This window comes from Candoia aspera, chromosome 2, assembly GCF_035149785.1.
Source record: "Candoia aspera isolate rCanAsp1 chromosome 2, rCanAsp1.hap2, whole genome shotgun sequence".
Classification (NCBI taxonomy): domain Eukaryota; kingdom Metazoa; phylum Chordata; class Lepidosauria; order Squamata; family Boidae; genus Candoia; species Candoia aspera.
Genome location: NC_086154.1, coordinates 47,142,952 through 47,717,244, shown reverse-complemented (window position 1 = coordinate 47,717,244; position 574,293 = coordinate 47,142,952). Strand labels below are relative to the sequence as shown.

Genomic DNA, 574,293 nt, shown 5'->3' with positions numbered 1-574,293 from the left:
CAACTAGTCACTAATTCATCAGAGTACCACCCCTGCTATCCCATGACTGCTCAGCTTACTCAAGAGTCTTTGATAAGGTACTTTGTTAAAAGTATAGCATCCATGGGGTCCCCTTCATCCACAGGCTTGTTAACATTTTTAAAGAACTCAAGCAAGTTAGTGAGGCAGCATCCTTACCCTGCCAAAGCTGCATTCATTGCTTCTCCCTCAGCAAGTCATACGTCTTTATATGCTTCACATTTTTATTTCTGATTATGTTTTCTGCCATTTTGCTCAGAAAAGATTAAGCTAACTTAGCTGTAGTTTCTAGGATCCCCTTGGATTCCTTTTTATAAATTAGAGTTACACTGGCTACCTTCTAATCCTGAAAAACAATGTAAGACTTTAAGAATGTATTTTTATGTATTTTTGCCAATAGATCTTCAACACCATTTTTTTAGTTCCTTAAGGACTCTTGGAAGGATGCTATCTGGGTCTTATGAATATCTTTGTTTTGAATTTTTCAATATGTTCTAGAAAGCCTTGTCTCGTTACACCTACAGTATTTACCTCAACTGCCCAGACTTACTACCTGAAAACACTGGTTCAGATATTGGCACTGCCTTTGTCCTCCATGGGGAAGGCAGATGCAAAGAACTAATTCATTTTCTCCACTATATCCACATCCTCTTTGAATTTCTCTTTCACCCCCTTACCATCTAATGGTCCAACAACTTTTCTGATCAGTTTCCTGCTTCTATCATAATTATGTTTCTAGCAGAGTACTCCTCAAACTCTTCATCAGCCTCCCTTATTAATTCCTTGCATTTCCTTTGCCAGTGCTTATTTTCACTTTTTGCCTCCTCAGTTTGGGAAGACTTTAGTTTCTTGAAGAAAATTTTCTTATGTCTTGTAGCTTCTTTGACTGTAGTTGTCAGCCACATGGGCATCCTCATGGATGTTCTTCCCTTTTCTATGTCAAGGTACACAGTACATTCTGCGTGGGTCTCCAGTGTTATTTTAAATGGCTTCCCTGCATTTTGAACCTTGTCAACGTTCCCCTTCAGCTTCCTTTTTATCATTGTCCTCAGCTGGGAAAAGTCTAGGATTTCAGTGGTGGACTTCCTTGGCAATATTACATTTGCATATAGTTTAAATCTAATTGCTCGGTAGTTGCTATTTCCTACAGGGTCTACCACTCACAAGACCACCACAAATCCAGAGTCATCTATCCTCTGTTTAGTTCCATGACCAACTGTTCCAAGGTGCAGTTACTTAAGGTAGCCAGGGATTTGGTTTCTTCTTGTGAGTGGAATAGGAGTGAATTCAGTTTATTTGTGGATAACTGAAGTTGCCACATTATAACAGTATTTCTTTTCTTATTGCTTCCCAGATTTTTCTCTATAGCTTTAAGATTCTTGGCAGCTGAACTGTCAGATGGGCAATAGCATGTTCCCATTGTTAAATTTGATTTAAGCCTGGTATAACCACTCAAAGTGATTCTCTGGAGGAGTCCTATACTCCCATACTGCCCATTTGGATGAACTCTTCCTTAACAAAAAGTGTTATTCCTTCCTTGTACGCCCATGCTGACCTTTCTTCTTTCCTGGTTTTCTTCATTCTACCAAGTTTCTATTATTTCTATTATGCCTACTGTATATTGTCCACCCCTACCAAATATTCCAGTTCCCCAACTTTGGCTGGGAGACATCTGGCACTGGCAAGTAGATATCTATATACTGCTTTCTTCCAGTTCATTTTGTGAATATCATTTATTGTTCTCTTTATCTGATCAGTTCAACAATAAGAATCCCTAATAAAAAGGTATATATTCTAAGCACATGGCATTTGCTAATAAATATGTAATTAGAAACTATTAATGGTATCCACAGTTTCCAAATATATGGCAGTGAATAGCAAAACCAAATTCTGTATTTTATGAAAAAACTTGCCCTGCTGTAGGCTGCTGAAGTTGAAATGCATCAAGTGAATGAACTAAGTATACTGGCCTTAGAAAGTATAATTTACCATATTACATAAAACTAGATTACAGCACATTAAAAAAAAAATTTTTAACTTAAAAATGGACCTTAATTTGTTAATAGGCATTTATGCTAGAAGGCGTTTTAGCTGTTGTTTTGAGGATACCAGCACAGCTTTGATGTTACTGATGAAATATACTAATGAAGCAACACTAATGTTTCTTATATTAAATATTAAAATATTAGTTAATAAACCATTTTGTAATGCAACTATTTCTAGAAACAGATATTTTTCAATGAATGCTTATGAAAAATTGGAACACAACAAAAGATTTATTTTATAATTACAGAAAACAATCACAATGTTGAGTCAACTCCAAAGGGAATGATATCTGAACAATTCATGGCATTTCTCCATATATGGACTATAGTAGACTTAACATATATTGTTCCTATTTCTTCAAATTACACTGTAAGCAGATTAATGATATTCTAGCTATAGGAGGAAAGCTACATTTAATTGGATAATATGTTCAGAAGATCAGTTCCTTCAACATTTTTCAACCAAGCTTCAGTAAAGTATGTATCTGGTTTCTGATGCACATAGATAGGTCTTCACACTTATACCACATGATGACTTGTGAACAATTATGTTATGAAAAAGCACTAGTGACATGAGTTGACTTCTCACACCCAGATTTCAGAAGTAGATTATAGCAAGAAAGGAATGATATATATGTGCTTATCATACCCATAAACTATATAGAATAAATTGTCTGCACAAACAGTACTATAAGTGCAATGAGAAATTTCATGTTTATAATTTTAAAAGTGTTTATATGGAAGATGATTACATACATCACAATAGAGCGACAATTTATTTATTTAAAATAACTTAGTTCATCCTTGATTAAAAGGGAATTGGAGAAAGAAGCAGATGTGAATACCTTACCATCAAGCCAAAATATATTTATTTTAATAATATGTTTATTCCTATGCAATTACCACCCACCTTAAACTTAGGGATACTTTATCAAAACTTATTAAATTACAGCTTACGAAGTACTGACTCCTTTCCATGTCCTCTTCTCACCTCATTAGCAACAGAGACTTTTATAAAGGCAAATGATGGATTATGATGTGCATATACCGATGTACTAATCCTTGGGAGCGTAGGAAGCTCCTGTTTTCAGATGAATCATAATTAGTGAAAGAGGCTGAAACTGTTTTTAATCACTCAGATGAGGATGAAATAGCCCAGATACACACAGCAGAATGTGGAATCTAAAGAGGCCATAGAAGGAAATGTATATGCCAAATAGATTAGGAACAGGATGCACCAAGGTAGGTGAGCTAAGAGTGCTTAATTTTAAAGGAAAACATAGGTAGGGAATTATAAATACAGACTATTTAGACCAGTGTTTCTCAACCTTGGCAACTTTGAGATGTGTGGACTTCAAAAAATAGAAAAAGAAGGCTTGTTGGGAACAAGGTATATGTCAAAGGTAACATAACTTCAAAAGCCAGAAGATTCCAATGAGGGAGTGTCATGCGCTGCCTACTACTGAGTAAAACACAGACACTAATTCAGGGAAGATCAGGTTCTGGTTTATTTCAGCATAGTGCATAGCTAGAAAAAGCTGAGAGTGAAGGGAGCGCGCCGGTGCGGGGTTTAAATAGCCCGTGCCGGTCAGCGCCCCCCCACCTTGGGTTGTGTCATCCCCCCAAGTCCTGTATGCTTCGCTGCCGGTAGGTGAGGGGTTGCGGGGCCCCTGCTGGTGCCCCGGGCTTCGCTCATAATCGTTTTCTTCCTCCGGCCGGTGATTGTCGTCAGCTGGGCGATATCCGTTGCGTCCCTGCTGACAGCTTCAGGTGTGCCTCGTGATCCGCCCTGTCTTTGTCGCTCTTTCTTCCCCCTTTGTGTTCTAATGACTGGTTCTTCCACCCGGGTTCGTTCCCTTCTCCTCGGGGTCTGTGTCTGTTGTTGTGCGTGCTTTGCTTATCTTTAAATCCCTTACTCTTGTTTCCGAGGTATTGTCATGTGTGCCGTTGTGCTGATGCATTCAGCTCAATGGTGCTCATGACAGGGAGTTATCTCCACAGAGTCCCTGCTGAAGACACTACCTAGCTCCCAAAGTAACCTTAATACTAGAAACATGGTACTGCATTGCACACCCCAGACAAAAATGTTCAGGTCAATCATGATGGAGAATACTACTAGAAAAACATCCAGAGGTGTCAGTATGGCAGCAAAGCACGGGGACTTTCAAACTGTGGGTCAGAGCCTCTGGGGACTTGTGAGCAAATCTGAGAGCCATCACACATTTTGGGGTTTGACCGTACAAAGCTGGATTGCTGTGAGAACCTGGTTCTGCTCTGCCCAGACAAGCTATGTTCTTAAGTACATATCATACATGCTTATAATACAACAAAAAATTAAGATAATCCATTTCACTTAAATTTCTATCTTAAACCAAAATAAAGCAGTGAAGAAAATATGTTTACCTTAATTGTCACATGACTAAACAATAACAGAAAAGCAAAGATCTTTTATTATCAATTAATCAGAAGTAGATAATGATAGGAAAGTCATGTGTATAATCAACAAAATTAAAAAGCTAAAAATAGGTTACATGGCTTATCTGTTGAAGTAATTACTAATCTTTTTACAAAATCAGTAATCTTCACAATGTAATTTAGAACTCAGACATTCATACCAGACACTCTGGGAATGTTCCATTATTAATATATCTGCTATTGTTTAATTAGTTTCTTTAATAATTATTAAATTAGTTTTCAGAATTGTAATACATAATGGTTTGGGGGATATTTTTACTGTTGTTGTAAGCCACCCAAGGTTATGGCACATAAGATGGGATTCCATATAAGTAAGCAAACAAACAAACAAGATAGAGAGTGTGTAAGCTTCAGAAATAATTTACTTACATTTCAAGCTTCTGCCACAGACTATGTCCTTAGATAATGTGAATAATGATCCAAGTTAATCAGAAAAATGCCATATGCTTAACATCCAACTACTCCTTATTTTAATTCATAAACCTTTATGCATTATTTCAGTGAGAGAACACTGAAGTCTATCCGTCCTTCAAATATAATTTTGAAGAAGTGCTTTGGAATATGCAGGAACCGGAGCACAGGATCTCTTTAAAGTTGCATCATTAAAGCAGCTGCATCTTTTTTTAGGTTAACGCAGAAGCCGAAAAAGATACGACTCTTTTAAAGAGGTGTTGTGCTCCCACATCTTCAAAGAAATTCTGAATAATTTTCAAAGCCTACACAACTTTAAAAATTCATCAGGTTTACAGACAGACATAAATGCTAACGTTTTATTTTAAATCACATACTAAACAGTTTGATCATATTTATTTCTTGATCAAGTGGTATTATTTATTTGTTTATTAAATTTATATTACCGCCCATCTCCCCCGATGGGGGACTCTGGGCGGTTTACAATAAAAGCAATAATAAAATAATAAACTCTGAGACTTATATTAACTCTGAGGCTTATACTTGGTCATTAATATAGCCATGACTAGTATGTATTTAATACATGTTCTGGGCCTATGTAGAACAGGTCAGCAAGTATGAAACTGCTTCGCTATCAGAGGTTGAAGTTATTAAGGCAGCAAGTGCAATTCAAGGTGGAGGTTACCACCTATAAAGGCCTACCATGGGGCCAGGGAAGGACCACCTTACTTCCATTGCAACTACCATTAGGTGGGTAGAAGTGGCATTTTCCTGGGTCTCCACCAATCAGGGATTGTCATCTAGTGGGATCCAGGAAGTGTGCCTGTTTCGTAGCTACACTAGCCCCTGGAATGTTATACAGCTTGAGGTTCGGCTGGCCTTGACTCTGTTCGCTTTTCAGAAAGCCTGAAGACTTGTCGCTTTTCCAGACATAGAGGCCAGGAGAGTAACTCAGCCCACACTGCTGGTGAGTGATATTCTTAGGAGCCGCTTTGTGTTAGTTGGCTGGGAAATGTAGCTACCAGTCCTGGGTATTTAAGAATGGGAGGGGAAAAAGAGCAGGATTTAATCCTGCATTATGCCTGTCCATATACGCCTGGACTCTTTAGCTTGACAAAAGTTGTTCTTTGTCTCATTTAGGTTGCTGTGTCTGTAATAAAGGAATGTTATACATTCAAGTTGAAACCTGTGACTGCACTGAGTTCCTAGCAAAATTATTGCAGGCATCTGATGGCAACCTTTACATTCATTTTCTCATTTAGCAATTAGACAAGAGAGAGCATTAAAAATACACTGGATTAAAAAAACAGTACTACAAATACAATACAATACAATACATTCAGTCAATGACCAGCAAAATTTAAAAGGACAAAAACAAACTAAAACAAAGAAATACAATAATATACTACCAAGTAATAAAATATATCACTATTACTATATTAATACATTTGTTACCTAGGTAGTTTGAACCTAAAACATTGGTAGGTAGGTGTGTGTGTGTGTGTGTATTTATGTATGTATGTGTGTGTTTGTGTGTGTATGTGTATGTGTATATATATGTGTGTATATGTGTGTATGTATGTACATGTATGTATGTATGTGTATATATATATACACACACACACACACCCTAACAATTTATTAATTAAGATATTTCAATTTAAAAGTAATATGTAAAACAAGGGAATTACTTCTTTAGCTGGTTTTGTCTTCTTTTCATTGAGGCAACACAAAATTTGGCTACTGCACATGTGATGTATGGTTTTAGATACTGAAGAAGATGGTTCACATAAAAATTATCTGAATTCCCAGGGAATTTACTTACTAGGGGCAAAATGTAGATTGATCTAATGTCCCTATAAAATTTACAATGTAACAGTACATGTGAGATGGTTTCAACTTCCTCTTCACCACATGGGCAGATACACTCAGCTATAGGGATTTTATTACACCTGCCTTGAAAAAGTGCTGATGGAAGAATATTGAATCTAGCTTTAAAGAATGAAATTCTCAGCTTAGGGAAAGTTAGATTTAGCAAATAACTTGCTGGTTCCCATACGTCCCTGTTTATCCAAATTCTATTGTGTTGGGGCAGCCTGTTAACTTCATCCTGGAACTCCATGTCCCTTATTCTTGGAATGATTAGATGCTTAGCTTGGTCATACCCTAACGATATTAAGTATAGCGGAGAGAGCCCATATGAAGCCAGCTTATATTCTACCACCTGCTTCTAGCCCTACAACAGTTGGCCTACAGATTTAGGACCAAGAGAAGGAGGCTCAGCCAGCTGATCAACATCAGTTGTCTCTCCTCTAGAATCTAGAACATCTTCATGGGCTCCATCTGCTGCCTTCCCTTCCTCTTTGGAGGTGGGGTCTCAGTAAAATTATAACACTCTGCCTAACATGCAAGCATGAAGCCTAGATGCTCGGCATCAGACCATCCTCACTACAATTCATGTGCTTGAAATCCAAGATCTGTTTCAAGAAGGTAATATGTAATTAGTTCAGTCTAACTGACTTTATTTGGAATTCTGTGTGCAATATGTTTTTCTTGCTCTTTTATTCCCTTTTTGAATAAACTTCTTTTTATATCTAGAGAGTTGACTATATTGTTTCAAAAATAGATTTATTAAAACCCAACTCACATGCAAAATTGCGTAATTGCAGTTGCTTAACTCTTGTGTTTCCAGGAGTGCAATAGGCTTATTAAATTCTATTATTCTAGCAATTAAGAAGGAAGATCCAAAGCGCTCCCTTGTCTATTTTTTCAAGAACTGGGCTGAAGTCTTTTGTAGAAAAGTATGAACTCCCCTGCTCAGGAGTCTAGCATATCAAAAGAATCAGCTACTCTGATGGCAGCCCATTATAACTGCTGTTGCTTTTTTCAAATTAGGGAACTCTTGACTAACCAGTAGATAAAAATCATCCACCTTCCCAGTCTCAGTGGCTATTCACTGCATCCTGTGAATTTGAATTGTAATCTTTTCCAGAAGAGGTGCTCCAGTCCACTGAATTTCTTTTTAACTTTTCTGAATCTTTTCCAGCTCAAACTATATTTTTCTGAAGGTACCACGAACAGAACGGTGAATACCAATGATTTGTTTAATGGCATTACAATATTGGTTATTCTACTTTCAATCACTTAACTAATTACTCCCTACTACTGCAACTACTAATTATTATTAATATTATCAACAAATATCACACTGGCTTGATCTCAAAATCCCTTTCCTTATCAATCCTCACCAGCTCAAACTCTATCACTATATATGTTACACTAAACATTTTTTGCCCTACTGTACATTATTTAATTTCCTTACCAGTTTGCACTTGCCATTTTAATACACATGCAGGAAGACCTCACTTAACGCCCATTCGTTCAGCGACCATTCAAAGTTATGATGGTGCTGAAAAACTGGACTTATGACTGGTCCTCAAACTTATGACCATTGCAGCACCCCTGCCACACACAGGGGAGGTGCCGTGGAAACATCCTACAGGTCAGCAGGTGAGAGCTTCGGGTGGGGGATGGGTGCTGCAGGTGGGCGCTAGGGAGCACGGGCAGGTGGGTGTATGCCTCTGCCCTGCTGGGAAGGGAAGGGGCTGGGGTCTTGCCTGTCAGGACTATCCTTCATGCTGCGCCTCACCATGCACCACTGCCAGCTGAGATGATCCTTCGCCATGGTGCTGAGGCTTGACACACTGGGGTATATTTTTTTCTGTACCCCCATCCTAACTGCGCGCCAGTGACATCAAGCCAGGGTTTGAAGGCTGCTCTAGGAGGCAGAGCCACAACTGGGGGATGGGGCAAGCAGGGCATGTGCCCGGACACCTTGCTGGGGGGGTGCCAAAATGAGTGCTGGGGAACAGCAAATTGAGCGCTGGGGGCACCAAAATGAGCACGGGGGGGCACCAAAATGAGCACGGAATCCATGTTTGTCCCAGGTGACACAGACCCTAGTTGCGGGCCTGCTAGGAGGTGTGGCTATTGGAAGACTGCTCTTGTAGTGGCAGAGTCATGAGCAAGATGGGCCCAGGCAAGTGATGTGGGGCACTTCTCACTTGCGTAGGTTGCTGATGGGGCATGGGAGGAGGTGAGCTCCTAGGCAGGCCCTTCTTGCTGCTGCAGCTCTGGGGCTTTGTGTTGCTTGCCATGCTATGGGGCTTGAGATGGCATTCCTCGGTGAGCCCAGAGGAGGGGAGGAAGAACACAATGATTGCTCTGAGGAGGACAGGGAGGAAGGTCCGCAGGGGGGGGGGTGGCAGAGGCATACAGCGGCCTCTTCATCAGCCATGGTGTGCAGGGTGGCCAAAAGGGCAGAGATGGGGGGAGATAGGTGGGTAAGGGGAGTTGAAGGGGAAGCAGTCCCTTGTCTTGGAAGAACTGAGGCTCTGGGCTGGGAGGGACCAAGCTGGGAATGGCATGGATCAGGGTGGGTCCTCGCCTAACTACCATGTGGAATTCACTTAACGACAGCAACAGGGACTGCTGGAACTGCAATCGCTAAGTGGGGCGCTCACACAATCTTTCGCTTAATGTCCGCTTTGCTTAGTGACAGAGTTACCAATCCCAATTAGGGTCATTAAGTGAGGACTACCTGTAATTAACTTTGGATAGATCCTTATGAGACTTTTCGCAATCCATTTTTTCTTTTTACCACCTTGAATAGTTTGCATGCACTTAACAGCTCATCCCTAATTCCTGATAACTTATGAATCTTAGGAGACGTGATTTCTTCCAACCTTCAATTATGACAACTATTCATTTATTTCCATACTCTGATTTCTATCTTAAAACAAATTATTCTTCCAGATTGTTATAAAGATTGAAAGGGGAATGGAATAAATATACACAATCTTGCTTTCTGTTTTAGCATTTCAGCTAAAGTATCAAAAGAAGACATACTCTTCTGATATATAAGAGAGAGAGAACAATATTGTCAAAATAGATTGTCTTCAGACAGGATTACAAATAGATTAGACACATTGATTTTATTATACATTCTGAACCCAGATTAACATTGGTCTGCTCTGTTGGAACTAGACAGGTATGCATAATTCATGAACATAGAGAGCTACAGCTTGAGGTCTGCATCCTTTCTACCCATACTGGGTATCAACATTAAATTAAAATCAAATAATAAAAGCAGCAACAATATATTTTTCATTATCTCAAGTCCAGTAATCAGAGCTGTAGTTAATCCCTTTTTATCTTCTGAATAAAGCTTCCTAGAATTTGGCAATTAAGTTTTATTAGCTTTAATTAGATCAAAAGTCAGCAAAATTGACTTTCTCATAGCCTCTTCCAAATTCAGGTTTAGTCTTTAACTATCATAATCCATGCAGAATCCATGCTTTCAAACAGTCCTGATGAAATGTATGTGATCCAGAATAATTCCATACACAGAGTTCATAACCCAAAACTAATAACATTTCTAATTAGACTAATACTGCTACACCGGGTCATAATAAAACATTAAGAGTATTCATTGATCAGTGTCTGATACAACAGGCATTTATGATATACTCTCAAGACTTGTGCTGCCAGAAATACACATTTAGAATGGCATTCCTCATCTTATATTGCAGACTACCACATTACATACCCACTGAAGAGAAATATATTCTTTTTAAATGTTTTAACCATAACGTGTGTTAATAAAATCACTCTGGTTAATAGAACAAATGATAAAATTTGCCACCATGTTTTCTGTGCTTATGATTGATACATAAAAAATAGAGTAAATACCATGTGTTCATTTTCAAGCCAGATACAACAGAAATGAATTGTATTGAATTCTATTTTTAGCATGTTAAATTAAATAGACAATTAATTTGTACAGGTTTCTAACTCAATCTCCACTGACATCTAAATGGGAGCAACACAAAAGAACATCAATAACAATCTAATGGGCTAAAAGGGATATGTTACTGAACACCACCAGCTGATGAGCACAACTAGGAAGACTATTGACTATACAGGTAGTCCTTGCTTAGACCATTCATTTAGTGACTGTTCAAAGTTATGACGGTGCTGAAAAAAGTGACTTACAACTGGTCCTCACACTTATGACAGTTGCAGCGTCCCCGCAGTCACATGATCGGAATTCGGGCACTTGGCAACCATCATGCAATTACATCAGTCACAGCATCCTGTGGTCATGTGATCACCACTTGCGATCTTCCCAGCCAGTTTCCAACAAGCAAAGTCAGTGGGGAAGCTGGCAAGAAGTAAACAAATCATGGTCACATCTTGCTTAATGATCATGGGAGATTCGCTTAACAACTGCAACCGGGACTGCTGGAACTGTCATCTCTAAGCAGGACAATCACATGATGTTTCACTTAATGACCACTTCGCTTAGTAATGGAGTTGCCAGTCCCAATTAGGGTCATTAAGCAAGGACAACCTGTATGTCCCATTTCTAGTCTTTCCAAGGAAGACAACAAGCATTATTAAGATACTTCTTACATGACTAGATTATTGAAGTACAGACATACACAATAAGAAAAATAAACAAAGTCATGGCAGCTCCAATTACAAAAAAGACAAACTCACAGTGATGGGCCCACCTAACCTTCAGACCTCATGCCCAAATGAATACCTAAGTCAAGTTTTTGCTTTAAAAAATGGCAGTTACACATTTTCTCTTTCACCTGAAGAGATTCAGGGTAGGAATGGTACTGGTTTGTCCCAGAGGCCTCTCACTCCCATCCCCACCTTTAAAATGCCTCCCCAACAAAAAGGGAGAAAATAACACACTGCTGCCCATTCTTACATGTCACTAAGTGGTCCTCTGATAGTCCTGCAGTCCTTTAAAAAACTGGGAAATTGGACTAAGACCCCTGATCCCTCAGACGTTTCCCACTGCCACCTTACGTGATACCCCTTTTCTCTTATTTTAGTTTTATTCAGGACTAGTAACGTCTACAGTAACTCTTGTTCCTATACCTGTAAATATTAAAAGTGTTCAATATTATCTGTCTCATATTTGATCGCTGTTTTAGCCTTAGTGTACGCTTATGTGAGGATTCTTCCATGCTGAATAGCAATATTTTCTAATCACTGCAGTACAGATTAGGAAAAGACACTGCCGTTTTTATTGATGTAAACTGAATGGTGTTACTGAATGGTGGTAAACAGAATGCAAAAAGTAAAGAGGGATATACATGATGTATTCATGAATTATGCATGTGGGCCTTTAATTTGTAACACAGCAGGACAGAATTCATCTGGATTCAGAGTTTATAATCAAGTCAGTCTAGCTAATCTGCTTTAATCCATGCCAAGTAAACAAGCATAATATTAAGGCAACATGCATCCTTTCATCAAACCAAGCAACCTCCACATACACTGAACCACCATTTCTGCAATTCCTAATCAAGAGAGCTCTAAGGGCAGCAGGCTGAGTCTTCAAACATCTTAAATTATTTAAACCTGCATTTAAAGGAACAAGGAACTTTTAAAATCTGATATTTATGGTCTTAATGTTCATTATGACATTTATATATTGGTTTAATAACGATGTGATGTATTATTAATATATACTTTTACATTTTAAATGTAAAAATTTTCTCACAGAGAAAAATCAAGAAAAAACAGTAAGTAAAACAAAATGAAATTAAAACATTAGGTATTTACCTATGTAATATTTCCATTGGTTAGACATATGGAATGTTGCATGGTTCAGTATATTTATTTGGAAAATTATATAACTGCTGTATATAAGATTATGCAATAGATTTCTCAGACCAACACAATATAATACAGTACAGGTATTTGGGGAACTATTGTCTAAGAATAGCAGCTAACAACTTCATGGGCAGAGCACTCCCGTTATACTCCATACAGGAACAGAAATATTCCTTTCTAGAATATAAAATAATGAAACTTAATCTATGTTTTGCACTAAAACTTTAGGGAAAGGCAACTGTGAGACACTGTTGGTGGAAGAGAGTGCAAGAAAGACAGAGCAAGATATAGGCTTTGCATAAGAATCCATCCTTAATGAACTGTTGGCATCTAGAAAAATAACACTGTAACATAGAGCATAACATCCATGTAAATATGGAGGGAGTGAGCAAAATTTATCCCGTGGACAGAATAATCATAGAAGAAATTGATGAGTAAATGAAAGACCCCACAGGGTTTCCCAACACTTCAGGAACTAGTGGGCTAACTTACTGTACATCAACTCAGATTTCAGAAGGCTACAATTTTAATACCATAAATGGAAAATGGTTGCAAATACTGACCATGAACCAAGCCCCCCCCCCCAAAAAAAACAAAATTCAGAGCAATTTCAGGGGAAGCATATGGGACTCACTGCTTCCAAGACTGGATTTATATCCTTCAGACATTTCATTTCCTTTCAAAATGCAAAGACTACAATTTCTTATCAAATTACATTTAGCAACAGACTAGAAAACTCTTTGTTGGATTGTATCTGCAAGAACAAATATGTTATATACACATGTCAATCACATGAAGGAATGTCTATGGTAAGATTTTTTGAAAATACACATTTCCCAAACAGGAATGCAGAACAAGAAGCATATATTTTAAATACTGCTGTCCAAAGCAGTACTAACAATATGACTGATCTTTTTTTTGGAAATGAGTACCTGAAAAAAAAATGAAGATGTCTTGAGAAATCAGTTTAGTCAGCCTTCAAATTAAAACAAGAGTGGGCAGCTTCTGCTGATTCAAGGGCCACTACAGACTTAATGCTTCAGGTTAAGGGCCTGGAGAAGAGTTTAAGGAGTGACATGGATGCCTTAATTGTTGCAGGGCATAACAAATCCTTTTTGCCCCTTAACCCATCCAAATTCCAAGAAATGCTCCCCACAAAGGTTGGAAATGTTGCCCCTACCCAATTTGGGGAGGGCAATCAGAGAACTGCAAAAGGATGCTGTCTGACTACACATTTTTGCATCCCTGAATTGAGACAATACATTAATATATTTAATGAAAACCAAAATATTCTAAACATTTTTAATATTCTCCTTTATCAGCCTATTTAAACATTTCCACTCACAGTCTGTCAAAATCCTCCTCCAATACTTTCCTTAAACCATCTTTTATAGCTGAACTGTTCAAAATCTTGAGAGATGATGCTGTTAAGGAGGTGCATGCTGTATGCCAGCAAATTTGGAAAACACAAGAATGGCCATCAGACTGGAAAAAATCAACTTATATCCCCACACCAAAAAAGGGAAACACTAAAGAATGTTCAAACTATCGAACAGTGGCACTCATTTCACATGCCAGTAAGCTAATGCCCAAGATCCTGCAAGGTAGACTTCAGCAATTCATGGAGCGAGAATTGCCAGATGCACAAGCTGGGTTTAGAAAAGGCAGAGGAACTAGGGACCGAATTGTCAATATCTGCTGGATAATGGAAAAAGCCAGGGAGTTTCAGAAAAACATCTATTTCTGTTTTATTGACTATTCTAAAGCCTTGACTGTGTGGACCATAACAAATTGTGGCAAGTTCTTAGCAGTATGGAGATACCAAGTCATCTTGTTTGCCTCCTGAGGAATCTGTATAACAGCCAAGTAGCAACGGTAAGAACAGACCACGGAACAATGGACTGGTTTAAGATTGGGAAAGGAGTACGGCAGGGCTGTATACTCTCACCCTACCTATTCAACTTGTACACAGAACACATCATGTGACATGCTGGGATTGATGAGTCCAAGGCTGGGATTAAAACTGCTGGAAGAAACATTAACAATCTCAGATATGCAGATGATACCACTTTGATGGCTGAAAGCAAAGAGGAACTGAGGAGCCTTATGATGAAGGTGAAAGAAGGAAGTACAAAAGCTGGGTTGCAGTTAAATCTCAAAAAAAACAAGATTATGGCAACCAGCTTGATTGATAACTGGCAAATAGAGGGAGAAAACGTAGAAGCAGTGAAAGATTTTGTATTTCTAGGTGCGAAGATTACTGCAGATGCTGACTACAGCCAGGAAATCAGAAGACGTTTAATGCTTGGGAGAAGAGCAGTGACAAATCTCAATAAAATAGTCAAGAGCAGAGACATCACACTGACAACAAAGGTCCACATAGTTAAAGCAATGGTGTTCCCAGTAGTAACATATGGCTGCGAGAGCTGGACCATAAGGAAGGCTGAGAGAAGGAAGATCGATGCTTTTGAACTGTGGTGCTGGAGGAAAATTCTGAGAGTGCCTTGGACTGCAAGAAGATCAAACCAGTCCATCCTCCAGGAAATAAAGCCAAACTGCTCACTTGAGGGAATGATATTAAAGGCAAAACTGAAATACTTTGGCCATATAATGAGAAGACAGGAGACCCTGGAGAAGATGCTGATGCTAGGGAGAGTGGAAGGCAAAAGGAAGAGGGGCTGACCAAGGGCAAGATGGATGGATGATATTCTAGAAGTGACAGATTCATCCTTAGGGAAGCTGGGGGTGTTGACGACCGACAGGAAGCTCTGACATGGGATGGTCCATGAGGTCACGAAGTGTCAGAGGCGACTGAATGAATAAACAACAAATGTCTTTTCCAACGCTCATCAATGCTTTGTTGATCCTTTTCTCATCAATATAAACAGAGCACAAAATAATTCCCTCAATGAACAAAGCTTTTGAGACTTTTTAAAAAAAAATTGTTCTTATTTCTAGACAAATTTAATTAAAAGCTATCTTTGATTATGAGGTAGTAGTGTACTACTTATAAAACTCAACAAAAATACAATTCAAGGTTGTACATAAAGAGTATAATGCAAACTAAATGTAAATTACTTACACATGCATTTGCTACTTATAGGCCATCTACTAAAAAAGATGGTAAACACCAACTAGTAAATTGTATCTTTGCACTATTTATTTAACCAATTTGCAATATTATGCAGCAGCAGGTCTCAGAGATAAAATCTCTCTTAAATAAAATGAAGCAGTGGGTACCTCTATCCAATTTATCAGAGATATCAGTTCAGACCTCCTCATTCAATCTAGCCGTATGTGCATATTTCAATTTTCACTTCCTTGTCACTTCTCTTACTTTCAGTAGGTTATATTTTTGCTTATTTTTAGTCTACAGTATCAGGTATAACTCTTGCCATCTTTCAAGTGGGTACAGTTAAATCCTGAATGAAAGTTGTCCATAGAGGGTTTTTTTAATATAAAATTATTAAATCTTTTTTTAGAAATCTGATATAGAATAAGAAAAATGGGAATTGTATATGGCAGCTATACCCCCTACAAAGTTAGAGTTTTGTTAGTTAAAGATTTTTACACAAAATCTTCTGAACACCTTACAAATTGATTGTATGTACTGGTTAATTGTGCTTCGAACTATCAACTTAGACAGACTGGAGTATTTGGATTTAAGCCAAAGAAGTGCCCTGAAAAGCACAAAGAATCAATTTTACTTGACTACATTATAGTTTCCCATCTCAAAACTCTTATTTTCCAGGATCTGAGGGTTTCATGATTCAGTCTGCCTGTACACACCATGCCACAATTTAATACATTATGAAAAAGCTTCATGCTCACGCCACTTCCTCCTTTATAATTTAGCAGAAAGTAATAGTCTGCACTTCAGCAAAGGAACGTTGCCTTGTCATGGTGCTGGAGCTCGGGCACCTCAATGATGCCATGAGCTAAACCGTGAAGGGCCACCCAAGACGGGAAGGTCATGACAGAGTGGTCAGACTAAATGCGATCCCTGGGGAAGGTAATGGCAACCCACCCCAGTATTCTTGCCGTGAAAACTAAATGGATCAGTACAACCAGAGATATGCAGGTATACCATCGGAAGATGAGACCCCCAGGTCGGAAGATGGTCAAAATGCTACTGGGGAGGAACAGAGGATGAGGTCAACTAGCCCCAGACGTGATGACGCAGCTAGCTCAAAGCCGAAAGGACGGCTAACGGCCGACGGTGCTGGTGGTGAACAGCGAATCCGATGTTCTAAGGATCAACACATCATCGGAACCTGGAATGTAAGATCTATGAGCCAGGGCAAATTGGATGTGGTTATTGGTGAGATGTCAAGATTAAAGATAGACATTCTGGGCGTCAGTGAACTGAAATGGACTGGAATGGGCCACTTCACATCAAATGACCACCAGATCTACTACTGTGGACAAGAGGACCACAGAAGAAATGGAGTAGCCTTCATAATGAATAGTAAAGTGGCTAAAGCAGTGCTTGGATACAATCCAAAAAACCATAGAATGATCTCAATTCGAATTCAGGGCAAGCCATCTAACATCACAGTGATCCAAATATACGCCCCAACCACAGATGCTGAAAAAGCTGAAGTAGAGCAGTTCTGTGAGGATCTGCAGCACCTACTGGACAACACGCCTAAAAGAGAGGTTATTTTCATCACAGGAGACTGGAATGCTAAGGTGGGCAGTCAAATGACACCTGGAATTACAGGTAAGCATGGCCTGGGAGAACAAGACGAAGCAGGACATAGGCTGATAGAATTTTGCCAACACAACTCAATGTGCATAACAAACACTCTCTTCCAGCAACCTAAGAGACGGCTTTATACATGGACTTCACCAGATGGACAACACCAAAATCAGATTGACTACATCCTTTGCAGCCAAAGGTGGTGGACATCTATACAGTCAGTAAAAACAAGACCTGGAGCTGACTGTAGTTCAGATCACAAACTTCTTATTGCACAATTTAGGATCAGACTAAAGAGATTAGGGAAGACCCACAGATCAGCTAGATATGAGCTCACTAATATCCCTAAGGAATATGCAGTGGAGGTGAAGAATAGATTTAAGGGACTGGACTTAGTAGATAGGGTCCCAGAAGAACTATGGACAGAAGTCCGCAACATTGTTCAAGAGGCGGCAACAAAATACATCCCAAAGAAAGAGAAAACCAAGAAGGCAAAGTGGCTGTCTGCTGAGACACTAGAAGTAGCCCAAGAAAGAAGGAAAGCAAAAGGCAACAGTGATAGGGGGAGATATGCCCAATTAAATGCAAAATTCCAGAGGTTCGCCAGAAGAGATAAGGAATTATTTTTAAACAAGCAATGCGTGGAAGTGGAAGAAGACAATAGAATAGGAAGGACAAGAGACCTCTTCCAGAAAATTAGAAACATCGGAGGTAAATTCCAGGCAAAAATGGGTATGATCAAAAACAAAGATGGCAAGGACCTAACAGAAGAAGAAGAGATCAAGAAAAGGTGGCAACAATATACGGAAGACCTGTATAGGAAGGATAACAATATCGGGGATAGCTTTGACGGTGTGGTCAGTGAGCTAGAGCCAGACATCCTGAAGAGTGAGGTTGAAAGGGCCTTAAGAAGCATTGCTAAGAACAAGGCAGTAGGAGACGATGGCATCCCAGCTGAACTGTTCAAAATCTTGAGAGATGATGCTGTCAAGATTTCGTTGTTTATTCGTTTAGTCGCTTCCGATTCTTCGTGACTTCATGGACCAGCCCACGCCAGAGCTTCCTGTCGGTCGTCAAGCTGTCAAGGTAATGCATGCTATATGCCAGGAAATTTGGAAAACACAAGAATGGCCATCAGACTGGAAAAAATCAACTTATATCCCCATACCAAAAAGAGGGAAACACTAAAGAATGTTCAAACTATCGAACAGTGGCACTCATTTCACATGCCAGTAAGCTAATGCTCAAGATCCTGCAAGGTAGACTTCAGCAATTCATGGAGCGAGAATTGCCAGATGTACAAGCTGGGTTTAGAAAAGGCAGAGGAACTAGGGACCGAATTGTCAATATCCGCTGGATAATGGAAAAAGCCAGGGAGTTTCAGAAAAACATCTATTTCTGTTTTATTGACTATTCTAAAGCCTTGACTGGGTGGACCATAACAAATTGTGGCAAGTTCTTAGCAGTATGGAGATACCAAGTCATCTTGTTTGCCTCCTGAGGAATCTGTATAACAGCCAAGTAGCAACGGTAAGAACAGACCACGGAACGACAGACTGGTTTAAGATTGGGAAAGGAGTATGGCAGGGCTGTATACTCTCACCCTACCTATTCAACTTGTACACAGAACACATCATGTGACATGCTGGGCTTGATGAGTCCAAGGCTGGGATTAAAACTGCTGGAAGAAACATTAACAATCTCAGATATGCGGATGGTACCACTTTGATGGCTGAAAGCAAGGAGGAACTGAGGAGCCTTATGATGAAGGTGAATGAAGGAAGTACAAAAGCTGGGTTGCAGTTAAATCTCAAAAAAACCAAGATTATGGCAACCAGCTTGATTGATAACTGGCAAATAGAGGGAGAAAACGTAGAAGCAGTGAAAGATTTTGTATTTCTAGATGCGAAGATTACTGCAGATGCTGACTACAGCCAGGAAATCAGAAGACGTTTAATGCTTGGGAGAAGAGCAGTGACAAATCTCGATAAAATAGTTAAGAGCAGAGACACTGACAACAAAGGTCCGCATAGTTAAAGCAATGGTGTTCCCAGTAGTAACATATGGCTGCGAGAGCTGGACCATAAGGAAGGCTGAGAGAAGGAAGATCGATGCTTTTGAACTGTGGTGTTGGAGGAAAATTCTGAGAGTGCCTTGGACTGCAAGAAGATCAAACCAGACCATACTCCAGGAAATAAAGCCAGACTGCTCACTTGAGGGAATGGTATTAAAGGCAAAACTGAAATACTTTGGCCACATAATGAGAAGACAGGACACCCTGGAGAAGATGCTGATGCTAGGGAGAGTGGAGGGCAAAAGGAAGAGGGGCCGACCAAGGGCAAGGTGGATGGATGATATTCTAGAGGTGACGGACTCGTCCCTGGGGGAGCTGGGGGTGTTGACGACCGACAGGAAGCTCTGGCGTGGGCTGGTCCATGAAGTCACGAGTCGGAAGCGACTAAACGAATAACAACAACAATAGTCTGCAATTACATACAACCCTTAGTTTATTTGATTAAACTGCTAAGGCAAACTTACTACAGACTGTAGTAAATTAGAAGTAAGAGGCAGAAATTGCTCATTGAGAAGAAAGGAGGACAGCAGGAAAGGAGGACAACACTGGGCTTACTTAGGTACAAGAAAATATACTTATCACCTAAATTCTCTGCACTCCTGGAAAGTTTAAATCTAATCTGTTTCTCAGATTAGATAATGGCTTCCAAAAGCAAACTGGTAGACAAAGAAATTTGCTAATTCATCTCCTGTCTAGAAACAAATTGCTTCTTACTGATATTTTGATCAATACTGGAGTAGAAAGTGTGGATGTATATGTTTGTGTAGTTCATTTACAAGCAATAAATTGATTTTTAAATTAAGTTGTTCGGTTGTTGTTGTTGTTATTATATAATTAGCAATTAATTTATAAAAAAACAAGTTCATTCTCACGTTCCATTAAACCATGAAACTTGCTTGGCATGAATGTGCTCATTTGCAGCTGCTGTTCCTCACCTCAAGTGGCATGTTTAGTGAACCAGCCATCTATAACTGATTTTGAATTCAATTCTGAATTCCTCTGAAGGCAGGATGCAGTTTATTTCTGGCCATTCCAAGTTAGGAAAACATAGTGATAAAGAGACCTAAAACAAGACATGTTTACTAGTTCTGGTTTAATATAGCCTTTATCCTCCACTCTTAGATATGCTTAGCTTGAACGAATTACAGGTTGGTGATGTGTTAGCCATTCCACTCAGTGCAATTTGCCAAGAATTGAGATCACCTTAACAAAGCATTATTAGTCAGTATGATGCACACTGGGACACTGTTTCTTATACATAGTTAACATGTCAACAACTTAACTTGCTTTCAGGGATCGTCTTCCTTCTTTTTAGGTTTCCTTGCTTTGAGCAGCTTCCTCTCCTTCAGACTCTACAAAGCAGCCTATCCTGACCTGAGTGCCATCCAGATATGTGGAACCCATCTGTTACAATTACCGTCTGTGGTTATGCTGAGGAATTTGGAGAGCCCATACCTCTGGAGGCTGGGAAAATTGTAAGAATGTCATGCAATGTCATGCAAACCACAGGCATAATATAAACAAAGAATCAATTTATTCCCAACCATATAATGTTAGCCTTACAGGCTTGCATCCTTCATGTTTGCAATAACATATCATCACGGAGCTTCTGTGCTGGTTTCAAGCAGGACCATGCAAATAGGGCACCCAAACAAAACTTGACTTTGCTACTTTCATTGTTCGTCACTGTTCTTTCATTCTTCCACATTTTACCAGCAGATACTACATGTAAGTGAATACTATTATCAACAAGCTTCAAAGTAATTTAATTACAAAATGTAATGCAGTTGTACCTGGCATGGTTTGATGTTTTGATTTTTCTATTATGTAACATCACATACCACAATAAAGTTCTGCGGTTTGGGATCAGTACCAGTACAGTAAAAATAATAATTTACAAAGCACAGCTTACCTATTAAACCATATTTGTAAATTACTTAAAATATGCTATGATAGCAAAGGCCATTAAATAACAAAACATTATAATATTTTTCAGTAATTTTTATTTCTGGAAAACCTTTTATGAATCACACATCACACCTGCCTTCCAGGAATTACTTGTGCTTTCATATTATGCAACACCAAATGCTTGTCAGTATAAACCAGTGCAGAAAACTGAAAATATTATTGAGCAACAATAATTGCTTATCAGCGGCATAAAAATAGATAATTGACAATTCTTTTCACAAACACATAAATGAAATATTTACTAGCTCTGCCTTATACATGATGAGGAACCCAACAGAAAATGTCATCTATATGCACTATCTAATTCTCCATCTTTATATAATTTATCATTGAGGTAGTTATATAATAGGCATAAACAGTTTTGTACTGAGATGGCTAGCAATACACTATTTTAACAAAACAAACTGGACAAGTTCCATTAAACAATTCCATGTTCCAAATACTTACACTTGAATCAAAGCTACACACACTGATTGCATCTTCATCCTGGGTACTCTGCTTGCGTTTCTTCTATAAAATTAGAATAAAAAAGGTCAATAGCGGAAGACAGAGAAGCATAATACTGTATAATAATATAAATCATTTTTTTCAATTAAAGAATATGGTTCTTATCTACAACTGCTCACAAACTGTGCATGCTCTCAAATTTCTTACTTAGTAAAGCCTTTCAAGAAATATCTACACACACACACACACCCAATTACTCCTGAAAGAGTTTGGAACAAGAACATGTAAAAGAGGATGTTATAATTAAATAACATGTGTTAACTTTTTCATGAGATGGGTGGCCATATAAATTTGACGAATGAATGAATGAATACTTATAACCATTTTGTAACATTCTCCATTCCAAAGCAAATTCCACTAATATTTTAAAACTACACATAACTGATTGCAAAATTTGAAGCGCAGAAGGTCAGCATTAAATCAAAATTGACTAATTACTTATATAGAAAACCCACAGATGTGTAAACACTATAGGGCTTCTGGTGGGAACATGGCCAAGTGCTTCCAGTGGGAACATGGCTGACTGAACAGCTCTACTCGCTAGTGCTGCAGGCAGACCTGGCAGCGTGGGGGTTTTTGGGGGCTGCAGGCAGGCTTTTCCTGGTGCCCTAGAGCGTTTTCATGGACAGAAAACACTCAGAATCATCCCATTTGTACTCTGGAATGTCACCTCATAGCCTGAGGACCACAATCAGCATTGCATCAATCTGGTAAGAGGAGATGGGAGTCGGAGACACCATCATTTTCCAGACCATGCTGCAGCCTAATGGGACACTAAGTCAAGACTTTCCCATTTCTAAATCACCCAATGTATTTATTTTAAGTTTTTCTGCCCTAAGAGAGGCTTTCTACAGCAAGAAGAAACAAACTCCCTTGGTGCTCATTGTTATTTTCTGGATTAACCTTAAAACTTTCTTTTAACTGCTGGCTTACTTCCCATTTAAATTTTAAGGAGGACCATTACTATTTTTGTAATTGATTTGAAGGACTTAACATTTGCCTACACATTGATTTTGCTGTTTTTGAGATTTTAGTTTTTCTATCCACTTTCTTTGGGTTGCTTTTTACTAACTCACTAGCTCCTATCTGTGCTAGACAAGTATTCAGAGGGCACCAAAACTTACTGCCTGAAAAATGGAAGACCGTAAAGAAATACTCTCAGAGCTTCATTCTGAATATTGTTGTGAGTTCAAACAGCTTCTCCATGATACCTGCCAAACTATTCTGCAAAATATTCCGGGTACTACAGAAAATATCAGTTTTAAAATGTGTCAACTGGTTGAGGATGCCTTGGAGGAAGAAGAGTTCAATCAAGAGCAAGATGCTTTTACTGACAGTGAGATTAGAGGCTTCGAGGTGTGAGGTTTGAGCCTGCTTCTGACTCTGAAAACAAAACTTATTCAGAGTCAGAAGGGGAAAACGAAATCTATCAGGAAGGACTTGGAGAATCAGAACCGGGAAGTGACTCAGCAGAGCGGGAGAAATCGCAGATCCTGACTGGACAAACTCTAGAGGGAGATCTGAAGCCTCCAATCAATGCTTGAGAGAGGAGAGCAGAGAAGCGCACGAAGGAAAAAGAAACCCAATTGGCTGCTAGAGGAAAACGCCACAAAAAGGAGTGGATAAACAGGCAGTTGTGCCAAGAGCAAGCTGACGGAGACAACCGATCCTTCGAGCTCACATCACCTGTGGAAGAGTCCTTACCAGCGTCAGGAGCCTTGCCTGTAGCCCACGTGGAACCAGCGCCAGTGCCTTCTGCCTTCGCAGACCTGCTTCCTGCACAGGTTGCTCCAGTCAAGCCTCACCTCACCGTCCCTGCTGAGCACAGCCTCTTGTCCAGCTCCAAGGCTCACCAAGTCGCTCCGTTGCGATCCAAGTCTGCCTCCAGATCTCAGCCTTGCCTAGACGCCCCAGTCCAGTCCAGCCTTGCCTCCGCATCTCAGTCTTGCCTAGATGCTTCAGTCCAGTCCAGCCTTGCCTCCAGATCTCAGTCTTGCCTAGATACTTCAGTCCAGCCTAGCCCAGTCTTCAGATTCAAGCCTTGCCTAGACGCTCCAGTCTAGTCCAGTCTTGTCTCCAGACCCGAGCCTCACCAATACATTCCTGCCCTGTCCAGTCTTGTTTTCAGGTCCAAGTCTCACCTAGATGTTCCAGCCAAGTCCAGTCTTGCCTTCAGAACCAAGACTTGCCTAGATGCTCCAGCCAAGTCCAACCTTGTCTCCAAAACCAAGCCCTGCCAAGATACACATCAAGCCTTGTCACCTCAGTGTGCCAGCCTCATCCAGCCTCTGTGCCAGGGTGCCAATCTGAGTGTTCAGCCTCTCCTTTGCCACACACTCTAGCTTCTTCCAGCCTCGCTGCTTCAATCAGAGGATTGGCCAAGCTCCGCCTTGCTGACTTGCCACAGTGTGACCCTGCAGTGTTGCCCGCATGTCCTTTGCCACCTGGTTGGACTTGATTTGAATTACACATTCTAATCTGTTGAAGAACTTTCACTATTGTAAATAGTTTATTCAATAAAGAATTTTATTAGTACCCTGCCTGGCCGTCTCATAGTCTGAACAGGACACAAGGAAATGCCAGGAGGCAAATATACTTTGGTGTGGAAGGAGTTAAGACAGCTCGACTTGCAAGATACTGTTGGTTTTGTTTTCCTGAAAGATTGTTTTGAGAACGAAGCAGTTCCTTTTTGTGGGAGGTTTCCAGCTGGAGAATTTGATTTTGTAAGAAGGGCAGTTGGATTGTTTGATTTCTATATAAAAATTGCCTTATGTGTAATAGGGAGACAAGTAAAGGTTCTGGTTTATTTTGAGGTGGGATAAGAAATGAAGAATATGCATGTGGATTGATAGTAAGGCTTGTATGATTCTATTTTTCTTTAATGATTTGGATTAAGATGTACCCTATTGTTTTTAAAGTTTATTTGATTTCTTAAGATTTATTTTGGTTACAGGGTAAATAGGGTTAAGATTGTTATAGTATTATTATTAAGTATAAAAATATTATCAAGTATAAAATTTAATTATAATTTGATTTTTATTACAGTGGCTAGAAATATGGATATAGAATAGTGGTAGGAAGGAAATATTAAATAAATGGGTTCTTTTTTTATGGGGGAAATGGACTTGGAGATTTATATATTTATCTCTTTTTATATATATATATGAGGGGAAAGAGCAATTGTTTTTTAGTTTTACAATATGTTAACGGATTGACTTATAGAAATACTGTGATTTTGGTTAGATATAGAGTAAGGGATTAATTATGGAAATTGCTGTATATTCTTGTTGTTGAAAGTCAGAAGTCACCCTGGTATGTAATATTTCAAAATGTCTCTGCTCTTAACTATTTTATCAAGATTTGTCACTGATCTTCTCCCAAGCAATAAATGTCTTCTGATTTCCTGGCTGCAGTTAGCATCTGCAGTAATCTTCGCACCTAGAAATACAAAGTCTTTCACTGCTTCTACATTTTCTCCCTCTATTTGCCAGTTACCAATCAAGCTGGTTGCCATAATCTTGGTGTTTTTTTGAGGTTTAGCTGCAAGCCAGCTTTTGCACTTTCTTCTTTCACCTTCATCATAAGGCTCCTCAGTTCCTCTTCGCTTTCAGCCATCAAAGTGGTATCATCTGCATATCTGAGATTGTTAATGTTTCTTCCAGCGATTTTAACTCCAGCCTTGGATTCCTCAAGCCCAGCATGTCGCATGATGTGTTCTGCGTACAAGTTGAATAGGTAGGGTGAGAGTATACAGCCCTGCCGTACTCCTTTCCCAATCTTAAACCAGTCCATTGTTCCATGGTCTGTTCTTACTGTTGCTACTTGGTTGTTATACAGATTCTTCAGGAGGCATACAAGATGGCTTGGTATCCCCATACCTCTAAGGACTTGCCACAATTTGTTATGGTCCACACAGTCAAAGGCTTTAGAATAGTCAAGAAAACAGAAATAGATGTTTTTCTGAAACTCCCTGGCTTTTTCCATTATCCAGCGGATATTGGCAATTTGGTCTCTAGTTCCTCTGCCTTTTCTAAATCCAGCTTGTACATCCGGCAATTCTCGCTCCATGAATTGCTGAAGTCTACCTTGCAGGAACTTGAGCGTTACCTTACTGGCATGTGAAATGAGTGCCACTGTTCAATAATTTGAACATTCTTTAGTGTTTCCCTTTTTTGGTATGGGGATGTAAGTTGATTTTTTCCAATCTGATGGCCATTCGTGTGTTTTCCAAATTTGCTGGCATATGGCATGCATTACCTTTACAATATCATCTTGCAAGATTTTGAACAATTCAGCTGGGATACCGTCGTCTCCTGCTGCCTTGTTATTAGCAATGCTTCTCAAGGCCCATTCAACCTCACTCTTCAGGATGTCTAACTCACTGACCACACTGTCAAAGCTATCCCCGATATTGTTATCCTTCCTATACAGGTCTTCCGTATATTCTTGCCACCTTTTCTTGATCTCTTCTTTTTCTGTTAGGTCCTTGCCATCTTTGTTTTTGATCATACCCATTTTGGCCTGGAATTTACCTCCAAGGTTTCTAATTTTCTGGAAGAGGTCTCTTGTCCTTCCTATTCTATTGTCTTCTTCCACTTCCACGCATTGCTTGTTTAAAAATAATTCCTTATCTCTTCTGGCTAACCTCTGGAATTTTGCATTTAATTGGGCATATCTCCCCCTATCGCTGTTGCCTTTTGCTTTCCTTCTTTCTTGGGCTACTTCTAGTGTCTCAGCAGACAGCCATTTTGCCTTCTTGGTTTTCTCTTTCTTTGGGATCTATTTTGTTGCCGCCTCCTGAACAATGTTGCGAACTTCTGTCCATAGTTCTTCCAGGACCCTATCTACTAAGTCCAGTCCCTTAAGTCTATTCTTCACCTCCACTGCATATTCCTTAGGAATATTAGTGAGCTCACATCTAACTGATCTGTGGGTCTTCCCTAATCTCTTTAGTCTGGCCAGTAAATTTACTTTTTATTTATTAGATTTCTATAGTTATAATATAAACAAAAAATAAAACTTCTGCAGTAAAAGTACTGAAATATCCATGGTACAGAACCAGGAACAAACAACTACAAACAAACAACATCCACTGAAATAATCAGAACAACATACAAGTTCAGCCAACCAATGGTGTTATCCTCTGAACTAAGCTAAAAGGCTATCTGGAAGAACTCTGTAGTAACCATTTTCCAGAAGGCGACAACATAAAGTTCTCAACTCCAAGGGCCATACAAAGGGTTTCTGCCTTCTGGGCTCAGCTCCCCTAATCTCATGGAAGTGGGGAACCATTTTCTCCAAGATATATGTAATGAATGATCAATTCTGGGAGAGGGCAGTTCTGCAAGTTCTTCAGCACCAAGACAGCTAGGGCTTTATATGTCAAAAACAAGAGTTTACATCATCTCTAAAATTTATTGGTAACCAATGCAAGGCCCAGAGGAGAAGGGTAATTTGTTCCTGGCAGAGGCTGTTGCATTTTTCACCAACTGTATTTTCTGAATGGTATTAAAGGCAGTCGCATATAATGCACATTGCATGAGTCCAACCACATGGTGATAAAAACATTAGTTACCATTACAAGATCCTCCAACAATAGCCAGAGCTGGGCAAAGGCTCTCCTGATTATGGCCTCCATCTCCACCAATAATCCAGAAGGGGCATGGATCCAGCTCATGGAGGACAGAAAACCTCCTATCTACTCCACTGGAATCTACAGGCCAGTCTATATTGTCTTTGGACTCTTCAATGTAAATCCTATAGAAATTTGACATTTTAAATCAAAGTATTCATCATACTGAACATACTTCCATATTGCCTCTGTATCACACCTATCTTGGAAGTCAACAGCAATATAGATGACTCAACCTTCAGAATGACAACTTCATAATATTTGCTTATTCAACAGTGACCAAATAACTCATATTTTATATTCACAAGCACCTTGACCTGTTTTAGTGGCAGCTATTGCTATCAAGACTAAGCATAAAGTTAACTCACAAACAATTATTAATACAAAAACCTCAACATTATTTACAAACAGGAAGAAATAGTTCAACTAAAAGTGAAAACTATTTGCATAGTTGCAGAATCACTGTAGCTCCAGTTAAAATTGATTGCAGAGGCAGTGCTTGACTCAACAAAGCACATATTAATTTTAAAACAGTTAAAAGGTAATCTTATCATTAAATAACTTTATATTTTATGCCTTTATACATGGATTTCAGTGACACCATCCAAGACCTACCTCACCCAAAAAATTCAAATATGATGGTCCATGGGGAAAAAAATACAAAATTCATAGTTCGATGATACTATTATTAAAAGGTGTAAGTTAAAGATTATAAGAAATCCAAATGCAAAAGGCAAAATATGAGTTGGAGCATGCATGAACATACTACCTGTGGGAAACTTCTTAAACTAAACACATCTTTTCCCAGGGCCTTGGGTCAGTTGTGGAGATTAGCAAGGCGAGTCCAGGAAGAGAGGCAACTACTTTAACATTCTCCAATCAGGTGCTATGTGAGTGCCCACATGTAGTCCAACTCACATTTTGTTCTCCAACCTGGATCTCTGTCAACCCTAATAATGATGCTCTCACATTAAGCTTGACTCCTGGTGACTGTTTCAATGCCACTGTCTTTTGGGAAGTTTTTCCAAGTACACAAAATAACACAAGTGTTTAGTTCTTCAGAACTCTTCTTCAGACAAGTGACTACAAAATATGGGATGGGGAAGTAACAGCAAAATTAAAAATCAAGCAGATGTTTAAGCATGAGTTCTGCAGCTGTTTGAAGTCAGTCCAAAACTAAGCTTTGTGAATTGAGTGCAAACTCATTGCTAGTTTGTTACTGGTATAAGATTACACACAATATTGAGGGATGCAGTAAATGGTTGCTAAGGCCCCTGGGTGTGTTGCTCTGGCAAGACATCAACTGGAAACCACAGTTGTGTTTTCAGAGCTGGGAAAGGACCATTTCTTAAGTGTGAAATGTGAAAGTATATTGCAGTACTCTACCAAGCAATGATAACAGTACAGTCAGAAGTTAATTCTGTTTTAATCACAAGTAAAAAATGGCTAATCTTTATTAATAACACCTAAAAATCTAAATCTAAGACCACTAGCTTCTTGAAGCCCTCTGTGTCTCTTTAACATTATTAATATAGAAACGTAAAAGAAGCAACCAATTATAAAGCTAGAAAGAGCCTCTAAATCCAACACCCTGCTCAATACAAGAATCCAAACCAAAATATCCCTGACAGATAACTCTTCAGCTTCTGCTTGAACGCAGCGGAGCTGATCAACTCCATGGATAACTGGTCCCATCATTAAAGTACTTTTGCAGTTAGGGATTTTTTTCCCTTAACATTCAGTTGGAATCCGATTTCTGTAACTTAAATCTATTGTTCTGTATACTGCTCTATGGAATGAGAGATCCTTTCAGATATTTGAAATGTATTATCACATCCTCATCTTATTCTTCTCAGCTCCTACAATCTCTTTTCTGGGGACTTACAGTTCCTGCATCATCCCCATTGCCCTTTTCTGAATAAGTCATCTGAATCCTTTTTAAAGGATTTTGCTCAAAATTGGATACAATATTCAATGTGGAACTTGACAAAAGTAGAATAATTATTTCCCATCACTTGAGAACTATTATTTCTCTTGATATAAATTAAGAATTATATTTGGCTTCTTTGTAGCAAAATCATACTGCTGGCTCATGTTCAGTTTCAAAGCAACTATTCTTCCAAGATTATTTTCATATCTAGCCAGCTATCCCATCCTATACCTCTGCATTTTTGTGTTCTAAGTGAAGTGTTTTGTCTTTTTGTTCTTCCAACCCTTTCCTAACTACAAAAACATTAGCTATCCAAAACAATTTTGTGACATCTGCTAATCTGATTAACATTCACTCCACCTCTTCAACCAAATCGCTAATGTAAATATTGTAGGAGATACTTGATATTTCTCTCCAGTTTGATGAGGATTCACAAATGAGCATACCTTAAGCACAATTTTTGATCTAGCTATGTATTCACTTAACTGTCATGCCATACACTCTAATTGTCTGATCAAGATGCCATAAGGTACTGAAGTCAAGATGTATTATGTCTATAGCAGTCCCACAATTTATTACAGAAGTTGCCAATCAAAATGGAATAAGATTAATCAAGCAAGTTTTATTCCTGGCAGAGCCATGTCAAGTTCTGGTAATTAACACGTTACTTTCAATGTGCTCTGTGTTTGATCTTCTATAGAATCTTCCCAGGTATTGATTGACTGATCTGTGGTTTGCTGGATTTTCCTTTCCCTTTTCTTGAAGACAGAAACAACACTTCTCTCCTCCAGGTAACTGACTTTTACCACTTCTCTAGAATTTCTCAAACAGAATGCGTAAGGGTTTGCCAGAACATCAGATAATTCCTTCACCACTCTAGAATGCAACTAAGCTGGTCCTCAAGTTTTAATTTTTAAGTTTACTTAGGCTTACATACCATTTCAATTCTAGCCAACTCTAAGTAGCTTAAACTTCAAGATGCATTCTCCATGTTTTTTTTCTATCAATCTCAAACTTCTATTTTGCCCCCTCATCCAATTCTTCACAATTTTCTGGTGGAATACATCATTTTCTGTGGGAAGACTAAATGAAAATAGTAGCTGAGTAGTTCTGCCTTTTGTTACCTCTTCTCATTTTGCCTTCTTTATACTGATTTTTTAAAAATTCTAGAATATTTCTTGAATAGCTTTTACCTCTAATAAAAATTCTAATCTCAACCCTCACCACAATGTAAACCAAGAGTCACAATTTAATTGCCAAACTGAAGGGAATCAATTTGTCACCAACACATATATGTAGAACACAATTCTAAGCATGGTCAGTTAGAAAATGTATTATCACTATTGACAAAAAAATTAGTTTTAGCATCAGATTTACCCAGAAACATCCAAAATTTGAATAAAAATTTGATTTTGTACCACAGCATTTCCATTTCTATCTTGGAAATTAAATTAATTATTTAACTGAATTAGTTTAATTAATTAATTAAATTAATTCCATTTCTAGCTTGGGTTTTTTTTTAAATTACTCCCCAGGATTTGATTGTGAAAATATATTCTATTGATTAATTTGGATTTAGTCTTTGTTTTTGCTCAAGCACTTCAGGAGAAATTTATTTCTTTCAGGAAGGCTCCAGAAAGGACATACTTATTAAAATCTATTCTTAGAAAAAATACATCACAAAAATGAGGTCTCAAAACCTTTAATTTATCTGATGTTGGATAAAAAAAGCAACATCACCCCATGAGGTATTGCATATATACATTCTACAGCTATCTGTAGAATCTGTGCACCAAATTCCTACACTTCCCTTTCAGTTTCTTTCTGAAGCCACGTAGCATGACAGGAAGTTAAAGTGAGCCATCTGTTAGAAGTGAAAGACTGTGCAATTCGTATCATCACAGACTTTGCTTTTCTCTTTTCTGATATTCACTGCAGAAAAACAGTAATTAATTACATGCTGACGAGAAAGTGATCTGCATCTTAAAAATAAAAAGTTGTGATTATTTTACTCTTGACATTGCTTGAGAGTCTAAGTGGTGCCTTCCAACTCCATGATTCCACATCAGTTTATCTACCTTTTGTACCAAACATCTGGATACAAGCATCATCCCTCTATACCCTTTGATATTGCTTCTTGAAGGGAAACGTTAACTGATTAAATCCAAATTCAGAGAAGAGAACTATATTTTGTTCAAATTAACAGTGATGTTTATTTCAAGGCTTACTCTAACTTTTAGGCTACAATATTATTGCAACTCATTTATTCACATTAAAAAAAACTTAGTCATATAAGTGATAAGTGTATTGGTGGAAGAAACTCATCAAGATTGCAGTACTTATTGTTAGGTTAGACTACCCATGTGAACAGTTACTTGTGAAGAAAAGGCAACTGTAGAAGAATGTGTACTATCTCCAAGATAATTTTCTAAACGATTTCTCTCCAAGAGGTTTACCACCCTATCTAAATGTCAAACTAGATGTTAAATGCAGTTTGATGTCTAACAAGTAGCCTTTTAACAATTTAGATTAGAATGCAAACAAAAGCAACTGTTTCTCTTTTCTTCCCTTTTCATAATCCTTCCTCTTAAGCTGATGTTTACCTTTAATGGGAACACTATTGGCATTAGCTCGAGTAGGTAGATTCTCAAGGAAAAGATTAAATTCACACTTCACACTTGCTTTGTCCTTGTCAATTATTCATCTATTTCTATGCTGATGCAGTTTCCATTAAAACATAACAAACTTGAGTGTTAGATGCAAAGATACAAGTAATGGCATTGTTTGCCTCCAAGCTGCAACTCTTCTGCAATTAGTATAGCAGAAAATGTCTTACAAATTTCATATTTAATGCTTTCTTGAAGGTCTGTGCTCCAATCTGAGGCAAAACCAAATCCATGATGAATTGGTGTGTGTGGGGGTATTTGGGATAGATTTTTATTCACCTAAAGCAGCACAGGTGGTTCTTTGGGCAGCAAGGTTCTTGACCAGAGAAACTGACAACAGGCAGCCCTAGTCAAATTGTTAGCATGAAGGATTTCTGCAGAAGCCCTCTGAAGAAGCAGTCTAAGTCCTAGGCAATATGAGATGGCTACGAGGAATTAGGCTGAATTCAGGCCATTGTGCTCAAGCATGAGAAATTAGATGGTCCTTTGGGAGGACGGTCTCTGCTCTGTCTTCTCTTTCACAAATGGCCAGCAATAGAATATTCCATCTCATTTTAAAGACTTGGAATAATTCCTGCACCATCATATGGCAAAGGCAACTGTTCCATCTTGGGCTAAGTCTGAGAAATTCTGAACAGGGGGGAAGGACATGGAAAGAGACCTGGCTATATTTATTTATTATTCAAATTTCTATTACCACCCATCTCCCCCCCAAAGAGGGGGACTCTGGGCGGTTTACACTAAAATTGTATATCATGGTGGCTGAGTTCTCCCCACTTTTTAAGTAAAGAATAGAGGAAAGGAACATGTGGCGAACATGGGGTTCTGTTTTTCCAAATCGAGTCTAGAACCTGATTCAAGTAAGGATGGATTACCAATCCAAGAGGACTATCCCAGGATAATCTGATCTGATCTTAAGGCAGATCAATTTTTTTAAAAATTCTTTTTTAAAAAAATAATAAAAAATAAAATTTGTACCACTCAGATACACCCATGCAGAAACAGCAGTATCTGATTTGGTATGACTTTATTCAAAGGTGTTGCTTTCTCATTTTAATTTATATAAGTCATGAAGGGAAAAAACCAGGCATCTCATTTTAGTTAAGCAGCATCTGTCAAAATGATCATGGTGGGTCAGACATTATTCCCTCCATGTGGTAATTACAGAACTGATACTGTGACATTTGCAACCATTTACATAATGTGTGTCTATACGTAATGATATAAATGGATGCAAATGACATGAAAATGTCAATTACTTAATGCTAGAAATGATGGAAATTATGCTACATGTCCTGTTTCATTCAACAACAGATTTCGTTCATTGTTTGGGGGTCAAGTCTGAAGTTGCATCTGAAGTCCACTGAATAAACAAGATTTAGTTTAGAGATGGGACAGCAGGATGACAATTGCTCCTGAGACTTCTTAGATGATCACAGACTAGTCCTTATCTTTTAGCCTATCTTACCTGGCAAGGCTGCTATGAAAATATAGCAGTATTGGAGAAAGAACCACACACACCATCATGGAATGTGGAATGTAAAAGTTAAAACTGATAAAATCATCAATAAGTGCCATGAAGATATAATGGACAAAATTTACCCACAAGATCCAAAGCTCCAAGATAGCAATATAGTGACTTGCACTCTGTCAGTGATGAACAGTCTGAAACCATTTAAAAAAAAACCCTGAGCCTAAATTGTGCCCTGAACACAAACATCTAACTAGATAAGTTCTGCAGCACCTACCATTGAATCAGAATGATCTGAACCACTGGTGTCCCCCAAATGACAAAGAAGAAGAAGGAGGAGGGGAAATAGAAAACAAACTGCCCAGTTCTCAAAGGGAATGGAAGCGAAGAGGTCAAGTTCAGATGTTGCTCACAAAAAACTGGCAACACGACGACCCAGCAACACCCTGTTCCAAACTATAATTAACAATGGGAAATCTGAAATGTAACAGCATAGCATTTAGTTTCTGGGGCAAGGTAAGAACAATTGAATTTTTCTCTTATATCAGATGGTCTTTTAAATGTTATATTTAGCTCATGGTATCTCTGATGTACTGAAAAGCAAGGAAGTGACAGGTTTCTAGTAAAAATTGACTTTTTTTTTACTTTTAACAATAAGCCACACTTACAATGATACTGAAGTCTAGTCAATGTATCTTAAAAGCATCTAGTAAGCAGTGGAGAGGTTATTGTTCATTTTCAGTCATTTAATCTTATCTCTCAAGGTTCAACTGCTCAGTCTGCTTAGCAGCAATAAGTTATAACAACATTTACAACACATTAACCACCAGTAGAACTCTAAATATTAAAGTTCCCACAAATATAAAATAGAGCTTCTCTTTATCCTAAATGCAGTTTTTATTTTAAATTAAGCTGGATAAAAATACAGATTAGCAGAATTGCAGAATTCAATTGCTCCTCAGTGCTCACTTTCCAGGCACTGCTCTTATTTTGCAGATGGGATGCTAAAACTGAAATAGAACGGCTGCCCAAGTAAGCATATGGCTCTGAGATCTGAATGAAAATATTTATCTTACGATTTACACTGCCACTACCATACAGCTAAATCAGTGCACTGAAGGGAGAAAATAACTCTGAAAAGAGAAACAGAAGGCAATACCTAGCCAGATTCCCTTCTATGTTAAAAAAAAATCCCTACAAATTATTCTAAATTCAAAATCCATTAATCACAGAACTTCTGCCAATAGATAGCACCTTCAGTTAAGGCTGCTATAAACTGTGTTCATGAGTTTTAAAATGTAATAATTGGAAATGTGATTCAAACCTAGTTAATTTTTAAATGTTGAGACTATGTTTACCGAGAATTCTGTGAAGCCCTCAGCATCAAATTATTTAATTAGGAATCTCAACTTGGGAACTTTTAAGATGAATCATCCTATTTACATTTATTCATGCTGCCAGCTAGTATAAACAGCAAGTTTGCACTTGTCAATGTTTTCTACTTCTGCTTTCACATTTATACAAAAGAGAGAGAAGCAATTGTATCGTAACAATGTGGCACAGGAAACCCCAAGAGAAACATCACCATTTTCCTGTGTAGGTTACATCCAGTAAGCTGCCTACAATGCAATCCAATAAAGAACCAGCACGGAATGATTCACTGTAGACATTGGATGGCTGCTTGATGAAAAGGGATCCAAGCTAAAGAAAACAAAGAAAACCAGCTGGTACACATCAATCTGAAAGTGTGTGTTTGGGGCTAACTATTATCATCATCTTCAAATATTGTCATAAATAAAAATATAACTTGGGAAATGAAAGTCTTTAAAGCCACAGGATACTACTTACGGTGAAGCTGGTCTGATAATTTGTGCACAAATTCCATATTTGAACTGTTTAATTAGATAGTTTTCTCACAGAGCATGGTTAAATGACTCACTCATTTTGCAATACAGCCTGTTTGCTACTAATTAGATGAATTAACTTGTCTTAACTAAGGTGGCCATGATTAATCAAGCATCAAACTGTCTAAAGCCGTCTGAATATTTTTAATTGTATTAAAAAGTGGTCAGTTCCATTTTAGAACAGGCATTCCATCTTCCTCATATATCACAAACAATTTCTCTAGATTTGTGTCTGCGGAGATGCACACATAAAAGATTATGTTTTAGTCAGAACTGTTGTTTGTTGGTTCAGTTGTACAGTTTCTTCAGTTGTAAACAAAACCCTCCAAATTATTATGATCAATCAGCTAAGTCTCTGACACAATCCTCAGGCCCTATGTTGTACTTAAGCCTAAGAATGTGCAAATGAAATCATGTCACATTTTTTCTGCCCTATTATCAGTATCAGACTTTGAAGGCTTTTGGTTTTGAGAGAGAAAAGGAGAAACATATACGCAAAATCTTCCTAAAGTTCTTTTGAAACTTATCCTCAAAAACACTTACGTACTTACCAACCTGGAAGGGTTTATAACACGCAATACTAAAATTTTCCTTAGATTAACAGTAACTATATATTATATTATATTATATTATATTATATTATATTATATTATATTATATTATATTATATTATATTATATTATATTATATTATATTATATTATATTATATTATATTATATTATATTATATTATATTATATTATATTATATTATATTATATTATTATAGGATCCAGATTAATGACATTTTAAAATTTTATTTGAAATAGGCTGCAGGCATCTCTTAAACAAATATCACACAATGAACTGCTGATAAGATCTCTTCCTTCTTGCCAAAATAAGCTCTCTTGTTCCAGCAGAAATAAACCTTTTGACTGTACTTAACAATAGGTCTAATGGCCCATTCATATAAATAAAATCAATAATGAATAATACCCACAGAATAAATGCAGCCAGCACCAAGAAGAGTAATAATAAGGCAATGAGTGCTCTGGGAAATCACCCACAAAGTGCAAACAAGCTGAAAACACTCCCTGAAAATAACCATTTGCAATCCTATACTCCAGATGTGCTATCAGGGGTGTGTGTGTATTAAGACATTTTATTTTTGTTTACATACTTGGTTTGATTTTTAAGATTTATAATCTGCATTATTCTAAAAGCCCTAGATAATATGGCACAATAATTATAAAATAAAATGCAAATTACCCTAAAACAATAACAATATAGTATCACCAGTGGCATAGACTATACTATAGCTGCACTATAGCCATTGACCTCCAAAGGCCTTCTGGGAATAGCCAGATCTTAAATGTTCTCCAGAAGGTCATCAGAGTGGGGACCCATTGTAGCCTTATGGGATCAGTTTCTCCACAGGAGGGGAGCAGCTATCAAGAACACCTCCCTTCATGCTGGTGTACTTCCTAATACTAACTCTAATGATAAAAAAGATCCACCAACACTGCCACAGGTGTCTGACTGCTTGCTGACTCTTCAGGCTGATGGTCTAAGTATGGACTTCCGCTTCAACCTCTGACTCAGAGGATTCAGACAAGACCATAACATCATCCAGCTTGGAGCAAATATCCAATTTAATCTACAGAATGACCAGCCAGACACTTTGCACTAGATCGGTCCTTCCCTAATTGTGAGCTATATCTTCTATCATTAAGGACAGATTAGCATATTTTACACTGCAGAGATGCACTGCCCAAGGTCCATTGGATTCAATGCCCAGAGCTCTTTCAAAAGTTGAGGTAAACTGTAATTTTTAACATGAGAGAAGGAAATTATTAAATGTAGCACTAGAGAGTAGCCTTATTAAATTAATTAAATGAAATTAAACCAAATTTGATTTTTATCCTGGGCTAAGCCATTTTATGGAGTATGGCTTCTGCATGCCACTCAAAGTGTAGCTCTCAGCCTGGACAAAGGTATACCCTTCTATTACACATCCTCAGGTCCTGCTCCTCTCTTATTAATACAATTCCTCTTTCCTTCACTAATTGCAGAGAAAGAATTGAACTAGACTAGACTGGTTTACCATATGGGCCTAGCACTCCCCATCCAGGAAGTGGCACAAGTGATACAGCAGATGGAGCTGTGCAAAGGCTATCTTAGCCACAGCTTCCACCTGTTCTTCAAGTAGGTGCTGTGAGTTCAAGAGGACCTTCAGATTGCACACCACTCTTGAATGGGGAAGTCATAACCTTCTTGTTTATTTTAAAAGAAGTGAACTCTTCAGGTGGAAACAGTCAATCTTCCAGCATATCAGTTCAAATAAAATATATATTTTGCTTCACTACATGTGCTTGGAAGCCCTCAGATCTACAGTGTTTCAAAATAACATCTGGATAAGGCTAGTTATGGATATCCTCAAGAGTTTTTGATTACATTAAAAGATATCTACCTGGATAAAAACAATCTCTTATGAATCAGGCTGAATATCTGTATTAATTTGGCTCCCAGAAAGAAGTACAAACTAAGTGACTGTTTTGAAGTTAAATCCTGTAGAATTGCCTCATCTTACTTTAGGTTACATTGCAATGCTCTGGTGGATGGAAATAAGATCACTAGGAAGAAAAATACACTAATCTTTAAAATAAAAGCACTTACCCCTCTAAAATTCCAGCCTTTTGTGGAAGGAAACAAGAAAAAGTTGTGCTGTTGCTGTTTAGGCCTGTAAGATGGAAAGAAGAGCATAATTCTTTATCATTTTGTTTCTCCTATCATCAGTTCTTGATGGTCCTTGTGGATTTATATACATTATACCAATAACCTAAGACAATAGGTAAATTAACTTCCTCAAACTGTAGAGACATTTATTTAATCAACAGCTTTTAAACATCCCAAGAGGTTTAAAGGCAATAATGTAATAAACGTTTGTACTCAGGTGTAGGGCATCCATATAGAGCAGTAAAAACCTGCAAGAAGGCGGGGGGGGGCACAGCTTCATAATCCAAGCCCTGCCCCTTTCATATGCGTCTTGAGGATTATGACCATTCTCTGTGGATATCACTGCTCAGATGGACTCACAAATAAAAGGACTGTGAATAGGCAACAAAAAGTCCTATTGTTCTAGGGAAGGGTATAGCAGTTGTCTTACTATCATTTTGAACATGAAAAGCAACAGGAACAAGAAAAAAATGATATGCATTTCCCAGTGAAGAGAAATAACAATTGGGAAATTAAGACAAGAGAAAGAAACAAGGTGTTGACTTCCTTCCTTCGTGTCATAGTCTATTTGGCCTAGTCTTTGGTGGTATATTCTGCTCTATGTATTTGCACCCACCCTCCTTTTCTTCTAGTTTAATACCTTCCTGATGAGATGGGCAAAGTGTTGGACTTTAATTCCTCTCCACTCCAGCCAGTAATGATTATTGACTAGGGATTACGGTAGCTGAATGCAACATAGCTGGAGAAACACCAGCTTCAATCAGATTTAAGGGTGTATCTCTACTTGGCATCATCTAGATAAACAGTTGAGTTTTCAGTGGAAAATATCATTATGACAGAACTTGTTAGCACCTCCATGGAACTAAATCATCATTACTAGAAGCTGCAAATTCCAAGATCTTAGATTAGAATAATTATATCCTGTATCAACTGGCCTGAGTATGGATCCAGGGGGTCTTTCTGTTTAATAGAAATTCTCCCATATGTCCTTCAATGATTTATAAGTTATTATTTTAAGTCATAGTGACCCAGTTAATTGAACATAAAAGAGTTAACTGTGCTTTTTTGTGCTGCGGTAGTTCTGTCAAAAATATTCTTATAGGAAATAGAAATAATCTAACCACCAAATTCATACCCCACACCTCACTATTAACAACTAATGAAGTAAAGAAAAAAAAGGGGGGGGATGACTAACTTCTTGAGATAGAGGTATGCCTGAGAAAGAAATACTTTAAATTTGTTCTTGATATTTTCCTAGCTTGATCCATTTCTTGTTATCATTATCAAACAGGAGACTATAAGAATGAATTTGTACACTTTCCACCTATAGGTTTTTTGCTTTGTTTCTCTGCTTCTTTACCATACCATTTCTACATCTCTTTGCTCCCATCTAGGGGTCATCCAGACTTTTGCAGCCCAGATAGAGTAGCCCTATATAATCAGTCCCCAAGAGAGGTCCTAACACTTTCACAATACAAAATTAACCACAACAATTCTTCAAGCATTTGTTCATTTTACCAAATCTACCAAACGGAATTAGAACACTTACTATTAGAGTGGCAGGATTAGGAATAGATATTTACTGCCAGGAAAGGCAAAGATTAGCAAACTACAGATACTTGGTATAATATAAACTAATAACTGACATATACAGGTAGTCCTTGTTTAGCGACTGCCTTGGATAGCAACCATTCGCAGTTATGACAGTGATGAAAGAATAACTTTGTGACCAATGCCTGCATTTACAACCTTTGCAGCATCTCTCTCTCAAGTCATGTGTTTGCCATTACAGTCAACAAGTTACATAATAACATTAATGCAATTCTTTGTTCAAATGTCTTTTAATAAGCAACTGTATTTGTGTGGGTGTGGGTAGGTGGGTGGGTGGGTAACATGTGTCTTCTATTTATTCTGCTCACCCTAGCAGAGTTGGCATTTTCTGGATCCCTCGCATTAAGCAATACAGTATACTCTGATGGTACCCAGTAGTGTGACTTCTCTGCCACCATTCATGCCCTGTAGAACAGCTCACCCCCTGAAATTCAGAGATTGATACTGTTGGTCTTCTGAAAGGCACTGAAGACCTGGCTGTTTCCACAGGCTTCCACCTAATGAAGAAGGTCCTCCTATAGTGCCAGAAATCACTTATTTTTGCCATTTTTGACACAATTGCTCTAAATTCCCTGAACAATTTCAGACAGTAGTACTTCACAATTACAATCTGTCATTTTTTGTCCTGTACAGTTTGCTGTTTTCTTAATCCATCTCTTTCACAAAAATATAAGAAATTATACATACTTTTAGTCAGGGTGTAAGAAGGTAGGGGAAGAAGAAGCCTAGTGGAAACCAAGAGTATTCATATTGTTCAAATAAATGTCCATATTGACACAGCCAGGGACCACTTTGGGAATCATGACACTGGAATGGCAGACCTGCTATAGGAATGGATTTCTTGCAGGAACAGTTCTTTCTAACAGTGTAGTTTATATCCCTTAAAATACATGGCAATAACATCCAGGAAAGGAATAGAGCTGATTCTTGTCCATTTTAAAAGCTAATTATCGTTTAATGCATCCATGAATTCTTCATAGTTGATACTGTACATGTTTGTGAGAAGTATGATTCATAGTATTCAGAATGCCTGGAAACCAGAGGGACTTATTACTGATTTATATTAAGCATCTGACTTGACTTAGGGATAACATTTTTAGAGCTATAGTGTGAAGATTTTTGTTTTTGTTTGTTCTCAACTGACATTCTCAGTGAGGTGTTACTCATGTATATTAAATACATTTTTGTAGAAGTTACTATGACAACAGTGATGCAAGACGTATTCCTAGAAGATCTAGCCTTGTCAGCCAAACATTTGGAAACATTTTTATGTTGCTGAATTTTACATTGGCTCAATAAAGTGACCCTGCAGATATTATTGAATAAATATGCAAAGTTTTACCAGGAAATATGAATATGAATGTAAGACACTTCAAAGTATGTAGTATTAGCTTGCAGCGTATTTTCTTAAAAGCTCTAGGAGTGAAATTAAGCCTCAGCTGTTGTGTCAGATTTTATAGAGAGGATATTTTAATCAAAGGAGTAGTCAAAAACCACAGCAGCTAGGTATTCATTATACCTCTGTTGGTCCCTCTCTAGGCTAGGATGCTACATCTGTATTCAAGCATGAAAGGCTACCTTACAATCGTCCAATTTCCCTTAAATAGCCTTTACAGTTTGGTGTATCTGCATATAAATTTTTATAAACACAGGTGATACAGGTCAGGATGAAAATCTAACTTTCAGAAAAATATACCAACTAGAACAAGTAAAAGGGGGATGCGGTGGCACTGCGGGTTAAACCGCTGAGCTGCTGAGCTTGCCGATCGGAAGGTCGGCAGTTCAAATCTGCGTGACGGGGTGAGTCCCAGCTCCTGCCAACCTAGCAGTTTGAAAACATGCAAATGTAAGTAGATTAATAGGTACCGCTTCGGTGGGCAGGTAACGGCATTCCGTTTAGTCATGCCGGCCACATGACCACGGAAGTGTCTACGGACAAACGCCGGCCCTTCGGCTTTGAAACGGAGATGAGCACCGCCCCCTAGAGTTGGACACGGCTGGACTTAATGTCAAGGGAAACCTTTACCTTTACTAGAACAAGTAAGGATGAGGCACAAGTTACATCATGTGCCAACAGAAATCTAGATACAGTATGCCGGCTGAAACAACTAGCTGACCAGAGAAGTATCTACAAACAGGAAAAAAAAAAGATAGGAAAGTGGCAAAAAAGAGATTTAAGTTTTCATAACAAAACTTCACCCAGATTAGGGACATGCCTATAACACTGCCACAATGTAGGCAGAGGGTAGCCCTAATTTCCTACATAATGACTCTAGTGAGAGGTCAGAAACGAAAAACAACCCACCTACTGGCTGGGAGGGGCTTGAATGTAGCACAGATTTAGCAACCAAAGTGTCATGAGTACTGATGGCGAGCAGGAGGGGGCCTCTATCCAGGGGGGAAACACATGCGTAGTACTGAGGAATTAAGCAGCCATTCAAAGAGACACAGATCAGACCCGCCTTAACTTTTGGGGTTTATCTGTCTGGGTTTTCCCACGCTTCTTCAGTTTGTTAGGATTCTGTCTTATGTAGCAGTAATAAACACTAGAGACCTACTCCTCGTCTCAGTGTGATTCCTGTTAGGACATCAATCCTAACAAACTCCTACTCCAAACTCCTCAGCGTGATTCCTGTTAGGACATCAATCCTAACAAACTCCTACTCCCATTGAAAGAGGGAGGAACAAAGAAAAATAAAGGAGAGACATTTGGAAAATGTCTTTGGAAAACCAGGAAATTCGGCAAGCCATCCAACAACTCGCAGCAGCCCTGCAACAACACCAACAAGTAGATCTCCAGATCAACACATTACAAGCAGCCATGCTACAGCAGTTACAACAACCAGCTCCGATTAACCCACAACTGGTGCCAGCAGCAGCAGCAGCTCCACCAGTAGTCTTGAGATCCCAGGGCAGTCTACCAGAGAAGTTTGGAGGAGAGGCAGGACAGTTGAGAACCTTTCCCACACAGTGCACAATACTTTTCAACAGCAGACCGGCAGAGTTTCCCACAGACAGAACCAGAGTCACCTTCATTCTAAGTCTGCTAAAGGGACCAGCAGCCAAGTGGTCTATTCCCATGGTGGAGAACAACGACCCAATTCTCAACGACTACCAGAATTTTCTGGCAGGGTTCCGAGCACACTTTGATGACCCGATCAGAGAGGTCACTGCCAGCTGGGAAATTCAGAAGCTCAAGCAAGGCAACAAGAGAGTGGGAATCTACGTTGCTGATTTCAAGCTGTTAGCAGGAGATCTGGACTGGAATGAGAGTGCCTTGAAAGACCAATTCAAACAGGGGCTGGATGAAGAAATTAAGAATGAATTAGTGTGCCAGGGAACACCAGCTACCCTAGAAGCTTTATATCAGTTGTCTGTGGTAATAGATGCCAGGCTAGAAGAGCTCAGACAGATGCAGCCAGGGAGAGGCAGGGGCCTCAGGACGCTTCCAGGATTTCCAGCTTTCTCCACAGCACTTCCTTACTCAGGACCAGAGGAGCCGATGCAGATCGGGGCGAGCAGGAGGCTTACTTCCGAGGCTGAGAGACAGAGAAGGAGAGAGAGAGCCCTCTGTTTCTACTGTGGAGTCCAGGGGCACATGGTGAGAGCTTGCCCAGCGAAAGGCCAAGCAACTCCAGTAAGAGCCCCAGGGCAAGCAGCTGAAACAAGAGCCACCTCCGCCTCTACTTCCAACCAGGGAAACTCCGTCGGTCTCCCTCCACAGAGCTCAGCAGGGAGACCATCAATCAATTAAGAAGGGCTCATTCCTAGGATTCCAGGCAATCCTTTTACTACTTACCAGTAATAATGCATATAAATCCAGAGCACCAGGTCAAGCTAGAGGCCCTCGTGGATTCTGGAGCTTCCACCAATTTTATTGATGTACAGACCGTACAAGACTTCAACATCCCGACCATAGAATTGCCACATCCCATAGAAGTGGAGACCATTGACGGCCAGCCCCTCAAGGCAGGGCCGATTAGAAGGTTCACAGAACCTTTGCAACTAACAATGGGAGACCACACTGAGTGGATCCAACTTTATGTTATGGCATCACTTAATGTGCCTATAGTCCTGGGCACACCTTGGCTGAAGATCCACAACCCATTGTTGGACGGGACTACAGGAGCAATCTCCTTCCCAGCTAAGGAATGCCAGCACCACAAGATTCAAGCCACTCTCCTCTCTCCAGCAACCAACTCAGTCACGGAAGCAGGGGGGGTCCAGTTGCCAGCCAAGTATGCAGATTTTGCAGACGTTTTCAGCAAACAAGAGGCGACAGCACTATCCCCCCATAGGGACTGTGATTGCACCATTGAGTTGATACCAGGAGCCAAGATTCCAGCAAGGAAACAATATCCCATGTCCCCCAAGGAACTAGCCACCTTAAAGGATTACTTGGATTCTAATCTCCAAAAGGGTTTCATCTGACCATCTACTTCCCCAGCGTCTGCTCCTACCTTCTTCGTACCAAAGAAGCCTGACTCGTTGGCACCGGCAAACCAGGAGGCACCCATGGGAGTGGTCCACGATTTCAGTTCCCTCAATAAACTCACAAAAAAAGAAAATTATCCCATGCCGATAATATCTGATCTGCTGGATCGCTTACAGAAAGCACACATTTTTACTAGGTTGGACCTCAGGAATGCGTACAATCTGATCCGGATGAAAGAGGGGCATGAATATCTGACTGCCTTCGACACCAGGTTTGGTAAATTTGAGTACCTTGTTTTGCCCTTTGGCTTGTCTAATGCAGGACCCATATTTTCCCGATTTATGAATCAATTTTTTTCTGATTTACTAGATAAGTATCTGGTCATTTATCTAGATGACATATTAATTTTCTCTGAGGAAGCTATAACTCATGTAACCCATGTATGTAATGTCTTACAAAGACTGAGAGAGAACAAGCTGTTCACCAAGCTAGAGAAATGTGCCTTCGATTTAACTGAATTACATTTCCTGGGCTATAAAGTATCAACAGAAGGCATATCCATGGATCCTTCAAAGGTCCAGGCAATTCTCTCTTGGCAACCCCCCCGAAATGTGAAAGATGTACAAAGGTTCCTGGGGTTCTGCAATTTTTACAGGACGTTCATAAAAACTTTTAGTGACAGGGCTAAACCCCTCACACAGCTTTTGAAGAAAGGATCAAAATTCATTTGGTGGGAGAGGGAGCAAACAGCCTTCCAAGAATTTAAGCAACTCTTTGCATCCCATCCACTGTTAAAGCACCCTGATCCCACGAAGCAATTCATAATGCATTCAGATGCTTCCGATATTGCCATTGGGGCAGTGTTATTGCAATATACAAACAAAACCGAGAATACATTGCTTCCTTATGCCTTTTTTTCACGCATGCTCTCACCAGCAGAGAGAAACTATGATGTTTTTAACAAGGAGTTGCTAGCAATTAAAGCAGCATTCCAAGAGTGGAGGCACTGGCTAGAAGGTGCAACCTTTCCTGTGAAAGTTTGCACCAATCACAAGAATTTACAGCTTCTACAAAACGCCAGGTCCCTCACTCCACGCCAAATCAGATGGAGCCAGTTTTTCTCCCGTTTCAATTTTGCTATTTCTTATGTTCCTGGGGCGCAGAACCATTTGGCAGGTGCCCTGTCTCAATCCATTCAGGCAACCCCCGCTACTCACCAGGAGGTACAGGCTACTATATTACAACCTCACAACTTTGATCAGTCTATGAGGGGGAACCAGACAGAGATTTTAGCAGCAGGCAGACAAGCAGAGGACCTATTTACAAGAGTCAGAGCTCAGCAGCAACAGGACCCATATGCCAGGGCCAGGATGGATGACCTCCAGAGGGGCCTGCAAGACACTGCCTCGCCATTCAATGTGGAGGCAGGAATCCTCTGGCATAATGGGCGATTATGCATTCCCCCCTCATTGAGGGAAGAAGTACTGAGATTTTGCCATGACCATCAAACGGCAGGCCAAGGAGGTGTTTTCAAAACTCTCCATAGAGCTCTGAGAGACTACTGGTGGCCTAAGATGACTGCAAACATAAAGGGCTACGTGGCTTCTTGTCACACCTGTAGACGAGCCAAGCCTCTCCCAGGGAAGCCCACAGGACTCTTGCAACTCCTACCCACCCCCAGTCAGCCTTGGGATACAATCTCCATGGATTTCATCACTGATTTACCCCCAGTCCAGGGGTTGACTTCTATACTAGTGGTGGTGGACCTTTTCACTAAAATGGCGCATTTTATTCCTTGCAAGGGCCTTCCATCTGCGCAAGCCACAGCGCAGTTGTTCATGGACCATGTTTTTAGGTATAGAGGCATGGTAAATCACTTGGTGAGTGACAGAGGCCCTCAGTTCAGTTCTAGGTTCTGGAGGGCCCTTTTCCAGTCATTAGGGGTCCAGATCCACCTATCATCATCGCATCATCCGGCTAGTAACAGGCAAGCTGAGAAAATTAACCAATGGTTACAGCAGTATCTCAGGTGTTACACCACTTATCAGCAAGACAATTGGCTAGCCCTGGTCCCCATGGCAGAATTTACATATAATAACTCTGTGCAATCCTCTACCATGATGTCTCCTTTCCAAGCACTCTACGGGGTTAACCCTCAGGTGTTGCCCTCCTCCCAGCAGGGAGCTGTTCCAGCCGCGGCTGATTTCCTTAAAGAGCAACAAGCCGCACAGGAGTTGTTAAAGGAGCAGCTGAATAGGGCAAAGAGTGCTTAGAAGAGAGCTGCAGATGCTCACAGACAAGAGGGGCCAGCGACTGTGGTAGGAGACAAAGTGTGGCTCTCTACCAAGTTTTTGACCTCTACCAGACCCTCCAAGAAGTTGGACTCTAAGTTGGTGGGCCCTTTCACTGTGGTACAACAGATAAATCCAGTGGCTTATCGCTTAAAGCTGCCAGCATCCATGAAAATCCATCCAGTCTTTCACAGAGCCTTGCTAGCCAAAGACCCTCCCCCAAGTACCTTGCGATTGCAAATGCCCCCCCCTCCAGTAATTGTGGAGGGGGAGGAGGAATATGAAGTCGAGGAAATTCTGGACTCTAGGAGGAGGGGAAGGGGCATCCAATATTTCATACACTGGAAAGGGTACCCTGAGGAAGAGCGCACGTGGGAGAATGCCAGAGATGTGCATGCACCAACGCTGGTTCATCGATTCCATCAGCTTTTCCCTCACAAACCCAAGCCTCGCACTCTACCAGAGATTCCTCACTTGGCTGAGCAAGCAGAGGAATCCCAAGCAGAGGAGTTCGTAAGTTTGCAGTTTCCACCCCCACCTGAAGCCTTGACACCAGTAACAGAGGAGGGGGGGGGAACCGCAGCCCTCCACCTCAGGCTGGCATTTCCCAGGGGGGAGGGGGGACGACTCTTCTAATTATCTAGCTATTTTCCAGCAGCAGCCACCTGGGCCAGAAGAGTTACCAGGCCTGGGGAGCAGCACTGATTCATCCTTGGAGGAGTTTTCCTTTGAAGACTTTCCATCATTGCCCAGTTCCCATGGGAGCTTAGAAGGAGACATAGACTCTTATCAAACCTCTGGAAGGGAGGGGGCTGAAATGGAATGTGAATCTGGAGGGGAGGGTGATGTCATGAGTACTGATGGTGAGCAGGAGGGGGCCTCTATCCAGGGTGGAAAACGCATGCGTAGTACTGAGGAATTAAGCAGCCATTCAAAGAGACACAGATCAGACCCGCCTTAACTTTTGGGGTTTATCTGTCTGGGTTTTCCCACGCTTCTTCAGTTTGTTAGGATTTTCTGTCTAATGTAGTAGTAATAAACACTAGAGACCTACTCCTCGTCTCAGCGTGATTCCTGACTGTTAGGACACAAAGTGCCAATTTAGCTTGGCATTGGCCTTTTCATTTATTTAGGTTTGCACTAATTGGCATAAAAACTTAGTTACATTGTTTTGGTAAAGTAGCAGCTTAAGTTTCTACCAAATCCCAATAAGACACTGACATGTGGAAATTATTTGCATCAGATTCCATCAAGGTTGGTCGTTTCATATTTTTCATTCATGTTTTCACTAATCTTACTACTCATTGTGTTTGGGCCCATTTTTAATTCTAGAATAAGAATATTTTATTTTTTAGAACTAATTTGTGTTATCTTAAAATGAAAAAAGAATTGAAACACTTTGTGGGGGAGGACATCCACTTTGAGAAGATACATCTTTCATGCATCTTTAAGCAAGTTGTCCCTTTTTCAATAACTATCATGAACTTGAACATGCAAGGATGTGTTTTCACTTACTTCTTAAAATTTGAGTCACGATGTACAAGAAAAGTAAAGAAGAAATATAAATTTAAGTGTGAGTGATGGAAAAAATGGAAAATAATTTAATTAATACAGTTCATCTATAGAGATGCTCATAATAGTTACTATTAACAAGAGCTAATTAAATGGCAGGAGTAGAAACTGGTATACATATTATGAAACAGCTTTGGTTCTGGTTATCTTAAAAACAGAGTATTGAAAAAGTTCTTTGTTTTATTATAAACACACAAATACAGTGAACTTCTAGAATTTCTCTTCCACAAGAAATTTTATTTAACATAATTTCTTTATCTTAGCTTTGTTATGAATTAATTACATTGCACCATCAAGTGTCATCTAGTCACTATATTTTATCTACACTCAAAATCCTCTTTGATAAATAATTGCAAAATAGTGCACTGAGGCTGTAATCCTAAATACAGAAAGTACTTGGAGGAAATTCAGAAGTTTTACATTTAAATAAATGTGTTGAAAATCAGGAATACAACATGAGAATATTCCCTGCAAACTGTTATTGTCAAGAAACCAAGTATTTCTTTATGGGAAATTTATGCCAAAATCATGATAGATTCAGTTTCATAGAATGTCATAATAGATCACACAAATGGGCATTTTTATGAGCTTCTCTTACTATTATTACCAAAGTATATGAACATCAAGATTCAGTGTCTATAACTATTCAAGGGAATAGCATAGCTAAAATATACATAATTTCTCTATATTTCCCAGGAGATAATATATAGGAAACAAATTACTAAAGCTCAAAAACAAATTTCATTAGAATATAGTATCTTAGAAAAATGCTGTAAACAAGGGAAATATATACACATATATTCACTTAAACAGGTATACAGCATAGCTACACTCTGAAAGATCAGAAAAGCATTTTTTATTTTTTACATTATCCCAAGACCTTAGACATAGTCACCCCTTAATTTCAACTTCATAATAATTTCATTAAGTAGGATAGGTTGAGTGACAATGAGTCATCTAATATTATACAAGCTTCAGAGGTGTTTCCCATAATTTTAATCCAACACTCTAATTACTGTATAAATAGATCACTGAACATCTACTGTAATGCCTAGATCATAAGGAGAAGATAGAAAATAATTTGACGGAAGAAATAATATTCAGTTTAGGAAAGGATAGCATTCCAGCAACACAAATATCAGATACCGATGACTGTTTGCAAAGAAATGTCTTGTCATATATGAACAAAAAGCTACCCAGAGTTCTATGCCTGGAGTGGCATACAAATAATGTAAAATAAATAAAACAAACAATATCTTGTCCTTAGAGATCAGCTGCTCTGAGCCTATGGTGATGTCCCAGTGACTACTTATGGACAATTTAAGATTTAATCATTTATACATGGCAAGATCAGAAAGCCCATTATATGCTGTCAATCTGACCTAAGAAACATTATAATGGGTATTATCCTGCCATGTGCTCAGGAGGATTTTACCCCAATACTTCCATTTCACAATAAGGCATTGCTTCTTCCTGTTACCCTTGGCCTGTGCAAAAGAGAAAGCTGTATATCCTATAGACAGGGTTCACATACTGTATTGTGCTAAGCCATGGGTTGTTTAATCAAGGGTTAAGTTATAAACCAATGTTAGTTGGTTCACACAAACCATAATGGCTGATTCACAGAACATGCTATGCCTAAATCAAATTATAGCTGCCCATGATTTATGGAGTGCCATATTAGGGTTAATAGGGCATCCTGTAAACATTTTGCATAGATTCTTTCATAGATATAAAATGTTTATTGAAGTGTAAGAGCCATGACATTTCGTGGCTCTTATAGCCTGTATAGCCTAAGACATACCTGCATGAAGTTCTTCTTTATGAAAACACACACACACACAATTTGTTTTGCCACAGAGATACACTATTGAAAATGACAAAAAGTGTATGTAGGTCTATGGCAAAACAAAACTTTCAATATTTTTAATATAGAATTTGTACACTGATTCATAAAAGGATTCTTTTACCATATCCACTCCTATGTACAAAGACACACACACACAAATAATAGCCTGATTCACACAACAAATTAAATCATAATGCAATCTGCTTGTTTTGGTTTACTATGTTATGTGAATTACATCTCTATGGTATGTATATAAATACAGATCGTAGTTTAGCATGAAGTGTATATGTTGCAGAAAGTTTCCATTTAAGCTACACAACAATTCTGTACTAACAACAAAGTAAGAATTATAGAAGGTCAAAGAAAACAGGATAGCTTCACCACAAACACATTAGAAACAACTGTACCTTTACTGTTAAAACCAAATGATTATATAAAAAGAACCTTAAGGGACTCAAGTCACTAAGCATTAAGAACTCTAACGCTTAGTGACTAAGCTGTAAGTTGTTCCATAGAGATATACAGACTAGCAAAAAAACATAATAAGAGGGAGATTATTCAAAAATTCCCTTAACTCAAATACACAGTTTTTGGGCATTTCAGCAAAATGTGTAATGCGTTAGATGACTCACCACAAGTATGATGGCTAAAATGACTTATGCAAGCTAAAAGAGATTTCCATCTGCACAAGACAGGCCTGCTGAACTCTTCCAGCTTCCCCACTGCAACCCCTCCAAGCTCCCCAGTGGGGCTACTGAAAAGGAGTTGATGTACTGCTGGACAAGAAAAGCATCCTGCGCAAATTGACAGAAATGCTTCAGACCCCCCTCTTTTAAAATCAAGCATATACAGTTCATAACTGACGGAACATGACATCTTCTTTATGAAAATTATGAACTTATTTACCCAAAAAGAAGATGATTCTGAACTTAAAATGATCCTCCCAAAGAAAATTATGCAGGAAAACTTTTTCCATCTCTATACCTTTTCCTCAGCAAATCTTAGGTGAGATATCCATTTTAAAGTTAATTATTAGGGCAAAAACCTGGTCTTTCTTCCAGGCAAACACAGCGCTGTACACAGAAAATGAATATACAGTATATAAAAACCTATTCTTGGTAAATACCACCCCCTGCTGCTCAAACTGGCTAAGTCTTCACTTTCACAAAGGATAGTCTCCTGAGAGAAAAAGAATGGTTTAAAACGCCTTTTTAAAAATGCTTCTTGGTTGTTTTATTATGAAGTATGCACTTCGCTGCATCTGTTTCAAATTCTCTATTTGTAATGTTGGCCAAGATTCATTAATTCTGAAACACACATGTGTCTTTAAAAGCTGCCTGCATTTTTATGGCTGGTGACAAATGCAGAATACACAAGGAATTTCCTTTTTCTGAAACAAGAAAGGGCATCCCCATATATGTATGTATGTATGTATGTATGTATGTATGTATGTATGTATGTTTGATGCAAGTGGGAACAATATTCTTTTTCAGAATATATTCATTTTTTCGGGATCAATATATTTTGGTCTCAGGTATTCTCTGCAGCATCTTTGTTTCCAAGATAGCTTAACATGGCTCCTTTGTATCTTCCACATTATAAAAAATGACTTTTGTTCTAATTTGCTATTAAATTTAAGATATTAAAACTAGATGCAAATATCTGTTAAGAATTGAAATACGCTGATATGTTGAACAGTACACACTGCATTTTAACATTAAATTACAACAGGAGTAAGTATGACTACAATTATCTCAAGGAAGCAACATACCTACTGTATATCTTAAAGATAATAGAAGTTACTTAGCAGGCAAAGAGTAACTTTAATGTTGTCCACCTCTCAGGGGAAGACCCTATTGATGCTCATTCTATAACCCCTATCTTAAGTTAGGGGTTAAGACTCGGTAATCTTTGCAACTTGATAATTATTTCAGAAATGACTGATATGTCCACCCCATATGACATAGCTCTAGGGAATCTCTCAGAGATATACAGGTAGTCCTCATTTAGCAACTACAATTGGGACCAGCAATTGGTGTTAACCAAAGCAATCACAAAGTGAAACCACAACTGTATTTATGATCTTACTTCAGCTTTCCTTTGCTTTACAGACCTACGAAGATTGTAAATGCAAGGATTGGTCATAAAGTTACTTTTTCATCACTGTCGTAACTGCGAAGTCACTAAATCAGGCTGTCACTAAACGAGGACTATCTGCAGTTAACTATGTAAAATATGCACACTCTTCATGAAGGAGGGGACAGAGAATAGAGGAAGTGATTTATGCACTGGTATGCTTTTACATACACCTTCTGCACTGTGACTTCTGCCAAATACACTCTGAATGCTGGAAAATACTGTTTCTCTGGCACCTCCCCAAATCTGTGGCAATTATTGATGGAGCTGCTGACTCTTTTATATTAAAACTTGATGCAGTATTTGGGACTTCACTTAAGTTAAGCCTCACAAACCAGAACAGAAATTAAACTGTAAATATTCCACATTTAGATACTTTGGGGAAGAATTACCACTTATGGATATATCTCAGTCTAGCCAGAAACCTTGAAACTGTTTTTTTTAATGTCAAACAAAAGTAAATTTACAGCAGCACTTTGTTCAATGACAGAGTATTAAGCATATATTAAAGCAAATACTATATAAGGCTATCGCTTCAAGTGTCTTCTTGTTCCCATTCCGCAGTGTGTTTTAAACACATGCAAAATCACAACTTGATCAATATTTCATGACAATAACTCTATTAAGCACAAAGCAGAACTGTGCCAAGCACACTTTTAAAACCCACAACATGCTATGCCTGTGCAAATCCTTTGAAAGAAGTACTTTGGTATGCACAGGAACATACATAATGCCCTTCTTTCCAGACTTTTTTTTTTGTCTCCAGGTTTGCATGGCTGTTTCAGAAGCTGCTTTCACTGCTGCCACACTTGATGCAGCACTGCTTTGAAGGATCTGCACAGCCCTAAGAAACACAACCCAGAATGCTATTTGGAAAGCCGTTTGCTATTTCCCTCAACTGCTATTAATTAATCTTCCAAAGAAACAGGCCCATTTCTCTATAATAAGCAAATTACACATTTACACCTGGGCATATAAACTGAAATTAGAAAATACAGAGTCTCTAAAATAAATTCCCACGCTAGATAGAAGGCCAGAATGTTTTATTCCCAACAGGCACTATGCAATCAGGTAAAAGTCATTCCAGAAGTCAGCATCTCCACACTCAGGTGATTAATCTCATATTCAAAGAGAGATATTTTTAATAACTTAACACTTATATGAGGATGTCTACCACAGCTACTGCTTAATTTGATGTTATTAATGAGGGCTGATTTGGTGCTAATTGGAAGGGCTGAATGAGATTGCCTTGCTTTATTAAAAATGGTGAGAATGGGAAGAGGGTAGGAGAGGCGTGGACAGAATCTAAAGAGCTACTTCATGTGCATGAGTTACTCCACATACACCCAAGCCCTTGGTGATGCACAGTAAAAATTGTGAATATTTTTTTCTCTGAATGGAAAACCTTCATGCTAATTCACAAACTGCTTTCAGAAATTTTAAGAAGTCATCAATAGAGTATGCAGGAACATTGTCTGAGACATACTGTTATGGTTGATGCTTCTAACCAAGCTTAGTAGTTTCCCTCTGAAAGGAGAGAAAACTCAGGTAATAGTCACAACAGTCAGGTGCTTTCTTCTGCTGAGCAGAATTGGCTGGTATGCTCATGCCCCAAGGGAGAAAACAGTTGGAACACAGGTAGAGAAAAACTCATTACAAGTCCAAATTGGCATGACCATCACCCAGTTAAAAGACATATTCTTTGGCAATTTTTATCTCCTCCACTATCTCATCCTATTAGATATATTGACCACCAGGAGGCACTATGTGACCCATTTTGAGATGTTATTCCACTGGGAATTGAACTCATGGACTTTTGCACTTCAGAGGACTATATACAATGCCTTAGCTTTACAAGCTATCCAGATTCTGACACTCAGTGTGATATATAGAATCTATCAGAATGGTGTATACAGCCCGCCTTCCCTTAAATGCTCAGAGCAAAGAGATATGGATGTTACATTATGTCATGTCCCCACCAGGGATACAAGTCCCAAATAGGATGAAACTGATCATATAATAGGATGAAACTGATCGTATAAGCGTAGTCTGGGGAGATGCCAGGGGAATGTGTTCTTGTTTATTCATTTACTCGCTTCCGACTCTTCGTGACTTCATGGACCAGCCCACGCCAGAGCTTCCTGTCGGTCGTCAACACCCCCAGCTCCCCCAGGGACAAGTCCGTCACCTCTAGAATATCCATCCACCTTGCCCTTGGTTGGCCCCTCTTCCTTTTGCCCTCCACTCTCCCTAGCATCAGCATCTTCTCCAGGGTCTCCTGTCTTCTCATTATGTGGCCACAGTATTTCCGTTTTGCCTTTAATATCATTCCCTCAAGTGAGCAGTCTGGCTTTATTTCCTGGAGGATGGACTGGTTTGATCTTCTGGCAGTCTTCTTCCTTCTCTCAGCCTTCCTTACGGTCCAGCTCTCGCAGCCATATGTTACTACGGGGAACACCATTGCTTTAACTATGCGGACCTTTGTTGTCAGTGTGATGTCTCTGCTCTTAACTATTTTATCGAGATTTGTCATTGCTCTTCTCCCAAGGATTAAGCATCTCCTGATTTCCTGACTGCAGTCAGCATCTGCAGTAATCTTTGCACCTAGAAATACAAAGTCTTTCACTGCCTCTACATTTTCTCCCTCTATTTGCCAGTTATCAATCAAGCTGCTTGCCATAATCTTGGTTTTGTTGAGGTTTAGCTGCAAGCCAGCTTTTGCACTTTCTTCTTTCACCTTCATCATAAGGCTCCTCAGTTCCTCTTTGCTTTCAGCCATCCAAGTGGTATCATCTGCATATCTGAGATCGTTAATGTTTCTTCCAGTGATTTTAACTCCAGCCTTGGATTCCTCAAGCCCAGCATGTCGCATGATGTGTTCTGCGTACGAGTTGAATAGGTAGGGTGAGAGTATACAGCCCTGCCGTACTCCTTTCCCAATCTTAAACCAGTCCGTTGTTCCGTGGTCTGTTCTTACTGTTGCTACTTGGTTGTTATACAGATTCCTCAGGAGGCAGACAAGATGACTTGGTATCCCCATACCACTAAGAACTTGCCACAATTTGTTATGGTCCACACAGTCAAAGGCTTTAGAATAGTCAATGAAACAGAAATAGATGTTTTTCTGAAACTCCCTGGCTTTTTCCATTATCCAGCGGATATTGGCAATTTGGTCCCTAGTTCCTCTGCCTTTTCTAAACCCAGCTTGTACATCTGGCAATTCTCGCTCCATGAATTGCTGAAGTCTACCTTGCAGGATCTTGAGCATTACCTTACTGGCATGTGAAATGAGTGCCACTGTTCGATAGTTTGAACATCCTTTAGTGTTTCCCTTTTTTGGTATGGGGATGTAAATTGATTTTTTCCAATCTGATGGCCATTCTTGTGTTTTCCAAATTTGCTGGCATATAGCATGCATTACCTTGACAGCATCATCTTGCAAGATTTTGAACAGTTCAGCTGGGATGCCGTCGTCTCCTGCTGCCTTGTTATTAGCAATGCTTCTTAAGGCCCATTCAACCTCACTCTTCAGGATGTCTGGCTCTAGCTCACTGACCACACTGTCAAAGCTATCCCCGATATTGTTATCCTTGTATACAGGTCTTCTGTATATTCTTGCCACCTTTTCTTGATCTCTTCTTCTTCTGTTAGGTCCTTGCCACCTTTGTTTTTGATCATACCCATTTTTGCCTGGAATTTACCTCCAATGTTTCTAATTTTCTGGAAGAGGTCTCTTGTCCTTCCTATTCTATTGTCTTCTTCCACTTCCGCACATTGCTTGTTTAAAAATAATTCCTTATCTCTTCTGGCTAACCTCTGGAATTTTGCATTTAATTGGGCATATCTCCCCCTATCACTGTTGCCTTTTGCTTTCCTTCTTTCTTGGGCTACTTCTAGTGTCTCAGCAGACAGCCATTTTGCCTTCTCAGTTTTCTCTTTCTTTGGGATGTATTTTGTTGCCGCCTCCTGAACAATGCTGCGAACTTCTGTCCATAGTTCTTCCGGAACCCTATCTACTAAGTCCAGTCCCTTAAATCGATTCTTCACCTCCACTGCATGTTCCTTAGGGATATTAGTGAGCTCATATCTAGCTGATTTGTGGGTCTTCCCTAATCTCTTTAGTCTGATCCTAAATTGTGCAGTAAGAAGTTCATGATTGGAACTACAGTCAGCTCCAGGTCTTGTTTTTACCGACTGTATAGATGTCCACCACCTTTGGCTGCAAAGGATGTAGTCAATCTGATTTCGGTGTTCATCTGGTGAAGTCCACGTATAAAGCCGTCTCTTAGGTTGTTGGAAGAGAGTGTTTGTTATGCAGAGTGAGTTGTCTTGGCAAAATTCTATCAGCCTATGTCCTGCTTCGTTTTGTTCTCCCAGGCCATGCTTACCTGTAATTCCAGGTGTCATTTGACTGCCCACCTTAGCATTCCAGTCTCCCGTGATGAAAATAACATCTCTTTTAGGCATGTTGTCCAGTAGGTGCTGCAGATCCTCATAGAACCGCTCTACTTCAGCTTCTTCAGCATCTGTGGTTGGGGCGTATATTTGGATCACTGTGATATTAGATGGCTTGCCCTGAATTCGAATTGATATCATTCTATCATTGTTTGGATTGTATCCAAGCACTGCTTTAGCCACTTTACTATTAATTATGAAGGCTACTCCTTCATATTAATTATGAAGGCTACTCCTTCCTTTATGAAGGAGAATGTACTTACCCTGTTATCTGGGAACGGTTTGATCCTGTTGGGCCTGAGGAAGTGGACAGGATTCTCTGGACTGTGAATGCAACCACATGTCAGCTTGACCCATGCCCTTCCTGGCTGATAAAACCAGCCTGGGAAGTGACTTGTGGTTGGGTCCAGGCGATGGTTAATGCATCCCTGAGGGAGGGGGTGTTTCTGGCTGCCTTTAAGGAGGCGCTGGTATACCCACTCCTCAAGAAGCCATCCTTGGACCCTACTATACTGGGCAATTTTCTCCCTGTCTCCCACCTTCCCTTTTTGGGAAAGGTGGTTGAGAAAGTGGTTGCGTTGCAGCTCCAGAGAATTTTGGAGGAAACGGATTATCTGGACCCCTTTCAGTCAGGTTTCAGGCCAGGATATGGGACGGAGACTGCATTGGTCATACTTATGGATGATCTCTGGCGGGAGCGGGATGGAAGGAGTGCATCCATCCTGGCTCTCTTGGACCTCTCAGCAGCTTTCGATACCGTCGACCATGGTATCCTTCTGGGGCGGCTCAGGGGGTTTGGGGTGGGCAGGGTAGTTTTGCGCTGGTTCACCTCCTTCCTCCAGGGCCGTTCCCAATCGGTGGTGATAGGAGAGGAGAGATCTGGCCCTCGACCCCTCCTTTGTGGGGTGCCACAGGGTTCGGTACTCTCTCCTCTCCTATTTAACATCTACATGAAACCGCTGGGTGAGATCATCCGTAACCATGGGATGAAGTATCATCAATATGCTGATGATACCCAGTTATATATCTCCATCCCGGGTGAAGTAAGTGATGCGGTCTCCACCCTTTCCAGGTTCCTGGGGGCTGTGGGGGCCTGGATGGGGAACAACAGGCTTCAACTGAATCCTGGTAAGACCGAGTGGCTATGGATTGATGGCTCCTTGGGTTCCAGGAAGTTGTCATCTTTGGTTCTGGATGGGGTGGCACTGCCCCGTTCGGAACCAGTGCGGAACCTGGGGATCCTCCTGGACTCGCGACTCCTGCTCAAAGAGCAGGTGGCAGTCGCGGCCAGGAGGGCCTTTGCACATCTTCAGGTGGTGCGTCAGCTACGCCCATTCCTGGACTGAGATGCCCTCCGAACAGTCACTCATGCCCTTGTCATCTCCCATATAGACTACTGCAATGCGCTCTACATGGGGCTACCCTTGAAAAGTATTCGGAAGCTTCAGCTGGTCCAGAATGTGGCTGTGCGGACAGTTATTGGGGCTGTAAAATCAGCCCATGTGACACCACTGTTACGCGAGCTGCATTGGGTACCAGTTTGCTTCCGGGTCCAATTCAAGGTGTTGGTTATCACCTTTAAAGCCCTACATGGCATGGGACCAGGGTACCTGAGGGACCGTCTCGTCCCCATAACATCGACCCGTCCCACCCGGTCAGGCAGGGAGGGCATGCTGCGGACCCCATCAGCAAAGGAATTTCATCTAGCGGGGTCCAGGAGGCGAGCCTTCTCTGCAGTGGCGCCCGCCCTTTGGAACATCTTGCCCCCGGAGTTGAGACAGATTTCCTCACTCTCGGACTTCCGGAAGAAACTTAAGACCTGGTTCTGCTGCCTTGCCTGGGACGGGGAGAGAGACAGCTCCACCTGGGGATGGCTGGCGCCACAGCACCCCTTAGTGATCCATCTCCACTTGGATTTCATGTTTGCTTTTATGTATATTTTAATGTAATTTTTATCTGGCTATGTTTTAATGCTGTTTATTGTAAACCGCCCAGAGTCCCCCATTGGGGGAGATGGGCGGTGACATAAATTTAATAAATAAATAAATAAATAAATAATGCCTATCTCCTGGTGATCAGTGTAACTAGACGGGATATGCACTGTGTAAAAATAGAGACATTCCCTCCCCCTCAAGATGGGCGGTGGTGGTGGTGGAAGCCTTGTAAAATCCCGTACATGTGGGAATGACGTAATGTCATGGGATCATGCAATGCCATGATAAGATACAGTTTCTCTCAAGGAAGTCAACAGCAGCTAAACTAAACAAAATACTTTCTATGAATCTTATTTCAACAATTTTCCCAGTCAAAGATGAGTATTCTTTTTACTTAAGTCTTAGATTTATTTCAGTTTCCATTTGCCTTTGGGACCTTACGTTTTCACACAAAGCCTGTTTTTCCAAGCATGTATATGAGTCTGAGATCACCTTTGGACTGTCACCATTGTGTTACCAATAGAACACAATGTTTTGTATTCATTTCTGGGTGTGCACTACAAAAACTGCTATGCTGTGTGACTCATCATCTCCATGCGAAACCTCCAGTCCACAGAATCTTTGCCCATTTTCATTATGCAACTTAGGGTTTCAGTATCTAAGGCAACTGGCTCCATTATAATAGATCAAATCTATTCCTTCCAGGGATACAACGTAAGGAGTAATATATTAAATAATAAGTGAAGTTATCCTTCCAGAACAGAAGCTTTTTATATAATGTGACAATTATCGCTCTACTGCACTTTCCATAGCATGAAGAGGATGCCCTGTTAGTATATTTTCTTGTAAACTTTTGGAATTACATTCACAAGTAAATCTAAATATTGGAGTTTAACCTGGAACTTTTAAAGCTGTAGCTCCAGATTTGGATTACTAGAAAAAAATGTATTTAGAGAGTATAGACTGAGTTGCTTTCAAGTGGGACACTATAAGGCCCTGCCAATAAAGGAAAAGTTGAGGGAGTAAAAAGTATTACATATATTTTGTGGCAAGATAATAAATGGCTGCCAAAGAGAGGATGGAACAGGTCTGTACCGCAAGAAAAAAAACGAAAACAAAAACCTGTCTGTCTGTTGCAAAAAAAAAGAGGGCAATGCTTTTTGACCAAGATACAAGTCAGGCATTCTCCACAAACCTGGATTAAATCTTGTTGGATTGTTAAAAGAAAAATTATTAATAAAATATACTTATAACTTATAAAACACCTGTGGTTTTCTGCGTCTGTAAACTCCATTTTGAAAGCCTTCCCACAGACTTGCAGTCTATAAATAAGAAAAAAGACTACACAAAACATAGCACTACTTAGTAGGTTCTATATGTACTAAGTATGTATATGAACTCTGTAGAAAAAGTAAACTGTCATTGGCAACTCACTCCTCTAGTCAACTCCCTGTGACTCTTAGCATCTTCTTATGGAACCACCAGTAGGCTCACAGATAGACCACACTCATAAAGAGATACCATTTGTGACAACCTAAAATGTATCAACCGGACTACTGTATCTACAGCAAGAAAGGGCAAGATATGGCCTTCTAGAGAGTCCAACTTCATACTTCACTAAACAGCAAGGCTAGCAGTGATAGATTATGGGAACAGTAATCCAGTAACTTCTAGAGAACCATATGGGATCACCATAGTATTTTTCAAGTGCTGCAGATGCAACACCTGTGTGACTTTACACAACTCCCCTGCTTGTATACATGGCCCATCCACAAATCTGATTCCATTCCCACATATTATCAACATAATTTCATAGGAGCCAGAAGGGAAAAAAGGCATACTAGGAACAAACATTGTCACTCTGCAAGGAAGTAAATAACATCCTACTCTCAATCTTAATAAAGCTATTGTGGGGAAGTAAATATTAAATGGGTTTTTAACCCACCAGAAAAAAAATATTAAACTTGCCATTGGATGGTCCAAGTAGCTATCTATAAGATTATGCAAAAAGAAAAGTGTGCTTTTATTAAATCATTCATACTTCCTGGACCTAGAAGCCACTCTTCTCGCCATTCTTGTTTAGTGTTAATGCTCAAGAATATTCAAAACCATGCAAAAAGCCCAGCTAGCTAGCACAAGGCTTAATTGCCTTTGCAATCCTCTTGTCTAAAAGCTCAGATGCATAACAGATGTTTCAGTGCCTTACATTCCACATCTCTGGGGCTGAGGGAACCCATACACAATCTTGCTAAATACCCATGACAAATAATTATATTTTCTTCTAATAATTCAAATAATTGCAGAGAAACCACCTCAGGAATTTGTTTGAATTAATCCTCCTTCACACCTGCTTCTTCACAGTCTAAGCTTCTCTCTTACAGAACACCCTAGTAATGCCTTCTTAATTATCTGCTTTCCAAGGTTACTGAGATAGCATTCAGGCAGCTGGCGCAGTTTCTCTTTCACAATTCTGATACTCACAAGATGGAAAATTGTATTCTTCTGGGACTGAAACAATGTGTCAAGACAGTATCTCATCCACATTTGCTCTTTGTTAGGATGGATAGCTTGGGCTTGTCTGGGCTTAATCCAGGGTTGTCAATATCATACTGAATTGAAGAGCAGCTGGTAGGATTTGTGGATTCTGTGAAAATACTGGGGCACTTTTAAATGTTCCTCTATGAGAGGACATACACCTAATTGGTAGAGATAGGAGGACATTTGAAAGAGTTGCATCTAGTCCACAAAACTGGTAACTTCCTCATGTATTATTTGTACAGAAGACAATCATGACCAAATTAACTGTAATTGTATGGATTACAATTGTTGCTTAAGCTTGGATGTATAAGAGTAGCTGTTCAGGTTTAAACAAAACTTGGATAGAAAAAAACATTACGTGAGATGAATTACTTTATAATGTACATTTATGTATTTTCACATTAAAATGTTCACAGGAAAGATGCATATTCAGGAAGAGACAAATTTGCCTTTAATAGAATTATGACAAAAATCACTTCTGTGTATTATGAGATTATTTCATGTATTATGAGATTCAGAAGCACATATATTTTAGCTACAAGCAGTGATATTCCTTGTCAATATCAGTCTGCTTAATATTCCATACTCTTTCTAGAAAGAGTATGAAATATTAAGCAGATTGATATTGACAAGGAGTATCACTGCTTGTAGCTAAAATATATGTGCTTCTGAATCTCATAATCTTTTGAGCACGCTACCAACTGAACAAACAGAAATAGATTGATAAAGCAGAGAGGCATCCAGATTTTTGCTTCAAAGTTGCCCTGCTAATTCAAAGGAGAGAGAGAGAGAGTGTGTGCATTAACTTCCAGTTCCAGTTTTTCCTGATGTGCAAGGTTAGATTTTACTAATATGAACTAAGCATAACTATTATTCCTAATCCCCAATGTCAGCAGAAAACAAAGAGGAAATGAATGGACAAGATGTGATTAACATGATTTGAAATAACAGATGATATGGACACCTTTCAGCTCATTCTCATCTATATAGAAAATCTGTACTAAGGTTCATAGCTATATAAAACTTTCTTCAATATTGGAACTGTTAAAGACAGCATAAACAATCTATAGTTAGGTCAGGTTTCTATAGGTATTACATTCACTTCTAAACTGGGTGTAGATTTATACAAAGGGACTCTCTGGTAAAAGGCCAGTACTAGTTAAGGTATGTGGAGTCCTTGGTGCTCTCTGAGCTTGGTTGTTTGTTTGCAGACGTTTCATTATCCAACTAGGTAACATCATCAGTGCACAATGAGGTGGCTGAGTTACTATTCTAAATCAAACAACAGAAATAAGAATAGTAAGCAAGAGGAATTAAAAGCATGAGTTAAAAGAATAGAATGGGAAAGACAGCTAAAACTAGTTTACACCAACACTATTCACTACATCTCTCCACACCTTTCTATACTTGCAAGCAACCTTTGTTTCCACTACATCCATACACCATTTCATACATCTTGTTTTTGTTCTCACCTCTGTCTTCTGAAGGTCTCATCAACTCTATCCAACCACAACTTTCTCAGTTTTGTTCTTCATCTCAGCCTATTTATTCTTCCTTCATAATTGGTTTTGGATTCAGTCCTCATCCATTTTATGTGACCAAACCACTTCCATGTACTCTTCTGTACTAGTCAGTCCTTGTTGTATTTGAACCACATTCATTCATCACTCATTTATGCCTCCTTTACATTTCATTGTTTTAATACCCATCATAAAAGGAGGGGGGGGACAAGAAAAATAAAAAGAACAAAATTAAGCAGGGGGAAAAATAAAATAAAAACATATTACATATGGAAAGTTATTCAACCTAATCTTTAAACATCTCATTAAGCCCTGATATAATTATAACCATATAATACACCATTGACCAATCTTTTCAGTACATCCATATTTCATAAACAAAAAAACACATGATCAGTGATCAACTATTGTAAATCCGGGATTGCACCGTCTTTTCAACATGGAAGAGTAATCTTTTTTTATGTATGGCTCTATTACTCAATAAATCTTAAATCTTCTTATAGTAATAAGCCCCACAGTACACAGTCACATCTTTAAGCCATACTGATGTTTGTAGCAACATATTAACAGTCTTATGGATATTAAATTAAAATAGAAGATTTAAGATCCTTAGCCACTGATTTGTTAATATGGGATACTCCAGACTTTTCATATAACTAATAAATAATATTCATGTTAGTCATACTCTTTGTTGATTAAAAAAAAACAACTTCCAGTTAACACTGGGATTAGTTGAATTTACAGTCAGTTTTCTTACTGGTTAAAGGGCTATCTCCTCTTTTTTTCACAGCTTTATAAAACTGCTTTTATCTTTCTTAGTTTAAATTACTGATTTGTAGTGATAAATTATTGGTCTAAAATTGAGAAGACAAAGAAAATAAGGAGTTCCTCTCTTCTTCTGCAGCAGAAAAGCTTCTCAAGGGAGCTGAAAGACAGCTGAGCTGATTCAAAAGCAAAAGTAACCGAGAAAGCTGTATGATGTTTATCACTTTAAAAGCTCTTTTTCATGATTTACAGAATTTTGGAATGAACCAATTAATGTGAATAAAAACTTCATGAATGATGTGAATCAGAGCATGTTGAAGCTGAAGCAGACATTTTATGCTTTAAATTAGAAAAAGGCAAAGTTAAAACCTTAATTATTTATTTGCACAAAACATGAATTACTCAGATTTAAAATAAACAGCATGCCATGGATGTTGAAGCAATGTTGAAATTAAATAAAGATGTTCAAAATGAAGGATCTATTACATAGAAATAATTTATGATTTTTAAATATTCCATTTAATGCTGAGCAAGATCAGTTTGTAGCAATCTTTACAGAGACATATACTGAGGAAGGGGGTATATTGCAGCTGGAATACAAGCTTGAAGTTGAAACAAATTATTATGTGGGTTTCCATTTCTGTTCAATACAAAATCCCAGTCCTATTGTGAGATTTTTATGATCTACAGTGTAGATCATTTCCTGAATTTATCTCAGCAACATGGACTTTTAGAATGGAATGCAAAGAACTCTTTTTTCCCAGATCCGCCTCCTCTCCAGTTCAGAAGCAGAGGTTATTCAAGGAAAGTTTGTTTGGCAACCACATAAAAGAGGGGTTTTCCTTCTTCTAGCATTGTTTTGTTTATCCCTGGATATTAGTGTGGATATGGTTTTTTGTTAATTCAGAGACCACTGAAAAAATTATTGTTCTGAGGTCATCTGAAGCAAATAAGTACCATTCTTTAAATATATATATATATATATATTTGTATTTTTATAGGTATTTGGGCCACAATGGCTTGGTGGGGTTGGGGGGAGTCCTGTATTGTATTTTCAGAACATGCTATGTAGACGTCCCAGTGCTATTATTCAGTCACGTTCATTTTAACCAATAAAATTCTATGCGGCTTGGCTCCTAGTTATCTACAAGACTGTTTTCTCCAAGCTGAATCTGCCCATCCTGTTCACTTGAACTGTGAACAGATGTTAGTTGTAAGAGGCTTGGCAGATGTTCCTGAGGCAGACCTTTTCAATGCTGGCTCCTACCCTCTGAAATAGTCTCCACCAAGGCTCTAGGTAGCACCCAGTGCTATCTTTCCAGTGAAAGAATTGTTTCTCAGGGCTTTGGGTGTATCATGCCAGGGGACTGAGGGGGGCAGGATTGGGTTGGGTTTATGCATTTAATCAATTTTGGAAAATCTTGAGAGTTTTTGTTGTCTTATTATTTATAAACCAAAGGCAGTCAAATGTATGGGGTAGTATACGAAAGGTTTAAATAAATAAATAAATAAACATTGTTTGAAGGTTATACTTATGCTTTTTTGAATAAAAGTTTTCCAACTTCCTTTAATGAGGTTTACTGTATATTACTGTGATTTGAATGCTGGCAAAGATTTGGATTATGAAAGCTATCACAATTTCCTTTTTCAGTGTTGATGCTAAAATGTTGACAGCAACCATGTCACAGACTACAGGTGATATTACTTTAAGTGTCCATCCTATGCAATCTGGTTTCATTCTCCTGCTCTTTTCCCTGGCTATTATTCATATATAGTCCTCACTGGTTAATTTGTTCATATGTATTTAATTTGTAGTTATAACTTTGATGGCTGTATTGTAATATTACAATATTACAGTAATAGTACAATATTACTATTATATTATTCCTATCATTTACAGTCCCTGAACAAGAGATTTTCCTTTAAAACTTGTTGGGATCTAAATTTGGAATAAAATATATGCATACCTTATTTCCTTCTTTTCCAATAATCTACAAGCATCAACAAACATGCCATCTAACCTTTATTAAAAGGGTAACTAGTTTAATAGATAAGGGGAATGCCATGTTCATAGTGGACCATGATCTCAGCAAAGTATTAATACTATGGGAAAATATGGGCTAAATGGATTCAACTGTTAGATGGCACAATGAATGGGCAACCTTCTCAGAGACTGGAGATATGGGGAAGTGCTGAATCAGAGCCAAGAACACTTTCGGAGATCAGAGAAAAGTCTTGTTTTGCTGGGGTAGAAGGGAGGCAGAAACTCTAGATAAACAGTAAGTTTCCTGGGGCTCAAGATAAGAGCAAAACTAAGTGTCTTTGGGTTGACAGTGAGATAAAGTGCTGATCCTTGGTCCAGAAATCAATAGATACTAAGCAAAAGTGCTCCTAAAATTTTGAAGGTTGCACTTTATAGGGGTCCAACATTACTCAGAACCTAGCTGAGAAAAATGACAGTTTCAATCAGATTCCTTTAAGATATTCTAGTCTGCTTTATGGATTCTGATATTTTGAGTGTGTCTACTAATTGTTTCAAGAAATTTGCCTCTGATTCTTTTATCAGAAGTTTATTCTCCTTGTGCAAATACCATGCTTATATGTTTTGCTCCATCTATGCTATCTGAACCTCAGATATTGCTCATTCAGTCTCCCCAGAGCATTCAGTGGGAGACTGATGTCTGATGTGCCATTTGTTATCTTATTGGTGCTAAATGCTTCTTCCACTCACTTGTAATGACTACCTGAGACCAGAATATTTACTTTTACAACTTTTAATAAAACTAATTCTTAAATAATATTGGTGCTTGTTTCAACTTGTCAAAAGGATACAGGGCTATTGTTCTCTGGCCACTCAAAGCTCCTAGGGCCAGGAAGTGAGTTTAGTTGTCCTTGTTTATCATTATCATCACTATGAAAACTATCATGCGTAGATTACTTGCAAGTAAGTTGCTTGGGTGTAAGACCTTCATCTCTCATGCAAACCAGTGTTACAAGGAGGAGACAAGGCAAGGCTTTTCCTTCCTCCTGGAAGTGGGTGCTGGCAGCAGGAAGTACTATATAGCCAATAAGCAGAAACTGTGCCAAGGCCTGCATGAGTGGGGTCCAGATCCTGAACAGAGCAAAAGTTAGATTAAGATGATTGACCTTCTAACTCTACAATTCTATGATTCTGCAATTTAAAAGTCACCATATATTCACCAAATTAAACCCTAACACATAAACCTGTAATACTTCCAGTATATCAGAATCAGATTCAGGTCAGTCATATTTTGGTTTAATAAAAGATCTAAAACTTTATGAAGTTTCTAACCATAATTATGTGATCCACAGCCAAAATAAAGTTGTTCATTACATTTATGCAAAATATCTAGAAAAATTATTAGTACGACATAATAATTATAATAATAGCTCATTTATTAGTACTGTTAATCTCACTTGTATTAAAAAAATCATTTTCAATAACTTATTTATTGTTATACCACAAATTCTGACCACTTGTTAATCAAAATTATTGCATATCTAATGGATTATGAATTTCTGCTTAAATATACTTGACTAACAAGTGATTTTTCTCTTGTATATGAATATGAGTTTCTGTTTAAAAGAAAGTGACTTAACATTTTAAATTACCCCATTTGGTAGGTATCTGCCTTCTCTTTGAGGATGAATTCTTGGCTTCCTCTTTCTCTTCATTTCACACATACTGTATGTATTTTTCTAGTTTCATTCAATAATTCATGCTCTATACTATTTAGTCCTCTTACATTCCAACTTGTAATCTTGCATATCCTATGGTTTTCCCCATATGGAACCACAGAAACTGAATTCCATTGCTCATCATGGCTTTGATCAATCAAAATCTTTACACAATTTTAACACCAAAATAAAAACTGCCTGTTTTTAATCTAATTTAGAGTTGCACTTCATTTTTCTCATTCTTCTCTTTATTTTAACACTTAGTAAAAATTAAAAACTAAAATACTGTCTTACCATGTTGTGTTTTCCTCCATTCCTCTTTTGGCACAGAGGCTTATTACTCTAGGACTGTTTATAAAGTTTGTGGGTCTACTTGCATTCATTGCCCTTAAAGAAAACAAAAGTCTCTGTTGAGCATTTACAGGAAAAAAAAACTGACAAACAAACTTCAAATATACAAACAGAAATGGCACAAGGAATTTCCCCAAAAGTATACTGTATTTGAAAACAATTCAAAATTTACTGGAGTGTACTGATAAAAAATACCAATACACTCACTATAAAAGATGAAAACTACTTGATGAGTATATTCACACTTAGCAGTTGGTTTGGCATACAGGTACTCCTCACTTAACAACCATTTATTTAGTGACGGTTCAGACTTACAATGGTGCTGAAGAAACTGACTTATAACCGGTCCTCACACTTACAACCGTTGCAGCATCCCTGCAGTCATATGATCACAATTTGGGCACTTGGCAACTGGTTCGTATTTATGACTGTCACAGTGTCACATGGTCACGATTGCCATTTTTGACCTTCCTAGCTGGCTTCTGGCAAGCAAAATCAATGGGGAACTGTGTGATTTGCTTAACAACCACGTGGTTCACTTAACAACCACTGCAAAAAAGGACATAAAATCTGGTTGGATTCACTTAATGACCACTTCACTTAGCAACCAAAATTCTGGTCCCAATTGTGGTCGTTAATCAAGGACTACCTGTATTGTTTCTAAAGCCTGTCAAATACATTTTTAGGTGTATCTATAGAAATGAAAGATTATAATTGCTATGTGGCCAGGAAAAAATCTTGCACTGGTGAAAATGAAAATCCTCTGCTTTATGACCAATATAAATAATTATCCTCAATATTAGCAAGAGCTTTATTTATTTAAAAAAATTATATAGCCACCCATCTTATGCAGCATAAACCTGGGCAGCTTACAAACAACATGGTGTGTGATTTCCATTTGCTATGCTACTTAACAATACAGTATTTCCTCAAATTTCAGTATCCATCTCTGTATTGATTTTTTTACTTATTTATAAAACGTATAGGCTGCCTCAATCAATCATGATTCTTAGCTTACAAAATAAAGCACGAAGTATGAAAGCACAAAGGTACCAAACCTAAGAAGAAGAGTCTGGAGAAACAATGACAACTTTAAAACACACACATACACACAGGGGGGTACATCACACACTCTAACCCAAGGGCTGGGGAAACAGCCAGGTCTTGAGGACTCGTTTAAAGAAGGTCAGGAGGGTGCCACATGAATCTCAGGGGAAATGCTGTTCCAGAGGGCAGGTGCTGATATACCAGGAACAGGGCTTAAGTAACTCTGACCGGCAATCTGTCTTGGAGTTGGGAACACCAGGAGTATTTTCTAGTTTTCCTACCTTCCTGATTGAATTAGCTGCCCAGAAAGTAACTTGGCAAGCAATTTGCACATGCAGGTACCTTTCTGGATGCAACTAATCAGTGCAGGAAGCAGTTACAGCATACTGCTTAATCAGTAGAAAAGGTACATAAACAAATAGCTTCTATGCTCTGCATTGCTTTGGGAAGCAATTCTGATTCCTAGCAGACTCACAAGCATCTGGCTTTGCTGATCTTAATGAAACAAAAATGGATACTTGAGCCAAAATGTTAGGATAAACATCAAAGAAAAACTCCAAGACACAGGTAAATGTAAAAAGAGAACCAGCATATCTGGTCACCTCTGGAATACCCTTGCATATATGGATGGACTTTAATAGGATTTATTCCTAAATGCAAATGGATCTGGATAATAAAATACTTAACATATGAAACAATTAACTAACAAAAAACAACAAGACAGTATTCTCCCATGTTTGGATGTTTTTGCTTGCTTCATTTGCCAGTAGCCTTGCATGCAGCAGAGTTACTGTAATTACAAAGGAAGGGGAGGAGAATGAAATTCATAAGCTTCCAGATTATGAACATTAACTTTGGAAAATTTCAGAACCAAAGAACAAGTCTGAAGACATGTCCTTTACATTCAAAATGAATATGTTAATTGTCAAATATTGTGGAATCATGCTTAACAATTCCACCAGGACAAAAGGAAAAAAAGCGTTTTGTTCCAAACAACTGTCATGAAGCCTTTGTAGAAGTTTTTGAGCTCTGCCACACCGTCAGTCTTTCTGTTTCTAATATCCAATGCATTTTAAAAACCAACCTGCAATTTCTACATATTGTCTTCACCACCTGAAAATCTCTGCTGTTTTCAGACTGATGATTACAGGTAGCCCTTGACTTACAACCACAATAGGGACGAGAAAGTTTGTCGTTAAGTGGTGTGGTCATTAAGTGAGGTGTCACGTGACCATACCTGATTTTATGACTTTTTGCCACGGTCATTAAGTGAATCACACAACCGTTAAGTGAATCATGCAGTTCCCCATTGATTTTGCTTGTCAGAAGCCAGCTGGGAAGGTTGCAAATGGTGATCACATGACCTCGGGATGCTGCAACCATCGTAAATATATGCCAGTTGCCAAGTGCCCAAATTTTGATCATGTGACTACAGGGACGCTGCAACAGTCATAAGTGTGAGGACCAGTCATAAGCCACTTTTTTCAATGTTGTAACTTTGAATGGTCACTAAACAAATGGTCGTAAGTGTAAGGACTACCTGTATATGCTTGTGGGGCTGCAGCTTGCAGAGATTTTCTTTAGCCAATTGTTGCACTGTTCAAGCTAGCCAACAGCTGATCACAAATAATTGCTCGACCAATCAATGTTCACTTTTGTTTCAAACTGGTCAACTGCTGAGTATACTGCCTTCAGAGCTTATAGCGTATCATGAATTAACAGCACTTCCCTCTTCTTAAAAAGAGAAGCAAGTAAGTTTCTAGTATCTACATAGAGAATCTCTATTTCTGTTCACCTGTAGTTGTAAATATCAGCCTGATGCTTTGCAAAATATTTCTCCCAATAGGCTGCTGTGTAGCAGTTGTAGGAGAAAATTGGCTTTTTAAACTGTTAACTATTAACTGAAAAGCTTCAAAAATCCTTCTGGTTTTCTGCCAGATTAGTGCTGCAAAAAGCATTTTAGCAAGCCCTGTAAGGGTGTCGCTTGGTAGCAAATCCTGTGAGAGTACCATGCCAGCAGAACTGTATCTGCTGACTTTTCTCTTAGTTGGGCAGCATAAATGCTACATAGGCACCATGAAAAATGGGACTTGGCAGGCAGTGTCTCCAATGGGAAATAAAACTACTCACTGATGTAAGATGAACTTGCTGAAATGTGAGTTTCATCCCCCTCTCTTTGAAGCAAAGGAGAGAAATGCAAGTGGGTTTTCCAGGGTGGCAAAGGGTTGAAGCTTTGAGAAATGTGCATTTCATCAGCACTGTGCAGGCAATGGGGGCCTATGCAGTTCAAGAGGGAGTAAAAAAACAAAGTATGAAAGCTTAACAAGTTGAAGTGCAGTATGTTCCTGATGAATGTTAAAGGCGAAGAGAGAAAAAAGAATCTTGCTTGCATGACAAATGAATGCACTGAAAAAATAAGCACTGTTCTATCGATTAATCTTCCCCAAAGCCAACACCAATTGCCTTCGTTTGCATTTCTGAATGCGTGCCAGGACGGTTGGTGTTGCCACATTATGCCCCAAAGCTGCGCAAAGTAGAAAGAACTAGACTCAAAAGCAGCATCCAGAACTTACAGTAACTTCACAATATTATACAATATGCTATTAAACTTTAACTTTATAATAATATACACTATTAACCTTTAAAATTGTAAAGGTTAAATCAGCAATATTCAGCTTCATTTCTAGCTCTTTTAAACAATACTGTGAGAATTTTTGTAACATACCAATTTTTCTAAAAGGACTACAGTGAGTCTAGACTAGTGTTTCTTAGCATGCTGGCTGGTGAATTCTGGGACTTGACACCCACACATCTTAAAGTTGCCCAGGGTGAGAAACTCTGGTCTAGAAAGTATTTCTGTATTTATGACTACTACTGCAGGATCAATAAAAAAAGTCTCCTACTTCTCAAACTATACGACCTCCAATGCGAATTGTTAGCTGCTGTCAAAAGAGTAATAGTTTGATACCGAAGAAAACCCTTTTCTGTTGCAGCACCTGCCCTCTGGAAGTCACAGCCCAAGATTCATGTTGGTTGGACAAGTTGAAATAAACTGCTGCACTTGATGACGACTGGAAGAGGACAAGGCAGTTCAAATAAGCTTTTCAGTTCAGCAAAGTAATCCTTTTAAGCATACAAAACAGGAAGTAGATGATCCAGAAAGTATTTCTAGCAGGAAAAGACTGATATCCACCTGCTACATTTTTGAGCTATTTCAAAAGGCTACCTGCCAGGGATGGTTTACTTCAGAAGAGCATCTTGCTCCAGTGGCTGCCTAGAGGTGCATGAGGATCTGCTGAGTCCACAGTGGACTCTCAATCTGAAGACAAGGCTTTGCCATTTCTTTTATTTCATTTCATTCCCGGACCACATTAGTAGAAATTGTTTTCAGCATTTTTGTTGTGGCTTATTAAAACAAAGCCAGGAACAGGTAACATGGTGCTCAGGCATTCCACTGAGGACCACTGTGTTCACAAGCCCTCTCCCTTTGTCTATAAAGTGCCTGATGAGACTTTTATTTATTTATTTAAATTTATTGGCCACCCAACTCCAGGAGACTCTGGGTGGCATTCAAAACTAGGAAAAAAATAAAAACAGCTAAAAACATTGAATCACACAGGCAGCCCAGGCTAAAATAATCTAAAAGATGACAAAAACAAGAACACAAAATGGGCAGTTGAACAAATAATAAACATCAGCCCCAGGCCTGGGACCAAAGCCAGATTTTCAAGGCTTCCTGGAACTCCAGGAGAGAGGGTGCCACCCTTATTTCCGGGGGATGCTATTCCAGAGGGAAGGAGCCGCAACAGTTTCTTCCTCAGTCCCACAATATGGCAGTGTTTAATGGAGGGGACCTGGAGAGCACTTGCTCTGCTGGATCATACTGGGCAGCAGAAACAATTGGAGATAAGCAGTCCCTCAGATATCCAGGCCCTCTGCCATACAGGCATTTTGTTTGTTTGTTTGTTTGTCCAATTTGTCCCCGCCCATCTCCTCCCATCGGGGGACTCTGGGCGGTTTACAACCATCGATTAAAAACAACCATAAAATACACAGTATAAAAATACAATAATAATATAAATAAAGGTAAAAATAAAGAATCCAGGTGGCGAAAGAATCTAAAACAGTCCAAGTGTGGGAGGAGTGGTCTATAGCAGCCATCCCCATGTAGATCTATTCCCCTCTCCACCCCAAGCGAGGCGGCAGAACCAGGACTTCAGACTCCTCCGAAAGGCCAGGAGCGATGGGGCCAATCTCACCTCCGGGGGCAGCATGTTCCACAGGGCGGGAGCTACTGCAGAGAAGGCCTGCTTCCTGGACCCCGCCACATGAAGTTGTCTTAAAGACGGGGTCTGCAGCATGCCCTCTCTGCACGATCGGGTGGGACGGGTTGATGCAATGGGGAAGAGGCGGTCCCTCAGGTAACCTGGCCCCATGCCATGTAGGGCTTTAAAGGTAATAACCAGTTCTTGAACTGCACTCGGAAGCCAACTGGCAGCCAATGCAGTCGCATAGCAGTAGTGACACATGAGCACACTGAGAGGCACCCATTAAGGCTCGCGTCACTGTATTCTGGACCAATTGTAGCTTTTGAGTGGTCTTCAAGGGCAGCCCCATGTACAGCACATTGCAATAATCCAATTGTGTGGTGACCAGGGAACGAGTGACTGTCTGAAGAGCCTCCTGATCAAGGAAATGGCACAACTGGTGCACAAGATGAACTTGTGCAGAGGCCCTCCTGGCCGCAGCTGCTTCCTGCTCTTTGAGCAGTAGCTGTGAATCCAGAAAGGCCTCCAAGTTGCAGTGTGGTGGCTGAGAAGGGCCCCCAAGATGTCAGTATGGTAGCTGAGGGTACTGCCTCCAAATATCTGTCAGCTCCTACCATTTGCACTGAATAACTATATTCTGACCTGAATGACCCTTAGATACAGTACATATTCCCTACTGCTGGTGTTTGTTGCTCAAGGCCCGTACTTCATGTTTGTATGTGTATGGATATGGGTGTGGAGAAAGAGGCAGATCTTCAGCCATTTTATCCTGCCTATTCTACTAACCCTAAACGCCTAACCAGTGTTTTCAGAAGAAATGATACCCATCCAACACAAGTTGAGCCATGATTCCCAATTCAGCTCTAATGACCCAGAGTCCTTCTCTCTCATCAGAATATTTCTAAACAATGGTGCTGGACCTCCACAGGCTTCTTGGGATTGGTCATGCTGAACCCCAGCACCATGATAAATTCTCTCATTAGTTTCATATTGATATTAAGGAGTATGGAGGATAATTTAGAAATGATTAAACCTCATAGGTCAATAGCCAAAAGGTAGAACAAGCATCCCCAGAACCATCCTCTGAAACCAGCCCTCCACAAAGAATTAATCACAATAAGTGAAGTGTGAATTACTCCCATCCCTACAAATCAATCCAGAATAATACCCAAGGCTGATGACCCTTGTTGAACAGTCCAGCTAACAGGAGCAGAGCTGCCTTATCCATTTCTCATCACATCATCCCCTAAGGCAACTGAGGCTATCTTCTTCCCAACACCAGGTCTAATAGCTGACTGAAATGGATCTAAGTAAGTTATTTAATCTAGAAAACCCTGGTTACCACATGCTTGAGAACCTTGTCCAAAAATGATACATTTAGACTTTAATACAAGCCCATTATCTGTAGGTTTATAAATAGAAAAGGGCTGCTTAATGTATTCTAGCAGTAGAATATGTCAGACAATTCAAAGGAGTGAAGGAAAAAGGAAAACATTTAGCTGTTTTGAAAACTAATAAATATAATATGGAAGCATCTATAATCATGTTTAAAAGTTAAGTAAATCCCATGTAAAGTTTTATTCATTTTTAACATACAGTATGTGGACGTATCAATATTTTATCTTCATTCAGTATATAAAGGTGATGTGATTGAGCAAAAAATCTATGAAAAATTGACTTTGCAATCATTTATTCAACAAAAAATTATCAGATATGCCATTTCCTTCTGTTGAAAAAGTAAGCACACCCTTGGCTCTAATACCTGGTATTGCCCCCTTTGGCAGATCTCAAGGTCTAATTTGTGCAGCTTCTTTCTAATGGTAGTCTCATGCATTTTGACCTCAGTTGTGGCAAGAGCTACCTGTAGGTCACATGATGGAATTCAGACTTCTTTCAGCATCTTGTGTTCTGCTCTCTGGCTGAACTTGCTGTGATGGCCTGGCCTGGGCAAGTTGGCAGTTGTTTGAAATCTTCTCCACTTGTAGATGATCTTCCAGACAGTGGAATAATTTATGTCCAGTTGTTTAGCAATCTTTTAAAATCCCTTCCCAGACTCATAGGCATCTATAACCTTCTTTCAATCTAGGCCTGGTAATACTGCATACTTTAACAACAAAGATCAAGTCAAACTAAATGTCTGAGATTTCAGTAAGACAGGTTCATCCCAGATCGTCTCTAACAATGTTATAATAATCTGCCCCTGATCTGGTACACCTGATTCTAATTTTAGCTATTTGAGATAATGATAAATGTAGGGATGTTCTTACTTTTTCCACACTTGAACTTTGCATTTATTTTTATTTAAATTACAGAATGGACTACAAAATGTAAATGGTGCACGATATTTGTTATATTGTATCGCCTTGATCTATCAATAGAGTTGAAATAAAGATCAAATATCTGTATGTTGAACTATGTTGAAATAGTCAAAAATATGAATGGGGCTCACTTACTTTTTCACATGACTGTATATTCCCTTAAGTAGGAGGACTAGTTGAATTGTAATCCCAAACTAAAGTTTGAAATATAGTTAAATATGTTTGTTACATCTGTCCTTGACTCAGTTTCTAGCACAACCAACACAAAAAAAAGATATTCCTTTTTATTCTTTCTGGTGTCTAAAGAAATAATTATAGAAAAAACATTGATTTACTGTTTTCAGAAGAATTAATACATAAGCAATGTCAGAAGGAATCAAAGCAGATGATTTTTTAAAGGATATAAAAATATCAGTTTGATTATAGATACAAAAAATATAAAGAAATGCATTCATTTTTCATCCAGAATTCTAACCTTATATTTCCAAATTCATAGCAGCTGGCAAAATTCAGCTAACCTTAACTTATCTTAAAAAACTAAGCAGGTCAGACCTCATTAGAATTTGGATTGGAGACTACTAGGAAATCCCAAGGCTGTAACTAGACTGGGAAGCTGAGAAAAACATGTCAGAATAAGGCAATGGCAAACCACTTCCATATCTTTGCCAAGAAAACAACATGGGCTGTGTAGTCGCCAGGAGTCAAGCTCAGCTTAGCTCAAAGGGGACTTACCTCTTTATTGCCAATAAAATACTGTGTTGAAAAAAGTACTCATTGGGGAGCTGAATTATGAAGTTTCACTATACAATCATGAAGCCTTGCTGGCTTTAAAACCCATTTCTGATTACTTCCAGATGATCAACTCCTGACCTAGTGTTGCCTTCAAAAGACATTTTGCAGAAAAGGCACTCCGCAGCACCAAGTTGAGTCCTGCGCGTTCCAGAGACATACTTAAGCCTACCATTACCATCATCGTTACTTGTGGGAAAGGTGAGCAGATTAGCAAAGAACTGAACAGCATCTGAGCCTCTAGGTTTTGCACACTAAGATCTCACCAATAGAGATATTCTTACATGGTTGATCTTCTTCAGTGGCCAGTAACCTCTATATTAACCCTGCCCTGTGGTATGAAACAAAGATTTACTATTTCTTGCTACCAGAAAAGAATTCTGAATTTTTCAGTATAGTCCTTATTACTGAAAACACTGAGAAACTTCAGTAGCCAGCATTATACCAAATGAAATGAACATGTGAATTTTGTTAATCAAATGCAACATACATACTTGTATCTATATGTTTATATTTAATTTTTGTTAGATTTACAGTATATTCCACCTTTTTCCAGGAATTTAAGGTGCTTCTTTCCTCCAATTTTTCCCAACAGCCCTGTGAGGTAAGTTGGGCTGAGAGATACTCTGACCAAAGTCACCCAGTCAGCTCCATGCCTGAGAAAGGACTACACCTTTGAAATCCTCAGTCTTGGTCCAGTACTTTATCCAGTTAGGGGGAAAAATCAGTCAAGAGTTCACTGATCAGAAAACACATTAAAGCCTGAGATTCATACGTGTATGTGAGTCTCTCTATATATACATAGACAAAGAAGGAAGGAAGGAAGGAAGGAAGGAAGGACGGACTAATTTCATGTATGTCTTTTTGACTATTACCTTCTAAATTAAGGCAGTAGAAAAAGATTTAGAGTGCAATTTATACCTGGTCTCTTTTAAGTCTGGGGCGCCATTTTTTCAAATGCAGTTGTTGCTTGATTGGAACTATTTTTATAATGTGATCAAGTGTATACTCCAGTGCAAAGTCTTATCATTGCAGAAGAAACTGAAGGATTTTGAAGGATCATGTGTTTTATTATCTGAGCTTGCAGGGACAGAATATGCTACAGGGTACTGCAATTTGGGAAAAGTTGAAGGTCACACAGGCTGCTTTAGGTTTCTTTTTTTTAAAAATGGTGAAAGCATACATATGAGAGTAGGCAGATTTTTAAAAAGATTGCATGGTTATTAATTACATGTATGATGAAAATTAAGATTGAAGAAAAGTAATGGCTGACCATCAAGCTCCTACACAAACTTCTGTCTACAAATGTCATCCTCAGACAAAAGGTGAACATGGGAAGAAAATGTTACAGAACCAGTTCTGCTACTCTAAAGATACTTCCACTGATATGAATTACAATACCACTTAATTAGAACATGCATTATTCAACAGTTCATGGAAGCTGCAATCAACAACAATAACACTCCTATGATCACAGTCAGAGGGGGGAAAACGATATATGCATTAACTGCAAATATTTTCAAAGCACTTTTCTACCAAAAGACACATAAAGTGGGTGAGAGAAATAGCATCAGGGAGAGGGATTGGGAAATTCATCATGAGACACAAGTGAATCAAATGTTGTTTATATATTTAAAAAGTCCTAGGCAGGTTGTCCCTAATAAAGCTGATGCTTTCTCTGTTCTTACAAGTTGGATCCGCAATCAAATATTGTAGTATATTTTCAACTCCTAGAGAAAATTGTCTTGTTCACTGAAATAGCCAACCGTGCCCTACTGCACGGTATAAGTTCCCAGAGATGGAGAAATTTCTAGCTTGCCAAATATTTACATCAGGCCCACAATCTCTGTCTTTGCACTCTTCCTTCAGAACAATTAGATTTACAAATACCTGCTGAATGGGAAAGCGAATGGGAGGGAAAGGACTGGGGAGCAGAAGGGCAAAAGGGCTCTACCACTGTCTACTTTGGACTTCTGTTCACGTAACTACTCTTTTCCACTCTGGGTATGTAGCTTCTAGAAACTTCTTCAAAAGAAAGGTAATTTGACATTAAAAGGTTCCCCACTCCTGTTCTAAAGAGCTTGAGTGTTTTCCCATCCTGTTTTCCCTCATTTCTTTCAAGTAACATTCAACATGGCTCCAAGAAGCAACTGTATATATTTAATTCTCAGTGGAGAGGAGTCCTCTGCATTTTTTTTAAACTGACATACTCCATATTTCTCAGTGTCTTGGAATTCACCATCTATTTCGCTTCAATCTTGTCAGCGCTCAATTATAATTTGCAGATAACAACTTGGAATGCTGATAAATTTGTATTTGCATATCTTTTTGCTAGGAAGATAGAAATATGGTTTAAATAAGAGGACAGGCAAGAAGATTAACTCTCTCAGTACCTATGCTATTATTAGCAAATCCTAAAATAAAATGGGGAACCTGTAGGCCTCCAGCGATGTCCTATGGTCAAACTCTGCTAATGAGCAAGTGGACACAGTCATGAGGTTTCCATGACAACAGTGTGAAATGGTTACCTTTTTCCAGGACTTTCAACTTTCTAGGATATCTTATTGCTCTGAAAATTTCAGGAGGGTTTTATCCAAGCATTAACCAGGTTTGACCCTGCATAGTTCTCGACCCCAGACAAGCTTAGCCAAGTGCTGCCACCTGCTGAGACATTCCAGATGCTACTCGACTACAGTATTTCAACTCTAACTATGGTGGCTGCAGCTGCTGGGACTTACAATTCATGTATGGGTTCCCAATCCCATGCAAGAGTAAGATAACCTAGAAGGGCTATAGAGTCTTTTGTGGATAAAAGCTATTTAAAAACACACACACAACAAACTAATATTTTGGCCATGAAAAAATGCAGAGGAATGGCAATGAGTTCTCTGAATATGGGCCAGAATTTGAGACCTTTTCCTCCAGTTTTGGTGGTTGAAAATTTAGCAGAATAGATACACTATTGGAAGCTTCATATATCTACTTATTCTTTAAAAAATAGAAAATTGCACCACCTTCTTTCAGTGATTTATCACCAAATTTCAGAAGCCTTGGGAGATTGTGTAGATTGAAAAAAAGCCATTGGTGCCCATGCCTGATTTAGACCCTACTTTGGCTATTTTAATATATTAACAAAAGCAACCTTTTGCACAGGCCAAGGCATTCACTTCTTTCTTCATTTTGAAAACCTTAAACTATGACATATTACAGATCTATTTATCAGACTAGAAGACACTCATCAGCACAATATCACAGAAAGTGTATGTTTGTCACACTTGTTACAGCTTAGTCATTATGATGATAAACCTTATCAGTTGAAATAGTGAGGTCCATCTTCAATCTGTTCCCAAATAAACTATCTTGAGGGAAGAGGCATCTCAGTGTCCAAATGTTGATTATTGTTCTTCCATTTCATAAGAAGGAAAGTAATTCGATTTTATGTACTGATTTTTTTTTAATTTTTAAAATATTTGCAAAGCTGCTTAAGAATAAGTACTCCTAGTGATAAAATAATCATATATATTTCCTTGGGAGATTTTATTTTATATTGTTTCCAAGACCAATGCATGCCATGCATTGTTACAATGATGTGAACAGAGTCTGTGTACTAATATAAACAATAGGTTTAATTATATGTTTTGGTAACCAAACTATGATTGAGATTTGTATTATTATTGATCACAAGACTGTGTTACACAAGTTGTCAAGTTAACCAGGGCTATTTTATCCTGTTACTATACTAAGCGCTCTACAGAACGATCACATACATAGTTTCCTGCAGAATGGGGCACAAATTTTGGCACTTTTATTAAGTTTAAAATGCAAACATCTCAATGTTTAAAAAAAATGTTCTGAATGCTACTTTCAGTTCTTTGGAAATATTATTATAGATCAGATGTGGACAAGATTTGTTGCCTGGAGTCTACATTTTAACGTTTGGGGGAGGCTGATAGCTAGACTGGGTGCGGTTGTGATACAAGATGAATGGACCTGCATCACACACTTTGCTAGAGGCACGATTTTTCTGAGTTGGAATTTACTCTTTTTAAGACTGTATTATCTTGCAAGATGACGCTGTCAAGGTGATGCATGCTATATGCCAGCAAATTTGGAAAACACACGAATGGCCATCAGACTGGAAAAAATCAACTTATTCCCCATACCAAAAAAGGGAAACACTAAAGAATGTTCAAACTATCGAATAGTGGCACTCATTTCACATGCCAGTAAGGTAATGCTCAAGATCCTGCAAGGTAGACTTCAGCAATTCATGGAGCGAGAATTGCCAGACGTACAAGCTGGGTTTAGAAAAGGCAGAGGAACTAGGGACCAAATTGCCAATATCCGCTGGATAATGGAAAAAGCCAGGGAGTTTCAGAAAAACATCTATTTCTGTTTTATTGACTATTCTAAAGCCTTTGACTGTGTGGACCATAACAAATTGTGGCACGTTCTTAGCGGTATGGGGATACCAAGTCATCTTGTTTGCCTCCTGAAGAATCTGTATAACGACCAAGTAGCAACAGTAAGAACAGACCACGGAACAATGGACTGGTTTAAGATTGGGAAAGGAGTACGGCAGGGCTGTATACTCTCACCCTACCTATTCAACTTGTACGCAGAACACATCATGAGACATGCTGGGCTTGAGGAATCCAAGGCTGGAGTTAAAATTGCTGGAAGAAACATTAACAATCTCAGATATGCAGATGATACCATTTTGATGGCTGAAAGCGAAGAGGAACTGAGGAGCCTTATGATGAAGGTGAAAGAAGAAAGTGCAAAAGCTGGCTTGCAGCTAAACCTCAGAAAAACCAAGATTATGGCAACCAGCTTGATTGATAACTGGCAAATAGAGGGAGAAAACATAGAGGCAGTGAAAGACTTTGTATTCCTAGGTGCAAAGATTACTGCAGATGCTGACTGCAGTCAGGAAATCAGAAGACGCTTAATCCTTGGGAGAAGAGCAATGACAAATCTCGATAAAATAGTTAAGAGCAGAGACATCACACTGACAACAAAGTTCCGCATAGTTAAAGCAATGGTGTTCCCTGTAGTAACATATGGCTGCGAGAGCTGGACCATAAGGAAGGCTGAGAGAAGGAAGATAGATGCTTTTGAACTGTGGTGCTGGAGGAAAATTCTGAGAGTGCCTTGAACTGCAAGAAGATCAAACCAATCCATCCTCCAGGAAATCAAGCCAGACTGCTCACTTGAAGGAATGATATTAAAGGCAAAACTGAAATACTGTGGCCACATAATGAGAAGACAGGACACCCTGGAGAAGATGCTGATGCTAGGGAGAGTGGAGGGCAAAAGGAAGAGGGGCCGACCAAGGGCAAGATGGATGGATGATATTCTAGAGGTGACGGACTCGTCCCTGGGGGAGTTGGGGGTGTTGACGACCGACAGGAAGCTCTGGCATGGGCTGGTCCATGAAGTCACGAAGAGTCGGAAGCGACTAAACGAATAAACAACAAACTGTATTGTACCCTAAAACAAAAGGATGATGTGTCCTGCTCTAAAGGTTTCTTAAGCAAGCCAATAGTTTTTCCTGGACACTTTCGTTCTTTTCAAAGGAAAGCTGCAAGAATAAACAAGATAAGTCGGTAGGAGTGTCTGTGCACCTTGAAATTTTCTGTGAGGGCCTTCCTAGGCAGTGGCAACTTTTATCAGTTGCATGAAAATACTTTTTTTTAAATCGCTGTACAAAGATAACTCTCCTAACGTTTACTGGTTCACTGTCCCAGTGATTTTTATTGTAGTAAGCAAGCGGAAGACGCCCGGGATTATCCACTTCGAGGCCGGTTAAGGATTGGACACAGGAGCGTGTGAGCGTCTCTCGGAGGCACATACTGTACAGAGTAAGAAGCAGCACAACGGACGATTTCTGCGGCACAACAAATGCAAGAGGGGGACCACCATCAACCCTCCCGCTTCCCTTTTACAAAGAAAGCGCCTCGCCTGAGCTGATGGGAATTTTTAAAACTTTCCAAGCTCGGCACATGATTGGGGGGGATTCTGAAACCACAATGTGGCCTCTGTAGGGACACAAACGATTCGGGTTTCGAAACGGGGGCTTTTCAGTCGCCAGGAACTCATTTGCGCTGGGGCTAGAATTTCCTTTGACAGGCGGGAGCTGAGTCCCCGCCCCGGCCCCAAGCGAAACTCGCCTCTCCCTCCCAATCTCTGCACGGCCCCCAGCGACCCTCCCTGCGGGGAAACCTCACCTGGTGCTTTCGGGCTCTTCCTCGTCCCCCTGCATGGGAGCCTCCGAGCTGCGAGGTAAAGACGGCAGGGCTCCTCCTGGCCGAACCCGCTCCCACAGCGACCTGGCAGCGAGACGCGGGGAGCGACGGCGGCTGCTGCCCGTGGGTCCACTCTCCCCCAAAGAGAACTTAGCGAGCGGCGCGGAGGTTTGGCGAGAGGCGGCGGCGCTGGCTTTACCCCAAACCGGGCTCCAGCCCGGCATCAGCGCACCCGCACCCGCACCCGCACAACCCCCCAGTGCGAGAATAACAGCAACAGTAGTCTTCCCCCGCCACTAGTCCTGCGGTTGGGATTCTGTCCCCGCCCCTTGGCTCGGCTTCTCTGCAGCACCCGCCTCACACTTTTGAAAGAGCGAGAGCGGCTGAAGGGCGCCCCGTTAGGGGAAACGGCTTATATTTATCGCAGCCCCGTGAACCCGTTTGGTGCGGGGAGGCGCAACTCCTGAGACCCGACTTCCCGGGCAAATCCGTTCACAGCTGGGCGGCCGGAGTCGTCTGCGAGAGCGCTTTGCCCGCGCCCGTGCTCCTCTTTAGCCCAATATTTTCTTCCTACTTTTCGCTTCTCCGCTGTGATTTCGTTTTGGCTCGTCCTCCCTTTATTTCGTTTCTTTATTTAGGGAGTATTCAAAAGAAGGAGTTCCCTCTTGAAATATCCGTTGTTACTACGTGTCGAGATTTAATTGCTGAAAAGGGGAGGTTCCCGGCCCGGTTGCTACTAATGGCGGAAATCCCGACGTTGACTCTCGGGGACCGTCTTCCTGTCTCAGAATGTAAAGACTCCTTAATTCAGCAGCAAAGAAAAATAATTTTGCATTACTCTTGCTAATTAAGGACTACTGAAAGGCCTTACTATAAGATGTGTTAGATCTCATTCAAAAAAAAAAGCCCATTCTCCTCTCCAGTCGCTTATCCCACTGAGTCTACAGGTTGCACCATGCATTGTTTTAAACGTGTTTTCTTGAATAAGCCACAATGGCTAGGATTACTCTTCAAGCCAGGTCAAAACTAAGCAAAGTACATTATGGCCTATCATTATTTATGAACCCAACCAACATGCTATGTTATCCTCATATAATGCAGTACTGTACGTGTATAGCAGAGACTAATTTCCTGGCTCATAGACTTAGCACCTATGCTTGGAATAGGCAACATGGGATCTAGCAACACTTCTGCTTATGTCTAAGTACACTGCAGATTTACTTTTTTCTCTTATTTTTTCCCTCTGGCAGGCAGGTGTGCTTCAAAGCAAGTGCTGGCCTCCAGCCACTGATATTCTTACTTCATAAATGCCTCAGGAATCCTATCAGATAAGCAAAGACAAAAAGTCTGATTGGACTGTGCAGACCTCTTTAACCGAAGTCTTAGGCGCTCTGTGTCCTTCGCATCTAGAGCACCTGCCATTCTGTGTCATGCTATAATTTACGACCAAGGCTTTGGGTTACAAATCTCAATTTCTGCAAGAACTTAAGTGCTGACTGGTTGGGAAAGTAAGCCTAAGAAATTGACTTGGCTCCAGGGAGTCAGATGGAGGCATATTCACACACTCTAGGCCAATGTTTTTCAACCTTGGCAACTTTAAGATGTGTGGACTTCAACTCCCAGAATTCCTCAGCCAGCATGGCCAGCCAGAATTCTGGGAGTTGAAGTCCACACATCTTAAAGTTGCCAAGGTTGAGAAACACTGCTGTAGGCAGATCAGGCAGGCACAGCCAGCCTTAAGAGACACCTGGAGAATCATCCCTTGCTTTGGATCCTTCTAGGTGGTTGGCTTAAACAAAAGGGAGGACAGGAGAGACAGCACTACAACTCGAGGATGGCAGTGAAGAGAAAGCAGAGTGACCAGTGGGGAGACCAGAACTGGCACCAAGCCCTGACGTGATCTGAGATAAGGCAGAATGAAGCAGAAACAGTAGAATGGCAAGGATGGCAAACAGGTACATTGGAGGGATTAGAAAGGCCAAGAGCAGAACCTTCTGCTGTTTGTTATGTGATGTGGGTAAGGTCAAAGGAGCAGATTTCTGCTCTGGAGTTCTGGAGTTCTAGCCCAGAGTTCATCATTCTGTATGCAGGTTCTTCTCCTTTAGCCTCCTCAGTTACAGTTTGTCTGCGAAATGGAAGTTTTGTAACTACCTGCACACCCCACAGCAATCATTTTGTGAATGAGCTCCTGGATTTTAGCCATTTTGTCACAGGACCTAACATTTCAGACCTGCTCTCTGGCTGCCAAAGGCTGAAGACTTTCTGACCTGAGGCCAGTTGTTTTCACTTCTAAAAAGGGCCATCACTGGGAAGGCATTGAGGAAAAGGTTGCCAGTGGAAAGTCACAAGGAGGAACATTCAAGAATCCATAAACAAAAGCAGTTGTGTTTACAAAGAAATGATAAAATTAGATATTTTAATATAGAGTGAAATTAGCCTAGACAAGTTAGTTAGAACTACAGTACAACAGAACTATCTGTAAGTACAGATGCATACAATTGATTAACTTAGAACAGGGTAAAATAAGTTAAATTGCAGAGGCAATGGCAAGGAGACAAGGGAGGGTAGGAAAACAAATTATTCATAATCACAAAGACATTAAAAAATCCAGAAGTGGCATTTTTCTAAATTTCATTGCACAGGCTATCTCCAAATAATGGTTGGACCATTAAGCAAAACTCAAAACTTGATAGGAAGATGCTGTATAATATGTTTTCAGACCGACAGATGATTTTGTGATTGCTGATCCTGTTTTAAAATTTCAGCCACTTTCTTCTAACCAAAAAGCAGGAGATAAATATTCAGTATTTTTATACCCCACATCTAATTGCCGTGTATCATATAACTATATTGCTCAGATATAATAGTTACAACACTTTAATAAAATGGTCAGCACCAACGCGACTCAATGGCAAATGAATTTACACACGCAAAGTCTGCCAGAATAAGAATGCCTTTGGGCAAAAGGAGAATGGAAAGAGCTAGCCAGTTTGTCCTCCCTTGACAAGAAATTCCAAAATCTCAGGCCAAGCATCAAGAGGCCCTTCTTATGTGTTCCCATCAAATGTGCTCTGAAAGAAGCTGAACAGCTTCTCCAGCTGAGTGAATGAACAGACTATATTATTCCAAAGAGCCAGATGCTGAAATATTGCATTGTTTTACAGTCAGAAAGTACATTTTCAATATTGTTGTGGTTAAAAACAGGAGGAGGAAGCACTGTGTATGCCACCTCAAGCTCCTGAATAAAAGGCATGATATAAACCTAATAAATAAAATTTACCGTCACATAAATGTATCTGCATAAAAATACCATGTGAATACATCAATCCATACATAATTACTATGTGCTGTAAAAGTGTTATCCTGAAATATACTGTGGCTTCCTCTTAATCTTAATTCTCACTCAACATTTTGGCATGTTTGCAAAAATTATAATGAAGGGTAGCTACCTTTTTTTATGACTCATGCAGAATGTTTACTGAAACATTCACAAGCTCTCAACAGATTATTAAAGTGCAGTCCTAAATTTACTTTTTTGGAAGTATAACCACATTTAGTGGTTTACTTTTACATTATGTGTGGGAACTAGCTTTACACTACTTTAAAATATTCTTTTCTGTTTTGCTGCAGTAAGTACTTCAAAAGTAGATTTTTTAAAAACTACTTGTAAGAGTTAAGAAACATTATTGAAAAAGTTTCAGCCCAATCTTCATATGTCCATTAGTATTTAAGAAGGCACTAAATTATGATGGTGGGTTTGTAATAAAAAAAGATATCTAATGAGTTCTGATTTGGTTTGGTGTAGTGGTTAAAGGCACTGGACTAGAAACCAGAAGACCTGGATCTAATCCTGCCTTAGGCATGAATCTAGCTGGGCTTCTGCCTCTCAGCCCTTGGAACAAGGCAGTGGCAAACCACTTCTGAAAATCTTGCCAAGACATGTTAATGTAGTTGCCAGGAGTTAAGATTGATTGAATTGAATCAAAGCAGACACGGGCCAAAATATAAAGCAACTGAAACAAGCTGTACAAGATCGGAAATCATGGAGAGAGCTGGCTTATGGAATCGCCAAGGGTCGGATACAACTGAATGGATAATTCGATTCGAAGATTGATTGTAAGTATGAATAAAAATGGGCTTAATGCTAACTTCAACGTATTTTCATTCAATACTGCAAAATTTCAACCTGAATACTACTATAGAAATGGAATAGAAAGATGTGTATAGAAAATATATTATATAGAAAAATAGAAAATGGCGTGTGTGTGTATGTGTGTGTATTTCAAATGTATCCACTTAATAAATCACATCACAACTCCATCCCAAATCTCTCCTTTAGCAAACTGACATACTCAGCAGCACACTGCTTCCTGTTTTGGGTGGTGTGTTGGTCCCCAAAGTTTCCTTGGTTTCCTGATAACTGCCACTCAACTGACAATCAAATCTTCCTTATACACAACACAACTGCCACCAGCAGCCCTAAAATATCCATGCTTGGGATTCCTGATAAAAAGAGTGTCCCTTTGATACCACTGATCATGATATCCTTCTGGACTAGCTACAGTATAAGGATGAGGAATGGAGACACTGTTTTGCTGTGGTTTCCCTCCTTCTTGAATGGCTGGTGCCACTCAGTGTGGGGGAGAGAGGTTGAGCCCTCAGATGCTCCAATACAGGGTGCTGCAAGGCTTGGCTGTTTTTTCCTAGCTATTCAACTTCCACATAAAGCTACTAGGTGAGGGTTTTTTTTTAATCGTATGGCATAGCAGTTTGGTGTTCATGCTGCTTTTTCTTGCTGGGAAATCCTTGTGAGGTCCAGCAGCCAGATGTGTAGACTATTTAGCCATGACAAGTCATGTTGCCCGGGGTGCACCACAGGGAGGCTAGTCTACATTGCACCGAGTTGCGCTGAGAGAAAGTGACTGGCCCAAGGTCACCCAGCCGGCTTTCATGCCTAAGGTGGGACTAGAACTCACAGACTCCTGGTTTCTAGCCCAGAATCTTAACCACTAGACCAAACTGGCTGTCACTAGGTGAGGTCATTTGTTGACATGGGTGAGGTGTCATCAATATATTGGTGATACCCAGCTTGACATCTCTGCTGTAGACCAAGCAGGTGAGGTGATGAAGGCCCTGACCCAGTGCCTTGAGGCCATGAGGATCTGGATAGGGAAGAACAGACCTCGTCTGAATCCTAAAATGAAGAGACCATTCATTCATTCATAAGACCTATATGGTTGCCCATACAATCAGCCATAATTCTGAGTGGCTCACAGCAACAGTGGCAAGAACAGAAAAACCAATAAAAAATGGCATCCAACCCCCCAACTCCCAGTGCCCTAAACCAACACTCCCCAATACATAAAAATCACAATCACTGGGCTCCAGCCTCACCCTATCCCAACAACAGTTGATTTATAGATTTTGAATCCAGATGTTTCTTCTATAGCTCTGAATGATCATGCTCCTCCAAATGGAGCTGGTTCACAATTTGGTGTTCTGCTGCTTAAACAACAGATGGAGGCTGTGGTCAGTAGTGCCATTGCACAACCACATCTAGCTGTATCCTTTCCTGGAACAAGAGGCATTGCACATAGTCACTCATACTCTTGTCACCTTGTGGTTAGACTATTGTAACTCTTTCTACATGGGGCTGCCCTTGAAGACCATTTGGAAGCTTAGACTGGTATAGCACATGGCTGCCCGGGTAGTTATGGGTGTATCTAAATTCATCCATGTAACACTTTTTGTAAGGGTTGTCTATTCTGACAGACTCAGTCTCACAAGCAGGTGCTTAAGGAAAACTGATTTATTGAAAGAATAGTGTGCAAATACAAAGAAAGCTGAGAATGAGCAAAAGCGCGCCAAATACAAACTAAAAACCCCTCGCTTCAAACCCGATCCCGCCCTTGCTCCCGCTTAGCAACCACCCCCTCCCAGGTGTTGGCAACCGTCACACACATCGGCCTGAGAAAGTAACCTTGAACACAGGCAATAACCCAAACATACATTCCACAGTCACAGTAAGGAGATTGCAGCCTGGCACGGCTGGAAATCTCCACTCAGCAAACGTGAAACACAGATCAGGAAAGTGACATGCGAAACGTTACAATGTATTCAGTACATTGGAACGATGAACATGACATACCGCCCCCCTTAACAAACTAAACTAAGGAGCAGGCTTGGTAGGGTAGGCAGCATGAAAACGGGCGACCAAAATAGGGGAGTGAACATTGCGGGCAGCAACCCACTCAGGGTGAGGGAAATGTTTCCACCGGACAAGGTATTGTAGGGTAGAACGAAGGCGTCAAGAATCAAGAATCTCCTGGACTTCGAAATGTTGCTGCCCATCAATCATAATGGGAGCAGGCGGCGATGGCTGTGGGTGCCAGCGATCCGATTGGTGGAAAGGTTTGAGCAAGCTGCAATGAAAAACAGGATGCAAACGTTTAAGATTATGAGGCAAATCCAACTTAAAAGTAACAGGATTAATTTGGGCCACAATAGGGAAGGGGCCCACGAACTTGGGTGCCAATTTCTTAGAGGGTTGTGGAGATTTAATAAACTTTGTGGAGAGATTTATCTCTTTATCTCCAACTTTGAAAGGTGGTTGAGGTGCGCGTTTGGTGTCAGCATGGCATTTGTAAGCAGCCTGGGCATCGCGAAGAGCTTGTTGGATTTTAGGCCAGGAATCGCCCAGATGCGCTGCCCAGTCTGCAGGGGACGAAGGAGGAGAGGTTGGTTGAGGCAGTTCAGGAATGGGTACAAAATCCCGTCCAAAGACAGTACGAAACGGCACCTGCCCAGTGCTCTGATGCACTGCATTGTTGTAGGCAACTTCAGCAAAGGGCAGTAGATCGACCCAATTATCTTGCTGATAGTTAAAAGCACGCAAATATTGCTCCAGTGTGGAATTAAGCGCCTCTGTAGATCCGTCAGTCTCAGAATGCGATGCAGTGGATAGCACTTGCTTAGTGCCCACCAATTTCATAAAAGCCCGCCAAAATTGGGAAGTAAATTGTGTGCCTCTGTCAGTCACCAAACGGGAGGGGCTCCCATGGAGTCTGTACACGTGTACAAAGAAGAGGCAGGCTAGCTGCTGTGCTGAGGGAATGGAAGCGCATGGGATGAAATGGGCTTGTTTTGAGAAAAAGTCTTTGACAACCCAAATCACAGTCTTTCTCTGGCTTGGAGGTAAATCCATGATAAAATCCATAGAGATCTCCTCCCAGGGGTGAGAGGGACTGGCCACTGGTTGGAGCAACCCTTGGGGCTTACCAGCCTTGTGTTTGGAGCCAGCACACACAGGGCAGGATGCAACATAGTCTTTAACATCACGCTGCAGTGTTGGCCACCAGAATTGGCGTCGCACCAAATGGAGTGTTTTCACAAACCCAAAATGTCCAGCTAGTTTGTCATCATGGGAACGGAGCAAAATGTCTTTGCGCAAAGCATCAGGCACATAGAGACGATCGTGCTTCCAAGCGAAATCGCGGTCAAAAGTAACATTGTGTAAATTTGCTTGCAACCAAGTGTCAGATTTCAATTGGGAAAGAAACTGTTGTTGCAAGTCTGAGGGAATTGGCAAGCGTCCCGGATGGGGTGAAAGTGAAGCGTCAGTTTGCTGTGCGCGAGTCTGGCTGCGAGTCACCGCTGCCAGACTCAATTGCAGCTCCGTCCACAGTGTGCCTACTACATCAGGCACAGTGCTGGAATCTTGGGGTCTGCGGGAAAGTGCATCAGCCAGAAAGTTTTTCTTTCCCGGAATAAATTTTAATTTGAAATCAAAACGGCTGAAGAATTGAGCCCATCTGATTTGCTTTGGGTTGAGCTTCTGAGGTGCACTGAGCGCTTCGAGGTTTTTGTGATCAGTCCAAACCTCGAAAGGGTGGGTAGCCCCCTCCAACAAGTGGCGCCAAGTGTCCAAAGCAGCTTTAACAGCAAAAGCCTCTTTCTCCCAAACATGCCACCGCCTTTCTGTTTCAGAGAATTTGCGGGATAGGTAAGCACAAGGCTTCAAGCATCCTGACTCATCTGCTTGTAGCAGGAGCGCTCCAATGGAGAAATCAGAGGCATCCACTTGCACCACAAATGGTTTGTTAGGATCGGGATACATAAAGCCTTCTCACTCATGCCCCTCCCTTCTATTGAACTGCTTGCCCTCACCCACTTGGACCACCCTCTCCCTGATGATTCTGGCAGAGCATTTGGGGACATGATTTGATCCTAGTGGATGGCACTCATTGCTTGGCCTGGTTAGTTAGTTAGTTAGTTAGTTATTTGTTTGTTTGATTTCTATAGCCCTTCTCAGAGTGGTTAGCTCTTGGGTGGGAGAGCACTAGAGAATACCTGGACTGAAAACTACACTGAGAAGCAGGAAAACATAGTAGAGAAGAAGAAGAAGAAGAGGAAGAAGAAGAGGGGGAGGAGGCAATAGCAAACTACTTGTGTACTGTTCCCAAGAGTAGTCACCAGGAACTGGGTACGTCTTTACCTTTAACTAATCCACACAATGCCAGGCAAATACTCTCAGGAAAATATTCCACACTGGCTCTCATAAAGCAGCTCCTTTCTCTTATCACTCAGGACACAGCTTTTTTTAATTACTCAGGTAATTATGGATTCCTGCTCTGTCCACAGCATGTTATTTTCTTAAGAAAAAGCTAACACTTTAAAAATCACCTATAGAGAGTCAAAGAGAAATAGGTGCTTTTCCAGCTTAAGTCATGGGTTTTTGGACCGTGAGCTGTAACACAATGGTTGGGGGGGAGGGGGACAAGTAAATTTGATGGGAGCTGCAAAAGCCAGACCCCATCAGGTGGTGCTCTGAGCCTTCCTCTTCGCTTTGCTTGGACAAGGCAACAGCTGATTTGTCCAGGTGGAGTGGGAAGGGAAGCCTAGAACATGCGGACAAGCACATTCTGAGCATATATAGGAGAAATAAAGATGAGGGCCATCCTGGGTGCATAAAAGTCCATTCTAGTCAGGCAGTCACTTTAAGTATTTCTCTGCATGCACAAGCCTTCCAAATCTGGCAGATGTATATTTTTAATCTCCACAGCCATTAAATAGGTGCATGTGCATGTGCAAACACACACAGATGTAGTCTCTTAATAATTAAGTATACTGGCGGTTCTGGTTTGGAAATCATGGCATCTGAATAAGTTATCATGAAGAAGGGACAAGTGAGACGTGGTATCCCTGGCTGTGGTTTTTTATCCATATTGCAACACATGCACATGTGGGACTCCCAGCTGGGCTAAGTATTAGCTAAGCAAACAGTAAATCCATCCACTCTGCTTCACTATCATATTGCTTAATTTGGTCAGCAGTAGCCAGGTCTACCACTGATTGTCCAGTTTGGCTTTATGTTAAAACTGAACATCTTTAACCATGCAATAAAGAGACAAGCTGCGAAGTCCCACCTAACTGATATATATTCAGTAATAAGTAATCTACCAAAATATAAGATTAATCTCTAATTTATTCCATATACTTGCTATGATCACTGTAAACTAAAGTACCTTGCATTATGCTTTGTTAGGCAGTTAGTAGTGGGAGAACAGCTTCTGGATACTGAACTGTTAGTCATGTGCTGTTTTATTTCAAACAGTTTCAATTTATTAGCAATTACCCTTTGGAATAACAGCTGTAAAAGCTTGAAGGACATGAGTTAAGATTCAGGTGGCACTCCTATTTATGGTATGATAAAGTTAAAGTTAACAAGGACTTCAGAAATCATTTTGTTAGGAGTGCCATACTTAGAATCTGGAACAAATATAAGGTAAGATTGTCTCCAAATGTACCATTATGGTTGTCACCTCAAGAAGCATTTGTTAGAAAACATGGAGGAATAAGCTGGTTAAAATACAAAGATTTGTTAAATTTTAAGGAGGGTGAACCAAAAATTAAAACAAGGGAAATGTTAGAGTTCGAAGGTTTTACATGCCATTAGTTCACCTATGTATAACTGGTAGAACATTTTAAAGTAGATAGAAAGAACTATAAATTTGTTAATGAAATAACTCAGTTTGAAATGGATCTTTGTATAAATGATGATCATGTTATCACTAAGATACATAAGATATGGTTACAGATGAATATGGAAGATGAATACGTCAAGGATTGTATGATCAAACGGGCTAAGAATTTTGGATATAATATCATGCTGGACCAATGGGAAAATATGTGGACTAAACGTTTGAAATTTACTGAATTATAACCTGAAAGAAAATTGTTATAAGATGATGTACCGTTGGTATTTAACTCCTGATAAGTTGTCAAAAATGTATAATGGTGTAACTAACGTTTGTTGGAAGTGTTTATAGGGTGAAGGAACCTTTTATCATCTTTGGTGCACTTGTGAGAAGGCTAAAACGTTCTGGGACCAAATATGTATTACTATTCAAAAGATTCTTAAAGTAAATATACAAAAAAAACCCAGAACTGTTTCTTCTGGGGTTGATGGAAAAGGAGTTAGAAAAGCAATGTGGAGTTTTGCTGTTACACATGATTACACCTGCAAGACTTCTATATGCACAATGATGGAAAGATCCACAAATACCTACGGTTGAAGATTTGATTGTTAAATTAATTGGCTTGGCACAAATGGCTAAATTAACAGCACTAATAAGAAAACACTGTTTCTGGATTTATATCTGCTTCACAACCACTTTTATAATACTTGCTTGTAATAGAAAAAATGAAGTTTTGACTTTGGGTTTTAGTGATTAAATGGTTTGTTTTAATAGAAATTATGTTAAGATAGTTTAATTAATGGTAAGAGACTAGACTTGTAAATTTATTTATATCTGTATTGGAGAAAGTCAGAAGTCACCTTCCGTTTCTGTTTTCTCTCTATTGACATTTTAATAGTTTTTTTCTTTTTTCTTTAGTTCTGTTTTCTATCTATTCTATACTTTCTTTTGTATCTTAATTATACTTTTTAAAAAAATTAAAAGAAAATAAAAAGAAAATTTAAAAAAAGGAGTAACAGCTGTAAAGAGATTTTAGCCCAAGTAGGTCTTAACAATGGAATAAAGAAGTACACAGATTTTTATTTTTGCTCTTGTTGTGTAGCTAATGTTTGAAGAAATACATGCATACAAAAGCAATCCAGTATAAAAAGAACAAGCAATTCAAAATGAAGTTTTATGACCTTTTATTCTGACGTTAATTTCTAAATTATGGCAACATAAAAACTAAATTCATCCCAATATCAGCTATTATCAAGAGCTTATATTCTTGTACATAAACATGAAAACTGCTACATTTACTTAAGTATTGACTCATGTTGATGTATCTTACATATTTCAGTTTAATTCACACAAGAATTACAAGCATTTAAAAATTATCTCCACATGTGTATAATCTAAAAAAAAAATACACAATGAATTATGTTAACATGTTAAATTTGTCTGGTGTCTAAAACAATACTAAAATAGTCATAATCTAACCTCTAAAATGTATATTAACATTTTTGGCTTTCAAGAGGTTTTCCTGCTGTCCTGATGGAGAACAGAAGTACTGAATTACAGTGGTTTGAATCCAGAGCTCCATTGGAACCCTGCTCACAGGATGGTCCATTTTCTCCTGCAACCTTTTGGTAAGCTGCACAGGCACTGCCTGGTCTACTAAGCAAATAGTGTAGGAGGATGCGGAACAAAAGGAAGCCAACAAAAATTACTTCACCCTCTCCTTTCAATGGAACTGGATTTAAATTCCTTCATGAATGGAAGGGGCCCTTCTATTTGCACAAGGATATTGGATTACCCCAATTTTCTCAAGATCCTAATATCTAAAAGACACATTCCAGACAGATTTTAGACACACTCAAGTGTAATTTCAGTGTAAGTCCATTGAATATGAGTCGAAGTTATCCAGTGTTTTCTAGGCTGCATAGACTGAGACATAATTCATATTTCAATGCATTTCTCACTGGAATTAATGAGATAGTCGAAGGAGCACATATTCCAATCATGTTTATACAGAATTTGTTCCTGGCAAATTCTGTCCTCGCTCAAAAACTCACCCTGGTGATTGAGCCTTTGGTATACCTTCAACACTGAAGAGGAAAAACAGCAACTCACTCTAAAAGCATATAGAAATACTTTGTAGAACAATTTCATCTTAAGTTAAAAGTAACCTGGGATTTGTCATGTCTTTTAGGGAAAAAAGTAATAGCCAGTTTCAGTGGGGATTGCTTAGTCCAAACAAATCCAAGCAAACCATCCCATAATGGTACTACCTAAAAACTAGTTTCTTCTCATGGGCAAGCTAGTATATATGGAAAAATAGGTCAAGTAGATACCTAGTGTGTGAACACAATTGATCTGCAACTGTACTTTTACTGCATTGCCTCTTGCTTTGAGCCTAGGTCTATTTTCTGTCCCCTGTAGATCTTTACTCGTTACCACTATTCCAAACTGAATGAATCACATTTAACTCTGCATAAGGTTATGGTCAGTTTATAAGTAGCAATGAAGGGAAGGGAACAGAAAGTCCCATTAAATCTCCAGGCAGTTTAACAGCCTAAGCGTTTTCATTTAGATTAAATTCTTATTGGACTTTAAGAATTTAAAGTTCAGTAAGAATTTAATCTAATGGAATACAACATCAGAAGTGAACACAACAGAACTGATTCCCCCTTGGAAAAAGGAAATACCTTCTTGCTTCAATTCAGGTTCTTTTAAATTCTTCACAAAAGAAATATGAAGGAACAGTATGCTTTTCTAATGCTCAAGTAAGCTGAAAACATTTCATCCTACCTGCTATTCTTAAAAAGTTTAAGGAATTGGACAGTTTGAATTAGCATTTTATCTACTAGATGATAAGAACTCACTAGCATTCTCCTTAATGCTTGGTTTACTGATTTGTCCTGTAAGGCCTTCTGAGTCTTACTCAGATTTATGAAGCACACCGAGTTCAATAAGCAGACAATGTAAAGAGAAGCAGTGATTTGTCTTCCATTCATTTTCCCTGGGTCAGGCCACACCGTTGGGGAAGGAACTGGCTGTTTCACAGTCACCCACTAACGGGTTCATGTCCATTCAAAGTCCTATTTCAAGGGGCCTGTTTTATCGTCACTGAGGATGAAATGTCATTATTTTAAAATGCCACTTCAGAATAAACATAAAAAAGGAAGCCGATGAATGGAAAAATAAAATGCTCCCAATGTTCATGGTTAGGTAACTTTACTAGAGCCAACTAAAATGACACAAAATAGAATGTGTGGGCTTTCAGAACTGTGTTTTCTCAAGAGCTAGTTCAAGTGCCTTGTTTTATATATGCCTTGGAAAAATTGCATTTAATTACTCTGGACTTAATCTACAACCATGAGAAAAGATATTCTACCACTTGAAGAGGGGGCGTAGCATTTTGAAAGTTCTTCCAACCACTAGGAAACAAGATACAATTTGGCTTTAGCTGATTTGTCCCCAGCGTGCTCCCCATTACTTCTGCTCCATGCCTACCTAGGGACCTAGGGCAGCCAAAGGCAAAAGCAAATCTGATTAACAGCTTTTATGTTTTCAGAATTCAACCATTCCATTTCGGTCTCGGAATTTTACATATGGTCAGATACCTGGACTACACTTGGCTACAACTTATTAAAACAGCCTGCAATCTTTATCTCAGGACTGCATCTGTACTATCAATTATGTGTACCTACTCTCTGGCCTATTTTTCCAAGTTTCTTGTGTCCCCTCCCCCCCTTTTTTGAAACAGCTAATTTATGAGAGACTTCAAAAGCTTGTATTCTATTTTTGTAATACGTTGGTTAGACTTACAGAATGGAGAAAGACTAACTCCTATGTGCTCCCCAGAAGAGATTCTGGATGCATGCTTTCCAGGAAAACTAAAGACTTGTATTTTTTGGTGTTGTAGGGATGGGGGAGGGAAGAGGAATAACAATGTAAAAGCAGTTGATCAGGAAACAGGACTCTATTCCCCTGCGGGTATTAAAAAGGAATACCACTTTTATCCCTTAACTTTAGAGCCGTGGAGGGAGGATGAAGAGTTCTTTATTATTTATAATAAATAATATACCACTAGAGGTCTATTAATTTCTATGGCTATTAGTTATCTCCAGACAGAAAGTTATCAATGGTGGGTTTATAATTGATAATTAACCCAAGATTGTTAAAAGTAAAAGAAAGGAATATAAAGTTGGGTTATTTGATCAAGGTTAAAATAGATGAGTTGTTATCTCTGGTAATTCTTAATGGACTTTTGCTGATCAGGACTGAAATGAGGTTTTAGGGATTTGTTTATAGATAAGAGATGGGATATGGAAAGAAGAGATCATTTGTTGTATATTAAGAGAAGGTGATAAGTTACTAAAATTGTTTATACTTGCTATGATGGAGGAAGTCATTTCTTTATATATTTCTTTTATTTTTCTTTACTATATTTTTTTTCTTTCTTTTCTATTTTTCTTTCTATTTTTTCTTTTCTGAACTTTCTATTTTTTCTTTTTATTCTTTTCTCTTTTAGTTTGTATTAGTTTTATCTTTTTAATTGTAATGCTTAATAAAATTATATAATTGATAATTAAACCAGTAAGGAAGTAATTAGTAACTAGTTTTCAATCAACAGTGTTCGAGCAAAAGGAATCACAAGCTGGCTGTAACAACCGTTTTTTTCATTCTCTTGAGTTGGTAAAATGATTTTGAAAAGGAAAAGAGAGCTCTGAAGCTAGCAGAAAGAAAAATACAGTGGCACACACTATTGAGGCATTTCTTGACCTGCATGACTACTTAAAACATGCAAGTGGAACATACAAACGCACAATTAATTTCCAAAAATATCCCTGAGAAGTGTTGCAAACATGACAGCAATAAAGGAAACTGTTACCTGATCTGAGGAAGAGAGGGCCTAGAGTAAGTGGGAGGAAGTGCTGATTTAGAAAAGTGGTAATTTCATCACCTAATTACCACATTATGTTAGCTGGTTAAGTCACTGATAGGATTTTAGGATTGCTAAAGTTGCTAGAGTTTTATCTATCAAAACATATTACAAATAGGACTTTGATATAGCAGAAATTCTATCACTCTAACTGACCACATTCCATCTGTCCTTCCTTTAAACTTTTCAGTGTGTATTTTGCTACTTAAGGAGTTTATCACGTAAGTTCTTGATTTTTAAAAACATTAACTTAATTTTAAGGAAATCCTGCAAAATTGCTGTATTGGCGTTCAAGTAATCAAGATACACAGGCAACTTTTTCAAGTGGTCAGCAAATATACAGAAGGGACAGTGCAAGGTTTAAAAATAACTTGTATTATCATAATGTGTATACTTATTTATGGAAATGATTCTTCCACAAAATTATTTCCTAATGTTAAGCTATTTAAAAAAGTTTAAATTCCTTTCTGGAATAATCTTGACTTTTTTAAAGAACAAAGTTTAAAACATTTAGTAAAATTGCTGCTATTAAAAATGACTTCACTTAAGCTAAAAAAATTAGAACAAATTGGGGAAAGATATTAAGCTTTATCTAAAAGACTTGTCCCTTAATAATGTTATATAATGGCTCAAAACCCTTCGTATTATCTACATACAAATTTCTACTTGCTGATGTTGAGGCACGATTTAAAAAAAAACAAAAATAAATGTATCTGTACTTAATATATATGTATCTTTTAAAATTATTAAATAACCTGGAAAATGTCAGTGTAAGATATCTGAGTTAACAGCATCCTTAACAAATCCAGGACAACAGTTCAAAGTAAATGCAACTCTGGTCACAACTTGATTTAGATTTTCAGAGGTGGGCTCTGGGGAAGGATTGGTATGATCCTAAGAACACTTTATCATTCATATAAACAAATGCTCAGCTATATAACTATATTCTTGTCTTAAAATTTAATTGTTCAATTTAACTTTAATATTTTAGCTTCTAAAGTTAAAAACATTTAGAGAGATGCTTAAACAATGAAATATTAACACTAGCATGAATGTTAACAGAGAACTAGTAAACATAACTTAAACTATTTTCAACTTGAAAATCTTTCAATTAGAAATCAATATAAGTATGCCCACAGGTAACATAAGACACAAAAACATGACATTTTTTACTTTCTGCTTAAATATATTGGGCTGGGTAAGCAGAATTCAACAACAACAAAGATTTCCATTTTAATAAAGCCTATTTTTATAGGTCTTGTCTTTGGTATTGTAACACTGTGAATCCTGCTTTCCTGTCTCCAACTACTACTGAACATTATTATATTTTTGAAGTCCAGTTACTTCAGCATTTACAACCAGGAACTTTACATAATGCACAGAACATCAGAGGGTCAAACATTACTGGTTTTCTGCAGGAAAATAGGCTTTAACATTAAATTGTGGTTAGTTTCATATTAAACCATTTTCAGACCATAATTTTATGACAATTAAAGTGTTAACCAGAATATCCAGTTTGGATGGAAGGGGAAGCATAGACAAAGTAAAACCAAAAGCTCCCAGTGTCCTTCTTCTTGCATATAATAGGAGATGGAAGGATGGAAAAGGATATGTGTGTAAAGAGTCTAGGCTCACTCTTGTAGCTTTAAATCATAGTTCATCATGGAGGTCAATGATCTCGTAATTTTAAAAAATTGTATTTCATAGTAGAAAGTAGATGGATTTTAACTCTTATTAATACAACTTCTCCCTAAAATCCAAACTGATAGTAATATCTGTTTTTCTAATCTTGAAAGTTTTGTTATCAAAGCAGAAAACTATTTATATAAGAACTAAGTATAAAAAAATATACTGGCCATGAACTCCCCTAGGAAGCAAAAGATGTAAATCCTCTGGGAAAGTATATTTTCCTTCAAGTAAGTCAAATGACCGTAATGATGGGAGAGACTGATGTATAAACAGATGCTGTTGATAAAGTGGCAATGCGTAACAATCTTTCAATCCATTATAAAGGTGCAATTGCCTGCAGTTCTTCCGTGCTGATACGGCAATGAAGTTCTGCTTTACATATTCCAGGCACTAGGGATTTGGTGGCAGCAAGCAAAGGCGGTTCGTCTTCTCCTAGGAGGAAAAATGTTGGAAATGTCTTATTAGTTAGTTAATCTCCAGATCAATTATTTATTTATTCACATTCTGGCATTTCCATGCCATTCTACTCTCAACAGCTGAGTTATACCACGTATAATATGCTCAATACGCACTACCATTTATTTTGTTACATGTAAAACAAACTTTAAAACAATACAATAAAAATAGCAGCTTCATGCAAAGCTTATAGCAAAGTTCTACTTGTGCAACAGGATTTCTCTTCCAGCCACCATGAGATTTCAAATTCAGTACTACATGGTATTTTCCAACCCCACAGCATAGATTTTGGGAACACCTGATGAACTGTGGATGGGAGATAGGTTCTGTTCTGTACTTATTAAGTTAGACTAAAGCTTGATCAGATCACAGATACTAGAACAAAACTAAGGGAGAATATTCTTGATGGCATGGATTTTGAGAAGCACAAGCTTCCACTTACTGAAAAGCTTCACCCACAGGTCATGGAATCATGTTGGGTGACGCTGTAGGGATGCCCTGAAGCTGTTGATGCAAGACAGAATTATCAAAACAGGGAGAAGCACTTTTCAGATCCAGGCTGTACGTCTGCCTCGTAATTTAAAATGTTATCTAGTCATCTCTACTTTTTAAAAGGAGTATTTTCAGCTCTCCTATACAACAAGAGTTTGGAAATATTTGCAGATATAAGGGAAAGCTCAGTTATAAGATTTTGCATACTGTATAGCATTCTATTGTCCTCTCTTACAACTATTTCACTAACTATAGATCTAACTTAAGCTGACTCAATGCAGTGTTTCATGAGAACATAGCTTCCACTTCCCTGTGATCAAGTTAATACTATATTGGTAGTGTTCACTACCATCAGAATCAAATGCAATGATGGTTTGTCAAAATCTACATGAGTTTGATATTATGCAAGTGTTAACATACAGACTGTAAAATCCATCAACTTTATTATGCTGTAAAATCTAAAATCTTAAGGTGCAATTCTAAAGTGCAACTCTCTCTCTACCACATCTTACCCAGTCCTGATGAGGAAGAGACACTCTCTGTAATGGAAGAAGTTTCAGTTTGATCTGTTAGGAGTCCATCCATTAAAGGTAATGACAGTTCAGAAGAAGGCACAGAAGAATCATAGATTCCAGAATCTCGGGGCATGTCTGGTAGATTGGCAGCTTTTACAACATGTAGCAATGGCTGAAGAATGGAACTACTATTTTGAATGTCCTGAGATTCTCTATCCACATCAAGATTCAAATGCTGCATCGCACAAAGAGAGTCTGAATTTAAAGGTGGAACATTTGCATCTACCTTTAGATAGAAATCTCCATCAGTCACTTGTTTATTGACTAAGTCATTTAATACCAAGCCAGAGTCAAAGGTTTCTATCACTGGATCTTGAAAATGTAAAGGTGTTGGGAAGAAAGAAACAAACTGCTTCTCAAACCAGTCAGGCTCCTGGTCAATATACTGATGCATGTTGCAAATGGCTACATATAGAGATTGTCCAGACTTACTCCTGAAATAATTTCTTTTGCTAATATGTACAGGATATAATTCTGAATCACGAAGGCCAAGGTCTCTGGACTGTAAATGAGCATAAAGCTGAGGCAGGTTGTCCATAAGCTTGTATTTTGTGGTTAAATCTAGTATTCCAGGAATGTCACCTTCACAGGAATAATCAAAGTAAACAGCAATGAACTTGCACAGGTCATGTGAATTCTGCTTTGCATGACGTAGTTTCTCCGCTATGGTAGCTATGGCAACCAGAAAGAGTTCTCCTTTCCCAGTATCCTTTTCCCTGGATCTCTTGTGCTTCCAGCTCTTTTTCTCCACAAAATATTTCATTCCTTTTGAACATACAACAATGATATACTGGGATTCATTGATTTTCTGATGAAGCCACTCTTTCTGACCTTCTTTACAGTTTTTCAGATCTTCCCATAAATCTAAAGAAACCTAGAAAAAAAATGATTATAATCCTTGTATAATGGTCTGACTTTCAACACTCAACCTATCTTCATTAATGTGCATTTATGGCCTGGCATTATAGGTTTGCTTAAGTCAACACCTGCTTGGAGATTTTTTTAAAAAGACAGTATGTGTGTGTATGTGCGTAATACACATATCTATATATGTACGTGCATATTACATACACACATACATAGAAAGAGAAGAGTTAGAATTACAAATCAAGGTAACATCCACATAATAGCTGATGCGGAATTATCATAAGGCCATAAGTCATGTTGTGGACTTTGCCCTGGGCCAGCCAGAATAATGTAGCAGTCAAGAACTGGAGAGACCCTGGGTCAAGACTTCACTCAACCGTGGAGTTCACTGGGAGCTTTGAGGCCAGTCTCACTCTCTCTCTCTCTCTCACACACACACACACACTCTCTCTCAGAACTCACAAGACTGTTGTTCTGGGGTTAAAATAAGGGGACACCTTTACATACCCTGTGCTCCCAGAGAAACTCAAGATATTAATAAAAATAACAGTAATCCATATGATGTATGCCAAATATTTATTGAAGCTATTATATATGTTATGGGATCTATAGTATGAAGGAAGTCATGGTAGAATAAGGAACTATTCTGTTAAAAATCACAGAATTGTAAGGTTATCTATATATGAATAGTAAGATTACCTATATATTAATACAGTAGTAAGTAAAGGATATATCAAATTAATAGAGATTGTAAAGTAGACAAAACCAGTTCTTAAACATAATTTAGATGAAATACTTGGCAAGACAACTGCCTATTATTCACCCTAAAATAATGTAGTTATAGGGTTTGTGTTTTGTTCTTTGATCAATTCTATATGGAATTTCCTACTATCTTCTATAAAGCAGTACTTAGATGGGAGATATAAATGCAAGAAACTTTGATTACACAGCCAAAAGATGCAAAAAGTAATTTTTGAATCTTCAGGATTGTTTTTGGAGTGTGTGTATGTATGTGAGAGAGGGAGGGAGGGAGGGACTATGAAAATGCTTCCTTGAAGTATATTATTCAGTCCAATGAACAAATATGATCCTGTAAGAGGAGGATGAAGAGAATTCATTGAGCAAGCTGGCATAAATAATTCAGTCCAAGGGAATTTTTTAAAATCTATCCATCTGTAACAATAATTCCAGAAGTGAACAAAATATTACATCTATAATTGGCTCTGACACTAGAACATTTTCCTCCAATTTAGAACACTCTAGGTATACTGATCTTCAGCACTGTAATTCCCAGCCAGCACAACCAAAGAATTTGTGGAGTTAAAGTCCAACATATCTGGAGTGCATCCCATAAGGAAAGAGTGGACTAGGATATTTTGTATGAAATACCGTAGTAGTTTTATAACTGATGACATGAGCAACAGATAAATGTAATCAGGGAAGTAATGTTGGTTACATATTCAGTAACTCTTGGGCTAAATCTCCAAATAATGTACTAAATACAAAGAGCTCTAACAATGAGGTCTTTCATATTATGCCCATTTCTAATGTGTTACTAATTTATGAGGTACTTTATCAGCAAAAACATGGTTCACATATGCACAAAACCTCTGATACATAAATGGATGTCCATGAGGTCAAGTGTTTCCCATTTTCTTCCGTGTCAAGGATGGCTGGGTGGAGCTGTCCCCCATACTGAAATGAACATTTAAAGGAAGTTCTATATTTGCAAGCATTCATTTGCCAACAATGAACTGGCAGAAAGAGGTATGTGTTAAATCTACAGTTCCAAGAACAGAACATTTTGAAAAACTCAGCTCAGCTTTTCCTCTAGGCCCCACTGAATCAGCCAGTATGAGGGTGATCCAGTAGTTTTCTTGTTGTTGATCCTCCAAAGTAGAAGCTTTGATCCAATTGTGCTGACTTGGATGTTCTAGGGGTGGTCCGGCAATTTTATAGAAGTTTTTCCAGATAATTGCACACCCATAATGACCACATCTGGTGGTCTGGAGGGGGTCTAAAATGTTCTCAATTTTCTCTGGAACATTCTGCTCCTGGAAGGGTAGGTATTGCATATCCTTCCTCTAGTTGCAAACATCTATCTGAAAAGTAACTAATCAAAGCAAAATAAGCAGGGATTACTTATAACCAAAGTTACCACTAGAGGTCAGACATGCTATAAAAATCATCAGACAAAAATAAAAAAAGTAAATCCAAGGTTAAGATTTGTATAAATTTCAATTCAATTAATGCCTTAAAGAAACAGGATTAACACAGCACAAAGATGACTTCAAGTAAATCCTACAGCCTAGGATGGTCTGGATCATAATATTTTAAGAGAGCATTAGGATTCCACGCTTTTATGTAATGAATATTTAATTTTTCAAAAAACACCTGCATGTCTTTTGTGAGTGCATAACTTTCAATGGACATTCCTAAAACCAACTGACAGAAGGTTGTAGGTATATGTCTGCAAGTACACATTCATGTTTGCACAAGAAAATGCAGGCAGGGCCAATCACTGCAAAAATTTACCTCACAACCACAAAAGTCCTGAAGGAAAAAGGCAAAACACTGGATGACATTAATGTGCTTCTGGCAATCTTTATTGGAATAGCAGATGAAGACTTTGGGCCGAGGCTGTTGCCTTTCCACATGGAGAGATGCAGTGTAGGTAGAAGATTCAGAACTCTCCTCATCTAAATGGGAATAGACATTTTCTAAATTGAAACAAAAAAATTGACAGTGAAGCACTTTACTATCTGCATTACTTTCCCTTTCAGCTTGCAAGATTCAAGGTGAGTCTATTTTCTCCTAATTCCAAAAACAGCCTGGTTTCCTCATTCTGTGTACCTTGAGGGTTGAGGCAATTTTTGATCCAGGTCAGGCTACACACTAGATCCTGGACTAACCCTGCCAAATATGGACAATGATGTCCTCTATAGCTGCATCCACTCAAGAATACAACAGCCCTACTCAGTGCAAGCGCAGAGGCTCCTTCAAAACGTTAAAATAGGACCATCAGGGTGCAAGGCCCTAGAACTCACTTATCTGCAAGCACAATTCTGCAATGCCAAAGCAATTCTAGCTTCTTTCAGGACCCATCAGGACTTAAGCCTGCAAACACCTCAATCATTTAGACCTCAAGAGAGCAGATCACCCAGCACAGCAAACAACCAATGCACTAGGATATATTAGACTAATTCTAACAGCCAGAGGACAAGGTAAATTGCAGGCCCCTAGCTGATCACAGCAGTGCCACTGCTTGCTTGCTGCATAACAATATTCTGATCTCAAGATATGGCTGCAGCTTGCTAAACAGAAGCACATTAACTTCAGTACCAAGTTCCAGCCTGGATGGAAATTCCAGCACAAACTTGGTTGGAGAAGATGACTTCTAACAATGGCATCCAACTTTTGAACAAATTAATTTCCACATGACTAGTCTTGTTAGGGACTTCCCCCATCAGGTCATTCAGAAGCAGAATGCCTACCTTGTTGCTTTTTGCGACACATCACTGTAAAAAGTGTTGCAAATGCTGAGATGACAACCAATGGCACAGTAATGGCTATTGCTCTTATTGGGCCTGCCCATGGGGAGTGCACTTGAAAAAAGCAGGGAAAAAGACCTAAATTAGTTTCTGTTAAACTGAGGTATTTTAACCACTGCATCTTCCTACTGTTGAAACATGCAAGGCAAACTTCTTTGAATCAAATTACGTTTTGTGATACTACTCCACTAAATAGCATGCTGTGAGGTCTTCTGAGATGACCTTCCAACAGCCACAGGGCTTTGGCTGAAGCCTTAACTACAGTCCACCACAGATCTCTGGAAGTTACTCCCTCTTGAGGGGACAAACAACTCTGTTGGCTGTAAAAAAGCCATGATCCATTATTTTGCAGAAAGGCTTTTAATTTTGGATTGTCTTAATTTTTACTTATAAATTATGTTCTTAACCCTGGTGTTATACTTTCATTTAAAAATAAAGTGCCGAGAGCCTATGGTACATGGTATAAAGTACTGAGTATGAAGAAGTCAAATAAATATACAATTACATAAAATACCAGAGATTCTCCCATTTCTGTATAACTTGAATGCCAGGGAGCCTGTCGCACATGTTCTGCACCCTGGATCGCTAACTCTATCCATCTTCCCATCATTTATTATAAATCAAAATGACCAAATTCAGCCTAAGGAAACTAACACGCATCACTCATCCAGCTTCAGAAGTGATTAGCACTGCTGGGCAGTGCAGAGCATTCATTATAAGGGGAAGAATCAGTAATAAGAGCTGAAAGAATGACCAGATGAAGTTTGAGCAAGTCCTCTCGTCTCTACTCTTATGGATTCAGTCAGTTTCAAGGCATAGGCTTGGAGCAGAAGTGTCCACTAAAGTTATTTTTATATGCATATATTCAACTTATAGCTGTTTTAGGAAACGTTAAGAAGCCAATTTAAAGTAAAAGCATTATTAAAGATTTTTATACCTGGCTTTAATGCATAGTGCATTGTTTTTCTTGTTGTGTTGGTATCGTCAACAAGCTTAAGGGCAGAACAAAACAAAAGTAAGTTATATGGCAGTATTTATTTTAGAAACATGACAAAGCACTGTTTAATACTTAACTTTCAAGGAAAAAGTGGAATTTTCACTAAGAGAGATTAATTTGCATATGAATTGTCCTGTAATAACTGGTCCCTGTTTTTTCATAAGATTGATTTAATACTGTGGCATTGATTAAACAAAAAACAATCAAGTCCACTATGCATGTAGGAACTTGTTCAGATTCGTTCCAGAAAAAACAGTTTTAAAATATCCATATACTTGGCATTCTCAAGTTTTCTTCTTTTTCTAAGAAGGAAAAAAGGAAAGGTTGGGGACAGGATGATAATTGTCCAAAATCATTGGGTCTAGGGCAGCCTCTTCTTTCCCCCCTTTTTTATTATTAATTGTTCAAGATATAATTAAGAGGAGACGTGCCATTACATTACAAAGCTAAGGGCATCAGCCCCTCTCTCAAAGAAGCCAATACCACTGCATGAACCCAACTGCAGGTCACCTTCTGAGCAGCCTTAACAGCCCTAGATCTAATAAAGAGATAGCCTAACACACAGTTTGGAGAATCCTACCCACTTCACTGGAAGTCATGGACTCAAACTCAGCCCAGGTAATCCACAAGGCTAAACCTCAGGCACTGGGCAACCAGACTTGCCCAGTTGGAGTCCAACTCCTCACAGATCTGAACTGAATGTAACTGTCTACCCATCTGAACAGCCAATCAAGTTTCTAATTTTCCAGCTATGTCATGTCTTGTACAAAACACCATGTAAACAAGGATTCAATTAATTTTTTACATCAGTTCTAAAGGAGGATCAAGAATGGCTGATTTTGCAATTTCATTTTTATGATGCTGGTGTTTCTTATAAACAACTTACCCTATATACCAAGAGTTGGCAAGGGTTTCTCTTGCCTCTAGAAACAAGTGTCTACAATTCACCAAAGCTGAATTAAAATAAAATTATAAATCTTAAATGTGTATAAATAGTCACAATTATGTGAGATTGTCAGTCTTGTGCAAGAATGCTGAAATCTCACAAGATCACCTGATCAGAGCAGGAATACTGTGTGAAAGGTGAAAGGTCCCCTGTGCAAGCACCAAGTCATGTCTGACCCTTTGGGGGGACACCGCTTTCGCGACGTGTTCTTGGCAGACTATAGAGCGGGGTGGTTTGCCATTGCCTTCCCCAGTCGTCACCTTCCCCAGAAAGCTGGGTACTCCTTTTACCGACCTGGGAAGGGTGGAAGGCTGAGTCGACCTGAGCCAGCTACCCGAGACTCCAGCTTCTGCTGGGATCGAACTCAGGTCGTGGGGAGAGTTTTCAGCTGCAATACTGCCGCCTACCACTGCGCCACACGAGGCCATGAAATTTAGCACTCTTATGAGATTTCAGGTGATTTTTTTAAGACGCCTGGGCCAACACATGAGATCAGACTATTAGTGCCAAAGTCTTGAAATGATCTTACAGAGAACATTCTACCATGATGTCATGCAAAACAAAAATACAGTACTATGCTCCCAGTTTCAAAGGAAATACAGAATGTTGGCTGCTTTACAATATCTATTACTCTCATGTTCTACTACAAATAATTTGTTACCTCAATGATATAATCTCCAGGTGAGACATTCTGAAGAATACAACTTGTTACATCTGTATTCTTTTCCTATGAGAAAACCATAACAATTATATCTTCTTTGCATTCATAAACTCTTTTCCATGTTAGGAGAAACTACACTTTCATTAGGTTACCATTTTTGAAAGTCATACCAATTCCCAAGCAATTAAAAATACAGATTCATAAATGAAGTACATAAACCACTAAGCCAAAAGCCTTTGGAGTCCTTGCTTTAATGAAAGTCTCTCACTAGTCATAAAACAGTTAAGAATTCAGAACCTATACTAAAGACAGAGGACAAGGTTTTTCTTTCTCATATCCTTTCCTGGATTACAGCCAATTGTATCAGATAACCAAAAGAGCAGTTTCCCCAGATGAATGCCTATCACTGAATCCAATCAGCATTTAACCAAATAGAGAGAGAGAGAAGGAGAAAACTGCAGTGTTTCTTGAACTATATTTTGCCAAAAACCACATTAACTCCAAACTACCCTTAGCCAAAGTACATTGTTCATTACTGAAATTTGAATTGAAATAAATACAAATTTAATAAAGGTTGAAATAAATAAAAATTTAATAAAGAGCACTTGCAAAAACTATAATTGCAACTTTTATCTACATGTGATAAACTAATCTTGATCAAAAGAGTACTATGCACACTTTCAGGTGCTCTAACCTAATGTTTATATATTGCATTATCTTCCACCTACAATCGGCTAATGTGAAATGATCATCTCTACAGGTAGTCCTCGACTTATGTGTCCTGTTCAGACTACACAGCCAGGCAGGGTCTTATAAAACACACTTTATTAAATAACTATTTACAATAATTAAGTCCTTGAATACGAAGACTCAAATCAAGACACCCAACTGGGCACAACAGGCAGCGAAACAGGACTCTCACTGGACAGGTAGACTGGATGCAACTGGAATGCAGTGTGCTGGAAGCAACAGATCTCGAACTGGAACGGTGTGCTGGAGCTGTTCTGATGCTGGATCACTGGCAATCTGGAACTGGGTTGGGTCTGGACACGGCAACTGGAGCTTGGAAGCAGGACTCAGAACAAGGCTAGACTGGGCTGGAAGACCCGGACTAGGTGGAATTCTCAGGACTGGAGACCTGGAGCAAGACTCGGAACTCGGAACAAGGCTGGACTCGACTGCATGCCCTGGACTAGGCTGAATCCTCTGGACTAGGAACTTGGAGCAAGGCTGGAAACTGGAAGCAAGGCTGGACTCAGCTAGAAGCCCCAGACTAGGATGAATTCTCTGGACTGGGAACTTGAGGCAAGGCCTGGAACTTGGATCAAGGCAGGACTCGGCTGAAGACCCTGAACTGGACTGGATTAGCTGGGCAGGAGACTGGGAGCAAGGCTTGGAACTCGGAACAAGGCTGGACTCGACTGCATGCCCCAGACTAGGATGAATTCTCTGGACTGGGAACTTGAGGCAAGGCCTGGAACTTGGATCAAGGCAGGACTCGGCTGAAGACCCTGAACTGGACTGGATTAGCTGGGCAGGAGACTGGGAGCAAGGCTTGGAACTCGGAACAAGGCTGGACTCGACTGGAAGCCCCGGACTAGACTGGATTCTCTGGGCTGAGGGCTTAGAGCAAGATTTGGAGCTTGAAGCAAGGCTGGACTTGGCTGGAGACCTTAGATTGGACTGGCAACCAGATCCTGAACAAGATAGATGTGAAATTCCTGGGCCCGACTGAGTGGACGAAGCACTGTTGCTCCGGACCAAGAACGAACAGTGACACTGGAGTTTCAAAGCATGACTGCGCTGCTGAGGAGATTGTGGAGTTTCAAGGCTGGAAGCAAAGTGGAGGCTGCTGGGCGCGGCTGACGCTGATTCCTTGGTTGCAGCAGACACAAGATTCAATCCCTCCTCGTAGTGGAGCGATGGCGCTGGTTCCTCTTTGGCAACAGACGCTGTCTCCGACATCAGCAGGGACTCTTCTTCCGAAGCTGCAGGCCTGGAGGATCGGTTGTCTCCGGCAGCTCGCTCTTCATGCGGCCGCCTTTTATTCCGTTCTTTGGCATGCTTGGAGTCTCCTGTAGCCAATCGGGCTGCTTTCTCCTTCACATGCTTTTCAGCCTGTCGTTGGCATGCGCTGATTGGAGGATTCAAATCCTCCCCTGAATCTTGCCCAATCAGTGCCATGGTTTCTTCCCATGCTGCTGACTCATCCTGGAGTTTCGTTTTCCTGATTTCAGCCCAGTAAGTTTCCAATTCCTCCTCTGGCTCAGAAAGAGTTTCACTTTCCGAGTCAGAGGCAGGCGAGGCAGGCTTGGTTCTGACATTAGCACCACAACTGGGACTGGAATTTCCACTGTAAGTTGTTGCAGTCATAAGTTGAGTCACTACGAAACCGGACCCAATTTTACGACCATTTTTAGGGCAGTTGTTAAGCCAATCACAGGTAATTAGGCGAATCACCAAGGTCATTAAGCGAATCCACCTTCCTCAATGGGTGTTTTTTGCTGGAAAACGGCAAAAAAGTCACAAATTGCAGTCACGTGACTGCAGGACACTGCAACTGGTCGTAAATGCAAGCCAGTTGCCAAGCGCCCAAAATGTGATCATGTGACCGCAGGGGGATGCAACATTTTGCATTGCTCAGAAGTGGTTTACAGGCCATAAAGCACCAGTTCTGAGGCCGTTGTAACTTCGGACCGTCGTTAAATGACTAGTCATAAGTTGAGGACTACCGGTACAGCATTACTTCATATGTAGAATATCCACCACTTTAAATACATGCTCAACTCAAACAGAAAACATTGGAGAGAAAAAAAGACAACTAGACCATAGAGTTCTAGGAAACATAACCGGCCCCACGGAATATAATAGGGCTGGACCTTTTTTCATGCTAAATCTGGAGCTAATGTAAGGTTCTGTCATAAACTGAATGTGCATCTAGGGAATGAGGGGGATCAGCATTTAGCAGGAGGTTACACCTCCTCTATGCCATCCTGAACTTGCCCACATCTTACCCCATTTCAATTACTCTATCAGAATTCTTCCCAACTTCTTCATGGTATTACTGTATGACACCCCACTACCAGAGCTGAATCTTTCATCAAATCCTATTATTCCCAACTGACCTAACTTGGTATTAAGAGTGGTCTCTAAGTGTCCTAGAAATGAGGTTTACTGCCACATAGCAATAAACATATAACCTTTTCGTAGATGCAGAATTGTAAACCATAACGAACAAACCTGTTTACAAATCTTCTGTTTGAACTGTCCATCAGTTTTGAGTTTGTAGTGCAGGTAATAATATCTGAATCCAAAGTTATGTGGTGCATGGTCAAAAGATACATGCATATTAAAACCTTGCTGGGTAACATTCAAGCTCCTTGGCTTCCAAACTATCAAGGAAGAAAGATTTAGATAATGATCAGTTATTGCTTCAAGAACATTGTTTTTATATAACTTGATATAATCTTGGTAGAGACAATGTTAAAATTGCAGTTCTACTTACAAGGTTTGCAGACCAGGTTTTCTGGTTGCAGCAGCAATTCACAAGCTATTTAAAGAAAACATACAGACAAAACCAAAACTGTTGAAATTCCAGGCCTTCCGAAAAGCTGACTTCACAAAATAAGGTTTGCGTTCAGACAGGAAAAGGGCTTTGCCTTTCATTTTGTAAAATCTTTCAGAGTCATCCTGTATATCAGCCAGAAAGGGCTGGAAGTTAGTTGTAGTTCTGGAAAGCCCACCCTTGCCAGACACCTTGTGCTTATTTTACATGAACAGCTTGTTCAGACTAATAGGTACCTGTCCATATTTGCTAGAAAAAGACAGATTAGGTCCTCCAGGAGATAAACCCAGCATATATATAGGATGATCCCATGACTTGATGGTGCACCATACAAACAGCACGTGCATGCTTACATTGATCAGAAAAGCAGCGATGGAGGGTTAGGTCTGTTCCTTTCTACTAACCTTTACATGTAGAAAGCAGCTAGTGGTCACTCTGGATTAGGACTGTACAAATACCTCAAAAGCAATACTTAAGAATGCATGAGAGCATGGACAAAGCATCTCTTTTCACACTGTCAGAGCAGCAGCAGCAGCACTTTTTTTCCAGACTCACACAGCTGTCTCTACATGTAAGTGTAGGCGTTATCCACTTTGTCTTGCCAATTGGAAAAAAACTTATGCCCACAGGAGGCAACTTCCTCTGGCATATTCTGGGAGCAAGCTGCCCAACCAAGTTTAGAACGATAAATTCCCATACAGATAGATGCTGCTTATGCATATGCACATGCTCTCTCTCTCTGTAAATATGAGCTATAAGCATACACCTAGTTTAAATTTTTTGCAGAAATGTCTTACTAAAATCAGCTCAGTGTATCAAAACCTTCCTAAATATGTTCCCATATTATAGATTCTGATGACCATCCACATTTTCTCCCCAAGGCCTCCAAAGCCATTTCACTTACAGTATGCTTTGATGTGAATTTTAACTAGAAAGCATGCAATTTCAGCTGTTATCAGCTTTCATTAAGATTCAGGACACAAAGATCTGTAAGGCAGAAAGGAATAATTGCTGTTGTACTTACCCCGAGTTCTGAAGAAAAAAGGATGGTAGTTACTTTCATTCTTAATGGATGGAAAAGGAATAATCTTTACAAAGTAATCAGTTTCAAATTTCAAATTTAGGAAGGGCTGAGATTCCACTCTCTGAAAGGGAAGAAATGTAAGCCAATTAGTAACCTATTTTAACATGGCTTGGATGACTATGCAGTGTGAGGACATGTATTTTCCTAACAAAATTCCATATTTCCCATTTATAGGAATCAAAGTTATATTGCCACCAGAAGAGGCCCAGCTTCCTTATCTTTTATGACAATCCAATTAGTTAAGGTATTAAGAAGTGTTTATAGAGTCCAGCGGGGCATGATCAATATAATAAAGGGAAAGGTAGAAGATGTAGTCCACAATCTGTTTCCTCATAATCCGATATTTATTTTTCATACAAATGCAAGCTGTGAAACTAAAGATATTCAGATGCTGCTAAATTACAACTTCCTTCTGCCCTATTAAGCTTGAACCTGAAAAAAGATGCCATACCTTTAAGGAATCCACATATTAAAATTATGGCAATTTGTAGAGCAGCAGAATCTTTTTTCAGGCTTATGTGAAAACCTTTAATGAAAAAGCAGAGAGGGCTGTGCTTGTACTTCTGAACTTTTTTGAAGTGTGCACAGCCCTAGTGAGGAGTCCCCAGACTCTGACATTCCAGGCAAACATTTGTGATAAAAAAAAAATCTTTTAGTAAAATGTCCCATCAATTTCAGTAAGGTTTCTTATAAGAGTACAGCTATGAGATTTCCACCCTATGATTTTCAGCACCAAGACTTACAGTCCACTTATAACTTGAGTTCAGCTGCTTTGGGTCTTTTAAAAGCAGCTGCTGACATTGTCTTCCCTCTGATTTTAACTCTTCAAGTATAACTCGAAATCCTTTCAGAAATTCAATACCTGCATACATTTAAACAAAAATCAGATCAGTAAATATGCTTACTGATGGATATGTTTTCCTTAGATTTATATGGCCATCCTATTTGCAGAAAGTGACTCTGAGACACTTTGTAACAACATAAAAATATGAAACAATGAAATACAATATATATCCAGGACAGAAAAGAGAACAAAGATAAAAACAAAAACAACAGGATGTGTATCATGAGACTTTACCTTCTGTTTAAGCTCCAGTCTTCCATCATTTATGGAGCATTAATTGTATAGATCAGGTCTCAACATGACCATTGTTGAGAATTTGGGGAGTTAAAGTCTATACATATGGAGGACACAGATATGATAGTGCTAACCTTGGCACTATACAAATTGAGCAAGCACATAGTTTAGGGAAACCTGGCAATTAAGCAATTAAGTCTGCACTGTATGGCACCCTTAAACAAGCACATTCTAAATAAAATATTCTAAGTAGACCAGTTTAACTGCAACTGTCTGCAATTTAGAAAAAAATGGGGAAATTTTCCCATGCTCCTACCCTAAACTAAACACTAAACTATGTATGTATGTATGTATGTATTCATCCATCCATCCATCCATTCATTGTGATTGAATTTGGTATTTGATAGATGTACACTTGTACAAATATCTTATTTCCCAGCTTTAAACAATCTTGCAACAAGGAAGGCAAGTCAGCTACCTACTGTGTCCTTAATATTTAAAGGAAGAAAGTGATATTTGTGCTAATATACAGACAATGAATAAGAAAAGTTAACCAGATCCCTGATACCTGAGAGCCTTCAACTTCAGTCCTTTCTTGATGTTTTGAAAAGGATTAACCTCGGATCATTACAAGAGAAAATACCAAGCTCTGTAGGCCTTGGAGATTTAATGCATCCAAGTCTGCAGCTGCAAATTAGCAATTCAGTAACACTGTGCTCTTAGAAGCATTGGATATCACTTCCACATTCTTTTTAATAGCTACTCATTATTTTCTACTCAGATTAACAGCACTCTAAATATAATGAAATACATTGTGAGTTACAAAGATTTAACCATTCCTTTTTCTGGTCCCCAAAATATATTTATAAATTCTTTTGCAAATGTGTTTCTATCATCAGTTCTCTATTATGGCCCTTTCAAAAGGCTGACGAAGTTTCAATGGAGCCAGTACAAATTTGAACATAATAAAACGTTTTACACAGGAACACATTATTCTGGAATTCAGTACATCTCTACATTACTTTATGTTTGTGACTTCTTCCTTTCTTTTAGGAATTACAATCCCAAGATCTGATATAAAGGATAAGTGTACAAATTATAGACACAGTTGACCTGGATGTAAGTACTACTAATTTCTCTAACATTTATGTCCAATCAAGTTTGGGAGGAACTTTCAGGAAGAGTTAAAGTACCATGGAAGGAATAAGCTAAGCTTAGCATCATCAGTCTGAATGGCAAACACTTAAGGGCCCTCCTATCTACTGAAGATGAAGATGATTTTAGAATCATTTGATTTTCATCAAAGAAAATGCAATTTTGAAGAAAGCCAAAACATCTTTAAACAGAAGGGGGAAATTCTCCTTTACATTTGGGAACTTAGCCTGGCTAGAATGGACTGTCTTCAATTCTTTCAGAGCAAACTTCAGTGTTAAGAATGTTAGGCCAAGTTTCTTGCCCAAAGTTTTAGACTGCTTAATTCCAAGAAATGTAAAGCTTGGAATCTATGAACTGTGTTGGAAGTTTAGCTGGAATGGAAAAAAGGAAACATTTCCAATGGCTTGGCATCTATTTGAAATTCACTTTTTTCTCTACTTACCAGTGGGATTGGCTGTCCACAATACAGCCACTGCAACTTGGTCAGAGCACGCATACTGACTGATAGTGATGTTCTGTACATCTCCAATCACATGTTTTCCCACTGAATTCAAATAAGGAGTACAGTCTGGGGAAAAAACAAGTTACAGTAGTTAAATACTTTTTAAAAATAAAATATGTTCTATATAATTAGAGAACATCCAATCAGAGGATGTTCCTTATATCAGTCCAATGACACCATCCCAGTTTTAATCAATTATTCTGTGCCCACTCACATGGCATTGTTATAAATTAGTGAAGATTCTCATTATCCATTTATTGCAGGAAGAGTGGCTATCCTGTCTTAGCTTGCTCAGTTCTTTGTTATATTACAATGGTGTTCCTGGAATCTATCACTTCTTATTTAGTTGTTCCATGGATACATTATATTTTTTCCTAAAAGGAAATAGCTAAAAGTGGATTTCTCAGAATTAGTGGAATTCAAGTGTATGACAGCAAAAGTTTCATATAGAAAAACAACCATCTGTTTAGGAAATTTGAAACAAGAGCTTCCAGCAACATCTGGATCCAATTAATAGCTAGCTTTGCATTTTGTTGGTAAAAAGTTTGTGTTCCAGTATGTGTCACATTCACTGATTCAATGTAGTTTATACATCGTAACGTTTCATATGCCATGGCTCTGACGCGCGTTTCTGGTTGGGAGGGAGCTGCTGTGAGACCTTGTACCAAGCTCTGTATGTGAAACCAGTACAATGGAATGCGTTTGGGTTATCTTCTCTGCTCAAGGACTTTTCCTGCAGACCATCAGAAACCGTTAGGAGCACCTGGGATTGTGAACTTGAGAAGATTCTCCGGGGGGAGGGATTTCATTTGCACCGAGGGTTTTTAGTTTGAATTTGGCGCGCCTTCATCATTCTCAGCTTTCTCTGTGATCCTGCATACTATTCTTTAATAAATCAGATATCTTTGAATCCCTACTCATGAGTCTGATGGTGTTTTAGAATAGGCAACCATTACAGTATGACTATTTGCCAAAAATCTAGGAAAACACTGTAAACTCTCATAGTTTTCAACATAGCTGAAAAAAACCTTACTTTCCAGTTTCATTTTTATTTATTGCTAGCCTGTCTATTCTTCAGCAAATGTGTATAAGTAAAATATGCATTTCAACCACTTTATATTATACTAAAACTTTAAAATTAAACAGTAAGTGTATCCTTGTTTATTGTGATAACAATTCTGTTTAGCAAAGGAACTTAACAGATGATGTCCTTCAGAAATTCCATCTTTTCCTGTGATGAAGGAATCTATCTGTGTAAGATAGTGATCTTGACAGGATTGCCTATTCGTCAAATAACAGAGATCCTGGAGATCATGGATGAACACAAACAGGTTTTCTAGAGCAAAGCTGGGCTAGTAAATTCTACATTTGAAATGATAAATTAGCATAAGCAAATTTGCTCTTTTAAAGGGTATGCCTGGCTAGGCTAAGGGTATGCCTGGCTAAATTGCCAGACAAAATTGTTTCAAATAAATCGTATCTTCAGGTTTGGGGCTATAAATTAGAAGTTCTAAGCTTCTCTTGCCATGCAGCCTTGACTTTCCCTTTGGAGAAGGAAGGAAGACCGGCAAGAATAATAAATTCGTATAATTCAAACAGCATTGTGCAGTATTTAAACTCAAGGCAATCATTTCTATATTCCTTGTAAAACTATATTAAGCTTCAGTCTGTATTTTCTTTAATCTTGTTTTTAGTTTCTGTTTCTTACTGTTTGCTGATTTTTGCCTGTATCTTTTTATATGCCACGGTACAATGCTTTTTAGAGATTCAAGCTTGCTAAAAAATAAACCTTTTTGCCTGAAAGGTTCATGGTATTTCCTATGTTCAACGTCCTACAAAAAGTTGCTAGATACAACATAATTGTTAGCTACATGTTTTCTTATGGAGATTATCACATGATAATAAGTCAATATTTCTACCACTTGAGAGAGAGAATGGGTTATTAATCAGCGCTACGTGAAAGAGTGAAAGAATTAAATCCTTTTGTTTGTTTGCAGCTACAAATGTTAGAAATATACAGAAATGGCCCAATTCCAACATTGTGCCACCTTTCTTTCATAGATTCATCAAAGTATAATTTGTTTTACTTGATCTTATTGGGACAAAATTTGGATAAAGATGCCATGGCTTGACAAACAGAGTGGTTTTAATCTACCTTGTAAGTTTTTAATAGTCAAGACATTTTCCTCTGTTTCAAACTGTCGCTATATAAGATGGGTGGTGAAGAAATTTGATAAATAAATAAAATAAACTGTCACCTTGATTAAAAATCTAAATAAATGATTAAATAAGAGTAACAAATTCAGTGCTTTATCTTTTTTTCAATGCCCTTGTTTAATGTGGCATTTATAATGTATTCAATATTTTGTCTAATGTTGTTTTTGAGAGATCAAGGTGCAGAAGGATAACTTACTGTCATACTTAAAGGTAATGTTAAGCAGCCCAATATTCTTTCCGGTTGGAGAGAAGCCCTATAGAAACACAAGAGAGACAACAGCGTAAGCCAGGTGCTGAGACAGTAAGTGGAACCTAGCTGATAAATGAATTCATTTGACTACATCAGGCTGATGCAATACAGATGAATATTAGAATTCCATCCAGTGAAATACACTACGTTCGGCATTCCAGTTTCAATGAAACTCAGGAAGAATTCTTAAATGTGTACAAAGTATGAAATCTGCATGATTTACTTACTGATGAACACAGTGCTGTAAACAGGCTCTAAGGTCTTATTTAAAAATTACTCTATTAAATTAGTGTAAATTACAATGCTTTATACGAGCCCTACCATTTTTAAGCTTCCCTTGCACACCACAAAGAGATACAAATCATCTTTATCTAATTCAGCCTTCCCCAACCTTTTTATCTGTGAAGAATTACAACTGTAATCCTCACTAGCCATGAGCTTGCTAGAAGTCAAAAGCTGGCTAAATTGTATGCAAGAAGTGTTAACCTCTCTTGAAAAAAATTCAGTCACTGCTATAAATGTCAAAATACTTCTGGACTCATATGGAATCCCGGGAAGAAATACAAAACAGAAAGATGTTGAATATATATGAAGAAGCCCACTGAGTATATAGCAGCTACATGCAGCTAAATCATTATTAAATGTCATCAAAATTTAAGAGATACACTGTATCAATGAAAAACTTTCAGAAAAGCTGTTACCCAAATATGTCAAACATATAATTGCAGTCTCATGAAATTCCCAGGAAGGGAATTTTAAAATTTGCCCAGTCTTAGTGGACAGTGACCAATATGGCAGTACTCAAAACAAGATCACAGGCGTTAAAGAAAAGTGTCTTTATTTAGTAGATGACATACAGAATAAATTCAGTTTTGTCATGTGTATTTTTCCTTGCCTGCTACTTAGGATTTTTAAAAGGACTGAACCAGCACTTTAAATGCAACCAAGTAACAATCATTGCAAATCAAACAAGATTTGTATCATATGAGCAGAAGACTACATACATAATACATCTACTTCCTAGAATAAACTGTGTTCAGTCTCCCTCTATAGCTTTGCTGACACAAAGGCCCCTTTAAGGTCAGTGGTGTTACTTAAGTAAGATAAAACAGGCTAAATATGAAAGCATTTGGAAGCTTTCTTGATCTAGCAAAAGACACTGAAATTGTATGTATTAAGGACTACACTTTTTTGATATATTTTTAGTTCAAAATGCCTTTTAATGAAGGCCAAACAGCATAAAATAGTCCTCAAGCATGCTGCAAATCTATTATTATTATTATTTATTAAATTTATATCACCGCCCATCTCCCCCATAAAAGAAAGAAAAACAGAAGTGGTAACAAAATTCAGTTTCTTAAGAAACCCAACTTTCATTTACACAACAGAAACAACATCTTAAAGTACTTCTAATTCAGTGCTGATTTGGTCCAAATCTTCCCAACTGGTTTTTTTTTTCTAAGTGGAACAGAGCAGGGATGATTTGGTGACTTTCATCACCCACAGGTGGAAGGGATGCTCTCCTCATCCTTCAGCAGGATTATTGAGCTGAAGGGGGAATAGCATAACTCTGCCCAAGATGCCTAGAGACTAAACATGAGATGGGTCACCATTTCCTGGGCAGCAAGTGGGTGGACAGATGCCCCCTCCCCATTGTGGGATGCCATTTCCTAGTGTAATGGTCCTACCAGCACCAGTTCCCGCTGCTTGGCTTGCCCCACCCCTGCCCAGGAACCAGCTATTGTCTAATGTAGGTAAAATGCTTGTTCTGATTGTTTACAGCATGTTTTACAATACCTAGACAGTACGCACTAAGATCTCAAAAACTGAATAAATAATGGCTGGGAAGATGGCTTCCTAGAACTTTCGGTTTCTTCATTACTAGCAAACCCAGGAAAAGTTACGTAAGAGTCTATGCAATTTTTGAAGTTGCAGAATTCACACTTCTATTCCACAATTTGACAGCCTAGGAATAATTTTATAACATTCTTCTTAGAGCGTAAGTACTGAGTGTGGTGATTGCTAATGATTTCCTAGCTGGATAAATCAGTCAGTTCTATCAATGATAGCTAGTTGATGAATAACATATGCTAGCACACCATGTAGATGGAAGATCTGCAATTACCGTTGAAACCTAAAAGACAGATAAAAGTAACTAAACAACAACCATCATCTATGTCTAGCTTTTGGAACCTTTAATTGGCCACACAACAGAAGGTTTGGAGACCTTTCACCTGCCTCTAGACTAGCCAACCAGATTCTCAAAATATTGCTGTGGAAGACTGCTGCTTCATTGACTGGTTTAACGGAGTACATTTTTCTTAATTTCTCCCCTAAGGCTTGTTGCTCATCTACAAGATATTACTGTACAGTGGTGACATTGTGGATCAATTTGGTTAATGTTTCTTCACCTTAATAAATTTATTTATTTATTTATTGAACTTCTCAACCGCTCAACTCATATACAATGACTCTGGGCGGTTTACAATAATAAAAATAATATATCATTAAAAATACAATGTACATATAAATATAAACATATATAAATATAAAAATACAAATATAAAATATAAATACAAGATGGCAAATCAATGGTTGTACAGTAACTGCACACAATGAAAAAATATACAGTACATTCTATCAATGTGTCAAAAAGATGACATTTCAAGATATAATTAGAGAGATACTGAAAAATACAGAATATTAATGTGTTTGAAAATCGACAAAGGAAAAAGTGTTTCAAACCTTCTACATAAAATCTACACAGAATATTTTCCTTGTTCCAATGCTGTCCTTCCACCTCTTGTAAGATCACAAAAACAGATACTCAAGAATAAACAAAGAGAGAATAATTATATTATCTAGCAACAATTGATTCTTTTTTTTCCCCACAAAGCTTTAGCAAAACCTGCCTGGATAGGTTCTTCAAATCACCCCTCAGCACTTTCTTGGCTTCCATTATGTTGGCAGAAAAAAAAGAAGCATTGTTTTCTCTCAGAACAATCAATGGATTAAATCAATTCCTTGCTTCCTACAGAGTTGCAACACAAAAAATTCAGGTTGGGACCCCAGGGCAAAAGTTTGTTTTTCACTTACAGTGAGGTTTTTGTTTTTTGTTTTAATCCTGTGGGAATTTACTGGTGAACTGTTTTGCTAGCAAGAGGAATAATCTTACATGGGGTGACATTCTTGCTGTTTATGCTGTTGTTTTAAAATTCCAGATGCATCTCTGAGGAAAACTGTGCTCCTCTATTGTTATGATTCTGAATTAAAAGCATTCAAGCCAGGACATATATCATACTGAAACAATGGAATCTATGCAAGATTCTGGCAGTTAAACCTACTACTAAATTATAATTGTACTTATAAAATTTGCAATAGAATCCCAATGATATCGCTCAAAGACACTGTTCTTACTTGGAAACCAGGCAGTCACAAACTTCCCCCAAATAGGTTTATACTGTAAGATAAATAAGAGTGGGTTTCTAGGTATGAGTATTGTTTATTTCCCCATAACTCATTCTAACATACAGATTAAAAAGATGGGAGGGAGAGTGGAAACATTCCATAAATAAAATACAGGATATATGCTATGTCCTTCTCTAAAACGCATGCAAAAACTATGATAGTTGACATTTATAAGGCCAGCTTAAAATCAGAGCTTAGTTAAAAATCCACAAACAACACATATAAACCAATTGTATACCTATAACAAACCAGGAGGCTGTGAGTTCTAGTCCCGCCTTAGGCATGAAAGCCGGCTGGGTGATCTTGGGCCAGTCCCTCTCTCTCAGCCCAACTCACAGGGTTGTTGTTGTGGAGAAAATAGGAGGAGGAAGGAGTATTAGGTACGTTTGCCGCCTTGAGTTATTTATAAAAATAATAAAGTTGGGATTAAAAAAAATATTTTAAAAAAAGGTAAGCAAGCTATAGCCAATGCATGGGTGCTTTTTATTTAGCTCTTAGACCTTCTCTTTCATTGCCCTTTTTAGTGACAGTCTCCTCCCTAGTTGTCTTCCTATCCCCTGAACCCACTAGTTCAAGTCAAAGGAAACAACAATGTCTTGTTTGGGGGGCCAATCATGTATCCAGAATAAGCAGGAGATTGGGGATGGTAGCGCCAACTGATACTGCCGAGTGTATTGCAGCTAGTGGTATTACTTTGGGCTTTCTTCAAATGAATGCTATTATCATCTGCTGTCCTATCTGGCCACTAAGAAATGTCTTCCTCATAAAATGGCTGAGCTAAATACCAGGGAGATTCTTAAGCCAAAATGTTTGCTGGCCTTTGGTCTGTCAGGGTTTCACACTATGGATCGTGTCTTGAAATCCTTCAATCTTGAAAACCTTCAAATAGCATTCCTACTAATCCGAAACCCTTTTAAATAGAAAAGTTGGGAACTGAATGTAAGATGAAAAGCATGTAGCCACCACCCAGTTCTGGCCCCTCACCAGAATCCCCTCAGTGGGATTTCAGGAACTGAACAAAATCTTACCGTACCAAATTCAAGTTTAGGCATATTTGCTGGATGCCAAAATTGGTAACAAAACTCTGCTAAACAAAAGGATTCTGTATCATAGAGAACATGTAAAAACTTGCAACTGTATAAACTCACTAACCTTAGAAGTCAAAGACAGGTGTCAGGAAGGAAAAACAAGGCATCTGAGGGTAATTAGCATCTGAGTTAAACCTCTTTTCAGGAGATGTAAACCGCTGCTTAAGGGATCAAAACAGATACTATTTAGTGATTTCAGAATGCACCTTGTAATCTGGGGAGCCTGTCTAGCTTCCGTTTCATTTGCTTATCTTATCTTTAAGCTTTAAGCATATCAAGTTTAAAGAGGTTTCCTGAAACAGGAAGGAGACAAAATTACTCCCACTAGTCTCATCTGTTGTTACTCATTCATGCCTTGTTAGAAGCAGATGAAAAGCCCTTCAGTCATTTACTAGAAAACAAAAACACAGGCCAACCAGAAAAAGTGGAAACATGGTTGTCCTATAATTGTGGCCTTTTTCCTCTCCTTTTTTGAGGTTTACAAACCCATGCATTTCATGTTGCAGATGCTCTATGGCCTACATAAATTAAAAAATGGGCAGTTTGTTCAAATTATAAGCACCATATAATGGATGCAATCAGCATCAGTTGCTTTGATGGTAAATCCAAACTTATTAGGCAGGCATGCTGCTGGGGAAGGAGAAAGAAAATCCATCTGTTCTGAAGTCAGACTTCAGGGCAGCTGCTAGGAAAGAAGGTTGGCATATTGTGGCTTTTCCAAAAAGCTGTATTTACAGAGGAACTGCAAGATTTAGCTCTTTTTCAACACAAGAGGAAAGGAATATTCTAGCAATTCTCTTTGCACTGATGGTCACAAGTTATGCTAAGCTACAGCTGCTTATAAGTATGATTTGTTGGTCTAGCTCATACATACTGCTAAGCTAAAAGCTGTAGTTTCCCAATCACGATGGCTGTTGGAAACAATCATACGTCATCACATGAAGCTCAAATCAGCTCATGATGCAACTGTAAACCTGGCTAATGTGTGGTTGACTGATACTACCAGTTCCTATGGAATATCAACTCCATACATGCAGTTTAGTAAAAATAGGGCCACCAGAACTGGGCTACAAATTTTATATGGTTACTAAAGAACTGCATGAAGTTGCAGAAAACTCCAATGCTTTGCTGCCATTAAAGCTGCCAAATCACCTGAATGCAGCCCACATCAGCTAGGCCTAGCAAAAATTAGCTTGTTCTTAAGTTGGTACCATATAGTGGTTAAGGAACTGCATTGGGACTAGTCACCTATTCTTAAATGGAAGAAAACAGCACTCCAAAAGACAACCCAAAAATTAACTAAGTTGCTTACTGTTTGTCCATTTTTAAAAAACGAAGATCAACAACATGGTTCCCCAAATTGTGTAGTGTTAGAAACTGAAGCCTAGATCAGTAAGGCAACCTCTCTCATAACACTGTGTCTCATCTCCACCTTCCAAGAATTCCCAGAGCTGGGTTGGATCTAAAATTTTGTTTTGTTCAGCTCCTTACAGCCTCAGCTCACATGGTCAGTGCTATTAGAATTCAGCTGTATCTGAAAATGTTAATTATAAATGTGTTTGTTTTAGCCATTTTAACCTCACAACTGTAAAAGACATCAGACTGAAAAGAGTCTCGTGCTGAGTTATCCAGGGAGATTTATGGCTGTTTTGCAGACACATGAAATTCATTGTAGCATTTAGAGGTGCACGATATACAGATCTGAAGTGTCCTTCAGCTCCAACATGAGAACCCTCTCCTTACTTGTCAGCAGCAAATGAAAGGAGGTGTACCTATTCCTGGCCCCCATGGCAGTGATGCTACTCAAGAAGTCATCCAGTTTGAGTTCATGAGGCAATGCAATCCCAGGAAAGATGCAGCTGGGTACCTACACTGGATCCAAAGCATCTTTGCTCACTTTGGATCCAACTACTGCATATCTCTAGTCATGTTCTTTACAGAGTATTTATCTCACTTTCTGGCTACGCTCACACAACATGGCAAGCCTGACTCCTGGGTGAACCTCTACTTGCACAATATATTGAATCATAAAGGGCTAGATTTGTGCATCATCATAATGTAATTTGTAAGTTGTAGTGTCCAGAAAGAGTCAAACTGAATGTTCCATCAAGCAGAGTTTTTGGAATCTATCAGTTTCCATAGAAGTCTCCACCAATAATTATATACTCTGATTTTTGAGTGAGTATGGGATACTCTACTCAACTCTAACTGTAGCAGCTGGAGTTCTTTTATCCACACCCAGTATACTCCTCAAATGATATTATATTTGGTCTAAGAATAATACATGGTTTAAACCCCATACTTCAGCCCCATGTAAGAGCATGGGTGTAACTTTAGGTTTGTACACTTTGATAACTGGGGCTAAAGACTCTGGTTAGTGGTGATTCACTAATTGTAACAGCAAATTCATACATGCTGTCAATCTAAGTGAGCTCCAGGGATAAAGAGGGAGCCATGACCCTGTCAGAAAAAACTACGCCTAAATAAGGAAAGGTATTGACTTGCTCTATTAACTCACCACCCAAAAGACATATATATGCCTGTGGTATCTTTTTTCAAAGACCACAACCTTTGATTTTTTGATTATGTGCCATCAGGTTGGTGTCAACTCTTAGCAACCATATAGATGTCAACTCTTAGCAACCACACAGATATATTTTCTCCGTGATCTGTCCTTAACTTGGTCTTTCATGTCTTCCAATGATGCACTCATCACTGCAGTAACTGAGTCCATCCACCTTGCTGTTGGTTGTCCTCTTCTTCACTTTCCACCTTTCCCAGCATTAGAGCCTTCTCCAGAGAGCTGGGTCTTTGCATAATGTGTCCAAAGTAGGAGAATTTGAATCTGGTCATTTATGCCTCAAGTGAGAACTCTGAGTTGATTTGTTCAATGATCTATTGGTTTGTTTTCTTGGCTGTCCATGGTATTCTCAGGAGTCTTCTCCAATACCAAAGTTCAAAAGCTTCAACACGTTTGGATTAATAACCAGGCTGTTATTGTAACAATCGAAGCCAAATCTGCTTATCAGCCTGCACAGTCCAACTTGCAAATATGTAAGATCATGTCATCAGCATAAAGCACAGTATAAAAGTTTGTGTTGATACTTTAGGCATATGTACTTCAGGGTTATTCATCATCCCTGGAATGTCATTGATATGTAGGCTAAATAGTATCAGTGCAAGTATACACCCCTGCCTTACTCCTTTGTGTTAATTCTTCTTGTCATGGCTCCATTGATCCCAAACTGCATTTTCAGGCAGGTGTTTCTCTGGAGGGTTTGATCAGTTCAATTAATCTGGGATCCATATTGAGGGTGATCAGTTTCCTCCACAAAATTTCTCTACTGACTGTATCGAACACTCCACTAAGAGCTCTAGAAGCAGCAAACAACTGTCGCTCATTGCTAACATATTTAGTAATTAGATGGTTTAGGTAGGAGAGTAAGTGACCTTGACAGAAATATGCAGGAACCATTATCTAGGCAGAAGGAGCTGAAACATTTTTGAAGTCAGGAACAATGAGATAACATCTGGAAGCAGCTCAGGTGGAATCCTCCCTAATTCACTTGAGTAAAAGGAGGAGGAGGAAGTATCGCACAATGAGACTTGCAAGATTCTTTTATTATAGCCAATCTCAATAACAGTAGCTTTAGCCTTTCTGTACAGTTGATTTCCTGGCCTGGTTTACCTAGTGGGACTGACATGTAAAACAAAACAATTGTCAATGGCAGAATGACCCTGCTTGAACCTAGCTTGTTTTTCTACTAGAATGCACGTTTCAGTTACCCAGCTATCAATTCTGCACATATACAGTATATTGGCATATATTTTGGCCCCAATATCTACTAGGATAAAAGGCCTACAGATGCTGGAAACTTTTTTGTTCCCTTTTTCTCTGTAGATACTACAACTGACAACAGCCTCGTGTGGCGCAGAGTAGTAGGCGGTATTGCAACTGAAATTCTCCCCATGACCCAAGTTCAATCCCAGCAGAAGCTGGATTCACAAAAGCTGGCTCAGGTCAACTCAGCTTCCATCCTTCCGAGGTTGGGAAAACGAGTACCCAGCTTGCTGGGGAAGGTGACGACTGGGGAAGGCAATGGCAAACCACCCCGCTATGGTCTGCCAAGGAAACTTCATGAAAGCGGCATCCCCCCAAAGGGTCAGACATGACTTGGTGCTTGCACAGGGAACCTTTCACCTTTCACTACAATTGCCATCTTCCACCCAACTGGGATGCAGCAGGTCTTATTTATATGTGTAAGCAGCCACATCAAAAGAGGGCCCCACTAGTCAGGTGGTGATAACAGTCCTCACCAGGGGTTTTATCACACTTCAAACCTTTTATGATAGATTTAATCTCAAATTCTGGTTGCCACTAGAGTATAACTTCTGTAATTGGTAAGTCACTATTGGATAGTTATTTCTCAGCAGATTCCACACGGGCAACCAAATTATGATAATAATTTTCCCAATCTTCAACTGAGATTGGAATGTTGAATGCAAATCTCTGTTCTTTCAGGACTCTAGGTACAACATGCCAAAATATAGCTGAATTATAACTTCTTGCTATCTTAAATGCAGTTCATGTTTTGACTTCCTGAGAGCATAACGCAGCCTTCCATTAAATAATCTTCCCTGCAGCAGCTCCTGCCTTTTGGAACATTCTTCCCCCAGAAGTAAGGCAAGCCCCTCTCTCCTGACCTTCCATAAAAAGCTGAACACCTGGCTCTGCCATCTTGTTTGGGGCGGGAAAGGGAATAGTCATTCTTGGGGATGGCTGGCGCCCTAAAATGGCCCTCATATACACACGAACTGAACTAGAACCTTCATTGTCATCTGGATTTTATTTTATATTTATATTTATATCTTGTATTTATATTTAATGTATTGTTTATGGTTTTATAGTATTTTAAATCTTTTACCTTTATTGAAAACTGGCCAGAGTCCCTCCTCTGGGAGGAGATGGGTGGTGGCAAAATTTGATTAAATAAATAAATAAATAAATAAATAAATAAATAAATCTTCCTGTTGACCTGATCAGTTAATTGGACATAGACTTCTGTAGGAGCGGCAAATGATGAAACACACCTAACAGTCAGGAAACCACGCTGAGACAAGGAATAGGTCTCTAGTGTTTTATTACTGCTACATTAGACAGAAAATCCTAACAAACTGAAGAAGCGTGGGAAAAACCCAGACAGATAAACCCCAAAAGTCAAGGCAGGTCTGATCTGTGTCTCTTTGAATGGCTGCTCAACTCCTCACTACTACGCATGCGTTTTCCCCCCTGGATAGGGGCCCCCTCCTGCTCACCATCAGTGCTCATGACAGTTGTACTGCAAACCCCTTAAGTTATGTATTTGTGTCTGATGCCTTGACACAAATATGAAAGGCTAGGATTTGCATCTTGATATCACAACACACATTTAGTCATTCATCATAACTCAGTTTGTACCAGACAGCCATATCAATGGATACTTACTTTTTGCATCTGCAGATACTACCCATTTGTGTAAGTTCAAATTCTTTTTGAGATTTCAAAATCTGAGTCATTAGAATTCAATATACATTATTTAACATAGTTAGATGAGTAAATGAGGAGCTGACTGAGATTTTAATGTAACAAACTTGTTTGGATAATGAAGATTGGGCTAAGATTCTTCTTGATTAGGTTGAACATTTTGAAATGCTGTTAACAGCAGTGATAGCAGAGTGTTTTCAGAAAATATGAACAAATGATCTCCTATTTGATCAAAGAAATAGGATGATTCATTCATATTTTCTGAATGATAGCCCTTCTATCACTACTGGTGACAACATTTCAAAACATGCTAATGAGAATGCTCTTAATTTTGGGGAAGCCAAAGAGTAAAAATAAGAGGCCGAGACCCAAGCAGTCCCTCAATTTTAAAAACAGAAACAACCAATTAATTAACCCTATATCACCCTGATGGCCCATGTTCAAATTCTAAAAATATCTTCTTTCTGTACAAAAAGGTATTATGTAATAAAAAAATAAAATTATGTGCTGAACATTATTACTTTACATCCAAAGTATTAATGCAGCTTTTAGGTCTGTAATGAAGAAGCAGAAAAAGCAGCAACAAAATATAAACCATTTCAGCATGTGTGTAAATATTTCTAATCTCAGGGGATGACTTTCAGTATCTGTTCATTAGGAAACTCTAGACATAAAAATAACTACTATAAAGGAGCTTCCCCCAATAAGATTAAGCTGGCTAAGAATCCTGGATATTAGGCTAGGAATGGTTGAGTGCAAAGGTTCAAAGATCCTTTACCCTACTACCACAGCAGTTTCAGGAAGATACAAGAGCATGACAGAGTGGCAACTATTCCCAACTGTGTTCTATAGGAAGTATAATTTTCAACACTTCTAATACACAGGAGAGGTAATTCAGATTCCTTTCTGAAGTAAGAACCAAGAAAAGTATATTCCAGGATGATTTGAGACATATAACAAGAACAACTTTGGGGAAAGGACCACAAAACTATTGCATCTGTCTGTTTGCAAGAAAACAGACTGTATCTTCTAGAAGCTATGAGTATGCGTCATACATATGGCTAATATATGGCCGAAGTGTGCTCCACTTATAATTGTATAAAATTGATTAAGTATAAATCTAGTTGTATCACATAGTACCTACTGGGAAACTGTACTATTTTATATTTCATTAAACCCTTGGGCCAATTCTTATACCCTACATGACTTTCCATACTTTTAGAAAGATGAAATATACATCTACATTTAATATTCTGTCAGAAATGTTTGGAGAGGACCTCATGGAAAATTGGGGGAAAAAATGGAACAAAATGTCCCACATGAAATCCAGCTGGTGTTGAAATGACATATTGATGTGAAAGTCTCATACCAGTAACCAGTTTTGTACACCAGTGTCTACTTCCATTAACTCCATATGTTCCTTCAGAAAATGAAAAACATGCATTTATTTCTGCAAGTTTAAAAAATTGCCTTGAGTTTAACATCACTATTTCCAATTAAAATGGGAAAATTCTCCTAAAAGCCAGAATTTTATTAGCTGTGGCTTCTTGAACAAGCCATAGTGACTTAGTTCATATACATTATCCTAAGCCATCACAGTGGGATGTAATTAATTCAAAAACTAAGATTGTGAGCTGTGAGTGGCTAACAATCAAAATACTAAATCAAAGCTTAGCTGTAAGAAATGACTGCTTCCTGTGACTTGGAAGCCTCAGGTCACTTGCTTCTCCTCCTCTTCATTCAGAGTGACCACCAGGAGGAAGTGAAAGCTTCCTTTTCGATTTCTGATTAAGTGTGTCTTTTTGTGTTGTCCAAATAATAGTTAAACTTAAGTATGATTAACTACAGTTTGTTAGACCTGAATGACATCAGGCACAGCTAATCAAACACTGAAGCAAAAACTTTCAAAATTCTCATTGTGCTAATTCTGAAAGAACCAGGCAAAGTGTACAAGCTCTAAGGCTCACCTTGGCAATTTCTCAAAATGTTAAACCATGCTTTAGATGTATGAATCAGCTCTATGCCTGATTTTTTTAATAGCTGTGTGATGGTGCAAAGGACTCTTCCACCTGCTTAAACAAGCCAGACTTGAATTCCTTTCGTTGAGTTCAACAAAAAATTATTAAGATTACTTTTTCATTTAATTGATTGTGTGCCATCAAGTTGGTGTGACTTAGTGACCATATACATTTCTCTAACATGGTCTTTCAGGTCTTCCAATGGTATATCCATTGCCACTGTAACTGAGTCCATCCATCTTGCTGCTAGTCATCTTCTTCTTCTCTTTCCTTCCACATTTCCCAGCATTAGAGACTTCTCCAGGGAGCTAGGTCTTCACATAATGTGTCTGAAGTAGGATAATTTGATCCTGATCATTTATGCCAGAAGCAAGAACTCTGGGTTGATTTGTTCTATGATCTATGTATTTTCTTGTCTGTCCAAGGTATTCTCAGAAGTCTTCTCCAACACCAATGTTCAAAAGTGTCAATATTCTTCCTATCCTGCTTCTTCAAAGGCCAACTTTCGCTTCCATAGAGTGTCACAGGGAGTACCATTGCCTGCATGATTCTGACCTTCGTAGGTATAAACGTATCATGGCATTTGAATATTTTTTCCAAGGCCTTAATGGCTGCTCTACCAAGTGCTGATCTGTGGCATATTTTTAAATTTCTTTTAATAAGCACTGTAAGATTAGTAAACGATCATCACGTTACATTTTCTTTAAACCTTGGTTTTCCTTTTTGCTGTGCTTCTGGGGTAGGATTAAGTGCAAGGAGGTTTTCAGCTGAGTGAGGAGATAACAGAAGTTTCCTAGCAGGCCTAACCATAAACAATCCTATCTTTGGAGCATTACCATCCGGACCTGCCTCACAGTGACTGAGGACTAAACAATTCTCAAAGCACCAAGTACTGCCCATAACAGAAGGCTTACTTGTCATAAATAACACATGCTCTACAGCCTTCTGTCAAGCTCAGGAATTTAGGGCAGTTATGCATGCCAAAGAAAAGATCCCAACCTTGTTTTTTCCCAAGGCTTTTGCAAGCACAGGCCCCAACCTGCCACATTTAAGTGCTGTACAAATTGCTTTAGTGGAGACATCCAAGCTGGCATGTCATTTTAAAGCAAACAGGTATCAAAAAAACCCAGCTGGGTGAGGGAACACTCAGCATTTACATTCCAACTGCCTGTATATGCATTGGGTTTGGGGGGTCAGGGGAAGGTTAATATAACTTTTTTTTAAAAATCAGTGGTATACTATATATATTTTTTTGGTCCAAGAGCATATAGTATTCCACAAAATACAGTGTGGAATCTTGTCAAAAACTAAAATGTAATGTAATGTAATGTAATGTAATGTAATGTAATGTGATCTAATCTAATCTAATCTAATCTAATCTAATCTAATCTAATCTAATCTGATCTGATCTGATCTGATCTAATCTAATCTAATCTAATCTAATCTAATCTAACCTAATCTAACCTAATCTAATCTAAATGCAATTAAGATTTATCCCCTGAATACTTCAGGATAGCACAGTTGATGCAGTCATACCAGTTGGCTTCAAGAAACACTTACCACCCTCTTCTCCAGATATGTAATGACTACACTCCAATCCAATCCTACTCAGAAACAAACCACCCTGAATTCAGAGGGACCTACTCCTATCAAGGCCACTGCAGTCTAAAACCACAGTGCTATCAATTGTTTCAAGGAAAAGATGTTTCCATGTTGGCAGCACCATTCATTTAGGAAGGCCGAGGAACACAGAAAGTACAAAGTACAGCCCGTCACTAAAATTTGAGCAAGCTCCTGCAAATTGTGTTCTCTAACAAATGGGAGAAAATAAAGTATGGGCATTTTAAAAGGGTAGAGAAAAAAAATGTAAATTTCATGGTTTGTTTCCTTAATACTCACACCATACAAAGTACTGTAGTTCACACAGATTTCAAGGGAATGAAATGTGAAGGATCACAAAGAATGGCATATTCCAGCCCTGTGCTTGGTAATTTAAAATCCATCCTCAAGAATATAATAAAACATCATTTATTCCAGTCCACTGACAGAGAAATAGGCTCATTGCTATAAATTAAGTCTTCTTTAACTTTAAGTAAAGGTAAAGGTTTCCCTCGACGTAAAGTCCAGTCGTGTCAGACTCTAGGGGGCGGTGCTCATCTCCGTTTCTAAGCCTTGGAGCCGGCGTTGTCATAGACACTTCCGGGTCATGTGGCCAGCATGACGACTCGGAACGCCGTTACCTTCCCGCCGAAGCGGTACCTATTGATCTACTCACATTTGCATGTTTTCGAACTGCTAGGTGAGCAGGAGCTGGGACGAGCAACGGGAGCTCACCCCGCCGCGTGGTTTCGAACCGCCGACCTTCCGATCGGCAGCTCAGCGGTTTAACCCGCAGCGCCACCGCGTCCCGTTCTTTAACTTTAAAAAGAACAAAAACCCAGAAACAGCTGAGAGGTCTACAGGTGCAAAGGCAGTCTCTCTGCAGTATAGCCTAGCTCCCTTCAGTTAAAATCAGAACAGAAATTAAATTTCAAGTTTCTCTGGTGGACAATTTAGACTGAATATCTGAAGACAAAAAGGGCATTTTTAAAACTGTAAGAATCTAGTTTAGCCTTCTTGAGCTACTTTCAGATGTGCTGGCCTACAAGCACCACTATCCCAGACAGGTATGTTAACTGGGAATGATTAGAGGTTGCAGTCTCAAACATTTGAAAGATACCAGGCTGGGGAAGGTTGATCTGGTTTAAGTAATGTTACTGTGCTTAGTAGCATCTGATTGGGAAAGAAATGCATTAAATGCCATTAATCAATTTATTGCAAGGAAACTTGCTTAAAATAGCAAATTCACTTACCTTGCGTATTTATTTATGGAATTTATACCCTACCTTTCTTGTCAGCTCTGCCTTTAAAAAAAACATGATTAAAAAACAGCCACTCAAAACTGTGAAGTGCTTTGTTATATTTACAAAACAGCTTATTCTTAATCTCTTAGGAATTCCCAGTGGTTTAGTTAAAAATCAGTACTATTCCTTCAGCCAATGAAGAACAATGGATTTCCATGAATTCAGCAGGGAGAGCGCACATGCGTAAAGGTTCATGTGTGCTGAACAGCACAAAAAGAGGAAGGCCACTGAATGCCTTCAGAAATTTTGAACTACAACCCTGATAATCCCGTGCCATTAGCTTTGTTGGTTGGGACCAAAGCAAGTAGAAATCCAACACAGCTAGAGGGCACCCAATTAACTACCACTGGCACTGAACAAAACTGAAAAAACCTTAGTGATAACGTGTATTTAATCAGCTAAAATACCTTCATTACACAGTACTTAGTTACTTTGCTGGAATTGGACACTTCTGCCCTAGACCATAAAAGACTGCAGTGATCTGATGGAAATATTTTCTATCCGCTCACTGCCAATTTTGTTCCCAGAGTGATATAACAGATGACATCCAGTACAATAAATTCTTTTATTAACCATACATTTGAAACTGCTTTAGGGATTTAGAGTGTTCAGTTTCATGCTGAAAAAAATGTAATATTATCCTTACACTGTCAATGTTTGTAACCAAAACAGAGCCACAGGTTACACTGCTTTTATCAACAGGAGGGGAAGGGAATGCAAAAGATGCTTTTTGAATGCAAAAACAGTCTGACAAGTTTAATTAAAAAATTAATTGTAAAATTTCTGCACTGAACTATTTGTCAGTGAAACAAACGCTTTGAACAACCTTTTTAAAAAATTGGGTGGAAAGTGAATTTCAGTCTAACAATAATTACTGAAAATGTACAAATATTAATGGTTTCCCTTTTTAAATAAATTAAAGCTGTTTTGCTTATCAATATTTGACATCCTTTTAGCAGAAGTGAGTTTTAGCCACTGAATGTACAAATTTAGCAGATAAATAATTATTACAGAAAACTATAAACCTCTAGCCACTAAACCAGGGTTTCTCAACCAGGGTTCCATGGAACCCAAGGGTTCTGCAAGAGGTCACTAGGGGTTCCCTGGGAGATCATGATTTATTTTTAAAAATTATTTCAAATTCGGGCAATTTCACATTAAAGAGGTAAGTTTCATTCTTTACTTTTAGTTTAAGAACACTGTTAATGCATATAGAGGGCATGCTGCGGACCCCATCTCTAAGACAACTTCGTTTGGCAGGGTCCAGGAAGCAGGCCTTCTCTGCAGTAGCTCCCGCCCTGTGGAACATGCTGCCCCCGGAGGTGAGATTGGCCCCATTGCTCCTGGCCCTTCGGAGGAGTCTGAAGACCTGGTTCTGCCGCCTCGCTTGGGGTGGAGAGGAGAATAGATCTACATGGGGATTGTCCTAACAGTCAGGGATGGTTGCTATAGACCACTCCTCCCACACTTGGACTGTTTTAGATTCTTTCACCACTTGGACTTTTTATCTTTACTCTTATTTATATTATTTATTATTGTAATTTTATACTGTATATTTTATGATTGTTTTAATTGATTATTGTAAACTGCCCAGAGTCTCCCGATGGGAGGAGATGGGCGGGGACAACTTGGATAAAATAAATAAATAAATAATACACACACACACACACACACACACACACACAGAGGCCTACACATGAGACCAACAGAATAATGTTATAACTTCTGACCTATATTTGAGCCAGAATGTGCAGGGGTTCCCGAAGGCCTGAAAAATATTTCAAGGGTTCCTCCAGGGTCAGAAGGTTGAGAAAGGCTGCACTGAACAATTCTGTAAGTTTGCTATACATATTACTGTTTGCAGGTACCAAATTAAAAATTAAGAGCAGTGAGAAAAGAAGTAAGTAGAGAGACTAGAATTCATAATGTTTTATGAGATGAACTACCTCAGCTTAGTGGTACTGTATCACCCCTCAAAAACATGAGGTTTCAAGGTTCAACCGTACTTTCACCAAATGGCTGCTATAGCTGGCACAGCCAGCTGGGAAATGTGTGTTTATCAGAAGCAAATGGGTGAAGTTGCTCACTCCAGTTCCTTTCAGCCCCCCAAAATGCCCTCTAGCACTCCAGGGTCTTTTCCTTGGGGCAAGTGGGCAGATTTGCAAACAAAACACTAAGCTTCTGACATCCAACATTTTTATTTTCTAAGAATGCTATGGATCTTTCATAGCTACAAACATTCTTATAAATAAGGAAGCTGCTGGAGACTGGCCTTAGCAAGTTAGTGTTCCAATTTTTTTTTAATTAAAAGAATCTTTAAAAAATTAAAATCTGGGGAAGAAAACATGGTAGCACTCTTATCACCCTCGGTTAGAGCAACTAACTGAGCATTCCTTGAAAAACTGGTCCTAAAAAGATTCCCCACTCTTAATCTAAAAGAATGTATGCTTGTGGTAATAAAGTTCTGGCATGAACTCCTACTGTAGAAGTAAATGGTAGCTATTATCCCCAATATGATAGCTGAAACAAAGCTATTCTTGCAGCCTTATCTGAGAAACCACACACATTCCATTTTCAAGAGAAAGCAACAGCCTAAGTACTTAAAACGCTGCAGATCTTATTAACTGCTACTAAAAGGTAAAGGAAAATCCACAACTGTCTTCAGTACAGATGGACAGCAGCATTTACAGAGTAAACCAAAATATGGATATACATTAGTTTTCATAACAGAAACCATATACTATCAAGTAAGAAAAAGCACACAGAACAGCAAATCACTTCTTTACTGTATATTAGAAGAAATTCTCACAAGATACCTTGTATGCAGCAATGCATGGATAACAAATGGAAAAAGCCTTCCCCACCTAAAGCTAAAACTCTTAAAACTTTTGGATAATATGAGGATTTTAGCCACTCGTTCAGACTATGGGTTTGATTTGTGCATTTACTGATTAACTAAAGAGAAAGTTCTGTCTTGGCAGCTCATTCTTTTGCAAACTGAATGTTCTATTTAAAATCTCCATGTGATTTCACAGCTAGTGGTCCTTTTTGAAAAAGCTGCATGATTAGAGTATTAATCTTAGAAATGCAACTATTTGGGGATATATAAGCCGTGCTCTCTGTTATTGTCCTAAATTTATGAATAAAAGATGGAAGTATTTTTTGTTTGTTTGTTTCAATCGCATTCTGGAACAGCACATAATAAAAAGCTCTTGTCACCTGTTGAGAGCCAAACCTTACCAATATTAGCACCTCTACTCTGTTACTTACAGCAGTTATTTTGATCAAGGAATGAAGTGTAACTACAGGCAGGTATTTGCAGAAGTTTAAGTCTTTTTAGATATAGGTTTTGGAAACAAGGGAGGGAGTTATTGATGATATATAAACAAATCAAAGATGTTTGTCATCTAAAGAAGTCCTAAACTTCCCATCAATAACATTCCAGACACTGGAATGCAAAACAAAGATTCTTACTTTGAACAATGATCCAAAGATTTTTTTCTTGTGCTTTTTGCATCTTTAGTAGACCCTGCTGAAATTTCAATTGCCAAATGCATTTGGTGTCTAATCAAATTTCCATTTGGTTCATGGAGTGTGGGTGTGTTAGTGTTTTGAGTCAGATCAGTAATACATTTACTACCAGAATGCATTCTTAGCATCACATTTGCAACTGCTGTATGTAATAAATGGTAAATAATACTGCTGAACATAAAAAAAACTTGGCTCATAATTTGAACATTGTCAAGGGAGGTCACCCAAGATATTATAGTGAAGAGAATCAGCTTTAATATGACTGTTGAGACTTACATGTATACATCAGCCCAAAATCAGCTGAAACACAATACTCATGCAAGATTGTATTATCACGGATTTCATGATCTAAACCAGCAGAATGTTAAACTGTGATGCCATGCCTTCTATTGGGCTGTCTGTGATTGTGCACTTTTGCTCATATGGATTTGAAAAGGGATGGAGCGATACTTCTGCTTCAAGACAGGCACAAGTCTGTCCTTGTACCTATCTCTCCCTGTTCCAAAGCCAAAACACTTTAAAAGGTGGGGGCGGGAGGACTAAGCAGCAAGGTGTTTCCCATAACATCAATATGGCCCAAGTGAGCAGCAAATGAAAAATCTATTCCCACCAGCAATAATCAGGGAAGCAAGAAGGATAGCGGCAGCAAATCTTGGTATTTTCTATGCATATCTCTTACCTGAAGAGTCTCTCAAGTCCATTTAATACTTTAAGTTACTTCCCTAGATAGTAGTTTAAGATTACAGTATAGAAATATGCAGATAATTATGTGGCAGTTTCCACTTGCAAACAGATACCTCCCATGGCTTTTCTATTCATATTTAGAACAGATGGATTAATTCTGATGAGAACACCACAAACTGGAAATAAAGCAGGCTGTTTTGCAAAAGGGGCAAAGAAACATTACAGGATGCTGAATATGAGACAGTTAATAGGTAAGTATCATAAAGCTTTAATGCTTCTGCACTGTTCATTCCTTTATAGCAGGGGTCAGCAATCTTCTTCCGCATAGGGCCGGAGGCCATGTCTGTGAGTGGATGGTGGGCCACGTTCATCTATACCTAATAAATGAAGGTAATAATAACAATCATAAGGCCACGCACAGGTCTTAGCCATTACCACTCCTTCCACCCCTCTCTCTGCCTCCTTCCAGCTGCCCCAAGCTCCCACAGCAGCTTCCTTTTCCATTTTCCAGGCAGGCTCAATGCCCTGGGCTCACCGGTGTGCCTCACTCACCGCAGAGGAGGGAAATGGGGGCATGCCGAGACTGTGAGGGAGGAAACCAAGGATTTCACTGCCTCACACTTGGCCTCACTGCCTTAGCCAAGACGTGCACTTAAGAGGGGCCGCCCCCATTTCTTCCTCCTTCTCTGGGCCTGCTCTCACTTCAGCCAATGCCAGGTGGGGACTTGTGGCTCCACCCCTGCAGAAGTGGCTGGTGAACCTATTGCCCGAATGGCCACCCTTCTTTTTTAGAACCACTGTGGGCCATGCGGATATATTTCTTTTGGAGACTATAGGCCAAAGGCTTCTTGATGGTGGGCCAGATCTAGCCCGTGGGTCATAGGTTGCCAGCCCCTGCTTTCCAGCCTTGGTTGCAAAATATGTCAAAAGAACAACACTGCTTCTTCACTCTCATGGTATTGAGATCCAAAACTGTATCTGCCACACCAAATGAAATCCTCAATAGTTCCCAGGGTCCATAAAAAAAGGAGCATCTAGCTGTGAGGGCTTTCTAATTAAATTTCAGCAAAACATTACACAATAACCAACAGTCCACAGGAAATAAAAGAAATGTAGAATATCTTTCTAAAAAAACACTATCTGTTCTATAAAAAGGAAAATGAGCTGGGGTAATGGTGACATTGTTTCACAATATAATGATTTAATATAGCTAAAGACAGCTGAATAAAATTTTGACAGGGAATCAAATCAAAACCACATGTATTGCAAGGTGTCTAGAAGAATATAAAATTAATCTGTCGAATCTGAAGCCCAATTTAAATATGGTATCAGAAATGTTTAAATATACTCACTTATCTGGAATCCCATGCACTTGGTATCACACTTTGCCATGCTTAACACTCAGGGGATATAAAGCCCAGATAGCAATAGTTTATCAGCACTGTGCCTATCAGCCCAAAAGCAGCAACCTGGTTTAGAGAAGATGCAGAACCACGGGACTTTGCCGTTTATATACAGTTTAAAGTTTATATGCCAACCTGGAATCATTAGGCACAAATCTAGAAACTCTGCAAGGACAACTATCAACAAAGGTTACTATTTTTAAGCATCCATGCCAATTCAACCTATATTGCTGATTACAGAAAGTCTAAGAAATTCTTAAGCACTCAACTCTCCCTGCCAACCAGCGAACAAGGCCAGTTTCCCCATACATACCTAGATTGTCATCTCTTTCCTTGGCCTATTTGCCCATCTATGCCTCATATCATACTTTTCATTGTATTTTAAAAGATGAGAGTATTCCACAATGCTGAATTGAATGATAGGATTCAGTCCAACTTGCAAATTTTGAAAGGGGAAAACAAATGATGCTGTCTCCACAGCCACCATATGAATCATGCCTCACAGGATCTTTTCAGTTAGGTTGGCCAGATCAGTGTTTCTCAACCTTGGCAACTTTAAGATGTGTGGACTTGTTGGCTGGGGAATTCTGGGAACTGAAGTCCACATATCTTCAAGTCCACATATATTAAACACTGGGCTAGATTCTGTAGGCAGAGAACAAGAGGTAGCCTGTTTGTCTGGCCTCCCACCTTCCAATGGTACATTCTCTTTTAAAGCCATCAGCACACAGCTCAGCCTGTTGGGTCACAGAATGACTGTTTTCAAGCTTAGCAAATTCAGCTGAAATCCAATGCCCAGGATTAGAGCATAACTCTGATATCTAGGATTTCCTGACCTACTCCCGATTCCTTCTTCTCCTACCACCTGACAGCAAAGAAGTAAGCTGGGTACCAATTTAAATTTCTTTTTTCTTCCTGAGATACATGCTAAAGTTTCACTGGCACCATACAAGATAAAATTAGTATCCTGGCCCATTCAGCTTGTTATTGTTTAAACTGACTAGCAGTGGTTCTCTGAACATCTGGGAATTTTTATTTTATTTATTACAGTTGCTTTTATGCCATTTCTAGCATCCAGGCTCTAAACAGCTCACAGCAACAACATAATATATATAACAATAATCAGATCAAGTGTATTGTGTAATAATTACATAATTAAATAGTCATAATACTGTAATCATAAAACTACTGCAGCATGTATTATAAGAACCAAGAACTCCTCACATACCAAGGGACTTCTACCTATTCATACCCCAATGTTCTTTGAAAGAATGAGGTCTTCTATAACTTTTAACATATCTTATGTCTGGTAGGAGGCATTGCACAAGAGGTGTTCCTCACCTCTGAGTCCCCTCTTGTCATACCTTATGACGAGGAGGGACTCTCAGCAAGCACCTTATACAGGGGCACTGGAATAGGCAGATTCTGTCTGGAGCAGGCACTCTTGAAGATAGCCAGGTACCAAGCTATGTAGGATTTTAAAGGTCATCACCAACTTCTTGAATTCTTCCTGGAAACAAACCAGCAAGCAATGCAGCTCCTACAACATTCATGTTATACCTCATTCCAAGATGTCCTGGTCATTTTGCATTAGTTTCTGGGTGGTCTTCAAGGCCAGTTTAATGTAAAGTGTATTACAGTAGTCTACCCATGAGGTGGTGAGGGCATGAGTGACTGGGGCCAATGCCTTGTGTTCCAGAAATTGGTGCAACTGGTGTATCTATTGAAGTTGGGCAAAAGCCTTCCTTACCACAGCTTCCACCTGCTGTTCCAGCAAAAGCTATGAGTCCAGACGCATCCCCAGTTTCTACAGGAATTCTTTCTGTAGGGAGCACAACCCCATCCAGAGCTAAGTTGATGTGGTTCAGTGAAACTTTACCATCTTACTCTGAAATTTACAGACCTAGATTTAATTTCAAGTGGCTTTAGGTTAATCTCAAAACCCTTCTACAAGATAGCAAATAAGGCTTCTTGTCTTTTCCCTGCAGCTAGCTCCTGGTGAGTGGGCCAGTAAGAGAAAAAAAGGGTCCCATCTAGTAATGTTTTCCCCATAATTGCAACAATTTCCAGTCTTCAGAGACTATAAAATCTGTTAGGGTTGTCACCCATTACTTTGGAGGGAAGTCAGATGACTGCAGCAACTTGAAACTGAGGCAATAGAGCTGTGGTAGGGATCAGCAGTGGGGACAGCTCATCAAGCATACTTCTTTTTCTGCCCCAAATACCCATTTTCTTCCAGGCTGAGAGCCACACTTGGTCCTTAAGTGCTTTGCCAGTGGCCATACTTTGAAAAGGAACAGGTGGAGACAAACCAAGAAAAATAATTTAAGATGGATATTTAATTAAAATTAAATATAGTCAAATATAGCTACTTCCGAATACATTAGACCCACCACACAGATACACTACACAGATATCATCACCCTTATTCTAGAACTGCTTTTAAAAGCTTGATTGCAACTTGGCCTCTGATAAGTGGAATATCCATGTTGGTATTATGGTATTAAGTTTATCTCAGAAAAATATATATATATTCATTCTATATCTTAGAAATAAAACTTTTTTTTACAGCTCCTCAACTATCTCTAGCTAGGTAATCCTTTAGGATTAAAGTATTAAGAATCAGGGATTTAACAGTAAGATCCAACACCCTCAGAATGGAGAGTACAATTAATTAGAACTCACAGCTTGAGAGGAGAGCCTTTTATCTGGGTCACCTTGACCACTTTTGATGCTAAGGAAACACCGTAACTTTTTTTCTTCACACAAAAGCAGCCATCAGCAGAGCACAACCAGATGTTACCTTCTCTTAGTTTCTGTAAACCTCCATGACCTTCTTCAAATTAGAAAAGGCAATAGAATTTTTTTAAAGCCGCAGGAGCTATCATTAGTGAAGCATTGTAAGGATTTTCATTAATTCATAGCCAGCCAACCAGGAATTTTCCCACAGCCATATACAAAAAAAAAAAAAAAGGCAGGGAAGTCACTAAGTGCTTGGCTGGATCTGAATAAGTTCAGAAGTAAGATCAGAAATATCTAGTCCCTCCCAAAGCGGACAGAGGAGGGTTAGAAATGAAAACGCAAGGCAGCCTGCTAAGATAATATACTCTACCAAGTTTTAATTCATCACAGAATCCATTCATGGCAAATGATTGAAAATACGTTCACAATGGCTGGAAAAGGCATTAAAGCATGTCTTTCACAAGAGAGTATTCCAGCAATGCTGGACTATACCTTGGAAACAAAAAAATTGTATTGATTACTAAATGCCATTTCTGAGTCTTCCCCGTTGCATTACTGAGCTTGTTCCACCATTTAATAGCAATATCAATTTTATATAGACTGAACTTGCAATTCATGATTATGTTGTAATTTAAAAAAAATTAATCAAAGTGTGGAAACTCAAGGTAGAACTGAAATGCAGAGTACAATTAATCTAGGGGAAAAATGTGAAACAAAAAATCTTAGCTTTGGCCAGAGGACACAAGTATATACTATCACAGGATCCTTGTAATCACAAGCAGTGACCCTACAAAAGTTGTCTCAAGATCTAAATGTTGAAAAATGAAATTACACAGGAAATGCCTATTTCCCATACCACTGGAAGAAAATCCAGATACATCATTTGGGATTTTGAGCAGGCCATTGTCTCTGCCTTCCATTGTTCCCACCCTGAAGTAGTAAAACAGTAAAAACATGTCTCAAGACTAAGAACAAGGAGAACCACCCTGTAGGCCCAGCATGCTTGAATTTAGACAGGCAATCACTTTGTACAATGTGTTTCACTGGTCTGTGGTAATGGATTGCTGAATGTTTATCTCATTCAAAACATTCTCTAACCTGGTTCACACATCATGTTAAGCTATAATAGTGATGATTTTTTTTCCTTAGCATTTTATGTGTGATCAATCATTTTGTAAACTATGGTTTCTGGTTTGGTACAGTATGTGAACCTGGTCAATTTTGATGTACAGTATTCAACTAGTTCAGCAAACAGTTGCTTCTTGATGTAGAAATAACCAGAGCAAGAGTAAAGGAAAGACATTTAATGGAAGGAGTGAAATATTCAGGGGGAAAAGAGACCTTTTTGTTCAGGCTACCCCAGAGTTTTTCAAATTTGGCAACTTTAAGATGTGTGGGCTTCAACTCATACTGGCTAGGGAATTCTGGGAGTTGAAGTCCACACATCTTAAAGTTGCCAAGTTTGAAAACACTGGGCTACACAGTGACTAACCAGGAGCATTAAGAAAAAGCTCACAGACTTGGATAGGAAGGCCGTCACCCACTGATGCTCTTACCAGCTTGTGAAGAGTCTGCTTGTGATTCTGGAGGGGATACATAGCCACCAGGGATAATCACCATAAATAATTTGTTCACCCATTAATTTGTTCAGTTGGTTTTAAAACTTTTAAAAGATGACCATCACCAGTTTCACACTGTTGTGTAGAGATACTTCCGTTTAATGGTTATAATTCTCCCTATATTTAGTTGTAATGGATGATACTGAGTTCAAACATTACTTGAGAGGGAGAAAAATATCTCACTGGACATATTTTTCATAATATACATGTTCGAGAGAAAGAGAGAGCGCACGAGCGAGCCAGTTTGATCTAGTGGTTAAGGTGCTGGGCTAGAAACCAGGAGACTGAGAGTCCTAGTCCCGCCTTAGGCATGAAAGCCGTCTGGGTGACCTTCGGCCAGTCCCTCTCTCTCAGCCCAACTCATCTCACAGGGTGGTTGTTGGGGGGAAAATAGGAGGAGGAAGGAGTATTAGATATGTTCGCCGCCTTGAGTTATTTATAAAAATAATGAAGGCGGGATAGAAAATAAATTATATATATATATATATATATATATATATATATATAGAGAGAGAGAGAGAGAGAGTGTATATATTTTTCCCCTCCTAACTAGTCCAATTTTTTATTTATCCATTCAATCATGTCTGGTTCTCAGAGACTGGCTGGACAAGTCCCTGCGGTTTTCTTGGCAAAAAATCTCAAATGTTGCCCTGTTTCCTCATGTAACAGCTGCTCTGGCCCCTTAAGTACTTTGGTCATCCTACCTTTCCCATTTGTAATAAGGAATAAAGCCCTTTTAAAACAGAAGGGCTGAATCCTTTCCACAGCCACTGAGTGACATCACTGGGGCAGAGCACAAGCCCAAGCCCCACTGTAAATTGGCTTCCAGGCTGGAAAACCTCCCTGGAAGCTGTACTTTAATGGACTCCTGGAACCCCTGCCTTACCAGAAGCAAAAGTAGTAAAAAAAATGGTTGCTGTGTTGATCTCCTGTGGACTGCAGCAGCCTAGCATGGTACATATGCTGTGGAAAAGCCAATATCCAGGGTTATAATACAATGGCTGTCTGCACAACATGCTTAACTGGCTCCTGGGCTCGGGGTGGGTGGGTTCGTGAGATGGTATAAAGTAGTGAGTTGAAATATATGAATTGAGAACTACCAGAAGTATAAGCTGGGTTCAAAGAGGCAGAGGAACTAGAGAACAAATTGCCAACATTCGCTGGATCATGGAGAAAGCAAGAGAGTTCCAGAAAAACATCTACTTCTGCTTCATTGACTATGCTAAAGCCTTTGACTGTGTGGATCACAACGAACTGTGGCAAATTCTTAAAGAGATGGGAGTACCGGTCCACCTTACCTGTCTCCTGAGAAACCTGTATGCGGGTCAGGAAGCAACAGTTAGAACTGGACATGGAACAAACGATTGGTTCAAAATTGGAAAAGGAGTACGACGAGGCTGTATTTTTTCACCCTGCTCATTTAACTTATATGCAGAGTACATCATGAGAAATGCCAGGCTGGATGAATCACAAGCCGGAATTAAGGTTGCCGGGAGAAATATGAACAACCTCAGATATGCAGACGATACCACCCTAATGGCAGAAAGTGAAGAGGAACTAAAGAGCCTCTTGATGAGGGTGAAAGAGGAGAGTGCAAAAGCTGGCTTGAAACTGAACATTAAAAAAACTAAGGTAATGGCATTTGGTCCCATCACTTCCTGACAGATAGAAGGGGAAGAAATGGAAGCAGTGACAGATTTTATTTTCTTGGGCTCCAAGATCACCGCAGACAGTGACTGCAGCCATGAAATTAAAAGACTCTTGCTCCTTGGGAGGAAAGGTATGGCAAAACTAAACAGCATATTAAAAAGCAGAGACATCTCCTTGACCACAAAGGTCCGTATAATCAAAGCTATGGTTTTCCCAGTAGTGATGTATGGCTGTGAGAGTTGGACCATAAGGAAGGCTGAGTGCCAAAGAATTGATGCTTTTGAGCTGTGGTGCTGGAGAAGAACCTTAAGAGTCCCTTGGACTACAAGGAGGTCAAATCAGTCAATCCTACAGGAAATCAACCCTGACTGCTCATTGGAAGGACAGATACTGAAGCTGAAGCTCAAATACTTTGGCCACCTAATGTGAAGAGAGGACTCACTGGAAAAGACCCTGATGCTAGGAAAGACTGAAGGCAAAAGGAAAAGGGGACGCCAGAAGATGAGATGGTTAGATAGCATCACCAATGCAATGAACATGAATTTGAGTAAACTCCGGGAGACAGTGGAGGACAGGAAGGCCTGGCGTGCTATGGTCCATGGGGTCACGAAGAGTCGGACACGACTTAACACAACTCAACAACTGAACCACCACAACAACAAAAGTGAGTTGAAAACAATGCCTCATTCAACTAACCCTAAAGGTTAACCCCAAGGGTATTTATTTTAGCTGGAAACAGCCCCAGGGCTATTTGGAACTATTGTAAATTAACCCTACTCCTGTTAACCTTCTCCCCATTCTTCTGAAATAAGAGACAAAGTTAGGTCTCCAAAATAGACTCAGCCAGGAACTCCACCTCTGTGACATTTTCCTTTTCACATAAACATTTCCACGATGCCACAGGGTGGGCTGGAAAAATGGCAGAAGTGAGTGCAGCTGGATGTGCCCCATCACCAGTCAACTTGTTTAACTATGATTTATTTAACCATAACTGGCTAGGTCCACACAACATACTGAGACAAAACCAAACAAGCCACATGATGGACAGCAGGTTGAAGAAGACTACTTGAATGTATGTTGCGGATATATTAGTTGTATGTGGGAAATAGATCAGTTGCTGAAATTCCTGCAACCTTATCCCCTTCTTAAAAAATCTTGCTTGGAAGTTTTTTTTGGTTTAAACAGATGCAAAGAGACTGAAACATCCTCCAGTTAGGGACAAGAAGGTTGAATGAGGGTTAAATCATTTCATCCAGTTGTCAGGATAGTGATTTAAGTCCTAGAGCAGCCCTGGAAAACAGAGCTAGCCTTAGACTATATACATACACTGTAGACTGTATAGTCTATACTGTTCTTGATCAGACCACTGCAAAAATGCTTAATTTTTGGAGAATGCCAAAAAAGGACCACTCTTTCCAACAAAACATTAAATTCTACACTGTCAACTCATAGGATAAATCTTTACCTCACAATATCAGCTGAAATGGCTGCTGAGATCATAAACCTATGTTCACTTCCAGATATTCATCACACATATATTTTGGAGCAACAGTGTCTATAAAATGCTGAGATGACATCAAAACAATGATTCTTGAACATGGTAATAATACAAATGCTGTATCTTCAGCATTTATGTGAGCTTGTCATTATACACATATCATCACTGCATCTGCCCCCTACACACACACGCACACACTATCCTTATTAAAGTAAATTTTACTCAAAAACAATGTTTACTCTCAAGCTAGGTCTTTCTAGTCCTGACTTAAAGTTATAAAGATTCTACTAAATTATTTTAAATTGAGAACATAACTTCACATAACCTGATCAGGCTTTTTCCACCCTAGTACCCCCAGGTCTATTTGGAGTACAACTTCCACATTTCTCAGCCAGCCATGTAGAACCAACACAAAGGAATGGCTTTAGGTTGGGGAAGGCTGTTATTGAGACTAACCCCCCTATCCAGCCATTTTAGAGAAAAGAAACAGGAAACATGGTGCTTGATGCTCGGCAAATACTTTTATTCTACCCCTCCTATCACACTGCAATCTGGCACACTGTACATCTGATATAACAAGTCTTTGATGAACTTATTTGCATGACTACAAATGTCTAGCTTTGTCCCAGCAGGATTAACCAATTAAGAAAAGACAGCTCTAGCATGTGTTAACAAGAAAAAGAACCGCAGGAGTCTTCTTCGGGCATTTATGCCCTTCATAGGATCAGAAGGATTACACAGATGAGTCTTCTAGTACCACCCACTCTGTCACATCACCCTTTCCACCACCCGCTTCTCACTCAAGATTTCCGGTACAGTTTTGATCCTTAATCTTCCAGGGCCCTCTAATCATGTGGACACTCTCCACAAGCATAGAGAACTTCCCGCTGCTGCTGTACTGAGAGAGCAATGAAGCCAACTATCCGAATACTGTACATGAGAGAGGGTAGAACCATTCAAAACACAAAACAAGGATAACCCATGGGAAGGGGGAGCAGAACATTCAAGGAAGTTTAATGAATATAGGGAAAATCAGTCTCCATGTGAATACTGAGGTTTCCCCTATTTCACAACATTAGGGGCAAAAGCAGAAGACTGTACTATTTTAACAATTAAAAAGATTATTTTGCTGATATTTTGGTGGGATGTTGTGGGACTACAGTTAACTTATAGGCATGGTTCACAAGTTTCTTGTTTAACTTTGGTTTAAAGTACAGTTGTCCTAACAGCCATGACAACAGTACTTCCAATTATAAATCATAGTTTATTGTTCAGCAAGTTGGGCAAACCTAGACAATTGTGGCTTATTCAACAATTGTTAACCTATGGTTTAGCCTGATGTATAAATCCAGTCAAGTCTTCCTCCCCAGTAGAGCTGGTGCTGTTACAGATAATATTGATCGCAAGGTATTTTCGAATTTATAGAGTTCAGAAATATCATAGGTAATGTATTCCAATGTTCATCACACATTTCTCTATATGACAGCAAGAATCAACTTCCATGCATGAACCCCTTTATTTCATCACAACATTAACAAATAATACAATTATCAATATGAAAGAAATTCTCAATATTTCACACAAAGCCAATTTATAAATCAAACAAGCAGCTCTGGCCCATGTTTTGGAAGAGGTCTAACTCCCACCTAACTTAGTTTTTAAATGGGATATATCAGATTTATCAGGTTTGATAAATTTGATATATATCAGGTGTACAGAACAATGTATTTTATTAGCCTAGCTAAATTATTATGTTTTTGGTATAAATGCCAGTTTAGGGTTAGGGTTAGTTTGTATGTCAAAGGAAAAAGACAGTTATTTTCAGTTTCAAGTGCTGAATAATTGTTTTAGTCTTATTGTTCACAAGTGAAGCCTTGCTCTTTTGTCATTTATTTATATCCTAATATCATACTGAAAGGATGGGGCCACTGGCAAATCCCACCTTTTAAAAAGAACTAAATGGGCAAATTCATTTCAAAACCTTGCACAATTATTTTAGACTGAATTGGTGGAGAACACACATGTTCTTTATTAAACAATCTTTTAAAACAAGGCTCAAAGTTTACTTAACCAATCTCCATTACACAATCTATAACATTATCTTAAGTAAGTTTACTTATAAGCAGTATGCAGAGGTCTACGCCATAGCCTCACTGTAAGGATACGTATGTACACTTAGTAGAGCATGAAGTCATCTGGACCTACTTTAATTCAACACACAATTTATTTCTTGCTCTTTCTAGATTTCCAGTAAGATGTATCAGTAAGTACCCAAATACTTAAGACCAATAGGATGCTTTTATGTTTCTTTTTTAAAATGAAAAGAGTGGAACCCATCCTTTAACACATATTATAAATAAGCAGTTAAGGATTATAAATAAGCTACACTAAGGATTGCTGTCTGAATGGGATGCAATTACTTCAGTCCTTGTGCTTTTTCAATCAGCCAGTGTCCCTGCAGTGTTTAGAGTGGTAAAGGGGAAGTGGCCTGTGGTTAAACAGAGGAAATACCAAGGAATTTTAATACAGCAAATAGTCTTTTTACTTCCTACAGGATAGCACTTCAAAGGCAGCCTTGCCCCAGAGCAGACAATGTGCTACAGGGGCCATCAGTCATTTAATAGTACATCAAGTCTATTCAAAACATACAAACAGACCAAGACAAATGCTATGCAAACAAGGCAATTGGTCTTATTCTTAATCAGTGTTTATGAATATCGGCCCAGTCTGTAGTCTGGGTTTTCTCTCCCCCTGCCTACACAAAACGTTATAGGTATTTCTTAAACAACTGAAATGAATGTATTTCTAGAGCAAAGAGCAGAGAGAACTTGATGATAACTAAAAGCAGCCTCTAGTTGAGTGCAGATTAGTTGTGCTGTGAGGGAATGAATTCTGTGTATTTTTCACCTAAATTGAAAATTCTATGGCTTTTTTGTCAATAAAGCAATTAATTTTATTTTTATTAGAAAATGCATCACATCTTTGGGAACAGATCTCATTAAAGCACTTGAGCCTTTAAAGTTCTGATGTATATATGCAATGGCTTCAAAACATGTAACTCAAATAGAGCCAGTTTGGTCTAGTGGTTAAGGCAACGGTTAGAAACTGGGAGGCTGTGAGTTCTAGTCCCGCCTTAGGCATGAAAGCCGGCTGGGTGACCTTGTCCCTATCTCTCAGCCCAACTCAGCTCACAGGGTTCTTGTTGTGGGGAAAATAGGAGGAGGAAGAAGTATACCTAATGGCAAGTTGTCTAATAAAAGTTTAACTCCTTTTCTATAGCTACATATTTTTACAGAAAATCACCCTTCCCTGTGTGCACACAACTACCCCATACCAGTTGGTCACTTGTTTTGTTTTTTATAGTTGCTAGACCCCCGCTCATCCCCTTTCATGACTTGGTCCCAAGGAAATCTTTGGGGCAGTTTAACAAAAAAAAAGAAGCAATGAAAGTCACTGGTGCCAGTCATCTGGAATCTTTAATAAGGCTGAAAACTCAAAGGAATGAGGTCCAGAGGGAAGCGTTTTTTCTTTTACACACACCAAGGAAAATCACACTTAGGGAACCCAAGAGGGAAACAGCAACTTCTGGGAGAAACAAAAGGTGAAGCCCTAAAATGCTCTTTTTTATCACCTTACCAACACTCCCAGTTCCCCTCTTCCCTCTAAGGATCAGGCGTGTAACCAAAGCAGCCTTCAGCGATTAAAATAACAAAGGCCAAGCGATCGCCTTTTATCCTCTTCTCCCGGGGCAGGTCTAGTTAAGGCGGGAGAAGAATAGGGAGAGAGGCGGATAAAAGACCTGTGGAGCGACTTCACACTTGTTGAGTCGCCCCCTCTCTCCTTCCTCCCCAGCTTCCTTTGATGCGAAACTGCAGTCAAGCTCCGCCGTCAACCACCTCAAAGCTTACAAATGCCAGTTGGCCCACTCATTTGCTGGAAGCGGAGCACCAGCGAGCGACAAGCCGAGGGAGGGAGAGGGGGGTGTTGGGGTCAGCCCTGCTTGCATAGCTGTGCCTGAAGCAAACTGCCCACCGCGCAAAGTGGGCTTACCTCCTGCCGGTGCCTGGCTGGCGTTGCCCCGAAGCGCTCGAAGCCGAAAGGTACCCGGCACCTGGCAGAGCTTGGCGCCTTTTCCCGCTTCGGTCAGGATAAACTCTGCAGCGAAGTGGGGGGCGGGGGGTGAAGGAGTGCCTACTCGACCCAAATACACCACGATCTAATTCAACCCGGGGCAAAAGCAAACGCTGTCGGTCTGTCTCACCATCCAGCCGCAAGCATCGCCCGCTGGTCCTTTCCTGCCGCCGCCGCCGCCGCTACTGGTCCCTCCTGCGGACACGGCCAGGCGCGGGCCATCGAGGCAGGCCGTGAGAGAGAAGAAGAAGGAGCAGAACTTGAGCCAAGGTGCCATCGCCGGTCTGGCAACGTCCGAAGTGAGAAGTCGAAGCTCGAGCAGTAACTTCAGGTTGGGGAAAACCAGGAGGGGAGGGAGAAACGAGCGGCACGCATGCGCGACGGAAAATCCACCGAGACGTCTGTGCTGGCGTCTCCTGCTTTCCTCTCGCCCACCCACCCGCTACCTTGCGAGGGGGAGGGGCCGGACCACCATTACCATTTGTCTAGAAGCAGGAGAGGTAAGTTTGTGCTCCTCTTCTAGGACGTTATTATTTAATTCCGAACATCTGAAATGCAGTACAACCTGCGCAGAACGTCTTCAGAGGAAGCCCCCAGGAGAAAAAGTTGTCAACCACCATCTGTCTTTCAAAAAGGAAGTTACAGGAAGGGGAGGTGGGGATGTACTCTGTTCAGAATACAAATCTGGGGCAAGAAGTAACAAAAGTTAGCCTTTGTTGGGCGGGGGAAAGAGACTTCATTTGAAAAACTCAGAGGCTTCCTCCTAAAGCTAATTCCATGCCAGCATAGGGTTTACTCCTAAGCTTTAGTGTTTTCTGGTGCTAATATATAAACAGCCTACTACACTGCGGCTAAATCTTTTTAAAATGTGGGCATAACTTTACAAATCCTGATTCACCCTTCCTCAACTTGATGCTTTCCTGATACTTCCCAGTGATGGGAGTCATAGAGAAACACATCTGGAAGACTAAGCTATGGGATAAGTGCTAGTTGTACATACAACTAACCAAAAGGAGACCAGATGCAACAGTTGTAAATAGTCCATTGTGAATGTAAAGCTACCTTCTTCAGTTTGGAACCCTTAAAATGTGTTTTACAATTCCTATTATCCCAACTCATTGCCTAGACAGAAATAGTATCAAGCTTATCAGAGGTGTGATGCTTGGGGGGGGAGGAAATGCTGCTCCCCCGGCTGTTATATCCATTTACATTAGTCTGTCTTTGGCAGAGACTTCATTTACATCTTTCCAGCCCCCGCTCCCCCACAAAATCTGGCATGCAATGGAAAATATATTTTAGTGTTATTTCGCCATAAAGCATCCTCACAAATAAGGCCAAAAAATTTAAGGATGGTATTATCCTGCTACCAGCTCATGCTTAGTGCAAGGCATTTGTGGCATGTTAATGGCCTGAAAGAAAAGAATGGAATCCCTTCGGGTGCACAACATGTCCTTTGCCTGCAGTCCAGCCTTCTGCAGTGTTGGGTGTGCCCAAGTTTAATGAAATAAGTAAATGTTTAGGAAGGCTTAAATTTACACAGTACCAGCTTGTTACTTTTCACGGACAACTGAATTAGTGATCGTATGAACACTTTTAAAAAGCCAACAGTCGTCTTGTGTACCATCTCATGCAGAGATACTAGGATATATAACGAATTAAGTGTATTAAGAGAATTACAGTTAGGAATGGCCAAGTAGATTTAGGCTTGCTTTTTAATCCTTGTCCTCCTTTTTAAATATGAAAACTGTAACAAGAATGGGATATATAACAAAGCAACATCCCTATCCCATATTTGTTTTGGGGTAAATATTTGCTCAGAAATACTTAGGCATAAATCTCTACTACATGGATGTTTCCATATAAGTCAACGGAGGAAGGGATCAATACAATAGCTTTCAATGCCAATCCATTTGAAATTATGGTCAGAGATAGAGGGGTTTTGTGCATGCTCCCCCACCAAAACATACAGAGTAGAACTTTCCCTTGATATACAGAACTTTAGAATATGTTGAGAAGCACACTGATTTGTGTCAAATAAAAAAGGGTTTATTTGCAAACAACATGTTGTTGTTTATTCTCTTAGTCGCTTCCGACTCTTCGTGACTTCATGGACCAGCCCACTCCACAGCTTCCTGTCGGTTGTCAACACCCCCAGCTCCCCCAGGGACGAGTCCGTCACCTCTAGAATATCATCCATCCATCTTGCCCTTGGTGGGCCCCTCTTCCTTTTGCCCTCCACTCTCCCTAGCATCAGCATCTTCTCCAGGGTGTCCTGTCTTCTCATTATGTGGCCACAGTATTTCAGTTTTGCCTTTAATATCATTCCCTCAAGTGAGCAGTCTGGCTTTATTTCCTGGAGCATGGACTGGTTTGATCTTCTTGCAGTCCAAGGCACTCTCAGAATTTTCCTCCAACACCACAGTTCCAAAGCATCTACCTTCCTTCTCTCAGCCTTCCTCATGGTCCAGCTCTCGCAGCCATATGTTACTACTGGGAACACCATTGCTTTAACTATGCAGACCTTTGTTGTCCGTGTGATGTCTCTGCTCTTAACTATTTTATCGAGATTTGTCATTGCTCTTCTTCCAAGGATTAAACGTCTTCTGATTTCCTGACTGCAGTCAGCATCTGCAGTAATCTTCGCACCTAGAAATACAAAGTCTTTCACTGCTTCTACATTTTTTCCCTCTATTTGCCAGTTATCAATCAAGCTGGTTGCCTGCTTTTAACCTTCAGGTTTGGCCATATAACAGGAACAATAAGAGACTGAGAATATTTGATATAATTTTAACTATAATTACATAATTGCATATAATCTTTACTCAGAAGTAAAACCTAGTTTGTTCAGTGCAGCTTTCCCCATTGAACTTGAGTTAATGTTAGTTTGAAATAACATAATTCAGGGTGAGAAATGGAAATATGTCAAAGTTAAGATTCCTTTGACTCCTTTCGCTGATTTCAGTGCATTGGCAGATCCAAGCTGGAGCAGGTAGTCTGAAAGGTAACCAGAGCCTGAGCCGTATAGGACACTAAAGGTGGCAACCAGCACCTAAAATTGCACCTGGAAGTTAACTGGCAGCCAAGGTAGCATTGGCAGAAGTGGAGTAAACTTAGCCAATGTGAGCACACCTGGATTGCTGCATGCTGAACCAGCTGAAGCTTCTGAATGCTTTTCAAGGGAGTCCCAAGTAAAGAAAATTGCCATAGTCCAGGGTCACAAGGTCAAAGGATACTGTGAGCAGTTGTGATATTACTTGGCAAAGAGTGATAAGACCTTACTAAAAATTGGTCAGTTGGAAGAAACTGAGGACCCTGAGTCTGCTGGATAGTTCTTACTGAATTCTTAGAATTCAAGAAGCATCAGAGAAAACTATTTATTTAGCTGTTGTGTTTATATCTCATTCCCCCACCCATGAATTAAAATAAGTCGTCTTAGTTCTTCCAATTTTTCTGTGAGATTGATTAGATTAGATTAGAATAGAAAAAAACAGCATGGCCCAATCAAACATTCTCTGTAAGATCAGTTAACATGTTACAGGTTTTATTCTTTACAGTTATATCATTAACATACATTGCACGACCACACATCCCATTCCAGTGTTGGCCATAGGAATTGTGCATAGGACTGCAGCCTGAGACAAGCCCTCTTTAGAAATCCATGAAAATGCTTCAGCCTTGCTGGTCCTGGCCAGATGGACAGGGCACAAACTGAAAAGCAATTAGCAGGGGAAAACTTTCAGTGTACATTCCAACAGAACCTAGTGGGAGTCTGGTAACACCTTTTCCAGGTAACACCTGATGAAATGAACTGCAGCTTATAAAAGCTTATGCCTTTTAATAAAATTGGTCAGCAAAGGAGCTACCAAGCTCCATCTGATTTTTGGCCATCATAGACCAACACAACTCTCCTTCTACAATAGCATCTAAGAGAGTGGCACACTAAATTCTTGGCTCTAGAGAGGCTTTTCATGCAAGCATAAGAAGTTTGTTACAAAATCAGTACAGAAAACAGACTTAGTCTAATACTTTATTGCAGTTCCATATCTCATACTTTGGCAACTGAATGTGTTCATAGCTGCACTGTATGAACACATCCTACAGTATAAATGTATTTATATGTCTGTATTTTATTTCTCCCTGGGAAAGGGAATCAAATAGCAAAATGAACCATGCTGTAAAATGCTGCAATTTTGTGATAACTGGAGTTTTGATCAGTTCTCTCTTTCTTTACAATAGCCTTTTGTTGCTAAATAAAAATGAGTACCCTCAACTTGGAGCCCATTCAAAAGTCATGGCTATCAGTCTAATGAGTTCTGCAGATGGTTTTAGTTGCTGTTACCTCCTTGCTTCCAGCTAAAAGTTTCTGTGCTTCTGCAGCAGCTGCTCCCAGATGGAAGGAGACAGGCAGAGCACAATGGCTCCCCTAAGGAAAAGGGCAGTCTTGAAAACTGTAACAGCATAAGAGATAATTCTGCAGCAGGACCCAGTGTTTCTCATCAGCTTTTCTGTCACTTAGCAAAGCAAAAGCCATTTTTAAAAATTGTAACAATATATTACTGAGATTATATATGAGTCTGTGTCTGTGTGTTTTATCGGTGTGTGGGTGTGGGTGTGTGTGTGTGTACCCAAACCTTCTGTGTCTGGAAGTAGCAAAACAGAATGCCACAAATTCCTCCCTGCAGGGACTAGTGCTTGTAAGGGTCTTGACTGTAAAAGTGATTTTGAAGTAGGCTACAGCCTTAATCTCACTTACAACAGATAAACTTTCATGATTCCAGAGGGATTTTCTTATGAAAATGTTTTTAGAATTTAGACTGACTATTATCATAAGCTACTTATTTCAATGTAAGTTTTGTTGAAATCAATTGAGCTTGCTTTTAAGTAAATAAGTGGCAGGCTGAGAGTTGGATCAGAGAATAACCACATTTCACTGAATGTGGATACTATTTATTCTTACATGCATGCAGGCTCCCAGAATTTAGAAATAATCCTCTTTCCAATATTTAGCATTTTTATTCTGCAAATTACATGTTCTTTAATAAGGAAGAAAGGGAAACTTCTCCATGGTTAAATGACAAAAAATACTTTTTCTTTACATTAGAATCAAATGCTCATCCTGAAATTGGTCCTTTTTTTTTTTCTTTTTCTGTTTTTTTTCTCTCTTTTTTCCTTATGGGCTGAATTAAAGCTCATCTGAGGATGCAGCAAAGCATAGCACTCCTTAAGGAATATTTTTTGTAGTATTTTCTCCTTTTTTAGACTTCAACTTCTTTTTAATAGTAATTTTATTAAAAATTACACTTACAATGATAAACTAATACAAATTTAAAAAGAAGAAAAAAACAGAATGTGCAGGAAAAAAAGAAAATAGAAATAGAAAAGAAAAAAAATGATATAGTAAAGAAAAAGAAAAGAAATATATAAAGAAATTACTTCCCCCTTTATCACAACAAGTATAAACAATTTTAGAAACTTATCACCTTCTCTTAAAATACAATAAATGATCTCTTTGTCCCATATCCCATCTCTTATCTATAAACAAATCCTTAAAACCTTGTTATTTCAGTCCTGATCAGCAAAAGTCCATTAAGGCTTACCAGAGATAACAACATATGTATTTTAACTTTGATCAAATAAACCAACTTTATATTCCTTCCTTTTACTTTTAACAATATTGATCTTTAGTCCCTTCACTTGCTTTTCGTTTTTAATTTGTCCCTTCTCACAAAATTCTTCAAAACTTTAACAAGCCTCTTTTGTAAATCCAATATAGGAAAATTATCCAGATCACTCTTTCAGTTTGTTATTTGTATATCCCTTTTCATTATTAAGACATCAGCTGGTTTCATTTGTATGTCCAGCATAGCATCTTTTTTCATATCATTCTTGTAGCCTGTCATTTTTAAATCCACTTTCAGATCAATCTCAGTCTTGCCCAGTAAAATTTGTTCCTCTTTCATAACATCTTTTAGACACAGTTTATCCATAGAGCCAGACACTCTTAAAATTAACTTCTGGGTGCATTGTTCAAAAATATCCTCTAGTATGTCCAATGTTAAAATATTTTGCTCCATTCTATATTTGTAAGTCAAATTAAAGTGTTCTTCTCCTTTAATTGTAATCTTTAGTTCCTTCTAGTTCATCTAGTGTCCAACTTTTGAAGTCCCATCCTATCATTTTTTTAAAAAAATTCAAAACAAAAACATTTGACCATGGGAAGGATTATTATAATTAATTCCAAAATCTTATTGTATTTAAAACTTCTTTCACTAAGGATTGAAGGAAACTCACCTGATATTTTCAGACTTGTCGATCCAAAGGTTCTTACCCATCCAATCTGGTCTGGCAGGATGAGCATGCTCTGGGTCCTGTCAGCTAAAGAATGTCAGCTGATGGGGACCAGGAGGGATGCCTTTTCTGCTGTAGTGTCTGCCCTCTGGAGATTAGGATGGCCCCGACCCTGTTGGCCTTTTGTAAGGCCTTGAAGACCTGGTTATCTGCCTGGGCCTGGGGTCCCGAGTGCATGAAGGGCCCCATTTCCTGGTTATGTTAACATCTATGGATTGTAATGTTTTTCTTGGCTGCTGTATGTATTTAATTTTTAGTATTGAGATTGTAATTTGGTTTTTAATTGGTTTTTATGATCATTCGCTGCCCAGAGTCACTTGTTTGAGATGGCAGCCATACAAATTGAATAAATAAATAAAAGCTGAAAAGCAGCTAACAAACGATTTCCAAAAGTGATTAGAAAAGGAAATATGCAAACTCAATGTCCTTAAAGGCACTGACTGTGGGTTGAGCAAGGTGGCTATTCCCTCATCTCCCACAGCTCTAAACCTGCCAGAGACCGCTGTCTTGAGGTGTCTTCTCAAGGAGCAACTGTCTAGAGCACTTGTGGGTGGTTTCAAGTCCTCTCCTTGTGCAGAGAGGAGTTACAAAGAGCCGGTCTACTTACCACCTCTTTATTCCTCCGTGGTCATCGGCTCCGCTTCCCCAGAAATCTCTTTTTTCCCAGAAGTCTCAGAATATACAGTATTTTGTAGTATTTTCTGTCTAACAGCTTCATAACATTATGAGAAGTAAAGAATGACACCTTTCTTAAAGTAATGCCATTAACATTTTAATCTACGTTCGGATGATAAGTAAAAAGTAGATAATGCTTCAGCAATTACTATACCAATAATTCATTAATAGAAGTGGTTGTTCCTGGATCACCCCTGCTCCAGTAAAAAATAAGCTTGTGCCCTTGTGTTGTGGTTCAATAGGATAAATGAACATGAATTACGGGGCAAAGGGGGCACCCCTCCCTGCCAAACTTAGTATGTTAGGTAAAACTTCTATAGGAGTTTCTATTGTTATTGAAAGCAACCCTCCTTTGAGCCAAACTCAGCTCCTGTGACCCCACTAGCATGTACTTGTGTAGCTTTTTTGACAAAAATATGGACATTATTTGCCATGGCTTTTTCAGGGGTATTTTTCTTTCTTACTTCAATCTTGTCTATAGGCCTGGGGTGTCCTGGTGGTGTTCAGTCCAGATATCCACTAAGTTAGCTACTTTAAGATTTATTTTTATTTATTTATTCAATTCCTATAGCCACCCATCTCAACAAGTGACTCTAGAGGTCATCAGGCTTTGCTAATCCACCGCAAACCACTCAGAGGTCTTCACAACACACTAAATGAGAGATTTACCAGAAGATCCAGATTGCCCTTGTGTCCACTCCAGCTCTACACAGTTTGATAGAGATGGAAATATTCAGGGACAGAGCTTACTAGGGAAGGATGGCATAAAAGTATTCTTACAAGGTGTAGCAGCAAAGTGTTGAACCATTTCTTGAAAGGTAGGGGAAGGATCTCAATCCTCCTCTTTCTTTTTCCCATCCTGGTCAGTTTTCCTGCCTTGGTGCAGCTTCTTGGCTATTTATTGTTGCCACTACGTATTGTAGGGAGAGGGAACTGTTTTCTTACCTCTAAACACAGGCTTGTGAGAGAGATTGGGCCATTCACATTCCAAGCATTTACTTGCCAGTAGGTGGTGGTGGTGGTGATGATGATGATGATGTAACCTAGGTGGTTGCAATAAAGTTGGGGAAATGAGAACATTGCTGCAAACTAGCGAGGGTTTGCCATGAGAAACAAGGAAATAACTTAAATGCTAGGAATCTGGTGGCCCAGAGTTTTTAATTAGCTGGAGTAAGAGCAGAGGAAAGAAAATGTAAATATAAACAAGGCAGAAATAAGGTAATTGGCTCACAGGGTGAGATATGGGATTCTTAATAAACCAAGTGAAGCCTATAAGGAAATCAGAATTGGGGCCTTCTTATTGGAAGAAGAGGTCATCCTAGAGAAGTGAGAAGAAGAAACAAAACAGTCTGGAAAAAAATTATAAGGGTATGCAGTTGTGGGCTGCAGATGGAGTCACACTTACATAGAGCTAGGGACTCTGCTGGACCCAAAGGAGGTGAGAGAGAGAGAGAGAAACCAAGCCTGTAAAAATGACCATGAAAAAGAAAAGGAAGTGGTTAACTAAGTGAAGCAACCTGAGGAATTGAAAAGGAATCCAAGATTTATGGTGAGACAAAAAGTTTCCCCAAGAATAAGGAGGAAAGGAGAGAAGGTACCATATGTTCTTCCTGCTGTCTTCCCTGCTGGTGTGTCTGTCTACAACTTGGAGTTCAGATAGGCAGATGGGGAGGGGAGGTCATGTTCTATCTGTGAAGGGAATCAACCCAACCTGCCAACAGGAGACAGGATGTAGGCCAAATACGTGAAGAACACACCCAGTGTAGGACAGATACAACAGGAGAGTGGATTATGACTGGAAGAACTGATGAGCAGCCCACCCTGAGGCCAGTCGGGTGACAGTGCAAGAGGAATCAAGAAGAGCCAAGAGGAAGAGAAGGGAACTACTCCATGACGACTAAAGCTGTTGAATTGTACAAATATGTCTGGGGTTTAACTTGCTCTGGGTTTCAAAGAACAGCCTACCTTGCTGTTGAGGGACAAAAAGAGATTGTATTCTTCAGCAAGTCTCTCAGGACTGCAGAGAGAGAGTGTCATTCCCACTGAGTAAAACAGTTCCTGTGGTGGACAGTTATTTGTGTAGCTGTGTAAAACTGATTGTAGAGCTGTATAATTGCTGTTTAATGCAAAGACTGTTCTCAATCTTTATTTATGAAGCAAGAATGTGAAGGTATGTTGTCTGTAACTGAAAATGTCCTGGGTTTTATTGGATCTAGAAAGGGAACACCCCTTTGAGTTCCCCTGTGAGTGGAATGATTGACAGCAAGCTTGATGAGAATATATTCTATGAGAACTGGAAGAGATTTTGCTTAGGAAATCTTGGGGGGATATCAGTTCTCAATCCAGGATTGGTTTCGGTGTTGCAGCAGAAACTGGCAAGCTACAAGAATAATGATGAAGGAAAACTGAACTCTGAAGTGTAACATCCTGGCCCTTGTAGCTTTGAGGCACGTGGTTGGTGTGGCACAAAAAATAGTCCCTTTTTGATCAGGAATAAAGACACATAATATAATTTAAAACTCAATTTTATTAATGATAAGACAAAGGTAAAACTTCCTTTTGAGTTTGGGTAATCAAAGGCCCCAAACAAATAAGGTAACAAGTACTGATATAATCACAAACAGCATCTTAAGCATCAGTCTTCTATAAAATGGGGAGATTGGGCATAGATCCATGATGGGTAGGACCTAAGGCTCAAAGAACTTAAGATGGAACAAAAATGGAACAAATGTGTTTGCACAAAACACAATAAACTTTAAATATTAAGGTTATGAGGGACAATTACTAGAAATCTATTTATTCATTCATTTATTTATATGGTCATCCATCTCAAATTAATGACTCTAGATGGCCAACGATGTTAAAATAGAAAAAAAGAAAAACAACACACATAGAAACAGCAGCTGGGGTAAAAACAGACTCATCAATCACAAATCAACACAACCAATGTACAGGCTCAGCCACTGTGACTAGGCTGAAGCTGCCGTAACTAAAGATGAAGCAAGCATGTAAGTAGAGAAGACAAAAAGGCAGGAATCTTGTCTATAAGATCCCTTTCAGGGGAGGTAGATAAGAAGGAAGCAAGTCCAAGTCCTTAAGGAAACAAAGGAAAAAATGTCACCTGAACCAGACAAAGCAAGTTGGGCCTGAGCACATGGGAATCCCCCATCCCATCAACTGCTACTAGACTTGTAAATTAACAAGGCAAGAGTAGCTGCCAATCTTGTGAATCAATAAAGCAAGGACTTTTGGGGATAAAAGGGGTCCTAAAGCCCACCCTCTCTTTGAGTCATCTCTGGATCCAGACTTGGCAGATTCCGTCCCTCCAGCTAGTGCCTGGCAGCCTAGTTGAGAAGTGTGGGTAAGTGGGTGTGGATGAGTGTGTCTGTGTGCATGTGAAAAAAAGAGCCAACATACATTGCAACCAGTAAAGTTTTGCTGTTACTTTAAATTCACTGAGTTTCCCTGTATTACAAAGAACCTGTTGTGCCTCAATGTTTGGTTGGAAGTGATTTGTGTGTGTCGCTGACTATTTCCTGGCTGTTGACCAGGTCTGTGTGTCTTGTCTGCTCAAGCTGCACTATCTGGAAAACTCAGGTAGAAAGCAAGGGGGGCCAACAAGATCTGCGTGCCTCAACTGGCTGTGAGCATGTGAGTGAGTGACCATAAGCTGAACGTGGGAGCATGCGTGTAACACCACACCTCCTGACCCCCACGCCCCAGAAAAATAAAGCATAAAATCCTGACTGTACATTCTAAGTTACTGATTCCTGTGAAACAACAGTTCCCTAGGTAATTATCTTTTAATTAAAGACTTAGGTACAATTTAACAATATTCCTTTGTTTTCCTAAAGACTCCTGTGTCCTGATCTGGAATTCCTCCCTTCACTCTGTCCTCCAGAAAAACCAGTTCAGCTCTTTGTAGCATTGATCTAGACCTGAGGAACCTCCTCTTGCTATTCTGAGCTGCACCTTTCACTGTGAACTTCCTGGATACTTTAGGGTCCCAACGGGAAGGTTTCTCACCCCCCTCCATCTTCTGCTCTCTCTTCTTTTTCCTCAGTTTCTTTCTTTGGGTTACATTTTCCAGCGCTCTCCCTCCTACATCCCAAGACAAAGGTTTTTAAGCAAAAAGAGAGGGCTCTTTTAGTTTTGATCAGGCAAAACACCACCTGTCCTCCCTTCTGGAGCCTGAAACTAAATGTGTGTTATTGTGTTATCTGAGTTGACTTCCTGTCTGAGGGGGGGTTTGTGTATTGGGTGTCTGGAAAGTGAATGGGGCTGGGAGACTCCTTTGTCTTGCTATATGCAGCCCATCTTGGAGTCAGTGGAGCTTGCCCATTCAGTATTAGGGTGTCTTTAGTTGTCACTCACTGTATCAATTTATAACTGCATAAACTTACATTAGGACCAGCTTTACATATTATCTGTTCTGTGCTGTTCCATAACTACATAACCCATAATTTGGCAGTTTTTCATCAACCCATACAAATACTTTCACATTATCATCCTAAACCTTCTTTAAAAGACGTATTGTTATATGCAAAAAGAGAGAAAAAAAATAAAAAGCATCTTATGTAACAAAAAGCAACCTTAGGTAAATATCTTATACAATTAACTTATCAACAATTAAGTCGATAATTATACATACAAACTACTATCTTCACACAAGATTCATTTCAAGATGCTCTTTGAAATATGTAAAGTGTGATCTTGCACCATTGATGGAGAATTAATATCCTTCCAGTGCTGCACCACAGAATCCATTTCCTTTGTCTGCCTGTTAAGGTAGACAGGTTTGGGTGTATTATTTGAAAGTATATAAACTACAACACAACCCAGTGAGGCTTATAAATAAATAAAACAATTATGTGAAATAACTTCTGAAATAGTACATAATCACATCATATGAACCACAGTTGCATCCTTTCTTTACAGACATTTGCAATAGCTTGGAATAAATCACTTGTATGCACGTGTTCTGACAAGGCCTCTCCTGGGAGGTGCAAGAAAAGCAGGTGGAGTCTTTATTAGGCCCCTGGGGCCAGAGTGTGAGACCAAAGACCAGGATGTAGAAATGCACTGAGAGTGCCCTCCGCAGGAATATGTTGGCAGTTTGGGTGGGTTTCATTAATCCACTGGTTTCACTGAAGATTCAGGGGCTTCTGGGGCAGGAAGTACTTTCCTAGTAGCTTAGAGGAGCAACGTGAGACATTGGGGCCCTTGGATAAAACACTGCCAGCACGTTTCTCCTGCTGCTGATGTTATTGCCTGGCCCAGTGCAACTTGCTACTGTTCTGTCCTAACTGCTGGACGACAACTCAAGTTTGTGTTATACCAGGCAGGACTAGAGGAAGTGAGGGAAGACTCTGTAATCCAAAACGGTAATCTGGTCATCCTTCACCCAGTTACCAAGATTGTATTCTGCCATATTCAATAGTAACAAGCCATGACTTGAGAGTTAAGCCTTTGTATGGACCCTGCAGGTCTATACTTTGCCACAAGAGGGGGAAAGTTAAACAACAAAAGCTACTTTGTGCATTGTTTGTAATGCACTGTTGCATTTGTGAGAAAGATGCTGAAAATACCAGAAAAAATATGGTACAAAATCAGCAGTAGCTTCTTTTTTTATGATTCTTTATGTCCACCCAATTTTTATAGAAGAAGAAATGTGGGTGGTGGTGATTATGTTTGGCTTAGATTGGGAAATTTAGATTCACACCCTATTTCATATAGGTGATAAAAAGGTGAAAGGTCCCCTGTGCAAGCACCGAGTCATGTCTGACCCTTTGGGGGGATGCAGCTTTTGCAACATTTTCTTGGCAGACCATAGCTGGGTGGTTTGCCATGGCCTTCCCCAGTCGTCACCTTCCCCAGCAAGCTGGGTACTCATTTTACCGACCTCGGAAGGGTGGAAGGCTGAGTTGACCTGAGCCGGCTACCCGAGAATCCAGCTTCTGCTGGGATCGAACTTGGGTCGTGGGGAGAGTTTCAGTTGCAATACTGCTGCCTACCACTCTGCGCCACATAAGGCTCATCTATATATCTAAAGAAAAATAGGCATATACACACTAAAGAAAATCTACATAAATATCTTCCTGCAGAACAAGTCCATAATTATGGAGTTAAAAATAAAGCAGGGAATATGTTAAAATTAGTAAACTGAGCAAACTTATTTTCCTTAAGGAAAAAGATTGTGATGAGCTTGTGGTTTTATAAATATAAGTACTGTACATTGTGCACTTACTCTATTATATAGTTTGTAGAGAGAAATAAGAGGGTCTCCATATTAGAGTTGGTTGACGACTGGAGAGGCATATAAGCCTGGAAGAACAAACTGAGAATGACTCCTGGGATCTGACCTAGACTTGTATGGAACTGAGCTTTCTCCTTGTAAACAAAGCCACATTAAAACTGTTGTAGGCACTAGGCACATTTATTTTCATCGCCCTCATTGAGGTAATAATGCTTACGGTTAGGTACCGGAATTCTCTAGACATATAGTTTTCAATTAGTCACAGGGAATTCTTTTTTGTTTTTTCTCCAAGAGCCCATGGTAATATTTACAGTACAATTATCTACTTATATTTATTTCGAAGGATGATCGCAAGGTGAAAGTTTACTTCACTGCTTCCCTAACCTTCTGTTAGATATTGTTCTGTTTATACTATGAGACGACCAGGCAAGTAAAAGGAATTCTTTATTTACAATGCAACTATGTACAATTAGCAATTGTCTCTTAATTAATAGTTCAGTTCAATTCAAGCCCAACTGGGCAATGGCAGAATGCTTGGCAAGATAACAAAACCAGGTTCAGCTGGAGAGCATGATGATGCAGCTGGACTGGACTCGGCTGGGACTGACGGCAAGGCGGCTTGGCAGGACTCTACTGAAGACCGTGGCAGAGAGGCAGGACAGGAATCAGCAGGAACAGGCGACAAGGTGACTGAACCAGCCTTGGCTGGAGAACATGGCAAGACTGCAAGGCAAAACTTGGCTATGGATCGCAATGAGGCAACAAGGCTAGGCTCAACTGGGCTCCGTGGCAACGCGTCAAGGCTAGACTTGACTGGGCTTCGAGGCAAGACGGCAGAGCTCGACTCGGCTGGGCTTCGTGGTGACGCAGCAAGGCAAGACTCAACTGGGTTGAGAGGCAAGGTGGCAGGGCTCAACTCGGCTGGGCTTCATGGCAGGACAGCAAGGCAAGGCTCAGAAGGCTGGGAAGGCTCTGGTTCCATAACAGCTACAGGGCAAGGCTCCGAGCACAGTTCTGGCTTCTCTCCACCTAAAGAAGTTGTTAGCTCAGTGGAATGTTTGTCTCTGGCGACTCGGTCTTTGCACTGGCTCCTTTTTAAGTTGTTTCCTTCGCGCCATTTCTCCTCCGGAGCCAATCAGGCTTCCTTTTGCTTGGCACGCTTTTTGGCTCACATTTCTCTTGCCCTGATTGGCGGCTTTGAATTTGACTCCTGATTTCGCCCAATTAGCTGCTCCAGGCTTTCCCACTCTGCTGAGTCATTTGGAATTTTGGTTTCCCTGTTTTGCCTAGCATAGGTTTCAATTTCCCCTTCCTCAGCCTCAGAGTCAGACTTAACTCCTACTGATATGTGTGCACTGATGTCCAACCTATTCTGCAATACTTGATTGCATTATTTTGAAAGCAAAATAAGTATATGACTTATTTTGAGTGTACAAAATCAAATTCAAGTCCAAAATCAAATTTAATTCTTCTGTTTACATGACATAAGTTCAGTCAGTACTAAACTAAGACACTTTTCAGTGTTGGATCAAATAGACTTTACTTTGATATACCGTGTACCAGCAGTCAATGAAAAGGATATATTTGTACGTAGAGATGCATTTTCATTAACATTTCACACAATTTATTGCAGTATTGTGGACATACTTTAATAAACTTTGATCTTTTTTACAGTCAAATACTGGGTTAAAACTATTTACATGCTAGTGTAGTTCAATAATTACAGAATGCATTTCTATTTCTCTAATAAAATGATCTACTTGGTCATTCCTATATCCTTGAATTTTGCTATCAGAAATCAATTTAGGGTTATTTTAGCATTTTCCAAATTTGTTTGCCCATAGCAAATGAAGTGTTTAAACAAACAATCAGTTCTATAAAACACAAAGTAAACGAGATTACCAAGTCAATTATTAAGGAAACAGACTTAACCCACTGAATGACTTCATCTATTGATTTATTAAACCCTTATATGATGATGAGGATGATAATGATGATGATGATTAGCCATCAAGAGCTAATTAGTGACATTTGATAACATAGAGTTAGAATGAGAAGGATGCCCCTCATTAAACAGTGAGCAAAATGAAGGAGTTTGCAAATTATGCTATCTTTTGTTCAGTATGTCTTTAGCCAATTTCAGTAAAATAAACAACAGAATTCCTTGCAAGTATCACATTTCATTGTACTTCACCAGCAAATCGGAAGCATTTTAAACCAATCAGCTAAGAAGTAATTGTCTTGATTCAAGATTTAGCTAATCCAGAAACTATTTCATTCAGAACGCTGATTCATAAATTTAAGATGAAAGTTCCCTGATTCAGGCTGTTTATTCAAAGTTAACCCATTTCTTATTTGCAAAGTGTTAAAACTTTCTATGAATTCAATCCCTATCAAAGTGAATATTTGTAGTTCAGGGTTGAACTGTGGAATCCTTGGTGCTCTCTGAGCCTTGTTGTTTTCTTGCAGACATTTCATTGCCAGATTAGGCAACATCTTCAGTGCGAAGAGGGAGTGGGCCTTGCTCTCAGTTTATATACCATGGCTTGCCCTGCTTGTGTTGGTAGGGGTGTTGTTCTCTCCTTGGGAGTTCTTTGATTGGGCTGTAGTTTGCTGCTTGGTTGATTGCCTGAGTTACTAGTTCTTTGATTAGGGTGTATTGTGCTGTTTGATGGTTCATCTTGTGTTCATGGATGTGCTCTGCTAGTCTTCTGCCTGTCTGTCCTACATAGTGGCTGTTACAGTCTTTGCACTGTATATTGTAAATAACTCCTGTTTTTTCTTCTTGGGCTATTGGGTCTTTTGGGTTGCTTAATATGTTTTGAAGAGTTTTAGTTGGTTTATTTGCTACGGTGATGCCATGTGGTTGTAATAGTCTGTTGGTGGTTTCTGAGATATTTCTGATGTTTGGCAGTGTTATCCTCTTCATAGTTTCTATTGGTTGGGTTGTAGTGGGTTGGATGGTGAGGCAATTTTTGATAAAGTTGAGCGGGTATCCATTTTGTTGGAAGATGCTGTACAGATTATCTTTTTCTTTTTTCTGGTGTCCTGGGTTGCTGCAGTGTGTAAGTGCTCGTCTGAATAATGTTCTTACACAGCTTCTCTTGTGGGAGGTTGGATTGTTACTCTGGTAATGGAGCACTTGGTTGGTGTGGGTAGCTTTCCTGTAGACTTGTGTTTCTAACTTACCATCATTTCCTCTACTGATGAGGATGTCCAGGAATGGTAGTGTGTTGTTGTTTTCTTCCTCCCTTGTGAATTTTATTCCATTAAAGATGTTATTGATGGTTTTGTGGGTTTCTTCCAGTTGTTTCTTTTGTATTATGACAAAAGTGTCATCTACATACCGGATCCATACTTTGGGTTGTGTCTATCAGAACTGTGCGGACAATGGTTTTCCCTGTGTCATTCATTGGAAGTGAAAGTTGGACTTTGAAGGAGCAGGATAGAAAGAATATTGTCACTTTTGAACTTTGGTGTTGGAGAAAACTCTTGAAAATACCATGGATAGCCCAAACAAACAAACAAATGGATCATAGAATAAATCAATCCTGTATTCTCACTCCAGGCACAAATGTTTTTAATACATTATGTGAAAGCCTAGCTCTCTGAAGAAGTCTATCAAGCTGGGAAAGATAAAAGGAGGAAAAAAGAGAACAACCAGCAGCAAGGTAGATGGGCTTGATTATAGGTTGTGTGCTATAACAATATGCACACTGGATGATCTGAAGGACTAGGTTGGGGATAATTGATAATTGGCAACTGATAATTCTGAATAAGGTTCAGAATAGATAATACTGAAGAGTTGATACTTAGAATAGATAATTCTAAGAGTTGATACTGACTTGATGGCTTGATGGCACATAATCAAATTTCTGAACAAACTGGGTTTAGTCCTTGTGTTGAACCATTTATTTTTAATTTGTGGTTTATTAAATAAACTACACTTAACTGGAATAGCACATGCTACTAAAAAACAAACAAACCACAGCATGGTTTGCTCAAACTATCTATGAAAGTAGAAACCAGCTTTTCAGTAATATATAGCAAGATTACAAACCAACTAGTATTTAAGCGACCACATTTCTTGGAAACCTCATGCATATCTTTGGCCAATGTCCTCACTTCACAAACACTGAGCATGAGAAGAATGCAAACATTACTGTGGGAGGAGGAGACATTCTGAAATATTTAGGAAAGATCAGATATTTATGACATGAATCATCATAAACGATGTGCCACCATCAGAAACATCTAAAAAGAATGATCTGTCTCAATTTTTTTCTTCTTTTAAATGGCAGTGTCATTCAGTGATTGAATTCTTGGGTCATGCTAAGCCATTATGTGGGGGCTTTTCTTGGCTCAGCCTGATGTGTAAAGCTGGCTACTATGATTCATACAGCATGGCATGGAAAGAGCACACAACCTATGGTCAGCTTGAGTAAACCAGGCTTTGTGGAGAACTGGAGGCAGGACAGGTTTTTGGAGGTGAGATTTAAAAGGTAAAATTGATGCTTTAAAGGAGTATTTCTCAACTTTGGCCACTTTCAGATGTGTGGACTTCAACTCCCAGAATTCCCCAGCGGCTAGCGGGTCCTCATCACAAAGAGGGAAGCATCGGGGGCACAGGGGAAGGGCACAAAAGGGATACTGGTGGGTTGCACACCGTCTCCTGGACCGACTTTTGTACCTCAGGTTTAAGAGTCAGCACTGTGTGTTAAAGACACACTTATTATGATGTGAACTTACCTATGTGCATATATAGGGATTCTAAACTAAATTGCTTCTAAACTAGCAAAAGGATAATCACAGGAGCCATTTATCTCCAATGAACAGGGGCTATAACTCTTCAAGGGAAGAATTTTATAAGTTTCCATCAGAACGTTGTATTTTGTTATAGAACATACATGACTTGTTGAGTTATCACATGATGTCCTGACAAGCAGGAACCACGCCAAGACGAGGAATAAGTCTCTAGTGTTTTATTACTGCTACAATAGACAGAAAATCCTACCAGACTGAAGAAGCGTGAGAAAACCCATACAGATAAACCCCAAAAGTCAAGGCAGGTCTGTTCTGCGTCTCTTTGAATGACTGCTCAAATTCTCTCTACTACGCATGCGTTTTCCCCCCTGGATAGGGGCCCCCTCCTGCTCACCATCAGTGCTCATGACACCTGTGTGCACCATATTTTTTTCTCTACCATCTTCCAAAATGATATATGCCAGGTGAGATATTATCTATATCTTTTCCCAACTCTTTTCTGCATAACGTTCTATCAGAAATCATGTCAGGAATCAGGGCCATTGTATCTCAATTATCACATCTATCCCTGGGTCACAGAAAGCATTGCACAGGAAACAATCCTTAGTTCCAGGTCAAACTTTATAGAAGCTGAGTGGCTTCTGCTGAGAAATCATTCTGTCATGGCAGGACTCCCTACAGGTACTGAAATTGGGGTAATGAGTTTTCCATATGAATCCTTTGGATTGCATTCCACATCTCTATACCTTGCTGTTTAGAGGTCACTGGCATGGATATGGAGAAAATCTATATATAGAACTTCCTAGGATGCTGCACTGATGTATGTGGAATTTCTATGATTTTTCAACGATGCATCAGCAATACTTAAGTCAGTGAACTGCAAAAACAGCAGACTTTTGTTTTCTTTCCTCCTGAAAATAGCTACTAAACTAGTTAGGGAAATGTGCCCTCATTCACATGAGCCACAAAACAATAATATTATTGTTTATTTTTACAATAAAATCCTTACATTCATGTAAAAAATAACATCAAAGCCTATTTTAACATGATAAACCTCTGATAACACATTGTGGTTTATGCAGAATTCACTACTACAGTATAATACTGAATCCTGTGTATTTATTTTATAATGTTTTGAGAGAAAGTATTTTTCACCATTAGAAACTGAGATTCTCTATGGGATCTTTTCAACTTTGCCCTGCGATTCTGGAACCAGATCTAAAATTGAGAGAAAAAGTACATGTTTAATAATACAGTACCGTAAAAAGAAGCTTTTGGAAAATGAGGCCTAAAGCTATAATACTAATAAAATTCTATCAGGTAAAAATACAAGAAGCTGCATACAAAGAATCAAGAACTTGTCTGTCTGACTGAGACTTGACCATATTAACTCATATAGAAGAGTCTTCCCACCCTAACTCTAAGATGCCAGGAACGAACCCCTTCTATATACAAATAGCATGTTCCATCAGTGAGTTATAACTCACTCATCTCAAATTAAAGTGAATGTTTGCAGCAAGGATGAGAAACAGCATTTCTTCAAGAAAACAAGACAGTTATTGCTATCTAGGACTGGCTTCAGAAGATCAAACCGTGTTTTCAGTGAAGCACAAAGCTTGCAGATAGAATTCTATCCAGACATCTGAGATCCACTGTCAGGAAGTGCTGTCTCCCCATCACCCATTGATGTAGACAGCAACGGGATTCACGCATCTGATTTGGCTTACATGTTGAGTGATCCCAGCCAACTGTGATTTAATCAGCCAACCACGTTGTATTGGCATATAAAATTAATACCTTACGTGCACTAAATTATATAAAGCCAATTAAGTTGAATGCAGACAAAACAAAAATAAGTAATTGAAATTGGCTTAAAGTTATATAATGTGTTTTAAATCAAAATGTTGGATAGCATTCTTAGACAGGTAAGTGTCCATTCTAATTATTGTTGTTATTGCGGCCTTCCAGTAAAGCTTTACTCCTAATGTCTACAAGGACAAGTCCATGCAGTTTAGAAACTTAAAGCAATCTTTGTATATTTACTCAGAAGTAAGTCCCATGCTCTTTACTGAGACTTACTCACCAGTAAATGTAATTTTGTTAGAAAAGACTAACTTTGTGAACCTAAACACCAGATGAAAGTGATGTCCTTTAGACTTCAGTCCTAAACACATTTAAAGGCAAAGATACCTCTGAGTCAAGCTTGACTGCTAGTGACTTCATGAGCTCACATCCCTGTGGTTTTCTTGCTACCTATGTGGTAGCTAGGAGTAAAAAACAACTTGATCAATCAACAGGGAAGCAGACCGACACTGCCTTCTCCTAGGATCTTTCTTTAACCCACCCCCACCCCCACCCCCCAGCTTAGAGCCCTGGGGTCTCCCATCCACATACCAACCAAACCTGACACAACTTAGCCTCTTAGGTCTGCTAGATGCTGCCACCTTCCGTAAAGGCAAATACACTTATTTAGGTATAAATCCCACTCTATTTGCTAGGGGTTCATACACTGCATGAAGCCATAGGGTGGTTTGCTTATTTGTGGCTTAGTGTGTTACATGGAACAAGCCATTGTGGTTTGTTCAGCACATTATGTAATGTTGTATGAATCAGATTCGTCAGAAAAAACGTAGGTTATTCCACCAACTCTGTTTGAATTAAGTTGGATATGGATCCTGCTTCTTAGAGCTTAGCAACAGACATGTTTTCTAATATGTATAGAAAATGCATTTGCTCATTAACTGTGTTTTACCGCAAAAGAAGGTAGAAATGGGGGAAAAAATCACATTGCCCTATTTTTACTTTTGTACAACATTTCAAAGGGAATTAATATTGAGTCAGGGTCAGAATATTGGCAGCTATTATTATTTCCATCCATTATGACCCTTGCGAAGCAGATGTCACATTTGAGATCCCAGTAATACAAGCATACATACACAAACACACACATACACATGTAAAGTTACCTGGATCCGGTCTTCATCTAAATCTAATTTTTGAGCTAGCTCTTCTCTAACATCAATGCCAGGATAAGAGTTCACTCTAAAAACATTTTCCAGTATTTCTATCTAAAAAGAATAGACAGAAACTCTATTATTTACTAGTTTTCACTGCCAACATATATACACTACATATTTCAAATGTTCATGATAGAAGTCAAACCTTCTAATAAAAATCTGGGTAAGATTCTAAAATAGTTCAAGTCAATAGAAATCAATTAATCTATTTTGAGCTCAGGATGCTGATTAGGTATAACATTTGTGGATCTTTTTATCCCGTAAATGTATGATTGTACAAGCTCTTGTGAAACAGGCACTTCTGGATTCTCACTAATCAATGCCCCCTTACTAAACAATGCAGGAAGCAAAACAGCCATTCTTAGCTGCATGAATAGGTTAAATGGGCTAAATCCCTACCTGGTTTTGAGTGAATGCAGTCCTAGGCCTCCTACCTCTGTACCAACTCAGTTCCCTTTTGTAAGAAAATCTTTCATTGACTGCAAAATAGTTTTCACATTTCAAAACTCTTTCTTCCGCCCTTGGGTAGTTGCTTGTATTGTACAAAGGGACTGCATAGGAAATTGAAGAGAGATGCAGGCAGCGGAGACAATCTTCTCCTGAAAAGTCACACATGCAGCATTTTTAACATGGTAGCTAGCAAAATGTTGGTTATAGAGTAGTTTAAGCTCAGAGAGACAGAGTTGAAACATAATGATCTGATTTTCTTTACAGTTTGACTTTTAAACATTTATAATTTAAAGCAAATGAACACAGTAAAAAAGTTAAGAAAAAATTGAAATGAATCTTAGCTTCCATCTTACCAAAATCACTGCATTTATCCACCCATGGCCTGTGAGGTTTTGCAGCTGGAGTGCCATCTTTTTTCCGCTCTAATCCCAAAATGTTTTCAATGGAAAACGAACAAGAGGTGCTTTTCCCTTCCCCGAGGTTGAATTTATGCTGATTATAGGATGCTGTGTTATGCGCATGCAAGGAGCTGCCTGCCATTTTTTTACCACCCCGCACACACCATAATTCAGCTTTTTCTTGCAGGTCCCTTCTTATAGCTTTGGCAGCAAGGGGGTTGGATTTGCTACGTCATTAATTAAAATCTTTTATTAGAAAGTTTTAGCATGTCAATGAAGATTCTCCCACCAAGAGGCAAGAGGAGTTAATTGTTTATTTGTTTCCAAGTAATTAGCAACTAATGGAGGGGGGAGTGTACCAAGAAGGACAAAAAGTGTTATCTCCTGTAACCAGAGTATCAGACTTAACTTTTTCAGAAGCATCAATGCACAAGTATAATACTTCTCTTTTATTTGAAATCATTAATGTATAAAATCAGGGGGTTTTTTGGGGGGAGGGTTGGTTTTGTTTTTATAATAATACTCCTATGGACGTCATTTACCTAAACAAAACAGCATGATAGGAAACCAGTCAAGTAATAACAAATCTCATTTAAGTGCATTTTCTTCCAAAGAAATTTTAAAAATAATCTCTTAATGCTATTAGGGTAATTCTGATGAAAAGGTGTTTGCTTTTTCATATGAATATGTAATGATGAACGTGGTCACCAAAATGACAATAGTCTTCAGCATAAGGCACACTGCAATGGGTTGTCAATGTTGTCAGAATTCAGCAATTGTATTCCAAGTGGTTAGATTATAGAATGAATGAAATACTGTAAAAAAGTAGAAATGTTTCTAGTCTGCCATTTCCATAGCCTAAAACTTACTTTGATGCCATTTTATCAAAAGATGAATCTTTAAATAAATTTTTTTAAAAAGTGTAATGCTGGCATTCTCAGAGGAATCCATCAAATACCTGTATGAAAAATCCCATAAAAATAACAAGCCAGAGACTCTGCAATTTTACAAAAAGCCAAAGCATAACCTGTTTTATTGATGCTTAATGAGATTAAAGATGGCTATTTTCATACTAATCTTCTGCAATATATTGTTATGGCAAATGGAATTTATAAAAAGCCAATTTCACCTGTAGAGATAATGGAATGAGCTGACACATATAGAAAACGCTAAAATAAATTTCACTGATCACATATTTGCTCTGTTTATCCCTGAGTTATTTTATTTTTTCATTCTTTTCCAAACTTTCTTGGAAAATTGAATTATTCCTCTTCTCCTCATTCTCAAAGAAAAATTGTTGGGTTCACTCATCCTGCCTAACTATAATGTAGTCTGATTTGGATTTAGGATGATAGATGGATGCAACCATTATGCTTTACAAGTCATAGTTTATGGTGCAGCATCTAGACTTCCCAAAGTCAATTTGCTCCCTTCCAAGCCGATATGTAACAGTTTCATGACAGTGATCAGGCAGCAAGCTAACTTAGGAGGACAAGGTCAGATTCTGTCCTTCAACAGAGAGCCAAAATTCACAAGGGCTGCAACTTCATGGGCTTCAGCTTCAACAAATTCATGGGGAGACTGCAAGCTGGCTGTATGAGGTCAAGTGACTGTTGTTTCCCCACAATCTTGAGTTTTATGTTTTTTTATTTTACTTACAGTATGTTTGGTTGTTTTTAGATTGTTATATCATTTTAACTGTTGCTATGTTTGTATGCCTCCCAGAGTCACATTTTTGTGAGATGGGTGGCTATATAAATATGCTACATAGATTACATACATACATGCCCTTTCTTCCAAAATCCTGCCTATGGTGAGTGACCTATTCTGGCAAGGATTAGGGTGGCTAACATTTTTGTTATATGTAAACAAATAAAAAACAAACCAAATCAAGGTGTAGCATGTTGTTTATACAACCAGCAATGATTCCAATATTATTTTCGATCTTATGTTTTTAGCATGTCCATGAAAAATAACTATATGAAACATCACAAGCAATTCTGAAATCCATAAGGAGCATTACAGCAGTATGAATCATAGCTGTTGGTTGGCCGTAGGGAGCATCTCAGCCTGAGTTCCTGCAATTAATATTAATAAGAGATAAACGAAAAGTACAAGGATTAGTAACATCCATTTTCCAAGAAGTCCAAAGATGAAACAGCAAGCAGGTGCCACTATCCCAAGAAGAACATGTGTGGAATTCTCCAACATGTGTGAAGTTCATATGAAAAATGTGTGAGCAAGGCCAATAGTACACATGAGAGTAAAGAGAAGTTTGTGTTGATGGGACTATGGGGCAAATTGCCTAAACTCCCACCTTTCCTGGAGATCTGATCAATTGACAGCAGCGGTTTTAATAGCTATTTCTGTTCAGCCTGGGAAGCAATACAGATTCTAATCTGGATATAGTAGGAAACTGCTGTGAAAAGACAAGTAATTGAACCACAGAATGCTGCCAATGATTCAGAACCAAGTGATCCATACATTTCTCATGATGTATTTTTTTTATAAGAAACAATTTCTTCAAGACTGAAATAAGTACAATACTTAGAGAACTACTGAATTGATACCACTAAGGCATTTCAAACTGATTAATAAACATTTATTTATTTAAAAGATTTGTATGGCCACCCATCTTAGAGTACAACTCTGGGTGGCTCACAACAATAAAACTACAGAATCATAAAACAAAAACTAAAAAACCCAGCACCTCAGTCATCCTGTTAGGATGCCCCAACAACTACCCACAGGCTCCCATCACTCTACCCCAGCACCTGGTAAAGAGCCAGTTCTTGATGTCTTTCTGGAAGACTAGAAGCTCGGGAGCCTGCTGGATCACTGGGGGGAAGGTGTTCCACAAGGTAGGGGGCAGCCCTGGAAAGGCATGCTTCCCAGGTCCTCTTAGATGGCAGCATTTCAGGGAAGGGACTAGAGCATGTCTGCCCTATCTGATCAGGTGGGACAGGCAGAAGTTTTCAGGGAGAGGCAGTCCCATAAATAACCTGGTCCCGTTCCATTTAGGGCTTTAAAGGTGATAACCAGCATCTTGAATTGGACCCAGAAGGAAACTGAGAGCCAGTGCAGCTTGCACAACAGGGGTGTAACATGAGTGAAACTGGGAGCACTCAACACTGCATGTGCTACTTCATTCTGGACCAGTTGTAGCTTCTGGGTGGTCTTCAAGGGCAGCCCCATGTAGAGCATATTGCAGTAGTCCAAACAACAAGTGGCCAGGGCATGAGTGACTGTGAGCAGGGCCTCCTGGTCCAGGAAAGGAAGTAATATCAAGAAAGTTTCTATTGGAGGCACAAACCTTAGGTTCTTTTTATATAAATTATACCTATGATATGAGGATGGGGAGATTAACATTCCTGATTTTCAGTTTTATTATTGGTCATATATTTTTACTTTTATTCTCTTATTGAACACATTCAAAACTACCATGGCACAATTATAGCGTTTCTGTGTGACCCCTTTATCTATATAGCAAGGCTTTTTCTTTTTAGTAAAAACTTTGCCCTACTTTCAGCATTAAAGTTGCAAGGCCTATTTGGAAAATGCTGGAATATAAGCACAATTTTTATCTTTATTCACATGATAAACCTATACTCTGAGATAATCCCAATTTCAAAACTGCAAGTAAAGCCTTTTTTTTTTTTGGAACTCAGGGAAAACAGAGGTGAATTTTTTATGCCAACTGAGTGCAGGATGGCAATGTTTCCAATGAAAACATCTTTTGATTTCACAATTTGGTCCAGATGCATCTGTAGTATCTAACACTCTCGATTTACAGTATAATCAAAATAGAAGTGCATTCTCATTTATTCTAAACAACTGTAGCTGTAGGTAAGTCATATTCTTGGTAAAACCACTTTGTTTTAAAGGGCAATCTTCAAATGTATTGTTAGAAATGTTGTGAGAAGCAAAACAAATATTGCAAAAATAAAATGCTTGTGTTCCCTTTTGGTTAGGTCTTTCTAGCAAATAATTACTATATTTTGTTCTAACAATATAGTCAACTACAGCTCTGTAATGCTGCCACCTAGCGTTCATGAGCTCCTATTTCATAGCAAATAATAGTCTTCCTTAATTAATTGGAAAGGACTTAACTGTTACTAGACCAAGAGATGAAAGTTAAGTAATTAAGTAAAATGGTCAAAGTTGATTTAGTTACAGTTTAGTTGATAACTGCATGTCCTGCAAATGGATTACATGGAAGAGAAAAAGGGGAAATAAATTTTCTATAAATCAAGAGTGGAAACTTTCTCTCAACATTCCCCAGAAATCAGCCAGGGATAAAGTTCATTTTTCTTCTCCCCTCACTCTCTTTCTCTGCCAGACCCTGAGAAGTGATACTTTTGCTGGAAGTCTAACCACACTTATAAAGGGGTTTTGAAATAATGTTGAAGGCCACATGATATTCTCCCTCTGAGCCTGCCAATTTTCCATTCTCATGCTTCACTCCCCAGAGCATCTGATAGAAGTTGTGGACTTGGAAAAGGAATGCTTGTTGATCATGAGGGAACTCTGCTGTGAAGGCTCTGCCTGCGGGGAAGGGTCTACTCAAGAAGGAAATTATTCAGTTACAGAAACTGAATCAGGCATATACATTCTCAGTCTTCTTTGAGTTGTTGCTGTATGAATATTTTCTTGCTGTTACAATAAATACAGTTCATGGATATCTAGCAAAGCAGGACTGATATCAAACTAGGCTTCTTGATTGCAATTCTTTTTCTTTTTCAAGCCAAGATGCTCTACTAGCAATGATACATACTAGACAACCCTTGACCCATTGGGTCCTCCTTTCAGAGATATTTCCTTACCTAAACAGAGAAACAGAATGGCTAGAGTCAGGCAAAAAAAGCAGTGGGAGTGAGAGCAACTTCCGACTTCTGCCAGCTTCCCCACTGACTTTACTTGTGGAAAGCTGGCAGGGAGCATCAGAAATCAGTCTTCCTCCTCCTCCTCAGGTGACCTGCGGAACTGTCTGCCACTTTGCTGGGGGGAGGGGGAATAAAGGGAGCTGCAGGCTGCAAGAGGATATCAGGAAGGAGGAAGAGGGCTTACCCGTCAGTTGCCAGCATCCCCCAGCCAGCCTACTTGCCAGCAGGCATGAGTCACTCCCTCATCCTTCCCTCACTGCCCACCATTATTAAGAGATTTCAAATTTCAGCCTCAGTTCCAAAGCAGCCAATTGCTGCTCACCCGTCAGGCCTTGCTGCCAGCTGATTGGGTGCAAGGGCCAGAGGGAGGCAGGAAAAAGGGAAGGGATATGCCCCCCCCCATCTTCCGTTGTACTATGCAATCTATGGGTTTCTGGGAAGTGTAGTCGGAAGGTGTGGCACTGTTGAAGTGGCTATAACTTTGCCAAATTTCAATTCCACAGAGTAATGGGTGTGGATTTTGGCTACATTCTGTAAGTTAGCCTATTGGAGATACCGTGGTTCAAAAATTGTTGCCCTATGATGCACCATTTTCCCCAACTGAAGGTTACAAACAGACAAAAAAGCTTTAGTAGTATATAGATGGGATCAGGGCTTTGCTTTATCCTGAGGCTGGGACAGATAGACAAATCAGAGAAGTCTAAAGTAACTAATGGGGGGTTGAATAGAATCAAACACCTTCCCACTCATATTTCTATGGTCCCACCAGTATTTTAGGAATTTTACTCTGATTTGGAAAAATAACAGAATAATTGCAAAGAGTGGATTTTGTGCTGGCAATGTAATACACCTTACTTTATTTCTTCCCTTTTCTTTACATTATTTTTTTTAAAGAAAGCTTAGACTGTTGCCAGTGTAGCAAAATACCTGGAGCCCAGCTATCTTGGTATATTTAAACAGAGAAAAAGTGAAATACAAGAAAATATAATGACTTAGTAAATATATCTTGGTTAATAATTTATTTTATTAAAGGGCTTATCTTTTGTAAGCTACTTCATACAATACATAATAAGTATTTGATATTGAGGTCATTCTTAGTCTTATGACTTTGGTATATTATAAAACAATATATTCTTAAAGTACTAAATGTATTTTACTTTTTTAAAGAGTAACAATTGCCATTCAGCTATTCTTAATTTGGCTAAATGAGCATCTATCTGAATAAATACAATCTCCTACCCTCTAGTTTCATTTCTAACTCTGAAGCTTGAAGTTTTTGTGAAACCAGTATTTGAATAGTTATACAAAAATAAACAAAGAACTCTGATTCATTTTTTAAACATTTATTTATAAACAGCTAGACTGTACAGTATGTTAAGCTGAACAGCTCAGCTAATGAGCATATACACATATCCCCGTACCCCCTCCCACTATGTACCATTCTCTAAACAAAGTTTATGCTTATCTTATTGCCTGAACTGATGTGTCCATTTGAGGTTTCCAGAAATTTAGGATATATACCCAAGATTTATCATCAGTCACAAGTCCATTTCCATAAACCTAAAATGTCAAACATATCTTTTTCTTGGTTAATTCAGTGATTATGATGGGTGATTTATTCTTGGCTGCTATGTATTTTAATTTTTGTATTATTGCAATTGTTTTTATCTTTAAAATTTTGTTCACCACCCAGTCACGTGGTGAGATGGGCGGCCATACAAATAATGTAAAATAAATAAATATATTTGTCCTCAAGTCCATGCTAATATAAAAGATAGGAAAAATGAGATATGAAGAAGGAAGTAGACACAACAGCTTAAATAGTAACGACAGTAAAAAAAAATTGGTTTTGCTACTGTTGTCATCATTTGTATTTTAAATCATGCAATCCCTCATCCACCACCAAGACCACTGAACAGCTGCCAGCTATTAAGCTATATGTTCTGTCCCTTTCGCACAATCCACTACCAAAAGAATATAAGAGACCCCACTTGCTAGATCAAATACACCGGGACGTTCTTCTGGAACCTTTTAAGGGCAGCAGTTATAGCTAAACCTGGAAAGTGGAGGTTTTCCGGAGTTCCCTTCGTAAGTCCCTGTTGCCTTTAAAAAGAGCCTGAAGTGGAGATTCGTCTTCCGAAAGAAATAAGTTAATATCCAGTTAAGTATTCTCCCCGAGCAGTCTGGAACTGCAATTTGCTCTAAGTGAGTTAGGAAGCACGGGTCTAAGTCATCTTGTGAAGCAGCCCTAAGAGATCCAATTCTCACTACATAATTTTAGTTGATTCAAGGCAACGTGACAACATCAATAAAAATAGGGAGGACCCGCACAGAAGCGGAGACTGGGCTGCAGTGCAGCATGGGGCACATACACGCGTCGGTATATACCCCAGAGAAACCGCCCTCCGACAGGACGAAGCCCCCCACAGGTGACCTCGCCGCCTCGCCCCCTCCTGCCAAACCCCGCGAGGCTGACAGGCGCCCGCCTCTTTTTCGCCAGCGAGAGTGGCTGCCCTTCCAGCCAATAGGAAACCGCGCAGCCTCACCGACTGTTCCTCCGCGTCCGGACGGCCGGCCACGGGGAAGGGTCGGGGCGGGATTTCCTGAGCGGGGTTGGCCTGTCGGGGTGCGCCGAGGAGCGGGGGAAGGCGGGAGCAGGCCCGTCGGCTGGGTGCGGTAGGGGATTGGCGCGGCCTGGGAAGATTCAGCAGCCGACATGCCTGGGATAGACAAGCTGCCTATCGAGGAGGCACTGGAGGACAGTCCTCAGGTGAGGGGGCCGAGCGGCAGCAGGTGGCCGAGGGAGGGTGGCCGACCCCGCTCCTTTCTGCCCTGTTCGACCCCTGGGGAGAGTGGCTTCCTTCACCCCGCCGCGGCTCGGAGGCCGTAAGCAGCCTGTTGCCGACGGGCCCGCTCCCGGGAAAGGCGAGGAGGGCTCATGCCGGCCGGGCGAGGGGAGAAGATGCGTGGCGGACGGTCTTTCCTATGGTTCCCCCGCGGAGAGGTTAGGACTCCCCCTTAAAGCCGGTAGGGCAGGTGCCGGTCCGCAGGACTAGGATGCGTTACGCGATCTCTCGTGTAAAAGTACGGATTCCTTTGAATAAGGTTGGGGAGCAACAGGAGGCAGCCGCGGCTCTTCCCTGCCTGGCTCATGTACGACAGCAGGGTGGTACTGCAGTGCTTCGCTATTACTACTATTCTTACCTCCACCGAAATCAAGGGAGCGCTGTAAAAAGGGCAGCCTGTTTCTGTCGTTGTATTGTGTAATTATTTCAATGGCTGTCTCGGATTCCCCACCACACCCTTCTTCTCCCAAATTCAAGTAGCTTTGAAGTAATAATTTAAGATACAGGATTAATGAATTTGTCTCGTACTGAAACCTGTATTTGCCAACACTGTATGAGTAATTATTTGGAGCTACTATATTTAAATGTCTCTGAGTATTTAAGATTGAATGTATGATGTAATTATGAATTCCTATTTTTTACTGAAATTATCTGAATTTATATAAGCAGCAGTTTAAGAAAAGACAAATTTTGACTTACTCATTCTCCAAGAGAATAGTGAAGATGTATAAAATATTTCTAATGTTTTCAGTTCTTTGTTTCAACATTAAAAGTTGGTACTGTGTCTAGACTGGAGATGGCTGAAGCTGTTCAGCAATATCCTGTTTCCTATGAAATGTTGACTTCATTATTCCATCAGTTGCTGCAAAAAAAAAAGTAGGGAAATCTTTTAAAAACTTTCTGTGATCTAATGTACACTGATATCTGAGCATCACTTTGTATTCTTATGATCTTAGCTACAGCAGTTATATTAATGGGCCAGTTTAATAAAAGATTTGGTAAAATAGCTTTGGTAAAATAGCCTTCACTGTACTGTGGGATTGAGTTCAATTTTAAATATATTGGTATTATGCTCTTTACATCTTTCTTCTATTCATCTTTACAATCCTCCACTTTTGAGAATTCTATCAAACCTATTATATATGAATAAAGGCAGACTGATAATTGTTCTTGAATTGGAATCCACAAAATGTATAATATGGCATTGTTAGTACAAAATATGTTATTTTCATGAATCTTTAACCTTGCTACTTAAGCAAGGTTAAGCAAAACAATTTAAGCAAAACAAATATTCACTGTCTAAATGAAATTTTTAAAAAGTAAAAACTCAACTTGCCAGTATGAAATGACAAATAAGCATGCCAATCTTATTTATATTACAGTGGTTAAATTGTTCATAATACCTCCAGTTGTATTTTTCAAAATGCAACCAGAATAGTCACACTTATCAGAACAACAATGGAATATCTGTTTGGCTTCTACAAATTCCACTTACAAACAGATAGAAATGTTTAGTGTCATAAACAGTACAGTATAGAAGAAGAAAATTATTGTAGCAGTAATAGTAATTGTTGATAAAAGAACTAAATAATTTTAGACAATCTAGAAATATTTTCCAGATTTAGTAAACATAATTGTCAGGATCTGTTTCAAGTTTTTATATGACCACTTAATATATTTATTATATATTTATATCCAGATATATTTAGAGGGGATGTATCACGATGAAACTTGAGAACAATATGGTAAATGTGCATACAACTCCAGATTTTTTTTTTAAACTGCCCATTTAAAAAACTCACTGAAGTCAAAAGTCAACTCACTGTTTACATGTCTCCCTATCAGGGAGGGTCAACAACTGGATCTCTGCAGAGAAGGGGCCTTTCCCTGCTTACCTTTTATTTTGCTTTCTTGGAACCTGAAGGATTCCAGAAAAATATTTAACTTTTGTGTTGTTTATTATTGATAATATAATTGATCTATTATTAATGTTCATCACTTTTAAATTCAGCCATTCAGATTTGAGATAATAAATGTAATAGCTAATACATTTTACCCTTTGCTGCACTTGTTGAAAAGTTTACGGTTAGTAATGTTCTTGCTTTCTTATTAGATCCGGCTCAATGTTTTTGCTTCATTATGTTATGCGAATACTATCAATCTATTTTTGTACAAAAAGTGTAAAGACCATTGTTTTTATTTTACAAGCAAACAAGTATCTTTTGGTTGCTATGCTATAAAGTGTCCTGCCTCCCCTCCTATCAGGGCCAGGTAAAATAGGTTTTAACTCCACGTTGATGCAGTCAGCTTCAGGCCATATCTGCCAAAGTAACCTTGGCAGTGACTCCGTTCTTTGTGTGCCAGGGTCACTGCCTCTGCTATGGCACATTGTACCTATTTCACAGCATTGTCCAAGATTACAGCAGTGCAATTTGAAACTGTTTTTCTTGGTCAAGAGCCCATCCAGTGAAAGATGATTGTTTCTTCAGGAGTTCTGGTTATACTCTTTATTCTGCCAAAGAGACCTGCTGTAGGTACTGCATGTGATTCATGTTCTTGTTTATTCGTTTAGTCGCTTCCGACTCTTCGTGGCTTCATGGACCAGCCCACGCCAGAGCTTCCTGCCGGTCGTCAACACCCCCAGCTCCCCCAGGGACGAGTCCGTCACCTCTAGAATATCATCCATCCACCTTGCCCTTGGTGGGCCCCTCTTCCTTTTGCCCTCCACTCTCCCTAGCATCAGCATCTTCTCCAGGCTGTCCTGTCTTCTCATTATGTGGCCAAAGTATTTCAGTTTTGCCTTTAATATCATTCCCTCAAGTGAGCAGTCTGGCTTGATTTCCTGGAGGATGGACTGGTTTGATCTTCTGGCAGTCCAAGGCGCACTCAGAATTTTCCTCCAACACCACAGTTCCAAAGCATCCATCTTCCTTCTCTCAGCCTTCCTCATGGTCCAGCTCTCACAGCCATATGTTACTACAGGGAACACCATTGCTTTAACTATGCGGACCTTTGTTGTCAGTGTGATGTCTCTGCTCTTAACTATTTTATCGAGATTTGTCATTGCTCTTCTCCCAAGGATTAAGCGTCTTCTGATTTCCTGACTGCAGTCAGCATCTGCAGTAATCTTTGCACCTAGAAATACAAAGTCTTTCACTGCCTCTACATTTTCTCCCTCTATTTGTCAGTTATCAAGCTGGTTGCCATAATCTTGGTTTTTTTGAGGTTTAGCTGCAAGCCAGCTTTTCTACTTTCTTCTTTCACCTTCATCATAAGGCTCCTCAGTTCCTCTTCACTTTCAGCCATCCAAGTGGTATCATCTGCATATCTGAGATTGTTAATGTTTCTTCCAGCGATTTTAACTCCAGCTTTGGATTCCTCAAGCCCAGCATGTCGCATGATGTGTTCTGCGTACCAGTTGAATAGGTAGGGTGAGAGTATACAGCCCTGCCGTACTCCTTTCCCAATCTTAAACCAGTCCGTTGTTCCGTGGTCTGTTCTTACTGTTGCTACTTGGTCGTTATACAAATTCTTCAGGAGGCATACAAGATGACTTGGTATCCCCATACCACTAAGAACTTCCCACAATTTGTTATGGTCCACACAGTCAAAGGCTTTAGAATAGTCGATAAAACAGAAATAGATGTTTTTCTGAAACTCCCTGGCTTTTTCCATTATTCAGCGAATATTGGCAATTTGGTCCCTAGTTCCTCTGCCTTTTCTAAACCCAGCTTGTACGTCTGGCAATTCTTGCTCCATGAATTGCTGAAGTCTACCTTGCAGGATCTTGAGCATTACCTTACTGGCATGTGAAATGAGTGCCACTGTTCGATAGTTTGAACATTCTTTAGTGTTTCCCTTTTTTGGGATGGGAATATAAGTTGATTTTTTCCAGTCTGATGGCCATTCTTGTGTTTTCCAAATTTGCTGGCATATAGCATGCATTACCTTGACAGCATCATTTTGCAAGATTTTGAACAGTTCAGCTGGGATGCCGTCGTCTCCTGCTGCCTTGTTATTAGCAATGCTTCTTAAGGCCCATTCAACCTCACTCTTCAGGATGTCTGGCTCTAGCTCACTGTCCACACCGTCAAAGCTATCCCCAATATTGTTATCCTTGTATACAGGTCTTCTGTATATTCTTGCCACCTTTTCTTGATCTCTTTGTCTTCTGTTAGGTCCTTGCCATCTTTGTTTTTGATCATACCCATTTTTGCCTGGAATTCACCTCCAATGTTTCTAATTTTCTGGAAGAGGTCTCTTGTCCTTCCTATTCTATTGTCTTCTTCCACTTCCACATAATGCTTGTTTAAAAATAATTCCTTATCTCTTCTGGCTAACCTCTGGAATTTTGCACTTAATTGGGCATATCTCCCCCTATCACTGTTGCCTTTTGCTTTCCTTCTTTCTTGGGCTACTTCTAGTGTCTCAGCAGACAGCCATTTTGCCTTCTTGGTTTTCTCTTTCTTTGGGATGTATTTTGTTGCCCCCTCTTGAACAATGTCGCGAACTTCTGTCCATAGTTCTTCCGGGACCCTATCTACTAAGTCCAGACCCTTAAATCTATTCTTCACCTCCACTGTGTATTCCTTAGGAATATTAGTGAGCTCATATCTAGCTGATCTGTGGGTCTTCCCTAATCTCTTTAGTCTGATCCTAAATTGTGCAATAAGAAGTTCGTGATTGGAACTACAGTCAGCTCCAGGTCTTGTTTTTACCGACTGTATAGATGTCCACCACCTTTGGCTGCAAAGGATGTAGTCAATCTGATTTCGGTGTTGTCCATCTGGTGAAGTCCATGTATAAAGCCGTCTCTTAGGTTGTCGGAAGAGAGTGTTTGTTATGCAGAGTGAGTTGTCTTGGCAAAATTCTATCAGCCTATGTCCTGCTTCATTTTGTTCTCCCAGGCCATGCTTACCTGTAGTTCCAGGTGTCATTTGACTGCCCACCTTAGCATTCCAGTCTCCCGTGATGAAAATAACATCTCTTTTAGACATGTTGTCCAGTTGGTGCTGCAGATCTCATAGAACTGCTCTACTTCAGCTTCTTCAGCATCTGTGGTTGGGGCGTATATTTGGATCACTGTGATGTTAGATGGCTTGCCCTGAATTTGAATTGAGATCATTCTTTCGTTTTTTGGATTGTATCCAAGCACTGCTTTAGCCACGTTACTATTAATTATGAAGGCTACTCCATTTCTTCTGTGGTCCTCTTGTCCACAGTAGTAGATCTGGTGGTCATTTGATGTGAAGTGGCCCATTCCAGTCCATTTCAGTTCACTGACGCCCAAAATGTCTATCTTTAATCTTGACATCTCACCAATAACCACATCCAATTTGCCCTGGCTCATAGATCTTACATTCCAGGTTCCAATGGCATGTTGATCCTTAGAACATCGGATTCGCCGTTCACCACCAGCACCGTCGGCCGCTAGCCGTCTTTTCGGCTTTGAGCTAGCTGCGTCATCACATCTGGGGCTAGTTGACCTCATCCTCTGTTCCTCCCCAGTAGCATTTTGACTATCTTCCAACCTGGGGGTCTCATCTTCCAATGGTATACCGACATATCCCTGGTTGTACTGATCCATTGAGTTTTCACGGCAAGAATACTGAGGTGGGTTGCCATTACCTTCCCCAGGGATCACATTCAGTCTGACCCTCTGTCATGACCTTCCCGTCTTGGGTGGCCCTTCATGGTTTAGCTCATGGCATCATTGAGGTGCTCAAGCTCCAGCACCACGACAAGGGAATGATCCTTTGCTGAAGATGTGATTCATAGTCAAATCCTAATCTGATTCAGCAGGAGAAATTGCTCCACATTTATGTTCTATATCTCTGAACAACTCCTCAGCATCCGTATAAACAGAAAAACACATGAGAAGGGCACAGGATAGGATTTGCAACAGAATACTCCAGTATGGAGTGCTTCCACTTAAGATACCAGCCAGCTAGCCATGCCCTTTTCTGGAATATTCTGTACCATCTGCTCCTCCACTCTTTTTTTCTTCTTCTGCTCCCCACCACTTAGATCTGTAGCAGTCTTTGATCATTGAACATACTTGTTCTCATTGAGTACATTGTTTAATTATCTCCTTCCCTTAAATGTTTTCCTGAAAAATGCCTTTTTTATACTTTGGCAAATCTTGGGGTTTTTCCCAAGCCCATTGATACTTATTAATGCGTATGGATGGTGCCATTTTGGTTACACAAGGAACAGAATGAGTTTTCAATTAGAAAAAAGAATTCAAGAAGTTGATTATTTCAAACATTTCTTAACTAGTCCTAAAATTAAAAGCAAAGATTCAGATTTAAAAATATCCTTTAAATTTAGTTGCCTGTATAGATGGAAATGTAGGGCTTTCAGATTTAGGCTGCAAACTTAGAGTTGTCTGTATCTCTTTGATGCCATCTAGTGGTTGGGTGGATTTTTGCATCCCTGTTCTGGTGCTTTTAAGGAAATGGAAATTTTTTTCATTCTGTAAACATAATTATTTTAAAATTGCACTAAAACTAGCTAAACGCCATGTATATAATTAGTCCAGTCTTTCATAATTTCCATAATTGGGAGAACTGTAGTCCCTGGAAATTCCAGCCAACATTATTCAGCAAAGCTCCGTGTTACGTTGTCCATATGTCCTCTGCTTCAGCATTTGGTGTCCTAGAGTAGCCAACCGCAATAAAATATTTCATAAGAAAGGTCTGCTGGAGATAGGCATTTATTTTGTCTGTCTCTGGAAACGTAAACTGTCTTTGAAGAGACACTTTAGTTTTGCTGTATCATATAGCCATTGAGGAGCCGATTCTTTGTAAGTTTGTTTAAGCTAAAAAAAATAGCTATGGTTTCACAATATGTGTATTCATTCACAAAATATTCTGAGTATCTTGAGTTAATATCCGATTGGTTTACTAGAATTTGAAAGGAAAAGTTCTTGTCTATTCACTCTGTCCATACAAGTGTAAACTCTATAAACTGTTGTTGGATTCCTGGGAGGATTCCATCCATAAAAGGGCAGTGCTCTTATCCTATGAGTGTTCAGTTTCTACATGAGTTAGTGAGGGCAGTTTGAAAAGCCAACAGTAATGGTATCTTAGTTGGGATTATAAAGCTTAACTTGAGTTATACTTTATCATTAAAATATATTTATTCTTTGGATTTATTTTAGCTAAGAAAACAACTTTGACATGTCCATGTAGTCACCAGTTATAGAACTTGACTCAAAGGAGATTTTATCTTTACCTATCTAGATTCCAAGTTCAATATAGAATAGATTTAAGCTGTACAGTATTAAGTTTTTTGTAATTGCCAAAAAGTAAAGCTCAGACACTTGAATATTATGCCCTGTCTTACTGTTGGTCATAAAAAAGAATAGTAAATGAGTTACCTTTACTGGAGGGAACTTAAGTATTCTGTTATCATGCCAGCATACTTTGTTTTAATGAAGTGCCCCACAGACTTAAAAAGTGCTTTCTGCTAGATAACTTTTAGATATGTGTCAAAAATCAGAAATATATTTCATTCTGATTTTGTCTTATCCATATATTAAATGGAGCATTATTGAATTTAGCTGCAGTAACGTAGTTGCAATATTATAAAATTTATGTTATCTTCTTTTTAGACACGATCTTTGCTAGGTGTATTTGAAGAAGATGCTGCTTCAATTTCCAGATACATCAACCAGTTGTATAAAGCTATGCATCGAATTTATGATGCACAGGTAACTTGACTGTAGAATGCAGAAACTAATTAACCTTCAACCATTTCTCCAACTTTTGTCACTGATGTGGTTATATTATTCAGTATCATGAGCATTGGAACCAAAACTTTAACTCCTGGCATTTCAGTAGCTGTGTGCAAGTATATATGAGTGTGACAAAAAGAGAATGAGAAAAAAGAGAAATACAGTTTTACTTTAATACAGGTAGTCCTCACTTAACGACTACAATTGAGACTGGAATTGCGGTTGCTAAGCAAAGCGGTCATTAAGCAAATCCAACCTGATTTTAGGACCTTTTTTGTGGTCATTAAGTGAATCACCACAGCCGCTAAGTGAACCACGTGGTCGTTAAGCAAATCACACAGTTTTCCACTGATTTTGCTTGCCAGAAGCTGGCTGGGAAAGTCAAAAATGGCAATCATGTGACCATGGAATGCTGCAACAGTCATAAATGCAAACTGGTTGCCGAGTGCCCAAATTGTGATCGTGTGACTGTGGGACTGCTGCAATGGTTGTAAGCATGAGCACCAGTTGTCAGTCAGTTTTTTTCAGCACCATCGTAAGTCTGAACTCACTAAACAAATGGTCATTAAATGAGGACTACCTGTATTTCCATGTAAATTGTTCACAAATAACATGAATAAGTTGCTTATAAATTCTTCAGAAGCTTCTAACAAGGTCATATTTAGATGTAAGCATTTTTATGCAAGAATCTAAGTTATTGTATGTATTGTATATTATGGTTGCATTGAACAGGTTGTAGTAAACCTTAATATTAGATTGGAAAAACACTTAAACCCTAACTGCAAGTGTCTAATTTATCTCCTGGGCAATCAACTTTTTTGATTGTCAACAGGTAAACCCAATAATATGCTCCTTTATGGTGATCACATGTCCCTGGATACTTTATAGAAAGAAAACCGTTTTTTTTATCCCAGAAAAGCAGCCTTCAACTATTATCTTCCCTTCTAATCAGTTCTACACTGTAGCTATAATTAAAAATGAATTGCTTCCATTGCCTGGGAGGATCTGAAGCAGTGTCCATGCATTCATTTCAAAATTGTTAAGCTATGAGTAAGGTTAAGATAATGTTCAGTGCACTATTTGTGCTCTCCCTTCAACTTTCTGGAAACCTACATTTGCATGTACTTTTAAAAACTTTCCCTCCTCTGTGCAAGTAATTTTGAATCTATATTCTGCATAGATTAAGGATCCTATGCATATGCAGCACTCTTCCTTTTGTTTGTTGGCTTTGCTTCCGAATCTGAGCATAGTCTAATTTTTGCTATTGGAGAGAGTGATGTTGTTTTCTGTTATGAGTGATGACTCAATCAGAATTCTGCAAATTCAATTACTTTTTGTTTGTTTAGCTTAAATCCATAGTTACTGCTTTAAAAGTGTATGTGCTAGTCTATGACTCTAATATAAAAATAATAAAGGGATAAAAATTAAATAAATAAATAATCATTCCACTTTAAAAGTGCGAAATTATGTGTTATAAAAAATATACGCATATAGGATAGTAAAACATTGTTAAACTATGATTAACTTACTTTATACTGTACTTCTGTTGTCATTTATATTTGCAAAAACTTTTTAAAATCAGAATAAAATCCTCTTTCTTTTTCAGAATGAACTCAGTGCAGCAACACATTTGACTTCAAAGCTTCTAAAAGAATATGAGAAGCAGGTATAGTTTACTTACAAAATGAAAATTTTACGTTCTGATCCAAGTTGAATAGTTTAATGTGGCAGCCTGGTTTTTACAACATATCAGTATGGTGACTGGATTCTCCAACATGGAGAATTACAGACAACCCTAACTGGTTTTTGCCTAGTTTGTAGCATCTTATATGAACTCCACCCATAGGTTTTAATAGTACCTTGGCACATAGAAATTAAATTGATTATTTTTTCGGGTTTCTTATTTTCATAAAGCCTCATACGCTTTATTTCTGCTCAGTTTTTGCTATTAAGAGCACACATTTATTTATCTTTTCACATTTCTGCCCTGCCACAATCAAATGACTCTCAGCAGCCTACAAAGAATATAAGATGTTAAAATGTGTGTGGTCTGATTAAAACCTGAAAGGGGCCATCCACAACAACATAAAACAGAAAATAACAAATAGAAACACGGAAAGGGGAAAAGAGATAAAAATAAGTTGAAGCTGCCATGAATAAACAAATGTGTTTTATATCAAAATTGTCATATTTTAATTTAATACCATTATTTAATAGAGCTTTAATGTGTGTGTGTGTATGTATGTATGTATGTGTGTGTGTGTGTGTGTGTGTGTATATATATATATATATATATATATATATATATATATATATATAATCTATCAGAATACTTTTCTATGAAGTTACCATAGTCTGTAGGTGTTCTCTATATCTTTTAAATATAATATATATAACAAACATTAGCAACTTACAGTACTCCAAGATTCTCTATTATTTTTTAGCACTGTTAGATATGAACATGGTATTAGACCCTTGGAATGTTATTGTGAATTTTCAGAGTGACAAATCAATAAAGATGGAATTTAAAAAGTGGTGGGTTTTTTTTTCTGATAGCGCTTTCCTTTGGGTGGTGATGATGAAGTTATGAATTCTACTCTTCAGCAGTTTGCTAAAGTGATAGATGAGGTAAGATTTCCTTTCTAAATATCTATCTATCAGCCTATCTATCTATACATGCAACTTTTACATCACTCCTTTTCTAAAGACCTTGAGCAGTTTACAGTATTAATATCAATGACTAAAAACAGAAATAATACCATTATAACCAGTCAGTCTGAGGCATCACCATTCAGGGTAGCATGGTCTTATTACTCCACAAATGCCTTTCAGAAGACCCATTTTTTAAATGGCTCTCAGAAAATGTAGCCACCCCATATTCAGAGCATTGCAATAATTCATGCACAAAGTGACAGGGTCATGAGTAACAGTGAGTAAAGGCTTCTAGTTCTGAACAGTCCATAGTTGGTACACAAGATGTAACTTTGCAAAAGTATTTGCTGTTCAAACAGGAGCCATGAATCCAGAAAGACTGCCAAGTTGGATGTGTAGAAGCCCTGCCCCATACAGAATCAAAATTGGACCATCTTTGTACTTAGCTTCCAAATCCAAGCTGTCTTGGCTCCAAATATGTCTTAATAGGATTCAGTCCAAATCTTTTTCCCCTCTGTCCAGGTCCTAGCAGCCTTCAGGCACCAGGTTAAGAGTTCTACCACAATCCTTGTCTGGCTCAGGATGGAGATACATATTTGGAAATCATCAGAATATTGATGATATCCTATTCTGTTAGCGGATTACCTCTCCCAGCAGCTTCATGTAGATGTTAAATTGTAGGCAGGAGGACTGAACCCTATGATACCCCGTAACATAGTGGCCAAAGGCTTGACTCCCCCCCTCCCCAAACCATCACCAACTAGAATTGGCCATTCAGGAAAAACAGTGCCTTCCATTCCCAACTGTCATAGTTGGTCAAGGAGGATAACATAGTCACTACTGTTGAGAAATCCAACCGAAACAGAATAGTTGCGCTCCCTCCATTCTAGTCCTGCCAAAGGTAATCAACAAGAATGACCAATGAGATTTTGCTTTGACATCCAGACCTAAATTTGGACCAGATAATCTGTTTCATTCAGGGCTCATAATAAATGTAGTCCAACAGCTTTCCCTAAAGGACATTTGGAGACTGGATGATAGTTATGTCCAATTGCTGGGTCAAGTGATGGTTTCTTGAGTTGGGGACACACCACCACCTCTTTCAAGGCAGGAGCACCACCACTTCCTTGAAGGCTGCAATTGCCATCACTCACACCCAGCTTCTGTCACCTCCTTGGCTGTTTTCACCAATCAGGTAGGGCAGAGATCTAATCCACAGATGCAGAGCTAATAGCATCGAGGACCCTGTTTACCTCCTGAGGATCCACATGTTTAAACTGATCTTAAATAACTCCACAAGAAGAAGCCTCTATCAACTCCAAACAAATGTAGTTCTATGACATTGCTTTTTCATTTTTAGGCTATCATTATCACAGATCACAGTGAACCTTTTTACACAATACAAATGTCTCAGCCACCCCTGTTCAGGTTAATTGGATGTGATCAGTAATGCTATAACCATGTTTACAGTCCTCCCACTTGCCGCAAAGAAAGCTGGGAGGCTGTCACTTCTCCCTGTTTCTTGAACTTCTGAATTTTTTCTGCTTTCGTAGGGGAAAAAAACCAAAAACTAGAGTGGCATGGTTGGAATTGGTTTTACCTCCAATAGGTTCAAGGAAGTTGTATGCACTCCAGTTATTTCTGCCTCTTCTTCATATCTTCCATGTGGCCACATGGAGGTTGAAAACAAATAACCACAGAGATGGAGTACCAAGAGATTCCCCATTTTTGAAACCCTCTTTAGGATTTTGTCTTGATCAGAGACATCAGGAAGGATAGTGAACCTTTTGGTAATTCATGGGGTGAGTTATGATAGTTGGCTTGGTGAGTGGAGTTAGTGTAACTAAACTAGTCTATATTTTTTGCTCTAAAGCTAACCATCTCAGGATAAATTGGTCCAGTAGGCACAACACCTTTTCCACTCACCCATTTAAATATGATATACTTATTTTTTTTTAATATTGCATTGTATACAATGGTAAGCCAGGTCAAGGAACAGACAACACAAGACTGCTGCAATTCTACTTTATTGTTATAGAGTATAATAACGATTCTTGAAAACTTGTCAGAGTTTCCTTCTGCCCCTCTTATACCAAACAGAATGAAGAAAGGATTATCCCTCTTCCTTTCCAGGGCTAAGTTGGCATTTACTTAATAATTCTTGCATTTCTTCATCAAGATTATCTCCATTCTCTACACTATGATGAGTTTCGGCCCTCTTGATTTTTCCTTTTTCACAAGACAATTCCTTTTTTAAAAGATTTCCCTTTTGTAGTCAAACATGATAGTGTTAGATTTTGCTGACAGTTGCAGCTTTCTGTTTGCACGTTTGCTGTATGAGATAGTATTATGGTCATTGTTTCCTGTCTGTTCCGCAATACTTAAACTATAGCCATCCCTTACAATCAAATCTAGGCTTGCCTCCCCTCTGATTGGGTTCAAGATCAACTGTTCTAAGGGACCATAATTATGATCTGCTTATCATAACCTGAGCACAAACGTACCTAGTTTATATGAGGGTAATCAAAGTTCCCCATTATTACAAGAATCGTAACATTATTCTTTGGAGATTTCTAGTGTTGTATTGAAACAACTGTGTACCTATTGCTTTTTTTTTTTTTAATTAAAATTGTTGGCTTGAGTCTTTTTCATGGCTGTTTTGTTCCTATTTTATCTTCTGGCTGTCATGACCACCCAGCATCTGGCTTTCAACATTGGCCTTAACTTTTATAGTATTTTTTTAAATGTTTACATCATTCTGAGTTGATTGCTACCCATTACCTGTTGATTTTCTCCCAGGAATCAATTTAAAACTGGTTTGTCACCTTTTAGATTTTATGTGCCAATAGCCTGGTACCCTTTTATGCAGGTTTGGTTTGTTCTGAAATGTTCCCCAGTGTCTAACAGATCTAAGCACCTCCATCTGGTTCCATCATGCCATAATTGCATTGAGTTCTCTGAGCTCTGCCTGGTTCCTGGTTTTTGATCTGCTACTTGGGAGCCTAAATTTGGCTTCCAGAATTGGCTAATTATTCATTCCAATTACTGCCAGCGTGGGCTGTGATTGCTTCCTCTTTTCCACCACTACCCAGCAGGTTCTATAGATGTCATATGATGTCCACAGCCTTCACACCAAGCAAGCTGTCAGCCCCACTAGGTAGACCAGATCAGAAAATCAACTCTACAAGAAGACAAGAACTATACTTTATTGAGACAGGCTATAATAATAGAATCTTGCAAGCCTGATTGTATTTTATCTCCTCTTCTTCTTATACCCCAGTGAATCAGGGAAGAGCTTGCCTGGGTCTCTTCCAAATACTATCTTGCTTCCCAGGACTTAAGGAATGTTCAGTCTTGTTTGCTTATGTAACAGGTCTTGCATATTGCTGTCAGGTCATCTCCTGTAATGATTGCCCTAGCCCAAATACTCAGACTCACAAGAGGCTGCTAAATGAAATCTGATTTATTAGAGAACTAAAGACAAATACAGAGAAAGCTGAGAATGAGCAAAAGCGCGCCAAATACAAACTTAAACCCTTGGTGCAAACGTATCCCGCCTCCCTCGTAACAGCCCCGCCCGGCACAGGTGCTAGCAAACGTCAGAGTTGCTAGCCTGGGAAAGTAACCTTGAGCGCAGTAGATAATACAAATACATTCCAAAGCAAAGCGAAAAGATAAACGTTCCCATCCTCCCCAGAAAGATGAAACACGCATCCAATTAATGACATGCGAAACGTTACGATGCATCAAAGACATTGAAACGGCGAACATGACATACCGCCTCCCTAAAAATACACCTAGGGACCTGGCTTAGTGGGATAAGCAGAGTGGAAACGGGCCACCAGGACAGGGGAAGCCACATCTGGTGCAGCGACCCACTCTGGATGAGGAAAATGTTTCCAACGAACTAAATATTGCAAAGTATTGCGAAGGCGTCTAGAGTCCAAAATTTCTTTAACTTCAAAGTGTTGCTGACCATCAATCATGATGGGGGTGGGAGGTGGAGGTTGGCGATGCCAGCGGTCAGAAGGAATAGTCGGTTTGAGTAAGCTGCAATGAAAAACAGGGTGTAAGCGTTTAAGGTTATGAGGCAAGTCAAGTTTAAAAGTCACAGGGTTAATCTGAGCGATAATCGGGAAAGGACCCACAAATTTAGGCGCAAGTTTCTTTGAAGGTTGTGATGACTTGATAAACTTGGTGGAAAGGTAAACCGAGTCCCCAACTTGGAATGCAGGTTGGGGGGCCCGCTTCCGATCAGCATACAATTTATAATCCGCTTGTGCATCAGCCAATGCCTTTTGAATCATTGGCCAGGAGTCTGCCAGTTGTGTTGTCCAATCATCTGGAGTGGCTGATCCTGCAGGAGGTTGCGGTAGATCAGGGATAGGTACAAAATCTTTACCCTGGGCTACCCGAAATGGGGTTTGGCCAGTGCTTTGATGCACTGCATTGTTGTAAGCCACTTCAGCAAACGGTAGGAGGTCTACCCAATTGTCCTGCTGATAATTCACAAAAGCTCGAAGGTACTGCTCCAGAGTAGAATTTACCGCCTCAGTGGCCCCGTCCGTCTGAGGATGCCAAGCCGTGGACAGGGCTTGCTTCGTGCCTAACAGCTTGAGAAACGCCCGCCAAAATTGTGAGGTAAATTGTGTACCTCTGTCCGAAATCAAGCGGGAGGGACATCCGTGTAGCCTGTACACGTGTACAAGAAATAGGCGAGCCAATTGACGTGCCGACGGAATGGACACGCAAGGGATGAAGTGAGCCTGTTTGGAAAAATAGTCTTTGACCACCCAAATGACCGTTTTGCGTTGGCTGGGTGGTAGCTCTACAATAAAGTCCATGGAGATTTCCTCCCAAGGGGAAGAAGGGGCTGCCACCGGCTGCAGAAGGCCCTGGGGCTTGCCCACCTTGCGTTTAGACATTGCACAAACAGTGCAGGAGGCAATGTAGTCTTTGACATCTTTACGTAATGTGGGCCACCAGAACTGCCTCCGAACCAGGTGCAAGGTTTTTACAAACCCGAAGTGACCTGCGAGTTTGTCATCGTGTGAACGTAGTAACACATCTTTTCTGAGGCTTTCAGGAACGTAGAGGCGGTTAGATTTCCAAGCGAAGCCTCTGTCAAAAGTAACACTGTCTTTATTCGCAAGCAACCAAGTATCCGTTTTCAGTTCTTTTAGAAACTTTTGTTGCAACTGGGAGGGAATTGACAAAGTGCTTGGCTGAACAGCGCCTGTGGTGAGCGGCTGCTGCGCGCGCGTTTGGCTTCGCGTCACAGCCTGCATGCCCAATTGGGGCGCCGTCCACAGGGTGCTAACCACATCTGGCGCTGCCCCGGAATCCTGAGGTTGCCTTGACAAGGCATCAGCCAAGAAGTTCTTTTTCCCCGGAATAAATTTCAATTGAAAATTGAATCGATTGAAAAATTGAGCCCAACGAACCTGTTTGGGGCTCAGTTTTCGAGGGGTACTAAGAGCCTCCAGGTTTTTATGATCAGTCCATACTTCAAAGGGATGATTTGCCCCCTCTAACAGATGCCGCCAAGCTTCTAATGCGGCTTTTACTGCAAATGCCTCCTTTTCCCAGACATGCCAACGTCTCTCAGTCTCGGAGAATTTGCGGGACAAGTAGGCACAGGGCTTGAGGCATCCTGTCCCGTCTTGTTGCATCAACAATGCCCCAATAGAATAATCGGAGGCATCTGCCTGTACCACAAAAGGCTTTGAGGGATCAGGATGCTGTAAAATGGGCTCTTTGACGAAAGCTGCTTTTAGCCGCTCAAACGCCGTTTGACAAGCAGGCGTCCACCGCAACAGCGCTCCGGGATTCTTGACTCTCCTAGTATCTCCCACCCCTTTTGTTCGAAGCAGTTCAGTTAGTGGCAATGCAATCTCAGCGAACCCCCTTATGAATAATCTGTAGTAGTTGCTGAACCCCAGGAAACTTTGAAGTTGCCTGCGGGTGCGGGGACTCTCCCAGTCCATGATAGCCTGCACCTTGGCAGGGTCCATTTCTATGCCTTTATCTGAAATTCTATACCCCAAGTAGTCAATTTGGGTCTGATGAAAGGCACATTTCGACAGCTTGGCATACAATTCAGCGGATCTGAGTTTACACAATACTTTCCTTACCAGAGCCACATGCTCTTCCATGGTTTCAGTATAAATCAACACATCATCCAAATACACCAGTACCCCTTTAAACAGATGTTCATGCAGAACTTCATTGATTAATTGCATAAATACCCCAGGGGCCCCAGCCAACCCAAACGGTAACACCTTATACTGGAAAGCTCCTAACGGGCAATTGAATGCAGTTTTCCACTCATCCCCCTCCTTGATTCGTACACGATAGTAGGCTTCTCTTAAATCAAGCTTAGAGAAGATCTTTCCCTTGGCCAGATGTGACAACATGTCCTTTATCAATGGCAAGGGATATTTGTTGGAAATTGAGACGGCATTTAATCCGCGGAAATCCGTACAAAGTCTCAATGTCCCGTCCTTTTTTGGGCGAAAAAGAACCGGCGCCCCCACCGGTGAATTCGCCGGCTCAATGAATCCGCGTGCCAGATTTTTGTCCACAAAGTCCCTCAACAGAGTCAGTTCCTTCTGTGTCATGGAATAAATCTTTGGTTTAGGCAATTGGGTGTTGGGCAGCAGTTCTATGGCACAGTCCGTCTTTCGATGGGGGGGCAACTGGTCAGCTTCCTTTTCACCGAATACATCAGCAAACATCCTGTACTCGGCCGGCAAGCCTTCCAGAGGAGAGGCCGGGTAAGGCGGAGTCGCAGCTGCCGCAACCCCCACCATCTCCTCTGGGGCACCCTTCCCCTCTGCCGCTTGATAGAACCCATCCCTAAACGTGATAGTTCGGTAAACCCAGTTTATTTGGGGGTTTTGCTGCACCAACCAGGGCACCCCCAACACCACCAATGGTCCCCCTACAGGAGCCACGACAAAAGACAACCCTTCCTGGTGGCTGCCCAGTTGCAAGGCTACGCGCCCTGTAAAATGGGTGACCGGTTTGCCCCCTGCCATGGACCCATCCAGTTGTGTAAAAGCGATGGGTCGTTGTAAAGGGAAAGTGGGTAGCTCCAAAGCCGCCACCACGTCGGGGTGCATAAGACACCGGGAACACCCCGAATCAATCATGGCCCATACTTCAACAGTCTTGGATTGGGAGCCCAATTTCAATTTCACCGTGAGAATGCGGTAACTGCCACTCACCGATGGAGGCTCGCGCCCGTCCTCTACCACCTGCCCAGCGGCGCCCTTTAGAGCAGGTGGCTGGCGTTTCCCGCCGGCTGCAGGATTTCGGTCTCCCCTTCAATTTCGTAGAACATCACATCGTCTCCCTCGGTTTCAGCCACCGCAGCTTTCTGTTTCCTCGGCAATGCAGGGGACTTTGCCGGCGGTTTTCCGGGCCGTTCCTCTCCCTTTGCCTTCGGGCATGCTGCCACTCGATGCCCCTCCTTACCACATCTCAAACACAAGCCTTTTGCGTACCGCTTCTCCCGCTCCTCGTCCCAGGGTCGTTGTCCCGGTTTCCCCCCGGTGGTTGATGGGCGGCTGGGTTTCACCTCCCGCCCCGACTTGGCGGTCTTCCGCTGGGCAAAGATCTCCTGGGCATGTTCAGCCCTCCCCGCCAGCAGGATCCATTCATACAGCGTGTATGGGTCGTCCCTCCCCAGGGACCAGCGCAGCACCTCCGTATTCAAACCATCCTTGAATAGCTCGATAATGGTTGCTTGGGACCAGTCATCCACCTTCCCAGCTAGCGCTTTAAACTCCAAAGCATAATCGGCCACTGATCTGAACCCCTGCTTGAGTTCCTTCAGGGCTCGCTTTGCTCTCTCTTTTGCTAAGGGGTCCTCGAAGTGTTGTTTCAACGCCCAGAGGAACTCATCGAGACTTTCCAGTTCAGGCGCTTCCGACTGGCACATCTGGACATACCAGTCTGCCGCCCTCCCCTTCAGTTTGGTGGCAATGGTGATGATCCTTGCCTTTTCCGATTGGAAAAACGCCCCCCATTCTTCCATGTAGGCTTTCGCGTTCGTCAGGAAGAACGAGAGTTTGGTCGGGTCCCCATCAAACTTGACAGGGAAGTCTCGCATGCCGCCTCCCGCCGGGCTGCGCCCCACCACCGGTGCTGCCGCGGCTTGTGCTTCCTTGGCTCGGGGCGGCACGGGGCCCCGGGGCGATCGCCCTGACGATGCTGCGATTTCCATCTGGACCGACTGGTCCCCTTCGCGCCTTCGCACCGCCCGTCGCCGTTCCGGGGACAGCCCCTGGGAAGAAGGGGTTGAATGCCGCTGGCTTGATTCTTCCCGGACCTCTCGCAACGAGGTCACATCCAAGCTCAGCTGTTTCAGTATAGCCTCCAACGAATCCATTTTGGACTCCAGCACTCGGATCCGATCCGGAGTGGGTGAGCCCTCCGTTGGCTGCACCTGCACCACGTTGGGGGATAATGGGTATCTCTGCCTCCAGGATGGGCCCCCCGCTGCCGTGGCATCTCCTTGGGTCTCATCCCAGGTGAGCAGCTCACCGGGGAAGTTACGATGGTCTCCAGGGCTGTTTTCCGCCCCCCGGCTTCACTCTCCGACTCGGAGCTCGCCTCCTCTCGGATGGCTGACAGCTCCCCACCTTGGGACGGTCGGCCGGACTGCCTCACGGTCGAGTCCGGTTCCCCTTCCTCCATCATCATGATGTCAGGTTCGGTCATCGCGGGCTCTCTCCCTCACAGGGTTAGACACTTGTCTTTCCTGGACAGGGGCCAGCGGAGTTAGGATCTTAGATTCTCAGCTTTATGTAATGATTGCCCTAGCCCAAATACTCAGACTCACAAGAGGCTGCTAAATGAAATCTGATTTATTAGAGAACTAAAGACAAATACAGAGAAAGCTGAGAATGAGCAAAAGCGCGCCAAATACAAACTTAAACCCTTGGTGCAAACGTATCCCGCCTCCCTCGTAACAGCCCCGCCCGGCACAGGTGCTAGCAAACGTCAGAGTTGCTAGCCTGGGAAAGTAACCTTGAGCGCAGTAGATAATACAAATACATTCCAAAGCAAAGCGAAAAGATAAACGTTCCCATCCTCCCCAGAAAGATGAAACACGCATCCAATTAATGACATGCGAAACGTTACGATGCATCAAAGACATTGAAACGGCGAACATGACATCTCCCTTTTTTCTCCACTCAAGCAATACACAATGTGATGTGCACACCCCAACAAACCATTTTGTGAATGGCATAATCCTAATGGCAGGCATCAATCCTTTTTCAAAATCCTCCATAACTTTGGGTATGTCAAAATACAGACTTACTTATTCTGCCCAAAAGTCAGGATTGTAAACCAAAGTTAAATCATGGTTTGTTGGATTAGTTTTTTGTGTTTTATTTGAATGTAATAAATTATTACATCAGGCTAAAATAATGCTAAACCATATTTGTTTGTTTATCCACTTGTGGAAAGGAAAGAACAGGTATAGAAAGCCAGAGGGTGCTACTTGTTCACACTGTGGTTCAATTAACATTTTTTTAATTATTGTTACATGCATATACAATAACTGAAACACAAGAAATGTTTATATTTTTATGCAACATTGTGTACTTAATTTTTTTTCTCCTTAGCTCAGTTCTTGTCATGCAGTACTGTCAACTCAATTAGCAGATGCCATGATGTTTCCCATCACACAGTTCAAAGAAAGAGATCTAAAAGGTACAGTAATTCTTGTCACACAGATCACAGATTGCTGGCACAGCGACTTATACAACAACAGTTGATATATTTTCCATTTATAGTAGACTGCAAAGGTCCAGTGCAAGCCTAAGAATGTTTGTCTCACTGAAATCAGGTTTTTTTCAGTTGTGCATTTTAGGCAAAAGGGAGTGATAAAAGTTGGAGCATGTAAGTGATGGCCCTCCAGAAGCTGCTGAACTACAACTTCCAGCAGTCTTAAGGCAGCATGACCAGCAATGGGAGATCTCATGTTACACCCATGTGTCACTGCTGCTACACAAGCTGCAGTGGTTGCCCTTGGCCTTCTTGCAATTCAAGGTGCTGGTTGCCACCTATAAAGCCCTTCATGGCATGGGGCCTGGTTATTTGAGGGACCGGTTATCTCTATTTGTTTCTGCCCACCCAGCTCCAGTCCCTTCAATTCTATGGAACTGAATAGTTACGTGTTAGTAATCTGTACATATTAAGCCTCTAGAAATGTGAAACGGTAACCTTATACACATTTTACTTAAGTATTAAGTTTAAACTTGTGTACAATTGTACAGCTATAATTTTTTCATCTATGGACTGCATTCGGTTGTTGAAAGTTGTCTTAACCTTTTCTCTGCCCCAACGTATCTGACACCCTCAAAAAAACTCATATAGTTTGGTGGAGAGTTCTGCCACAGCAAGTTTAAATCTCAAATGTCATGGCCTTTACAGGACAGCTCCTGACTTTTAGGAAAGGCTTTTCGAGGAAGTGTAGGAGAAAGGAGGGAAGGAAAAGGCACAAGCCACTTGTCCACTTGCACAGCCACTGGATTCAATCCTAGAATTTTAGGGAATGATTTTCTCATTACAAAGCGAGTCATGTGGTCCCTGAAATGTAGGCCAGCTGAAGATGTGTAATAAATGAATCAAGTCTTGTTCAGCTTTCATTAAAACAGAAAAGTACATTAACACTATGCATTTTCTGAAATTCATTTCAGAAATTCTGACGTTAAAAGAGGTTTTTCAGATCTCCAGCAATGGTAAAGTATGCTTTAGAAATTAATTTCATGGTTTATTTTTTATTTGATGTTGCATGATTGTAATATTGTAAATAGTAAAGATTAAAGTTTTATGAAGAGATTTCTGTCTGCAGAGACTAATTTTGCTATTTAATAAAAAGCTATTTTTCAAGCTAAAAATTAAGGGGAAACTAATCCTAGGTAACTTTATACAAAAGTTGAAAAAAAATATTTTACAGTTAATAAACTCTTGTGCCAGTGGAACACTGTCAAAAAGAGGATGTCTTGTTGATATAATCAGTGCATCAGAATAATAGATTTTGTTTATCTTGAAATGATAAAAATATTTCTGAAATTATTGGAAACAGATTTTTGTCTATTTCTGGTAAATTGAGTAATGATGGAAAAAGCAAAATTAGCTCTATTGCCTGAATTCCTTTGGTATTTAATGTATGTACAATAAATTAATCGTTTATAAAAAAAATAATTTTTAGTATTTACAGGATTCTCTATTTAAAAAAAAATTGTGGAATGTTAAATGCCGCTTCACTGAAGGCTAGTTTCTTTTTGCCTTAAATACTTGCAATGTCTATAGCTACTACTTAAATACAGTAGAACTTGTTTTTTCAGATCACGATGCTGCTATTACCAGGTATGGTCGACTGTCAAAAAAAAGAGAGAATGAGAAGGTTTGTGAAACTTTAATTCATCACTTAGATTTTGTGTTACGGAAATGTTAAAAGTCTAAGTTGTTTTTCAGGTATCTTAAAAAGTATGTGAGGAAAATGATCCATCCCTATTCTCCTTTCACCTTCCGTGAATGCAGTTAGTCTTTCATGGAATATAGTTCAGCTGTATGTTCCTGTACAGTGTTATGACTGCCTTAATTCGGTGGGATGTCCTTCCTATACATCATCCCCATTGACTCCCAAAATAGAGATCTAGCAGTAGCAGTGCTGCATGTCTCTCACTCTCCCCCACCCCTTATCCTTCCTTCAATAATGTAATATTTAATGACTTTTGCCAAGCAGTTCACACAGCCCTGTGGAAAAAACAAAAGATATTTCTCATGTGACAGCATAACGGGGACTTTTTTAAAAGGTACTTTTCACAAAGATATATTTAAGACTGGAAATCTGTACAGAATGGGTAGGAAAAGAGAAAATGTATTCTGAAAAAAAATGTGAATTTATATTTTTTCAGACTGCAAGGAAATTGTTCCTTTTAATGGTAAACTGTGCTTGCCTTGAATTGGAAATACTTTTTTTCCCACCCAGGTCAAATATGAAGTTACAGAAGATGTATATACTTCCCGGAAGAAACAACATCAGACTATGATGCATTACTTCTGTGCATTAAATACACTACAGTATAAGAAGAAAATTGCTATGTTGGAACCCTTACTAGGCTATATGCAGGCTCAGGTAAGTTCCAACGTGTGGTGGAGGGGAGATTTCAGAATATTACATTACTGTATTTTTGAGCATCCAAAGTATTCTTTAAATACTAGCAAACCTAAACATAAACCTTGTGTGAGATGGGTGGCCATATAAATTTGATAAAGTTGATCTGAGCCAGATAAATCAGGAGGACTAAATTGTTAACCTCTCTGGGGAAAAATAAGCATATAAGTGTAATGTGTTGATAGAAAAATGTAACTAATTATAAGTATGTTGTGATTGAACTGGTTTATGATCTGCATCTCTACAAAATTGCATTATGTTTTTAGCTTCCAAAGAAAGATCTAAGATTAGATGTGTGTTTATAAATTCCAAATTAATTAATAAGTATCTGAATTCTCCCTTTTGAAAGATAAACTTCTTTAAGATGGGCTCAGAAAACCTTTCTGAACAGCTGGAAGAATTTTTAACAAATATTGGGACAAGTGTGCAGGAGTAAGTTCATTTGCCTCTTTTCAGAGTAATGCTATTTCTTTTTAAATATTACTTGTAGTTAATATGACTAACATGAAAAAAAATGACCTATGGGTTTAGCGTTCGCAGGGAAATGGATCGTGAAGTTGAGACGATGCAGCAAACTATAGAAGACTTGGAGATAGCCAGTGATCCACTCTATTTACCAGATCCTGATACTACAAAATTTTTGGTTCAAAGAAATCTTACTCGCAAGGCTGGTTATCTTAATGCAAGAAAGTAAGAACCAATTTCAGATACACATAAGCTTTAGTAGCCTGCATTATAATTTACAAGGGTCTTGAGAACTGTGTTGTATGTAAAATAATTGAACTTCTTTTGTAGTAGTTGTTCCCAGTTTTTAAGATTTAAAAATAATGTCTAGTACCAATCAGCACACGTACTGATTTGTCGTTAAATTCATGGTCTTGTTTACGATGTTTCATGCCACAATATATTATGATTTTAACTTGTCTCAGGGTAGTTTGGCTAGAATCCTCCGAAGTGACATATCCACATGGGAGAACAGCTGCTCCTTCATTTCTTATTTTTGTTGTAGCAGCTCCTCTTTGAAAGAAGCAGGCTGTTGTGCAGCTTTAAAAGTGGATTGCATCTCTCTTGGAATGCAGTTACTTACTCTGTTTAGATCTCTCCTTGTCTCCAAAAAGCTCAAGGGAACACTAGTGATCTCCCCCATTTCATCCTCACAACAATTCCACAAGTCAGTCTAGGGTTGTTGGCTGTTTCAGTATTACTCAGTGAGCTTCATTGCTACATAGCAACTTAAGCCTTGGTCCCCCATACAGTATATTAATCACATCTTAACTACTATATGAATTTTATTTTCTAAAGTTACTTTATTTAGTATCTCCTGCTGGGGTCAGCAGGAGATACTAAATAAAGTAGCAATAGAAAATAAAATTTGTTTGCAAGTAATATTCTTTTTTTGGGTCATGGCATTATAATATTTCATTTTCTTGAAATTATTGCCAGTGGAAACAGCAAGCATAACATAATTTTCACCCCTACTTTTAATAGTCTTCTATAAATTTTCTCACTATCTAGAAGTATATTTATTATCTTCTTGAACATATGGGGAGAGCTGTATGTGAACTACATAAATACTGGGAAAGTTGCATCTTTAATGTGCGAATGCAGACACATGCTTATACTAATCTGCAGCTGTAAGGTGGCAACAGCTTTAGGCTATCTTTAAAACCCTAAAAAAGGAGTAACAATATATATAGCAATAATATTTTAAAGTTAGGTAAGCATATTGCTGATAAGCAGTACACTGGGAAATTTAGGATGCAGTTAAGCACCAGTCGTATTCTCTTGGTATTTCTTGAGGTACCAAAATAATCTACGCATAACTTCGTTAAATTGTATTAAGCTATCTCCACCAGTCCAAAGTTTATAATACCTGATTTTTTCATTAGAGATTTGCTGCTGCTAGATTGGACTAAGTCAGTTTTCTTTCTTTCTTTAGTAAAACAGGACTGGTATCTTCCAGTTGGGACAGACAGTTTTACTTCACACAGGGTGGAAACCTAATGAGCCAGGGAAGAGGTGAAGTAGCTGGAGGACTTGTAATGGATATAGACAATTGTTCGGTAATGGCTGTGGATTGTGAAGACAGAAGATACTGCTTTCAAATAACATCTTTTGATGGCAAAAAGTTTGTATTCTTACTTACATATTAATTTAGTATTGGAGAAACAGCTGAAAAGTATTTCCTGCTGCCTTAACAATTTTTCTTGAAAGGTGGGAGAGGAGGAGGAGAGATAAATCTTTGCCTTTCCTAGACTGAAAAAAAAAATAAGACAGGTTTCTATTACTTTAAATCAGCTTATTAATCAGGACGCTGCTTTTTAGTGGAAATCTAAATTTATATTTTCACATATAATGCTGTCTATTATATACTTGTTTTCTTTCTAAAAGGTTATGGATATGTCACATCCTTGTTTCTGGTTCAGAGGGAAAAGTTGTCTGCCAGCTTTTTTTTTCGTGATTGTCTGTTTTCCCCTGAGCCTAAAATGTTATGGGATACTTTCCCCTTTCTCATTCTGTGCAATCTTACTGGTTTTTACTGAGAGATGCAAGCCTTGGCAACATAAACGTTTTACTCTCTGTTGAGGTGTATCAGTGGATAATTGTCCCTAGAACTTAGCTCAAATGGAGTATGTTAAGTTCCACAATGCAAAGATAAATATTGTAAGTGGGCAATGTCCACCAGAGTTTTTCTGTTTGGAATTTGGCAAGTTATAAATGCTATACTGGATAAAGAATTGCACATATTGACAAATGGAAACCAACAAGTTGATCAAAATTCCTTTCCCCTGCTTGTTTAAGAAATATAATTCAGTCTGTTTTTTATTTTTATTTCCTATTCCAACAGGTCTTCAATTTTGCAAGCTGAGAGCAAAAAAGATTATGAAGAAGTAAGCTTTTTAACAGAATGGTGGTTGAAACTAGTAAATGTCTTGTGATGCTTTAAAGATTAAAATTGTGTACATCTGACAAATCTGTCAAATCCAAGAAAGCCTTTGTTACTATTTATTCATTCATTCATTCATTCAACTTTCTATCACTGCCCATCTCCCCCCAAAAAGGGGGAACAGATTACTTTTTTAAAGTGCCACCAGATTCCATTCTTTTATTCTGCAATAAAATAAGGCAATTGCCATATTGGAAAGTGAAAAATTATTAAGAAAATATGATGCTTGCAAACAGGTTATTCAAATTAAATTTGTGGTGCTAGTTATGAGGACAGTTTTTCACAGCAGAATCCTGATGACATGGAAAAGATGAAGACTGCCAAAGCATTCCATGGTTTGTGGCCTAAAGGCCTGCAATTCATAAGAATTTTTTGGTTTTTTACTCACATTTTTTAAAAATTTAGATCACAAGTAATTTGTCATAAATAGTGGTAAAACTTGTGCTGTCTTTGCAGGAGGAACAATAGATGGTAGATTTAAATTCAGGCCATCAACTTTATCATGGATTTGAGAATCTTCCACACTGGAATATTGGGCCATCTTGCAAGCCAAAAGAAAGGCAGAGTGGAAAGTTCTCACCTTGTCCTTAGCCTGTAGCAAAACAGTTTAAAATAGAGTTCGAAACCTGCTTCTCTCAGTAGTTGTGCTAAATAATCAATGCAAGGAAAAGAATTTCACAGGCGCTACATTGCTGGTTTAGTGCTGCAGCTGCATCTTCCGTTGATTATTTCACATTTAACAAGCCTGTAGTTTCCCACTTCTATTATTGGATTCATTAAAAAAATCAACAAGAGGAAAAATTCAGCTAAAAAGTAGATGGAACCATTATTTAAAGATTAAAGTTTTTTTTAAAAAAAAATGCATGAACCTTTCTTTTGTTTCTGTAGCAGTGTTGGAGAATCAATAGGCTCCAAAAGTTGTGGAACCACAGCTTGCAGCAGGCCCAGCAAACATGACTAATTGCAAAACAAATGGGAGTTTAGCATCATCTAGAGAGTGACAAATTTCTTCTGTCCTGCTCTGTAGTTTGGAAGCTAATTGTAAATGTCTTACGTGTAGCTTATTAACTTTTTTGCAAATTCACCAACATGCAAATTCTAAACCATCACCTAACTTAGTTTTTCTCAAACCTCATGACCTCCAATCCCATTGTGGAAATTGATGGACATGCTAGGGCTTAATCCAAAGGGCACAGATTTTAGAAGGTCATAACATAACATTGGCTCTATGCTTAGATTTATATCCTGCTTTTTCTTAAGGTGTCTGCATAGCACACTCTTATTTTTCTCTCAAAAACGCTTTGAGATAGGTTGGACTGAGAGAGTGACTATATTGCTCACTACAAAATTAGGCATATTTATAAAACCAAGTCATGTTTTGCCAGGCCTTCTACAACAGGACTGCATCCTTTATTATTAGTCTGTATGTGCAACAGTTGTTAACATATCAATTATTTATTGTTGAAGAGTTTGATTTACTTATCTGAAAAAGTCATCATCTGGCATCTATTTTTCTTAATTTTCAATGATAAAAGTTGCCCTTCTGGTTAAATTAAGGCTTTTACCATATTTCTAGTCTCTCTTAAAAATAATCTAGAAATGGAAAGTACATTAACATGGTGGGCAGAAAATTACCTAACTACATTTTAAACTTTTTTTTCCAGTGGATATGTACAATAAACAATATCTCCAAACAGATTTACCTCAGCGAAAACCCAGAGGTAATACGACTATAGTCCTTTAATGTGAAAAACAAAACTCTTTTAGATGTGAAGTTTAAATTTTGATTTGAGGAAATATTTGACTCCAGAACATGTTAGGAAATAGAAATAAATATTGAATTAAAATTAGTTGTTTGTACAGATTGAGAGAATCATTGATTTTAATTCTGCATTTACACTTAAATCGAGCAAGGAGACAGTAGTACAGAGAATGCAGTGATTGTAAACGAGAGAAGGGAAGAAGAAATAAAGGCTGGGTTGGTGGAAGGTGGCATTCTGTTCTGTTCTATTATTTTAGCTTTTCAGTCCTAGGTTTGTATCTCATGTAAAGTATGCAGTTGTGCACATGTTCTCTCTTTTGTTTCTTTTACACATTCTTCATCACACACATACACATGGCTTTATATCACTTTACTTTTCTTCCCAACTTATTTGTCTCTGTCCCTTTTTTCACTTCTTTCCCTTTCCTTCTTGGAAGAAAATCTCTTATTTGCTTGGTTACGCTTCGGGTTTGGAAAGCTTCCACTGGTATTAAAGGAACTCTTCCATCTTTACTACTATGGGTGGAGAGCATTCTTGGGTGTGACAGCTTGCTTAGAGGAGGGTCAGTTCTTCCAGTTGCAATCCCCCTCCTGCATGGCAGTTGAATATAGAAAAAATAAGTTATGTTGCCCCAAGACTCCTGACAATTGATTTTGGGTCCAGACGGTATGCCTAGCAGTGTTCCTTGATAGAAATTATCTGTCTGCTATATTTTTCATAAATCCATACTTCCAACAAAAAAGGACTTTGATGTGTCTGCTGTATTTGCTGAAATGCTTACTAAGGATCTTCATATTCTCATTTGTATTTAGGTCTAATTAAATGAAAAGAGATTTGTTTGTTTTCCTTCTAACAATATAGGAAATTGCTGCCCGTGTAAATCAGTCAGCTTTAGAGGCTGTCACTCCCTCTCCTTCCTTCCAGCAGAGACATGAAAGCATGAGGCCAACCATGTAAGTCGCCAAACAGCAGAAAAGACAAGGTTCATGTTCTGTAAATTTTATTCTTCTAATGGTAGCATGTTCTGAGGTCTACTGGAGGCTACTCCAAAATATGACTATTTAAAGTTTGCAGTAAAACTGCATCTGGAATGTATATCCCCTTAAATTTAACTTTATTAAAAAAAATCTCTGAAGCTATGCCATCATCAATGGAGAGCTTACTAGTGAACAAAATCTTCTGTAATTTACCTGAGTAGTAATCTGGATTTTTGTACTGATGATTTGATAATTTATTAAAAGTGCTTTACTTTGCAAAGATCTCTCTATCATCCAGAATATTCTATACCTTTTAATATGAGCTCTACCTAACAAGTTGAGCAGTTGTTTACCAGTCATGTGCTGTTAACATTGATTCTTCCAGGTGCCATGTTGTAAGTTTTTCTGCTATTCATTTGTACTGTGGTATGCCTCTAGAATAGCCTCTTATATTTGATATCCTTATCTCTGGTAATATGGATTAGGGCTGTTCATGCTTTGAAAATTGTTTGGAAGAAGTGCTTTGGACCTTATGTAAGCATAATATTTCTTTGCCATTCATTAAAGCAGCACAACTCCCCCCCACCCACCCATCAAGGTTGAATAGAAAGTGTTGCTGCTTTAAAGAATCCACTCGAGTTAATGTGACTCTTAAAACAACAACACCTCTTTTCAGGTTTGTGTGAAAGCCTGAATAAAGTTGAGCCACAGGACTTCTTTCAAATTATTTTTGAAGTGTGCAGAGTGCTGCTGCAAATAAAAAGTCCCAAAATTTGTATGGTTGCTACTAAAATGTTCAATTCATATGTGATATGATATTACTTTGCTCTAAAATTGCTGCCATAACTCTATTTTATTTAATAATTGTATGTGTGGGCAAAATTCTGACTTCACATCATTTGTTCATTAGTAAATGTTATTGGGAAAAACAGTAACCATGTCCTTACCTTTGACACAGTTCTTGTAATATCCAGTTTCAGCTTCATCCAGTTTCTATTTTCAACTTACCTGGCCTCAGTCTTCCTTACTATTTCATTTTAATAATCTGAGAGGAATCACTGATCCTTAATTAGGCTCTGGTCTGCTGTTCCTACTTATTGTCTCATTAAAGTGTCTGAATTTATGGTGACATTAATCACTGGCTTATTCATCCTGCAGAATTTTTTTTCTCAAGCCACAGTCATCAGAAATTACAAACTATATTAAACAGGATAATTTATTTATCATTTATTTTATTTATCAAATGTTATCTCTGCCCATCTCCCTCCCAAGGAGGGATAATGTTTGAGAAATTTTGTTGCTGCTGCTGCTAAATATTCCTGCTGGTTTTAGGTGATTATTTTGATTACCTCAAGTGTTCATTAGCATAAAGTTTACGCTTCTCCTTTTAGATGTATTTCATGATACATTCTGAAATGTTTGCTGTCAACAAGGCATTTGTCTCCAAATTATTTAGTTGAGACTATTGTTTTGTCTGGATAAAAGTTTACCTTTCATTATGTGTAAGGAAATGTATGACTTCAGAATTTTATCAGCTTTTCTCTGCTGAAATGCAACAGATGGTGTAGGTTGAAATGTTTCCTCCTTTTCTTGTTTTCCAGACAGCCTCGGCCTCCCACAAATCGTACTAGTAGTACTGGCTCTTTGGGATCTGATTCAGCATCACTGTCTGCACTTTCCTTGGACTCACTTGTTGCACCTGACACGCCTATACAATTTGATATCATTTCTCCAGTAAGCGAAGACCAGCCTGGTCAAGTAAAAACCCCAGGACAGTCAGGCAGGTAAGAATTACAAAAATGAAATACAAGCAAATGAAGCTGACTCAGTATTTAACACCTTCTGCTGAGACTTAAAACTTTCACAGAACAATACTCATCATCCTTTGACCTTCATTATGGGTAGTGTGCTCACTTTCATTCAGGACCCCCCCTCCCTGCACAAATTTAACTTGTTCTTATTCCCTTTACCAGCTTTAACTATGATTGTGCCTAAGCAGGGTTTGTTTTTAACTAGAGATTTCAGCCAAAGACTTATTTATTCAGATGTCTGATTAAGAGTGAAAGCTGATTAGCATTATCTAATGTTAAAACTGGTGGGGGGAACTCATGATGGAAGAGAAGAGGGTGGAGTCAGGACATCTGGGTTTTATTAGATTAATCCTTTGAGAGACTAGGATTTTTAGACCTGCATGGGCTGATCATTAAACAAAACAAATCAAAATCTTGCACAATTGGGAAAATCTTACAATGCTTAAGATTCTGTGTTTTATTTCTTGTAGCAGACTTCTTTCACCCTGTTGAGCATTCTTCAGTTTTTTTGTTTTTAAAAAAGTATATTTTCCTTTCCTATTGCTTGCTTGCCCGCCCCAGCAACTTGGGTATTTCCTCTTGGAAACTCAAGAGAAATGTGGCAACCCAGGTGGTGAAGGCATTCTGATGGCTTTCTTCCTAAGCTTAAAAAAGGTGAGTGAAAATTATCTAGGCTTCTAAAGTAATATCTGTTAGGAAGATAAATTGTCCATTGTCCAGAGATCTTTTTATGCCCCTTCCGCATCTCACTAGACTTTCCATTTTGCATCAACATATTTTACAATTATCATTCAGCAATTGAATATACAGTACTCGTTAAACAATATTTTTATTTTTTATTTTTTTTTGTCACCATACATACATACATACATACATCAGTGAAGTAGTCAGGGGGCCCTATATATTATGGACCAGTGAATACCTAATTGTAATTTAGTGAAAAATTATTCTGAATAGAAGCTTTCAGAGCCAAAGCAAGAAATATCTCACTCATAATTGTATGCCTTACAGTCTTGCAAGTATATTAAAACTAAGAACAGGAATAACACGAAGAATCATTTTTCCTACTTAAATGTTCCTTTGGTACCTTATAAACTCTTAGAACATGTGATAGCTGAATGAGACCCGGCTGCTTATAGATATGACTGATTTTTCTTTCAGCAACAGAAATTAATTAACCCCAGTTATCCTAAGAAAAGTTTGTTGTAAGGAGAGATCCAATTCAAAACAAATGTTCATAGAAAACTTCAAATTGAATTTAGTATTTGAGGAGAAATGTCCATAACAAAAGTCAGTGTCGGGCATTTTAAATATATTTGTTCACACATGGATTTCTATGCTGGCTGCTCCAAAGATACTAGGAGGCTTCCATTTCAGAGCACTAAAAAAAAGAAAAGAAAAATCAAAGCACGAAAGTACAAAATGTCATGCAGTCAGTCACACTAACTCTGATCGCATAATACCCTCTCCTGAAGTCTGGTTGGAAAACTACAATTTGCACTGCCTTCTAGAATGTCAACAGGGAAGGGGCCATCTTAATCCTGGCGGGCAAACTATTCCAGAATGAGGAGGCTTCTACCCTGAAGGCTTGTTTCCAAGTCTTCTTCCTTTAACTACTTCTGGGCAGGCAAAGACCATCTGAATCTGATGGTCCTGAAGACCCAAATCAGAAAGGGCTTTATACTGTAATAGGCAATTTGTTCCTTCTTCTCATGCCACACCCTATTTCAATTGTGGTGATGAGGTTGTTGCCAGTCACTCAGTTAAACCAGTCTGTCCAATCACTTAAGCTCCCATGTCTCCTTGTCCTCCAAAGCCCAACCATTTGCTATCTGCCCAGTTGTTTGAGAGTCTCTTCACAATCTTCTATTCCATTATTACACCTTCTCTATCTCCTTCATCTCAGCCATCACCTTCTTCTTCTGCATTCCTTGAACTTCTTCACTTCCCCATCCATGTTCCTCTCTCCCATCTTCACTTTCTTCTTGTGTGGTATCCACACTCTCTTGCCAACTCCTAACCAAGTTTGTCCTCCAGTGTTCACTGCCTCACTTTCTGCCATCAAGCACCAACTGTCCAAACTCCACACTCTCCTCCTTTGTATCTCAATCAATTTTCTCTCCATACCAGGCTGCTATACCTTAAATTATCAACATGTGAATACAGGTCATCAGCATGAGCAACCTTAAGCCTACCCCCTGCAAAGTCAGTTTCCAAAACACTTGGAGAGCATCTGTGAATAGCGGTGACTCCTCTGCACAGTCGTCCTCTTTGTGTAGAAGGCAATAATGATGATTAGGTGAGGGCACTAGGTTGCCTTACTCAAGTAGATATTGTATGCATATGAAATATCTGAAGAAGGGTGTAGTGTTTTCAGGATCTCTTGTGAATGCTAGTATAAAGCCATAAGAAAGACTTGTGGGAAGATGTACTGAGTGCTACTCTGAAAAAGATGTAGATTGTTTCAGTCTGAAGTCTATAAAAGTCTGAGCCTTGCTGTACTCACCAGATTTCTCATGAGCTGAACTAACTAGCAAGTATGCCAGGCTGCAATCAAGAGATTTGCCAGCTGTAATAATTCTGACCACATGGATCCCAAAGAGAGTTTGAAAATGGAACAGGCTGCCTTGAGAGACGGTGAACTTTTTTTTGCTGGAGGTATTTAAGATTAGATGGGCATACTGCAAGGATATTGTAGCATCCTGCCTTTCAGCTCAGGGAATGTAAAGGACCTTAGAGCTTCTAGTGCAACACTGTGATTCTGTGAGAGATTGACATTGTGAAAACATCGGACTGAATATATTTTTAAAAAATGGTAATACTGTTACAATCTTTTGTCTTTTAAGGATCATCTTAAGTTCTCCATTTGAAAAATGTTTTGATAAACCTTTTCTTTGCCTACATACTGGAAGCCTAGAAAATTTTCACAAATATAATGTAAAGAGTAATAATGTCTCTGCTGAGAGCTAAGCATAGCCATGTTTCTCTTGATTATGATTGAAATCCCATCAATGCTTTCAGAAGACTGTTTTTGAAATGGTAACTTTTCATAAGTAAATAATTTTAACACATTAACACCAGGGGAGCATGTGGTTTCTGTTAAAGTTTTTTTTAAGTGGAGTTGCAGTAGACTTGTAGTTTGCACTATAAGATTGTATTTTTCAAAAGCAGATAAAATTAAATAACTTTCCAAACAATATTACAGTGCATGTTATTTTGTCATAGATGGTTTTACAGTCTTTTTACTTGTTTCCTGCTAAAATACAGTTCTTTATATAAGATATCTCAAATAATTCTGTGAGATGAAAATTATTTACTGTTTTGTGTGAGTGTGCGTCCATGTGCGCTTCCTGGATTACCATTCAGTATTTTATTGCTGTTTTTAATATATCATGCAATTCTGTTAGTCCCTGATTTGATCCCCCCCCCCTTTTTTTTTTACAGACGTACAAATCCTTTTGGAGAATCTGGTGGAACCAAATCAGAAACAGAAGGTAGAGAGCAGAGCTTTAAAGAAATGTAAAATATATTGAATAGTATTGTACGATAACAATTGAAGAGAACAGAGTGATAATTTTAAAAAATATTTTGATAATTTGGCTGTGAGCCTGAGCAGAATGAAAAGAGCAAAGAAGGTACACGGGGAAATGTTTCTCTATATGTAAAACAAGGGCAGTCGTCGTATGGGAATCTGTGTAATAATAAATAATCCAACCAACCAACCAACCTTATTTTAGGTTGACTACTTCAGATTAAGAGGGAATAATAATTCTCTGTAATCTGACTTTTGAAATTACCTCTAATAATAGTTCACATTTTTTTGTCTGTATTGATTTGCATTGACGAATTGTCGCTTTATCTTGAGCAAATTCATTCCGTTTCAAATATTGTATTGGATAGGTTTTATAGTATTAAAATGGATACCTGTTTGATTCCTAATCTCTCCTGTCCCAGAGCTATATTTGAAGTAATGTTGAAAGTGCAGGAAAATACTTCAGTGAAAGAACTTTGCAGTAATCTAGTAAAATAAAGATAGAATCAAAACATAACTTACACTATGGAGTAAGCTTAAGAAGAAGTGGAAGAAAGCTATCAAGTCTTATTCATTAATCTTGTTTAATGTAACAGTCCCTTAAATTATATTGTAAAATAATTCATTATTCCTCCCCTTCTACCTTTCGTCAAGCCGCCATCTCACAACAGTGCTTCCAATTTAGTTATTATTAATATTGACTGAACAAAAGAATTCTTCTCAGTCAAAACTAAGAGTAACTAAATGTTGTGACATAACTATCAGAGATTATATGTGTTTATTTTAGAAATAAACTATTAAAGACGTAGGAAGTGTGCCTTCTCTGTTGTGGCCCCCGTGCTCTGGAACAGCATCACCCCAGAAATATGGATGGTGCCCTCTCTCCTGTGGTTCAAAAGCCCTTAAGACCTGGCTTTGGTCCCAGGCTGGGGTTAATGTGTTGCGGGGAGGGGCTCTGGTATTCCGTTTTAATGGTTGTTTTTAGTCCAGGCTGCCTTGTTTTGTTTTGTCTAGGTTTTTAATTGTTTTAATTTAGTATTATAGTTTGTAAGCAGCCCAGAGTCAGCTGGAGTGGGTGGCCACAATAAATTTTAATAAATAAATAACATACTTTACTGGAGATTAGCATACAAGATATATACATAGCTAATGTTTTGTAAGGCCAAGGCTTAAGCTTTGCTTAAAAGGTTACTCAAACCATTTATTTATATATCTTTGCTTTAGATTCTATCCTTCACCAGCTATTTATTATAAGGTTCCTTGGTTCTATGGAAGTGAAGTCGGATGAAAGTCCTGATGTTGTTTATGAAACCATGCGCCAAATACTAGCAGCTCGAGCTATACATAACATTTTCAGAATGACAGAATCACATTTGTTGGTTACATGTGACTGTTTAAAGTAAGTATTCTTTTTCTAAACCAAACATGTTTGTCAAATACTTTTAATACATTTTTGCCTTTTTTTTTAATAACCGCACATTTCTGAAATTATACTTTCTAGGTTGATTGATCCACAGACACAAGTTACAAGACTCAGGGTAAGTTGCTAAAATCAAAATATTTAAACATCAGAAACCCAGCTGCTGTTAAATTTCACCCAAGTTTATTTTCTACTTACTGTTTTGACAGAAAGTTACAGGTTATCCAGCCCAAAAGACAGTATTTTAGTTATCCTGGAAGTTCGCTTATAAAAGTGGATGGTCTAACCCTAAGCTTGTACTTGCAAATTAGAAAGGATTTCCTGCTAGTAGTTGTAAAGGCATTACTGAGTTTGAAAGCTTGAGAATGCAGTAGAACAAGAGCTGATGTAGCTTAGTGACTAAAAAGTCTATGCTGGTATGCCATGTGTTTACTAAGGGTAGTAGGGTGAGTTAAAATGCCCATATGCTGAAATATAAATATGAATTATTTTGGCTTTTACTTTAATAATCCAAAAGTAATTTCTTTTTTCTGTAAGTTTCATTCACTGCTACTCAGTGACCCTTAGAACTGCCTTTTCCTCTCTTTTGGACAGTTTCCTTTGCCAAATATAGTTCTGTATGCCACACACCAGGAGAACAAGCGTCTTTTTGGATTTGTGCTTCACACTTCAGCAGGAAGAGCAGATAGTAGACCAACTTCAGTTTGCTACATATTTGAATCAAATAACGAAGGTGAAAAGGTACATGCATCATGCTTCAGTTAACATTCTTGTATTCTAAATTATTCCAAAGCTGTAAAAACTAGGGGTGTGCAAATCCTTTGAAGGGGCTTTTCCCCCCAATGAAGCAAATGGCTTTGTATACACATCCATGTAGAGTCAGCAGGGAGCAACTTCCAAAGAACCTGTGGAGTCCTTGGTGCTCTCTGAGCCTGGTTGTTTGCTTGCAGGCATTTCATTACCCAACTAGGTAACGTCATCAGTGCTCACAGCACTGAGGATGTTACCTAGCTGGGTAATGAAACGTCTGCAAGCAAACAACCAGGCTCAGAGAGCACCAAGGACTACCCAGTTCAACCCTGAGCTCCAGATATTCTCTTCTATTTAAAGAACCTGGGCAAGCTAAGAAAAATGCATAGATGCTGTAAGAATTTGACAGTAAGTGCTTCATAACTGTTATTTCATGCTCTGAAAACCACTTTTGAACAATCTGTTCATTCTTTGTAATTACATACAATCAACCCTTTAGTTTAGGAGACTTCAGAATTCACACACCAGATTTCCCTGGTCTGCAGTTCACCTCTGCCGATGTCTTCGTTGTCTCTGGAAGTTCCTCTGGCTCCTGAATCAGCCCAGCCCTTCAGCTGGCTGATTTTTCTGGCTCCAGTGCTCCCAGGCTCTGATCCTTAGCCTCTGGGTGGCTTCTCAGCTGCAGCTTGTCTTCAGAGTGCAGATACATTGCGCCTGCAGTTGTCTGAATCACCTTTGATGGCAGCGCTGACACTCAGAAAATCCATTCACTGTTTCATGGACATTTGGCTTTAACAGACATGCCTCCCCCAAATAAATTGAGGATTTACTGTCCTTGAAGACAGACTCATTTTTTAAATGATTATAATATTACCCATTTCTTTCCTCATTTAGATTTGTGATTCTGTGGGGCTTGCAAAACAGATTGCATTTCATGCTGAATTGGTAAGATTTTAATTTGGAATAAAACGTAAAGGCTGTGTGTGTGTGTGTGTGTGTGTCAAATTGATGGCATGGGGCCCTGCTGGTTCAGTATCACTTGTGATATCTCCTGACATCTGCCAAACTGGTGAAATTTCAGCATTCCAACCTCAAATCTTGCCCAAGTTTGGAATAAGAAAAAAAAATGTTTTGGTTTTTACAGTGATTATTTCATTGTTATTTTGGTGCATCACCGTTTCTCAAAAAAGATGTGATGATACTAAGTGCTTGAAAAAGTTGCTGATCTCTCTGTTGACAATCAGTGAAATGAAAAAACTAAAAACCCCACTTTGGCCCAATAACTATTCTCACAGGTAAACTATCAACCAGTGTCTTGCAAGTCACAAGCAGTTCCAACCCAGGTGTACAGAATAGGAGATGTCTATAAGCAAATAACTTGGCAAAGCTTTCTGCAAGTGAAGGTAAAAAACAGACAGTAGGCAAATCTCCCTTGACCCTAAAAGAAGATCAAAGGAGACAGTTTTTTTTACTCTTAAATACATATCTGTCTTGAGCTTAAGAATATAATATACACACACCTTACATTCTTCTTAATTCTTTAAAGCATGTTGTTCTGTTGTCCAAATCAGGAAGTAAAACCTCTTGGAAGTATTGATCCTTTTTTGTACACTGCACAAGTCTGTCTTGAGCCAAATTTGGTTTTTTGTTTTCCACTTTCTCGTGGATGTTTGTTGGCTTTAGGTAAGCACTAACAACTTGGAAAATACTTTCCTGCAAAATATGTATAAATAAAGTTTAGTATTAAAAAGGAAGGACAGATTGCTTAGCTGCAGTTCTGGTTCTTAAAGTGGTCATTGTGCATTCCTACAAATGAGTTCCAGGCCCACGTGAAGCATCCTTCAGAACATGCTTTAGCTGGATCTGATGAGAAGAAGGGTCTTTTTTCTGTCCTAGTACACCTGCTTAAGAAAGTGCCTCTGCATTTCTCCATTTCTTGAGCAGATGCAGGTGAGTCCAAATCAGATATAATTGAGAAGCAGAATCATATGATGATGGAGGATGTGTTATGTGAATGCACAGATGACCATTTGGAGAAACAATTATGTAAGCATGCAGATCTTTTAATCTTTAAATTAATATGTAGTTGGTTTTTCTATTGTGCTGGTGATGTGAAAGCCAAGATTTTTAAACCTTTGTTTTGAAAAGCAGTAAGAGAATATTTTGTTAAAAATACTTTGATACCTATGTAATTTTTGAATTAATTTTATATGGTTCACTCAAAACAAAGTAATCCATTCAGTGAAAATAATGTTCCACTTTTAGTTATTTGGCATGTTCTTTTTAAAAAAATTTCAGGATCGTAGATCATCAGAAAAGCAGAAAGAAATAGAAAGAGAGAAGGAAAAACAGCAAAAAGAGCTCAATAAACAGAAACAAATTGAAAAGGTATGCATTTGATCAGAATTTAGCTGGATTTTTTCAGCTAATTTGCTGTTCTAAGGAAGTGTATTAATTTAATCATGATACTGCTTCAGTCTTGGTATTTGCATGGGCTTGGGCCTTCAGAACAGCAGTTTTATAGAAGTTTCATTAACATGAAAAATTACTCTTCCTCACAATACTGAAATTGATTGGATTTAAGTTAAAGCAGACATGTTCACATGATAACATTTAGAGACAGTATGACACTACTGGTTGTTAGAACTTGACAAGTAATGACCTACTTTGGGTGACCAGGAGACATGTGGGTTGCTGTAGTTGGAAAAAGGATGCTGTACCAGAAGTACTGCTTGGCCTGAATCATACTCTTCACAAGATTTTATTCCTGAACATTGCTACCCTGAATGACTGATGTATAGCCCTATACAGAGCTCTGTGTCCAGGCTGATGAATGAGTGCTATTTGGGCATCCAAGATCTCAGTACAGGTAGTCCTTGGGGAGCCGCAGGGGATGGGGGAGGTCCTGGGAGCCCAGTGCAGGCCAAGCACAAGTTGGTGGAGGGGGTGCTGCAGTGCAGCGTGAACTCAGGAAGTCTGGGGAAATAGCATGTTGGGTGCACACAAACTCAGGGAGGCTGGGGAAAGAGAGCATGGAGTGCCTGTGAAGAGGAAAAAAAACAAGTGATTTCTGTAGGTAATCTGTCCTGTGTCTGACCCATTTTCCCCACCCTCAGATGGAGAGATTGGAGAGGAAGGGATTACAAAAGAGTAAGCAGGCTCACAGTGGGGAATACACCAGGTTGTTTGCATAGCACTCTCACAGCTGGCTGGCACAACACATTGCTTTCAATGTATATTCCCCATTGTGGGCCTGTTTACTCTTTTGTAATCCCTTCCTCTCCAATGTATGTAAATACAAAACATTAATTTTCTTCTTGATAATTATCCCAGTATAGGGGTGAGCATTCCAAAGGGCAGGGAAGTGGAGAAAAGGAAAGCATAGCCGTGGTCATGTGATTCCCTGCTTAGTGACGGAGTTGCCAGTTCCAATTGTGGTCGCTAAAGAGGACTAACTGTAGTGTGTGGCTTACTGGCCATAGTAAATGGTTGGCAATAATGATAATGTTTTATTATTTACTATTTAAAATAATATTCAGGTGGCTTATACATGAATCAGTAAATGTTAATTTTTTTTTTCAGGATTTGGAGGAGCAAAGTCGATTAATTGCTGCTTCTAGTCGATCCAACCAGAGTGTTGGTGAAGGACAGTTTGTAGTTCTTAGCAATAGCCCATCAGAAGACAGTGATTTGGGTGAAGATGGAAAGAAGAAGCAAGAATCTGACGCATGAAGCAACTTCAGTGCAAGCCTTTGAACCTCTTGTTTGAGATGATAAATTCTAAATCCCATAAGAAACAAAGGTGGAGGATTTCTTTTATTAGGTGGAACTCCGTATTCTCACTCATTAAGGTTGAGCTTTCTTAAACTGCTCAATGTAAATACGGATTTTTTTTTCTCATACTATAAAGAAACGTGAAACGTTCATGGCTATAGCAGATTTGGGTAGTACAGAGCTTACTCCACTTCCCTAGCTCTTCTGGTGACTTAGCAAGGAAGACATTTGTGTAACTGTTAAGCTTAAGAAATAGGTAGAAAATCTTTATGTTCAGTTTCTTTTCTCAGTTTTCAGAGAGGTTAATTGTTTTAGTCTGCTGTGGTAAAATAAAGAGTCTTGTTCTGCTTTTAAATACTAACGTTTGATCTGATAAAAATGGAGTCATATTAGTCCTCAAAGTGCCCTAAGCCTCTGAACAAAAACCCAGTTTTGATTCCTAGAAATGGCTGGGGTCAGTGATGGCAGCAGCCTGATAATATTTAGTTAATGCTTTTGATAGTAAAGTGCTGGGGCAAGAGTGTGTGAGTTCAAGGAAACCAGTGACACTGCAATACTATTTTTAGACAAAATATGAGAATATCATTTTACTTGAAATTGTACTGGCTGGTCATGATCTTGGCTTCTCCTCCGTATATTTTTGTGGAGGGTGGCAAAAGACATTCAACCAAACACTGGAAACTAGTTTGGAGTGTCAGTGCACTGTGTATATTGGTGACATTATACAAATTGACTTCTAAATATCTAAATGAGAATAATAGGCATAGACTTCTAACAGAACTGTCATGGCCATTTGAATCAAGTTTTGAAAGTATCTTCTCATTAGCAGACGTTTGAGATTATGTTGGTGACAGAATTATTTGCATGGAAAAACTGTCAGATAATTTTTTTTAACATCTGTAGTCATTTAACCTAAATTCATTTTGCAGAACTTCTTGTTGAACAAATCCACATATAATAGAAATACATACAAATTGCACGTATTTGCTGAATCTGAGAAAAATTAGACAGGTACTTGTAATTCTGATTGCTTCGGTTTACTGAGTCGTGTCAAATGTAATGTACAAAGCATGCAGTGATTTTTCATTCCAGTATGTGAGTACTGTAGATACAAAACAAGGTGAATAAGTTCGTCCTCTTTTATAGTGAAAATATGCAAGCGGAAATTGGAGGCAGATCAGAGATCTGTGGAAGGAAAACTGTTAAAAGCCAATTAGCGTGTGCTGGGAAATCTTTTGAGATCAATTGGGGGTGTTTGTTCTTCGTTCCTAATTGCAAGGGAGTTGAAGACACGGAGATCCAAGAAATAAAAGGAGCTGCAATTGCCCATTGAGCAGACTCCTATTTTTTGAAAGCCTTATGTTTTAACTTGAATATAGAATTGCAGAAATGGAAATCACATATTCAATTTATTATATTTTGGGTCACCTCACTCAATTTGGCAATATCTGTTGTAATGGTTACACCACAGTTTACAGCTGTGTTAAGCCACATAATATTATGAAATCATAAATCTAAAGTTAAAATCACCAGTTCACTTCAACTGATAGCTTGTTATGCTTCAGGCTAATCTTCAGCAGCTTTGACCTGTTCTCCGTGTTTGTGTATATATATATTTCTCTGTAAAGATGTATCATAATGTGAATAATACCAAATGACCTTTATTATAAAACTGTTCACAGGCAAGTGCTCAGTATATCTTAACTCTGGAGTTAGAATGTACCCATCTACAGTTACTTGCAAAATCCAATTTGTGTGGATTGTATTTATTAGCCGTAGTTCTCACATTAGATTTTCTAGTGGAAATGTTCTCGGAGTAGAAAAAAAAAAGTATGATTTAACTGCCTGATTGGTTTATTGCTGGTGTGAAAATCACTCATGTCACACTTTACATTGTATAGCAAGCAATATGTTTTTGCTTTCCTACGTAGAAATTATGTTCAGGTGGGAGGATTCTGGGATGTTAAAGAAACTGTTTTCTTAAATTAGACCTTGGAGTTGGCAATTCTGTTCTCATTCTTAAGAAGGTAAGCCCCATTGAACTGAGTGGGATTTGCTTTTGCATAAACAAGTATATGATTATGCAGTCAAGGCACAAATGACCTCTGCAGTTGTGTACTTTTGCTTGACAAGTGTGCTTTCTAAGTTGCCTTCTGTACTGAATCACATTTCTGAGGACAAAATTGGAATTAAGATTGCTATATTTCTTTGGATAAGATGTTCATCTCTGATGAGCTATAGAAATGTATTTTGCATGTATTGTAAGCCAGAGGCATTCAATTAATTGTATAGGGTTGATTTTGATTTTAAAAAATCAGGATTGTTATTTGTGATATCAACAAAATTACTATCCTGTTGTTTGTTTTGTTTTCATCTGTAAATGAAACAACTTTCTACAAAACGTGCTAACCAAGCACACTTCTGCTTGCACAAGACTTTTGCCTCCCCTGTAGCCATCCTGCATCGTAGGGCCCTTCACACTCATGGGGAAGTTGAGTTGGGCACAGGGAAATGTTTTTCTAATTGATGCATGGACATTATTAGGCTATCAGAGATCATGACATGATATAGGACTAATCCATCATGCAACTTTGAGAAAATGATGTTCCTTAATGAGATTTGTAAACAAGCCAAGAAGTTTGTACAATAAATTTGGGTGGCTTTTATAATAGAGTGAATTGATCAGGAAGTAATGGTTTAGTCTTGTTCCAGTGACTGATTTTTTAAATTGAAAGTCTAATTAAAACTTAATTTCTCTTAATATTTGTATTAATATTCAGTGATTGTCTGCTTGATATTGTCAATTGCAAAGTAAAATTGAGATACTAATAAAACAATTTGGGAAAGACTTCAGCGAAGTCCAGTTAATTTTAGAGGATGCTTTTCTACAATATTTATGTAAATATTCTATCAGCTTTTGTTCTCCAAAGCACATCATATATTGAAAACTTTCAAAATACCTTTGTGAAATGTATTTTAAATTTGTCAGTAATGGAAGAATATCCATAAAATAGAGAATCATTTATTGTACTTAATAAAGCAAAATTAACAGTTGGTGTCCTGTCTTTATTTGACTAGAATACAGAAGAAGAATGCATGTTATGTGAAAGTTAAGCCATATATTTTGATTAATTGGTGGTTGCAGTTTCTTAAAGAAGGTGAAGCCATATTGCTGTTATAAGAATAATATTTCAAAAGATTTCAAAAGATTTGTCTTTGTGCTAGTTTTTTATCTCAAATAGTTCCACTCTAAATATATATACAAGAGAGAGAGTGTAGGCAATACACAAGACAAAGTTATACAATTTTCATTACACCTATGCGGTTGTAAAGGTACGTGGCAAGACCCTAACTATTTTAGAAATACATACTCCATTTACAACACTGCTTTTTAAAGAAAGCCTCTTGGGAAAAGTTGTAAAACAGATTGGTATTTTGTTCTTGAAGTTGTAGTATATCTGTTGGAATAAAAAAGGCACGTTATAGGACTTTAAATTGTCATCTTAAGGATGTGTGCCGCAAGGCTATCAAGAGAACTCTTTGAATATATAACGTATAATCCAAGATCCAACTTCACTTTGAAGGTTAAATTTAAAAAGTTAAATATAATTTTTAAGAGATGCACAAAAACTTAAAACTACAAATGTAGAACCAAGAGACATTCATGATGCATTTGCCAATTTTTCCTGTGCTAGTTAACACCCCCACACGTGCTATGTTTTCCCTCTAAAGGGAATGTTCAACAGTATTTGTAAAGAAAAAGTCAAGAATAGATTATGCAGTATAGTTAATGCCTTGTTTGTACTAGAAAAATGTGTTATGTGCTAAAACGGCATGCAGTTATTTCAGTACAATGTGGGCACCTATGAGCAAAGGGCATATTTTATTTAACTCCTGCCAATGTACCATGATTTTTTTTCTTTTTTCTTTTTTTACATCTGCTTTCAACATCTACAGCTAAGGTTGAAGAACACTGCAGTGGATTTTGTGAGCATATGGAGGGTTGCAAGGAGAAGCACCCCCACCAGTAGGATCTGCATTACAGAGAAACCCCTTTTTCCCAGACCAGTTGGGGAGGTGTCTATTGAATTGAAGCACAGGGTTTGGGGCAGTGGCATCAGCTCCCAAATTACATCATTTAAGTGTTAGACAAATTACAGAAGTTACATTTGGGTGATATTAGACATTTCAAAATAACAGATGGTTCACATGATATCTATGCAAATGACATAAATCACGTAAATTTGATAGCTAAACTTAGATTGTGGCATGATAAAGTTTCATTGCATTAACTGTTCATCAAACAAGCAGAGTTACTCATTCAATAGCTAGAATTCTATTTTTAAACATGCTTTTATATTTTTATCCTGTTCCTTTATACCTAGGATATCCTCCAACTGCACTTTTATGCATTTCATTTAGTAGATTCCTGTTAGGTTTCCTTGTCCATAGAGATCATACTCCTTATAGAGTATGTACTCTTTCAAACGGTTTGGCAATGGCAGAAATGTCAAGAAGACAGGACAGCGCAGACGTAAACGTCCTAAGCATTTTCGGATTCTCAGACGGCAAAGATGTTGCAAAGGGCGAGTGTTTGCTGAAAATAAAATAATACATCTATATAATATGAAATGTCCACTCTGAAGTTTCATCCTGAAATGAATAGTCGGGGAAAGGAGAATGCGTGGGTCTAGTGTAAAATCACAGACCAGCTACAATGACATCTGAGCAAGGCTTTATACAATTCTGCCTTTGCCACCTAGTCGTCCAAAAGGAAAAAAAAAAAAAAATGCCTTATAATGAAGTTTAATAAGAGGCAACCTTCTCAACCTTTAGGATACGATGAACTTGCAAAGTAACTGAAAAATCATGATTATTTTTGAAATAATGCATCTTCTACGCTAATAGAAAATGTTAAATATTTTGTTACTCATCAGAATAAGAATCTGTTCTTTTAAGGCAGGTTGGACAATATTCAAGGGTTGAGAGGCTAACTCTGGAGTGCCATAGGATCAAGTGATGCAACTGGAGTGGGGTGGTGAATGTTTTTGGTGTGTTTTTCCTCAATATTTTAAGGTGAGAATAAGAGTGGCCGGTAAACTACTTTCATTCTCACCTTTTAAATTCCTCTAAATTTTGAAAGCTGCACATAATTACTGGATGAGGGGAGTACCATTTAAAGAAGAAAACCACCAGAATTAGCACCATTTTGCTGCTAATATTCAATGTACTTGAGGTATTGTGGAGGCTACATGTGGGCTGCAGGTTCTCCTACATAAAGGATAACCTCAATCCTAAAATAACTTTCATAAGTACACCCAATTAATCTAGTAGGGCATAGTTATTTCAGGCTTGTGAGAGCTACTTTGATTTTACTTCAAGTTAGATTGAAAATACTGATGATACTAAATGGCTCTCAGGTTGGAATATATTGGTTTCAGCCCCACTAGGTAGATCATACCAGGAAATCAACTCCACAAGTAGGCTAAAACTACTTTTATTGAGATTGGGTATAACAACAGGATCTTGCAAGTCTGATTGTTTTGTACCTGTACCTGGTCTTCCTCCTCCTCATATTTAAGTGAATTAGGGAGGCACCTGACTGAGTGGCGTCTGAATATTGTCTTGTGGACTTAAAAAATGCTTCAGCTCCTTTTGCCTAGGCAATGGATCCTACGTATCTTTTATGAAGGTCAACTTCCTTACTCCATACACTTAGTGAACCCTACGTTACAATAAACTATATAAAAATACAAATCTACTTTGAGAATGTCAGGATTTCCCTCTATCCCCTTTGCTCTTTATTTTGGTACTGGAAGTGTTCAATAGAGACATTAAAAGGGATGAACAAATAAAGGGCCTAAAGATCAAACAAGAGTTTATTAAACTGAGGGCTTCTGCTGATGATTTAATTTTGATACTACAGGATCCTCTCAATACTGCAGAATATTTGATAAAGAAACTGAAATACAGTATGGCTAAGTCAAAAGAATGGTCCAAAAAGGTAAGAGAAGAGATCATTGCCCTTCACAAACAAGGAACAGGATACAAAGAGATAGCGAAGGCACTGAATGTTCCTAGAGGCACTGTTGAAAGCATAGTTCGCAAGTTAAAAGTTAAAAGAACAGTGGTTACACTACCTGGACAGGGCAGAAAAAGGAAGCTGTCAGTGGCTGCAACCAGATTTCTGAGAAGGCAGGTGGAGAGAAACCCTCGAGTGACTGCAAAAGACCTGCGGCAAGACTTGGTGGCAACAGGCACTGAGGTTTCAGTGAGCACAGTAAGGTGCATACTAAACACAGAAGGTTTCCATGCCAGAACTCCAAAACGTACACCACTATTGACCCAAAAGCACAAGAAAAGTTGGCTCCAATATGCTCAAAATCATATAAATAAGCCATAGAAGTTTTGGGATTCTGTTCTGTGGAGCGATGAAACAAAACTGGAACTTTTTGGCCTGATGGATCAGCGGTATGTCTGGAGGAAGAAGAATGAAGCATATGCTGAAAAGAACACTCTGCCTACAGTTAAGGATGGTGGTGGCTCAGTGATGCTCTGGGGCTGCTTTGCATCCTCTGGTACTGGAAACCTGCAGCGTGTGGACAGCAAGATGGATTCATTGAAGTATCAGGAAATCCTAGGAGAAAACATCATGCCATCTGTAAGGAAGCTGAAGCTTGGGCATAATTGGACCTTCCAACAATGATCCGAAGTATACCTCAAATTCCACTAAGGCTTGGTTGCAGAAGAAGTCCTGGAAGATTCTACAGTGGCCATCACAGTCACCTGACTTGAACCCCATGGAAAATCTCTGGTGGGATTTCAAGAAGGCGGTTGCAGCACACAAACCCAAGAATATTACTGAACTGGAGGCCATTGCTCATGAAGAATGGGCTAAGATTCCTCAGGAACACTGCCAGAAGCTGGTGTCTGGCTATGCATCTCGTTTGCAGCAGGTCATAACAGAAAAAGGATGCTCTACTAAGTACTGAAGATGCTTGCCATGAAGGGGTTGAATAATTTTGAGACTGGAGAAGTCATTATAAGCTGCATTTTCAGTTGACTTTGGGGACACCACTTGAAGCATTCATTGTGTCGAGCTATTTCAATTGCTTTTGTTCCATTTGTTCATTGCAAACAGCTGAAAGTCTGAACATTTTGACAATCAACCTGATTTGCAATGGAGGTTGAATAATTTCAATTACAACTGTATATGTATTGGAGAAATCGGAAATCATCTTTCATTTCTTCACTTTTATAGTCTCTTCTTTGTTCTTTAGCTATCTTTTCTTGTTTCTCTATATTTGTTATATTGTATTTCAACTATGCATATTGAAATTGAATAAAGTGCTTATTTAAAAAAAAAGAGAATGTCAGGATTTCTAACACAAAAATCTACTGCATGAAACCCCAGTTGTAGGCAGCGAATGAATAGGAACTTTGACAATGCATTCTTTGATCATGGGAGAGGTTTCTGAGATGAGGGACTCCTGGCAAGAATTGGGCAGCATCTCACAAGAACTGAGAAGAATGTATTAGGAAGGCACTTTGCAGACCTATCTGGAAATCTTTAAACCAAATCCTGTGGAAGAGAAAGAAAAGACTCTAGAAAAGAGTGTGATGCAAGGGACTGGAACTGGGACTGAGTAGATGGTATGCAGGATATCGAGGCGACCAATCATGAGCACATAAATACAGGAGAAAATAAGACAAGGACTGTAGTATCCATACAAATGCACAGAACATGAGGAAGAATTAGAAGCTTAATGCAGCAGGCAGATATGATTTAGTAAGCATTACTGAAGTCTTCTGTGATCAAATTCATGACGGAATACATGGACTGAAGGGGATAACATTTTGAAAAGGAATAGTTCAGACAAAGGGGTAATAAGAATTGCATTATATGTGAAGGCAGTACAGAGATGTATTGAGATCAATTGAAGCATGAGTGGAAGCACTTCCGAAAGAACACAAGAAGGGGGAACAACAAAGTAATTCTGGGAATGTGCTATAAAACACCAAGCCAGGCTAAGATTTGGATAATATCTCCTAGACCACATTACAGAACTTTCAGGGCAGAGAAACAGTAATAATGGTAGCTTTCAGAAGGTTGAAAAGTAGAAGATCTCCTACATCTAACTCATAAGGAATAGGTGAATGAAGAGATAGAGGTAGTGGGAACCATGAGAAGGGAATGATCACATTATCTTGCTGTTCAGATTATTAACCCAATCCCTATTGGGTAGGGAGGGCCACTCAGAACATCTAATCCACTGTGAGGATTATTCAGGCTATCTGATGGATAAAGTTGCTCAGATTCACTCTGACATGGATTCTGACCCCCACTTTGCTGTTGTTTAGAAGATCTTCATGCAGGCCTTTGGCAAGGGAGATTGAGCCCCCTTGCTTCATTGCACTCATTTTTTATCTTGATCTTTTATTGATTTTATTATAATTTATTTGATTGGTTATTGTGAGTTGCCCAGAGTAGTTGAGTTTTGACATTGCAACTATGCTGAACAATTAAGGGAGACCCTTGGAATAAAGCAGGATATCAGCTCCTGCAACAAGTACTTAGACTGAAAATCCTACATCCAGAATCTGGATACCAGTCTAACTGGTATGTTATAATACATACAGAATGGGATCTTTTCTTCTTCTCCCATAGGATGCTATTTGTGTTCAACATGTTCTTTCTTCAATTCAGTAAGTTTTAAACTGTTTAACTGTAGTAATTGCAATAATAAAATTATATGAGGAAAAATAAATCTAGAAGATATAAAAACATGAACTTTCGATGCTGAGGCATAGAAGAAAGTACTAGCAAAATTAGAGAGATTGCTCTGTGTAAAGATTTATGCTGTGCATTAGTATCTTACACTCATTTGATCTTTGCTTCAAGTGAAGTACAAAAAATCTAGTCATATTTTGTAATAGGGAGAGATTGACTGTCAAAATATTACATATAAAGTATTCCTTAAATAATTCAAATTGTTTTAAATTATATTTACCAAAATGAAACCTATTGAATTATATTCTATTTGTGTATGGTAGTAAAAATTGCTTTTCCAATAATACAGCTGCTAATTTGAAAATTATGCAAGGTGGGTGGACTCAGTTACAGTGGCAATGGGTGCAATGTTGGGAGACTTGAAAGACCAGGCCAGGGACAGATTGTCATGGAGAAAATCTATGTATGTGATCACTAGGAGTTGAAAATAACTTGACGGCACATAATCAATCAATCAATTTGAAAATTATAGCCCACTGTGTCAGTCATCTTTACATTTTATAATGTCTGCTGGTAACTTTACTTGACACTTACTCAAAATTGCATTGATTTCTGGCCACAGTTTTTGTTCTCGAAGAGTATCTTGAAGTTTAGAGCATATTCTAATATGATCTACATAATCTAGCATCACTCGCACTACCTTCCCAGACAGGTGCCTTAACCATGATAGTGTAATCACTTCACAGAACTGAGAGAGAAAACAAGAACACAAGAACACGGAATTTAATACCTTATATTATAAACTGCATGATGTGTCCTGGAGTAAATCAGCAGCAAAACAAAGCAAACTAGCCGTATATCTAATACAATTTTGCAAAAATGCCAAGCAGAAACCTTCGGTATAACCAAACACTTGCCATTTATTTGATGGAGCGTTTCTGCTCAAGGTATTTTTAAAGATTTTGATTATCATTTTCAGTTTTGAAAACCAACTGGAGGCAAACCCCACCCTCCCTTACATTGAGAGCTTTTATAGGAGCTAATCATCATACAGTATAAAGGAAGGGTTAATCTCCCCCAGTAAGAACTTACCATTGTGTCTTTGATAACAGTTGAGGTCCACCCCTCAAATAAGTACTGGGAATGGGTGCTGTCTCCATGAGGACAATCAAAGCAGCGGGAAACATTGTATCCGTAATTCAGCAACATCCTTAACAGGACTTCATCTTTAAGTGTGTACTGTAGAGCTGATGGAAAATGTGTCGTATTGACTCTAGAAAAGTAATTCACATTGGCTCCATAGCGAAGGAGGAGACTGATGAGTTCATAGTTACCCATTCTCAAGGCCACCTGGAGGCAGTTAACAGGGTCTTGATTTGGTAGGGCTCCAGCATCCAGGAGCAAATGAGCTGAATCAATATCCCCATTAGAGACAGCAAAATATAGTGCTGACTTCCTCTCATCGTCGTAGCCTTTCTGAATTCTTCGATGCAACATAAAATTGGTATCAAAACCAGATATGAGTAGAAATTCAAGACACTGAGAATGTCCTCCTGCTGCTGCTGAGTGAAGTGGGCTGATTCCACTCTCCTTTATGGCACTGAGATCTGTGACTGGAATCAAAATCTGTAAAGCCCTAGGCAATAAGATAAAGACAAACATTCTTAAAAAAAACCTTGAAACACACGGTAATACCTCCTGACAGTGGAGGCAATGAGATCACCAATAAAGAGGCAAGAGTTGTAAGCTTCTGTAAGTGAAGAGTTGCCACCAACCATCAACATTTTAGCCATTGAGTAAAATGTACATGAAAAGACACGTGAGGAAAATTGCTAAATGAAAACTGCAAAAAATAAAATGATAGAAGAAAGGGAGAAAGACATAAGCAAGCTAAGTAATGCAGGTAACTTTAAAAAGAAGTAGTAGTTCCTTAAGGTGCTACAGTAAGGGTAGTCCAAAAAGAACAGAATGGTGTCAATCACATCCACTCAAGTCTATATTCTTCTGTGTTCACTAGCTTAGCTCTGGAAGTGTTGATGGTTCTATACCAGCAGAATATCCATACATGGGAACAACACATAAAACATAAAGAATGTTATGTTACTTGTAATGATATCAACCTTCCAGGTTAATATACAAAAATCTATCAGTCGGCCTAACTTCTGCCAATAGTTTGTGTCACAGGACAGTGCATAAGGAGGGTCTGACTAGGACAGTGAGATGCAGAAGAGAACAGACTTCCTTTCACAGATGTGCAGAAAAGAGAATGTCAGCAGCTGAAATGTGCATAACAAGCTAGAGGTTTCTTCTACACAGTTTTTGAAGATGAAGGAGCCTTAATCTCTTTTCTATCTAATAACTCAGGACTCGACAAAATATCTCTGATGTTTCTCTCATCAGAGATATGACAAACCATAACGTAGACTCTATGACTTCCCCTCTGCCCCCAGTTCCATAAATTGAGTCAGTATGTTCTAACTCACAAGAAATGACCTCTGTAAGCAGCTCTATGGATAGGAAGATGACCAGACTGCTTTGGCACATTGGCATCAGCTCCATATTCTAGTAGGAGAGAGATGGAATCTGGGTTTCCTCCTCCAGCAGCTTCAAATAATATAGATGCAGAATCAGATGCTTGGGAAAGGACGTTGGCACCTATTGTGGAAACAGCAGCAAGCTTTTCATAATCAGTCAAAGATAATGTGGTGTTTATACACTCCTATATTGTGTAGTTTTAGTTGTTATCAAGGAAGCGAACTTGTTCTGTAGATAGGTGTAATGGTATGGGGGAAAGACCTTGGGCGGCTGGGTGAAGAGATGCTGCCAAGGGAATGGTTAGGTAAGAGAGAGCATAGCCCGCAGCTGGATAGTGGGTGGGGCAAGAGGCACAGAAGGGACCCTCCCTCATTTCTTGGGCTGTAATGAAGATGGGGGGAGAATTGTACTTTCATACTTGCAAGATTCTGTCAATGTAACTTTACAATAAAGTAAAATTGGTTCATCTGGTCGTGATTCCTATCTGGTTTGCCCCATGAGGCTGACGATAGGTCTAGACTGAGGTTGATGGTGGGGTGGAAGTTGTTGAAATCATGATGGAATATGATGAGAGATTTGTTTTCATAAGTCCAGATGATGAAAATGTCATTAATGAATCTCAAGTAAAAGAGGGGATTCAGGAGTGAGAGTTAAGTGAGTGTTCTAGGTCAGCTATGAAGATGTTGGCATACTGAGGAGCCATGTGTGTGCCATGACATCATAATCAAACAAGCTGACAAAGGAGGGTCAGTTGTCCTCATGAATAAGGTGGATCAAACAAGCTGAGAAGCAACACTCCAGCACCACATTCTTCCAGCTTCTTTCCTCAGATTCCACAACAATATATCAGAGAACTATGTATTCTAATGAAGTAATTTCCTAAAGACATACAGGACCATATCTGCATGGACACACCCCAGGAGCCCCAACCAGGCATCTTCTACTTAGTTCTCAAAATACACAAATCAGACAACCCAGGCCATCCCATTGCCTCAAGCACTGGAATTATCACAACTGTATTCAGCTAGTGATGTTTTAAAAATGTTGACCGTGTCTACAGTACAACCAACAGCTGCCCCTGACTAGGTATGGACTATCAGAAAATGATGCCTGACTTGCAAAGAGTGACTATTTTCATCTGAGCATCCCCACAATCAATGGAGAAAACATATCTAGATACACTTGGACCAGCTATTTACCATCATTAATATATTTTGTGCATTTTATAGAAGGCAGTTTCAGCCACTCAGATCCTGGATTAACCATCAAGATGTGCAGCCTGGGATGAATTTTGCAACTACCCTCCTACTCCAAATTCGTGCACATTTAATATTCAAGAGATGATACAGAACACCTCACCTTTACGTAGTAGGATTTCCAGAATTTCTGTATGCCCATTCTGTGCTGCCAGTGCTAGAGGGGTGAGCCCATATGAACTCCGTGGATCTGGATCTGCTTTTGACCAAATCAGTAGTTCCACTATGTCTTTCAAGCCTAATCTGGCTGCCTCATGTAAAGCTGTCCTTTTGCTGATACACTGTAGATTGACATTGGCACCAAATTGTATCAATAAGGAAGCAATTTCATGTGATTCATGTTTAACCGCTGTAAAATATTAAAATATGAAAGAGCAATATTTGAAAATTTCATTTCATTCATTCAATCTCCATTGAGCATATTAGGCTAAACCTTTGTTTAGCAGCCTCAAATGCTGTTTGTAAACAGCTAAAAGGGTCACATAGCAAAATGAGGTGCTAAACTTTAAAATAAATCTGTTCTTCAGTTTTAAGAAAAGAAAAACGTTCTACAGAACTCTCCATTCACATTTAGTGAATTTGTGTTTTTTGGATCATGCATGACTAAGCAGAAAATACCTTCTCAAGTAGAGGAGCAACATGTTTGGGTCCCAGCAAAACAGGACAGACTCATCAACTGGACATTCTGGTGTCATAAAATAGGGACATAATAGGGATGGACAAGATCCCATGAAGTCTAGCCAGCATTAGCAATATTGAGAAATGATGGGGGTTGTAGTCCAATTTCATCAGGAGGACCACAAGTTTCCCATCCTTGCATTATTAAATTGCTGAGCTTTCAGATAATTTGCAGAGGCTATCAAAATTTTCTGTTGCAGGCCCTGGTTTCTTACCAAGAAAGCCACAGGGAAAGCCTTTTGTAGTAGGAAGCAAAGCCCATTCAAAATAAATGGAATTTAATGAGAACATTAAAAAGGGACACGGTGGCTTTGCAGGTTAAACCACTGAGCTGCTGAGTTTGCTGATCGGAAAGTTGGCGGTTCGAATCCACCTGACGGGGCGAGCTCCCGTTGCTAGTCCCAGCTCCTGCCAACCTAGCAGTTCGAAAACATGCAAATGTGAGTAGATTAATTGGTACCGCTTCAGCAGGCAGGTAATGGCGTTCCGTGTAGTCATGCCGGCCACATGACCACGGAACTGTCTGCGGACAAACGCCGGCTCTTCGGCTTTGAAACGGAGATGAGCACCGCCCCCTAGAGTCGGACACGACTGGACAATCTCAAGGGAAACCTTTACCTTTACCTAATGAGAACATTAGAGATCCTATTTGGTTTAGAAACATAGCACCTACCCCAGAGAAAATAACTGCACTGCAATCCAGCTGTGATCATATTGTTAGTAGTTACTATGTTATTATCATAGATGTTGATTTGTAGTCATTTGTATTACAAATATTTCTTTGAAGGTATGAATGGAGATATATAAAGATGGAGCAGGAGGCCCACTCAGTGCAGGCCATAAAGGCAGAAGATTCTGGGAGATTTCTGTTATGAAACATGTGGAACAATAAACACCTCCAAGAAGACTCAACAAAGGATGGTTCTCAAAACATCAGCTGGTTCCATGTGAACTGGGTAATGGTACTCAGGTGGAGAAAAAAAGAGTATGAGGAAGAATGAGAAAAGTCCCAAACCATGCTGGAAGTTATAAACATATACGGGATTCTTCTAGAACTCAAACCTAGACCGGCCAGCTATAATTTGAGCTGGATAGGGTGTGTGTGTGTGTGTGAGTATGTGTATATGAGAAAGTGAAGCTTTTAGTTCAAAATGTGAACAATAACAAATTATATACTCTGATTTTCTTTCCCTGAGTCTCTGGATATATAACAAATAGCAGCATTGGAGGTGTTTTATAATATTATGACTCTCTGTGTAACACTATGGTAGAGATACAAGCAAACTAAGACAAGTTTTTAAATTTTAATAATTAAATCAATTCTTGTATATGGATGTGATATGATAGATGGCATCTATTTTTTCTGTCAACAAATGGCAGCGAAGACATTTAAATGAAAAACATAATTAAAATTTCATATAGAAACAAGAAGTAGTAGTAGTATGCCACTAAAATCGGGGATTTTCCTACTCATTGTAGCAGGAAGATGCCTTGCTAAACTGTTTTGAGAAGACATAAATGGATGACATTGACTTCAACTTACCTCCTCAGCCACTGACAGGCAGCCTACTTTCATCTTTTCCTGTTTCAATTTTAAAGTGATGTTTCCCACCTTCTACTAAGATATATCTTACCATTTGGACCATCTGTGGTGTCTTGTTTCACTGTTAAGATTAACAGGTGGGGACATTTCCTTGGCTTCCTGAGGCTACTACACACACACACACACACACAGACTGTATTCTAGGGCCATTCTTAGGTAGGAGTGTCAAAGCTCTTCCATTAATCCAAAAAGCCATCTCTTGCGATTCTCCCTGCCAGCCCAGCCAGATTCCCAGGCTTGGACAAATCACAAGTGGGGTTGGGGGACAGGAAGCTGTTTTTTATCTACTAGTTCTCCTATCCTGTGAGATCACAGAATGGCTGGAGGGAAGGAAGTCATAGGAAAATTGCTAAAGGACCACCCCCTTTCATACTAAAACTGTCCACGCAGCCCTGGAGGAGAAGTCACAACACTGCATTATCCCCTGGGAGGTGGGTGCAGTTTTTGTCATGTGCCTTGTGGTCATCTGGAATCGTGCCAGGTGTGTATCCAAAGATTGGAGGAGGTTTTGGAGGGAAAGTAATGATGTACATTATATTTTTATATGACTGTAACAACAGAGTCATGGTACAAAATTTCAAAGAAAATGGAAAAATGGGATCAGGGGAACAGAATATATGAGAATCTGCCTCTCAGGTATAAGTGTTTTCTTTCAAAGCATGAGCTAGACTCCAATTTTTCCTCTCTCAGTCTAAGAACTAAATAAATATGGGGGTGGAAGTAGCAAGTGAAAGGAATGGATAAAAATGGAAATTGATTCTTGCCACCGGAATAGCACAGAAATAGGCAACTGTATCCTAAAATTTTGCATGAAATACCACTTTCAAACAATACAAGCTATTTTTATTTTATAACCGGGAATGTTTAAATATTTCCAGATAAACAATATAATTTGGTTTACCAATAATTAAAGCAGAATCTCCTTCTTCATTCTTAATATCTGGGTTAAACCCATTGGCTAGCAGAAATTGGACATTTTTCACAAGACATTTGTCCACAGCTAGAAACAGAGGAGTTTCGCCTTTCAGGTTGGTCTGTTGCCACACAATGGGAGGAGAAGCTGAAAGAGAGAGAGGGTTTTGTTTGAATTCCTAAGTTATTATGTAAAATCGATGAGAATCACACACAGTGCTCATAGAGGGGTTACCTTTCAAAGTTATTTCTAGAATATTCTTGTTTGGTTGTACTGCTGCTTCATGAAGAGGAAGCCAGCCCTGGGAGTCTACTTCCTGAAAAGCAGATCCATTCCTCATCAACTTGAATAAAGACTCTTCATCACCTGTTGTAGGTATGAAAGATCTACAATTTATGCTCTTTGGAGCCAAAGATAACTCTGTTTTTGAGTTTAGTAGTAAGTAACAAACCCTTGTTAAAATAATAAAGGGCTGGTTCACACATGCAGGTGCTACTTTTGATTTCTCAGCATGTGAGTGCTGAGATCAATTAATTGAGATCATTTGTGTGCTTTGAGTAATTCCCAAGAATACTGAACCTATTACTTAACTGTCCGAATGGCAGTGATGATTTTTCTGTAATCTGGACTTGTTGCAAAACAAAAGCTGCAAACAGAATACAGTAGTGTTAGATAATTCAAATAAGCCACAAATACTGATTAAAGTATCATATTAATTTGCATATTTAATTACTGATATTTCAAGCAGGAAAAACCAGATCCTATATACTTGGGAGAAAGATCCTGGGGTATTCTGGAATTTAGAATAGTTTGCTTTGCTTTGAATTGACATGTCTTGATATTTACCTGCATTTTAAACCACCACCAAAATAATGCCACTTACTACTGCTTTGTTTTTTTAATCCTTAAGATACTTGTATCTGCCTCACATGCTGATAACCATTAATCTGGAAGTTCAGTGAGACCTATTAATGCGATTTGTTCTTCTTCTTCTAGGCTGTACCCACAATTTGGCTCAAGGTTTGTGCAACCTGTATGCTATGGTCAAGCCAAAAGTTCAAAATCCCTGATTGTGGGGAACAATTCCCTTCAGTCACATCTGAAACCCTTAAGCACTAGGATTCTTGCAGGTACATCTAGTTGGGAAAAGGACCCCAGTTTGAAGGTGTTCCCCTTTAGCACGTGTGTGTGTGTGTGCATGTAAAAGCTACAGCTTGTCAATTTTTGTTGTAACAAGAAGCCTGCCAAATTCTGCCTTTTTGTTTGTTTCAGCAAGAGCTCATATGTTTCTCTTTCTGCTTTCTGAAGCTAAAAACTATATAAGTAAATCACTTAGTTTAACTTTCCCTGTTCCCCCCTGCCATTCTCTCAACTCCATGCCTTTATCCCATTGAATTTAGAGTACTACTCTCTGTACTTTAGGCCTTGATCCCGTTGAAACAAATGTGCCATTCTCTGAACTCTTTTTCTCTCATTGAATGGAATAATTGCTAATTTCTCATACAATATTACTAATTCCTGTTTGCCCCTAAAAGTCTCAGGAACAGCTCCCAAAGGATTTCCAAAGGTTTGCACCAAACTGTTATTTTTAGTGTAACAAAAGGAGGAAATTGTTAAATATGGAGAGTAATCCTATTAACCGTATTTCATTTTAATGAAATATAAAGAAGATGAAATCTAATGTTATTTTTGATTTGGCTCTGCATCCTGGCTTTTGGAATGCTACTCAAAGGCCAAGAAGAAGTCATGTCCTCCAGTTCCAGGGCTTATGAATTCCTGAAGGCAGGTAAGTCACAGTAATTTATCATTGTGGGAGAATGGCATAGGCAGGAAATTGGCCTTTTCTATCCATTAAGAGTTTACAATATTCTGGAATAAGGGGTTGGGGCCTGGAGGATGGAAATTATTATTTGAAAAGTGGGGGGGAGTCTATCCTTCCCTCACTGTACCATAATTAAATATGGTAATGCTTAGGAAAATCCACTTAGTAACTCTGTCTACTCAACTAATAAAATAGCCCCGTAGAGCAGATATAGGCAACAGGCAGTTCATGATGTCCTCCCCTTTGCCTGGTGTTTTTTTTTTTTTTAAGTTCCCTGAGCCACCAGAGGTCAATCTGCCAAACCTTGGTGCCCGGCTGCCCAATAACAGGTGTGGCACAATTTTTGGTATTTTTTCCTACAAACTAAGAATCAAGAACCTCTGATGAGATCATCAATCACCCCATTGTCATTGGTCACATAGATCTTAGCCACCAAAGTAGGAAGTGTATCCTCAACTGCAAAACTGCTGCCTACCCTTCTTTAGAGGGAGGTAGCTAAAGATCAATATTTTGTTTTAATAAAACATTAAAAATAAAAACAGAACATACAAAGTTAAAAACATATTATAATTAACAATAAAATAGGTACTAAGATTATTTATACAGGTCAATCTAATTTTTTTTGTAATTTTTCATATTAAATGGATACTAGTCACATTTACAAGTAAAAATATGCCTCTCTCCTAAAGATATAACAATTATCACATAAACATACAAAATACAGAAATCCCATGCATGTAACAATACTCTGTGAACAGTTCACAGCATTCTATGGAATTGACCTTTAAACGTTATACAGATTCGGTTCCAAGAAACATCCTAACAGAGGCTAGGGACAATACAGCGAAGGCAGTGCACACCTGTCATTCTTTGCTGTGGTCACTGTCTTGCTCCTGGGTATGTCCTGCAGGCTTTGCTGAATGACAAGCTGTATAGGGATGTCATCCTCAACATCATCTTCATACATTTTTGTAGTATCATGCAGGTTAAAACCACATATCTTAAATTACAAAATGAGGTGGGGGTCAAAAGTTGTCTTAATATCTTGAATCTTCTAGAAATAGAAGTAGCTATAGATATAGAAATATGTAATGATAAACAAATCCTTTGTATTACATTTGCTAAGAAACAAAAGCAAAGTATTCTTAATTGGTCTATCCCCATCTCTTTCTGAGCATTAGCTTGACAGACACCAAGACCTTCTGGTTCACACTAAACATGATCAGATTATCAATTTGACTTGTTTCTTGCTCTTGTTACCGAGTACCTGCCCTGTGCCAAGGAACCCAGAATTGGAGGGCTCAGTTCTTCCTTAGGCTTCATTCTCCTAACTTTACTGCCCCTGCCCCCACCAAGCTCAACATGTTCCTACTGATCTCTTTTGCAATGCCTTCCCTCCCTCTGCTCATATCTGCTGTGCATGTAAAGAATGTGCTAGGTCATGTATATTAAACAGCAACAATTCAGACTGAACCTGTTCTGACTGAATGGAAAGAGATACAGAAAATGTGGATTTTATTTATTAATAAAAAAGGAATATCATCTGTATTGCAGATGTTTCCTTGTAAAAATCACTAGCATTTGATTTAATAGTCTCTTACTGTTCAGGAAACGTTCTCCATTGTACATTAAAAATGGCTTACACAAAAATAAATACATAAATATTGAAAAAGTGTTTAAACTACTAAGCAAAGTTTATAAGTCACAGGAAATGTTTTTCTCTCAAGAATGCTAATACATAAAACAAGTAAAGCATGCTAATACGCACACACATTTGTGTTACCCCTGGAATAGTAAAAAACAACATTCCAGAAATGCCAACATTTAACTTTTATTATTTAGAAATAGCTTAGAAAGTTAAGCTTTGGGAGAACTGACTTTTTAAAATAACACACATTTTCCTCACCTTTCTCCCACATCTGAAACATAGACTGCTCGCTCTAAGCAAGTGTCAAAACCAAATGTGATGTTTGATATATTGAAAAATGATCCTGTGCTTGTTGCATCATTCACATCCATTAATAACTCACTATAAATATCTGACCATAAGACATTCTCTCTTGCAGACAAGACATGTAGATTAAATGAGGGTCAGCAAATGAACCATATGTATGAATAACAAAAAGGATCAAAAGAACAGGAATTTAAAATCAGACTATAATGACGAATTGTAAGAAAAACTTAATTCTTTTCAGAAAAGTTCTAAATGCATGGCATATAATTAAAGCAGCATCCAGTAAGAACCTGAGAAGTTCAGTACCAGATAATCAATCATATATATAAAAACATGAAGGACATTGATTGATTCATTCATTCATTATGATCCATGAAGTCAGTGTTTACTCTTAGCAACCACACAGATAGATTTTCTCCATGACAATCTGTCCCTATCCTGATCTTTCAGGTATTCCAACGGTGCACTGAAGGACATGAGGCAGCCAGATGAAAGTATATTTAAATACCATTGATTTTAATGGGAAAAATAACTGAAAACAATATAAGTTAAAATGCTCAAATTTGGCATAATCCTGTCACTGAAATCCATAGTATGTAAAAGTATTAACTTTGACCGGATTATATGCACTATACTAGAATTCTTAGAACATATACTGTCCCAATGTATGGGTCAGGATGAGCATACTCAGTCTTAGAATAGTATAGTGTTATAACTACTTATTACTACCTTCTACGACAAAACAATGTTTTAAAAATCTTCATTTTCTTAGCATCATTTCTATAACTTCTGGGAAGAGATACGTTAGCTGCAGCTTTTCCTGCAGTCTTGTGTCATTGGTAGCTGGATCCTGACAACAGTTGTTCCACCACTAATGCTTGGAGCTGCCAACTGGTGTTAAGGGTAACAACATTTTCTACTTTGGGTGTCTTCCAGTAGAGATAAATTATGTCAGGTATAGAGTTAGGAAGTTTAACAGAATACAGGTAATCCTTGACTTACAACTGTTTGTTCAACGACAGTCCGAAGTTACAATGGCCTCAGGTGCTTTATGGCCTGTAAAGCACTTCCGAGCATCACAAAACATTGCAACCCCCTGCAGTCGCATAATTGCATTTCAGGCACTTAGCAACTGGCTTCCATTTATGACCAGTTGCAGCATCCCATGGCCACGTGATCACATTTTCGACTTTTTTGCCATTTTGGGGCAAAAACCGCCCATTGGGTAAGCTGGATTTGCTTAATAACCACCATAAAAATAGTTGTAAAATTGGGTCCAGTTATATGGTGACTCAACTTAGGACCACAATGACTTATAATGGAAATTCTGGTCCCAACTGTGGTCATAAGTCGAGGACTATCTGTAACTTCATTCACCCCGCTGGATGATGTGGTAGATTTGATTCAGCCCCAAAAATAAAAATGTATTTCTCATTCTTATTATACCAGTAACCTACCAAATACCTTGTAGGAATCTGCTAGGCCCGCTTATGAACATGAACTTTTGGGTAGTGAGTGTCCTAACAGGCAGGAACCACGCTGAGATGAGGAATAGGTCTCTAGTGTTTTATTACTGCTACGTTAGACAGAAAATCCTAACAAACTGAAGAAGCGTGGGAAAAACCCAGACAGATAAACCCCAAAAGTTAAGGCAGGTCTGATCTGTGCCTCTTTGAATGGCTGCTTAACTCCTCAGTACTACGCATGCATTTCCCCCCTGGATAGGGGCCCCCTCCTGCTCACCATCAGTGCTCATGACAGTGAGTTCAGTTCTAAGGTTAGCAGACATCATGCATCACAAACCAAACAGCCTATTTGCAGCAACAGAATCCGGGCATTACACTTCATTAGAACTGACCAAAACTACGTAAACCAGAAGTACATCTCCAGTACTAGAAGACATTACTGTATAAAATTGGGCGTACACTTGAATCAGAGAGATGAAGTTTCTAAAAAACACCAATTTTGCAGGGAACCTCTAGGACTTTGTCTCAATCACAGAACTTGGAAGGGCAAGTGAAATTTCCATTAAATAGTTCTACTCTGCCCCTGCAACCCGGTTAAGCATGTTGTAGGATCAGGGCCACTGTGCTAAGTCAGTTCATAAATAAAAATTGATTTCTTACTCTTTCTGTGATACCTGCTAGTTTTAGATCATACAGTGATACCTCAATATAAAATACACAGCACATATTATCAATTATGCTACCACAATAACTCTTTCCCCAATATCATAGAATCATAAAATCACAGAATCATAGGGTTGGAAGGGACCTTGGAGGTCTTCTAGTCCAACTCCCTGCCCAAGGCAGGAATCCTCATGTCATCTCAGACAAATGGTTGTGCAATCTTTTCTTGAAAACCTCCAGTGATGGAGCACCCACAAACACCAAGAGGCAAGCTGTTCCATTGCTTAATAGTTTTCAATGTCAGGAAATTCCTCCTTATTTCCAGGTTGGATCTCCCTGTGATGAGCTTCCACCCATTGCTTCTTGTCCTACCCTCAGGTGCTATGGAGAATAAGTCGACGCCCTCTTCCCTGTGGCAGCACTTCAAGTATTGGAAGACTGCTATCATGTCTCCCCTCAGTCTTATTTTCGTTAAGCTAAACATACTTAGTTCCTTTAGCCTTTCTTCATAAGATTTAGCCTCCAGACCCTTATTATTTTTGTTGCTCTTCTCTATACACTTTCTTGGGCCTCAGCATTTATTTTTTTTTTGTATTGTGGTGACCAGAACTGAACGCAGTATTCCAATTGTGGCCTCACCAGTGCCGTATAGAGCGGAACTATCACTTCCTGTGATCTTGATACTATCCCTCTGTTGATGCAGGTGAGGACTGTGTTGGCTTTTTTGGCAGCTGCAGCACACTGCTAAATCATAAGTGGTGGTCCATCAGGACACCTAGATCCCTCTCATAGGAACTACTGTTGATCCAGGTACTGCCTATCTTGTGCATCTGGTTTTTCCTGCCTAAAGGTGGGACCTTACATTTCTCACCATTGAACTTCATCTTGTTGGATAGGGCCCAATGCTCAAGTCTGTCAAGCTCCTTCTGAATATTGAGTATACCTTCTGAAGTGTTAGCAATTCCCCCCAGCTTTGTGTCATCCACAAATTTGATGAGCTTCCCTTCACTCCCTTTATCTACGTCATTTATGAAGATGTTGAAGAGCACTGGGCCCAGAACAGAACCTTGAGGTACCCCACTGCATACTTCCCTCCATGTAGACGTAGTTCCATGAAGGACAACACGCTGACAATATGATCAAGAACTAATTCAAGCCATTCTGTGTTAAAGGTGTATGCCCATCCACACATAAGTAGCAAAGTGTATGCTTCTATATTTAAAAAAAAACATACACACAAAAAGATTCAGAAACATGGCTGCAAAAGGATGGTCCCAGTCCAGATAAATACAAGGTAGTTGTAGTCAATTCCATTTGAAAACAATAGAATAAAGGGACTGCGATTGATCTACTTTCATTAATTTAAAATAAGATATAAGCAAGTCTAACTTTATGCAAGGAAAACCAATACCACTCATGATATGAGTGATCTTATAAATACGATCTTGGTATAATTATTATATCAATAAAGAGCTTCATTATATAGCAGAAGTCATAAGAAATGGCAACTATAAGGTGTTTGCTAAACATTTTTATGCCTCCCTGATTTTACTTGCACTTAATTAAAATTAAATGCTTAATTTTGGCTGAATTGTCATCCAGAGTGGGTCCCTGCACAACATGTGCGCTCTCCCCACTTGGTTGCTCAGTTTCATGCTGCTTACCCTGATAAACCTGCGCCTTAACAATTAAGTTTTTTTTCTTTGTGGGGGGGCGGTATGTCATGTTCCCGTTCCGATGTTTATGGTTCCTCGTAACGTTTCACATGTCATATCTGCAGTTGCGTGCCTGCCTGGCCACGCTGGTAAATTTCCTTTGTGCTGACTTGTGATCTTCTGGAATGTATGTTTGGGTTATCTCTGCTGTTCAAGGTTACTTTCTCAGGCCGATTCTAACGGTTGCTAGCATCTGGGGTGGGTGGTTGCTATGCTAGCCTGAGGGGAGGGTTCGCAACGGGAGCAAGGCTTTTTAAGTTTGTAATTGGCGCGCTTTTGCTCATTTTCAGCTTTCTTCGTACTTTGCATACTATTCATTCAATAAATTAGTTTTCTCTAGTAATTACTGATGAGACTCCTTTTATTGGAATAGGCAATCATTACATAGTGTTTGTCAGCAGAAGGAAAGTTATTTTTCAGCAACTTCAGAATGAGTTATGATGGACTAAAGAAGCCGTATCACATACTGAGCACTCTTCTTATAAAAGAACAGGGAAAAAAATCAACAAACAATAATGGTGTTCAATTTATTGTAAAATATTGTAATCAGTTTGAAAGTCTAAATGATCAAAATATTTAGAAAGTTCTTTGCTGTAGGAAAAGATATGGATCTACAGTGGTTAGGCTTATCTTGTCTGAGTCTCAGTTCTATATAATTAGTCATCCAGCTGACAAAGTAGAGCAACTCCTCTCTTGATCCAATGCTGCACTGGATTATCAGTTAACAGCTTCATTGCAATGACAAAATTAGTTGAATGCCCAGTTGTTGAAAGGACTCCTTTGCGTTCACTTGTCTTGTACAGCGGACACACATATGCATTTGATTTCTTAATCTCTGATGTTTTGGCTGCAAGGGAAAAATGCTGTAAGGTGAAATTACTGAGAATAACACATAATAATAAATAAAAATAGTGAATACCTACAGCTTATAAACTACACTGCAACAAGATAGAGTAAAACTGAAGGGGAGCAGTAACCCCCCACACGGAAGCATTTGATTGCCCTGTGGGATCCAACAGTCCTTTCTGAATAAGGTACATTAACAATTTAATACTGTTACTGGACAGATCTGCCAATTAGCTGTTTGCCTTTGATACTGAAAGATTATAATGAAAATTTGTTAACAGCTACCTACATATAGTAGAAGTCCAAAGCTCAGATCACTTCTTCTTACACCTTAGCAAGGAAGTGGAGCAATAATCACACTGTTCTTACCTAGAAGCTAATTTACCACCACTGACAGACTGAGGGCATATCCACATGTTCATGATGCAACCTTCCTCTTATCAGTCACCTATAGCTGAGGCTGGCTAACTCTGGATTTATGATCCAAGGTCAAATAGAGACATCCACCTTCTCTCAGTACATGCCTTGCTATTTGCATGATGTGTGGAGCTTCAATAGTGACTGAGCTGATCAGATCAGCTAGGGGATGAGATCTGCTTAGCTACTATTGGCTGCTGCCGCTGATCTGGGACATCCCCTCCCCTCCAGTCACCTACAGTGGGTGGTGGCTGACAGGTAGGTCCCAAGCAGGGTCAGCACTGCTTGCCTGCATGACCTGCCAACAGTGTACATATTTGACCGTAAAATTACTTCTAGCAACTTCTGTATCTGAGTAGCATTTACTCTCCCCTCACCAACAACTTACATAGCATGAATTTTGCAGTAAAATAACTTCTGGTAACTTTAGTATCTTTGAAGTGCTATTTACTCTCCCCTACCATACAATCTGCTGGTGTGCTGGGGGTGGGCAGGGGTAGGTCTCAGCCAGATGCATCAGACTCTCTGAAGTCGTATTTATGCTTTATCCCAGATGCTCAGAGCAATCTGCTAACAGGTATGTCAGCCAGTTTATATTATTCATTTACAAACCTTATAGGTCACTTCAATCAACCAATTCTAAGAAGCATACAAATCCCCAAATCCATAATTTGGGCTGGGCAAGAAGTGATACTTTAGTCTTCCCTCTTCAGCCAGTCCTGTTGGGAAGAGTATGAACCAGATCCCTGGGAAGTTTCTGGCAGCTCATGTGAGAGAATCTGAGAGGGGTGGGTAAACATGACTTCAAAGACACTCAAGTTGCCAGAAGTATTTTTAGTGTCAAGCACACACCATGGGACCTTCCTGTCCATCTCCCCCACCACAGCCATGACAACCTGTCAGGCCCACCCAACACACTGATCACCTGCAGCACTGATCCATGAGGACAGGGTAATGGAGGCAGTATGGAAGCTGCCTCTATCACCCCCACCATGGATCAAGAGATCTGTGTGGTGGGAAAATTGTGAAAGAGAGCAAAGTGATACAGAGCTATCAATACTATAAAACTGTTTCTGGTAGAATCACATCACACTACTATGTAAGGGATAGCAATTGGTACTTGTTTTTTCCACTCGGCATGTGGGAAAACGTTGGTGAGAAGGAAAATAAAAATCTATATAGAAAATCTATATAGAAATATAGTTTTGTTATGCTGGCCGCAGTATCATTTTTTTGCTAAAATTTCTGCGTTATGGCTAACATCCAGATATAAAAGATGCATTTCTGATGGGAGGAACTTGAAAGGAAACAGCAAGGACATCTTGCTAAGTAACTTAAACCTTGTAAAGTAATCTGTAACCTAACATGAATGGATCCACTAATTTGCAGCAGGAGAAAAGGGATTGGACTTTTCCAAATAATTATTTGTCAAAGATTTACTTACCTGGTTTTATCCAAATAATGGGCATCATGTCAAAGAGTATTTTTGGATGTTGTTCACCTAAGAGACCTCTGGTGGGAAAACAAAAAAACTGTGGAAACTAGCATAATACACATAAGAAAAGAATAATTTTTTATGTGGTATAACTTATTTAGGAAAAAGAAGAAAAAATATAGCTACTTTCAGTCATCACAAACCTGATCTTCCATCATAAATTAAGAAGTGTTGCTTCAGCATAGAGTTATTATGTGTATGAACTTACTTGTGAATGTTGCTTCCTATTCAATTCAGTGGAGGGCAATTATCTGAACAAATATTGATAGACAGATCTTCCCAGTTAGAGAAGATCCAGGTGTTAGGGAGATGGGAGTGCACAGTAATGTTTTCATATTAGTTATAAAGTGGTAAAAAAACATACAAATTCTGCTATTATTTGGAATATTTATCTAGTATTCCCATATTTTAAAGAGAAATTTGCCTTTAAATCTACTGAGCATATATTATATCTCATGAGTCGTATAAAACATTTCAATGCATTCCTGTTTTAGACTGCCATATCTCTCTGCAAACATTGAGGTGACCACAGATGGCAGCAAACAGTTAAAGTTTCCTGTATCTCACTTCTGCCATACAGTGGTTGTCCGGCTTTTTGCACCTCGGTGTGATCGCCCTGTTTTTATTCCTGTTAATTTTACTAGGAAAAGGGGATATAGGATATCAAGTTACTGAAATAAGCTGAGAATTAGCATTCATGGAAAGATGGGGAAGCAGTTTTAATATATGCCATGCACATTGACTACTGACCTTGCTCTATCCCAGCGAGCTCCATCTAAAAATAGCCCATGGATATAAACGCCATCTTCTGGAGCAGTATTTGAAGTATCCTTTGGAATAACCTGAACGAAATGAAAATAATAAATTATTGCTTTCATGTTTCAATCTTTTGTTCTTTTCATATTGAAACTATGGTGACTTTTTTGGCAATGAAATATAATCTCAGTACCAGCTTTTCCAATATGAACAGAGGAAGTACTGTATTTAAGTATTTCTCTGTCTTTAAGGGACGCGGTAGCGCTGCGGGTTAAACCGCTGAGCTGCTGAGCTTGCCGATCGGAAGGTTGGCGGTTTGAATCCACGTGACGGGGTGAGCTCCCGTTGCTAGTCCCAGCTCCTGCCAACCTAGCAGTTCAAAAACATGCAAATGTGTGTAGATTAATAGGTACCGCTTCGGTGGGCAGGTAACGGCGTTCCGTGTAGTCATGCCGGCCACATGACCACAGAACTGTCTACGGACAAACGCCGGCTCTTCAGCTTTGAAACGGAGATGAGCACCACCCCCTAGAGTCAGACACAACTGGACTTAATGTCAAGGGAAACCTTTACCCTTTACCTTTACCTGTCTTTAAAATTCCCTGTTGGTATATTCCATCCAGACTTTGCTTTTGATTGACTGTGGTTGGGTAAATCAGTAATGAATAGGGATGTGCAGCTACTTGGATTCAAAGCAGGAAATGTGCTTCTTCTGACATGGCACAGGTGTTCTTGCTTTGCCTGTCACCAGCTCTTTAAAGAAACGGCGCCTTTTCCTGAGCTAGGGCCCAAATAGCTACTATCCAAGCCCAGGAAAATGCATGGCTCCTTTAAGAAGCTTCTTACACATACAGCAAGCATTCTTATGTTGGATTCTAAACTCCATTCCCACTTTGGATCCAAACAGTTGTGAGGACATTGCCTCCATGTCCTCACAATTTAAGTTAGATTGCTATTAAAATGGGAGACTTCTGGGTGAGGAAAATGTTGAACCAGATATCTCTGAAGCAGCAGAGATGATGCAGTGAAGACCGACAGACCAGCAGTAAGTGCAGTCCAGCAGAACCCCTCTGGACAAGAAGATGAGAGACTGCCCACTTGTGTTTCAGATGGCTGCTCCTCACAAGGAGACCACAGGACAGCAGTCAACCCATGGGTCTGAGCACCAGGAGATGAGGGAAGCCATCAAGCTCTCAACCATGGCAGAGCCTCTAAGGACACTGGGTTCATATGATCTCACTTTCTAAATACCTTTGGATTTACTATTATTTTAAAGTTAAAAAGAGGTCTACCAAAAAACAAGTTTTAAAAACTACCTCATAAGTAAAACTTCATCTCAAAACACGAAAAATTAACCAATAGCTTAAAGAATTTAAAGAATATAAAATAAATGGCAAAAAGCTGAATAATTTAATTCAAGAAAGTTTTAAATGAATTAAGGGACCAGATGAATTTAGAATATTATGACTTTTGCTAAGACTTTTGAAAAATTGAGTAAACAAAATAATATCTTCGCTGGAATATAAATTGTTTAGTCTATTAGGAATGAGATCATTGGCTGAAAGTTGAAAACAAAGAAACAAAGAAACTTGAGACTGTATGATTATAGAAATGGGACACTAGAGGGGACTAAAGCTCCAGGCAGGGAAAAGAAAAGTGAAATTTACAAAATGACAAAGGTATGACGCTTGAGACATTTCAGGGGATTTTTGAAGAATTGGGAGAGAAACTTATAATTAAACTGACAGCAATAATTTCTGCACCTGAGAATTCATTTTCAGAAGAAAATTTTAAAGAAGAAAAGAAAAATGAAGAGAATAACATGGAAGAATTTATAGACAGACCGGACAAAGAGGTGAAACAAATTCTAGCTGATGAAGAAATATTGGAAAATAAAGAAATTATTTATTTATCTATCTATCTATCTAATTTGTCCCCGCCCATCTCCTCCCATCGGGGGACTCTTGGCGGTTTACAACAATCAATTAAAAACAACCACCATAAAATACACAGTATAAAAATACAATAATAAATAATATAAATAAAGGTAAAAATAAAGAATCCAGGTGGCGAAAGAATCTAAAACAGTCCAAGTGTGGGAGGAGTGGTCTATAGCAACCATCCCCATGTAGATCTATTCCCCTCTCCACCCCAAGCGAGGCGGCAGAACCAGGACTTCAGACTCCTCCGAAAGGCCAGGAGCGGATGGGGCCAATCTCACCTCCGGGGGCAGCATGTTCCACAGGGCGGGAGCTACTGCAGAGAAGGCCCGCTTCCTGGACCCCACCAGATGGAATTCTCTTACAGACAGGGTCCGCAGCATGCCCTCTCTGCACGATCAGGTGGGATGGGTTGATGTAATGGGGAAGAGGTGGTCCCTCAGGTAACCTGGCCCCATGCCATGTAGGGCTTTAAAGGTAATAACCGACATCTTGAACTGGACCCGGAAGCAAACTGGTAACCAATGCAGCTCGTGCAGCAGCGGTGTTACATGTGCCTTTCTGGGGGCACCAAAAACAGCTCATGCAGCTGCATTCTGGACCAGCTGGAGCTTCCAGATACTTTTCAAGGGTAGCCCCATGTAGAGTGCATTGCAATAGAGATAACAAGGGTATGAGTGACTGTTCAAAGGGCCTCCCAATCCAGGAAGGGGTGTAACTGGTGCACAGCATGTAGCTGCACAAAGGCTCTCCTGGCCACAGCTGCCACCTGCTCTTTGAGCAGGAGCCGTGAGTCCAGGAGGACTTAAAAAGTGGCATATTATATCATGTATTTGCTAAACTTTTCTGTGCTAGGAGCTAAGAATTGCAGGATTCTAGGGCTAGACTGGGAGAATGGAAAACACCCTGGAAGAAGACTGTGGCACACCATTCCATACCACTGCCAAGAAAATTGCATGAATGTGTCTATATAGTCACTAGGAGTTAAACCTGATTTTAGGGAAGGCCTCACAAGGTTTCAGGAAGGCCATGCACAGCCAGTAGCTGCCTCACAAATGTCCAGGCCAGGCATGCCTTGTCAACAGTGGGACGGTGAAGGTCAGCTGAGGGTGGTGGGAGTGGTGGAGTGCAGGGCAGTGAGGGTGCAAGGCAGAGTGCAGGGTGGCAGGGGCAGTGGAGTGCAGGGCAGCCAAAAGGGCAGAGATGGGGGGAGATAGGTGGGGGGAGTTGAAGCAGAGGTGAGCACAGTAGGGCAGGAGAAGCATGAGGTCCTGGCCTAACAATGGTGTGGTCCTGGCATAACTTCATAACCAGGACTAACAGAACTGCCATCACTAAGTGGTGCAGTCACATGATGTTTTGCCTAATGACCACTTCACTTAGTGATGGAAATTCTGATCCCAATTAGGGTCGTTAAGCGAGGACCACCTGTACCTGGGAAGGAAACAATAATCTCTGAGTCCAACATTTTGAACAGCTGAGCAGAAGGCAAAAACCTAGAGGAAAGCTGCACCAAGTTCCCCACCACAACCTTGGTACCCGCTTGCCTGTGTGACTGTGGCCCACCAGTATGCAACCTTTGCCAAATCTAGCTGTTCCTTTAAGAGGAACTGAGCTGCCTGCTTCTCCTGCAGTTTCTTCCTCAATTCTTCCTGTTTTTCCAGGCTAAGTTTATGTTTTCCTAATAGATGTTGCATACCTTCTTCAAGGATCTCTCCATATTTGATTACAGTATGCAGCAGCTCTAACCAAAAGATCAGCTTACCCTGGAAAGACAGGATGGGGTGAGAAAGACAATCAAGATTGGCCTGCCTTGAGTATAACAGGGAAAGAAGGAAAAACCCTGTCAGGCTTTTAAATATTCCATTATTATAGCCTATGACAATAAAGTAGAATGCTAATATTTCTTGTAGTATCTGTTTCCTGACCATTACAAATCAAAATGGATGCACATATGAATTTACACAATTATTTATTGGTACACTTTGCAGACAAATTCCTATATAATCTGTAAAATTCAAACTTTGCAACCTAATTATACCTGAAACTCATATCCCAGGAGATCAATAGGGATAGTGTACTTCCTGGCATAATTCTGCATCGCTCCAGTTAAAAATGCTTGTGTGAAAAAGAACCCTGAGAGCCAAAACACGCATGGTTTTCCAGAGTCATACCAATCCTTGGAAAAGAAATAGAATAATAATATTGGTTAGAGCCATATTTTGCACAATCTTATTGGCAGACAATAACCGTAGCAAATTATTTCGCAATAATAAAAAAATCAATTATATGTTTGTTGCTTTACCTGTAAGAATTTCAGTCTAGCTAGAAAATCTAGAATATAGCTCCCCAGTGGCTTCAGACTTGGGTATGAACGTTTAGCCCAGTTTTCTGCAACTTTTCCAACAAGGAGGCTGGCACAAAGGGCCTCTAGCTCAGAATCCATCACAACCAATCCTTTAATGGCTTTCTTCAAATTTACCAGAGTTGTGCGTATGGTTCGTATTAAACTACATGTGCAAAAAATGTAGACACATAATTCAAGTTACAAATTTTATACTAGCTACAAATGATTATACCTCTCTATTAAACTAAAAAATGATACCGCTATATTATGATATCTGTAAAACATATTTTAATTCAACAGTTTCTACTGTAGGATTAGGAGATTTAATATAATCCATATACATATCTGGAAAATTAAATTGAATATATAAAAATATGAAGAAAACAAAGCCCTTACTTGTTAAAACGTTCCATTTCTTGTACCAGAACGGTATTCATACTTTCTTCATATCTCACAGGATATTTTATAAGTGCTGCTTCAATATCATAATCTTTCGGAAGCTAGAAAGGTTGATATACTTATTTTAATTCTGACAAATATAAATTTATGTTATGAATGTATTTATGTAACCATCAAGATATGGCAAATAAAAAGAATTCAAATTCCAATTGCAAAATTGCTGTTACACATATTCTGCACAGCACCAGTATCATTCCAGTGAGAGCAGGAGGTCATTCAGGGAGGTAAATACCTTTCAACAAACTCATATGAAATTCCTCCCTTCCCTTCCCTTCCCCCTTCCTTCCTTCCCATGAAACTAAAAACAGATGTTTTTAGGGGAATGTTTACAACATTGTTGTAAATGGAGTCTACAACAATGTTGTTGTTGTTAGTTGCCGTTGAGTTGTTTATGACTCATGGCAACCCTATGTATAACAGAAGTCTTGCGCCATATGCCTGACTGTTCCAATGTTTGCATCCATAGTTGCAGTAACTGTATCAATCCATCGCATTCCATTCCTCTTTTCCACTGGCCCTCATCTTTACCAAACATGATGTTCTTTTCAAGTGATCGGTCTTTCCTGATGAAGTGCTGAAAGTATGAGAGTCTAAGCCTGGTTATCTTCGCCTCTAGGGAACATTCTGGTTGTATTTCTTCTAAAACTGATTTGTTTGTTCTTCTGGCAGTCCATGGTATTTTCAGTAATCTTCACCAACACCACAATTAAAATGCATCAATTCTTCTTCTATCTTCCTTTTTTAATGTCCAACTTTCACAGGCATATTGTCCTTACTCATGACACATATGTGGCAATTGAGAAGACCATGGCGTGAGTCAGACGCACCTTTCTTTTTAAACTGACGTCTTTACTTCTGAAAACTTTAAATAGGTCTTTGATGGCAGATTTTCCCAGTGCGATATGTTGTTTGATTTCTTGATTGCTACTTCCCTTGGCATTGATCGTTGATCTGAGTAGAATGAAATCGTTGATGACTTCAATTTCTTCTCCATTTAGTGTGACATTGTTTATTGGTCCATTTGTGAGAATCTTCATCTTCTTCACATTCAGGTGTAGTCCGTATTGCTGACTACAATCTTTGATCTTCATCAGCAAATACTTCAAGTCTTCTTCATATCCAGCAACAAAAGTTGTATCATCTGCATATTGCAGGTTGTTAATGAATCTTCCACCAATTCTGATACCCAGTTCCTCTTAGTACATTCCTGCTTCTCAAATTATTTGTTCAGCGTACATATTGAATAAGTAGAGTGAAAGTATACAATCTTGCCGCACACGTTTTCCAATTTTGAACCACTCGGTGTCACTGTTTTCTGTTCTAATGACTGCCTCTTGATCCGTGTACAGGTTCCGCATGAGTACAATTAAGTGCTCTGGAATTCCCATTCTTCGTAGTATTAGCCATAACTTGAAACAGAGGTAAACATCTTTCTGGTATTCTTTACATTCAGCCAAGATCCATCTGACACCAGCAATGATATCTCTCATACCGTGTCCTCTTCTAAATCTATCCTAGACTTCTGGTAGTTCTCTATCAATATAAGGCTGAAAACATTGTTATTTTCAGCAAAATTTTGCTAGCATGTGAAATCAATGAAATTGTTCAATAATTTCCACATTCTGTTTGAATGACTGCAGATTACAGACTCACAATTCACATCTCCAGAAATGATGGCTCTTTGTCACATACAAAGAGATTATGGAGTTTTTGTTTGTTTGTTTGGACTGTTGCATTTTACTTCTTTGAGTATTATGGAATTGGGCATTGAGGTTCAGCTGTTGTTCACATTTCAAATTACAGCAAATAATAAATTAACATTTATTATTAAATATATATTTATATATTAATAGTATATTAAGATATATTTATTGAATACATTAGGGACGCGGTGGCGCTGCAGGTTAAACCGCTGAGCTGCTGATCGGAAGGTCGGCAGTTCGAAACCGCGCGGCGGGGTGAGCTCCTGTTGCTCGTCCCAGCTCCTGCTCACCTAGCAGTTCGAAAACATGCAAATGTGAGTAGATCAATAGGTACCGCTTCGGCAGGAAGGTAACGGCGTTCCGAGTCGTCATGCTGGCCACATGACCCGGAAGTGTCTATGACAACGCCGGCTCTAAGGCTTAGAAACGGAGATGAGCACCGCCCCCTAGAGTCGGACACGACTGGACTTTACGTCAAGGGAAACCTTTACCTTTACTATTGAATACATTACCAATACCTAATGCACTTTTATAACTTTCCACATCTCTGAATAAGGCTCTAGTTCAGTTTTATTACAGACAAATGTGACAAATGCATAATTTTTTCATATGGCATAATAGTGACCCCTAAAGGACCTGGTAAGCATTTTGTTAAGAAGTCTAAATTGAGATAATTTATATTTGTTTCCAAAAGCTCTTCCTTATAAATCTTTTAATACAGTGGCAAAACTGGTGAAAATTAGAGCCTTTATCTTTCAGTCAAAGGGTCATTAGGAATATGGGTGCAGCTTCCAGGAGATTTCTTACATCGTTGGGTACAGCCATAATATCAAAAATGGAGCATATTTGCATGCTTAACTAAAGCAACAGACTCCACATTTTGTAAAACTGGGAAGATAATACTTCATGGAATAAGAAGGACCCAAGAGAAATAAATGGCCCAGATTATCACTTTCAGTCATTTCTCTGTATAGCATACTCCATACACGTGCTGAAACCCCAGATCTTATTTAATCAGGTAATTTGTAACTAGTTTAGTTAAACCAAATGCATTCATTTTATTTGAAATTCTGTCTGTGATGGTTCCATTCTTTTGGATGTTTTGTTTGTTTTTGATTAGCTGTATTCCCTCTTTTCCAATAAACAAATTTTAGTCATGACTTGCAGAAGCTACAATGACAAAAAGTAATGCAAAGGGTTGCATAGACACACAGTAATTCATGTCATCTGAATGATGCCAACATGACACACACAATGTCATTTGCCCCACTTTCTGTTCCTTGCAGACATATTTGTATTTTCAGTATTTTCACAAGGTTATGCTAAATTCTATCATTCTGGGCTTTGGATATTCAAAGGACTTTTTTTCTGTCTTTCTTACTGTAGAGCTGAGTTGAAGGAAGATGCTCGTAGTGAAAAAACCAAGAATTCCCCACCTGGACAGATTAGTGTGCAGTATTTTCCAACTGTCTATGTACAGGTAGTTCTCAGTTAACAGCAGCAACTGGGACTGGAATTGCCTTCAGTAAGCGATGTGGTTGTAAAGTGCAATGTCATGTGACCATGCCATTTAGTGACAGCAAGTCTGGCACTCCTGATCGCTGTTGTTAAACGAATCACTGCAGGTCGTTAAGTGAGGACATCATGTGGTCACAACTGTTGACCTCCTGCTGGCTTCCCCATTGACTTTGCTTGTTGGAAGCCAGTCACAAATGGCGATCATGTGACCATGGGGATGCTGCAATGACCAGAACTCTGAGGTCTGGTCATAAGTACCACTCGTTCAGCATCGTTGCAAATTCAAATGGTTGCTGAATGAGTGGTTGTTAAGGGAGGACCACCTGTAATTACATTTTAGTGGGTCCTCTTGGAAGAAGAGGTATGTCAGTGGGGCTTAAATTAACCCTCAGCCTTTCTAGCTCATTACAACAATTTAGTATTTTACTATACAAACTTGCAGTTTATTGCGCTTATACAAAATTTCTATACCACCCACTCCACAGTTTCTATGGCAATATGCTTTACAGTGACTAGAGGGCAGATAATGCAAGATCTAATATTCCCTTGAGGCCTGCCATGTTTGGATGCTGAAACATAGTGATACCTCACTATGCTTCTCTCACTAAAGCAGGGCTTGAGAGAAACACTAAAAGCAGCAGTTATAAGCTTAGTAATGTGGCTATGAATCAAGTGCTTGCTTCAGTATCCTACTCTTTCACGATCATTTTGGATTCTAGGCAATAAAATTGTTACAAAAATATTTTGTTCCCATTTCCTCCTCCTCCTCCTCAAATAAAAATAAAAATCCTCATGTATGTAAAGTCTGTCTTTTGCTTTTAGTCTGTTTAGTCGCTTCTGACTTTTTGTGATCTGGAGAGTCCCTCTGCAGGACTGCTTCTCAGTAACTGAGTTTTAGTAAGCTCATACTGGTGTCAGGGGTAGTATCTGGCCAACTTATCTTCTGACAGCCTCTTTTTTGCCCGCCTTTGATTTTTCCAAGCATCAGAGTCTTCGCTAATGACTCTTGCTTTTCCATTATGTGTCCAAATCTTAAGTTTTAGCTTCATTACTTGTGCTTCCAGGGAACAGTCTGGTCTTGCTTCATCTGTTATTGAATGATTGGTTCAAGGTGTTAACCATCTTCTCCAGCACCACAGTTCAAAAACATTTTTTCTTCATTTCTTCTTTCTGATGGTCCAACTTTCACAACCATGTTGCAACTGGGAAAGCTATAGCTTTGAAAAGATGTATCTTTTTTTGCACTTTAATAATCTGTTTTAGAATTGGGAATTTTAAACAATATAAATTAAATTAAATTAAATTAATTACATTAACAGCAGAAGAATAATTCTAGGGCAGCCACAGTATGAGTATTTATTTTATTTCAGTTTGTATTACCTTGTGGAGGATGTCATCTGCGATTTCATATAAAGTGCTGTCACCACCACCTTTAGTCCCTCCTTGACTGCTTCCTCCTTGTGTCAGCAGAAGAGATTCAAAGATGATTTTTGTTTGCTGGAGATCCTTTGATATATCTACATTATCATGCAGCCCAAACACTTCTGGTTGCTGACTAACAGGAAGATTCTAGATAATAAGACCGTATTAATTATTTAAGACTGAATCGTTAGTAAGAGACTGAGGAAATATTAATTTAATTGATTAGTTCCATTGTTTGGCAGATCATCTGAGAACTGAATAGCTCTGCAGATAGTAAGCAGGAATCTTTTTTCTAGCATAAACAAAGAAGAAAATCCTACACTCAAATCAACGGTATATCAGCATTCATTATACTGAATATTGGCAGTTTTTACCTTGGATTTCATTTGGCACTATTTTCTGCAAAGTAAAAGGATAATGTATTACAATTGTCTACAGACAGAAATTTGCTCATGATGAATTTAGCTTGCTAAGTTTTTTTTTAAAAGAACACAGTACCATAATGGAAAGTAAAATAATACCTTAATAAACTCAATGTAATCATCGTAAGTGCCCCTTGGTGGGGCATAATAGTTGCCACTAGGAGAAAACATATAATGTGAGTTCTCCACTATATCTGGGTTGTAAAAGTCAGCAAGCATAGTCAGTAGTAGACGTCTGTCCCAGTCATCTGTCACTCTTCCTCCATAGTTGCACTCACCCGTAAGGTAAGTTATTGCTTCAAATGGGATGTGTTCATATTCATTTATAAACAACTGAAATTGTGAATGAAATACTCAGGTTAAAAACATTCACACTATACGGTGATTTGCTCTTGTAGCACAGCATTCTGATGCATAATCAGAGTTACTGTATTGTCCTTTTGAGGTGCCACACTATTTTTGTTAGTATAGGGGATGTCAGTGGACAACAACAATACCCAGGTGGCTCTCTAAACTTCTCTAAACTTTTTGATCTGTTAAAAGAGTATCAACCTTTCAGGACTGGACTATTTTTCCCAACACTGTTCTGGAATGGCCAGTTCAAAGGAATATCTTTTAAGTTTACTGGCAAACTGGAAGTAATTTCCTTTTAACTGAATTAATGGAAAAGACACATTAATTCTAGCATATTTAACGGAACACCTCTTGTGCATACATACAGCTCTTGTTTCAAGCATGTTTACTAGCCTTTTAGCTTCCTTTGGTAAGGAAACATTAGGCCCAAAATATAGACTGACAAAGTGTATGCATATCTGAGTTCCTCAGCAATAGGGTCTAACTCAAATATGAGTTTAGAATGGGATCAGCTTATGAACTTTTTGCCACAACCTTGGGTAGATTTTGGAAGAAACAATGAAGACGTTTACCTGCAATTGTCTCACACTGATTCGCAAGTCTGATTCATTAAATCCATATGGAATGTTCCATCCCAGAGGTCCAAATTTCTTCCTCTCCTGTACTAGGGCATGAAAAAAGCAAACTCCAAACAGCAGTTTCTCCCATCTCTTTCAGGGAAAAAAAACACTCAGTTAACCAAAATGGAAATAAGACAAGGCAAACACAGCTGTAAAATTCTGTGTATAGAAAACCTGTGGCTTATAATAGCATTCAACAGTAGTTTTGGCAATACAATGACATCTTTCACTATCTTGAATAAGATGTATTTTCCCTGCAGTAGGTTTTATTCATGGCTAAAATCCTGTATCATTCTGCACCCTTCCAGAGGCTATTGTTACCACTTGCCTAATTGCTGTACAGCTATGCTGCCCACATAAAGCATTTATTTTAATGTACTGACTGGGTGTGAGAGTCTGCTTTATTGTGTAAGGATGGGGAACTGCCTTAGCCCCTTTGAAGTAACACTGAAATCATAACAGAGTTACCATTTTCTAGGATTATGGAACTAATGGACACAAAATCTTGAAATTATGGCAGAGGAAAAAGATACCATGACAGGGAGATATCAGCAAGAATGTGGAATAGAGATTTTAGAGAATACAAACCTTATACATAAATCCTTATGTAGAGGCCCATATTTTAAGGCTAATATTTAGCAAGCAAAACTGCATAATTTTGCTAATTAATTATCACCTTACCCATTTTTAAGAAGAAAGTTACCTGCTCCTTTCCAGGACACCCAGAAAAAAAGTCTGGATCAGAAAGAGGATCAGACAGGAAAGATTGAAGCAAATTCAGCCGAAGACCTGTAGGAGGCTCATTCGTCATCTTCACACCATTCTGAAGAATGGTGACTGGAAACTAGACAAAGCATGGTAATTTCATTAACAGTTCTGTTCTAATTCATTCTTTTTATCTAATTATTCAGCACACACTAGCATTCTCAAATGTTGTGCCACTATTTTTTGCATCTTTACATCAATCAATCAAATCATAAGGTTCAACAGTCTGTTTTCTCCTGATTTTAATTTTTATATATAATTTATTTACTGCCCTTCAGTACAAAGATAGCCAGTTTGCACTGTATATGACATCAATATATTAATCTTGAGGATTAGGTTTATAACAGAATACCAGTGTTAACTGACTCAGGGATACTAGACAACAATTTTTAGATAGAATAAATTTAATACATTTCCTCAATCATAGAGCAGTCCAGAATATATAGCAAGAGACATATTCAGGGCTCCTGTAGCCAAAGTAGTTAGGACTTTAAAGATCAGAAGCAGCATTTGACCTGAATTAACTAGTGCACTTCTCTAAAGGATTTTTATTATAGAGTGCATCCTGTGTTTTCCAATAAACGACATATACCATGGTTCATGAGACATGGGTAAGTGTACGTTGGACTACAAGGTAATCTCTACATTAGAGATTCTAGCTTGTACAGAATAGCATTAGCATGCTTCAGATAAAATAGGGCTTTGGTTGTGCTTGTGTCCTAATGGCCAAAATGCACCAAAACTAACCAGCAGTGTCTGGACAATTAGTAGGAAATGCTGCACATGGCATAGATACAACTAAGGCAGATAACCTCATCTACTCTTTCCTTCTCTAACTAAAAAGCAGTATGTAAAAGCCTTGTTTATTAAAGCCATGATGGGCTGCAGAGAACAATATCTCTGGGGATATCTGATGACAGCTATGAAAGATTTCCACTTGGAATATAAATGGTAGAGAGCAGGAGTTAACAAATGAAATGTAAGAAAGAAAAAGAATGTGGGCTTGTGAAATTAAGAGAAAATAAGAATGCAATTGATCTGAATGATTGCAGTCTGATCTTTTTGGTGGAATTGGTGACATAGCCTCAGTGGGTCCACAGAACAGGAAAGGGATAACTGAGTACCATTTACATAATATTTACCTTTATAGCTTTGTGCAGATTTTAACCTCTAGACTTTTCATCTCCACTGAGTAACAAACTGGGATGCAGGAGGAATAGCTGACAATCAGCCTTTCCAATGAGAAGAAAAGCATGGGAAAACATGCCAGAAAGTACATTCCTCCTTATGCAATAGTGCAGATGGAGAAAAGAAGCTGGCTTCTGGCAGTTTTCGTGTAACCAGATGTGCTGCCACTGGATCGCAGGCAGAAGCGTAAGACCACCAGGGGTGCCTCTGGAAACAAACATCCCTATACAAAAGACCTGAATATCGAATTCCAGGTATTTCCTATATGCATCTCATCACACACAGCTTTTACATTACCTGTTGCATAGTTACACATTTTAGACTGAATAATAAAACAACATTTTACTGGAAGATGTGTTTTTTTGTTTTACTTGTATTTTAATACTAATCCTGAAAAACTGTAAAATAACCATTCATATTACAAAGTAAATACTTTGTAACGTGTTTACAAAGCTGAAAGAATACAAAAGAAATACCAGGTCATTAAAAGGCCCATGTCCTTTATAGGGCAGGAGTTGTTTGTGAATACATGACTGGAAACAAACAAGCAAACAGCCATAAGGAAGCTGAATAAAAACCAAAAGCAAAATGTTGGCTTAGCATATTAATTATAGCAACAGTGAATTAGAGTGCATTAGAGAACAATCAAGAGAAAGAAATGTTTTCTTTTTACAAATAAAATAGCTGAGAAATGTAACAAAATGGCTATCTAAAGATGCAGGACATTACATTTATTATAGAATACACAATTTCTCATAAGTACTCAAGACCTTTTCATATTCAAAATACCTTGGGCGATGGATAACTAGTCAGCCAGAGTCTGAAAGTAGAATGGCAGGTTTCACTGTTAAACTCTTCACAGATTTTCTCCAGCATTGGCATCCAGGAAACAGCAAGATGGCAGTTTTGTAAACAAACCCAGGTCCCTTCCTCCATTCCTTCTCTAATCATTTTTGTTGCTATTGGTCCTTGCCCTTGTCCCAAAGAGATGGACTGAAATTTACCTCCGGTCATATTTTTGTCATTTGCAAATTTTAAAAGACCTGGCGTGAAAATAGTAATACATTAATATTTGCTAGCCTGGAGGTAATTATAAAGCACAAATCTAAAACCATATGTAAGTCATGCCTTTTAGTTAACCAAGCCATTACATTCAAAATCAGATCTGGTAAATGTCTACATTTCATTTGTATGTGTGAGGTGGCAAATGTATTGATTAATATGGGGCAATTTACATACTCCAAGACATAAATAACAGCATGAGTTCGTCATCTGGAAATATGTTTAATGTGGATGTTTACACCATCAAAAAAAAATCTTAAATTATTAGGCTATGTCCTAATGCTACTTCTGCCTATAATATCTGAAACTGAAAGCTCTGAGGCTATGTCACATTCTCATCTGTTCAGCTCATGAAGAGATAATAGTGAATAGTGACAACTACAAAATAACATTTATTTATTTATTTATTTATGCAAACACGCATGCCACCTCATCAGGCAGCTCCAGGTGGCCTACAAGAAAATACACAACATAAAAACAGAAACATAGAGGCATCATGAACCTGTACAATAAATACAATAGCATCTCTGATCATTCAACCCACAGATCTCCTGAGTAGTGCCAGTCCACACTCCTTTCTAAAAGATTTCTGGAAAAGCACTGTTTTTATCACTTTTCAAGAAGATAATATATAAGGAAAAAACCATCTCAACCTCTGAGAGTAAGCTGTTCCAGAGTGAGGGTGCTACAACCAAGAAGCTCTGCTTTTGGATTCCTGCCCCTTTAACATCTTGTGGGGAAGAATCTGCAACATCTCCCCTTAGCCTGCAGATTTGACCTGAAGCAGGCAGTCCCAAAGGTGTAGAATACCCAAGTCATAAAGTGCTATATAGGTGGCAACCAGCATCTTCAACTGGACCCAGAAACCTACTGGTAGCCAATGCAGCTCATGCAAGTTTAGCATTATTCTTCTGTACCAGCTGCTACTGGTCTGTACCTGAGTGGGTGCATTCTGCACCAGTTGTAGTTTTAAACTATCTAAGTGCAGCCAGATGTGGAACAAACTGCAGTAATCTAAATGAGATTTAGAAATCTAAAGGGTTGAGCTACCATTACTAAGATTCTAGTTCAAGAAAGTTTCAACTATACTAAAGCTGGGCAAAAGCCTTCTTGGTCATAGTTTCTGTCTGCTGCTCCAGAAGGAGCTGCAAGTCCAGGAGGAGCCCACAAATGCGTATCTGCTCTTTCCAGGGTATCTAAAGCCAAAGATGGAGTTACACAGGAGCCAGAGGGCTTGGGCAGAAATAGCAATTCTATATCGCTGGGATTCAATCTAACTTGTTCCATTCTATCCAGATCCTCACAGCTGCTATGTACTGAACCACAACTTCCATTGCATCCCTTATTTGGCCCAGGGTAGAGAAGTATAGGTAAAGGTAAAGGTAAAGGTAAAGGTTTCCCTTGACATTAAGTCCAGTCGTGTCTGACTCTAGGGGGCGGTGCTCATCTCCGTTTCAAAGCTGAAGAGCCGGCGTTTGTCCGTAGACACTTCCGTGGTCATGTGGCCGGCATGACTAAATGGAACGCCGTTACCTGCCCACCGAAGCGGTACCTATTAATCTACTCACATTTGCATGTTTTCGAACTGCTAGGTTGGCAGGAGCTGGGACTAGAAACGGGAGCTCACCCCGTCACACGGATTCGAACTGCCGACCTTCCGATCGGCAAGCTCAGCAGCTCAGCGGTTTATCCCGCAGCGCCACCGCATCCCTTTTAGAGAAGTATAACCAGATATCAAAATACATCCAAAAGAAGTCACAGGGGCCAGGGAAAATTCTCCCAACACACCACCCACCAAAAGGTAATCTGAAAGAAGGCTGCCAGACAGCAGACTGTGGGCACAATAAGGGTGGGGTATTGACACTTCACCACCCTTACTACCCCCATGTAGAACCAAGCCTGGGCTCTTTTTCTTCCACCATGGTTACTCCAAGAGACTTTCCCAACTTTTCACCTTAGATCTCCTCAGTAAACCAAGGAGTTCCCAAGACTGAGGTACAGAGAGAGACCGCCCAAAAGCAATCCTGTTCAGGAGCCCTTCTAATCTCCAAATTTTAGAGCTTGATTAGATGCCCAACAGAACATCCTGTCATATTGCTGGGAAACTCCCCAAGTGCCAGCTGGAAACCTATCAGATCTATTAGGCACCTGAGGTAGGCATCTTAATAGTGCCCACCCCCGGCCTCTGGGCCCATGATGACTTGGGACTATATCATTGTCATTAAAATCCCAAACAACCCCCAATACTCCTTTTCAAGGAGTGACTACTGAAATCTCCCAGCATGTAAAGCCAAGAGGAATCCACCAGCAGCCTGGCAATGATGTCAAGCAGCTCAGGAAGGTAAGCTGCTAGGCAGGAAGATGGGTGATTCAGCAGCAGGACTCCCAGTTTATATCTGGTGTCCAACTTAACATATATGTCCTGACAGCCACCTACTTGCAGAATAGGACATCCGATCATCGTTAAGTGCTTCCAAGGGATTACTGCCTCTCTCTCTTACCCTGGCTAATGCATCAGTAAAACAGATCTAAATTATGTTTTGTATTGACTAGTGATCTTAGAAGATTCACCAACACAAATAAATGAAGGTTGCAAATAAAGAAACAGGGCAGCAAAATGAAGTGCATTTGTCTCCCCAGCTCTCAATTCCCCCATTCTTAGGAAGGTTTTGAAAATGTATTTTCTCTTTATCTTTTCATTGTTTCTATTAACATAAAACACAAACTCAACTTTGCGAACAACAAGACATTGTATTACAAAATGCTATTTTTGAAAGATATTCAGAAACTTAATGAAAAAGAAACCAAACTAATAGAAGCTTTTGTAAAGAAAAAAGAAAAACCAAATATAATGAGTGAACTTACTGGCCATAGGATCTGCTCCAGGAGACAGCACAAAGATTAAAGGGATTGAAGAATTTGAATCTAAGTAACTTTTTGTTAGATCAAAAGGAGGTGGCTCAACAAATTTCTTTCCAAGTTTATCAGTCACAAAGGTTGTTATAGCTGGTGTAATCTGTTTTAAAATAAATTGTGAGCATAACATAGGAATTCGTTGTAAAATACATATCTTTTATTTCAAGGCACCTCAACTAGTAAATATTTAATAATTCAAAGACTTCTAAATCCTGTGGCAAACATTTGCAGTAATCCAAAAGGCTTACATGTTGGCAGGTTTGTTTTTTCTACACATTTTAGGAATGCATTTTGTGTGTGGAATGTTAGAAGGAAACAGGTGTGATAATAAATTTTCTAACTCTTGACCCTTTAAAAAGAAATATATAGTTGATTTCACATTTGCTTACTTGTGATGCATGACAATCTAATATTATTGTAATGACTTTGGTCACTAGGTATAATAAAGAAGTTCAGTTTCTCTTTGGGACTCCATTTGAAAATTATTCTCTGACTTTTTTGAATCCTGGCAATTAATGGGATCCCTGTTTGGGCAGCTATTGGTTTCAAATCTGATTTTGAATAGCCTCTAATAATATTGGAGCAATTCAATTCTGAAGAAATTCTGTTAAAAACTTTTACAGAATTTGAAAATCAGTGAAAAAGATGGCTTCTTAGTAGTTTAGTCAGCTAAAGCATTTGTTGTTCGCTGCATTTGGTCCAAATGCTTATTGGTGCTTCTGAGGTTCTGCAGTGGCTGGAAGATTATTTTTTGCATTTTGTATTTTATTGATTGTTAGCCGTCTTGAATACTCCAATTAAGTAAAAATGCAAGGTAGACATCAAATAAATGGAACTATATTTTAGAACTCAAACAATAACTACTTATTTAACTGCCAACAGAATTTAGGTCACCTAAATCATATTTACCTTGTCAGGTCTCAAGCATCGGAGAATAATCATTTTCTTTATTTCGTTCAAGTCTGTATTCCATGGTTTGGGTAAGGCAACAGACTGGGGTTCTTTACTGTCATATATGGTACGCCATTCATTGGGTTGTGAAGCTACATGATTCCTACAATAGAATAAACCGGAAAGATTTAGGTTTCAATTTTATACAAGAATAAAAACTCTTCTAGGTGTTCTTCTAGAAGAGAAGGCTCTTCCTTACTTTGATCCTCACTTGTGTCCTTTTCTTTGACTTTATTCTCTCATCTGCCTCTCTCCAATTTCTCATAGCTTTCTGCCTCTCCTCTTCCAGAAAGTATCTAGTTAACTCTTTACTTGCATTTTCCTAATGCAGCAATCAGGTGTTTGTTCACAAAAAGGGTGGGTAATCTGTGGCCATGCATGCTGCATGAAAGCCTCAAATCCATTTTTCATGAAATAAAGCCTTAAATAAGTGTGTGGAGTCTCTGCTAGGCTTTGCGTACCCATTTTGTTTTAAGCCCCACATCCCCCCTCCCAAAAGACACCAAAAATGTATTAGCCATACCTGCGGCAACACTACATCATTGCCACTACTTTGCAACCCTCAAAGTGTTTAAAGAAAAAATTGGCCAGTGACTGAATCAAGTTGCCTACCCCTATTATAAAACACATTAATCTGTCACCACAGACACTTGCCAGCCATCAATGGTTCCATTCCCTGGGTTGAGAAATGCCAAGTCTTACATACATAGGATTTTTACTGGAAAATAAAACATGAGCTGCATGGGTTCCAGAACTCCAAGTGCAGCTCATATCCAGAAGCCAATTATTGCTAGCAGAGATGTATAGCTATCTTCATTCTGAAACAGTGGCCACCTCAAAGACTCATTAGAAGAAATATTGAAAGACTAAATAAAAGCATCTATATGTACACCCTAGGAATTGCATACAAAAATATTCTAGTTACAAATTTACTGATGAGGTGGAGCATGCAAATAGCAAATCTCCTGTTCTCTCATTCCAAATCAGATCAATTTAGTATCAGACCCCCTACTTGATACCCTTTCTTTTTACCATTTGCTTTTTCTTGTTGAAAGAGAGGGAGGAATTCAGAATTGCATCATAAGAAAAGACCCCAATATTCAGGCTGAATGCCTGAAGCAATCATGTAGGACCTCAACCCATTTTCCCTTCCTTTCATGCCTCTTCCTTTCTCTTCCATTAGCAGCAGAGAGAGTTAATTACACCTCCCTTTTTTTCTGAAACCTCAGAGAAGAATCTGGGTGAGATACAAAGGAAAGCTGCACACTTTGCATCTTGATTTGCACAGAACTAGTATACCTTCTATATCAGAAAATGCTTATCACCAAGAAAACAATATTATAAAAGAGTTGCTATTGTACCGTAATCCTTTAAAAGCAGGCATATCACTTGCACGACATATTTCATCCCAGCTTTTATCTTGTAGCCAAGATGGATCAGGGTTCTTGAATTTGCTCTTGAGACCAACTCCTCCAGTTAATAAAAACATAAACTCTTGATGTTCAATTTCTTTCCTAGCCCTGTTTTAAAACAATGATCAAATACGATTTAAGTAACACACCATTATTTTAGTTTAAAATACAATTGAGATTTTAAAAAACCCTTCTTTCTATAACACCTATTTATAGTCTGGGAATTACTAAGTATGCCAGAATTCACTAGCCATAACTGTCACTGAAATTCACTTCCATTATCTTAAATGATTAGAGATCCTTTGACAATGAAGGCTTCATGGAAAATATATCCAAGCACCATGTTGGAGTCCTCTATGTGGCAAGACTGACTTGTGCAAGCCCTGCAAGGCATGCTCATGTCAGGGTGTTTGTAGGCTTTGAGTGGGATCCTGCTGGAAAACCCAAGAATCCCAGCCAAGATTCCTATGAGACAAACTGATGAGGCAACTTTGAAAAGATAAAAGGCTAGATGAACTATAAAAGGGATGCAAGGTAGAACAGAAATAAACAGAAAATATTTGGAGAAATGATATACCTCATAAAATATTTAATGAGACTGAATTACTAAACTACAGCTCAGTTTAATCCCAATTTAATTTGCTCTGGTGTGCAGATGTATTTTAACAGCTTCTTTGCATCACTAATTTGCAAGTGCAAACATGCAGCTACTTGAAAGATAACTTCTTCCTAATTTTTAAGATGCTCCAAGATAAATAATCATCATTCTCTTAATATATTAAAAGATTCTAAAGAACAGAGCCTCTTACATCAGAAGATTACAGCAGAGTAAAAATGAAAACAGCAACTTATCCTTCTCAAACAGGGAGCGACAGACATTGCAATACAAGTTGTATGTGAAATGGTCGTTTAGATATCGTAGCCTTTTTTCCAAAATTTTAGATTTGTTGCTATTAAAAATAGAAACACATATTTAGAAAGTGCATACGCAATAGAGAAAATATTGATATATGTATCATATATTGATTTAATTGGAACTTATTGCAGTATCTACAACACATGAACCTGAGTAGGCATAGCTAATTACAGAATAAAAGGAAAACAGAAAAATAGGAAGAAAAAAGATTCTTGATGTCCTGACTCCCAGGAAACACTCTGAGACAGGGAACTGTTCTCTAATGTTTATTTGCTAATACATAACAGTAATCCTAACAAACTGAACAAGCGTGGGAAAAACCCAGCCATATAAACCCCGCAGGTTAAGGCGGTCCCAATCTGTGCCTCTTGGAATGGCTCACCAATTCCTCAGTGCTACGCATGCGCTTAACAGTCTGGAAGGGAGCCCCCTGCTCGCCATCCTTACTCATGACACTTGATTTCTTAACAACTTCTGGGGCTATTAAATATTTATTTAGAACTTCAAATGTTTACAAACAGAGAAACCACTATTTTCAGGAAAAAATTATACTTGCAAGAATAAATAGGTTTAAAACAGGCATATTTTGAAAAATGAAATACTTGAATACAATTACTGCTCACCTGTCATGAATAGAGTTGATATAAAGGTTTACAAACCAACTGAGAGAATACTGGTACATTGGGTCTATATTAGCCAGATCAGCAATACTAAAGAACAATACAGATGAATGCTTTGCGATAGGTCTGTAACCTTCTCGAGACTGTGCTATTTTAATTTCAGTTTTTTCTGCAATCTGAAGAAAATACATTCCTTAGTTATTAGAATAATGTCTAAGTATAGTATAGAGCATTTTCTTACTATGGTATTTCTTGCATTATACTAACACATTGACAGGTGCCCTGTTTATTCATCGGTGTAGCAAGTCCTATGATCAGATTTGTATGTCTGTATAACACTTAAAAACCAGAGATATGTCAGTATACCATCAGAAGATGAGACCCCCAGGTCAGAAGATGGTCAAAATGCTACTGGGGAGGAACAGAGGTGGAGTTCAACTAGCCCCAGACGTGATGACGCAGCTAGCTCAAAGCCGAAAGGACGGCTAGCGGCCGACGGTGCTGGTGGTGAATGGCGAATCTGATGTTCTGAGGATCAACACACCATTGGATCCTGGAACGTAAGATCTATGAGCCAGGGCAAATTGGATGTGGTTATTGGTGAGATGTCAAGATTAAAGATAGACATTTTGGGCGTCAGTGAACTGAAATGGACTGGAATGGGCCACTTCACATCAAATGACCACCAGATCTACTACTGTGGACAAGAGGACCACAGAAGAAATGGAGTAGCCTTCATAATTAATAGTAAAGTGACTAAAGCAGTGCTTGGATACAATCCAAAAAACGATAGAATGATCTCAGTTCGAATTCAGGGCAAGCCATCTAACATCACAGTGATCCAAATATACGCCCCAACCACAGATGCTGAAGAAGCTGAAGTAGAGCAGTTCTATGAGGATCTGCAGCACCTACTGGACAACACGCCTAAAAGAGATGTTATTTTCATCACAGGAGACTGGAATGCTAAGGTGGGCAGTCAAATGACACCTGAAATTACAGGTAAGCATGGCCTGGGAGAACAAAATGAAGCAGGACATAGGCTGATAGAATTTTGCCAAGACAACTCACTCTGCATAACAAACACTCTCTTCCAACAACCTAAGAGATGGCTTTATACATTGACTTCACCAGATGGACAACACCAAAATCAGACTGACTACATCCTTTGCAGCCAAAGGTGGTGGACATCTATACAGTCGGTAAAAACAAGACCTGGAGCTGACTGTAGTTCAGATCATGAACTTCTTCTTGCACAATTTAGGATCAGACTAAAGAGATTAGGGAAGACCCACAGATCAGCTAGATATGAGCTCACTAATATTCCTAAGGAATATGCAGTGGAGGTGAAGAATCGATTTAAGGGACTGGACTTAGTAGACCGGGTCCCGGAAGAACTATGGACAGAAGTTTGGAACATTGTTCAGGAGGCGGCAACAAAATACATCCCAAAGAAAGAGAAAACCAAGAAGGCAAAATGGCTGTCTGCTGAGACACTAGAAGTAGCCCAAGAAAGAAGGAAAGCAAAAGGCAACAGTGATAGGGGGAGATATGCCCAATTAAATGCAAAATTCCAGAGGTTAGCCAGAAGAAATAAGGAATTATTTTTAAACAAGCAATGCGCGGAAGTGGAACAAGACAATAGAATACGAGGGACAAGAGACCTCTTCCAGAAAATTAGAAACATTGGAGGTGAATTCCAGGCAAAAATGGGTATGATCAAAAACAAAGATGGCAAGGACCTAACAGAAGAAGAAGAGATCAAGAAAAGGTGGCAAGAATATACGGAAGACCTGTATAGGAAGGAGAACTATATTGTGGATAGCTTTGACAGTGTGGTCAGTGAGCTAGAGCCAGACATCCTGAAGAGTGAGATGGTGTGGGCCTTAAGAAGCATTGCTAATAACAAGGCAGCAGGAGATGATGGCATCCCAGCTGAACTGTTCAAAATCTTGCAAGATGATGCTGTCAAGGTAATGCATGCTATATGCCAGCAAATTTGGAAAACACAAGAATGGCCATCAGATTGGAAAAAATCAACTTATATCCCCATACCAAAAAAGGGAAACACTAAAGAATGTTCAAACTATCGAACAATGGCACTCATTTCACATGCCAGTAAGGTAATGCTCAAGATCCTGCAAGGTAGACTTCAGCAATTCATGGAGCAAGAATTGCCAGATGTACAAGCTGGGTTTAGAAAAGGCAGAGGAACTAGGGACCAAATTGCCAATATCAGATGGATAATGGAAAAAGCCAGGGAGTTTCAGAAAAACATCTATTTCTGTTTTCTTGACTATTCTAAAGCCTTTGACTGTGTGGACCATAACAAATTGTGGCAAGTTCTTAGTGGTATGGGGATACCAAGTCATCTTGTATGCCTCCTGAAGAATCTGTATAACGACCAAGTAGCAACAGTAAGAACAGACCATGGAACAACGGACTGGTTTAAGATTGGGAAAGGAGTACGGCAGGACTGTATACTCTCACCCTACCTATTCAGCTTGTATGCAGAACACATCATGCGATGTGCTGGGCTTGAGGAATCCAAGGCTGGAGTTAAAATCGCTGGAGGAAACATTAACAATCTCAGATGTGCAGATGATACCACTTTGATGGCTGAAAACAAAGAGGAACTGAGGAGCCTTGTGATGAAGGTGAAAGAAGAAAGTGCAAAAGCTGGCTTGCAGCTAAACCTCAAAAAAACCAAGATTATGGCAACCAGCTTGATTGATAACTGGCAAATAGAGGGAGAAAATGTAGAAGCAGTGAAAGACTTTGTATTCCTAGGTGCAAAGATTACTGCAGATGCTGACTGCAGTCAGGAAATCAGAAGACGCTTAATCCTTGGGAGAAGAGCAATGACAAATCTCGATAAAATAGTTAAGAGCAGAGACGTCACACTGACAACAAAGGTCCGCATAGTTAAAGCAGTGGTGTTCCCCGTAGTAACATATGGCTGCGAGAGCTGGACCATAAGGAAGGCTGAGAGAAGGAAGATAGATGCTTTTGAACTGTGGTGTTGGAGGAAAATTCTGAGAGTGCCTTGGACTGCAAGAAGATCAAACCAGTCCATACTCCAGGAAATCAAGCCAGACTGCTCACTTGAGGGAATATTAAAGGCAAAACTGAAATACTGTGGCCACATAATGAGAAGACAGGACACCCTGGAGAAGATGCTGATGCTAGGGAGAGTGGAGGGCAAAAGGAAGAGGGGCCGACCAAGGGCAAGGTGGATGGATGATGTTCTAGAGGGGACGGACTCGTCCCTGGGGGAGCTGCGGGTGTTGACGACCGACAGGGAGCTCTGGCGTGGGCTGGTCCGTGAAGTCACGAAGAGTCGGAAGCGACTAAACGAATAAGCAACATAACACTTAAATAACCACACAGAATCAGAAATCACAGCAAGCTGAGAACTTTCTAGTATGTTGCAAACGTTCTAGACTATTTTATGCTAGCATATTTGTAAAGCTGACTACATCAGTATCTTTTGAGGTTTAAAACTAAGTGTCAAAGAGGTAGTTCAAAGATGAAAAGCAGTTCGACAAAAGAGGAAAACTATTTATTTAGATAGACAACCACTTGGATGTTCTTTTCAGATAGGCTCTAGGGATCAGAAAAATATTGCCTTGTTTCTACCAGCAACTCTGACTTCTAAAAACACTTCCACCATCCTTTTTGTAAGTGCTTCTAATTTGGAAGGGGTGGCAGTGACAGGAGATTTGAAAGAAAGCATTCTTTTTCTCCTTCCACCCTTTCCTTCCTTCCATCATCCAAGTTAATAATGTGAGAGCAGATTGCAAATTTTTCGAAGACAATACAATTTTCCACATTCAAACACCCTATTAGTTGAAATGCTGCCATTAACAGAGGGTAGGGTCTAGTTCAATAACTAGGGAGTGTGAAGAGACACATTTGGAGGGAAACTGGAAGTACTTGATTCATATTAAAAGGCTGAGATTTTTAAAGGGTGACTCTCCTTGTGTGTTGAGCTTTATAAGCCATTCACATTTGATACCAAGTTTAAGCATGGAAAACCTTACCAGCATATATGATTTCAAACAATAATGTGCCACAAGATACTTCCCCAAATTATTGCACAGAGTGATAACTGAAATATCCTAAGCAAGGGGCACAGTGACACAATGAGAGGGCAAAAATAATGAAAGGACAGTACGCTCCCCCTCACACACATTTCTTTTCCAAACATACACAACTTTTATATTTTCCCCTACCCCCTTCTCTCTCTCTCTCTCACACACACACACACACACACAGCATTTTTGGCCACTAAGAAAAGAAGAGAGGCTTGGAAGGTTGCCTCAGGTGTCAGCCATTTCTTTAGCCCTACCACTTTCTTCTACTAGTCCATTCTTCCCAACTATTATGCAGACTCCTTGGAGGCCAGCTAAGTCATATTTTGCTTGCATCTATTCTTACAGTCCTCCATGAGATATGAAGAGACTAAACCATATCTGAGCTGCAGAAACTCTTGGGAATCATTTACTGGTCATCTGGTTTTGCAGCCCAGATACGATAGCCCTATGGGAGAGGAGAGAGAAATAAAGCAGATTAAAAAGGTAGACAAAAATGAGTCTGCCAGAGGGTGCAGAGGAACAAAGGGCAAACTTTAAAAAATCTGCCGTAATTTTAGATGTCTGGCCACCTTACTTGCACATAGAATGCTGCTGCTATTACACCACTGCTATGCACCACCATAGCTATGTTCACCTTTGGGATCAATGCATTAATCATTATATATAGTAATTACTTGCAAAATCTGAAGTTGCTTACCTGCTGCTTCTTTGTAATTTCATTAGACATTATTTTTGCTGAGTCCAAGATAGTAATTGCACTTTCATCCTCTAAAATATTACCTTCAGAAGACTGTAATGTTTCTAAAATTTTGTTTTCTATATCTTTTAGTTGTTTCTTATTGGCAGCTGACTGGAGGATAAGAGCATTTCGTTCCTCCTCTAATTCTGGCCTAAAAAGACAAATACCCATTTTGGGTTTTTTGTTCTTTTAATGTCAATGTTTTGTTGGACACCATTATGTTAAAATATTTTTCTTAAAAAATTATACAGTGCAAAATATTCTCTTTTGAGATTTTTTGATTAAATGATTCTGTCAAACTATTAGTAGACTCATGCATGTTCTTTCACATCCTATTTAATTCTACCAAACCATCAAAGCTAGGGCTGGATCCATACTGCCATATAGGCAATCACAAGGACGACCCATTTTATCATAGCTTCAACGCACTGCAGTCCTCCCCCCTCCTGTAATTAAATCACCTTAGTATTCTAAATACAGTATATTAGCAAAGATTTCCTCTATTACTTGGTACTGATTATTGTACAAGGAAGAATTCAGTCCACAAGCTACTACACACTCCCCTTATTTTTTAACTTAAAAATTAATTAAGTTTGGTTTCTCTACGAAAAGCCTGTAACTATTACCTAATTACCTATGGATGTGCACTGTGTATGTGTATGTATGCATGTTCAATAAGTGGTTTCTTGAATTAGAATGGAATTGAATTTTATTTATGAATCAAACCTCCTGAGGAGAACCCAAACACTTACCTTTCCTTGGCAACAACAATACCTAAAAGTTGATCTTCTAGTCCTTCTGGAGTGATCATGAAATTGAGCAAAGAAACCTTTGTAGCTAATTCAGGTAAATAATGTGGATTCCTTAATTTGGTGGTAATATAAAATTTGAAATCAAAAGAATATTCAATTACTGTTTCACCAAGTCGAATGCAATCCATGCCCCCTAGTGTTAAAGAAACAAAAATATTTATTCTACACAGCAACAACCTTTAACTGGTAGCAATTTTAGCAGTCTAGTAGTGTAAAATAAATGACAGATACAGTAGTTAAACAGACTATGATTGCATTCAGATAACACGTTTAATGATAGTTTAGGATACCCTTGGATTCACCTAACACCATTTCCTGTTTCTCGCCTGTGTATTTATTTATTTATTTATCAGATTCATCGCCGCCCATCTCCCAAAAGGGACTCTGGGCGGTTTACAATAAAACATAAATAAGAAAAATATAAAACTAACATACTATTATACATAAAAAATAAATGTGATAAAAACCCCGATGGCTGGAAGTTCTCTGTGATTTGCAGGCAGAGCAGGGTCCTTCTAAGAAACTAACCAACCCCAGGAATGACTACTCTCTCTCCTGCCCCAGGCATAATTACAGAACCAGGTCTTTAGTTGTTTCCTAAAGTCCAGGAGGGAGGGAGCCAATCTCACTTCCGGGGGAAGGATATTCCAAAGGGCAGGGGCTGCTGCAGAGAAGGCCTGCCTCCTGGACCCCGCCAGATGGAATTCTCTTGCAGACGGGGTCTGTAGCATGCCCCCTCTGCCTGAACGGGAGGGACAGGTTAAAATAATGGGGAGGAGACGGTCCCTTAGGTAACCTGGACCCGTGCCATGTAGGGCTTTAAAGGTGATAACCAACACCTTGAATTGGACCCGGAAGCAGACTGTCAACCTCGCAAAGCAAAGGGGTGACATGTGCTGATCTTGGGAAACCCAAGATCGCCCATGCGGCTGCATTTTGCACCAGCTGTAGCTTCCGGATACTCTTCAACGGTAGCCCCATGTAAAGCGCACTGCAATAGTCTATATGGGAGATAACCAGGGCATGAGTGACCGTTCGAAGGGCCTCTCGCTCCAAGAAGGGGTGTAACTGGTGCACAACACGAAGTTGCACAAAGGCCCTCCTAGCCACGGCTGCCACCTGCTCTTCGAGCAGGAGCCATTAGTCCAGGAGGACCCCCAAGTTACATACCGGGTCTGTCTGGGGCAGTGCAACCCCATCCAGAACTAAAGATGACAATTTCCCAGAAATCGAGGAGCCATTAATCCACAGTCACTCCATCTTCCCCAGGTTCAGTCACAACCTGTTGTCCCCCATCCAGGCCCCCACAACCCCTAGACACTCGGAAATGGTGGCCACAGCATCACTTACTTCACCCGGGATGGAGATGTATAATTGGGTATCATCTGCATATTGATGATATGGGACTGGGACTGACCCTGGAGGAAGGAGGTGAACCAGCGCAGAACCACACCGCCCACCCCCAACTCCTTAAGTTGGTTCAGAAGGATACCATGGTCGATGGTATTGAAAGCTGCTGAGAGGTCAAGAACAGCAAGGATGGATGCACTGCCTCCATCCCACTCCCACCAGAGGTCATCCATAAGTGCGACTAATGCCGTTTCCATCCCATAGCTGTACCTGAACCCTGACTGAAAGGGGTCTAGATAATCGGTTTCATCCAGCATCCTCTGGTGCTGCAAAGCCACCACTTTCTCAATCACCTTCCCCAAAAAGGGGAGGTGGGAGACTGGACGAAAATTGTCTAGTAGGGTCCAGCGATGGTTTCTTGAGAAGGGGCCGCACCAGCGCTTCCTTAAAGGCTGCTGGGCACACCCCCTCTCTCAAGGATGTATTTACCATCTCCTGGACCCAGCCACATGTCATCTCCCAAGCTCTTTTCACCAGCCAGGAGAGGCATGGATCTAATTGGCAAGTGGTAGCATTTATAGTCTGGAGGATCCTGTCCGCTTCCTCGGGTTCAACAGGATCGAACCGATCCCAGATAACCTGTTAAGTACATTCCCTGGGTATGTCCTCCGGCTCTGTCTCACGCTCAGAGTCCAACTCTGATCCAAGTGATTTTATCCTGCAGGTGCCCCGAAAATTCCTCAGCATGGCCCTGTAGATGGATTTCTGACTCCCCTTTCCCCAAAAGGGATCAGGTAATCTTAAACAGGGCCGCCAGGCAGCATTCTGAGGATGCAATAAGAGTGGAAAAGTACTGGTGCTTTGCTGCTCTAATCGCCACAAGGTAGGCCTTAATCATGGCTTAGCTTGTGTTCAGTCGGGTTCAGTTTTTGTCTTCCTCCAGTGGTGCTCTAGGTGTCTCTTAATCCTCTTCAAAACCCTCAGCTCCTCCGTAAACCACAGGGAGTGCTGGGTTTGGGTGGGCAAGAGAGGCCGCACAGGCGAGATCCTGTCCAAGGCTCCGGCTGCCTCCCTATTCCAGGCGGCAGCCAGGGCCTCCGCTGGATCGTGCAGGAGAGACTCAGGTATAACCCCTAGCTCCCTCTGAAACCCAGCTGGGTCCATCAGTCGCCGGGGGCGGACCAATCGAATGGGTCCTGCCTCCCTGTGGAGGGGGGTGGCACGAGAGAATCTCAAGGCCACCAGGGCATGATCTGAGCATGACAAAGAGGAAAGATGTAGTTCTCTCATCGCCTTTCCACTGCTCCGACAAGAAGACTAGGTCCGGGGTGAGGCCACTGTCTTGAGTTAGGTCCTGAATAATCTGGAACAGGCCCATGGCTGCCATAGTAGCCATGAACTCCCGGGCTGCTTCCAAGGCCCGCCCCAGGGAAGGCAGATTGAAGTCCCCCAACACCATAAGCCTTGGGAACTCCACTGCCAAACTTGAGATGGCCTCCAGCAGCTCAGGCAGGGAGGTTGCTACGCAGCAGGGAGGCTGGTACAACAGCAACACTCCCAACTGTTCTCGGGAACTCAGCTTGAAAAACAGGGTCTCACACATGGCCACTTGTGGAGCAGGATCCCTGACAGCCACTAGGGATTCTCGGATGACAACAGCCACCCCTCCTCTCCTGCCCTGAGGTTGCGGCTGATGCCAGACTCGAAACCCAGCCGGGCATATCTCCGAAAGAGCAACACCTCCTTCCACGCCCAGCCAGGTTTCAGTAATACATGCCAGGTCTTCCCCCTCTTCTGTGATCAAGTCACATATGAGGGGGGCCATGTTGTTTATTGACCTGGTGTTACAAAGCAGCAGCCAAAAGTCAGGACAACAAGAAGTCTGCTGTTGGACCAGGGTTTGAGCACAGAGGGCCGGAACAGGCCACAGGTAACAAACACTGGGGGCGTCTTCTTCTATGATGACCTGCCCTCTGGCTCCCATCATATCGTCCCCTACCCGTCACCACCTCAATCACCTGCCCCACCCTACAACCCCCAGAATCTTGAGATCCATTAGCCCCCACTCCTGGACTCCTGAGATCACTGATTAAGAATAGGGACCCCTCCATTCATTCACACAACCACACTTCAACTCAATCACAGGGTGATGGAGGCCCCCCCCCCCAGTGCACCAGGTCATGCTCTCGGCACTAGTAGAGCCCAACCACTGCCCACACTCACACACTGTGCCCCCCCTCGGCTTCTCTCACTAGTCAGCAGGGGGGCAACTCAACCACTCCTCCTCACCTCCTGCCTCTCACTCAGGAGGTGAGTGTTCTCACACTACCCATCCAAACCTGGGCACCCTCTCACACCGTCTCTCACACCTGAGGGGGCCCACCATTCACCATTTAGGGATTCCTAAAAGCCTAATTATATCTTGGGATGGTTAGGAAGGGATGGTCAGTTAATTTGCTATAGTCTCTATCCTGATGTTCTCAAATCCAGTTGTTCTAAAATCGGCCAAAACAATATAAGAAGCCTTAGGCTGCGCCCACATCTGAGTGCCCTAACAGAACTCCAGAGTCCACTATGCCACTCAGACCGCCACTCCCCTAAGTCCCGTCTTTAAGTCTCCACCAAATCCACCTTCCAAGTCCTTGTGGCACTATACCAGTCCTCCTGCTCAGAGACTGCCCGGCTTGCTTTGTCATGCTGCAGTTCATTGGTGCCTCAAACCCCCAGTCCGCCGCATTCTCAGTTTCCAGTCTCTTGTCCGTCGTCTTGCGCCCCAAGTCACATTGCCAAGGCTGGCCCAATGCCCCTGGCCAGCTGGTCGATCTACCACTGCCAGATTCTTCCAGACTCCAAGGTCCACCGCACCGCCCGGTTCTGCCACCCCACCAAGGCCGGACTAGCATCCCGGGTTTGCTGCTTTACCCGCCACCAGGCACCCCAGACCCTCAAAGCCACAAAGCCTTGCCATGGAAACGCTACCACCCCCGCTTCAACTGGGGGCTCTGGTGGAGGTAAGGACAGGAGGGGAGGGAGGAACAGCTCCCACTCTGGCTCTGGTAAGAGGCCGCTGCAACAGGGCCCACCGCTTCCTACCACTCTGTCCGGAGGGGGGGGATTTCGCCACCTCCCAAATTGGGCTCAAATTGTTATCTTCAGCCCCCATAAAAACCTCAACCAGTAAACGGAGGCTGGGGCTCACCCCCCCTAGAGCGGCGAATGGCGTCTGCCTAGAATTTTTAAAATAGCATTTAATTAAAAAAAAAAAAAGAATAGTATTGAAGTCCCAAGGATGCTAAAAGAAGTGTCCATGGAGATCCCAAATGTAGACTGATCTGTGCTTGCTCAGGTCAGCAGAATTTTACAAACCAAAAGTTAATAATAAATTCTTATTGGTTTATTTTCCTTGACCCCCTTGTTTTATTCTTTAGGCCTGCAAATCCCAAACTGTGTGCCAGGGCTCCAGGGCACCACAGTGCACAGTTTGGGAATTGCTAGGAGCACTATGAATCAAGAAAATTTGAGAACCTCTGTTTTAGGCTTATCACTTACATAATTTATCTTGATGTGCTTTTGTTGTTACATTTTGGTGAAGTATGTCCTCTCCTGCTTCTATGATAATCTTGTACCTCATGAGAATCCCATTTCCACGCAGTTAATCCCTGGAACAACTTTGCCTTGTCTTACCTCCATCCACATAAAATAAATCTTTGTACTTCTCTAGATTTCTCTTGCTAACACTTTTGGACCCTTCCTGGACTTAATCTAACAATTTATAAATTGGCTTCCACTCACACCATGGGAATATTTTTCCTGCAACCCACATGTTTTCAAATCTCAGATGGCAAATGTCAGGGACCATTAAGGGTGCGAATTGATTCATCAGAAGTGTCTGTTGATTTTGCTTTGGATATAATTCCAACTTCTTCTTTTCTTCTTTATGCCTTATTAATGCTCCTTTCACTGCCTTTTGAAAAATGTTGAAACCTAGTATAGAAACCCATTGATTTTATCTCTTTAGCTAGCACATATATAATTTCTTTTAAAGCTAGGCCTACATACAAGGGAGAAAAAGCATCCTGAACTATTCTGATTGAACTAATTCAGTGCTAGAGAAAAGTCTGCTCTTCTGCCTTTCTGGAACTGACAGAGTGTATACTTACTAGTCGATGGTTAGCCCATAATTTTGTATCTTTTTAGTGCAGGCTTTGCAGAAATCTGATATAAAAGCTCAACATATTGAAGTAACAATAAAAGCTGAATAGAAGGGAGGAATTCTGGTAGAGGCCAGAATAAATGAACCTGTCAAAATCCTCCTTATTATGGACATTCTAGCTTTCTTACAAGGAAATACAATGTCTGCTTTTGCTTTTTCAACACCCTTTGTCTGAGTGTTGGAAAAGCAAAAGCAGACAAGAAAGAAAACAATTCATTATTAATCTACTTATAATGCTTATACAATATTACACATGCCGCATAGTAGCCATTACTAAAATAACAGCAGGTTAAGCTACTTGGACTTAAATTTGCAGTGCGTGCAAATGTGGTCACAAAATAAAATTAACAGTACTGAAAAATATTTTTGCATTAACTTCATCTGTTACTAGGCAGCAATATTTAAGGAATAAAAAGAAACACATTAAAAGATGTAATGGACTATTCAAAAAATAGCAAATATTTCTTCTTGAACTTTAGTAAATAATAGCATTCATTATTTCTTGTACCTTGTTTAAAAGTTTGCCTAAGTAGCAAAGGTTCCAAGGAAGGATCTATCTCTTCTCCAACATTTTCAAGCAGAAGAGGAGTCCCAAACTGAATGCAATTTTCTAGAGTTCTCATGTAGTCTGAATCAGTAAATTTTATGACACTTAGTCTGTTCTCTTTCTCAGAATGTTTTATCCATTTATTTGCTTGACCCTGGGGATCAATCATCAATGGCCTACAAAATAGCATCAAGTTGTTATTAAAAGACAAATGTTTAATAATCATTTGCCATAGGAAATGACTTTGAAAATTGATAGAAAGATGCCAATAACAGTCAATGAAATCCACACAATAGTGGATTCTGATATCACCAAATCAATAATAAAGGATTATGCACTTATAAACGACTTAAATAATTTTAAATCTAAATTAGCGTTGCAGCTGCTAAATTAACGTAAAAATAATAATATTGAACACTATACAGATGAAGAGATCCCATTTCCAAGACTGCATTTTTTTGTTCATGGAAAGTATTTGAATCCAATTCCCAAGTATTTCACTTATAGGTTCACATTTCCAATTATGTTTTGTCAGACATCTGAACCAATACAGTCAAAGCACTTCTTCAAAAGAGTGGATTTATCTATCACTAACAGAAGATAGTTGAGAATTCAAACAAGAAAATAACGATAGACTTCTGCAGGACAATATTAGGGGTCAAATCAAACTGTGCTAACCCACACTAGCTCCAGGTGTGGATTATATCAGTATTCATCCCACTGTGGTTGGGAACTTACTCTGGCAACAGAAAGTAACATAAATGCCCAAGCTGTGAGAAAGAATAGGAGAATTCACTGTAACTTGATCCAAGTTCAACTAATATAAAAGGGGATAGATCCTTCCCAAAACAGAATTAGGTTATGCCAGGCACTGACTAGTCAATTTGAATTATTCTCTCTAAAAATTGGCAAACACAGCATTTATTTTGTGAAATCTATTTTTTCCCAAGCAGTTAACAGAAAATCATGATCTTCTCACTGTATGAAAATCCAGGGCCTTCCCCAATGAATTTCTCTGGTAAGGTTTTCTTTAAAATTCAGATTTCCAAATTATGGCTGTTTAAGTTGACTTTAAAAGCAACTGGTCATTTTTGAGCTTCTTTTTGATACTTCAAGCACTTCTTTTTAATATTTCAATAAACATCTGAATCATTATTTTGTCTAGACTAAAGTTAGTCTAACTTACATGTTACACTCCTGTTCTGACAGATGAGGAGATGGTCCTGGAAAGGGGCTTATGTGTATGTCAAATATTTGAATTTCTGCAAATGCAGGCAATTGATGCCCAGGGTCATGTGTCAAGTGGGCAGCCATATACATTTTAATGATAAATAAACAAACAAGCACATTGATCACATAAGTGGTGGACAGTAGTAACTTCTAAAAGATGTGTGTTTAACTTTTTGTCTGTCCTATTTTGCTGAATTTGAGATGCAAATGCATACTAGTTTGTCACAACATGCATACTTTGTAATGTATACACCTTTGATATTTCCCACATTTTAAATTCTAATTTATAATTCTAATTTATGGATATAAGTCACTGTAACTCCCTAAATTATTTTTTGTCTATAGTACAGAGTTTATATTGTGGAGTCCTTGGTGCTCTCTGAGCCCTGTTGTTTTCTTGCAGACGTTTCATTGCCAGGCTAGGCAACATCTTCAGTGCAAACAGGTAGTGGGCCTTGCTCTCTGTTTATATACTCTTCAGCTTGTGCTGGTGGAGGTTTTGTTCTCTCCTTGGGAGTTCCTTGATTGGGCTGTTGTTTGCTGCTTGGTTGGTGGACTAAGTTAATAGTTCTTTGATTAGGGTATATTGTGCTGTTTGATTGTTCATCTGGTGTTAATCCTAGTGTTAACATTTACATATGTGGGTGTTGATTGCTGGCAAGGAAGTGTTCTGGTCTTTTGGCTTTTCTATTATTTCTTTTGAATTGTATGTAAATGTTGTTTACCTCTATGTGTCTGTCGGCTGCTTTGTCTGAGTGCCAAGCTTCCAGGAATTCTCTAGCATTTTTGGATTTGGCTTGGTTTAGGATGCTCACAGTTTCCCAGTTGAAACTATGGTTAAGTCTGTCCATGTGTTATGAGATTAAGGAGTTCTCATCATGTCTTCTGACTAGCTAGTTGGTGTTCATGGATGCACTCTGCTAGTCTTCTGCCTGTCTGTCCTACAGTGTCTGTCCTACAGTCTTTGCATTGTATGTTGTAAACAACTCCTGTTTTTTCTTCTTGGGCTACTGGGTCTTTTGGGTTACTTAATATTTTTTGAAGAGTTTTAGTTGGTTTATGTGCTACAGTGATGCCATGTGGTTGTAATAGTCTGTTGGTGGTTTCTGAGATGTTTCTGATGTATGGCAGTGTTATCCTTTTCATAGCTTCTGTTGGTTGGGTAAATAGTGGGTTGAGTGGTGAGGCACTTTTTGATAAAGTTGAGTGGGTATCCATTTTGCTGGAAGATGTTGTATAGATAATCTGTTTCCTTTTTCTGGTGTTCTGGGTTGCTGCAGTGCGTAAGTGCTCATCTGAATAATGTTCTTACACAGCTCCTCTTGTGGGAGGTTGGGTTGTTGCTTTGGTAATGGAGAACTTGGTTAGGTGGGTAGCTTTCCTGTAGACTTGTGTTTCTAACTTGCCATCATTTCCTCTGCTGATGAGCATGTCCAAGAAGGGTAGTATGTTGTTTTCTTCTTCCATTGTGAATTTTATTCCATTGAAGATGTTGATGGTTTCATGTGTTTCCTCCAGTTGTTCTTTTTTTATTATGACGAAAGTGTCATCCATGTACTGGATCCATACTTTGGGTTGTATGCATGGGAGTGCTATCCTTTCCAGACACTGAATTACAATCTCTGCTATGAGTCCTGAAATAGGTGATCCTATGGGTGTTCCTTTGATTTGTTGGTATATTTGTCCATCAAACTGAAAGTAGGTCATAAGGCAGAGGTTGATAAGGTCCATTATTCTGGGAATTTCTATTTTGCTGTATTTGGCTAAGTCGGGTGTGTTGTGTAGAACTGCTGCCATGGATACTTTTGCTAGTGCCAGGTCTATGGATGTAAAGAGAGCTGTGACATCAAATGAAACCATAATTTCATTTTCTTCTATTTTTAGGTCTTTGATTTTCTGGAGACAGTTGATGGAATATTCACTTTCCTCTGTGAGATGTCCAAGTTTCTTTGTAAGTTCTTTACAAACTCCTTTGTAAGAGTTTATATTTGATTACTGTTTAATGGTGTGTTGGAGGGGTATGTTTTATGTGATCATATGTAAATACCTCTCATCTACTTTTTCAAATTCATATTCTTTATTACAGGTCAGCAATGCAGAATTTATTTATTTTTATATAAAATGTTCTTCTGCTTTGTTTATTGTAATATATGAACCATGCTTGGGCATTTTCATCCCATCATTTAATATATTTTCAAATATCTCTTTTAGTCTACTTTAGAAATATTCATGACTTGTAGTTTAAGTTGACTTACATGATAAGAAAAGCCTTTTACCTCACAAGACATTTCCTTCCCATTTCTTTTGATTCCCTCTCCCACTGAATTCTACCTGTATCACATCTAATGCTAGAATAATCCCATAATGTTGAGGGGATTGTTTGTATGAAGCCATTTACCCATATACCAGACACCCAGACTACCATTAATGCTTAGCATTAAGTACCACTACTCATGCTCTTCCAAAGGCTTCCAGGAGTCTCCAGATCAGAGTTTTAAGAGGCTGCAAGCAGAGGGGAGATTTGTTAGAAATTGCTTTCTCCCCATTTTATCACAGGAATGAAAAGCCTTCCATGGACCAGTTTTAGCCTTCAATTTACATAAAATTAATATTTGACTCTAACCACAAGACAACTTCTGCCGTATTTCTTTTTTACTTATTTTCACTTTCTTCCTGTTATAATTTGTCCCCTCTTCATTTATTTCTGCTTACATTTTGGTTTCTTTGGGCTACTGCATTTATCCTTCTGCTTCATAAACTGATATGCAATGCAGTTTATAGTTCTTACTTCATCCACAAAGCCTTGTATAACTGTAATTAGTTTTATTATTTCAGCTATCAACAACTGCCTCCAAATTTTATTCATTTTGTTTGACTGGCCAAACAAAGTTAGTTGAAACCATGCTTAGACTTTCTCTTTTCTCATTCTTCTTCTTGAGGCCAGATTGCTGATAATAAAATTTAAAAAACAAACTAAGATGTTCAGCTCTTTCCCCCTTCCAAGAATCCTTCAGTTTTGTTAGAAAGTTTTAAGGTTTTCTCCATTATCAAGCACTCACTCTTGCAGTCTTCCTTGTTCCATGTTAGCATATGGCTTGTTCACACTCTTCTTTTATGCAATATAGTTGAATAAATTTTTACTTTACTTAGCACCACAAACTTCAGCAAAGGATCGTTACCTTGTTGTGGTGCTGGAGCTTGAGCACTTCAATGATGCCATGAGCTAAACCGTGAATGGCCACCCAAGACGGGAAGGTTATGACAGAGAGGTCAGACTAAATGTGATCCCTGGGGAAGGTAATGGCAACCCACCCCAGTATTCTTGCCGTGAAAACTCAATGGATCAGTACAACCAGAGATGTGTCGGTATACCATCGGAAGATGAGACCCCCAGGTCGGAAGATGGTCAAAATGCTACTGGGGAAGAACAGAGGATGAGTTCAACTAGCCCCAGATGTGAGGATGCAGCTAGCTCAAAGCCGAAAGGATGGCTAGCAGCCAACGGTGCTGGCGGTGAACGGCGAATCTGATGTTCTGAGGATCAACACACCATTGGAACCTGGAATGTAAGATCTATGAGCCAGGGCAAACTGGATGTGGGTATTGATGAGATGTCAAGATTAAAGATAGACATTTTGGGCGTCAGTGAACTGAAATGGACTGGAATGGGCCACTTCACATCAAATGACCACCAGATCTACTACTGTGGACAAGAGGACCACAGAAGAAATGGAGTAGCCTTCATAATTAATAGTAAAGTGGCTAAAGCAGTGCTTGGATACAATCCAAAAAACAATAGAATGATCTCAATTCGAATTCAGGGCAAACCATCTAACATCACAGTGATCCAAATATATGCCCCAACCACAGATGCTGAAAAAGCTGAAGTAGATCGGTTCTCTGAGGATCTGCAGCACCTACTGGACAACACGCCTAAAAGAGATGTTATTTTCATCACAGGAGACTGGAATGCTAAGGTGGGTAGTCAAATGACACCTGGAATTACAGGTAAGCATGGCCTGGGAGAACAAAACGAAGCAGGACATAGGCTGATAGAATTTTGCCAAGACAACTCACTCTGCATAACAAACACTCTCTTCCAACAACCTAAGAGACGGCTTTATACATTGACTTCACCAGATGGACAACACCGAAATCAGATTGACTACATCCTTTGCAGCCAAAGGTGGCGGACATCTACAGAGACGGTAACAACAAGACCTGGAACTGACTGTAGTTCAGATCACGAACTTCTTCTTGCACAATTTAGGATCAGACTAAAGAGATTAGGGAAGACCCACAGATCAGCTAGATATGAGCTCACTAATATTCCTAAGGAACATGCAGTGGAGGTGAAGAATCGATTTAAGGGACTGGACTTAGTAGACAGGGTCCCGGAAGAACTATGGACAGAAGTTCACAACATTGTTCAGGAGGCAGCAACAAAATATATCCCAAAGAAAGAGAAAACCAAGAAGGCAAAATGGCTGTCTGCTGAGACACTAGAAGTAGCCCAAGAAAGAAGGAAAGCAAAAGGCAACAGTGATAGGGGGAGATATGCCCAATTAAATGCAAAATTCCAGAGGTTAGCCAGAAGAAATAAGGAATTATTTTTAAACAAGCAATGCGTGGAAGTGGAAGAAGACAATAGAATAGGAAGGACAAGAGACCTCTTCCAGAAAATTAGAAACATCGGAGGTAAATTCCAGGCAAAAATGGGTATGATCAAAAACAAAGATGGCAAGGATCTAACAGAAGAAGAAGAGATCAAGAAAAGGTGGCAAGAATATACGGAAGACCTGTATAGGAAGGAGAACAATATCGGGGATAGCTTTGACGGTGTGGTCAGTGAGCTAGAGCCAGACATCCTAAAGAGTGAGGTTGAATGGGCCTTAAGAAGCATTGCTAACATCAAGGCAGCAGGAGACGACGGCATCCCAGCTGAACTGTTCAAAATCTTGCAAGATGATGCTGCCAAGGTAATGCATGCTATATGCCAGCAAATTTGGAAAACACAAGAATGGCCATCAGATTGGAAAAAATCAACTTATATCCCCATACCAAAAAAGGGAAACACTAAAGAATGTTCAAACTATCGAACAGTGGCACTCATTTCACATGCCAGTAAGGTAATGCTCAAGATCCTGCAAGGTAGACTTCAGCAATTCATGGAGTGAGAATTGCCAGATGTACAAGCTGGGTTTAGAAAAGGCAGAGGAACTAGGGACCAAATTGCCAATATCAGATGGATAATGGAAAAAGCCAGGGAGTTTCAGAAAAACATCTATTTCTGTTTTATTGACTATTCTAAAGCCTGTGTGGACCATAACAAATTGTGGCAAGTTCTTAGCGGTATGGGGATACCAAGTCATCTTGTATGCCTCCTGAAGAATCTGTATAACGACCAAGTAGCAACAGTAAGAACAGACCACGGAACAACGGACTGGTTTAAGATTGGGAAAGGAGTACGGCAGGACTGTATACTCTCACCCTACCTATTCAGCTTGTACGCAGAACACATCATGCAATGTGCTGGGCTTGAGGAATCCAAGGCTGGAGTTAAAATCGCTGGAGGAAACATTAACAATCTCAGATGTGCAGATGATACCACTTTGATGGCTGAAAACAAAGAGGAACTGAGGAGCCTTGTGATGAAGGTGAAAGAAGAAAGTGCAAAAGCTGGCTTGCAGCTCAACCTCAAAAAAAACCAAGATTATGGCAACCAGCTTGATTGATAACTGGCAAATAGAGGGAGAAAATGTAGAAGCAGTGAAAGACTTTGTATTCCTAGGTGCGAAGATTACTGCAGATGCTGACTGCAGTCAGGAAATCAGAAGATGCTTAATCCTTGGGAGAAGAGCAATGACAAATCTTGATAAAATCGTTAAGAGCAGAGACGTCACACTGACAACAAAGGTCCGCATAGTTAAAGCAATGGTGTTCCCCGTAGTAACATATGGCTGCGAGAGCTGGACCATAAGGAAGGCTGAGAGAAGGAAGATAGATGCTTTTGAACTGTGGTGTTGGAGGAAAATTCTGAGAGTGCCTTGGACTGCAAGGAGATCAAACCAGTCCATCCTCCAGGAAATAAAGCCAGACTGCTCACTTGAGGGAATGATATTAAAGGCCAAACTGAAATACTTTGGCCACATAATGAGAAGACAGAACACCCTGGAGAAGATGCTGATGCTAGGGAGAGTGGAAGGCAAAAGGAAGAGGGGCCGACCAAGGGCAAGGTGGATGGATGATATTCTAAAGGTGATAGACTCGTTGCTGGGGAAACTTGAGGTGTTGACGACCGACAGGAAGCTCTGGCGTGGGCTGGTCCATGAAGTCACGAAGAGTCGGAAGCGACTGAATGAATAAACAACAAAGCACTGCAAAATTATTATCTTAGATACTTATCTTTTTGTATATGCATGAGTGCCTTCAAGCCAGTCTTGACTCCTGGCAACTGCTTGGATGAGTCCCTGCAGTTTTCAAAGGTGATTTGCCATTACTTTTGGCTCAGAGAGAGTACTGGCCCAAAGTGACCCAGCTGGCTTCATGCCTAAGGGCATGAAGAACTCACAGAACTCACAGTCTCCCAATTTCTAGCCCAGTGCTTTAACCACTATACAAACTGGCTCTCATTTATCATTTTACAACCAAGAAAAAAGTCAGACTGCTCCCTATCCTCAAGGAGTAGTTAAAGTTATGTATGTATATATATGTGTGTTTGTATGTAACTTGCAAATGTGAGTAGATTAACAGGTACTGCTTTGGCAGGCAGGTAACAGCGTTCCATGTAGTCATGCCGGCCATATGACTATGGAAGTGTCCACAGACAAACGCCGTCTCTTCGGCTTTGAAACAGAGATGAGCACCGCCCCCTAGAGTCGGACACGACTGGACTTAATGTCAAGGGAAACCTTTACCTTTACCTTTTGTATGTAACTATGTATACATCTCTCTCTGTCTTCCTCAGTTGCCTGAAGGACAATTTGGTGGCCATAAAAACTTAACAATCAATAATACATATAGAAAAGAGAAACAAATATAACCAGAGGTTTAAAAACTATCAATATCAATGCTTCAGTAAGCTAATTTTAGATTAATTGGCAAAATAATAAATTCCAGTTACCTACCAACGTCTAGAATTGTCAACAATCACACCATTATCTATGGAAAATTGATCCGTTGGAAGACCTGCAATATTCCAGGCTCTAATTTTTATTGGATCACCGAGAGTCTTACTTAGAGAGAAGCTTTCAGAACAAGGAATATCTTTTACCTGAAGGCACAGATAAAGCTTGTATTGGTATTTATTATTATTAAATGCATGTGCATATAGTATTAAAATAATTCATGTTGCATTTAATTTCACTTTGGAGTAAGACAGTCAAGAGAAACTAAATAGGAAAGGTTAATAGGCAATACTAGGAAGAATTCCTATACTTACTGCAAGTTTTAGAAAAACATTTCATTTTTAAACTCTTCTACACTGTTTTGAATAGAGATTTAGCTATTGTTTCCATTATGATGTACAGTATTAAAATCATAATGCATGTTAAAATTATCTCCATCAGTTGCAACATGCTAATTAACAAGATATATCTATTTTTGACAGAGCTATTATTAGTAGAAGACTGTGTATGTTCTAAAAAGAAAGCAATGAATTAATATCACCTTGCAGAGTTTGCTCCAATCTTTAGTACATTCTTGTCGAAATCCAGCAGTAAAAGCACCAAGGTAAGCTATCACTCCTGCTGATATCAGAACATCTCCTGTCAAATTATCGTAAGTGTTTTGAAGATCATCTGCAGCATGAGACCATCTAAGGGAGAGAAAGTGAGCAAATTATCCAAAATGACATATTACTGAATAGTTCACTAAGGTTTATGTTTACTACTTGTTGTGTCAGAGTTGTTAAAATTAAATATGTGTCTAGGAAAGAACTACCAGGAAAAGAACATTTTCAATAGTGTTGTCCCCAAGACACGCTTTCCAGGGAATTATCACTTGTACACCACCATGGGAGAGCTTAGTAGTTTCAATGACCTTGAGAGCAATCCATGCATGAGCATGAACTTTTGCTATGGTCATCATTTTTGGCAAGGTCAAAAGGGGTAGTAGTGAAGCTAAGAATAAACCACATTGGAGTGAGGGCAGGTGCGGTTCTGCAGATATCCAACCTAGGAGAAGGAACTCAAAATTCACATCTGGAAGAAGGCAGTGGTAAACCACTTGTTGGCAAGAAAACTCTATGGACCTGGCTGTTACATTTAGATGAATCTGTATGCCAAATAAATGAAAGCTGCAGACTGGAAGTCATTTCCCTAATTATTGGATGAAAGCATCAAATCTTTACAAATAGAGATTTGCAAGTTATGCTTTACCAAACCATAGTTGCAAGGAAGTCTAGTCCCTGATGGTGACACTATTCCACAATGAGTGGAAGATGGATGTGAAAAGCATGAATTATGGAAAATTTGTCCAAGTTGAAATGAAGCACACTAAATTGGATGTCTTAAAAATAAGAGAAGTGGGCTGGAGTGAGCCATTTAAATCATATGATTACATGATCCTGTATATACTTCAAGACATGAGTCAATAAAAAGGAATGGGATAGCAACAGTACAGAAATATTGCTTAATATGTGCTTGTCCACAATCAGATAAATGACACATTAGAATATTAGAATTTGCAGATATCCAGCAAATATCAGTGTTCCACAAGTGTTACACCTGCCACAGACCCAGTGGTGGAAGACACTGAGGAATTCTATGACAAGCTGCAAGAGATGCTAAATGCAAGATCAAGAATGAATATACTGTTAGTACTAGTGAGTGACTGGAACGCAAACAGTGGATAAATGGAAGAACCTGGGATTACAAGACGATGTAGGTGGGTTAAGCATAATAATGCAAGATATAGGTTAACAGATGTTTGCAAAGATAATTCTTCATTTATTGACAACATCTGCTTCAACCAACAAAAACACAGATTCTTCACATTGGAGATCACAAGATGAATAGCACTGGAAACATATGATTACACAACAGGAAATAGTCTACATAATAGGAAATAGAAGATGGAGAAGTGCAATCCAGTGAGTCAGGACACTTCCAGTGTAAATTGTAGAACAGATCATGATTGGTGTCAAATGTATGAGTTTAACTTAGAAAATTAAAGAGAGTGGATGGTGCTAGCAGTATTTGACTTGGAGGATATACTGTCACAATATAAGATCAGTGTAAAGAACAGCTTCAGATTATTATTATTATTATTGCCAACTCCATTCAGATATCCAAGTGGCTATCACAAACATCAGGGAAAAATGGAAGATAAAAGCCTTGGACAACAAGAACAAAGCATAACAACTGACTGCAGACTTTCAGTGTCAGTCAAGAAGGTCAAGGAAAGGTGTCTCATCAAGAATATCAACAAATGAGGAAAGTAACAAGAAAGAGGAAATTTTCTTAAGATGACCAGAGAAACCAGGAAAATTTAAAGTAAGAATACTCAAAACTAATAATGAAAGAGATATATTGGTTAAATGGAAAATGGAAAGATTCTACTGAAACCCTTTACAAATAGGATTACAGAATCTCAGAAACATTTGCAGGGAGAGAATATATTCATAATGAATCACCACTAGAAAATAAACCAGTAAAAGACCACCTATCAAATAGGAAAAGGTGAATACCCACTGAACTGTTTAAAGCTACAGGAAAAGACGCAGCTATAGTGCTAAGAACTCTACTTCAATAAATACCAAACAAGCCTATTGGCATAAGGATTGGAAAAGATTAGTGAAAATACCTATGCCAAAGAAGGGAGATGCAATGGAGTGTGCAAATTAGCAAACCACTGAAGTCACTGCTCAAGGAAGCAACATATTACTTATTCAAATGTGGAACAATATAGTAATGAGTATACCAAGACACCTGAGAAAGAGACTGAGACAAGGATTAATATTGTCTGTTTTGCTTACACATGAATGTATTCTAAGAACAGCAGGATTGGAAAGGATGATAACTGGAATCAAAATTACAAGAGGCTTCCTTGGAAGACATCTAGAAGCTGCAATGGGTACAGAATATAGTATCCCACTTACTGATGGAGAACCGCCAGTCTCATATAAGACCACTGACATGGGCTCTACATTGGTTACTAATAGCTTGTATATACAACCCAAAGTCTGCAGGACCACCTACTTCATACCAACACCTACTTCAGAGAGAACTAACTCAGTCCAGTGTGTTCAGCCTAGAGGATCATATTAAAATCCCCACCAATAATATCAGAGATAAGGGAAAGAACTTTCTGTTTTTGCTTCTCTCCTATGAAACACTACCTCCTGGATGGTACCCTCCCTTAATGTATTTTGGCAGGCAGTCAACATGGAATCTTCCAGAGGGTATTTGATGTCTGAAAAATGTAAGAGTATTTATAATGCCAGGATGTGTGTTTGGCTTGGTTTATGTTTCCTTTGCAGAAGGAATGTTCCTGTTTTATGGATTTTATATGTAAACCACTGTGAGTCAGTAGAGAGTATACAAACAAATAAATAATACACCTGAAGCTCAAAATAAACATTTTATTATGCAGATAATGTCACTTTGCTAGCTGAAATAAGAATTACAAGATTTCATTAACTAAAAATGGAAAGTGAAAAAATCCAGGTTAATTTTAAATATACAGAACACAAAGACTATGTCAACTTGAATGCTTATTGAACTTATAGTTGACGATAAAGAAGTGAAGATAGTAGACAGGAAAGATGGCATGACAAAGTTGAACAGAATGGCAAAGGATAAGGACATTTTGGTGACAACAAAAGTCTGAATATTTCAAACAAGACTGAAAGAACAATAACTGAATTAATCAAATAAAGGCTGACTGCTGCCTTAAGGTGATGATCAACATGCAGAAACTCATATATCTAGGGATGTGATACAAGTGAATGATAAACTAGAATAACTTATTATGCTTGGCAAGGTTGAAAGAAACAGTTAAAGAAGACCAATTGATAAGGTGGGATAGGATAAAAGAGATTACTGAAATGTCCCTGGAAGGACTAGTAGTAATCATTACCAGGGACAAGTCAAGATGGTAAGCATTTGCCCACAAAATCATCCAGTCTCTTAGTTTTAAAATATATGTGTTTAATTTTTGAGTACTTATTTGCTGTAGTAACATCTGCTGCTTTTGACAGCATAAGTTTTATAATCAATTTTGTATTTAAATTGTTTTTATGTTATATTTATTGTTAAACCCTCCCAAGTCCTGCTGTGCTGCCTCAGTGTGGTGGAGAGATATTGCACAGGACAGGGCAATGATAAACCACTCCGGTATTTTTACCAAGAAACCCACATGGATAGAAAATATAAAATGGTTGACAATATAGTGCTGGATAATGGGGAAGGAAGGAAGGAAGGAAGGAAGGAAGGAAGGAAGGAAGGAAGGAAGGAAGGAAGGAAGGAAGGAAGGAAGGAAGGAAGGAAGGAAGGAAGGAAGGAAGGATCGTTTCAACAATATGAACTTGAATATATATCCATCCTTTTCAAGGAGAACATTAGGAATGTGATGGTCCCAGTACAGGATTTTAACTTAGAAATTCTCCAAGCAGTCCATCAGGAAGCTTAAAGAATTCTTTATTAATAATCTGATTAACATAGGACAGTTTCAAAGCTCTGAGTGAGGATTTTGGCACCAAGCATTCAAAGTGATTCTTTTCCCTCTGACCTCATCCCTCCTCCCTGTCTTGTCAGCAAGTTCTTTCTCACTCCTGACTTTCCCCCTCCCAGCTCGTTAGTCTGTTGGGATGATTAAGAGCCCCAGGTATCTTATCAGCAGCCATCCTTGTTGTCATGACTGAAGGAATGTCTGTGAAGCTGCATGAAGGAATGTGTGCGAAGGCAGCATGGGTTTGCTTTCTTTTGGCTTATGCGTGTAGCAGGCTGACATGTGTATTAATGCTTAATGGCAGGCGAGCAAAGAGAAGGGAGCCTGACAAAGAATCTCTTAGAAGTCCTGAACCTCATTAACAGAGAACCAGAGGAATTATGAAATGAAAGAAGTTGTTAAGGATTAATGTGAAAAGAGACTGCCAAAAATGAAGAAACAGAAGACAGCAAACTGTATGTCAGAACTATAGAAATTGCCAAGAAAAGAAGAGAAGCCAAAGCCAAGAAAGACAAAAATCTCAGAAAGGAACTTAACAAAGAGTTTCAGAAGAGACAAGAAGCAGTATTACAACATCTGTAAAGACACTGAAGATGGAAACAGACATGGAAAAAGAAGGAAGTTGCATACTGAAAACAAGAAAAGGAGTATACTGAAATATTGTACAGTAGAGATGTCAACATCCAGGATACCTTAGGACATATTCCCTACTTACAAGAACTGCTAGTCCTAGAAGATGAAGTTAGATCAGCACTCCGGTCATCACCAAGTTGGAAGGCTAGAGGAACTGATGAAAGACAACTGAAGTATGGCAAGCAACAGGAGAAGATTTGGTAAAGGTTCTAACCAAGCTATGCCAGCAAATCTGGAGAATGACAGAGTGGCCAACTGATTGGACGAGATCAAATTCCAATGCCAAAAAAAAGGAGACTTAACAGAGTGTGCAAACTATCGTACAATATCCTTAATTTCACATGCTAGCAAAATAATCCTTTGGGTCATCCAGCACAGATTAGAGACCTGGAAAAGAGATGTCAGACATTAAAGCTGGCCAAGGAACATGAGACATTATGGTTGATGCACACTGCATAACCAAAAAAAAAAGCCAAAGAAAACTAAAAAGAACTCACGATGAGCTTCATTAATTATAAAAAGGCCTTTGATTGTGTCAAACACATCAAGCTGTGGAATGTGCTCAGAAAAATGGGAGTCCCAGAACATCTCATGGTCCTCATGAGAGATTTCCGCTTCTGGCATAGATGTACTTTCTGATGTAAGAAGTGGGAACTGTATACATGTTCCTATAAAAGATACTGAGTTCTTAAGGTTTGCCAAGGGGTATAAGTCTTAATTTGACTGTGGATACTGGCACATAGGTATAGGTTATTGTAAGATATCCAGAGAGCTTCATACAGCAGCAAACAATCCTCAGTAACTTGTAATGATGTTATTATTTCTTTCAGGTTGTAAAAAAGTAAAAAAAATAGTAATATGTAAACATGTAATATCTTTTACACTTAAGTACACTGAAAAGTATGTATTCTCTTCTTTACAACAGTTTTGCTAAAATGAGTACAAAGTATTTTCTCTGACCTTGATTTTTCTCCACCAAGTCCTCCAATCAGCTTTTCTGCTCTTTCTAGCTTTTTGGCACACAAATCCACCTGGAATTCTAGGCGGGCTTTTTCTTCAGTTTTATCAATGAAAGTTTGTTGCAAAGCTTCCAAACGATCTTCAACAGCTTTAAGTTCATCTCTCTTCTGATTTAATAATGCCATAGTCTGTGCTAATGACTGCTGGGCTTCTGCTAAGCGGGCTTTCTTAGGAGCAACCACCTATTTAATACAGATTGTTACATTCTATAACAATTATAAATTTTAAAACAAAAAATAGAAGGACTTTTAAAAATGATTAAATATGACAAGATTACCTATTTTTCAGCTATACTTAGGCCAAATTGTTCCATACTTTGACAATTTCCCATTGGAATTACTGTGAAGTTGACCTTGAAAATGCCTGAGAGTTTTCATTAAACCAAAATATTATTGCCACAGTTCTAACAACAGCTAAATGGGATCATAATACAAATGACTTAAAAACAATAGGTACCTGCAATCAAATGGGTTTGGTGACTTGGTTGTTCATTCCTATGTATCAAGTACTTCCTTCTAGATTTTTTCTTTTTAATTTCTTTTGCAGCGTAGAACTATTTTTCTAACACTGTATGGTCCACTGTTAGGACATACTGCTGCAGAATACTCTTAAGAAATTACCATGAGATTTGCTTATCCTTGCACACAGAATCTCTCAGGGATCTTCACTCTATCCTAGTGTTACTGGACTATGACTAAAAATGATTAGGCAGAATTATAGATAAGATGTTTAGACTATATATCTTACACTGAACTAATGTAACAATTATAGTATCATATACTGAACTTCCATATTCAAATGCAGTATACATCAAAATATCAGGTTTGCGCTGCAAGAGCATTCTAAAGGAATTTGACTGGGAGCAGTCTTATGAATGAGCCATATTTTCAGCATAAAGGGAGAAAAAAAACTTAATACCTTTGCTACTCTGTCATAAACCTCCATTGCCATAATCCATTTACACAACCCTTCTGCTGCGGAAGATGCTTTAGCTACTTTGGGAGGATCAAATTCAGGATTAGTTAGATACTCGGAGCGGATCTTCTGCATCACCGATACCTATATGAAACATACATTACATACATCTGAAATACTGAATTCAGCAGTAACAATTCTCTAAATCATTTAGTTACTATTATTAATGTACTACCAAGTAGCTATAATAATCAAGTTGTAATTTGCTCCCCCTCCAGGTGATCCCTATCCTGCCCTGGGCACATTTACAACAGGGATTGGTGGATTCCTCTGGCTTGTTTCTCTTTCCTCCTGTCATCAGCTGGCAGGAAAACATCTAGCAATCACTCTCTGTGTGGGAAGGGGCTTGGACTGGGGCTTTAAGAAGATGGTAAGTTCTGATAGATGCCAGATGGCTTTGGTTTGGCGCAAGATATTTTGCACAGGTGTGTTCAAAAGGAGACTCTCAGCTTCTATTCTGGAATAGTGTTAAACCCATGCTCAGAAGAAGCGTGAGAAGCTGCTGATAAAGTTCATAAAGAACTTGCTTTATGAATTTTAGTCACCTGAAGGCATCACTGCACTCACAGCAAAATTACTATAGCTTGCTGCCTACTTAAATAAGAAAGCATTATTTAAACAGTAGAACAGGTAGCAATGACTTTAAGCTGCCTCAGATATGGACCGGGGATGAAAACAAGACAACATCATGAGCATGTGGTAGGAAAAAAAAAGTTGCTGGGGCATGTTTGTGCTCTAGTTAGGTGAAAGTAAGAAAGGACCTACAACAACTAACTTCACTTGTGTGACATGTGAATATGATTCTTTCATCTAAAGAGATGCTGGCTTTTAAAGGTTAGAAAGGAGGCAGAATCTATGTTTGCTGTAACTGACTCACAATTTATTATTTTTTAAATATACAGAGACTTACTGGAATGTTATCTTTGTCATATTCTCTCAAATCTCTAAGGAAATTCATGTCACCTAAAAGTTTTTTGCTGGGTCCCCAGTAGTCTAAAATCTGTAAGAAAGTTAAAGAATTATGTTAAATATTTTTTTAAAAGTAATGAGAAAGTGAGAAAATGCAGAAGGTTTTCTAATAATTTGAAGGATATTCATTAAGAGGGCAAGAGGTAGCAGAAAAGAATTTGTATGGAATAAAATAACTGTCATTGACTATCTATAGTAATGACTGTGAATCCACACTTCAGATTCAAAGGCAAAAAGGTGCTTTGGAGTACACATGGACACACAGCTAACACTACTGGCAATTCCTTAAAGCAAGCATGACTTTCTCAGGGTTGTGTGGGAGCTGTGTGTTTCTAGGAAACAACAGAGCTGCTTTAAGGAGTTGTTGAGCAATGCTACATAAGGGGCCTTTTGCCTTCAAATCCAAAGCTCTATACAACCTCTGCATTGTTTATTCGTTCAGTCGCTTCCAACTCTTCGTGACTTCATGGATCAGCCCACCCCAGAGCTTCCTGTCGGTCGTTGCCATCCCCAGCTCCCCCAAGGTGGCATACTATATGTATAAAAATGAATCCATCCTACATTTTTGACAAATAAGGTGAACTTCATCATTATAATCCTCTCACATCTTCTTCTTAGCATTTTTCCCGCGCTATGGCAGGGTCCGCTTATAATCCTCTCACATAAACCACTGAATTAGCATATGAGATAAAGAGGTAGCTTATGTTTGTAATAGTGATATAAAAATAGTTGATAAAGATTCCACATTTTAGTGAAAAATAGGGAACAAAGAAAAAGTTGAATTGAAAAATTGAAAAATCCACAATAGTCTGTTATGTAAATTGCAACTGTCAAGCAAATAGTAATCTTATTCCCTGAATCTTCTTACAAACTCCATTTCCAAGTTCCTATACATTCTTTCTATGAAGATAGAAATGTTTTGCTAATAATGTATTTATGGAATCAATAATCCAATCCACTTTTTCCCTGAAATTTCTCATTTCATGATGAAAGTTCAAACAATCTTCATAGACATGAAGTACTGATGAAGTAACTTTACCATGCCTGCAATTTAAAAATACTATTTTATTTAGTTATAGGTATCTGTTTCCTGTTTATTAAAATGTATTTTGCCATTAGAAGTGTTTTGCTTTCCTGTCAGTTTCTTTACCTTGCCTCCAATTCCAGAGGGATCAGCAATTTTTTCTGGTTTTATATCCTTCATGACACAAATAGCAGCCATAACTAGTTTAACTCCAGAAGGTGGATTCTTCATTGATTTTACAATTGTAATATCTGCAGGCTAAAATATTGTATATTGTCATGTTGCAGTATAATACTGATTTCCAAAAATGTTACATATTTAAATAGACCTGCTACCTGTTCTTATTTGAATATATCAAGGACAGAACTTTGACCTTCTGGATGCAAAGAATGTATCTACTTTTGAGTAACAGTATTCTCCTTCAATCAAACAATGATAAAAAAAATGCTATTCCAACCAAGCCTCTCTTTTTAGGTTTCTTTCATAAATGCTTACTGTCTTTAACTTGCCTTCAGAGTATCAAGTGCAGACAATGCTGCCTCTAGGGCTGGAATTGCCTCGGCAAGATCACTCTCACATTCATTTTTCAGTGCCTGCGCTTCAGCTGCTTTTTCTGTAGCAAGCTCTTCATCTACTTTTACAGTTTTGCTTTTTGCTTCAACCTCAGCAGATTCCTTCTCAATAATCTGGAGAGTAAAGGTAAAATAATAAATAAATAATTATAATGAAATAGATATATAATAGAATAGCCATACACAATCCATTAGAGACATGCATTCATTTAGTAAGACAAAACAACTGTTTTGAACATGTGAATTTATATTTGAAACCATATAAATTGTATTAAAAAATTAAGCTCTGCATAAAATCTATTACTCCAGCTAGAATTACTCTTTGTAGCTTCTTGATCAACATTTTTGAACGCATGTTTCTGATCAAATGTAAGCACGTCTATTAGGAAAGTACAGAGGAATATGTGCAGACATCTATTAATCCTGCTTTCACTGGGGCAACCTAATTATGCTGGGTGTATATATCTGCGCATAACTGTTATTTGAGTTTAAAAAGAGAAATTCTGCTTGGGAAAAACCACCAGTGACATCACACCTATATGTAAGGGGAACTGAGGAGGTGGCACAAAAAAAAACAGGAGCAGCACTCTGGGATTTTGGCCTTGGTGCTCTCAATGAGCCACACCTCTATCTCTTGACTACCAGCTGCTGCAGCTGTTTCCAATGATTGTACCAGGACTGTTGTTGACATATTTACCAATTTAAGACACAAGCATCTGTTGCTTGATTCTATCTAATTCAGATACTCAACTTGTTAAAGTACCTAAAATGCATACCCAAGTCAACACTGACATGATTGGGAACAATTTAACAAGATAGGAGGATGCTGTAGATGGTCAGTTCTCAACTCAAGACCCACTGCTAAGAATGATTCTGGATCTTTCTTCCTTATTTGTAAATTGCTGATACCAGCCTTGAGCATTGAAAATGAGCGAAATCACTATTAAAACCGGATTATACCTAAAATATAAAACTCCATAATAGGAACCCAAGAAGTAAAGATGGATAGATTTTATGTCCCTCTTCCCTTACCAATTGCTGATGGGGAGAAATTCCTTGGATTCCTCATTGTACAGATTAAAACATATTAAATTAGGATATTTTGCTACAGAACCAATACATATACATGAACTTATGCTTATGGCATCTCAGTCTGCTGCTCATAATTGGCGTAAAACTGAGAATTAGGTTGAAGCCTCATGCAAAATAGAACTGAGACAGGTACATGCAAACAGGGTTAATATTTTTCAATACTGAATAGTTTTAATGACAACAATTGGGACAGCTAAAATTACTAAAAACTTGAAAGAAGAACCAAGACTTCGTTAATTAACAATTACTATAATTCTTAATGGGTTTGCAACTGATCTGAAGCGTTAGAGGTTATATTTTGCCATCTGACTTTTATTTAACAATAATGCAAGCTAACCAGTACCATTTAAACCACTAGATTGCAAAGCAAGGCAAAGTCTTTATTTTTGTCATTGACCACCACAAAATAACATCAGAATGATGAAAATTTACCAACATTTCAGTATGAATAGTTTAGCCCTTAAGCTATGGAAAAATAACTACAAATTAGAGATACTAACACATAGCTATAACATCACCATATCATTAAAATATTACAATTAGGATGATCATTTGATTGTATACTACAATAACATTATCCTGAGCATCAGAAATTTTACCTTCATCATGGCTGCATTATCCACTTTTGCCTGCTCCAATTTAGGTTGCAAATCAACAAGTTCTTTCTTCATTTCACCAACCTAAAACCAATAGTAGTTTGACATGAATTGTTTAATGTACACAAACTAGAAAGAAGAAATAAAACATGATTGCAATCTTAAACACATTTAGTATGGAGTAAGCCCTTCTGAACCCAATGGGTAAACATGCCTAGAAATTTCTAGCCTGTGCCTTATGTCAAATCATATACAATGCGATTATATTTCTTGAAATAAGTGTATGTAACCAGTGACAAGAACATTATTTTTAGGAATAAAACAAATAGCACCCAGAAACAAAGGAAAAAGCTCAGATAGTTGAGTTTTGAAAGTATAAAGATAAGCTACTCTCACAAGGCACAAGTGTACTTTTATTGTTGACTCACCTGAGATTCAGCAAAAGCTAGTTTGTCTAATCCATTAGTATATCTTTTTTTTGCCTTCATGACAGTATCACGATTCTGTGTCAAAAGTAGTTGGAAGGAACCAATAAGTTCAAGATAAGAAGTAGGTGTAACATAGTTATGTCGTCCCAATTGGTTCAAAAATCTGCACCAAGAAAAAATAATGCTTAATTATAACCAAGATTCAAAGAAAAATATCTATTTTGTTTGATAATCAAAAATATATCCCTGTTCCTTTTCCTCTGTGCATGTATCAATATATGTGAGACTTTTAAATCAGGAAATTTGAATTGAAAGGGCTATTGTAATAAAACTCTAGCGACTCCTAAAGCATTTGATAAATTGACTCCACACTGAGAGGCCTGAATATGTGTAATTCAGCTTTTGTTTCTCATATCATCCCATTTATACAAAATCAGAATTGGTAAAACCAGACTATGCTTTTATAACTCCTTCAAGGGTCATTAGGAAAGTGGGTTTGCCTCTAAATAGTTTCAGATTTCTTGGTTAGATCCAAGATATAAAAAACAGACATTCTTTGTTGGGTAAAGCCACAGGTGGTGTCCTCAAAAAGGCTCACTTTCACTTATCCCCCACATTCTGAAAATCTGGAAGGTGCTGAGAGAAGAGGCAAGAAAAAGAAGAACAATCCAAGAAGAGGCTGATGTTTTTACTCCAGCCATCCTCTCTGCAGTGAACAGGTGCCAAAGCCAGAGCTTATTCAAGGAGGTAATACATAAATAGTTACACTAAGCTGATTACATTGATTTTATTTGAAATTCTGCAAGGGGATTGTTGCCTTCCCTTCACACACACCCCACAATACTTTCCTTTCCCCAATATATTCCCTTTTATATCAAGAGATTTGGCTTCATTCATTTTCTAAGGGAATTTTTCATTAAGGCCTTCCCCATACTACATAGTTACCTCTTGCATTTCTATGCTGGCACATGGTTTGTTAAGTTCTGTAATTCTAGGCTTTGGGCAGAGAGACCCAAAGCACTTTCCTTTCTATTTTCCTAGAGCTGAGCTGAATGGAGACATTTTGGACAGAGCACTCAGGGACTTCCCAGCTGGACAAAGTTAAGATGTCAGGTGGTAGCCTATTATAATTATCTTCTATTGGAAACCCTTAGGGCTCCCTTGGAAGCCAGGAAGGTTTTCAATGATTCTTCCTCCCAACTTGTAACAGTTACACTCTTAGTACTACAGTCCTAATGATGTGACTTCTACACTTTGTGAAAAAAAATTTTTTTTTTAAATATATGAAGGATCCCATTCATGCATTTCTCTTATCTAGAATGGCCGTGTGTGGAGATGAGGTTTTTATTACAACTTATTTATTTTTGTAAAATGTTAAACATACTGTACAATAAGATAATTCAAAGCAGGTAGAAAATGACATTACAGCTTTATTTCTGAGAATAAATTTTAATCTATTTACTAAATATCAGGGTTTTTTAGCAATATTGCTTTATATGCTGGGATTTTTTCCTTTCCAGTTCTTCTCATGCATTTATATTAGGTGCATAAACATACATAAAAACATAACCTTTCAGAAAGTGACAACACAGACGTATGGAAGTGTTTACAGATGGGAACAACTTCTTGACGTTCATTTTCTGTGAGCTCAAGCTTTTCCAAGAATTTAATAGCCACACGCTCAAGAGCATCCTCAGGCCATGGCTGTAAACATAAGGATATATTTTTTTCTTACAATGTCTCTTATTATACATTGTATTTGCTATTTTATTCCACCAACAGTTCTTTGTGAAATTTTGCTAATAGCAGATGGACAAAGAAATGGGAAAAGATTCACATTACTTCATTTCACAGAAATTCCTTTTCCTTGGATTTGACATAAAATCATATACAACATTAATGACAATTTATTTAAATGGTGAAAAGAAAACATTTAATGTTTTAAATGTTTACTGGTAACTCTTTTTAGTTACCAGCTACATTTTTCTCTTACATAATCATTTTATTTTTTTACTACATATGTATTTCTGTGTATTATTTATTAACAAAGGACATAACTTTCTGCATCCCTCATGACACTTTACTTCATGTGCAAAGGCACCACCTCAATGGCTTTCTTCTACAACATGTTTAAATGTATCAGTGGGGAGATTAGTCCAGTATTGTGTGAATACCAAGAAGGACTCAATTGACTCAATCAACTAACTCACTAGAGAGTTAAGCCCTAAACAGACCAGTCCTGTACAGAACTAAATTAACTTCACACAGTTGCATTGTAAGAGCGAGTTTGGTGTAGTGGTTAGCTAGAAACCAGGAGACCATGAGTTCTAGTCCTGCCTTAGTCACAAAGCCAGTCGGTTGACCTTGGGCCAGTCCCTCTCTCTCAGCCCCAGGAAGGAGGAAATAGCAAACTACTTCCAAAAACCCTTGCAAAGAAAACAGCAGGGACTAGTCCAGGCAGTCGTCAGGAGTCAAAAAGTCAAAGGTACAAAAAAAAAGCTGCATAGTGGAAAAACCATGATTGCCTACCTGGTCCTCTAAGAGCATTTAAAACAAAAAGAAGCTTATTACGAAATCCACTGCTACAGTCCTGAAAGCCACTGAACACATGCCCCTAATGCCCATTGACTCAGGGACAACCAACCCATATGAAAACTGGTAGTCCTCTGGTTACAACAGCAATAGGGACTGAGATTGCTGTTGTAACCTCAAGACACACAGGTTGTTAAGAGGGAAAAGGCAGGAGTCCCAGGTAAGGAGTTCTGGAGGTGGGGGAGCTTGGGGAAGGGTCAGACAGGCCGTACATGAGTCATGGGAGGCCAGGGGAAGGCCTGGGAGGACCAGTGGAAGCTGCACACAGGCGAGGAGGGTGCTGTGGGCAGGAGAAAAAGCGGGAACAACTTACTGGAGCGACTTGCAACCTCTCCTGCTGGCTTCTCCAATGACTTTGCTTGTGGCGATCATGTGAACTTGGCTCCGTGATGTCATAACTGCAAGCCAGGCACCCAAGCACCCAGATCATGATCATGTGACTATGAGGGTACTGCAACAGCTGGAACTTCAAGGACCAGTCATACGTACATTTTTTCAGCGCCACCATAACTTTGAACAGTTACTGAACAAATGGACATAAGCCAAGGACTACGTGTCCCTGTCTCAGACTACTTGCAGTCATGACTCTGGCAAGTTCTTACCACAGAAATGAATCAAAGAACAGCAAAGGAGCCTTCATAACCAAGTGCCAGAAACAGATGTGTCTCAGTGAGTGGCATAGCAGCTGTCAAGTTGGCTTAGGAAGATAGCACCTACAGTTCACCATCTCCACAAATTCCCTCAGGCAAGACAAGGAGGATAATAAAGAACATACCCATCCATCCGGCAAGTACATAGCCCATATTCCAACCAGCAAGCAGAGTAGAGACCCAAGTAACTTTCCTCCCCCCACAAGCACCAGGGTCAGGGACTTTTTTGGATCCCACAAAACATTCACACACTGACACAGTATGCTAAGTTCTCTGGCCATGTCTGGAGTAAGTAGATCAGAGTAGGATCCCCTGTGCCATAATCCACATAGAATATCATGAATGACAGTAATGAAAGAGAATTGGTTAACCCACTCTATTTACTAGAGTACATGGACAAGGAAAAGACATGTGCAACAACAATCACTATACACAACAAAATCACTTGGATCACAGCAGGAACCATTCCCCACTATGACCAACTGTCCAATACTATATTGGAGTAGAGATGTAATCCTAAATTACATAGCTAATAGTGGGATCCCATTATATCATTCAGTAGTATAATGAGATATATTTTCCAATGCCACTGGGGTGCTTTAAAAGAATTCAAGGGGATTTTTAAAAAATTCATATGTACCCATTCCCAGTGACTGCGAACAGATACCAATGGAACATTCAAAGCTGCATTATTCTCTATGAGAAAGAATAATTTTCAACATTCATAAAATCTAAGAGAAAATGATCAACATCTAAGAGACTGGAAAGCAAGTTTTTATGGGTGAGAATATACTGAACATGATAACTATATTGACATCACTATAATTATTTCTACAAACCTGGAACCAGTCAATAGTACAACAGTTGATGAGAGATGGAAATTGTCTTAGGCGATTGCGAAAAGCATCTCCAATAGGACTGAAAGCTACCACAACATGGAGATTATCTTTGCAACGGTTCACAAAGAATGCAAATAAGGCCAAGGGGCTAAGTTCTTCATGCTTATTGCCTGCCTGGGCTGTAGCACGAACTCCCTAGAGAATAAAGCACAGAAATAAATCACCCAGTTCTGAAATATGATTTCGGAAAGCAATCTGACTACTAATAGATTGTAATGTATTCAGCAAAACAAATTGAATTGTAAAAACAAAAACTTCTAATTGAGAAAACTATACCAATAAAACCAGTAAATATGTAAATATTAATAATTTATTAAATTTATATGCTGCCTGACTCCCAGTGACTATGGGAGGTAAATAAATCCCCTAATTACAATAACTTCATTTGGACCATAAAAATATGAAAATATTAATAGTTTTTAAATTGAAGTTAGTGATAAAATTTATTTAAACTGTATATGTATTTTAAGACACTTATCATATTTACCTTTTCATTTTTCATTTATTATATTTCTATATCAGCAACTCTACAAAGACTTCTGGCACTTCATAATATCCCACATAAAATAAATTAAAAACCAAAGATATAAAACAAATAACATTATAAAATCATCAGCCAACCCTAGGATCTGCAATCCAGCAATTTCCTAAGCATTAAAGGCTCTGAAGAAAAGCTCCATCATAACTACCTACAAGCAACCATCAGTGAGGGTGGCATTCAAATTTCTTGGGGGAGATTATTTCCAAGAGATGGAGCCAAAATCAAAAAGCAGTTTTTTCTGCTTCCTCATCCCCAACCTCATATATATGGGGGGAACCTCAGCATCCCAAATCTGGAGGAGCAGATCAGAGGGATTGGTTCTATCTGAAGGAGGTGGTCCTGAAGATATCTGAGTGCCAAGCCATAAAGGAATTTATAGCTTAAAACCAGACTTTGAATTGTCCCCAGAAGCCCATTGAAGCCAAAGCAACACTTGTAAAACCAGTGTTATATGGTTATACTGACTCTCACTTGCCACTAGAAAGGCACTTCATTTTCAGCAATGGTAGCTTCCTCTCCAACAGCAGTCTTATATAAAGCGCATTTGCAGTAATCAAGTCAAGAAGTGATAAGGGCTTGCATTACTGTTACCAGGGCCTCCTATTATTCTCTTAAGGTAAAGGTAAAGGTTTCCATTGGCATTAAGTCCAGTTGTGTCCGACTCTAGGGGGTGGTGCTCATCTCTGTTTCAAAGCCGAAGAGCCGGCGTTTGTCCGTAGACACTTCCGTGGCCATGTGGCTGGCATGACTAAACGGAATGCTGTTACCTGCCCACCGAAGCGGTACCTATTAATCTACTCACATTTGCATGTTTTCAAACTGCTAGGTTGGCAGGAGCTGGGACTAGCAACGGGAGCTCACCCTGTCATGAGGATTCGAACCACTGACCTTCCAATCGGCAAGCTCAGCAGCTCAGCGGTTTAACCAACAGCGCCACCGCATTCCTTCTCTTCTCTTAATGGTGTATTATTCCATATACAGTATAATGTATATACAAGTTTTAATTTATCAACTAGGGGCATGGTTTAACTGAGGTTAAGCAAATTACAAGTTATTTCCCCTTTAAATAAAGCAGAATTAAACCTTCACCTTTAGTTGTGGCTATGCATAGTAATATTTTAAAATTTAATCCTTTTTTTAAAATTAATACTAATACATTTTAAGAGAAATATTACTTCTACATGGGAATACCTCCATTATTTCCTGTTTCTCATCAGCTGCAAAAAGGTTGGGTACTTCTCCTGTATTAAGCACACTGTCAACATCTTCTAAAAATCCTTCTTCTTTGATTTGTGTGTCTGTGATTAGAAACACAGTTTTCAAGCCTTTCACACCTGCACTCCTCAGAAGGCTCTAGAAGTAACACAAATGTTATTAAGTATACAGTGCAAAATACTTAAATGTAAAAATTTTACAGTTGGTTAGTTGGTATACATATTAACATGGAATACAAGCACATCACCATACTTAAAAGATCATGTGACTGATTAAGCTTTGGGAGAGGTACTCAGATGAAATTCTTTTGGCAATATTACACCATAATTACCAATTATCAAAGATAATTACAACTTTAAGGAAATGGCCTAGTGCCTGACATCCAAGATAGCTCGTTAGCCCAAGCTACAGAGGATAGGATATAAAGCTAGGGGGAGAGAGAAACTGGGAGAGCCAATTAAAGTGCTGGCCTAGAAACCAGGAGACGGTGAGTTCTAGGCCTGCCCAGAACTGGGTGATTTTGGCCTAGTCATTCTCTCTCAGCCCAATCCACCTCACAGGATTGTTGTTATGGAGAGAATAGGAGGCAGGAGGTATGTTTGCCACCTTGAGTTGAGAGAGAGAGAGAGAGAGAGAGAGAGAAATACTCAGAGATAGCAAGCAAAGAAGGAAAGAGCTAGATGACTTCATGGTGGATGCTGGAAGGGTAAAGGCAAGAGTTATTCTCCACAGAGAACAGTTTAATCAATTGGGAAGGTTGGAACAACTGACAGAAAAGGGGATTGCCCCAGAGATATTGCAAAAAATGTTTGAAGAGATGGGGAGGAAAGTATATGAAGCTGTCAAATCTGTTAAAAGTGATCTGGCTGCATTTGGAGGGAGAATGAAAGAAAGATTTATAGAGATGAAAGAGGAAATGAAAGAAGTTTTAAAAAACTGAAGAAATGGTAGGACAAATACCTGGAGAAGTAAAACAAATTAAAGAAAACGTAGAAATTTTAGAAAGTAAGACAGAAATAATAAATAAAGAGAGAGAAAGGTACTTGGATAATCTGGCACTACTGGAAATGAGAGAAAAAGAATTCTGCTTGAGACTTAGAGCTGTGTCAGAGGATCCTGGTGAAGAACCATAGAAAAGGTTGTTCAGTCTTTATCAAAGTTTTTGGAATGGGATGAAGATGATACAGAGGCAAAGACTGACAAAGTATATAGGAGTAATACACGATTTGCAAAATTAAGAAATGTACCAAGGGATATCTTTGTGTACTTTGTCAGGAAGAAGACCAGAGACCAAGTTTTGCAGCAGCATTTCACTACTAGCCTGAAGATTAATATGCAGATGTAAGAAATTTACATTATGTTATAATTTAAAAGATAACATTTATAAAATGATATACTGTTGTTACCAGAAAAATTATCTAGAATGTATAAAGGTACTTCAAATTTATGTTGGAAATGTGGAAAACATGAAGGGTCATTTTATTATGCCTGGTGGACTTGTAAAGAAGCCAGAAAATTTTGGGTCAAATACACACAGTGATACAAAAAATTTTAAAGATTAATATTCAATTAAAACCAGAAGTTTTATTGTTGGGTCTAATGGATAGACAATTAGAAAGGAGTTATAGAAGATTGATTTTTATATGATAACTGCTGCGAGATTATTATATGCACGAAAATGGAAAGACTCTGAAATACCCACAATGGAGGAATGGCTGGTGAAGATGACAGAATTAGCAGAGATGGCAAAATTGACTTTTTTGATTAGAGAAAGGATAATAACTACATTTATTAGTGACTGGAAACGCCTTATAGACTTTTTGCTGAAACAAGAAAAAAAATGAACTTGTGATTTATCTGTTTGATGATTAGAAAGGGTAGACTATGGAAAGAAGGAAATTATGTTGTAACCTGAGAGAAAGAGAGAGAAATTTGTAACCACTGTTTAGAAAATCAGAAGCTACTTCTTTATAACCTTTCCTTTCCTTTCTCTTCTCTATTTCTTTCTTGCATTTTTTTCACTTATTACTTTCCTTTACTTCCCTAACTTTTTCAAATTTTGTATTGTTTTTATTCTTTTAAAAATTCCATCCATCCATCCATCCATCCATCCATCCATCCATCCATCTATCTATGATAATACCATAATCTATTTATCTACAGTATCTATCACAGTGGGACAATTAATCACTCAATTCAACACCAACACCACCCAAATATTCCACTGCCAGAGACAACAAACTCAGAGCATTCCAGCTCAAAGGCCTGATGGAATAAACTCATTATCCCAGGATGCAGAAAAAATCACCTCTGGCTGACTTTTTAAACTATGTAACTTTAATAGGTAAAATCCTGCATAGTATCTGGTTGTGCAAGTTATTCCAGGGTGGTTTAGGCTGCAATTTCTATACTGTACTGCTCAGAGGTTATACCACCTTCTCTGCCCTCTCATCATCCTCTTCCCTACCCAAAATAATTTTGTGGTGGAAAGGAATTGAGTCCACCTGTGAGTCTTAGCGGGCTCTAAGACCCACATTTATAAGAGTATAATTCTAAAACCAGTTAATTATGTTCCATCAAGTAGGTGTTGACTCTTAGCCGCCATGTAGGTAGATTTTCTCCAGGATGATCTGTCCCAAGCCTGGTCCTTCAGATCTTCTAAAATCAATAAGAAGCCTTTAAGCAATATAAATTTAATTGTATATTTTTTACCTTTAGGTCTTCCCTCCACTCATTCATTCCATAGCTCTTGGAGATTTCAGGCTGGAAAATATTCATTTTTGCCATGGATGTAGCCAAACGGGTCATGGACTGTCGCCCACTTCCTCCCATTCCAACAAGTAAAGCATTACCTCCAGATTGCTTGAGCACACGACATATACGAGATAAATGTTCCAGTACATACCTTTGATTAAAAAAATATGGACATCAGCAAAAAAAAAACCCCTACAATTAAAATCAAGTCTTTTTAGTATAAAGATGGGAATCAACAAGATTTTCCATCATTTAGAGGTGGAAAACCCAAAAACAGTGGTATAAGCTGTAATACAAATTTAACATAATTTTATAAAAGGAAAAACCCCAAATTCTGCCTGCCCCCCAACACTAAGAAAAAATAGACAAGTTTGGTTGAACATTGATCAACCAAATGTTTATGAAGAATTATTTTCATTCTGTATTTTGAAATACATTCCTTATCTTTTACTCAACTTGAAAATTGTGGAAAATTGAAGAAACAGTGAGGTCCTGAGGAAACCCCTTGATGCTAATATTAAGGGAACAACAATATTAAAAAGTCTGTTTTGATTGTGACTCATAGAATTAGTCTTTTATTTCCTAAATCTAAACAGTTTATAAAGAAGTACAAGCTTCTGACTTTTAAAAAGAAGTCTGTATGATTCAGGAGTTCTGTATAAGCCAATTAATTACTGCTAGCAGACTTTGCCTGAGCAAGCTCCTAAGTGAAATTATATATAGACAAACATATTGTTCTAAATACAAATCAACTATGTAAGACTAACTGTATTGTGTGTATAGTTGTTGGCAAAAGTAATTTACAAAGCTATTGCACCTAAAAATTACTAGATTCATTCTTGTTTTGTGAGTTTGATTATATTCATCCAAACATAGCTCCACAACATCATTGAACATTTGTACATGTGGAATTTCGTAATAAATTCTTTCATCTCCTTCAAGGTCAGGATTCATGTAGTCTCCAAACAACAGATTTCTCATATCTTCTTCAGTTACCTGTTAGTAGAAGAGTAGGGACATACAGTCTATTTTAACAGCATTATACGCAATTAAAAACACAGAAATAAGGTTATGATACCGTGTACTGGCAAAAGTAACAAAAAGCTAGTGATAAAGATTTGAATGTGCCATTTTAAGGCTCAAAGACATATTGTGCATAGGCTCATAAATGCAACAAATACATTACAAAGAATCATAGAATGCAATGCAAGAAATACTCAGATTACAACAATTGTAATTTAAAACCATACTAAGCACTATACTAATAGGTGTTAGTACAATAACCCTTTCCTATGCTAGTTTTGCAAGCAGGAGGAGAAAATGTCATTATCCTGATTCAGGTCTAAATAGCAACAATAACAAAATATCTTGATTATTTCTAATTCCTGTATGACTTAACTTCTAGGTATCTTTAGAACTGTGTTTGTCACATGGAATCAACCTGTCTAGTCCATGCTCTCTGGCAAAACTTGTTAGTGGTACTCTGATTCTGAGCAGTCAACAGGGCAGGAGCTCATAGAGTTTGTCAGTTGCAGACCCTATTTTAGGAATAGTGTTCTTGAGGCCAGGTTAGTTCCTACCCTAGATAACAAAAGAAGAGATTCCTATAATATCTGTAATGGACTTCTCAGAGCCTGGGAAAACAGGTGGAGGTTTACAAAATATTGCAGGGTTGGAACATCTACACATTCCTCCTCTATTAGGAAAGTGAGTAGCAACCTCCACACTGCTCAAAGAGATAGTTAGCAAGACAATCAAAGAATTTCCCACCCTAACTTACTGATAAATAGAGTGCTAAAGTACACATAACCAGTTTCCAAGATTCTGTAACCTAATTCCTTTTTAACCTTTTATAAATCTACTTAATAAACTCTGTGAGAATCTAGCTTTCTTGACTGTGAGTGGCTGTAGGGGCTTGATAATATCTAATACACCAACTGTGCAGTAATCAACAACCTAGTATAGGTTGTTGTTGTTTATTCGTTTAGTCGCTTCCGACTCTTCGTGACTTCATGGACCAGCCCACGCCAGAGCTTCCTGTCGGTCGTCAACACCCCCAGCTCCCCCAGGGACGAGTCCGTCACCTCTAGAATATCATCCATCCATCTTGCCCTTGGTCGGCCCCTCTTCCTTTTGCCTTCCACTCTCCCTAGCATCAGCATCTTCTCCAGGGTGTCCTGTCTTCTCATTATGTGGCCAAAGTATTTCAGTTTGGCCTTTAATATCATTCCCTCAAGTGAGCAGTCTGGCTTTATTTCCTGGAGGATGGACTGGTTGGATCTTCTTGCAGTCCAAGGCACTCTCAGAATTTTCCTCCAACACCACAGTTCAAAAGCATCGATCTTCCTTCTCTCAGCCTTCCTTATGGTCCAGCTCTCGCAGCCATATGTTACTACTGGGAACACCATTGCTTTAACTATGCGGGCCTTTGTTGTCAGTGTGATGTCTCTGCTCTTAACTATTTTATCGAGATTTGTCATTGCTCTTCTTCCAAGGATTAAGCGTCTTCTGATTTCCTGACTGCAGTCAGCATCTGCAGTAATCTTTGCACCTAGGAATACAAAGTCTTTCACTGCTTCTACATTTTCTCCCTCTATTTGCCAGTTATCAATCAAGCTGGTTGCCATAATCTTGGTTTTTTTGAGGTTTAGCTGCAAACCAGCTTTTGCACTTTCTTCTTTCACCTTCATCATAAGGCTCCTCAGTTCCTCTTCACTTTCAGCCATCAAAGTGGTATCATCTGCATATCTGAGATTGTTAATGTTTCTTCCAGAGATTTTAACTCCAGCCTTGGATTCCTCAAGGCCAGCTTGTCGCATGATGTGTTCTGCATACAAGTTGAATAGGTAGGGTGAGAGTATACAGCCCTGCCGTACTCCTTTCCCAATCTTAAACCAGTCTGTTGTTCCGTGGTCTGTTCTTACTGTTGCTACTTGGTCGTTATACAGATTCTTCAGGAGGCATACAAGATGACTTGGTATCCCCATACCACTAAGAACTTGCCACAATTTGTTATGGTCCACACAGTCAAAGGCTTTAGAATAGTCAATAAAACAGAAATAGATGTTTTTCTGAAACTCCCTGGCTTTTTCCATTATCCAGCGGATATTGGCAATTTGGTCTCTAGTTCCTCTGCCTTTTCTAAACCCAGCTTGTACATCTGGCAATTCTCGCTCCATGAACTGCTGAAGTCTACCTTGCAGGATCTTGAGCATTACCTTACTGGCATGTGAAATGAGTGCCACTGTTCGATAGTTTGAACATTCTTTAGTGTTTCCCTTTTTTGGTATGGGGATATAAGTTGATTTTTTCCAGTCTGATGGCCATTCTTGTGTTTTCCAAATTTGCTGGCATATAGCATGCATTACCTTGACAGCATCATCTTGCAAGATTTTGAACAGTTCAGCTGGGATGCCGTCGTCTCCTGTTGCCTTGTTATTAGCAATGCTTCTTAAGGCCCACTCAACCTCACTCTTCAGGATGTCTGGCTCTAGCTCACCGACCACACCGTCAAAGCTATCCCTGATATTGTTATCCTTCCTATACAGGTTTTCTGTATATTCTTGCCACCTTTTCTTGATCTCTTCTTCTTCTGTTAGGTCCTTGCCATCTTTGTTTTTGATTATACCCATTTTTGCCTGGAATTTACCTCCAATGTTTCTAATTTTCTGGAAGAGGTCTCTTGTCCTTCCTATTCTATTGTCTTCTTCCACTTCCACGCATTGCTTGTTTAAAAATAATTCCTTATCTCTTCTGGCTAACCTCTGGAATTTTGCATTTAATTGGGCATATCTCCCCCTATCACTGTTGCCTTTTGCTTTCCTTCTTTCTTGGGCTACTTCTAGTGTCTCAGCAGACAGCCATTTTGCCTTCTTGGTTTTCTCTTTCTTTGGGATGTATTTTGTTGCCGCCTCCTGAACAATGCTGCCAACTTCTGTCCAGAGTTCTTCCGGGACCCTATCTACTAAGTCCAGTCCCTTAAATCGATTCTTCACCTCCACTGCATATTCCTTAGGAATATTAGTGAGCTCATATCTAGCTGATCTGTGGGTCTTCCCTAATCTCTTTAGTCTGATCCTAAATTGTGCAAGAAGAAGTTCGTGATCTGAACTACAGTCAGCTCCAGGCCTTGTTTTTACCGACTGTACAGATGTCCGCCACCTTTGGCTGCAAAGGATGTAATCAATCTGATTTCGGTGTTGTCCATCTGGTGAAGTCCATGTATAAAGCTGTCTCTTAGGTTGTTGGAAGAGAGTGTTTGTTATGCAGAGTGAATTGTCTTGGCAAAATTCTATCAGCCTGTGTCCTGCTTCGTTTTGTTCTCCCAGGCCATACTTACCTGTAATTCGAGGTGTCATTTGACTGCCCACCTTAGCATTCCAGTCTCCTGTGATGAAAATAACATCTCTTTTAGGCGTGTTGTCCAGTAGGTGCTGCAGATCCTCAGAGAACTGCTCTACTTCAGCTTCTTCAGCATTTGTGGTTGGGGCGTATATTTGGATCACTGTGATGTTAGATGGCTTGCCCTGAATTCGAACTGAGATCATTCTATCGTTTTTTGGGTTGTATCCAAGCACTGCTTTAGCCACTTTACTATTAATTATGAAGGCTACTCCATTTCTTCTGTGGTCCTCTTGTCCGCAGTAGTAGATCTGGTGGTCATTTGATGTGAAGTGGCCCATTCCAGTCCATTTCAGTTCACTGACGCCCAGAATGTCTATCTTTAATCTTGACATCTCACCAATAACCACATCCAATTTGCCCTGGCTCATAGATCTTACATTCCAGGTTCCGATGGTGTGTTGATCCTTAGAACATCGGATTCGCCGTTCACCACCAGCACCGTCGGCCGCTAGCCGTCCTTTCGGCTTTGAGCTAGCTGCGTCATCACGTCTGGGGCTAGTTGAGCTCATCCTCTGTTCCTCCCCAGTAGCATTTTGACCATCTTCCGACCTGGGGATCTCATCTTCCGATGGTATACCGACATATCTCTGGTTGTACTGATCCATTTAGTTTTCACGGCAAGAATACTGGGGTGGGTTGCCATTACCTTCCCCAGGGATCGCATTTAGTCTGACCTCTCTGTCATGACCTTCCCGTCTTGGGTGGCCCTTCACGGTTTAGAGGTTTTAATGGCTAATGTCCAAGGAAATGTTGCTTCAAAGAGAGGGCGCAGTATGGGAGAAGGCCCACCCCCATGGTCCCTAGATGCCTTCCCTTCAATATCTTATCAGATTGTCATATTCTAGTGGAAGTACAGTTTCAGATACCCAGGTCCTGAGCCAGGCAGAGCTTTAAAGATGACAACCAACAACTTGAATTGCACCCAGAACTCAAGTGACAACTACTGCAGCTATAGCAGTAGTGCTACTATTTGGTCAAAATAAGTAACACCAATAATTACTTGAGTTGCTGTATTCTGGATCATATATAGATTCTGAATGGTCTTCAAGGGCAGCCTCAGATACAATGCATTGCAATTGTTGAACCAAGAGGTGATGAAGGCATGAATGACTATTCTGGTACCTCCTGATCCAGAAATAGTTGTAACTGGCATACAAGATGAAGCTGTATAAACATCCTTCCGGCCACAATTACCACCTGCTCCTTAAGTAGGAGCTGTGAGTCCAGGAAGACACCCAGATTATTAATTAACTCAGCACAGATAGTGCAACCCTTTCCAGACAGCTCCCTACAAAATGTCTTATTCACAATTTCTCACTTCTGAAATACAAATTGTACCTAACTGGCAATATCAACAATTATGAATAAGATAAAATAAATAATATTTTAACAATGGAATAGAAATGCCTGGGATCCATCTACAGGCAGTTGGTGGTATTGTGGCAACAGGTATGTGGAAAGGTACAAGTACAGCAGAAGCTGGTTTCTGGTATGATCTTTGTGGGCCTTCTTCCAATGATCTTTCCTTCAGGGCAGTTGATGCTAATGGCCATATGTGTTTGAAGGGTCCTGCTAAAGCAGGTTCATGGGCAAGTCTTTGTCGCTTCCCCCTACCTTCACAAAGAGTAAGGTTCTATTTTTAATGCCAAAAGCAATGTGGGGAAAGAGGCAAAAACCACTCTTTCCATTCTCTCCCAGGGATCTTTTTCTATATTTATGTGCGTGTTTAAAAAAGATGTTTGAAAAAAGCATGAAGAGAAAAAAAATGAAGTGAAAAGATTCCTTCAAAGGCAACATGGAGTATTTTTTAGGATGGGAAAATTTTCCCTCTCTTTAAAACAGACAGTGTTACTGTTTCATACCTTTCTTGCTGTAAAGAAAAAAGGAGAGCTTTTGAACCTGTCATGCAGCAAGAAATCAAGTGGGTCTCTCCTACATTTCATAGAATACTGCCACACAGATGCCTCAATTAGACATCTTCCCAACAATAACTCACTCAAATTGCATAGCCATTGCAATATAACTCTCCCAAGGGTTATATTCTGTAACCTCTCAAAAGAGCCAGAAGACTTATCAGGAAACGTGAGGTACAATGTTTTTGTGCTGTCCTGTTTTGTTGTTGTTGTTGTTTTAAGGCAAGTGAAGACATTCTGGCTATTCTGAAATGAACATCTAGTGGAGAAGCAGCCTGCTTTCTGCTATATGGAATAATACACAACTGTAATATTTTGCTCTATTTCTAGTAAAGCTGGTCAGGCAAGAATGAATAAAAAATAGTTTTACAATAAATATTGTGAATACTTACAGGTGCATTTCCTTGCCGCAGGTGTGAAAATACTAAATCAAATGCTTCTTTGAAATGTTCTTTCACAATTTCTTTTACGAGTTTGAACAGCCAAGTCCTATCAGCATCATCCACAAGCCGGTCATAAAACACTCGAAATACTTCATGTACAAAGAGACGAATCATTGTATGCTTGTTGGTAACTGAATCCTTCTTAATAAGCAAACAGCCTAGGATAACTCGTGAAAAATCACGCAAATTGAATGTATAATGGGATTTGGCTGGTGTTGGCAATAGGTTTGCCATGGCTTTCTTATATACCTTAATTATTGAAAAGAAAAAAGCATTTAACATTTAGATTTTATGAACTTCATATACTTACATCACCAAACATGTATTTATCTATGTATGTATTGGATTTCAAAGCTGCCCAATTCCAAAAGACTCTGGGTGGCTTACAATTTTTAAAGGAATATATAGTTTTTCAGAAAGGAATATGACTGCCCAGAGAAAACCACATGAATAACATCCCCCCCGCAAATCACCAGGGGCTCCACATACACCCTAACCCTTGGTCTGGGAACAGAGCCAGGTCTTAAGAGACTTCTGGAACTTTTGAAGAATGGGAACTATATGTATCTCTGAGGGGATTCTGCTTCAGACGGCAGGTGCCATGACAGATAAGGCATGCTTCCTGGGTCCTGCAAGATGACAACATTTAATTGAAGGGACCCAGAGCATACGAACTCTTCCCGATTGTACTAGATGGGCAGAAACATTTGAGATGTGCTCCCTCAAATATCTAGGCCCTACTGGGGAAGGCAATGGCAAACCACCCCACTATAGTCTTCCAAGAAAAAGTTGTGAAAACGAGGTCCCCCCAAAGGGTCAGACATGACTCGGTGCTTGCACAGGGGACTTTTCACCTTTCATGCCATTAAGGGCTTTATAGGTGACAATCAGCACATTCAATTGCACCCAGAAGCTAACTGGTAACCAATGCAGCTAGTAAAGGAGCTATGATACATGGGCGTAGCAAGAAATGCCCATTACTGCCTGTGCCACTGCGTTTTGAACCTGTTCTAGCTTCTGGATGATCTTCAAGGGCAGTGCCACACTAATAAATCTGTGACAGAAACATGAAAAACAACAGGAGGAGAAGTGGAATAGGAGAAATAGTAATTTGGAATCAATCTGGCAAAACATTTTGCTATGTTTATAGCAAATACTTTTTGCTCTAAATATTTTTTTTATACAACACAAAGGAGTTAAATTGTGGAATTTGCTGCCAGCAGTAGTAGAAGATATTAAAAAAGGATTTGATAAGGTCTTGGCAGATCAGACAATTAGTGGGTATATATACATTGTACCTGAAATACTTCCTCAATACTGTTTCAGAAAATATCTGACTGTTAAAAAAAAATTAGTTGCACTTTTCCCAAAATTGATACATTTATGAAACCATCTGGATCATCTTAAAATCCCTTAGTCTACATTTTTAGTGGAACTAAAAACACAAACAACTAAGCAAAGAATATGACCTACCTCCATAGTGCCACTGACAATCTGGTTTCCAATTGTGAAATATTCTGGAAGAAATTCATTTACTCTGAGATAGAAAGAAACAACGCTAGAAAAAATCCGGACCATTGTTTCATCACTAAAGGCATTAATGGTGCAAATATTGAAATGTCTCAGAAAACGAGGTGTTACTGGATTTCTTCCACCACCTGGTGGACCCATGGCAGCCATCAACTGAACATCAGCTAGTTTAATTTTATTTGTGTCTTTTAAATCATACCTTCAAAAGAAAGGTAAATGTGATATTCAGACAACCACAATCAAAGAAGGACATTTAGCTTCTAGCATAGAAATATCTTAATATTCAACTACCTATATACAGTATTTTATACATAAACTGTTGTTTGTGCAGCAAGGGTTTTCCTTTCCAATCCTCACCTTTGCACCATCCTGCAAACCCTCCAGATCTGATCCAATGGAAAGGGAATTCCATTGGCAAAAGGACAAAACTGGGTACAAAACCACAGGTTCTTAGTACTGCATAAATAATTACATGAAAGTGGAATTCCATATGGAATTACACCTGCCTATATTACATATTATTATGAGTAATGAACCACTCAGAAAGAAAATAAAGCTTTATTCTACACAGATATTCAAGTAGGATATATGTTTATAATAAGTACTCTTAATCCTCCGTTATTCACTAACACCTTATGAAAAATGCAACTTTCCCTTTCAATAATATGTGCATAAACTGAAGTTATCTTTTAAAAAATCCACCTTAGATTTAAATGTGCTTGATACATGGCTGACTTTTCCAGATGAGAAACTGGACAGGGCAGAGTATTGTTGTTTTTCTTTTTATCCACAACCAGGAAGGCCAACAGGATGCTTTCCTGGCTAGCTACAGCAGTGGCTATTGCCTCTCCAGTTTGGAACTGCTGCATCTACCAGCTATGAGGAAGAAAAAAAGACACTGAGCATGTTGGTTGCTCAGGACTGGTCACTGGTTGCTGGTTGCATCTCCAGGATAGCCACTGGGGGCAAAGAAAAGTGACTGGTGTACTCTAGAGCAGCTGGCAAGCCCAACAACTCACTGTGACAAAAATCAGTGTCATAACTCTCAAGAATAACTGGCATTACATGAAGGATCTTTGGATGTTCTAGAGATCTCATTAATGGGCCAGTGTTTGCTGCAGCAAAGACCGCAGCAGGAAAATGGCCAGTGTTGCTCTCCAGAGCCACTGAAAGATTAAATGCCTTTTTTGAAAGTGAAGGATTATGGATGTAATCATGGAGGGTTTGTGCTACTATGGCACAAAAAATATCCATGTCTACCTGCTTCAAAAAATCTTGCTCTGAAGAAGGACTCCTCATCTTGAGCTATGGAGGGCAAACTAGTTTATATCACTGCTATTACTAATGCAGCAGTCCCCCAAAAGAGGCAGAAAAAGTGAAATAACAACAGCAGTAGTATATCCTCAAATCTGAAACAGAAAGACGTTTTGTGTCACTGCTGGCCTGATAACATTCACGAATTATATATATATAAATTTAAAATACCATTACCAGATTCCATGATCAAAAAACTGTCTTAAAAGTTCAATTGGAGGCTGAGCTCCATATTGCTCCAGTGCAGGCATATTCATATCATCTACAAAGATTACACATTTCTTTCCCATAGGTGGCCCAAATATTCCTTTCCGCCTTTTGTCCAACCTGGCCATGATAATATTCTAAAATAAAAAAGCAGAACATGTTCCATTAATTAAAAGTGGCTTATGTGAAATAACACATCAAATTCTTAACATTCTTTTTTTAAATGTAGGTTAAGATGAACTACAGGATTTATACTATGATTTTTTTTGTTTGTGTGCCTATTATGTTTAAATATAATACATTTATGAAATGCATTTATAAACTTCATGAAGGTCCATTCATAACCTTTTCTGGTACCTGTATACAAAATCCAGCAGAACACTGTAGAGATATGAATGTGGAAACTTAAAAGTTGTTTATCAAACAAAGCATGGCTAGTTGCTAGATATATTAAAAATGAATTGGTTGAATGGCATAGAAATATCTATGAACTAATACTGGAAGCAAACAGCAGCTGTTAAAGGAAAAGAAAAAAAACAAAATAATTTCAAATATTACTGTATATGGTGTGACAAGGATGTGTGTAATCACCCTTGCTATTTAATATATTTTCTGAAGCTGTGGTCAAAGAACTTCAGATATGCTGTAATGATAACATCAAGAAGTTATAAACATTAATGGTATAATAATAAACTGTTTACATTATTCAGATGATACCATTGTATTAAGAAAAAATAGCCAGGTTTACCAATTACGTTCATTTAATAATATCAGTTAAATAAATCTTATGGACTAAATATAAACCAGAACAAAATAAAAATAATAGTTTCCAGTAAAAATAAAATATTGAACTATTATGCCACTACGAAAACAAGTACAAAGGAGACAACAATACGGGGCTGTATTCGGAGTGACAAAAGTGATCGTAGCATGGAAAGAAGAGATAGGATTGAAAAGGAAAGTAGCTTTTGAAAAAAAGAAGTTAACTTCTTTACTGTTGGGACTTAAGCCTGGAACCTGGTTGGTGGTTTGTATACTATTAATCTTGCCTGTTTTTTTGGAGGCAGTAAAAAACATAGACAATGGCCCAAATCACAATTAGGAAAACAGAAACCTTTGAAATGTGGATTTAAAGATTATTTAAAATACTGTAAATGGAACATACACAAAATGAGATGTTTCTCCAAAAAATGGGCAAAGATAGGAAAACTGTGAATGCTATCAAGAAAAGTAAATTGGAAAGTAGATGATGACCCAATAGATTGTGTCAATTCCTATATCTACTTCAGCCAGAAAATCAATGCCACAAACACAATCAACCAAAAGATATTGCACCAAAGAACAGTGGCATGGTTCAGCTTTAACTGCATAAAACCAATCCTACAACAGATGGGAAACATCAATGCAAGAGAGGTCACCTTGACTGCCTTAGTGATGATCTACAGCTGCGAAGTATGGAACCTAAGAAAATTGGAAACAGAAGCTTCAAGAAATACAACACATGATGAAGAGGCAATTACTAAAGATCTTGTTCAGAGACTGAATCCTAAATGCAGAAATTTGTCACAGAGCCAACTTCAGAGATGTCATCCAAGTAGCACAAAAACTGTAGAGAGTAAGGAATATGACCTTGACAGAAATATGCAGGAACAGAAATCTGGGGCAAAAGGGGCTGAAACATTTTTGAAGACCAGAATAAGATAACATTTGGAAGCGGCTCGGGCAGAAACCTCCCTAATTTGCTGAAATATAGGAAGGAGAAGAAAGTAAGTACAATCAGACTTGCAAGATTCTGTTATTATAGCCAATCACACCAGAAGTAGTTTTAGTCTCCTTGTGGAGTTGATGTCCTTGTCCAGTCTACCCAGTGGGGCTGAGAAAAACAGAAATATGAACAGGCAGAGCATGTCATATGCATGCATGGCAACAGACGGGGTCAAAAAGTGATATCCTGTATACCGATGAGGGCAGCTACCTATGAGATGGATGAAATGTGAAAAAAATCTTGGTCTTAGTCAGAACATTATAACACTGAAACATATGCGTTATCATTATTTTCTGAAGCTTCATGAATAATCAATCATTTTGTTTTACCATCCTCTGATCCCAAGAGAAGATTCAATTTTTCTACTCCAAGTTAAAAGGGTTCAATCTTGTATAATTATTGTGAAGAAAATCAAAAGAACTTGTCTACATAATGAGCCTCAAATATCTCTTTCCACATGCATCAATAATAGATGCAAGTAGCCACTTATGACAAACATATGCTGACAAACACGTCAATTCACCTCTGAAAGGGATGCTCCTGTGGGAATACCCTTCCTTCTTTAATCAGATATTGACCCAGATGATTTAAACTATGTAAAACTAAACAGAAATTCAAGCTGCACTGTGCTGCTGTGTATATTACAGTTTGACAGTTTGACATATTTCTGGCACACAGTATGCAAATGAAGCTGATGCAGATAAATGTTAATGTGCCTTGTGATTCAAAAAATGATGGTTTACAAGAGGTTTGTGGGTTAATTAACAGCTGGCCATGGATCTTAAATATAATCCAGTTTATTTTTTTAAAAAAATATTTATTAGATATATATCCAGCCTTTTGTACAGGAGCTCTTGATCCATTCTCCTATTTTTCCCCACAACATCACTGTGAGATAGATCAGTTCATTAATCACCCAAGAGCAAAAGTCTCTACAAGGTTGGCTATGCTTAAATGTATTTTATTATTAATTATATTGTTTACCTAAGTAAAAGATGGAAGCAAATGAATATTCATCTCAAGTAAATCTAAATGTAAACTGCAGGACTAAGGAAAAGGTTCCAGCAAAAATAGGTATAAATTTTCAAATCTTAATAAAGGACTCCAAGTAATTCCAATGAGAATTGATCTTACTAACCTGTGTCTGATTGGCACTGGTTCGAGCTGAAAAGTTAATGAAGAATGGGAAATAGAGATCCTTTTCTAGGTGATGCATTAGCTTGTCTTTTACATATACAGACTTCCCAGTACCCGTTGGTCCCACAAAAAGGAGTGCCCTTGGAAAGAAATTCATATAATTACTAGTTTTTCATTACTAGGCTGGACAGAATATTTGGAACTATTAAACAGTAGCAATTGATGTCTGACAGCTTTTTAAATTGAGAAACATATGACTGCTTTATACTTTGAGTTACCTATTCATGGAATCCCAGTGAAATACAAGAATAAATGCAATGTAAGTGTATGTAGAAGTCCAATATGTTAAGCAGGAAATTCAGGCAATCATACTTGCAAGATTGATGGTAGACCAGACCAAGAAATCAACTTCACAAGAAGGCTTAAACTACTTTTATTGAGACTGGATATAAGAGAATCTTGCAAGTCTGATTGTGCTGTACCTCTTCCTTCTTATACTTCAGTGAATTTGGAAAGTGTCTGAGCTGCTTACAAACATTGTCTATCTGTTGTGGACTTAAAATCATTTTCACCCCTTGTTGCCCTAGCAACTGATCTTGCATCAAGGTGATCTTCCTTACTCTCTATACCTCCCCAGAGAGGCACAACTGGCACCAACATTAGCATGTTTTCCCAAGCTTTTAGTTGGCTTTTAATTGTATTTTAATTTAATTTTAATTCTTAGTTTTTAAATGACTGCTGCGCTGCTGCCTAGTTTACATAGTGTTTTTATTTTGTATTTTATTTGATTTTATCATATAAGGTTTTAACTTAAATTGTATTTTTAGTGAGTTACTGTATATTGTAAACTGCTCAGAGAGCTTTGGCTATCAAGCTGTTTAAAAAATTAATAAATAAAATGAAATAAATAAAACTACAGTTGAACTGGTTTAAAGTCTCTAGTCAAGAGGAACCTTTTTAATATTGCTCATGGCCTAGGGCACTGCTATTTACACTGCCGGATCCTAAATGAGCTGCCTTATTTTACTAAGCTATTTTACTATTTCAACAGTCAGGTTCTAGCACTTGGTTCCAGTAGACCTACTTAGTCAGCTCCATTTTTCCCTCTCTCCCTTGTTCTCAAGGTCAATCAACCAAGGATGAGCACAATCCCAAGCTCCTTTGTTGCCAGAAAAAAGTACTGTACATGGGACGAAGCCTATGTTCCCATAGATTATTCTGTTACGAGAAAGAAGGTACGGTCCAATGGTGTCCATTGGAATAGAAATTGAATGCCCTTCTGCATACCATGAAATCTGTCCACAGCAGTGGAAAATTGCTCAACAGTCCAGTATGTTAGCCTATATAAATTAATAGAAATCAATCTTTTATAGCTTATGAGGATTTACTGAGACATCGAGATGCATTTAAGCCTAGCCGAGTATCTGTTTACAAAGGTACTTAATAATAAATTAGCTTCAGCATTTTTCTGAGAACATAGTAAGATCTAACATGAAAATGGAACTCCTCTGCACATAGATTCCCACCCCCCTCTATTTTACTAAAGGCCAGCATCCTATTGCTTTAGCTTGAAATATGTATGCTGAGAAGTGGTGCTAGAAATGGCAGTGGTTATATTTTAAAGAAATTGAGCTTTCTACTTTCTTAGAGAAAGTTCTACAATTCTAAACATATTATGGCAGAATAATAATATACCATGAGCAGTTATGCAAAAATTTAAAATAAAAGATAATACTAATTAAACCAGGTGGATACAAGAAAATATTTTTAAAGAATATTTTATGGAGTTTAATATTAGAAACACATTAGTACTATATTCTTGTTTGCTAATTAGACTGCAAAACAATTTCTGGATGCTTTACATAAAGCCCTCATATGAAAAATTAAACATCTGTATAATTAAAAGAAACACACTTTCTTACTTTCCATATTTAACACACAAATCCATCAAATAGGTATATCTGACGGTGTCCATTGTTGGGACTATAATGTCTTGAATTTTAACATTTTTATCATTATAACTGATGGTTTTAACAGCTTCATTCCAATGTGCCCAACGGCCTTTTCCTTTTAACTATGAAGAAATGCAGAAATAAACTCTAAGCGTTTCATTAAAACTTGATAGATCTGGAGTTCTCAACATCTCTTTTAATATCAAAGCAATGAATTTAAAATAATGAAACATAATAAATATGTGAAGGATAAATTGCTATATAGCAAGGGCCTCTCCACACATGGTAGGCACTGCTGTGTTTTCATCAAAAGCCATACTGACGGTAAAACTGATTTTTTTTTCCTTCAAACCCCATCCTCTAAGGGTTCCTAAACTTTTTGCCATCACACCTCCCTTCAGGGTAATACCTCCCCTAAAAAATACAAACACCAAAATGAACACAAGTTAACAATGAAAACAATACAATGAGACTTTGGGAAAGGTGGATTTATTGTAATAATGTACAACTAAAAGGTTCTTCACACCTCCCCTGGACTCTGGCTGTACCTCCCCAAGGGAGGTATACCTTATAGTTTGGGAAAACCTGCTCTAGGAAAAAAAAAAGAAGAAAGAAAGAATTTTCTTGGCTGCAAGCTAAACTTTTGCAAACCCCCAACCCCCCTCAGTAGCATCTCACTACCACTTTCTGTAAAAGCTAGATAGGAAGGAGAACTTACCCACTTTCTCTTCTATTAGTCAAGAAAGGGGTAATATTAAAGAGGCTTCTGGCATCTTAAAGACAATTATATCAAAAATTTATTACAGTTTTCATGAATTTTTCAGCACTTGATCATATGCACAGATTATTATCCTGAGACAATATATATACTAATCATTTAATGAAAGCTAATATTAGTGATGATTTGTATCTTTCTCATAAAAAATAAAATATCTATTAATAATTCTAGAGCAGATTCCATACCTCAAACATATAATCATACACCAATCCTTTCTCTTCAAATGGATGTTCCCATTTTCCTATAGCTGCTGGAATTGGATGTTCATCCAGCCTTCCTGTGACAATATCTCTCATAAAGTTATCAAATGTAACTCGACCATCACTATCACAGGTTGCTCCAATGGACCAAATCACAGCAAAAGCAAAACAACCCTTCCAAAAAATAAATAAATAATTTGTATTTTCATAAAGTGTGTTCATGGAGTAATTAGTAGCTAAGTATAATTATTATAAATTTAATAAATTATACAGTTATAGCAAATTTCCAGATAAAGGATTTGAAGTATGCATTATTTATCTATATTAACATACATATTTTATACTTTAATGTCTTACATTAACTGTAAAAAATGATAAACTCAAAAGCTGAAATTTGTCAAAAGAAATATAAACAAGTTTAAAACATGTCAAATATCAGACCAACCATAATCCATTTATGGATATTTTTATTGCTGGGATCTTTTTGCACTGTGTCACACAACAGTATTTCCAAAAGCCGAGTGAGAGATACCACATTATTGCTATTGCTGGTGGGAACTAACTCCTGTAAGAGAGAAAGAATAATAGTATGTATGTATATGTGCAGGATGGATACAGAAATGCGTATCGTAATTATTGTACTATTATTTTTAAGTTTTATTGCATTTTATGTTTTAAGAATGTAAATTCTGAACAGCTACAAATATGATTCGAGTGATGTTGTTCTAATATTTTCTTTAAAGTCTACATAATGTTTTTGTTTCATGTAACCTCTACCTTAATTACTCATAAAACTTACTCAACAAATAACTTTTCTTATTAATTTTTGTAACAGAGCATCATAGTGAATATATAGAAATCCCTAAGGCATACGAATTAAGATTACCACACCCATCTGCCAGGGTGAGTGTGCTCCAGGCCCTGTCAGCTAAGGAGTGCCAGTTGGCTAGGCGCAGGAGGCATGCCTTTTCTGCTATAGCATCTGCCCCATGGATTATTTTCTCTCCAGAGATTAGGATGGCCCTGACACTGCTGCCCTTTGTAAAACACAAAAGACCTGCTTATGTGCCCAGGCCTGGGGCCCCAAGTGTGTGAAGAGGCCCATCTCCTGGCTATATTAGTGTCTCTTAATTTTGATACTTTCCTCAGCTGCTATGTATTTTTTTTACATTGTTGGTTGTAATTGTTTTTAATTTAGTTTAATTTGGTTTAATTTTCACTTGTTGAGATGGGTGGCCATACAAATTGATTAAATAAATAAATATTAGTTGACCTTGAATATCCCAGTTCAGCTGACACATTTTAGGATGGACTCCCCTTTTAATTCTGAACTGAAAACTGTTAAATATTTGCATCACTGTACAATATTATTGCAATATGCAATAACTTTATAGGTACATTCACCCCATAAAAATGCTGAAACAACCTCTCTGTTGCTTTTAATTGTTAATTGTTTTAATAATATTGATTTTAATTTTAGATTTTGATTTTAATTGCATTGATTTTATTGCTATGTTTTTATAATTTCCATTTTTTAATTGTTGTAAGCCATCTTGAGTGGTTTTACTAAAAGAAAGGCTGGGGTATAAATTCAATACAGGTAGTCCTCACTTAATGACCACAACTGGGACTGGCAACTCCGTTCGCTAAGCAATGTAGTCATTACGCAAGACATCACATGATCGCAACTTGAGATTTTACTGTCAGCTTCTCCATTCACTCTGCTTATCAGAAGCAGGCTGTGAACCATGCAAATGGTGATCACATGACCACAGGACACTATAACGGTCATAAATACCCGCCAGCTGCAAAGCACCCGAATCTTGATCATGTGACTGCGGGGATGCTGTGACAGTCGTTAAGTGCAAGGACTGGTCATAAAGTTACTTTTCAATGCTGTTGTAACTTTGAATGGTTGCTACACAGGGCAGTCATTAAGCAAGCACTATCTGTAATACAATTTAAATGAATAAACCATATCTTATTTGTTGGAGGTCCCAGCAAATCAGCATGCCTCATTAGCATGTGGATAAGTTTGTTCTAGGATGCAATTCTCTACGTGCTTCTGGAGGAAGCTGTTTGTTGTCCCTCGCACATTTCCTCTTTCCTTCCTCCTCCACCATCTGGGAAGGGAGTATGCTGCTGCTGCTCCTTCCATCATGGGCCATGCTTGGGCCTAGAGCCATGAGCTTGCACCTTTTTGCATGCAGCTCTTAGCAGCAATAAGGGCTAAGAGTTAATCCAGTTTAGGGAAAGAAAGTGTCCTAACAGCCAGGAACCACACTGAGACAAGGAATAGGTCTCTAGTGTTTTATTACTGCTACATAACAGAAAATCCTAACAAACTGAAGAAGCGTGGGACAAACCCAGACATATAAACCCCAAAGGCTAAGGCGGGCCCGATCTGTGTCTCTTTGAATGGCTACCTAATTCCTCAGTACTACGCATGTGCTTTACAGCCTGGATGGGAGCCCCCTGCTCGCCATCCTTACTCATGACATCACCCTCCCCTCCAGATTCACATTCCATTTCAGCCCCCTCCCTTCCAGAGGCTTGATAAGATTCGACGTCTCCTTCTAAGGTCCCATGGGAACTGGGCAAGGATGGAAAGTCTTCAAAGGAAAACTCCAAGGACGAATCAGTGCTGCTCTCCAGGTCTGATAACGCTTCTGGCCCAGGTGGCCACTGCTGGAAAATAGCTAGATAATTAGAAGAGTCAACCCCCCTCCGCCCTGGGAAATGCACACCTGAGGTGGAGGGCTGCGGCCCCCCCACTCCTCTGTAACTGGAGTCAAGGCTTCAGGCGGGGGTGGAAGTGCAAACTTACGAATTCCTCTGCCTGCTCATCCAAGTGAGGAATCTCTGGTAGAGTGCGAGGCTTGGGTTTGTGAGGGAAAAGCTGATGGAATCAATGAACCAGTGCTGGAGCATGTACATCTCTGGCATTCTCCCATGTGCGCTCTTCCTCAGGGTACCCCTTCCAGTGTATGAAATATTGGATGCCCATTCCCCTCCTCCTAGAGTCCAGAATTTCCTCAACTTCGTATTCCTCCTCCCCCTCCACAATTACTGGAGGTGGGGGGGGGCAGTTGCGATCATAAGGCACTTGGGGGAGGGTCTTTGGCTAGCAATGATCTGTGAAACACTGGATGGACTTTCATGGATGCTGGTAGCTGTAAACGATAAGCCACTGGATTTATCTGCTGTACCACAGTGAAAGGGCCCACAAACTTAGAGTCCAATTTCTTGGAGGGTCTGGTAGAGTTCAAAAACTTGGTAGAGAGCCACACTCTGTCTCCTACTGCAATCGCTGGCCCCTCTTGTCTGTGAGCATCTGCAGCTCTCTTGTAAGCACTCTTTGCCCTGTTCAGCTGCTCCTTTAACAACTCCTGTGCAGCTTGTTGCTCTTTAAGAAAATCAGCCGCGGCTGGAACAGTTCCCTGCTGGGAGGAGGTGGGCAACACCCAAGGGTTAACCCCGTAGAGTGCCTGGAAAGGGGACATCTTGGTCGAGGATTGGACAGAGTTGTTATAAGTAAATTCTGCCATGGGGAGCAGGGCTGGCCAATTGTCTTGCTGATAAGTGGTGTAACACCTGAGATACTGCTGTAACCATTGGTTAATTTTCTCGGCTTGCCCGTTACTAGCTGGATGATGCGATGATGACAGGTGGATCTGGACCCCTAATGACTGGAAAAGGGCCCTCCAGAACCTGGAAGTGAACTGTGGGCCTCTGTCACTCACCAAGTGATTCACCATGCCTCTATACCTAAAAACATGGTCCATGAACAACTGCACTGTGGCTTGTGCAGATGGGAGGCCCTTGCAAGGAATAAAATGCACCATTTTTGTGAAAACGTCCACCACCACTAGTATGGAAGTCAGCCCCTGGACCGGGGGTAAATCAGTGATGAAATCCATGGAGATTGTATCCCAAGGCTGACTGGGGGTGGGTAGGGGTTGCAAGAGTCCTGTGGGCTTCCCTGGGAGAGGCTTGGCTCGTCTGCAGGTGTGACAAGAAGCAACGTAACCCTTTATGTCTGCAGTCATCTTAGGCCACCAGTAGTCTCTCAGAGCTCTATGGAGAGTTTTGAAAACGCCTCCGTGGCCTGCCGTTTGATGGTCATGGCAAAGTCTCAGTACTTCTTCCCTCAATGAAGGGGGAATATATAATCGCCCACTATGCCAGAGGATTCCTGCCTCCACATTGAATGGGGGGGGGAGTGTCTTGCGGGTCCCTCTGGAGGTCATCCATCCTGGCCCTGGCATACGGGTCCTGTTGCTGCTGAGCTCTGACTCTTGCAAATAGGTCCTCTGCTTGTCTGCCTGCTGCTAAAATCTCTGTTTGGTTCCCCCTCATAGACTGATCAAAGTTGTGAGGTTGTAATATAGTAGCCTGTACCTCCTGGTGAGTGGCGGGGGTTGCCTGAAAGGATCGAGACAGGGCGTTTGCCAAGCAGTTTTGCGCCCCGGGCACATAAGAAATAACAAAATTGAAACGGGAGAAAAACTGGCTCCATCTGATTTGGCGTGGGGTGAGGGACCTGGCGTTTTGTAGAAGCTGTAAATTCTTGTGATCGGTGCAAACTTTCACAGGAAAGGCTGCACCTTCTAGCCAGTGCCTCCACTCTTGGGATGCTGCTTTAATTGCCAGCAACTCCTTGTTAAAAACATCATAGTTTCTCTCTGCTGGTGAGAGCATGCGTGAAAAAAAGGCACACGGAAGCAATGTATTCTCGGTTTTGTTTGTATATTGCAATAACACCGCCTCAATGGCAATATCGGAAGCATCTGAATGCATTATGAATTGCTTCGTGGGATCAGGGTGTCTTAACAGCAGCTGGAATGCAAAGCGCTGCTTAAATTCTTGGAAGGCTGCTTGCTCTCTCTCCCCCCAAATGAATTTTGATCCTTTCTTCAAAAGCTGTGTGAGGGGTCTAGCCCTGTCACTAAAGTTTTTTATGAACCACCTGTAGAAATTGCAAAATCCTAGATATCTTTGTACTTCTTTAACATTTCGGGGAGGTGGCCAAGAGAGAATTGCCTGGACCTTAGAAGGATCCATGGATATGCCTTCTGTTGATACCTTATAGCCCAGGAAATGTAATTCAGTTAAATCAAAGGCACACTTCTCTAGCTTGGCGAACAGCTTGTTCTCTCTCAGTCTTTGTAAGACATTACGTACATGGGTTACATGAGTTGTAGCATCCTCAGAGAAAATTAATATGTCATCTAGATTAATGACCAGATACTTATCTAGTAAATCAGAGAAAATTTGATTCATAAATCGGGAAAATATGGCTCCTGCATTAGACAAGCCAAAGGGCAAAACAAGGTACTCAAATTTACCAAACCTGGTGTTGAAGGCAGTTAGATATTCATGCCCCTCTTTCATCCGGATCAGATTGTACGCATTCCTGAGATCCAACCTGGTAAAAATGCGTGCCTTCTGTAAGCGATCCAGCAGATCAGAGATTAGAGGCAGCAGGTAAGTTTCTTTTTTTGTTAGTTTATTTAAAAAACTGAAATCGTGGACCACTCTCATGGGTGTCTCCTGGTTTGCAGGTGCCAACGGGTCAGGCTTCTTTGGTACGAAGAAGGTAGGAGCAGACGCTGGGGAAGTAGATGGTCGGATGAACTCCTTTTGGAGATTAGAGTCCAAGTAATCCTTTAAGGTGGCTAGTTCCTTGGGAGACATGGGATATTGTTTCCTTGCTGGAATCCTGGCTCCTGGTATCAACTCAATGGTGCAATCACAGTCCCTATGGGGGGGTAGTGCTGTGGCCTGTTTGCTGAAAACGTCTGCGAAATCTGCATACTTGGCTGGCAACTGGACCCCCCCTGCTTCCGTGACTGCATTGGTTGCTGGAGAGCGGAGAGCGGCTTGAATCTTGTGGTGCTGGCATTCCTTAGCTGGGAAGGAAATTGCTCCCGTAGTCCAGTTCAGCAATGGGTTGTGGATCCTCAGCCAAGGTGTGCCTAGGATTACAGGCACATTAAGCGATGCAGTAACATAAAGCTGGATCCACTCAGTGTGGTCTCCCATTGTCAGTTGCACCGGTTCTGTGAACCTTCTAATCGGCCCTGCCTTGAGGGGCTGGCTGTCAATGGTCTCCACTTCTATGGGACATGGCAATTCTATGGTCGGGATGTTGAAGTCTTGTACAGTCTGCACATCAATAAAATTGGTTGAAGCTCCGGAATCCACGATGGCCTCTAGCTTGACCTGGTGCTCTGGGTTGACGTGCATTATTACTGGTAAGTAGTAAAAAGATTGCCTGGAATCCTCGGAATGAGCCCTCCTTAATTGATTGATGGTCTCCCTGCTGAGCTCTGTGGAGGGAGACCGACGGAGTTTCCCTGGTTGGAAGCAGAGGCGGAGATGGCTCTTGTTTCAGCTGCTTGCCCTGGGGGTCTTACTGAAGTTGCTTGGCTTCTCGCTGGGCAAGCTCTCACCATGTGCCCCTGGGCTCCGCAGTAAAAACACAGGGCTCTCTCTCTCCTTCTCTGCCTCTCAGCCTCGGAAATAAGCCTCCTGCTCGCCCCGATCTGCATCAGCTCCTCTGGTCCTGAGTGAGTAGATGCTACGGAGAGAGCTGGAAATCCTGGAAGCGCTCTGAGGCCCCTGTTTCTCCCCGGCTGCATCTCTCTGAGCTCTTCTAGCCGGCATCTATGACCACAGACAACTGATATAAGGCTTCTAGGTTAGCTGGTGTTCCCTGGAGCACTAATTCATTCTTAATTTCTTCATCCAGCCCCTGTTTGAATTGGTCTTTCAAGGCACTCTCATTCCAGTCCAGATCTCCTGCTAACAGCTTGAAATCAGCAACGTAGATTCCCACCCTCTTGTTACCTTGCTTGAGCTTCCGAATTTCCCGGCTGGCAGTGACCTCTCTGATCGGGTTGTCAAAGTGTGCTCGGAACCCTGCCAAAAAGTTCTGGTAGTCGTTGAGAATCGGGTCGTTGTTCTCCACCATGAGAATAGCCCATTTGGCTGCTGGTCCCTTTAGCAGACTTAGGATGAAGGTGACTCTGGTTCTGTCTGTGGGGAACTCTGCTGGTCTGCTGTCGAAAAACATTGTGCACTGTGTGAGAAAGGTTCTCAACTGTCCTGCTTCTCCTCCAAACTTCTCTGGTAGACTGCCCTGGGATCTCAAGACTACTGGTGGAGCTGCTGCTGCTGCTGCTGGCGCCGGTTGTGGGTTAATCGGAGCTGGTTGTTGTAACTGCTGTAGCATGGCAGCTTGTAATGTGTTGACCTGTAGATCTACCTGTTGTTGGTGTTGTTGCAGGGCTGCTGCCAATTATTGGATGGCGAGCTGAATTTCTTGGGTTTCTGAAAACATTTCCAAATGTCTCCCCTTTAATTTCTTTGTTCCTCCCTCTTTCGATGGGAGTAGGAGTTTGTTAGGATTGATGTCCTAACAGCCAGGAACCATGCTGAGACAAGGAATAGGTCTCTAGTGTTTTATTACTGCTACATAACAGAAAATCCTAACAAACTGAAGAAGCGTGGGAAAAACCCAGACATATAAACCCCAAAGGCTAAGGCGGGCCCGATCTGTGTCTCTTTGAATGGCTACCTAATTCCTCAGTACTACGCATGCGCTTTACAGCCTGGATGGGAGCTCCCTGCTCGCCATCCTTACTCACGACAGAAAGAAGAACAAGAATCATTTTTCAGAATGGATGTAACTAGACCAAATAAATCAGTAAAACTCTTTTTTACTTACTTTTGAACCTACTTTGTCTTAATGTGTAATTCTTTATGCTTGGGTGGGCTAAGTGTGTAAGATCAATAACCTATATTTCTCTAACGTGCTCATTAATGCTATTTTAGATAATATTCTTTTTCTGTGCGTGCTTTTTCGCTGTATTAAGCTCTGCTCCATTCAGTGGTCCTAGCTGTCCACTAATGGTTTCATTATTAACCTATCTCCTCAGATAGACTCATATGGATGCAAATGAACCTTTTGAGGACATGAACCCAAACTATTTCAGAGCTTTAACAATTAATACCAGCACCTCAGGCTGGGAATAGAATGAACAATTAGCCCATACAACTGGCATAGAATGCACGTAACAGGATATAAACTTTATCTCCTATACATTCCAGAATGCTGCATTCTACACCAGTTGCCATTTCCAGGCTACCTTAAAGGGCAGCCTCATGTAATTGGTATGACTATAAAATCTGTTTCATACCAGAAATGAGTTCAGTTTTCTGTAATTCGACTCCAGATGGTCAACAAACCACAGCTGATTAAAACACCATACTAAAGTACAAGAACTTCCTGACTGGCTCTTTAGGGAGAGTAACTGGTTCTTTGGGGGGTTCCTATTCATTCATTTGCAAGGTTCCATCAATATCAGCACATTATCCCTTCCTAGCTTAATCTGATTATCTAGATTAGGTTTCCACGATAGATAATGGAACAGAGGTTGAACTATCCATATAGTAATGTTGGATAGCTCAATTTTTAGATTACTTCCTCCAGCATTTCATACAGATGTATAAAAACTGAGGGTGGAGGAATGGATAGAGTCTAGCAGCCAAAGGGTAAAACAGAAGCCACCATCTTCTGAACTCATCCCTTCAGATAAGTAAGGCCAGAACCTTGAGTCCAAGGAATAATCTACAATAATTCTTTGTGGATAGTACTGAAAGACTTTGAGAAATTCAGTAGATGTGACACAATTTCATTTCCTGTATCCCTACACTATCCGCCAAGTCTGAGATGCATTTAAATAAGCAGTTAGCTTAAAGCTTCAAATTGACAAGCTACCACTTACTTTAGGAACGTACTTAAGAATGATTATATTGGAAACTAATAGTTTTCTTGAACAACAGAATCTTTTTTTTTCCTGAAGTACTTTCATCAGTACCTTCTTAAAAAGAAGTAGATTATCCCATTTTTAGTAAGACATTCACTGCTTCATTTACTAATATGGGTAACCCATTTCTAGCAGAATTTACAACCCATAGTGAGCAAGATTCAAAAGACCAAATAGTCTTAATACAGGTAGTCCTCGTTTAGAGACTGCCTTGTTTAGCAATTGTGTGCAGTTATAATAGTGATGAAAAAGTAACTTTACAACCAATCCTTGCATTTACAACCTTCACAGATCTGTAAAGCAAAGGAAAGATAAAGTAAGATCATAAGCAGTTGTGAAACCACTTGGTTTCACTTAGCAACCGCTTCACTTAATGACCAAATTGCAGGTCCCAATTGTGGTCAGTAAATGAGGACTACCTATATTACAAGGAGCTTATTTGTATCTTTGGACTGTACAAACTTAAAAATATCTAGAATTCCAAACAGTAAGCTGGCTTCACCAACATATGATTCTGTCAATAATTAAATCATTTTTTTCTGAGAGAATGCCAAACTACCTTGCACTGTTTCCGACGAACTCGCAAAGCAGGAGGTATTAACCAATTAAAAAGGTCTTCAAAAAGGTCCTGGTACTCCTTTTCATGCAGGGGTTCATGAAGTGTATTCAACCATGAAGTAACCAGTGGCTTCCAGCCCAACTGTAAAGGCTCTAAGTAAATCATTCCACATCGACTGACTGTAGCTGGCTATAACAGAATAATAAATGAATTTTAAAAATCTCATTCTGGTTCCAGTTTCAGATTCAGAAAACTATTTTAACTTGGCTTTAACTTACTGAAGCTTGAGATAGATCCATAGCTTCAAAGATGAGGCTCATTTGAGGTGACATTTGAATAATTTCTCCACTCATCAAACATAGCTGGGAACAAAAACAGATACAAATAAATTCTAAATTATATGTATGTGTATGTATGTGTAGCTCTTATCAGTCCTCCTGCATTTGAGACCAACTTGAAATGGGAGTAGATGGGACACTTGATTGGGCAAGTAAAGATACAAGTAAAGACTTGTTTAATTTTTTGAGCTCTCTGCATAATAAATTATCTTTTCAGATGGTATAATCAAATTAAAAAAAAACTTCTCCTGCTGATCAAATTTAAAAATACTTCAAGTGTGTCATTTATTAATAATGATCTTTGATGTATTTCTTAACAACTTTAACTGAGGCATAGTTCTGTTCCAAACAATTTCACCACTATTACTCTTTGGGAAGATTCATAGAATGTTATCTAATCAAACAAGTCCTCTGTATAGTAAAATACAGGTAGTCCTCAACCTATGACCATTCGGTCAGTGACTGTTCCAAGTTAAAACAGTGCTGAATGAATGGTGGTTATGACCGTTCCTAGGAGTTCTGGCTGTTGAAGCACACTCATGGTCACGTAATCGCAGTCTGGATGCTTGGGAACCTGTTCAGACTTATAATGGCTTGCCAAGCACCCCGCAATCATGTGATCACCATTTGCAACCTTCCCTGCTGGCTTCCCCGGAAAGTCAATGGGGAAGCCAGCAAGGAAGGTTGCAAGTTGCTGGGGTTAGTCTCCTCCACCCATGAACCCTCCCCCAGACCCTCTGCACCCTCCCTGACCCGCGCCACACCCCTGCACACCCTCCCCAACACATGCAGTGCCTCTCACGCACCCCCTCGCACTCTCATGCACCCTCCCTGACCCTCCCCTGCACCCCCACATATCCCCTTGCTCCATCTCCCACTTGGCAGCAGCCACTTACCTGCCTGTGGGCCTGGGACTTGCAACTTCCTGCTGGCTTCTCCACTGATTTTGGTTGTGGGAAGCCAGCAGGAAGTTGCCTTGCCTAACAACCGTGGGATTCAGTTAATGATGGCAACCAAGACAGCAGGGATTGCTGTCGCTAAGTGATGTGGTCGCACTTTATGACTGCATCGCTTAGCGATGGAAATTCCGGTACCAATTGCTGTCATAAGTCAGGGACTACCTGTAATGAAATGAGAAGTAGCAGTTTATTTAAAGAGTTTATGGTTCTCAGAATCTGTTACATGACTTGGATCTATACAATGGAACTGTTCTGCCCCAACTGCTTTATGTTGTTCCAAATGGCACTCCAGCCCTCCTAATCTATCTTCCCGTGCCTAGCACCAATTGCCCTACTCAAGCTAACAGCTTGAATTCACTTCACTGTTGCCTAAATTTTAAAGCCCCCTAGCACTCAGGCAAGCATGGGTGCATCCTGAGCCAGATAAATCCCAGCGCGCTCTGCACAGACTAGATGTCCACTATTAGAAGGTGTGTTTGTCATCAACGTGCTATTAGAGCAAGTGAACATAACTATATTTTTTGCCTTACCATTCCTCACTATCCCTTACAATTTCTGATCATCTCATGACACTACAACCAGCATCTGTTTTGAACTAAAAGGATTTTCGTTTGCATTTTTAACTATACGTAAGCCAATTTCCTAGTAAACAATAAAGTTATTCTGGACTAAAAAGAACCATCTTATGGTATGTATTAAATTGCTTGTTAAATAAGATTCAAATATATTTTATATTGCATAATAACAGATGAGGAACCAAACATCAAAATACCTAATAATTGCTCAATTTGCTAAAACTAATACAGTAAAACATACTTGTATTCATTATTTTCACTTATTTGGTTGATTTCTTCCTTCCTAAGCTAACTTGGCTGCCTAAATTCTGCTTAACTGAAAATTAAGTACATGCATGTAATAATTGGAAGAAGTGGGCAATCTGAAAACTAATGCAATCCCCTCCCACCCAATCCAAGATACTTAACAGCATTACCTTTTTGTTGTCATCTAACACGGTGTTCATGCTTTCTATCCAAAGAGTATCAATAGGACCATCAAAAACAACCCATTTGCGGTCAGGTGTTTCAGTTAAAGCAAATTCTCGAAAAGTATTGGCAACTATGCCATCTGTCCACTAAAATGAAAAAGAGACACACAAGCAAACTCTATTTGCTTATCTTGCTCTGACATGTGTACTGATTTGGTAATGTAAATATATATGCACAACTGGTTGTGTTTCAAACACGTATCACACTAAATTGACATTTAGCAAACTACATGTAATACTGAATAATCAAACTAAGGAGATTAATAATTTTCCTCCATGGTGGCTGACAATTGTGCGGTGACTTGATAAACTTCATTGAAAAAAAAAATCTCCACCCTCTGGAATAGCATCCCCCTGGAGACACATCTGGCTCCCACTCTCCACGTGTCCTGGAAGTCCCTTAAGACCTGGTCTGCTGCCAGGCCTGCAGTTAGGGTACCTGAGGAGCCCATCATGTTTTTTAAATGTTGTTGCTGTCATGGGTGGACGGTTATGTTTTGCTATGTTATCTTTTAACTATGTTTTAATTATACATTTGATATTTTGTAAGCTGCCCAGAATCTTTGTGGAGTTGGGTGGCCTTAACCAATCAAATAAGGAAGGACTGATATTATTCATTATTACAGTTAGTAAAACTTTACATTTGGAACATTTCCTGAAACATGCACCAAAGTATACAAATACCCCAACACTTATGTATTACAGTGCAATTAACCAATCCCTATGCTCAGCCACAAGCAGTTGAATGGAGCTACCCTATCTGAAGATTTAGACTGATCAAGACCATAAGATACAGTACATCTTTGTAATCTAAGGAACATGTAATGCTTACCTCATGAGATACTGGATCAAATCGTCCAAAAAGTTGCCCCATCGTAATAGCTTTTGGATTTACAGTTCTATATATTACCTTTTCTTCTTCTCCATACTCACGCTGATTCATTAGGGAAAGTGTATCTGCTAATACATGCAAAACTTTGGTCTTGCCAGCAAAAGGCTCTCCTACAAGCATAAACCTGATAAATAAAAGTGGTTTTTCAGTATTTTTTCTGCCCAGAAATGCAGCTGGATTACTCACATAATAAACCCTGAAGATATGAACCATTTATTGCCGCAAAAGTGAAAATAGTCTAATGGAATTATAGAAAAGGAAAGAATGAGAGGGCAGGAGTACAGTGAGTTTTTGTGAAGTTACAGTAAGGAAAACTGGCTGAGTTTTTCAAGTGGAATAGCCTCCCTCCAGAAAGTCAGTCAGCCTCTATTGGTTTTCCATAACTTACTAAAAACTGAATTATTTCAGACAGCCTTTCAGGGTATGAATGGATACCACTGGCTGTCAAGGGTTTGTTTTATGTGCCATTGTAGCTATTTTATTGTTTGTTTCTTTTATATTTATACCATGGACATTTAATGTATTTTATGGGCATATGTATATCACCAAGAGTCTTTCTTCATTTGAGCAGATATAAATCAAATAAATAACGTGACCAATTCCAACAGCTCAACCATAATTCTACTCAAAAATCTGTTTTCCAGCTGCTGCTTCAGATGCACAGCAGCAGTATCTTCAAATCACTTTCCCCCTAACTATCTACTTGTCATGGGGGCAGGGGATTGAGAGTGTGGGCATGAAGGTATGGGTGCATGTATGCAAGCTGCATGTATCCATTAACTTTTCACTTGGAAGATCTCTCTCACACTATTTCTCCAAAAATGCAAGGTGATCATACAATATGTTCAACTATAGATGTTTGACTTATTATACATTACACTAAAGCCATAATGTGCAGATTTTGCATTGTTTTAGAACCATAGACTCCCTATGCTGTACCCCCTCATAAATAAAAAATAAGAGATCCCTACAACAGCGTACTGTACATTTATAAAACCAGCCATAGTTTCCAACTGCTCCTGCTTATTGATCGTTTGGCTTCTCTTTGATAACACAGTGAGATAGTCTAGGAAATGCACTTTTAGACAAATAATATCACAGATAATATTGTATTGTTAAACATGCCATTTTGCATGCCATGGCATTTTGCCATGTCTGGATGTCTTTTTTACTTTTAATGCAGACTTGAATTTCCTTAAACAAATTCACTGTAATCCTGAACACTTTTCACATAGTAGTGTCACTTTGATAGCTAATTCACTGCTCATTTTTGTTGTTTTAGAAACAGTATGGACCAACCTTATTAGCTTGGTTCCACTGTGTCTCTTGAAGAAGATCAAAAAAAGGTGCCAAAGCCAGAGAAATATTGCAACAAACTTTATTAACACCAAAAGAAATTGAACCCCTTCTGTTTTGAATTATCCCTTTTTTTCTTACCAGTGGTTCCTGGCCTTCTCTATCTGGTTCATTCCAAAATCTGGACTGACTGACTTTTCTAAACAGGTTACCCTTAAAACCTGGCTAATGTCAAGGAATGGATTACAGCAGAACACTACAAGCTTAGACAACTAGGACTATGTAATAGAATCTAACGGCTTGCTTGCTTGCTTTATATTTAAAAGAGAACTCCATGGTAACTCAGAAAAAATGAGATTAGACTGAAGTTATGGAGTAACCCTAAATACACAATTCACCACCTATACTAGTATGGCTAAACCTTCATCTATTACATTTTATAAAGGAAAAGTTTAGCTTCTTGTTCTCTATGAGCCTTGCATCTAACCACAGCACACACATGGTATGGCAACTTCTTTCTCCTGCCCATCCAATCACATCACCTTTTTCTCATCCCCAATGGGAAAGCCTTACATTATTCTTAGTTGTAATGGTGTTAACATAACATTTTCTCCTGTATACCAACTATTATATTGGTGAAACCATAATGAGTACTTATGAAGGTTATTTATCACAAATATACTTACCCGTGTCTAACTATCATCATTTCATACGTCTGTATCATCTTTTCTAGAAAAACTTTAACAGGCTGGACATTATGCTCTTTACAACATTCATTTGCACATTCCAAAAAATCCTGAAATACAATTTTAAAAAATAAATTCTATATTTTTTGTTTCTTGAATATTGTATAATGGTATAATATAATTCAAAATATAACACTGCTCAGTATCAGGAATATCTTGAGAACGACCCTGGAAAGAAAATTAAAACTGAGCTAAGTCACATTTATTTATTTATATTTCAAATTTCTGTCACCGCCCATCTCCCCCAAAGGGGGACTCTCAATTTACTTTATTTATTTTTTCATAGCCTCTCATCTTACTTATTACAACTCCAGGAGGCAGCTAATATTGGGTTAAAAACAAAGAATAACCAAAAGCAAAACCATGAATAGAAATAAAACACAATATATCTGAAGGAAACACAATTATTCACCTAATCCTTACAAAAAAGGTTCAGCTAATACCATAGCCTACTGCTCAGGGCCAGAGGCCTCTGAATCTCAGTTAGGGCAGGTTATCATTGTGCATATATATCAAATAATTATTATCTAAGGCAAATAAAAATATCACTGGGAAACAAAATTCTACAAACATACTCACACTGTAGTCAGCTTCAGGAAGCTTAATGCCAGGAAATAAATCGCTTGTAATTCCCATAAATAGAGGTATGTCATGAGACAAAAATTTAGGCTCATTTACATCTTTGATTGATCGAAGGAGCTGAACAAAACAAAAAAACAGCAGTTTAATTAAACAAAAAGTCTATGGTTAATTGCGAAAATATCCATTTAATCTGAACTGGAGTAATTTCAAGTTTGTAAACTGCAATGCAGTTCTTACCAGTATATCTTCATTCTCTGTTGGAAATTTCAGTTTTAAGTTACCAGCAGCTATTAGTACGGCTTTTACTGCACGCATCCCATAGTCATAATGGAACTGAGATGAAAGTTGTTCTGAGCACAATCTGTAGGTCATCACTATCTTCACAGACAGTGGCTTAGCATTCAGAAACCCGTAAGAATACAGGGAGATTTCAGCAATGAGGGCATAATTAGGAACCATCATGGCCACTGTTCGGAAAAGAACCTAAAAGAATAGAATAAAACTTGTGTATCGCTATGATCTTTGACAACTAGTATAGTTTTATGATATGAACAACATCTGTAATCTTTCACAATAAAAAGCCATTTAATAGACTATTGTAAAATTCCTCTGCCGGAAGGTTTATTTTAGATATTGTCTGTGCTGGCCAGTAAGCATCCTTTTATTAAAGAAGAACTGGCTTTCATTTCAGACTAAATCCTTTCAAAAGCCTACAGAACAATGCTTTCAAGCTTGGCCCTAGAGAGAAAATGTTATATTATTATTATTAGATATCTACTTCTCCCACTCTCAGAAAATTACTTCTGTATTCAGTGGTTTGGTTTATTAATTCATTCAGGACAATTTCTACTTCCACTGATTTATATGTATATCTGTCCATTAGAAATGTTAAGATGTATGCAAAGGAAACATTGGCACATGCTGTTCATACGGTTACCTATTTTATCCATATGAAATACATAGGCCTTTCTACCTGAAGCATTCACAATCTTAACATATGGCTATTTAAAAGTAATATCTGAATTACCCTGTTTGTTTATTCTGCTATTTTACCTTCAGATTATCTGGCAGTTCAGAGCGACCTGCATATCCTGGATTCATAGTGATAGCAACAAAACAATTGGGGTTAAGCTTCAGTTCAGTTCCTTCAAAATTGAATATCTCCAGCTTCAGTTGTATAGCTCTCTGGATGCAAAGAATCTGCTGGGCTACCACAGACAGCACCTCCAGCTCAATGCGATTGAATTCATCAAAGCAGGCCCAAGCACCTGAAGAAGCTAAACCCTTAAAAAACTAAAGAAAAAACAGCAGCCAGTCATCAGACACAGTAATAGTAGTAGTAGCTTGAAAAATTCCCAAATATTAGAATAGCAGTGTAGAGCCTTCTTTATCAGTGATAAAGTGACTTGTACAAACTCCACCCCTCTGGCATTTGCATCATGACATCACACCACAAGCACGTATGGGTAGAGCTTGTATAGCAATATCACAATGCATGTTTGGTCATTTTGATAAAAGGGCCATTTGCTGTAGATACTCATGGAAACTGGCTGTGTTTGCACAACTCACTAAGCTAGAACGTGTATTACTGTATATTGTGCACACCCAGACAGTTTGGTTAGTTCATGGTTCAGTGAGTAAATTATGGTACTGTTAACCATGAGTTAGCATGTTATGTGAATACAATATCTTGCCTTCTTTTACCTGTTTCTCAAGTCCTAATCACAATTATTTATCCTAACCAAGCTTTATAATACTGTACACCGATGTTGTGAAACTGATTAGATCAGATCAGTCTGTTCTTTTTATATTTAATAACTGAGTGTATGAATTTTAGAACTATAAAAAGCTATCAAACTTGCTTTGTGGGCTGGATCCAGGCTCCTGGAAGTAGCCTGTCCTATCAGTCCAGGAATAATTCATGCCAACTTGATACCAGTTCAGGTACCTGAACTGGAAAAATGGAGATCTTGTTTACAAAAAAAAAAATCCTTGTGAGTGTTTCTCTTTTTTTCTTTAAATGAAACAGTGTCAGAGTTCAGCTACGATGACATAACCTGTCTACATTTTTTAACCCTTCTCTCTTTAAGAAGTGCAGTAAACTGTCCAGAATTCTCTATAGGTTTTTCCAAGACTAGTAGTTGTAAGCTGCCAAGAGTTTGATTTTAAGATGGGCAGCTATAGAAGTTTTAAATAAATAAATTGTTACACCTGATATAACCAATAAAAAAACATATAGCACTTATAAACTTTGCCATCAGCCCTATGAGACTGAGCAAATTACTAACAAATTATGAGGTTAGATTGTTTAACAAGCATTCTTTGTTTTTATTAAACCTAGGAATATTTAAAAAAAATTAAAATTATACTTTTAATGAAATTTTATGAATTTCAATTTACCTTCCCCATGGCAAGGTAATCAAGGCCATCAGAGCAGTTGAAGACAACACATTGTACCGCAACAGCTTTAGCCAAATCTTTGGTGGTCTCTGTTTTACCTGTCCCAGCTGGACCTTCTGGAGCACCACCAAGATTTAAATAAAATGCTCCAATCTAAAAATAAGACATTAATGAAAATATTTCAAAATGTAAACCATCACCCTTGAAAACAAAAAAATTAGATGTAATTGCATAGTTAAGTTCAGAGCAGACCTGTCATTTCCTTTGAATAATACAATACGATATTTTTGCTATGCCAATGACAGATTCCTAATCCAGAACAAATACATCTATTTGTATATTTGTATATTGTATCTACTTGCTATTTCTCACAATCATATTTGAAGTTAATCAGAATCAGATGTTGAATTTAATCAGAATTACATAATCTTGAAGGATATGCTCTAAATCTAGAGAATGCTACTTATGCATACATTTTATTTCTTAGAATCATAGGGTTGAAGGGGAACATTAGGTCTTTGATTCCAACCCTCTGCTCAGTGTAAGAATTCAAATTAAAGCATCTATCCAATTTCAGATTAAAAATAACCAGCAAAGGAGCCGGTTTGGTCTAGTGGTTAAGACACTAGGCTAGAAACCAGAAGACTCTGAGTTCTAGTCCCGCCTCAGGCATGAAAGCTGGCTGGGTGACTTTAGGCCAGTCACTCTCTCTCAGCCCAACTCACCTCACAGGGCTGTTGTTCTGGGGAAAATAGGAAGAGGAGGGAATATTAGTTATATTTCCCCAGTTATTTATAAAAATAATAAAGACAGGATTAAAAAAAAAAGGAGAACTCAATACTGCTTTTAAATTAATGAATTTAAGAACAACAAATATATTGGAATTTCACTCTTTAATACAGAAATTCTGAGAACATTTGTTCAAGGTAGCATTAAAAATACAAGTGCAAATAGGCTTTACTCACTTTTTTTAGAATTCTTATTAGAAATTGAATTTTTAAAATCATACCAGAGTGCGATAACATCTGTCTGTGAGAGGAGTAATGACAAGTCGAGGAGAATTGCCAAGATATTCATAAGCATATTTTACATTGCAATTGATGATGCGCACACGCACATTCTCATACTCCCAGTAATATCTCAACTGAGCAAGCCACTGAAAATCTGTCTCCTGCAACACACCTAGTGGAATATAAACAAGGAGCATGTCTTAGGAACAATATTTTAGCAGGAAAACAGAAAAGGAAAACAAACCAAAAATAATTAAGACAAGTTTACTGTTTATTCTAATTTTCTTTTAGACTTTAAATCTTACGTAGATGTCTAAAATAACAGAATTATTTTAACAATGAGATAATTAATTTTTAAAAATAATTATTTCTGAAATAATCAGGGAAAAAATAAGACACACATCAGTATATATTATTTTATGACAATGAAGAAAAGTTATGTTACATACCACTTTCAATCATGTCCATGACGACATCTCTAGCATGCACATCAATAGTGACCAAAGCACCCAATGTAATTCTTGTTTGTTTAGACAACTTCCCTCTGACAAGCTCTACAATATCATTTAACTGAAACTGAAGAGTCTGGTAATAATTTGGCAAGCCCTGAACAATGAAAATGGAAAATTCAGCTATAATACACACTTCACTATGAATAGCTAAGAGTTTCTCGATGTAATCATTTTGTTGTTTATTCTCAATTTCATCCATCACCAAGTATTGCTATAACAACCTTAATAACCTTAATCTGATCATGTATATTTCTGATTTTCCCTTTCATCTGTGCACACGATTTTCCATACAGAAGAAAATTACCTGGGAATTAATTTCTAGGAAACCTATAACCTAGTGTCTAAACTGTAGGAATGTGCAGCTATTTAAATCTAAAGCAGAAAAGGTGCCAGAATTAGTGCTCCAGAGTAGACATGTTTCTTTAAAGAGGCACCAACTGGTAGAGCAAGCAGGTCTACTTCCTCTAAAGCACCTTCTCTACTTTGGATTTGAATAGCTGTATAACCCTACTGCAATGTCTAAAAGCAAATATTGGATTGGTATTAATGTTCTGAAAGTGTTGTGATGAATTCATAGAGAATTTAGTACTGTAAGAATTTCCAGCATTAATAAAGCCTTGGGACATAAACTTTTCTAGATATGGATAAATTAGACTGGAAAGTTGAGAAAAAGTCCCGGAAGAACATAATTACAAATTATCTGGCAAAACAAAAACAAAAATAAAAACTGTATGGATGTGTTCATATAGTCACCAGAAGTCAAACTGAACTTCAGGGAGTGTTAACTTTTGTATTCGTATTCAATTAAATATATATCTTGCATCATTAATTCAAAAGAGACTTAATAACATAAACATCATACAACAAATATAACATGGCTATAAAGGTAATGCAAAAATAATGTAAGAAAATTTATGTCTCATAATAATACCTCTGGGCCACTAGCTATGGCTTCATGAACCTCAGCTGTCCAGAACATTTGTGAGACACACAGAACTACTTGACCAGGCCATTCTCTCACCCAATCCTTTCTTTTGGTTTCTGGATATGCCTAAGAAAATTATCAGCATTACTTAATAGTAATCATGATTCATAACTGAATATATTATACTGAACCCAGCCACTAATTTGATAAAATGCAAAACCATAGTTTAACATTACAATATCAAGGCTAAGCAAGTCTTTCCCCCTTTTTTTGGAATAGCTAAGAGGTGAAGATGAGAATATCCCACTTTCATTTTAACAACCATAATTTTGTACATCAGCTATAAACTATGGGCAATCTTCAGTGAGGTTACTGAAACTTGTTCTACTAACTATAGCTAAGATTAACTGTAGTCTATCTAGATATGGATGACATAGCTTGTTGAGTTTAATCTACACGGAAGTGAAAACTTCCAAGCTCCTCCCTGTTGAGTTATCAGAATCTGTTTGCTTCCCATTAGTATTCCCCTTTAGTTTCCCTCACAATGACTGAGGGAACACAACCAATTTAGTCAGATCTACTGCCGCTTGTAAATGCAATTATCTAGTGACCAGCAGCAGACATTGGTGAACACCAGCAATGCTATGGTTAAACAGGGAGCTGCCAACTTGGCATGAAGTAAAGAAACAAACCAAGGTAGTTGGAAGGCTGGCTGTCACTTTCTGCTTTTTCTGTTTTGTTTGGAAAAAAAAATTAAATCTGCAATGGCTTAATCAGGGTCAACAGAAAATGTTGACGAAGCCTACCCATTCATCTCACGTAGTCATTTGAGTGGGGGATAAAAATAAAAGACCAGAACAAAACAAAGAAATGGAATGGTAGATAGTCAAATTTTGGCTACTCCAGACTCTCATTTCTGTGCCAAATGTAAGAAGGAAGTGTTAAACCTACATTAACCCTTTCTTCAGTGTTAACATGACACAGATGACTGGGGAGGGTAAATTTACCAAAGCAACTCTGCAATTTTTTTGACTTAAAACTAACACACTCTAACTCACTGATGATCAGATTATCATGTTCACACAACATACTTATTTCCCTTATATATTAGTCTCAGCTAATGTACATCAGTATCTATACTGAATGTCATAGTCCATCTCTTCTTGGCCATCCACATTATGGAGAGTTCATTTGGAATTCTTCTAAATTTACTTGAGTTTTTTCTACTGTGAATAATTTTCATCATCTACAAATTTAGCTGCTTTGTTGTTTAGTCCTGAGTTATGATTGATGAACATATTAAATAGGTAAATCCTAAGACAGATGTTTGGATGTTACCCTGTTTACCTCTCTCCAAGTGTAAAAGCAGTCTATTCCCATCTACTGTATATTTAACACAGCTTTTCAGCTTCAGTGAAATAGTGGTTCAAATGTAAATCTCTCTCCAACATGTTATACAGTGAAAACCAGATTTAAAAATGTCACTCGTTGTTTCCTAAATTATTTCACACTATGAAATAATTCAGGAAACATATCCTTGAACATATACAACTGTGGGCAGCATTGTAAGATAGTCATACTAAAGACCAACATTAACTTTCTAATCCATTAAATCACATGTCTAATTTTTCCAATATGACAATTACAGATGTCTCCCTTGGGATCATCTGAGATCTATACCCCACTTTACTTTTTTGTTTTGTCACTAGTCATGCCATTATGGAAACCATTTTGTTAATGTACAAGACCACCTCCCCATGATGCAATAACAACCACCATTTCTCAAAATTCTGAATGTGCACACTGCTAAAGGAAGGCCCTTAATTATGTTATAATAAATTTGTTAATTATTTTAATTACAACATACAGTTTTGTATATTGAATAGAAAGCTAAAGCTATAGTAAATTTAACACAAAAAGTATTTATTTCTTTTGCAATACTGAATAAATATTATTTTGTCTTTTGTTATGTTTAACTAAAAAAGATGCACATTTTTAGTACCTTTGTAGCTGTTATGGCTTTTATACAATCGTGATGTTCTAGAGTAAACAGAATAGGAAAAAAATAGGCCTTATGGCAGTATTTCCCAACCTGCTGCTTCTCTAAATGTGTTGGATTTCAATTTCCATAAAATATTGACTTTATTGTTTCACTGCAATTTTAGCACCAACAATTGCACTTTTACTAGCAATCTTCAAATTCCAACATTCATAACCAACATGTTCAAAGGTCAGATGGTCTGAAGATTAAGGGAATTAAAGTCCAGTAAATCAGAAGGGCATCCAGGATATGCTTGAGAAAATATACTGAAAATATGCAATGTTTTACCATTTCTTTAAAGAAATAAACAAAAATTTAAACAAAAATTTATAATAAAAATAAATTTTTACAAAAACACAATGCTTACATTAAATATGTAATAATGATGCATATCAGCTAAATAAGTTTCTAAACATTTAACAGAAAACATACTAGTCTTGATCTTGTAATGACATCATGAATACTCCTCAACATGATATCTTCAACTTGTATTAGCCACTTTTCAACAGCTCCCCGAGCTTCAGAAGTTGAAATAGTTGAAATAAATTCCACACGTTCACCTTCAGTGCTATACATTGCCTTAATATCCAGATTTGGGAGAAATTCAAGTTTAGCAATGCCTTCAAAACACTTTTTCAGGTGAGGTTGGACACGGAGAGGGTCTTTAGTCTCTGATAGGATCTCCAACATTTCATCATTAGACAAGAAAAAAAAGCTAAAATAGATTAATAATGCATCAGTTACTATAGTTGAGCATGTTTGCTTTGCATCAAAAATATGAATTTAAATATTTAATCTATTCCAGTTTTATTCACGAACAGAAGCATACCGGGGAAAGAAGAGACGCTTCTTCTCAAGATACGCATTCAATCCTTTCATGATTTTGTCTAGCAAATCATTACAATTCTGAAGTTTTTCCAACAACCCTGTCAATGAAGTGGCAGCAAGAACCTAAAAAAGAAGAGAAAGCAAACTAAACCCTAGACTATATCCAATAATTACACTACTAAGTAGGGTTGCAATAGGGGCTTGGAAAACATGTTTCTAACTTCACATGTTAAAAAGTGGCATATCTGCATATATCAACATATTTTTCACAGAGCTGGGAGCCTCAGTCTGTTCAGGTTTCTATGCATTTCTTCATTAATTTCATGTGGCTGAAAGTACACAGATATTACCTATACAGTTGAGTGCGCAAGTAATGTTCTTCAATGTATCTATGAAAAATGTTATTCATGCAGTATTTATAAATGATTCTAGGTTCAGAATTTTGCCAGGCATCTGAGAAAGCAGTTGAATAAATGGACTATTAGTGGAAATTTATATTTATTTAGATTTATATTTACAGCCAATCTTTCTGCATGCAGAACCTCGCTGCCACGTTTTGCCACAATGGACGTTTCTGGATATTGCCTTGCAGTAGTCGAGGAATGCATTTGCACAATTACATGTAATGTGCCAGATGTGACCATTCCTCAATCAGTTGGGCCTTACAGCAGAGTGTGTTCCCATTCAGAATTGAATGAACCCCAACTCCAGAACTTAGTTTCCTACTAACAGCGGTCTTACTTGATGACAGTTTTGGTTTGTTCACCTTCATCCCAGTCCATTATCAAACTTAGGAATTGATCAAAAGTGCCAATTTTGTTGTGTTCTTTCACCCCAAAATACTTCTATTCTTGAAATTTTGGTGAGTGAATCATGACTACAGATTACAAAGTTATTTCATTAATCATCCTTTAATTATTTTGAGATAATGATAAAAATAATAATTGAACATCCCATTGTGCAAAGTCGTTTTTCATCAGCTGCAGACTAATTTTTGTTTAATTTTAAATCTAACTTTTAGATTCAGGCATAGAAAGTTTTTCTTTATGTACATTTCTCAATTATTAAGTAACTGGCATATAAAGAAAATTGGCAGCATATTTTCTGCAATATATTCAGGATTTTTAAAAAACAAATTCTAACTCTATTTCACATGGTATGATAGATCTACTCTGACAGCTTTCAGTAGTGGCTTTTTGGAACAATGATACCAGGCTTCAAAAAATGAAAACAGCTTAAAGGTTTTGTGCATGGCTTACAAATATATGGTATACTTATTTTGCCTAATCAGAGCAATTCTTCATTATTATTTTACCTTCGGATCCTTGGCACAGTATTTCATAATATCTCTCCAATATCTATCCACAGTCTGGAACTGGCGCCCTTCCTCTGGCATCTGTTGCATAATGTCCTCTGAAGAAAAGATTGGTTCTAAATAAAGCCACTGAGCTTGCACTTTCAGCCACTCATCAATGGTCTCTTGAATTCTGATTAAGCGTTCTTCCCATTCCTAAAAATGCATTAAGATTTTAGCACAGAGTATCTATACCTATCATATAAAATTAAAGGCAAAGTCAAAACCATAATGATGGTATATTAAATTAAAAGGAAGACTAAGATACTCTTCCCTCCATTTATCCTTTGGGCTATATGAGTTCCTCATCTCTCATATATAATTGACAGCAGTCTCCAGTGCGCATCTAAATAGAAGATACTGTAGTAGGTGTATCATATATTTCAAGAAGAATGCAGGCATTACCACAGAGAGGTTCTACCTGCAAGTAACTGCAAGATGGGACACAATGTACCCAAGAACTGGGTGTAGTTCTCACTTTCTCTCGTTTTAGAAAAAGATTAAAATGTAATTCTTCAACCCAGCCTTTTGAAATATTTTATGATTGTTTTAATAATTACTTTAACATCTTAATTACGTCTTCATTGTTCTACTTTATCTTACATTTGCATCTTTTGGAGTGCTGCTTTTGTGAGTGTACTATGTCTCTGCAGACCCCTATTCTGACTATCCAGATGGGTGAATGAAGGCTTAGAGCAGGTTTTTCAACCTGGCACCTTAAGATATGTGGAGAATGTTGCTGGCTGGGAAATTCTGGGAGTTGCAGTCCACACATCTTAAAGTGGCCCAGACTGAGAAACCCTGAGAGTGACAAGAAGCAAAGGAAAGCAGCCTCTTTATACAAACTTTTATCAAACCAAAGCATCCCTTCAAAACTTTCTGTTGTCCTAATATTTAAGAAAAAATGTAACTTCCATTTAGGCTTTAAAGATCTGCACCTTTTAAAGTATAAAGTATATATTTATATTGTTTTAAAAATGAACATCCTATAACTGTTTCCTAAATTATACTTTTATTACCTTTGATTAAAAATAAGGCTATAGCCCTGAACAAATTTATCAAGTAATGTGGGTCCACTGAAAACACTGGAGTTTATTCTTACACATATACAGAAGTACATGTCAAAAGTTTAAAGATGTACATACCTCCAGAGTTAAAAGAGATAAGACAAAGCAAATACCTTCATTTGTTTTTCAAATGGCTTGATGAAGGGTGATCCCCTCATTGTTTGTGTTTTTACAATCTGATCATCTAGAATGGTCTGGATTTCATCAACAGCAGATAGAATGTTAACTCCAGTCTCACGATATAAGCTAGTTTGGAAGGAAATTGAATCCCACGTCTCCATCATATTATGCATTGCTTTTTCTAGTGAAAATTCCTAGAGGATACATAGAGGAAATACATCATTTTATTATTTAATTCCCTTGGATGTTGAGATGTTGGGCTTTACGGTTATTGTTTTATCTTACCTTACTTGCTCCCATACTTATGGTTTCAAATTGCTCTAAGAAAGGAGTTAGATTCTGCTTTAACACTTTTCTTAAGGTAGTTCCAGAATCTGGAGTTAAATCATATCCAACAATTTCTGACATCTGCTTCCAATGACGAGCTTTTATACCTGGATTACAAAGGATAGTCACCAAGGGGATATTTTCCTAGTTGAGAGAAAAAAATTAAAATGTTACGCAACATTTGAAAATTATTTAGTATTTTTGGTGGGGTGGCTGAAAGCAGATATTTATTTATTTATGCGTACATACATGTGCTCACACTCACACACATACACATACATTTGTAAGGCAATTGCCTATCATTTTTAAAAGACAATCCAGCCAGTCATATCTCCTTCCTGGTGATCCTGGCAGCACACGATCTCATTGAATTGGGTCAAAACCCAATATTTTGGGAATGCAGAACCCGCTTATACCTTCTCCAGGAATTGCCTGTGTCCCATGACCCTTTACACAGAACAGTATTGACAACAGCTCTGGAAATCACCAGTGCATTCTTGACTGGTGCCAAGAACATCTTTGGAATGGTTAAATTATAATTTGGTTACCAGCAGGACAATCCAGATGTGAGAAAGTAAATTTAAAAAGTGTAAGGTCAAAGATAAGGAATTATTTTTAAACAAACAATGCATGGAAGTGGAAGAAGACAATAGAATAGGAAGGACAAGAGATCTCTTCCAGAAAATTAGAAACATCGGAGGTAAATTCCAGGCCAAAATGGGTATGATCAAAAACAAAGATGGCAAGGACCTAACAGAAGAAGAAGAGATCAAGAAAAGGTGGCAAGAATATATGGAAGACCTGTATAGGAAGGATAACAATATCGGGGATACCTTTGACAGTGTGGACAGTGAGCTAGAGCCAGACATCCTGAAGAGTGAGGTTGAATGGGCCTTAAGAAGCATTGCTAATAACAAGGCAGCAGGAGATGACGGCATCCCAGCTGAACTGTTCAAAATCTTGCAAGATGGTGCTGTCAAGGTAATGCATGCTATATGCCAGCAAATTTGGAAAACACAAGAATGGCCATCAGACTGGAAAAAATCAACTTATAACCCCATACCAAAAAAGGGAAACACTAAAGAATGTTCAAACTATCGAATAGTGGCACTCATTTCACATGCCAGTAAGGTAATGCTCAAGATCCTGCAAGGTAGACTTCAGCAATTCATGGAGCGAGAATTGCCAGATGTACAAGCTGGGTTTAGAAAAGGCAGAGGAACTAGGGACCAAATTGCCAATATCCACTGGATAATGGAAAAAGCCAGGGAGTTTCAGAAAAACATCTATTTCTGTTTTATTGACTATTCTAAAGCCTTTGACTGTGTGGACCATAACAAATTGTGGCAAGTTCTTAGTGGTATGGGGATGCCAAGTCATCTTGTATGCCTCCTGAGGAATCTGTATAACGACCAAGTAGCAACAGTAAGAACAGACCACGGAACAACGGACTGGTATAAGATTGGGAAAGGAGTACGGCAGGGCTGTATACTCTCACCCTACCTATTCAACTTGTATGGAGAACACATCATGCAACATGCTGGGCTTGAGGAATCCAAGGCTGGAGTTAAAATTGCTGGAAGAAACATTAACAATCTCAGATATACAGATGATACCACTTTGATGGCTGAAAGCAAAGAGGAACTGAGGAGCCTTGTGATGAAGGTGAAAGAAGAAAGTAGAAAAGCTGGCTTGCAGCTAAACCTCAAAAAAACCAAGATTATGGCAACCAGCTTGATTGATAACTGGCAAATAGAGGGAGAAAATGTAGAAGCAGTGAAAGACTTCATATTTCTAGGTGCGAAGATTACTGCAGATGCTGACTGCAGTCAGGAAATCAGAAGACGCTTAATCCTTGGGAGAAGAGCAATGACAAATCTCGATAAAATAGTTAAGAGCAGAGACATCACACTGACAACAAAGGTCCGCATAGTTAAAGCAGTGGTGTTCCCCGTAGTAACATATGGCTGCGAGAGCTGGCCCATAAGGAAGGCTGAGAGAAGGAAAATAGGTGCTTTTGAACTGTGGTGTTGGAGGAAAATTCTGAGAGTGCCTTGGACTGCAAGAAGATCAAACCAGTCCACACTCCAGGAAATCAAGCCAGACTGCTCACTTGAGGGAATGATATTAAAGGCTAAACTGAAATACTTTGGCCACATAATGAGAAGGCAGGACAGCCTGGAGAAGATGCTGATGCTAGGGAGAGTGGAGGGCAAAATGAAGAGCGGCCGACCAAGGGCAAGGTGGATGGATGATATTCTAGAGGTGACGGACTCGTCCCTGGGGGAGCTGGGGGTGTTGACGACCGACAGGAAGCTGTGGCATGGGCTGGTCCATGAAGTCACGAAGAGTCAGAAGTGACTAAATGAATAAACAACAACAAAGGTCAAAGAATATGTGATGCTTTGGCTTAACTAACTGTTAATATATTTTAGGTTTTAGGTGGTAGGTTCTAGGCCATAACCAGTAACCAATAAGAATGCAAAGTAGTGACCAATGCAATTTGCAAGTGGTATCTAAAGCACAAAGGCCAGTCAAATCATAAAATATCATGCCACAGACAAAACATGTGGGCGACCAAAACAGAGATGGCAAGACACCATCAATAAGGATATGCAAATTGAGGGCTTGCACCCTGAGGATGCGGACAATTGGGCAAAGTGGTGTTTCAGGATCCAAAAAGCAGACCCCCCGATAGTGGGAAAATGCTAGGGAGAAGGAGAAGACAAAACAGGAACATTTTCTTGGGTACTATGGATATGCTGCTGAATTCATTATAACTCTAGGCTTTTAACCTCTCTCCCAAGATGCAGAAACAGCCAATTCTATTTGATTTTCCTTTGATGATATGAAAGTGTGTCTTCTACAGAACTCTTTTCCTTTACTGGACTTTCTTAATTTTTCTATGTACTTTTAGTACTATCACCTGAACCTGAAAACTATCTAAGAATCTTAAGGCTTCATGTGAGTGGTTAATATTTTAAGATTAAATATTTAGAATGTTTATGTATGCTTACATTGGAAAGGTTTGGACTTTCTCGTAATTTGAATTAATACAACTTTTTTTCATTGATTATGCCTCGTTTGGTTCCTGATGTACCATTTACATAATTTAATGATTTTAATCGATTACAATGCAATTGTTTCATTTATTCTGCTTTAAATTTATGGATCATTTTATAGCATGTTTTTACTATTTTTATACCAGTCTGCTATGATTCTACTAAACTTTCGATTTATTTTCTTTTGGAAGGGAAATCTCATTTCAATAGTCAGTGGATTAATCCAAAAAAAGGATAAAAGAACTCAGGTTTCAAGTCAGCTTTGTTAGGCTTGATTGGCCTATGTAGCCAATCAGTGTAGAGAATGTGCGGTCAGTGGCTGCCAGGTCTCCAGCATTGTGTTCTATAATAGAGCCTATGTATTTCCGACCACTCTGTTGCCTCAATTCTTCCTCTTTGAGACTGCCTATGTAGGCTAGGTAGTTGTTCCACTTTGGACTGAGTTAATAATATTAATATGACTCAGCTGACCGGGAAGAGCATTTTAACCTAAACCTCACCTGGGTTAAAACTGTTCTTCTATAACTTCATCATTCACTGGATTTAAGAGTTTGTATGGCACATTAGTTTTACCCATGATGCAGTTCAGCATATCATGCAAATATAGCCATTGTTAAATGTTTCTGAGTTTATTTCAGCATGTACTTTTTAAAACTTTCCTTTATAATTAAACACTTACTTTGAAATCTTTAATCTGCTTCATTACTGCATCACACACTGAAATAGTTGGAGTATCCTTCTTTTCTTCCTCTACTCTGTCTTCAACAACTGCTCTTCGCAGTGACTTTTTTCTTTCTGTTTCAGCTTTCTTTAGCTTTTGTTGAAAAAATCTTAAAGCCTTATAAATTTCTCGAAAAAATTCATCTACTTCACCTTCCATCTTTTCTCCATTGAGATCTAAAAAAGCACCATCCATCCATCTAAAAAGAAAAGAGTGAAAATATATTGTATGTAGGGATCTAAGATTAGATTGGCCCCTTTCACAAAGTACTGAAGACTAGGATGTGCTCCAAGGTACGGGGTTGGAAGGTTAGGTGGCCTGTGAGATGTTGTTCTGCGGAATTTTTTCTGGTTTATTCTCAGCAACCATTGTAGTTTATTATGTTCTGTTGATACTGTTTTTTCTATTGCTTTTTAATGTGTTATTAGCCACCCAGAGTCGCATCTGGAAAATGGGCAGCCATATTAATTGATTTCATAAAATAAATAAAATGATTGACAGCACTAAACACCACTGAGAGATCAAGTAGGAACAGAAAAGTCACCCCACCCCACCCCAGTTCCTCTAGAGGTCATCCACAAACATGATGAATCCCTTTTTGGTGCTGTACCTAGGCCCAAATGAAAAACGTCTAGTTAAACAGCATCTTCTAGGGGGCTCTGGAGATGTCACAGCACCACCTTTTCCACAGCTTTCCCCCAAAACGAAAGGTTGGAGGCAAGTAAAAAAATTATCCAACATTTCTGGGTCCAGCAATAGCTTCTGGAAGTACCTGCACCTCCTTCAAGGGAGATGAGACAACTCTCTCAACCAAGGTTGTATTAACCACTGGTGGAACACAGCTATTGGTCACCTGGGAGGCCTGGATTAACTAGGAGAGCACAGGTCTAATTGACAAGTGGTAGCACTAACAACCCTGAAAACTCCAACCAGACTCCAACTCTTCACAGGCTGAAACTCCTCCCAGACCTCTCTTTTGTCAACTACATAGGGGGTGCTGAGCCAGAGTCCAACTGTGAACAAATCCAAATGGCTTTATCTGTCAGATGCTAAGCATATTCTCCACAGCAGTCCTTCAGATGTTCATCCTATTTTTATTGCTTTCTTAACAATTAATACCTCAGAACTGAACATACTATTCAAGGTGGGGTTTGAATGAAGAGTAAGTGGAATGATTACTCTATACGATATGGAAATTATGCTTCTATTCCTGCAGCCCAATACTGCATTTACCTTTTTTGCAGCTGCATCATACTGGTGGCTCATATTCAGTTTCCAATTAACTAACATTCCAAAATCTTTTTCACAAGTACAGTTACCAGGTATAGGTGTAATTGCAAGTCCTATTGCATTTAATTTAATTTTTAATTTTTATTTATTTATTAACATTTAATTTTTGTTTCCTAAGTGAAGAACTTACCACTTGCGCATGCTACTTTCAGCCTATTTCTTTCACCTTTCAAGATCATTGTGCATTTTATTTCTGTTGTCTAAGGTCTTAGTTATTCCAACCATAATAGTGAACCTAGGATTGATTTTGTGGCAACGTAAGATCAATACCTCTCTTCATTATGATGAACCATTGATGACAATTCTCTGAATACAGCTGTCAAACCATCTTTCTTTCCATTTAATTGGTATGCCATCCAAATCACATTTAACTAGCTTTGTAATCAGCATGTTATGAATTACTATGCCAAATGCCTTGCTGAAATCAGGAGCATGTTGATGTCTACAGCATTCCCATTATCAGTTAAGAAAGTTATCCAATCAAAACATGTGTTATGATTTGTCTGGCAAGACTTGTTCTTGACTAATCCATAATGATCTCTGGTAATTACTGTATTGTTTTCATGGTGTTTACAGACAGATTTCTTTTTTAATCTGTTCTAGAATCTTGCCAGGTATCAGACTGATTTCTGTATAGTTGGCTGAATCTTCCTTTTTCACCTTTTTGAAGATATTGGCATGATATGTTTGCCTCCAATCATCTAGTACCTCACTAGTTCTCCAGGAACTCTCAAAGATACTACATAAAAGTTCAGCCAAACCGCTAGTTAGTTCCTTCAATTCTCTAACGTGCAATTCAACTGATCTTGGAGACTCATTCAAAGTGAAGAAATATTCCATGATATGTTTTTATGTCTCAAGGTTCAGTCCTGATCCCTTCATTTTACTCTCCACAGTATACTGGTGGAACACATACTTCTTTGTTGGAGACGACTGAACCAAAATAGGTGTTGAATAGCTCTGCCTTTTCTTTGCTATCTGTTAGTATTTTCCAGTCTTCATTGAGTAGGTAATTTATTGACTATTTTTCTTTCTTTTTGAACATATTTAAAGAAACCCTTTTTAGAACTTCACTTTGCTTTTTGTGTAGCCACAGTGGCTTCCCCTGCTGACCTCTGTTTCATTTACCTCATTGGAATTGTTCATAATTATGTTTTATGTCTTCATCTTGAGCAATTTTTCCAACTAGCTTCTCTTGTCATTAGATCCTACTTATCATTGCTGTGAATTGATTAAAATCCATTTAGATAAAATCCATTTAGAGTTTTGATAAAAATACACATTTGATTACATTGTTTTAGTTTCCTTTAAAATCAAGAACTCAAATGCTACATGGATTATTTTTTCCAGTTTCCTATTACTAAATAGGAAATTTAGGAATTTCCCCAGTTCCTCAACTAAATCTTTCCCATAATTGCTGTATATCAAAACAAGGACAGCTGATCCTCTTTTTTTCTTTAGATTTTTTATCCAGCCTTTATTATTTTTATAAATAACTCTAGGCCAGGAACATACCTAATATTCCCTCCTCCTCCTATTTTCCCCACAACAACAACCCTGTGGGATGGGGTGGGCTGAGAGAGAGGGACTGGCCCAAAGTCACTCAGCCAGCTTTCATGCCTAAGGCAGGACTAGAACTCACAGTCTCCTGGTTTGCTTTTGCCTTTCTCAACCCTCTGAAGGAGAACAATGTTAGCAAAATTTCAGAAATTTTCTGGAAGGCCTATGCTTCATATCTCCATGAACAATTTGCAGTTTATGAAGTCACTGAGGTCTCAAAGATTGGTCTAAATTCCATCTCAATGTCCTCCTTCAATGTGAAATAGCAGGGATGAAACTGGTGTAGACTTGAATACTGAAAGGCAGTTCTATTATCCTTTTGCATAGGAGGTTCTGGATATCTTTCTTGAGTACTAGGAATGGGCTCTACAGTGAGAACAAAGTGGTAGCCCTCAAAATTCTATTGTAAAACTTTTGTGAATGATCATTAACTTTCCTATGCACAGCTGGTAAAATCACTGTAATCCCAGGGAAGGCAAATTGAATTTTAAAAGTTTCATTTAGTGTATTTCTCCTCAATTTTCTTATAATGTTACCTACAGGAGGTTACATTGAAGAGACCAAGATAAAATGGTCTGGTCATTCCATACTGTTATCTGGGCCTGGGAAGAAGGGAGTTTGATATTGTTGACGAAGAAAGCCATCTCTCGTCCACAGATTGAACACTGAGTACAATGGGAAAGACACAGATATTTCTCATGTAATGAGCAATAGTTCATAATTTCTGGATGCATACCTTCTAATCATTGGTTTTTGCACTAAGTATCAATTCATTTTGCAATTAGAAACAGTATGAATGCATCACTATAGCAAAAAAAATTCAGAAACATTGCCATCGCTTGCAGTGACTGGATAAGATAGCTTTATTAATAATATGGGTTTGCATCCAGTAAGTTAATTAAACTCATCTCAATTACACTTACACACTAAGTATAATGATAATTAAAATCCGACTTGTAAATTATAAAAGAATTAAAACCACAGACTCATTTAGCAAAAATAATACACCCTCTATAGAATTCAGATTAATAAAAGCACTTTATACTGTAGATACTAGTTACTCTTCCCTTTAAATATCTATATACTTACCGTTTTTCAGTCCGCTGCCACTTCAGTATAAAAACAAAAAGTTTCTGATATGGCTCAATGTTAACTTTTAAGGTCTCCAAATCTGGATATTCAGTCAGCTCCCAATTTAAAAGCTTCTCTTCTTTATTAATAAAAGTAACTGCTTCATCAGCATCTTGTATGCGTTTCTGCAGCGTTCTCATGTCAGTCACATACTGAAAATAGATTTATCTATCATTAGAAATTCCAAATTCCAACGAATAAATTGATAAATTTAGAAAAATGGGCATCCAGGTGCATACAAATACACTCTACATGGGGCTGCCCTTGAAGAGCATTCAGAAACTTCAAGTGGTACAGAATGCAGCTGCATGGGTAGTAAATGGTGTCGGATATTCCACACACGTAACACCACTACTAAGTAAGCTGCATTGGTTGCCTGGGTGCTTCCGGATGCAATTCAAGGTGCTGGTTGTCATCTTTAAAACCCTTCATGGCTTGGGACCAGGTTACTAAAGGGACCGTCTTCTCCCAGTTGTTTCTACCCATCCAATTTGGTCTGGTAGGTTGGGAGTGCAAGGAATGTCCATTGGCGGGGACTAGAATGTGTGCCTTCTCAGACGTAGCGCCTGCCCTCTGAAATATTCTCCCTTCAGAGATCAGGATGTCCCTGACCCTGTTGGCCTTCCATAAGGCCATGAAAACCTGGTTATGTGCCCAGGCCTGGGGCCCCGAGTTTGTTAAGGGCCCCGCTTCTTGGCTATACTAACATCTATGCATTGTTTACTTGGTGACCATGTATATTTATTTTGTACTTTTAATTGTTTTTAATTATTTCAACTGTTTTATGGTTTTTATGATTGTAAGCCACCCAGAGTCACTTGGTGAGATGGGCAGCCATAGAAATTAAATAAATAAATAAATAAATAAATAACCTGAAATCAACACGTTTGTTCATCCGTACTCAGATTCTTGTATAAAAACCAGAACAAAGCAAGAAATAATTTTGGTTTACCATCTCAGTACTTCTTTGAAGAGATATACAGCATGTTCCTGACATTCAGACTACAATATTTTATCAGTAAACTTCTTCCAGATAAACATTCAGCATTCATTTCTATTGCAACTCCTATTGCACGGAACTTAGGTGTACAAAGGTCATAAGCCCATTGAATCATCTTGAAGCATCACCAAAATGCAAAACATGCTACTATCCTACATATAAACCAAATGTTGATTTTTTTACCTCATCAACTACGGCTGCCCCAGGACTTTTTACTTTGATGCTAACACCTTAATGCTACCATTTAAATAATGATATACATTTATGTTAATAGTAGAAGTACTGTAGCAACATTTTAACAGGACTATCAGCAACATAATTTAATTTACTAAGCATGAGAGAACATCAGGATTCATCGCTGTAATTTTTTGTTCTCTGACAATATAGCTAATTCTTTTTTTGCTGCTATTCTTGCACTGTGTTTCTTCCTTGTGCAACATCCAAACATAAATTATTCCAAGCGTCACAGACCTGTTGCATGCGGTCCAAATCAGAGTACTCTGTGAACTCATGCATACGACGAATCTGCCTTTCTACCTCCATTATCAGTTTCTCACGTTTGGCTAACAATTCACTTTCACCCTTCCGTTTAGACATTTCTATAATCTATAAGACAAAGAAGAAGTAAATGGAGTGCATTTATGGATATCATTATCTCACTTCATTAAATCACTTCACATGGAGTCAATCCAAACATACCATTCATGATTTGGTTTGCTAAATCTGATTAACAGCAGACTTCAAACTGCAGAGTTTAAAGCTGAGATATTTGCAATACTGCAATCTAAACTTTTCCTCAGACAATGTAGCATGTAAAATAAAAGTTTATATTTACGTCATCATTTTCATCAAAGATAGGATTAATATTTTGAGGCCACAACAGAACAGTCGCATTCAGTGTCAAGTCTTGTGGTTCAAATAAATAAACATCCAGAAGATAATTCATTCGTCGCTGGCATTCCTATAAAAGAAATTAAGTAGTTTATTTTTGTTTTAAACAAGACATGAATTTGAATTTTGGAGATACCTTTTTCTTCTAGGATTATCACTGGGGAAATAGTAAAAACAATTATCCTTTCTCCACAAGGAGAAATGAATTGGCAAGAGACCCTACAGTAGTTCAAAGAAGATCATGAAAAAAAAACTTATCTGGGGTCTTCACTTTGTTGTTCATTTCTCCCCATTCTGAAGGGAAGGGAGATCGGGCTCAACTATATGACTGGGTATATCACTCCAACACCTATTACGTTCTCTCAACTAGGGGGGGAAAAGCTGTTGGTGTTTCTTGAGAATGTAATTCACAGTAGAAATCTAATGTAAGAACTTGGCAAATCATGCAAAACAATAGCTTGTAGCGGGCAATTTTAAATTTAGCTGGAAAATAGATTATCTGCTTCCCTGCAGGAATGTTTGCTCACATTCTCTATATGTATAAATGCTCTAAATGTATAAACTGCTACTAAGACACCATGCCACCACCCAAAATTTTTCTCATGTAAATGGTATTAAACCTAATTACCCTTGCAAATTCTTATACTTAGGGACAATAAATATACAATAACACCATATATTTTAAACCACTGTCAATCTAGCTCCATGGTACTTCTACTCCAGTTTGCAATTCTCTAAGTTTTGGCAGCAGCAATCTTTCTTAGCTCTGCTATCCACAACCCTTCTAAGTAGAAATATCAGCAACTGAATCTACCAAGTATATGCTGTATTACTGAACTGTGAGCTCTTTTGTGATAAATATTCATCTGTCCTGTTCTCCCAGAGGAAATTACTTATTTGGTAGGCAGATAGTACTACTAGTTAAAAAAAAACAACCCAGGAAATAAAGCAAACACAGGGGGTCTCAGCAGGCCAAGTGTCAGCTGAGATAGCAAAAATTCCATGAAGATTTAAGAGAAAGCATAATCTAAGCCCCTGTTAATAAATCTGAGGGAATTATTTTATTTATTTTATTTATTTTCTATCTCGCCTTATTTTTATAAATAACTCAAGGCAGCGAACATACCTAATACTCCTTCCTCCTCCTATTCCCCACAACAACCACCCTGTGAGGTGGGTTGGGCTGAGAGAGAGGGACTGGCCCAAGTCACCCAGCTGGCTTTCATGCCTAAGGCAGGACTAGAACTCTCAGCCTCCTGGTTTCTAGCCCGTTGCCTTAACCACTAGACCGAAGAGTTCTGGTAGCTAGTCTCAGAAGCACATAAGGCATATACTGTATTGCGTCAACTCCAACTTTATATCCCAGGCTTCATCTTAACCCAGCTAAATTACATTTGTTATTTCAAATTGGGCATAACAGCAATTCCTAAGTAGACAGTTAGATCCAAGGGCTCTTTCCTGCAGTCTAGCACTTTTGTGCCTTTCAGTCCTCTGCCTCTTCATCCACTGTTGCTGTTGCTGTTGTTCTTGCAGACTTGGAAGGTGCTCAGGAGAGTCACAACTGGGATCTGGGCCAGCAGTATCCTGGTAGCAGGGACCAATTCTTCCTAGTTGTCCTGCTAGGCCCTGGGCCGTGTTCTCCATACGTCTCTAAGGCATTTAATACATTACTCTGATTTCATTTAGTTCACTCGATTTTTTACATAAATGGACCCAACTTGAAACATGACATTGTTTTCTCTTTGGAATCCTATGGTATACTATTTAAAAGACAGATATATGACATTGTTAATACTTCATGAGCTGCTGGAGTTTTGTTTTAAGTTTTTTCCCTAAGTTGTGGCTATATTGTAGTTCCAATTAAACAACACTAATTTGTAATGTAGATACATTATGAAAACAGGTTTCAAAAATACTGCAATTCATCTCTTCTAAAACAGCTCTATCTTTGATATTACATGAATGGATAAGTTGCATGAACACATTATTTTTAGACCAACTCTAGGCTTTTCTATCCAGTAGTACATCCAGTTTGTCTCAGGTAAGTGGGGACAAGATTGCAGCTTGAATCATTTAGGGATTTCACTCAAAATATTGTGGAGTTTGTGATTCAAAACTCAAAAGCAGAAGTAGAACTAAGTACCATAGCGGGTGAGGTAGTATAGCAATATTATATAAGAAAATAAAGTTTTGAAAAACTGAATTCTAACCCCCCGCCTACACAAACATCAGGCAAACTGGAACAAGGACCCCAGCAGGAAAAGGAAAATGAATGCTGTGACAGGCAAGAAATGCCAGTAGTGGGAGAGGACAGCTGTATTAAGGAGGAAAAGCTTGAAATAATATATTTCAGTCTTCTGAAAATGTCTATATGCAGCTAATAATTCCACCCACCCTTCATGTATAATGAACACAAGCTCAATCCAAAGAACTCCAGCTCTAATTAAAACATTAACAAGCCATATACAGTATGTAAACAAGCAAAAAGTTAATTATATTATAGTAGCCGTGTCTGAAATTACGTTGCAATGACTAGATGTTAATACTTATATAACTTATCTTGCAATATAGGGGAAAAATCAAGATTATCTGAAATTTAATTAAATTAAATTAACATGCCATCTGTCACTTAAAAACCAGGTCTGCTAAAATAGTTACTGTACCTTAATCCTTTCATACAATTTCTGGATACCTATGGTTTTAGCCTTTTCTATAAAGGCTATACTTTCCATCATTTCTTCTGTTGTCTCAGGAACTTTTAATGCACGTTCTTTAATGGCTTCAAATTCACTGCATATCCTAAAATTAATTTTAATGTGGGTTTTAAACAGTTTAGATTTACAATACAATTCTATACATTTCTACTTCTAGTGCTTTCAGTACTGTAGTTGCTGTAGCATTTTTGTAAAAGTAACAATTAGTGATCATTACATTCTAACACATACTATACAGACTATACGTAGTACCAAATTTTCAAGTGCAACAATGAAAAATTAGTCTGTCAGAAAACAATATACAGAACGAAAAATTAACAGTGCTATATATAGTATGTAACAGTATCTTTCTAAGTAAGAGATAATTTGTAATAAAAAAATACTCACATTTTATTTTCATCTCGGTGATTGTAAACTAATAAATCCAATAATTTATATGCAAAGCTTTTCGCTTTTTCACCTAACCCTTGCTTCAAGTCATCACAGTCTAAACGCACCATAGGGAAGTGAGCTATCATTGGCAAGCTCATTATTTCCATTGAAAGATTTAAAAATTGATCTATAAGCTTCAAAACATAATTATATTTGTTATTTTAAATAGAGGTGCATAACTGAATACAATATAAATTATTTGGGAGAAAGTTCCATTGAGCTGATTAGATCTACTTATGATCAGTTTAGTCTAGATTAATGTAAATAATGTAATTATGTATTAAGATTACTTTTAAAATACCATTTTCATTATACAATAACTTGCAAAAACCATTGATGGTAGATGCCAGCACAGATTCTGTTTTCATTTACCCAAGTGACATCAAGCAGCCTCCTACTAATTATGTATACTAATCAAAACAAATATGTACAGTATATATATATATATATCCTGTATACTGTATATTTTCTTCAATAATTGTTTTACTCATATCTGAAATTCAAACATTTCATACCATACATAATGGAGGTGCTCTGGAAGCCACAAAAAGATCCTGGGAACCATAAAAAGGGTGCTAAGTGTCATGTTCTCCGTTTCAATGTTTTCCATACATTGTAACGCCTCACATGTCACTCTGTTGCTCCGTGTTTCCCTCTTGGAAATTTCCAGCCCTGCAAGGCTGTAATCTCTGGAATGCATGTTTGGGTTGGTGTCTTTCTTCAAGGTTACTTTCCCAGGCCGGGTTATGACGCTGGGTAGCATCTGGCATGGGGTGGTTGTTATGATGGGACGCGGGGCGGAGTTGGACTGAAGCAACAGTATTTGATTTGTATTTCGTGCGCTTTTGCTTTATTCTCAGCTTTGTCCATATCTGCACACTATTCCTTTAATAAATCAGTTATCTTAAAGCCCGGGCTAGTGAGACTGAGTATATTGGAGTAGGCAACCATTACATAAAGCACCCATACAACTCATGAGCCATCAGTTGCCCATGTCTGCCCTAAATGAACTAGCTTCCCTATGGTGCAGTGAAGGATGCACTGTGTTGAAGTGAAATTCAACTGCCATTCCAGGCACTACTGTACAATCAGGTTGTGGAATTATGGGGGCCATTTCATCTTTTATCTCAGGGAAAAGTTGAACCTGAGCGCATAGAGCATAATCACAAACAAAGCCATTATTCTACCAGTACAACATATTCCTTCCTAGCATACCAAGCTACACATGATTAAGAACAGCCTTCATTTCTTCTGGACCGAATTCAAAGTCCTGGTTTTGACCTTTAAAGTACCACATAGATTGACACCAAAGTACCTGTAGGACTGTCTCTCCTAACCAGGATTATCTTACCCTGTGGATTCTTCCCAAGATATACTATTCTGGGTCCCCATCTCATGTGAGATTAAGTGGGGGGTCCATTATTAATGGCAGCCCCCACATTATAAAATACGTAAAAGGAGTCCCACCTTGCTTCCATTTTGAACAACTGTGCAAGTAATCCTATTCCACTGGGCTTTTGGTGCAGAGATGAATCTGGGTTGCTACTGTAATTTTTGTGTAATTTTTAATAGATAATTATTTTCAGTGCAAACTATCTTGAATCATAAGAAGTTAGAGCAGTATAGAACTGTAAAAAAAACCTGAACTATCTACAAGAAAAGTCTGTAAAGGAGACATGTGAATACATTTCTTTAAATCAGGTCACTTGTTTTTTTTTTTTTTTTCAAAATGCTTATCGTACTCTCATAATAGCTAGAAATGTGAAATCTGATTGCAGGGTTGATTTGAGAACAATATAATCCAACATACCAGGGAGGAGCAATTCATTAACTGTGGTAACCACCATCATGCTTCTTGTTCCCCTTAGAGCCCTCAGTGAATGGGCAGGCCAAAATTTTCAGGGATTCAAGAGGTATTTTAAGGGGTAAAATAGAATCTTTAATCCTTAAAAAGGCTTAAAGCACCATAATATTTAAAAATCTTGAAAAAACAGACCCATTTTCCCACTTTGGGAGTTTAAGGAGAAAAATCAAAACCTTAAGTCTCTGCAAAGGTTAAAGCACAAATTTTGTCTTATAAATCCTTCCCCAAAGCTCATATACTAGAAGTCAAGAAATGATTTGTTGAGAAAAATGTCATTGTTTTTCAACTTAACTGATATAATTCAAATAAGAGCAAAGGCATTTTAGTTACTGCATGTTACAAAGCAAAAGTCAGATTTACTTATAAATTATACATGAAATTACCTCTGCATATTCATCAAAACTGTGTTCCTCAGCTATAAATTTTTTTACACGGTCATCCGCAACACCATCTATAAGCCAGCCATACTTTTCCACTATAAGAAAATGAAGAGAAGAATATGACATCAAGTAAAGCAAGCAGAAGATGCTCTCCCCACCCATTTTAGGCTTGTCTATTGTCTCTGGCCTTCAGCAAAGGATCGTTACCTTGTCATGGTGCTGGAGCTTGAGCACCTCAATGATGCCATGAGCTAAACCGTGAAGGGCCACCCAAGACGGGAAGGTCATGACAGAGAGGTCAGACTAAATGCAATCCCTGGGGAAGGTAATGGCAACCCACCCCAGTATTCTTGCCGTGAAAACTCAATGGATCAGTACAACCAGAGATATGTCGGTATACCATTGGAAGATGAGACCCCCAGGTCGGAAGATGGTCAAAATGCTACTGGGGAAGAACAGAGGATGAGTTCAACTAGCCCCAGATGTAATGACGCAGCTAGCTCAAAGTCGAAAGGACGGCTAGCGGCTGATGGTGCTGGTGGTGAACGCAAATCCGATGTACTAAGGATCAACACACCATTGGAACCTGGAATGTCAGATCTATGAGCCAGGGCAAATTGGATGTGGTTACTGGTGAGATGTCAAGATTAAAGATAGACATTTTGGGCGTCAGTGAACTGAAATGGACTGGAATGGGCCACTTCACATCAAATGACCACCAGATCTACTACTGTGGACAAGAGGACCACAGAAGAAATGGAGAAGCCTTCATAATTAATAGTAAAGTGGCTAAAGCAGTGCTTGGATACAATCCAAAAAACGATAGAATGATCTCAGTTCGAATTCAGGGCAAGCCATCTAATATCACAGTGATCCAAATATATGCCCCAACCACAGATGCTAAAAAAGCTGAAGTAGATAAGTTCTCTGAGGATCTGCAGCACCTACTGGACAACACGCCTAAAAGAGATGTTATTTTCATCACAGGAGCCTGGAATGCTAAGGTGGGCAGTCAAATGACACCTGGAATTACAGGTAAGCATGGCCTGGGAGAACAAAACGAAGCAGGACATAGGCTGATAGAATTTTGCCAAGACAACTCACTCTGCATAACAAACACTCTCTTCCAACAACCTAAGAGACGGCTTTATACATTGACTTCACCAGATGGACAACACCGAAATCAGATTGACTACATCCTTTGCAGCCAAAGGTGGCGGACACCTATAGAGACGGTAACAACAAGACCTGGAACTGACTGTAGTTCAGATCACGAACTTCTTATTGCACAATTTAGGATCAGACTAAAGAGATTAGGGAAGACCCACAGATCAGCTAGATATGAGCTCACTAATATTCCTAAGGAATATGCAGTGGAGGTGAAGAATCGATTTAAGGGACTGGACTTAGTAGAAAGGGTCCCGGAAGAACTATGGACAGAAGTTCACAACATTGTTCAGGAGGCGGCAACAAAATACATCCCAAAGAAAGAGAAAACCAAGAAGGCAAAATGGCTGTCTGCTGAGACACTAGAAGTAGCCCAAGAAAGAAGGAAAGCAAAAGGCAACAGTGATAGGGGGAGATATGCCCAATTAAATGCAAAATTCCAGAGGTTAGCCAGAAGAGATAAGGAATTATTTTTAAACAAGCAATGCGTGGAAGTGGAAGAAGACAATGGAATAGGAAGGATAAGAGACCTCTTCCAGAAAATTAGAACCATCAGAGGTAAATTCCAGGCAAAAATGGGTAGGATCAAAAACAAAGATGGCAAGGACCTAACAGAAGAAGAAGAGATCAAGAAAAGGTGGCAAGAATATACGGAAGACCTGTATAGGAAGGATAACAATATCGGGGATAGCTTTGACGGTGTGGTCAGTGAGCTAGAGCCAGACATCCTGAAGAGTGAGGTTGAATGGGCCTTAAGAAGCATTGCTAATAACAAGGCAGCAGGAGATGACGGCATCCCAGCTGAACTGTTCAAAATCTTGCGAGAGGATGCTGTCAAGGTAATGCATGCTATATGCCAGCAAATTTGGAAAACACAAGAATGGCCATCAGATTGGAAAAAATCAACTTATATCCCCATACCAAAAAAGGGAAACACTAAAGAATGTTCAAACTATCGAACAGTGGCACTCATTTCACATGCCAGTAAGGTAATGCTCAAGATCCTGCAAGGTAGACTTCAGCAATTCATGGAACAAGAATTGCCAGATGTACAAGCTGGGTTAGAAAAGGCAGAGGAACTAGGGACCAAATTGCCAATATCCGATGGATAATGGAAAAAGCCAGGGAGTTTCAGAAAAACATCTATTTATGTTTTATTGACTATTCTAAAGCCTTTGACTGTGTGGACCATAACAAATTGTGGCAAGTTCTTAGTGGTATGGGGATACCAAGTCATCTTGTATGCCTCCTGAGGAATCTGTATAACAACCAAGTAGCAACAGTAAGAACAGACCACAGAACAATGGACTGGTTTAAGATTGGGAAAGGAGTACGGCAGGGCTGTATACTCTCACCCTACCTATTCAACTTGTACGCAGAACACATCATGCGACATGCTGGGCTTGAGGAATCCAAGGCTGGAGTTCAAATTGCTGGAAGAAACATTAACAATCTCAGACGTGCAGATGATACCACTTTGATGGCTGAAAGCAAAGAGGAACTGAGGAGCCTTATGATGAAGGTGAAAGAAGAAAGTAGAAAAGCTGGCTTGCAGCTAAACCTCAAAAAAACCAAGATTATGGCAACCAGCTTGATTGATAACTGGCAAATAGAGGGAGAAAATGTAGAAGCAGTGAAAGACTTCGTATTTCTAGGTGCGAAGATTACTGCAGATGCTGACTGCAGTCAGGAAATCAGAAGACGTTTAATCCTTGGGAGAAGAGCAATGACAAATCTCGATAAAATAGTTAAGAGCAGAGACATCACACTGACAACAAAGGTCCGCATAGTTAAAGCAGTGGTGTTCCCCGTAGTAACATATGGCTGCGAGAGCTGGACCATAAGGAAGGCTGAGAGAAGGAAGATCGATGCTTTGGAACTGTGGTGTTGGAGGAAAATTCTGAGAGTGCCTTGGACTGCAAGAAGATCAAACCAGTCCATCCTCCAGGAAATAAAGCCAGACTGCTCACTTGAGGGAATGAAGGCAGAACTGAAGTACTTTGGCCACATAATCAGAAGACAGGACACCCTGGAGAAGAAGATGATGCTGGGGAGAGTGGAAGGCAAAAGGAAGAGGGGCCGACCAAGGGCAAGGTGGATGGATGATATTCTAGAGGTGACGAACTCATCCCTGGGGGAGCTGGGGGTGTTGACGACTGACAGGAAGCTCTGGCGTGGGCTGGTCCATGAAGTCACGAAGAGTCGGAAGCGACTAAACAAATAAACAACAACATTGTCTCTGGCACTCTAATAAGTCAATTTGTGTGTCAGTGGAACTGTGTGCTGGTCTCTGGTTCTAAATGAACTCTTGGAATTCTCCTACAATAACAATCACCACAAATCAGCAGCAATTATATTAAGTTTGGAAGTTCAAAGAAATGACTTTTAAACCACTCACCATAAGAAGCATAATGTGCTTTTGCACCTTTCAAGTTCTCATTAACTGCTGTCCTCAATACAGATGAAGCCCATGCTATAACATGTTCAGGAAGTTCAGTGTCAATAGTTGTTACTATGTTTGTACCTCCTAGCCATGAATGTATTGTCTGGACATTCTATTCAAAAGAAATTTTAGGATTAAAATTGATCATTTCATAATACGTAACACCATTTATCTTTATCAGCTTGTTCAACACTCATAAAATTTAGTTTAAACATTAATGTACTTATTAGGTTTACAATAATTGAGTATTTCTTAATATGCTTTTATTGAGAGTAAATCTGAATGAACACACTTGAATTGCTTCTGAATAAACAGAATGACTTTTGAATAAACATACACATGATCATGCTGCATATCACTCTGCTTCTTAACCAACCTTACCACCTCATTCTTACTTTCTTTCCAGAAACTAGTCAATATTTTCAAATACTGAACTCCACAGCAGTTCTGTGGAACATCCAACGGCATGAAATGGGGTATTTACATATACCTAGTCTTTACAAATCAAGAAGCTTAGAAAGATTTAAATCATTTTTATATCATCAATATGTGCTCAGAACTGCAACTGCAATATGTGCTCAGAACTCTGCATATCCTCTTCTTTTCATATTTAGATCAGCCTTATTCATAAAACAGATGAAGAAATCCATTCACATAAATTCTATTTGTAACAGACCCAGAACTGGACTTTACATTGGGGAATAAAGTATCTTAAAATTGACAATTCTTTTCTCCCACAAGATGGGCCTAACTTCTCCCTTCAGTGGCAATGTCTTTAGTATTCCATTTAATAGGAAAACACGCATTTATTTAATCTGTTACACTTCTTGTTAGCTATAGACTAGTAGTTCATAAGAAGTGCCTACATAAATTCATTTAATTTCTCATTCACTTTAAAAAAACATGCTGCCGTAAAGTGCTTCAGAGAAGAGGGGTTTTGATATCACAAGAGCTAGCCAATCACTTCTGTACCTAGCTGCTTCTCAATAAACTGATAGAACTGTTTTGCCCTGACTTCAGCCCAGATAGTAATGCCTATGCTTCACCAGATTATTTCCAGAGTAGCCTCAAAATTCAAATAATGTTTGTTTGTGTTTTAACTATTATGTGGAGGAAAGTTATTTTAATGTCCATGGATAAACTTGTATGAAAATCATTTAGCATTGGATGTAAGGTTTACAATAATCTGTGAATTATCTGAAAATATAACTGAAATATATGGCAGTTATTAGGACTGAGGTATGTTATTAAGCAATATTAATTTTACATATTTTATGAGATTAAAGTAAAATAAATGAAACAGAACCTGCAAAGTTTGTGCAATCAAAGTAACAATACATAAGATGGAATCTTCCAGATCACTAAAGCTAGGATAGAAGTCCATTTTCTCATCATCAAAAGTCAATTCCATCTTGAACAAAGGCAGCCATCTTTTATCTTTGGAGTCAAACAACTGCACATAAGCTTCAACAGTTCTTTTCAATAACTCCTTCAGCTAAAAATAATTTTGAAAAAGATTTCAATATATGCAACTAAAGCAATCTTAAGCCCACCCTCTATATTAACAATCTTGTTTATTCACAGACTTCCATAATATGAATACGCACATTCTGAAATTTAAAATAAAGCATGAAAAGGTACATGGCCCTTGCAATGATCTCTCATAGATTCAGATTCAAACCTAAATCTTTATTCCTTTCACAAGGCTTTTTTGTATATTAAACAAATAGCTACATTGAGACTGCACATTTTTATGAATGATCTGAATTATTCTTTTGCTGAAGAGATGGAAAACAGGAATTCTTAAGATGCATACACAACACTCTAGAGAAGGAAAATATATGACATGAAAGAGAGACCTGATTAGACATAAGTGTAGCCACACAGTTATAGAAAGAATCAACTTGATCAGCTTTTACACCCTCCAGTGCTTCTTTTCTGGTAAAGAGATTGATAACCCTCGGGTACCATGTGTTTAATATCTTTTCTTCTGTTTTTAGGCAATTTATAGATACATCATTTTGAAGGGATTCACAGTCTAGTGGGCCTCTTGACCTGTATTAAAAACAATTTAAGAAATGAAACAATGCCAAGCAAAACCAAAAGAAGAAAATATGGATAGCAAATACAAAGGAAATGTACATTTTAATAGTTATAAAAAAAAAACCCAGAGCCCTTATCTTGTTTGAAAGCAAGCAAGCAAGCTCCGGAGTTCTAGACATATGCAGTTTTGTTCCAAATTTAAAACTTACATAAAAGCAAGTGAAGCCTGCAATAAACTATTATGTTGTGGAGTGTCAGAATTCAAGGGAACCATGGTTATGTTACTCCACTTCCAATTCTCAGCTTTTCATATTTTCTACTAATAATCAGTCATATTCAGTGCCTACTGAGCATATTCACTCTTTGTTAGAATTCTTTTTAATTTTTTTTTTCATAAAATGGAGGGGGGGGGGTTTCCTGACTGCTAATCAGGAAATTTTCCCAAGCTTGTTTATATCCCTTTGTGTCCATACATGTGTTGCTCTGGCTATGTAACAATCCCTCCGGAGAATAAATTCATAATTAGTATGGAGAAGGAGGAGAAGGAGGCTATCAAGTATAGTAGATATTTCCTGGTAGGTGCCTTATATCAGCTTAAGAATCCTAAACCAATTAATTGCAAAACTGTGCTATTAGTGATACATTTTTACACAAAGTAATATAAATGACAATTTAATAATGCGGTGTACCTAATTAGAATTACACATACTATATATTCTATATTTAGAAAATTAATTCAAGAATTATAAATGTTACCTGATACAAGATACGTCTATTATAAGTAACTTGGAAAATGTTTTGTAACCGATTTCGAGTAAAATTCTTAAAGTTGGATGGAGAATATGTAAATTTTCAAGAATCTGTTTTCTTGCTTGTATAAAACTTTTATGCCATGGCCTAGAAAAGTCTAATCCTCTGCAAAATAAACAAAATGAAAATATTAAATATGTGGAAGAAAAAAGAAACTATATAACTTTGATTAACAGAAAACAGGGAAATATTTTTCAGTCTTAAAATATCTTAACAGTCTTGTTTTAAGGTTTCTACTTTTTTACTTCTACAAAGCCTCTAGAGTATGGCTTTATTAATATGGCTCTTTGAGTGAGATGGTAGTGACTAAAATTGAAATATAAACAAACAAACAAGCAAATAAATAAATAAATTTACTCACACAGGCTCAACTGGCAAAGGTCCTTCTTTCTCATATTCAAGCAATTTTACTTCAGGCTTGATAAGAACACTTCGCACTGTGATACATTGGAAATGTGTTGTGTATTAGGAAATACTATTTAAAAGTAATACTTTAAAAATTGTATTTAACTTCAAGGACTATTCAAAGCATATATCTCTGGTATTTTGAGAAACAGCCTATACATTGTATATTAGCATGTTACTGTTATAAAAATAATTTTTAAAAATGCTTTTTTTCCAACAAAATGATTAATCTTGATTTTGTTTTTAAAAACATGTAAGTCAAGAACAAAGAGGCTAACAGCATGCTTTAAGATAACCAGCTTCTTCCTATCAAACAGCAGCCATACAAGCAACTGGAAAAAAGCCTCAGTCAGGCCTTAAGCCCCAGCCTACAATATGATAATGTTTATATTTCTAACAAGGTTGATGTATAACTGAGATAATATATGCATAATACTATATATAAATGGTAACTATTGTTAATATATAGGCAAGTAACATATTAGCATGCTTTGAAAAAAAAATAGATGAACAAAATATCTCTGATAGACTCAGGTACTAATATAGTTTTTGCTATCTAGTCAAGAGTACAAAGATGCAGTATGTTTTATGTTCTACAAAGAAATATATAGAAAAATGTAAGAAAGAATTATTGTAACATGATACTGTTAGTGGAACTTACCCATGTATCTCTTCATACTCATTTCATAATCATTTGTTACCTCATTCAAGAGCTCTTCGACCAGTTTCTCTCTATCCTTGCCTTCCATGAGAGACTGAGGTACCAATGTGAGCATGGAGATTAACCACTCCTGCTGAATAGGTACCACTGGATTACTTTCAACACATTTCTTCATAAAGATATAATTATTCTGAAAAGACACCATGATCATGTAATTAAGTAAAACAAATAATTTTTATTGTTTGATTTAAAAACATAAGTTCTAGTATTACTCTGAGAGCTTATCCTTATGTCCCACACTCTGCAGCATGAGGATGTCTTGCTAGCTGTTGTTAAAGGACAACTCCGTATGATGTTGGCTTTGTCTCTTTCGTTGCCTACTGCTGAGGCAGCCTAAGTACAGCTCTTTCAGTTTTAAGGCAAAGTTTTCAAAGTTGTATCAATGAGATAAAATATTACAGCCCTAAAAAAGATGGCCTGGGAAGAACAGTAGCTTCCCTACCCAGCTTCCAGAAATGAACAGTCTGTAGATTATTTTTGTCATCCCATGCAGGAGAGAATATGTTTCATATTGCTTGCTGACTGATGTTTAGTATTTTTGGACCATATACACTACAAGCATAATCTAACACAAAGAAAGCACTACATGTGATAAAGGAGTGACAAATGCCATTTTTCTATTAGCTGTATCAATAAACTCCATCTTTTAGAAGCTCTTACATAGCTTAATCAGAATTCTTAATTAATTATTAATTAATGTAATGTGTAACCTCAAAAATAAATGAATGCTATTTTAAAAATCAGAAATTTATGTTACCCATATTTTAATCAAAATCTTTTATGATTTTGATTTGACAAGTCTTCCAAAACCATGAATATGGCTGTCAAGTTAAACTAATAATTTGCTAGACTAGGATACATTAATAAATATGATCTTCAAGTTACATTAATAAAAATATAGAGCATGTTCATTATTTATGTTAGTTCTACAGATAAGAACCAACAAGTACTATGAATATTGGCCACATTTCCATATCTCATAAATCTTATAAAGTTTAGGCAACATGTTAGAATCATACAATGGGTCTTTTAAAAATCCTTAAAAGTTTCACTTACTCTTATTTGTTTCTGTTCACTGTTCATCTGTTGAAAAACAAAGTAAGAAAAGATCACAAAATTGAATGAGAAATAATTTAGTTTTGGTGGTGGCTGGTGAAGAAATCTACTGATGGAATGCCTGGAACTTGGAAGTGGGACTTGAATACTTCTTATTGAAAATGTGGAAAGAGGTTATTTTGGTCAACATGATGCCAGCAGGTAATCAACTGACTAGCAGTAGGGCTACCAAATCTATATGCAGAAATCAGGACAACCACTAGATGGGAGCAAAGAGACTGAGTTATCTCTAGTAGGAATTGCTTGCAATAAGAAAATGAATGTACTGTACACACCACGCTGAGAGAGCATCTGTTTCCATTGCCTCCTAGTGATTAGTAGTAATCGTTTATTTCCAGCCTTGATTATAGGTAGTCCTCATTTAACCAACATTCATTTAGTGATGGTTCAGACTTAAAACAGTGCTGGAAAAAAACAACTTATGACCTGTACTCACACTTACAACCATTGCAGCATCTCCATGGTCATGTGATCATAATTTGGGTACTTGGCAACCAGTTTGCATTTATGACCATTGCTGCGTCCCATGGTCATGTGATTGACATTTTCTACCTTCCCAGCCAGCTTCTGACAAGCAAAATCAATGGGGAATCACATGATTCACTTAACAACCATGTGGTTTGCTTAACGCCTGTGGTGATTCGCTGAACGACTGCCACAAAAAAGGTTGTAAAATCAGGTTGGATTCACTTAATGACTGCTTCGCTTAGCACCAAAATTCTGGTCCCAACTGTGGTCATTAAGCAAGGACTACTTGTAGCTTGCAATAGCAATGGTATTACGCGCTGGAGTTATTACTTTGTTGTAACCCAAGATTTTTAATTATTTATATTTATTTTTTAAAATATGCATTTTACTATTTTTTTTGCAATGAAACTATTTGAATACCTAAAAGTATATGTATTATTTTTATAGTCTTCTGGTTTAAAAGAAATGCTTGTGTCGAAAATTCAATCAGGCTAAGCCAAAACTTTTTACAGCTATGCAATAAATGAATACTTCTCCTGTTATGCACTATTGCTGGTATCTGCAGCAGTGCCGCTCATTCAGCTAGTACAAATTTGCAATAAGAAAGGGAACGAAGCAGATTTCTCATGGGAAGAAAAAAGAGCAGGTAAGGAAATGTACAGAGATTTACTGCAATATGACTTCGGATCAAAGAATCAGCCTTTAGAAGTAACCTACTAGTTCCTGACCTAGAAATTATTATAAGACATGGTAGGAAACTATGTATTTATTTTATCTATTCCACCTTTCTACCCAGAGGGCCCTTAAGATGGCTAATATGAATTCCATGAAATAGATCTTAGTTATTTCCAGAGCTCAGTGGAACCATTTATGTAGTAAAAGTGAAATATTCAAAGGCAAAGAGCCTACTCAATGCCTGCCCAAAGAATGGTACCTACAGGACAAGTAGAGTGCCCATGCATATATAAAATCCCATCCTAATCACTTTTAATAACTAAAGCATTAACAGTGATAGCATTAACAGTTTTTAATTGCTTATACTAATAAAAAAAACTCTTCTGCTTAGGTGAAATCATCTGCTACCTAAGGCTATGGGAATTTTATAGATTATTTAAATGCAGGCCCAAGTTTCTTTGAATAGGATTGAAACAGATCCAGTGGCAGGATAAATACAACACTAACCTATGCTTTGTTGACCTGTAGTTTGTTGAATGAACTACAATATTAAGTGAAAATCAAACAAACCACATAATGGCTTAGTGCTATGTATGAACCAGTCAGGGTGTTGTATCCAGTTTTTTTCTCTTCCTGAAGGCAAAGAGCTGCAGATTCCCTCACACCAAAACTTCTTATTTCTTTGAAACTACGCCTCAATTTTTTCAATGGTTTGTTGAAACTTGCCCACACAATTTGAGCTCCAATTTATCTTATTTACTGACAGAGTTTATACATAACTACTTGAAAAGCATCCCACAGATCAGCTAGATATGAGCTCACTAATATCCCTAAGGAATATGCAGTGGAGGTGAAGAATCGATTTAAGGGACTGGACTTAGTAGACAGGGTCCCGGAAGAACTATGGACAGAAGTTCGCAACGTTGTTCAGGAGGCGACAAGAAAATACATCCCAAAGAAAGAGAAAACCAAGAAGGCAAAATGGCTGTCTGCTGAGACACTAGAAGTAGCCCAAGAAAGAAGGAAAGCAAAAGGCAACAGCGATAGGGGGAGATATGCCCAATTAAATGCAAAATTCCAGAGGTTAGCCAGAAGAGATAAGGAATTATTTTTAAACAAGCAATGCGTGGAAGTGGAAGAAGACAATAGAATAGGAAGGACAAGAGACCTCTTTGAGAAAATTAGAAACATTGGAGGTAAATTCCAGGCCAAAATGGGTATGATCAAAAACAAAGATGGCAAGGACCTAACAGAAGAAGAAGAGATCAAGAAAAGGTGGCAAGAATATACGGAAGACCTGTATAGGAAGGATAACAATATCGGGGATAGCTTTGACGGTGTGGTCAGTGAGGTTGAATGGGCCTTAAGAAGCATTGCTAATAACAATGCAGCAGGAGATGACGGCATCCCAGCTGAACTGTTCAAAATCTTGCAAGATGATGCTGTCAAGGTAATGCATGCTATATGCCAGCAAATTTGGAAAACACAAGAATGGCCATCAGACTGGAAAAAATCAACTTATATCCCCATACCAAAAAAGGGAAACACTAAAGAATGTTCAAACTATCGAACAGTGGCACTCATTTCACATGCCGGTAAGGTAATGCTCAAGATCCTGCAAGGTAGACTTCAGCAATTCATGGAGCGAGAATTGCCAGATGTACAAACTGGGTTTAGAAAAGGCAGAAGAACTAGGGACCAAATTGCCAATATCCGCTGGATAATGGAAAAAGCCAGGGAGTTTCAGAAAAACATCTATTTATGTTTTATTGACTATTCTAAAGCCTTCGACTGTGTGGACCATAACAAATTGCGGCAAGTTCTTAGTGGTATGGGGATACCAAGTCATCTTGTATGCCTCCTGAAGAATCTGTATAACAACCAAGTAGCAACAGTAAGAACAGACCACAAAACAACGGACTGGTTTAAGATTGGGAAAGGAGTACAGCAGGGCTGTATACTCTCACCCTACCTATTCAACTTGTACGCAGAACACATCATGCGACATACGGGGCTTGAGGAATCCAAGGCTGGAGTTAAAATCGCTGGAAAAAACATTAACAATCTCAGATATGCAGATGATACCACTTCGATGGCTGAAAGCGAAGAGGAACTGAGGAGCCTTATGATGAAGGTGAAAGAAGAAAGTGCAAAAGCTGGCTTGCAGCTAAACCTCAAAAAAACCAAGATTATGGCAACCAGCTTGATTGATAACTGGCAAATAGAGGGAGAAAATGTAGAAGCAGTGAAAGACTTCGTATTTCTAGGTGCGAAGATTACTGCAGATGCTGACTGCAGTCAGGAAATCAGAAGACGCTTAATCCTTGGGAGAAGAGCAATGACAAATCTCAATAAAATAGTTAAGAGCAGAGACATCACACTGACAACAAAGGTCCGCATAGTTAAAGCAGTGGTGTTCCCCGTAGTAACATATGGCTGCGAGAGCTGGACCATAAGGAAGGCTGAGAGAAGGAAGATCGATGCTTTGGAACTGTGGTGTTGGAGGAAAATTCTGAGAGTGCCTTGGACTGCAAGAAGATCAAACCAGTCCATCCTCCAGGAAATAAAGCCAGACTGCTCACTTGAGGGAATGAAGGCAGAACTGAAGTACTTTGGCCACATAATCAGAAGACAGGACACCCTGGAGAAGATGATGATGCTGGGGAGAGTGGAAGGCAAAAGGAAGAGGGGCCGACCAAGGGCAAGGTGGATGGATGATATTCTAGAGGTGACGGACTCGTCCCTGGGGGAGCTGGGGGTGTTGACGACCAACAGGAAGCTCTGGCGTGGGCTGGTCCATGAAGTCACGAAAAGTCGGAAGCGACTAAACGAATAAACAACAACATTGTCTCTGGCACTCTAATAAGTCAATTTGTGTGTCAGTGGAACTGTGTGCTGGTCTCTGGTTCTAAATGAACTCTTGGAATTCTCCTACAATAATCACCACAAATCAGCAGCAATTATATTAAGTTTGGTAGTTCAAAGAGTCGGAAGCGACTGAATGAATAAATAACAACAACTTGAAAAGCATAGCCCTGGTGCAAATTTTTCTTAGGATAGATCTTATCCAGTAAGGGAAAAGAAGATGAATGCAGACTGGGTTGAATTCAAGAGATTAGTACACTAGCAGTTAATTGTGCCTGAATACACACAGACTGATGTGGCAGTGCTGTAAAGAAAAGGAAAACCAAAAAAACAAAGTATTATAATATATATACTGAAATAAAAACTTACAGTATAAGGCAATTGTGGCTCAACAGGCTCAGGCTCTCTCTTAACGAATTCGTCCATGGCCACCGTATAATCTTTTGTCGCAACATTAATTCTGAAGTAAAATGTATAAGTATAAAAAAATTGTGAACAGTAATTTGAAAAGAAATATAAACTATAATTAAAGAAATATATTAGACTTGTATCTATTTCTTACCAAAACAGTTATATACAGAGTGGGCTATATTCAAACACAATCACATAGATGTGAGAAGGATAAGTCACTTAATTATTTCTAATTTATTATTTTACTCCTACTTTAAATGTCAGTTCCCCTCAAGTCCTCTTATGCCACATCGTGGTGGTGGTGGTATGTTCCTGGGAGGGATGAACAAGGAAAACCAGGAGTGTATGCCAAGAGTATATATGTATTCACAGCAGGGTCACCCAAGGGATGAAGGTCAACCCAGCTGCCCAAGTAAGGCAAGCTGGCACCTATACTGGGTAGCAGAAATATAGGAAGATGCTGGAGGTAGATGATCACTTTAATGACAACAGCAAAGGCATAATTTCATATTGCAAGGGATAATGGTAAACCACTCCTGTATTTTACCAAGGAAACCACATAGACAGACAATATAAAGTGATCAATGATATAGTGCCAGCCCCGCAGGTTGGATGGCACTCAACATACTACTGAGAAACAGCTGAGGATCTTTTGGAGTACTAATGATGTTTTAATCTTCTGAAGGCTAAATTAAAGCCTTCAGGATATCTAGTTGCTGATGCTGCCATGCAGGAAAAGAAAATACAAAGCTGCAAAGACAGTGGGAACATGGAATGCAAGGAACATGAATATGGGAAATCTGAATTCAGTGAAAGATGAAATGAATCAACTACACATTGACATCTTAGGATCAGCAAACTGGTATGGACTGGAATTGGATTCTTTCAGTCAGAAGAACGTACTGTTTACTACTCAGAAAACAAAAAACAAAGAAGAATCTGTATTGCTTTCATATTTAGTAAACATATAGCAAAGATTGTATGTGTGTATTATAAATGCCCATCTACCAGTGGAACATAATATACAAATTAATTAAAGAACCAAGGCAAGACCACTTGTTGTAATCAATGACTGAATAATATCAATTAGACTTCACAGATAACCCTTTAATATGATAGTTATCCAAGTTTATGCTTCAACTGATACAGATGAACAGGCAGTTGATGAGTTTTACGGGTGAAATTCAGTCTGAAATTGACAGAACATGCAAATAAGTTATGTTATTTGTAGTTGGAGACTGGAATGCCAACACTGGAAATAGTAAAGAAGAAAATGTAGTTGGACCATACAGTCTAGGAAACAGAAGTGAATCAGGTGAACAATATTTTGGTTTCTACCAATCCAATGATTTCTTTATTGCTAACTAAATGTCCCCCAACCAACCAAAATGATGTCTATATACATGGACATTACCAGATGGAATACACAGAAATCAATTCAAATATATTATTGGTACAAAGAGGTGAAATTGCTCAATTATAACAACAAAGACATAGCCAGGGGCTGACTGTGGAATAAATCATGAACTGCTCATGTGCAAGTTCCAAGTCAAGCTAAACTGGAAAAACAAACCCAATCATTTTCTACAATATGATCTTAAGCATATAGCCATCATATTCAATGAGAACATCAAGAATCACTTTGAAGTCCTGAACCTCATTGATAGGGAACCAGAGGAACTCTGGAATGAAATCAAATAAGTTAAGGATAAATGTGAAAAGAGACAGCCAAAGACCAAGAAAAAGAGGAAACTAAACTGGATGTCAGAACAAACTGGAAATTGCCAAGAAGAGAAGCCAAAGCCATGGAAGAAAAAAATCTCAAGAAAGAACAAAGCATTTCAGACAGCTGTTGGGGGAGACAAGAAGCAGTATTACAATGACATTTGTAAAGACATCAGAGATGGAAACAAACATGAAAAAACAAGGTAAATGTAGAAGAGTACAGAGACAACCTTGAAGAAAATATGCAACAAACTTTGGAAAAACATGAACTTTACCCAGGAAAACAGGAAGGCATGAGAAAGAAATGCAAGATTGCTCTGCTTTGACTCTCTATGTTATAAGAGGGAGGGAAGGAGATATGTCAGGCTTTCAAGATCCTGTTATATTATAACTTATATCAACAGAGTTCTAATATTTCTTGTAGTGTCTGTTTCCTTATTTAGGTCTACCTTGAAGGGCTGACAGAAAGTCTTCCAAAAGATCTCTAAATTCAGGAGGTTCCAATCTTGAATTTGTATGTTAAAGGATCTCAATGGACAGATAGTAACTGATTCCAAGAACATCAAATGAAGATGGATTGAATATACTGAAATTCTGTACAGCAGGTATGTCAACCTTAGGAGATACTCCCTACATATAAGAACCTCTAGTACTAGAAGGTGATGTTCAATCAGCACTCCAGCCATTACCAAGTCACAAGGCTATAGGAATTGATGGAATATGTACATGAATATGGGAAGAAATAGAGGAAGCATCAATCAAAGTTCTAACCAAACTATGATAACAGATCTGGAGAATGACACAGTGGTCAACTTATTAGAACAAGTCAGCCTATATACCAATACAAAAGAAAGGAGACTTAACAGAATGTGCAAACAATCACACAATTTCCTTAATTTCACATGCTAGCAAAATAATGTATACATCATCCAACACAGATTAGAGTCCTACATGGAAAGGTGGGGTGTCAGATATTCCAGCTGGCTTTAGAAAAGTTTGAAGAACAAGAGATGTTATTGCTGATCACTGGATAACTGAGAAAGCCAAAAAATACCCAGAATAAATCAGTATGAGTTTCATTGCAAATAGAAAGGCCTTTGATTGCACTGACCATGTCAAGCTGTGGAATGTGCTTAGGAAAATGGGAGTGCCAGAACATCCCACTGTCCTCATGTGAAATCTATACATAGGACAGGAAGCTACAATGTGGATGGAACATGGCAAAGCTGACAGGCTCCAGGTTAGCAAAGGAGTGAGAAAAGTCTGTATACTCTCTGCTTATTTATTCAACCTATATGCTGAATATTGAGGGAAATTGGATTGGAAGAAGATGAGTGTGTTATTAAAACTGGAGGAAGAAACATCAATAACCAATGCTCTATTGATGACACTACACTGATAGCTAAAAATGCAAATGATCTGGAAGCTCTAGTAAAGAAAAACAAGAAGCCCAGTGAAAAAATGGGACTATGATGAAATATAAAGAAGACTAAACTAATGACAACAGGTCCAGCAACCAGCCTAAGAACCGACAATGAAGATTTCGAAGTAGTTGATAGCTTTTTCCAGCTTTTTCCAAAGGAAGAGCATCCTTTGGAAAGGATGCATCAAGAGATAGGCATCAGACTAGCACTTGACAGGGTAGCCATGAAGGTCTTGGAAAAGATATTCAGATGTGGAGATGTGCCTATTAACTACAAGGATCAGAATTGTGCAAGCAATGGTTTTCTTTCTGACAGTCTATGGAAGCAAAATCTGGATCTGAAGAAGCAGGATAGAAAGAGTACTGACACTTTTGAACATCGGTATTGAAGACTTCTGAGAATACCATGGATAGCCCATAAAACAAACAAATGAATCATTGAGCAAATTAATTCAGAGTTCTCACCCAAGGCACAAATGACCAGGCTCACATTATCATGTTTTGGACACACTATGCAAAGATCTAGCTTCCTTGAAAAGACTATAATGTTGGGAAAGGTAGAAGAGAAGAGAAGAGAAGAGAAATGACCAACAGCAAGGTGGGTGGATTCAATTACAGCAGCAATGGGTATATTGCTGGAAAAGCTAAAGGACCAGGTTGGGGATAGATTTTTTTTTATTTGTAAGCCACCCAGAGTCACTTTTATAGTGATATGGGCAGTGTATAAATTTAATAATAAATAAAAAAATAGATCATCCTGGAGAAGGTCTATCTATGTGGTTGCTAACAGCTGATGTCACAAAATCAGTCAATCAATTGAAATTTTAGTGGCTGATTTCATAAATTGTACTAAGACAGTTTAATTATAGTTTGTTGAAATAACTACAATTGGCTAGATTCACACAATATACATACCATGACTTATAGTACTGTAATGTGTAAGCTTAGCTCACACTGCATTTGTTACTTTTTAAGTATCTTTTCCTGCACATTTTAAGGTAAAGCATTTGAAATTGAATTAAACATGACCATCTGTTAATATCTGTATGTCCAGCAACTTACAGCCTAGCTGTACATGTAGGAAGATAGTGCAAGACATGTACAGTATGTCAGATAGGAAAATACAAACTTCTTTTTGAGCCCAGGAACAGAAAGTAAGGCAAGCGCTGGATGTCAGAACGAAGTATCACTCTGTAATATTTACTATATAGAAAGAGAGATTTTACATGATCTTGTTAAGCATCTTCTGTTGTTCCTTTACTCTTCGGTATTTCATCAATTTCTTCTGTTTTTCTGTCAACTCCTTAGATGTGGAAGGAAGAGCTATGGGTGGTAACTGAATATTCCATACATCTTCATCTTCATCAGGAGAGTTTGTTGATTTACTTGGAGCTGACATCTAAAATAAAAGCAAGCCATTTTGAACAGAGAGAAAAACGGTCAGATTATTAAACTACACTTTCATAAAGATCAGATTACGGTAGCATGGTTTTTTTCCAATGGAAAATCCATTATTTTAATATAGATAAAGGTGTTAATTTACTGATTATGTAGAAATGGGTGAAAGTCAAAACTTAATACATCATATTAAGTAGTTTTATGTTGCTTTTAAGTGCAGTGTTATATAAACTCTATATACATTTTCATTTGACTGATAGAGCTCTCTTTGAAAATTCCAATAAATAACTGGAAGCTAATAACTTTCAGGATCACTGGTTTAATTAAGTGCTTTGAGATTCCTGAACATGACCCTAACTTTAAGCAAGAACTTGTGATTACTTTTCTGTAAAGGCATACATGTATATATAAAAAGGAGTTTCTAATATTCCTCACACTCTTGGCATGGATCAAGAAACAGAATGTACAGCAGAGTTATACAGGACTAACACGCTTAGTTTTCAGTGGTTCCATTAGTAAACTGAAAGTATACAGGCTACAGTTCTTACAGTCACCATGTGTGAAAAAGTTCTTAAGACTGAAATGGACAGGTCACTGAAAATGTCAACTGAATGTGGTGCATGACTGAAAAAAGTGAATCCCATGTTAGAAATAGAAAAGAAACAAAAAGAAAAAAAGGGGGGAAGTATATAAAGAAGTAACTTCCCTCTTCATCACAAGTATAAATAATTTTAGTAACTTATCACGTTCTCTAAAAACACAACAAATGCTCTCTTCTACCCATATCTCATCTCCTAACCATAAACAAAATCTTAAAGCCTTGTTGTTCAGTCCTGGTCAGCAGAAGTCCATTAAGGGTTACCAGAGATAACAACATGATTAAATAAACCAACTTTATATTCCTTCCCTGTACTTTTAACAATCTTGGTTTTTAATCCCATCAAATAGTGTCCTAGAACTTGATTTCTTTTTGTTTTTTCTTTATCCCTTCTCAGAAAATCCTTCAAAACTTTAACAGATCTCTCTTGTAAATCCAATATAGAGAAGTTGTCCATATCACTCTTCTGCTTTGTTATTTGTATGTCCCTTTTAATTATCAACACATCAACCGGTTTCATTTGTATATCCAATATATCATCTTTTTCCACATCATTCTTGTAGCTTGTCATCCACATTCAAATCAATTTCAGTCTTATCTCATAGCTTGTTCATCTTCTGTAACATCATTTACATATCATCTATTTATGGTAACAGACATATTAGTCCATTTTTAAGTTTCCAAAATCAACACTCTAAACACCCTTTTGCTGTTTATTCCAAAAAATATTTTTTTCTAAACCCTTAAACTTGTACTTGAAACTTCTTTTACTAAGGAGAAGGAAACTCACAGTGAATGCAGTAAAGACTTGTTTCTCTGAGGGTTCTTAATATTTAACAAGCAGTAAAGAATAAATCCAAAAGTGATTAAGAAATGAGGCTAGATCAAGTTTTAGGGCCATACAGGCTATGTTACAACTGTGAACTTAGATGAAATCCCTTGACTCCCAGCCACTCGCATAAGCCAACCACTAAATCCTTGGTTCCTGTGGTCTACTCACATACAGCAGCTCTCCAGAGTTCATGTGGGCAATCTCATGCTCCCTCCTTTCTTTGGAGAGATTTCGCCAGCCATGATCCAGCATCTGGCCGCCAATCTCTACCATAAACACAATCCTTGCTCCTTCGGGATGTTTAACTTGCCATGTCCTCACCTATTCTTTTTTTTTTGTACTTTCTATTTTTTTTACACATATATACATATACATATATGTATTCGTTTTTTATCTTTTCAATTGTAATCTCCAATAAAATTATTAGAAAAATTAATCCCATGTTAGAGAGATTAGGAAAGGAACAGAAAATAAAAATATTATTATGCTATTACAGAAAACTATGGTTCAGCCATATTTGGAATACCATAGACAAATTCCTTACCTTTGTTCCTTCCACACAACAGAAGTAAGGATTTCTTACGTTGTAAAATCAGTTGTAACAAATGCAGGAACTTTACTTTGTAAGAAACTTACATCAACTGATATACTGTACTTACATCAAATACATGGATTGTTTTGCTGGTTCACCTTTGCCAGCTAGGGTAAAACTTCTATCTATTAAAGAGGAACTAAATGATGGATGTTCTTCCCCTTGGCTGGGTGGGAGGAGGAATTTTTCATGTACTTTGTGCAGCTTGCTGATAGCTTAGTATTTTTTTAAGCTGCAGTATTATGTGAGAACTGGACCATTCATTTCAGAAACTTTGTAAGGAGGGTATTAGAGAAATGTATAAGAAAATAATCTAATAACTAGTAGTAGTAATTGTAGTAATAGCAGCAATATAGATACTTCTGATACCTAGTCAGTATGCTACTGAATACCAGTGATTAGGGGACAATAAAAGAGGACTTTTGCTTCCATTTTCAGCTTGTCTTATACAAAGCAATTAAGATATACCAGTGTTTTTCAAAGCCTGGTTGGAGAACACCTGGAGGTCCCCCAAGCTCCTCTCAGGCGTCCACAAAATCAAAATTATTTTCCAGCCTATGTTGAAAAATAATTAAATATTAAAATCCCATCAAACAATTGTGAGAAGCAGTAGTGGCAGGGAATGTGTCAATTTAAATTTTTAATAGGGTAAATATCAATACAAACAAAAGCTCTTTTGGGATCTTCCATAGTTTTTAAAAGTGGAAAGGAGTCCTGAAAGGAGAAAGTTTAAGAAACACTGAGATATACAATCTACTTATTTATTTACCACATTTATATCCCGCCTCAATGGCATACAGGCTCGGGGCAGCTTCTCATTCCAGAGAAAGGGCTCCCCAAGGAAGAATCAACAAGATCTCACAAAGCAAAGCAGTCGCGACTTTGAGTGCGCGTCTTTATTTCCGCCCCTGCAAGCTTGCAAATACGAATCTAGGTAAGTTCAGTTAATTTTCAAGCGCCTCCCCGAGAACAGCAGCATCTGTATGGGAGGGAAGGGTTGCTGTCGTTCATCGGCGGGTTGGTTTTGAAGGAACAGCAGGACAGTTTCATTTGCAGCAACTGCTGCCTTGCCCTATCCCGGGAAAATACAGTAGGTCTTCAGGTAAGGAATAGGATGAATGCTAGCCGAAATCCTGGAGTCATAAAACACCCCCTTGTTTGAAATGTATCCACGTTTGGAAGCATCCGGCCGAGCCCAGCCCTCTCTCACCTTCTGGGCCCCTCACCTCTCTCAGTGTTGGTGCTCCAAACAGAGTGGGATCGGCTGTACTTGACGGAGAAAAGGGGACCGACGACCTGACGTCCAACTCCACAGGCTCCGGCACCTGGGAGTGTCAACAAGGCGTTGGTTGCTATGGGTACGAGGGTAGGGCGCCGCCCCCAAACTGTTTTGCGAACGGCCCCGCCTCCCGCTTTAAATTCACCCGCCGCGCGAGAAGGGCTCGCGATGCCCGAGGTTCCTTTACTAAAAGGGGAAGTGCTCTAATGGCTTTGAGTTTGCTTTACTTTTCCGGAAGGGATGCGCCGCCGGCGCGGTCCCAAAGGCATCACTTTACTTTTGAATCCTTGTCTTTCAGGAGGATGGTTGTAGCATATTAAAAACGAACACCGGGAGGAAAAGGCGTCCTAACCTTGCTCAGAAACACTTTGCTACCACTTACGTTAGGAGTTGAGCACTAAAGAGGAACCGCACAAAAAACATTTTGACTAACATGGAAACGTCAATTTTATTGTCATTAAAAATATAACTGCCCAACGGGCTGATTCAGATTTCTTTTTAATTTTTGAACAGATAAAATGCTATTTGGATGGAATCTATGCACTAATAGTAGGTAAGAGACAGTGTACTGTGGTGGTTCAGGTGTTGTACTAGGGAAACTCAGATTCAGCTCTACCCTCAGCCATTGAAACTCACTGAATGACTTTCAGAGTAGTATCAGTCCCAACTCACCATGTGGTTATAACAATGGGGATAACATGAAAGGAGGCTCCCTGTGTAAGCTGTGTTGAGGTCCTGGAAAAATAGAATATCAATCGAAGCGAGTATTTGTAGCTCAGGGTTGAACTGTGGAGTCCCTGGTGCTCTCTGAGCCTGGTTGTTTTCTTGCAGAGGTTTCATTGCCAGACTAGGCAACATCTTCAGTGCAAAGAGGGAGTGGGCCTTGCTGTCTGTTTATATATTGTGGTAGAATATGTAGGATACTGCCATACTCCAGACCCAAATATTGGTTCATCTAGTTCCATATTGTTTATATTGCCTGGCAATGGTTTATATTGCCTGGCTGTTCTTGGGGATTCCAGGGGGTGAGAAAATCCAGACTGAACTTCTCTACCTCACTATCAGTTCCAACATATACAAATATGAAATGTTAAACTTTAATTTCCTGTATAGGGCTTGTCCTATGAAGAGGTACTGGAAGAATCCTGAATTTGCTGAATGGCTACATAAAGAGGTACTGTTAGAATCCTTATTTAGTTTGCTGAATGGATACAATGTGAACTAAACAAGGATTCATCAATGCAACATATGTGTTCAAAGGTTTTCTTGTTGTTCCATGGAAATAACTTCAAGAAGAGTGGAACAAGAATCTACTCAAATTCAGGTGCAGAATCAGTGGAGTTAATTTCTTCAGACAGATTACAAAGCAAAGAACCATGCTGGCAGAAAGATTATGAGGTAACTCACACTGAGGATGAATACATGTCCTCCGAGGAGGGCACTTTTGATGCCTGAATAATCATGGTGAGTTTTGCAACCTTGTGTTTTAGGACATGTCCCAAGCTTCAAAATTTAGGAGTTCAAGAGGCCCCAGTATTCCCAAGGCTGGGAGACAATGTCCCCAAAAACCTATCAGAGGTACTTCAGTAAACTGCCACTTAGACACCAATGCTGGATGTTAAGCATAAAAACAAATTCTGAAATAGAGCATTTTTATAATGAATGGCTGGAATCTCTGTATCAACTCCTGCCATTAGAATCTGCTCAGAATCACTGGTAGCTTTCTGAGATTCTTCTTGTTAGCTACATTCACAAAAATATGCTAAGCAATAATTGACTTTTGCTTAATGTGTTGTGCGAAGCCAAATACGGCAGTTTGTACCTTCTGGTTTCATTCAACATACTAAATCACAAAATAGTATGTTTTGTAACTCTAACCATTTACACTTCAGAATATTGTGCAAACCCCCCAAATTGGGTTCAGTAAACATGGTTAAGCTATATTGTGCAAATATAGCGAGCATATTACAGTGGAGGAGACCAGTCAACTGAAATTTATTACATCATGATTAAACCAGGGCTCAGAGGTCAAATGTAACAATTTTTATTGCCAACAGAAATGTAGCTTGAAGGGATAAACGAGAAGGATTTTTTATATTGTGGCACCTAAATTATCAGTCTTCCAAGAATTACTTAACAATTTCTTTGCTCTCTGTAAGTATGCAGAGAAAACTACTTTATCACAGCAAGCATTTTGGAGTGTGTGTCCTAAGCTAGCTGTTCATAAACTGCTGTTGAGCTGTTTTTATTTGTATTTTACCTTGTTTTGTTTTATTATAGATTCCCTTACATGTACTGTTCTTCATGATCCAAGTACAGAAAGGTTAGATACAAATATTGAAACAAATGAAACAAAACTAATTGGGATGAAAACTACCAGATCTTTATTTTTGAAATTTAAATTTCTCTGATCTGAACCTCTAATTACATTGACATCTTTGTATACATATGGATTGATTTATGAAATATCTTGTGGCTAAACGTAAGAGCTCTATTGACACAGACCAAGGGTGCATCTATTCCACTATTCTATTTCCCACAATGAGCAGATGACTTTGGAAAGCTCAGAAGCTGAATAGTAAGACAATAACTTTTTTCCATAATAGGACTTCAGTGACTAGTATTCAGAAGTGAACTTGTTTCAGATATGGAAGTCAGGCATAGCAAATATAACTAGTGGCTGAATCTGATTCTTGGCAGAATACAGACTGAATAAGTGGTCAACTAGTTTATCACAGTTGCTCTATTCCGTTATATCTGACAAGTATCATTCTGTGCCTCTTGTATCCTTTGGGTCAAAAAACTTGTCCACCATTGCTTATGCAGTACATCTTCAAGGCCTGAATACTGACAACAAATTGACATCTCAGATATCCTTACTATGTACAGTAAGCATAATATACTCTGAGAAGTAACTTGTCTCTGAAAGCTTATCTTTATGTAAGTGGGTAATACTTATCTGTTAAACCATCTATTACAAATAGGACCAGAGTGCAATTTTTAAAGAAAGGTTAAAGGAAGGTGCATGTTTGTATAAAATGTGCATCTAATTTACACGTGTACAGACATTTGTTTCAGAAGATCGCAGCACCAAGAAAACTTACATGGGCAGGTCTATAAAGTTACTATGAGTCAAGTTAATTTAAAACTATTACTAGAATCAATTTTCTTGCAGTAGTAACTAAATACTGCTGAATAAAATAAAATTAATAATTTGTTAAAATTATTTTAAAAACAGTAGTACCTCTTCAGTTTCTTTGCCCTTAATTTTCCATCAAATCCTGCTCCAAAACTTACTGTAAGAGCAGTTTTTCCCATACAAGGTCCTTAGAAATGGAAATTATCTGGGAATATTTAATATTTTAATCATTTTAGAGCCTGACTAGTTAAGGGATTGCCTGAATTATTAGAAATCTATCCTTTTGATGACACCTCTGCTTGCAGGATCTTGTTCTTTGGCCATGTAGTGCATCTCCTGTACAATTCAAACTGTATAATTCTTCTTTCTTTTTCAAATAGGCAACAAGAAACATCTTGGGGTGGGGGAGTGTACCTTTTCAGCCAAAAGGCAACATAGAAATAAAACATGCATAATTTATTTTGTAGCATATAGTAGCAGTGAGTCTCAAATGTAGTCCGAAGTGGATATGCTCAATACTGTATGTCTACAGAACTGGAAAACTAGTAAGTGTGTTGAAGGGGAAGTTAGTTGATGGGCAAAATAGAAATTAGAATCTGCTAGTACACAGCTAGATGATTTGCAGTAAATTGTCAAAAAAAGAAGTTTTTGACCTGACACTGTTTAACCTTCACAATAATAAAGAGCTGTTCCATGTCATATTAGTGTTTTAGAATTCCTGACATACAATAACTTAGATTTAGATTTTATTGAATAAGCAGATAACAGTACAGTAGTAGACTTCAGTGTGTTGCTTCTAAGCTCCAGTCGATACGGCATCTAACTCTGGCTATCCATTCTTTTTGCACTTGGCCCTAATTAATATATCTTTAGGCTCTACTAAAACGCTAAATTCTCAAGTGCCTGAAATCCATCCAGTCCTGGGATAGAGAAAGAACAACCCGTAGCCCTCACTCACTAACGTAAGGCAAATCGCTGACCGGGAAAGGCCACTTCCGGTCGGGGTGCTTCGTACATTCATGGATACGCTAAAGAGACTCTCGACCCCGGCCATCTTCCGGGTTCTTTATTCTCCACCCCTTTCTTTACATCATTCTTCTACCTAGTTATAATCAGCCCTTAGGGGCGGTCGCCATTTCCCAGCAAGCGCTCATTTCCTTTCCCGGTTCGCCCTTCCTCTTCTCTCGCTGCGGGTTTTCTCATTGGCTCTTGCGGAGTGGGGCAGGGCGGCCGAAGTGGTTCTGTGCTGTGGGGCGACCGAGGAGACGAGCAAATGAATGGTGTCAGCCAGGGGTTCCTGCGGCGTCTGCTGGGCACTCTGAAGGTCCTTCCCGGGTTGAGGCATCGGGCCAAACAGCGGCTGAGCTGGTGGTTCCCCACCTTCACCAGCACGTTTCCCGCCATGGAGCGGGCTGTGGTGCGTTGCGTCCCGGCGGAGCCTAAGCTCAGCGTTTCCATCCTGCTGCAAGACGGTAAGACACGGCATCTGCAGCGAGACCAAGCGGAGCCTCTCGGTCAGGCGCTGGCTCGCATCGCCAACAACGTCAGCAAAGGCCACGCCAAGAAGGCCAAGAAGAGCAAGAAGGCGCAGACCGAGGCAGACCCCGGGATGGCGCTGCCGCCTTCGCAACTAGTCGCCGTTTGCCTCTTCTCCCAGGACGGGGAAACCGTGGCCGAAGACGTGCCCAACGGGGAGGCCTGGCAGGACGGGACGGTGCTGCAAATCGGTGAGACCCGCTACCGCGTGGAGCGCAATCCGCCCACTCTGACCGAGCTGCAACTTCCGCGCTCGCTCATGGCCGGCTTCCCCGTGTGCCCCAAGCTCCAAGTCGAGTTCGGCTCTCCCCAGGACTGCCTCTTCCGTTGGTATCAGGAGCAGACAATCGAGCCGGTTGGGCCAGAGAAGGCCGCCGCAAGCGACGGCTGGGTGGAAGCCTCGGCCGGCTCCGAGCGCGTCTTCACGCCGACCAACGCGCATATTGGGCGCCGCCTGAAGCTCGTTTGCACCCCGGGCAACTGCGAGCTGCGCTATGGACTGCCCCGCGAGGTGGAAAGCATAGGCCCCGTGGAGGCTGGGCCGGGCGCCTGCACTTTCGAGGCGCGACATCTCTACACCAAGAAAGTCACGGGGCCGGGACTTATCCGCACGGTTACCTATAACGTCCTGGCCGACATCTACGCCCGGACCGAGCTCTCGCGGACCGTGCTCTATCCTTATTGTGCTCCCTATTCGCTGGAGCTCGATTACCGGCAAAACCTGCTCAAAAAAGAACTGGCCGGCTACAGCGCCGACATTATTTGCCTGCAGGAGGTGGATAAGTCGGTCTTCGTGGATAGCCTGGGGCCTGCGCTTGATGCCTTCGGCCTGGAGGGGCTGTTCAGGATCAAGGAGAAGCAGCACGAGGGCCTTGCTACTTTCTACCGAAGGGACAAATTCAGTCTCCTTAGTCAGCACGACATTGCCTTCAATCAGGCTCTTCTTGAAGATCCCTTGCACAGAGAACTGCGGGACAAGGTGGCCACCTGCCCGCAGTTTGAGGAAAGCCTGCTTAAGCGATCATCAGCTCTACAGGTATGCCTTATTAGTCCACCTGTCGGTGGGGTGACCTCAGGAAGGTAGGGAAGTGGGTGGTCAGTTAAGTTAAAGGGACTTTCATTGAGAAATTAAAAGCTGGAACTATCTCAGCTCCCCAAACTGTCCTCATCCCTTGGTATCTTGAGGCAATTTTTATTTAGTGTAGTTTATACTCTGTTCTTTGTTAAAAGGGCATAACTTGAAATATGGTTTCAGGGAAAAAGAAGAGTAGGATAAAGTTCTCACAAATTGACTGACAGTAGAAAATAATTGAGATACTGTATAGATGGAGCAGAATAGCCAGCCCCTCAAATATAGTTACTCTCTTTTTACTCTACGTTCTTTGAATGTTGGAAAGAAATTGGGAAAAGGGATTCCAGACTTTGTCAGCAAGGATAACTCTGAAAACAGGCCAGTCACTCAGCCCAACTCACCTCACAGGGTTGTCGAGGTGGAGGAAGGTACGTTTGCCACCTTGAGTTAAATAAATAATAAAGGCGGGATAAAAAAAATTTAAAAAAGGGAGAGAAGTTGGAAAATAAAGTTGAGTGCAAAAATGGGCCAGATCTGATTGGGGAGTGCAGAGAAAAACATCCAGAAAGCATTCATCTGATGTACCTTTTTCAGAGAGGCAACTGGACAGTGGCTTGGAATGCTGCTTACTGCTCCATTCTTAAAGCTGCCGCCTTCATGGTCATGTGATGGGTGGTGGTGGATGCAGCTAGTAAGGGTTGGAAGCAACTTTAGAAGCAGTGTGCTACATGTCTTCAGGGATCATATTATTCTTTCCAACCCAACCAAATATTGGAAACAAATTATGTAAAGGAGCCTGGCCTTTGTCCATCAGCAGTTCCCTGAAAATAAAATAGAATGGGGCCAAACCTGGTGTGTGGGGAGAACCCAGCATCAAGATTTGAGTTTGAAATGAGTTGGATCCAACCAGGTCTATGGAGGAAAAAATCTCTCAATACATCTCTATGGGAGAGAAAGGTGGGCAGCAGCTTGGAACGTTGCAGACTTCTCTGTTTATTTATGGCTGCCATTCGGACAGACTCATGGTGGAGCCTTAAAGAACCCCTTCCTTCTTCATTGCCAGACTTGTGCCCTACAGCAGAGCTATATTTTTTGAGTGGTTGGAAAGAATTCCGGAAGCCATGCTCTTTATCCTTTCCCTAACTTAAATACTGTATGCATTATTGTGCAGTATCAAAATTCTTGAATATGTTTTTTGTAGGTTTCTGTCCTTCAGTCTCAAAATGATTCTTCAAGAAAGATTTGTGTTGCCAACACTCACCTGTTCTGGCACCCAAAAGGTAATTCTGTTAGTTACCAATATTTGTTAAGCAGGTTGACTTGTTTTTTGGACTCTGGGGTTGGATATAAGCAGAGAATTGGTCAGCTGAGTCATAGAAACCTGTGTAGTGCAGTTTTTTTGCCACAGGGAGGTGACAACTGAGGTGAGGTCCTCGCCTTAAGTGTGGGGTCCCTTCCAGGTGCAGAAACATTCTTACTAAGCTAAAGCAAGAGCATCAGTGGTTTCTAAGGAAAAAATCTATGATGTTCTTGTCTTGTGACTGTATGAAGCAGAAGAACTGTTTTTAATTGGAGCTACTTAAATATCTGTGGAATAAAAATGTTTTGAAATGATGTCACTGCTGTATAGTGAGTGGAATAATTACGTGACTCCTTTGGGATGTGTATTGCAGTCGAAGGGAATAAACCCCTGGCTTAATTGAAGGAATGGTTAATGTTGTGACTTCAAGCAGGTGGCAGCACTTGCCTGATTGGCTGGACTTGAAAAAGCTAAGCACAGTCAGACCAGATTAATAGCCGTGAGGGAGACCACCAGGAAATTCCAGATAGACTAGAAAGTCAAAGCTCTCCTCGAATGGGGTCCCAAACTCAGTTATCACAAGAATGCATGAGGACTACTAACCTAAGGGATGCAACACTGAACTGTTCTCGTATACTAACAAAAAAAAGTCTCTAATGAGTGCAAATGAAATGTTCATAATTTTCATAAATATGTTAAAAATGTTATTGGAAAACAGCTGTCTTTTCACCATTTCATTTTCGCCACTTAGCCTGGCCGTATTTTTCATCAACTAGAACACGAACATTTAGTTCGTAATTGTTGAATTACAACATATAACCCTTGTGCCTAGTTATCTGAAACTTAGCACTACTTATCAGCTCAGAAGAGGCAACTGTGCTGGAAAGTGATCCTGGCAGTTTTCTTTATGGGGGAAAAAACAACATTTGTCTGTAGTTTGGTGTGTATCACCCTCTCCTAACAATTGTATTTAATTCTGCAAACTTAGCTCAATTTTAGACTACTCTTAAGCAGACTAAAATTTATTAAATATATTCTGTCGTATGAGAGGAGGGATATATAGCAAAGGAATGCTCACGCTCCTCCTTCTTCCAGTACCTTTTAAGGGCCCTGCCTGTACTTACTTGAACAGGAAATTGCAGTGAAGAAAGGAAGAAGTGTGGAGAACTGAAGGAATTAGAGAAAAGGAACACTGAAGAAGGGAGTTGGAAGAAACGAAGAAAATAGAGTCGGAGAGACGTACAGGAAAAGAGCACTGAACAGAAAGAACTGGGAAGATGGGAGCTGAGCCGAAAGAAGTAACAGTAACTGTGGGCCAGAATTTGCAGAACTGGTGGAATCAGCGAAGCGGATGACAAGTGCCAGCTGCTGAGGGAAAGCAGAGTAAAATGTCAGCCAGACCAGCAGATGCAGTAACAGCAATGGGCCCCAGAGCCACATTAGCACTGCAATTGGCTCCAACACCCTTGCAGCACAGTGGCAGATGGTGGCAAAGCAGAACAGTCAAGGGAGCCTGAAAGTCCAGTGGCTGGGTGCTGGTAAGCTGTCCTGAGTGACAGTTACACCACCCAACCATGGGGAGAGGCTAAGTGCCTTCCAGCAACTGCAGCCTTCCCAGACAGGGAAGCCCACATCTTCCACCCAGCATCCTGTCGATAGAGACCACACAAGTGACTGTGCAGCCCTGTGGGTTGAGGAGGACTGGAGAAAGCCTAAAGGTTTAGAAAGAAGTGAATCCAGCCTTTATTCAGCATAAAGAGGATCAGAGTTTAAGGGTGTGCGCACATAAATAAAACTGAAAGATCTTAGAATTTGGAACAAAGTGTAGGGTGACAGAAGATAAAATTGTAGAATTGGAATGAGACTAAGATACAACAGAACAAAAGTAAGAATAGTTCCTGGGAATTTTACACACACACACACACACACACACACACGGAAAATTTATATAGCTGCCTTACATATGTGACTCTGAGCTGCATACAAAGTTAAAAACAAAACAATACAACAAAATAACCAAAAGCATTACAAAAATCATTAAAAAAATTTAAAACAAAACCATTAAAATCAAAATTCCTTATATTATAGAGAAATCTCTTTGGGGTATTTTTTATAATTAAACCCTTTCTGAAGGGAATTGTTTGGCCTCTTGTCTGGTTCTGTCATCATCTCCCAAAATTGACCTGTGATATCCCATGGAAAACTGCAATTGCCAGTGCCCTGCCACTGCAGCTTCTTGCTATCTCTGCTAAGCTGACAGGCCTGACTGAGCTGTGACAACGCCTCAATGTGGGTTAGGTGTGCGTTTATTTATTTATTAATCAAATTTAGCCACCGCCCATCTCCCCCAAAAGAGGGACTCTGGGCGGTTTACAATAAAATCAGCCTAGGTGCAGAGCTGCGCTCTAACCAAAGGAAGATATGTAGGGCCTGTCCAAGATTTGCAAGCTGGTGTCCTGCTTTTGGCTGTCACCATCCAACTGTATATCAGAGTGGCATAGTTCGCACAAAATTACATGGAAAATTACAAGTTTGAAACCCCTGTCCTAGCAGAAGGCGATGGCCAACCATTTCTATACTGTAGTTGGGAGTCAAGTTCAACTTGGGGCTTTGCTTTTTTTTTTTTTAAATCTTAGACTGGATATTAAATACTTTGAAACCTTACAGCCATTGACTGAACATAACAATCCATCCTTCCTTTCGTCTTTAGGTGAAAATATCCGTCTAATCCAAGTTGCAATAGCATTATCCCATATTAAGCATGTGATCAATGTCATGTATCCTGCTACACCTCTCATACTCTGTGGGGATTTTAATGCCACACCATCAACTGGAACATACACTTTTGTCAGTAGCGGCAGCATTGCGGAAGATCATGAGAGCTGGGATTCAGAAGGAAAAGACCAACGGTGTGCTATGTCTCTAACCCACCAGTTCAGACTTAAAAGTGCTTGTGGAGAACCAGCCTACACTAATTATGTTGGAGGTTTTCATGGATGCTTGGACTATATTTTCATTGATGCAAATGCCTTGGAGGTTGAACAGGTAATTCCACTGCCAAGTCATGAAGAGGTAACCACCCATCAGGCCTTACCAAGTGTTTCACACCCATCGGATCATATAGCACTAATATGTGATATAAAGTGGAAATAATCTGATTTTCTGAAATAATGTGTGCTACTTCAGAAAAATTCAGTTCGAATGCTGCTTTGATCATGGTTATTATGTCCTATTTTTAATCCTTTGTAAGTGGTCATACTTTTTATAACCAGTATTCTTATGTACCAGTGCTACATTTTTCTTCTGTTAACGAACAGAATCAATACATTTTGAAACTATAATTGTCCTATTTCATTTTCAGATGACTTTTAAAATAAGGAGTAAGTGTATTTTGTTTAAATTGACATTACATAAAAATTGGAATAAATTGAATGGTATTGTTAGGTACCATACTTTTTCAGTCACTACTGACATTTTGCAGAATATCCACTTGAGTAAATATATGTTGTCTTTATAAGACTCTTTGTATTAAAGATTCAAAAAATATTCTGACAGTTCCTGCTATTGGGGGAAAAGGTCTTACCCATATAAACCAAAATAATTTGGGTTAAGTAATAATAAAATGATGGTATGCTTGGGCAGTGATTTTTTTCTGAATAGGGAGACTGATTTTGCTAGGGAATGGTGATTTTGGCTGATAGTTATCCACCTTTAGGGTAGCTTAATGATTATTGCTTCCTGCTTTTTTTGGAGTTAGTTTTTAAAGAATCTGCATGGTTTGATCAAGGTCTAAGCAACAAGGACTGGGTGGAAGACAGCTTGACTGCCTCCCATCTCACTTCTGTCTTTCACTTTACGCAAAGAGAAATAATTTTTAAAAATAGAGGTGAAGTAGCTGCAGTAGCCCCATTTTTGAGAAGCCTCTCTAGTGTCTTCTCTCTGATGGAGGCTAGAAAAGGTTATTAACCCCCAGTTAATCCTCTTCCAGTCTGGTTGACAAGACCAAGTTAAGATAAGGTACTCATCTGCTAATCCTGTGTACAAGGAGGATAAAATGTCTCCTTTATTAACTGGAGATGTCTGAATTTCCAGATTTGATCAACATACTGGTGTTGCTGGTAATCTGGTTAAGCATGTTCTCACCCTGAGCCATTGAATCATGGATTTTTGTTAAGCCATCCAGAGTTATGAATTTGAGATAGGTGGTCATATAAATCAAATCAATAAATAATTGAACTAGCTAAAACAATTACTCAAGTATTTGATCTGTGTTCCAGATCATGAGGCAGTGCTAGGTCTACTTTTACCAACTTATCATGTGACTGTGGTTAATGGGAATGTTGGCACTCCATTTCATTGCCCTAGTTTGTGTAAGATAGACTATTATATGACTAGCTACTTTAGGGCACAATGTCATGCGATCATAGTTATGGTTACTTTTATGATTGTCGATTTGTGTGGATCATTAAACTAGAGTAATTCGATGAATATCACATTAACCATGGTTTAGTATTTCATATGAACACAGCTAGTATATCTCCTTTTTCCTGACAGATTTTAATTTATTATAGTTTCTGGATTGTTTATTTGCATAACCAGATTGCTACAGTGTATCCATAATATCATCTAAAAGTTCGCTTTTGCTCCATTCTGATTGGCAAACATCTCCCATATAATTGTTCTGACAGTTAAAATTCTAATTAGTTTATATGTGACTCGGGTATATAAACAAATTCCCACTTCTACAATCCATCTTTTTCAGACTTGTCTTGGTACAACTGCATCTTCACAATGGTTGAGTCCAAGAATCCTTTGAAAAACCATGGGATGCAGTTGGAATGAAGTATATGCCAGTTCAGAAAATCTGCCTTGTATATCACTTTTTGTAGTGAGAATCCAAGACAATTTGGCATAGAGGATCTATTCAGCTGTGGGTAACCTAGGGACTTCAAGATGTTGATAACTTCAATTTTGAGCAGCAAGCAGCTGTATTTCAGTAACTTAAGAGGGCCCTATGAGGGACATGGTGGTGCTGCAGGTTAAACCATTGAGCTTGCTGATCGGAAGGTTGGCAGTTCGAATCCACGTGACGGGGTGAGCTCCTGTTGCTAGTCCCAGCTCCTGCTAACCTAGCAGTTCAAAAACATGCAAATGTGAGATTAATAGGTACTGCTTCAGCGGGCAGGTAATGGCATTCTGTTCAGTCATGCCGGCCACATGACCATGGAAGTGTCTATGGACAAATGCCGGCTCTTCAGCTTTGAAATGGAGATGAGCACCGCCCCCTAGAGTCAGACACGACTGGACTTAATGTCAAGGGAAACCTTTACCTTTACCTAGAGGGCCCTAAGCCATGATGTAAATGCAAATTTATCCCTTAAGAACACTATCTTAAAAACAATTAAACTCCTTTAGTGGATTCCTGTGAGGGCATTCAGGCAGCCTTGCCCCAGGTGTACAAACTGGATGCAATGCAACGCAACGAGCTGGTTTTTTTGATTTTCAGATTCAAGCACCAGACTTAGTTTTTCTTTGTTTGAGTAGCCTGGCAATATTCATTGCTCGTGCTTGATTACTGTTGGAATGAGAACATGAGGCAAAGAAAAAATGCTGGTCTGTGCAAGTCCTATTACAAAACACATTTCATTGGCTTAATCTAATTTTTTGATCCAATAATTTTCTGAGTAGATGTAGGAATGTTGTAGAAGTAAAGTATTTGACGAAGTATATCGTGACATTCTGGTAGCAGGTTATTTAAGTATGGAATGGATACCATGACTATTGAATGGATACATAGGTGGCTCAACGTTTATAATTAAAGTAAAAATTCAACTGGAAGAAGGTATCAAGTGGAGTGCCAAAACATTCAGTCATGAGACCAATATTCCTTAACATTTTTATTAATAACTAGGATGAAGAGGTAGATGGAAATATGGATTCTGTGGACAATGCATACCACTATTACATACCCAACATGTTTGCAAAGTACTGATGGCAGTTCTCCAAGTATGCTGATTTCTTAAATACCATAATTCATCAAAAGTATAATGAGCCTGAGAAGGTATTATGGCTTTATGAAGTATGAAGCTAATGTTTGTATGATGTCAAGTTAGCAGTTCGGAGAATTATTTGAACAATATAAAGTAATTCAATAAATTAAAAATTCAGTTTTAAATGCAGCATTTTTTGGGTGCCGATTATAACAGATTAAAGGAAATTAGAAAATTCAGATTTTGAGAGAGTATATATAAGGGTTCCTGTGTTTCCATATTAAGCAGCTATTAGAATATGTAGCATCAAATAGTTGACCACATGGAAGGGAATCACAGGACAATTACTAGCAAACAGTGTTCTGTCAAATCATTAATGAAACAGACTCTTTGGGCAGTTTGTACTTTATTACAATTCTGAACTCTTAAGTATGCTCATATCTGGACATCTTAAAAGGAGTTAGATTTACAGCTTCAAAACACTTTTACAAGATTTTAGCTTTGATGATTAATCAGTTATGTTGTACACAAGTTTAACTGCCCATCTTAATTTTTTGCCAAATTGAAAACAACTCAAAGTCTATTCAGATCTGTTTGTGTTCAAGGTACAGAAAAAACTCCATTTATTGAAAAAGAATCTGTCACACATTCATATCAGTTCCACAAACGTAAGATTCAAGGAGCATACACAAAGCTATACATTTGTATCATTTTAATTAGGAATAATTCTGAATAGGTTATAAAGAAATTAATCCATCGAGTCTGAAGAATTTTCAAAATCTCTTCATGAAGATATGTTCACCAATAAACAGTAAAACTTTAGCAGAACTATTATACACTGGGCAAAACAGGCTGATACTGAAAGCAACATGCAAAAAGAAAAAAAAGACAATCTGCTGAATATTAAAAACTCCAATGAGCTTGTTGCAACCAGCACAGTAAGTATTATCAGGCTGAGTTCACACAAAGGCAAAAGTGGGTCAATTGGGGGAGGGGGGTTAATAAAATGTTCCTCAGTGCAGAAGATTTGAATAGTGTTTTAGAGCATTTTCTTGGCAATATTAGGAAGTGTTTTTATAAGGGAGAGAAATAAATATAAATGGAATGCTAGATTAAGTCAGCAGACTGTCCTATGGAATGAAACAAGATACTGGTAACTTATAGAGAAGGGTTTTTTTTTTAAATATACTTAATTGAATTGGGGCTCAATAAGCATTCAATAGATTTCAAAGTCACAACTATATTCAGGCATTTAGGCTAACAACAAAAAGAAAAATCAGAAGATACACTTTTTCCAAATTAAGGAGTTTTTCTTTTTAATCCAGGCCTATTGTTACCTTAGCAACATATAGCCCGGAGAACAATAATTGGCAACAAAATAAGTAAAAATGCTGTAATATCCTGCCCAAATCAGTTCCAGATACTGTATAATAACCAAGATGCAGCTAATTTTGATGTAACAAGCCTAGACCACTTATATCAAACATGTCCTTGGTGTGAAAGTCATCCAGTTGCAGTTAACGCTTTGATAGCTCATTTGACAGCCAGTCAAGTCCCTCGTATAGACCAGTACCTTGTGTAGCACAGGTAGCCTGAACATACCACTGTGGAACAGAAGGAAGTGATATTTTTAGTATTCTACCATCTATCTGTGAACACATTTCAACTCTGAAATCCAGGACGTGTTCCCGCATCTCCTACCATGTTAAGCAATTCTAAATCAAAACATAGGGATGTCAACACCCTGGAAGAAGACAATGGCAATTAACTTCTGTATCCAGCAATTACCAATTTCTAAAAAATTATTTTTTAAAAAAATACAGAATTATAACCAAAGATAGCATAACAGTTTTAACTCAAATGCCTAAGGTACCATATTTTTTATTTTTATGCTACTCTTCCTTCCACAGGCCAGAGTGATTACAGATAAATAAAAATAGCCCTTGTAAAAATAATTAACAAAATATCAACAATAAAGTAAGTCCTAAAGGACAATACAAATTCAAATATTGCTAAGCATAACCACAATTACCAATGATTTATTTCTTAGCATAGAAGATACAATCTATGGCTCTATAAATATAGAATTATAACCGCACTCAGCATTTTGTTGTTGTTATATTTCACCCATTAAAGAGAAATATTAACTCTGTTCAGAACAGCTAATGCTGATAGCTAGTTGGAACTGAAGTTCAGAAACCTTTGATGGGCTGCACTCAAAGGCCTGAATCCAATAATGCCTCATGTGAGTGGACAGACATTTATGCATTGGTAGGAACATAGGTTGGCTAACAACACTTTCTGCCACTCTCCCTTTGCAGTATCAAGTGCTGTTTAAAGACACTTGGGTGTTGCTTTCCAAGGAAAGTAGGAAAACATTGCTCTACTGATGAACCCCAATACCTATACCAAAAGCCAGCATTTCTTTTCATTCAGAAGTTCCACTGAATATAGAAAATCTCAATACTTACAGTTCTATTACGCAGGGACTGAAGGCCTAGTTTATCTGTCATTTCACTGATTGCCATGGCATTTGGCAAGTCTTGTTTATTTGCAAAGATAAGCAGCACAGCATCTCTCAACTCATCTTCTTGAAGCTGGAAGAAAAAACCATGTTAACTTCCCTCTTTTAAGTTTATTACAAGCAAACCTACAAGGGAAGAAGACAACTGGGCTGGCTGTATTTTTCCTTAATTTCCCCAAATAGTATTCAGAAGCTATGATGATCAAATTATCATAGTAAGCCAGTTTGGTGTAGTGGTTAAGGTGCTGGCCTAGAAACCAGAAGACAGTGAGTTCTAGGCCTCCCTTAGGCATGAAAGCCAGCTGAATGACCTTGGGCCAGTCACTCTCTCAGCCCAACCCACCTCACAGGGTGGTTGTTGTGGGGAAAATATAAGGCAGGAGTATTAGATATGTTCACTACCTTGCGCTGACACACACACATAAATAAAAAGGTGAGATATCTAATAATAACTGTTACAGCTTCTGGAAAGTCTAATGAGAAACAGCATGCTATGCTAAACTGGCTCCTGGAGGTATAATGTTATTGAAAATAAACAAAACTGATCATACTTTTCTTACCAGGAGCACATAATGCTACTCATGGCATGACTAAAACAAAGGCTGGTAACCTAGTCCATACTTCTGTTATTAGTGAAAAAAGTTATGAGAAAGCGTCAGTTGACCAAAGCCATGATGAGCAGCAGAGGTCAAAATCTATAGGCACATTGGATGGCAACAATAGCAGATGGAAGATGACAACTTGGAATGAAAAGCAAATGTGAAAAACATGCATTAACTAGTAAAATGAGTGAATAAAAGAAGAATAGTTATGTTGTATATCTGAAGTTAAGAGAAATGACAAGAATATAAGTCTGAAGGTGGTCTGATCTTGTGAGGTTGACAATAAACGCAGGGAAGTGATGCTGCAAGTTTAATTACAAATCAAAAGGGCCAGCACATATGTCGAAAAGTCTGAATTGGTGCTACGAGCGCTGAATGATAGTACTAATTCACAGGTTAGCATGCTGCAATCCAGGGAATGATGATAAGCAATCAAACAAGCAGAAAAACAATCATGCAGAAATTAATACCCTAATCAAAGAACTACTAAGGAGAAAACCACACCCCCACCAACTCTGGCAGGGCAAGCTACTGTATATAAACAGGGAACAAACCCCACTCCCTTCTCGCACTGAAGATGTTACCTAGTTGGGTAATGAAACGTCTGCAAGCAAACAACCAAGCTCAGAGAGCACCAGGGACTCCACAGATCAACCCTGAGCTACATATATTCTCTTCTATTGGAATGATGATAATCAGTGACACGTTTTGGGAAAAACTGCACAACTTTCTGAATGACTGTAATCCACTGTTAAGTAGCATAAATGGATGAGTGAGACTAAGGTGGAATAGAAAAACCTTGTTTGAATGATTGAATGAGAATGATGATGGGAGAGTATTTGCTGTTTCAAATATACAATCTAAGCACAAATCTATTCAAGTGTACACATGGAAAAGGAAGTGACTGAGGCACAATGGTGACAAAAGGTTCTGAATGTGGGACAGGATGAGAAAGTACAAATTCTGTATGAAAAACTAGCAAAGGAAGAAGATGCAGAAAGTATTAGAAACTCTGTGTAAAGAATTATATTACAGAGTGCCACAGAAATGTGTGGAGTTCTGCAGATAGGAAAAATGAAAAAGGGTGCTTAGCAGAATCAAGTAAAGAGACTGTGGATGAAAAAAATTGCATTTAAGAGAATTCTTGCCACAAGAAATGTGAATAAGAGAAAGATACTGTATAATATTGCAGAGAGAAAAAGGCAGCTGCAAAGAGAGCAAATAAAAAAATTAGAAGAGGCAGAACAATACTGAAAAATTTGACGGCAATAAAACGTTGTTTTGGAAGTGGGTGAACTAAACAAGCAGCCCTTAGCTGAATGAACAAGATTAAGAATAAAACTGATGAAATATTTTGAGAAAATGAAATGAGGGAATATCAGGAGCATTTCAGAGATCTGAATGGGAAGAACGATACACTGAAGACAGGAATAGAAATGAAGGCTATAAATATTATTGTCTGAGAAAAATTGATGAAAAGAAAGTAAAAAATGCAACAAGAAGCTTGAAAAGGTTGCAGGTGTAAGCAGTGTAACTGGAGAAATGTTAAAATATGGATGCGGAATGGCCATGCAACTAGTTTACCATATGTATAAAGACTCCATCTGTGTCTCACATTATTGTTTCTCTTTGCAAAAGGAAAGAGAGCAAGCGTGAATGCAAAAACTACAGGGGGATTAGTTGTGGTAAAACAGAAGAAAAAGAGTCAAGAATGAATGGGTGCTTGAATGATTGTGGACTTAATATGAAAAACAAGTGGCCAATACATCCCCTTTTCCGGGGAGATGGGCGGTGATGGAAATTTGAAATATAAATAAATAAATATAAATAAATATATTAAAAAAACAGTAGTTTGGTCATAATTGTGAATGATTAGGACTGAACTGCAAAATAAATACATCATGGAGGAGAGAACAGAATGAGAGGAACAGGAAGACTAAGAAACTGCACTGTTGCTGGATGCAGTTGACAAAAGGGAGGCAAGATGTTTGAAGGCCCAAAGGCAAAGTAGTGTCTGGATACAGCGGAAGCAAGTATGATTTGCAAGGACCAAAAGGTAAGAGGTATAGTGAGCAGTGTTGGTTTAGCAATAATCTCCTTTCATTTTCTTATCTCATGTCTTTAAATTCCTTCTGTTTACAATTTCTTACTTCTTTTCTATGCTTTGCATAATATTGCTTACTCTGAGTTGAACCACATATATGTAACTTTAAAGAGTTGCAGGCAGATGTTATGCTTGCATTCCCCTATGCTCTGAAACACCTCATCCTAATTATTTCCACAGCCCTAAAACACATAATAATGTCTCTGAACATCCAACATCCTGTTTGATTTTTTCGTTATTTTATATTCTGCTTTTATTATTTCTAAAAAACTCAGTTGTCACATTGACACAGAAAATGTTCACATTCTGATTAATAGTTACCATTTTCTGCAGTTCTTCTGCTGCTTCTTGAATTCTCTCTCTGTCATTGCTATCTACCACAAAAATGAGACCCTGGAAAAAAGTGTATTTGATAAATGTGGTGAGACAAGAAAAAAAAAGACTCAAGTCAATTCTGTCATGATTTCATATATCTTAACCTCCTGAGCTCGATCCCAGCAGAAGCTGGTTTCTCAGATAGCCAGCTCAGGTCGACTCAGCCTTCCATCCTTCGGAGGTTGGTAAAATAAGTACCCAGCTCGCTGGGGGAAAGGTAATTATGACTGGGGAAGGCAATGGCAAACCACCCCGCTCTATAGTCTGCCAAGAAAACATCGTGAAAGCGGCGTCTCCCAAAGAGTCAGAAAATGACTCGGGGAGCTTTCTTTCTTCTTTCAACCTCCAAAACAAAGTTTCAAATGTGAAACCATGCAAGGTATCAAGCTTCACTCCTGACATGCTATCTGTTCTCAGGTGCCAGTACCTTGAAAGAGCCAGGAAAGCCAGGAAAGTTTATTCAAACTTTAGCAATTTATGACAGCTTTCATTGGAAAACCATCTCTTCAGCCACAAATGAATTACTACTATTTGCAAAATGATGCAACTTGCCATAGTCAACCATGAAGGATGCTTCTTGTTAGGCTATAGTTAGGCTATAATTTCTATTGAACCTCACAAAGCAGTCCTGCCAAGTGATACCATAAAGGCGCAAAGCTGATGAAGAAGAAAGCTTCTTCTTCAGTTTAAATTTTCAAGCATTACACTTTTGGACTAATTATTTAGTTTCCATTCCTGCAATGAGCAGAGGGCTGGACTGACTTCACCTATGCTTTCAGCCATTTGTGCTCCAAATATAGTTTTGCCCATCAGTGACTAAAGTTCTTCATTAAGCTGCATAGCAAAACAATTCTACTGTTTGGGGACAGTGGCATGAGGACTGTACCTAACAGTCTGCCCACTGATGGAACACTATCTAGCAATGGAAACAATGCCCAATGCCCCAGCACACCCCATCTGTTTCAGAGGTTTGGAAGAGGAGCATAGCTCATGTGAACAACTGTGGAAGTGACACGAGACAGCAACTATGTGCAGCAGTTTCCACCCCCAATCACCTGGGAAATGCTGGGAACCAAGTATCTATACAGGCACACTGTTGCAGTTAATTCTTCAGCCTTGCAGAATCTTAAGCCCTAGGGAACTGCATCTTAACTAATTACTGTTTGCAGTGAGGACATCACAGATAAAGTCCTTAAACATAGACCACACCGGCTTCTGGAGAAACATAACCTTGTTCAATGGGTAAGATTAACATTCAAGAGACCTTCTATACAGGTTTTTAGCTATAGCACCCCATCCCCAGCAATAAACAAGTACATGTAGATAAAATAATAAAAACAAAACATAAAAGTAAAAATTCAATTAACTGCAATACATTAACAAATTTATACAGCACCATGAAAGAAAGCAAAATTAAGGATATTTAAATCCTAAATAATTGAGAGTCATTGAGTTAATTCAATGAGTTAAAAAAAAAGAACTTGCTAGAACTTACCTGTGTGTTCTGAAAATAATGCCTCCAGAGTGGTCTAATTTTATCTTGACCACCGACATCCCAAACAGTGAAACAAATGTTTTTATATTCTACTGTTTCCACATTAAAGCCTAAAAAGAAATAAGGAAGTTACAACAATCAGAAATATCAATTATATCATGCTGTGATACTATTCAAGCCAGGCAGTTTTAAGGACACTTCAATGCTTAAACAGCTGATTGATGTAGGGGTGGGGATGGCATTATATAAACCTGACAAAAACAAATATAATCACAAACAGCTAAAAGTACAGCAGAATTTGTTTAGTCACTTTTTAAAAATTAGAGTTCTAGAACATACAACATTTTTCAGAAAGAATTCAACAAAGATTTTTATTTTCTCTTAAGGGTATTTATCTTGCCCTGTAAAACAGTTTTCAATGTTTGTTTCTTCAGGGTTCTTTTATCTGAATATCATTATGAATAAAGTTGATCTTGGAAGCCAACATGTAGCAGAAAAAACGGTATGCTGGCCATAGACATCTTCATCTCTGGGCTCCAGAATTTCTCTTTGTTGGGATTATTTCTCAAAACAAGCATCTCCCAGTCATAAAACTTATGAGCTCAGCAATAATGTACTGTAACAATTCTGCTTTCTCAATAATATTAACAACTTAATATATTCCTATGTTCTTACCAATTGTTGGAATTGTAGTGACAATCTCTCCTAACTTGAGTTTATAGAGAATGGTGGTTTTTCCAGCTGCATCCAAGCCAACTAGGAAAACAACAACAACAATAAAGCCAATTTTTACTCTTCACACTTTTTACAACAGGTTCAGCCACATTTTTTTTTTTCAAATTAGACTTCCTGTGAATTTTCCTTCTCCATCTCTCAGGGTGGGTCATACTGTAACTAAATCACATAAATAAAAATACAATTTATTTTCACTCCTCACTTTGCAATTTCTTTTCCTATTCTGAGATTTGTAACTGGTCTCCTCACTTCTGAACCCTACGCTCAACTGCAAGAGCTAAATATCATGAGCAAGATCTCTGAACATTAATTCTGGCTCACTAGATTAGGTTTTCAATATGGTTTGCGATAGGAATTTTTTGTCTCTATGTCATCTGAAATGTGCAGTTTTCAGCTTTGTATCATTTTGGTTCAAATATGCTTGTTAATGGCTTTCTGGAACACTATTTTAGCATATTTCAGACTAACATTCTGGGTATTATTCCAGGCAGGAAAAATAGAAGGTTCCCAATAGTTTCCTCAACACAAGACAGAAGAACTAACTCTGAATTGGCAATTAGCTGGTCTGAATAAAACTGGAAGACAGACAATATACGCTAATCAAAACTGGTAAAAATTTGATTCACTATGGGAAAAGAAAACCTCTCCATAGCTCTCCATGCAACTTCAGTCTCAGAAAGGAAATACTAACATCTGTGAAATAGGGTCATTGGGGGGGGAAAGGAATTATCAGCATACTTGTATAAACTACAAAATTTGCAGAAGTATACCAAAAAACATGGGTTTCCCCCCCTAAAAACAAATATGCATCTGTTACTGTAAAGTTAAAATGCATATGAGTTATGTTTTATACTGAGTGACTATGATTTGCTAGCCTTTTTTCCCTAATGTACTGTCAACTTATCTCTTGAGTATTTCAATTAACCTTTTTGGATTTTTTAGAAAAATAAAACCATGTCTTTACATAGGTTTTACCTAGATGAAAGCAAACATGCATTCTGAGCCTGATTTAGAAAAATGCAGTAATATTAAGCAAATATTGATATTAATAAATAATGAACTTTCAGTTTGAGGCTGAAATATATTAGATGTTAACATATTACATAAAAATAACATGATAATATTGCATTTTTAAAAAAAATTAAGCTCAAGAGCTCACAAACATTTGCATTTTGCAACCGCCAGAGTCCCTCTTTTGGGGGAGATGGGCGGTAATTAAATTTGAATAATAAATAAATAAGTTATGTGCTTTCATCCTTCTTAAGAGATGTGAGATAATATTTTGTAATACAGTAGAATGCTAAGAATTAGCTTGAGAATTATACTTCTTTTATACATTATTATTTTAAGGAAATGTTTCTTTCTGATGTACTCTCACATGATGAAGGGAGATCATCTGTAGGTGATTCCAGTGTAGAGCAGCAAAGGCTCTCGCCTCCATTGGATTAACAACAGCAGTGACAAAAAGCTGCTTTAAATCAGGTCACTGAAATCAGGAAAGCTTTGAGAGAAAATTAGAAGCCTATCTATCAAAGAATGTGTGCACACAGTTCTGATACTGAAATTCCTGGGGTGAACATGTCCCCTATGGTACCCTTACTTTTATATTCCTTCTAAAAAGGAATAGCTCAGCTCAGTCCAAAACAGGCTTATTGAAAGTCCTGATTAGTCTAGCAGGACTTAATACCAAGTACATGTGTTTAGAGTTGCAACATGAGACACATAAACTACCAAAGTCCACAAACCAAGTCTAAAGTATTAATCAAAATAATTCATTATCTAAATAGATCAAATACAAGTATTCATATTTGTCTTTGAATTGCAGTGGTTGTTTACAATTACAAAGTTTTCATTGCCTGTATATCTATCTCCAAAAATTACTGTATGTAAAATACAAACAATAAAAATCAAACATATACCCATATTCCCACTTTAAGGAAATGTTTCTTTCTGATGTTACCCAAAGAATTTCATGTACAGTTTGTGAAAATGCAATGAGTGATTTTTGTATGCCCTACAGTGTGAAAAGCAGTGCTTGCATATGAACAAAATGGATGAAGTATATAAAAATCTTAGTATGGCATTTGTTTTACTTTCCTGATTTTCAAGATAATGAGGTACCATGGTCAGAAATAAAAATGTCCAGAGTATTGCATTAATTTTAGAATGCAACAGTTTTAGTTTTGCATAGTTTTAGTTTTAGTTTCCGTATGCAAAAAAAATCCACAATGAAAAACTATTCTGTATAGTGCACTGAGAAGTCTAATTCTTCCCACAGCCCCTTTTACTTTATAACATCACCCATATGCCCATGAAGATCCATGTTTCTGATCTGCAGACAATCCAACCACCTAGTTAACTCTCATATGGAGTTTAGTTAACTCTCAAATTGAGTCTAGTTAACTATTGAGCCACAGCTGAAATACAGAATCAAAGTCTGAAATTATGGCTTGTTATAAAAATAAGAGAACCACAGAACTGGAGTTGAACCAAACTTAACTTCTATGGCTCAGCATATCCTGCAAAAGTGTCCAGTCTTTCCCTCTACTCCCTCAAAGAAATCCTTCCCAGATTCTTCTGTCTTCCCTACCGTGGCAACTCTTCACACGGCAGTCTTCTGTTGTCTGATTTATTTAATCTCACAAAACAAAGTTAATTGTTTTTCCCCTCATATCATTTTTGGTGTGTAAAGGACTGTGAGAGAGATGCTCTTACAAGAGGATTAGAGGGGAGTGCAAGGGAATAGAAATGGGATGTTACACTTTGCTTTTTGATCAGTTAATTAATATTCAAAGCAAGCCTTCCTTGTTTATAAAATCTAATGCACAGGGCTCTTAATTTGGAAGAAATATATTCTCAGGCCGAAGGATAAGGCAGGGCTGGAAAGAGAACAGAAAGTACTACATTGGGGGGGGGGGTTGCACACAGAAAGGGAGAAAACTGAACAGCTCTGCAAGAAAATTGAAAATGGTGTGATAACACTATCCCACAGCCCAGAAATCAGATATACAGAATTCTCAGGAAGAAAAAGGTAAAAGGCCTTTACAGATACCACTGCAAATCAAAAAAATTGAATGTTTTTTTTTCCCCCTGGCAGTTTCATTTAGCTTCTGAAACTGCACTATCTACCCTTAGCATTTTTGTTTACCAAAATGAAAGATGTATGCTGGACTAAAATGAAACTCATCTAGTATACTCTCACTGATTAAAATACTTTAAAATGTATTTAAAAGAGATGAACAGCAACAGCTTTATTATTATACTGAGAACATCTGGAACAGTTAAGCTGAAGCTGAACAGGAAAACTTATAGTTGAGCATTCATATATGATTTTAAAAATGATTTAAAACAAATCAATATTATTTCCTAAAGACTCAGTCACTATTTAGATTAGTAATAAAGCCAATTAATATACTAGCTGTAATAATATTAATGTGCTGTAATGAAGCCAACCTTTGGTAATATCCAAAGATTGTAGGACAGAAAACAGTTCTCCCAACTATGCCTCCCTATAGCCTGCTCTGTTCAAAAGGACCACTCAACCCTCTGAAGCTATTGGGGGGGTGGGGGGGTTGGTTGGTTGTGGGGTTGGTTTTTTGTTTTGTTTTTTTTGCACAAGCATTGGGGAGTCTTGTCAGGCAATCTCACCATACCCAATTGTACTGCATAATTCAAGTAGGCACTAAAATGCTTAACCAAAGTTCTAAAACATAGTATTTTTTATTGACAGAATAATGTTTCCTTGACTTTTGGTGTATGTGTATATATGTACAGCATTCCAAATTTTAGTGGAATTCTGGGGGGTAAAAAACCCAATCCAAACCTAAAATGTTTTTATCTCTTTACAGCAACTACTGTATACAGTAATTTTAATGTTTTCTTCATATTTCCCTGGTAAACACAGGTTCTACAATCATACGGAATTAACATAAAGTGTAAAAAAAAAGCCTGGGATATTGTTTCATCAGCAACTGCAAGCCAAACTGATCCACCTACAACATCCATGACAGAGCACGCTCTCAAGTACTCTCTCTCTTTTCAGTATGCACAAGAAAATCTGATGCATCCTTCTCTGGATGAATGAACAGCAATCTGTTGTTGTGTCCAATATTGGATCTTCATAGTTTAATTTGATACAATAAACCATACTTTAAACCATGTTTTCAACTCCAGTTAGCATAACCACTCTCCAAGGAAGACAGCATTTTTAGTAGGGTACCCCATTGGCCAGGGAAGGCTCATTTACATTTGTCCTGTTACTGTAGATTCAAATTTAAACTGAAATTAGCTTAAATTTAAAACTTGAACCTTCCAAAATTCACTTCTGGCATGCACTGGTGTAGGGTGTAGACTTAAATCAAACTAGGCCATATTTTCATTTTTCAAGTCAGTATTCAAGAAATATATTAAATAAGATTCAGAACATATGCTGGCTTTCTGAAATCCTGCTTACCTTACTATTCACAACATACTGAAAACTGAAATTCATATGTATATAACAGTTTCTGAATAAATAGAACATCTTCAGAGAGCTGAAATATTTTTAATCAATCATACCTAGATGAAGAAACTAAGAATAATGTTATCCTTAGCTACATGAGGATAACAGAGAAAATGTCAAGAGAAAACAGTCTGCAATCTGAAATAAAAAAGGGTATCTTCCCATATCAATTGCACAATTTCAAATGAACATACTTACTCATTTAACCTGACCTGGAGAAATACTGTTTAAAACCATCGCTATTTTAGAACAGCAACTATGTATTTAGGGCAAATTCTCAAACTAATATTGTAGGCTATCAGCAATACATCTTTTCTGTGACCATCTGTTTTTTTCTTTGTTATCCAAGTCAATACATAAAAGTATTTTTAGTATCTCAGTTTAAACTCATCTCCCAACAGCAAATACTAAAAATATAAGTGCTAAAGGTCCAGCTCTATACCCTGATTTGCACAGTTAACATTTCAATTTAAGCCCTTGCAATTACAGACAATGTGAGAAGAGATCAGAAAAAAAGAAAACAACATAAGGGACACTAATTCAAATGCCTATCAAGGATTAGGGCACCTCTCCTCTATATTACTTTTATTATAATTTCCCTCCTGATGTGGAAGTAAAATTGAACTAAACAAAAATAAAGCAAAAACGTATTTTAAAAAAGAACCCTGGCAACCTCCAGGCTTTTGCAAAGGATCAGACTGAAGACTTATTCTGAAACACAGGAAGCCCCATCAGCACGGAAAACAAACCACATCCTGACCAGAGCCTCCGGGCGGCTGCAGAGAAGTCGCCTTGACCTAAACCTTCTTCCAAGGTGGATTCCTTGGGAAGATCCTGATGACCCTTGCGATCCCGGCTCTCACGACCTGAGCTTCCCCCCGCCCCGCTTCTGTCTCCCTTTCCTTTCTCTTTTGGCTGCTCAGACCTCCCCGAAAGACTCGGCTGCCGCTTCCTTCGCCTCAGGCCTAAGTTGCGCCCGTGCCACCCAGACGAGGCGTTCGAAGCCCCGGCAGGCAACCCGCGCTGCGCGGGGTCTTGTGAGCGGTGGGGGACATCCCGGCCTCCCAAGCGACGCGGTGGGCCGCCCGCTACGCCCGGGCGGGGTCGCCGCAGGCCTGCTCGGGGTCTGCGCCCGGGCGGGGAGGCTTCGCGGGGTGCGGGGACGGCGACGCGCGTCTCACCCATGAGGATGCGCATCTGCTTCTTGCCGAAGAGGCGCGAGAAGAGCGAGGAGATGGTGAGGCCCATGGCGGCTCCGAGCTGGGGCTGCGGCGCAAGGAACGAGCGGGATGGTGCTGGCCGCGTCGAAGGGGAAGGCAGAAGCAGCGACCTGAACGCCGGTCCCTCCTGTTCGCTTTCCTTCGCTTCCTCTCCTCTCCGGATGGCGCTACGCTACCGCAGGGCGCTGGAAGGAGCTCGCGGCGTCCGCTCACTGAGGCTGGTCTGAGTCCAGGAAGCCTGGTTCGCTCTCCTCTTCGCTCGCTCTCTGCCACGTCACGACCGCCCCGGCTCCAACGCGGACAGAATCGCGTCACGCCCGCCACATCCTCACCGCGGCACCGCCCCCACGATCCTTGGAACGAGGATCACGACGGGCAAGAAGACTACAACTCCCGAGGTGGCCCTGGCTAGCAGCCGCCTTGCAGACTTTAGCCTTGAGCTACGTAGCACGACGGGAAAGATAGTTCTGGAAAAACCCGGAGATTTAGCCCTTCTAAAAGGAATGTGGCGCGGAGCATGCTGGGAACTGTAGTAGTTTCTTTTTTAAAAGTCTGTCCAAACTGCTCTTCCGCTTTTCCTGCTGCGGTGTGTGCTGGGAGGCATAGTCTTCCTAGGAGAAGGCCGAGGCCTGCTTCCGGTTGTAGTGGCTTGAACAAAGGTAACGCAGAGTTTTAACTGTTACAGGTTTAAGTCCTACAAATAACAGCTCTGGTGATAAAATTGGACGATACCACTTTAGACTTCAGTCCTTGTCTCACATGATGAAGGGAGATCATCTGTAGGTGATTCCAGTGTAGAGCAGCAAAGGCTCTCGCCTCCATTGGATTAACAACAGCAGTGACAAAAAGCTGCTTTAAATCAGGTCACTGAAATCAGGAAAGCTTTGAGAGAAAATTAGAAGCCTATCAAAGAATGTGTGCACACAGTTCTGATACTGAAATTCCTGGGGTGAACATATCCCCTATGGTACCCTTACTTTTATATTCAGGGTTTTTTTGCCTTTGAGTCAGTGTTGACTCCTGGGGACTGCCTGGATGACTCCCTCCAATTGTCGTGGCAAGGTTTTTCGGAAGCGGTTCGCCATTGCCTCCTTTGTAGGGCTGAGAGAAAGTGACTGGCCCAAGGTCACCCAGTGGGCTTTGTGCCTAAGGCGGGACCAGAACTCCCGGTTTCTAGCCTGGTGCCTTAACCACTACACCAAACTGGCTTTCCTTTATATTCATTAATTATTCATATATTCATTAGAGGATTGAGATTCACTAGGAAAGAAACTAGATTTCCAGGGCGAAACTTTACCTTGAGGGTGGAGTGAGCCAACCACTTCAGGTGAACGTTGTTAGACTGAAGATTCATTTTTACCCCTATCCGGTGACAACATTCAATATACGTGAGGGAATGCTGTCTTGTCCTTTACCTCACTTAAGAACAACGTTTTGAGCTAGAAACAAACCAGTACTTAAAGGGCCATGATCTCCCTGAAACACTGTCAACCTGTTTACAAAAAAGTATTACTGTATACCATTATGTGACATGCATTGCACTGATATAAAGGTTATAGAGACTTATTTGTTTGATAATGATAATGATTCTATATTCTAAAAAGGAATAGAAGACTGGAGGACCTTCTCTGATATCTTAGATAAATGTGTGGGCTGGATACCCCCCATAGCAGAAAATTATCAGAGATTTGTGGGGGCAATAATAAGTGTAGCAAAGAACACCATACCTAGAGGATATCGCAAACAATATATTCCAGGATGGAATGACGATTGCGAAAAACAATATCAGGAATTCCTCGAGAATGGAGATCAAGAAATTGCGGATGAATTACTACATGGTCTTGACGTAGCGTGACAAAAGAAGTGGATAGAAACGGTTGAGGTGCTGGATTTTTAAAAAGCCTGGTGTAAGAACTGACAGCCTCAGTCCCAATATTGACCCAACTCATGCACAATTGGAATATGCAGAATTCAGGTTTATTGAGAACAAGTGTACAGAACAAAAAAAAGCTGCGATTAAAAGTTTCCCGCCTAAACTCAACTCATTAAAACTTTCCAATGCCCCCCTCCCCCCTCCTATCTCTTTCTCACCCAATCTCTAATAGTCAACCATATCAGCCACAGATGTCTCTGGCAGTACAACCTTGACTCCCCCTTTTCCAGCCCAAACAACAGTGATTCACACTCCTTGCAATTCCCCCCTCCCATCTTCCTTCTTGACATAGGTTGATCCATCATTGCAGACGAACATGGTCAAAAGATTCAACAACCATTTGAATGCAGAGTCTGACACCTGGTCACTCTTACAGAAACTGGGTGAAGGCCACAGGATGGCACAAAATAGTACATCTATACCCCCAGACAAGATCGCAGCCCACATTGTATCTACGTCTAGGGCCCCACGGGATAGAGCTTGTACAATTTATATTAAACATAAGTTTACAGTGCTGCTCTCTACCAGCAAAGAACAAACTGAATACTCCCGCCCATTCTCGATTGATGAAATAACAACTGCGCTGAAGGATATGAAGGTGAATAAGGCACCAGGGCCTGATGGAATCCATCCAGAATTCCTCCTCAACTGTGGCAAGTACACTAAGAAGTGGCTGGCAGACTTCTTTACAAATACAAATGATGACAGACATGATCCCACATAAGATGAAGCACTCTGAAATTATTGCTGTTCTCAAGCCGGGAAAGCTGAGTAACCAACCAAAAAGTTATTGGCCAATTGCAGTTTTGAGCACAATCTACAAGCTTTTAGAAAGGCTTCTCTATAACAGAATTAGCATCAAGATATTTGAGAGGATTCCCATGGAGCAAGTTGGTATTCGCCTAAACAAAGCTGGCTGATCAGGTCTTATCACTGACTACCTACATAGAAGCAGGATTCCAGAAAAAAACTTGACATCAGTTGCTTTCCTAGACCTGTCTGCAGCATATGACACGGTATGGAGACATGGACTACTCTACAAACTTGTACAAGTTACAATGTGTAAGAAAACTGCCCAATTTATTAATAATATGATTGCAAACAGGACCTTCCAGGTGATGAGTGGACACAGCGTGAGCACTCAAAAAGTCCTTAATGATGGCTTACCACAAGGCTCTGTTTTAGCCCCTCTTTTATTTAATCTGTTTATTTCTGATATGCCTGATACCATCTCCAGAAAGTTTGGATATGTGGATGACTGGGCTATAGGCATAAGTGTAATGATTGCCTATCCTAAAACACCATCAGACTCATGAACAGGTTCATAAAGGTATCTGATTTATTAAAGAATAGTATGCAGGATCACAAAGAAAGCTGAGAATGATAAAAGCACGCCAAATGCAAACTAAAAACCCTCGGTGCAAATGAGATCCCTCCCCCCGTAGAATCTTCCCAGGCTCACAATCCCAGGTGCTCCTAACGGCTTCTGATGGTCTGCGGGAAACGTCCTTGAACAGAGCACATAACCCAAACACATTCCATTGTAATGAACACAGATAGAGAGCTTGGTACAAGGTTTCACAGCAGCTCCCTCCCAAACAGAAACGCGCATCAGCGCCATGGCATGTGAAACGTTACGATGTACAGTGCACATTGAAACAGTGAACATGACAATAAGACATCAAACCTTTGAGACAATGGAAGCCATCTTAACATCTGACTTAGCTACCCTACCCTGAGAACATACTTTCGGAAATGGAGATTGCATCCAAACCCTGCGAAGACAGAAATGGTGTGCTTCTACCTATGTAATAGGTTGGCAAATAGACAGCTTAATATCAGTTTGAAGGCACTAGACTCCAACATAATACACACCCAAAATATCTTGGGGTAACCCTAGACAGGACGCTTACTTATAAGAAGCATTTAGAAAATACCTCAGCTAAACTGAGAACTAGAATTAACGTTCTACATAAGCTATGCGGTATTACATGGGGTTCTTCTACTGATATGCTGTGCACTTCAGCTCTAGCGCTGGTCTATTCAACTGTGGAATATTGCATTCTGGTGTGGCTCAATAGTGCACACATGGTGAAGGTAGACATACAGCTCAACAGTATGATGCGGATTATTAGCGGAACCCTCAGGTCCACTCCAACCCAATGGCTGCCCATCTTGAGCCATATCCCTCCTCCAGACCTCCAGCGGAAGAATGCTCTTCTCAGAGAATATAAAAGGATAGTTGATAACTCCGAGCTCCCCATACATGGTGATATAGCGGAATTAGGAATAAACAGATTGCGATCGAGGCATCCACCTAAGGCTACTGCCAGGGAATTGGCTATAAACAATTTTCATCTCCCGATTCCTGGAGGCAAAAAGCCTGCCCCCAGCATTGTCAAAGCCTACCCTGTATAACAACAAAGCCTCCTGCTTTTGATCAGCCACGCAGAATATGCTCAGCTATCAATAGAGTGCGCACTAATCATGGCAGGTGTGCAGATTCCCTGTATAAACGGGGTAAGATACCATCTCCAAGGTGTGACTGCGGGGCTGACAGGCAAACTGTCAAACACATAATACAAGAATGTAAGACTAGAGCCTACGACGGGAACTTTGCTGATTTCCTGATGGCAACTGATGCTGCATACGACTATATTTGTAATCTTAATGTTTGTTTTTAGTTATAATTGCCCTATGACCAATGTATATTTTCTATATACGTTTTTATATTCCCATTTTTTAAATATATTTGTAATAATGTATGATGTGCTGCCATACGATAAATAAATTTATCGTATTTATCTAAAAAGGAATAGCTCAGCTCAGTCCAAAACAGGCTTATTGAAAGTCCTGGTTAGTCTAGCAGGAGTTAATACCAAGTACATATGTTTAGAGTTGCAACATGAGACACATAAACTACCAAAGTCCACAAACTTGTATTAATCAAGTATTAATCAAAATAATTCATTATCTAAATAGATCAAATACAAGTATTCATATTTGTCTTTGAATTGCAGTGGTTGTTTACAATTACAAAGTTTTCATTACCTGTATATCTATCTCCAAAAATTACTGTAGGTAAAATACAAACAATAAAAATCAAGTGTATACCTATATTCCTACTCCCCTGAAGTTATTTCCTCCCTGTAGCTCAATTGACTTAAACCAGCCCTGGTTTTAAGAAGAAGGAGGCAAATTTATGCAGGGGCAAATTTCTCAATAGGAATCTTTGAATTTCCATACATTGTGAAGGACAGAATAAACAGTACATGACCTGGAAAAGAGTTGAACAAATTAGCAAAATCTGCTTTCTGCTCTAAGCAGTAAACTCAGCAGAGGCAAATACTGTAGCTCTCCTTTCAGTGGTGCCTGAGAATGCAAACCTGTTTTCTCCTATAATGGATTATAGTTCAAATTGTATTGCTATTGTAGCAGGACGGAAAAGACAAATCAGTCTGCCTCAAGGCTACTCCATATTAAAATGGAACCTGCATGCAGGGTTTTTCATTTATCTGTCCTCCATAGTTACTGTTTTTTACCTCTCAATAGTTAGTCACCATTTTTGACATCATGCTTTTTATTCATTCCCTATGGACATTTTTAAAATATATTTCTGAGTAGGTCTAAGCAGGTAAGTAATTGGCAGTTTGGGTATATGCTGTGTTGGTATATTTTGGCTTGAGTTCATGAATGACTTGTAATTTCAAAAAATGACATAACAATTACCAGGAGGATGCCCACACTTGCCATGTATGACTTGATTCATACATTGTGCTAAAGCCAAAAAGCTTATTTTTTATTGAAGAAACAAAAGGCCTAGTAAAAACATTAAGAAGTACAAATTAAAAATAATTAAACTTGAGATATATTCAGAATAAAATTTGTGCGCTCAGAGATAATCTATTAGAGTTTGTTAAAATATAGCTAATAAACCCTGACAAATTTATTTGAATAAATTTGTAGAGTTTTCACTGTTTTTCTGCCAAAGCAGTTTCTCCCACTTTTAAATACCTCTGATTCAATGAAATATGTAGTGATGTTGAGGCTCTCAGGAAGGAAGGCTGTAGATGCCAAACTGCCTCTCCCAGAAACCCTTGAGGCTTCATACTCTGGTCCTGCCTCCTACTTTATGGTACAGGTAGTCCTTGCTTAACTAACACAGTTGAGACCATAATTCCAGTTGCTAAGTGAAGTGGTCATTAAGTGAATCCAACCTGACTTTACGACATTTTTGTGGCAGTCATTAAGTGAATCACCATGGCCGCTAAGCAAACCACATGGTTGTTAAGCAAATCATGTGGTTCCCCATTGATTTTGCTTGCCAAAAGCCAGCAGGGAAGGTCAAAAATGGCAATTATGTGACCACGGGAACGCAGAGATGGTTGTAAGTGTGAGCACCGTTTGTAAGTTGGTTTTTTCAGCACCATCATAAGTCTGAACTGTCACTAAACAAATGGTCATTAAGTGAGGACTACCTGTAGCCTCTTGGTACAGTACTTCCTGCTACTGCCACCACCTATCTCCCATTACAAGATGTCCCCTGCCTAAACCCAGCCTGCGAGAGATTGGGTTCTCATGCCCTGTGCTGCCTTTCTGGTCAAATTTGAAAGTTGAAAAAAAAATCTAACAGGAGATAAAATCAATTTTAAAAAGTAAGTGCCCTTAAAACATAAATATTAATAGGTAGACATGCACTGTGGAAGAAGATAATTACAGAGCTGCCCAGACCACAGTAATTCAAGCAGCTTGCAAATTAGTTAAGGAAAAAAAGGAAGAAAATGCTGCATTCCAAACAGATCGTAAGATGACCATGATCTGTTACAAATGAAGAGCCCTCTGTTCTAAACCTCTGAAGAGACAGGAGAGGATTCAAATTGTTACAGATCATAAAAAGATTCTAAAGAACCAATTGTGTCTTCATGAGTGTAACTCATATGAATATACGCTGAAATTAAAACACTCAGTTTCACAACTGGTACAGAGGGACTTAAAAAAAGTAAAAATGGGACTTAGTGCAACACAGAAAACAAAAATAAAAAGCCGAATGCCAATTCCTGACTACATTCTACCCATTTCTATAGTCCTGAAAAAAACAACCGTTTCCTTCAAATGCCTAACTTCTCCAGCAACTTGGAGATTCCAAATGTTAAATGGAGGCTGCTGGGGATGATGGGAACTGCATTCCTTACTTAGCCTCTCTCCACAGTCTTCTCCGTTCCTTTGAAAAAGAGAATATTCTCTGAGGAGGGAGCGTAATTTGATTCTGTACACGACAAAGAGGTATATCTCACCCATGAGGGTGGGGATTGGCTGATGACTAATGCAAAATACATAATTTACCGGATGCTGTCATGATGCACATGATGTGGCTCATACCAGATGCCTGTGCTGCCTACAGTACTGACCCTACTGCTTTGGCAGTGCCTCCTTCCACTGCTGTAACTTTGTTTTTACCACTGTGACCAGCTGTTTTCATTTGCCTCACATTTATTGAGTCGACACCTTTGCCCATGGTTAACGCTAAGTCATGCTTTGCCTGTCATGTGAACACAGTCAGTGGTTGAGTTTGTGCACTGCACTAAGCCAAGATGAGGGATGTATCAGTTCACACAACCTTTTAAGCCAAAATCAAACAAGTGTAGTCTGTTCAAGAAATTGTGGTTAAGCAGAGCGTGGCTCAACCCGATGGGAAAACACACTTGAAGTGTGAACAGAATTAAATTTCCATTCTTTCAAAAAGTTGCAGCATTAGCAGCAAACCATACTTCCCAACATCAGGAATTTCCTGTCAGTAGTTTCTTGTTTAGTTATATAGACTGAAAACATTTAGCCAAAATGAATATGCGGGGTTGTAATTACTTGTGCCGAAGCCAGAGCTGTTACTAATCTGCTTGTATTGGCTCACAGTTTGGGTATTTTACAGTCAAGGAAAAAGGCAATTGGGATTACTGAGTAGACCCACAATAGCTCTGCCAGATCTTCCTGCACCTGCCTGTCACCAAATGGGGATGTGGGGGGGAGGTAAGCGTATGTAGCACTACCAGCGCAGAAGACAGGCAGCCGGATTTCATTCTTCGCTGCTTTGCCCAGCGAATCCAAAGGCTTCCATTAGTGACCTTTTTTGGTTTAGCGGGTTATGGAGCCCAGCTGACACTTTTGACAGATGTTAACATGAGCGTTTTATTCGAAAAAAGCTTTTAAACCTCAGCTACTCCATATTGTTAACAAGTATGGCTTATATTTTTCAATTGAAATTCGAGAGCCAGTCTGGTGTAGTGATTAAGGCACCAGGCTAGAATCCGGGAGACCGTGAGTTCCAGTCCCGCCTTAGGCACCAAGTCAGCTGGGTGACCTTGGGCCAGTCACTCTCTTTCAGCCCTAGGAAGGAGGCAATGGTAAGCCACTTCTGAAAAACCTTGCCAAGAAAACGGCAGGGGTTAGTCCAAGCAGTCCCAAGGGGTCAACACTAACTTGAAGGGACCAAAACAAAAAATTGAACACAGCATCAAGTATATGCGTGATCCTTGTGGCAGGGCGAATTGTCAATAATGGGTCAAGGACCCTAATCACAATTTCCATGTCCATCATACTACATGCTCAGCAAGACACCTTAGTGAGAGAGCATTTGGCTCCATTCTCTCTCACGTGGCTCTTTAATCCAAATTTACCAGCTACCTGGTTTTGGCTGAACGTTTGTGGTTTGATAATATGTAGTGTAAACCAACATGGGCATCCACAGAGGAAGGGAACAAGTGATAAAACGTGTATAATTACACAAAATCCAGGACAAATGTACTTGCATCAGATGCCAGGATGCAAGAACCTAAGGGCAAGGGCAGGATTTGTCTCATGTCACCATGTGCCATCATTTTTGGCATCAGGGTTTGCTGCCTGCAAAGGTTTCTGGAAGCCAGTGATGAAATCTTTAACAGCTTTCACTTTGGAACCCATTAACCTGATTACTGTAAACAGTAAGAACCTACAATTATCAGGCTTTCCCTCCCAGAGAGGATTAGGAATCCCTTAGAAACTCAAAAAGGAAAATTGAAGAACCAGGAATATGTAGTATTTATTGAGGCAAGTTAGGAAGCCATAACCAAAAAGAGCTCCAGCAACTCCTGAACCAAGATTCAAGGAGAAGCCTCATAGATGGAATCCATTTTCAAACCTCCTTACATTTTGTTTTCTGTCCCATCTTTTGCAACTTGGCCCCCTCTTTTGGACAGGCTGGTATCTCCATCGTGTTTATAACTGTTTTTTTTTTAATCACGAGAAAGTCTCACCACTCTCATGAACATTTTGCATTTGAATTTAAAGGATCTGAGATGTACATTTTAGAAGTTTAAATGACAAAATGACAGTAGTTGATAAAGTAGGAGGGATAAAGGTAAAAATGGTGGCACAAAAGATTGGGGTTTCTTGAATGTCAGAAGCACACCGGCCAAAGGTTCTCTATCACATAACGCACTGAATAAACATATAAAGTTTCTGTAAAAGCGATATTTATTTCATTTAAAAATACACTTGGAAAATAAGCTAATGTAGCTAGTTCAAATGTACTATGTAATGCTTCAGTTAATGAAGATTTAGTGGCCATATTTAAAATGTGCAAAAGAATGTGAGAGACAGTAATGCAATAGTGGCATAATTGCAGAAGTCAGCTTTTTACAATTCAATTTCATCTTGATTTAGAATTCATATAAATGAATATTAAAATACATTTTCTTAAAAATACAGAGGGCAGTTTGTAACTAAACCTAAGGACTCTAAATAATAGTACAAAATGTCATTCAGAGGCAATTCTCTACAAAACGCCTGCATGTTAATTTTACTCAAAATGAATAAAACATTCAGTGACAATGGTAATTATGAAATCTCTGTGTTATGAATGTACATACGTACATGTAACTTTGGACACAGTAGATCTGGTTTAACATTCTTGGAACAAATCCTCCAAGTCCTATTTCATATACAGTTATAAAATGCTTGTTTGAACAAAAAAGTTACACATTTGCAATTATTTATTGCCAGTGGAAAATGGCTCAGTGGGAACTTAGAGTACAGACAGTTGTGATTTGCAAAAGCTCTTTAAAGAAATATAAGTTAAATGGATTAAAACAGTCTTTCTAAATATAGCGAAATAGTGAAACACCCTTAAAAGTTTGTAACACTGGAAGAGAGAGTAATTTAATGCAAATTAGTGTTCTTATGGTAGCTATGCAGTAGACATAATTTGGAATAACTGATTGTTAGTCCAGTCCAACATGGAAAATTACATCTAGTCTGTCCTTTTGGATCAACTGAATATGGACAAAACTGCAGAACGTATCTGGTTTCAATATACAGGGTGTGGGGTTGTTTAATCCAAAACAGTACCTATACTTACACGTTGTGCAAATTACTTCTGTTAATGAACACCAGTATTTTGTTGTGCCACTCCCTGTTGCATATGGTTCTTTTTCTGAAGCTGGCAATTTACTGTGTTTTATGCCCTAAAGTGGCTAACATTTTGGATTTCCAGAAACCAGCGTATAACCTACAAGGGACAAAGTCTGGTTTCCATTCATCCAAGATGGTAGCTGAGTTGGGTCTGCCTGATGCAGTAAACAGGTGGAAGAGGGTAATGTGGCAGCAAGAGCATGCCCACCAATGTTAACAGTTAACGTGTCACGTGAATTCACCTAAAACAGTAGGCTGCCTTTGAGGAACCCCCGTCTCTCTACACTAGCAAATGTCAGAAGGGACCACTCACTTACACATTTAACCTAAGGAAACAATCTTTCTCAGTACAGTAGCCCATTCGATGTGCAATGATTTCTATAGCCAGTCTGATGTGAATATATTTTTGCAAATCTTTTAATGTTTATTTACATACTGCATTGATATGTGTGGTATTTTACAAAGGACAAGTAGAATGAGTAAACATGAAGACTGTGTGCCTGCTTCATTTATATGGACTTTGGCTTAGTTCAATAATATAGAGAGATGGGAGGTAAGGGCTGATTCAAAGGTTTCCCCAAGAAGGTGATTTGTGACTTTTGAAGTAAGTAAGAAAAGCAGCTGATCATTGTATATAGCTTTCTAATTCCTTAAACTTTGAAAATGAATGTTAATATTACACTTTAAGTTTAGCTGCAGTACAATAAAGCCTTCAACTGTAAATGTCTAATTAAAAGGTTTTTAATGAGAAACACTGAAATCTACAAAAATTGTGTAGGAGAGAGAGAGAGAAACCAATGATAGTTTTTTCATAGGTTTCTAAAAGAAAGTTATCTTAAGAAAAAGCATTAAATTGATTAGTTTATAGTTTAGCTAATTAACATCTAGAATCAGATCTGTGATCAAGTAAGTAATTTTATTGTTATATGTTGACCCCACGATAATCAGCTTAATTCAGGTGTCACAAAGCAGATGTGATCAGAAGCACATTATTTCCCTTTCTTCCTTGTCCTCATTTGGATCCATGAACTCTCCACATCCACACATTAATTAATAACATTATAATTTGCTAGGGCATCTAAGCTTGCACAAACTGGGACTACTGGTAATCAGTTGGCTTCCAAGTTGGGGACTAAAACCAGGATCTGAAGGGGTTTCAACCTCAGTTCAGTCCTCTCATTACCTATAATTTCTACAGGATACTGTATCAGACTACAATTAATGCAAAGATCCCAAAAGATAAGTAGAAGAGTGGGAGGACTGTACCAGGCCATGGGGTGCTCCCAAGTGGTGAACTGTATTTTGGCGAACAGTACTGTGATGTCTGAGTACAGCTATCAGGGTTAGGCAGCAATTTGAGATTTTAGTAGGAGATAAAATAAGAAAAGAAAATACCCACTGGAGAACTACAAGCTATCATCTTGAAGTGGGACAGTCTTCCAAACCAGCAGGAATATTGCTTCCCCTGAGTGGAATAAATTGGGCAGAGCACCACCAGCTGAAGCAGCTCTGCAACGCCAGCATTGCACATCTAATTCTAAAATACATTAAGATTCAATAAGAGCACTTAATTTTACATATAATTGACAACATCTTCCTTCTATATTCAAGTTGAGTTTCCAAGGCTGCTTTAAAAAGCTTTTTAAAAGCATTGGTAAGGTGTGTTTCCATTACAAGATACTTTTCACACTTGTAGTTCTCCAATTCTCTGAAAGTGTCCTCCTTATGCCTTTGAAATGTGTGATGTGATGAATATGGCAGTATTCATTAGTCACACGGAACCAGTTTTGGCCAAGATACCCTGTAAATCTTCTGGCTGTGCAAGTATAATTGAATCAATGTGCTTCTTTAACTTTTCCATAGTTCCAGGTTTCACAGGTAAGTTTTTTCCATCAGTCTGTAATCATAAAAATGCAATTTAAAATGCTTTATAATTTTGTACTAAGACCAAGTTATCACTGCTACATCTAATATCTATCTTACCTATTTATAAAAGGCCAAAGTTCAGCAGTAAAGCAAAAGATCAAAGGCTCAACATTCCTAATATTTCAGTCAGGCCTGGGGAAGATATTTGTCTGAAACTGGAAAGCCACTGTCAGTCAGTATATGGTGAACTATATTAAAAGATTTGGACCAATAATATAGGGCACTTTTACTAATTCATTTTTGACAGTTTTCAATCAATGTTTTTCCACTTCATGGAAGTGAACTGTTTTAAATTAAATGGAAAGTAGCTTTTCCCCTCAACTGCATGTGACCAGCAGATGGAGCTGTGAAGAAGCAAATATATTATTCTGATGAACATCTTTCTTAAATTGAACCAATACATATTTGAAAATAATGGAAATAGAAAGCAATACACTTTTCTACTCTGAAGGATGGACAGGCAATGTGATAATCTGGGATGTTAAAGTGGACCTGGACAGCTCCTTCCCCAGCTGACTTTTTGCAATAATAATAATAATAATAATAATCTTAAAAATCGGAAGCTGGCATACCGCAAAGTGCTAATACCTAGCATCATCTTTCCTTCTAACATTGCAAATCACCCCGTGCAGTTGTTATTAAGAAAATTAAAACAACAGACAACCATAGTTCAATCCATTGTTTCGAAGTGTGCCTACCTGTCCATAAAAAGGAAAAAGGTGAGCTCAGGTGGTAACAAGAAACCTTCTGGTAAAGTGGGTGAATGGTTATACCCATCGGTGTGATCATTTTTTGAGCTCAAAATTTCAAAAGTGCCCACTGGTCTAAAAAGGCTGCCCATTCCTCAGTCTAAGGAATTAGAGCAACTGGTATGTTCACTGTGAAACTGCAATAAACTTGTTCCACAACAATGCCAGGAAGAAAAAACTATCAACAGGGAAGTAACAATGCTAGTTAGGAGGAATTGGGAACCTTGGTTACAGATCAATACTCCACCGTACTATCCTTTTCTGGTATGGATAGGAGAATGGACAGATATACAATATTGTTTCCTTGGATCATTCTGACAATTTATGTGTCAGCTGGAATAATTAAAATGAGGGACAGCACACAAACATTGATAAAGGCATACAGAATGTTTTGAAAAAATCCACATACCAATTTAGCCTTTAATTTTAAGACTAGATCCACTGTTTCCACTTCAGTGTGTTTCTGACTCCAGAAAAGCAAGTCCTAGAAAAAAAAATGTGCCTAAAAGTTAATAACTTCCATAAACACCAATTACATCAAGCAGGATACAGGAAGAACGAACTACTTCTGAGACAACTAAATTATTAGTCATTTTAACACTACACCTTATCCCAAGAATTTGCAATGCAATTTAAAATCTTGGGGGTGGGGGGTAGGAAACTACCTTCAGCCCTTGGTATTTCAACTTGATATGCACATTTTTCAACTGGATTTTCAAGTATGAATACTGTTTTGCATTTCTACTCATAGAAAGGATAGGGAAGAAAAAGCTTGATGTAAAGACACTTATCTAACCTCATTACACAATGCTTCTAAATGCAACGCCTCCAGCTTGTGTGTCATTTCTTTCCGCCGTGTCCGGAACCAACCATCAAAATTGTAAGATTTCAAAAAATGCCTTTAAAGACAAAGAGAAAATTGGTTTTACTACCAAAATATTCTGCAATCAAAGTTAAAGCAAATATCTATCTTCTTAGCCAGATGTATTTATAAATGAAATGTAACCAATACTGACCATAAGAGATAATTTTGAATTCCTTATATTCATGTGTCAACAAAAAACCGTCTTGTAATACATATCTATTATATATCATGATAGTAACCTATAATTAGGGTTAGTAACAAATACTGATTTGTTACTTGCAATATAAAATGTCAGAGAAAGAATGGATTGATTCTTATGAACATCAGTGTTATTGCGCTTTGAAGAGATGAGGCTTTTAATTTGGAAGGAGCTTCCAAAGAAACTATCCAACAATCCAAAAAATGTCAGTAACACATGAAACTGTTAATTGAAGATTTTTCAAGAATGAATGATATATAGATACAGGTGCATTGCTTAATGTAATTTTGGGACACCTGTTTATAAACTGCAGGTCAATCATGAATTTCCTCTGTCCTTCATCTACATACTCCATGCCCAAACTATAAAACAGTTAAAACCTATCTTATAAATGCTGTGGAAAGAGGGTCACACCTGACTTAGCTAGCAACTGGAAATAATGGCATATTACATTATGCACTGGCATTTATTTATTTTGAGTCCCCATTTTAGGGGACTCTATTTATTTAGAGTCCCCAGAGTCCCCTTTTCGGGAGAGATGGGCGGTGATAGAAATTTGAAATATAAATAAATAGATAAATATTTATCAATCAAATTTGTCACAGCCCATCTCCTCCCACCAGAGGGACTCTGGGTGGTTTAAAACAATAATCAATAAATATACAATAAAAATACAATATATAAAATACAGTATCTAAAAACACGGTCACAGGTAAATAATAATTATAGATAAAAATAGAGTCCAAATGGCAGATGATCTAACTCAGTCCTTGTATGCGCTGAGCACTCTAGGGCACTAGCCATCCCCAGGCATGACTGTTCCATCCTGCCCCAAGCCTGGTGGCAGAGCCAGGTCTTCAGATTCCTCCAGAAGGCCAGGAGTGATGGGGCTAACCTCACCGCTGGGGGCAAGATGTTCTAGAGGTATACTCTTAGCATGATTACTTAAGAAGTATCAAAACACATTTTGATACTTCTTTAGTAATTAACAGCCTTCAAAACACATTTTGACATTTGCAAAATAGATTTTTAAAAAGTATGCATTTCCATAAGCAAGAAAGGGGCAACTAATAACAAGATGGTAACACTGTTTATAGGATGCTGGTTCATTCTCCCACAATCTTATTTATATTGTGTTTAATTGTTGTTTTAGATTTGTTTTTAATTGTTCGTTTTATTGTACACTGCCCAGTCACATTTGTGAGATAGGTCGCTATATACACTTAATAGCAGACAGACAGATATTAACATAACCATTCAGTGCCTGCTAGAACAAAATGCTAAGGCTGTATTGCTTTAGTACAACAAAATTACCTGTACAATCCTATCCAGTCCCCCTTTATCCGAGAGGTAAGCTGAGGCCCTGCCTTCTCAAGAGTTTTCATAAATTCCTCTTTGCTGAATGGCTTCAGCTGTGGTGGACTCTATGAGAAGACACAACTATAAGCTCACAGGGCATAGATTGAGGGTGTATACATAATAAATGTTCAGCTTCTAAAAATATTCTCACCTTCCAAGGTGATATGCTTTTTTGCAGGGGCATCAAACTTGCTACATATCGTTCCTGAACAAAAACAAGTAAGATGCAAAAATAAGATACTGCACAGAAAAGGCATGTATTAGCCAAATCTAAAATTGTATTTTATTTGATCCAAACAAGTGAGGAGCTGTTTTGAAATGAAAGGTGGCAAATTGGCATCATGCTAATTCCAGCATCTATTCTATGCAAGCCTAGAATTTTGAAGTGCAGCCTTGCCCAAATTCAAGATACGTGTTACCTCTGTACATCCACAGTGATATGTGTATGAGATCTAGTATCTTTTTATTCTTGAGAACTCTTAGAATTTTGAAACCCTAAAAGAAACTATGAAATGGAAACAGTACAAAATAAGAAAAAATAGCTTTGCTTAAAGTTGTCTTGGAAGTACAATTGAGATTAGGAGAAGGTACTATCAAGAAACATGTGTTTTTTGATTCAGATTCCTGTAAAAGAATCTAGAACTGGTTTAGTAGGTAACTTATACATTTTGGTAAATAAACAAATAGGAACTTTCTTTAGAATTTATCTTAATCTTAATCATTAACTGCACTCAGAACTACAATTTATTTTATTATTTACATAGTTTTGTACAATTACCTTTAAGAAAGGAAATCTACTCTTCAAATTGTCTTCATTCTATGCTTAAGTACTTAAATGATCAAACATGCAGTTCCTGCTGAGAAACAAATGGGTATCTCATTTACATCCACTTACTAGGGGAATAATGAAGCTTTGAGTCAATTCCAAGAAATAACGTCGAAGGATTATGCTTTGGGCTTCTGCAGGACGCTTCTGTTGTACTCCCTGAGAAAAGCAATCAATATGTTCAGGACTGGAGCTACACCCTACTGATATGGATAAGCAAATGTAAAATGTTTACATTAATAATGTTTTGCGATATAATGGGGGAGGGAATGTATCCCCAGAGTTTTTGTCAAATTATTTAAAGCCACACATTACACCATGCTATAGATGTTTAACATTTATGTAAAATTATGACAAGCATAAAACATGGCCCGGTTAGGTTCAAGACTTTGCTCAAAAGGTATAGAATCAAACCATTGCCTTGCTTGTAACATGACAGGACAGCACATCAGTAATGGACAACTCTGTGGGGGTGGTATTGCTGAGGGCCCCATTCCTACAGAAATAAGCTGTTGGGGACTGCAAGGTGGATGAAGCTGAAGTAAACAATGGGTGGGGCCAGAGCAAAATGTGGGCAAAAATACTCATTCCTTCTTTGACATCACTTAAAAAAAAACTTTCTGCCACCCTTTTTTTTCTGTGTCGCATAGCAAGATGCAGGGAAGGGACAGAAAGTTTTTATCATAGATACCTTGCAGAGGGTGGGTTGGGGTGGAAATTAGTCCAAAGGCTGCTGTAGCTTTAGGGCCACAACTCAGTTCCTGGTTACCTCACCACATAAATACCAACAAGACAGCAACACAAAGAACAGTGGGGACATGGCCATCTTCTGTTTTGCACACAATTAGGAGTTCACATGAGGGAGAGCCCTAATTAGGGAACTCTGGAGATAGAACACATTTTGTCCAAAAAAGGAGAAGGAAAAAAGTGCATAAGCATTTTCTCTTTTTGAGGATTTCTCTTCAGGTTCCTGTCTCTGTCCAGTATCAATTACTGTTAATGCTTTAAATCTGAAATAGTACCTTTTGTAATTGTTTTATGATATCTTCATCTTTGTTTAAGTACGGCTTGTATGATGTATAAACACCTAGGAAGGAAAAACACTGAATTTTCTCCCATGTTTGTTTATATATTTAATTTTTATCCCACATTTTTTATTTTTTATCAATAACTCAAGGCGGCGAACATACCTAATACTCCTTCCACCTATTTTTCCCACAACAATAACCCTGTGAGGTGGGTTGGGCTGAGAGAATGACTGGCCCAAAGTCACCCAGCCAGCTTTCATGTCTAAGGCAGGACTAGAACTCTCAGTCTCCTGGTTTCTAATTCAGCACTTTAACCACTGGACCAAACTGGCTCCAAATTGGAAATTTATACTGTAATGATAAAATGTATTACCTGGTTTGGAATCCAAGGTTTTTAAGTTCTTCAGCTTTTTTACTTTAACTTGCTTTGGGACTTCACCTGCCAAATTGTGTAAAAAGGCTGTTTTAATAAAATATTAGGATCTAAATGTTCCAGAGAACTCATGTTCTGAAAGTGATTTTGTACAGTATGCTGAAAATCCTCCCATTTTAATTGATGCTGGTGTAAATATCTGAACTTCCAAAGAAGGCAATCTAATTCCAGCACCCATTGAGGGGAAGATACAGAAGATAATATCTGCTTCCAACTCTTTTTGCAGGACCGAGTTGCTGAAGATCTTCCCAGATAAAGCCTCTGTGCACAGATGTTCACCATCTTGCTCCCCAGGATAAAGAAACACTGACTTGGGGTGGAAGGATGACCTGAAGGGACTCACTCCTTTGGTAGTCCCTTTGAGTCGGCCAACCTGTTGGCCCACATCAGCTTCCACGGAGTACGTGTGATCAAAACAGGCAAGATGATGGTCACAGCAGCACGATCAAAGCTCTCTTTGTACATGCAACATATCAGTTGGATTAAACCAGTTATCCATACCACCTTGACTAGGCCGCACACTTTATATCAGGCTGCCCTCGAAAAATGGCGATAAACTGCGACTGATACAAAATCCAGTGACCTGCGCAAAGTACAGGTACCATGCAATGCCTGTCTTGAAAGATCTGCACTAGTTACCAACTGCCTCCTGGATCAGATTCAAAGTGCTGGTGTTGACCTTAAAGTCCATAGATAGCTTAAAGTGTAATTATCTACAGGACCATCTCTATCTCCTGATCAGAAGTTTCTCAGCTACTTAGCTCAGCAGCAGAAGCTCTTCTGAAGAAGTTCTCAATGCCAGAAGCTTGCCTATCAGATATGTGAGAAAGGCCAATGGAATGCACCCCCAAGGAGCTTATTTGGCCCCCAGTCTTCCAGGATTTAAAAAGATAGCAGAAGTAGATAGTCTTTCACCAAGTTTTAATTGTTAATTATTGCAATGACTGAATGTAATTGCATTGAATTAGTTTCATACTTCCTACTTATTATAAGCCACCTTAAGTGTTTGGATGGAGAGAAAGACAGGGTATAAATTCAGTGATAAATAACATATAATTTCCCTATCTTCTATTGCTCTTTATTGCTGTCCTGAAGCTTGATTCAGTTCCTCTTGAAGATTCTATTCAACTTGCAATTATCACTGACTACACTGGCCTGATCCAGTACTCTGTTTCAATCCTGGTTAGGTTTTGCACATATAAAGTAATTTGAATCAACAGCTTTTCATCCCAAAATCCAAATTCTGTTTTTATTTCAACACAGATTTTTGTAGTTGTTCCTATTTTATCGACATTTAACCATAAAGGAAGGAAAATCATAGGTTTAACTCTCTATACATCTCAAAACAATTCTCCAATCAATTTAAAGACATTACCTGACACTTTGATATCGCCTATTCGAATGATGTGTGGCCAATGCTGCAGTGTTTTAGCAAAAAATGGATTTGTCACTCCTAATATGACAGAAGGCCTGCAATACAGAAGATGCTTAAATGAGATCAGTAAGAGCTCTAGAGGCGGAACACTGCTAAGCTCCAGAGGGGAAGGTATGTTCAGAAATATGCAGCATATTTTACATTAAGCTCAGACCCAAAGTAGCCCTTTCCCAAACAAAAGGGCTCATTTTGTATATTCATATAAAGAATTTTGATTCACTGCAAATGACAGAAGCTGTTGTTCACAGAAAGGACTGTTATTTTGCAAATTCCCCATCCAACTTGCTGTGCTTCCCACATGCTGTTACTTTGGAGCCAATCTGGGAAGGCATGAACAGAGCTGGAAAAAAAAATCTTTCCCAATTTCTAGCAGTGGGACATGTTCAGAGCTCTCCTGTAAAGGGTCTCTGCCAGAGTTTTACCCTCCATCAGCTGCCCCCTGGCCTCAAACAGTGGCTGCTCCCTGAGCCAATTTCGTTCACTGCAGTTTGAGCAGAAGGGAGGGCAATGTCAATCAAAGGGTGTGGGCATATGAAAGCCCTCTTAAACATGAACACTGGATAAGCACATTGCCCAAAGCTAAGATTTGCTTAATCAGAGTTTGTTAAATGGACACAATGGGCTGAGCTCACACTACCTACCAAGCCACTTCTAACAGCTTGTAAACCACAGTGGATTGGGAAGGCACAGAGATGGAGCCCCTCTCCTTTGCTGAAAGAGCACAAGCCACACACAAGAAAACAAAGGGACCAGCCTTTTCCTTTATTTCCCTCTCCAACTGAAAAGAATGTGTCCTTGTCTGCCTCTAATCCTCAACAGAAATGACATATTATTATTGTTTTTTATTACCCAACTTAGTTCTGCCCTTTTCTGTCTGGGGACATTATGATTCACAGCTTAAACAAATGTTGTCCCCATTAAAGCTGAGGAACATAACAGATCCCCAGAGAATTAGCTGCCCTCACAAGATCTGGAAGATCCTGTTTCCATGCTCAGGCCCTTCACTTGTGACTGGATCCCAAGTGAGAGCCTGCCACATCCCAGGACATTCCATGACCTAGACCTTTTTCTTCAGATACATGAAGGTTGACTCTCAGCTGGCAGATCTTGCTAGTTATATAACTAGGCTTTGCAGGCCTGTTTAATTCCCTTTCTTCTATAGCCATGCATGTATCTCTAGAAACTAACATCAGACAAATATAGTCGATATTATAAGAACAAAACTACTGTGTAGCAAAAAGAGCAAGTGAGATTGAAAATAAAAATAAATGGGGAGTATTTAAAATTTCCATTTATAAGTCATGTAGAAAAGTTTCAGTAAAATAATGCAAGCTAAAATAACTTAAGGAAGGACTATGATAAAAGCAACTAAACTAAAACTCTGTCATGAGAAAAGGGAAAACCAACTTGTAGTAACTTATCATATTTGATTAAATCATTTACTTGGCTAAGTTTTTACTAATTTGATTTTAAAACAAGATGAATGAAATGTATATATCCACCAGCTGAACTGGAATTATGTTAAACGATAATACTGCTTGACGTGTTACCTTTGTGTGTTTGATTCAACACGTAAGGAGTGGTGAGCCAGCCTTCCCCCCCACCCATAAGTCAGATTGGTGATGTAAATAAAGAGCTGGTCTCCATATTTAAAGCCAATCACCTTCACCAGCTCAACGTATGATTTCTTTCTTCTGAACTGAAATCCTGAGAGTGGATGGTTCCAGTTCACATGGAAACTTCTGCATTCATTTGAAGGCTCCTTGCGGTATACATCCATGTTGTAAGCATCCTTTATTTTACCAGCACTTTAGGAGAGAGTTGGGGCTGCTCACTGCTTCTTGCATGTTGAATTAAATACCAGCAGTAATACCTCAACAAACAAAATGCCAAGAATCAAATTACTAATCATAAACCTGCTGCAATGCTTTTTCAATGTCCAGGAAAGAGCACAGTACCAACGCAACAACTGGGAATAAATGCAAACCTATACCCAGTTTGGGATGCGGGGGCACTAAAAAAGAAAAAAAAAAAGCATAAAAGATTCGGCACTAAAAACCCTTCCCACTGTTGCTAATATAGTACAGCTTCTAAAATGAGCCTAACTTCATATTTTGATGGGCTTAACTTTAGTTTACTCTAAACAGTTTAGACACAATTTCTTCTCCCTTTCAATTTATTACCATAAAGTCTTTCAATCAACAGTCCAAGTAAATTCACACACAAGCAGAACCATCCTTTGAATGTGTGGGTGGTGAAAAACTCCACAGATGTGACCACTGGAAATACTGCCTAGACCACGGGGAAGTGTTGCCCCCAGAACAAAATATTCATAGAGGGATGTCCGCTCTGCTTGAAATAACAGCATAATCTAACCCCACAAGTGGCTCGATCTTTTACATTTGCTTAATGGCTCATCGACATTCCAAACATTGTTTTGTTTCTGTGAGGAAAGTTAAGCACAACCCAGTTTAATTTCTAAAAATAACCTGCTCACAAATATGTTTTCCATATTTGGATATTTACTCCTATGACTTTTGTTAGGTGAAATTGTAACTTGATGATTTAGCATACACTTTTTTTTAAACAGACCATTATAAAATCAACATGATCTACTTTTTCCTATCAGTTTACTAAGCTAAAATCTCAAGCTCAGCTCTGGTGACTTTATGGATATTCCATTTAGTTTTCTCGGCAACAGTACAGTAATCGTCTGCTGCTGCCTTCTTCTGCAATGTTCCTTCCACTTTGCAGTCTAATACAGAAAATGGGTATTCCCTGGTCAACTCTCATCCAAGGACTGGATGAGCTGACTATGCTGACCTTGCATAGCTTTTTGAAATCCACCAATGTCAGCTAGGTACTGCTACTAGCTAGACATCAAACTACTATATTGCCAGAAAAAGTTGCAAACAACATTTGGGCTTTGCATTTTGTGGTCTTTTGGAAACAGTACTGTTTTGGTTCAGTGCTAATGAGAGAAATCTGAGAAACAATACTTAGCTACTATCTCTGAGACATAGTTTGAAAATTAGGTTAGCTACATAGTACATCAGAAATGATGAACACTAGCCATTTATAGGTTCTCACTAGAATCATTCTGAGTAGATGAACAATTTTTGAACAACACTGTACACAAAACTCGTATGATTTTACATTTCTTCTCCACATTGGAAACTAACACCATATCAAGGTATCAGTTTCCTTTTTTCTAACTCTCAATTTATATCCAATTAATTATGGGTAGCAGAACTGAAGTACACGCTCCTCTGTTAAAACTTTCTAAAATAAAATTCCTAATCATTTTAATCAATATTCCATCACCAAAATCTGAGACACTTTTGAGTAGACAGGCATAAGGTACTTTCTATAATCAAAATTATGTCAGAAAAATTACTCTAAAAATCAACCTGTTTAACGTAACAATCCATTTACTTACGGGGTCTGTGTACGAGTGGTATAGTCTTTGAATTCACTATCATGTATTGTAAAATAAGGTCTAAAATCACTGTAGTACTTCAAAGGTGAGATACAGCTGTGAAATGAACATACAAGAGATGAAATAAAAGTGTCAGCTTATTACATATTTATTTGTAAAGTACATTGGCTGCTCTAAATAAACTCTTCTATATTGTTGCAATTTTCTGCTGTCTTTTCAATACATATACTCCTGAACAGTTAAGGTTATTCTACAGGGATTTGCCAAAAGTTTTGAATTTGAAACACCTCATTTCAAATTTGAAACCACTAAGATTCAAAACATTTTGCATACTACTCTTGTTAACAGTAAACAGGAGCAATAGTTTGACTCTGGGAAAGATTATTGAGGGAGTGGAGAGTTTCCTTTTGCTGGACATATTTAAGCAGGCATTGGACAATCATCAATCAGGGTTGCTTTAATGTGGTTTCTTGCACCAAACAGGATGTTGAACTTGACTGTCTAAATAGCTTTCCAAATACTGGTTTCCAAGACAAAATCTTAAAAAGCAAAACAGTTCTATCTATACAGAAAGCTAAAATATTAACAGGCTGGGAAGAACTCCAAGGTTTGCAAGAAACAACAGCAAAAAAAAAAAAGGGGGGGGACCTCTCTTAAGAGACGGCCCAAGGAGGGTTGAACATAATATAGCTCAGTGTTTCTCAAACTTGGCCACTTTAAGATGGGTGGACGTCAACTCCCAGAATTCCCCAGCCAGCAGAAGGGCAAGAAACACTGATTTAGCTACTGAATGATAACTCAAAGTGGGAGAGAGGGGACAAGAGAGGGATACAAAACCAAGAGAAAAAAAATAGCAAGCAGTGTAAGGGATAAAGCATGGCTGAAACCATGAACAAAACCAAAGTGCATCATCGTTGGTTAAAGTGAAAAAAACTGGCTGACTAAAACACTGTGATCAATACAGGGAAAATGTACACTTGTGTGGACAGAATAAAAAAAACAGTCTGCCTTGATGCATAACATAACAAGAAAGGAAACATCCATGGTGACCTGCTGCCTCCAGTTAAAATTGCCTGTCCTTCTCACAGTTGTCTGGTACCTTTTTTTAAAGTTAGCTTTTGCTTATTACGGTCTATACTTATATAATTAAAAAAAGTATCGACACAAACACAAGTATTATGTAACCTTAATTACACAACTGGTTATACTGGAAGCTAACCCATTTACTACCTTTTTATTAAAAATTCCTCAGTGAAGAACACACACATTTTAAATACCAGTTATTGAAACCTACCTCATCCCCTATCCAACTTCTACTATGGCATTTAACCAAATAATAAATTCATGAAAAATTGAGTTGAGAAAAAGAAAAGGAAAAAACCCAAACCATCATTCCCGGATTAAACATTGCAGACCTATGTGAAGCAGCCTGGCTTTACTTCAACCAAGAGTTTTAAGCACTAGGAACAACGTGGTTCTCTTTGTTCAAGTGGAGCAGTGATGGCCTTTGCTCATCACTTCATCTGCCTTGACTGGTGCTTGCGAAGAAGCCTCTTCTCATCTTCCGGTTGTCAAGAATCAGTTGAGGCAGGTAAAGTAATGTGGCAACTCTCCTTCACTCAAAATGCAATGGAACCACATTTCTTGAAGCAGCTTTGAAATCATGGTTTTGCTTTCGGAAGCAGCTTTGAAGATGAAAATGATGAAAGCAGCATCACCGTACTCTGATGCAAGCTCTCCCCCTTTGGTGCATGTGTGTGGCATCCCTAATGCATGAACAAGAGGCGGTGCCTGTGTCACAACATTGCTTTTGTCATTCTGTCCCCTTCAGCTTCTAAGCTTACCTGCATATTTAGGGACACATCACACTAAGAGATGATCTGTTTAATTGTTGTTTTTGGAATAAACTATCACTAACTGGGTTCATCCACAATGCTAAAACATAAAAAAGCATCCAGTATTATGGCTTACAGCCTCCGATCCAAGTTTTCCTTCAGTTTTTTTTAAATAAAAACTTAAAGGCTTTTATTCGGGTACACCCTTCCCACTTTGTGACTCACTGTGAAAGCCCCATCATGTAGCTTTTTAAAATCCTCCATATGTTTACCTCACAAGTGCCAACACAGTTTCTGAAGATTCTGATGGTGATGGTGCCATGACAACTAATGGTTCCCCTAACAACACTAGTTCCCACAGCATCTGGATGTGAAAGAACACTGGCGAGAAACATCTGAAACAGATTCACAAGAAAAAAGACTTTTTTCCTTGCCCTACTTATAGCAGAGACAGCAGAACCAAAAAGAAAGAAGACAAATGCAGTGAGAAATAAATGTGCGACTGAAATATAATCTTGGCTTGCGCCCTCAAGAGTCTAAGACAGAATGATTATCATACCTTCTTGAAAAAAAACAGAACTCAGAAAAGCTATGCAAATAAAGTGGGATTTGAACTTCTGATTCAAACCACTCATTTATCAGCTGCCCACTTTTGGCCAGACTATCAGGATGTCAAAGATGAATTTACTCCATTCACTATGGAGATTACACAGAGCTAAATTCTCTAGAAATGACTTCCTGACTTTCTCACTGGAAACACTATCTGGACACTTTCTGAAATACAGCACAACAATTTGCATAAAGGGAGCAAAGAAAACCTGCAAAAGGGGCTGCTTTTCTAATTAGCAGTTACAGTTCCTCTCTGACCACCTGTAGACTCACCTCACACAAAAAGAAATCTGATCAAATGCCAATAACAATAATATATTAAAGTTAATGATTACAATGTGAATCAACCAAGGATAGGTAATTTTCTTGGGCTGGGGAGTTATCCTGAGCTCAAAAGAACATTAAGCAGCTGCATGCCCCCCCCATTCTGTCCCCACCCCTACAACACATGGTGGAAAATCTTTAATCTCTACTAATCCAAACAGTGGGTAAGATTCATGCTTTCTCATTATTAGAGACAGGATTAAAGTTTCTTTAAAAGTTCTTCATTAGTGATTGTAATCAAGATGCTGTTTCTCTACAGCTAAAGGAAAGGGAATAGCTATCTGCTTTTATTGCCCAAGGCAGTGCGAGCAGGAGGGCCAACCAAGTAGGAAAATGGACAGGAGTGTTTCTTGTGACAGCAAGACAAACAGCTACACCCCATGCAAAGATGCATGTAACAAATAAAAACATTATGTTTCATAGGATGATCTCTTATCTCAATGTCTCTTTGCTAGTTAATCAATTCACACTTTCAGCTCCTGAAACTCTTTGATATAATTTTATTATTCAAATTTAGTTACCGCCCATCTCCCCCAAAAGAGGTATACACATACATAATGTGTGATCTTCAAAGAAATCAAACCAAGATGCTTTTCAGTCTTTACCTAAAGAGATCTACTTCATAGACAGTAGGCAAAGCAATGGAGATTTGTGAATCTACCTAAAAAAAGACAAAAAGTTTGTGATCAGAGTAGCACCAGACAACAGAATAAAAAGTAATGTGCACAATGCTATCTTTGCAACAATAATGGTCTCTTATAATAAGCTTATCACATAGGTCTGTAAAGTGCCCCTCACTAGATGCCCTACTTTCTTCATTTCTCAATTTGTATATCACCTCAGTTACAAAGTGACTCCGGGCAGTTTACATAGCAGGATTAAAACATCCAGTAAAAAAAAAAAACAAGTAAAAATACATGGCACATATCAAGGAAGGGTAACTAAACAAACCACCATCAGAGAGCAGATCGCTACACCCTATCCAGGGCTGTTGAACAACCAGGCTTTTATGGCTTTACAAAAGCCCCAAAGAGTCAGACCCACACAGTCCTCAGAGGAATGCTGTTCCTCAGCATCTACTGAGAAGATGTATCTCCTGGGTCCCACAAGATGACAATGCTTTATAGCTGGGATCTGCAGTGCACCAACTTGTCCAGAACTTACCACCTGGGCAGAAACAACAGTAGTAAGACTGGCCTACTGGTAAATAGTGATGTGACGTTACATGGGCAAAATTGGGAGCATGCTCTACCTATCAATCATGTGGCTGTATTCTGGACCGGTTGTAGCTTGAGTGGTCTACAAGCTCCACATAGAATATACTGCAAGAGTCCAAACAGGTGATTATGGCATGGGTGACTCAATCCAGGAAGGGACACAACTTGCACACAAGATAGCCATGGCTGCCACCAGAGCCACGAGTCTACAGCACATATTTGCTTCTAAACAACTAAGATTTCTTCCACTTGAATCACTTCTTTAATGAATGCACTACACCACCCTTCCCCAGGCTGCATGGCTTTTGCTGAAAATTCTGTGAGTTGAAGTACACACATCAGAAAGGTACCCAAGGGGAAGACAGCACTAAACTTGCTGGTAAAGCCTCTTTGGGGAATCTTATGCTAATTAATTAATTAATTAATTAATTTCTATAGCCGCCCATCTCAACAAGTGACTCTGGGCTGCTTACATTATCCTTTCCTTAACTCGCCTTTCAAGCCCAGACAGTTTTCACCCAGGTACAATACACATCTGAGATGGACAAATTTGAACTTGCTACAATGAATGTAAGACAAGAAGTAATGGGTAGAAGCTTTATAGTTAGATATCCAAAGTTAAACTAAGGAGGAATTTTCTGATTGTGAGAGCTATTAAGCAGTGGAACAGCCTGCCTCCTGAAGTTGTGGGTGCTCCATCACTGGAGGTTTTCATGAAAAAACTGGGCAGCCATTTGTCCAGAATGGTATGAAGATTCCTGCATTGGGCAAGGGGTTGGACTAGAACACCTCCAAGGTCGCTTCCAACCCCATGATTCTATGATGAGAGAAGGCTTGAGAGCCCTTTATAACCACCTGTAATCCTGCAGTACCCTGACCAAAATGTGATCTGAGCTTCATCTAAGTCCTATTAATGAACAGTCCTGATTAAACAAACAACACACAAAATGATATAGTGTGTCATATTGGTTTTCGTTATAAAAGAAAGTTACCTGTCACTTTCTTATCCTGTCTCTATAGGCATCTTGATCCCTTTGATTCAGTCTGGTCTGACCCTTTCTTACCCCTTGGTGCTGGAGCAGACAATACTGGCTGCTGCTACTCCAGCCACACTTCCTGGCTTCTGCTGCTTCCACCCAAGGCCTCTCTCAGTATCTTTTCTTGACCCTGCTACTTCTCACTCCCAGCCTCCTTCACCCATTGCACTCTGTTGCCTCCTCCTCTCTTTAGCTGGGACAGATGCTGCTCTGCCTGTTTTCTGCAGGTATGGCTGGCTGTTGACTCTGACAGACCACAGCTGTGCTGCAATCAGCCCAGCCTTCAAGGTCCCCTCCTGGGGCCCTTCGACCTTGCCATTCAAAAAAGTGGGGGGAAGGGAACACTAACCAATTTTCTCTCCCTTCCTCATTCTTCTAGCTTAGTCCTCTCTCTAGGGACACAGCCCATTATCACCGAGCTTTCTGCTATGTTGTGACCTCCAGGGACTTTACCCCACTTGGGCTCCCTGGCATCATCCAGTCTACTACCTATTCTTTTCCCACCCGTCGGCTGAGTCTGCTGCACCCAAATGCCTCTGGGATTTCCTCTCCAGCTACCAAGGCCTTTCCCCCTCTCATCCTCTGTCACTCACTCACACATGCTGCTGGCTACAGGTTGCTCACTCCCACAGCATCTTTGGGCTTGCTTTCTTGCTCCTTGCATTCTTCTTTCCATCTCTTTTCTTCTTCTGTCTTTTCATACTTTGAAATCCAGCCCTAACTATCCCACAAGCAGGAAAGCTCCCTTTTTGAAACAGCAGCATACCTTTTAAAGGGAATGTCTCTCTCCTCCAAGGTGGGCCCTTCTCAATCTATCAGAGGAAAGGAAATGAGAGTTTTCGCCTCCACAGCCATCCTCTTACAGTGCTATTTGTTTAACCAGAATCTCCTTCTCTATTAATCAGGCTCGGATGAAGCTCTGTTCATCTTCTCCGTTGCTGTATTGCAGGATTATAGATCATTTGCAATTTTTTTCCTCACCCCTTTTGGGCAACAGAGAACAGAAGGACAAGGTGCAGTAGGCTGAAGTAGCATGAGACCCCCATTTTTCTCTTAATGGCAGGAAGCTGATTTTAAATGGATGGGCTGAAAATAAATGACATCAGCAAGATGTATAAAAGTGAAAGAATGCTCTGGAATGATAAAATCCCCTCAACATTTAAATTCTACTACATGACTTCTAAAATATGAAATGTTTGCAGGGTAGGATCAACTCACAGGAGGAGTTCTTAATAGCCCAACCTTTCCTCCTGGGCTAGTCTTCCTCTGAGGCTGAATAGCTTATGTTTGCTTAGCCTGAAATGCCTCCTTGCTTCAGCTCCCAAGACTCATGGTTGACAGAGCAACTTGTTTTGGCAAATACTATAACATTAAGTAGCATTCTCTGATTTATCTCCACCCCGAAAAATTGTAAGCTTTCAGTTTTTGTTTCTCCCAGCTATATAACTTTACTAGCTTACTTAACAAAATATACTTGAGAACTTGGACTAACATGCTAGGAAATGAAATGTTTGAAGTTAGACCTTTGTACTGAGGGAGCATTGATCTGCTAGTGAGCTACCTGGTGCGTCAACTGTAATACTTGGGTTGTTCCAGGCTTGTCGTGGCAGGTAGGAATCCGCACCTTAGAAAAGAAACATAAGATGCTATGTATACATCATTCAGAATACTAATCACTCCAAATGTTAAACTTTGGCAAAATATTACTTTAGCCCACTGTTTCTCAACCTTGGCAGCTTTAACATGTGTGGACTTCAACTCCCAGAATTCCCCAGCCAGCAATGCTGAGTTAGCCTTAATTACTTCAGAAAGTAATATTTTGCCAGATTTACATCTGTGAAAATATATTGCTCTAAATATGTGCTTGTGAGAGAGAAATAAATCCTACTGAAATAACTAAAATCATTCATAATGTTGTTTAAGTCATAATCTGTAAGTGCTGGCCCTGTGAGAAACCTGCAATCTCCACAGCAGTCATCTAGAAACCAAAGTCCAGCAGTACCATTTGAAACAGCTATTTATGTTGTTGAAGAAGGGAAAACATTCTGCTTAAATAAGCTCATAAAAGTCTCATACACAAATCAACTAAATAACTACAAACAATATCAGATGACATTGCATAGTCCAGCAACAACTGACGTGCATGCTTAAGTCTCTCCCACAATAACCAATTAAATTTAGTGCTCAACTAGAGTGGACTCCATACATCCTTCAGAGGCAAACAAATGTATCTCTTTAAATGACAGGTCTACACAAGAAAAAATACTGATTTATAGAACACATTATTCCTTAAGAATTTACCTATATCCAGCTCTCCTTTAGGTATTCTTTTCCTCTCTCACTTGCGCAAGTATGAAATAAATACACATTTATAGGACTAAGGCTATATACAAAAACAGACATGGTTGGCTGAATTCAAACAACAATGGAAGAAGTTTAAAATTACCTTCATTACAATGCCCATAATAGGTAAATAAAGAGTTTTCCCTGGGACCGGCAGTGGCCATCGATCCACATCACTACAAGCTAAACCGGAGGAAGAATAATCAGACTTGCACACAAAAAGACATTTACAACAGTGCTCCCTAACCTCTGTGAATAAAAAGAGTTATCCACTGACTTAAATCTATTCAGGTTCATCTAATAGTATCAGTTCTAATCTGGATCAGCTGACAAACTGGCAACAGCACCCTCCCCAACCAATATATCTCTGACATAGCAATTTTGAAGCCAAAGTCACAGTGCTCTTCCACTACTGTTTACAGATTTCAAACTGGTGCAAATGTGCAATCAATCTTACACATTACGAGTCCCCTTTTTGGGAGAGATGGGCAGTGATAGAAATTTGATAAATAAATAAAATTTGAAAATATACAATATCACTAAACCATCAATATTACCAACCTGCTTCCAAGAAAGGTTCGTTTTTCTCAAAATATTCAGGTGCAATTTGTCCAAGCACAGTGTTAAATAAGTGAATATAAGGTAGCTTGCTGATCAGAACTAAAGACTATAAGAGAAGCAAAATAATTCATGATTAGAAAACCACTGCAATTTATATTAAATAACAAATTAGTTCCTCACTAAATTCAGGTATTTGTCTATTCTATAGCCCACCCAACTCAAAACACTCTGGGCATAGTTAGCACTGAGAAGTTTTTTTACAGAATATAAAAAGTAGGAATAGTCTTGATTCATATTAATGCAACTACTATGTAGATGATACATTACAAACATTTGTATCACACCCTTACTGAATTTCTGGTGTTTAAGGATACGGGTTGGCACAGAAAATAAGAACGATGAGTGCTTTCCCCGGCGGAGTAGCTGTATTCAGTGACTGTACTAAACCATGGTTTTGTTGAATAGGCCACAATGACTATAGTGACCTGTCATGTTAAGCCATAAATCATGGATTATAACCTGCAATGGCAGGATTCACATGAAACACTAAGCCAAATCCAAGCCAAGTAAATAAACCTTAGAATGACATCTGAATTCTGCCACTGTTTTCCCATGCAATTTGCCCATCTTCAGTTGCTTTCCCCCTCAGTAACAGTTTAAATATATTTTTCTGTTATACAACATGCATTTGAAAGTGTATACTGTATGCTTTTACTTCTAAGGGGGATATATTCACAGACTTTACAAGCTGATTAGACCGACATTTCCCAATGTGATTCAAGTGGGAACACTAAAATTGTGTGATCTCATAAGAATTCAGCTATTTTTTAAACAAATACATTTTAAAAGTATTCTTTATTTAATTTGGGGAACCCATGAACATCTTTGGGAAGGGGCACATATGTTAATGTGCCCACTGTAGCCACCTCAGTTAATGCGTGGTCCATACATTTTTTGATAATGTCAGCTTCATATACGAAAAGAATAACAACTGTAGAACAGGATAGCGGATAAGGCAATCTGTTTGTTTTGCCTTTTTTATTATTAATTTTTGGTTCCTTCGAGTCAATGTTGACTCGTGTTGACTGCCTGGGCTAGTCCCTGCAGTTTTCTTGGCAATATTTTAGAGGTGGTTTGCCCTTGCCTTCTTCTCAGGGTTGAGAGAGAGTGACTGGCCCAAAGTCACCAACTGGCTTTGTACCTAAGGTGGGACTAGAATTCACGGTCTCCCAGTTTCTAGCCTGATGCCTTAACCGCTACATCAAATTGGCTCTCACTCAGTTTGCCTATGGATACCTAATTTCATTTTCTATAACCCAAATCACTGTACAGCAGATAGCATTGTGGTTTAAGTATTCTGGCCTTTAAGATTAGCCCATGTAATGTGTTTAAGACTGAGGAGTGAATACACACTCCTTAATCTTAAACATATTATATGGGATGTTTGCCACTGATTTAAACGGAGTTTACTTTTTTTGTCTAAGTACATTTAGAAGGCAACCATGAACAATTCAGCTAAAGTTAAATTACCTTCTGGAAGTAACCTCGCTTTAATGTCTTGTCTTGTACTTGTCTAAAATACACATATCCATAAAAATATGCAGGATCCTTCTGTAAAGAAAAAGAAAACATTCCAAAACACTGAATACTTTCTGCATAATGCTGAGTGCTTAGCAGGTAATCTTTAAGAAACTTTGATTAAAAACACATGAGGATTATTCAGGATATTTACATTTTCAGATGTGATGCCACTGTAAACATATCATCAAACACATCTAGATCATGCATATGGAAATTAAGAAACCTATTATACTACAGGAGCTAACAGTTCTACAATTACACTACAACATTCCCTATATATACTTGGTGTCTCAACATCTTTGATATATACAGAAGAGCAATGAGAACCATTACAAGATCATCTGCAACCTGTCACAGTATTATGTCACCTATGAAAAATCTCTATGAAGCAAAAAAAAAAAAAAAAAAAGGTATTCTCCCCCATTTAATTAACACTATAGGAGTTTTGGACTACAACTCCTATCACCTTTAGAGAATGTATCCAGAGGGCCTTATGTTGAAGAAGACTGCACTGCACTAAAATTTTAATGTGTTTACAATTTAATAGTTACCAGAAATTGCACAAGCGTTTTGACCTTTTCCCTGATACCGTCTGCAAGCACCTGAATGTGTTGGGTATGTCCTAGGACCAGCTGGAGCTCAACACTTCCCAGAATTGTCTGCAAAGTTCGGGACAAAGGGCTACCTGAAGTCTGAAGCAGCTGGATGTAGTTAACATTATAACCAGGTTCCAAAAGAATTAATTCTATATACAACTAAAGCTGTTTCAATGATTACTATTTTGGCAGGAAGGATAATTAGTATGTTCTTTTTTTTAATCTTTATTAAATTAATAATTAGTATGTTCTTCATTAGAGGAGTTCGTAATGTTATGGGTCACGTGATACAGGACAATACGAGCAGTGCATTAAGCGATGTCTTATAAGGAACAAAACTTACAATTTCATCATTAAGTACCACCACAATAACGTCTGTTAGAATCAGAAAGGCACTATCATGTCTGGACAAGATAAAACATCCTACTTTCCCAACCTTCAAGTAAATGGGCAGGTCTCTGTCCAACTGATCCAGTAAACAGTGCCACGAAAGCTTTCTGCTAGAAGACTGCCGAAACCTAAAACAAAATTGTGTGTTTCCAAGGCAACCTGAGCCAAAAAGGAAAGAGGAGAAAAACAGCAAAGTACTATACTGAGTTGGTAATATTTAAAAAGAGTATCTGTGCTTCTAACAAATAGTAGTAATTTTTTTAAATGCTCCCTAAAGGCCAAGGACAATTCTATCCCTTCCAGGTGGCTGCATGCACAAAAATCAAACCTACAGTGCTTCATTGGAGAAAGGCTGATGAAGCAAACATCTGATGTCTTCTGCTGGAAGACTCCCTACTTGACCAGTCCAAGTATGATGCTGTCTTCTCTTACTGAATAAGCACAATCAAATACTATAGGTGCTGCAAATACAGGTAGTCCTCACTTAACGACCACAATTGGGATCAGAATTTTGGTTCCTAAGCGAAGCAGTCATTAACCCAATTTTATGACTTTTTTGCAGTGGTTGTTAAGCGAATCACCACAGGCATTAAGCAAACCATGTGGTTGTTAAATAAATCATGTGGTTCCCCATTGATTTTGCTTGCCACAAGCTGGCTGGGAAGGTAAAAAATGGTGATCACAAGACTACGGGATGCTGTGATGGTCATAAATGTGAACCAGTTGCCAAGTACCCAAATTGTGATCACGTGACTGTGGGGAAATGCTGTAACAGTCGTAAGTGTAAGGACCAGCCACAAGTCGGTTTTTCCAGCACCGTCGTAAGTCTGAATTCTCATTAAATGAATGGTTGTTAAGTGAGGACTACCTGTAGTACCCTTTTTCTCTTTTTCTACCAAGCAGGGGCATCCACAGGTAATCATCTTAAAAAGGAAATCCCAGGTAAGCAACCTTTTTTCCACAAGACTGAAATAATTAATTTAAACTGTCTTCATAAATACCTAGGAAAGATATGACAATAATCCAGTAGGAATTATATGGTTTGATCAAATATTCCTGAAATATCATTAAATCATTTTCATATTGATTCATATATATCCAATATATTTGAGCAACCAATTGGACCAGTCACTCTCTCTCAGCCCAATTCACCTCACAGAGTTGCTGTTGTGGGGAAAATAGGAGGAGGAAGGAGTATTAAGTATGTTTGCCGCCTTGAGTTATTTATAAAAAAAAAAATAAAGGCGGGATTGAAAATAAATTTAAAAAATGTTTAATCCAAAAAGCAAACTCTATCTAAAGTATTTCTGGTAAGTGGACTACAGGAAAAAAAAAAATCTTCCTCTGAAGTAACATATAAATACTCTAAATGCCACTAAGGAATTGCAACATAGCTAGGACCAAGGTAGAATGCTTATATGGGAGTATACAAAATAATTAATTCCTACACTCTTACTTTGAAAGAGTTTATGACGGAACATTTTACAGACTCGGAGTCCAAACCAAGTCAAACCCTCTCAGGCATATTCTGAGCCCTTTCCTCAGAAGTTCCATTAATGTTCACACAATAAAAGTAGTGAAGATGACGACTCCTTTTATTTTTGAAAAATTAAGAAGAATAGCATAGATAATATTTACCAAATTGCTGACAAAAAGAAAACCCTGTAACCTACATTCCAGGCAAACAGTACAAAGCATTTGTAACAACTGACAAGCATTTTACATTTATTTTAAAAAAAAACATTTTAATATATTCAGTAATTTATAAACATATTAGTTTTATTTAAGTAACTTTCTGCAGCCTTACACTTAGGTCCCTACCTAAACTGCTGCTCTGGGCTGGAGATGAATCTGAATCCTTTTGAATATTATAAAATATTCTTAGCCATGGTGTCCTCAGTTAACCATGATTATGCTAAAATGATGACACAAGTGCCTGTCCTGATGACTCACAGCATTTGTATGATGATGTGATCACACACATGTAATTTGCCTCTCCCTGTTTGCTTTCTATGGATGCCCACATTCTTAACTATCCTTTGTAATGTTATGTGTGTTGCCCTCAAAACTGTATAACCACCTTACTTAATTTAAGGCAGTTAAATCAGCCCAACAAACTGTAAATAGATAGCTTGAATATATACCAACTCTACAATAAAAATCAAGAAATGTATTGTACAAAATATGAAATAACCTCATAGTTGCAGTTTGTAATCAGTTAGAGCCAACAACTGCAAATAATTCACCATATAAAATTCCATGTTCTACCACCACAAATACTTCAAGAAGTTTCTTTTCACACACACCAGGAGCAAGCAATTTAAAACTTTTGCTAAGCGGTTTCTAATAATTAAGTTATCTGTAGGATTCTTACTCTCAGTGTAGATTAAATCTATTTTTATGTTAATGGATTTAAGAAGTTTCCAATACTATGCATATGTACTTAGGAGCAAGTGTCACTGACTTCAATAGGGCTTGCTTCTGAATAGGTATACACAGGATTGTGCTAGCAGCCTAGCATATTGAAACCGCAATCATTGTGTCTAGGACATCTGCTGTGCGGGCGGTGGGGGGGGGAGACAGTCAATGAAATCCAAATGACAGGTGCAAGAGGGCAACTGAAGCCCCACCCCTTTTGACATATGTTGCACACATCACATAGATTAAGAAGGGGCAGAGCTTTGATTGCCACACTGTCCCCACCATTTTGATATTGCTGACACTCCTCTGGATGCCCCTTTTTGCATCTCTGCATTGCCATGGTTGGGTTTACACTCAGTGCTAAGTTATGGTTACCTTAACCACAACTTAGCGAATAGATTAAAACTGGCTGGATTGGCACAAAATGCTAAGTCACACTTTACAACCTAACAGGGTTGTAACTGGGTTCTCATTAATATGCAATGTAAAAAAAATACCAAATAACTTTATGGCTTAGTATGATGCATGATTTCAGCCTATAATGAATATTAAGAGGACTATGTGAAGCATTTAGAGCAGCATTTCTCAACCTCGGCAGCTTGAAGATGTGTGGCCTTCAACTCCCAGAATTCTGGCTGGGCATGCTGGCTGGGGAATTCTGGGAGTTGAAGTCTACACATCTTCAAGCTGCCGAGGTCGAGAAACACTGATTTAGAGGAAGCTTCTGAAGCAAGCAAAGTACTTCTCAAAATTTCCTGCTTGGAGTATTGAGGTTGTCACACTTCTCAGAAGCTGAGCATGGCCTTTTTGAGGCTCTTTCCAGGTCTTCAGGGCAGACATGTGCATGTACAGAAGGCACTTCTGCTAGAGAAGGCTTCAAAGCCGTGACCCTGAACCTTTCAGTCTTCAGCCATCTGAATACTGCAAGCAGTTGTAGAGAAATTCCTCTTCCAAATATTTTGCATAGTCCTAGTATCCAATTAAATCTTCTAGCACAGCAGCTTCCTAGGTTCTGACTGTCTGTGAAGTGCTCAGACAAAAATGTACTTATGATACACTCCATATTCCACTTAAAACTGTGAAATAAAGACAAAATAAAAACAGCTATTCATTGCATAGTTCTAGCTAAACAGAAATATTTTATTTCATACATACAAATGTATATGTAAGTAACATACATATCTGATTACCTGAATTGGAATCTGGGAAAGACAAATAGCAAATATTGGTTTTCTAGGGGAGAAAAATAGAAGTTACATTTTGGAGGGGAAAATATATTTTATAAATGTCTTTTTAACAGTTTTACTCACCTCTTTATCTGTAAGTTTTGAATGCTGCGGATATATTACCTGTAAATAATAAAGAGTTTTCATCAGTTGAGGAAAACGGGTGCTCTACTGATTTTGCAACTAGTGCACAGGGCCAGGCACCAACTTGACTGGGGCCCCAAAGTAGCACACATACTTCTAACCTCTATTCCTAAGTCAAAGATACTACATATTCAACACTAGTGCACCCAACAAGACTTTTCCTAATTAATATTTCCCCAAGCACTTCCAACAATAATCGTGTCAGATAAAAGACCTGTCATGCTTAAAAGTCTTTATAGCCTAATTTCACTGGTTTCCTAACACAGCTTGACATTTTACCATAAGCATAATATTTTGAAAAAAGGTGAGAAACTGCCACTTCTCAACTTGGGCCCCGAGCAGTTTTAAAAAACGGTGGGTGGGTGGCTGGAGGCCATTGCTCTTTTTGGGAAGTGTGCCCGCCTCTCTGTAAGAAAAGCAAAAGCAAGCTGGGAAATAAGGAGGACGGAGGAATGGCTAGAGCAAGCCTAATAGATTAGACTTCTGGAACTAGCTATAATATGTATGGGAAATTCCAAATGTGCTCATCAAATCCAAAAGCTCGCCAACTTGTGTCCTAGGTTACTTAATGCCAAGGAACCTGTGTTTATGGATGCTGTTGAAAAAATTGTGATTGCGATCTGTAACACAAGATGCTCCTAATTTTATTTAACTCAAACTTAAAATTTATTTAGTAAACACGTCAATTCCTTTTTCTTCTAACAGTTCTTAGAGCTGTAGAACACTTGATACTGGGTTATGATTTCTTCAACTGTTTTTCCTCTCCAGAGTGAAAAATTTGGGGCTAACTAATCTATTCGGCATTTAGTATCTGGTTGGAAATTATAGCAATTGAAATCTTACACATCTGGAGGGCATCAGGTTAGGAAACACTACTGTATTACAATCTTACAGTGATACCACTAGTGTGAGAAAACATACAGATTTTCCAACAATTCTATGGGGACCTCTCACAACTAGAGACCAGGGCAGATGAGAAGGGCAAAATTAGACGTATATTAAATGTAAGTCTAAGTTTATCAACACTATACTGCATTGAATAAAATTACCCTTTACCCCTATTCCTTTTCAACAACAAAAGCCATGGTTTTATTTCCAACTAGGCCTGCCCAGAGTAAACTCATGTTTGATACAACAACCTTAGTTAAGCTTTAAATGTGAAAATTAACTGGCCTGATTAGAGCTGATTCATATTTAACTCACTGCCACATGCACAATGACTCTTTATTTGGAATACAAAACCCGCCCAGTATAAATCACAAATGATTATTAGCTTCATACATGTATCCAGATATGGAACATTGTATTTTCAAAGGGTTTTCAAGGCAATTCATTTGTAACCGATTCATTCAAGTCCCAGATTATCTTCCATTTTCCTGTCTACCTCTGTTCCATTATTCCTTGGCTGTTCTTATCCCTTACCCTATGAAGGCACACAATTCAGCAAATATACTGTACAGTGACTAGAGAAGAAAAGCGAGACATGCAAACTGCTGCCCCTGTGATTGCACTGCTCCTCCTGGAAATTTGAACATATGCGTATCTTCACATGTGGTAGGCTTACTAAGCAAACATAAATTGTGGAATAACCATCAGCAACAAAACCCAATGGGTGGAGTCCTTCAGGCAGGTTCCTATATTTCTCAGGGATGTCACATTCTAAAAATTATAGCCATTTTGGGCACCACTTTTGGACAAAAAGCCATATAAATAATCAACACTACATAACTTGCCATAAGCAACCCCGAGCTCTTTAGAAGGGGAGAAACGCGAACAATAGACAAATACATTTCAAAGGCCGTTCCGTTTATTTTCCAGGCTGTATAAAAAACAATTCTTGTATTAAAGACTGGCCAATGAAAACCCCGTAACCCCAGAAGGGTTACCTATCATTCAAAGGCAAGCTTTCTTCTATTTTAACTTTCCACAGGAGGTGGAAGTGGCCCTCGCTGCCCTTTCAGTTCTGCAGACAGGAAAAACGCCGCGGCATTCCTGCGCCAGTTAGTTTGCTGCACCAAAGGGGAGAAGGAAGAGCCTCTCCTCCACGCTTTCTGGAAGCCTTTCCTCGGCAACGTACCCAAAACTGTTCAGCGCCGTCTCAACGGCCCGCATCTGATACAAGCACAGCGGAGAAAGGCTCCCTCCCCTCGGCCGGGTCTTGCTTCCTTCCCGGGGCAACGTTCGCGCAGAGCAGAACATCCTGCCTTGCCCGAGGACGGACTCGCGCGGGCGGAGTACCCAACGTAGGAGCCGGCGCGTCGCGTCACTCACCTCCACAGCCTGACCGAGCTCCAGATCAAAGCCCACCACGCACACGCAGTGCAACCAGGCCGAGAAACGGTCCCAGGGCAACACCGGGGGCGGCAAGGACGGACCGGGCGAGCCATCTTCAGCTTCCTCCGCCTCCGGAGAACCCGCCAATCCTCCGCTTCCGCTCTCGGCCGGCTTCTGCAGCGACATGGCGCTCAGCAGCGTTAGCCCCGCCGCCGCAGTCCCTGCACCGGCCGAGCGCCTCTCGTCCTCAATTTTAAGACGCGGCAGCGCCGCTTCTAGCCCCAACTCAAGGGGAAGAAAGGCCACACGACGCACGTCTTTTTGGGGCCGACACCGCCTCCCCGCTCTCTGTAGGAAAATCCACAGCGACTCGAGAGGAGGGAGATGGAAGAGTCCAAATTAGCAATGAAGGGGAAGGGAGCGAAGGGAGGGGACTAATCTACAGTTGCGCAGAGGAGAGTAAGCTTTAAGCCAGTGTAATACCAAGGGGAGGTGTTGAAAGGTTCTCCCCCTCCCCACCCCTTTCTGGCTACGGAACGTGATACATTATTTATGGAATTGAAAAGTTCTTGGGAAACAGCAATGTGCTATGGATGCGTGGAAAGCTCCTTTTGTCTTCGGCATCCCATTTGATTTTAGTCCAGAGCGTGCGGGTTCCCAAGTGTTTCTTGAATCAGAAGCGTCGGTACTCAAGCTTGGGGGACTGGAGGATCCCGACATTTGGTCTAGTCCTCTCCAGCGAGGCAGACTTCCCCTCTCCACTCTTCTGATGCTTCTAGAAGGACAGGATTTTTCTCCGCTTTGATGAAGTGGTGTACTGTAATTAAATGTGTTGTCTTCTAGACTTCATTTGGTAAAATGCATCAGAATCGCGGCTACAGCATTCACATGCACAGAAGATGGTTTTGAGTGGCTAAAATCCACATTAACTGAAGTATATATACAACCCAGACGCTCTCGTCCAGCCTTGGCTTCCAAGCCGAGGCTCGCCTAGACGCTCTAGCCCAGTCCAGTCTTGTCTCCAGATTCAAGCCTTGCCTAGATACCTCAACCCAGCCTTGTCTAGCCTCTGTGTACCAGCCTGATCCAGCCTGCGTGCCAGGGCGCAAATCTGAGTGTCCAGCCTCTCCTTGCCAGGCACTCTAGTTCCTTCCAGCCTTGCAGCTTCAGTCGGAGGATTGGCCAAGTTCCACCTTGCTGTCTTGCCTCAGTCTGCCCCTGCAGTGTTGCCTGAGTGTCCCTTGCCACCTGGGTGGACTTGATTGTTTATACAGTTTAATGTATTGCAAGAACTTTTGCTATTGTAAATAGTTAATTCAATAAAGAATTATATTAGTAATTCTGCCTGGCCGTCTCATAGTCAGAACAGGACAGTGTAATGAACCTATAAAATCCTGTCCAAATGAATGGGACTTGGAATTCACCCAAGGATTCCACTGTGTGTGTACCTTGGCTCAGGAACAAATTACCACTGCAAGTTAATTTGAAATTTCCCCCATGCATTGATGTCAATGAAGATTCTCAGTCATCCAGGTGGACTTGTCTGTAGGTTGAGTCATGGCAACTGGATTTCTTTCTTTTTGATAGAAACGTTTCGCTGCTTGTCCAAGCAGCTTCAGTCTGGGTAAAGGTTGGTGAGGGGACCCCATATTTGTCTTTCAGGGTGGCTGCATTGTCCCTACCCCTGAATGGCTGTTAATTGTGCCATGGAGGTGTGGATTGCCTTTGGGATGTCTTACTCCTAGATCCTTTGTTCATCCCCAAGTGGATCATTAAAGAGTGGCCTTCCTGGTGTCGTAATCTTCCTGGGGACTGATGAAAGAGCAGCATGAAAAATGGGTTGCCATGACTCAACCTACAGACCCTTGCATTGATGGAAATGAACCTTCTTTCCTCCTGATATAGGTGACTGCAGTCTTGGCTTTCCTGGAAAGAGGGTGGCAGTGGATCTACTCAGGTAGCATGGATCCTTTTTATCTCTCTTTTTCTCAAGGGTGTGGCAGAAAGCCAAAGACTCATTAAGGGCTCATTTTATGCAATTAACACCTTTTGCACTGCTGTACTGGGAAAGGTTTTCCCTTTTGTAATACAGGCGAGTTTTTAAAAAAGCCAATCTAATTTTTAAAAATAGGAAGTGTTGGCCAGAGCAGCTAGAGACCACAAAGGTGTTAGGCTACCACCCAAATTGACAAGTCAGCAGCAAACCAGAGCTGATTTTGGTTTCTGGATCATCTGACACCATTCAGATGGGTAAATGGCTTACCCATTGCTGGCACCAGATAGAGCTTAATGCTTCCTATCAGTGTGAGGTATTGGGGAAGAAAAGAAAAGACTAAGGCTTGTTAATATTGAAATCCATGAAGACATCAGGTTAAGCCATGGGTTGTTTACTAAGCCACAGGTGTTGGATTCATACAAGATACTAAGCTAAAGTCACATAATAGGGTGGAGTGTAATGTGTGAATCCAGTAAAAAAAAATTATAACAGGACTAAATTATAAGAACATGTCATCTAGCATACTGATTCCATTAAACAAATCTGAACAAACAAAAGTATTACAATAAGATGAAATGCACATTGCAGATATTTTAGTTCTTAGATAATCCTTCTAAGATTGCATTATGATACAGTATCAATTCCTGCTACTGTTTACTCAAAATATTTATTATTATTGTGCCAGATTATAAGCCTTTCTGGCATGGAGTTTAGTAGAAAGAAATTCTTACAACAATAATAATTTACATTTACTATCCTTCAGTCTAATCTGTATATTCCAAGTAAAAGGTTTTTTACCCATATATAATGCTGCCTCTTTCAAAGACTGAAATCATTAAATATTTGGCACTTTAATAGCAACCTACAATCAAAAGTTAAAACTTCATATTTATAAACATATTGCTGAGCCACACTACTATTATGCCTTTCACAGAGAGCAGGGGTGCACAGCGCCAAGGACTGTAGTTGGTCATTTTACGTGTGCTGAGGGGCATACTCCAAAACATAGATGGGCCTGGGAGGAAAAAGTGGGCAGAGTCAGAAAGCTAACAAAAACTGATTTGCTTTCAATTTTGATTTTAAAATTATTATGATTTAATGTAATTAAATACAATTAAACTGATTTATGTACTATATTTTGTATATATTATATAATCATGTACTATATTTTTCTCCATATATTACAGGCAACCATGAATTTAAGATGAACCTCCCCAGACAAAAGACCTGTCCAAAGCCCAGCTTTTCAACCTTGGTGTGCCAACTCTAGCTGAAACCAATTCTAGAAGCCCCATACATTACCCAATAAATGTGTGAAAAAAGTATATTAGTAATTGCTTGTAAAATGAAACATCCTGTTTCCAAAATTAATTTATATCCATCTTCATATACCAACTATTCCCTGTCTCACAGACAGAAACACAGAAATATACACATTCATATTCCCTCCCCTTTTCCCAATGAAAATAAGGAAATAAGGAACATTTAATAAGGAAATAATAAGAAATAAAGTAAGATGTAGATAGGCTAAGTGGAAAGGGCAGTTGTACTGAGAAGGGAAGGAAAATTAAAAGGGAATGGGGCCAGAAGGGATGGCAATGGTATGAGAGAAATGAAAAAAAGAGAAGCTCCCACTTCCAAGTAACAGCTAATAGTCAAGCTAATTTTCAAAGGCATCCACGTTGTCCAGTGGCAGTGCCTGCAGCCAGGTACATTCCTTTGTTTCAATCTAGTCTTCCTTCCTCTACAAATAAGGGATTTAATATTTTTCTATTTCTATCACGTTAGAACTCAAATACAGTGGCAACTTTTGGAAGCATCCTTGGTTCTCAGGTTTTTGTGACCCTGGCATACTGGATATGTTAACTTAAAAGCTCTGAGTCATGTTACAGTCATATGGAAAATTGTATTTTTATCATGGTATTCCCATTTAGGGTACACACCTGGGCTTGCCAGCAAATCACAGGTCTCCAGATACTTAACTCTAATTTCAGCTCTCAGATTTGGTAGAAGGTTAACACACCAGCTCAGCTAGATTTGAATCTTTATTGTAGACAGGAATGAAGCCACAGACATCATCGATGATTATCCACTGCAACACAAAGCAGTCAGTGCTTTGTGAATTGATCTGCTCCAGAGTTTAAACTCTAGGCTTCTTCCTCCCATTCTTCTGAATTATTGGATACATGGTGGATTCCTTGATGGCCTTGGGAGGCAGCTGAAATAAATTAATAGAACAGATCTCTCTAGCTTGGATTTATTTTATTTACTTTTTGTTTATAAAAGGTATAGGCTGTCTGATTCCTACAACTGTGGTCACTAGTTCTTGGTCTGTTGATTTGCTGGTTCCTGCCTGCCAGCCTCAGCCTTTACTCCTCAAATACCACCTCCTTCCATATTTTGTCTTCCCCTTCCCTCACTGAGTCTGGAAATGTCAGGTGCTTCTCCCCCTCTCTCCTCCTATTTGTGGGCAGCTGGAGAATACTCTGCTCCTCCTTCCATCCCGGTTCTTTCTTTTGTTTGGAGCTGGCAAGATCTCAAGCCTCTCTACCTTCACCTCACACTGCATAGCAGGAAGGAGTATGTGGGTTGCTATCTATTCTAGTCCTTCTTCAGGAACTCCCCCATCCCAGAACTCTCCCTCTCATCTTTGGGTGGGGTGGCCTCTCTCCCCCTCTCCTCTTTCTTATAGTTACACAGATATCTCCCTCCCTTTTCTCAATGAATTTCCACTCCCTGCAGAGCCTCCTGGCCAATCAGGTGGCTTGGGCTTCTGAGGGTATTGCAAATGGAACTGTCAAAGGAGACAGGATGTACTATACATCTCCCAAGAATGATCAGTGTCCAGAAAGCCCCTTCAATAATTCAAAACAGTCCAATCTGCCGCTTCACTGCCAAGTGTGAAGAATACATTCCATCCTGAATTCTTCCTCCTCAGGATGAGAAGATGCTAATATAGAAGTATGCAAGGGACAAGTAAGGCATTCCAGGACCAGGAGGGAACAATGGAAAATTGGTTTTATTTTCAGCATGGTTGAAAGTTACACAGAAAAAGCCCTAGGGCTTATCTGTTCGGTCGTAGGGAATGGCTGTGTGAAGGGGAGAAATACAGTAGAAAGCTAGATGAAATCTCCAACAATGCAGCAAGAGTAGGAGTGGGGAACCTCCCTGAATGTATCATTCAGTGGAACCTTTGTCAGAGCACTTGGCACAACCTAGTTATCCCTAAGGAAATGCCAAATGGCTAGTGGCTAAAAGTTCCTGAAGAAAACAAGAGGCCTCTGGAATAGGTGAGGGCCAGCAACAGGTACAGGTGGTAGCCATAGGTGTCCTGAAACTGTGACATCTGTGTTAGAGACATGGAGTTATTATACACAAACTGAACCATACTGAAGGGAAAAGATCAGGCCAATAGTCTGGCTGACCATTTACACAGCATAGAGGAATTTAGCTCTAGCCTTGAGAAGAAGAAGGGAGAAGGCAAACAGGTGCTCAGTCTTGAGAAAGTAGAAAGCATGAGATTCAGCCCTGCGTTGACTGTGTTGTCCTTAAAAAGGGGCTGGAAGGTTCTGGGCAGGCTTTCAAGAGTCTCTTTTTCCACCTGTGGGTGATGGCAGAAAACAGGTGGAGCTTTACATCCAATAATGCGAGGAATGAAACTAGTGAGAGCCACACAACAAGGCAAACTCAGACACTTAGAGTATGGTTTTTAAGGAGGAAATTAGAAGCAATTTCAATATATATAATGCAATCAACAGTTGGGTATAATGGGAGGGAATTTAAAACTATATAGTTCCTTATTATTATTTTTACTGGATTTTTTCCTTTCCTTTTTTTTCCTTTCCTTTTACATCATGTGCATCTATTTTTGGAACAATAACAAATAGTGGTGATATCAATATTAATATCATATTTAGATATTTTAACTATTTTAATATGATAATTTATAGATAATTTAACTATTTTAGTATGACACAATAAACTTACTGTATAGATTTAATTAATTAAACAATGCATTTAAAATTTTTATAAGGGTAAATCCTTGGTTTATTTACTTACAGCTTATTCTTTATCCACGATGTCTTTTTCTATTTTCTTTTTTATGTAGCTATTTATTTTGTTCTTTAAATGTTTTAACAAATACATTATTAATTAGAAATTAAAAAGAAACTGGCCAGAGCTAAATAAAGAAATATGCATAGAAAAGTCAACATCCTGGAACAATATATTTCTGTTTGAATGTCTAAAGAAATACTTCCATCCAAATAATTTAAATGGGGAGCGGGGCTATCAATTGTCTTCTATGCAGCAATCAGTGATTGGTCATTGGAACTCTACGCTTCTGAATATGGACAATATACAAGGAGCTGTTTGTTGCCAAGTTCAGCTTCAAATTAGCTCTGAAGAAGCTGGCAGCATGGTTTGTGAAATGTCAGTGCATATTTATTGTCACACGCAATGTTACCTGGAAGTCATTTAATCAATCCAGGGGCTTCTTTGTATTTATGCGTCATAAATTAACGACCCTTGAAACATTTCTCTTGATCCAGGCATAAAAACCAGGAAGTTACAAGCACACAACCATGCCTTATTTTCTCTTGTCATACTAAAATAACATCAGTATCAAGTATTTGGTAAGCAGTAGTTCTATTCTAATTTCAACTAGCTACATTATGTGTACATATGGATTTTACTTTTAATATGCTTTCCATGGTTAATATATACTAAAATAATCTATGGGCATTTTTAATATACTGCCTTCTAATCGAGAATGTGTCCCTTGTGAATCTTGTTACTTCAGGACTTAAAGAAACAAGAGAGGCTTTTTAATCAAGTATACATTCTCATAATTCTAGGTTTCAGATTGACTTGAACAATTTTTGATGAATCAATTTAATCAGAATGTGAATGTTGGAAAACTAATGTGACTTCAAGGTTTCAGCCTTGGATTGATGATATGTGTTAATTTTTGTCTATCAGCAGGCTCTCTACCAGTGCAATGGAAAGACTGATTCCTCATGTGGTAATGACATGTTTAAGAAATTGGCTAAATTTTCTATGTTCTGTAGTAATAGTAATCTATGTTTTTCTTATTTTTCTCATCCAAAAGCGACTGGCTTCTAGTCCATTACATCATCATGTGGGTGGGAGGAAGAGGCTTGTGAATACATAGGTCTTCTATTTGATACACAACAGTTATTGAATTCTTTCATATGGTTTCTTTAGCTTTTCTAAAATAAATGTACTTATTAGAAGTTCTTATATCTTTTATAAGTCCAGACTGCTAGGAGAAGCCTGAGAGTTGCACTGAATCTTTTGGGAAGGTTTATCCAAGGTTTGAGGTGAGATGTCATCAATATATATAGTGTACAGGTAGTCCATTCGTTTAGTGATGGTTCAGACTTACGATGGTGCTGAAAAAAATGACTTACAACCGGTGCTCACATTTATGACCATTGCAGCAGCCCCGTGGTCACGTGATCATGATTTGGGTGTTTGGCAACTGGTTCACATTTATGACTGTTACAGCATCCTATCGTCACGTGATCACTATTTTCAATCTTCCTAGCTGGCTTCTGGCAAGCAAAACCAGTGGGCAACTGCCTGATTTGCTTTAAGACCACGTGAGTCGCTTAATGACTGCAGTGATTTGCTTAATGACCATTGTAAAAAAGGTCATAAAATCAGGTCAGGTTCATTCAATGACCACTTAGCAACCACATACCAGTCTGAACTGTGGTCATTAAGAGAGGACTACCTGTACTTGTTTCATAGTCTAATTCAGGGTTTCTCAAACAGAGTTCCATGGAACACTAGGGGTTCCCTGAGAGATCACGATTTATTTAAAAAATTATTTCAAATTTGGGCAACTTCACATTAAAGAGGTAAATTTCATTCTTTATTTTTAGTTTAAGAACACTGTTAATGCATATATATGAGCCTATACATGAAACAAATAGAATAATGTTGTAACGTCTGGTCTATGTTTGAGCCTGAATGTGCAAGGGTTCCCTGAGGCCTGAAAAATATTTCAAGGGTTCCCCCAGGGTCAAAAGGTTGAGAAAAGCTGCTCTAATTCTAAAATCCAGTACTGTGTAGGTTTGAAAAACGGCTTGACAAAATAAAATCCAGGCATGACAGGAATGCTCTTAGTAAGTAGGAAACCAATCTCTGGGGCTCTAGCTATTCTAGATGGGACTGAATCCCTTGAAAAAGCTGGTATATTTGTACAATTTCATTTAGTACCTTTACTGCAAATTCTCCTGAGGAGATCAGGTTTGGCATTGGTAATATGCTCTTGTATATCATGATTAGATTGTTTTTGGCTGTCTGTGAAGCGTGTTTAGGCTTCAACTGGTTTAAACAGTAGATTAATAACTGCTATACTTAGAACCCTGAGATCATATGATATCCATATTGAAATTGACAAATTACTGAGGCCAAACTTCAAAGTGTTGGTTTTAAATGGCTTAGACTTCGATGGTCTCTGACAGATAACTCACTATGGATCTATCTGGATATTAAGATCTGCAAGAGATGCCTATTTTAATATGTCCCTGCTTGTATAGGTTCATCTTCTAGATGTTCAGGAAGGTGACTTTTTCCTATATACTGTATCTCCAAATTGTGATATGGCATTGGTCCCCATTCTCTTTGCTCTGAAAAGTGGCTTAAAGATGGATCTCTTTAACTTAGTCCTGTTAATTTACCTTCCTGATGGTAGGGCTCTTTTACTGAATATGTTGGGTTTTAGGCAAAGAAAGAGATGCTGAGCCTGAAATAAGCTCTAGTCTTTATTGCTTCTCACGTACACAGAGAATCTTGCCAAGCTGATCTAACAGGCGCTAAGGGATAAATTCCAGAAGCCTCTAAGGCGGATTCTGCCTGGTCCCCTTGGCTGTGTGCCCATGGTCCCCCTCACTGTGAACCCGCTTCTTCCCCTGGAAGGCGCCTCCTCCCTCCTCGCCTGCGACCTCCGTGATATCACCTTCCCCCTCAGGGACAAATTCCATCACAGAATAGGAATTAAAACAATGATAAATCTCGATTTAATGTTTCAGTTTCTGCAAATTTAAATGTCATCAATCTAGATTTGAATAACACAATCAGCCATTAGTAATCCTCCTATTCTGGGAGCTCCGCATGATGTTCATGAGTAGTGCATGATGCGGGCACTACTTTTCTCCTGTGGCTTAGTGTTCCATGAAACATTGTCATTGGTTAATAATCTAGCCAATTACAACAGTAATCCTGGCATCAATAACATTACCATCTTTAAATTCTGGATTTAAACTGCTTCCATCAGCAGAACTGGTACAGTGTTTTTAATGAATTGATTGTTCTGAAAAAGAGTAGCGAACCTTTCCTTTTTTATTTTTTCTCTTCAAAAATACCTAACTTTTCCATTTTAGATTTAGATTTTTAGATTTTCAGTGAACAAAAACACATTCTGGTACATACCCTGATTTAGTTCTTGATTTGCTTAACCACATTTTAGTGATTGGCTGGGCTTGTACAACACATAGTTGAATAGCACATAGTCATCATGCCTGGGTTTGTACAACATGCTAAGCTAAAGCAAAACCACATTTTAGGTTACTGGCTGTGTGTGAACCAGGTCATAAAGATGCATACAAGTAAATGTTCTCATTTCTCTCTGGGTCTTCACATATGTTCTTACACTCAAACGCAAACACATTCTGCTGACAACTACATTTGACTGCATAACCACAGCTTAAAGCATATCTTTTATTTTTAACCAACACCTATCGATTATGTACTATATAATTTTAGTTTTAGCACTCTGAGATGCACTTGGCTAAAACATTTCAAAAGGCCCCTTTTTCACTTTTAATAGGATTTTTTTTTTTGGAAACTACAGCACTGTGTTTCTTCTAAAACATTTTAATGTATGTATCTTATCTGGCTATTTTTTCTTTCTGAAAGGATAAAGAGAGGTTTCCTGGCAAAAGTGCTGATAATCCTTGGCAATGTGCCAGGCAGCAGCAAAGTCTAACTAGATTAGTGCAAGCAGAACCAGTTGTCCGTAGTACAGTATGGAACTTCCCATAAATTATTGTCTAAATTCAACATTTCCTTCTGGAGCATTGATTTTCCTCAAGTCATATGCAGCATAACTGACCTACCTATTTTGTATACGGTATTATGAAATATTTCCATTAATTTAGAATCTCAACATTGAGCTATTCAATTATATCTTTTCTTTTTTTCTTTTAATCTAGCCAATGATTACATATATATTTACATGAAATTGTCTTCATTTGTAGCTGAAAATAAATTCTAGAACCCTTTTCACATGAGATGGTGATTCTATTCTTTCATTTGTAAACCTTTTTATCATGTATTCATTTGTGTGGTTTTTTTAAAAAAACAGGAGAGATGCTATAATGGGAAGAAGCAAACAGGAAAGAACAATTCTGATAAAATACCCAGAAATATGTACTCTGATCAGCACATTTGGGACATATCCATTCACCAGAATATTCGTTTTGTATAAATACAAAAAAGAGTGCAAGATTTGTGTATGTCAAAGCAATTTTATAAATCTTTGCTGGAAACAAGCACATTTGCTCAAAATTCCATTAGGAAGAGAGTGAAACCATCCAACTTTTCCCACTACTTAATAATTATTATTATAATACTTTAAAATGTACTGCTGCCTGTAGAAAAATCTCATTTATATAGACACTGATATTAATATTTGTATTAAAATAATATGAAATGAATTGTGTAGTCTTCTGTCAATGAAGTGAATAATTTTACTGGCTAATTAAAAATGAGCTTCCAGCAGGTGTTCGATTAAAACTAGAGGGACAATTATTTTGTTTTATTTCAGATATTTTAATGACGTCTCATTGATTATAGATGGACATACTTATCCCAATTTAAAACAAGTGATGTACTACGTTTCACGCTAAATATCTACATCTTATTAAAGTAGCTAATTATCCTGAGATTTTAAGACTTCATTGAACAACTTTCCTTCATTCAAATCTTCCCATACTTTCACATACAATATATGGAGTTTCCTTATCTTATTTAGGATGGCTACCATATTAATCACTGACAACAAAGGTCCGCGTAGTTAAAGCAATGGTGTTCCCCGTAGTAACCTATGGCTGCGAGAGCTGGACCATAAGGAAGGCTGAGCGAAGGAAGATCGATGCTTTTGAACTGTGGTGTTGGAGGAAAATTCTGAGAGTGCCTTGGACTGCAAGAAGATCCAACCAGTCCATCCTCCAGGAAATAAAGCCAGACTGCTCACTTGAGGGAATGATATTAAAGGCAAAACTGAAATACTTTGGCCACATCATGAGAAGACAGGACACCCTGGAGAAGATGCTGATGCTAGGGAGAGTGGAAGGCAAAAGGAAGAGGGGCCGACCAAGGGCAAGATGGATGGATGATATTCTAGAGGTGACGGACTCGTCCCTGGGGGAGCTGGGGGTGCTGACGACCGACAGGAAGCTCTGGCGTGGGCTGGTCCATGAAGTCACGAAGAGTCGGAAGCGACTAAACGAATAAACAACAACAACACCATATTAATCTCCTTATCTTGCAATTCTTGGAATGGGTGGCAAACTTCCTTATCTCTGTTTTGGCAGCTCCACCTGAGCGAACATCAACTGGCTATCTAATCATGGCAAACAGCTACTGAGGATACCAAATAAATAAACAAACAAATCTGTTGAACAACATTTACCTGTTTCTCCACTTTGGATATTAATTATACTCTTAATTATACTCTAGATGTGTTGTAATTAGCTTCTTTGAATCACAGAATGTAAGACACCAAATTCTTACGAACCCCCTTATTTAATTACATTTGTAATATTTAATTTACTAAAAACATACATTATGTCTTATATAACTTTTTAAATAATGAGTGTCAGGGCAGCCTCGCCTCGAATAAAACACGGACTCACTTAGAGAGTCTAAGAATTTCTGGCTTTATTGAAACGGAATGCATGCAGAGAAAAAGACGGGAATGCGGGAGTGGTGGCAGGGCATCCCGTTTATACACCGGTGGCGGACCTTGTCCTCCTCCACCCCCTATTGTCCCCCCAAGCCAGGTCCGGATGGGGGATTAGAGTGGTAATGGGTTCGATGATGGGCGACTCGGGCGATCTCCGACGATTCTCTTTGTCTTCTTGCCTTCGTCCTGTGCAGGTGCGTCCCCCCGGGGTAATGGGTGGGAGTTCTCCCGATCTGCTGATGGTTTCTGGGTCCGGTCTGAGGTGCACTTTTATTGTCCTGGTGATTTACTTATGGGTTTGGGTGCTTAAGGGATGATGTGTGTGTTTAAGGAATGATGGTTCTCCCTTCCTCTTCCCTGATGTGCATGTTCCCCGTTGTGATGCACTTATGCCTTGCAACGGGGAACATGACAATGAGGCTGTTTTCTTGCAAAGAGCTTGAGGGTATATCTGTACTTCATCCCTATCAAGCTGGAGTAAGGTATCATGTAGGGCTGTTCTGCCAAGTGTCCCAGCAGTGATCAGGTGCTCAGACAATTGGTTCTTTTAGATCCAGAGACAATAATCACACAAGTGAATAAAGAGATTTTAAGCTTTATTATTAACTTAAGCAAACAAATTTAAACAGAAACACCGTTTGGGCAAATTAAACAAAAGCATAAAAAGCATAGCATAAAGAAACAAGAATCATAACATACCAAGCAAGTTGAAATCCTATCTCCCATAGGCTGTCAGGAATCCCTTAATAAGGACAGTGGAGATATCCCAGGGTGGCTCAATTTCTACAGCACCCAGCGCTCAGGTCTGTACAGAAGCTCCCAGACTCAGAAGGCAATCCTCAGGTTTTTATCAAAGTCTGGCCCTAAAACCTGGTGACCCTGTTTCCATGGTACTGAGACTGCAGGATCTGACCTTGATGGGACACTTCCCAGGGTCTGGAGCACCTGTTTATGACATAATCCAAGAGCCTGGGAAGCTATGCAGATAAACTAGTACTTAACAAAAACAATCTTGGGGTTTTCTCTTCTCCCTCCCATTTCAAACAGAAATAAGAAACAAGCCAGCTAAACATTAGTATAACTCAAAATAAGCTTCTTCGTGTGAAGGAGAAAATCAAAATCTGTCACTTAAACTCCTCGAAATAACAATGGTCTTCTGCATTGCCACTATAAGGGCACCACAAAATTTGGTCCAGGACCTGATACTTGTCTGCATTTTATTAATGACTTGAATGTAGAACTATAAAGAATGCTTATCAGATATGCAATGATTCAAAACAGGGTGGGAGGATAGTTAATATTCTAGAACAGTGTTTCTCAACCTTCACAGCTTTAAGATCTGTGGATTTCAACTCCCAGAATTCTGAATAAGCTGAATATGAATCAGCAGTGTGACGTGATTGCCAAAAAGGCAAATGCAATTTTAAGATGTAGTAATAAAGGCACAGTTACCAAATCACCAGAAGAAATAAGCCAGCTCCTTTCTGCATTGGTGGGATCCCACCTTAAGAATGGTATCCTACCCTTTTGGCCACTGCACTGAACTTAAAGGATTGTGGCAACAAAGTCTTATGAAGAAAGATGGAGAAAACGATGTACAGTGAGGCTTAAAAGTTTGTGAACCCTTTTGAATTTTAAATATTTCTGCATAAATATGACCTATGCATAAATATGAACAAGTATAATGTTTTTGACTCATTTGTCACTAGATAAAGTTTTAGGACTTGTGTGGAGAACAGATAACTTTTTAGGCCAAATTTATGCAGAAGTATTGAAAATTCAAAAGAGTTCACAAACTTTTAAGCACTACTGTGTATTTAGCCTTTGAATATGAGACCAAGCACTTTTCAACTACCTGAAAATGTGTCCCATGGAAGAATGACATGACCTGTTTTTTATTCTCCAAGAGGTGGAAAGGTGAAAGGTCCCCTGTGGAAGCACCGAGTCATGTCTGACCCTTTGGAGGGACACCGCTTTCGTGATGTTTTCTTGGCAGACTATAGTGGGATGGTTTGCCATTGCCTTCCTCAGTCGTCACCTTCCCCAGCAAGCTGGGTACTCATTTTACCAACCTCGGAAGGGTGGAAGGCTGAGTCGACCTGAGCTGGCTGCCTGAGAATCCAGCTTCTGCTGGGATCGAACTCGGGTCGTGGGGAGAGTTTTCAGTTGCAATACTGCCACTTACCACACTGCGCCACACGAGGCTCCATCTCCAAGAGGTAGGACATGGAATAATGGCAGAACCTGATTGAAGGTTAGGAAAAAAATTCTGTCTTTGAACCAATAACCTAGAGAGGTAGAAATGTGGGTGTATTCCAGATAATTAATTTGGATTCCTGCACTGGTAGGATGTAGGAAATGATGGCCTAAATTTTCTCTTCCAACTTTGTGATTCTTTGATAAGGGAAATTATACCCGTAGTATATTATGCAATTAGTACAAATGTACTTGCAGAACTGGGTTTTAGTTTCCCACATATAGAAATGCCTATTTATTTACATATAACATCTTTGAAACTACAAATGAATTTATAATGCAAAAGTAACATTTATTCAAATATTGGAAAAGAGAAGTAGGTGTCTGTGTGTGTATCTGAAGAATGCGTTGACACTGTAACAATTCACAGGATTCCTTAGGGGAACATTCTTCTGTACAATATAGATCAATGACTGAAGTTTGATAAACGCAAAGAAAATTCATTTTGGTTGTAGGAGACTATGATCCTACAGATATTGCTGAACAACTGCTCCTGACATCCATCACTGGTAGCCATACAGGGTAGGGATATTGGTTGTTGTAGTTAAGCAACGTCTGATGTGACAAGATTGCCTCTCTTTGGCCATGCATGTATGTGTGTTCTAGAGAGAAAAACAATCGTGTATTAAGCTTATGCTATTGTAAGAGGAGAGCCATTAGTCTATGGCGGCAAAAAAATCAGAAGTAGCTTGGTAGCACCTTTTCTAACACATTTTATTAAAAGGCAATTCTATTAGCAGGCATATAGCTCACGAAAGCTTATGCCTTTTAATAAGGCATAAATGGAAAAGGTGCTGCCAGACTCCTGATTTTAAGTTTATGAGTGGAAGCCTTTATGCAGCAAGATAATAGCCACCAACTTGGATGACTTTAAGTGGAAATTAAACAAAGTCATGGAGGTTACAGTTATTAGGCTACTACTTAAAAGAGTGTGTTATTTCCAGTACCAAAGGAAATGCCTCTCAGTTAACATTTGTTAGGAAACCTGCATTGTAGAGTGCTATTTGTACCCATATTGTGCTTTTGAGCTTTCAGTTACAAATTGTGTGCTGTGGGAGTGAAACACTTGACTGGATGGACCTTTGCTTTGAACAAACATGGCTCTTATGATCATGTGAGCTCATAAAGTGGCATGGAATATTGTCCAAAACATTCCCACTCTTTGGAGAGTAAAGCTACCAGCATGTTTGCTAAGGCTACCAGATCTGGGTGGCAAAAATATGGATGACGCCTATATGACAAAAAAAAAAAGAAAGACAAAACCCTGTTTGCTACAATCTAGCAGTGGCTGGAATCTTGCAGCCCAAATTTGCCAGCTGTAATGTTTGTAACCTGAAAAAAAAAATGGTTCACTGGGTCAAAACTTCACATGGGATCTATGAAGAACATAGCTGTAGGCAGTAGATACTTGTTTCTTTTGCTGAAGATACTGCACAAGTTAACAATTTTCTTCCAGGCAGAATTCAAAGTTCTGGTATTGATTTTTAAGACTCTGAATGATTTAGGACCAGGATATTTAAGGACTGCCGTATCTGTTGAGCTTGCCCAAAACACCAAACTAAAATGTAGTTATACATGCTTCAAAAATGATCAAAAAGAAGTGCTTTGGATCTTGAATCTTGATCCAGCATCTTTCTGCTGTTCATTAAAACATGAGTGTCTTTTTTCAGTTTTTTGTGCAACAGTGAAAAAGATGTTGCTGCTCAAGAGTATCCACAAGGAGGGACAAATGATGAAAACGGCATTGCAGTCATGCAATGCAAGCTCTGCCCCTTTTGTGTATGCTGTGTCTGTTGTACACAAGTAGGCATGAAAGAAGTAGAGGACACATTGTGATGGTGTGATGTTTTTGTATTTTTGACAGAAGTGCTAGATCCTATGGATGCCTCTGCTGCTGCTGTAATGAAGTAAATTATTAAAGCAGTATACAGTATCTTTAATGCAACTCTTTAAAACAGTGGAAGCCTGAAAAAAAGACTTGCATGATTTAATAAATCGCAGAGAGGTGCTATGTTTAAGCAAGGTCCAAAGCAATTCTCCTGAAGCATTTTCAAGGTGCACAGCACTACTATAATGCATTCGGCTAGTTGTTTGTAGATTAATGTCCTGGTGTGAACACATCTGGCTTGTTTATCTATCACAGAAAGGCAAGCTCAGCATTAATCATCATTAAGGGCCTCACCTAGCAAATTACAATCAGACATGTTTTGACAATCTACTTTTTCACTTGGTAACCTAGTAAACTTTGTTGTGGATAGTAGCCAATTATTCCTGTTTATTTGTTTTTATTTATTTGAATTATTAAAACAAACAAATCCACGGTAGTTCAGTGTGGATGCATGAAAGGCTAATTCACTCCCTAGCCTCTTTGTTTTGAAATAGTTCCTTGTGCACCTGGGAGTGGAAGCAGCAGCAAAAAACATCAGGGGAAACTCTACTATTTCCTATAGGTTTAGCCCCATTAGTATTTAGAGATTGTTTTAAATCATCATGGCTAAAAAAAGCCTTAGATAAAATTCAGTTCTGGGCTTCTCTGTGGAAAGTCTGTGCTCATTAGGATTTGATAATGCTAGAACTGCCCTTAAACAACGAATATGGGATATAGATCTCCAAATAAATTTAAGCAAGGTGCTACACTCCAATATTTGTCATTTTCTTCCAAAAGGCTTTGTTCCAGCCTAATCCATTACCATTTTGAAATTTTGTAAGGCTTTTACCTTAGCGAGGCTGGACACTCTGCCCTCAGCAGTCCTTTTTGGACATTTTAAGGGTACCCCTATGTACCTTTGGTTATGTCCATGTGGTGATAGCTCAGTAGAAACCCTAAGCCGTATGTTATTATACTGTTCCCTATATAAGGACTCTAGACAGACCCTGATATATCCAATACTGAAGAAATTTCCAGGTAGGGAGTGCAATTTCTATTTAATGCTACTTCTTTCGGACAAGGACTTGAAAATATCCTCCCAAGTTGCCCAGTTTTGTGCTACCATCTGCATGATACGCTGTACCATTACTTAGGTTTAGAATTTCTTAAAATAGTATATTATTTTGATTTATTTTAGTATTTTTATTCTTAATTTTAGATCCTATTATATTTGTTTTTCTGATATATATATATACACACACACACACACACACATACATATACAAACACACACATACATGTTTTTCTGATACACACACACACACACACACATGAATGAATGAATGTTACTACTAAATATTTTGATTGTATCTGGCCTTGTGAGTCATGCTGGCCACATGACCCGGAAGTGTCCTATGGACAACGCCGGCTCCAAGGCTTTGAAACGGAGATGAGCACCGCCCCCTAGAGTCGGACACGACTGGACTTTACGTCAAGGGAAACCTTTACCTTTACCTTATCTGGCCTTAGGGCTGTAATAAACTTGATTTGATTTGAAACCCTACTATAAGTCCAGCTCTGATTTGTGATTGTATTGTTTTTTTCCCTACCAAATTTTTCTGAAGGAATTACTTCCTCAATCATAATCTAACTAGTAGTCTAAGACTAGTTGGCATGCTGCAGTGCCATCAAAGTAAACTAGGCTCCAATAAATCATAGTTATAAATTGTGATTAAGCTCTTCTTTAACCACAATTTAACCTATGGTTTAGATCTGGATGACAGATCTGATGGATTCAGAAAACATGCTAAGCCAAAATGAAGTTTGCCTTTGGTTTAGGGTTAGGCTTAAAGGTTTCCCTTGACGTAAAGTCCAGTCGAATCCGACTCTAGGGGGCGGTGCTCATCTCCGTTTCTAAGCCTTGGAGCCGGCGTTGTCATAGACACTTCCGGGTCATGTGGCCAGCATGACGACTCGGAACGCCGTTACCTTCCCGCCGAAGCGGTACCTATTGATCTACTCACATTTGCATGTTTTCGAACTGCTAGGTGAGCAGGAGCTGGGATTAACAACGGGAGCTCACCCCGCCACACGGTTTCGAACCGCCGACCTTCCGATTGACAGCTCAGCGGTTTAACCCGCAGCGCCACCGCGTCCCTTAATGTATCATAAATGTAGAGTTGTTACCATTTTGGACTTCTGAAAACTGAAATTGAAATCTTTAACGAGACTTCAAATTCTTGTTTTTGCACATCCAGAATGGCAGTTACTCAAGTTTCAGATGATATGTTAAATCAGGCGTGTCCAATCCGCAGCCCAGAGGCCACATGTGGCCCTGAACAGCTAGTAATGCAGCCCCCCAAAATCGTAAACTTTTACCATTATTTTGTGATTTTTTTCATGACTCGATCACGTGGTGCTCAAGCGTGGACTGCATAGGTAGAAACAATGCAACACTGTGTAGGGGAGGGGCCAGTGCAGTGTAATGCTGCCGCCGCCTGCTACACACATCAGCTTGTGGCGACTTGGCATTATATATAACATTTCAACCTACCTACATGTGTTCTGTGATGACAGGTGTTTATTGTTATTATTATTAAGTAGACATGTAAGTTTTCTTATTTGATTATTAAACTTTGCTTTATTTGCCTACCTAACAATTTACGATGGGCTTGTTGTATTATTTCTTAAAAATATATTTATTCCTAAACAAATTTATTCCACCATGGCTTCAATGCCGTTTCAACAGAAAACAGAACCCCCCAAAAAAAGAAAAAAGAAAAAAAATCACAGATGAAGGAAGAGTATTCAACGAAAAATGGACAGATGAGTACTTTTTTGTTGAGACAAATACTAAGGCACTATGCTTAATTTGAAGGGAAAATGTGTCAATTTTCGAAGACTACAATTTGAAAAGGCATTATATGGAAAAACATGCTGCCAAATTCAAAGCGTATCAAGGAATTTCTCATAAAGACAAATTAGCAGAACTGAAAAAAAATCTGTCGTCTCAACAATTTTTTTTTTAAAAAGTCACAGCTCAAAAGGACTCTATTATAAAAGCTAGTTATTTGGTAGCAACTCTGATTGCAAAAAAATCAAAACCATTTACCGATGGTGAGTTTATTAAGCAATGTATGGAAAGCGTGGCAGATATAATTTGTCCTGATAGAAAAAGCGATTTTTCTAAAATCAGTTTGTCTCACCAGACTACAACCAAGCGAACTGAAGACATAGGAAAATCTACTGAAAGAGGTTTGAAGAGTAAAGCTGCTAATTTCAAATTTTATGCTTTGGCGATGGATGAAAGTACTGATGCTACAGATATGGCTCAACTTGCCATTTTTATTAGAGGTATTGATAACGAATATAATGTCATTGAAGAAATGGCTTCTTTGGTACCATTAAAAGACATAACTAAATTGCTTGATTTGTACGAAGCAGTAAAAATGACATTAAAGCAATTTTCTTTAACCATTGTCAACATATCTGGTATATCTACTGATGGTGCCCTGATGATGGTTGGTAAAGTGAGGGACTTACAAAATAGATAGAAGACGATGCAAGTGCCACCGGCAACTCACGTTTGATGAAGTATCACTGTATTCTACATGAGGAAAATTTATGAGCAAAATCTTTAAAAATGGATAATGTCATGCAAATTGTCATCAAAGCAGTGAATTTCATAAGGGCCAAGGGATTGAATCATCGCCAATTCCAGGAGTTCCTTAAAAGTATGGATGCTGATTATGGGGACATCATTTACTTTTCTGAACTATGGTGGCTAAGTCGGGGTAAAATGCTGAAAAGATTTTATGATTTGCAAAATGAAATCAAGTCGTTTATGGAATCAAAAAGAAATTTTGTGCCAGAACTTGAAGATGAAAAATGGCTCACAGATTTAGCATTTTTGGTGGATTTGACCACTCATTTAAATGAGTTAAACATGCGTCTTTAAGGTGATAACCAACTTATCACTGCAATGTTTCAAACCATAACAGCGTTTGAAATGAAACTTAAAGTATGGCAAGCTCAAGTTATGGAAAATAATTTTATACGTTTTAATATGTTAGCTAAACACAGTCCTGTGAACAGCAAGAAATATACAGCCTTGCTTTTTGGTTTGATACAGGAATTTGAGAACAGGTTTCAAGATTTCTGGAAAAATCATCAATATTTTGGTATATTTTTGACTCCATTTTCAGTCAACATAACTACATTACTTCCCAATTTTCAAATGGAATGCATAGAGTTGCAATCAGACATTCAACTCAAGAAAAATTTGATCATGTCTCTCTACTGGACTTTCATAAGACCTATCTTCCCAGAGAAAAATATCCCTCGCTTCACAATCACGCCTTATTCATGACATTGCTTTTGGCACATTTGTGAGCAACTGTTTTCAAGGAAACGAAGAGTAAAATTAGAATTAAAATTTCTGACAAGCACCTTGAGAACTCGCTGAGAATTGCAACCACTTTCATCGAGCCAGACATTGATGCATTATTTTCACAAAAACAAAGTCAAATATTCCACTAGTTTTATGTTGCCCTTTTTTTTCAAATTTTATAATAAAAATATATATAAAAATGAAGTTTTAGTATATTAACTATATTTTATATTTTGTGTGTGGCCCAAGACAATTCCTCTTCACCCAGTGTGGCCCAGGGAAGCCAAAAGATTGGACACCCATGTGCTAAACCCTCCATTGCTCTAATGAATTACATACATCCTGGAAAGCAGGAGAGGGGTAAGAAAGTAGTATACTCTATGCACATTCATGAACCCTTTACAGTTGCTTAAGAAGTCTTACAAACACAACTAGTCCCTGACATGATTGTAATTTATATGTCAAAAAGAAAAGTGTTGGTAAGGAAATGTTCTTGGGAAGGACTGTGATTGAGACAGGAAGCTCACTTTTAAAAACCAGCTGTTGTGATCTGAAAATACCCTGAGCAATTGTGATTAGGATTTTATCATTTTGTTTCAAAATCAGATATATTTAAATAGGTGTTTTTACAATGACATACTTAACTATTTTTTACCTTATCTGGGTTCAAAGGACATGTACTACAGAATTACATTGGCAGGGCTCACATAATCTGGACAGATACTCCATATTCAATGTGTTCATGTGGCACAGAGCCACTGAGTGTTTATTGTAATTTTGTAATTAACTGGTTTGAGTACTGAATATGGAAAAACAGGATAATTTAAAAACAATTAATGCAGTAAATTGTACCAAGTGACTATATTTGCATGACACAGTCATAAATTAGTTAACATATTTTAACCTAGCATGTTGTGTGATCTCAGTACCTGGTCAATTTATGCATTATGTGAATCCAGGAAATTGGGCTAAGTCCACAATGAAGTTAACTGGAGGCACATTGTACAAGTGCAACCTTTTTCCTTCAGTGGGACTTACCTCCCATGAACAAAGCAGAACTGGCAGCCCAACTAATTTAAATGATTATCTTAACCAGTTATCTCCTGCCCTTGTGCCTTTATTTCTTCCACGTTTGAGCTTGGTTTTGGCCTTGCTAATGTCGTTCTTGTTGATTTGTACTCAACTTCCCATTTCAAGATAATTTTAAAGGCTTTGTTTCGTTTGACACGTCTCCTCCTGTTATCACTGACGAAAATACAGGGGGCACTTGTGGCACCGCGAAGGGAATGAAGGGCTGAAACAGTATCTGCAACCAGATGCGCACTTACACAGGAATAAGTCTCAGAGAAAGGAGCTAACGAATAAACAGTTGTAGAATACTATGCACCTGTATATTATAGTGCTTAGTGCTATACTAAGAAGAAAGCCTCTATTTGGAATTACCCACAGGCAAATGAATACATGGTTTCCGCCTCAATCTCTTGCTGCACCAAATTCACAAGAGGTACGTCTCTTTGGCATCTCCGAAGGTCTGAAATAAAAGTTTTCCCACTCGTTCCGCGGAGTAGTGATATCCAATTTTGCTCCTGATTTTCCGTCCTCCTCAGGCAAAGCGATTGGCTGCCTGCTTTTTTTACCCCTCGCCATTCAGCGTGATGCTTTCTCCCTTACCTCCCTTCCTGGGCTGGGGGGGGGGGAGAAAGTCATATCTGCAGAACTTGAATCGCCCTCTGTCGCTGAGGCCTTTTCCACTGACTACTTGGGTGAGTTTTCACCCTTTGACTACCCGGAAACAGCGCTAGCAGCGTATTCCCAGGTTGTGGGCAGCCTAGGTTTACCAGTCTCCAGCCAAGAGCTTCAGTCGTTCCCTGTGCGCATGTCTCTCTGCTGCGCGTTCCGGGTTGGCGCCTGCGTGGAGTGGCTGGCCGGCCGTCAGCCTTTCTTTTGGTCAGGCCCATTGCGAGGCGGCTCCTCCCCTCCCATTCCCTTTCCCCTCCCCGGCAGCGCGGCGGCGGCGGCGGCTGCTGCTACACCGGGTAGGTTTCTAGTCAGTATGGCCGCTTCTGCTGCTGGGAAGGTAAGAGCGGGCGGGCGGGCGGAGGGCGCCGGGGTTCGTTCGTTCCGCTGTCCTTTTGCCCTGCGCGCCTCAACTGAGCTGAGCGACCCTGCTAGGGACGGTCGAGCCGGGGCCCGCATGAGCCCCGAAGGCTGACCGGGTTTGTTTTGATTTTACAGGTCGAGGGAAAGTTTTCGTTGACGGCGGCCGCCTGACACCCCGCTCGGAAGGCGTCCGGCCTCCAGGCCTCTCCCTGGGCGGGAGCGGGGCAAAGCTCCAGCAGGCGAGCAAAAGGCGCCTCAGGAGGGAGTGAAATCTTCCTTCGCAGCCACCTGCAGACTCGACCCATCGTCGCCCGCGGTTCCACCAGCCTTCGTCCTCCCTCTTTCCTGAGGAGATTCTGCCGTCATTTGCCCTGAGACCTCCTCATCGAGGGCCGCCAGATGGCTTTCCCCCCTTTTCCCGATAAGTTATCTGCGTTGGTTTAGACCCTCAGTAGAGGGACCCAGCACTCCTACTTTCATCAGTCGTCGGCATCTGGCTGATTAGCCTTCTGTCCGTTTCTCTCTACTTGAGAAGACCACGTTATTCAGTGGCTCAGATATGTGGCCAGGTGTATTGTGCTAAGCTGTATGGGGAAATAAAACTTACATTTCCTTAATGATCGCACTGGGGCTTCAGTTGGCTCCTTGAAAATTGGAGTCTGGGCCTATGCTGCCTAGTGAGGGGGAGAACCTGCTTTTTAGTTAGGCATCCTCCCATTCCTGGCCCTGCGTTGATGTGTGAAAAGGATGAACTGCAGACCAATCCCTGGATCATTCTCCAGTTCTTACTCCTGCCTTGTAAACCTCTTGAGTCCCACTCCCTGAAATCTTATTGTTTTTTTGGTGAGGAAAAGCTTGGGCAGCGATTACGGAAGAGAATAGAGCGCATACATCCCAAACAAGTATTTGTGTGTGAGTCATTCACTTGGATTTATAACTATCTCCACCTTAATTTAAACAAGTTTTGTTTCTCTTTGGAGTCATCATATGCTTGTTCACATCATTGAGGGAGATGAATTAATGTGGAACTTCTTAAATGTGCTACAAGCCTTATTAAAGAAAACAATGGGGTTTCTCTGTTTGATTATTGCCTGTATTAGTTCACAGACTGAAGGTATAAGTTGTTAGATCTTGATGGCAGGTAATGTTTGTCCTGCTTTAATGTGAAGTACAGTGGGAGCTTTGCTTATCAACTGTGGAGGGGGGCTTGGATCAAGAAGAGTTTCTCTTCTTTCCTGGTTGGTGTGGCACCACATATCTATCCTCAATGCCTTCAGCCTTGGCTATTTTTACTTGCCGCCCAAACTCTCATCCATTTCAAGAACGGCATGTCTACCTGGATGAGCCTGTCAAAATTGGACGATCAGTGGCTCGATGTCGACCAGCTCAAAATAATGCCACCTTTGACTGTAAAGTCCTGTCTAGGAATCATGCGCTTGTCTGGTTTGACCACAAGACAGGAAAGGTAAGACATTTTAAATTTCTCAAGAAAATTATATGAACATACATGTTTCTTTCATTTTGCTAACTCTTTGAAGACTGAAATTTTAATTTACATGTTTCAGATTTTATAAAATTTTGCCAAAGGCAATGGCTTTTAAAAAGTTATCAATTAATATAACATATTAGCTGGTAAAGTGTTTAAAAATAATTGTTGCATTTATTCTGATAATAGTCTTCTCTCTGTACTGTTGTATAGTCAAAACTGGGAAATGGCTTGTATGCAGATATTGCACATCCATCTCAAATAGTGCTATTGACTTATTGTCTCCACACTGCTTTAGTACTATATAATCTGATGTCTGAAGAATAGATCAGATGTTTCTATGTCTGATCAGAAGTACTTTACTCATTGGTTCTCTAATAAATCTTTTAATTTTAAAAAGAAATCAATTTCTATTTCCAGTATCAATGATCTGCTGGTTTCTTGGATTATAATGTGGTTTAATATTAGACAAGTGTTCCAGTTTTTAAAAATTGAATGTTGTAGCTAATGATGCAGCTAGTTTTTTGCTTGTCATTCTGAGGAACGCAATACTTAAGTGAAGTAGTTTTTAAATACTCTGAAACTATAATTTAAACCTCCAACCTTATATGGCAAGCAAATACACATTTTATTGAGGGTTCCTTTGGGTGATTGTCATATTTACCTTTCATAAAATATAATTGATTGGCTCTAGAGCAGTGCATCTTTATTTGGTTTGTATGTTTTTTTATATATTTATTTAAGCAAGAATATTCAAGTTTTAACAATACATTTAATTTTAAGTAGTTAACACACACATTTGAAAATACCTGTAGTGGATATTATAGTTTACATTAGTACAGTAATGGAATGTTTTCAGTGGGTTGTATCCAATCTAAGCTTCTTTTTAAATCAGTGGGACACAAGGTAGTCATAACTAAGTTCTCAACTGATTGATTTTAGTGTGACCAAAGTGTGACTAATGTCATCTAAATACAAATCAGTCATTTCCTGAAAGATAGCTCTCAGGTACAATGAGAAGTGTTAACGTTTCTTTTAAAACATTTTTTTGTGAGACTGGGTTGGGGAGCATAGGCATTATATATCATTTTAGCTTATATGAGAATTTTTTCTGGTAAAGGCAGATACTCTTTAAATATTAAACATGTCATAATGCCTATTTTTCTCAAGTAGAAACTAAACTAGGACATTCAGATGTTGTAATATGGTCAAATAAATGCTTAAACTATCCAGCTTTAAATTACATTCATTTAAAGTAGCAGTTTCAGTGACTATAAAATATGCTTTTGGTATGCTGGCATGTATTAGTATGCATTTACTATTTTCAAAACTTTTTACTCTTGCTTTTAACTGTTTTTGGTGAAGATTACTAATCAGTATATTAGCAAAATCACCACCTGGCATAGTATGGCATGGGCATGTAAGAATGTTTATTTTCCTGTACATTATGCAATAGAAAAAAAAGGACAAACTAAAAGTTGAGTAAGTTGTAACATGAATGTCATATGTCTTTAATGTAGAATAACTTGTATTTAAGATGCACGTTAACAGTTCAAAATATAGATTCCAGTCACATTTCTTGTAATATTGTAAGGATCCCACTTCGAGTTATTTTTAATCATGAAAATTCTCTGTTTTCTAAATAAGGAACAAAATATTAAAATAACATTGGTCAATTGCTTTCTAAAGCCTTTCTTCAGTCCTGAAATCAGTCTTCTAGTTGGACTGAATATGCTGAAATTGTCCAAATATTGTGTTAGTGTTCTAACTGGAACATGACATGTGTCTCATGCTATTATCTTACTTTCTGCAAGCATGTCTCCATATCTTTGACATAATTTATTCTGCACATTATTTTTAATCTGTACTAGAGTGTTACATAGTAGCAGAATGTTCAGCTGAAGCACAGTTTTGAGTTTTCATTTATTTTGATACATGACAGCATATAGATATACTTTTGCTGGAATTTACAGGTGATTTGTTATTGCTAACCATGGGTAATCTTTCAGTATGTATTCTTGGAACAAATAAGAGATTTTGCATACTCTGCTTTACCTAGTTGTTCCTTCTCACCGCAGACTCAAGCAGTTACTTGAAGTTATTTTCCTACTGGCTGTCACAGGTATGCCTTAGTTCACAGTGGGTAGTGCTACAAATGTATCTTCCTTACCTTTGCCCTATTGAACAAAATGCAATATTATGCCTAGGAACTCTTGAAGAGAGGAATGGAGAACAGCAGCAGTACATAAGCAGTTGTAAACAGTTGAATTTGGGAAGCACAAATATTGTGATGATTGAAATGAGATTAATAGTTGCTTAATCTGAATTTAAACATTAGATCTTTTGTCATTTGATGCTTTCGTAGTTGGTATCTGCAGGATCATTGTCATCCATAATGATGGCCCTGAAAGATAGTACTGTATGGCCACACTTGTAGTCTGTTCATCTGGCATAGTCACCATAGTGATAAAGAGTATTAGGTACTACCATAGTTTTAATTAACAGAACCTTCTTTAAGATTCCTGACATTGTAACAAGGATAAAAAGACAGATTTCATGTTATTGCCTGGAGTTTGTGGTATGCTTTGTCCCCTGCCATCACATTGGCCCCTGTGATTTCTGGCACTAGAATGATTCATCCAATCTGTATTCTCTATTGTGTAGCAGAGATGTTGGCAGAAATGTGATCCTTGCTTTGCTTCTGTTTATATACTTAGATACCTGTCAAAGAATGAAGGCAGTCTGGAAAAAATTAATATACCTTGTGCAATTGTGTTGTGTGACCTGTAGTCAATTGCTCATTAGCATGACTATCATGACCCTGGAATATCATTTGTCAATTACTAAATATTCTATGTATTACTTCTGAACGCTTGTGCACAGTAAATTAACACCAGGCTAGTGTTCAGGCTTTTGCCACATTTATGCCAAAACTGGTAAATGGTAAATCTGTTTGTAACTCTTAAATATTTTAAAGGTGAATATGTCAGATTTAGAGCCAGTTTGGTGTAGTGGTTAAGGCATCAGGCTAGAAACCAGGAGACAGTGAGTTCTAGTCCCGCCTTAGACATGAAGCCAGCTGGGTGACCTTGGGCTAGTCACGCTCTCAGCCCTAGGAAGGAGGCAAGGGCAAACCACTTTGAAAAACCTTGCCAAGAAAACTGCGGGGACTTGTCCAGGCAGTGTCTGAGAATTGGACATGCTTGAACAGATTTTTTTAAAAAGTCTGATTTAGGAGTATTAATGAGAGCACCTAACACGTAATATAGTACAGTAAATATCTTCAATGGTCCAATAAAATGTTATAGTTTATCAATAAAAAGTCAGACTAATTATTCTGGGATAAAAAGTATGATATTTTGGTCAGATTTAATGTCTGTTACTGGGTGTCGCAAGATAGTTACTTCTCCAGACAAACGTTCTCAGAAGCAGAGTCTAGTTAGTAATGTACAGAGAAAGCATTAGTACAGGAGGAGAGAATTGTTCCTGTTACATTAAATTAAAATAGCTTTACTGTTAACAGTATTTTATTTTAGAATTTGGAAGAGAAATGACATCAGTGATTAATAGCTGGGAGATGTTACTGCCTACTAATCAGGATTTTCCTGCAGAGATACTAATGTAGCCATTGCTGCAGAGCTAATACTGTAATTGTTGGAGGTGCTCCAGTACACTCACATAGCCTTAGTTCTCTTGAACCTAAATGTTTTCAAGTAATTTAATGAAATTTTATATATACTTCAAAAGTTTACTTTTTAGCTTTCCAGTATTGATTTCAAATGGGCATAAGCATTTTTAATTAACATTAACCCAAATATTAACTTACAGTTAACTGTTTGTGGAAGCATATCAAGGGTATCAGTTTTAATATTCATCCACTGTTAAAACACATGTGTTAATTTGCATGTACATACATAGACATTGGAAAAAAAACTTTTTCCAGAGGTAATCTCAAACAACTGCTCAAGGCTAAAAAAATCTGTTCTTATGGCAGTGATAGACAGGTAAAATGGAGATAACTTTTAGGGCCCAAGAGCCATAACAATTTGATATAAAAATATAATTAGAAAATAGTTTAAAAGATACTGGTTAGTTGCAGCAGCTACCCAAATAATCTCAATTTTCTCCAGTTTCATTAATTTTTATTATTATTAATTTATAGCCCCTCGTCCCCTGGCCGGTGACGGTACTGCATGTGCAGTGTGTGCACTCCAGCCTTCCCTGGACATACCATCTCTGCTGCACCATTTACTACTAGAAGAAAAAGAAAACCCGTATTAATCTATACACACAAAGTTTTCTCTACATACAGTGTTCTACAGGCTAGGCTTTTGCTAGTTTGTGCTAGTACCTGTGAGAAGACTGCATTAGTTTCAGTCCATTATCAAACACGAAGAGCAGAGTTTGATGGTATGGTTTGAGGCCATCCAATGAGTTCATGGCAGAAGTAGAATGTAAATGTATATTTCTTGTGTCATAGTCCAGGAATTGATTCTGTTAGATTAAAAAACATTAAAATGAGCTTTGTGACAGCTATTTGGAATGGAAATGCTTAAGTTTGAAGAAAGATAAATGTTTTAGGTGTACATAACTTGCTGTTTTTGAGATTGGTCATTTTTTTCATATTAATCATAGTCACTTTAGTTATATGTTTGTTTATACACCATTTTTCCACAAATGCTTTGTTCAAAGCAGTTTATATAAGGCAATTTAAATATAATACTCTTGTTTCTCTTCATATTGTATGATAGTTTATTTACAAAATATAGATATACCCATTATATTAAGTCATTGTTCATTTATAATGGTGTACAATGAGAATTACAGAAAGTAATACCTAATAATATGAATATTATTGATATTAATATTGATTTGTAATATTAATAGCACCAATGATATTATTATCACAAAAAAAATCATTCAACACTTTACACAACCTAACATTAAGATTGTGTCCAGTCGAAACAGGAAATGACAGAAAAATGCCCAGTAACCACAAGCACTAATCCAGCCCCTCCTCATGCAACAGGAAGGGGTTATGGAGGCTCTCAGTGCTTAGGGTGGTACAAGGCAGGTGGAAGCAGTCAAGTTCTGATAGCAAGCACAGAGTTTCTTTCCTAACATCCTTAATATAGCAGCTCAGCAGGCAACAAAATATATTTGAAATTAAATTATTGTCAGATATTCTTGCTTATGTGTGTATACACATTGGAATATACTGAGGAAACCAAAAATGTCGAGGTACTATTAAATTTAAGTGGGAATATTAGCTAACTGACAGTAATTAATAGCCATAGAGATTTAATACAAATTTTACTACAGGCTTTTACAGGAGAGAAGAAGGATATATTATTGTGTCTGCTCTGTACAATTATACCAATACAATTGTCTTGTAACTATGATAGAAATAGTACTTCTGTCAACATTGGAGTAGCAGTGGATCAGCTTCAGTATGGTTGGAACAGCCTGTTTTGAACTCAAAATCATGAAATGTTTTGCATACTTTAGTATTTTTATTTTGTTACAAAGTAAGGGAAAACTGAAATACCTTTATATTCTGATTGACCATGGTGACTAATGTTAGATATGGGGTACCCTGGTATATTATTCAACATTTGGTACACTGAATACCTGGGTTTACATATCACACACATCTATATTCTGATATGTGTAGGTTCACACATTGTACTGCTAAAACTAATTGTAGTTTATGAACAGTGGGTTCATGACTTAGCACTCTGCATATAATCCAACCAATTGTTTAGTCAACAAGCCAGAATTAAACAAATTGCTGTAGGGTCGCTTCATACATTGTATTAAGCTATGACTTTCAGCCCCAGTTTATTGAACAAACTATAGTGGTTTGGTTTGCACATAATGGTAAACTGTAAGCCAAGATTTACAAAAAGCTGGTAGTATAGTAATCAGATTCAATCACAAGATTTTGGCATCTCCATATCCAGCTGGTATCAGCAATGATGAAAAGATGGTAGCTGGTTAAGTCATTATGAAGTTATTTGAAAGTCATGGTATTTAGATATGCATAATGTAAAATAATGGTTTGCAGATGCAGTGTAACCAAGATCTGCCCGTTGTGGTTTGCAAATGAAGATTGGAATTGTGTGACCAAGGATCGGCCCATGTTGAATATAACAACTCAAAATTATCCAAAGTACCTGGATCCAAGAAGAACTATAGACTTCACTTGGGATCACAAAGGTACAGCAATTTGGGATAGATTCAGGATGAAGTTCAAGAAAAGTGTAATAGTGTGGCTCTGCAGATAAATAGACTTTGGACTCCTTGCTTTAAGGTTGGCTAATTAAGCCTCTGATGGAGAAAATCTATCTATATAGTCACTGTGAGTTGAAAATGACTTGATGGCTCATCATCATCATCAATTAAACCTCACAAAGACCATGGTTCTGAATCATAGTTAAAAGAAATGATGTAATAAAAAGTTCACAAATAATGCTTTTACGCGGGGATTTCAAACTCAAAACATCACACACGATGCATGAGAGCTAGTTCATTAGCACAAAGATAACAGCATTGAAGCCTTTTTGTATGTTGATATAAAAGTCCCTAGCAAGTCAAAATGAGGAAAATGAAGGGAATCAGCATAGTCCATTAATCATACATTTAATAAAATCACATTTACTGCAAAAGAATGCAACTTTTTAGCCATTTCACTTTGGCGACTTACCTGGCAGCATTTTTCATTAACTAGAACAATATTTGGTTTTACATCCTGAGACAATGGCAACCTCAGTGTTGCTTGCAATCATTCATCAGTCAGCCATGATGTCAGTACAGATTGGTTAATTTTCAAGGATGAGAAAACCTGCTCAGATAGATAGATAGATAGATAGATAGATAGATAGATAGATAGATAGATAGATATCCAAACATTGCTAGTATCTTTGTGGAAGTAGTGTGTAACTTGGGAATTGTTTTCTGGAAAGAAAATTGTAGAAATCTGGAATTCCAACATCCATATATATACACCTCTGATTCAAAATAGTGTTACACTCTTGGTCAGTTTTCCTGTGCTGGGGTTGGTAACTTTACTACTACTTTTCTGTGTGGCACCCTTGGAGAGCAAAGGAGTATGACCATCTCGCAGCTACAACTAGGGGCAGGAGCTGCTCCCCTGTCATTGCCTCCTCCTCCTCCTCGCTATGACTTCAGAAAGGTCCAGCTCTGCATTGAGGCACTACCACAGCTAGGGATGGGACCTGCTCCAACCTCCATAGTTCCTCCTTGTGCAGTTTCATGCCTGAACAACGAGTTGACAGGCCATTAACTTATTGGCACACCACAAGATGGTGCTGGTCCACTATAATTAGAAAGCTAGATTTTCAGTTCATAAGAAGTTAATAGAGAAGACAAATCTTTTGGAAAACAGTCTGAATTTGCAGAGAAGGTCCTACTTGCCCAGGGAAATAGCAATAAGAGAATGAGGCTTCTAACACTCAGAGGCAAAAGAAATGTAAAATTAATGCAGTGTCTGAGCAACTGTCTGTTTCTCAGAGTTAAGCTGAATTATGTAGCAAGAATCCTTTGTTTGTTTGTCCCTAGCCCTACCCTGCGTTCTTGGGGTAACTCCTCCAGCCATTTATCAATGCTGTTGGAGGGAGGGTACATTCCTCCTGCTTTCTGAACTCAGGCACAGAAACCTCTTGCTCTAAATCTCCAGAGTTCTGACTTTATCTTTTCAAAGAACAAAACTTTTTCTGTTATCTAGGAAGGGGAGTGGTTGATGGAATCGCTTGAACATACATGGTAAAGGCCATGCCTGAGAGAAGGTATGTATTCGATCTCAGACATTGCCTAGACTAGCTGGGAGGCTTTAGTATTGTGAATGCTGGCTGGCTACTCATAACAGTGGTACTTTCTTATTTGTTTCTTTACGTTATCTATAAGATCTATAAATGTAGAAGCAGCTGCCCTGGAGGACAAGGTTATGCCTTCCAAACTTCCTTTGTACGAGGATACAATTTTCACTCGCTTTTACAAGACATTATTGTATGACTAGGGGTCATGATTTGGCTATTAAGCACAAATTTGCTCTTGCTGGATCTTCTCTAGGCTTTAATATTTTTTAAAAGATTATTGTTTGGCAAATGCTGTTTTAAGTTGTCGAACTTTTTGCTCTTCAATTTTGCTACTGATAGTCTCATATTTTTCCATACTGCTTCATATGATAGTGCTAACAAATGTTATACTCTCTGGGAGTAGGAACCATTTACTGATAAATAAGGCACTGAATTCGTATTTTATTTCTGTGAAAAAATATACATTCTCCCCATTTTTTTCTTCCATAATAATTTTCCTCCACGTCCTTTCCCCCACAAACTATTGACACTGTTAATACCTGATCCTAACCCAGATATCATCAATCCATTATGTAACAAATTGCTTAAATGGCATCTAAAGATTATTTTTGACTTAAACTCTTATGTTGAGGATAGAAAAGAATGGTCTGGAGTTTTGTGCAATGCACTGTTCTGTTTCCTTATTTTTTCAGTGCTGGTGTTGACTAATAGTATGTTGTGCTTTCTGAATAGCAGTGCTAATATCAGCTAAAGCTAACAGATAACAATACTGGCAGAATCTGCCTGTGCCTTTAGCATCTGGGGTGTTCAACAAGATGTGATAGAATGACCATGTATGTTCAGTAACACTGATAGCTGCACAGTGATGGTTTCTATTGACATTTGAGCTGGGCATGTGATGGACAGCTCTTATGTGGAAATAAATGAAGTCACCTCTCTACCCTGCTCTTGCTAGAACCACTCCTGGCTTGTTTTCCTGTGCTGGAGTTGCCAATTTTACTGCTGCTCTGCTGTGAGGCACCCTTGGAGAGCGAAGGAGTCTGACCGTCTCACAGCTACAACCAGGGGCAGAAACTGCTCTCCTGTCATTGCCACTCCTCTTTGCTGTGGCTTCAGAGAGGTGCAGCTCTGCACTGAGGCACTGTCACAGATAGGGTTGGGACCCACTCTAACCTCCTTAGCTCTACCTTGTACAGTTCCTGAACAGAGAGTTGACAGTCCTGGGCATTTCATTGTGCAGCTAGCCTCTTGCCTGAATGCTATGTTTCTTGTTCTAAATGCATAACAGGAGGAGCTATGGCAATTGTGGTAGGAAATGCAGTTGTCCTTTGGTTTGCCCTATCTAGGGCTGTGAGTTTGAGATCTTTGCCATGCTTTTTTGTTGGCCTTATGACAGACCAGCAAGCTGCTTTTCCAGCCATTGCCCTCTTGCTGTATGTGAATCATGAGTTGGAGGGTTGCATGAGACTGTGGACCATAAGTTTGAAACCACTGCTTTAATCTAATAATTTATCTTGAGATGAAGATATATCAGATTTGGACTATGTTTTCTGGCTGAATTTTAGATTGACCAGTTTAGATGTTGGTTGCTTGACTGAGGTGGTGACATGATAAACAGAAAGACATCTGTATTTATCTAGACTTTCAGTGCTTTGTATGTTACAATAGGATAACTCACTTAACTGAATGAAAGTACAGAACTTTAATTACAGTAAAGACAGGTTGTGTAGCATACTTCCCTTGGGACATTTGTGTGTGTGTGTGTGTGTATGTCTGTGCATACACGTGCGCACACACACAAACTTCCCAAAGTACAGAAATCATCATGGATGAGTCCAGTAACAAGGAAATAAATTGCAAGTAATTATGTCTTTTGGAGCAAGTTGTTAGAACAAAAGGACACAGAAGATTATTATTTTATATGCAGTTGCTTTCATTTTGTAACATATACATTTTATCAAAAAGTATGGACTTCTGCAAGAACCTGATAAGGGAAAAGTCATTTAAGGGTGTGGGGTGGAGGAATGGGCCTCAAGATATGCAAATGCTTTTGAGGAGAGGCGTCGTAGACCTCCTGGACCAACCCACAACTTCTCCTTCCTCCACAAATAGAGAACACTGCCTTATCACCCATGAAACATTCAAAGATTTTTCTCCCCCTGTCAGTTAACAAGGAATAACTGCTAATAGCAATAGAAAATTAGGAAATAAATTTGTTAGGTACAGTTGAAAATGGTGTGAGGGAAGGAGCATATTTCTGTATATTTTAGCATATAGTTTATTCCAGTAGAATAAATCCTGTAGCTCAGGGTTGAACTGTAGAGTTCTTGGTGCTCTCTGAGCTTGGTTGTTTGCTTGCAGTTACCCAACTAGGTAACATCAGTGCACACTGATGATGTTACCTAGTTGTGTAATGAAATGTCTACAAGCAAACAACCAAGTCCAGAGAGAACCAAGAACCCCATATTGTTTATTCTCTGAATTCACATGTTTAAATTATATAAACATTTTTGCTTAAGATTTGAATGTTCTTATGTTTGTAAATTGTATCTAAAATATATAATTTCCTGAAAGTAGCTAAACATCTCAAAATGCTTATAAACTATATCTAAACTTTTCAAGTATGTTAAAAAAAAACAAAAAAGTGGGATATAGAATTAATGTTAAAGATGAGAAAAAATCAGTACACCTGCTGCATGGTGAAGACAGCCAAATGCTTACAGGTAATGAAGAAAAAGGAAACTACTCAGCTTCTAGTTTGGTTAAGTTTTATGTGTTCTACCAGGCAATTATGAAGAGCAAGATAAAAAGGGGAAGGATTGTGATTTGAGATAGAAATAAACAGGGAATACTTGTTTACTTCGAATATATTAAAATTCTAGCCCAAGATGAATTACATCCTAGGACGATGTAGTAATTTGTTGATGATCTGATCAAGTTTTTATGTAGTATTTTTGAGAAATATTGGGGAACAGATGAAGAGCTAAAATGACTGGAAGAGAACAAAAATTACTTGTATCTTTAAAAAGGGGAAAGAATAGTCAGGGATTAAAGATAGACCAGTCTAACATTGATACCTGGAAAGATTTTAGAACAGATCATAAAACAATCAATCTGTAAGGAGCTTGATTTTTAAAATATTTTATTACTAGATTTTTAGCCCACCTAAAATTCAGGTGGTGTATATACCTAATGCTCCTGCCTCCTGTTTTCCTCACAGCAACAACCCGGTGTGGTGGGCTGAGAGAGAGTGACTGGCCCAAAGTAACCTTGCCCAAAGGGTCTCTTAACCAACTTTAGCCCATTTTTAAATGTGATTATTTTTAGTAGACTGTGGGAATCTTATAGATGTAATGTTTCTTGATTTTAGCAAAATATTTGAAAAAAATCCTCCATGACATTCTGATTACCATGCTAGTTAAGTGTGCACTTAATGGTATGACAATTTAGTGGATCAACAGTTAACTAAAAACTGTAGTCAGAGGCTCTGTTTCCATAATATGTAGGGTGGGGCTAGTGTGTTATGATAACACCAAAAGGAGTTAATTGCCTCAGTCAATTAACCTCCAGGATTTTAATTAGAACAGATCCGGTCATGCACATAATTAAGCTAACTTTACCCAGTCAGTTATGTTGTGAAAACACCTAAACCCAGTCAGTTAAGCTGTTTTGCATTCTTAGTACACCAAGAGAAAGAGCAGCTGTAAAAGAAAACTCTGGTAGAGAATTAATTACTAAGGCCTGGCAGTGCAGAATATATCCCCCTAATGCTAATTAGCTACGGTGGCTAAACGTGTTGTCTGTTGGGCCAAGTGGAGAAGAGCCTAGTGATATCATGAAGCCTTGAGGGTCTCTTTTTGGTGCAGGTGCCCATGGGATATTAGGCACTGCTTGAAGAAAGTAGGAGGGGAATATCCTACTCTGATTATTTTTGACCTAGTGACTGTGATATGTGTGGCCAGAACCATTGTTAAGATGATTGATTAGCAGCTAATGGGTTTAGGCCTTCTGTGGAAGCAGTGCCTGCAAATGTTATTCAGTAGTTCCTTATCAAACTGGGGCTAGGTATTGAATAGGATGCCACAAGGTTCAGTCCTGGGTTTTAATGACTTAGATGAAGAGGTGATCTTTGATACGTTAAAGAGGTAGGCTGGAGATTAAATTTAATGGAGACAAATAAACAGTTCTTCACTTAGAAAACAAAAAGTAAGGTATAGAATTGGGGATATCTGGCTTAACAGTAGTACTTATAAAAAATTATTGGAAAAGTATTTGATGACAAACTAACTATAGTCAGCAGTGTGATGTGTCTGCAAAAAAACCCTAAAGGCTATTTTAAACTGTCTTAACAGAAGTATGTCTCTAAATCGTGGGAAGGATTTTTTTTTCTTTATTCTACATTGGTTAGACCTCACATTGAGTATTGTGTCCACTTCTGAACACGACTTAATGAAGATTTTAACTTGGAATAGATTCAGAGAAGGACAGTGTGGATGATGAAGAGCCTGTCAGTTCTGGGAAAAAATGTCTGCCTCATTTTGAATTTGGAGTCTGAAGGATTCAGAATTTGGCTGGGAAAATTTTGGCTAGATACACATTCCTGGCTTATCTATAAAACTAACAACAATCTTGCTGGTTCATAGAGGACCTGTTCTTAAAAATCTGAAAATGTCTTAAGCAGAGGGATAAATTATATTCTAAAGTGAAAGTAATCCAGTTGCTGAGATTTCTGTAATCTTACTCTATTCCCTTCCAGTAAATCTTGTTAAACTCTGGTAGAATCTTGCTGAAGTTGTAGTCAGTTGCCAAAAGCTTGACATTGTCACTTGAAGGCTTGTACAACTTTGAAGCTAAACTGTAGATCAGGGTTTTTCAACCAGGGTTCTGTGGAACCCTAGTTTCCACAAGAGGTCACTAGGGGTTCCCTGGGAAATCGATTTATTTAAGAAAATTATTTCAAATTCTGGGAAATTCACATTAAAAAGAGGTAAATTTCATTATTTTTAGTTTAAGAACACTGTTAATGCATATAAACAGGCCTACACATGAAATGAATATACTAATTTTTTAACTTCTGGCCTATATTTGAGCCTGAATGTCCAGGGGTTCTCTGAGGCCTGAAAAATATTTCCAAGGTCAAAAGTTTGAGAAAGGCTGCTGTAAAGTGTCAGATTTAATATAACTCATTAGGGTTAGTACTGAGTAGTTTATTATCTTAAACATAATATGTAAGTAGTGGCATTTTGGGCAGCAAGGAATGAGCATGAAACATTTGTAGCTGAAGGAAGTCAAAGGTCAACATTTAGAATGTATGTTTTTTAATTGAGATATTTCAGCTTGTAATTAGCTTTTCAAGCATGTAACTGTAGTATAGGAAACACTTTTATGTTGGTTATTTACAGAGCTAAAACATTAATAAGCTGTATCTTTATTTTCAAAATAATGCAAAAGAGTCATATTTGCAGTCATTCTTCCTATTGTTATAATTTCAGGATGGATCTATTCAGTGCTATTAATGCTAATTGTGATGTTTTTCTTTGATTGACTGGCATGTCGTGGTAGATTTAGTATGATAAAATAGTTACGTAACAATGCAGTTAGGAAGAAGGAACTCTCTAAAAAGTAACACTTTAGCAGAGTTTAATAGGCTTAAGGGAACTTCAGGGGCCTGTCACCTTTCACTGCCCCGCAAAAACTTTGCCAGTCTCCTTTCCTGAGCTTTCTGCTATAATTACAAATGTCCTAGCCTTTTTAGAAGAATAAACATATACATTTATTTACTTTTTTGCTACTTTGAGAACCTTTTATCTGGAAGGTAAATGGATAAAATAAACAAACAAGTACTGCCCGCCTGATTTAAATATCACTTGATACAGTTTTCTAAAATTGAAAAGATACTTAGAATATTATTGCTTTATATAGCCTTGCAGTGGTATCTGTTTCCTTTGAACTTGTAGCCCTTGTCCACTTCTCGCGTTGGTCGGGTGGGGCCAGCACATATCGCCTGCGGGGAATGCCCTAGTAGTTGTTTTGGTCTGTTTGTTGTGACTAAAATACCGACTGACCTGTCGCCACGGCCTGACGTCAGGGTCCATGTTCAGCTCAGCCCCACCCCAAATGGGGGGCAGTTTCCAGCGGCACTGCGTGGAGGAATGGACCATCGCCGCCTTACATTTAATATTAGGTAATATCTTTGTATTCTAATAATTTAAAACAAGTACTTGAAGTACATATAAAGCACAATGTAATATAGTAACTGCTGTTTTAAAAACTTTAATAAATAATGGAAGAACAAACAAACCAAAAGCACAAATACCAGTTTTTATAAAATTCATATAGTATAGGACCATGCAATTTTACTTAAGAACTACAAATGGAATATGATATGTAGATTTTAAAAATAGAAGGAAAATATATAATAATTGACAAAGCAACTTAATGGCCAATTGCTTGATGGAGATTCTGCGCACTGTAGTTATGGTTTATTCTGACTCCCCTGAATCAGAGACTTGGCCTGATCCAGTGAGTTGTCAGCCTTGGGAACTGACAGACAGTCAACTACCCGTGGCAGACCAGGGAGACAATGAGCAGGAGCAGGCAAGGACCAACTCAGACGATGAGAGGCCAGAACCTGGAAGGGCACCTCATCCCAGGATACCCTGGCAATCCCAGAGAACAGAGCAAAGGTGCTCTGCCTGCCTACTGAGAAAGCAAGGACAACACCCCTAATTGAGCATGCCTGTACTTGAGACTATACACAAGTACAATGGAGTAGGAGATTTATCTCCCCCTGCTTGGGTTATAGCTCCTGAGGAATTTGCAGCATTAAACCACTTTGCAACTTTATGGAGAAAATCAGGCAGCAGCTGATAAGTGATCCCTGTGTTCACTCCTGGAGCTCGACTCCAGGACATTTGGACCACACCTGGTTCATAAACCACACAATGGCCCTGGGATCAGGGGATCCTATGGTTCCAAAACTGCTGTTCATTTCTCCCAGTTTATTACAAGGAGATTACAGTTGTGTCATGACAGTCCTCAAGCTGGATACTTTGGTTTCTTGTCCTGGGAGACTTTTGATGGCCCTGTATCAGGGCTGACATCAATAGAAATGCAACTTCATGTCTGACCTATAGTCGAACCAATCCTCTTCCAGGAAAACCAAGAAGATCCCTGCTGCTATAACCCATGCCTTCTAGACCATGATCAACAGCATCCCTAGATTTAATCACTGACTTACGAAAGTCTGGGGGGTAAACACATTCCCCAAGGCAGAGTTGGTGCACAACTTGGGAGTTCTCCATTACTCATGGCTACTGCTCAAAGAGGTGGTAGCTGTGGTCAGGAAGGCCTTTGCATAGTTTGTTTGTTTGTTTATTCATTCAATTTGTATAGCACAAATTGTATTAGCCAAGTTGTTTAGTTAGATCTTGTGTGCCAATTGTACCCATTCTTCATTTGGGAAGTACAGGTCACGGTCACCCATACTGTAGTCACCTCTCGACTGGATTATTATAACACCCACTACATGGGGCTGCCCTTAATGAACATTTGGAAGCTTCAACTGTTCTAAAGCAGTGGCATGTGCAGTATTTGACACACTACAATATGCTCATGTGACACTGCTGCTACATGAGCTGAACTGGTTCCCAGTGGGCTTCTGGGTACAATTCAAGGTGTTAGTTGTCATCTCAAAAACCCTATATGGGGCCAGGTTACTTGTGGACTGCTTATCCCCAATGGTTTTTGTCCATCCCTCTAGATCTGGCAGAGTGGGTATGCTCTAGTTCCCATTTGTGAAGTAGTATCACCTGGTGGGCCCCAGGAAGCATGCCATCTCTGTCATGGCTCCTGTTTCGTGGAACAGCCTCCCCAATGAGGTAGGATGGCCCTGATCCTATTGTGCTTTTGGAGGGCTGTGAAGATCTGGCTCTTCCCCCAGTCACTTGGACTGGGATGTTGATGGAGCTCTGGCATGGCTGTGGTTTTGTTGATACGTTGACAATGTAATTTTTAGGGGCCTCAACCCAATTTCTTTTGAATTGGATTTGTATAGTTTGGTTATGTTTTATTTCTGATCACTGCCCATAGTTCCTTTGGTAGAGGGGCAGCTGCATAAATTTGTTAAACATACTTTGAACAGGACAACTGGGTAGAATTCCTACACCTATTGGAATTTATATGTAATGACTCTCAAACACATCTACGCAGTTGACATCATTCTTTGCAAACTTCAGATACCTTCTCCAGTTCTTTCCTTCGACATACACCGCAGTATCAGTTCCGGCAGTGAACCATTTTCTGCAAGAACTGCATGCCCTGTGTCAAGGCCTCCACAACCACAAGCCAAGGAAGCCTACAAATACTTTGCAAATCATTGCTGGCAGCCAGGTGCTTCCCTGTTGGTGGGTGATTTGGTATGGGTCTCAACACATCACTTGACCTCACAGTAAGTTTAAAGCAAAAAGTTGAAACATTGTTTCATTGGACCCTTCCCTGTCAAATATTTTATCAATCAATTATATTTTATCAATCATGTGGCCTTCGGTGTAACACTTCCTCCTTCCCTAAAGATCCACCTTGTGTTTTATCACTCATTCCTGGTCCCAGTATTTCCTGTAAGCCCTCATCATTGGCCTGCACCTCTGCCATGCCAAATTTTTATATGGGGCGCCAAGGTGGCCAAAAATTGGACTCTCAGTGGTATTGGGGGAGTTTCTAGTACCTGATTGACTGGAAGGATTCTGGTCCTGAGGAGGAATCCTGGGAAGATAATATCAGCTGCAGGCTGCATCGGTACAGCAGTTCCATTGCTGCTACCATTGGAAGGCCAAGCCATTGGCTATGGGAGATAGGGCCCCTGGGGAGTTGGGAGGATGGTGTTATAGTTTACTCTGACTCCTCAGAATCAGAGGCTGTGGGGCCTGATCCAATGAGTTGTCAGCCTCTGGAGCCAACAGACAACCACCTGAGACAGACCAGGCAGAAAATGAGCAGGAGTGTCATGTTCACTGATTCAATGTAGTTTATACATCGTAACGTTTCACATGCCATGGCGCTGACGCGCGTTTCTGTTTGGGAGGGAGCTGCTGTGAGTCCTTGTACCAAGCTCTGTATGTGAAATCAGTACAATGGAATGTGTTTGGGTTATGTTATCTGTTCAAGGCCTTTTCCCGCAGACCATCAGAAACCGTTAGGAGCACCTGGGATTGTGAACTTGAGAAGATTCTCCGGGGGGAGGGATTTCATTTGTACCGAGGGTTTTTAGTTTGAATTTGCCGTACTTTCATCATTCTCAGCTTTCTCTGTGATCCTGCATACTATTCTTTAATAAATCAGATATCTTTCAATTCACACTCATGAGTCTGATGGTGTTTTAGAATAGGCAACCATTACAAGGAGCTGCTGAGAGCAGATTCAGATAATGAGTCAGATCCTGATAGGATACCTAGCCCAGTATGCACTCCAGAGAACAGAGTAAAGGTGGTCTGCCCAGCTATTTAGAAAGCAAGGACAACACCCATAAGTGAGCCACACTTGCAGCAGGGGCTCCTTCCGGTGTTCCTGTGTCCTTGCTCTGTATTTTGACTCTAGGTTTTACTACCTGGACCGTTTCCCTGTTGTTTGAACCCTGGACCACCCTTGTTTCTCTGCCACTGTCCTGCCCTGTTTTTCCAAACCTGCATACCATTGGCTGCCTGCCTTCTAGCCCAGTCTCTTGTCTCTTAACAGCTACAACTCTGGACTGGACTCTTGCTCTGGATTCCAGAACTCTTCAATGTGCATTGGCTCTGCTGGTACTGCATGTTGGTCGTTAGACAAGACCTTGCCTTCATTTCTCCAGGAGTGTGTGTGACTGTTCAGCCAGACATTCTTCTTGCCTTTCTAGTTATTTGAAGTACGACCTCAACATTAATTCAGTTGCAATTTACAGTGTTTGCTTAATCTAGAACAGAGCAGTATTCCATATATTTAGAGGGCATCAAATTGAAGAAACCTGCATTTCATAAATCTATTTCTTTTTCAATTTTTAGATATTATTTCATTCCATTGAAGTAACATCTAAAACACTAAACAAAGCTTGGATAGATATGATAAGACCTGTATTCCTTTTTTTTTTTTTTGCAGACCCTAGAACCCACTCTGATTTTAATGGCTAAAATTCATGTACGGTTTTCTACCATTCTGAGGCGAGAAAGACCTAGAAAGGGATACACAACTGGGCTGCCAAAATCTGGATGATCACAAGGTATAAGCAAAGAGGCACAATTTTTTTTAACTCCTTGCTTTCATCTAATGGGTATCCAGATTTTTGCTGCCCAAACATGGTACTCCTAATGGCATTATTTTGGAAATTATTCAGAAGTGCTTTGGACTCTAAGTGAGCATAGCACCTCTCTACTGTTCATTAATGTTTTTCAGTTTCCACATAAGCTGGAAAACAAAGGTGCTATTGTTCTAAGTGTTGTCTTAATTTTGGTGAATGTATTTCTAAACCAGCAGTATGTTTTTCTTTTTCCAGGCTTGCATGGAAATCTAAAGAAAAATTAAACCTCTTTAAAGAATTGCTAAGTGTCAGCCCTTTGAAGTAGTCCAGAAAACAGAAGTTTGACTTCAATTATACTTTACTGATACAGGCTATAGTAACAGAATCTTGAAAGCCTGACTATGTATTCTCTTCCCTCTCTTTTATACCCCAGGGAGTTAGGGAGCCAATTTGAGTTTATTTTTTATAGTTTCCTCATTTCCTGGGCTTAACATGCATTTTTGTCTTTGTAACTATTGTGGCATAGGTTTGCCAAGTTGTGGCTCTCTGGAATAAGTCATGTATCTATTCAATATCATTTTGAAAATGCTGTTAAGATTTCATAACAATTTTCTAATTGTGTTTTTTAGATATAATTTAAGGTATTGGTAATCTTTAAATCTGTAAGCAGTCTAAGGCCTGACTGTAAGAGGAATTGCCTCTCCCATTATGTATTTGTCTGGATGGTAAGAATGGAAGGTTCCTTCTGAAGCGGATCCTGTTTTAAGTCCTGTTTATTCAGTACATACGAGAGGGCTTTCTTCTGTGTTGTTTCCAGATTGTGGAATGTACTCCCTCAAGGACTGCATTTGGTCTCTACTCTTTAATTCCTTAAGGTGATAATAAAGATGCATATTTTTAGCCAGGCCTTTAAATGTTAGTGGTGTTATTACTTGCGTTTTAATTGATCTATTTTTATCTCTTGCATTTTGGTGTCTTAAGGTATAGACAACCTGAAATGGAATGGAAGGATGAGATATAGATCAGATAGATAAATATGATATATACTTTACATTTTGTATAAATTTGTTTTAAACTGTTAATAAGTTGTCTTGGATTATATATACTTTAGATGTATAAGATAAAATTAGATCTTATTTATACCAAAATGTAAATCTATTTTTTTTGACAACTTTTGCAGTTTTTATTTTATAAAGTAAGTTGCTGGCTAGAATACTGATGAAATTACCCAGAAGTCAAAAAGAAGAAATTGAACTTTTGTGGTAATATGATAAGTCTTAGGAAAAATACTCAAGTACATTCATTCATTTATTAATTTAAATTTTTATCCTGCATTTATTATTTTTATAAATAACTCAAGGCGGCGAACGTACCTAATACTACTTCCTCCTCCAATTTATACATAGGTCAGTGCTTGTTGGCTACTATTGTTTTAGGAATGGCCTTTTAGGACCAGAAGAGCAATTTTGTGCAATATGTGTTACACTTTGAAGCATCAGAACAGGCCAGTGATGGAAAGGGAATATTATCTCTACAGAAAAAAGAACTGAAAATTGAAAGGGCTGTATTTTCTCCCTATCTTTCAGTGTTACATTCTGTTTGGAAATAATTCTCTTCCAACTATGCTTGGTTGCTGATATATAATACAAGGAAAGAAATCTATCATGAATTTATTTTTACTGATTCAGGATGAGAATGAGTTAGCAATGGCAAGAAAAATGGGGGTGGGGGCTAAGAAATGACTGGGAGCAAGCATGGTAATTCAAAGTATGTAGTCAACATAAGTAGCTGTATAGTTAAGACTTACATACTGTATATCTAATTGGCAGACTGGAGTAAGGAACTAGAGACAATAAGTTATATAAGAATTTAAATAACAAATAAACAGGACCAAATCATTCACTGTAAATTTGCAGATAATAGAAGGAACAAGGTAGATGCATGTAGGGAAGCAGTTGGAAGGGGCAAATGAAGATTGCAGTGCATGATGGTACAAAATACAATAGTGGCGTACAACTCCAAACAATTAGATCAAGCATTGTTTTGAAATAGATGACAGCCATCTCAGAATGGCTCAATATGCAATTCAAGTGCTATGGAATAAGGCCATGCTTACGAGGTGTGCCTTTGGGAGGCCTCTTATGTTCAGGGATAGCTGACCCAGTTTTGATTCTTAATCAGTAGTGTACTTAAGTCTAAATTTTGGGATCTCGGGGAAAAAAAAGAATGTTAGCTGCTGACATGTTTTAGTTATTTCTGTAAAAGTTGCAACCTATGGTTTCTTCCGTGAAAAGGAAGAATTTGAAAAATTATGTTAGATGGAGTTAATCTTTGAGTAGCTCATGCTGGCAACAAAAAATACGTGTACTCTAGTGTTAGCGTCTTTAATAATTGCATTCATTTGTTATCAGTTCAGTCCCCTTCAAACACAATTCTAAATTTTGATTAAAAAAAAAAGCCCAGATTTGTCTTACTGTAAAGCTAAATAGCTTTCTTCCTCAGAAATATTTTATGAATAGTTAATTCTCAAATATGTTAATATCCAGTACCATGGAGATAATGCTGGACTAGAGAAGCTTTTAACTTGATTCAGGAAAAGTATTTATCTTCTTACTATAAAATTTTTGCTTGGCTTACACATGACACAGCACGACTAGACAAAAATCTTTAGAATCTTTAGAAGCCACTAAAACAATGAGAGCTTGATTATCAATCACATTGTTACTGTTCTCACAAGCGAAGATTTGGATCACCTAGTTTTCTGCACTGCATGTCAAGAAATAAGAATTATTTCTTGTCCAACATGCTCTTTTAGTTTAAACATCTTGTGCTCTCTAAGAATAGGATTAAATGTTTGACTATGAGTGATAAATAACCTGTTAGGAATCTTGCCTTCAAATTATGAATGTCTTTATGTTTAAGATAATACGATATTCTTTGTTGTTTTTGCTGCAACAGCTAACAAGGCTGGGAACTACTATAGTAAATATTTCATTTATAGAATGCATTTAATTAATGCACTGGCTGGGAATAGGTAAGATTCAAGGTTATAAGTGCCTTACAGGTAGGCTGTGGCAAAATGTTCCCTGCCCCAAGGAAAATTGTGCCATAGGTTAACTCCTTGTTCTGGCACCTGAGGCAGAACACCTCACAAATATCTTTTTTTCTGTCAGCAAAAAATAATGATAATGAAATATCTATGAATTTGTTATTCTTTCATGACCTAGTGCTTGAAGCAATTACTTTATTCTGCCAAATAATAGAACTGGACTACCCCACATCTTTCCATTAATTTTTCAACTTCAAATAAGGTCAAATCATATGAAGTAAATGAATCTGCTTTCATAACAGTGAGAAGAAAACAATACAGACATATCCGTGAAGTCAACAGAAGTCAAATTCTGCTTGAAGGAAACAATTTTTGCTACCCTTCCCATATCAGTGAATTCATTAATTCATCTTTGATAATTTCAATATCTTTTCAAATAGTCACTTGACATAATCAAACATTAGTGCTAACGTAGATGGATACTACATTAACTGGAATCTTTTTCTGGTGATCCTTGGAATTCCCTGAAATCATGCTTCAGAGATAGGCTGTAAGGTACTAAAAACAGAGTTGAAATTTCCTGCTGTATTTTATCAGAATCTAACGGATTGTAAGCTGTTAAAAAAGCTTAACATGAAAGAAAAGAAAAAACAACCTCCATGAAAATTCCAGCTCTGCCTGTTTAAGAATATGATTGTATCATCTTACAAAACTCTTTATTGCTTCCTTTTGAAAAGAGATTCTATTGCCTGCCCACTTCCAGGGAGGTAAAAAGTTACCCATTTTGGTAATAATCTGTCTAGTGATAAGTCAAATCTTTTAAAATTCAGTATTATAAAATTATAACCTTAGAGTTGGAAAGAACCTTAGAGATTATCGTTTTGCAGTGGTTTTCTTCTTTCTCTGTGGCCATAGAGGGCAGAGGGAATGGCCTTGAGGGACAGGAGTAGCTTTACATTAAGAGTAGTACTGATCTACATGGCATTGGTTTCCTAGCCTGGTCTACCTTGAAGGACTGATGGTGGCTGATTTCAGTTGGTGTTGACAGACAGGGAGACATTCACACTTGGCCCTTTCTCCTCTTTTGTTTAACCTCTTCATGAATCTGCTGGGTGAGGTCATCCGTTGGTTTAGGGTCGGGTATCATCAATATGCTGATGATAACCAATTGTGTATCTTGACCCTGAGCTGAACGAGCAATACTGTCAAAGTCTGGAGGTTGTAAGGAACCTCGTGTGGCGCAGAGTGGTAGGGGACAGTATTGCAGCTGAAACTCTCCCACGACCTGAGTTTGATCCCAGTGGAAGCCGGATTCTCAGGCAGCCGGCTCAGGTCGACTCAGCCTTCCATACTTCCGAGGTCAGTAAAATGAGTACCCAGCTTGTTGGGGAAGGTGATGACTGGGGAAGGCCATGGCAAACCACCCTGCTATAGTCTGCCAAGAAAACGTCACGAAAGTGGCGTCCCCCCAAAGGGTCAGACATGACTCAGTGCTTGCACAGGGGACCTTTCACCTTTCATATCACTGGAGGTTGTGCTGGTCTGGATTGGGACGAACAGACGTAAGCCCAATTCTGGCAAGACTGATTGGCTATGTTTATTTGAGTCACCCAGTTCTGGGGATATTCCATCATTGGTATTTAATGGGTCATGCTTCCCCATTCGAGACTTGTGTGCAGGTGGCAGCTATGGCCAAGAGGGCCTTCGTACAAGTTTATTTAGTACCCCAGTTGCTCCTATTCTTGAAGGCCCTTCAGACAGTCACACCCTGGTCACCTCATGATTGGATTACTATAATGCATTCTACATGTGGCTGCCCTTGAAGACCACTCAGAAGCTACAGCTGGTCCAGAATGCAGCAGTGATGGGGGTGTTATGTTCTCATCATCTCTGTGAGCTGCACTGGTTATCAGTTGGCTTCTGGTTGCAGTACTTATCATCTGTAAAGGCCTGCTTGGTATGGGGCCTAGCTATCTGAGGGACTGCTTATCTCCAATTGTTTCTGCTCATCTGGTGAGCAGACTGGGTAAGCTTCAGGTCCATTGATTAACAATGTCATCTTATAGGATACAGGATCCTTATCTGTTGTGGCACCTGCCCTCTGGAATGACATCCTATATAAGTTTGGGGTTGTTGTTGTTTTTTTGCTGTTTTTTGAATTAGTCTTCTGGTTGACTATGAGCTTTTTATTTATATTGTTCTTTTTTTTCTTACTTGTAAGCCACCCAGAATCAAAGGATATTCAAATACTGCTATTGTGCCTCTCCTTAGCCTTCTCTTCTGCAGTCTGAATGAACCCAGCTGCTTTAACCACTCCTCATAGGACTTGGTTTCCAGTACTCTCACTATTTTGATAGCTATTCTCTTAATTTGCCTCAGTATTCCAAGTGGGGTTATTCTTCTATTTGATACATATCAATATGTCTTTATATCAGCTGCATCACACTACTGTCTTTTGTTCAATTTATGATATACTACAACGCCCAGATTATTTTCAACGTACTACTATCGAGTCAGGTCACCCCCCCATCCTCTACTTGTTCATTTCACTGATTTCCTCCCTGTAGGATTTTACATTTCTCCAAGTTAAATTGCAACTTGTTAGTTACAGCAGACTGTCTAGATCTTTTTGAGTCTTTTCTTTCTCTTCCTGAGTATTAGCCAATCTCCTAAGTATTGCATAAAATATTTAAATATTAATAGATAATTGATTTCCTGGAACATATGGCCAATTTTTTTGGTCTCATATTCTTTATATAGCTTTGTTAATGCTTATTTGTTTGTGCTGCAGTTTCTGGCCATCTTGGAATAGGTACAGCATAAAAAATGGGAAAAGCAGCTGTTCTATTCTACAAAAGTAAGTTGAATAAAGTTCTTATAAAATGATGCCCATGAACACAGTATCCAGTTTGACAGGGGATTTTTTCCTTATTTTGTAGCAAAAAGCTGTTTGTTTATGTTAGTATACTGATTTGGCCTGTTTAGTGGTCCTGGAAATAGATGGATAAACTAGCAGAGTATTCTAGAACTGTGATTCTACAGATGTGAAATTTAAATTGAATTTTACCACACGCTTTAGCCACATCAAAATCTGTTGGGGAACACTATACAGTATGCAGATCTTTCCTTGTGTTTCATCACAGTCAGCCATATGTGTTAGCCTGTATTTTTCATCAATTCCAAAGGAAGCACAATAATGCCTTGGCAATATGTCAAGGAATTAGTTCTTTTCTTTAAGAAATATTTGTTATAAAGAAGTATAATCTTGTTTTGTACACTGTTTTTGTTTTGCTTATGAGGGAGATTATTCAATTAAAGAAACACATCACATCATTTTCAAGATTAGCCCTAAGTTGCGTTTTTGCACTAAGAAATTAGGTCTGTGTAATTGGAAAGGCCGCACCCGTCTTTAGTTGTCTCTGTTTCTAATTAATTACTCATATTCCTGATGGAATGCTGAAGTTGCAAAAGACAGGATGGAAAATGATTACATAAAGTAAGCAGTTAAATAGCAAATCTCTTTTAAAATCTGAACATATAGGGTGTAATATAAATATGTATGAAGCTAATAAACATAGCAGGGGTTCATAGTGTATTGCCTATGAACACTTATGTATGCACAGACTTGGTTCCCAATATGGTCCTGTTTTTATTTTTTTAAAAAAAATTAAAAATAAATGTAACAAAAAGGCCCACAGCGCACTGGTAAACAAAAAGCTGGCGTGCTGTAAAGCAACAGGATCTAATAATTTTAAAAATAAGATTGCATCTGGGGTGCAGAAAAGATTTCTTAGTAAATAAAAATAAAGGGCACCCCAAGCTAATTTTATGTTAGCCCAGAGTTGGTTGAGTGGCCATATAGATTGGATAAATAAAATTAAACCAAATCAAACCTAGTCTTTTTTTTTTTAAACGTGCCTTCCAGTGTAGAAAAAAGTCAAAGTTAAGCTAAGAGAGAACATTGTAGAATCTAGAGTAAATGATGGGAAGCTACGTCAGTAGTCAGCCTTTTGGTGCCTACTATAGTAGTTAATTAGGAACACACACAAGCTAGTCCATTGATATCACCTTATATCCAGTTAAATAATGTATAGTTTTTCCCCATCTTCATGTAAACATAACATTATTGATAATTTGATGGTTTTGACTTTCTGAGGTGATAGGAATGAGCTATCTGGAATATTCCTAAATAGATCAAGCAGTTGAACCAGGATGGTAAGATAAAAGTTAAATCCTGAAAATTAACACTTACTTATATGTATGGACAATTTATTTTATTTTTAGTATTAGAATAATGTTTATTAGAACATAAAAGGTTTGTAGAATATGGTTGCATTTTCATAATATTAAAGCAGTTTAAAATGTAAACTGAAATAGGTTTATTGTTCAGGACAAGCTAAATTTCTGATTTTTTTATGATCTAAGAAATTAAAACTTAGATGAAAGTTTCTTATTACTAAAATACCTTGCACAATGATGGTTCATTGTGCCCTATGCTGGCCAAATTTTGACACTATTATTGTAAGTATCTTGAATTTCTTTTTAAGGTATTTATTAAATTAATATCCTACCTAACAGCAGTCATGCTTAGCAATAAAATGCAAGATAAAATACAAAACTATAATAAAAATGAAAGCCAATAAATTATAAACATACCAGTTAAAATAATGACACCACCCATTAATTAACATCCACCAGCATGTCTTTGCTTTCACTGGGAAGGATATCAATGACAAAATTAGTGTAGCCTCTCTTGGCCAAAATTCTAGCCTGTGGGAAAAGCCCTGGAAGGGCTTCTATCATTTTCCTACAGTTATGCTCTGATGGTGGCAGGAGAACAAGACAGAAACCCTATTTCGTTTTTTTTAAAATCCTGACATAGTATTTATGTATAGTTTTACACATGTTAATCAGTTCTTTCTCTCCATACAGTTCCTTATTCCCCCCACCCCCAAGAAAAAAAGAAAGTCTGCTTGAGAACAGGAAATATGGCTCTGGGAGCTTCAAATGCAGTAAAGAAACTGTGCAGATTGCCTCTTCCCTTTCACTGATGAAGCATTTTTAGTGGAACATTGCCTAAGTGTAGCCGCTGCAGATGGGAAAAAAGGCTAAATCCTGGCATAGTTAAAACCTCTCTTTTTGTCATTCTTGTGGGATATATGGCGGTTTTATTTAAGAAAATAGTTTCATGGTTTTTAAATTTGCTAATGAAGAAAAAAGGTGTATCTTTTGAAGTGTAGGTATTTTATTGAAAACTGTGAAAAAGAACTATATAGAAAGTAACTAAATTGTAGTTGTGATGAATATCTGGTGTGATACTTTTCAATTCTTATGGAGAACATTGACAAACTTTAGGAAGGAAAAAGTACTAAGTAATAATTTGCAACTATGGAGACAAATCTTGCAGCAAGATACAGCTAGCTAGATGCACACGTATGCACAGATTTACGTACACATTAGGACTTAATCTTGTTTCTTGAAAAATCAGTGTACAGTATTAAAAATAATGCTAGCAGTGAAAAAAAATCTGATTTTGTATATTTTAATAAAGGATGGTTGAATATATGAAAGAAATTTCATACTTCATATGACTTGTAACATTCTATTTCCATCCATCCATCCAATATTTCTACAGTCAGAAAGACTCTGATTGATCCAACATGTTTGTCATGTTGGAGATAACTATACTATAGTAAGAAAAGTGCAATTACATATGCAGATAGGCCCATTTAGACTCCATGTACAGACCAATGACATACCAAGAACTAATTGACAAAGGCCATACTTTAAATTGCTGGAAGAATAAAAATTGACTTAGAGAATAAAAATGAGAATAAGAATAATGAAAATAAGAATAATGAGAATAAAAATGAGGGAGGGCTTATAAGAAATATGACAGAATTTGAAATGCTCATTCAAAATCAAGACCATCTACTAGGGAACATATATAAACTCTTACTCAGATATGACATGGAGACAGAACAAAGAAATAAAACAGGTAAAAATTGCATGATAAGATGGATGCAAAACTTTAAAGAAACTATCACAATACAACAATGGGAAGAATTATGGAACAAATCTATATAATTTACTCAAAGTTATAACTTTAAAAAATGGTATAAAATGTTTTATAGATGGCATACAACTCTGTATAACTCTGTCAATAATTGTCAAAATAGACAAATCATATAATAATAAATGTTGGAGATGCCATGAGGCAGAAGGAACATTCTAGCACATGTAGTAGGCATGTAAAAAAAACTCAAAAGTTCTGAAAAGCACTTTTTAATCAAATTTAAAATGAAACCACAATTCTTTTTACAAGGCATAAGACAAAATAACAACAACAGAATACCACAATTTATTAAGATACATATTTATGGCAACAAGGATAAATTTAGTACAATATTGGAAAAGAGATAACATTATGAAGGTTATCAGACTGGAAATTTAAACTTGGAGAATATGCAGTAATGGCAAAATTAATAGCATATATGCATGACAGAAATCTAACCAAATTTAAGCAAGAATGGCTTCCATGCATACTACATATTACATAGCAAGGCAAATATAAGTATCTAGAGCAATCTTTCTCAACTTTTTGGCCCTGGAGGAACCCTTGAAAAATTTTGAACCCTTGCACATTCAGGCTCAAATATAAGCCACAAGTTATGTTGGCAGAGTGCTGGAAAGCATTTGGCCCAGGAGACATCAGAAAAGTCACACACCAGGCATTTCTATAAAAATAAATTTATTTACAGAAAGCACAAAAACATATTTACAGGCTTTGTGCATTCGCACACACTCAGAGAGGAGCAATCTGCTCACTCAGGCTGCAAGGCTACAAACTAACCAAGTAACAAGCAAACTGCCCTTGACACAGGCAATGTAACTATTATCACCTGAAAAGAGGACAATTAAATTCAACCTCTTCACCCAGCCAGAATGATTAGTTACCATAGTAACCTTAATCTGTAGCAGAAAACAATATACCAAACACTCCCCTTTTTATGCTACGGAATGAGATGCAGACCAGTTTGCTTTGTTAACAGCAAGAGGTTTGGTTAAAATATCAGCAATCATGTTGTCATGAGTAAGGACACATGTCTTTTGATTCACAATATTTCAACATTATTTCTCCTTTGGCTATTGTATCTTTGATATATTGATATCTAATATCGATATGTTTTGTCCTATTCTTGCAGGCTTCAGATTTTGCCATAGCAATGTAAGCTTGATTATCCTCACAAACAGTTATAGGTTGGTTCACTTCCATGCCTATGTCTTTTAACAAATGTTTAAACCATATAACCTCATTACAGGTTTGTGTTAGAGAATAAAACTCTGCTTCTGCAGTGGAAAGAGCAACAAGTGTTTGCTTTCTAGAATGCCAGCCTAAGCTTGACCCAGAAAGTTGAATTAAAATCCCAGAAGTGGATTTCCTGTCACTGACTTCTGCTCCGCAGTCAGAATCGGCAAAAGCCTGCAATTTCTCTGTTCCACAGGCATTTAGCTTTAGGCAATAATTCTTTGTTCCTTGCAAATACCTCATTAACCTCTTCAATGCTGCTTTTCCAGTAGATGTAGGCTTCTCTACCTGTCTACTTAAAATGGCCACAGGATTTGAGATATCTGGGCGAGAGTGATTTGCAATGTACAGTAAACTTCCAATTACAGATCTATATTTCTCTGCCTCAGTTAATTGAGTTTCTCCTATATCTTTCTGAAAATCTGTTATCATTGGAGTAGAGACTGGTTTACAGTCTTGCATATTAAAATCCTCTAGGAGCTTTTGAATTTTACTACGTTGGCTGAACAGAAAGCTACCATCCTTCTCCCTGTGTATTTCCAAGCCTAGGTAATTTGTTACTGTTCCAAGGCTTTTTAATGTGAAATGGCTTTTCATGGAGGCTTCAAAATCAAGCCTTTGTTTTTCTGTTGATGTGAACAGCGGCAAATCATCAACATAAATGCATAGATAGATACAGCCTTGTTTGTCTTTCTTCATATATACACATGGATCTGCTTTTCCTTTTTCAAAACCAAAATTCTGCAGTTTTTCATCTAATTTTTGGTTCTAGGATCTAGCAGCTTGTTTTAACCCATAGATTGACTTCTGCAGTTCACAAACTAGATTCTCCCCTTTTTCATAGCCAAGGGGTTGCTGCATGTATAATTTGTGGTCTAAATCACCATAGAGAAATGCAGTTTGAATGTCATCGTGATGAACTGACATTCCTTTGAGTGCAGCAATTTTTAACAGTAATCTAATTGGTTCACCTTTAGTAACTGGTGCAAAAGCCCTGCCAAAGTCTAAATCTTTCCTTTGAGTGAACCCTTTTGCAACTAACCTTGCTTTATATTTTTGGATTTTGCCATCAGCATCCCTTTTCAGTTTGAAAACCCACCTACAACCTAGACAGCATTCATTGGGAGGTAGATTTACCAGTTTCCGTGTTTTATTTTCTTTCAAGGATGCTAACTCCTGTTGCATGGCAGAATGCCAATTTTGTGCAATCTCAGGTGGTAAAGCATTCACTTGTTCTAAAGACTCAGGCTCTGTGAATATGTGAAAAGCCTTTACTGTTTCAGCCTGAAAACATGATGGAGGAACGCCTTTATTACTTCTCTGAGATCTGCGAGGTAGTACAGGGCTTAAATTTTGACTCCTATCACTTTCCTGAGAAACATCTGTCTCATCAGACAGATCTTCAGTTTGCTTTTCTGGTTTAATGTCCTCATCAGGCAAAAGATCACTATCAGCAAGTCCTTGCTGTTCTTTTGTGGTGGTCAGATCAACTGGAGAGCTAGAATTTAATCTCCCCCAGTTTTGTTCAGCAAAAGAAGCGCTTTTGCTAATTATTAATTTCTCTCCCATTATGAACCTGTAGCTCTTTTGGCTTTGTTCATAGCCAACAAAGATGGCTTTCTTTGTTGTGGGGCCTCCTTTCCTTCTCTGTTGTTTTGGAATATGAACCCATGCAGTGCTACCAAACACTCTAAGATGGTTTACCTTTGGTTTCATACCATAAAACAAATGGAATGGAGTGTCCTGAATCACAGAGTTATACAATCTGTTTTGTACATAACAGGCAGTAGATATTGCCTCTCCCCAATACTTAAAAGATAAGTGTGAATCTTTAAGCATGCATTCCATCGCATTTTGCAAGGTTCTGCCCCTTGTTTCAGCAGCACCATTTTGCTGAGGGGTGTAAGGGTTAGAAAGAATTTGTTCTATCCCCTTTTCTGCTAGGAACCTTTTGAATTTGTGAGAAAGGTACTCTCCTCCTCTATCACATTGGAGTGCAGATACAGGCCTAGGGAATTTTCCATTTGCCCATGTCACAAAACCTTTAAATTTCTCAAATGCCTCATCTTTATGTGTTAAGATGTAGATAAATGTGTATCTTGAGAAATCATCAATGATGGTCATTGCATACCTTGCTTGTCCAAGACTTGGAACAAAAGGACCAATAATGTCAGAGTGTACAATTTCCAAAGGTCTAGTTGTAACTCTGTCACTGTGCTTACTCACAGGAGCTTTTAGTGTTTTGCATTCTTTGCAAACTACACAATCTAAGTATTTGTCACAGAGTTTTATCTTTAGGTCAGCACACAGCTGTGGCATTTGTGCTATATACTTGAAATTAGCATGACCAAATCTTCTATGCATCAGGTGTACACATTGGTCATGATATGGAGTGTTGCCAATTGCAGCCTTGCAGCTTGGCTTCCTTGCATTTTGCACAATGTACAAGGAGTCTTTTAATATACCAGTAGCACACAATTTTCCATTTTTACGTTATCTCACCATTTTTCTTAAATGTTATGACATACCCTGTTGCAGCCAATTGTGCCACAGATAAAAGGTTTGATTGTAAATTTGGCACATACAACACACCTTTTACAGTTTCTCCCAAGCAGGATAAATACAAGTCACCTTGTCCCATAATTTTGGTCACGGACCCATCAGCCAAAGATACACTTTGTTTGTTTTAGACAGTGACACAAAAGAGCTTTTACAATTACATAAATGACAGTTGGCCCCAGAATCTAACACCCATACATCAGAATTACCCTTCTCAGCAACCTGTGCAATTTGGGTTGTCTGAAGAGCCTTCTTCTGTGTTGCCCTTGTGTTCTTCTTCTCTGTCTTTCTACTCTTGGGTCTCAAGGCACAGTCTTTCTGCAAATGTCCAGCTGAACCACAAGTGAAGCATCGCTGGCTGGCTAGTGCTGTGGCCTCAGCTTCTTTTCTCTTCTTTTCCCTTGTTTTCTGGTACTGCGGCTTTCCAGAAGAGATTGGGGGGGATCTTTCCTCTCTCTTCTCCTATTCAGCAAGTAAGCGCTGTGTAACATAGGATGGGGTGAGGTCTGCTTCAGGCATAGCCTCCAGGGTACAAATTAGTGTGTCCCATGTTTCATTCAGTGAGGACAGCAGTATATAGGATTTTGTGAGAGTTGTAAATTCCATTCCTCTCTCCTGCAACTCAACAAACAGCTGCTGAATATAATGCAGGTGCTCAGGAAGGCTATTTCCTTCTGCAAGGTAGGCTTTGTACAGCTTTTTTGTCAGGGTAACTTTACTCCCTGCTGTTGCCTTTACATACAAGTCTCTCAAAGCGTCCCAAAGTTGCTTTGCAGACTGTATACCTCGCACGTGGACTAGCTGATTGTCCTCAACTCCCAGGATAATGGTGGCTCTAGCCCACTCATTCTGTCTAAGCCATTCAGCACTCGGATTTTGAGGGGTTTGCTCACCAATTGGCAGCCGAAGACTCTTTCTGCGAAGATACATCTCCATCTTCAGGGCCCAATTCAAATAGCTGGTCTCTGATAGGCACTCCAGAGGCATCGCTGAGGGCTGGGAGGTAGCTATGGCTTCTTCCTTCTTTTGCAAGTCACCTCAGCTGGCTTCTTTGTCCTGCAGACCAGCAGTGGCTGGAAAATCTCCAGGCGGCTCCAAAGAAAAATCTTCACAGGTCTTTGCTACCTGCCTTTAAATTGTGCATGAGGTGTGGAACTGATCTCTCTCTTCTCTCTGGGGTTTTACTGGGCTTACTGGGCTGCTTACTGGGCCCATAACCTGTTAGCAGAGTGCTGGAAAGCATTTGGCCCAGGAGACATCAGAAAAGTCACCAGGCATTTCTGTAAAAATAAATTTATTTACAGAAAGCACAAAAACATATTTACAGGCTTTGTGCATTCGCGCACACTCAGAGAGGAGCAATCTGCTCACTCAGGCTGCAAGGCTACAAACTAACCAAGTAACAAGCAAGCTGCCCTTGCTACAGGCAATGTAACTATTATCACCTAAAAAGAGGACAATTAAATTCAACCTCTTCACCCAGCCAGAATGATTAGTTACCATAGTAACCTTAATCTGTAGCAGAAAACTATATACGAAACAAATTACAAAGTTATTATATTTGTTTCATGTATAGGCCTTATATATGCATTAACAGTGTTATTAAACTAAAAATAAAGAATGAAACTTACCTTTTTAATGTGAAGTTGCCCAAATTTGAAATAATTTTTAAAATTGTGATCTCCCAGGGAACCCCCAGTGACCTCTCGCATAACCCTAGAGTTCCACGGAACCCTGATTGAGAAACCCTGATCTAGAATATGGTTTTTAAGGGGAAAAAGAACTTACTAAAGAATTGAAATCAGAGATACATATAAAACAATTTCAAATGTCTATGAATATTGTACATTAGTTGGAGTATGATAAAGGGGTAGTAAGAAACTAATATTTATCTATGTTTTAAGTAAGTTTTTTCTCTTTTTTTTAACAAATAGTGGGGATTTTGGCACTTAGCTCAGAGATTTAAATTCTTATGTAAATTGTTAAAACAATTTAATGTACTGAAATGTAATTTAATGTTTTCTATGGTTAATTTCTAATCAAAGATACACTAACTGTCCAATCTTGGTAATTCCTTTGTCCTCTTATAGATATTATATGTCTGTATCAAATAATTTCTTTTTTCTTACTTATCGCTTGTTTGTTCAATCTTTGTTTTTCTTTTAACATTCTTATTCTTTTAATAAATAAAATTAAAAAATAAACCTTCATGAATCCTGTATTCTGCAGGACCTTTTTTTCCCTGATTTTCTTTTCTTTTAGGTAATTTAATGTTATGTAGGGTTTTTTAAAATTCTTTCCTACTTAAGGACATTGTTTATTATATAATAGGTTAGGGTTTTTTCCCTTTTATGTAGCATTTTATACAGTAATAATATAGCTAAATGCTTATGTACTTTATATATAATATATAATAATATGTACTGCTGTTTGAGAAATGTTAATTGTAATGTTCTTAAAACTTAATACAATTATTTTTGAAAAATTATTTTTATTAGTACAGATTAGAAAGTAAAAGTTTAACTTTGTGGGGAAGGAGTTCAGTTGGCAACCACTTCAGTTGGCTCCCATAGAATGAGGGAGGGAAATACAGTATCTGCTTTTATGGTAGACTTATAATCAGAATTATAATCAGCCCAGGTCACACACACTTTACACTCTCATTTAATTCCCTAAATACTTTTTATATTGGTGACTAAGCAAGTATACACAAATGCAATCAAATCTAGAAGCCAGTGATAATGAGTATTTAGGCATGGGCCAATCTTAATTATCTTTCCACCGTTCAGAGGCTTTGTTCATCATAGTCAGTGCAATGTGGCAGTGATTTGACTATAGCAGAGACAATGAATAACTGATTACCAGAACCTACAATAAAGTAGATGTAGTATGTTGAATCTGGTATGGATATGGATAGCCTCCAAGGGGATTATGTCTACCACAAAGTTCTGGGTCTCACCTAGGAAGAACCTTCACGAACAGATGCTCAGTTAACTCCTATCTCAGTTAAGTTAGACATCTTGACAATAGATCTGAAACCTGCCTGATCACTTATTGAGTCTGTTAACTTAAAGAATCTTTTGAAAGTTCTGAATTCTGAATCCATTTAAGGTATATACATTTAAAACTACCTGTGTTCTGTGCTATATTTTGAATGCATACCAATACAACTGAGAAATTTAATTCTGTCACTCTATCAATACCTATCATCAATTATCAGTTCAGTTGACTCAGAAGTGGATTGCCTGCTTATCCAACCAGCACTTGGTAAATAAATAAAAGTCATGTAACAAACACTTCAGTGGATACTAACTGGCAGTCAGGCAAAATTCGGCGACCATTTGTTCTTCAGGCTTTTGAAGAGCAGAAGTATGTACATTTTTAAGTTAACGAGCCTCCAGAAAGAGTGGAATAGAAGTCGAATTGTAATTTTATAATAATTTTATTATTAAAATGTAATCTCTGTTGCTTTGCTTGTAGAAAAGTGGTGGTGCTGTTATTTGACACAATTTTTTGTGATCAACAAGGTGATGAAATTACTAATTAGAAGAAATAAAGTCAGTGTAGAAAATTTAATTTTTTAAAATTTCATAAATAGCAGACAGTAGGCATAAGGTAATAAACAAGTAATGAAAATAATTACACCCTGAAATATTTGGCTGAACTAATTTTTAAATGCAGACTTCAGTTAAAGCTAACAGAAAATAATATATTCTGGATGAGCAAAATGTTATGGTGTTAATCCAGAGCCCAGACAAAATTTTAATTGCCCCAATATGTATTTGCAAATAGGACATTCTTATACCTTAACACTTCATGCATACAACTTATTGATTATGAATGTGCTCAACATTTCTGAAATTATAAATTTGGCCTATATTGGATGTTTTCTACTATGCCATCAAATTTGAATTAAATGGTATGTAGATGGGGTTTATCTCTATGTGTCTGTTCATGACAGATTTCTCAAAATGCCAAGCTTCTAGGAATTCCTTGTTTTTTGGCTTTGGCCTGATCTAAAATGTTGTCTGTTTACCAATTGAAATTGTGCTTGAATTTGTGTAACAGTTTAGAGATGAAAATTCCTCAAACTTTTAACAGTTAAACACATTCAACGAAGCTCAAAGAATACCAAGAATCTAACAAAAGAAATGAATTTTGTTACTCCTTGTTATTTTCTGTTTATTCATGTAATACTACTTCTGTCTCTAGATGTCTATATTACCCTTTTTAGATATGATAACATATATCATGAGTTTGCCATAACATATCTGAAACTGAGGGGATAATAGCTCTGGGAACCTGAATGAAACAGATTGAGAGTAACATTAGGTCACATGCTAACCTACTTTAATACTTGAAAAACTGGAAATGTATTAATACAACATAAACAATTTTAAATTGAAATCTATGTTTTAAAACAACATCCTTTTTTTATATTGTCGTAGAATTATATCTGAGGTTCTGTAATATATTAAAATGTGTCTAAAACATTAAATATTAAAGTTATGAGAATCATTAGGAGCGGGTGTTTCATTAAGCAAGCATTTTACAACTCTGAACACATTGCTTGAAGTACTGAAGAATGCATCCTCTCAGAGGTTTGGCTGCAGTCCTACTGCATGTTGTCTGGCATTGTGTGCACACAGAGATGACATTTCAACCAGAATTGATGCTAAAATAAAGCAACTGACATTTTGTTTCAGTGGCATTCCTGGTGGAGCTATCATTTGTACATATATGTGCCTGCTTAAGTTATGTGGGGAGGCCCTTGAAGCTGCCACACCTGTGAGAGGATGTAGTGCTTTGATGATTCAAACAGCATATTTGTATAAGCACTGCTCTGTTAAATACTTTATTACACACTGCTTTTGAAAACAATGTAAGTAAATAGCTTTTTGTGAGAAAATATTGTGTGATCTTTGGGAAAAGAATCTTTTACTCTCTATAAAACTTTTATTAGAAACCCTCACTCTTCATAATGTTTATTTTGTCAATGAAAGCAAAGAAAATTGTGTGGCGGACCTGGTTGGACATTAATAGATAAAGCCTTTCTCACAGAGCACCTTTATTGTGCTCAGTTTTGTTCCCTTTCACTATTTGCCCCAGTTTTAAACATGCTTGTTATGAAATGAAAATTCAGAACATCCATTTTCCTTAGCTCTCTCACCCACGCATAGGACGATCCTTACATTGTTTTTTTAGGCTAACCCCTAAACGTTACTACTTTGCTGTGTTAAAAGACAGCTCTAGGCTGTCAGGGGAGTGATGGAGAGTTAGGGTGAAGAAGGAAAGAAAGAAAAAGGATTATTCAGATGGGTACATAATTTATTAAAGTTATTAATAAGGTTAATTTAAACACAAATCTCTACATAACAGAATAAGAGTGAATGAAATCCAGTGAATAGATGATCAACTGTGGGGTTCTTCTCAAAATGTAAAGTATAAGCTCTTTTATTACTCTGGTGCAACCATAATATAGACATTATTTGATAGTGTACTGGAATTATCATAAATATATATGTATGTATTTATATTTCAAATTTTGTCACCGTCCATCTCCCTCAAAGAGCAATTCTGGGCGGTTTACAATAAAACTAAAAATAAATACAGATTAAAATACAGTACCTCTTAAATATAAAATATAAATATAAAATCCAAGATGGAGATACTAAAAATTCTTAATTTAAATTCATGAATACACGGGGGCCTCTTTAGAGTGCTAACCACCCCTAAGGATGATTACCTCCCCTCCTCCCGAAGCCTGTTTGGAGCGACTGAGACTTTATGGACTTCTTGAATGCCATGGGGATTGTCTTAGATTATATTTGGCCATGCTTATATAGTTGGACATTCTTGATTTGGTATTTTGCTGAAGATATGAAGATAGTATGGTAGTGTAGTGTATGGTCATTTATCATGGACAAATTGCCACCTGAAAATAGCCCTTTTTATTTGCATATTTGTGAATTGTCTGCCATTTTAATCTTAAATTTGACTTTAAGTAATATGCAAGGTAAAGTTTACAGCGCTTTTCTGTTTTTCTTACAGTTTTATCTTCAGGACACTAAGAGCAGTAACGGCACCTTTATAAATAGTCAACGATTGAGCAGAGGATCTGAGGAAAGTCCACCATGTGAAATTCTGTCTGGTGATATTATACAATTTGGTGTAGATGTAACAGAGAACACACGGAAAGGTAAGAGTATGGATCACTTTCTTCTTTTCTGTATTTGTAATATCAAGAACATTTTATTACAATAAGGATTAAACAAAGACTATGGGTGTTCGGGCTTGCTATTGTAAAGCGTTTTCTTTAGGGAGTTTCTTCATGAGATGAGGCAAGTATGCCTCACTTTCTCTGCTGGTGATGCCCTCCCCATTATCCAGCAGCCATCCTAGCTGGGATGAGCCCAGGTGCAATGCTGATTTGGAGATCACCCGGTTTGACATTCTTGATTTGGTATTTTGCTGAAGATATGAAAATAGTATGGTAGTGTAGTATATGGTCATTTATCATGAACAAATTGCCACCTAAAAGTTTGTGTACTGTATATGTATATATAGTTTATATATACAAAGGGCAGCTGAATAGCGCAGTGGTTAGAGTGCTGCCCTTTGATGTGAGAGACCAGGGTTCGAATCCCGGATGCTACCTACCTTATCAGTAGGGATCCTTGGGCAAAGACCCCCTAATGCTTCATCTGCCTACCTCAGATATGAGAGTGACATGAACTAAGTGAGTCATGCCGGCTCAGATGTCGCCTGGGTTAACAAGGTCTGCATCAGATGTTGGGGAACCAGGACAATCTGATGATAAGTGAGCTACTGAAACAAACCATACACAGACAAGACATGGAGTTGATGGAATGCTACTACATGGAGTTGATGGAGTGCTACTACTACAGTAGACCTAATGAGAGGGGATATATGAAACATATGAGGGAACTATAGATGAACAGAAGACCTGCATCCACACTAACTGAGAAACAGCTAGTTACTCAACACTTCAACATAGTGAAAAGGAAGCTGCTCTCACAACTTGAGATAGACCAACTACAGATTACATCCCAGATTCAAGAAGACCTGGAAGAACAACTAGAGATGCAGCCAACACCTGAAGCTGGAACGTCATTGCCACCCCATCCATTACAGAGGACAGCAGCTGATATGTGGCATAAGATCATGGATAAACTAGCTACAGTCAACCCTTGTAACTGATTACCAAGGCTTAGTGGAGAAGTACCATCAGATAGTATGCTGGAAGATGCCAACAGAGCCCTCACAACAATCCCTACTACCACCATAACTCAAACCAATGAACTGGTATACGCTACAGCTGCTGTAATCCTGGAGATGCTTGGCTACACGATCAAGAAGAACAGCAGTACATACCCCCCAAGAAAATGAGTTTGGAGGCTAAGATCAAGGCAACTCGGAGAGAAGTTAGCCAGCTGGTGGAACTACAGAAGGGTGTGGTGATTAAGGATAAGACTCGGCTACTAAAAAAAATACAAGGGCCTGACTCCATCTGAAGCCCTAGAGACTGCTAAACAAGAGCTCACAGCACTGGTTATTAGGCTAAGGAGATACAGTATAGAAGCAGAGGCCAAGAATAGCTTGCACATGTGACCATCAAATGTGGCATATACCAAGGTGATGCATTGTCCCTGCTGGACAGAGATAAATGCCCTGTTCGCCAAAGAACCATCCAAGGTGTATTCCCAACTGCAGTGCAGCAACACAGTAACAGCAGAGCTACCAACAGCAGAAACTGAACAGTATTGGAAGAACATAAGGGAGAAATAGAAGACACATAACACCAGTGCAGAGTGGCTGCAGGGCCTGAAAGCAGACCACAGCAATCTCCCAGAACAGAAACCAGTCATCATCACAGTAGCAGACATCCAATAGCAGGTCAAGAACATGAAGAGCTGGACAGCACCTGGCCTGGACATGATCCATACCTACTGGTTAAAGAAACTAACAGCAGTGCATGGATGCCTAGCAGCACAAATGAACCAGCTGCTAGCAGCAAGCTCCCGCCCAGACTGACTAACACATGGAAGGACAGTGCTGACCATGAAAGACCCCCACAAGGAAACAGCACCGTCCTACTATCAGCCAATAACCTGCCTTCCCACAACATGGAATGTCCTATTAGGCATCATAGCCACCAAGCTACAGGACCATATGGGCCAGTACATGAGCACAGCTCAGAAGGGCATTGGGAACAACACCAGAGGCTCCAAACACCAGTGGCATGTAGATAGAGCAGTTGCCCAAGACTCAAGGTCTAGACAGACCAATCTGAGCACAGCCTGGATTCACTACAGGAAAGCCTACAACTCAGTGCCACACACATGGATCTGTGAATGCCTGGTGTTATACAAAGTCAACAGGACACTAAGGACCTTCCTCAAGAACTCAATGGGACTGTGGAAGGCAACACTGGAAGTCCACTCAAGATAGCTTGCACATGTGACCATCAAATGTGGCATATACCAAGGTGATGCATTGTCCCTGCTGGACAGAGAGTTCTGTTGTTGTTCCTGGGATCTGTTGGAGCCCCTCTCCCAGCTTAGGAGTCACATTTCCAAGTGCTTCTACCACCACTAGGACCACTTTGGCCTTCACTTTCCACATCCTCTCTAGTTCCTCCATCAGGCCCTGGTACTTCTCCAGCATCTCATACTCCTTCCTGATATTGCTGTCACTGGGCACCGCTACGACTATCACCACTGCTGCCTTCTGGCCCTTGTCTACTACCACAATGCCTTGGATAGTTTATGGAATTCCTTAGTTTTATTCTTGATTATGTTTCTTACCTACTTTTCAATCTTTTACACTAGGAGAACTGATCTAATTTTTATGTATGTGTTATTGTTCTTCACTTGTGAAGTCATCTGCTGGGTCTTTTCTGTGACCCAAGATGAATTGTCTGAAAATTGTTTTCTTTAGACAGTTTTCTGGGAGATGTAACAAAACATTTCAGAATTGGATCCACAGCACAAAGTGGGAAGTGGTATGGAACTTAGGTCTTCCTGATTTTTTTTTAATGGCCTGCCTCTTTTTATTCCTTGGAAATGTTGAATATTTGAAGGTTTTTTTCTCTAGTGTTGTGCTTTCATTTGTATATTGCTTTTGTTCCTTCCAAGATAACATTACTGCAATTATACTGAATTGTTTTAATAAGTTAATTTTTAGTAACAGGATACTTAGAACTTACAGTCTTATTTTTTTTTCCAGTCACTCATGGATGTATTGTCTCAACAATAAAACTATTTCTCCCTGATGGTATGGAAGCTAGGCTACGGTCAGAGTAAGTGCAACTTCAAAATTGCATTTAGTGTCCAATATATCCAGATATTAGAGAATTTCCATATATATAAGGACACCCTGATTTTTCCATTCAAGAACTTTAATATGTCAGCCATGGCTAGCCAGCTTTAGTTGCCCATTTTGAGAGACCATAGGAATGTTATCTTTCTTGCTAAATGTGTTTTATATATGGTAAACAATTTGGGCTATTCAATATGACATATCTGTTTAATATAAACAGTTTCGTCAATTTAGTGGTATTACTGCATAACAAGCCAAGATTTCTGAAATGTTGTATTGAATTCTTCAAATATTATGCATGATCTCTATACATCCATGAAACCTTATAGAATATAGCACTCTATAATAGTAATTTCTAGAATGCTAGTAGTTAACAAGTACTGTATTTCCCCAAATAATTATCTGTTAATTGGGAAGGTCCTCATACATTTCTTGATAAAAAAATAAAACAAGCTGTTAAAAATAAAGGATTGAACAAAAGTTCCCAATAGATGCAGGCATGATGCTATTAACATGAACATTGACATAAAGAAACATTAACATAAACATTTACCTCTTTTTTCTTTCCCTATCCAGTTATTCCTTCCTCTTTCCTAATCCCCAAAAGTTTTATTCCCACCATGCATCTACCCCTTCCATTTACTTCATTTCCATCCTTCTTTTTTCTTTTTTGCTGTTTCTGCTAAGAGGAAGGAGGCAATTCTTTCTCTCTCTGTAGTTTTCTGTTTCTGTGTGCAATTGGTCTGCATTTGTGTGTAAGACAATGATTGGTGTATGAAGATGGAAATCAATTAACATGGTATCTTAATTGTTCATTATATTAATATAGCTTTTTTATCTTAGTCCTGTCCTTTTTGGACGGTGGGAGTGGAGGCTTCAGGCAAATATACATGCATACGGAGCATCACGTCCATACTTTGATAGTTGGTTTCAGCAGCCATAAGAACATGACCATTGCATATAGGTTTTTGTCAATTTTATAATGGTGTGTGTGTGTGTGAGAGAGAGAGGGAGAGAGAGAGAGATCATAAACTCATGGTTGATTTCCTCTTGGCTAAATATAGTGGAAGGACTTTTTAATTGGTAGCTTTTTCTTCCATAGTGTCATCCATGCTCCATTACCAAGTCCTGTTGATAAGGTAAGTCTTAGAACATTTCTTCTTCAGTACCCCAAACCTTTAAAAATATTTATATATATGGTGTCTCACACACACACACTTAACATTCTATTTAAAAATGTTGAACTCCAGGTTAAAGGCTGTAGCCAAAAATTGAGATAAAACAAGTCAAATAAATTAATACAGTGTTTCACAGAAATGTGGTAAGAGCAGAATATTCCATCTATCTCTATAGGCTAATATAGTCCTATACATTTAACTGAATGAAGATTCATTCTGTATATTCCTTCTATCTGTTAAAGGATTCACAATGAAGCAATCCATAAGGAGATTTTTGCCCCTGAGGTTGGCAAGGAAGACATGATACTTCTGGTAGTTCAGAACAATGATTCATTGTCTTATATAATTCCTTGACCCTTCATACTTCAACCATTATTAAACAAAATAAATGATGCTGTAGTATAGTCATAAATGTATTTTTAGTTTATATAACTTGAGTTACATAATTTGAGCCTTTCAGTTTTTTATATCCCTAGAATATGCAGTTATTTTTGTAAAGCTTGTTCAATTATTTCAGCTCTCCCCCCAAAATGATGTCCTTTAGTTATATTAGGGCTATACCTTCCAAAATTTGCAGGATGGACTTCACTGAATATTCTTGAGAGTTGTACAGTTCCTTTAGTGCTTGCCCAACACCTTGCATACCTGATCTTTTATATATGGAGTACTGTAATGCAAACTGTGTAACGCCAGTTTAATCTTTATTTTCAGATAATGCCTCTGGGTCTTAAGTAAATACCATAAGTTTTTTTACAATATAGAAATGAGGGGCCACTTTATATGGAAGTGTCCATCTGCATAGGAAAAGGAAAATGGTAAGCAGCAGTAGTAAGGCGCATCCTGTAGAATGACAGGCCAGATGGAATAAAGGAAATAAAAAGTAGCATTCTTGTAAATCAGTATCTAGAAATTGGCTGTGTTCCCCCACAGCCATTTTACAAGAATGTTCAGTATGTTCTCAAAATCCCTATCCCCACCAAAAAGGCTGGAGACTTTGAAGTTGTAGAAGGCTGCGCTGATGTTATATAATAAGATAGTTTGATCGTCTGTGATTTCTTACATATGAGTCTATTAGACTTGCAGAGGACAAAAAAAGGAAATTAGACCAAAGCAACTTAAAAATAAAATAATAAAATAGATACATCACAATCAACACATAATTAAAATAATATGCCAAGTGTATATAAAATTATATTCTCATAAAACAGTATTAAGACTTATTTACTGTATGTTCCATCAAGCCGTTATACAGTATCTGGCTATACTACCTGAGATCTCTGCTCCTTATTTAGGCAGGAGTGAGGTTGTCATTCTCACTCCTGCCTAAATACTGTATTGTAACTGGGAAAATGTACACTGCTTGCTTGCTTATGTGCCATCAAGTCAGTGTTGACTCAGCAACCACATACATAGGTTTTCTCCAGGACACTCTGTTTCCAACCAGGTCTTTCAGATCCTCCAGTGGTGCACCCATTGCCACTGTAACTGAGTCCATCCACTTCGGTCATTCTCTTTTTTTCTTTCCTTCCCTCTTTCCCAGCATTATAGACTCTTCCAGAGGGTGAGGCCTTTCCATAGATAATTTGAGCCTTGTCATTTGTGCTTGAGTGAGGTCTCTGGATTGATTTGTTCTGTGCTCCATTTATTTGTTTTCTTGGTTATTCATGGTGTTCTCAGGAGTCTTCTCCAACATCAGAGTTCAAAAGTGTCCATGTTCTTTCTATCGTGCTACCAGTACTAGAAGATGAAGTTGGATCAGCGCGCTGGTCATTACAGTGTTGGAAAGCTGTGGGAATTGATGGCATATCCACAGAAATATGGCAAGCAATAGAAGAAGAATCAATAAAGGTTCTACCCGAAGTATGCCAGCAAATCTGGAGAAAGTCACAGTGACCAACAGATTGGAAGAGGTTGGTCTACGTACCAAACCCAAAGAAAGGAGACTTAACAGAATGTGCAAACTATTGCGCAATACAATTTCACATGCTGGCAAAATAATGTTTAGGATTATCCACACAGATTAGAGCCTACATGGAATGGGAGATTCCAGATGTTCAAGCTGGTTTTAGAAAAGGCTGAGGAAGAGACCTTATTTCTGATGCATGGTGGGTAATTGAGAAAGCCAAAGAATACCCCAAAGAAGTCAATACTTGCTGCATTGATTATAGAAAGGCCTTTGATTGGTTTCTTTAGTAAGAATTTTATTAGGTTTCAAGCAAAGATAAAAGCTACAGAAAAACAAAAAACTACAAATAAAAAAAAATAAAAAAACTAAAGAAGTGTAGAAACACAAGAGAAAAATTTTTAAAATTACAAAAAGAGGTGACTTTTGACTTTTAACAGCAAGGATATACAACAATTTTTCATAATCAATCCCTTACTCTATATTAAACCAAAATCACATTATTTCTATAAATCATTCCATTGGCACATTATAAAAATCACTAAATACAGTTGCTCCCTCCCCTTATATTAAAAGAAAAGAAAAAATATTAACCTCCTAATCAACTCCCCCCCAAAGATAGCATTTATTTAATTATTTCTTTCCTACTACTATTCTATACATTCTTGTCTACTATAATAAAGATCAAACTAAAAACATAAATTGCCTGTACTTGATAATACAACAATTTTAATAATCATATTAAACCCAAAACCATCCAAATAGACATTTATTATTTTTTTATTATACCTTAATAATCTTAATCCAAATAGTTAAAGATAAATGAAATCAGCCAAACCCTAAAAGCAATCCAGATAAATATTCTTAAACCCATATCCCTCTTCAAAATAAACTAGAGCGTTTACATATCCCCACAATGCGCACAGAGCTTTTTTCTTAAAAAAAATTGAACAGCCCAACTGCCCCCTTCAAAATCTCCGACTTCTCTTCAGGAGACCTCCCATACATAATAACCCCTTCTTTTCCATGGTGTTCCATCAGAAGATCAATTTCACTTATGGTTTGCAGCTTGATCTCTCCCTTTAATTTCTTCAACTCGACTATCCAATCTTCATCCAGCATTTCAACAGAAGTCCTGATCTCACTCTTAGAAGAGACATTTCTGTCGCTGTTAAATTCCTCAGTTTCATCCATGACATCCCCAACCAGATGACACATTTTAGACCTCATGTTTTCCACAGTGTCCTGAATGCCTTGCATAAAAACTTGGTAGGAATCAGAAAGAGTCTGTTTAAAATCTTGTTGGAAGTCAGAGAAAGTCTGTTTAAAATCTTCCATGTCTCAAGCAATAGATTATGGCACCCCCTAGGAGTTTAACCAGTGAAAGTCGAAGATATAAAAGAATTGTGGAATGTGTTTATATAAGCGAAAGTGAGATATGCAGACAGTTCCCCAGGGAAAGTAGGAGTAGAAAACTGAAAGTTTAAAACAACCGATTCAATGTGTAGGAAAATGCTAATGTCTTCAAATTTAGCACAAAAATAACAACAGGGAGACAGTTATTTACTCTCAATCCTCCTTAATATTTGGATGGAAAACAAAGTCCAAAACTTAAAAATAATTTAAAAAAAAATTGATCCCAAAAATAATGGAAAGCACCAAGAGAACCCGCTTCTCCTTGCTGTAGAAAGGGTACGCGTACTTAAAAGAAATATAAATTGGGTGATTTAGAAATGGGGTGGCCAGTCTTAGTGTCCCTTTAAGGCTACAGCACAGCTTGGAAGTGTTGATGTCCCACCCTCCTGGCTGCTCTTACCAGTTGAACACGAACATTGTTTGCCATCTTCTGGCTGCAAGCTGCTGTCTGGAAGACAGATGGGGTGACTCCCGGTGTTTTCCTTTTTCCAGAAAAATACTCTTGGGCTTCAGGAAAAACCTGCCTGAGCCTGAAAGAAGTGCCGCCTTGTCAGTTCTGCCCACTGAGCCCACAGGCACAGCTGTTCAATCCGCCATGTCCCCACTGGAAGTTGAAAGGCCTTTGATTGTGTTGACTGTGTCAACACTAGAATATGCTTAGGAAAATGGGAATCCCAGTACATCTCATTGTCCTAACATGAAACTTACACACAGTACAGAGTATGGTGAAGATCAGCAAAGAGTAAGTTATGGTTGTATATTCTCAAAGCTGGACTTTGAAAAAGCAGTATAGAAAGAGTATCAACACTTTTGAGCTTTGGTATTGGAGAAGACTCTTGAGAAGACCGTGGATAGCCCAGAAAACAAACAAATGGATTTTAGAACAAATCAATCCAGAATTCTCACAAATGGTCATATTTTGGATACATTATGTGATGACCCAGCTCCCTTGAGATGAACATAATGCTGGGAATGGCGGAAGGAAAGAGAAGAAGAGGATGATCAGCACTGATGGACCCAAGGGACTCTAAGTTGGGAGATCTAAAAGGCCAGGTTGGGGATAGATCATCCTGGAGAAGGTCTACCTATGTGGTCTCTAAGAATTGACACCAACTTGATGTCACATAATCATAATCATTATAATTATAATCATTATAAGGTCATTATCAGCAGTATTAATGCATGAATGCTCTCCTCAGACCAATAGGTGAAGTTGAGATAATGGCTGCATCATCTACATATAAAAATAATGCGATAGTCTACCAACCAGATTTGACAGATGATGTTCTGGTTTTATGAGTAATTCCACCATATTATTGATAAAAATTAAATATCCAAGGGCCTAATTCAGTGTACTTTAACACTATCAAAAGTAGCTACCGCAACTGAAAGCTCACCTTGGTGTCAGGAAATGTGATTTACCCAGTAGATCATGTAATTGAAACGGCACTTACAGAACTTCTGGCCCAACACTCCCTATTTGTTACAGAAATACCCAGAATTAGAGTATTTTCAACTAATAGTTGCCCACTAGTGGTTCAGAGCTGCCCTTTAGAGCTAATCCTGCTCTTTGGAACAATAGACAACAAATATTTGCTCTATTTTGTCTGTCAGTGTCAGATACTTGAAGAGTAGTATCATGTTTCCCCTCAATACTGTCCAGGCTAAATATATCAGTTCCTTTAACTTCATATTTTATATGGAATTTGTTCTTTATACTCTTGGCCATTTTCACTGCTCGCCTCTAAATCTGTCCAATTTACGTACATTCTATTTACAGAGCAATGAATTGGCCAGGGTACTTCAAGTGAGATCTGATTTGAGTGGAATAAGTGATGAAATATTCTTGTGACTTGGAGATGATCGTTCTGTTCAGCCTAAAATTGCAGCAGCACCTGAGCTGTGCTGCTGATTCATATTCAGCTTGTGTTCACTGTTCCAAGATTCTTTTCAAATGTGTTATTGCCAGACCAGATATCCCAGTCTCATACCTAGAAATTTGATTGACTTTCTTTAATATTAAAGAAACAAACCATTTTCCTCAGTACCATGTTTTGTTAAAAATTTATCTGGTGTGAATCAGAAATATTAACCACTTAATGAACACATCATCTTAAAAAACTGGAGCAATTTTCTTTGAGTGGCAAAGCAAACAAAGATAAGAACTGTTCCCCAAGAACCCAGTGGTCATCTTATTGATGGACTGCCACGTAACAGTGTTGCACTGGGGGAATCTTCTATATGTAGATTTGCAAGAAGAACAAAAAAAGGAGCAGCAGTACCCAAAATGCCATAAAATGCAGTTTCATACAATGTGCTGATTTCATGCAGCAAATCCAGATAGTGCTCTGGGCACCTCCCTGGAATGACTAAGAAATGGTATCAAGGTCTCAATGATTTTAAAAAAACTTGTCATAGCAGGTCTTGATGGATTCTGATGTATCTCTTCCAGGATATGACCAATTAATGTGAATAATCTAGTATTACTGTTTAAGATAAATACACATAACATACAAAATTATTGGGTAGGCAGTGCTTCCTGTTGTGCTTTTTGCCTATTACCAAATTTACTTATTTCATTCTTTCAGATTACTCAATGATGCCAGATTAGCATCACTTAAATAGCTATTGCTTTTGTGCCATAGCAAGTGAAAATAGTTTCACTTGCTATGGCACAAAATACATTAAATTACAAGGAATAGACTTTAATTATAAAATAGATATTTGAGGGAAGTCTGTAATTTTTGAAATGTCATGTCATCAAGAAATAAAAAGATTAAATTCCATTCTTGAATTTTGTATCTACTGAGAAACTAAAATAAATTATTGCTATTGTTATAGCATGCTGCTTATGTTTTATATTATTTGGAACTTATGGACAGTTTCAAAAGTTGCAGCCACAGCAACCTAATTATAAATACCCTTGATCTCTAATCTAGCGGTATTTTTATGAAGACTAGAAACCAATGTTGATTTAAAAGTTGGCTTTTGCAGTGCAGGTACATTCTTGTGTACTTTTGCAGTTGGCTATGTGAAAATGATTTCTTGCGCATTAAACATTCCAGTACAATGACTAATAGTATATTAAGTACTCTACCAAGGTAATAGCATTTTACTAGATTATTTTCTTCCATATAGGGAAGAAAATTGAGCTCTAGAGAAAGCTGTGTTACTTTTTTTTGTAGTTTTTTATTAGACTTAATACTGTGTTTTGTGTGGCTTCTCTTACATTTATATTATATGTATATCTGATTTTTTCAGCCTGAAAAAAATAGTCTTCTGCTTTAAGAGTCATCTTTACTTTAAGGAGTGGACTGTTAAAGTAGCAGCATCTTTTTTACAGGTTCACACTTTAAGAAATAACAGAGGATCTACAGCTGAGCTTGAGTGAGCTCTGAAACACTTCTTCTAAATCATTTCTGAATGATGCACAGCCTTAATTTGAGAGAATGTCAGTGATGACAAGATATCCACTTGATATAGTATGGAGAGTTATTCATATATGTTAAAAGAAAGGAAGCTACACAATCAAAATAAAGAAGGCAATTTTTAATGTAGCATTTTATTAGGGCTACCCGTTCTGGGTGGCAAAAGTCCAGACAGATTGAAGCAGGAAGTTAATCTGTTCTGTTCCTTTTTCCTGCTGCCTAGAGGTTGTCTGAAACTTGGCAGCCCAGATCTGGTAGCCCTAAATTTATTTAATATGAGAATATTAATATTGGGCACTAAGGAAGTTCAAATCTGACATCAGATGAATAATAGAGGCTTTTGTTTCCCAATTTTATAGGTTGCTGCTAACACTCCCAGTATTTACTCTCAGGAACTGTTTCAGCTTTCTCAGTATCTTCAGGTAATGTTGTATGTGCAGTTCTGTACAGACTTACAAAATTCAGACTTACAAAAATAAAATTATGAAATTCAAATAAGAGCTTTAATGTGATAGTTATGTAAGAAATTAGGCTGAAGCTTGATAGATAATCATGTTTTCCTAATATGTACAACTACACTTCTTGCTATAAAACTTGAAATACTACTAATCTAAGATCCCATATGCATAACCAAATAATGGTGTAGCATTAGCAATGGTTTGTCAAATACAATTATATTCATCTAAATGTGTAGCATACCATATTAATAACTATAGCGGTGAAATGTTAGTGTTTCAGTCTCTCCCTTGCCCCTTCCCTCAAGGATAGAAAGGAATTTTCAGATTGGGGAGATACATTAGCTATTTTATTAAAACTAGAGTAGGGGATTAGAGACGTTATAAGGTAAATTGAAGTTTTTACCTTATTGTGAGCTTCTTTTTATTTTCTGTAATTTCTAAGTGTGGCATATAGGTGGCATTTTTTGTATATCCTGTTATAACGTATTTATGTTATGTTCTAGATTTGATATCCATTAAGAATAAAATAACATGTTTTTTATGTTTTATTTGTTTTTATGGATATTTTGGTTTTGTGAGCTGCCCAGAGTCTGTTAGAGTTTGGCGGCTGGGAATTTACCATCTTTGATGCTGGATGGGGTGGCACTGCTCCTGGGGATCCTTCTAGATTCATGACTCCTGCTCAAGGAGCAGGTGGCAGTCATGGCTAGGAGGGCCTTTGTGCAACTTGTGCTGTGCATCAGTTGTGCCCATTCCTTGATCAGGAGGCTCTGCTCTCAGTCACTGATGACCTGGTCTCCTCCCAAATGGACTACTGTAACACACTCTACATGGAGCTTTCCTTGAAGAGCATCTGGAAAGTTCAACTGATGCAAAATGTGGCAACGTGGGCAGTTATGTGTGTGCCTAGATCAGCACACGTTACATCTCTGCTCCGTGAGCTACATGGGTTGCCAGTTTGCTTCTGGGTTCAATTCAAGGTGCTGGTTATGACTTTTAAAGCCCTACATGGCATGGGGCCAGGTTAGTTCAGAGACCGCCTCTCTTCGGATACATCTATCCATTCCATCAGGTCCAGCAGAAGTGGCATGTTATGGGTCCCGTCTACTGAGGAGTTTCATCTGACGGGACCCAGGAGGAGAGTCTTTTCTTCCATGGCATCTGACCATTGGAACATCATGCCCCCTGAGGTTAGATTGGCCCCGACCCTATTGATTTTCCAGAAATCCCTTAAAACTTGGTTTTGCCATCAGGCCTGGGGATCCCATGGAGGTACAGAGCCTACAAAATATTTGGTATTGTGCGTAAGATTTTGATTGCACTCTCCTGTATTTAATGTTTATAGTTTTTAATTGTTTTAATTGTTTTTAACATTTTTTGTTGCAATTGTTTTGGCAGCTGTCTTTGTTTTTGTTATTTTAATTGTGTGAGCTACCCAGAGTCATGTATGTGAGATGGGTGGCTTTAAAATTCAATAAATAATTTTTTAAAAATCTCCATCTGGTCTATCAAAAGACATTACAATTATGCTTTCTCTTGGTAGCATCCAGGTGGTAGTTATACTTTGATCTAGCAGCTGCTTATACCAGCTTGAAATTATACTATTTGTTAAGTTTTGTTCATTTTGTGCTGGTTTAAGGATAAGTTCGAATTATTATTGTCTACTTGGTGTATTGAAAAGAAGAGAGTAAAGTATGCCATCTAGTGGCTGTTGGTGAAGAGAACAATAATCCTTTCATAGGAAATGGGTATCATTGTCACAGTTCCTGTAACTAGTGTTTGATACCTAAACTGCTTTGTTTTCCTTATAGCAGAATTAGCCTGATATATTTTTTGTTATTAACAAGAAAAGTTTACAGCAAAAGGAATACAGACATTTGTAAGTGGCCCAAACACAAGTTTTACATATATAATCATTAAGATTCAATCGAAGTGAGTATTTGTAGTTCAGGGTTGAACTGTGGAGTCATCAAGATTCAGACACCAGCATCTTAAATTTTAAAAAATCATGCTGCAGAATGGGGAAGATTATGACAATATTCTACTAGTTATATTAGATATAGATTAAATATCTCTGATTTGATGTTTGGAGGTATCTTGTAAAAGCTGAAGTTTTTTCTGCCTGCTTGTGAAAAAATTATAAATATGCCTAGGGATATAAAATATGAATGTAAGATTTGAAGCATATATGTATCATACACAGGTGCATACTATTTGGTATGCATAAAAATATGCAAAAGCCCTGACTCTGATCTTGATTAAAACTATCTAATAGGTACCTGTATTCATATATATGGAAGGAGGCTGGTAACAGTATTTGAAGGAAGTTTTCCATAAGATGAAAGCCTCATATTTTTGAAAGCAACAAGGTGCTTCAGACTGTGTAGGCGCACTCATATACCAGCAATCTACAACTCTTTAAAGCAGCTGTGTCTTTTCCTGGGGCGATATTTATTTATTTAAATTTATTGGCCACCCAAATCCAGTGGACTCCAGGGTTGTGCAGCTACCTCGTGCAGCTACAAGTCATAATGTTTATATCTGTGCTTTAGCATGCATAAGGTACCTTGAAACTATTGTGTGCAATTTAAAATAATGTATCCATTGTATTAAAGTAATTGGAACCATTATATTAAAGGGAGGAAAAAGAAAAGCTGTTACCAAGCTGTTACTCCTCTGTCTCCAGTGATGCTTATGCAGATAATTATGGCTAGGCTGAAGAAAGTTAAATATATGCAGAGCTTTTCATTGCAGCATTTTTTGCTGCAAACAAATCACCCAACTGACCTTGGGAGTATCATGTCACATAGGGTTGATTAGGTAAAGTGGATGTCTGTATAGATATCATATATGATGTTACCTGCTTACTGGAAAGAAGGGGACTATCTTACCATATGAAAATGTGTTCATGTGCAATATGTTTGAAACCAGCCAGAAAAGAAATCAGTTTTAGGCACAAGCAGTGAGATCTAAAAGGCAACATTCCCATTTCAAACTGTTACTTTTAAAATTTTCCTTAAAATTAACACCATAAATATATAAAAGAGAAAGTTAAAACAACATACATCAAGAGTTTTAAATATTAAGTATTTTTTCTAATTTGCTGTTGTTAAACTAACAGGGTTTTTTTGTTCAATGCAGGAGGCCTTACACAGAGAACAAATGTTGGAACAGAAGTTGGCCACCTTACAGCGGTTGCTTGCTGTCACACAAGAGGCATCAGATACAAGCTGGCAGGTATTCCCTCCCCTCCCCTCTCCTCCCCTCCCCTCCCCTCCCTTTTCATTAACTAAATAGCACACCTGCTTATTTATCAAACTTATAAAGCTTGGCTGACTAATTTAAACTTGGTGGAGTTTAGTACTTGGTATTTACGTGAATTTTTATTGTTTCTATTATATTACTGGTGTTGATTTAAGGACATGTTTGGATTTCTTTTTAACAGGCTTTGATAGATGAAGATAGACTCCTATCAAGGTTAGAGGTTATGGGAAACCAGTTACAAGCTTGTTCAAAAGTAGGTTCCATATTTGGCTAAGATGTCTAGCATTTGGGAGCTTAACAATATGAAAATATTTATTATTTGTTTAGTGACGAACACAAGACGCTTGCTAATTTAGTCCAAAGATCTATCTGTTCCCTTTTCCCACAGTGACCAGCTAGATGCTTCTAAGAAGTTTACATGCATCAAATGAAATACTCTCACACTATGCTGTTTTACCTTCACCAACTGGTATTGAGTAACACAGTACCTCTGAACATGGAGGCTTTATCAATAAAAATGCCTAATACTGCCTAATAGACTTTTTCATAATCAATTATTTAATAGTCTTTTAAAGCCATCTAAATCAGTGAGTATCACCATTTCCAGCCACCATCTTGCCAATGCTAACAAAAGTATTAATATGAAGTTGAGCTTAGGGATCCTGTTATTGTTTCAGTATTTTGTTTTTATTATGTTGTTTTAATTAATAGAGCCAGGTTGGTCAAGCGGTTAAGGCAATGGGCTAGAAACCAGGAGACTGAGAGTCCTAGTCCCGCCTTAGGCATGAAAGCCGGCTGGGTGACCTTGGGCCGGTCACTCTCTCTCAGCCCAACCCACCTCACAGGGTTGCTGTTGTGGGGAAAATAGGAGGAGGAAGGAGTATTTGGTATGTTCACCGCCTTGAGTTATTTATAAAATAATAAAGGCGGGATAGAATAAATAAAATAAAATAATTGTAAACCACTTTAAGTTATGCTGTAATAGTGAAGACACCTTCAGGGTTGAACCAGCCCCTCCGTCTGAGGCACTTTAGTTGAAAGATGACTCGTGCCTGGGGATGAACAGAGCCTGGAAGATTTTGTCTCCTTGCTGCTGCTTCCACCACCCCTTTGTTACAAACCAGTTTCTCCAGCCCTCTGGGGAACCAGGAAAGGACTGAAGGGGAAATCCTTGCCTCACCTGGGTCTGGCTAAACGGCAGAGCAGGAAACCAAACAAAACTCTGGGAGTCAGTAGCTTGGCCAAGCTGAGGTGGGTGCTAGAGGGCCACCGGTCAACTCCAAGATTGAAAGAAAAATCAGTTTTATTAAAGGTCCCCAAAGAAGTTAAGGTTCCACATACACAGCCCATTGTTAAAAAGAGTTAAAATACCAAAACCCACCCCTCCCATGCAATTCTAGCTACAGCCAAACCACTTCATTTCCGACCTTACCTGAGGTAATGCCTCTCATCCAGGACTCTAACTCTCTCAACCCCCCCCCTCAAATCTTCTCACCCCCTTCTTTTCCTTTATTGGAAATTTCCCCTTCAAATAAACTGATAATCCTAGAGGTTCAGTTACTTTTTGCCCCACACAAAAGTGTAGCTTTGGATAATGTTTTTATTTATTTTATTTATACACCACCCATCTCACTATAAAAGTGACTGGGTGGCTTACAAATAATTTTCCTCACAAAATAAATGAACAGGTATAATGTTTTTGATTCATTTGTTTAATTGGGTTCTCTTTACGTAGTTTTAGGACTTGTGTGGAGAATAGATTACGTTTTAGGTCATATTTATGCAGAAATACTGAAAATTCAAAAGGCTTCACAAACTTTTAAGCACCACTGTACAAAGAATGACATTCTTTCACATAAAATAGAAAGTTGAGATCAGATATGCACAGTTCAATACTTTCTGATTGTTTGAAATAGTATTTTAATATTTTCCCTGAAAAGCAGAATGGACTAGTTTATATTATAGGAGTTTTAAAATTATAATTTTAAGTCATAATTAAGGTCACCAAATAATGCACTGCTGATTTAATCATTAATTTATATGGAGTTTTCCCATTCTACAATCTATATTTGAAGTAATATTTGCACTTAGGCATCAGAGCAGAATTAAAATGATAAGTGCTTTTTACTATAAACAGAGCAAAGTAAAAACAGTTAAAAAAACACCTCAGATATCAGTGTGGTGACTTGATGAGTCATGAAACAGGAATAAAAACAATGTATGATTGTAAGTGGTGATTTTTACCTATGAAGCCTTATTCCGATGTTCAGATATATCCAGAGAATCTGTGGGCCTTCTGGTGTTTATTAGGTTATTAGCCTCCAGGGCTCACAAAGAGTTGTAGAGAAGGGCAGAGAGAGATGCAGTCATCACATAGACTCCTGTATCATTAGTATTTATTTATTTGTTTGTTTCAGTTTTGAGCTTCAGAAAACGTTACGGAGTAGTGCAGATGTAGCATTGTTAAGAGACCGGGACTATATGCTTCTTTTTCATTCTTCTTTACAAAGTTAATTACCTATAACCTTTCACTTTAAAATTAAGGAAAATAAAAATAGAGTTTAATCATGGTTAATATTAAATTTAATTAGGATTCAAATTAATTCAAATTAATTAGGATTAGTTATGATTATAAGTTAATTAGGATTCAAAATTACAATTAACATGTTACTCTATATTCAGAACTTGGTTGCATTGAAATCTATGTTAGCATTAACAGCAGTTAAGTCTGTGCTAATGTTTTCCTTACTCAGAAGAAGTATGTACTTGAAAGGAGTAGGAACATACATTCTTAACATTGGTTCTTGATCTTTAAGCATGATCAAGGAGAAGTCAGCATTAGGTATACATCCTTATATGGCCTGAGACATCTTTTTCCATGGACTTTTTTTAATAAGAAAAAAACGTAATTTGTTGGGGAAGGGAGATAAATGAAATGGCATGTTTGAGTGATTGATCAGAAATAAATCTGAAATCAAGAAGTGGCACAAGACTGGGAATTTGAGGGTTTTATTCCCAGGATGAAGCTTTTAAGTGAATATATGATCCTATATGATATGATTTTATAATGTTGAGAATATACGCAAATATTTAGGGAAATAAGAATTAAAATCTCTGCCATGTTATATTTCAGAATCAAACAGAAGATAGTTTACGAAAGGAACTTATAGCATTACAAGAAGACAAGCATAATTATGAGACAACTGCCAAAGAATCCCTGAGGCGGGTCCTTCAGGAAAAAATTGAAGTGGTCAGAAAACTCTCAGAAGTAGAGGTATTTACTAATTACATTTCGGCCAGATTCCTAAAATGTAAATAAAATGTTGAGATCTCGCAAGTAAATCTTTTGTGTATTTACTTTTCATAACAGTTTGACTGTTTGATTTGTGTTTGTGTTGAAAATTCTAGTAAGCTGTGTAGATTTTTTCTATCATAAGATTCTTCACTCAACTGTTAGAGAATATTGGGCTTATATGGTCTCTGTTTTTAATTGTTTTGCCATTTAGGTAAATAACTTCAAATCCTTCATTTATTTATGAGAGTTTGATTTTTCATAGCCAGGGGATTGTTGTGAGTTCTTAGGATTGATCAGACAAAATATAGCATGCAAGGACCTTCCAGTGAACAAGGTTATTTTTTTTTACTTGTAGCACATCAAGGATAGAAAGACATTAGCCTCTCTACAAGATTGTTTCAGTCAGAGTTTAGTTTGTTAGTTTAGTTCAAGCAGTGTTTAGTTACTGGGGACAAGATAGAGCTTCGGTTCTCCCCTCCCTCCTGCCTTTGAAGTAATTAATGTAGCACATTGCTTTCTGGCCTAAGTGCTCTACTGGTCTGAGATTATTTATTTCTTTGTCTGCAATAGTATTACAGCTTGCCTATCCTAAGATGCAGTTGGTACTAGATTCTCCAAAGAGTTCATTTAAAGCTTAACTGACATCCTCTCATGGCTAGTGCGACTTTGATATTTTCTGGTGGTTTCAGTTCTTCTCTTCCCTGTGGATATCTCTGCTGGGTAGAGAGATCGCACGCTGCTTTGTTCTTCTTGCATAATGATTTCCATTGCATTCCCTCTTCAGTGATCTTCAATCAACCTGGACCCTGCATCTTTTCAGCAACTCAGGGCTGCCTAATTTAATTTTTGTTCGCTGGCCATTTTTTCCTTCTTTCTCTCTGAGTGCAACACCAGCTCACTTCTGCCAACTCCTTAGGCACATTTCAGCTTCTTTTCCCCATGATATACTCTGTTTGTAAAACCTTACTCAGGTTTTTTTCCCCCAGCCTCAGATTATCACTGCCTGTCCTATGCCTGGGATATGATAGTATGGCAGACATTGCTTCCCTTCTTTGTTCCGTCATAGAGATATTTAGCAATTGCAAATACATAGTAGAATAAACTTTTTCTAAATGTAAACATCCAACTTGTGTATTTTTCTTAAATAAGTTTCATGTGAGTTCAATAGTAATGCTGCTGAAATGAAATGCTGGTTGAAAGTGTTTAAATGGTATTTTAAGGAATATAAACAAATAGAAAATAAAAGATAAAAATGTTTTAATAATTTTGAAGTCATTTATTGAAACACATAATTTGAACTTCTATTATCCACAACTGCTTATTTAAATTCACTGTTCAAGTTCATTGTAAATATTAAGTGTTTTTTAATGCTTTAGAAGTGAGTCTAGAATTATACCAATATAACAAGACAGAGTATACTTCTTCAGTTAATGTGTGTAAAATTAGGCTGTGCTTCTTATAGCCATTGCCATTAAGGTTGATACTGAGTTACTTAAGATTGGCCAGTAGTGATTTAAAGCTGGCACAACTAATTCCTGCACTATGGACACTACACTTGAAATTATTCTTTGGGCTAATGAAACTGTAAAAGAAAAGCAGATAGGCAATGCCATCTTTGCTTTGATGTCTTGGGGAAAGGGCATCTCTTGCAAGGTGGAATTGCTCCTTGCCATTTGGTCTGACAATCAGTTGTCCTCAACCTCGGAGATTAATCTTTAAAAGTTTCTGTTCCTGATTTAACTTCTTTATATTTTTAAAGTTGTAGTTCAGTGATGATGTTCATCATCACTACTTAACCACTTAGTCTCTATTTTCTTCATTAATAAATAAAGGATGTAATTTATTCAGATGAGTTCTGTAAAAAATAATGGATATTATATTATGGATGGGTTACTGCCATCAATTTTGGATGGTATCGTTTGGCAGAATGTTTTGAATGATACCCTATGCATTTCTCTCAGAAAACAATTGTAATTCTTGTACAACTTGCTTTGATTACAAAACTTAGATGACAAAATAACTTTTCTGTTTAAAGTGCTGTTTCTTTGTCCTTGCAGCGAAGTTTAAGTAACACGGAAGATGAATGTACTCACTTGAAAGAAATGAATGAACGGACTCAGGAAGAATTGCGGGAATTAGCTAACAAATACAATGGAGCTGTAAATGAAATCAAAGATCTCACTGACAAACTAAAGGTATAGATTATGACCTTTTATTTATTATGTTACAATGATTAATCGGTGACCACAGAATATGAACTGAATATGAATATGCACTGATTGAATATGCAGTGATGATGTTACCTGTCAGGTAATGAAATGTCTGCAAGCAAACGAACAAACTCAGAGAACACCAAGGACTCCACAGAATATGAATGTGGCCCTTGGCCAAAGAAGGCTATACATCATTGATTTATATGTTCTTTCTAAATACAAAATTTAGTGGTGAAATACTGAAATTATTATAATGGAGAAACAGAAATAGTTATGGTCTTTAAAAGAAATCCTCTCTGTTGCTGAGATTCAAAGTAGTATCAAAGTAGTCAAAAATGAACAGCAGTATGGAGAAAGCAAAAGTTGTGAAGATAATTTCTTGAGCACATCCTCCACAAATGGTGGAAGAATGGTGTCAGCCTCCACAAATCGTTACTAGGCAAGATACTGAAAGAGGGAAGGAGAGACAAAACCTCCAAACGTCACCATCTCCAACTCATCTGTCACATTAAAGTTAGATCCCAAATGCTATGGATAAAACAGGAATGGAACCTCTTCTATAGCAGTCTTCCCTCATCATCACTATTCCTTGTTCTAATGCCAGCACTTCATATACTCCCAGACATTGACGCCATTACCATTAATTCCCTTTAGCCAGGTAGTCTGGGGCTTGTCAGAGGAGTGGAAATTTCTAGGCAAGTGTCAGTAGCCATTATCAGCTTCCTCACAGAGGAGGAATGAAACTAAGGTTACTAAACAATTCCCAGCCACACTCAAGTGAAAGCAGTAAAGTGGGCAGAATCAGTTCTAGAGCAGCGTGTTTAGATACCTTTGTCTGTCTTCAGCAGCTGAATCAATTTATTTCTAGCTCAGCTAAAATGTCTGAAATGGTAAAAAAGGTTGTATTTCTGTTTGCATTAACTAAACTCTCCAGATCTTGTGGTGATTTGTGTTCCCTGAGTTCAGCTGAAATAGCATTTCATTCACAGATTCTTCAAGGGAAATGATGGCTGGACAGCTTCACAGATCACCTTCACAGAGATGACTCAGAATATTATTTCCTTTTCATATAAGCAGACAAATGCATACCACATTCCACTTTAAAACGCAGCCAGACTTATTTGAGCTTTTTGACTGCAGATCCTTAACGACTATTATTGTACACACAATAACCCAAATGAAAGGAGTAGTACAGTTTACAAGATTTTTGTCTATTTTACCCTTTTCTTTAACAGTGCAACAGTATGTAAAAGTCTTGTTTGTGTTTGGAGTGACACTGCATAACTGGACACTGTATTTTCTTTTTTTCCCCCTTTGTTTGTACTGTAATGCTAGAGGATTCTTGCACTTCAAGACAGTCTCTTCTTCCACAATGCTCATAGGCAGATTTCAGGATTCTGTTCCTGATGTCTGTCTGCTAACGCTAAGTCTTAAGTATCTCTGCAGCCTCTGATGTAACTTGCAACTATAGTAAAACCCATGTGGGAATGTCACTTCCTTGGAAAACTGCTAGCATGATGACATTATAACTAACATGGGGTGTTTAAATGCAACAGAGGAAGCATGGCTTGGCAACTCTGCAGCTATCCTTTTATATCAATTTCTCAGATTTTTTTATAACATGCAGAATATATTCTGGGAGTATGGCTAGCAAATTATTTTACTTCCTTTTTATGGTATAAGATGCCATTTTTTCTTTGTTTTTGTTTTGTTGTATGTTTGGGTGTGTGTTTGCTCCTGGAATTACAAGATTAGGTGAGGAAATTAACTGAATGATTTTTTTTCTTTTTATACTTTCCTATTGGTCAGCTTGGAGAGAGGACACTGATTGACTTACAGTGTTCCCTGCCTGTGTTTTGAGGCTGTAATGATGAGGATGCACAACTGGCTTCAAAATGATTTAGAGATTGGGGGAATATAGAAAGTGCCACACAGAAGTGTCCTGACACATGGAGAAGGGTATTTGATCTTTGATTGAAATAAATAAAGTTAGATGGGTATTGTTTCATAATATAGCACCATATACTTTATAGAACCACCATTCCATTTTTGCTTTTCAGCTAGTAGAAAATGAAAACAGTATTAAATGGTTTCATAAAAGCTTTTATTAATAGATGGTTGCTTTCTCTTGCTTTGAATAGGCAGCTGAAGGTAGACAAGAAGAAATCCAGCAAAAAGAGCAGGCTGAAAAAAAGGAATTGCAACATAAAATTGAAGAGATGGAAGAAAGAGAGCAAGAACTTCAAGCAAAAATAGAGGCTTTGCAAGCAGACAATGACTTCACCAATGAACGGCTAACTGCTTTACAAGGTTAGTCCAGTAGTCCAAACATATTTGCGTTACATGTTTTTCTTTTAAATTGTGAAATATATATATATGTTGGAATTCTGTTTTCAGTCCGGTTAGAACATCTTCAGGAGAAAGCTCTTAAAGAACACAACAGTTTAGGTAGGTATGACCTTAAAGTACTTTGTTTAATTGAAGAATTTTATAGAACAATTACATAGTGTTATGATTCTTGAGCAGTGAGAATATTAAAAAAAAATGCCTCTGATTCTTTAGGCCTTCATTTCTGGAGCACTGATAAATAACTTACAACAACAACAACAAAACAGTAGAGGGCCCTGCTTTTAATTTTTCTAAGTGTTAGTCCTTGAAACTTCACAACATGTTTTAAAGAATAGAATATTTTTGGATGGTACCATGAAGTTGTTGACAAAATCTTGCTTAAAAAAGTAAAATTAGATTTTTACTCACTTTATGGTAGCTAAAATGATACAATCAGTCTGGAGCAGTAGTTCTTAAATTGGGTGTTATTATCCCCAAGGAGGTCATTTGTCATATTCTGGGGGTAATGTAGCAATTTGTAATTGCTTGTTTGTCAGCTGAGGATCTAGTTTGGGACTGTTGCTGCCAAGATGCTTGTGTAAAATAACAGAGTCTGTGTTTTTTTGTGGGAATAATGATATTATTTGAGACCAGGAAAAGGGTAATTGAGTCAAACAGTTTAAGAACCACTAGAGGAAGGCTAAATTTTCAATAGTGTAACGACTGAATGGATAATTCGATTCTATTCGAATGCATCCACATAGAAAGGCATAAGTGTGCAACTGTCTTCCTCATTTTGCATTCTGAATATTTAGAATTAATACAATTTGTTAATTCTAGGGATACAAGTTGATGACTTCGTTCCTAAAATTAATGGAAGCACAGAAAAAGGTAGGGTATTCTGAATGGTTTTTTTTCCCTTACAGTGGTTTGAGCATTTTTTAGGTTATGGGCCAGTTTTGTCCATAATAAAAATAATCAAATGCAAATACTATATTAAATATTTCTGCTAAATATTAAAACAAAATATTAAGCATGGCAATTTTTATTATATTTTTAAATATTTAAAAATATTTAAGCATGGTACTTTAAAGTAAAATCAAATGGACTATGCCTAAATATTCTGCTGTGGGACTGATCCTGCAACTTTCAATACCAGCAAAGAAAAATTTAATGGTAGGATTGTGTATCTATATTAAAAGCATGTTATAGTAAGGGTTTTTAATTTGCAATGTAGTCTTATATAAAGCTACTTAGAAGTAAACCTCACTGAATTCACTTGGACTTCCTCCCAGGCATGAGCGTATGAGTTTGCATCTTTTATTTGGCTGTTAATAGTAGTATTGCATTTACAATGTGGAGAATGTGTATTGTTCATAAAATCTCAAGCCCCTGTGTTTTTTAGCATAACTTCTTCCTATATTGTCTTTCTGGATTAGGGCAGATGTTTTATTTGCAGTTTATTTTTTAAAACTTTCTGCTAAAATTTGTTACTCATACCAAATTCCACTGAAGCTTTTAGATATCTGGGGCTTTATGCATAATATTTATTGCCGTGCTTCCATACCTAATGCAGCAAGACTTATTTACAATCAGCTGTGGTGGTAATATGGATACAAAGGAATGACGATGCCAGAATAGAGGTTCTCTATGCTTCCTCAAGATGTTTGGCATTGTGTAACTTTTAATCTTAGCTAAAATGAACCTTAGCTCTTCCTTTTACATACTTAAAGGATTTGATTAAAACCGTATCTACATTCAGTTTCAGGGTACATCTGGGTTCATTTTAGCCAGGATTTGTAATGCCTTGCAAACATATAATATTGTACTTAGGAGAGAACAATTGGAATTGGCATGAAAACTGCTAGAGTGGGTAAAAAGTTAGGATATTATTCAAATTATTAACCGCCCAGAGTCCCCCGTATAAAAATATGATAAATAAATAAAAAATATAAAAAAATATTAATAAAAATGGAAGGGTGCAATTCTGTCAGTTACTCTCTGAAATCTGGATCCTTTTACATACAGACCAGGCCAAAGTAGAGATACATGTTACTGAAAACTGGCAAATAGTGGCCTTTTATTAACTAGTTTTTCTTTGGTGATCTCTTTTACATAGTTTCTTGATTGTTCAAAAAGCAGAAATGTAAGAAGGCAGGCTATATAGTTAACCAATAATAACACACACATACTATTTCTGTATCATATATATAGCTTGACAGTCAATTTACTTTCTAAAGTGAAATATCTTTAAAGTTAATAGGATTTAATGTTTGCTTTCATACTGAATTCTTTTTACATTCTTGTTCATTAGCAGATATATTCACTTGTTTTGCTGAATGAAAGGAACTTTCACAGATTATTTTACTCCATTCAGAACTTGACAAATTATTCTCCTCTTTCTCTTTAAATATTATCAGACAGTTCCTCTTTTTCTGTTAGCTATGTACTATTGGCATCCCTTTGTCTACTGTTCTTTCATTGTTCATAACTTTTCTCAGCATTTTACTTGCATGTTGCTTCCAGGTTTCACTCTATGAGACTCACCAAAATATCTTCTGCCTTACACATTTTCCCTTGCTTTGACACACCCAGTTTCCTTAATAAACTCTTTTGATCTTTATCATATTCTCTTCATTTTCATTACCTTGGATTTTATACCTTTTAGCAGAATCCAAGTAACACCACAAATGGGATCTTAATTATTTTAAGAACACAGCCCCAGCTGTATAAACCAATCTCATCTTCTTCTGTAGATGTTACAGGTGCCAACCCTTATAGTGTTCTTATTTTTAAAGAAGTGGGCCACATTCTGCCCTGGTGTTGCCTAGAACTCCCAGTATTTTGGTTCTATGTTATATAATTTTAACAGTGTACTCCTGATCTGATTTCCTTTGGATTCTGCTCCAGGCACTCCACTCTCTGTTCTGCCCTTTCCACATCACCACCTGCTATTAGGCCTTGCATTTGCTTTGCAAGAATGTCAGGGCACTGCTGTTCCCTATTACAGGAAAATAGGCCAGCCTTCAGCACTAAAATTAGGGCTCAGCATTATAGTAAACTATTTGATGTGTGTGTGTGAGTGTGTGTGTGTGTGAGAGAGAGAGAGAGAGAAAGAGAAAATGTACATGAGCATGTGTAATATAATTTGACTTTAAATCAGTACAAGGACAAGTCTGTGCAATTTTCTTGGTAACATTTTCAGAAGTAGCTTGCTATTGCCTTCTTAGGGCTGATAGAAAGTGACTTCCCAAAGGCTGTTTCCAGGCCTAAGGCAGGACTAGAACTCGCAGTCTCCTGGCTTCTATTCTAATGCCTTTAACCACTATACCAGACTGGCTCTTGACACAAACATATAGTGATGAACACAACTGACTGTGTAACTTATGCAGAAATACAATGGTTTAAAATTGCAATTAGAAACATGAGAAAGTGAACAAACTGAAATGTACAGATTTATCCTCTGTAAATGAAAAATCTGTGACTGATCATATTTGTTATGGATAGACCTGTTAAAATGTGTAATATAATCATACATTTATACTTGAAAAACCAAATTTGTACCAGTTGGTGTAAAATGACAAGTACTAGATTTGGATATGAGATACTAGCCAGTAGTTGGTTAGCACTTGACAAGTCCAAATGTACTTCACAGAACTATTGTGAATAGCTATTTGAAAAAAGCAGTGGAATACAGATGTATCCAATAAAAACATTTAATTCTGTTAGACATTAGTGAGTTACATTAAAGATCAATCTGGAGGACTGAAAATATTCATTTAATTACACTTCTTAAGTATTAGCCACAAATGATTTCATTCATAAAAAGAATTCTGGTTAATTAATGCCAAGTACTATGAAGGAGATTTAGACTTACTGCTTAATCAGGGACAACAAAAAGTCTCAATAAATACCCAATTCCAAGGTTTTTACACAGTCTGTTGAGGAAATGAAAGTCTTCCCAATAACATGTGGAGCACAATCCGATTTCAATACATGGTTCCAAGGAGAAAAATTACCTTTCAAATGGAGGATGAATGACACATTGTTACCCCAAGAAAGCATATTGCAATAGTATGTTGAAGAACAAAAATGTTATTTCAAAATAAATACAGCTCCAGGATGTCAAGTATGGGAGACAAGTAAAGCTTACATGAGAGGAATCTTTATAAGATTTGCAGTAAACCAGGAAAAAGAATACAATAGAAATTACAGTTGGAAGGAAAAATAAACCTCTCCAAACTGACAGGTATTGAGAGAGCTAAATAAAGTCAAATAACAAATGGATTTAGTAGAAATGGAAGAACTCCAAAAGAAGATAGGCTGAACAAAATCATTTTGAGAAAGCAACAAACCAGGGAATCTTTTGGTGCATTGCATTAGAAAAGAAAGAAGGGACAATAACAGTGATTGAAAAAGGGGACAAACCATTATACAGGTGGTGCCAAAAGTATTAGTACCCCTCCATTTTTTCCAAAGAATCCCAACTTGCTGGAAATAAGTTGAACATGTATGATAAATTGGATGTGAAACTTCAGAGAAACAGTCCAAATACAAGCTAGAGACACAAGTCTACGGGAAATCAACCCACACTAACTCAGTGCTCCATTACCAAAGCAACAACCCAACCTCCCACAAGAGGAGCTGTGTAAGAACATTATTCAGATGAGTACACACGCACTGCAGCAACCCAGAACACCAGAAAAAGGAAACAGATCATCTATACAGCATCTTCCAGCAAAATGGATACCCACTCAACTTTATCAAAAAGTGCCTGACCACTCAACCCACTACAACAGAACCAACAGAAGCAATGAAAATGATAATACTGCCATACATCAGAAACATCTCAGAAACTACCAACAGACTGTTACAACCACATGGCATCACCATAGCACACAAACCAACCAAAACCCTCCAAAACATCTTAAGTAACCCAAAAGACCCAGTAGCCCAAAAAGAAAAAACAGGAGTTATTTACAACATACACTGCAAGGAGTGTAACAGCCACTATGTAGGACTGTCAGGCAGAAGACTAGCAGAGCGCATCCACGAACACCAACTAGCAGTCAGAAGACATGATGAAAACTCCTTAATCTCACAACACATGGACAGACTCAACCATACTTTCAACTGGGAAACTGAGAGCATCCTGTGTGTGTTTATTCATTTAGTCGCTTCCGACTCTTCGTGACTTCATGGACCAGCCCACGCCAGAGCTTCCTGTCGGTCGTCAACACCCCCAGCTCCCCCAGGGACGAGTCCGTCACCTCTAGAATACCATCCATCCACCTTGCCCTTGGTTGGCCCCTCTTCCTTTTGCCCTCCACTCTCCCTAGCATCAGCATCTTCTCCAGGGTGTCCTGTCTTCTCATTATGTGGCCAAAGTATTTCAGTTTTGCCTTTAATACCATTCCCTCAAGTGAGCAGTCTGGCTTGATTTCCTGGGGTATGGACTGGTTTGATCTTCTTGCAGTCCAAGGCACTCTCAGAATTTTCCTCCAGCACCACAGTTCAAAAGCATCTATCTTCCTTCTCTCAGCCTTCCTTATGGTCCAGCTCTCGCAGCCATACGTTACTACGGGGAACACCATTGCTTTAACTATGCGGACCTTTGTTGTCAGCGTGATGTCTCTGCTCTTAACTATTTTATCAAGATTTGTCATTGCTCTTCTCCCAAGGATTAAGTGTCTTCTGATTTCCTGACTGCAGTCAGCATCTGCAGTAATCTTCACACCGAGAAATACAAAGTCTTTCACTGCTTCTACATTTTCTCCCTCTATTTGCCAGTTATCAATCAAGCTGGTTGCCATAATGGTTGGTTTTTTTGATGTTTAGCTGCAAGCCAGCTTTTGCACTTTCTTCTTTCACCTTCATCATAAGGCTTCTCAGTTCCTCTTCGCTTTCAGCCATCAAAGTGGTATCATCTGCATATCTGAGATTGTTAATGTTTCCTCCAGAGATTTTAACTCCAGCCTTGGATTCCTCAAGCCCAGCATGTCGCATGATGTGTTCTGCATACAAGTTGAATAGGTAGGTGAGAGTATACAGCCCTGCTGTACTCCTTTCCCAATCTTAAACCAGTCCGTTGTTCCGTGGTCTGTTCTTACTGTCGCTACTTGGTCATTATACAGATTCTTCAGGAGGCATACAAGATGACTTGGTATCCCCATACCACTAAGAACTTGCCACAATTTGTTATGGTCCACACAGTCAAAGGCTTTCGAATAGTCAATAAAACAGAAATAGATGTTTTTCTGAAACTCCCTGGCTTTTTCCATTATCCAGCGGATATTGGCAATTTGGTCCCTAGTTCCTCTGCGTTTTCTAAGCCCAGCTTGTACATCTGGCAATTCTCGCTCCATGAATTGCTGAAGTCTACCTTGCAGGACCTTGAGCATTACCTTACTGGCATGTGAAATGAGTGCCACTGTTCGATAGTTTGAACATTCTTTAGTGTTTCCCTTTTTTGGGATGGGGATATAAGTTGATTTTTTCCAATCTGATGGCCATTCTTGTGTTTTCCAAATTTGCTGGCATATAGCATGCATTACCTTGACAGCATCATCTTGCAAGATTTTGAACAGTTCAGCTGGGATGCCGTCGTCTCCTGCTGCCTTGTTATTAGCAATGCTTCTTAAGGCCCATTCAACCTCACTCTTCAGGATGTCTGGCTCTAGCTCACTGACCACACCGTCAAAGCTATCCCCGATATTGTTCTCCTTCCTATACAGGTCTTCCGTATATTCTTGCCACCTTTTCTTGATCTCTTCTTCTTCTGTTAGGTCCTTGCCATCTTCGTTTTTGATCATACCCATTTTTGCCTGGAATTTACCTCCGATGTTTCTAATTTTCTGGAAGAGGTCTCTTGTCCTTCCTATTCTATTGTCTTCTTCCACTTCCGTGCATTGCTTGTTTAAAAATAATTCCTTAGAGAGCATCCTAAACCAAGCCAAATCCAAAAACGCCAGAGAATTCCTGGAAGCCTGGCACTCAGACAAAGCAGCCATCAACAGACACATAGAGGTAAACAACATTTACACACCATTCAAATGAGACAATAAAAAAGCAAAAAAGGAAACAAAAAAGACCAGAACACCTCCTCGCCAGAAATCAACACCCAGATATGCAAAGATTAACACCAGGATTAACACCAAATGAACATCAAGCAGTACATTATACCTTAATCAAGGAACTATTAACTCAGTCAGTCAACCAAGCAGCAAACAACAGCCCAATCAAGGAACTCCCAAGGAGAGAACAACACCCCCACCAACACAAGCAGGACAAACCACGGTATATAAACAGAGAGCAAGGCCCACTCCCTTTTTGCACTGAAGATGTTGCTAGCCTGGCAGTGAAATGTCTGCAAGAAAACAAGGCTCAGAGAGCACCAAGGACTCCACAGTCCAAATACGACAATGATAACTGTGGAACAAATGAATAAAATTTACCCCAAGCTATGGTTTGAAAGAGATCTGGTATAAAATGTTTTACAGATGGAATATAACTCCATCTGTAAATTGCCAACATAGACAAACCATGTACTAATATGCCATGAGATAGAAGAAACATTCTTCCATATGTGGTAGAAATGCAAAAACCCTCAAAAGTAATTGGAAAGATATACACAGCACCATTCAGAAAATCTTAGGGATGAAATTTGAAATGAAACCACAATTGTTTTTTTTAGGTATAATTCTAGGACATAACAGTAAAATATAATTTATTAAGATACATGCTTATGGCTGCGAGGACAAACTTTGCACAACACTGAAAAAAGACATGGCACCGATGATACCTGATTGGGAACTTAAACTTGGAGAATATGCAACAATGGTGAAACTAACAGTATATATGCATAACAAATTTAACTAAATTTAAGGAAGAATGGCTTCCATGTATATTATATATTACACATATATTTGGTTTCTAAAGTTTATGCAGTTAGGTGCTGCAAATTGGTTAGGGTACAAAGAAGGGGAAAGTCAGTTATTAAATATTTGTCTATTATTTTTAAGAGTGTTTTCTTTTTATTTACATTTGTAAATAGCAATATAATGGAGATTTTGGCAATAAGCTCTGAAATTTATACTTTTTTATAACATGAAAGCAAGTCAATGAAATTTGCTTGGTATGGTTTATCCTTTACTAATGTTATATTGAGCATTGATTTACAACTTCAGTAATTATCTGTCCATTTATAGATACTACCTTTTTCAAAAATACACCCTTGTTTTAAATAAAAATAACATCCCCCCCAAAAAAACTTGGGTGGAGAGCATATGTCAATGGCAAACAGTAAAGATCACAGGGAAAGGAACACACTCTGAAATCTTCTTAATAAGTAAAGGCATAAAGCAAGGATCTCTGTAAGTATTCTGGCGGACAAGATCTGAAAAAACAAGCAAATAACATCAAAATTTAAGGAGATGAGTACAAAATGAAATGCTATGCAGATGATGTAGTATTAAGGATTGTGTAACTGGTAAGCTCTATAAGTCAGTTGATCAAAATAATTAAAAATTTTGGCTGCTTTTCTGGTTACAAAGTCACTGAAAAGAAAACAAAAATAATCACAAGGTACCTAACTTTGGAAGAAGAAGACTTGGTAAAAAAAGAGACTGGCTGTGAGATAAGCATCCAGTGAAATACTTTGGACTTTATTTGATAGGATGTAATAAAGATATATTTCAAAACAAGTATAACAATTATGGAAAGAAATAAGATCTTGAAAGTTGGAAAAATTTAACCCTTTCTTGGTTAGGATATATTCTCTAAAATGAACCTTAATTCAAATGGCACCAAATTTAATTTCAGAAAAAAAACTGCAGGATAGGGAAAGAACAATTAATAGATATGAATATGTAATGAGCACTGATGGCGAGCAGGAGGGGGCCCCTATCCGGGGGGAAAACGCATGCGTATTAGCAAGAATTTGAGCTGTCATTCAAAGAGACACAGAACAGACCTGCCTTGACTTTTGGGGTTTACCTGTCTGGGTTTTCTCATGCTTCTTCAGTTTGTTAGGATTTTCTGTCTAATGTAGCAGTAATAAAACACTAGAGACTTATTCCTCGTCTCGGTGTGGTTCCTGCTTGTTAGGACAGAATAGATTAATTATGGAGGGGGGATAAAATGGAATAAGATTCAAAATTTTACAGAATTCAAAAGGAAGAGGTGAACGTGCTTTTCCTAATCTTAAACTATATTGTTGAACAAGTTGTTTATCATGGGTAACAGAATGAATAAAGTCTCCGAATAGCAGAATATTAATTTTAGGAGGAGCTAATGGATCTTACAGGTATTTATGGTATAAAGAAACAAAAGAAGAAAAAAAATAAAGACATCTAAGAGAATATATCTGCTAAAAATTTGGAACCTCCTGAGAGTAAGGATAAGTCTGGCAATTTCACCATTAACATCACTGTCAACTGCTTTCTGTTTCAAGGACAATACAGTAAGAAAAGTTTAGTCACATATGCCAATATGCATATCCAGATTCAGAAAACAGATTAAAGACATGGCAGGAATTGATTAATAAAAGTAGGAATTTACCGTGGTTAATCTACTTATAAGTTACTAGAAGAATATAAAATTATCTCAAGAAAGGAGGAGGCACCTTGAGAAAGATGAGTTTAAAGTGCTTACACAGGAACAAGATAATCTGTTGGAACACACTATAAATTGTTTCTGAAATACAATGTAGACACAGAACAAATTAAAAGCTGCATGATTAAATGGATGCAAAACTTCAAAGAAGGAATTACAGTGGAACAATGAGAAGAGTTATGGAAAAAATCACTAAAGCTACAGTTTGAGAGAAAACTGCTCTAAAACGTTTTATCAATGGTATATAACCCCTTAAATGATTAACAAGATGGACAAATCATACAATAATGAATGCTGGAAATGCTTCAGTAAAGAAGGAATCTTCTACTACATGTGGTGGTTATGTTAAACCACCACCACCACCACCAAAAATATTAGAAGAGAATATACCAAAATATTCAGAAAAATTTAAAAAATAAAATCTGAATTGAAACCACAAATCTTTTGTTTAGAAATAATTGCAGAGAGCATAAACGAAATGTATCACAGTCTACCGAGATAACATGCTGACAGAAGCAAGAACCAATTCAGCAAAACATTGGAAAATTGAAACTGCTGACAGCAGAAGAATGGAAGACCAACATTGAAGAATATGCAGCGATGGCAGCACTGACTGTATATGTTCATAATCACAGTTTAACTAAATTCAGGCAGGAATACCTCCCTTGCATGCAATACAGCATATAGCAAGGAAGGTTCAGACAATTGGAATGTGATTTCAAGAAAAAAATAATGGTTTTAAGGGATGAATTAAAAATAATAGATGAAATTATTTAAATAAATATAAGCAACAATCTCCAATATTTCAAGAAAAGGACAAAGGTAGTGATTAGTGGCTAGAGATAATGGAAGGGAAGGGTAAAGTGAGCTATTTAAAATTCCTCTTTTTTATTTATTTAGTATTTTACTTTTTTTTAACTTCTTTATTTTGCTTTTCTTTACTGATTTTTTGCTATCAGTTTGAGTATGTGAAATGACCATGTTTATAATAAAGTTTCATATTCAAAAAAGAAAAGAAAAATAATCATATTTGCGTCAGAAACAGGTGTCCTGTTGACAGATCTTATATGAGTGAACAGTTGTCCAATGCAGACATTTATTACATTATAAAGCTTAAGCAATCTGATGATATAAACAGATTACAAATCAGTTCATTTATGCCTTTGATACGTGGTATAAGTCACTCGTACTTTGCAAAGGTATTTTTTGCTTGTGCCTTTTGAGGAGTCCCTTTCCCCTTTCCTCATGTCTGTGAGGCTTGTATGTTTTGTCATGAGCCCTCAAAGATGGACATATAACCTAAAGGTTTTTCTTTCTTTACTAGAGCACTTTCTTTCAAAGAGTGGAGGGGACTGCACTTTTATTCATCAGTTCATAGAGTGTCAGAGTGAGTACACAGCATTCATCACATTCACTAAAGAGTCTGTCCTATATAAAGTGCTAGAATGGGAATAGTGATAATTTTGTTGAGCAAACAGACAATGATGAACAGAATCTTTTTTAAAAATAGACTACATTGGTTCAAAAATCTCAGGTCCCTTTAATTAACAGAATGTATTACTTCACATGTTTAAAGGAGGGCAATTATAATAGCTTTGTAGTGCTGTGGAAATACAATCTGCAATATGAGTAAAATATGCAATATTAATAACTATTGAATATACCAGTGAAAGGCAGTGCATGTGAGAAATTGATTTTTCCCCTCCTTCACACAGTAATCCTGATAACAGGTTACAGCTGGGGATGAATTGTTATACAATAAATCTTGAAAAGACTAGGATTTGTTCTGGCAAGTCTTTGGTTGGACCTTATAGATTTAGTAATGCTAAATCCTCCAATCTAATACTGAATCTGTTTATAAAATCTACTAATTTAAAATCTTAATACCATGTGTAAGTTTAGGATTGCTACCACATAAACCAAAACTTTCTGCAGAAGTTGATTATCTTTTGGAAATACATGACTCTAATATATTGTATATTTTAAATTCACAATTCACTTTTCTACACTTAGAACTAATCTCCTTGATCCTTCACAATATAAGAAAAACTGCCACAAACAGTAGTTAATATTAGGGACAGAGAACAAGAAAAAAGAGTTCTAAGCCAGGTCCATCGTATGTATGCAAAAACATCAGTATCACCATTAGAGGCCAAAAATAAACCAGGGAGAGAGAAAGGGGTAAAAAAAAAAATCTAAAAAACCCCGTCATTCTAGATTGTCAATAGTCAAAACTCTTACACATATTAAACAATTATTATTGATGATAATGCGGATGATGATATATTTTAGTATTACATGAACCAAAGTAGAAAAAAAGAACAAAAATTAAATTTAAAAGTTTCTGTAATTGACCTATGTATATATTATAATGATTATATACATTTAATATATTTTAGTTAATATACAATAAGCAAACATGGATGAAGGAAAAAAATAGAGGAAAATAATCAATCACAGCTGTAGAGAAGATTACAATTTATAATACTTTCCTTGTAGCCCCAAGAACTCATCTGGAAGTAAGCAAATGCCTTAGTGCAAACTAAAGATACGAAATGTTAATTTCCTAGAAGTGGAAGCAGGTACAATAGTAAAACTATGGAACATTTTCCGTCATCTGAAGAGGTTTTAGTGGTAGAACTTAGAGAAGCAAAATTGTCTACAGCCACAGAAACTTGAAAAGATTCAAATGGAATTGGGTAAAGCATTTAAAAGTGGTGCTTCACAAAGTATGTTAGCGCAAGCAAAGCATCCCTTCCCAAAATACTGTAGCAGAGCACAAGCCTTCCAAAAGATGTAGCTGCTACGACAGCTATCACTAGCTGTTTGCATGCGTATAGTACGTGTGCGTGCACGGTGACCTCCCTTTAAAGGCTGGCAGCCCCAAGAGAAGCATGGGGACCACTTCAAAGCAGTTGCTTGAGCCTTCCAAAGGACGTGGCTAATCTCACCCTACAGGGCTTCCTTGGTATACTTTACAAAGCACCTCTTTGCAATGCTTTGCATAGCCCTAATTTCTAGATGCTGCCAGATAACAACAGCCCTTTTGGAGACTATTTGATTATAAATAAATAATAATTATAAGATAATTAAAATTAGCATGTGGAAGGAACAATGTACTAGGCTAAGCAAATATTTGTGATTTTTTTTCTCCCAGAAATTTAGTTCTGTGTGATGGTACATTTGCACTGAAGATTAAAACCGGAGTAATTACGTTTCCTATCTCTAGGAACTGTGAATCTTTGTGGCTAGTAAGAATGACATAATTTCATAAGTCTAAGGAATCAGTTGAGAAGCACATGGGGACAGTTTTCAACCACAGTCACTTGCTGTTTAATCAGGAAAGGCATATTACACATTTAGTATTCACATGGAAGAATAGACAAGTTAGCTTATATTTAACCCTTGGCTTAAAATAGGGAAAAATAACACCTTTTTATGATTCTGGTGTATATCAGAGGTCCTTGGTGGTCCATTCTTGAAACAGTAATGCACTGTCCCATAATTTAAAAGAAAACCCCTTAGGGTTCTCATTGGGAGAATTGTTTCACCTGAGTCACAAAGTAATATATTCAAGTTCTTTATGATTGAGCATAAGCATCATTTTTGACAAGAGTTTATTTCCAAAGCTAGGCTTAAACCTGAAATATAGCCTGTCCTTTCATAGTCTGTTTACCATAAAATCATGAAATAGTTCTGTTTATGTCAAATATATTTTCATGGTCTCTGTGCATCACATACGTGTTCTACATTTGCATAGACCCTCATTCAAAAAGTTCTAGAGCTAAATTTTTTATAGGTACTACCAATTGTACTATTCACCTTCCATTCTGTAAGCTTGATCTGAATTACTGATTTCTCTGGTTTTATTCTCTTTTTTCCCCTGCTCATACTATCGTCTGTCCTTTCTGTAATTATGGCTCTTTTAGTGGTCATCTCTGCATTTATTGAATCCATTCTTCAGCCCTGCTGCATGTGCTTCACAGACCATTACAACTGTCATTGTAAAATGAGCAGGACCACACCTGTGGGGAGTGTAAATGGCAGGGGGATCTCTCTCTTGTACACAAAAAACTCTAGAACAGTTCAAATGAAGTTCTGCACAAAAGCATTGCCTTTTGTGTCATCCATTTGTTAACTTTTCTTTTTATTATTCAGCAAAAATACAGATAGAACTGCCTACTAAAACTTTAAAATATTATGTGCATTTGCATCACACAAATATATCATATGATTTAACTACTCTGCAGTAGACTTGGACCTGGATAAATGAATTAGTTTTGTTGAGCAGATTAAAATTCTAAGTTGATTTCTAAAAGCTGATCACATATGGAAATCATGTTGTGGTGTTTCAGTTATTGGGTGGTCTGATTATATTTAATTTGACAATGAACATTAGTATTTGTAAGTCATCAGAATTATTTCCACAACTTATCACACTTTATCATTTTAGTTTTCTCTTGGTTTTGCCTTCAACACACCTCAAAATGTGTATTTTTTTTCCTGCCCCATCTGTCTTATGCTACCTCTTGTTCTTTTCTGATGCACCAGGTTACTATTCTTTCTGTCTTTGTTCTCTCCTTTTGGTCTCTTGGTCTGATTTTTCTGCCTAGTCTTATATACTGCTTTACTGACTTTACAATTAAGGCACAAAGCTGCCGAACTCCAGCATTTTTTTCTAATTGTCTTAAAGGTTCCATTTACAAGTCTTTTTAGGAATCATTATTCCAAATAATCAAGAAAGCACCCTGGTCTTCTGCTATCAATTTATTACAGATAAGAATGATTAGGAAAGGACATCTAATTATACTCTCTCCCCTCAGTTATATAAGGCAGTAGTTGGATTGCAATATATTCCTATACTATAGGAATATAATATAATCAGTAATGTATAAAGGACTAGGTTAATAAAGATTGATTATCTATCTATCTATCTATCTATCTATCTATCTATCTATCTATCTATCTAGGAGTTATAAGTGGGAACTGGATTACCTCTTATGTGTGGCACTTCAAAATTGTTTTATATTTTCTTCACTACTGTATTCTATGTGTCAAGAACTGACTATCAGTTAATTAGTACTGCTTCTAGTAAAGAAATGTGACTTCAGGGCAGTATGTTGCATATATTTGTACTGGACATCTAAAACCTTTAGTCAGAATTCCATGGGTGAAATCAGATAATTTGTACATGCATGAGCATTTCATTTGGGGAGCTCCATAGGGATTGTGGAATAAATATTAACTTCTATTTTCTTCCTTTATAAATTATATTTGGTACTATGGTTTAAACACATCTGTTCTGAAATTAAAAATGTTTAGATATCTTGATTTAATTCCTTTTGATAAAGTATCAGCAAATGAATCATGAATTATGAATCAGAATTAGTTTCAATATTACAGGCAGTATGCTTTTAAGCCAGATACTGAATTTTACAAAAGAAAGGGTGCTGTTATGCTTAAAAACTTCTTATGAGTTTTTCATTGGTGTGATGTGATAGAAATAGGATGCTTGGCTACTAATCCTTCTATCATATCTTGCAGGACTCTAACAGCTTTCTGTTAGAGATTCTTTAATACTCCAAACTGGAGATAGGATTTGGTGGCCTGGATATCTTCTTCCAACACAATGATTCTATATTTTTGGGTTTCAGTTCAGTGATTTTAGCTTCCCAAAATCTGACAATATTTCGGGTTATGTTTTAATATTTTACTTATGCATAGATAATTAACACTACTTTTATAATTCCTTTATTGCACTGGAAAATTCCATTAATTCTTGTGCAGGGAAGTATGAGGTAATACTGCCATGTTTAAATTTGGTCATGGAATGTAGATTACAGACACGTACAAAGAATTTGAGCTTCGATAGTAATCCCTGTTTTGTTCAGCAGACAAGCTCATGGACGAAGGACATCTTTCCAGAGCAGATGAAACAAAAATACTGAAAGGTTAGACTGATTACAATATTTGTGTTTTGAAATATGTATTTTATCTTCAGACCTAGACATTGGGTATTTATTTTATGTGAGGGAGAGTTATGATAGACAAAATACTTAACTGCTTATCATATAATCCTAAAGGGCTTCCAAATAAAATATACTTAAAAATGTATATTCCAAATAAAATATACTTAAAAACAGCTTTAGAAAATTTGAGTGGGGAAAAGTTTGAAGCATACATTTTTTGCTTTAGGTGTATCAATTTAATTTACAGTTTAGAATATGAAATTAATCCAATTTAAACACATGCCTATTACAGGCTCTATAATTAATAGTGAATTACACAGCATTCTCATGTTTAAATTTCCATTCAGTAAATTTCAATTTAATGGTTGAATTATTGGCTTGTTATGAATTAAATTTTATTCAAGTTTTTAAAACTTCTGTTGATTTTCACAAACTTAGAAAACTCACTGCCTTTAGTGAGTTATTAATAGTTTATTAAATTCAAATCCTTCTACTTTAAAACTAGTCTCTAGAAAATCACAGTTCAGATCCCTCATGCAACTGCTGTCCTATGTGTTCCTGTTTCAGCAAAGTGCAGGGAGCATGCCATATTTGGAAAAGAATGCAGACAATAAATACAAATGTAATTTAATGCTTGCATGCTAGTATTGTATTGCAGAATGTTATTTTTTGCATTAATATGTAGTGTATTCTAACCTAGTCTGAAAATAATTCAGTCATGAAGTTATTATTAAATATTTATTGTATCCTATCTTTTATAAGACTATCCCAGAGAGAATAATATCATATAGTATAAAACAGAATAAAGTATATTATGAATGTAATTCCTTGATAGATATTAAATTAGTAAAATTAAAATAATTAATATGGTAATATATGAAACTTAAAACAAATTGCTTTTGGATTAATAGGCAAAACTCATTTTTCCATATAAACATGTTAGATGCCAGATCTTTCTCCTTAAAAAGAAATTGGTCAACTATCAGCTTCTCTATTCAAAACCTTGAAGATATGCTGCTGGTCAGTAGGCAAACTGACCTTGTAAGAGAGATTGCATTAAGCTCTCTTAAGCTTAATAACTGGGTTGAGGACTGAATCTTCTTCTACTTCAGTAATGGGTATCACATTGATATGGTTTAGCAAGGTATAGTGTACTAACAGTTATTAAATTTCTGAGTTCATTCTTGAGTTTTTATTTAGGCTTCTAAGATGACTGTATAGACTTTCAACTTCCTATAAATGGTTTGGGAGTTGTAACTGAAAACTAGAATCAAGCTCAAAACTTTGAAAGTTGAATCCTAGGGCAGAGATAAAAAATCTGTACTAGATTAGCAACACAGAATTCTGATAATTTAAACAAGTATAATTCTCTCTCTTCTTATTAGCTGATTGTATTGCTTTTTAGCTTTATCTTTCACTGAAGTACAATTAGTATTATTTTTTGTTCAGAAAAAACGATGCAGTCAGGATTGTAAACCCTGTAAATCAGGATTGGGAAGGGATATTGAAAATTTGGAAGGAAATTAAATACAGTTATGGTGATTTACTGTTTTTCATGCCTTTCTCTTAGATGACTCATCATTAGTGTATAATGAGAGACCAGTTGTTCCTTTATTTCCATATAGGGAAGTATCAGTTACCCAACTACATAAACACATTCAAATTAGCATTTTCAAAGTAATGGGCAAGTAAAGAATCTTGTAGCATTTCTGGTTGTTTTGAACTTGTTTGCAGTAAAATAATTTCATGCAATAATGGAATTTAAGAGTGGCAGTCCCCCTTCCTGCATTTTAATTACAGTTTATTGTAAAAAAATCCCATGGTTGCTTACCACCCCCAAACAAACCAAATAAATACAATTTAAAAAAATAAAATAAAGAATAAAAGCATTTTAAAACATCAAATGAATGACAACCAATAACGTTGCATATTGGGGCTTCTCAAAAACCATTAAAATGAAAATTGTCGAAAGATGGTCAAGCAAGTGCAAAGGAAGAATTTAAACGTCTGTCAATCAATCAATCAAATTTACGACCCCCTGTCTCCCCCCTAAGGAGGGACTCTGGGTGGTTTACAATAGAAGTAAAATTTAAAATTCAATACAAACTATAAATAATCCATTAAATATAGATATAAATAAAATATAAAAATATAAAGTGCAATAAAATCCAGATGGCAGTGAGGTTCTACTTTAGTCCGTGAATATATAAGGGGTCCTTCCAGGGCACCAGTCACCCCCAAGAATTTATTGATTTATTTATTCAAATTTTGTTACTGCCCATCTCCCCGAAAAGAGGGACTTTGGGCGGTTTACAATAAAATTAATACTGTAACAATAAACATTAAAATCCCCCTAAAAGTAAAAAGTTACAAATATAAAAACACAATATAAATAAATATAGAATCCAAGTGGCTATAAAAATCCCAATCTGGTGGGAGGTGCGCTTAAGGGCGAGCCATCCCCAGGAATGACTATTCCCCTTCCCTCCCCAGGTGAGATGGCAAAACCAGGTCATCAGTTTTTTATGAAAGTCCAGGAGAGAGGGGGCTTGCCTCACCTCCGGGGGAAGAATGTTCCAGAGGGTGGGAGCTGCTGCAGAGAAGGCCTGCTTCCTGGACCCCGCCAGATGGAATTCTCTTACAGACAGGGTCCGTAACATGCCCTCTCTGCATGACCGGGTGGGACGGGTTGATGTAATGGGGATGAGATGGTCCCTCAGGTAGCCTGGACCCATGCCATGTAGGGCTTTAAAGGTGATAACCAACACCTTGAATTGGACCCAGAAGCAGACTGGGACCCAGTGCAGCTTGCGCAGCAAAGGTGTTATGTGTGCTGATCTTGGGGCACCTAGAATTGCCCGCATGGCCACATTCTGGAAGAGCTGTAGCTTCCGGATACTCTTCAAGGGTAGCCCCATGTAGAGTGCATTACAGTAGTCTATATGGGAGATGTCAGGGCATGAGTGACCATTTGAAGGGCCTCTTGATCCAGGAAGGGGCGTAACTGGTGCACAACATGAAGTTGCACAAAGGCCCTCCTGGCCACGACTGCCACCTGCTCTTTGAACCTGCAGCAGGTAGCATTATATGGGAAAAAGAGCCATTTATATTTTCCAGATCCCAGTACGAGCTATTCAGGGCTTTAAAAGTGCTAGTGCATTTTTTCCAATATTGGAAATACAAAAATTGGCAGCTCCATTTTATACCAGTTGCTGCTTCTAAATACTCTTTAAATGCTCTGTCATGTATAATACGTTACAGTAAGCTAACTTTAATGTTAATGGAGTGTAAATTGTTGTGGTCTGATTATCTTTCTGTGAAATGAAGTTTTTCTCAATTTGTATGCCAGTGCTTCAAGAGTTCTGGAAAATAGAACTAACTTAGTGTGAGTGTTTGCTTAGAAGCATGTCAGCTACCCAGCTCCATCTTCTAGAGAAAGCAAAGAAAGCTAGCCAAGTAAACGATGGTACCCTTTTACCCACAGTCCCTATAAACAATTCAATTTAAAAGTGCTGAGAAAAACAAATTAACCTATCTTCCACTGATAACCTGAGTTCTTCAGAGGACCCATACAAAGCTTATATTTGGGGGGAAGGACTTGCATAATATGTCCCTGGTAATGCAGTAATTAAATTATGAGTGAACAAGGTTGACTCTTGCTTGTTGCATCATGAGATCTAAAGTTAGATCAGGTCAGAGGAGAAAGGAGGCAATTAGGAAAGCAAAAGGCAGAAGAGGCACAGAAATCAAGGGATTAAAATTAGAAAATGCTTGGCTTTAAATGAGGACTAAGGACTGCTTAAAAGAATTCACGTGTTCAGTACTAGAGAAGTGGTAATTCACATTATTCACAGCTAAACACTTTAAATAGTTTGTTTTGTGAACATGGCCATTAATCTTCTAGCTGTCATAATAAAGATTCCTTCCTCACATAACTCACGTGACTGTGACTCATGCAGTGAAAAGGTCTTCGGATTTGCAAGTTACCATATTTGCCCATCTCCTGTATGTCAAAAGAGTTTTCTTCAGTATTCATCCAGTTTCTACAAGTTCTGTCTTAAATGTCAGCGTATGCATTCTTGATATATTGATGCCTGTGTTGCAGGGGGTGGGGGTGGGGTGGTTAAGGTGTTGCACCAGGAGTAGAGAAACTCAGCTTGTAATCCCCTTCCAGCCACAGAAGCTCGCTGGGCAGCTTTGAGCCAGCCTTTCCCTCTCAGCCCAAGCCATTTCACAAATGGGAGGAGGGCGTACCAGGTACAATTCCTTGGGGCCCTATACAGAAGGCAGGATATAAATCTAATAAATATATTTGGGAGCTTTTAGTACAGTAAAGGATTTTCAGAGAAAAATATCTGTAGCTGTGAAAAAACAGGAACAGAGGAGGCCCTTTGCTAACTTATCCATTATGCCTAAAAAGAATTATTCTGTAAATGGTAATGGTTATTCTCGCCAAAAGTATTGTAGTGAAGTTAGACTTTGAATGCTTTGTATTTAATATATTCTACCAGCTGGTAGAGACTTCACTGCTATTTGCCTCTGTCTTGTTGTTTGAACATGGCATGTCTCTAATATTAAGCTTTTGCAATAGAATTAATTATAATTTTAAAAAATGAGTTTGCTGAATCCGGCATTATGGAAGATTAACAATTTTCCTAATCAAATTCCCTTTCTTTTTACTGGTGTTAGATTTTGGGTAATTGTAAAGGTTTCATAAAGCCTTGAAGCTCATTATACAAATATGAAAACCTGTAGATGGATTGCAGGATATATTTAATAGCTCATCAAGAAACTAATGGAGAAAGAATAGATTTCCTACCAGTGGCTTTTTAAAGCATTTCATTTTAACTGCTGTGTTGTTTGAAATATTATGGTACTATATTAATGTATCAACTTATTACTGTTACTTTATCCACTTAAATGATACAAAGCAGCATTTATTCTTAATAGCTCTTTTCTTTTCAACATGTTACAATATATACATTGTTCTAGAAGCTGTTTTCTCTGTCCCTCATTCTTGATTTGCTCTCAGAGTTGGTAAACAAAACAACTAATTTTTCAGTGGGTTCCAGCTGGCCAAAGTACAAGTTTCAGACAAAAGGCTAAGCAGAGCATGAACGAACTATATCCTGTGTGGGGTTTTTTTTTAGTATTAAACATAAGATCTGAAGATATTTAATCCTGTTGGAACAGGAGAATTAATGTTTGCTGAAAGTATGCACACAGATACACATATACTTGAATGGAATTAGTGTTTATATTTTACAGAAAATCAGGCAAAAGCTAAAGAAGCCGAGCTTTCAGATACTCTGAGCCCAAGCAAAGAGAAAAGCAGTGACGACACTACAGGTATGGTGGGGGCATATCTTTCAGTGAACTTGGATTACAGTGACAATTTATAATGAGGCCTTTTTTAAAGCAAAAGTTTTTAAAAAATCTTTATTTAAAACAGCTGAATTAATTTGTAATTCAGGTGAATTTTTACATTTTTTGTCCCTTGCTGAATTTCTTATTGATTTAAATGTATTACTCTAAATTATAAAATTATTTTGGTTTTTTTTAGACGCTCAGATGGATGATCATGAACTAAATGAACCTATTGCTAAAGTTGCTCTCTTAAAAGGTAAACCATCGTTTTCCTAATATTTAACATGTTTTAATTTGCAAATAATTTAATATTGGATTAATAGTAGTTGAATACATGGGCTGAAAAGTTTGTTTTGCTCTCTGTAATTTGCTTTTGATGACTTTTGATGGCTAAAGCATAAACCAGTACTTTGTCTATATATGAAATGCATAGTAGAATCCAGTAGAGAAACAAATGTAAGTTCATTCTATAATTTTAACTTTGCGCATGATTGCAGTCATAGTGCATTATTTTTATTTAATGTATTAAGTGAAATATTTGTAGGTGAAGACATTTTTCCTAGGCTTGTTGAAGTGAGAATTTAATTTCTATCTATTTTAATATAACAAAACACACATGGATGGCAATATTTTTATGTTTTTAAAATGCTCATATATTTAGCAACAGCCACTTATCAGGGTATTTCTTAAGCACTAAAACAGACTGTTCAACTTACCTGCTCAAGCCCTACTGCTGCTGGGACACCCACTAGGTCAACTCATCAGTAAGCTGGCCTTGCTTACCAGTGTCTTAAATGTTTACCAAGTACAGTTGGGTCTCCATATTTGTGGGATCTGTATTCTCAGATTTTTGTTTTGTGGTGGTAGTTGCAAAATTTATAAAATGTGGCTGCTGGTTGCTACATTCACCCCAAGTGATGGTTGGGCATATGCATTTTCAGTATCATCCAAGTAGTATGGCTTGTGACCTTTGTGTGTTGTACATCTGTGTTAGGCTATTCTAACTTGACTTTAGGCATATGTGTAAGCATTTAGGAAATGTTGACATGTAGTCCATGAGTATACAGAGACCTGACTGTATTATTGTGGCTGGCATAAAATTATTTGTATGCATATAGCCTGTGGGCTGTAAATTTAAGACTCTTCCACTGAACTATAATCTAGAGATTTGCAACTCCTTCCAGATGAAAGGCTGCGCTTTTGGTGCATCACACCAAAAAGGAGTGGGTTGGACTGAGAAAGATCTTAATTTTTAGACTCATTTGAACATTAATTTAATTCAGATGACATTTAATTGAAGTTAAACATGTCATGTAGTTTATAATGTTTGATTTCTGTCACATACAAAGTTACAGTTTGTTTATAACTGTTAAGATCCCAGGAGGCTGCTTACAAAGGCTGCTGTGGCCTTGGAGCTTCAGATTGTCCATTTCGGCTATAAAGCTATGGTTTACAAACCATAGTGACTAAATCCACACATTATAGCTTAGCATGATGCCATGAATTTTGATTTTATACTTCTTGCACATGAGTCTTGTCTAGGTTCAGATTAACTTAATGGAGTATATTCAGTTCTACAGATTGGTGAACTGCATCCATGTACTAAAAGTATTGCAGGACTGTGTTGGATTCTTTTAGTGTGTTTGGTAGTGTAGATAGCCCCAATCTGTCTGGGAATATTATGGGAAAAATGGGGGAATGGAAATTACAAGATCAAACAGTGTACCATTCACTTCACCAGAAGCAGATGGCTATTCTGAATGGATTCTCCATACAGTACACTGTGGGCTTTACCTCAAAGCTACTGAAGGGAGTAGCCAAATGAAATGGGGTTTTGCTGTTGCAAGGAGATTAATCTGTGCACCATTTCTCAAATTTAAATAATCCCTGTTAGTTGCTTCAGAAAGATGAAACAATAAGCTCTATTGTTGCCTGTATTTTCCCCTTTGTATGGATTATTATGTAATTCATAGGTTTCAGTCCACTTAATTAGGTATATGGAATATTGATTTATGTACTGTTCCATTCATCTGGTGAAGTGGACTGAAATCCATGAAAGTTTATTTCTTAATAAATGTATTAATCTTTAAGCTGTCACAAGACTCAGAGGAATTAGTGTGCATCTGTATAAATGAATTCATGCTGCTAATTACCACAAATAGGTATCTAAAATCACGAAATTTGTCCTAACACAAATTTGGCTTATTAATCTTGACATTAATTTTTTGAAGTTTGGGTCTATGATCCTGTATGGTCCGTTAACCTTACCTAGAAAGAGAGTTAAAACAGGCCTTTTCTTCTTACAGCTTAAAGTAAAGGAATCCTTAGAATGATCAGAGAAGTAATTTGAACTCTTCCATTGGGGGATTTTTTTTCCTGTATTAGTTTAAAAATTCATTTTAGCTGCAAAATAATAATTTTACAGGTGACTAGTCTTTTTAGTAAAATGTGTGCAAGCCTTTTTGTTGCAGATTATTTACAACAACATTTCTTTGGGTATAGATTTTTTTAGTCTTTTCTATTTTAAATGTTTTTAACACTGAAGCATAAACTGGTGTATTATCTTTTCATGGTTGGCATCTGAATCTGTGATCTGAAATGCACAGAGAACTCCATGTCATATAGTCATTTATTTGATCCTGTTAACTCTGATTACTAAGTTTTTTTAAAAACAATCAAATTAATTATTTTAATTTTAGCTCATTAATATTGGTACAATATTTTTGATCCTTAGGGGAGAAGGTCCAGAGTAGGTTTCATTATCCTCACCTTTCATGAATGAAGACTGTGCTTTGTCAAGGAATTAGCAAAAGTGATAACTGTTAGTCCAATATTTATTTCCCCCTTTAAAAGGAATCAATTACTTGGTACTTCATTATTGAATAATAAACTATAAAAAATCTGAAATGAAGTATCAGCTGTATCAGAATTATTTTGAAATGTATTTATGAAAAACTGCTTTTATTTAAAATCTTAAGACTACTGAATATTTTTGGGTTAGAATTACTAACCTGCTCATGCCAATTTATATTTTATTCCTTCTTGCATGACTTGGGTATATAAATACTTGTCTTTCTAACAGAATTTTATTTGTCTCCTAACCTTTCCCTAATTCAGAATGTACAGTTAACTAATTCTATCTGATTCCTATTACTTCATAAAGTAATAGAAGTTAAGCTACTGACAAAAGTAATGCTTTAAAGAAAAATGTTCTTTTAGCAGATGAATTGCAGGGTGCACAATCAGAAACTGAGACTAAACAGGAAATTCAGCAGCTGCACCACGAACTGATTGAAGCCCAAGAGCTAGCTAGAACCAGTAAACAAAAATGCTTTGAATTGCAAGGTGAGATGAAGAGTCCTTTAAATTTGTAGAATTCCCAGGAAAATGTTGTGCCCCAATACAGTATTGAAGAGGGCATTGAAGTCTGTGGTCTGATCATTTTTAATCTAGATGAAGGGTATATGCTTATACTATCTATCTGCTATCTTATCAGCACTTAACTGGAAATAAGTCCCATTGAACTCAGCAGGGCTTAATTCAGAATAGACATGTACAGTATTGCATTTTGGTTTAAGTTTAAATCAATGTTTAGCTTAAGCAATTAAAATGGAATCAGTCACTTTCCTTATAGTCAGGTTCATTTTCAAAGTAGAGTGGTATCATGAATGCATTGAAAAGAGTGCACAATATTTTAAACAATTTTAGACAAAGTTTATTAACAACTAGCACAGTAATAATTTAAATGATAATTTACTTACATTGGTTATGACAGAATTTTAATGACTTACTAAACTTTACGTAACCTGTTTAAAAACTAATATCTAATGTATAAAATTGATAATGGAAGACATAGTGAAATGATATGTTGAATATTTTCATAATACCTACAGCTCTGTTGGAAGAAGAGAGAAAAGCCTATCGATTGCAAGCTGAAGAGTCCACCAAACAAATTCAAGTTCTCCAAGGTAAAAAAAAAAATTCTTCAGAGTTAGATAAAAAATATAATAGAAAAAATGCACATGGTATCATTGAAAAGAACAAGAAATTATAATCATTTTCTATACAAAATTCTTAAAGTAGAATGAAATGTCTGGTGCTAAAATGGTTGGTAAAATTAACTGCTATCAGTGACAGGACATCTCTTTATATGAATGAGATTACTTTTAAAGGATGATTCAAATGAGTGAATGCCTAGCATATATGCTCTTATTGCAGATATGCTCTAAAAATCTGCCTAACAATGCTATTACTGGTGGTGTTTGTGCATGCTATGTACATGTCCATATTACGTGATTATTTATTGCAAATGCTTCTATGGCACTTCAGTCATATAACTTTTAAATGGTTAACAGCGAAACATAGAATACATATAGTATATTGCAATCATTAAATTATTAAAATTATCAAATAATTATAATCAATACTATCAAAATTAGTTCAACATAATTATAATACGACAAACCCATAACATCTTATAACAACAAGCAACCAGATGCATCCTAACTCAGGTACATCTCTCATTCTTACTTCAGTCCTCAGATCCACATTTATAAAACTATGTTTCTAAAAACTTCCTGAATATTAGGACAGAGGGTACAGTTCTTATATCTTATAGGAGGGTATTCCAGAGGAGAAATCATACCACAGTGGCATTGGATGTCAGATGCCCTGTTTTTTGAGATTAGCAGAAGTTCCCCAGACATTCTCCATGGCAAAGCTTGATAACAACCTTTATTGCATACTAGGATGAAGCCATTATAAATAGTTGATTGCCCTCTGTCAGATGACAGTACAGTTCATACATGATGCTTCTTTTCTTCTGTTTTTCTTAACAGGCTGTTAGTTTGTTTCATTTAGTCATTTAGACCATTTAGCTAGGTGACAATTGGTTGTTGCCCTAACTGGCATCTTTGCCCTGTGACACTCTGGCTCTCAACATAATCCCCACTCTCAGAACAATTAAAATACTTTAAAAATAAAAACCAAGCAAAGCAGTCAGAAATATACTAATCAAAATTAATCTCAAAGCAAATAAAAAGATTTGTTACATAGTGCCAGAAAATAAATGAAATAATGTGTAATATAATACCCTGTAATCAAGACAGATTTTCCAGCTGGGATAACACCAACTGGTTGTTTATATTCTTTTATTTTCAGTAATAGTTCATGCATAAAACCTTAATCATTACTAATTTAGTTAGAGCAAATAACACAGGAGCATTTCAGTTGGGCCAACATATTTAATTGGTTTCAATAGTATTTAGTCACAATTAATTTGAATTAGGATCTTAGTATGTAATTGTTCTAGATTGTAATATGAATATGGTATTCAAAATATTTATCTAATTTCTATTTAAAGCACTGATTAAAATACAATATTTCCTTAAATATTGTTAGATGTAATTAATATAAAAGGCATACATTTTAAATATATTTTAGAGTAAATATGAAACTGCTTAACCTTTTTTTTTTTTAATTGCACTATAAGAGAACACTGTCAGGTTTCTAGCATATTTGCTTCAGCTGAGAATTTGAATCTGAGTTAAAAAGTTAGTTAATACAAAGTTTTTGTTTTAAAAATAACAATTCTTAGTCTGTCCTAACTCTTTGTCCATCTGGTCTCATTCAAAATTGCTTTATTCAAAGCTTTCCATTTTTCATCTTCAGAATTGGCTAAGGCTCTATTAGATACGCTGTCCTCATAATAATGCTGAGTGCACATCTTTCTATAATCCCTATAAAAATCAGTCCTGCTGGAATAAATCTTTAGACTTCCTCTTTTAATTAGGTTTGTAGTAATTCTTTTTCTTTGGGTGGTATACTTCCATTCATGGTCAGTAAACTTTGGGAAGACATTACGTAGACTTACATACACTGTATTGCCTTTCTTTGCACTCTATATGAGAATAAAAACAACTAGCATCACTACCATTCCACCCTTTCACGGCTATATCCAGTTTTATCAATACATTTTTTATAAAAAAACCAAAAGGCAAAATAAAATACATAGCTGCTTGAGAGCCTTTATTCCGAATAGATTGGAGTTTAAGAACAATAAAGAAATTAAAAATATAAGCACTTGCTCTCCTTAAGTAGCAGCTCTTCATTTACTCTGATAATTACAGATAAGTTACAGAAGCTTGGTTGCTGTGGAAGCAAACAAAAGTGCTGTTTAAATAGATAAACATAGCTATAAAGGAGGAAGGGTTGCCACAGCTGCTGTTGCTTTCTTGAGGTGCAGGACAATGTGACACTATAAGTACTTGAGCTGTCTTCAACCACACTCTCTTTCCAGTGCGTTCTGATTGTCTCCCTCCAGTCACCAGAATTTTAAGAAGCTGGATTAGTATCCCTTTCTTCCTGTATTATTTAGGAGTATTTCTGCACAAGAAGATAGATTCCAAGATATACAGATCTAAATTTAGAGGAGTGTTGTGTTAACTGTATAAACCTAATATGATGATAAACCTCAAAAATCCCCTCAAGAAGTACCTCCTGGAGTCTTCCAGTTTATCCAATTTTGTATCTGTGGAGGTTTATTTGATATTTTTATAATTTTGTCTAAGTATTTCAAACATAACAATGAGGGATATTGACTTATGAAGTTGTCTGAATGAAATTTATGCTACAATATGGTAATGTAATACAAGCATTTCTTTCATCCTATACAGTAGTAGTATTTTCGTAAAATATTTTTATAGTTATATTTGACTAACATGAATTTGTGCACTTAAATTTTTAAGATGATATAATTTCTAATAAATGTTTATAGCTCAGCTGCATCAACTACAAAAAGATATTGAATGTCTTCATGAAGAAAAGGAAAATGAGATCTCCAGTACTCGGAATGAATTGATGAGCGCTCAGAATGAGATCCTGTTGTTGCAAGAAGTGGTGGAAAAGGCCGCATCAGAAAGGGACACAGATGTTACCATTTTACAAGAAGAGCTTCAGAAAGTAAGAGCCGAGCTTGAACGATGGCGCAAAGAGGCTTCCAAATATGAAAAAGAAATTGTCAGTCTGCAAGCCAGTTTTCAGCTACGATGTCAGCAGTGTGAGGATCAGCAGAGAGAGGAAGCCACCCGTTTACAAGGTATAGCACAACTGTCTTATTAATAATTTATATAAAGAGTGTTTTTTTGGTGCCTTGTATTTTTACGTTAACAAAAATTAGGTTAACAGTGATAGAAATTGAGATAATGAATAAATATTTGAATTTTAGTTATAGTAGTAAAGACACCGGTGGACTTGATGAACTTTAGGATTTGATACAGTAAACAATCTACTTCTATAGTTCTTTATCCCGGTAACGAAGCATGTAATTTGAGGGATTTCTACTATCCACAGCTGCACGTCACAAGTTTTGGAAAGGAAGTTAAAATCTCTAGTGCATTTTGGTACACCAATAGTCAATGTAGTTTGTGAGTACAGCCATTCCATAAAAGTATCTGAACCAAAGCTCTAGTGCCACGTAAGGAAAGGTTTTTCAAGTTTATTTTCCAGGAGTTGCCCACATAAAAACACACAAAACGTTAGATTACTGGTCTTGTCATAACGATCTCAAATTAAAAATGCATCATATATGAAACACTGTGATTCTGGCTGTTATTTGTTAGGTAGAACTATTACGAGAATCAAAATGGATGAGTCTAAAACTTACTATGCTGCATTTGAAGACAGTGTATCATCACCTTACTAGTAAGGTGTAGAGGTTAAGAAATTGGACTAGTATTGGGGAAAATTAGGTTTAAGTTCACCTTAAGTCATGGAACCTTATTGGGTGACTCTAAGCCAGTAAGTAATTTTCAGTATAATGGGCCATGTTTCTCATACTTGTCTTGACAATAATCATGCCATAAGCTCACTGCAGTTGGATATCTGTACTATACATCTTTAATTATCTCCTGTAAACTTATGGTACAATAGATGAAGGAGGAGTTTTTAATTCCAGTTTTAAAATGGTCTGTGTCATTGTATTAAGATGGTGTTCTAGAAGTCCATTTTTTCTATCAAATTATTGATGAAATCCTAAAGATTATTAAATTGTAAAATCTTAGCAGGGCCTTTTCATGTTCTGCTTTGAGTCAAATCATTCAGTTTAGATTGTTATTATGGAACAATAAGCAGTTATTAATTTTCAGAAAAAAATAGTGATAGGTCCTGAAACTTTATGAAAAGTTTCAAGTAAGGATGTACAAAACTCCAGAGCATTACATTTTTCTTTAGGAGTATGCCGGAAGTACTCTGGGCCATTGCTGTTCTGGAGGTGGTTTGGTGGTTTCTGGAAGCAAATTTTTTGGACAAGAAGCATGCATGCATGCATGCATGCATGCATGCATGCATTCATTCATTCATTCATTCATTCATTCATTCATTCATTCATTCATTCATTCATTTTCCCCCTTTTATTATTTTTATAAATAACTCAAGGCAGCAAACATAAAACAGGCCTATTTTGGGCTGAACTACCTATGGGACACCTGGAACCACTTCTTGTTCTTAGGATTTAATTCTGAAAATTGCTGAGCCACCCCTGATCCAAAGGGGGAACAGAAACGTCCAGAATTTTCCAGAATATTCATTCCCAAATCAGTGAGTTTTACACATTCGTAATTTCAAGTTAAAAAAAAAAACTTAGCCCACAACATGCTGATTTATCATTGTGAAAATCAGTTTTTACCACAAAATAGGCACACACATTTAAATATATTATTGGCACGACTATAGATATTTTTAAATGATAATTTCTTAGCTAGCTCCAAGAATAACTTCTCATTCTTTGCTTTGTAGGTGAACTTGAAAAATTGAGAGAGGGATGGACTGTTCTTGAATCTGAATGTCTCTCATTAAAGAAGGAGAATTCTTTGCTTGCAGGTGAACTTCAGCGACAGGAGAAGGAGCTACATAAGTAAGTGCTGCTGAATCAAATACAAAAAGGCCAAAGGTTAACTTTTCCCAGCTGATTTTATTTTATGTAAACATTGCCTTAACATTATGAAAATCAGCCTCGGGCTTACTCATTTTCCTTCTCTTTTCCTCCAGTATCTATGAGGAAGAAATCAGAAGTTTCAGTTTTGGTTTTAGATTAACCAGTTTATACTAACAACATTTTAAGCCATTATTAATTTTGCCTTTATTGTTAAAACAAATAAATTTCATAAACTTTAGTTTAAGTTTTAAGGGTTGGGGTTATTTGTTTTTTGATGTTTTGAGCTGATTGTAAAATATTTACTTACAGTATACTGCTGCCGCAACTAATACTTATATGGAACTTTATGTCTTCTTTTGTACACAGTATGCCTGTACATCAGAACTTTAGTTATAAGGATATACAGTAGAATAATATGATTACAAAGAGCATAAATTGATAATGCATTGGTTTAAAACACTTACTTCTAAATATAATTGTGATTTTTAATTTCTCTTATAGCTCTCAACAACAGAGTTTAGCACTTACCAGTGATCTGAGTGTTCTGGAGCTAAACCAAAAGGAACTTGAAAATAAAATGGGTTCTTTAAAAGAAGAACATCAGCGTGATGCGGCTACTCTAAAAACACTTCTTAATGAGGCAGAAAATCAAGCTAAGGATGCTCAGAATGAGGTAAGTTTCAAATGGATTACATGGATGTTTGCATATCTTTAAAGAGGCCCAGAGTTAGGATCTTTATACTGTTTTGTTCTCCTAACATCAGTCCCTTCATTGGATGGATTTGAATGTAATAAGAAACCATGCAGTGGCTCAATGAAACTGAGCTCAGACTTCCCCCACTCTCCTCTCCCCTCTTTTCTCTGAGCAGGGGATTGGAAACTTTTGTTTCTATCTTCAGTTACATACAATTGCTCATTTCATTAAACAGAGAAATATAGCCAGTGTCTGGGTTATTCAGTGCAGTAAACCACGTAATTTTAAACATGATAAAAGTCTGTTTTACATAAAATGCTTAGGTGTAAAGCATGGGTGTCTGCATTAAGTATAGTAAACAACCAAGGAGAAATCACATATCCCTGCTCACTGTTGCTTCACTAAGCATTTAATATATCCTTATTTGTGTTTCACTTTGATCATATATTGCTCTTACTGCATTCAGCAACAAACTTTCAACTTCCCATTTGTGCAAAATGTTCCATAATTCAGTCCTATTAACTTCATCATATATTTTATCTAAATCAACAAACATGCAATACACTTGCTTTTTTATGTTGAAATATTTCTTAACAACTTGTTGAAAAACCAAACATTGATTTGTACATCCCCTGTACTACAGTTCTTAAATTTTGCCCGTCTACCCTTTCAACAAGAATTTTGCCAAACCACTTTCCAGGATGCTTAACAAACAAACAACTCTGTGTTCACTCTTCTTATTGTTTCTTTTGCAAAAAGAAGAATAATAGCATTCTTTCCATTATCAAGCCTGGATGTATTCTTATTGGACATGTCACACAGCCACTCTGTTCCAAGCAGCTTCCACATCATATTTTCTTGTATCTACTTTCCATTAATTCTGTTGGAAATTAATAAGAACCCTATCAAATAAGGACCCTGTAGAATAGAAATGAATGAAGCATTGATGGAATATATGTGACCCTTGAAAATGGAAAATAATTATATTGATAGAATGTTCTCCTTAAGAATGAGAAAATGGAGCAGATTTTTCAGTTTTTATAATCTTTTAGGGATGTAATTAACTACATACTTTGCTTAAAAACAGATTTAGTTTAAAACCAGAAATTTTGCTTAAGGTAAACATTTTACATGATGTTCCCTTCTATTTAAAAAAACCCAAACCCTCAATCTGTGACTCTCCTTCGGTGGCACGGATCCTCCTTGTTCTTGTCTGTTTATACTTCCATTCTGTGAAACCTATATGGTTATACTGATTTTTTTCTTTTTTTAAAAAGTGTTAAAAATATTTAAACAAGAAACATTTAATGATGTTTCTTTATTGTTAAAGTATTGTAAATAGCAGTATGAGCTATATCCCAGTTTTATTTACAAATAATACAACAGTTTTCCAAAATATTACTACATTAAAATCAACACTGGGGGCCAGAGGAGTAACATTGCTACCTACATTGTGGTCTTTCAGTGAGCCACCCATTCAAATTCGAGCAGGTGCATGTTGCAGCGCGTCAAGGACCTAAAGTATGACATTGGTGCAGGACTGTTTAATATTCTCATGGTTGTATTATGAATGACAATACCTGAAGAATAATTTTCTGGACAAACTATTCTAATCATTTTGACTTTTGTATTATCAGTTGGTGGCATGCCAGTAAAGAATAAATGAGTCTTAGTTTTTGGAATGCGTTGATAAATATCAGAGATAAACTAAACATTTTCAGTTGAATAAAAGTGTTCTGTTTCAGGAAGAAAGCTGTTAACTGTTTTATCACTTATACTTGATTTTTTGTCTTTGATTCAAGCATTCTAGGAATGGCTGTATTTTTACTTTCCACAGTAAGCATGAGATTTTTCACAGGATTAATAACAATGTAATGGGATTTACATGAGATTTCTTCAGGATGTCTTAATGAAATCCAGAGATATGGAGCTTTTTGTTTAGGATAACATTTTGGCTGCAAATTGAACTGAAACCCAATCTCAGAAAGAAATAAGCCGAAGTCGAATAACAGATGTTGCAGTTTTATATTTTTGGCAGAAAAGCCTCCTAGGCAATTATATTTAGATTATGTTTAATTAGATTACATTAAATATTAACTCTTTCAGGAGTTTTATTAGCTTTGCTAATTAGAGCATCTTGAACGGATGATTTTTTCAGTCTGGGAGAGGTGAGAACTTTATTGTAAAACAGTCCAATTAATATTATTGAATTATTTCTCTTACTGAGTTATCTTCAAAATAGAAAATCAAAGCTGAAATGAAGGTTTATAGTTCTGATCAGTTAGTGGAAAGTAAAACTATAGTAATATTATATTTAAATTGAGTATATTTAAGTGAATAGTTTTATTTGAGCAATTAACTTACGGCAAACCTCTGACTGTCAAAATCTGCAGGTCTGTAGTCCCACTTTTCTTAGTTTCTACCAGTTAATGAGTGACATCATCATCACTTTTCACCACCTGCTGCTGTGGAGAAAGAAATTGCAAGGTCTAGTTCTGGTCGAAGCCATGTTTTTATTGTCTTCTTGTTGCTTTTCCTTTGAATAATAATAAAACAATAATTAATTTATTAAATTTGTATTCATCCTGACTCCTAGCAACTCTAGAAACAGAGCAGTTGGGATAGTTCTTATTCAGTGATCACTGGTAAATCAGTTGTCTTCATGAAGGCTATTGAGCAGGCATTCTTGAATCTGCTTTTATCCAGACCTCTTCTTCTAAAATATGCTCACTTATAAAACACATGCACACACACACCTAAACTCTTATTCCAAATCCCTATATTATAATAGAGTGTAATAATTTGTTAAAGGATTAAGAATTTATTCAGAAGTTTTTTTAACTTATTTCTAAAGTTTAAATAAGTTGTTTCTATTCTTACTATTCCCTTTAGTATGAAAAGACACAGACCATGCTTTCAGAGCTGAAGTTAAAGTTTGAAATCACTGAGCAGGAAAAGCAATCAGTCACAGATGAACTTAAACAGTGTAAAGAGAACCTGAAGCTACTTCAAGAAAAAGGAAACAATGTAAGTCAATAAAGACTGTATGTGCCAGATCTTATTTCGTTTCCACTGTGAGAATGTATGTATGAGATGGATATGAAGCTGTTGGCCCATCCTTTCCTGGATATAGATGACAGAGCATTAAGAAAGTAATTTTTGACTGTTTATGAATTATCTGGAAATTGAATATTTTTTTTCTGAGCTAATTAGAAGGCTCTAGAAAGTGACTTTCCCTCCTCCTTCCCCACAGTATTCCCTCTCCCTTCTCAATACAGTCTACTCAGAGCACCCATTTTGCAGGAACAAAAGAAAAAAAAGTTTTCTATTACACTGAATAAGATTGGAATTAAAGAGATGGAGGTACAAAAACCAAGGAGATAGAGACGCTCATCAGGATGAGCTTCTCACTACTTGCCTTTTGCCCCTGCAAACCTTAAATTCTGAGGCTTGAAAAACCTGCTTTTCCTTAGGCATGGTTTGGTTAGGCTCTGATTTTGTTCCCTTATATGCTCACAATTTGGCCAATGAAGACATCTCATCTGAACTATCTTGCTAATATTGAAAGGAACAGACCTTGAATTTCCAAGAAAGCTACAGAGTTTTTTTTTATAATTTTAAATTAATCAAGTTAACAATATGAGATTTTAGCCCTTAATGATGCCTGGAATATTGCACTATGAAAACTGTAGAATCATCATCTATATTCTAGCCTGCTGTTGATCCTTATATTTCCCATAAAATGGTGGAAAAAACACCAAGGTCCTAATAAGCTTGCACGTTTGATAAAACAACCAACTTGCTCTTTTGCCTCCTGAAAAATACTTCACATAACTGGAAGTTTTATTCCACAAAAAACATTTTCAGAGTTCTGATTATACAAGGAGGCAACACTGTATAAAGAACAGATACAGGTTCACAAACTTAAATATCTTTGTGTGTTCTTTAAAACTGATACTGTTTACTAAAATGCTTATTGATAGCTCTTTTACTGGGGACATTCTCAAAATAGTTTGAAACGTAAATATTTAAAAATTATATGGTCCGTTGTATCATAACCCAGGTGGTCAGCAAATTTTTTTCAGCAAGAGGAAAAGTTGGAATAGCATATGATAGGCATGCTTACAGAATGACTGATACAGTAGTCATAAGTGTATTTTATTTCCACTTGCTAAATATTTTTGTGTGAAGCACATCTCGTTGCCAAGTCTTTTTCACTAATTAACTTATTGGCAGTATTTTTTCCTTAATTAATCTATTGCCTCTTACAGGTCTTGCAGTTATGACTTTATCATCCATAATTTCCATTTACCTGCCTATTGTTCTGATAAGATATGGAGGCAAATTATGTAAATAGATCATTTTTATGAGACTACTAATAATAGATGAACATGCCTTAACAAAATTTGATTATTAAGTCATAAGAATTAGCTAATTGTGGAATTAGGAATTTGGACCTCCAGTAAGTATTAAACATTGCCCTTGACATCATAGAATTAAAATATTGAGTTGTTGTGTCCCTTTGCTTTTCATGTGGCTTGGATGCACACAGTTGGATTTTTCCCATTCTGAATGTTTAGGACCATATAATATTCACTGCTGACAAAATAATGCAGTGTATTGTGTAGGTATAGTGTATTTTTCACTGCCTGAATGCCATGTTTTTCCCATTATCTTCATTTCAAGCAAAATATCCCATTATACTTATTAATCACCTTAGTTGATCTTGAAAAATCTAAGGACTACTACCCAATAAGGTCCTAGTTAGTATTGGATGCCATTCAGAATTTGGGCTAGATTGAAAACTCAAAAAAAAAAAAAAACCAGAAGAAGGCAAAGGCAAACTACTTCTGTATTATTTCCAAGAAAACTACATGGATGTGTGTCTATAGTCAGCCAAGAATTGAGCTTGACTTAAGTAGTCTTTGCTTTTTTATTTTATAGAAGATTAATGAAAAACTTTATTAATGAGGCACATGATAGAGTTGCTGAATCAGAAGAAGACTTTGAGGTGCAGTTGTTTCACACATTGCTGCAACCCCAAGTCACCTTGGGTAATTCCTGTTTTAAGATCTGATTGGGTGAATAGATGCTAACAGAATTTAAGATTCAAATAGTACACAATGAAAGAATTTTGCATGTAAAAATGATGTGAATATGCTTGTTGTTCTTTTGCCTGTTAAAGAGTATTTTGCATAACTTAATGTTTAGTCCACAAAAAAGTATTATCAAAGTTCCAGTTGCACAATGAGGCATTATTATTTTGAAGAACACGTATAGCTATACAAAATCAAATATGTATGTGTGTTCTTTGCAATGGATATTGTTTGCTTTGGGGATACCTCTTCTTTCATGGAAATGATATGTATGTAAGAAAAAATTGTGTAAGGTGACCTCCATCAATAAAATGACTACAGAGTTTGTATTTTTTGTTGTAAGTTGGTAAAGAGAAAGGTATATTTGAGGAAGAGTACTTTATGGACAGAACTCTGAATTGGTATTTGAATTTCCTGGATTCCACTGAGTATGGGTGAAACTCTGGCATTTGTTGTACATGTAGAATGTGCAGCACTCTATCATCTAGTGAAGCCTTCACCAACCTAGCCCCCTCCAAATATGTTGGACTTGCTGGATAGAGAGATGGAAGTTAAAGTCCATCATTTCTGAAGGGAGATGGTCATCCAGCCAGTTGAGGAAGGCTGCTCTGGGAAATTCTTCTGCAGTGCAAAGGGAGTTTGATCCTCATTTTGTCCTCAATTCCATGTGACAAGAAAGGACTCAAGAAAATAATGTTTCATTTTCCATTATCCATGTTTACTCTGTACAGTGGTGTACTAACTTTGTATGCCAAAGTAGTTGTGTCTTGTTGGATGTCTTTATGTTTCAGTTGAAACAAGAATTGCTCTTTGAACTGTCCCCCTATCTAAATCATCTTTACCTTATTGATTTTTATAGCACAAAATGATCTTAATATCCCTTCCCTTCCCTTTAGCCTTCCATATTTCCACCCGTCCCAGCCGTATTCATCGGCCTTATCCTGGCTTTCCTGTTTTGGTGTTACAGCCCATTGTGGTAGAGAAAGGTACTACAAGCACTATTCAGTCCATGTATGTTCGTCCCTTGTCACCTGTTTGTGCCATTTTTGTAAAAAAAAAAAATGCATGATGAAAAGCAGGTATTTACTTACCTGACTCAACTCAGTTCTTCATTTAATAAGCCATTATTTATAATATTGGCAAACCAAGCAAACTAACCATTTAACATCTGTCTGTTCTCCCTGTGCCAATGTTAACAGTATCCTATTGTAAACATTTTTTCTGTTCCTTTTCCAGTACACATTTGTCTTATGTAAGATGCTGCAGTTAGGGCCTGGAAGGAAACCTAACTGTTTACTTCACTCTTAACAAATCTAATGTTTGCTTGCTTCAGTTTGGTTCTTGAATTCTTTACCGTCAACTAATTCTAAAATTTCTCTCTGAATTTGAATGCTTTTTTATTTTTCTCACTTTGTGGTGAAGAAGATGGAGGGGGAAGGAGAAGGTGAGGGCAATAGGTGGAGGGTTAACATTTCCAACTCTCACCTTGCAATGGTTTCTGATCCTTTCCAAAAGGAATTCTGTAAGACCATGACCATTTATTATAAAATTATCATAATAGTTAATGTTTTAACCAGTAGACATGAACAATTATACATGTAATATTAATATTGTAATATTTCTGACTCATTTTAAATACAGGCAAGAAAAGTTAAACATGCATTGCTTCAAGGCATTTGAAGATATTTCAGAGGAATTCATAATTTGGCATGGCATTTACCTAGGCTTATTTTGGACAAAGCATAAATGCTGTTAGGGATTAAACTACTAAAGAGCTGTTAATGGATTAAATTATCAAAGAACTAACAGGAAACATTATTTGAAAGCAGGGAAAGGCAGTCTGCATGCTCCAGTTACTTTGGATTAGCTCACATTAATCCTGAGCAGCATAATTTATAACAAAGGAACTGTGGGAATTGTAGTTTAAAATACATGGAGGGTAGCAGGTTGCCTCACCGGTAAAATTATAAATCTAACGAAGTTAAGAGAGAGCCAATTTGGTGTAGTGGTTAAAGTACCAGGGTAGAAATTGGGAGAACGTGAGTTCTATTCCTGCTTTAGGCATGAAGCTGGTCAAGTGACCTTGGGCCAGTCATTCTCTCTCAGCTCTAGAAAGAAGGCAATGGCAAACCGCTTCTAAAAATCTTGCCAAGAAAACTGCAAGGACTAGTCCAGGAGTCAACACTGACTGGAAGGCACAGAAAGAAAAAGAAGTTAGATCATGGAAATTGGGGTCCATTGGAATTTGTCGTCTTAATAAAATTATGCTTAATTAATTGATACCCAGTCAACATTTTCTCAAATCCTAAAACTGATGGAAAACATTCTAGGCTTGCCAAGAATGTTAAAGAAGTAGTATCGACTAAAACAAATGAGATATTGATTCTTTTCTTTTCTTTTTTTCTTTTTTTTCTGCACAGAGACAATGGCCTTGGATGCCTGTGATGGCAGCTTTGGTAGCTGTGACAGCCATGATGCTGTACCCAGGCCTCACCAGAGCTTCTCCATGAGAACTGTTGTTGAATCCATACCCCATCCTCCATCTAGAAGCTGGCACCATTCACATACTGAGGGAAACAGAGTCATCCTCTTCCTAACCCTTTTTTTACCTCTTAGTCCTTCAGAGTTTGGCAGCAGCAGGGTCGTTGCTTTACACTGTACAAAATGTATCTGTTATAAAGAGGGAATAAAATAATTATTTCATTCTATGGTGAGCAATATTATTGCTTACACTTTTATGTAATTCTTAAAATTATATGTTGGAGTCCTAAATACTGTTATGGTAGCCTCAAGTAGGCTTCTTGGTACCAAATTATTTATGATGGCTAGGTGTGTGGATATTTTACTTAAAAAATTGATTGCCCGATTGAAAGCAATGCATTTCCCTGATTTGGATACCCATGCCAAATATCCTTTAAATACTTGGAAGTCGATGCAGTGTGCTCAGTGCCTTTCAGTTTGATGTTATTTGTACATTAACATATCATTATTTTTACTTGCTGTGAGTCACTGAGCTATTGGGAACAATTTTCTTTTTTCCAGGTCTTCTGATAAAAACAAATATTTTTGTTCAGTAAAAGCCCTATTTTATTGATGACTTGGGAGCTTGTATAATTCATTGTCAGCCTTAAAGAGCTCTAGAAAAAAAAATGAGTGAAAAGCATAAGTCTAGACTGTTTTTGTGTGCATGTGTGTGCCTGAGTGAATTAAGGTTTTTCTGGGAGCAAAATCTTGATTTTCAGATGGACATAGTGCAGTAATCCAATTTTTAGTTTGAATGTAATTTATTAAATTTCATGTATATAGACACTATAAAAACCCAATGTATTTTCTCACATACCACATTAGAGAAATGATTTTTTTTCAGTCACTTATTTTCAGAACCAAACTGGGGAAGTAGTAGTTGTTTCTTTAATTGTACTTGCGTTGCATAACTTCATTATGTGAAGTTCTTGAGTACTTTAAGTGTTAGGGAAAGGAGGAAGAAAATCAAATTGGGCTAGCTTTCAGGAAAGTTGGAATAATCTAATTGGTCCTCTGTGCAACAACTTATGCTGAAAGAATGTGCTGTCAATAATTAGAAGCTTTACATCACAATTTATTTGACCTTATTATGAATATTTCTAGTTGAGTATTGGCTTATGAATAGGAGCAATCATAACTTAAACCTTGCTATGCTGGTTTTCAGTGCTTTTCAGCTCAGTTTATTAAGGTCTGTAATAATATAAAAAGAATTGAAAGGTGAAATGATTCAGCTGATAGAAAATTCATAGGAAGATTATCTCAACAAAAATTCAGTTGGTTTCAAGGATTTAATGGCAATCAAAAAATCTAGTTAAATATTTAAATAGAGTTTTTAGATTATTTGCCTTTGAGGGTCATTTTTATTTTAAAGGTTCTGTCTTAAGCTATTTGGAATTTGTTAATGGGAGGATCATTTAGATTTAAGGGAATGTTAGTTCACAAATGTAGAAAATGTCATTTTTGTTTGTTCCATTATTTTCAGTTGCAGGAAACTGTAACTCACCCACAACACACACATGCCAGTGGTACACAGTACCTCTTGTATATAGGTTATTGCAAATATTATTCTGAAAATGCTTAACTTCAGAATTACATTTTTAAAAGTAAATAATTGTTTTAAATCTATTTTGTAAAGATATAAAAAAACAATAGAATTTCTGGAGTACAGATTGAACTATTTGCACTAACACATGTGATGTGCATGATTTAATAAAATAACTTTACTCTCCCTATGAATCTCACTTGAATCTTATTTGACAACCACATATTATTTTATAGTGTTTTGTACACTAGAGGGTGATAATCAAAATTTTTCACAGTATTTATGTTACATCTGCTTATAATGAAAGGTGCTTCATAACAGTAGTTATTCATACTTTGGTGTGCTGGGACTTTGTAAACTGTCTGCTTATTTCTTTCCCTCATTCGTTGACAGACTTGACAACCTAGATTTATATGATTTATTTCCTGATTATTTCCAATCAGCTTCAGTCTGGCCTCTTCAAATCCATGATCACCATAGTTTGTTGATCACAATACCTGTCATATATTTCTATGATGAAATTTGAAAAGCACACCACAGATACATACTTGTCATGCTATTTCCTTTTGGGGTAAGCAGTGTTATGTAGCACACACAACAGAGCAAGAAATAGTAAGATAAAGAAATTAAAGGCAGGAGAAAAGAAAACAGCTAAAATGGTTTATGCCAACACAAGTATACCCTTCAACATCTTTCTATCTTTGCTTCTACTGAGTCAACACTGTTCCATTCATTGCCTTTTGTTCTTCACTCTGCTCACCTCTCTATTT

General features: G+C 38.4%; 9 protein-coding genes across 32 annotated transcripts; 3 read left to right on the top strand and 6 right to left on the bottom strand.

Annotated features, from left to right (window-relative positions):
* Window positions 1-98,888: 98,888 nt before the first annotated feature.
* On the bottom strand, window positions 98,889-149,563 carry IL17RD (interleukin 17 receptor D). Of its 2 annotated transcripts, none has more exons than XM_063296429.1 (13): window positions 149,417-149,563; window positions 116,974-117,031; window positions 114,501-114,626; window positions 112,565-112,687; window positions 111,766-111,882; window positions 110,682-110,726; window positions 110,417-110,568; window positions 107,177-107,242; window positions 105,510-105,564; window positions 104,516-104,626; window positions 103,557-103,741; window positions 100,092-101,028; window positions 98,889-99,063 (listed from the first exon to the last, which is right to left on the bottom strand). In XM_063296429.1, exons 1-13 carry the CDS (start codon window positions 149,561-149,563, stop codon window positions 98,948-98,950), a joined length of 2,238 nt encoding a protein of 745 aa, XP_063152499.1. In that variant the 3' UTR covers window positions 98,889-98,947. The 2 variants fall into 2 exon arrangements, with proteins under 2 accessions (XP_063152499.1, XP_063152500.1); XM_063296430.1 differs by having other exon boundaries at window positions 111,766-111,886; window positions 112,569-112,687.
* Window positions 149,564-168,448: 18,885 nt separating this feature from the next.
* Window positions 168,449-171,339, bottom strand: HESX1 (HESX homeobox 1). The gene is made up of 4 exons (XM_063291763.1): window positions 171,150-171,339; window positions 170,746-170,945; window positions 170,296-170,397; window positions 168,449-168,547 (listed from the first exon to the last, which is right to left on the bottom strand). Exons 1-4 carry the CDS (start codon window positions 171,334-171,336, stop codon window positions 168,449-168,451), a joined length of 588 nt encoding a protein of 195 aa, XP_063147833.1. The 5' UTR covers window positions 171,337-171,339.
* Window positions 171,340-178,697: 7,358 nt separating this feature from the next.
* APPL1 (adaptor protein, phosphotyrosine interacting with PH domain and leucine zipper 1) lies at window positions 178,698-221,540 on the top strand. Of its 2 annotated transcripts, XM_063291761.1 has the most exons (22): window positions 178,698-178,847; window positions 186,539-186,637; window positions 188,268-188,327; window positions 189,218-189,289; window positions 198,952-199,039; window positions 200,029-200,070; window positions 200,680-200,738; window positions 201,327-201,473; window positions 201,862-201,944; window positions 202,044-202,202; window positions 203,452-203,640; window positions 204,361-204,403; window positions 206,124-206,180; window positions 207,084-207,175; window positions 208,801-208,983; window positions 212,455-212,504; window positions 213,767-213,941; window positions 214,044-214,080; window positions 214,557-214,703; window positions 215,607-215,657; window positions 217,011-217,100; window positions 218,295-221,540. In XM_063291761.1, exons 1-22 carry the CDS (start codon window positions 178,794-178,796, stop codon window positions 218,442-218,444), a joined length of 2,127 nt encoding a protein of 708 aa, XP_063147831.1. In that variant the 5' UTR covers window positions 178,698-178,793; the 3' UTR covers window positions 218,445-221,540. The 2 variants fall into 2 exon arrangements, with proteins under 2 accessions (XP_063147831.1, XP_063147832.1); XM_063291762.1 differs by lacking the exon at window positions 217,011-217,100.
* A 1,202-nt stretch (window positions 221,541-222,742) lies between these two features.
* ASB14 (ankyrin repeat and SOCS box containing 14) lies at window positions 222,743-237,987 on the bottom strand. Its single transcript, XM_063296428.1, has 10 exons — window positions 237,931-237,987; window positions 236,885-237,024; window positions 234,782-234,848; window positions 234,437-234,557; window positions 234,191-234,349; window positions 231,112-231,357; window positions 229,701-229,872; window positions 228,310-228,853; window positions 227,812-227,965; window positions 222,743-223,083 (listed from the first exon to the last, which is right to left on the bottom strand). The coding sequence occupies exons 4-10, from the start codon at window positions 234,540-234,542 to the stop codon at window positions 222,905-222,907; spliced, it is 1,560 nt and encodes a 519-aa protein (XP_063152498.1). The 5' UTR covers window positions 234,543-234,557; window positions 234,782-234,848; window positions 236,885-237,024; window positions 237,931-237,987; the 3' UTR covers window positions 222,743-222,904.
* Window positions 237,988-242,329: 4,342 nt separating this feature from the next.
* Window positions 242,330-380,763, bottom strand: DNAH12 (dynein axonemal heavy chain 12). Its single transcript, XM_063291760.1, has 73 exons — window positions 380,591-380,763; window positions 376,175-376,265; window positions 371,738-371,764; window positions 370,622-370,811; window positions 369,917-369,992; window positions 369,502-369,660; window positions 368,562-368,757; window positions 368,009-368,197; window positions 366,658-366,814; window positions 363,096-363,187; window positions 360,804-360,982; window positions 360,366-360,501; window positions 357,647-357,772; window positions 357,283-357,417; window positions 355,770-355,963; window positions 351,789-352,029; window positions 348,006-348,191; window positions 347,714-347,914; window positions 346,495-346,689; window positions 345,181-345,302; window positions 344,784-345,066; window positions 342,317-342,436; window positions 341,323-341,479; window positions 340,873-341,045; window positions 339,864-340,016; window positions 338,517-338,756; window positions 337,701-337,946; window positions 337,461-337,580; window positions 336,822-336,931; window positions 334,780-334,963; window positions 333,894-334,034; window positions 331,884-331,967; window positions 331,606-331,794; window positions 322,658-322,777; window positions 322,198-322,386; window positions 321,205-321,356; window positions 319,284-319,422; window positions 316,351-316,517; window positions 314,803-315,058; window positions 313,279-313,578; window positions 307,387-307,565; window positions 306,528-306,720; window positions 303,792-303,953; window positions 302,000-302,194; window positions 299,489-299,622; window positions 297,919-298,081; window positions 297,494-297,574; window positions 295,740-295,916; window positions 295,357-295,488; window positions 294,148-294,237; window positions 293,181-293,321; window positions 292,203-292,444; window positions 286,608-286,755; window positions 286,067-286,212; window positions 277,671-277,885; window positions 271,540-271,732; window positions 270,746-270,938; window positions 265,955-266,127; window positions 265,225-265,365; window positions 264,365-264,523; window positions 262,962-263,106; window positions 262,002-262,152; window positions 258,864-259,117; window positions 256,825-256,965; window positions 256,074-256,211; window positions 255,247-255,480; window positions 254,684-254,872; window positions 250,020-250,123; window positions 249,582-249,786; window positions 249,318-249,455; window positions 245,331-245,422; window positions 244,530-244,597; window positions 242,330-242,669 (listed from the first exon to the last, which is right to left on the bottom strand). The coding sequence occupies exons 1-73, from the start codon at window positions 380,761-380,763 to the stop codon at window positions 242,479-242,481; spliced, it is 11,895 nt and encodes a 3,964-aa protein (XP_063147830.1). The 3' UTR covers window positions 242,330-242,478.
* Window positions 380,764-388,338: 7,575 nt separating this feature from the next.
* Window positions 388,339-394,755, top strand: PDE12 (phosphodiesterase 12). The gene is made up of 3 exons (XM_063291759.1): window positions 388,339-389,774; window positions 391,012-391,090; window positions 393,821-394,755. The coding sequence occupies exons 1-3, from the start codon at window positions 388,476-388,478 to the stop codon at window positions 394,261-394,263; spliced, it is 1,821 nt and encodes a 606-aa protein (XP_063147829.1). The 5' UTR covers window positions 388,339-388,475; the 3' UTR covers window positions 394,264-394,755.
* Window positions 394,756-396,994: 2,239 nt separating this feature from the next.
* Window positions 396,995-410,959, bottom strand: ARF4 (ADP ribosylation factor 4). The gene is made up of 6 exons (XM_063291758.1): window positions 410,618-410,959; window positions 404,876-404,956; window positions 404,201-404,310; window positions 402,652-402,723; window positions 399,572-399,697; window positions 396,995-398,704 (listed from the first exon to the last, which is right to left on the bottom strand). The coding sequence occupies exons 1-6, from the start codon at window positions 410,682-410,684 to the stop codon at window positions 398,618-398,620; spliced, it is 543 nt and encodes a 180-aa protein (XP_063147828.1). The 5' UTR covers window positions 410,685-410,959; the 3' UTR covers window positions 396,995-398,617.
* Window positions 410,960-420,077: 9,118 nt separating this feature from the next.
* On the bottom strand, window positions 420,078-450,204 carry DENND6A (DENN domain containing 6A). Its single transcript, XM_063291735.1, has 20 exons — window positions 449,846-450,204; window positions 447,515-447,553; window positions 447,395-447,437; window positions 443,830-443,942; window positions 442,747-442,827; window positions 441,217-441,322; window positions 440,759-440,838; window positions 439,874-439,936; window positions 436,664-436,719; window positions 435,398-435,520; window positions 433,291-433,386; window positions 429,792-429,886; window positions 428,357-428,422; window positions 427,978-428,042; window positions 427,025-427,114; window positions 426,281-426,334; window positions 426,085-426,194; window positions 424,503-424,605; window positions 424,116-424,190; window positions 420,078-422,928 (listed from the first exon to the last, which is right to left on the bottom strand). The coding sequence occupies exons 1-20, from the start codon at window positions 450,032-450,034 to the stop codon at window positions 422,803-422,805; spliced, it is 1,773 nt and encodes a 590-aa protein (XP_063147805.1). The 5' UTR covers window positions 450,035-450,204; the 3' UTR covers window positions 420,078-422,802.
* Window positions 450,205-472,301: 22,097 nt separating this feature from the next.
* Window positions 472,302-573,711, top strand: SLMAP (sarcolemma associated protein). Of its 22 annotated transcripts, none has more exons than XM_063291742.1 (25): window positions 472,304-472,431; window positions 472,590-473,919; window positions 511,014-511,161; window positions 514,212-514,284; window positions 515,407-515,443; window positions 522,589-522,651; window positions 525,829-525,924; window positions 526,133-526,204; window positions 529,085-529,225; window positions 531,304-531,441; window positions 533,601-533,769; window positions 533,857-533,907; window positions 534,628-534,678; window positions 544,724-544,786; window positions 549,294-549,350; window positions 554,637-554,717; window positions 554,932-554,991; window positions 557,958-558,080; window positions 558,629-558,703; window positions 561,511-561,831; window positions 563,529-563,646; window positions 564,169-564,340; window positions 567,254-567,388; window positions 570,354-570,443; window positions 571,878-573,711. In XM_063291742.1, the coding sequence occupies exons 2-24, from the start codon at window positions 473,722-473,724 to the stop codon at window positions 570,435-570,437; spliced, it is 2,526 nt and encodes an 841-aa protein (XP_063147812.1). In that variant the 5' UTR covers window positions 472,304-472,431; window positions 472,590-473,721; the 3' UTR covers window positions 570,438-570,443; window positions 571,878-573,711. The 22 variants fall into 22 exon arrangements, with proteins under 22 accessions (XP_063147823.1, XP_063147822.1, XP_063147809.1 ...); XM_063291741.1 differs by having other exon boundaries at window positions 549,291-549,350; XM_063291740.1 differs by having other exon boundaries at window positions 472,305-472,431; window positions 549,291-549,350; window positions 557,955-558,080.
* Window positions 573,712-574,293: the final 582 nt, after the last annotated feature.

What these genes read in the sequence shown, in the direction of transcription:
- IL17RD (XM_063296429.1), bottom strand. Translation starts at nt 149,563, where the DNA reads ATGGCACCTTGGCTCAAGTTCTGCTCCTTCTTCTTCTCTCTCACGGCC. An exon ending in AACAGAAGATTTGTAAACAG is followed by an intron (nt 107,243 to 110,416) that starts GTTTGTTCGTTA and finishes GTTTTCTCATAG; the next exon opens with GAAAAGAATACAGATGTAAC. An exon ending in GCACTATGCATTAAAGCCAG is followed by an intron (nt 104,627 to 105,509) that starts GTATAAAAATCT and finishes GCTTTTTTCAAG; the next exon opens with TGCACTCCCCATGGGCAGGC.
- HESX1 (XM_063291763.1), bottom strand. Translation starts at nt 171,336, where the DNA reads ATGGCAGGCAGCTCCTTGCATGCGCATAACACAGCATCCTATAATCAG. An exon ending in CTGCATTCACTCAAAACCAG is followed by an intron (nt 170,398 to 170,745) that starts GTAGGGATTTAG and finishes TATTCTTTTTAG; the next exon opens with ATAGAAATACTGGAAAATGT. An exon ending in TAGATGAAGACCGGATCCAG is followed by an intron (nt 168,548 to 170,295) that starts GTAACTTTACAT and finishes TCTCAATTTTAG; the next exon opens with ATCTGGTTCCAGAATCGCAG.
- APPL1 (XM_063291761.1), top strand. Translation starts at nt 178,794, where the DNA reads ATGCCTGGGATAGACAAGCTGCCTATCGAGGAGGCACTGGAGGACAGT. An exon ending in TTTTCAGATCTCCAGCAATG is followed by an intron (nt 200,071 to 200,679) that starts GTAAAGTATGCT and finishes TTGTTTTTTCAG; the next exon opens with ATCACGATGCTGCTATTACC. An exon ending in AAAAAAGAGAGAATGAGAAG is followed by an intron (nt 200,739 to 201,326) that starts GTTTGTGAAACT and finishes TTTCCCACCCAG; the next exon opens with GTCAAATATGAAGTTACAGA.
- ASB14 (XM_063296428.1), bottom strand. Translation starts at nt 234,542, where the DNA reads ATGAGGAATGGATCTGCTTTTCAGGAAGTAGACTCCCAGGGCTGGCTT. An exon ending in AGATTCTGCTTTAATTATTG is followed by an intron (nt 231,358 to 234,190) that starts GTAAACCAAATT and finishes AATATTTTACAG; the next exon opens with CGGTTAAACATGAATCACAT. An exon ending in GCTTACAGAGGTCATTTCTT is followed by an intron (nt 228,854 to 229,700) that starts GTGAGTTAGAAC and finishes CTTATTGCCTAG; the next exon opens with GGCTTTACAGATTTTGATTC.
- DNAH12 (XM_063291760.1), bottom strand. Translation starts at nt 380,763, where the DNA reads ATGTCAGCTCCAAGTAAATCAACAAACTCTCCTGATGAAGATGAAGAT. An exon ending in ATAATGCAGCCATGATGAAG is followed by an intron (nt 295,917 to 297,493) that starts GTAAAATTTCTG and finishes TTTACTCTCCAG; the next exon opens with ATTATTGAGAAGGAATCTGC. An exon ending in CTGCACTTGATACTCTGAAG is followed by an intron (nt 295,489 to 295,739) that starts GCAAGTTAAAGA and finishes ACAATATTTTAG; the next exon opens with CCTGCAGATATTACAATTGT.
- PDE12 (XM_063291759.1), top strand. Translation starts at nt 388,476, where the DNA reads ATGAATGGTGTCAGCCAGGGGTTCCTGCGGCGTCTGCTGGGCACTCTG. An exon ending in AGCGATCATCAGCTCTACAG is followed by an intron (nt 389,775 to 391,011) that starts GTATGCCTTATT and finishes TGTTTTTTGTAG; the next exon opens with GTTTCTGTCCTTCAGTCTCA. An exon ending in CCTGTTCTGGCACCCAAAAG is followed by an intron (nt 391,091 to 393,820) that starts GTAATTCTGTTA and finishes TTTCGTCTTTAG; the next exon opens with GTGAAAATATCCGTCTAATC.
- ARF4 (XM_063291758.1), bottom strand. Translation starts at nt 410,684, where the DNA reads ATGGGCCTCACCATCTCCTCGCTCTTCTCGCGCCTCTTCGGCAAGAAG. An exon ending in GCAGATGCGCATCCTCATGG is followed by an intron (nt 404,957 to 410,617) that starts GTGAGACGCGCG and finishes TTGTTTTCCTAG; the next exon opens with TTGGCTTGGATGCAGCTGGA. An exon ending in CACTACAATTCCAACAATTG is followed by an intron (nt 404,311 to 404,875) that starts GTAAGAACATAG and finishes ATTTCTTTTTAG; the next exon opens with GCTTTAATGTGGAAACAGTA.
- DENND6A (XM_063291735.1), bottom strand. Translation starts at nt 450,034, where the DNA reads ATGTCGCTGCAGAAGCCGGCCGAGAGCGGAAGCGGAGGATTGGCGGGT. An exon ending in TTATGGGCATTGTAATGAAG is followed by an intron (nt 439,937 to 440,758) that starts GTAATTTTAAAC and finishes TTCTTTTCTAAG; the next exon opens with GTGCGGATTCCTACCTGCCA. An exon ending in TATGAAGTAGATCTCTTTAG is followed by an intron (nt 435,521 to 436,663) that starts GTAAAGACTGAA and finishes AATCTGTTTCAG; the next exon opens with ATGTTTCTCGCCAGTGTTCT.
- SLMAP (XM_063291736.1), top strand. Translation starts at nt 473,722, where the DNA reads ATGCCTTCAGCCTTGGCTATTTTTACTTGCCGCCCAAACTCTCATCCA. An exon ending in AACAGAGAACACACGGAAAG is followed by an intron (nt 511,162 to 514,211) that starts GTAAGAGTATGG and finishes TTTTTTTTCCAG; the next exon opens with TCACTCATGGATGTATTGTC. An exon ending in GAAAACTCTCAGAAGTAGAG is followed by an intron (nt 529,226 to 531,303) that starts GTATTTACTAAT and finishes TTGTCCTTGCAG; the next exon opens with CGAAGTTTAAGTAACACGGA.